This window comes from Schistocerca serialis, chromosome 6 (genome assembly GCF_023864345.2).
Source record: "Schistocerca serialis cubense isolate TAMUIC-IGC-003099 chromosome 6, iqSchSeri2.2, whole genome shotgun sequence".
In the NCBI taxonomy this organism is placed as follows: Eukaryota; Metazoa; Arthropoda; class Insecta; order Orthoptera; family Acrididae; genus Schistocerca; species Schistocerca serialis.
Window position 1 is genome coordinate 351892100 of NC_064643.1, and position 576716 is coordinate 352468815.

Here is a 576716-nt window from a genome sequence, read left to right on the forward strand (position 1 = left end):
CTGGACAGCAACAACACTACGACGAAACTACACTGCCTGATATTTACGTCAACGATCAGGGCACGTAACGGGAACGTTAATGGCCACAAGGCAGAAGATTCCGCTAGTACATTTCAATTCAAATCACCAAATGCAGTGAAACTCCACCGGAGGGTGGCTAGAATTTTCCAACTTGAAAACCACGTTGTTGCTCGTGGAAATATCCCAATAGCCGACAACGAACTGCAGACGACACAATGGTAGAGTCTTGACTTGCTGGTAGGTTAAATCAAAACTGAACTTTCGTGTCCAGGGTCGGTGAGCCACGGACCTCGTAGTAATGGGAACAGCGCCACACTCTCCGACACCGCGTAGAGACAGCCAGCGGGCCCCAGCCAAACTGCATCCCGCCGAGAATTCCTCACTGCTCCACGCCAATCGACCGACCTCTCAGAGCCAGTACGCCGCCATATTTAAAATAACTTGTCATTCAAAAGCACACAAACTACACACAGTTTCACGAGCACTTGCACGAAGAACCAGACAGTGCTAACAGCAGTGACTGTACAATAAGAGGGACGAATCACGAGTCGGCACACAGAGCCAACCCAGAAGCGATCACCGGCCAAATACACGTCGTCCGGCGATACGACCGAGCGACCACCAACCAAAGTCGTCGCCACTCCAATCACGCGTGTCGGCAGTCGTCGGGCGAGTCATGGCGGTCCGGACCTCACTGCTGCTGCTCCTCGACTGAACTTCTGCCGCGTGCCAACTCAAACACTGCCAGGTCCGAACTAACTGCTGGCACGTTCCAATCGACTTGTCGACACACAACGATCGGAAAGTAATTGCAGCCCAGCAAAGATAATACGGCAGGGCTTATATCGATAAGCGCTGCTGCTGCCGCGTTTTTATTTTTTTTATTTTTTTATTTAGCGTATGGCAAGTACAAATCAGGTATGAAAAATCTAAAAGTACATAACACACAAAACAGTTACAATATCACAAACAAACATCTACGTTAGAAATATAATCGATTGCACTGTTAGTCGCATCCATGAAGTCCCTTGTTGGCCCAGAGTAGACCCTCAGAGGGCATTCTACCACGATATGGTGAATGCTCACGGGCAGGCAAGGCAGCAACTCAGTGACACAAGTAATTGAAACTAACATAACGAGGTGGCAGTACGGCAAAAACAGGATGTTTAATAAGAGATGTCACGAACACGAGCCACGCACGACTCATCATTTTTGCAGAACCTGCATGTTTGCTGACTGTCATTACATTAGTTTCTCCTGTTCTTACACTCATGTATCACTTTTTTTCTCAAATTTACCACTTTATCCATCATTAACTGTAGTCTCTGCTATGACTGAGCCTACATTGCTTGATTGTCGGTATTTTTAATTATTTTTATGTTTTCTCATCTAACTGTTATGCCCCTAGCTTTTTCATTTGCTGTTAATTTGAATTTCATACGTTACATTGTTCTGCATGTATCGTCCGAAAATTACTTTGAGTGGATAGCTTGAGAACAAAGTGGTGAGGGTAACGTTTTAGACCTCCTAGCGACATTCAGATGTGAACTTATCGAATCAATTAACATAGAGGAAGGTTAAGTGATCATAAGGCTGTTATGGCATTTATGACAACAGATTTGACAAAGAATGTTAAGAAAAGTAGGAAGAAAAAATTTGTGGTAAGTTCTATGGGACCAAACTGCTGAGGTCATCGGTCCCTAGCCTTACACACTACTTGATGTGACTTAAACTAACTTTCACTAAGGACAACACACACACCCATACCCAAGAGAGGACGGGAACGACCGACGGGGGGAGCTAACTGCGGCAAGGCTCCTCAGAACAGACGGCTATCTCGCGCTGCTAGAAAGCAGGAAGATATCTCTGCTTACCAATAATGACAGGATACAAACTTCAGAGCATGTGAGCAATCAGAACCAACTATTCGATGGTAAGGGCGAAGATGTGAAAAACAAATGCAAAAAATTCAAACGAACTGTGCAATGTGCCCCAGCCAAGTGTGTTCCGGGTAAGGTCTTATGGGATTGAGAAAACCCGTCATCGTTTAATACCTGTTTAGAAAACTGATACGTAAGCAAAGAGAAGTGCATCCCAGATTCTAGGCAATTAAAAACCTAGTTGACCAACAAAAGTTGATCCAAGCGAAAATGAGCGTAAGGAGAGCAATGAGAGAAGCGTTCAGTGACTTTGAAAGTCTAACTTTGTCAGCCGAGCGGAATAAAATATGTAAGAGGTTTTGGCGTATGTAAAATCAGCTTCTGGGTCAAAATCATCTGTTCATTCACTTAGAGATCGTAATGACGCCTAAACGTAAGATTACAGATAAAAGGCCGAAATTCTGAATTCCGCCTTCCGAAATTATTTCACCGCGGAAGATGGTCACACGGGCCTTCCTTTCAATCGTCTTAGGAACGTCGAAATGGCAGTTTTGAGATAATCACTCGCGGAAAAGAAAAAAACAACTACAATCGCCTAGTAGTGGAAAGGTGTCAAGACCAGGTGAGACACCGAGAAGTAGAGATCTGCGCGGATAAGAAAAGTGCAATCCGCATCCGCACCGCATCCGCAAGGTCCTAATCCGCGACCGCATCCGCATCCGCATCCGCAGCAATTAACCCGCATCCGCAAGTTCCTTATCCGCATCCGCATATATCTAAGTTTTGAATGAGTAATTAATAGTAATAGACAGTAGCACTTAGAATTATGGTATGTAATGACATAGTTATTGTTAAGGTGCCATTTCTGCGACAACTGAATTACTTTTGACTTCTTAAATCACAGGAAATGCTCTATACCTACTCTTAAGCAGACCATTTCAAACAGGAAAGCATTGGCGCTCCGGAGCACACACAGTAGCGGCTCGCATCTCGTGAGATTGGAAACGCTATTTAAAAAAATGAAATTCAATGTAATAGTATTATATGATGAAAATACGTGTATAGAAACAATTATATTTCGCTGCTCTTGTGTCAAGGCAGCTGAAAATGACGATGATTTTGAACTGTTACTAGCACATTGCATCATTTACCGACAGTTTTTTTGTACTCACTGATTGGATGTGTCAAATTTTGAAGCCATTCATGTCAGCTGATGATTATATTATAGCTTACGCGTTCAGTCCTCGTCATTTCCAGGTGAAAATATTTACAGTATTAGGCCTACACTGCAAAACGCTGGCGCACCTGTGAAAAAGTTAAACTGCCAGCAATAATTGACGTTGTCTGGAAGAAATAACTCGTCTTCCGAAGAGTGACAACAAAGTCGGTGGTTATAGAAATTGGGAGTCCATTTAGCTTTAGCTAAAAATACGATTGAAATCTCGAACCTCACCTTTTGGCTGATTTATCGAATGAAGACCTAGCGATAAATTAAATGTCTGCTTCATTCTCAACTAAAAAAAAAAAAAAAAATGAACTTAGAACTAGTTAAACCTAACTAACCTAAGGACATCACAAACATCCATGCCCGAGGCAGGATTCGAACCTGCGACCGTAGCAGTCTTGCGGTTCCAGACTGCAGCGCCTTTAACCGCTCGGCCACTTCGGCCGGCCATTCTCAACTAAACAAATTTTTTTCACACTTTAAAACATCCTCAACATTGGTCTAAATTACGAAGTCAAAATTTGCAGTAGATTTCGCAGTTGATACTTTCAATGTTAAAAAATAATTTTTTTTTCAGAGTTTAATGGAATAGCAAACGATTTCAAGATGTCTATATAAAAACCACTGTCCCATATTTTCAAATGTTAGGCACTGTTCCCTGTTAAGCAATACCAAGTTACAGTTGAAATGTTTAATTTTGTTATGAATTTCAGCCCTTATCTTTACTAATTGGCTGATAAATTAAAAGACACATTATTACTTTGGATGATTTGAATATTTTGTAAGTTTTCAATGTGATCAGAATAATCTTTCACGGTCTATCGCAATCACAGCTTGTTGGTGGTAGTGAGCCGTAGTTTGAAGTCCCACTTGTGATTAATTACAAGGCCCGCCGGGCGACCGCTCCGGCCGGGCTGTTTCACTGTTCACAAAGAGCGACAATGCTCGGCGGCTGCAAATGTTACTGTAGTGCACACTAAAATTTAGGTAGGCACTTATGAGATCATCATTACCTAATTTCGTAATATTGACGTGTTAGCTGTTGAATGTTCTTGTTGCGAAGAGTAAAAACTAGAAATTGAGCTCTTTAATTTGAAAATTACAACAAACCAAATTGCTTGTTAAATATTTCCTTCTTTTACCTAACGCTACTTAAATCTTCTTGTTAGGAATAGTAAAAATACTAACAATATGCCGAGGAAATTCTTTACTATAAATATTACAATAAAAACTCACAGGCTTCAGATTAAATATTTTCATCTTCTGCTTGCTTCTGATTCAAATTCTGTAAAAGAAAGAATCAGATGAAAAACAAAATTGTAACTAATTCAGATAAGCCCAAAAAATACAGTGAAGTAAGAAAAGCTGTACAAGTACCTTTTTACTTTGGAAGATTACTATGCAGGAACATGATGTCATCAATCGTCTGTGGCTTCAAAGACGTGCGTCGGTCCTGCATTATTTGTCCCGCAGTAGAGAAGCTTCTCTCAGATGGCGCGCTGGACGCTGGAATGCAGTGCACGAAGTATGCGAGTTTGGAAAGACGCGGATAGACGTTTTCATGTCGATTCCACCAAGCTATCAGGTCGATGCCTTCCGAAAATTGGACTTCATCATTCGTATATCTGAGAATTTCATCTGACGCAAAGTCAAGATCTCTCGTCGATTCATCTTCTTCAGATTCATTAAAAAGTACGTCAGACTTCTGTTTTTTTGCAGGAATTCCAGATGTTGTTTCCTCCTTATTTTTTAACTGTGGACATAATTTTTCGCTTCCTTTACAACTTCATCTTTTTCGGCACTGCTAAGAAATTTTAGGTTTTCATGTTTTGAATTCAAAAACGTTGAAAGTTTATAGGTTACTGTTATGTCCCATTTGCTGATTAAAACAAATTTGGCTGTACTCTTTAAATCTATCAGAAATGGGCGTCGCCATAATTTTTTTCAAGGAAGGAGAGAAGTTTTAACTTCCACAACACACATAAATAAAGCGTAGGGGTTTTGGAGGCTTCGAGATCACAAGAAGCTATTTTAAATGGTATCTTCCAACATCCTCTTGTCTATAGAATCAATCAAATTATCTTGATTTTTCTCTGACAAAATTGACAGAACCTCAAACCATTGTGAATTAATAGACTCAAACATATCCAATTTACTGTTCCATCGTGTGTCTATATCTCCTTTCAGTAACTTCTGAAGGCGATTCTGAAGACCAGATCTTTTAAAGAAAGTTGTGATAGGTCGAAAGGAATTTATTAGACGCTGCACGTCACTCTTCTCATCATTGGCGTCTCCTCGAGTCGTGTGCTCTAGCACAGTATTAAGAATGAGTGTATTGGCGAAGTGCTGCCACAATATTTGGACCTCTATCCGTAACGAACACGATGTTATTCACAGCACTGAATAAATCGAACGACCGTAGTATCTTAATTAAGTCAAGTTTAAACTTTTCTCCTGTTTCTCTAATCTCACTCTCAAAATTTCTGGTGCACAACACTCGATCCTCAAGTATCACTTCTTCATAATTAACATAATGTGCAGTCACTCCCATATAGTTTATTTTACGGTACGAATCAGTCCATAAATCGACAGTTAGTGCTCCACCTATATCTCTGAATATACGAGTATTCTTCACTTCTGTGGATACAGTTTCACACAGACGATCGCCCGTTTCCTTCAAATTTCTGGATATGGTGGTTGGATGAGGTAGCAGTTCCTTAGCACTCACTGCACCGTACTTGGCCCCCACATCAATAAGAAACTGTGCCGTCTCGAGAAACCCAGATCCACACGCTACTTCGAATGGTAAAATGTCTTTGCTGACAAGATTGATAAGTTTTTCTCTTGCGGCTGTCTTCAAATTTGGCGGTACTTCAGGAACTTTCACGTCTCTCTTGGTATTTAAATTAGTAATTATGCTACTTTGTCCAGCCTCACACGAATGTTTTAGCAAATTTGAAGTTCCACTTTTGTGTCCAGTATAGGAATATACTTTTTTACATGCAAAACAAGGCACTATATCTTTTATCTTTTCATTGCCATCAAATACGTATCTGAATATTTTCCAAATTGGTGATTTCAATTTGTTTTCCTTCACTAATGTAAAATCACATTTTTTCGCCTTACACGAAATTGTATCCATCGATATGGTGTTCATTTGAAGAAAGAACTCTCACTGATATTTGCTACGATGCACGTTGTCACTCGGTCACTACAAAGCGCTAACGGAAGGCAGCGGAAAATTGCAACGGGCACCTGTCTGGTAGACAGTGGGCAGTTTTGCCACCCAGAGAGCACTTCACAGGCCACACAGTAAGACACGTTCGCGGAAACGGATTAGGCGCAGGTCTCTTGGGTACAGCTACGACGGTCGTAGCCTGGGGCTGAGGACAACAGACATCCGCTCTACCCGGGCCCTGCAAGATTCCAAGAATGTCAACAGACTTGAAACTAACTTTGCAACATACGTACTGCGCAGACCCCGTGCTCATTATCTGCAGATGACCCGCGGATATCCGCACCGGTCGCGATTTTATCCGGCAAGTAACAAAAACCGCGGATATCCGCGTATATATATCTGCGGATATCTAAATCCGCGCAGACCTCTACCGATAAGAATTTACAAAGATTATGCTAAATAACTTGCTGCTCTTCCAGCGGGTTTTTTTATTGTAGATCGCTTGTGAAACGAAGGGTACGTAGCGTCTGCATGAACGCGCGGGTTATTCCCGTTTCCAGGAACGACCACAGGACAGGCGCTCACAAGTATGGACCTATATCGTTATCGTCAATCTGTTGTAGAAATGTGGAACATACTTTTTGCTCAAGTTTTACGACGTTCTTGGAGAATCAAATTCTACTCTTCAAAAATCAACACGGATTCCGCAAAAAGAGATCTCACGAAACTCAACACGCTCTCTTCCCCATGAGATCCACCGCACCGTAGACAATGGCGCTCAGATTGACACCGTGTTCCCTGTTTTCTGGAAGCATTGTTCAAAATATGGTTCAAATGGCTCTAAGGACTATCGGACTTAACATCTGAAGTCATCAGTCCCCTAGAACTAAGAACTACTTAAACCTAACTAACCTAAGGATATCACACACATCCATGCCCTAGGCATTAATCGAACCTGCGACCGTAGCGGTCGCGCGGATCCACACTGAAGCGCCTAGAACCGCTCGGCCACACCGGCCGGCACAGATTATTTATGTCAACATTTGTAAAATTCTAATTCCTTTCTCTCAAACCCCACCCTATAGGGAGAGAGGGAGAGTTTTAGTTGTAGCGAATCAAAATTTACGAAGTAAATAGGTATTTTTCATCCATCCGTAACCATTTTCCACGCAAAAATGAGAACAAGGATTTTCTTGAATTACAGCGCCAACTAGCAACAATCAAAACAAATGTTTAAGACCAAATATACATAGTTTTTTTATGTAGAATCTGACTCTAAAGTAAAAAATGGTGGTTCCCATTTGAAATTTTAAGGTCGCCTTCCGCCCCACCCCCCAGGGGGCCGGGGTGGTAGGCTAATTTTAGCACCAGCAGATGTCCCCCTCGAAAGTAATCAACTTTGGATTCTACACATTTTTTCGTGTTGCGCTTGTTTTTCGACTTATTCTGGCTTGTCAACTTAAAATTTACACCTTGTGTACATCGATGAAGCAATGAGAGAAATAATAGGAAGTTTCAAGAATGGAATTAAAATTCAAGGTGTAAGGATATGAATAATAAGTTTCGCTAGTGACTTGCTATCCTCAGTGAAAGTGAAGAGCCATTAAAGGTTCACCTGAATGGAATGGACAGTCTGATGAGTACAGAATTTGGACTGAGAGTAAATCGAAGAAAGACGAGAGTAATGAGAAGTAACAGAAATGAGAGCAGCAAGAAACTTCACATTAGGATTGGTGATCATGAGGCAGTTTAAGTTAAGGAATTCTGCTACGTGGGTTGCAAACTAACTCATGTCGGCGAAGCAAAGGCGACGTCAAAAGTAGACTCTCACTGGCGAAAAGGGCAGTCCTGGTTGAAACAGGTCTACTGACATCAAGCACAGGCCTTAATTTGATGAAGAAATTTTTGAGAATGTACGTTTGGAATGTAGCATTGGTTGGTAGCATAACATGGTCTGTAGTAAAACTGGAACATAAGAGAGTCGAGGCATTTGAGATGTGGTGCTACAGAAGAATGTTGAAAATTATGGGTACTGATAAAGTAAACGGGGAGGTTCTCCGCAGAATCGGTGAGGCAAGGAATATATGGCAAACACTGACAAGACGAAGTGATTGGATGGTAGCATACTTTTGAGACTGGGGAATAACCTTCATGGTACTAGAGGGAGTTGCAGAGGTTAAAAAATGTAGAGGAAGAGAGGAAATGGTATCTACCCACTAATTAACCGAGGACTTAGGTTGCAAGTGCTATTGAGATATGAAAAGGCTAGCACGGTAAAGAAATTTGTGGCGGGCGCATCAAACCACTCAGAAGACCGATGACTCAAAAAAAAGTAATAGTATGACACATATCGTCCTAATATCTGACACACTCTCCTACGTCACAATCTTTGCTTGACTGGCTATTGTTGCTTTATCTAACAGTATCATGAACACTGGTTCTCGACAGACCTGGAGTGGTCCAGTTGATGACGTCACAATCAGTGACATCTCGTATCCTGAAATATCTCGGCGCATTGCTGTTTCTAGGTAATGTAACACGTTGTAAAGACAGCAAATCTAACCAAAAAATACTGTAGCCACTCCTTGTTCCTGTTCTAGTTCATTTTTGCTTTTCTACGCCTCAAACTTATCTTATTGACCGACGTAGTACTCGTTAATTCTTTTTCTGTTACTCGGATTATTCCGCGATTACATGTCCTAGTGGTCCTGTCAGTAGCTATTACCTTAAATCCCGTACGGATTATGGTAATCATCCTCAACTGTCCTAATAGATTCACCATAAGAAATTATTTACAAAGAACGGTTTGATTTTTCTTGAACTGTCAATAGCTTTCCCTCACATGAGCCAGACGCTCTCTGAGCACTGGCCATTGAGTTACTCTTTTTGGCTGCTTATCTAGCACACCATGACACGTGACTCGGCGGACAGAGCCGATTACTACAACTGCCTTTTATTCCGCCATTGTGGAAAAAGTAAGGAGAGATCAAGGTCGGTGTTGCCGACAGTTTTCATCCAGTACATTTCACAAATTACACAATTAAATGTTTGAAAATAATGATCCAAGGAACTAGATAATTACTTGTTTTACATGTACAAACAGGAAAATTCATTTTCGAACAGTTCACGGGTGTACTGCTGGTCCATAGTGTCCAACGGGCACAATATTTCGGCGGTCAGACATGTCGCCATCGAGGTGAGCTGATGAACTGAGCTCCAGAGGGTGGGGGCGGGCGGCCGTCTTAAATCTCTTCTCTCTGCGAGGCGTTCTCTCCGCCGTCGGCTCCCGCGGCCGCTCGTCGGCGGTTGCTGAGACGCTGGCGTCGGCGTCTGTAGTGGCGTCGGTGTAATTGCATCGTCCGGCCCGGTCACCCGTTCTTTTTCTTTGCTGAGTGTCTTTTTAATTAGACTCAATGCTGGTTCCCATGCCTTTCTGAGGTTACAGCTGCAATCTCGGTTGATGAGACATCCCTGGTACGAATTTCGATAGCCCCTCTAACGACGCTGCCCCAGTATTTAGACGTCTGTGCCAAGACCCTGGTATGTTGGTGGTCCATTTCGTGATTTTCGGGCAAACAGTGCTCTGCAACCGCAGACTTGTTGTGGTACCTATGTCGAGTGTGCCTCTGATGTTCTCGGCAACGGTCTTCGTTGGTGCGCACTGTATGTCCAATTTAAGTATTCCCACACTGGCACATAATATGGTATATGCCGGCCTTTCGCAAACCGAGATCGTCTGACACTTCCCAGTAATGCTAGTATTTTACAGGGTGGGCAAAAGACAGTTCCTATTCGTTGTTCCTCGACATTCGTCCTATTTTAACCGATAGTGCGCCAGTATACGGTATATAGGTAGTGGGTATCTCTTCCTCCGTGACTTCTTCCGTCTAAACCCGCTCTACTGTAGAGGTGGGGCGGCGAGCGCGTCTGATCTGCCATTCCAAGTACCCGTTTTTCCGGAATACAGTTTTGAGGTGTTCCAGTCTTGGGGCAGACTCTCTGCGTCAGTGATGGTGGGCGCCCTGTGCACCAGTGTTTTTAGCACCCCATTCCTAAGCGAAGGGTGGTGGCAGCTATCCGCAAGCAAATACAGGTCGGTGTGCGTTTTCTTCCTGTATACCTCGTGGCCCAGAGTGCCACCCGCTCTTGTTTTGACCATTACATCTAGGAATGGTTATCTTCCTTCTGCTTCGGTCTCCATAGTGAATTTGACGTTCGGATGTATCGAGTTCACGTGTGTAAGGAAGTGTAGGTGTTTGTTCCTTCCATGGGGACAGATCACGAGTGTGTCATCCACATAACGGAGCAAACAAGTAGGTTTCCATTTGTATGACGCCAAAGCTTCCTCCTCGAAGTACTCTACATACAAATTCACGACAATAGGTGAGAGTGGGCTCCCCATTGCGACTCCTCCTGTTTGTTCATAGTATTCTCCATTAAAGAGAAAATACGTGGAGGTCAGAACGTGCCTGGAAAGGTCGGTCGTCTTCTCGTCAGATTTCTGTTCAATAAACTCAACTGACTGCCCTGGTGAATAACGAAACAACGTCAAAACTCAACAGGATATCTGAGTGTTTCACCTTGAAGTTCTTGAGAAGTTTAACGAAATCCACAGAATTACGAACGTGATGAGCGCATTTACCCACATAAGGGCTTAGTAATTCTGCCAGGTATTTGACGAGCATATATGCAGGTGCCCTAATGTTGCTGACAATTGGGAGTAACGGCACCCCTTCTTTGCGGACTTACGGGAGTACATAAAGTCTTGGCGGTACAGGTCCTTGAGGTGTCAATACCTTGACGACGCCCTCTGATAAACTTGCTTGTAATATTGTCGAAGTCGTGTGATCTGGTACTATACCCAATATGTATCCGGTCACATTGGAGTGTTCATGTCATCATCTGTGTCTATATGCTCGTCTGTTTCCACATCAGTGTTTGAATTTTTGTTGTTCCATGCATCATGTTGTGGTGTGGGGTGTGTTTCGAATCATGATCTTGTATACGGTCGTTGCTGATCATGAGTCTTGTGTAGCCCTCCTGATATTTCAGTGGTTGATCATGCTCTAGTTATGTGGGTCTCTTAAAGCTTGCCATACACCTTCAATATCTGACGTCGGCCTTACGTGTGTAATTGTGCCACATTTTAGTGTTATGTGTTTGGGGGATCTTTGTTCACCTCATTCAGACCTATCACATTGTCTACGGCCAAAGCGATGCGTGTGTGTTGGGTAGGGGCCGTGGCCCCTGAGGAGGTGTACCATGCTGCCACTTGGGTCAACGCCTCTGAGACTCAACGATCCTGGATGTTCGCGGAAGAAGAAGATAAGCCGACGGCCCTTGTCAGATACTTCCCATTCTTTTTGCCATGTCTCAGCCTTAAAACATTTAACTGGCGTTTCCCTGTAATATGATCCCCTGTTATCTCATATACCTTATCCAGTCCTCCCCATTTGAACGAGTATGTTGCTGCTTTGCGTCTAATGGTTATATCATCATTAGGGTGTGTTGACACATAGGGTTTTCCACCGACGTCGTGCCAAATGTCCCTGACATTCTGAGCAATACACCTCTGTGCCCACCCCTCACAATGGGTTTTTGGGTCGTGAGTGACAGTCGATGTGCCCAAGCACATACTGCGAAACGCATCATGGATTCATGGAGTGCTGTATGATACATTCATTGTGTCATCCATGTGAGAGACTTTAGCTTGGCGAGTTTGTGCATTAATCTTGTCGCTTTCTCAGTTGTAAGTCTCACGTGCTCGTTGAAAGACAACGCTCGTCGAAGTGTATCCCTACATGTCTTGTTTGTTATTTTCCTCTGTATGCTAGTGCTGTTCAGTCTAATAGTGGGGTCTCCCTGCAAGGCCCCTTTGATCAGTAGGTGTTCTGTCTTGTCTGCCGCAGTTGTGAGCTTTTTATGGCTGCACCAGTCACTTACTTTTATAAAGAGTTGTGTAGCCTTGCTTTCAAGTTGCATTCTTGAGTTGGTAATTATTACTACTTGCAAGTCGTCAGTGTAGCCTGCTAAACTCTTCACCCTACAAACTTCGATCAGATTGTTTAGAAGTGGTTCTACGGCAATATCCCAGACAATTGTCCCACAGATTGAGTCTTGTCAGCATGCTTTTTGCTATTTTCTTGATAATGTTTTGTGCTTCTGCTTGTTGTTGCACCACCGTATCTTTGCAGTAGTCGAGTAACTTAGAATAGGACTGCTGTTTTCTGCATCTCTCTTAGCCTTGGAACATGGCAGGCCATCAGAGGTTGTCCAAGTCACCTGCTATATCTGTTGCTGTTGCTGCATTCTATTTTTCTCGTGTACACTGTATTATTTCCAGCACGCTGTTAGCAGCATCGTACAGTGAGTATTTTGGTCTAAAACCACACTGAAGTGGACTAAGGCCGAAGAGCGTCCTGTGTGACTGTAGTCGATTCCACACAAATCTCCCCTGCGTCTTAGTTAAAGAATTCAGGAATGAAAATGAGACGGTAGGTTTTTGCGTCTCGTGGTTTCCGATCCTCTGACTTTTTGATGACTACTATGTTCGCTGTTTTCTACACGGTAGGGATCCTACCATGCAGCAGTCCTTCATTCAGTGACTCTGTTAGAAAGGCGCAATAGTGATATTTAGTGTTTCTGAGCGTATGCCATTTGGACCGGGAGTCTTCTTATTCTTTCGTTGTTTTACTGCTAACGCTACCACTTCTTGTCAAAATGGAACAGTAACGGGGCCTTGTATGTGTGTCATCCATTTGCCATCCTAAGTTTGTGAGATGCTGCTGGTTCAAATGGTTCAAATGGCTCTGAGCACTATGGGTATCAACTTCTAAGGTGATCAGTCCCCTACAACTTAGAACTACTTAAACCTAACTAACCCAAGGACATCACACACATCCAAGCCCGAGGCAGGTTTCGAACCTGCGACCGTAGCGGTCGCGCGGTTCCAGACTGCAGCGCCTAGATCCGCTCGGCCACCCCGGCCGGCGATGCTGCTGGTCCTTCACCTTGTTCAGCAGGTATTCTGCTGAACGTCTCCAGCCTCTTATGTCAGTGCCGTTTGTGCGTCTAGGAGTTGACAGTGCTGTCGACGTCTTTACCCTATCTGTTAGAAGTTTAAATGGTTCCCTACATGTATTGTTTTGTCGCTCAATTTTGACAAAATTGTTCCAGTGATCCTGTCTGGTCTTGTAAAATTTGTTTTTATATTTTTGCTTTGTATCACGGTATAGTTCCAATCTTACCGCCCTCTCATTTTCTGCGTTTTTGCTTTTTGGTAACATTTCCTTTTGTCCCTAGTGTCATTCCTTAGTTTTGTTGACTCATTGTTGTGCTCCTAGAAGTAAGTGGGTCAGAGTGTGAGCTTTATAATCTATGATATCATACTTTCTGTATGGAGTGAATATTCTTTAACCAGGTCCCTTAATTTTTGTCAGTCGGGCTTATTTAGAAGAAGTCGTCGTTTTCGTTGATGTGAAGTTTGTGTGTTCGCGTTTGTGTATATGTTGGTGTGAATGAGTATGACGTTACTGTGTGTGGCATTTTCTAGTACTTCCCATTTGATGACGTATATTACGGACTTCACAGTTGCTGGTGAGGTGTCAATATTACGTTTTTCCTGCTACATTGTTGCATTGTGCAGGTGTTTACGATGCTTTGTTTAGAACAAAAAGACTGCATTCCGTGATTGTGTCAACTACTATTTGTCCCCTATTATACATGCTGTCTGCCTGCCATAGAAGCGATTGTGCATTGATGTCACAAGTTGTGTTGTTTTTGTGACTGTGTAATTTGTGTTCGCTATTACAATTGCTATCATGGCATTTTGGGTGTTGGTAATTGTTATGAGATGTTTGGGAAGGCCTCAAAGTCTCCCACTGCACATTATGGGTCTTGGAGACAGATTATACCCGCTTGTACTTCGTTCAGAATTCTACCCAATTCCACTTCAACCGAAGTGTTCCCTTTGCAGTTTAACTGTAAGATCTTCACAGCGGACTGTATCCAGTAAAGGCGCACCACTTAGGTGTTGTCTCTTTAGAGTCATAATAAATGCGCGCATCCACCATGACAAATTTCTTACAAACTTTATTTATGTTTGAACCTTTACGTCTTCCTGCACACTCTTGTCCTAAAAGTCAGCAGACCTCACAATCATCGGCTGGTAGGTTCGCTGACCTAAGTATCATTCCGTCGGTTTGCTTTGTGGTAGGCAAATACATCATCTCCCATTCCGGGTGAATGAGGCGTATCACCAGCCGAAGAACAGTCTGAAAAATTTCCTTCTTTTCTAATCTACTTATGCGTAAGTAAGTTATTATTGTGTTGTTTGGGGTTCTCGTGCGTGTCCTGTGAATCGTACTGACATTTTTCTTCCTCTATTGTTTGTGTACACTAGGAATTGTGTGTGGATAATGTATTTTTAACTGATTTAGTAGGCAGCATTTTTGAGTCCAGCATTAGACTTTCGGTTTCTCAGTCTTTGGAATATTGTTTGTCTATCTCGACGTCACTTAACAACTGAGTGTTATCTTTGTATCTAGCTGGTCGCTGTGGCCGAGCGGTCTAGGCGTTTCACTCCGCAACCACGCTGCTGCTGCGGTCGCAGGTTCGAATCCTGCCTCGGGCATGGATGTGTTTGATGTCCTTAGGTTTAGGTAGGCTTAAGTAGTTCTAAGTCCAGAGGACTGATGACCTCAGATGTTAAGTCCAATAGTGGTTAGAGCATTTTGAACCATTTTTTTCTGTGTATTTCTTTCCCTGTGTGTCTGTGCTGTGTGGGCTGCCACCATATGTAAAACGTACGGGATTAATGGATACTCTGCATTTGCTAGATCGTATTGTGAATGTAAGTTTAATAATGAATTATGACCTAGTGAACTGTTGACAGATTTTGCATCTTTTTATGTTTCTTGTACTGGTGTACGTCTGCCTGTCCTTTGGTTTTAGATGTTGTGACACGAACATTTGTTGGTATTACTGAAGTTCCCTAGGGCATCCTTTTGTATTCATTTTCTGATTGTTTTGTTACATCCCTCGCTTCATTCGTAGAAAACGTCCACTTTCAGCTCATCCACTCGTAACATTTCCTGTTTTATCTGCCTTCTTACGTGACAGTCAGTGGCTCCCTGTAAAAGTATGTCATCTACGTAATCAGTGATGTTAAAATATTTTCGATGAATTACGTCACTCTTTTGCAGCGATGTAAGATTGTTCGTTTCTAGATCTGTTAATTGTGGCCGGCCGCGGTGGCCGAGCGGGTCTAGGCGCTTCAGTCCGGAACCGCGCGACTGCTACGGTCGCAGGTTCGAATCCTGCCTTGGCATGGATGTGTGTGATGTCCTTAGGTTAGTTAGGTTTAAGTAGTTCTAAGTTCTAGGGGACTGATGACCTCAGATGTTAAGTCCCATAGCGCTGAGAGCTATTTGAACAATTTTGTTAATTGTGCTTTACCCACATGTTGTCGCCAGGCCACTGTACGTCGAAAATCTCTCGCTTTAATTGATGGAGAGTTGTGTCTGAGCTTTCATGTATAGTTTCTTTACGTATCTATTCCTGTATTTAAGGAGTGCATTAGTGCCTGACTGTTGTAGTTGTACTCCATCTTAGTGAACGTTGTCGGTAATGTTATATTCGGTGCGCTCTATTTGCCTCTTTTACAGTTACAGTTGTTGTAGGTAAGGCAGTCAGGTCTCCCTGCCTTATCACAGACACCGTTTCTATATTTGCGTGGTATACATCCAACCGTTATTTCTTCTCGACATTCTGACTTCTTGTGGAACGGCTCGTTATCGTAACGTTATCGTAACGTTTTGGCGGGTGACCTAGGCCCGAGCAATTGAAGCATTTCTGAACAGCCACAAAATCTTTTCTGTATAAGGACTCGGACTGAATACTCACTCTTCCCCTTTGCATCAGCAGCAAACGAACACTTAGAGTTACTTCTGGGACATCCGCCTGCTTAGCTGATTAGTAACGTGTCTGCGTATCATGCATTGGGCCTGGATTCGATTTCCCTCAGGGCTGGAGATTTTCTCCGCCCTTGGACTGGGTATTGTGTTGTCTTCATCACAACCACACGCCAGTCACTTAACATGGAAAAAGTTCACGGCAATCGTAAAATGCGTTTTAGATAGGTACGTGCCGAGTAAAACTGTGAGGGACGGGAAAAACCCAACGTGGTTCAACAACAAAGTTAGGAAACTACTGCGAAAGCAAAGAGAGCATCACTGCAAATTTGAACGCAGCCAAAACCTCTCAGACAAACAGAAGGTACACGATGTCAAAGTTAACGTAAGGCGGCCTATGGGTGAAGCGTTCAGTGAATTCTAAAGTAAAACTCTATGTACCGACTTGACAGAAAATCCTAGGAAGTTCTGGTCTTACGTTAAATCAATAAGTGGATCGAAACGGCATATCCAGACACTCTGGGATGATAATGGCATTGAAACAGAGGATGACATGCGAAATGCTAAAATGCTAAACACCTTTTTCCAAAGCTGTTTCATAGAGGAAGACCGCACTGCAGTTCCTTCTCTAAATCCTTGCACAAACGAAAAAATGGCTGACATCGAAATAAGTGTCCAAGGAATAGAAAAGCAACTGGAATCACTCAACAGAGGAAAGTCCACTTGACCTGACAGGGTACCAATTCGATTCTACACAGAGTACGCGAAAGAACTTGCCCCCCTTCTAACAGCCGTGTACCGCAAGTCTCTAGAGAAACGGAAGGTTCCAAATGATTGGGAAAGACCACACGTAGTTCCAGTTTTCAAGAAGGCTCGTAGAGCAGATGCGCAAATTTATAGGCCTATATCTCTGACATCGATCTGTTGTAAAATTTTAGAACATGTTTTTTGCTCCCGTATCATGTCATTTCAGCAAACCGAGAATCTACTCTGTAGGAATCAACATTGATTCCGGAAACAGCGATCGTGTGAGACTCAACTCGCTTTATTTGTTCATGAGACCCAGAAAATAGTAGATACAGGCTCCCAGGTGGATGCCATTTTCCTTGATGTCCGGAAGGCGTTCGATATAGTTTCGCACTGTCGCCTGATAAATAGAGTGAGAGCCTACGGAATATCAGACCAACTGTGTGGCTGGATTGAAGAGTTTTTAGCAAACATAGCACAGAATGTTGTTCTCAACGGAGAGACGTCTACAGACGTTATAGTAACCTCTGGCGTGCCACAGGGGAGTGTTATGGGACCATTTCTTTTCACAATATGTATGAATGACCTAGTAGATAGTGTCGGAAGTTCCATGCGGCTTTTCGCGGATGATGCTGTAGTATACAGAGAAGTTGCACCATTAAAAATTGCAGTGAAATGCAGGAAAATCTGCAGCGGATAGGCACTTGGTGCAGGGAGTGACAACTGACCCTTAATATATACAAATGTAATGTATTGCGAATACATAGAAAGAAGGATCTTTTATTGTATGATTATATGGTAGCGGAACAAATAGTGGTAGCAGTTACTTCTGTAAAATATCTGGGAGTATGCGTACGAAACGATGTGAAGTGGAATGATCATACAAAATTAATTGTTGGTAAGGCGGGTGCCAGGTTGAGATTTAAATGTAGCCCATCAACAAAGGAGGTGGCTTACAAAACACTCGTTCTACCTATACTTGAGTATTGCCCATCAGTGTGGGATCCGTACCAGGTCGGGTTGACATAGCAGACAGAGAAGATCCAAAGAAGAGTGGCGCGTTTCGTCACAGGGTTCAGTGGTAATCATGATAGCGTTACGGAGAAGTTTAGCAAACTCATGTGGCACTCTGTGCGAGAGAGGCGCACTGCATCGCGGTGTAGCCTGCTGTCCAGGTTTCGAGAGGGTGCGTTTCTGGATGAGGTATCGAATATATTGCTTCCCCCTACTTATACCTCCCGAGGAGATCACGAATGTAAAATTAGATTCGAGTGCGCACGGAGACTTTCTGGCAGTCGTTCTTCCCGCGAACCATACGCGACTGTAACAAGAAAGGGAGGTAATGACAGTGGCACGTATAGTGCCCTCCGCCACACGCCGTTGGGTTTTTTGCGGAGTATAAACGTAGATGTAGAAATAAGACTTGCAACTCGGTGGCCGAACTTCCCCGTTTGGACCCTGCCGGTCATGTATGTCACACGATAGTTTCATTTCTTACTTCCAGGGCCCTATTAACTGTTCGTTTACCTTTTGGGCCTGTTTCGAACTTTATTTTGACTTCCTCGTAGAACTGTCCCTTAGAGATGTATTCACTTACGTTGATCTCATATAGTTCCTCCAGGAATTCCTGATCAGACAGGATAGTTGCGACCTGATATGCTGCGAGGGGAGATCGGAATTTAATGAGCTCTTCACATCTAACATCTTTTAGTTGAGCTGTCTTTTCTATGGTTTTCCTTTTGACCTGCTTGCGTTTCCGTTTCGAAAATGAATGTGTTTGCAGTGGATCTGATTCCTTTTATCTTTACATTCTCTTATCTGGGAATGATTATTTTAATGATTGTTTCACGTATGGCCTTGGTGGTTTTGATTGTTTTCCCATTTGAACTGTTTTGATTTGGCTTCCTGTATGCCTTCTTATACTTTGCTCTTCAATTTTGAAGCTGAGCCAGCTGCTGCAACTGCCGCAAAGGACATTGCAATTGACTTACTTTCTGTTCTTGATATCTGATTTCCTGATTTGAGGTCGGTAATTGGCGATTGCAGGCGAGAAATTCATTCCAGCGCGTCTCGCACATTAGCGTTAGTTAATTCTGTATGTATACGCTCATTTTCTTTACTTAAATTCTCATTCTGCCATTCTAATTTTGCTTGAGTGATGAATCCCACTGTTGCTGGTATAACTGTTAGGGTTCTTTTATGCCTCACTTCGTTTTGAAGCTCCATAAAAGTGTCGTCGACTAGTCGGTCTTCTCCACAGTCGAAGACTGACGACACCATTTGAGCAGAGATACTTCGTTTTACAACACCTGTTTCTCTGCTGATCATTATCCTGTCAGTCTGTTTTTCTTCTGATGTAAACTTAATTACTATTTTTTGGTGACCTGCTGTTGCTACAAGGACTATCGGCGATAGCCGGTAGCAGGCTCCAGTATCCACTCTTTCATATCGATATGAAGGCAGCGTAGTCAGAGAGGTATGAAGCGTGCGTACCAAGTTCTTCACAGTATGAGGTGTTGGTAGAAAAATCAGCTCTGTTTTTTCTAAAATATAGTAAGTTTGTAGTCTATTTGGCTGTAGCGTAGAAACATACAAGACAGGACTCAGAAAGGTCACGCGCTGGTTGAATGACATTTCAGTCGGGCCAGTGGTTGCTATTTTGCTTGTTGTTAGTCACATGCAGACGCCATTGCTGCTGACGCGTCTCTGTTTCTGTAGTCGCCGACGTCACACACCGCTTCCGCCGCTGAAGCCGATGTCGCCGATGTCGCCGGGCCCGCATCTCGTGGTCGTGCGGTAGCGTTCTCGCTTCCCACGCCCGGATTCCCGGGTTCGATTCCCGGCAGGGTCAGGGATTTTCTCTGCCTCGTGATGGCTGGGTGTTGTGTGCTGTCCTTAGGTTAGTTAGGTTTAAGTAGTTCTAAGTTCTAGGGGACTGATGACCATAGATGTTAAGTCCCATAGTGCTCAGAGCCATTTGAACCATTTGATGTCGCCGGTGGCCGGTGGTGGTTCAGCTATTACCGGTTCTGCCGCTGCTGCTGATGTAAGCCATGCTGACTTTTCACAAACCGACGCGCCAACTGACGCGGCGTGCCACTACACAACAACTACGCACAGGCGAAATCACGAAGAGTATTTATACGTCTTTTTTGATGGCCGTACTGACACCACGGGCTGTACTCACTCACGGAAGTATGAATGGCACTGCACGCACTCGTCAACCGAGCGCAAAAGTTTGTGGATTCCGTTTTGCACCATAAATGCATGATAACACTACCATGTCGGCTGCTGATGCTGCATCAAGCCTCTTGAACAGCTCATGTAACCAAGACAATTGCATATCCAGCCGTGGGGCGTGGTGTTGTCCCAGTGGATGCAGCGAAGTTACGGTAGTATGACCAAGTCCCTGATCTCCACACCAGCTGATGGACAGCTACAGCTGCCTGTGTGGTGGTGACAGAGGGCTGGGGAGAGCTTAGTTCAAGGTGCCTGAGTCCCGGCAAGTAGATGCACGGTGGCGGCAAAGCGCACGGCTGCCAAGAGCACGTGCGGTATGGCAGCGTTTGAGGACTGGTGACGGTGTTTGGCAGCTGTCTTATGAATCCTGTTGTCTTCACGGTTGTATCCGAGACGTGGCTGGTGTCATAACGTGGCGCTACTGCTCAACAATATCTGGCTGTTCACAGGCTATAAATACTTCTGCCAGGAGACTGATTATGCGGAAGAGGTATCACTGCCGTATTCTTCTGTCACACGGAAGCTGCTAGAAGTGAGGACTTGGTTTGCTGACATAGACTGGAGTGTGGAAGCGGCCCTCAACAAAAATGGTTCAAATGGCTCTGAGCACTATGGGACTTAACATCTGAGGTCATCAGGCCCCTGGAACTTAGAACTACTTAAACGTAACTAACCTAAGGACATCACACACATCCATGCACGTGGCAGGATTCGAACCTGCTACCGTAGCAGTCACGCGGTTCCGAACTGAAGCGCCTAGAACCGCTCGGCCACCGCGGCTGGCGGCCCTCAACAGAGAGTACTATGTGGACATGGAACATTACTACCAAAAAACTGACTCTGTGGCTTCAGGAATATCTTGAGTCATGACATATTCAGGAGATATACTAACTAAAACTGAAAAATTCAGTGTCATTGTAATATTATGGTGATTCAATGAAATGTAATAAAATACCTGACAAAATAAGTGAATCGTACAGAACGGAGGAGGAAACGAAATGAAACTTCAGGGTTTCAAAGACTATGTGATTATCTCAGTGATTACAATATGTTATGAAATTTACAAAGAGCTTGACATAAAGAGCCCACTTATCAACCAGATGTTGCACATCCTCTGGCCTGTATTCATACTGCGATTCAGTTGGGAAGAGTGCCTGTCATCAAGCTGTTGATCCTTTCCTGAGGTGAGCTGAGCCAAATCTGTCGTAACTAGCCCTTGATATTGTGGATATCCTGACACTAGTTCATAGCTGATGTCCTACCTGGTCCCACATGTTCCATCAGCGACCGATCTCGGGATCTTGGAGGTCAAGTGATTACCTCAACTAAAGGCACTTCATAGAGACGAAGTTGTGTGTGGACGAGGACTGCCCTACTGAAAATTTGCACCATGGTACAATCACATAATTGGAAAAACACACGAGGAGGCAGGGTGTCCATGAGGTAGTGGGTGGTTATCATTAAAGTGCACCCACTCACGGAGGTCGAGTGTGGGCCGTAATTATCGTATGGCAGCAGTACTCGGTAGAGGTCCTAATGCGTTAATGTGGAACCGATTTGCGCTGGAGAAAGTTACTTCCAACTTTGGCCATCACGTTCAAATAAGTCGCTGTACAGCACCTCAAAGTGGTTGAAATGGCTCTGAGCACTATGGGATTTAAATACTCAGGTCATCAGTCCCCTAGAACTTAGAACTACTTAAACCTAACTAACCTAAGGACATCACACAAATCCATGCCTGATGAAAGATTCGAACCTGCGACCGTAGCGGACGCGCAGTTGCAGACTGAAGCTCCTAGAACCGCTTGGCCACATGGCCGGCTACAGGACCTCGTCGACGTCTCACACACTCACGTGGAACGAATTGTGCGGTTAATAGCAAAGTGACCATTATGCCTTTCTCACTTGTTTGACCTTTTCTGTCCAAATCCCATTCTTGATTCATCAAATATAGAAACATTTTTGTGCGTCTTTCTTGCATTTGCACCGCCTGATTTACATCTGTTGGCCAAAATTGGAACTAATTTCTTTCAGTATAAATCGATTCCGCGTTAACACATAAGAAAATCTACTGTGTTTCGCTGCCATCCGATAATATTGCCCATACTGTACTTCTGCACTTTAATTGTAACCACCCGGTACTACTGCGTCGTCAGAATTCCCTCAGTTATTACCAACCGTGACATGAACTCATACCCAATGGCTCCCCACATCGTGATGCTAAGACTGATACCGCTGTGAGACTTCAAAGCGTTGGAAGAGTTATGCGTCCCTCCAGATACACACCATATTTGGAAACGTTTGGTGACGCAGGAACGTTATTCTCCCTGAACCAGTTCCACGCCATACGTCAGCTGCCATAGCTAACAGGTAACTGCCCAACTTCAAACACAGCCATTTGTGCTGTGGTGATAACAGCTATATAGCATGGGACGGTAATTCCTTACTCCAGCTGCTACTATCCACCGATCAGAGGTTCAGGACAACACAGAATGATGAAAGGAATACGTTACTTCTTAACCGATGGCAGCAGCTGATGTGAAGCGATTACAGCGTGCTTAGTACATAATACAGCGATTCTCTCTTGGGGTGGTCAGACTTGATCAACCGAAACTTTGACTACTAGTAAGTCTGCTCACACATTATCACGCAGTCCAATCTGATTCCACATCTGATTGCCCCATAAATCTGAATATTGCATGATTCTACGAGTTAGAAAAATGAGGACCCACAATGATTCCCCTTCCAAACTCAGTCTGGTGCTGGAAAGCTGACCCACAGGAGTCCTTCACAGTGATCACGTAACATCTTGTGCTGTTTCCACTCCCATTCCATACCCTACCAGATCTCGTAACATAGTAAATGAAGTCAACAATAATGCAGTGTGGTGCCTGCTTTACCTGACACAAACAATAATTGCGACACTTAGTTTTATACATACACACCAATGGTGTGTGTATGTAAACAAAGTGACAATGGCAACCTCCTGTGTCTTCTTGTTGCTTCACTTGTTTCCTTAGGCAGTGTATAATATGACATTAATTTTAACATTTCCTGTGAATTTATCCCATAATGGAGTAGAGAGAAATAGGATACAGGAATTCCATGATCTGGATGCTCCTACTTCACCATGACACACAAGATGTTGAGTACGAATTCAAAGTTTCTCTAATATACATACAACTACACTCATGTTCATAAATTAAGGATAATTGCAGAATGTGGTGCCACACAACGTGGCACTCCAAAAACTGGCGCTAATAACACAGGCACATAGCAAACACACATAACACAGATCTGCAAGTCCACAATATTGGTGATAAGTTGAGAAAACCGTCCCGAAACACATGTGCTACGAAACATCACTGTTTCCTGCGCATGCACCCCGTCATCAATATGACAAATCAGGTCGATCAGGTGGTCGAGCAGCTGCAGGATTATAGCCTCCCATTATTGCACCACTGCCTGTCGGGGCTCCTGAAGTGTCTTAGGGGTTTGAAGACGTGCAGCATTGCGTCGAACGAGTGCATCCCAGACGTGCTGGATGGGGTTTAGGTCTGGAGAACAGGCAGGTCACTCCATTCGCCTGAGACATTCTGTTTCAAGGTACTCCTCCACGATGGCAGCAGGGTGGGGCCGTGAGTTATCATCCATCAGCAGGAAGGTGGGACCCACTGCACCCCTGAAAATGCGAACATACTGATGCAAAATGACGTCCCGATACACGTGACCTGTTACAGTTCCTCTGTCAAAGACATGCAAGGGTGTACGTGCACCAATCATAATCCCACCCCTTACCATCAAACCACGACTTCCATACGGGCCCCTTTCAAGGACATGAAGGGGTTGGTATCTGGTTCCTGGTCACGCCAGATGAAAACCCGGCGAGAATCACTGTTCAGACTATACTTGGACACGTCTGTGAACATCACCTGGGACCACTATTCCAATGACCTTGTACTGTGTTCTTGACACCAGGCTTTACGGGCTCTCCTGTGACCAGGGGTTAGTGGAATGCGCCTTGCAGGTCATATGGCTTGGAGCACTATGGGACTTAACTGCTGTGGTCACCAGTCCCCTAAAACTTAGAACTACTTAATCCTAACTAACCTAAGAACATCACACACATCCATACCCAAGGCAGGATTCGATCCTGCGACCGTAGCGATCGCGCGGTTCCAGACTGTAGCGCCTAGAACCACTCGGCCACTCCGGCCGGCCCTTGCAGGTCACCAGGTGAATAAACCATTTCTGTTCAGTCGTCTGTAGACTGTGTGCCTGGGCTCAATTGTTCCAGTGGCTGCGGTAAGGTCCCGAACAAGGCTAACTGCAGTACTCCGTGGCCGTCTGCTGGCACTGATGGTGAAATATCGGTCTCCTTGTGGTGTTGTACACTGTGGACGTCCCGTACTGTAGCGCCTGGACGCGTTTCCTGTCTGCTGGAATCGTTTCCATAACCTTGGGATCACACTTTGTGAAACACGGAGGGCCCGTGCTACGACCTGCTGTATTTGACCAGCCTCCAGTCGCCCGAGTATTCTCTTAACGTCATCAATATGTGTTCTTTGAGCCATTTTCAACACACAGTCACCATTACCACATCTGAAAACATCTGCACACTTACTCGCTGCATCGTACTCCGACATGCACCAGCACACCTCTGTGTATGTGGACTGCTGCCAGCACCACAGTGCGACGACCACAGGTCAAATGCATCGCATAGTCCTACCACGAGGTGATTTAAACCGGCAAACCGCCCACCAGAGCGTTGTTTCACCATGTATCATCATTATCCTTAATTTATGAGCATAGGTGTATGTTGCTGACTTTTTTTTGTACTGATATTGACTGTACATGGAGATTTTACTTTACTTACTACTAGCGTTGTAATTATGCATTACACTTTTCTCTAGAAAAGAAACATGTTAAAACGACTAACAACATTGTAGCGTACTGACCATGTATGAGCGTATTAATGTGAGCCTGAGCAGTGCATTGCAGTGCCATTGACAGCATGCAAAAGTGGGCTGTTGTCGCTGTAACAATTCAATGCAGTGTTACAATACATATTAGCTTACTGAAACAGCGAACTCAGAGGTGCTAAACAGATTAGTCCAGCAAGTCACACCGCTGCCACGCTGACAGTGTGACAGTGCTTTTTTACATCACATGACTGTAAGTGGTACATAGGCACAACAAGCACGCTGGTGCAGAATATAACTATTGGGCTTTCAAAATGGTTCAAATGGCTCTGAGCACTATGGGACTTAACTGCTGTGGTCATACGTCCCCTAGAACTTAGAACTACTCAAACCTAACTAACCTAAGGACATCACACACATCCATGCCCGAGGCAGGATTCGAACCTGCGACCGTAGCGGTCGTGTGGTTCCAGACTGTAGTGCCTTTAACCGCTCGGCCACTCCGGCCGGCTATTGGGCTTTATTATAAAGGAATTCTTATACTTGCAGCTCTATGTGGAGAGTAGTACTGTGCCGGACGAGGACGCCACAGGGTCCTGCCAGTAGAAAATCATAAGTTCGAGGCCATAGCAGAGCAACAGCTCTCACACTAAGTCCATCCGTAGACAGAGTGATATGCCGGAGCTGGCCATCCCTTGTCATCTCCAGCAGCAAATCCCACTCCTGCCCGGCAGCGGCAGTTCATACCGTGGGCACACCAACCGACATCCACCATCATTGGATTGGCGTTTCAGCATGATGGGCATCTTTCGCCGTGATGCCATTTGACATTGCCCACAGCTGTAGCAGATACTCCATCGGCGAGTACTTGCTGCTGGCATGGGGACTGCATGTACAGCTAATGTAAGACGCCCTCGGTGCTTGATGGAGTATCGACATCAGCATTATCGGGCTTTTAGGTAGCCAGCCCATAAAAATTCAGTGACCAGTGCAGACGCATCTCAATAAAGAGCTTTTTACATTTGCACGTTGGCCGTAGTGGCCGAGCGGTTCTAGGCGCTTCAGTCTGGAACCGCGCGACCGCTACGGTCGCAGGTTCGAATCCTGCCTCGGGCATGGATGTGTGTTATGTCCTTCGGTTAGTTAGGTTTAAGTAGTTCTAAGTTCGAGGGTACTGATGATCTCAGAAGTTAAGTCCCATAGTGCTCAGAGCCATTTGAACCAAACCATACATTTGCAGCTGCCTTTCTCTGGAGCCTCTTGTGTTCCCAACTCACTCCCACCACCTATCCCTCCATCTTGGCACATAGCTGTTCCACCCTACAGTGGGTCCACTAAAGCCAGCAGTCAGAAGTCGTGGTATCGTCTTCACACAGCACGGCATCTGGAACATGACCTACAGTCTCAGCATGGCGTTGTGAGTGAGGAACCATTTGGTTATGTTTTGGAGGCTATAATAGACATGGAAGTGACGTGTGACTGTCGTCCTAACTGGAAGGTTACCCTGTTCAGACCAGAGGTGTCTTATCTGAGTATATTTGGTGTCTCTCAGATGTAACCATGTAACGTACTTGGGCGTAAAGTCCCATGTGAAAAGTCAAGTCAGCGCCTCTAACCCGTTATACAAGACGTCGATACGGTCATATTTCAAGGCAATATAGGTGACCCACGATATGATGGAACCACTTATCTGTGATGATCCTTTGTAGTTGTAATTTGCTTTGGTAGTAATGTGTGTTGCAGTGGCATAGTCAGATATAATAGGTTTTCTAGAGCTGTAAGCAGTATAGATATTTTTACAAATGATAGTATAGCTGACAGTGGATATTATGCAGCTACGTCATCACTTGACAGCTAAGGACAAAGAGCACTGCCTCAGGTACCACAAAATCATATGGATTCAGCTGTTTCAGATTTGATTTTTTTTTTCTTTCTGGTAAATCATCTGAGGAAATGTGGTTCTTCTTAGAGGACGTTAAGTCATTGGCAGAGCTGGGTGCTAGGACTGACAGTCAATTGTTGCGAATACAAAACTGCAACTAGTGCCAGAAGCGAAACCATATTTTCAGGATTTCCTGTTTTTCCATGGGGTCCATTGACAGCAATGCCTGTGCCTCAACACCGAATACCGAATATCAATAGTGTACAAAGTTCCATTGTATCAGAAACCATAGTGAATTCCTTAATCTTTGCTGCTTATTATGGGATATTTTATCAAACAGACAGGATAACACAGGAGACAAGTGAAAGGAGTACAGTGGGATTTATGTGATGGGATCAGTCGATAGTAAACCCTTAGGAAACTGATTCATATCAACAATAATACAATGCTTTTCCTGGTAAATGTAGATGACTGCTAAGCCAAACCCGTAGGGAGTGACAGTCACACAAGCAATGGTTAACACTTGTAGTAGCTGGGATTCACAGTCATAAAAAACTTTTTAAATGGCATAACCTTTACGCCAGTGACTGTTATGTTGGACTTATTGAAGGAGCTGTGTTAATTATTGCGTGTGAAGGAGTTAAGAACTAGTTCTCATAATCCATATGGTAGAACACATCAGGTACAAAGATTAATTTGGAAATTTTAAGTTACTATGTGAATTAACATTACATACTTACCTTAGGTATGTCGTATCAGTATGTAATTCGAAAGTACACAAAACTACTGGGTTTTCCCCGTAAGAAGTAGTGTATTGTCAGAAAATGCCATCACCGTTTGATTTGATAAAGGCAAAGAAAAAGTTGGAGATTCAGCACGTGAGTTTACAAAAACACTATGAGAGGTATGGAAACGAGTACAGAAGGCGACTACAAAGGCGTTGGGGGAGCAGGAATAATTAGTGAATTGCATGGTAAGTTTGTTGAAGGATGAAGGGCAGTGAGTGATGTTATCAGGACCATATATGCCAAAAAAGAAGGTGAAGGTGTTCATCAGCATCTAGGACCCCTTCAAGTGAAGGAGACTACTTCTACAGTCAAAGTGAAGCTTTAATTGCCAGAAACAACGACCATAGCACCTACGACTTTTTTGAGTTTCTAGGATGGAGCCAGAGAAGTATACAAGGAGGAGGAATCAGCAGAAGAGGCGAGAGGATGTGGTTGAGGCTGTACACGAAATACCACCTGGTTTAAGATCAAGCTAGAATAATTCTTTTTTGTATATGTTTGCATTTGTATAGCATTGCACTGAATAAATTACGTTAGTACAGAGATTTTTTCTGTTACTTTGTTGTTTCTAAGTGGGCTTAGTAGGCAGTAGACTACTGAGGAGAGAGAAATGGTGTCATTTGACCCGTCTTCAGGTTGCAATATGCCAAGGGGAAGAATAGAAGTTAAAGCAGTATTGCATCTTGTCACCTGAACAATAATCGTTGGGGTTACAGAAAGTAAGGAGCGAGCTGCCACCCGAGTTAAGGCCGGTTCCCACTAGAGCGCGGCAGCGCGGCGTGCGGAAACGGCAGCGGCAAGCGTTTTCCGCGTTGACGCGGCGGCTCGCGGAATTGGCGTTCCCATCTGGAAGCGGCAGACGTTAGCGGTAGCCAATGACGGACAGCCACTGAGGTACGGGGCAGGACCCACTGAAACGCGCGGTGCGTTTGATTAACTATATCTTACACCTACATGAAGGAAAGACGAAGTTGGGTGAAGAGATACCAATTTTTCATTTTCTGTACAATGTGCTCTTTCACATACTTCATTATTCATGTTTTCTCATTTCACCATAAACAGATTTCATGACTACCGTTCACGATTGTTCACTATCTCCTAACACAGTGAAACAATGTACAACAAGAGAGATTATGCAGATAGTTAAGCGAGACAAAATTTTAAATGTGGTACGGTAGCAGGTACACGAAAACAGTAAGAACACAAAGGCTAGGTGGAGGGGATGAAAGTGGAAGCCACCTGATAGAATTTCCCACAGAGCATAATGCAGTCATCGCCAGCACCTTGCTTAAGAATCACGAAAGAATAATATATATTTGGAACAGTTTTCGAAACCAGATTTTAAATTGTAAGGCATTTCCTGGTGCAGACGCAAACCTGACTGAAGACTGTCAATAGCAAGAAAAGCGTTCTGAAAAAGAAAATTTGTTCACACCGAATATAAATGCTAATGGTTGGATACTATTTTACAAAGGTATTTGTGTGGAGTGCAGCCTTGTATGTAAGTGAAACGTGGACGATGAACACTTCTGTCAAGAAGACAATGGACGCTTTCAAAACGTGGTGATTCATAAGAATGCTGAACATTAGATACGAGGATCGTGTGACTAAAGAAGAGGTACGGAATTAAATAGAGGAGGAAGAGGAAATTACGGTACAACTTTGACGACAATAGGGGTTAGTTGACAGGGCGTATTGTGGGGCGTCAAAGAGTGAGGACAAAGGGGTTGGGTGATAGTATTCTGATAATAATCATCTGTTGAAATACTATTCTACTATTTTATCTATTAATGTAAGCAGTGAATTTACTCTTCCATGCACTCCTTAAAACATTTAAACCAAAACTGAAATCAGCTGAACACCAAATCTTTCAACCACTGTCTGACAACTACTGGATTCACTTTCAACTTTCTATAACTATCACTGGCTAGCCACACACACATACAGATATAAGGAGAACAAAAATAAACAAACATTAGTTTTCAGCATATAATTCTGCAGGTTGGCAACATGTACATAAACAAACCAGACAGGAAGGGACATGAGCTGAACACACTGTAGTTACGACTTTAAATCAGAGTTTTCGGTAAAACGTCTACTGCTAGTGACAGAAGAAAAAAGAGCGAACATGACAATGTGCTTATGTTCCATAATCTAAGTTTTAGTTCAACCTCCAGCATGTGAGCAGGTGAGGGGAAACGTATATGTCCGCCAAAAACTCAATTCACTGTAAGTAATCAGTCATTCACGTAAAAAAAGATGTGAACGGTTTTATAATCTCCAAGTATCACAGATCAAAACAAAACTGAGTCATTCTAGATTCCACCGAAGATGCCTTAAAGTAAAAGGTGAAACGCGTCTTGAATCAGTAAAGTACACTGGATAAAGAAAAAAGAAAGGAAATAATCAATAGCTCTACATATTTAGTAAATTACATCTTATGACATACCAGCAAATTAGTTTCGGTTTAACTTCTCATTCGACATGCTATTAATGCCATTTAAAAAAATTCATCTATCCCTTCTGAAAAACTGTAGTTACTTTCATATCTTGGTAGATAAACAGATTTAGGATATTTATCATGCGACGAAATACATGACTTTTCACAAGTTATCGTTTGCAAAAAAAAAAAAAAAAAAAAAAAAAAAAAAAAAAAAAAAAAAAATTCGATTTCTTGAACCGTTTACGAAATTTGCGGTTGATACAACCACATGGTTTACGACGAGCAGGACGAAGTACCGGTCGCGTCGCCGAGCAACCTGTGCGCGGTCACGGCATGGCCCGTCCGCCGACATATCAGTCAATATCTCGAGAACGGTGATAGCTATCGATCTGCTCTCAGCTTTAAAAACAATTTCGATATGTTGACTAAATTTCATACGCAATAATGTATTACCTGAAATGAACTGTACGCAAAGTCCACGCAATGCGTTTTTACCTCTGCACACTCATTAAAATTTCGTGTAAAGGTTTACGTAAATGCGATACAGCAAGTAACCACGACGAATAACGAAAGGAAATTCGGTCCTTTATCGAGAGAAGATATCAGGCTGTAACATGCCCAAGAACCAAATTTTTCTACCGAATAGTTTCCTTGGAATCGGATGATAAGTATTTCATAGCTGCCGCCGCTTCCGCGCCAGCGGTTCGGCGAAAGTTCGTGTGGCCCGGGAGTCCGTACCTGACGTCACGCTCAGCGCGTTCTGTGATTGGCGGCGCGCACCTGGAGCGCGGCACGCGGCAGCGGAAGCGGTTCGACATGGTCAAACCGCGACGCAGAGCCCGCCGCGCCTTGCCGCTGACGCCATTTCCATGGCAACCACGCCGCTGACGCGCCGTTTTGACGCGCGGCAGCCCTAGTGGGAACCGGCCTTTACTCCTATCTGTGGAGTGCAGTAGACGAAACCTACATTTCTAGTACCTCGTACAGTCAGCAGAAGTGACGACCGACGAGAACGATCGTATAATCTAATTCGACGACCTGTAAAAAGAAGACGTGTACAGTTTCAGCGTTAAGCCATTCACATTTACTAACTGAAGTGGGGAGTTCTTGGAAAATTGGTGCATGTGGGTATAGGAGGGGTGTTATTAATTTCAGAAGTTAGCAGCTGCAGTATCATCAATGACCGCCCCGTGGTGCAGAGCGTTTCGCGGACAGGAATCAAACAACTTTCAGCCCACCGCCGCTTAACAGCGCAGGCGCGCCCACCCCTAAGCCACTTCCGCAGAAACCCCTGCACTGCCAGCCGGCGTATACGGTGAGAGTCACCTAACGTTACCGCTGGATATATTACGTAAACCACATCAAATACTGATGAACCGATTCCACAGGCCGAACGTGAGGAGAGGGGCTAGCCTAATTGTTTAATACAAATCATACAAAAATGCACGGAAGTATGTTTTTTAACACAAACCTACGTTTTTGAAATGGAACCACATTAGTTTGGTTAGCCCATCTGAACATATAAACAAATACGTAATCAGTGCCGTTTGTTGCATTGTAAAATGTTAATTACATCCGGAGATATTGTAACCTAAAGTTGACGTTGAAATCTCCGACGTTCAGTTGCGTGTTGTAACAAACACGGGCCACGGTCGGCGAGCAGCATCTGCGGGGACATGTTTAAGATGACGACCGTGTTTACGAGTGTGGCCGTAGTGCACTGTTGTGGTTTGGTCTAGCTGTTGCAGTGTCCGCATGTAGCGCTTGCTGCTATTGCTATTCTGCATTCGTCTCCGCACGCAGACCAACTGCAGTACACCGTGTTACCAGACGTCTGTGATAGTGTCGTGTTGTAGGAACTGTGACCATGGTGTATTCGAACTCTGAGAAGGCGTAGATGATACTTATCTATGGCGAATGTCGACGGAATGCAGCTGAAGCCTGCAGGGTGTATGCAGAACGGTACCCGGACAGAGAGCATCCAACGTGCTGCACATTGCAAAACATCTACCGCCAACTGTATGCAATAGATATGGTCGTAGCACGCAAACGGGTCCCTAACAGGCCCGTCACAGGAGAAGCGGGTGCAGTTGGTGTGTTAGCTGCTGTTGCCATTAACCCACACATGAGTACACGGGACATTGCGAGAGCCTGTGGACTGAGTCAAAGTAGTGTCATGTGCATACTCCATCATCACCGCTTTCACCCGTTTCATGTGTCGCTACATCAGAAATTACATGGTGATGACTTTAATCATCGAGTGCAATTCTGTCAAAGGGCATTAACAGAGAATGCGTTGCAGTTCTACCTGTTTACCGATGAAGCGGGTTTCACAAACAACGGGGCAGTGAATCTACGGAACATGCATTACTGGTCCGTGGACAATCCTCGCTGGCTCAGACAGGTAGAGCGACAGCGACCGTGGATTGTAAATGTATGGTGCGGAATCATTGGCGACCACCTCATTGGTCCTCATTTCATTGCAGGGGCCAAAACAGCTGCAACATACATCGCGTTTCTACAGAATGATCTGCCAATGTTGCTCGAAAATGTCCCACTGGAAACGCGTCGACGTATGTGGTATCAGCATGATGGTGCAACTGCACATTCCGCAATTAACACTAGGCTGACCCTTGACAGGATGTTCGACGGGCGTTTCATAGGACGTGGAGGACACATAAATTGGCCAGCCCGTTCTCCTGATCTTACACTTCTGGACTTCTTTCTGTGGGGTAAGTTAAAGGAGAATGTGTACCGTGATGTGCCTACAACCCCAGAGGATATGAAACAACGTATTGTGGCAGCCTGCGGCGACATTACACCAGATGTACTGCGGCGTGTACGTCATTCATTACGCCAGAGATTGCCAATTGTGTGCAGCAAATGATGGCCACCACATTGAACATCTATTGGCCTGACATGTCGGGACACACTCTATTCCACTTCGTAATTGAAAACGGAAACCACGTGTGTACGTGTACCGCACCCCTCGTGGTAATGTACATGTGCGTCAGTGAAAAAGACCAATAAAAAGGTGTTAGCATGTGGACGTAATGTGCTGTTCCAGTCTCTTTTGTACCTAAGGTCCATCACCGTTCCCTTTGGATCCCTACGTAATTCGGTGCTCTACGATGCACACGACCGAACAGCGAAGGAGTGGTACTCAAGCGTCAACTTTAGGTTACAATATCTCCGGATGTAATTAACATTTTGCAATGCAACAAACGGCACTGAATATTTATATGTTTATATGTTCAGATGTGCTAACTAAACTAACGGGGTTCCAATTTAAAAAAACGTAGGTTTGTGTTAAAAAACATACTTCCGTGCATTTTTTTTATGGTTTGTATTAACAAATTACACTAGCCCCTCTCCTCACATTCGGTCTGTGGAATCGATTCGTCAATATTTGATGTGGTTTACGAAATATATCCAGCGGTAATGTTAGGTGAATCACCCTGTATACGGATAATAGCCACTTAGCGACTACGGGCGAATCACGCCATGCCACGCCACCGCAGTCTCACGGGCGGTCTGTGTACTTCTCCGTGCCCGGAGGAGTTAAAAGGTCACGCCTCGCCATGGGCGGTACTGCGAAATCAGTCTGCAGTCACGCATGGACTGCCGCGCGGGATTAGCCGAGAGGTCTTAGCGCTGCAGTCATGGACTGCGCGTCGGATCCCGGGCGGAAGTTCGAGTCCTCCCTCGGTCATGGGTGTGTGTGTTTGTCCTTAGGATAATTTAGATTAAGTAGTGTGTAAGCTTAGGGACTGATGACCTTAGCAGTTAAGTCCCATAAAATCACACACACACACACACACACACACACACACACACACACACACAGACACACATACACACGTGGACTCAACACTTGCAACTAGAGACGTATGCACATTTTAAATGACAGTATTGTATGACTGTGATAGGGACTCCCCTCTATTCACATCGTATGCGAACTTCAGGTGAGAGATTCAACTTGTTTTTTCCAATCACAACTCCAGTCTTTGTTGTTCCACAGTTCCCGGATACAACAGTAGCTGATAGCTAATAGAGGCAGAGGAGAAGTTACAACATTATCGAATGGAGAAAGTCACAGTGTGTCTGATCATGACAATATAAACTAGCCAGAGGACATGCGCTGTACAATTGCTCTTTGCTAGACAGGATGGATAGATTGTCTGACGTATACCATAGAACCCAGATGGCATTTCTAGCAAACAGGTTTAATTTGATTTACTTACCTTGTGACGGCATGGTAATAGTGTCAAGGTGTTACTCTAACGGGAAACTGAGAGGAACAACGATCGGTAGCTGTGGGTCTGAGTGCAGTTATACCAAGTGCCATTACGCTCTAATTCTGCTGTGAACTGATTTTATTCGAGGCGGAGAGATGACCATCAGCACAAACCAGATTCCATTGGGCCGGATCCATAGATCATAAGGGAGAGAGTGTAACCTTGTAGTCTGAAGGCAGAAGAGATGTAGATGTAGGTTTAAGAGAAAGGGAAGGAACTGGAGAAGCCATGAAGGTTGAATTGTCAGAAGTACAAGACAAAATTGATAAACAGGCTCATAAATAAAGGAAGATAAGCAGCATAGTAAGTACGACTGAATGTGCGTAAGATGTCAGTTGGTTGGTTACAAATTTATCAATATTTTCCACGGGCTTGTAGTGTAATATGGAACAGCTTTTATCGTCACCCAACGGGGCTGGGTGTTCTTTCTAGAGAGGGGGGAGAGGGTGGGGAGTAATGTACTGATATACAGGGTGTTACAAAAAGGTATGGCCAAACTTTCAGGAAACATGTCTCACACACAAAGAAAGAAATTATCTTATGTGGACATGTGACCGGGAACGCTTACTTTCCATGTTAGAGCTCATTTTATTACTTCTCTTCAAATCACATTAATCATGGAATGGAAACACACAGCAGCAGAACGTACCAGCGTGACTTCAAACACTTTGTTACAGGAAATGTTCAAAATGTCCTCCGTTAGCGAGGATACATGCATCCGATCTCCGTCGCATGGAATCCCTGATACACTGATGCAGCCCTGGGGAATGGCGTATTGCATACAGCCGTCGACACTACGAGCACGAGGAGTCTCTACATTTGGTACCGGGTTGCGTAGACAAGAGCTTTCAAATGCCGCCATAAATGAAAGTCAAGAGGGTTGAGGTCAAGAAAGCGTGGAGGCCATGGAATTGGTCCGCCTCTACCAATCAATCGGTCACCGAATCTGTTATTGAGAAGCGTACGAACAGTTCGACTGAAATGTGCAGGAGCTCCATCGTGCATGAACCACATGTTGTGTCGTACTTGTAAAGGCACATGTTCTAGCACCACAGGTAGAGTATCCCGTATGAAATCATGATAACGTGCTCCATTGTGCGTAGGTGGAAGAACATGGGGCCCAATCAAGACATCACCAACAATGCCTGCCCAAACGCTCACAGAAAATCTGTGTTGATGACGTGATTACGCAACTGCGTGCGGATTCTCGTCAGCCCACACATGTTGATTGTGAAAATTTACAATTTGATCACTTTGGAATGAAGCCTCATCCGTAAAGAGAACATTTGCACTGAAATGAGGATTGACACGTTGTTGGATGAACCATTCGCAGAAGTGTATCCTGTAAGTAGGCTGTTTATGTTTTCTTATTGGCAACGTTACATAGCGCTCTGTATGAAAATCACTGGCTGTGCTGTGTGCAGTCTGTGGCTAGTTTGCATTGTTGTCTGCCATTGTAGTGTTGGGCAGCGGCAGCTGGATATGAACAGCGCGTAGCGTTGCGCAGTTGGAGGTGAGCCGCCAGCAGTGGTGGATGTGGGGAGAGAGATGGCGGAGTTTTGAAATTTGTAAGACTGGATGTCATGAACTGCTATATATATTATGACTATTAAGGTAAATACATTGTTTGTTCTCTATCAAAATCTTTCATTTGCTAATTATGCATATCAGTAGTTAGTGCCTTCAGTGGTTTGAACCTTTTATTTAGCTGGCAGTAGTGGCGCTCGCTGTATTGCAGTAGCTTGAGGAACCAAGATTTTTGTGAGGTAAGCGATTTGTGAAAGGTATAGATTAATGTTCGTCAGGGCCATTCTTTTGTAGGGATTTCTGAAAGTCAGATTGCGTTGCGCTAAAAAAATATTGTGTGTCAGTTTAAGCACAGTCATGTATAATTGTTCTAAGGGGACGTTTCATATGTCGACCCTTAGCCGAGGATACCTCACTGGAATCTTCTGATTTTTTCTTGTAGTTTGTGTAATTAGTGTAGATTTTGATTATTGCTAGTGCGTAATTGTAGAGAGAATCTCCTTTGTAGTTGCAGTCTTTCATTGTTGTACAGTAAAACAGGTGTGGCACGCATGTAAATTTGCACCAAGTATTTCGCAGCTTGCAATTAACTAGATATTATTTTCGGCGTTATGTTAATGTGTTCTCTTATTTTCTGTGTTATCGTGTGAAATATTGTGACAATAATGGCGTGTGAAAAACGTAACACTAGGCTCAAAAGTAAACAGAGAAATAATAGTGACGACGAGCGTAGCTTACCAGCACCGCTGTGTAATGAATTAACAGACATTCAAAGTAATAATTTGGTAACTGTGCAAAGGGGAATGGAGCGGGCGTCAAATAATGGTGTAGACAGTGAAACAAGTAGTGAACAGGGAAGCATTATCGATCGATTGGTCGGCAACAGGTCGCCTCAGGAATCGGGAATGACAGAACACAATATTGCAAATACTGTAGACTCAGGTTTTGGGTTCTCTTCGTTTTCTCAAATGAGTCAAGACACATTTTCCACTTGTCAAAATGTGAATGTTGCCGGTGCAAATTCACTGCCGAAAAGCACTGAGGAACATGTTTCAGACACCAGTGCATTGTTATTACAATTAAAGCAACAAATGGGACAAAAGCTTCAAAAGTTAGACACAATGGAACAAAATCAGAGACAAACACAGCAAAAGCTTCAAAAGTTAGACATAATGGAACAAAATCTTCAAAAGTTAGACACAATGGAACTAAATCTTCAAAAAGTTTGACACAATGGAACAACACCAGAGACAAACACAGCAACAGTTAGACGCAATGGAACAAAATCTTCACACCACGCTTGAACAAACACGTGAAGATTTAACTACTGAGTTACATAAAATCGAATCGAAATGTCAAAAAGTCTGTAACGACGTAAAAACAAATTTCTGAGCATTTTCAACCTATTTTTTCGCGGCATAAAAGAACTGCAAATTATTGTTCATGAAAATCATGCGACCTTGCAAGCTAAAATTGACTCAGTTGCATCTACCGATTCGGTTACGCAACTTGCAAAAACTCAGGAAAACTTAAAGGACATAGTAGAAAGACTCATGGAGGAAATTAGTTCATTATCAGAGAAAGTAGTTGAACTTTCGGTTCGGCTTAATAATTTATCTACGAAGGTAGATGATAATCTGAATGACACAAAACCGGTAGTCTTCAATGACACAGAAAAGTGCAAACAAATTAGGAAATTCAAACAAAATCAGAATCAAATTAATACGCAACACCAAAGAGAAATCCGGGAAGTACAAGATCAGCTGACACAGGTAATACAAGAATTACGTATTTCAGAGGCCACTCGCGCTCCAATACGGGAAGAGGGACATACAAATACGGAACAGCAACAAAATAATAACTCAGGGCACTTCGGAAATTATGAAAGAAATTGGCAAGCTACACCGAATTTTGAGATGGAACCGCCGAAACGACGTAACAATGACCGACATGTGACTCGCCGACATGATGATTTTGACTATAAGCTGTTCATTACTACACGTAAATTCAAAACATTTAAGAATTCTGGCAACGACATTCATCCACAAGCATGGCTCCATCAATTCTCTCATTGTTTTCCTCCCAACTGGTCATTAGAGAACAGATTAGAATTTATGTGTGGCTACTTAAAGATTGAACCAGCTGTAAGAATGCGATCGGTCATTCACGATTGTCACAGTGAAGGAGAATTTTACCATGCCTTCCTCTCAGCATATTGGTCTCAAGCTACACAAGACCGAGTAAAACATAGCATCATAATGATGAAACATTTCGAACAATCTGAATTTTCCAGTCTTGTGAAATATTTTGAAGACATGCTGCACAAGAATCAGTACCTGTCAAACCCATACAGCCCCTCAGAACTCATCCGCATTTGCTTGATCAAATTACCTGAACATTTATGACATATTAATTTGGCAGGACGTTGCAAAGACGACATTGAAGCTTTTCAGGGACTCTTACAAGAATTAGAAATTGACACTGACAATCGCGGAACGCGAAAATAGGAACACAAGAATTACAGGTCACATCCGTCGCAATTCCGCGATGAAAGAAATAATAACTGGACACGACAAGGCTATTCTCACAACAGAAATCGTGACCAAAACAGACACCACCCGTATGACAACCGTTGGCAGAGCAGTAATAACTACAGGGAAAGTTCACCTCTCCGCGGTAATGACTATCACAGAGATAATCAGAGAAACAGACAATATGGAAAATAAATATTATCAAGGGAGACAGAATAACTTTAGACGCAATGGACCAGCGCGCAGTTACGATTCAGGGAGAAGCTCTCCACCACGTGACCGACAAGAAAGAAACTATGGAATCTACCGACATGACGACAGACGATATGATCGTAACGACAGACCTGAATTGCATCAGAACTGGCGGGATTCAGACAGAGCAGGGCCCTCTCGTCACGGTGAATTTGTAGAAGTTAGGTCTCCAAATCCCAATAACGATGCGCGCCAACGAAGAGACAATACGCAATGACTCATACCGCTGGCAGCCACGAAACGTACGTAAGAAACTGACGACGCAGCTGCCGTAGCTAGTAATTACGTAAAAATGAAAGACATTAAGGACATCTTACTCCAGGAACATGACGTAAAACATAACAACATTGCATATCCTGTGATTCACATTACAGTAAATGACGTAAAATTTACGGCAGTACTTGACTCTGGCAGTCCCATTTCAGTAATTAGTGAAACAGCCTTTAGCAAATGTAACAAATCGAACGATTGCCCCACACTTCCGTTACATAAGATTAAATTACAGGGTACAATTTTTGGAAAAAGTGTAGATGTACGCCAACAAACCAACTTAGAATTCTTTTGTCAAAGCCACAGCTTCTCCATGAACTTCCTCTTTGTTCCATTATTGTCGACGGGAATTATATTGGGAGTAGACTTTTTGAATGAATACAAAGCAATATTAAACTTTCACGATGCTGAAATAAGTTTAGAGAAAGAAGGTAAGTCAATAGCTTTGAAATTTGAAGATTGGCTCTCAAACCATGACGAGGAAATTAATTGGCTTTACCTTCTGTTAGACAACAGTTCGGAATTTTCTACGGAATTAGACACTAACAATCACTCTGCAAGTACTGACAGGGATGAAATCGACGACATATTTGATACTGATGAGTTAATTCAGAATAAAAATCAAACAATTCAGAATTGTAATGACACTGATAGGCAAGACCTTTTTGAGATTTTACAAGCACATTCCACAGTTTTTACTCACAAAACAGGAACAATCAAGGGATTTCAATACCAATTTCGTGTTCGTGAGCATACTAAATTTTGTGTTAGACCATACGTAATTCCAGCACATTATAGGGACCATGTTAGAACAGAAATAAAATCTATGCTTAATGAGGGCATTATTGAGCCTGCAGTAAGCTCATACAACAATCCATTACATGTTGTTGAGAAGAAAAATGGGATCAGACTTGTCTTGGATTCGAGACAAATAAATACCATCATAATTCCTGAAACAGACAGGCCGCAAACGATGGAAGAACTTCTTCAAAATTTTAATGGCGTAAAAGTGTTGTGTTCTATTGATCTCAGATCCAGCTTTTATCAGATCGAACTTCATCCAGAATGTAGAAAATACACAAGTTTCCTTTGTTTCGGCGTTTGTTATCAGTTTCGGAAACTTCCTTTTGGTTTGAACATTTCTTCGGCATCATTCATTCGTGGGCTAAATTCCATATTACCTGAGTTCTTAAAACGTCACATCACCTTATATGTGGACGATATTCTGATAGCAGAAGCCTCATGGGAACAACACAATCGCATCCTCAACAGCGTGTTACATATTTTTGCAGAATCTGGCATTACAGTTAACTTGGAAAAGTCTGAATTCGGTAGGACAAAGGTGAAGTTTTTGGGACATATTGTTTCTTCTGAAGGCATTCAGCCAGATCCTGAAAAGTCAGAAGCAATAAGAGCCATTCCAGTTCCATCCACAAAAAAACAAGTCCGCAGTTTTCTAGGTCTTGTAAATTTTTACCGTCGTTTTCTGAATATGCAAATTCTATTTACACCAAAACTTTGTTCGATCACTGGAAAAAATACTTTTTGGAACTGGGACGAACAAGCACAGTTGGAATTCATTTCTTTGAAAGAATCGCTACTTAACGCGCCAATACTAGCTCATTCAGATCTGTCACAAAATTTCTGCCTTAGCACGGATTCTTCTAAAGTCGGTCTTGGTGCCCATTTATTTCAAGAAGCCACAGAAAATGACACTACTGTTCAGAAAACCATTGCTTTTGCTAGCCGAGTGCTAACAAAATCGGAAAAAAATTATTACGTTACTGAATTAGAAGCCTAGCTATCGTTAGGGCATTTAAGAAATTCCGTTTCTTTCTTTCTGGTAAGCACGTAAAAGTATACAGTGATCATCGTGCATTACAATTTCTTATGTCTTCAAAATTAAATCATGACAGTTTAAAACGTTGGGCATTGTTTCTGCAAGAATTCCACTTCACAATAGTCTACATCCCCGGCAAGGAGAACATTGTTGCGGACGCACTGCCATGCGCACCGGCTGGGCTTGAGAAAAGTAACACAGAAGGCAACTTCGAGAAAAATTTCAGTATTCTTTACATTCAGAAAGTCGCCTTTGAAAACTTCATCGCCACATCTTTAAAGGACATTGCTCATGAACATGATAAAGATCCGATTTGGAAAGACATTAAAAGTAAATGGCATGAAAAGACACACACTTAGATTCGGCATTATTACCTGGTTAGAAACAACATACTCTTCAAACTTGCACTGTTGATGACAAGCTATGGGTACTTTGCATTCCAGACGATTTTGTTAATGAGCTCATTAGGTACATTCATTTCAGCTACGCACATTTTGCTCCACGAAAATGTTATCATATTCTTCGAACGACTTGTTATTTTAACAATATGGAAAAGAGAATTCGAAGAGTCTTGTCTATTTTTAAACTTTGTCAAAAGGCGAAACCATCTACTATCTCAAATCGTGCTCCGTTGTTTCCTATCATTCCTTCTAAATTAAAAGAATTTGCTGCTGTTGATCTCTTGGGACCGCTTGTCAGAGCATCTAATGGATTTTCGTACGTTCTAGTTGCTGTTGAAGTTATTTCAAAATTTGTTTCTTTCACATCGTTACGTAAAGCCACTGGACGGTTTGTATCCAACGCCTTTGCAAAAAAATTTCTACGTGAAGTTGGACACGTTAGTAAAGTTATTTCAAATAACGGACCTCAATTCAGATCTGGTGTTTGGTCACGCATGCTTCGGAACCATAAAATCAAACCTGTTTTTATTTCATTGTACTCACCACATTGTAACCCCTCCGAACGGATTATGAAAGAAATCAATAAGCTTTGCAGACTTTATTGTCACAGAAAGCATCAGCATTGGGACAGATATTTACACTTATTTCCAAACGTGCTGAATGAAATGCCTCATGACTCCACTGCTTTACCACCTACTCTTGTACTGAAGAATGAAGAACCACCGAACAGAATCAGACAGCTTGTACCTTTCCCGAATACACGTAAACTTCGACACAAAGACATAATTAATTTGGCTATTAAAAATATAAAGTCTGCAGCAGACAAAAGTAGAAAACTACACGGTAAAGTAAATGCAAAGAAATTATATATTGGTCAGAAAGTTCTCATTAAAGCTCATTCATTGTCACATAAGAAGAAACACTTGAGTCACAAATTCTTTCTAGTTTACAATGGACCTTACAGAATCCGATGTATACCACATGATAATTGCGTTGAAGATGAAACTCTGCGTACTAGGAAGAGTAAAGGTTTACACCACATTTCACATGTAAAACCGATTATTAAAAGATAATCTGCTTTTTAACTTTGTCTTTGCCACATAACTTTTCACTTTACATTACCAGTATGCTTTGTCAGACTTAGAATCTGTTAACATGCAACAGTGTTTGAAGTTAAATATCCAGTCAAGAACCAAGAGAACTTATTTAAACACAAATTACGAATGCATTGTTATAGTGAACAGACGACGCAGTGTTGTTATTTGTACATTCTTGCTTGTTAGTTGTATGATCACGTAACGACTATAAGGCTCACATACTTAGAACATATACCGGCACTGCTAATGAGATTTTCATGCAACATCTTGGTTTACTTGAAAATAAATTCTGGATTAAAGTACTTTCAGTGAGATACCAGATGACACAGTGGTTAGTTTACGTGACAGCTACACGACGCTACTAATGAGTGACAATTTACAATGTTGCTTTTTCAGTGTTTCCGTTTTATATCTGCACAGTTTTTCTGTATTATTCTGGATAGTAAAACATGTTTTCATAGTAGCTTTTGTGGTATAGCTACAATGAGACTGCCTTTTCCGTAGCACAACAATACGTTACAGCACAGTACTTTCTTCATCATGGCAATAAGCGTAATAACTAAGATATCTATACGCAAAGCATTTCACTTTTGTTTATCATGAGGTAAGTACATTGACTTCTGCAGAACTTAGCTTTCAGAGGACGACAACTACGACACTTCCGCAGAGATTATCTTACAAGACGCACAGTTTAGCGCTACAGTACATGTATTTGAGTGATTAATTTTATACTTAAAACATTTATTTTTAAAGGTTTTTGAATTACAAAGAAAGTTTTCCGTGATACATTTTATTCCATTGCAATAATCTGTAACACCTGAAGGTATAATTACATTAATCCTCAGGGGGTACACGCCTACTTTGTGTACCGTGTGTTTGGCAAGCACAAGGAGCCATAGCTAATATGGTATTTGTTTACACAACTTTAGACATCGGTACCATATTCCTCTAACACAGAATTACATAGCTATCTGATTACTTAACTGAGAAACAAACATTTTTTTTACTACATCAGTGACACATGTTTACACAATTGCACAGTAGGATAACATCACACTTATGAAACTGTATTTTGTCTGTACTTTGTGAACTGTTCATATTTCTTCAGAACCATTGTGATACTATGAGAGCTTTGAATGATGTATTTGGTATGGGATCATGATTTTTAAAGTACGTTTGAGGTAGATGACACTTTTGACATGAGCAGAGAATTTTTTTAGGTTTTGAAATTATTGAAGGAAGCTACGACAATTTTGAGATTTGGCTGAGGTTTTAAGATGTTATGATGATGATGTGTATTACGCTGTTGCGGTATGTTTATGATCAGTAAGCTGATGCTATATGAGGAATTTGATTATGCTATGTATTTATTATGATGAAATATTGAAGAAGTGTCGACGAATATGTATAAGTGTAATAAGGTAAGGAATAATGAGTAGTGGTTAGGGACTCTGACTTGTGAAAAAGGATGTTGGAAACCAATAATTGTACTTTAAGAGTTATGAAATGTGTGTAAATGCGTGAATGTACCACAATGCCTATGAAAATTTTTTGGACACTGTTATATTTACAACATTTTGTTTCTACAGATTTGTAACGCAAATTCTAGACCTATGAAATTTTTTATATGAGACTGTCACTGTATTACAAACTGGTGTCGTAAATATTTCGGTAAGACAGCCAAGTGACCTTGACATAATGCATCTTGAGCGGCCAGCTGTGTCAGACGCCTGGAGAAAAAGCCATTAGTGTGTGCCTTTTCAGAGGCACAGGTAAAATAAAAAAAGAGAGGCCATTACCCTCGCTATTGACATTTCTTTGTAGAAAGCATCGCAAATACGACACACTCAAACTTGAAAACATATGATTACACTGTGGAGCTCTTAATTTATGATATTTACTGAAATGCCTAATGAAATGATGAGAAACATTTAACATTTATTGTCTTTCTAGTTGAGAGATTCTTTTGCCTTTGGAGACGCCATTTGCCTAGTGAATGACGTTTCATGCATTGCTCTATATAGGCTATATATATATATATATATATATATATATATATATATATATATATTTGCTCATTTTGTTTAATATCTAGTTTCTAGCAGCACTGCAGCATTGGTTATTATAAAATTTAATAGATGTACTAATATCACTATTTTCTGTCTACAGACCCAGGAAAGAATACATTTATGATGTACTATCTTAGAAAAGAGAGCACAAATAGACATTTCCATCTACAGGAACTTCATAAATAATTTTTTAAACGATTTGGTAACTTGTCTGCTACAGTAACTTATCGTGATGCATCACTCTAGTATTAAGATGTGACACAGGTATTAGTCATGGCCATCTTTAGTGTAATATTTTTTCTGCTTGAGCTTTGTCATGTTTAGATATAAGTTATTGCATTTGCTGCTGCTGTTTGCCAGGCATAATGTTACTGAATTTGACTTTGTATTACGCTGCTAAGCCAGTTTTACTACAGATTTATTTTTCTTGTTTGCTGCACAGTGCCTTATATTAGTTGTAATATTGCAATTGCTTTGCCAATTTGAATTTTTTGTCATTGATGTTTGTGTTAATTTGTTATGTGCTGCTGCATTGCCTCGTACCTTGGTGTATATATCTGAGCTCAGTAGATTTAAGTTAGCTTAAGACGGGGTAGACTATATAAGAGAACAAATTGTGATGAATTGGAAGAAAGGCATTGAGAAGTTATAAGAAAATGGTTTGGCCAAAAAAGTATTTTGAAAGAGGATATGAACCAAAAAAGTAGGGTTTAGGGACAACAGGTTTAGGTAGGATTTTCTTGGAAATAAATGATGAGGTAAGATAATGGAAAATAAATAATGAGGTAAGAAATATGTGAACATATAAATACAGAAAGCATGCTTGGATAGGATTTTTTTGGTGGGAACAAATGTTGAAATAAGACAAAAGATCTATGGAATGAAGTTTTGGGTTGAACTGCAGTACCAAATGTCACATTGAAAACGATCCCTGTCCTTTCCTATTGTATTATTCCGCTATGTGTTTATGTACCCTTGTGTATTTATCTTTTTCCTGTCTTTGTATGTTTAGCTAATAAGATTTATGTTGTAGAATTTTTCTAATACTATGTTATTTTCTTTGTAAAGTTGCTTAGACATTATTTATTCTGTTTTGTTTTAATGCTCATGTGTGAAGTTGAGTTTCAAAAGTTATTCTGATCTTTTATGTATGTACTTATGTCATAATTCCTGTAACACTGATGTATATGTTTATTTCTATTCTTTTGTAAAGCCCCTATCACTACAAATCTTATCTGTATTATTGTTTTTAATGATGCATTTTGTACCTTTTGTATTCTTATGTTATACAATTGTAATTGACACCAGTTCATCATATTGTTAACTTGTAAGTTCCATTTCACTGCACACGTTTCTGTTGGTCATAGTATATGGACAATATGTGAGAAGTAAGGACTGTTAGTGTTTGCACGTGTGTTAATAATTCAGCAAGGGACTGGATAACAGCATTGCTGGTTCAAAGGACAATTCCAAAAACTGTGTGTGCACAAGTGGGGGTTTATGGACTTGCAATATTGTCCGCAAGACTCTTCGATGCTGATTGTGCACCTGCACAGTTGCAACAGATGGCTGCTGGCCGTCTCTACAAGGACTACAGTGGGTCTGTACCTTTGATGACCCACCAATTCCATTATTTCTGCAAGGACTACAGTGGGTCTGTGTCTTTGCTGACTCACCAGTACCAATATTTCTACAAGGACTGCAGTTGGTCTGCGCCTCTGGTGGCCCACCAATACCGTAATCTCTACCAGGACTACAGTGGGTCTGCTCTGTGATGACCTACCTACCAATACTCTTCAAAATTTTGACTGACTCTGCTGTGGGTTTGCTCTCTTGTGGACCAATACCTGTCTGCATGTCAAGAGTCAGCACTGTCTTTCCGTTGGAAGGACAACACTACTTCTTCAAGATTGCATGGAAATCCACTACTTCCGTGTGCATTTTCTTTTACTGCTCAGACTTTGAGAAAAACACTGCAATGTTACTGTGATGAATGATCAGCACTGTCTTTATGGACTGTGAGAAAATTTTAGATTTGACCAACATTGTATCAATATGGGGGTGAATTTGATATCTTTGTTATTGTAATTATGAAAAATTTTATCAAATCATTATTGGCCACTGCCCAAAACAATTTGTAAAATTTTTTGTGGGGAGCATGGGGGCTATGTAAGTATGCTGTTTATGTTTTCTTATTGGCAACGTTACGTAGCGCTCTGTGTGAAAATCACTGGCTGTGCTGTGTGCATTCTGTGGCTAGTTTGCATTGTTTTCTGGCATTGTAGTGTTGGGCAGCGGCAGCTGGATGTGAACAGCGCATAGCGTTGCGCAGTTGGAGGTGAGCCATCAGCAGTGGTGGATGTGGGGAGAGAGATGGCGGAGTTTTGAAATTTGTAAGACTGGATGTCATGAACTGCTATATATATTATGACTATTAAGGTAAATACATTGTTTGTTCTCTATCAAAATCTTTCATTTGCTAACTATGCATATCAGTAGTTAGTGCCTTCAGTAGTTTGAATCTTATATTTAGCTGGCAGTAGTGGCGCTCGCTGTATTGCAGCAGCTTAAGTAACGAAGATTTTTGTGAGGTAAGTGATCTGTGAAAGGTGTAGGTTAATGTTGGTCAGGGCCATTCTTTTGTAGGGATTTCTGAAACTCAGATTGCGTTGCGCTAAAAAAATATTGTGTGTCGGTTTAAACACAGTCATGTATAATTTTTCAAAGGAGACGTTTCAACCCGTGGAGGCCCATCAGCTGCTGATAGTGCCTGCACACGCTGTACATGGTATGGAAACAACTGGTTCTCACGTAGCACTCTCCATACAGTGACGTGGTCAACGTTACCGTGTACAACAGGAACTTCTCTGACGCTGACATTAGGGTTATCATCAACTGCACAAAGAATTGCCTCGTCCATAGCAGGTGTCCTCGTCGTTCTACGTCTTCCCCAGTCGCGAGTCATATGCTGGAATGTTCCGTGCTCCCTAAGACGCCGATCAATTGCTTCGAACGTCTTCCTGTCGGGACGCCTTCGTTCTGGAAATCTATCTCGATACAAACGTACCACGCCACGGCTATTGCCCCGTGCTAATTCATACATCAAATGGGCATCTTCCAACTCCGCATTTGTAAACATTTCACTGACTGCAGAACCATGTTGGTGATGAACACTAACCTGTTGATGCTACATACTGATGTGCTTAATGCTAGTACTGTAGAGCAATGAATCACATGTCAACATAAGCACCGAAGTCAATATTACCTTCCTTCAACTGGTCCAACTGGCGGTGAATCGAGGAAGTACAGTACATACTGACGAAACTAAAATGAGGTCTAACATGGAAATTAAGCGTTTCTGGACACATGTGCACATAACATCTTTTCTTTATTTGTGTGTGAGGAATGTTTCCTGAATGTTTGGCGTTACCTTTTTGTAACACCCTGTATATGGGCATATAACTGAGAACCTGAGCTGTGTATTATAGCAGCATCGATGGCATATGAGCATGGGGTTGATGTCACTGTAATAATTCTACAAGGCAAATCAGTGCCGTGAAGCAGGTCACGTTGTTAAAACAGCAAACTCAGCACTACTGCACAGATTGGTGCAGCAAGAGGCAAAGTAGATTTCCACAATGAGAGTGGATGTATTGTTTAGGGTATATGACAGGTAGTGACGCATACGCCCAACAAGCATGCCATTGCCGACTATAACTACTGGACAGCTCAGTGGGCCTGTGCCGGATGGTGACACAACTTTAACCGACTGGAAGAAGTTACCTGTTCAAGGCCACAGCAGAGCATCAGTCCTACCCACTAAGTTCTTCACCAACTTACTGCCTTGGCACAGCTTCCACCCCATGCCATCACCAGTGGCAAGGCTGAATCCCACTCAGTGGGTAGCATGTCGCAGCCCATGCATGCTAGAAGCCCATCGTCGCCGGACGAACAGAAGTGTGGTAGGCATCCCCTGACAGTGACGCAGCTGGGTGTCACCTAGGGCGTAGCAGATACAAATGCATCGAATACACACTGCTGGCATGGGGGCCCCACAGCCAGCTTATATCATGAGGATGCCCACTCTTACAAGGTACCCCTTCAGTGCGAGGTTGCGAAAGTACAGTAGTGTTAATGGCATTCGACGCCCCATATACTAACCACCATGCAACCACAGTGTTGACTTATAATGGGTGCAGGTTGAAGGAATGGAGGAAGCCAATGGTGAGCAAAGCATGAGGTTATGGAGTGCTACTGTGCTGAAGGCGTTGCTCCAAAGCAGAGCAATTACGACGATCAACAAAGCAAACATTCCATTATAGCTATCACAGCAGTTACTGAAGCTGATATTTCTTCAGAAAGGAACACAAGGAATTTCACAGAGTGAAAAAGAAGTGGCTGATGAAATATTAGCGTTTCTGCAGAACGAGTGAGTAGAATGTGTGGTACCATATATGCTCTACTGTGTGGACAATGCACGTAAGAAGTATACTGATGTGAAAGTGATATGGAAACTGGTGTCGAACCATGCCTTCTATCGTTCTCGTTGAACAGGAAGCCCCAAATCCCGCCTCCCGTCAAACGTAGTAAAGGGCAACCGCTGTCCAAGGAATCGATTCAAAACATAATTACGTACATGGAAAATCATATGCAGCACAGTAAGGAAACAATTATGATCAATTTCAAATAAGTCCACAGCGATATGACCGCACTGTGCATACGAAAAACCACCGATAAGGTGCACTAGTTACAAGACCTGTTGTTTGCGTGTTTCAAGGATGCAAGATACAGTTTGCACGAGATGCCTGATATTACCTACAACTTCATACACATCAAATTGAGCACCACGTGCATTACTGCGATTTCAAGTGAAGCATTAGATGGTTGCACAAATTTGAACACTGCTACACACATGAAGGACGTAAGATAACCAAATTTCAACGAAATTTCAAACAAAGCGCCAACTTGACGATGCACAGCAAATTGTGTATTAGGCCCAAACATTTGTAGATGAGATAAACAAACTTATCCTTCCGTTAAGTAACGAGTATGTTTTCAACTCTGACCAAACTGAATTTGAAGAGGTTCAAAAAAATGGCTCTGAGCACTATGGGACTCAACTGCTGTGGTCATCAGTCCCCTAGAACTTAGAACCACTTAAACCTAACTAACCTAAGGACAACACACACATCCATGCCCGAGGCAGGATTCGAACCTGCGACCGTAGCAGTCGCATGGTTCCGGACTGCGTGCCTAGAACCGCGAGACCACCGCGGCCGGCAATTTGAAGAGGAAATGCATATGAAAGACACCTTTGAAATTGGAGGTACCAATAAAGTAGTTGTAACACGATCAACTAACATTATTGCCTTAACATATTCGTATATAATTATGCCCACTGTTAATTTGGATAGTAAATTAGCTGGAAAGTTATTTCTGTGCTGTGAGAACCTGGAAATGCTCAGCCCCCCAATGTTTCTTGTGTGCGTGATCTTTTAATGATAGTAGGGAATATTAACGTCAAAGCAAGCAAGAGGGAGAAAATGGGCTGAGAGAACTAAAATTAGAGTATGAGCACTGCTTTTGGTCAATAGCTAGTCAAAATAACTTGCTTTTGCTTGATTCCTAGTATGCGTATAGAAATCATACTCCTTTGGAGCAGACTGTGCCTTCTGAAAAGGTGTGCGACATTGCAATCTGCACCACCTGGAACCACTGGACAAATTCACACTCTGAATGTTTAGTTTTTTCTGAACCTATTAAACATATTATCCCACTACCTCAAGCTACACAAGCTACACCATCAAAAAAATGGTTCAAATGGCTCTGAGCACTATGGGACTCAACTGCTGAGGTCATTAGTCCCCTAGAACTTAGAACTAGTTAAACCTAACTAACCTAAGGACATCACAAACATCCATGCCCGAGGCAGGATTCGAACCTGCGACCGTAGCGGTCTTGCGGTTCAAGACTGCAGCGCCTTTAACCGCACGGCCACTTCGGCCGGCGCTACACCATCGTATTAGGTTGCATTACATCACATTCCACTAGTTTTCCGCGCCCCGTTACACCAACATGATTCTATGCGCATTATTTAAGAGTGGATACGTACTTACCGTTTTGCTTGATTGTTAACTCTCAAGGAGTTCCCCTTTGATGTTGATTGTTGGCACAGTTGTGATTACTGTGCCTTGTCAGTTTTCATTTGGTGTTCATGGTGCAAGTTACCGGTTTGTTCTCAACATTTCATGAATGTCAACGATGTCCATTTTGTGAAGTATAATACATAAATCCCATATAAGCTTCATCTCTGCAGCTCGTGGACACTCATTTCCTGTCGCCCTCTTGATGCACATGGTCAGTGATTAGCAGAAACACTTTTAAAGAAATTTGCCTTATTATATACTGAACTTGGGACCTCGCACTCAAGATTCCTTTATGAGTGTCGTATCTGCGTCATCATCGTGGGGCGTGCAGGCGGCCAACGCAGTAGTATTGAGTGGCCAACCAGCCGCTCACCTGAGGTAGCAAGCAGCACGGGTGGGGCGATAAAGATACTGTTACGTTTGCAGCCCTCTTTCTCTGGTGCTCCGTCTCGTCTCCACCACCCACTTGCTCCATCCCAGCTCACAGCTGCCCTGAAAAGCATTGGGGGCTCTATAATGTTACTCATACGAGTTTATGTAACATGAAATAATTAATAGGCTGATCACTGTAGGATGTCAAAAACCAACATTTTTGTCAATTCGTGTAGCACACGTTTTTATTCTGAATACGTTAGTAAAGGACTTTAGTGTGATAAGTACCTATTGAGCAACTGATGTAGCCTGGATAAAATTATATTTAAAGCTACAGGAGCAAACAAAAATACAACAGTTTGATATTACAGTCATGAGCGTCAAATATCGAAGTGGCAAAACTCTTCTTAGAAAATTAAAGGCCAAATTAATAGTACCAAGAGATGTGGCAGGGAGTGCCACATTTGTGATGGATAGCATTTCTGAGCCTTGGCGGTTGTGCCATCCTGGGCCGGAAATCGGAGCTAACGGTGTAGACAGCAGGAGCAGCAGGAAGAGATTGGTGTTTAACGTCCACTCGACGATGAGGTAGTTAGAAATGAAGCACAGATTAGGGAACGATGGAGATGGAAAGCGGCCATGGCCATTCGACAAAGCATCCCGGCATTTGCCTTTGGCGATTTAGGGAAATCACGGAAAACCTAAATCAGGATGGCTGGACACAGGTTTGAACCGTCGTCCTCCCTAATGCGAGTCGACTTTGATAACCAGTGTGCTACCCCGGTCGATATGTAGTGTAGCAGTCGGTTTGAGTTGGCACGAGGAGACGGCAAGTTCGTCCTGGTCACGCTAGTACGGAATGCGTTCGTATGGCTCTGAGCACTATGGGACTTAACTGCTGTGGTCACCAGTCCCCTAGAACTTAGAACTACTTAAACCTAACTAACCTAAGGACAACACACACATCCATGCCCGAGGCAGGATCCGAACCTGCGACCGCAGCGGTCGCGCGGTTCCAGACTGTAGCGCCTAGAACCGCTCGGCCACTCCGGCCGCATGCGTGCGTACTTTTCCGCCCAAACGCACTCAGTGGACATTGGGCGAAATCAATGTTTGTCTCAATCTTCCGGTCAGGTTTGCGTATGGAGATGTCGTGATACTGTAGCCTGAGGCAGAGATGGTTCGATTTTGTACGACAGTAGTATGCTGGAAGCCATATGGACAGCGAAGTATTAAGGCAGTGCGTCGAATCATGTGCTCCACCCCTGTATATCAGGTTCATAAGGAGTATCTACATATCTGATTCAGCTAACGGTTGTAATTACATCACACAATAGATTTTCTCAGGAGAAGTTGTAATATGTATGTGAGACCCAGCAGTTTCTCACTTCGCCATATCTTTTCTGACTATACACTACTGGCAATTAAAACTGCTACACCAAGAAGAAATGCAGATGATAAACGGGTATTCATTGGACAAATAGACTAGCACTGACATGTGATTACATTTTCACGCAATTTGGGTGCATAGATCCTGAGAAATCAGTAACCAGAACAACCACCTCTGGCCGTAATATCGGCCTTGATACGATTGGGCATTGAGTCAAACAGAGATTGGATGGCGTGTACAGGTACAGCTGCCCATGCAGCTTCTACACGATACCACAGTTCATCAAGAGTAGTGACTGGCGTATGGTGACGACCCAGTTGCTCGGCCACCATTCAGCAGACGTTTTCAATTGGTTAGAGATCTGGAGAATGTGCTGGCCAGGGCAGCAGTCGAACATTTTCTGTATCCAGAAAGGCCCGTACAGGACCTGCAACATGCGGTCGTGCATTATCCTGCTGAAATGTAAGCTTTCGCAGGGATCGAATGAAGGGTAGAGCAACGGGTCGTAACACATCTGAAATGTAACGTCCACTGTTCAAAGTGCCGTCAATGCGAACAAGAGGTGACCGAGACGTGTAACCGATAGCACCCCATACCATCACGCCGGGTGATATGCCAGTATGGCGAGGACGAATACACGCTTCCAATGTGCGTTCACCCGGATGTCTCCAAACACCGATGCTACCATCATGATGCTGTAAACCGAATATGGATTCATCCGAATAAATGACGTTTTGCCATTCGTGCACCCAGGTTCATCGTTGAGTACACCATTCCAGGTGCTCCTGTCTGTGATGCAGCGTCAAGGGTAACCGCAGCCATGGTCTCCGAGCTAAGAGTCCTTGCTGCTGCAAACGTCGTCGAACTGTTCGTGCGGATGGTTGTTGTCTTGCAAAAGTCTCCATCAGTTGACTCAGGGATCGAGACGTAGCTGCACGATCCGTTACAGCCAAGCGGGTAAGTTGCCTGTCATCTCGAGTGCTAGTGATACGAGGCCGTTGGGATCCAGCACGGCGTTCGGTATTACCCTCCTGAACCCACCGATTCCATATTCTGCTAACAGTCATTAAATCTCGACCAACGCGAGCAGCAGTGTCGCGATACGATAAATCGCAATCGTGTTAGGCTGCAATCCGACCTTTATCAAAGTCGGAAACGTGATGGTACGCATTTCTCCTCCTTATACGAGGCATCACAACAACGTTTCATCAGGTAACGCCGGTCAACTGCTGTTTGTGTATGAGAAATCGGTTGGAAACTTTCCTCATGTCAGCTCGTTGTAGGTGTCGCCACCGGTGCCAAACTTGTGTGAATGCTCTGAAAAGCTTATGATTTGCATATCACAGCATCTTCTTCCTGCCGGTTAAATTTCGCGTCTCTAGCGTGTCATCTTCGTGGTGTAGCAATTTTAATGGCCAGTAGTGTATATGTTTGTTATATGCCACACCTTGGTAGACGGATGTGGAACGACGTATTTCTGTGTAATATAAGCAGAGTGACATAAGAGGTTCGCATTATAGAGACAAACATTCAGGTATACATGTATGTAGAAGCTTGTATTTAAGTATCAATGCTGGAGGTGTATTCTTAAGAAAATTGAGGGTACCTGTGGTATCCGAGACTTATGTCAAGTTCTGGTGCTGTATGACTTATGAAATTATAACATTTGACCACAGTGATATTGTTTGAAAAAGAAAAAGAAATAATGTGGAGGTGAACAGTCCCTGAGTGCTGTAATTTGATGAAATTCTGTGGTTTTTTCCCTTGGTGATATTGGTTTCTAGGAACTAATTATAGTTTTATCCATATTACCTGATGAGAAATCTGATATAATGTAACGTTCGTGGATCTCCAGTAAATATTGCCAGTATCACTGACGCAGTACCATTTGCCGCTGTATGCTTCGTGGCGGTTGTCTACGTAGTGGGTCTGAATGTACTGGGGCGCCTGAGCTATCGGCAAAGCTGAACTGGAAACAAATTTACAAATCCTTGTCAAGTGTTCGTAATTTAACGTAACCTTAATAGTTGTTAATGCTACCTCGTTGTGTCAGTTCGTAAAATGCTTTCGTTGCCTGCTGTACGAGTCATCGACGTAAATTGTAAGAAATTCTTTGATTACTATTTTATGGTTGGTAGAAAACGCTGCCGGTTATAGTACTTACGTAAATAATTATTATTCTTCCAGTTTTCCAAGTCGAGTAACTTCAGGTGAGTTTTAATTGCATAAATGGTCATTATGTTTTACAGTTCTTTGGTTAAGTAATTTCAAGTAAATTAAAATTTTAAAATGAAATACTTCTAGTTAGATACGAGTTTCCGTGAATTATTTAATTGAACTTACTTGCTGAATATCCACTGGGATATAGTATAATCCACGGAATCTGTAACAAAAAACCAAGTTTGCGATTAATAGCTCAATAATTTGTAATCACAGGTGAACGCTTAGTTTTATTAAAGTTTTGATAGTGTCAGTCCGCCTTTTAACAGCCAGTGCTTGCTACGTATTACATTCTGGTTCATAAATGGTTGCAGACAAAGAAGGTCTGGTGAGATAGGGGAATTGACATATTGCTGTTCAGGTTACTGTTCTTTGTATGCTGTTTCAGTGGGGCCATGGTGAGAGTGAGAGACGCTACATGGTTGCAGAGAAATGTAATTAGAAAGAGAGGTGTGGATCTTCAAGGAACAGTGGATGAATCAGAGAAGTAAATGCGACAAAATACTGGAAAACCCTGTCGGAATGAAGTTCCGCCAAGATGAGGTAAGGCAGGCCATCGATGCATTGCAGACAGCTCTTCGGGAATTTGAAGTACATTAAGATTTCTTTTGCGAAACGAAATATATTGTTGGCCAACTCATGCTACTACAAGCACTATTTGAACATTATAAAGACAGGTTAGCGGACTTGGTGGGCGTGGTGAACGATGATAATTCCGGTTTACATCCACGAATCACTGGTCAATGGTTGACTGGATAGGTGTGTATCAAAGTTCCCTAATACAAAAAACTGAGACGGAAAGTTTGTCGAAAGATCAGGAGGAAGACATGAATAATTTTACTAAGTTATCTAATCAGTTACAGGAGTGAAACTTCCTGGCAGATTAAAACTGTGTGCCAGACCGAGACTCGAACTCGGGACCTTTGCCTTTCGTGGGCAAGTGCTCTACCAATTTTTATTTATTTATTTATTTTTAATCTCATTTTGTTCACGTTTGTTCGTTGAATCTGCTCGGGGCGGACGTCGTATGACATCCGTTTAAGTTCACTGTTGATCGATTAACTCAGTTTTTTTTTTTTTTATTACAGAGGGCAGCTAACCCTCTGACCGAACACGCTGAGCTACCGCGCCGGCGTCCAACTGAGCTACCCAAGCACGACTCACGTCCCGTCCTCACAGCTTTACTTCTGCCACTATCTCGTCTCCTACCTTCCAAAGTTTACAGAAGCTCTCCTGCGAAAGGCAAAGGTCCCGAGTTCGAGTCTCATTCTGACACACAGTTTTATCTGCCAGGAAGTTTCATATCAGCGCACACTCCGCTGCAGTGTGAAAATCTCATTTCAATTACAGGAGTGTATTCTGAGGTGTAAAAGTTTCTCGGGTAACTTCGTTCCCGTAATAGAAGAGAATTTCTAGAATTATTAGTAGACGTCCGAGAACGGGGACGTGTAATGGTCTTGTCGGAGACAGATTAGTTAAGAGTATGAACCGTTAATTTGGAAGGAAACATCAGGGAGTGGGTAATAAGGATTTGAATACAAGCAAAGAACTGATGATTTTCTAAGGATCATCTATAATAATATGGGCCTGTAAGCAATTAGTATGTGCACGATGTGGGAAGGAGCGAGGATGGTGTGAATCCATTGACGCATACCTAACTATAACACACAAGACAGTAAAGGCATTATGCCTCCTCTACAGGGGAATAGAAGTAATTAGAAACATTGTTGATGGTATTAACCCACAAGACAGAGAGATAGCAGTTTTCTCAACACTCTCTCAGTAATCAGAAACCCAGTTCGCCACATACTAGCTGTCTCATATGTAGATGAAAGGAGACTGTGGAATAAGGATAACACTATTACTAAAAATGCGGTACAGGCTTTTATCGGACACATAACGCTAAGTTGTAATAGAGCGGCGGAATAGAAATTACACATTTATACGGAGAAAAGTGAATGACTATAAATGAACGGCAAGAGAGCTATCATTGGTGTTTTCTTTGGTGGCAAACGAGGACCGTTAGGAATAATATCAAACGTGACCTTCAAGTCAAATTCATACAGGGAACTGCTAACAGAGAACAAAGCAATGTACCTTTTGTATGTTGTGCTATTAACAAGGAGCCCGCGTGTGCTTTAGTTGATTCAGAAAGTTCGCAAACAGCTGTGACGAAAAATTTTTATGACACCTAGTGCACACTATAAGCGGCCTGACGTGTGTGTGTGTGTGTGTGTGTGTGTGTGTGTGTGTGTGTGTGTGTAAGGAACTGGAAACATATACGGGAGCCAATAAAATTAGTATGGTTCTAATGGGATGTACAGAGGTAAAACTTAAGGTAGGACCATACACATGGAAAAGAAAGATGAGAATCATTAAGGGGCTCGCAACTTCGTGCGTTTCGGCATTTGACCTTTTGGGAAGCTTAGGCTTATTTCAGATTTCGCTTTAGATTTACGGCTGCTTATAAAATCACCTTCTGTCAACATAATAAAGGAAACGGATCGGGGCTCCTAGCAAAGATGAGAAACCTTACAAACAGGTAGATAGTATGTCACACCAGAAACAAGGACAGTTTAATCATTTGCAGGTAGACGTTGAACGTAAACCTATAGGGTTGCGCCCTCACATTCTGGATGTACTCAAAACCAAATTGAGTGCTACATCCTTGATTGAATATACGATTCATTTCATAGACAGTATCCCATAACGAAGACCACCTTATAGATGAAGGCACAAACCAGTATGAAAGTATATATATCAATTAATTCAAAAAATGTTAGGAAAAGATGTCATTAGACCGTCTAAATCCATGCAGCACCTATATTTTTGGTACCAAAGCCTAACGGCGAAAGCAGAGTAGTGGCTGGAAATTGTACGAATTTATTGAAACACCATTTCATTTACCCACAGCGGCTGAAGTGCTTCCGCAATTGATGGACCTCATACCAAATATAAAATTTAGCTATGTGTAAAACTGTTTGCATGATGTAGTTATCTGCAGTACCGAAATTGAGGCGCATTTGCTATATTTGAATGAAGTATTTTTTTCGTTTACAACAAACCACGCTCACCGTAAATTCATAAAATATAAAGCTAGCATGTTCTACCATGAAGTTTCTGGGACACTTGCCCCCGGAGGTATAAATATAGACCTGAAAAGAAACAGAATTACCTGCTGCTGTGGCTGAGTGGTTCTAGGCGCTTCAGTCGGGAACCGCACTGCTGCTACGGTCGCAGTTTCGAATCCTGCCTCGGGCATGGATGTGAGTGATGCCCTTAGCTTATTTAGGTTTAGTAGTTCTAATATTTAGATTAAAGTTCAGTCTTCATCACGTTATGTCTGTTTTAATGAGTAACCGGTTTCGGTTTTATCTATAAAACCATCATCAGACCCATTGGCTCCCTTGCACAGCAGCAAGGAGAGCTCCACCTACCAACCCAAGGGAGCCAATGGGTCTGATGATGGTTTTATAGATAAAACCGAAACCGGTTACTCATTAAAACAGACATAACGTGATCAAGACTGAACTTTAATCTAAATATAACAATTAATTGATCACTGTATTCCAAAAATGTTTACCAAAATTAGTAGTTCTAAGTCTAGGGGACTGATGACCTCAGATATTGAGTCCCATAGTGTTTAGAGGCATTTGAACCATTTGAAGAAACAGAATTACCCTAGACTTTCTTCGTTCCAAGGATATTAAAGGGGTGGCTCGTTTAATCGGAATGGGGATTTTTTTCGACAATTTACTTCAGGCTTTGATAACAGAGTAGCTCCGACGCATGAACTACGTAAAAATTGGTGCAAGATAGAGTAAGACGGGGGAAGAGTGAAAAGTGACTCATTCCAGGATATTAAATGGATATTGAGTACGGCTCCAATTTTGATGCTTACTGATTTCAATTAACAATTCATTTTACAAACAGATGTACAGATGGGGGGAATCAGACCAGTCTGTTGACAAGATAGTGAGGAACGACGTCGACCAAACCGATCGAGATGGCGCAGTGGTTAGCACACTGGAGTCACATTCGGGAGGATGACGGTTCAAATCTGCGTCTGACCATCCTGATTTAGGTTTTCCGTGATTTCCCTACATCCTTCAGGGCAATGCTTGGATGGTTCCTTTGAAAGGGCACAGCAGATTTCATTCCCTTTCCTTCCCTAATCCGATGAGACTGATGACGTCACTGTTAAGTTCCCTCCACCAAACCAACCAACCAACCGATTAACGTCGACCAATAGATTATGCTTCCACGGCCCTTAACGATCTGGAAAATAAATATTTCGCCTATTAAGTAAAAGCATTAGCAGTTGTATTGAGCCTAGAAAAATTTCTATACTACTTGAAAGATACTCATTTTGGTCTGGAGACAGGCAACCAGGCACTTAATTGTGTCTTTGGTAGACCCAGAAAATCGGTTCGTATAGCAACATGGCCTGTATGGGTATTCACATTTAAATTTGATTCCTTCAGTGTTCGTGGAATTCATAATGAGATTGCTCATACCTTTTATAGGACGTCAGAAACATACCGTGAGTTGGAGGAGCGAAAGTCAACAATTCGTGGATGTATCTACCGTCTATGGAACTAAATTGAAGACAATTTGTTTGTATTTTCGAAAACACACATATGTTGATCACCAAATGGAAGTGAAAGTGAAACATGCGATGTGACAAGCATGTATGAAACAATGCCAGAAATCGGCCAGCTGGAGTATGAAAACCAACAAATACATCCCCCGGAACACACACATGTGTTAACAGCGTTGGAAATCGACACTGATGATGCTTCCCAAATAAATGAAGCAAAACGCGTATGGCAACAAACAATCTGCCTTCATTTAGTTGCATAGATGGTACATAACTCCACGAATTTAGAGCAACTAAGGGAAAGATGGAAAACGGATGGAAATGAAAGTCCAAAGTATTAATTTGATATTAAGTGATGTTTCCCAGTTGTTTAAAGGAACCCAAGGGTATCTGGATAAGGGCATGGAAATTCGTGGTATTGAAGAAAATATGAAAACGGTGAAGTGCGTAAACCTCATTTATTAAAAATGTTTGTGCTTTGTTGTATTGCACCTTATGATAGAAAACCGAACTAATTCCATATAAATTTTAGAAGTTCAGTCTTTTGGGAGAGCTTAAGACAAGAAATAAGATAACAGAGGAGTTTACATGCCACAACGTGGACAAGGATACAAAGAACAGATATGCTATTTGTAGCCCATGTGCAGAAAGCAAGTCTGCGCAGAACACTAAGGTGGAAGTGCTTGACTCTGCACTCGTGAAAAAGGTATAGGATAAGATGCATATCGAATTTGTCTGGTTACTACCACGGTGCAAAGAGGGCAATACCTGTATGCCTTCTCGCGATGTACGTGGTTCCTTCATACCAAGGTAGCTACCACAAAGGAAATGATTCACAAATTGAAGAGTTGGTTTGCTGTGTGAGGTCTGCCATGGTCCTTAATTATGGTCAATGCTACATGTTTTACATCATTTATGTTTAAGAACTTTTGTGTGGTACTAGGGATGCGCCGTAACACTTCACCCCTTACTACCCAATCCGTCCTTTGCATAACGAATTAATAAGAATTTGCGTTAAGTCTTAATCGCTTACAACAATCGCGATCAAACGTTGTTGGGCCAATCTCTGCCATGGTATCTTGGTCACGCGTAATGCTAGCCTTTAATATGGTTACGCACAAATGCCACTGGGCCATACGTGCTGACCTGTTTTTTGTGCTGAAAGCTACTACTCCATGGAGCAACCAGTGGTCCACCGGGGACTTGCTACCTGACAAAGTTCCGCAAGAGCAAATGGTTGCCCAACGGAGGAAAGCAAGCAATAGCATCAGAGGTGCTCATAGGCGCGAAATATGAAAGTGTAAATACGGCCAGTGGTTTAATCCTTACTAAACATGCGATAAGGTTATGCTGCAGATTCTGGGTAAGCATGTTGAGGAGGTCCCCCTAAAGCTACTACATTGATATCATGGGCCCTTGGGTATATTCGAGTTCATTACACCTGTCACCCTGTTACTATTCGATGCTAGAAGTAGACGGACCATACGTTTCAAGTCTCCCAGGTAAAGTTGATAGTTAAAGGCATAGGGCCCTCAGTAGTAGTGGGTCGTGGTGGAAGGCGCGCTCTAGGACTGCTGGGGAGAGTATGTGCTGTGAAGCGGCACGTTTCTGATGGCCAGTGTCTTTGATGCTTGACGGTGGCGCACTCCTGTGCCGGAAAGCGGAGCTAAAGGCGCAGACTGGAATCAGTGTCAGTTGGCACAAGGAGACAGCTGGGTCTTCATGGACACGCTCATTATGTTTTGGGAGAGATAAATAATTATCATTTCACAGTCGGGTATGAATATGGACACGCCATGCAATTGTAGCCTGAGGCAGAGACTGATGGATTTTGTACGACAGTAGTATGCTGGGTGACCTATGGACAGAAAAAGAATGGCTCTGAGCACTATGGGACTCAACTGCTGAGGTCATTAGTCCCCGAGAACTTAGAACTAGTTAAACCTAACTAACCTAAGGACATCACACACATCCATGCCCGAGGCAGGATTCGAACCTGCGACCGTAGCGGTCTCGCGGTTCCAGAGTGCAGCGCCAGAACCGCACGGCCACTTTGGCCGGCAGAAAAAGAATAAGAAGAATAGGACGGTATAGCTAATAGTGTGTTCTGCGATTGTATTTCTGATTTGTCACACGTGCCATTATTTCTGATTACACAACATATTATGTATGCTAGTGGTGACGAATCAGTATTCTGTTAACATTTTTCTGCTGCTGATTACCTCATAAAATGACTCCCTTAGCAGCAGTTGTAATACGTATGTTAGATCGAGCCGTTTCTCATTTCGCCATGACGTTTCAGATTATATGTTTGTTATATGCCATGCCAAGACAAACGGATGTGGAATGAGGTATTTCTGTGTGATGTTAGAAGAGTAATTATGGAGGTTCACTTTAGAGTGATAAACATTTAATTATACTTGGATGTAGAAACTGGTATTTAAGTATGCTGAAGAGGTATCTTTAATGTGTTTTTAAAAAAAAGGGTTGCTTGTGTTACTTATAGTGTTAGTAAACGATATCTGGACTAATTTTGTGTCCAGGGGTATCTGACACTTTTCCAAAGTTCTAGTGCTATGTGACTGGCCAAATTATAACATTTGGCCACAGCGTTATTGTTTGAAAATATTGTCTGTACTCTCCCAGTGCTATCACTGCAGATTTCTCGCACTTTGGTAAAATCCCGTGGGTATCTGTCTTTTGTGATACTGGTTCCCAGGAACTAATTACTGTTGTTTTCAGATTATGAAATATCTGATATAAAGTAAAGTTCGTGAATATCCAGTGAATACAGCCAATAATACTTATCAGGTGCCATTTGCTTCTGTAAGCTGCTCGGCGGTTGTCTACGCAGCTACTGGGGCACCAGCGCTGTCAACCAAGCTGCAGTCAAAAGAAATTTTTAAAACTTGTCATGTGTTGGTAATGTAATGTGACCGAAGGTGTAGTTAATGCTACCTCTTTGTGATAAAAGGTGAAACGCTTTCATTGCCTGGTGTGGGGACATTGACATAAACTCTAGAAAGTTCTTTAATTATTACTTCATGGGTAGTAAAAATTTGTACCCGTTATTCAGAGTTGTGTAAATATTTATACTACTACGGTTTTCCCATCTCATGTAGTTTCAGGCACATTAAGTGTGTAAATGGTGATTATACTTTACGGTTTAAGTAAAATCAAGTTAACTAAAATCTTAAAAGTAAGTAGTTCTATTTACTAGCGAGTATCAGTGCATTGTTAACTGAAAGTTATTTGCTAAATACACACTGGGACATATAGGCTGCAGAGGGCGTACCCAGAAAGCAATATTGTGAGTATTAATTTAATAATTTGTAATCACTGGTGAATGTTTCGTTTTAATGTAAATCTGAAAATGTCAGTCTACCTTTTGATACCCAGTCCTCGCAACTAACTTCTGGTACAGAGAATACCTTGAAACAAGAACGTCTCCACCGGCCGCGGTGGCCGAGCTGTTCTAGACGCTTCAGTCCTGAACCACGCTGCTGCTACGGTCGCAGGTTTGAATCCTGCCTCGGACATGGATGTGTGTGATGTTCTTAGGTGGTTCAGTCAGTGATATTTTTCACTGATAGATCTATAACTTACTGATGTGCGACTCTGTAAGATCCTTATGGTGAACTAATGATAGATTTTAAAAATTGCATTGTGTTTCACCAAAACCAACCTTACTTTCTACTTTGTTCCGTAGAAACCGGTTTCAGTCACATGATTATCTTCTGTGGACGAGGTCTTACCAAAGTAACGAAGGGTGCAATTGGAAATCCTCGTTAGCCTTGCTGAAAAGCAAAAGCTGCGTCTGCAGGAGATGTTCATGTCAATGAAAACGCTTTCGACAAATAAAGTAGACAATAATGCAGCTTTTGGCTGAATCTAATAGCGTTTTCTTTTTTAGAAAAAAGTTGAAGCTGTGGAATACTGGAGACAGGAGGTACTTCAAGAAAAAATTGTACACCCCCAACGTGAGACCACTTCAGTTAGCTCTAATTGTTCGTCGTACGCAATCAATGGAAAATCGATGATTGAGCGTAGCAGTAAATGAATTCGAGAAAACGGTGCCAATTTCGAACACATTTTGTGAACGTGATCTGTTGTGAACGTAGAAGTTACAAAATTATGGACCACACTTTAACAAAGTGGAAGCTGTTCTTATTTTCTGATTGATTTTTTTTCCTCTTCTTTCCTTTCTTACAGACATTATTTAGTAAAGGAAACGTAGGGAATTTACTGGTAACGACGGAAGGCAGAGGCATGTACCGATAGATAATATATAGTAAATCTTACCCCCTTGTACACACTCGAAACATCAGCTCAACGCGCTAAATTACAGAGCCACACAGACGTGAGTACTTGTGTTGGAATGGCCATGAGTGATAGACCGACGCCGGCCGTAGTGGCCGAGCGGTTCTAGGCGTTACAGCCAGAAGCTGTGCGACTGCTACGGTCGCAGGTTCGAATCCTGCCTCGGGCATGGATGTGTGTGATGTCCTTCGGTTATTTAGGTTTAAGTAGTTCTAAGTTCTAGGGGACTGATGACCTCAGTAGTTAAGTCCTATAGTGCTCAGAGTCTTTTGAACCATTTGATAGACCGACAGGCTCAACCACCGCATGTGCGGCGAGGTACGTTATCTGGTGACATCACATGCTCAATATTTCCCATCCTCTTTTTTGGGCTGTTTCCCGACATTTACGACCCAGTGCCTCTCATATTAAATTATTTGTCACAGCGTCATCTGCGCCACTTCTAAGGCTTGAAAACGTTGATAGAAACACCCTGTATAGAGGTGAAGAATGAAGAGGTATGGCTACGTAGCATTTCGCGACGTAGTCTGTTGACTTGCTACCTCAGCTTTCGATGATATCCACCGTCATCTTCATCAGAAACTAAAAGTGGTTGTCGTGAGCTAGCAAGTTTCCCTCATTTATACCCCCATGTCTATGAACGAAGAGCGCACCACTTCTTAGGCGCCGTCATAACGTGAACTAGCCAATCGGATGTCGTTCTGGGGCGTAAAAGAGGGAACCTTGCTAGCCCACGACAGTAATTTTTGGTACCTGACGACAGTGATTGAGGATATCATTGAAAACTTGGAATTTTATTCGAATCTGACGTGGCAAGTGCACTGAGAAAGTTTTATGCATTGTAGGGGAATGTTAGCTATAATAAATACCAAGGATGGTAACCTTAAAATGCGTCTGACGAACACAGTGTCATAGACACACTGTTGCAGAATTGCCGTAAAACTAAGATACCATGAATGAGCTATTATTGATGGACGTCTAAAAGACTGGAAAAATGCGAAGAATAGACTTCAGTGCTACAAGGAATACAACCTGCACTTCCATAATGGGAATGAGGTGTTCTATTATACTTTATCTCCTAACAGCTTTGTGTGACTACTTGTGGAGAACACCAGGAAAAATGTACTTGACTTATTGTCTTTCGTGTGGGAATATACACTGTTGAGACCGAATATTATGACTATTAGTGGACCACAATATTATTGCAGCTGAGAGTGAGGGCGCTTCGCTCCGCTTATCGTGAGTTTTTGTCGCGATATTTCACGAGAACATGTTAAACCAATTGAAAGTATTTGCACAACTATCTTGATATCATTCACAATGTGATGCTCTTACCTTAGCCACCGCTATACTTGTATACTGCAATATTATCCCGTATTTGAAATAATGGCTACTGCAGACCAAGTGCAGTAATATCGTGGTCGGGTAGTACATGCTTAATACCACGTTAGTCCTCATTTGGAACGCAATACAGCGTCGAATCTACGAGACGCGCTTTCGGTAAGCCTCTGTTAGTTTCCAGGAGTATTTGGCAGCATAAGACTACTCACAGTTCACTCTGTTGCCCTAAATGTCCTAAATTATGGGCGGCTTTTGACTATGCTGCGCAGTTATTCCTGCTTAAATATACCATAGTCGTTGATATAGGCATTGGGCGTAAGAATACTAGTGGTCTGAAATAAGGTTCACGTTGATCACAGTTAATAAGGTACCTTCAATTCCTGAAACAGATATCCCCCCCCCCCCCCCACCGCTGAGCACAATACTGCCACCATTGGCCTGTGTCGGTGGCATTACTTCTTCTGGAGAGCTCCTCAGCTGTCTCATGGAGTGTCTACACACGAACGTTGACGCGATGTGACAAGAAATGAGATCCATCCGATTAGCCAATACATATGCTTATACACTCCTGGAAATTGAAATAAGAACACCGTGAATTCATTGTCCCAGGAAGGGGAAACTTTATTGACACATTCCTGGGGTCAGATACATCACATGATCACACTGGCAGAACCACAGGCACATAGACACAGGCAACAGAGCATGCACAATGTCGGCACTAGTACAGTGTATATCCACCTTTCGCAACAATGCAGGCTGCTATTCTCCCATGGAGACGATCGTAGAGATGCTGGATGTAGTCCTGTGGAATGGCTTGCCATGCCATTTCCACCTGGCGCCTCAGTTGGACCAGCGTTCGTGCTGGACGTGCAGACCGCGTGAGACGACGCTTCATCCAGTCCCAAACATGCTCAATGGGAGACAGATCCGGAGATCTTGCTGGCCAGGATAGTTGACTTACACCTTCTAGAGCACGTTGGGTGGCACGGGATACATGCGGACGTGCATTGTCCTGTTGGAACAGCAAGTTCCCTTGCCGGTCTAGGAATGGTAGAACGATTGGTTCGATGACGGTTTGGATGTACCGTGCACTATTCAGTGTCCCCTCGACGATCACCAGTGGTGTACGGCCAGTGTAGGAGATCGCTCCCCACACCATGATGCCGGGTGTTGGCCCTGTGTGCCTCGGTCGTATGCAGTCCTGATTGTGGCGCTCACCTGCACGGCGCCAAACACGCATACGACCATCATTGGCACCAAGGCAGAAGCGACTCTCATCGCTGAAGACGACACGTCTCCATTCGTCCCTCCATTCACGCCTGTCGCGACACCACTGGAGGCGGGCTGCACGATGTTGGGGCGTGAGCGGAAGACGGCCTAACGGTGTGCGGGACCGTAGCCCAGCTTCATGGAGACGGTTGCGAATGGTCCTCGCCGATACCCCAGGTGCAACAGTGTCCCTAATTTGCTGGGAAGTGGCGGTGCGGTCCCCTACGGCACTGCGTAGGATCCTACGGTCTTGGCGTGCATCCGTGCGTCGCTTCGGTCCGGTCCCAGGTCGACGGGCACGTGCACCTTCCGCCGACCACTGGCGACAACATCGATGTACTGTGGAGACCTCACGCCCCACGTGTTGAGCAATTCGGCGGTACGTCCACCCGGCCTCCCGCATGCCCACTATACGCCCTCGCTCAAAGTCCGTCAACTGCACATACGGTTCACGTCCACGCTGTCGCGGCATGCTACCAGTGTTAAAGACTGCGATGGAGATCCGTATGCCACGGCAAACTGGCTGACACTGACGGCGGCGGTGCACAAATGCTGCGCAGCTAGCGCCATTCGACGGCCAACACCGCGGTTCCTGGTGTGTCCGCTGTGCCGTGCGTGTGATCATTGCTTGTACAGCCCTCTCGCAGTGTCCGGAGCAAGTATGGTGGGTCTGACACACCGGTGTCAATGTGTTCTTTTTTCCATTTCCAGGAGTGTATTTACAGTCTGATATCGACGAACCTGTGATAACTGCAATCATGACAGACGATGTTGTTCAGTCAACATGGAATACCTAGGGGCAGAGACAATGTGCGACATTGAGCGCAGAATAGTGAGCTCCGAATCAAACGTTCCTGCAACAGCACTTTACTACATCGTGAAATGTGCCACAGATTACAGCCTATCGTGCTTCACAGAGCGGGAAAACATCGAACCTCAACATTCTGTCATGAAGTCTGCACGTTCAGCACCTTCATCGTCCCTCGCTTCTCATAGGTGCTCACGACTGTAGAACAGGAACAGGGAAGCAGTTTCGGCTTCTCCGAGATGTTCGTGCCCAGGTTCCCGCCCATAACGATCTACCATTTGGCCAGATCCCTGACGTTAGTGGATTTCCGTATTTGTGTCCCGTCTCGTCGCTAGTATATCTCTCCATTCGCTCTGCTTCGCTGTTTGACCTTCCTCGCCATGTTGTGGGCCCGCAAAGCTACCAGATGGTGGCAGCAAAACTGAAGGACGAAACCGACTTATGCATGATGTGTCACTGCCAAGTAATTTAGCTCTGGGAAGTTAGATAATGCACAGATATAGCTACTACTGTAGAATACGAATGGTACTTAAACATGCAACGACCTCCGCATCTTTGAAAGCGGTACACTCACAGGTCAATGTTATAGCTACATTGTGCTCCTGCCCCACGTGCGTCAACTGATTGCTGCATTCGGCCCTGACTTCATTCTTATGGATGACAATGAGCGTCCGCGTCGAACAGTGCGGACGAGTAGCTTTTGGAGAGAGAGGACATTCCATGTACTGACTGGCCTGCCCCTTCCCCCCATCCCTCCTCCCTCCCCTTGACTTTGATCCTATGAAGCACAAGCACGAAAGACCGTGCAACTGTGGTCAACAGCACTAGTGGAGGAACGAAACGCGCCAAAACATGAACTACTTACCAGCGTTGTAGCCGCCATGGGAGCACCCTGGGAGCATGCACTGCCGTCCACAAGATACATGGTGGGCTTTTTGTAATGTTCAGCCTGCCGATGTGGCCGAGAGGTTCTAGGCCCTTCAGTCTGGAACCGCGCGACCGCTACCGTCGCAGGTTCGAATCCTGCCTCGGGCATGGATGTATGTGCTGTCCTTAGGTTAGTTAGGTTTAAGAAGTTCTAAGTTCTAGTGGACTGTTGACCTCAGATGTTAAGTCCCATAGTGCTCAGAGCCATTTTTTATTATGTCCATGGGAGCACAATGCATCGTGGTGACTTCCTTCAGTTAGCTTCTTTTCTATGCCGTAGCAGTTAAAAAAATGGTTCAAAAATGGCTCTGAGCACTATGGGACTTAACATCTAGGATCATCAGTCCCCTAGAACTTAGAACTACTTAAACCTAACTAACCTAAGGACGGAATGGATAGCGTCTTGAAAGGAGGATATAAGATGAACATCAACAAAAGCAAAACGAGGATAATGGAATGTAGTCGAATTAAGTCGGGTGATGCTGAGGGAATTAGATTAGGAAATGAGATGCTTAAAGTAGTCAAGGAGTTTTGCTATTTGGGGAGCAAAATAACTGATGATGGTCGAAGAAGTATAAAATGTAGACTGGCAATGGCAAGGAAAACGTTTCAGAAGAAGAGAAATTTGTTAACATCGGGTATTGATTTAAGTGTCAGGAAGTCGTTTCTGCAAGTATTTGTATGGAGTGTATCCATGTATGGATGTGAAACATGGACGATAACTAGTTAGGACAAGAAGAGAATCGAAGCTTTCGAAATGTGGTGCTACAGAAGAATGCTGAAGATTAGATGGGTAGATCATATAACTAATGAGGAGCTAATGAATAGGATTGGGGAGAAGAGAAGGGACCGGTTGGTAGGACATGTTCTGAGGCATCAAGGGATCACTAATTTAGTATTGGAGGGCAGCGTGGAGGGTAAAAGTCGTAGAGGGAGACGAAGAGATGAATAACTAAACAGATACAGGAGGATGTACGTTGCAGTAGGTACTGGGAGATGAAGAAGCTTGCACAGGATAGAGTAGCGTGGAGAGCTGCATCAAACCAGTCTCAGGACTGAAGACCACAACCACAACAACAACAACCTAAGGACATCACACACATCCATGCCTGAGGCAGGATTCGAGCCTGCGACCTTAGCGATCAAGGGGTTCCAGACTGAAGCGCCTAGAACCGTTCGGCTACACCGACCGGCCGTAGCAGTTCCTTCCCATGTACGGTCGAAGTTTCATCGAACTGTTGCTTAACTGTGACACACCATGTGGAACTTACTTTTCTCCTTAAATTTTGCACATCAGTGAATGTAATAATGATTTAGTAATGATAATGGAACAACAGATTGGTTGCAGCTGTAACGGTTTTGGGGAGGAATCGCATAGAAAAGTGCTGACCTCGATTTGCTAGCTACGTGCATTGCTTCCCAAGAGAGATGAGATTTTTGCGGATACGAAAGCTGCCCCTGGGCCTTCCTAGATGGTTGTTCAAATAAGTTTATCTAATCCCTTTTTAAGAAGTGCGTAAAAACCAATCCATATGTTATAAATTGCGTGCAGTATAACACTTAAAATCAAGCAAGGCTCAGTGACATTTATTTCTTGGTAATGCATTTTTGATTCTGATTATAGATGTGGACATTGCATCTCGAAAGCAGTTTCTGACACGAGTTCCATTTAGACGACAGTAAATGACTGTACACAATATACACTCCTGGAAATGGAAAAAAGAACACATTGACACCGGTGTGTCAGACCCACCATACTTGCTCCGGACACTGCGAGAGGGCTGTACAAGCAATGATCACACGCACGGCACAGCGGACACACCAGGAACCGCGGTGTTGGCCGTCGAATGGCGCTAGCTGCGCAGCATTTGTGCACCGCCGCCGTCAGTGTCAGCTAGTTTGCCGTGGCATACGGAGCTCCATCGCAGTCTTTAACACTGGTAGCATGCCGCGACAGCATGGACGTGAACCGTATGTGCAGTTGACGGACTTTGAGCGAGGGCGTATAGTGGGCATGCGGGAGGCCGGGTGGACGTACCGCCGAATTGCTCAACACGTGGGGCGTGAGGTCTCCACAGCACATCGATGTTGTCGACAGTGGTCGGCGGAAGGTGCACGTGCCCGTCGACCTGGGACCGGACTGCAGCGACGCACGGATGCACGCCAAGACCGTAGGATCCTACGCAGTGCCGTAGGGGACCGCACCGCCACTTCCCAGCAAATTAGGGACACTGTTGCTCCTGGGGTATCGGCGAGGACCATTCGCAACCGTCTCCATGAAGCTGGGCTACGGTCCCGCACACCGTTAGGCCGTCTTCCGCTCACGCCCCAACATCGTGCAGCCCGCCTCCAGTGGTGTCGCAACAGGCGTGAATGGAGGGACGAATGGAGACGTGTCGTCTTCAGCGATGAGAGTCGCTTCTGCCTTGGTGCCAATGATGGTCGTATGCGTGTTTGGCGCCGTGCAGGTGAGCGCCACAATCAGGACTGCATACGACCGAGGCACACAGGGCCGACACCCGGCATCATGGTGTGGGGAGCGATCTCCTACACAGGCCGTACACCACTGGTGATCGTCGAGGGGACACTGAATAGTGCACGGTACATCCAAACCATCATCGAACCCATTGTTCTACCATTCCTAGACCGGCAAGGGAACTTGCTGTTCCAACAGGACAATGCACGTCCGCATGTATCCTGTGCCACCCAACGTGGTCTAGAAGGTGTAAGTCAACTACCCTGGCCAGCAAGATCTCCGGATCTGTCCCCCATTGAGCATGTTTGGGACTGGACGTCCAGCACGAACGCTGGTCCAACTGAGGCGCCAGGTGGAAATGGCATGGCAAGCCGTTCCACAGGACTACATCCAGCATCTCTACGATCGTCTCCATGGGAGAATAGCAGCCTGCATTGCTGCGAAAGGTGGATATACACTGTACTAGTGCCGACATTGTGCTTGCTCTGTTGCCTGTGTCTATGTGCCTGTGGTTCTGTCAGTGTGATCATGTGATGTATCTGACCCCAGGAATGTGTCAATAAAGTTTCCCCTTCCTGGGACAATGAATTCACGGTGTTCTTATTTCAATTTCCAGGAGTGTATTTCGTTTTCTCGGATGCACCGGTAATATTCACATAGCGTCCCATCCTTCTGGTGGAACTGAAAGAAAAAAGGCAACATTTAGAGAGGAATAAAAATACCACGAATAACGTAGGCAGCATACAGGTCAAAGAGTATATCGAAAACCTATGCTATGGGAAAAACTGTCTGATGACGTAGTAGAATAATAAATTGTTGTCGATATGAAAGACATACGGGACACAATAGTAGAATCAGAGTTTAATAGAGCTTTGGGATCTTGCGATCAAATAAGACGGATGACATACACAATATTCTTTCAGAACTCCAAAAAGCGCGAGATGAAGTGGCCAACAAATATTTACGCATGTCAGTTATTGGAATCTATGAGTCTGAATAAAAAAAAAAAAGCATTTCGTCTTCAGGCCATAAGTGGCCCATCGTGACCATCCGACCGCCGTTACATCCTCAGTTGAGGATGCGGATAGTAGGGACGTGTGGTCAGCACACCGTTTTCCGAGTCGTTATGGTGGTTTTCTGTCACCGGAGCCGTTACTATTCGGTCGAGTAGCTCCTCAACTGGCATCACGAGGGTGAGTGCACCACGAAAAATGGCAACAGCTCATGGCGGCTGGATGGTCACCCATCCAAGTGCCGGCCACGCCCGACAACGCTTAACTTCGGTGATCTCACGGGAACCGGGGTATCCACTGCGGCAAGGTCGTTACCACGAGTTTGAATACATCCGGACAAACATTGTTTACATGACTCCAAAGATATCATGGATAATAAATTCCAGAAGTATCGTACAATCAGCTTAACAGCTCATGCATTCCTGTTACTGGTAAGAACATCATAAATGAAAATGAAAGAGGAAATTGAAGACCTGTTACATACAGGTATCTTTGCGTTAAGGGAGGTAAAGTTACTAGAGAAGCAGTTCTCATATTGTGCTTCGTGACGACAGCAAGACTTACGAAAAAAGTAGACACGTTCATAGGACATTTCAACTACACTCTTGCTCATAAATTAAGGATAATGTTGATACATGGCGAAACAACGCTCTGGTGGGCGGTTTTCCGGTTTAAATCACCTCGGGGTATGAGCATACGCTGCATTTGACCTGTGGTCGTCACACGGTGGCGCTGGCAGCAATCTACATACGCAGAGCTGTGTTGGTGCAGGTCAGAGTACTGTGCACCGAGTAAGTGTGTAGACGTTTTCAGACGTGCTAATAGTGACTAAGTGTTGAAAACGGCACATAGAACACATATTGATGACCTTACGGCGGTTAGAATACTAGGGCGACTGGAGGCTGGTCAATCACCGCAGGTCATAGCACGGGCCCTCCGTGTGCCACAAGGTGTGATCTCAAAATTATGGCAACGAATCCAGCAGACAGGAAAATGTCCAGGCGCTACATTACGGCGGGACGTCCACGGTGTGCAACACCAGAAGAAGACCGATATCTCACCATCAGTGTCCGCAGACGACCACGGAGTACTGCAGGTGGCCTTGCTCAGGACCTTACTGCAGCCACTGGATCAGTTGTCTTCAGACACACAGTCTACAGACGACGCAACAGACATGGTTTATTCGCCTGGAGACCTGCAAGGTGCAATCCACTGACTCCTGGTCGCAGGAGAGCCTGTAAAGCCTAGTGTCTAGAACACAGTACATGGTAATTGGAACAGTGGTCCCAGGTTATGTTCACGGACGAGTCCAGATATAGTCTGAACAATGATTCTCGTTGGGTTTTCGCCTGGTGTGAACCAGGAACCAGATACCAACCCCTTAATGTCCTTGAAAGGAACCTGTATGGAGGTCGTAGTTTGATGGTGTGGGGTGGGATTATGATTGGTGCACGTACACCCCTGCATGTCTTTCACAGAGGAACTGTAACAGGTCAGGTGTATGGGGACGTCATTTTGCACCAGTATGTTCGCCTTTTTAGGGGTGCAGTGGGTCCCACCTTCCTCCTCATGAACGACAACGCACAGCCCCACCGAGCTGTCATCGTGGAGGAATACCTTGAAACAGAAGATATCAGACGAATGGAGTGGCCTGCCTGTTTTCCAGATCTAAACCCCATCTAGCACGTCTGGGATGCTCTCGGTCGACGTATCACTACACGTCCTCTAAACCCTACGACACTTCAGGAGCTCTGACAGGCACTGGTGCAAGAATGGGAGGCTATAACTCAGCAGCTGCTCCCACCTGATCCAGAGTATGCCAACCCGTTGTGCTGCCTGTGTACGTCTGCATGGTGATCATATCCCATACTGATGTCGGGGTACACGCGCAGGAGACAGTGGCGTTTTGTAGGACATGTGTTTCGGGATGGTTTTCTCAACTTATCACAAATACCATGGACTTACAGATCTGTGTCGTGTGTGTTCCCTATGTGCCTATGCTGTTAGCGTCAGTTTTGTGTAGTGCAGCGTTGTGTGCACCACATTCTGCGATTATCTTTAATTTATGAGCATGAATGTATTTAAAACGGTTTAACGTAATGGAAAACATCTAGAAAATAGGTGTATGTTACAGGAAAAGATGGGTAATATTATGCTAACGAACGACGAGGGATACCGAATACAAAATGTTCGAATTGGAATGGGTATCTAGTTGTTCGCCCTTACTCTTCAGTTTGTACAATGGAGAAGTAATGACGGAAAGAGAGCAAAGGTTCAGAAGTGGGATTGAAATTCAGGAGGAAAAGATGTCCAACGTAAAATTTGCTGATCAGTGAAAGTGAGGAGATATTGTGGGCCGTGTTTAATGGAATGAACAATCTTATGAGTACAAACTGTAGATGAAGTGCCAAAGAATAACAAAATTGTGTTAGTGACAAACTTAAGATCAAAATTTGGAACAAGAAAGCTGATGAAAGAACTCTGGTACCTTACTAGTATCACTTCTCTTAATTTGGAGAAGAAAGTTTTGAGAATCTACATTTAGAGTCCAACATTACGTGTAACTGAATCAAAAACTATGGGAAAACAGGAAAGAAGAGAATCGTAGCGTTTGGAATGTGGTCCTAAGCACGGATTTTGAAAGCTAAGTAGACTGATAAGATGACAGATAAGGAGGCGAATAAAGGAACGCTAACAAGAAGGGGTGACAGAATGATGGGACCTATGTTGAAGCATCATGGAACAACTTCACTGGTACTTCGGGAACCTACAGTGGATGAAAACAAAAACAAGACAGATACAGGAAAACATCCAATAAATAACTGAGGATTTTGGTTACAAGTGCTGCTCTGAGATGAAGAGGTTGGTACAGGAGAGGAATTCATGGCCGTCCGCATTAAACGAGTCGGAATACTGATGAGCCTGACAAAAAAGTGAAGCACCTAGAGGACAAGGTTGGATGTTACATTACTTCGTATACTTACATACCATCGGCAGATACCTAATTGATCAGGGTTTCAATTTTTTCTGTGACAGGTAGATCGGACATGAGATTGCGCTGTTGTAGGTAATGTTCATTGTCGTTATCAGGCCTGATAGGGGACATGGGACATGAAATGCGCAAGATTTTCGGTTACTGTGGAGGACACAGAGTTGTTGTGTAATCCTTTGAGAGGCCTGACAGTGTTTGAAAGTGCCCTCATTGTGGGCCTCCACATTGTCCGTGGATCAAATCGAGCAGCACCCAGATTTGTGGCACATTCCTATGAGTCAAATGACCGATGTTGAATTTCATGGGAACATGAGGACAGGCATATTTTTCAGCAATGTTCTGATCAAAGATGTCTGATTACCAAACGGGAAGATCCCCGCCATGTGCACTGAGCACGTTCTGATCCCTTCAAAACTGCGACTGCCATCCGAGAAGATGTAATAGATTCCTGGAATATTCTGTGTCACACCGCACCACTGGTCGGAGACAAATGGCATCCTCTCAAGGGAATTAGTGTCCCAAGTAAGGGCTGCCCTTATCAGCTCAACACAAACTGCTGTGTCTGCATTGGTGCTGAAACTGGGAAGGACAGACTGGTGATGAATGGCATCGCATTGTCTTCAGAGACGAATTGCAGTTCTACACTGCCCCAGATAACCACTGTCAGTGACCTTGGGCGAAGTCCCATTCCTCCAATATTTGGAAAGGCATAGCGGTATTACTCCAGCTGCCATTTTGCGGAAAGTCATGGAGCACGACCTCAGATCTGACGGCACAACGTAAGTTACAGACATCCTGCTTCTTCACGTGTTACCTCTCATGTGGCAGTACAGTACCGGTAACCATTTTTCAACAAGACAATCCACGTTCACGCATGTCACGTATCCCTATGATCTGAGAGCGTGATGTATACTCCCGTGGCCATCTGGGTTCTCAGATCTTTCCCTCACAGAATATGTTTTGGACTAGCTAGTATGCCAACTCTGTCCCAGAACCAGTATCCACGATACGAAGGATCAGTTACGACAGTTGTGAGACAGTTTGCCTCAGGAGATGACACAGCGGTTTCATGGGACCTTTCTCGAGCGAATACGTGCCTACAACCAGGCCGGGGGTGGGGATGCAACGTTATACTGAAGAGTGGGTTCATACTGAGAAGATTTTGTAAATTTGGCTCAGTTTTGAAATCACTGCGGTATTATGATATTTCGTTTCATCTTCCCCATCTAGGAGGTTAATTTTTTTGTCTCATCTTGGTTACCCACTTCACATGTGTACAGCGTGTCCACATGAAAGCGTCATGTTTTCCACCTGCAATGAAAAAACTATGAGACATATATGCTTGCGATTTTCGGGAACATGTAAAGTAACTCAAAAGGTTTTTGTTCATGAAATTAATACACATCTACCTGGACAACACTTTGTCAATTCACGTGCGTAGAAGCCTGTCAGATGGATGGAGGCAATGACATCGCCAGTTCTTTTGCGGGGTCACCAGTGTCACATAAGAGCGAATAATACAAAATGACTTTAACGTAGCCCCTCAGGAAAATATCGAGAGAGGACATGTCCAGAGATCGCGGTGGCCACATGGCTGGTCTGTTATGTCTCAAACATCGGACTGGAATGGCTATGTCTAGAAAGTCAAAAGTATCTAAACTGCAGTGCGTTGAGGCGCCATTGTGCTGGAAAATCCCATTCGGCTGATGGTGAAGAAGGTGAAGGACAATCAACTGTTCCATATAAATGGTTCGTGTAACAGTTTCCTCGAATGAGGAAAATGGTCCTGTTATGCTGATTTTCATCAGCGTACATCACACTTTCACATTTATGCTGTCTGTGACATGATACCGAAAAGTGGTAGTTTTCCAAACCCATTATGAGAATATTGTTCCGATTAACCTTCCCACATGTAAGGGAGGTTGATTCTTAGGGAAAACATTCCCTAGATAGATTTGGTTTTTGCCAGATTCACACCAGTATCTTAAAAGATGATCCGTAACGAAGCTGAAAGACATTTCGCTACAGGGCTTGCACTGTCTGACCTTCGTAAGCATGCAATTCGAAGTCGTTTATGTAGCATCTTGTGAGCTGCTGAGCAGAAGGTATTTACCTCTAGTGACGCCCGGTGAGCTGACTTTGATAAGGTTCTTTGGAAGGTCTCTTTGAGATCCCCTGCCATTTCATCAGATGTGATTTTCGTGCCGGAGCCTGTTTACGCTCACAGTGACTAGGAACTTGACACAACGAGCCTCAGTAGTCTTAACGTCTGGTGCCTTTGGATAACAATGAGTGATTTCGTTTGCACATATCACACCAGGCACAGAGCTCTTTTTTGAGGTGCAGTCATGTTTCGTAGTTATTTAGCACCTATAGAAGAACAAAAGCAATCTTTTATAAAAAATCTATGCACATAATTACGGATTACTAAATGTTTTTGTAGTTTGTCTCAAATAGACTCCTCTAACATTTTGAAGTCGTCTGGGGCTTCATCAGCAATATAGTAATGTAACTAAAGGAAGAGTGAAATGGAATAACTGCTTTACTGTTGAAAACATTAAATAGACTGACGGAAAGAAATTGCAACACCAAAAAGTAACTGATGTAGAGAAATGAAATTTCGGAAATATATTTTTCTAGGTAACACACTTTAGTGATAAACACTGCAAGATGGCAGGTTGATGTGAACTGACGATAAGCCATTGCAAATGTGAAGTGCTGGTACATTAATAACGGGTGTTATCGCCAGAATGTTGAATTCAAGCATGCGAACGAGCGTGTTTTATGTTGTACAGCTGCTGGATGTCAGTTTATGGGATGAAGCTCCATGAATGTTGCACTTGGTCCGCCACATAGGGGCAGCTGATGCTGGTTGTCGATGACGTTGGAATTGTCGTCTGATGACGTCCCATATGTGCTCGATTACAGAAAGATATGGATACCAAGCAGGCCAAGACTACATATGGACACTTTGTAGAGAACGTTTACAACAGCGTTATGTGCGCGAATGTTATCCAGTTAGAAAACACCCCTGGACTGCTGTTTATGAATGGCAGCGCAACAGGTCGGATCAGCTGACTGACGTACAGATTTGCAGTCAGGGTACGTGGGATAACCACGAGGGTGCTCCTGCTGTCATACGAAATCGCGCTCCAGACAATAGCTCCAGGTGCAGCTCCAATGCGCCTAGCACGCAGACAGGTTGGTTGCGGGCCCTCAACTTGGGGCAGAACCAGCTTTCATCAGAGAACACACCAGACCTCCACCGTGCCACCCAAAGAGCTGTCGCTTGACAGCACTGAAGTCTCAAATGTCGACAGTTTGGAGCCAGTGGAATGGGCGCTAAAGGACGTCTGGCTCGGAGTTGTACTTGAAGAAACGAGTCGTAACAGTTAGTTGTGCCATTGTGGTGCCAACGATGTGCCGAAGCCATACGCCGAACACTATTATCTTCCTTCTCGATGGTTCCCCGTGGCCGTCTTCTTACGACCGTACATTCCCATGACCGCCACTGCCAGGAGTCATGTACTAGCACCACTCATACGCGACAGGCACGAAATTTGAATAGACATCATTTTTCTGGTGTAGAAAGACGCTTACCAACTTCCGTATATATCGCACAACTCCTCCTTAGTGTAGCGATTTTTTCCGTTAGTGTATAAGTTTGTAGCTTGGTCTATACAACAAAAAATGACGCAGCATCAAACCGGAAACTGCATGCACTTGTCACCCTCAACAAAGAGGACATTAGATTGAAAACATTGTGTAAGAATACATCCTACGCAGAACGTGATCTGTGGTTCAGTTCAGCAACAGTGCACAGTGCGCAATATTTTGCGGTCAGGAAGGACATTATACAGGACTCTCATGTACTGACTCTTCATTAAAATTCATGAAAACTGGCGGTACATTTGTTCTGAACCCTGAACGCAGAGGGTTCTGAACCATTGTTAACTTAAAAAAAAAAAACGGAAAGCAACAAACCTGCAAGCAGCGGTTGACCATACTGGTCTGGGGGCGCGTACCGTGCGCGTCTTTGATCTACCGTTCGAAGTTCCTGCCAACCTTGTAGTTGACGCGCTGTGGCCATACGGCACAGATCTGAGCCACGCAGAGGAGAAATGGAACACATTCGAAACGTACCCTGTCTTTAACGGGGTACGACAAGTGAGCGTAGAACTTGAGAAGCACGTTCCATCCTTTGGTGGCTGCCGCGCAGTTGTTATATATGAGGACATGCTGGGGCTGCGGCACCGCCTCCTCGTTCATGTGCTCCGCAATGAACTTCCCCAACGACCCACGATGACTTCTCTCCCGCTAACGTATGTGGAAGCGGCACGACATGATGTGATGGATGATGAAAACCTGCTACCACCTCAAGCCGCTGCGAGTTGCGTCGGAGAGTCAGCGCCGCCGCCGCCGCCGGCGACGACGACGACGACAATGACGCCGCAGCCAAACGGTGCAGAAGTTCCTGCAGCCTCTGCCCACCACGGCGTTGTGTGCACCCAGCCGCCGTCACTGTCGCGATCGGACACAGGGATTCCCGATGATCGAGACCGTGTCGAGCCCTACCCTCCACTGGATGTCGAATCTCGGACCCGCAAGAAAAAATCACCCAAGCCACACAAGAAGAGGCAATTGTCAGTTGAAGAACGGGACAGGGATGTGAAGCCGGCGGAAGACATCGACTTCGTTAACACGTCTACAGTTGCAACGGATTCCAGTGGCCTCATTCACCAGAAGTCGCCTGAAGGTAAGGAACACTCTTCTACATCTGGTGGCCCTGAAAACGAGGCGTATAGTATCGACTCCCAAAATGTGGGCTCCTGTGAAAGCGACCAGCCACCACTAATCTCACAATTCTCTCTTGGTGACTGGGCATACGATATGGAAGCCAATGATGCACAGCACACATCGATACCTCCAAGAGCCCAAGAGCCTGGTTGGCTCTGCCAGTCAGGGGATCATATGGCACAGTAATGAACAGCATATGGAAGCCAATGATGCACAGCACACATCGATACCACCAAGAGCCCAAGAGCCTGGTTGGCTCTGCCAGTCAGGGGATCATATGGCACAGTAATGAACAGCATGCGGCTCGATGACTGTGTGGTGTGCGAGATCACCGTGGGATTGCACCAGCACACTACCTCCACCTCTTGATATGTCTCAGTCATACAGTGTGGAAACAGTCAATCTCAATGGTGTCCACTCCACTGTCAAGACCCGCATGTTACACGACATCATCATAAGGCAGACGTGGACATTGCCCTTCTCCAGGAGGTCCGTCCCGAGCTGCGATTAGACCTATATGGCTACACCACCTACAGCTTACCGTCTGGTGATGGCGCAGGAGGAACGGCAATCCTTCTCCGAGATGGCAGAGATGGAACGGACGTGACATACTTGCCGAACGGGCGAGGCATCGCTCTCACACTTGGGGCAGGCCCCCTCGTTATCGTCTACGCTCCATCCGGTAATTCGCACCGCGATGACAGGTAAGTCTTCTATTCGGAGGAGGTTGCCCCATTTTTGCAACGAAATATGGACCATTATATAGTGGGTGGCTATTTTACCATTGTTCTGCGGCCCGAGGACCAGATATCGCATTACGTCCCATGCTCGGCTCTACAAGCACTGACACGTTACCTCGAGCTCCACGACACATGGCTCTTACATAATGGGACCCAGCATGGATATATGCACTTTATCAGCCACTCTCAGTCGTCTGGACCGAATATACGTCTCGCTTGCCCTCCGCACAGCAACCCGTGATGCAGAACTCTGGTCGACGGCCTTCACGAATCATCTCGCGTATATCTGCATTATCACTTTACCCCGAGAACTGACAAGATGCAGCACAGACCCGTGGACGCTGAACGTCTTCCTCCTCCGCGAGGAAGCGTGTCGGCAAGCAGTTACTGATACGTGGCGCCGTTGTTTCAGGCGCCTGCCCATGTATGTTTCCACTTTGCTGTGGTGGCTGGGATGTGTCAAACCTGCACTCCGAAAGACCCTGATGGCCTACAGGCGTGACACATCGATCTGGCAAAGACAACATCAGAATTCTACTATACAGCATTACGTGAGCTGGCGACGTAACCGTCATCTCCCGAACGTCAGATGTCCGTACAACGCATCAAAGCTCGTCTACTTCGCATCAGGGCAGAGTAATTAAAAGGTGTCCGCATCCGTGGACGAGTGCAAGACTGTATCCCCAACGAAACGACATCAGTGTATTACATTGTGCGCAAGAGGCGCCACCGCAAACATCAGCTCATTATGGTGGTAAAGACGGAAGAGGGCGACAGCGCGGTGACGCAAACGGACATAGCGCACACTTTCGCCTGACACTATGGGATCTTGTACATGGAAGATCTGCGAAACGTATGTGATTATGACGAGCTGTTGCACGATTTTTCCGCCCCTAGGGACGTGGCACACGATGATACTCTGCTGTTGCCCATTACATCCGACGAGCTGACATCGGCCCTAGCACGTGGAGCACCGAACAAATCGACTGGGCCGGATGGTTTAACACTGGAATTCTACCGCAAGTTTTATGACCTTATGGGCGAAAAGTGTCTCCAAATGTTTCAAGAACTGATACGCCCTGATTTCACTGTCCCCACAGAATACACAGGCGGCATCTTGATCCCAGTACCGAAACCGAATGGTGGTCGTAGGTGGCAAGACTTTCGGCCACTCACGCTCCTCAACAACGACTACAAGATCTTCTCCCGCATTCTCCGCGCGCGTCTCCACAGCGCTATCGGGAAAGCCATCCACACCGATCAGACACGTTTCGGTGGTGTCAGCAAAATTCATACAGCGTAAGGAGCATACAGCGACGCAATTGCTTTGACGGCGGCCTGCAAAATACGAGGCGCTCTTGTCGCCGTCGATTTTGACCATGCATTCGAGCGCGTCGAACACGGCTCCCAACGCGCAGTTTTGCAATACATAGGCCTCTCTCCAATGCCTGCACAAGTGGTCCTTCGATTGGTTCACGGAGCGCGTTCTCGCATCATGGTCAACGGTTACCAGTCTGGTCACATTGTTGTTGGACGGTCAGTGCGACAAGGGTGCCCTTGCCGGTTATGGTATTTGCGGCAGCACTTGAACCAGCTTTACATGGTCTACGGCAACGATTAACAGGCATTTCCATGCGGGGCGTGACCTTTCGTTGTGGTGGATTCGCCGATGACGTGGTGCTCCTGGCCAGATCAGAGGATGAAATGCACATGGCGCTTCAGGGGCTACGCCAGTACGGGGCGGTCGTTGGGAGCGTCATCAACGTGAAGAAGACAAAATACATGGATGTCGGATGGGGGCTTCCCCACGCAACAGCGGTATCCTCTGACAAGGTGCCCGTACTCAAACGTTTAGGAGTGCAGTTCTATAGCAATGTTCGCCGCACGGCGGCGGCTACGTACTGTCGACTCCTGCACCAGACACGTGCTCTGTTGCAGGACAACAAATTGTGTCGCATGGACATGCTCCTCAGAACACGGTATGTCAACACTTATCGCCGGCCGCTGTGGCCGAGAGGTTCTAGGCGCTTCTGTGTGGAACCGCGCAACCGCTACGGTCGCGGGTTCGAATCCTGCCTCGGGCATGGATGTGTGTGATGTCCTTAGGTTAGTTAGGTTTAAGTAGTTCTAAGTTCTAGTGGACTGATGACCTCAGATGTTAAGTGCCATAGTGCTCAGAGACCTTTATTTTCAGCACCTATCTTGTCTCCAAACTATTTTGGGCATGTCCTTCGCTTGACGGCTACGATGGCCGACAGATTTCAAGGAGCATATGGACATTTCGTAAGCGCCGTCCTTGTTTTTAAAGTCCCATACGCCACCCTGAGACTGCCGCAGTGGGCGGGCGGTATCGGTTTAATTCATGTATTTAACCGTGCGCAATCGCTTTATCTCAACACTATGCGTCGCACGCCATGCCACGCCATTCTGACGGGCACCCTGATAGCGGAAGTGGCACCACACTCTCTGCATCCCCCGGTTTCTGTAGGACACATTTCACAGGCACTCACCCACATCTGAGAGTTCTTGATTGACTTCAGCTACTTACGGTCAGACCTTCCGACGACATGGATGCCCGGCACGAAAGACTATTATCGACTCTCTCAGCAGCAGCATCCTATAAATACGGTCGCCCACAGACACCCTGAAGTTGCCTGGAACACGGTGTGGCGAGCGGTACACACGCCTATTCTGCCTACGACGGTGCGTTCATTGTGGTACGTGGTTGTGAATGGGAAGTTCACTATTGGTCAGAGGCTACATTCCATTCATCTGACAGACGACCCCTTGTGTGCGACATGCTCAGTCGTTGACTCGGATGCACATCGCGTGACTTGTGCCGCGACTAGCGAGTGCTGGCTACTGACGCAGCGCATGCTGGTATTACTCTTGCGGCGATTGCCGGAGTCTATGTCCCCTGATGAGATATTGCGCCCGGACGGCGTAAACTTTCCATCAACCAGGACTAACGCCGTTAACTGGCTAAAGGGCATGGCCCTTTACTACATATATTGCGATGCTCCCAAAGGCACACTCGACTTCTGGTCCCTACTGATGCCGACACATGCAGCTTTCAGCCGCCACCCGAAGTACAGAACCCGTTTCGCAAATTATTTAGTTTCATTATTTGCGGATCCTCCTGCTCACTGGGGCGTTCCGGGTATGAGACACTGAAAATGATGAAGAATCCTCGAGCATATTGATCCTCTATGGACGGAATAGGGGGGAACCCCTACCAACAGACGAGAAGACGACTCGGACGCTCGGCTACAGCAGTTGAAGGATCTTTTTTTTTTAATGAAACCAAAATAAATCCATAAATACAATACAAAATAAAAGTAAAAAAATTAAAAAGTTTTAAAAATTAAAGAAATAAATAAATAAAACAAGGGAGACAAACTCTTCCTGATTCTTCGATCCTCGAACACGTTGCTTGGACGTGGCGGCGGGATGGCCAGGCCTCGGGAGTCGACCGCTGCCCTATCCGTAGTCCTGCTCCTTACGGGGAAAAAAATGGATAGAGTGTCTGCCATGTAAGCATGAGATCTCGGGTTCGAGTCCCGGTGGGGGCACCCATTTTCACCTGTCCCCTTTTTTTGGTTTTCAGTTGGCTTGAATTAATTTGCTATTAATGCACTCTCTGTGTTAGGTATATGTTCTACAACACGTCCGTTTTATCTTGAGGCAAGAGTCTCCTAATCAGAATGGGAATCACAAGTTATTGATAACCTTCCAAATTATTTCGAATTGACTAATACACTGACGGAAATGAAAAGTTTACAGTATGATATACTTTGTTATCAAGTTGACCCTCCAGTATATTTACGCTTATGGGATGTATTGACTAAAATTTAGACCTTTCGAAATGTTACTACGAAGTCTGTTGGGTGTGTCTACTGTTGCTGTAACTTTTGAAGTAGATATCACAATACACTACGCCCAGAGTACGGGCTTGTGCGGCTTATCGACGTCGTTCGGTTGTTAAGAAAGAAATCGTTGACATGAGAGGCATAGCAGCATCTTATTTGTGGAGCGCACAGACATTCGGCTGGTAGTGCAATGACTAAAGAACTAGTGTGGACAAGATGGACTTAGGACAGCGGTTTGACATCATGCACAGGCACATGCCCATCCAGGAGGTCCACACCATGAGGATACCGTAAGATTACATGATTGACTCGGACACAGACTGAAGCCAGCAGCTGAAATCTAGGCAAAGGTTACAGGCAGAGTATCACCAGAAGCCGTCGGAAGAGATAACTCAAAGGTGTGTGAATTCCTAAGGGACCAAAACGGCTGATGTCATCGCTCCCCAGACTTACACACTACTTAAACTAACTTACACTAAGAACAACGCACACACCCACGCCCGAGGTAGGACTCGAACCTCCGGTGGGAGGGGCAGCGCAATCCGTGACATGGCGCCTCTAACCGCGCGGCCACTCCACGCCGCGAAGACATAACTGGAAACTGGGCTTGGATCTCGAGTCACCACGCACCTCTGACACCATACCACAGACGACAGACACTAGCGTGGTGTGGAACCAGAGTGGGCTACAACTTTAAATGGCGTTCTGCTATGTTCAGTGGCGAGTCTCGCTTCTGGTTTTGGTGCTCAGATACACGCTAATGTGACCATAGGCGATCACAAGCATCGGCAGTTTTTAAGATACGCACTTCTCCAGCTCATGGCTTCCAAATTTGGGAGCTGCTCGATGTGACAACAGGAATCATTTGGCAATTGCTGAGACGATGCTGACTCGTCGTCAGTACGAGCAAGAATGGTTCGCATTCGAGATCACGGTACCAAATGGGATATTCCAGTCACGTTATTGTGACCACTGCTTATGCTCGACGTCCACGTGCACTAACCATCCCCAGGCGACAAGAGGCAGCACTAACAGTAGAGGGTATATAAATCGTGTCGGAGGCCGCAGAAAACAGTGCAGTCGTTGGTTTTTGTCATAATAAGGAAACGGAGACATTTATCTGACCTTCAAAAGGGCATGGAGAAACGGCCTTGCGGCAGTGGATACACCGGTTCCCGTCAGATCACCGAAGTTAAGCGCTGACGGGCGGGGCCGGCATTTGGATGGGTGACCATCCGGGCCACCATGCGCTGTTGCCATTTTCCGGAGTGCACTCAGCCTCGTGAAGCCAATTGAGGAGGTACTCGACCGACTAGTAGCGGCTTCGGTCAAGGAAATTCATCGTAACTACCGAGAGAGCGGTGTGCTATAACACGCCCTTCCTATCCGCATCTTCATCTCAAGATGACACGGCGGTCGGATGGTCCCGGTGGGCCACTTGTGGCCTGAAGACGGAGTGCTGAAAAGGGCATGCTTTCGGACCAAGAGTGGAAACTACTTGTTTGCCACCATGGTTTATATATACCGAGCATAGCAAAATGACGCTGTGCTAAACAGACGCTGAGGCAACTTCGGTGCACCATGGACGGTGGATGGTAGGGGTGAACAATAGCTGCGATATCTGCATGGGAAAACAGACGTGCAGCTGTTCTGTAACTGGCTGCCCAGATTAACCAAGGGGCTAACAACAGTGTCTCCTCAACGACCGTTCAGCGAAGTTTGCTGCACATGGGCCTTCGCAGCAGGCGCCTGGTTCATGTTGACAGCTATTAATTCAGAGCCCAGTGCTAGAATTGGCACTAAAGTACCCGAACTGGACCTCCACTGAGTGATGAAAGGTAGCTTTTTCGTATGAATCACGTTTTATACTCCATCGACAGATGGCACTTGGCACGTATGGTGCCGCAACAATCACTGGAAGGGTCCCGCCGGAGGCGGGAGCGTTAAGGTATGGGGAATGTATTTTTCGCATTCCCTAGGTGATATCGTCATTGTGGAAGGTACAACGACCAGCAGAGGTAAGCATCTATCTTAGGGCACCATGTGTAGTGCAACATGCAGTTTCCTGTTTCCTCGGTTCAAAAATGTTTCAAATGGTTCCAAACAGTATGGGACGTAACATCTGAGGTCATCAATAACCTAGACATAGAACTACGTAAACCTAACTAACCTAAGCACATCACACACATCCATGCCCGAGGCTGCATTCGAACCTGCGACCGCATCAGCCGTGCGGTTCCTGACTGAATCGCCTAGAACCGCTCGACCACAGCGGTTTCCTCGGCACCTTTCGTCTACCAACAGGGCAATGACATATGTCACACAGCCCACAGCGTACGTGTGTGTTTCTAGGAGCATCAGAATGTGTTTACCGTACTACCCTGACACCGAACTCCCTGGATTTAAATGTAATCGAGAGTCTGTGGGACCACCGCTATCGGGCTGCTCGCGCCATGGATCCTCAATCGAGAATCTTGCACAACTGTTCACGGCACTCGAGTCGGCATAGCTCAACATCTCTGTCGGTATCTGCGTTTCGTCATGCACTTCTGCGCTGCACTACCAGCTGAGGGTATATAAACCGTGTCGTAGGTCATTCAGGCTTATGGTAGATGGTCACATTAATGTGACTATTCTGTGTATATTAACCATGTTGTATTTCTGCTTCTTCAACAACAAAGATTCTACTCAAAACCAATTAAGCTTAATTAAATCACCTCAAATAATAGTATATCGTGACCGTTCTTCCACCAAACAGAAACAACGCGTTGTTTTTCTCCAGATATCGTCGGTTATCCTTTTCTGAGTTGCTTGTTGCAGGAACTTTTCCACGAAGTATCTCCCCTAATATCATTGAACCTACTATGCGATGTGTCAACTTGAAACTTAATTGGTTATTTTCCGTCATACCATCCGCGTCACCGCTAACTGTTGGGTACAATTTATTAGAGCTGTGCATGCCTACAGCTGTGTCTCTTTTATTGCAGATAAGGTTGCTGTATTTATTAACGCAACTTAAGACCATTAATTTTCGATTATTTGGTGGCCATTGTCCTTTCCTGTCCCGTGTACCTGAATTACAAGTAATTTAACGCCTGATGTTTCGATGGAGTTTGAAAATAGGAAACGAAGTTGTTCATCAATATTATGAGAGTTAAGAGAAAGGGTCAATAGTAAGAAAGGCGAAATGTTCCCCAGTTTTATTTTCTGAGCATATGAGTGTGCCACATCTGTTCATTAACCGGCAGTTCATCCAACTCACTGTGCTCCGACTGTAAAGCAGATAGACCGACAATAACTCTTCTCTGATTAACGTACATTGTGTAAAAGCTTCGAGTTTACTAGGAGGAATAATTGTTTACGAGATATTCTTCGATTATAGTCATTCTTCAAGTGAATGGATTGTAGCGCGTCATATTGGATGTGTAGGAAACACTTTACAGTCCCTGATAAGAGATCGAAAGTAGGTCACATCAGCGCCATAGCCATGAGAATGTATTCGATATATCCTGACGCAAAACCCACTCGCAAATAGTAACGTGATCATCCTTCTAGAAGCTGTATTTTAAACATTCATAGAAACCACAAGTACGTGACATCACTTTAAAATATTAAAAAAGAAACTTTCCAGTTTCTTACCCTCTAGTCCTGCAAATGTGTGTCAGATTCAAAGAATATTTGGGATGTCTGATAGTCGAAATCGCCAATAAGTGCAGAATCCACCCGTTTTGTTGCCTTTTCCACTCAAGAGTAAATTACACAAAATTTCCATCATCATCTTCTGTTGAAACCCAAAATTATTATGACAGCGTATTTCATAAATATTATCTCAGTGTGAATACAGAGACAATAGTTTTTGTGCCGTTAAGGATTCTATGTTTTTGTAAAAGAGAAACTGTACAAGTGGAGTTTCGGTGAGAATCCAGAAATGAACTTTTTGCTATTCCCCTCCCCGTTTAAAACAAAATTCGAATTAGCATGAAGTACTGGAGACTATGCTGTTTGAATGCATTCGCACATCGAATTGTCGAAAAAGAAAGTTTCCTCATGTACGAGTGCTTGAAAGCTTATTTCAGCGTTGACCCTAACAGAACTTTCCTGTCCAGCACACGTAGTAGTTACTGATACCGGCATCGTCAGGTGACGTAGGATGAAAGTGTCTAAACTATGCTGTAGACAAGTAGACAAGCGACATTGTTCGTGAGCCGACCAAAGACATATGGAGATATCCATGATATGCAAATACGAAGAGGCTATAAGCTCATGAAATTTGTTACTTCCTTTCTGTAGACAGAGTTGAGTAGCATCCAAAGAGCGACCCTGAGAAACACCAAAATCCTTGCGTATTATTATAAAAATAGAAGTTTGTGTGTTCCACGTTTCCTCGTAAACCACTGAACCGATTTGAACAAAACTTGGTACCAATGTCCCTTATCGTCAAACAAAAGTCTCAGTCTCCGTAAGAACTACCTACCTATAATATCATATCAGGAGATATGACATCGTAAATAAAGAAATACATGAAAAACTGACACATCGTGCACGATGTTTAATTTTATTACTTCTTTGCTACCAAGTGTATTTGCAATAAATTCTGCAGATAGAAACCACGCATGACGCTAAATGAACCCATAAAACTATATCATGGTATAGCACAAAGTTCAGGAGATATGACGTCATAAACATTGAGATGCGTGACAAACTGTCAAATTGTGCTTGTGGTTTAAATTTATTACGTCTTTGCTCGTCATTCTTTTCGCAACATATTTCTCAGACAGAGTTCAAATATGTCACCCAAAGTACTTACACTAATATATCATTCTATGAAACACAATTCTAAAGGTATGACGATATAAATACAGGTACAATAAAAATGCCATATCATGCATGAAGCTCTAATTCATTTGCTCTCTACTACTAAGACACTTCTGCAGTCGAATCAACCTACGTAAATCCCAGACACCTGGCAGTGCTGTTGACAGGTTTAATCAAAAATTCAAATGGCTCTGAGCACTATGTGACTCAACATCTCAGGTCATCAGTTCCCTAGAACTTAGAACTACTTAAACCTTACTAACATAAAGACATCACGCACATCCATGCCCGAGGCAGGATTCGAACCTGTGACCGTCGGGGTCGCGTGGTTCCAGACTGAAGCGCCTAGAACCGCTCGGCCACCAACGGTCGGCCAGGTTTAATCGTTGAAGGCAAACGACTGTAGCCGAAAACGACAGCCGTCTATAGAGCTAGAAGCGTTTACAAGATCGCGTTATAGACACGCGAGGTAGTTGCTCGCAGCGTGCAGAAACTGTCCCAGATCATGTTTCTTAATTTGGATAGTGTACTTATGCACGTTTATATTATGCATATTTTGTGATGGATGTTTCATAATTTTCACTAATAAATGGAAATGAAATTTTTTTGATCACTACAAAGACTACTCATTTTTTTCGTTTTTAATAAAAAATGGGAAAAATGAATACCTGGGAAATGGAGGGTTTGTCAGTAATGTGTATTTCCTGACAATTAGTTTCACTCTGGCAACCATCACCATGTCATAGATTTACACTACACCTAGTTTCAACGAAAATTCCTTGTTGTGAAATACATAAACATGCGTCTGCTATTTGTTTTCTATCACCAGTTTACTGGTACAATACTGACGAGATAATAGACTATGTACTGAAATCACTCAGCAGAGTAAAGGACTCTGGAATTAACGTGAGTTACGTCGTTGGAAGGGCGAAGCATTCACGTTGGTCTGAAAGAGCGCAGTTCACTTCCGTTTCAAATAAGTATCGTAGAATAGACACACAAAACTATACATAGGTATCGCTGACACCGGTTTGTTACAGCACTGTGGAACGTGTTTTATACTTGCATATTGTAATATTTTTAGAGACAGACATTCTCCTGCAGAGAAACATGCTTTCCACAAACAACGATCACGCGAAATCCATCTCACTCTGGTTGTCCACACCAGCCATAAAGCAGCGGATACAGGCATCCATACAAATGCCGCGTTCCTTACTTGCTAAAGGCGTCCGATTCAATTCCGAACTGCCGCCTGACAGGCAAAATGCGACCAATTGGGCTCTAAGAACAAAAGTCTGACTGGATTGAAGAATTCCTTGAAAGCAGGACACAGCATCTCGTTCTTAACGGAGAGGAATCGTCAGACGAAATCTTCGGATGTGGCTCGAGGGGGAGTTATAGAAACATTACTATTCGCTATATATATAAATGACCTACTGGATTCCGCTGAAAGGGCCGGCCGACTTCCTTCACCATCCTTCTATAATCCGATGAGACCGATGACGTCGCTGTTTGGTCCCCATCCGAAAATCATCCAACAAACCAACCTGCCGGATTACGTTGGAAATTTAATGAGGCTTTTCGCGAATGATGCTGTTGCACACAGATAATTCGCAACACTAAAAAAATGTGGCGAAAACCTGCAAGACCTCAGGCGATCGATTTTTTTGAGGGAACTTGTAGTTTTTTCTCAACATAAATAAATGTAATGTATTAAACATGAGCCGCGCGGGATTAGCCGATCGGTCTAAAGGCGCTGCAGTCATGGACTGCGCGGCTGGTCCCGGCGGAGATTCGAGTCCTCCCTCGGGCATGGGTGTGTGTTTTTGTCCTTGGGATAATTTACGTTAAGTAGTGTGTAATCTTAGGGACTGATGACCTTAGCAGTTAAGTCCTATTAAATTTCACACACATTTGAACATTTTATTAAACATGAATTGATAGAAAAGCACATTATTCTATTGGACAACAGCTACCGGAAGAAGCCATGTTCACTAAATATCTGGAAATATAAGGATTGCGCGATTTAAAGTGAAAAAAACACTTAAAACTAGGAGCGCCAGACTGACATTCAGGGAAAAAATCCGCGCCGGCCGCGGTGGTCTAGCGGTTCTAGGCGCTCAGTCCGGAACCGCGGGACTGCTACGGTCGCAGGTTCGAATCCTGCCTCGGGCATGGATGTGTGTGATGTCAATAGGTTAGTTAGGTTTAAGTAGTTCTAAGTTCTAGGGGACTGATGACAACAGATGTTAAGTCCGATAGTGCTCAGAGCCATTTGAACCATTTTGAAAAAATCCGCAAAAAGCGACGTCCACTCATAAAGGTGGCATCCTATAAAACCCTCGTTCGACCAATAATTGATTATTTCTTGTGAGTATGGGGTCGCTGGCAGATTGAATATTGGTATACAAAATAGATCCAAAAAATACCTGCGTTTTTCATTACAGATTCACTGAGTAAGTACGAAGGCATCATGGAGATCCGCAGCTAACTCCACCGGCTGACGCTACACATTAGGCGTTCTACGTTAAGGTATGGTTCACTGATAAATTCCGAACGCTTGACTCTCCTGTGTAGATTTCCAGGAGCATGAAGGTAAAATCAGAGATATACGAACACGCACGGTGATTTACTTATAGATTTTCTTCCCAAGAACCATTCGCGACTGGATCAGGGAAAGAGGGGAAAGCAAGCGTAGCACCTAAAGCACCCGGCACCACACACCGCAAGGTGGCTTGCGAAGCACCGATGTAGACGACGATTCATATCACAGATGCTGAAACTGTATGTCTGATGCCAAGGATCGTCCCTTAAATCATATGTATTTTCGAAGACAACCGCTTTACCGAAACAGACTTTGCTGGTTCCACGATGGACTTCTATAAAAATTTGTCTTATTTTACTGTTTTTCGTGCCAAATTCATTAGCAGTATATTTCGATGAAAATGTGTATGCTACGTCGCATATCTCTGGTGACATTTTCATCGAACTACAGTTGTAAAGCAAATGTATGGAGAAGAGCAATACTTTTTTGTTTCCCGTTTCAGATTTTTGTTAAAGAAGTAAAAGCTAAGAGACTGATAAACTTCCTAAATAATGTGGAAAGAAAATCCACTGTAATTACAATAAACACAGTGTTTACCAGGTTAGCCAGCAGACTTGTTTCACACATAGATTCAATAATATTCTACGAACTACCAGTAAGTTTAATATAGAACCGGCTTATATTGCATGAATGTAAAAAGTTCGACAAAAAATTCAGGAGGTACATCTTTGGATCTCAATGTAAAGGGGAACAAAGCTTCAGGTGTGTCAACCTCAAGAAACAGTCGTGGCGGTAATATTTGAATCTGCAGCGGATGCGTGGACGGCGTGTGGGCCCCAGAGAGCTTAAGCTAGAAGTTTGTTCACAAAGACTTTCCGTAATCGTGTGCGATTTATGCGAGGACAATGGCAACGCTTATAATCTCCCCGGTCCTGGGGCGTAGCTTTGGCTACTTACTGCCCGCTGGAACATTACATTGGTTTAATTCTGTTCTAAAGGTGCTAGATGCTTATTTGCGCTGCTCGGCTAGGGTATTACAAAATTCCAAATTTTGGTGCACACATAGACTAAGATCATAATCGTACGTACGTGAACAAAATATTTACATAACATAAATGTCTAGCTTTTAGTTAGTTTGCCTACAAGTTCTGGAACTGTTTTATGTCACTGAAAATATGCAAAACTGTTGAAATAAGTTACCGGAATGCAGCCGGGTGATGTCGTCGATAATCGCCGATATTTCAGGATGTGACCACCACTACAGTTTCAAAGCAATACGCTAGCAAAAAAGCGGTGTGAAAGATAATTTAAAACCTCGGTTTGCAGAGCAGTTCATAAAAGATGACACACACACACACACACACACACACACAAACGCACTACCAACAATAGCCCTCCACACAGCAAAAGATGACGGATACCGGAAGTTAAAATGAGTCAAAATTATTGGACTACGAGTGAGGTAGCATAAACTCTGTCGCTCTGTTCTTTTGCAAGGGAGAAAGCAGGATACCACCATTTCCATCTACAAGATTACTTGCTAATTTAATTTCAACTGTTTCCTTAATAACACTAGCCCAATAGCTGGAAATCCGCGCCATAATCTCCCGGTTGTTATGTTCCATTTGATGACCGATGCCAAGACAATGTTCTGCTATAGTCGATTTGCTCAGCTACTGAAAGCGCGTGGGACGCTTATTTTCGCTGTCAGTACACCCGACCTCCACGGTCGTGGTAGTCTGATCAATATGTGACAAGACACTGATAAACTTCTTGTTGTTGTTGTGGTCTTCAGTTCTGAGACTGGTTTGATGCAGCTCTCCATGCTACTCTATCCTGTGCAAGCTTCTTCATCTTCCAGTACCTACTGCAACCTACATCCTTCTGAATCTGCTTAGTGTATTGATCTCTTGGTCTCCCTCTACGATTTTTACCCTCCACGGTGCCCTCCAATACTAAATTTGTGAACCCTTGATGCCTCAAAACATGTCCTACCAACCGATCCCTTCTTCTAGTCAAGTTGTGCCACAAACTTCTCTTCTCCCCAATCCTATTCAATACCTCCTCATTAGTTACGTGATCTACCCACCTTATCTTCAGCATTCTTCTGTAGCACCACATTTCGAAAGCTTCTATTCTCTTCTTGTCCAAACTAGTTATCGTCCATGTTTCACTTCCATACATGGCTACACTCCATACAAATACTTTCAGAAACGACTTCCTGACACTTAAATCTATACTCGATGTTAACAAGTTTCTCTTCTTGAGAAACGCTTTCCTTGCCATTGCCAGTCTACATTTTATATCCTCTCTACTTCGGCCATCATCAGTTATTTTGCTCCCCAAATAGCAAAACTCATTTACCACTTTAAGTGTCTCATTTTCTAATCTAATTCCCTCAGCATCACCCGACTTAATTTGACTACATTCCATTATCCTCGTTTTGCTTTTGTTGATGTTCATCTTATATCCTCCTTTCAAGACACTGTCCATTCCGTTCAACTGCTCTTCCAAGTCCTTTGCTGTCTCTGACAGAATTACAATGTCATCGGCAAACCTCAAAGTTTTTACTTGTTCTCCATGAATTTTAATACCTACTCCGAATTTTTCTTTTGTTTCCTTTACTGCTTGCTCAATATACAGATTGAATAACGTCGGGGAGAGGCTACAACCCTGTCTCACTCCTTTCCCAACCAATGCTTCCCTTTAATGCCCCTCGACTCTTATGACTGCCATCTGGTTTCTGTACAAATTGTAAATAGCCTTTCGCTCCCTGTATTTTACCCCTGCCACCTTCAGAATTTGAAAGAGAGTATTCCAGTTAACATTTTCAAAAGCTTTCTCTAAGTTTACAAATGCTAGAAACGTAGGTTTGCCTTTTCTTAATCTTTCTTCTAAGATAAGTCGTAAGGTTAGTATTGCCTCACGTATTCCAACATTTCTACGGAATCCAAACTGATCTTCCCCGAGGTCCGCTTCTACCAGATTTTCCATTCGTCTGTAAGGAATTCGCGTTAGTATTTTGCAGCTGTGACTTATTAAACTGATAGTTCGGTAATTTTCACATCTGTCAACACCTGCTTTCTTTGGGATTGGAATTATTATATTCTTCTTGAAGTCTGAGGGTATTTCGCCTGTCTCATATATCGTGCTCACCAGATGGTAGAGTTTTGTCATGATTGGCTCTCCCGAAGCCATTAGTAGTTCTAATGGAATGTTGTCAACTCCCGGGGCCTTGTTTCGACTCAGGTCTGTCAAACTCTTCACGCAGTATCTTATCTCCCATTTCGTCTTCATCTACATCCTCTTCCATTTCCATAATATTGTCCTGAAGTACATCGCCCTTGTATAAACCCTCTATATACTCCTTCCACCTTTGTGCCTTCCCTTCTTTGCTTAGAACTGGGTTGCCATCTGAGCTCTTGATATTCATAAAAGTGGTTCTCTTCTCTCCAAAGGTCTCTTTAATTTTCCTGTAGGCAAAACTTCTTAGGAATACGATACACAAGCGCCTTACGCAAATCGACATCATCCTTAAAGTAAGCTAAAAGGACCCTGATTTTCGGAAGAAGTCGGAAAACGGATTTCGCATCATATTTCCGCAAAATACGGCCAAACTTGTTGGAGATGCTCCCTGGGTAATGCAGAAGGACCATAGACAGGCTGTCAACTCGGTATTGCTGTCATTCATCCTCTGCATGGTTTGTCGATAGGGCAAACAACTTCTAGTCTGTACGACCTACCTGTTCACGCTGAGCCGGATGGTGACAATTATGAGGCTGTAGATAAATGTCACTTCCACTTTGTTTGCCATGAACAGCATGATTTGCATCTACAGACTGATAGTTAACACCATCCAGCTCAGCCTGAAGGTGTACTTCGTACTTTTGTTCACAGGACCAACGTCATTTCAGACTTGTGTGTTCGTCAGCTGAGTTAACTAACCTTTCGTAGAATGCATATGGTGAAAGACAGATCAGACGTGCGTTGCGCTGTCGACCAACCATACACCGGTGAATGATGATAATTCCTGGTTGGCACCATCTCCCACATGGTTGGTCGTGTTATGCAGAAATTTGATGTGTTATGATTAAGGTCCTTTTAGCTTCGGTTAAGGATGATCTTCGTTCGCACAAGGCGTGTGTCTATCGTATTCCTTGCAGTTGTGGCACGTCATACATTGGTCACATGACCACGAGCATGGAGGACCGGTGTACTGAGCTCGTACGTCACACACGCTTGCAGCAGATGAGCAAATCGGCTACAGCAGAACATTGACTTAGCATCAGTCACCCTATGGAATATAACAACGCGGAGATTCTGGCATGCACTTCCAGCTACTTGGGTAGTGTTATTAAGCAAGGCGTTGAAATTCAATTGTTCAAATGTTTGTGAATTCTAAGGGACCCAACTACTGAGGTCATCGGTCCGTAAACTAACGCACTATTTTAAACTAAATTAAACGAACTAACGCTAAGGACAACACACACACCCATGTCCGAGGGAGGACTCGAATCTCCGGCGGGAGGGGCCACGCTATTCGTGACAAGGCGCCGCTAACCGCACGACACGCGGCACCGAACTGCGAAAGCCGAGTAGAAATTAAATTAGTAAGTAGAGAGATTGTTACTGCGTAAATTCTGCGTGGAATCGAGATTTCTCACTTGTCAAAAAACAGAGTGACAAAGTTAATGTTGGCTCATCCCGTTGTTCCGTAAGTTTCACTTTCGATAATTTCTGGCGTCGGTCATTTTTGATCGTGAGGAGGCGCCAGTGTTTACGGTGTGTGTATAAGTATGTGTGTGTGTGTGTATGAGTATGTGTGTGTGCGTGTGTGTGTGTGTGTGTGTGTGTGTGTGTGTGTGTATGTGTGTGTGTTTGTATGTACTTTATCTACTATATCTTGCTCAGCAAACCGAGATCTTAAAATATCTTGCACTTCCTGCAGTTTTGACTCGAAAGTAGCTTGGTGGTCACCCGTTGAAATATCAGCGGTTGTCGAAGACCTCACCCGGCTGCATTTCCGTAGGTTATTTAAACGTTGTATACGCAGTGGGAAACTCGGGTCTCACATATAATACCTTCAATACACACACATCAAAGAAAGTTTTGCATCACCTCGGATCCGAGGGTTCCGGTACCTCTACATAAATTGGAATGCGATCAACATAAACACCATTTCCACCCTTTTCGAGGCTCATGAAAACCAAATATTGCATGTTGTACGGCTGCACTGCGACACCTTCAGAGGTGGTGGTCCAGATTGCTGCACACACTGGTATCTCTAATACCCAGTAGCACGTCCTCTTGCATTGATGCATACCTGTATTCGTTGTTGCATACTATCCACAAGTTTATCAATTCACTGTTGGTCCCTATTATCCCACTCCTTAATGGCGAAAAAAATGGTTCAAAGGCTCTAAGCTCTATGAAACTTTACCTCTGAGGTCATCAGTTCACTAGACTTAGAACTACTTAAACCTAACTAACCTAAGGACATCACACACATCCAGGTCGGAGGCAGGGTTCGAACCTGCGACCGTAGCAGCGGCCTGGTTCCGGACTGAAGCGCCTAGAACCGCTCTACCACAGCAGCCGTCCTCAACGGCTATTCGGTGTAGATCCCCCATAGTGGTTGCTGGGTCACGTCGTCCATAAAGAACCCTTTTCAGTCTATCCTCGGCATGTCCGATAGGGTTCATGTCTGGAGAACATGGAGGCCACTCTAGTCGAGCGATGTCCTGATCCTGAAGGAAGCCATTCACAAGATGTGCACGATGGGGCCGCGAATTGTCGTCCATGAAGACGAATGCCTTGCCAATATGCTGTCGAATGGTTGCACTTTCGGTCGGAGGATCTCATTCGCGTATGGTACAGCCGTTAAGGCGCCTTCATTGACGACCAGCGGCGTACGTCGGCCCCACAGAATGCTACCCCAAAACAGTAGGGAACCTCCACGTTTCTGCTCCTACCGGGCTTGCCTCCAAACACATCTCCGACTATTGTCTGGTTGAAGGCATATGCACGCTCATCGGTGAAGAGAACATGATGCCAATCCTGAACGGTCCATTCAGCATGTTGTTGGGCCCATCTATACCACTCTGCATGGTGTCGTGGTTGCGAAGATGGAGCCCGCCATGAACGTCGGGAGTGAAGTTCCGCATCATGGAGCCTATTGCGACAGTTTGAGTCGCAACACGACGTCCTGTGGCTGCACGAAAAGCATTATTCAACATGTTGGCGTTGATATCAGGGTTCCTCCGAGCCTTAATCCCTAGATAACGGTCGTCTACTGCAATTTCTGTCTCTCTGTATCTCCTCCATGTCCGAACAACATTGCTTTGGTTCACTCCGAGACGCCTGGACACTTTTCTTGTTGAGAGCCCTTCCTGGCACAAAGTAGGAATGCGAACGCTTTCGAACCTTCGAGACGCGTTATTGACCGTCTAGGCATGGTTGAACTACAAACAACACGAGTCGTGTATCTCCTTCCTGGTGGAATGACTGGAACTGATCGGCTGTCGGACCCCCTCTCTCTAAAAGCGCTGCTCATGCACGGTTGTTTATATCTTTGTGGGGGGGTGGGGGGGTGGTTTAGTGACATCTCTAAACAGTCAAAGGGACCGTGTCTGTGATACAGTATTCACAGTCAACGTCTTTCTTCAGGAGTTCTGGGAACCGGGCTGATGCAAAACATTTTTTTATGTTAGTAGTAAAAGTACAGTATTTATTCGAAATACAGAATACTGAAAATCACTTAAATGCATTGAGCAAATAATGATTGTTTTTGCATCAATCTACATTTTCTGCAGAGCCCTTTAAAACAATTGTTCGTTGCTGGATTTAGCTGTTAATCAAAGCTATAGAAGGAAATACCTTGCAAAGTCTTCTTTCGATCGGTACTATGGCACCCGTAATACACTGGATTCACAGAGTAAATAGAGAAGATCCGAAGATCGTACTTCGTCAAAGGTTCGTTCAGTAAACACGTGGAAATGAAGTTTCGAAACCGTACGTTCACAGAAGGGTCAAGCAATTTATTGTTTCCTGTGCACATATCTGGAGTTAAAATTAGAGAAAATCGTACATCCATTAAAGTAATAGAATTATAGTTAATTGATAGATATTGATAATTATTCCAGTCATTAGGCAGACATTTAGTGGCGGAACTGGTGTGACACTGATAAAATTGTGATTGATAAATAAAAATTAATATTTTTACAAAATGACGATCACTGCAATTGCCTCGAGGCAGTATGGAAAGCAATAACATTAAAAGCGGTTAATCGTCACTGCTGCAGTCGACTACCTAAATTTTTCTTGAAATAAGACAACCTTGGTTGCAAATTGCTTTATATGTTTGTTGGCAATGCCGCATCATTGCCAGTAAATAGATAGAGCAATTTGAAACCAGAATTAATTTCAAGAAATTCATAATTGGTTGCTGTACCAGGCGCGCTGCATGAAAGAGAACCAATTTTATCTAATTTTTTTATACCATAGCAACCTGTTTCGTGGTTAAAGTCTCATAATGAAACACTCTTCACAAAAAAAACAACATAAAACAGATTATAACAATATCCTAGTAATGAAGATGGCGGTACTAAGTTACTCCCATTCTGTGAGATGAGACTTAAAAATACTTGTGGTGCATATTAATACAGCAGATTAAAGTTGCATATTGTGTACAGAAACTCCGTGCAGCAGAATTATAAAAGTATCTAGTAGTTACCGTATATGGCTTTTGAATGTTAGTCGATTGACAGTTACATGATGGTTAACTGTAGTCGAATAAGTATACGGGTCATGAATGCAAAAGGGCAGTACATAAATCGAGAATAATATGCACGTAGAGCTTTTACACCAGCCTTTGTGATGCAGTATACGTCGCTTTTTGTTTCTTTGACACAGTAGACCTGTGTCACTGCTGCATTTGGAAGGTAAACGAGTCTAGATATTGATTTGGATGGTGACCGTGGTGGAAGCGTATGAAAGAGGCTCTCCGCCTTTGGGCCCAGCGTCACCCCTCCCCAGTTTTCTGATGGAAATTTAAACGAATCCTGATTGCCTCTGGCATATGTCCCGGCAACCCGCCGAGTCCTGCCCTCAGGCAAACCAAGCACGCAGTAAACGAAGCCATCTGCAACCACTACGCTGCGAAGCAGGTTCCGGTGGATAGCATTTTTTTTTTTTTTTTTTTTTTTGCCGCTAGAACGATAAACTAATTCCGCTCAGAAGAGAGAGAGTGCTCAACGCATTTATGACTCCATGATTCTAACCGATATAACGTTTAAATTGAGTTGGCTTTGCCTAGATTCAGCTCTCTGTGCTCTACTGTTCATTACAGCTTTCGACTAGAACAGTGATACGATGAATATTTCCTGAATTAGATTACACAATGAAAAAAAAAGGGAAGGTCATCTAACACTGTTTACACGCAGATTTGCTTCACTAGGCATATGAAAAGTCGGATCTCACCACAGCACATTTTATAATACTGTTGTAAAATGAAGGTTGCTATCGGTGTAGGTACAGATATTTTTATAGGTGACGGAGAACATGATAATGAACAACATTGCATCAGTAGTTACATCATGTGTAAACTGATAAGTACAGTATTTAGGAGCTGTATGTTTTTAGGTTGGTTAGCATTGGCAGGTACATGTGGCAAGACCGAGCCATTAATATTTTCTTGGGTAGGAGGTAAGCCCTGAAGGGTGAACTCGTGGATGCAAAACGGTTAGCCTGTACCGAGAAACGTACTCCACGTAATGGTGCAGGCACGATAATACAGAAATTATCAGGTAGCAAATGATGTGACAAGTTTGCAGGAGGACTATTAGATGCAGAGAAGAAACCAATTAACACATTGAAGTGAATATGTATTAAAGTACCAATGATCACAAGCTCGCACTTATACACCTAACACTCTACACACGGACAAGTAAAGCATTGTAATGAAGTACCTTCCAAGAACGCAGTTTTTGACAGGAGTAATTATTACCGAACTATAATTTATTTAGTCATGATGTTAGTTTTTGACTGCTACTGAACATGTGGAACACTTCAAGAGTTGGAATCAAAAAGTTTCGTTAATGTACCAGTGACAAGCCTCCAGGCCGTATCTTTTTACTAAAGGCTTTTGGCTGGAGCGGAGAACAATAAGAGGCGACCAAGAAGTTCCCGTTCGGAGGCCGTGCAGTCCAGAATCGGTATGGCACTCAGGCAAAATAACCCTGATCGTTGAGGCACTCACCTTACCGGCGCACCAGGTTGAAGATATCCATTGATGAAACATCGTGTTGTCCTTTTTAGGGTCTGAAGGAGTGATAATCGTGTGGGATGAGATCAGGATTGTAGGGTGGGTGCTCGAGTACCTCCCTCTTGAGTTGGCCTAACTTCTGCGGTACGACATTTGTGATACGGGGACGTACATCATCACGGAACAGCAGCACCCGTTATCGCGCAACACTACACCATTTCACAATGGTGGTTGTCGGCAGACATGCTGTCCTCTATACATTTCTGAATACATGATAGATCTTTGCATGTGATTCTCCTTTTGCAGCCAAGAAAAGAAAAAGAGCACGTTGGTTCCGCTTGGACGCAAGTGGTAATAACATCGCCATAGCTCACGACTCGAATTTCCCGCACACACGTCGGAAAGACACAGATTCACACTAATCTCTTGCCTACATGTCGATGCTTATATACCCGCAACGGAGTCGCGGTACCTTCGATAGGAGCTGAAGCAACACCCATTATGTATTCAGGAACCGAAAATGATCAAAAGATATGAGAAGTTCACGGAGTTTTGGTGGGTGGTATGTACGGAGTTGTAGTGCATCCGGAACGAGATGACAGCCTGCTGTTGGAGGAAGAATATGGTATGCGTATATGTATAGCATAGGGCATAACGTTGTGTTTAACTAGCATATGACTGGTTTCTATTGAGTGTGAGCACAGAAGTGTTGCTCTGCAAACACTGCTGGGTAAATCTTTCACGGCAGATATTTGGCTGTAATTTGGCTGACAGCGACCGCCGTTACATGGCGGTTGGCTTTCGGGATAATGACTCACATAAATTACAGCGCCTAATGCCCATCTGTACGTCGAATTCCCATCCCTGCTATATGCCCGGGACGCTGCTTGTAAACAAACACCACTCGAAGCAATGATAAAGACTTGTTGGCATTGAGCTCTTTAGCAGAGTAAGTGAAACATTATTTTACTAATTACCATTTCGTGTAGCAACGATTATTCCTCACTAGCTGCCATTTAACTATTCCGATAGCCTAGAAGTGTTGCTAATTTGAGACCGTCAAGAAATAAATTAAGAGCAAACTACGCCACCCAATTCAAATCTGCTTCATGTTCAGATAGATGAAGCTGTTATTGCTATTTTGGTTTCCATCATAAGCTTACTGCCAAATGCTTAGTGGTAATTCAGGGAAGCGAAGTATTAGACAATAGCTCTCGATCAATCAACAGTACTCTACCTGCACACGTGGAACAGCCACAGCAACGAACTGAAGATAGCACTGTAACCAGCACGACGCCAATACAGCAACTGCCGCAAGTGAGAGCTCCGGGTGCAGACCCAAGAAGCGTATACCCCAATTAAGAGCACGCCATGCAGTTATCGCGCTTGGAGCAGCCGGCTGTCCTCAGAACTGCCCTAAGACATGTCGTTCACGTAGGACAAAGTACGGAAGAAAAGTCACCTTCTCGACAACTGAGGCTGTGGACAGAATACAGTTAAAGTTGATTATCTCCCCACTGACTTAGATGAAATTTACATGCAGGCCATAGCAGCTAATGTGCGCATTGCGCTAGACTGGAAGAAGAACTGGCCTGGGTGCAATGTACATACCTATTTCACGTAATGTATCCCGAAATAAACATTGGACAAATAAATACAAACAACAGTCGTTTGGCGATGCAGGAGCTGCGAAGAGTTGCGGAGAAGCGGTGGCTGGATGTAATTTGCCTGCTGGAGACGTACTCCCAAGCTGGACAAATTTACTTTATGGCTGCCACTTTGCAGGTAATAAGCGTTAGGGATGAGCCAAAAGCAACACTAATTATTATCAATAGGGCATTACGTGTCACAGCCCTGTCACAGTCGTCAGATAGCACTGCAGTGTCGTGGAGCTTCAGTCACCTGTGCGAATGGTCTGCATCGTAAATATGTACTTCCAATATGGAGGTAATTTTCAAGATCATCTAGATCACCTGACATAAGTCAACACAGTGTTGAGGGAGCTCAAGGTTATTGTAACATCTGACATGAATGCTAAATCCCCCCTATGGTTCAGTGGCACTCGAGATGCAAATGGCGATAGAGGTGAAGAAATAATAGTAGCCTCACAACTAGTCGTTGCAAATGGGCCTGGGAACCAACATAGATGGAACTCTTTCGACGCCCAGTATGATTGGTAATATTAAAAATTGGAGAGTCCTTGATCTGGTCACAAGTGGCCACAACCTGATTGTGTTCTCCCTAAGAAATGAGGAGTGCCGCTGGATCATGGGATGGGAGGTTCAATTTAATTTTAATAAAACCATTTGGGAACGCCTAGCTCGGGAGTGTGAAGTTCCTCCATTGCCAGAAGGACACGAAAATATGGACAGATACGCCGAAGAGCTGGTGGGGTCAATACTTAGAGCGGTGAACGCTGCAGTATCAACCAGGAGGAGAGCCGTTGCGGCCTCCCGATCCCCATGGTCTGCCGACCTCGCACGTAAGCGTTAGTCTGTAAGAAGGGTGAGAAGATACTATCAGCGTTGTCTGGTAGGAAAAGCAGTTGTGGCTACAAAGGTGTCGTTACATCAAGGAAGGAACTAAAGGAAGTAAGAATCAAGAGGTGGGAAAAATATGTGCTGCATCAGTTAGCTACTGACCCTTTGGGAGTTCCCTAAAGCTGGTCAGGGAAGAAATAAGATCTCCTACGCTTCTGTCGACCATCAGGGACGACAGCCGGGTGACAGAGTCCTGGCAGAAGACTGCTGAGCTCCTCCTTCAGACTCTGCTGCCAAATGATGACGAGCATGAGGACGCGGAAATGCGGCGTCAAATCCGCAGGGATGATCTTGTTGAATACACCAACGACACCGTGGTTTACTCCCTTCTCTGAGGAAGAAGTAGCGGCACAAGTAAAATCCATAAATTGGGGATGCTCCGGGGCCAGACGGTATTGTAGCGGAGGTGGTGCAGTTCCTACTACACCAGTACCATAGTAACAGCACTTATGTAAGTATGTAGCTGCAATTGTTATTGTATCAATTAAAAGGCCCACTAATTAGCTTGTTGAGCCGTGGCTAGCTCATGTTATGCGTTGGATTAAACCTTGATTATGCTGTTAGCCTCTCTCTCGGTGAGTGGCAGCATCGGTGTGTATCTATATTCTCACCTTGTTCTATCTTTGGCCTGGCGCTTGTAGTGTGCGATCAGTTGGTCGGTTGGCGTGGAGCAGCGAGGAAATCTCCGCGGCGCGTAGTTTAGCCGAGGCCGCTGGCGGCGTCCACTTGCGTTCGGAATGTGTGGTGCTGTTCCCAGCGTTACGAGGTCCAAGGCTCACCGATCTTGGACATGGAAGTTGAGTTTTGGCTTAATCTACAAGCAAGTCACGACTGTTCACAATGTGTCGTTTGGATTTCGTTGTCGGCTGTTGGGACATTCCCGCGAGCAACCACGTTAGTTTTGAAGTTGGCAAATTTAAGCCATCCTCCGGTGGATTTAACTGTAATTGGTTATTTTGAATTGAAGTGCACCAGCGGAATCCTCTGCCTTGTGACCGTTAACGTTCCGGTTACCTGCCCTGGATGTTGACGTAAATTCAGGCAGTGTATTTTCCTCATCATGTTGTCGCTGTCCAGCACAGTGTGTAGTTTGACAGCTCAATGTATAATTGGTTGTGGGCGCCGACACCTTCTTGGTAGTTCCACTGAACTCCTTGTTGTGTGCTGGTCGGGTCGAGCTAAGTTATCTTGTCGGTGGGTCCGTTGACTATCTGTCGGTTGGGTTGTCGTCGGATCGTGAATGGTTGGGCCGACTGCCTGCATCACCTTAAGTGAGCGTTAGTGTTTGAATTCCAGGCTGACCTTTGGAAACTTCTGAGCGCCGTTGGGTGTACTGCTTTTTCATATTTGTTCTTGTTGTTTGTATTTGTATGGCTTCCAGACAAATTTTAAATTAAGGTTGTTGGGTCTTCAGCCTAATTTAAAGAACTGTTTTAAGGTGAGGCCCTTGGTCTTTTTAAAAATTTAATTTTGTTTGAGTCTTAAGTGATGGGCCTTCAGCCGATGTTAAATTAAAGTTGTTTTGCTCTTAAGGTGTCAGATTGTTTGGGCCTTCAGCCTAATAAAGGAACAGTTTTAATTGACGGCTTTTGGCCTATTAAAAATTTATTTTGGTTTGAGTCTTAAGCGATGTGCCTTCAGGCGATTTTTAAATGGAAGTTCTGTTGCTCTTAAGGTGTCAGATTGTTTGGGCCTTCAGTCTGATTAAAGAACTGTTTTAAGATAAGGCCTTGGCCTTAGCGGTGGATGTTTGTGTTCTGAAACCAACACTGCATTGTGGCCATTTCATTTGTGTTTCTTTGTTTTGGGGATAGTGCCAAAGAGTAGTTTATTAAGAAACATTATTTTTAAGCATACAATGATCGAAAGATGAGCCGGCCTCTGTGGCCGTGCAGTTCTAGGCGCTTCAGTCTGGAACTGCGCTGTTGCTACGGTCGCAGATTCGAATGCTGCCTCGGGCATGGATGTGTGTGATGTCCTTAGGTTAGTTAGGTTTAAGTTGTTCTAAGTTCTAGGGGCTGATGACCTCAGATGTTAAGTCCCATAGTACTCAGAGCCATTTCAACCATTTGAATCAAAAGATGAGGCACCAGCTCGTAATGTACAGGGTCTCCCAGGAGGAATGCTGACAGGCAAGCCCGTTCGAAGCAAAAGAACTTCATGTGGACGGATGCTCTATATCATAATGGTCTTCGAGCAGAACACATATAATGTCACTTTTCTACGTTTCTTTTTAACAACGTGGAAGCCGCAACTGAAAACGTATCGCAGCACAAAACTAAATTACACAAAATTTCCTTGAAAAAAGGCTTCCATCCATTTTTTCTTTAGAACTAAAAGCTTGCCCGACGAGAGAGAAAATATTGAAAATCTCGCGCTAGTTTCATGCACTAATGATTTCAGTACGCCAGTCTGAGATAGTTTCCTGTGTTGGCTGGCTCTGAGCACTATGGGACTTATCGTCTGAGGTCATCAATCCCCTAGAACATAGAAATACTTGAACCTAACTAACCTAAGGACATCTCACACATCCATGCCCGAGGCAGGATTGGAATCTGCAACCGTAGCTGTTGCGCGGTTCCATACTGAAGCGCCTGCGGCCACAAAGACCGGCTCCTGAGTTTAGAGACCACAACTGTCCTATATGAAATTTCTGAAGAAAATATCTCGACCAGTGCACTTTTAGTTTCTTTTAAAATCACGACCGGTTCTGGCCGCCCAGGCCATTATCTAGTGATATCTAAATAGTATCAAACAGCAAAGTTCAACAAATTGAGTCAAATGACGCCAATAAGCATCGTCAACAACAGTCTAAATACAAAAATGTTCAACACAATTCTTCCAAACGCTTCATAAAAGCAGCAAACTGTCGTAATGTAGTGTGAACTCGTCTACAGTTAAAATGCAAATAAATTACGTAAATTAAATAATGTTTAAAGATAGCTTTTCAACAAACATCATAAATATACCCTAATAACATAAAAATAGTAAGAAGTCTGTATACTACTAAATGGATGTGTTTTACGTGACCTAAATAGTGTTGAAAGACAAGTTGCCAATAAACATCGTAGAAAGGACATAAAAATTGTAAGAAGTCTCTTACAGTCTTCCAAATGATTGTCGATTTCAGTTGTCTCAAAATGTCCATACGGATACCTTTCTCCATTTTATGGAAGATAATGAGGTTCTTGGCAATATTAGTGAGATTGTGTTATTTTGAAACTAAGTGAGAAACAAAGGCAGATTTGTCCTCTGCTTTCGTCCTCTTTCCTTCTGTATTCTGAGGGGGCGTAGGATGACTGCTGAGGTGTGCCAGTTATTGAACTTAAATAGGAGAGAGACACGTTACAAGTAGCGCCTGTAGGGACAGGTGATTGAGGAGGGAGAAGCAGGTGATATGGAAAAGCTGAGAAAATGTTGTAAAAGTTAAATAAAATACAAAACATCTGAGAATTAAATAACTGAATAATAAATGAATAATAAAAATATGTGTAGAAAGTATTATTACGAAGCAAGAAAGCATAGCAGACGACGATTAGAAATCCTGTGATGAACGAGAAGTCTATCTGGGAACCAACGATTGTGAACGAAGAAGCAAAAGAAATCTCTGCATGCAAACACAATGTTAATATGACATGTAGCTATACGGAACTGAGCCTGTCCTGGTGTTTGCAAACAAATGGGCCTGCCATAATATGTAAAAAGACGTAAGAGTGGTACAATACATTACATTAAAGTATATCAAAAACATTTAGAACGACTTCCAAGAAAGATAATGTTACGCATGTGTTAGACAGCTACGGTCCACTGCGCTACGAAATGCTGACGCTTATTCTCAATAAAAAGCCATCTAGAAGACGCAATCCGAGAACAGCGACCATAAAGACTGCGTGAAGTGAGGCTACTCCACGCCCACCCGTGTTCTGGTACACCGACTAAAACACTATACAGGAGTTGGATAGGGACGTCAAACCACACGAGCGTTGTTTACCTGATTTTACGCCCTCAGATTGTCTCTTTTTTCTGCTCTCTATCGGGCAACCTTCATGGAACTCCACCTACGGATAAAAATACGCACCCAAATTGGGTCGACGAGTTCATCGCTTCAAAACTCCCTGATTTCTACATTCGTGTTATCGAAAAGTGGTCTCAGCGCAGGCAGACTTTTGTAAATAGTGAATGAGAATATATTATTGACGATTGTCCCTGTTAAGTGTACCTGTTGTTTTTTCTAAGCTTCTGGGAAAAGCTAAAAGCTTATGTACCAACCTAATATTAAGGAGTAATCTAAGTAATCAGTATATTATGGCTTGGAAAAATGCTTTTTTGCCGCTCTGGGTGGCACGATTTTTGAATATAACGACAGTAGTTATTGTATGTTTATGATGGATACTAAATGAATGACTCTGGTCAACGTTGGGTATGTATAAATCCGAAAAATTAACTGACATATGTTGCTGGTGTTGAAAAATAAAATGAATATTACAATGAGGCTCGCTCATCTTATGAGCCAACAGATCAGTGTCATCCGTAGATCCTAAATACAAAAATGAATGTGAGCTACAAATCTTTGAAAATAAATTAGTTTTTTGCCTCTTGTAAATGCTTACTGAAGAACTAGTTTTCAATGACTGATAAATGTTTTGGCGATCGTACCATCAGGAGGAGAGCCCGTCGCTAATCATTCTCTCCGCAAAAAATTTTGTTGTTCAAGGAAAAGTAATTATAGTGATAATTTCGTAAGCTTCACTACAGCACCCTGTGATGATGTTTTGTGGGTGAGAAGACTATCCTTAATTATATCAATTGTTTCATTCACGGACATGTTTGTTTAGGGCTTGGCAATGTCAATCGGGCAAATCTTGCTCCATGTGGATTGGTAATAGGTCTAACCGACTCAGCTACATCGTAGTGTCATTTTAGTGAGAGATTATTACTAAAAACGTAAAGCGTTTGAAGCAGTATTTTTAATTTCTATGTATCAGATAGCCTTGGTTGTTTATCAAAAGGTTCATCTGGATTTCCAGTACACTACCGTGGTACGCTGTAAACAATGAAAATGTACTGAATAATACGTAAAATAAATAGTGACGTACTTCAAATGTGATATGTCTCAGAAATAATTCGGTACAGGGCATATGCCCACACGAAGCTTCTTGCTTCAGCTGATCGTTCCTGTCATATCCCTGAGTACTGACAATTTTTTGAATCATGTTTGGTGAATAAGCTTTTCAGTTTCCACTACGCTCGGACAGAAAAACAAAGATAAATAAAAGTTCTGAAGAAGAGAGCCACATATATAATGCCCAGGGCCGCGCCTTGTCTTTTAAATGGAAAATGTTCTCCGCGTGTGCGAGCCTATTCTATAAACACACCAATTGTGGAAACACATTCCTCGATATGTGCGTGATTTTTCTACATTATTGAGGTGGAAACAGATTCCACCAAAAAACTGTAATATTTTCTGTAATTGGAGGGACCGCAGGAGTCAACTTTCTGCGACAGTGGAGAATGTTTTCCCCCTCCATGTTTCTAACATTGAACCAAGTGGTGCATTTAAATTACTGGTTATTGCTTCAGTACAGTACTTGGAATTGATTATAGTGAACATTCTGGCAAGAATGACCACAAGATTTAACGAAAGACTTTACATCTTATCCATTTTGTTTGGTAAGTAAATGAATTGATTCTAAGTAAAATATGTTATAAAGCAACGTCCTATCTACTGTTGTCCCTAAAATATGCCTTTTTGGTTTTGCTCTGTTCGGAGCTGAGCTGGTTCGAAACCTAGTAGCAGACGAAATTTTCGTTGCCTAGTCACCAGTAGAAATTGGATTAAATCGCAGACCTCTCCTCAGCCTCTCGTGTAGTGGGCATGCGACAGTGTTGATGGTGATCCATCCGTCAGATGGAGACGTTAACCACGGCAGCGCTCTTGTGCCAGACCTTCTCCACCATGATCATACAACACAAACATAACATTATAGTACACACGTGCCCATTACACTCACCCATACTCCAAAAATGCACTTACGACACATCTCCAACATGTCCTCTAGTAAAGGGGCCAGTGTGTGTGGATGAAGAGCACATTTTCCAACAGGTGTCTGAAACCAGCAAGTGGGGCAACCCAGCCAATAATACCGTGTAACATTTATACCTTTTTTTGAGATTGATTAATGTCTGATGTATTCCATTACTTTTTTATTATTATTATTCATCAGTCTTCTCTCTAGTTTAATGCGGCCCGCCCCGAATTCCTCTCTTGTGTCAAACTCTTCATCTCAGAACAGCAATTGCAACCTACTTCCTCAATTATTTGCTGGATGCATTCCAATCTCTCTCTTCCTCTACAGTTTTTGCCTTCTGCAGATCCCTCTAGTATCATAGAATTCGTTCGCTGACGTCTTAACAGACGTCCTATTAACCGGTACCTTCACCTTGTCACTGTTTTCACTTATTCGTTCCCTCTTTGATTCTGTGCAGAACCTTGTCTTTCCTCACCTTATCAGTCTACCTAAATTTCAACGTGCGTCTGTAGCACCACATCTCAAATGCTTCGATTCTCAGAAAGTCTGTTTTTGGTAACAGTAGACTTCTCTTGGCCAGGAATGCACTTTTTGCCAGTGCTAGCCTGATTTAGATGTACTCCTTGCTCCGTCGGCACTGACTATTTTTCTGCATAAGTAGTAAAATTCCTTCATCTAATTCCATTCGGCAGATCATGTAATTCTTCGTCACTTTCAGTCAGCATAGCAATGTCATCAGCGAATCATATCATTAGTATTCATTCCCCTTGAATTTTAATTCCACTCCTGAACCTTCCTTTTATTTCCATCATTGCTTCACCGATATACTTGTTGAACAGTAGGAACGAAAGACAACATCCCTATCTTACAGCCATTTTAATCCGAGCACTTCGACCTTGGCCCTCCAGTCTTATTATTTCCTCTTGGCTCTTGTACATATAGAATATTACCCGTCTCTCCCTATTGCTTAGTCCTATTTTTATGAGAATTTCGAACGTCTTGCAGCAAGTTACTTTGTCGAACTCATTTTCCAGGTAAACAGCTGCCATGAACTTGTCTTGATTCTTCTTCAGTCTTACTTCCATTATCAACAGCAACGTCAGAATTGCCTTTCTCGTGCCTTTACCCTTCCGAACTGTTCGTCATCTAACGCATCCTCTATTTTCTTTTCCATTCTTCTTTACATTATTCTTATAAGCTTTTGGATGCATGAGCTGTTAAGCTGATCGTGTGATAATGGCCGCACTTCTCGGCTCTTGCAGTCGTAGGAATTGCGTGGATGATATTTTTCCGAAAGTCAAATTGTATGTAGTCAGACTTATATAATCTACACACCAACATAAACAGTCGTTTTGTTACCACTTCACACCACGATTTTAGAAATTCTCGTGGAATGTTATATCTTCTCTGCCTTATTTGATCTTAAAACCTCCAAAGCCCACTTAAATTCTAACACTGGATTCAGTATATCTACTAAGTGGACTTGTGTTTCTTCTTCTATCACAGTCCGCAGCTCGTGGTCGTGTGGTAGCGTTCTCGCTTCCCGCGCCCGGGTTCCCGGGTTCGATTCCCAGCGGGGTCAGGGATTTTCTCTGCCTCGTGATGACTGGGTGTTGTGTGATGTCCTTAGTTTAGTTAGTTTTAAGTAGTTCTAAGTTCTAGGAGACTGATGACCATAGATGTTAAGTCCCATAGTGCTCAGAGCCAGTCTTCTATCACAGCAAACAAATTTTCCGACTACTGAGGCCCTCAATGTACTCTCTCCACCTATCTGCTTTCTCTTCTGCATTGAACAATGGATTTCCCGTTGAACTCTTAACGTTACCACGCTTGCTTTTAATTTCACCGAAGGTAGTTTAGACTTTTCTATATACTGAGTCAGTCGTACCAAAAATCGTCTCTTTTTCGATATCTTCACATTTTTCATGCTGCCATCTCGTCTTAGCTTCCCTGTACTTTCTTCTTATTTTATTCCTCAGCGACTTGTATTTCTGTATTCCTGAATTTCCCTGAACGTTTTTGCACTTTCTTCCTTCATCCATCAACTTAAGTATTTCTTCTGTTACCTAGGGCTTCTTCGCAATTACATTCTTTGTATATGTTATCATTTCCAACTTCCCTGATTGTCCTTTTTTAGAGATTTCCATTCCTCTTCCACTACTGGGCAATTCTTTATTACTGTATCGACAGCCTTAGAGAACTTCAAATGTATCTCGTCATTCCTTAGTACTTTCGTATTCCACTTCTTTGCGTATTGATTCTTCCTGACTAATCTCTTAAACTTCAGCCTACTCTGCATCACTACTACATTGTGATGTCAGTATATATTTGCTTCTAGGTACGCCTTACAATCCAGTATCTTATTTCGGAATCTCTGCCTGACCCTGGTGTAATCCTACTGAAATCTCCTTTTCCAAGTATACCTCCTCCTATTATGATTGTCCAACAAAGTATTCGCTATTACGAGCTGAAATTTATTACAAAACTCAGTTAGTCTTTCTCCTCTCTCATTCCTTGTCCCAAGACAATATTATCCTGTAACCTATTCTTCTTCTCCTTTGCCGACAACTGCAGTCCAGCCTCTAATGTCTATTAGATTTTCATCTCCCTTCATGTACTGTATTACCCTTCAGTATCCTCATATACTTTCTCTACCACTTCATCTTCAGCTTGCGACGTCAGCACGTATAGCTGAACTGTCGTTGTCGGTATTGGTTTGCTGTCGATTCTGATAAGAGCAACTCTATCACTGAACTGCACACAGTAACACACCCTCTGCTCTACCTACCTATTCATAACAAATCATACTCCCGTTATGCCATTTTCTGCTGTTGTTGATGTTACCCTGTTCTCATCTGACGAGAAATTCTTGTCTTCTTTCCATTTCACTTTACTACCTCTACTACATCTGACCGAGCCTTTGCATTTCCCTTTTCAGATTTTTTAGCATCCCCACCATGTTCAAGCTTCTGACATTCCATGCCCCGTCTCGTCGAACATTATCCATTCGTTGGTTATTCATGCTTTTTCTCATGGTCACCTCCTCATTGGCAGTCCCTTATCGGAGATCCGAATGGAGGACTATTATGGAGTCTTTCGCCAACGGAGAGATCATCACGACACTTCTTCAATTACAGGCCACATGTCAAAGAGACACACTTTATGTGTGAATTGCAGAGTAACCATGTATTTGTAGATGTGTCTTTGATACAGTGGTTTCTACTGGCTTCTGCATCCTCAAGCTGCTGATCATTACTGATTCTTCCTTCAGGGTCAGTTTCTTTCAAGCTTCTGACATTCCATGCCCCGTCTCGTCGAACATTATCCATTCGTTGGTTATTCATGCTTTTTCTCATGGTCACCTCCTCATTGGCAGTCCCTTATCGGAGATCCGAATGGAGGACTATTATGGAGCCTTTCGCCAACGGAGAGATCATCACGACACTTCTTCAATTACAGGCCACATGTCAAAGAGACACACTTTATGTGTGAATTGCAGAGTAACCATGTATTTGTAGATGTGTCTTTGATACAGTGGTTTCTACTGGCTTCTGCATCCTCAAGCTGCTGATCATTACTGATTCTTCCTTCAGGGTCAGTTTCTCATCGCAAGGACAAGAGAGAGCCCTGAATTTCTGTCCGCTTCTCTGTCCTCTTTGATAAGGCCGTATGCTGATTGTTAATCCAAGTATAAGCGCTGGTTAGTGGAGGGCGGTGTTTTGAACCCGGAACCGAGGACATTTTGGGTACTGATCAAAGACGCTACCACTAAACCATGTGTGCCAATAACGTATTCCATAGATGAGGATATTACTGAATATCTACTTTTATGTGCAGTCACTTCCAAAATTGACGTAAAAGCATCACATGCTTTTTAAGAGCACTACTATAGCAGAATCTGAAGAAAAAATGGTAATTACTACAATTATAACAACAATACTCGAACCTTATGGTTACTTGAATTCTACAGTAACATTCCACGAACTAAGAGATCTGTCGGAAAAGAAAACATTTCCATAACAGCTTCGGACCAGTAAATGTAATGATCATCGGATCTATGGTGACAAGAAGTGAGTTTAGGTTCCACTAACAAGAGAAGACCATAGTTCCTCCACGTCACAAACAGGGAATCGGTATCAGAAAATTATCAGATTGCTAGATGTTAACTGATTAATACAGAGACAGGTCTTTCATACGAAATTTATCTTGTAATCGGTTTTCAACGCCACTGTACAAAACAACAACAACTGGTTTGCGGGGAAAATGCGAATATAAAACGATTTTGTCGATTAATTCCGTTTGTTATAAAATAAAAGCGAAATAGTTACGGAAGCTGACACGTCCAGATAGTGTTCGAGAAGTCTGCTCACTGGGGCGGCCAATGGTCGCTTGTTTCCTTCACGTCCCTTCATTCTTGGTCGAGCCGCACGCTTTCATTGTCCCAGAGGACATGTACTTCCTTGCAGCCAAAACTCATGCGACAGCCTCTGTCAGTGGATGACGATCTCCTACCTTTACGGAGATAGGTTAAAATCATGAGTCGGTCTTAGGACCAACCTATATGATGAACAAGCACTGACTGAACGACGTCAACGCTTCCGTGTCTTTTTCGCTCAGCTTGGATTACCCTGGCGCGGTTGGCTCGACTGCTGTCGAGGTGCACTACCAACAATCAATCCCTCCCATTGCTTCAAGCTCCTGGCGGGCGCAGCCTCTGACAACGCAGTGTCCTTGTTTTCCATTTCCCCTCTCTCATTCCTACTACTACTGCTGTGTCACACCCTGGAATTTCATTATTACAACTACATATCTCCTTCCTTGACTGTTCCTTCTTGTCGACTTCCGACTTGTGGACACCGTGGCCGGCGTCGTATGGTCAGCCCCTGCCTACACCACCCCCGGCCTGCCATTGAGCTGTTGTCGCCGCAGACGTGCACATCTCCCGTAATCCCTACCCTCCATATGCTTACAAGAAACCGTCAGTTTTCTCATCAGCACTTTCTGACGTTATCTGCTCATTTAACATCCTTTTTTTGGAAATAAAATTTATATTTCGTCTTTCGTTCCCCTTAAAAAATCAGAAAAAAACAAAAACAAACGATCAGAAACCGTGTTAACGTGCCGCTTGCGCAATTCAGGGAGCCTTGTCGATCAAGGATAGAAACCGCCCGGCGGGCTAACGACTTCGGTGGTTATCCCAGCCAGCCTGGGTTTCGTTGTTAGGCGGTTTCGTTAATCCGACGAGGTAAAACCGGACTGATTACCACGTCCCTCCCTCACATCCACGATGGGCAAATATTTATAAAACCATCTTCCACTTGAATATGTGCTTTATTATAGACACAGACAGACAGACACATAAATTCGACCAGTTGTGAGGGGTACCATGAATAAGGGCATCAGGTCAACCAGTGTCACTATTGTTTCAAATCATACAAAAATGTCGACAACACAGTCGAATGGGACAAGGCAGTCAGGAAGAAGAAGGAGAAGAAGAAGAGGAAGAAGTACGAGAAGAAGAGAATGTGTTAGTGAAACTGCAATGAGTAGGTACTGAACGTGTAGAAAATTTTCAGCCTATGTGATTCACGATCAAAACATGAAACTATGTTCTATGGCACTAGTGTTGATTTTGCCTTGACCGGTGTGGAACTGAAACACGGTCAAGCATGGTTTACTGTTTCTGTTGTTCGTACAGGCTCTGCTTAACGTTGATTAGTCTGCAGAACTTTCCTCCTCGTAAGGTATTGGCGCATAGGGCTTCCATGGTTACACCATCTTCAAGTCGCAACACGAACAGAAAACTACACTACAGGGCATTAAAATTGCTACACCAAGAAGAAATACAGATGATAAACGGGTATTCATTGGACAAATATATAATACTAGAACTAACATGTCATTACATTTTCACGCAATTTGGGTTCATAGATCCTCAGAAATCAGTACCCAAACCAACCACCTCTGGCCGTAATAACGGCCTTGATATGCCTGGGCATTGAGTCAAAGAGAGCTTGGATGGCGTGTACAGGTACAGTTGCCCATGTCGCTTCTACACGATACCACAGTTCATCAAGAGCTAGTTGCTCGGCCACCATTGACCAGACGTTTTCAATTGCTGTGAGATTTGGAGAATGTGCTGGCCGGGGCAGCAGGCGCACATTTTCTGTATCCAGAAAGGCCCATACAGGACATGCAACATGTGGTCGTCCATTATCCTCCTGAAACGTAGATTTTCGCAGGGATCGAATGAGGGGTAGAGCCACGGGTCGTAACGCATCTGAAATGTAACGTCCACTGTTCAAAGTGCCGTCAATGCGAACTAGAGGTGACCGAGACGTGTAACCAATGGCAGCCCATACCATCACGCCGGGTGATACGCCAGTATGCGATGACGAATACACGCTTCCAATGTGCGTTCGCCGCGATGTCGCCAAACACGAATGCGACCATCATGATGCTGTAAACAGAACCTGGATTCATCCAAAAAAATGAAGTTTTGCCATTCGTGCACCCAGGTTCGTCGTTGATCACTCCATCGCAGGCGCTCCTGTCTGTGATGCATCGTCAAGGGTAACTGCAGCCATGATCTCTGAGCTGATAGTCCATGCTGCTGCAAACGTCTTCGAACTGTTCGAGCAGATACTTGTCTTGCAAACGTCCCCATCTGTTGACTCAGGGATCGATACGTGGCTGCACGATCCGTTACAGCCATGCGGATAAGATGCCTGTCATCTCGAATGCTAGTGATACGAGGCCGTTGGAATCCAAAGGCGTTCCGTATTACCCTCCTGAAGCCATCGATTCCATATCTTGCCGACAGTCACTGGGTCTCGACCAACTCGAGCAGCAATGTCGTGATACGACAAACCGGAATCGCGCTACGCTACAATCGGACCTTTATCAAAGTGGGAGACGTGATGGTACGCATTTCTCCTCCTTACACGAGGCATCACAACAACGTTTAACAGGGCAACGCCGGTCAACTGCAGTTTATGTATCAGAAATCGGTTGGAAACTTTCACCAACCTTGTGTGAATGTTCTGAAAAGCTAATCATTTAATATCACAGCATCTTTTTCCAGTCGGTTAAATTTCGTGTCTGTAGCACGTCATCATCGTGGTGTAGTAATTTTAATGGCCAGTAGTGTACTTGGGAAACTATGTGAATTGCATCTCTTCCCGACAAAAAAAGCTGGACATGGAAGACTGGGAGGAGGTCGACAGGTTAACCCTTGAACAAGCCACAACATCGAGCGACAGTATAACTGACCGACAGATGAGGGAGTTCACCAAACTGCTACCGCAATCGACGGTGAAGAGTCGGTGACGGACAGTGGCCACCCTCCTCCGGCAACATCTTAAGCGACGCATCCACACAAATTCTGTCTAAGGGTATGAACTTCTCACCCACAGCAAAACAAGTTCTGAAAGAAGAAATCGTAGAATCTGTTGAGAGTTCGGTACGTCATCTACCACAAGAGGAAGCGGAAAAGATCCGACAAGAAGCGATTCGAGTCCTGACTCACGCGAAGCCACGCAAACAAAACATCAGAAGGGAGGAACGCCATGCTATTGCGGAACTGAAGAACCCTCACTTAGTAGTGATACAGGCAGACAAGTGGAACGCACAGTGGTACTGGACACAACAGACTACACCAAACGTATGAAGGATTGCCTTGCAGAACCTATTTAAAGGAAACTTAAGGCTGATCCGTCGGCCAAGATAATAAAATCGGCACAAGCGCTGCTAAAGCGAACTGGAATGATCTTCATCATATGGGCACGAAGACATACGGGGTAGCGAACGTCCACAAATAGGATTTTCCTTTAAGGCCCATAGTGGATAGTATTAATTCACCGACCCCCAAACTAGCAAAACAACTGGCACGAAGCTTCGACAACTAGTGAGCCACACACATTCGTAAGTGAAAGACTCCACTCATTTTGTGACCTTTCAAAAGAAAAATGTGTCTTAGCTACGGATGTGATGGTTAGTTTTTACGTGAAGTCTATATTCACGAATGGCAGACACGATGAACATCTTAGAGGAATGTGTGGCACCTGACATCTGCAAACTAGGGCGCCATTGTTTAACGACCACCTACTTCAGGTGGCTAGGGGAATGTTATGAACAGACGGACGGTGTAGTCTCTCTCGCAGACATCTTCATGGAGGCATTTGAAGAAACAGCTCTTAAGTCCGCGCAGTTGCGCCCTGATTGCGGGCTTCGATATGTTGATGATACCTTTGGCAGCTGGCCAAAAGGAAAGGGAGATCTACAGAAGTTTCACCATAATCTCAATCAACAGTGTAGTAAAATACCACCAATCTGAACAGAGACCAAGTAAGAGGAATAACAATTCACATGAAAAACTTTAGTTGACCATTTTTTCCCACGTGCTATTCGAGTGTGCAAGGGTAGATAAATAGTTTGGAAATGGTTCTATATCCCTTTGCCATACACTTCAATTAATTCCAGTCACTTACATGTAGATGTAAATGATACTAATCATCTCAATATTGTTCTACTAAAATTACGTCCATAATTGTTGTTGCTTAATGCCTCCTCCAGTTACAGGAACCACGTTTTACTGTAGTCTGATAACGCAACGCACTTTACCATACCGCACGCTGTAATATTATTACGGGTTCCCCACGGTATTAGATGCGTGGCAAATTCATCGCCTGGCAGAAAAATAGACATTAAACTTTGGCTGCCACGATTGAAGAAAGAGTCTGATTCCGCTCGTTCGTCTGCATCTTAGTGGCTGAACCCTTGTATTACTCAGTATTTCCTCGATATCCTCAGTTCTGCTTAGATGGGTGGATTTACATTTGTATAGAGTAACGAAGTGCAACTCGGGTTCGTGTATGACGTTGCAGAGCAACGCTTCGGGGAGCTGCTATTTAAGCTTTACGTGATTCATCAAAGGCCATTTGTAGATCTTCATAGCCGCATGCAAATAATCACACCCATAAGTAATATTATTACGAGAATGAACATATGGTCCAAGTAAACTATATTATTTTATTACCCGTGCGATCGGTAAATTTCATTTGGCTCATTTTCAAGCACATACTTTATCTTAAGCTTCCAGCTGCATTTTACGTTATAAGTGAACCTAGAAGCTTAAGATACGTGCATGAAAATGACCTAAGTTTGAAACTGGCGGCTCGCACAGATGGTAAACTTAATACAGCCTTCTTGGACAATGTTTCGATTTTCCAAACTCGGTGTGGCTGTGGACTACACAAATAAAATTTTACGTCATTGTTATACTGATTGGGGGACGTATAGCAGTACAACCGATTCTGAAAAGGTGCCTCAGCTAGCGGTGGCATGCCTCAGTAATTTATGCCAATCAGCTGAAGATTTACAGATTGCAAACAAATACTGACGGATGTTTATAAACTGGTTCATAAAATAATGTGCCAACGACTACCAGCATTTGCAAGAGGTGGTTTGTTCAGGAGTAGGAACAGATACTGGCGCGACGTTAGCATTTATTCTTCAGTCGGGTGATCGTGTCAGTGAGCATTTCCTTCTGAATGTGTTGATTGGTACTGTATGTGATACTACGAATGTGTCTTATATACTTTGCTAAACAACTGACATGTCTATAAAGCACTCCATGACTAGCCTGTTAGGATGAAAATCACCAAGCCTCCACGTACAGCCAACCACGCATTATTAATATTTTACGTTATGTTGATTATGACACACATTTTGTAGGAAAGCGTAAATTGTATACGAAAATCTAAATTTTGAAAGAGCTACAACATTGCAGAGCAAACAGTAGTAGTTACAGCACTCCAAGGACAGTCCTTTAGGAACTGCAGAACAATTAATTACATGCAAGCAGAGTTAAATGAGGAGACCGACAGCAGTTGAAGTGAGAGAAGGGGTGACAGCCAATTAGCAACGTAATAATACACAATTAGTGAACATAGCGGAAAAGTGAAAATATGGCTACATACTGATAAACGAGGCGGAAAAGCAACATAACTGGGAGAATATGGGACCTGATGTAAAGTTTGCCAGTGATAAACGGCCGTATCTATTTACTATCCTCACACCCGTTGTGGAAGATACGCAAGTGGTAACTGGTATACTTAAGTATTTTATGAAGATGAACCACCGATTTATCTTTGCTCTTGACGTTAACGAGCAGAACCATCAGTCCTCCATTGTCCAAACTGTACATCATGGTGGCACTATCGTCTAGCTCTGTGATTTTGGCAATGGCGTATTTAATGCAGTGTTTCACTTTAAAAGACTCTTCTACCATCATTCATGGCTCCAACGTACATATTGCAACCTCACGTGATAACCTAACATTATCATAGCTTCTGAAACTGTATTCCAGTTTCCAGAGATATTAGAAAGCGTAAGACAGTCTGTAGTGTACCACAGACCTGTTTGTCATGACAGTGATGTTCATTACTTTGACCAGCTACTTCAAAGTAGTAGTATAGTAACGAAATTAAACTGAGCTCCCTTCCCGTAGTATTACTTGCGTATTTGGGTGGTACATTGAGGTTATATGCACCATAGGTGTTCAGTGGTAGTTATATGAACATTATTAGCAGCATATTGATTAATTTTTAATATAAGAGTCAACGTATCACACATGTTGCTGGTTTAATTAATAAACATTTTTTGTGTGGCAACATTATGAGCTGGAAGAGCAAGAAAACATACCGCAATGTCCTTCGCAAGCTTTCAGAGATGTTCTTATATGTTCTTGGCCATATTTGTTTCCTTTCATTATTACTCCTTCAAATATTTTATCGCTGATGGTCTTTTCTTTTTCCAATAGGCAAAAACAGTTAACAGAGACCACGAAAAAATGTTTACCAAACGTTGGGGATTTGGAAGTAAACTCTTTGATTACATTTACCAATCTGTTGGGCAAATATAAAACCTGATAATAATGCTGGGAAAGCTGTCCTCAAGACAACAGACCGAGATCTAGACAGAACGTACATTTACCTAGAACGAATGAATGTATTACTCAAAACAGCATTTCCTATCAAGAATGAAAACTACACAACCAGTTACCTAAGGAGACTGTTATTCTAACCAAAAAAGAGCTCCAAATATGTAAATTCCTGTATATCGGAATTTTACATTTTTGTCCTTAAACTATAATACCACGACAGGAGAATGGCTACGCCGACTTAGGGCCACTTCGACCGACCTTGCACCTTGGCAATATCATCCACTGTCACAGGTTTTTTATCCATGACGTCATTTGTCCATGCCTGTATTGTGCCCATCATGTCATAAGCCACGACCCCTTCTCATGACGTCATGGTGTTGTGAAATTAAAAATACTGACAATAAAAGTAATAAAAAAGCAAATCACAGTGCAGTACTTTATTAAACATTGAAATGAATCAGACCAATGAGAATGTAGTCATCATGTTCAAAGCTTTCACTATGGTATGAATATTAGGCTTTATTCAAAAGTGTCTGAACGACCTGATTACTTAACAAAGTAGATGTGCCTCATCAAAATTGCTTAGGTTAGCACCATGTTCAAAAGTATTTAAATCACCTGAATGTAGCACCATGCTGAAAAATAACTGAATGCATTCAATAACTTATCAGAAATATGTAACGACATTAACAGTACCAGAGAATGTGGCATATAAAATCTAATTCACGGGCTATGCGGCACTTGTCAACAAGGTTAGATTCATCTCTGTACCATACATGCTGTAAGGTACAATGACAGTTCCAAATTAAATATTTTCAGATCCATATTGTCTGCATTACCTATCAAAAAAATATAAGTGCACACACAAGCACACACACACACAAAATGGTTCTGTCAAATATCACAATGTGAATAACACCTCTATAAGCACTATTTTAAGGAGTGGGGGGATGCATCGTGTTCTATACTATAAAAATATAATCGATGTTACTGGCAGCTGAAGTAGTGCACTGTTCCTCTTAAACTGCATATTTTCATAATATGCAAGTATAGCTTTGTAATAAAGGAAATACGAAACGTAAACACAACATGCTCAAAGACGAACATGTTCAAGGTTCTATACAGGGAGGAAAGATCAGTTTACTGAAAATATTATCTTTGCAGCAAAGTAAATTATTTATCATATACATAATGATTTCAAATACAAAACCCACGTCAGTTATTCGTCATGGTATGCTAATGTACTTACAGATCTCTGATTAAATGAAAATTCAGACTGCATTAAAACAACATAGTCTGTCTTATTTCTGAAAATGGGTAAAAGTTTTCAACACAAAACATGCATTACAGTACTATCGTAATGTAATGGTTCTGAAACATTTAAAAAAATACATGAAGCTACCACATTAGCATGCATGATGTAACATACAACTTCAGCTGCACTTACTGATGAACTTAGTTTGATCTTAGCACTACAACTTGTTGTTGTTGTTGTTGTGGTCTTCAGTCCTGAGACTGGTTTGATGCAGCTCTCAATGCTACTCTATCCTGTGCAAGCTTTTTCATCTCCCAGTACCTACTGCAACCTACATCCTTCTGAATCTGCTTAGTGTATTCATCTCTTGGTCTCCCTCTACGATTTTTACCCTCCACGCTGCCCTCCAATACTAAATTGGTGATCCCTTGATGTCTCAGAACATGTCCTACAAACCGATCCCTTCTTCTGGTCAAGTTGTGCCACAAACTTCTCTTCTCCCCAATCCTATTCAATACTTCCTCATTAGTTATGTGATCTACCCATCTAATCTTCAGCATTCTTCTGTAGCACCACATTTCGAAAGCTTCTATTCTCTTCTTGTCCAAACTATTTATCGTCCATGTTTCACTTCCATACATGGCTACACTCCATACAAATACTTTCAGAAATGACTTCCTAGCACTTAAATCAATACTGGATGTTAACAAATTTCTCTTCTTCAGAAACGCTTTCCTTGCCATTGCCAGCCTACATTTTATATCCTCTCTACTTCGACCATCATCAGTTATTTTGCTCCCCAAATAGCAAAACTCCTTTACTACTTTAGGTGCCCCATTTCCTAATCTAATTCCCTCAGCATCACCCGACTTAATTAGACTACATTCCATTATCCTTGTTTTGCTTTTGTTGATGTTCATCTTATATCCTCCTTTCAAGACACTGTCCATTCCATTCAGCTGCTCTTCCAAGTCCTTTGCTGTCTCTGACAGAATTACAATGTCATCGGCGAACCTCAAACTTTTTATTTCTTCTCCCTGGATTTTAATACCTACTCCGAATTTTTCTTTTGTTTCCTTTACTGCTTGCTCAATATACAGATTGAACAACATCGGGGAGAGGCTACAACCCTGTCTTACTCCCTTCCCAACCACTGCTTCCCTTTCATGTCCCTCAACTCTTATAACTGCCATCTGGTTTCTGTACAAATTGTAAATAGCCTTTCGCTCCCTGTATTTTACCTCTGCCTCCTTTAGAATTTGAAAGAGAGTATTCCAGTCAACATTGTCAAAAGCTTTCTCTAAGTCTACAAATGCTAGAAACGTAGGTTTGCCTTTCCTTAATCTTTCTTCTAAGATAAGTCGTAAGGTCAGTATTGCCTCACGTGTTCCAGTGTTTCTACGGAATCCAAACTGATCTTCCCCGAGGTTGGCTTCTACTAGTTTTTCCATTCGTCTGTAAAGAATTCGTGTTAGTATTTTGCAGCTGTGACTTATTAAGCTGATAGTTCGGTAATTTTCACATCTGTCAACACCTGCTTTCTTTGGGATTGGAATTATTATATTCTTCTTGAAGTCTGAGGGTATTTCGCCTGTCTCATACATCATCCTCACCAGATGATAGAGTTTTGTCAGGACTGGCTCTCCCACGGCCGTCAGTAGTTCCAATGGAATATTGTCTACTCCGGGGGCTTTGTTTCGACTCAGGTCTTTCAGTGCTCTGTCAAACTCTTCACGCAGTATCATATCTCCCATTTCATCTTCATCTACATCCTCTTCCATTTCCATAATATTGTCCTCAAGTACATCGCCCTTGTATAGACCCTCTATATACTCCTTCCACCTTTCTACTTTCCCTTCTTTGCTTAGAACTGGGTTTCCATCTGAGCTCTTGATACTCATACAAGTCGTTCTCTTATCTCCAAAGGTCTCTTTAATTTTCCTGTAGGCGGTATCTATCTTACCCCTAGTGAGATAGGCCTCTACATCCTTACATTTGTCCTCTAGCCATCCCTGCTTAGCCATTTTGCACTTCCTGTCAATCTCATTTTTGAGACGTTTGTATTCCTTTTTGCCTGTTTCACTTACTGCATTTTTATATTTTCTCCTTTCATCAATTAAATTCAATATTTCTTCTGTTACCCAAGGATTTCTACTAGCCCTCGTCTTTTTACCTACTTGATCCTCTGCTGCCTTCACTACTTCATCCCTCAAAGCTACCCATTCTTCTTCTACTGTATTTATTTCCCCCATTCCTGTCAAATGCTCCCTTATGCTCTCCCTGAATCTCTGTACAACCTCTGGTTCTTTTAGTTTATCCAGGTCCCATCTCCTTAAATTCCCACCTTTTTGCAGTTTCTTCAGTTTTAATCTACAGGTCATAACCAATAGATTGTGGTCAGAGTCCACATCTGCCCCTGGAAATGTCTTACAATTTAAAACCTGGTTCCTAAATCTCTGTCTTACCATTATACACTCCTGGAAATTGAAATAAGAACACCGTGAATACATTGTCCCAGGAAGGGGAAACTTTATTGACACATTCCTGGGGTCAGATACATCACATGATCACACTGACAGAATCACAGGCACATAGACACAGGCAACAGAGCATGCACAATGTCGGCACTAGTACAGTGTATATCCACCTTTCGCAGCAATGCAGGCTGCTATTCTCCCATGGAGACGATCGTAGAGATGCTGGATGTAGTCCTGTGGAACGGCTTGCCATGCCATTTCCACCTGGCGCCTCAGTTGGACCAGCGTTCGGGCTGGACGTGCAGACCGCGTGAGACGACGCTTCATCCAGTCCCAAACATGCTCAATGGGGGACAGGTCGGAGATCTTGCTGGCCAGGGTAGTTGACTTACACCTTCTAGAGCACGTTGGGTGGCACGGGATACATGCGGACGTGCATTGTCCTGTTGGAACAGCAAGTTCCCTTGCCGGTCTCGGAATGGTAGAACGATGGGTTTTATGACGGTTTGGATGTACCGTGCACTATTCAGTGTCCCCTCGACGATCACCAGTGGTGTACGGCCAGTGTAGGAGATCGCTCGCCACACCATGATGCCGGGTGCTGGCCCTGTGTGCCTCGGTCATATGCAGTCCTGATTGTGGCGCTCACCTGCACGGCGCCAAACACGCATACGACCATCATTGGCACCAAGGCAGAAGCGACTCTCATCGCTGAAGACGACACGTCTCCATTCGTCCCTCCATTCACGCCTGTCGCGACACCACTGGAGGCGGGCTGCACGATGTTGGGGCGTGAGCGGAAGACGGCCTAACGGTGTGCAGGACCGTAGCCCAGCTTCATGGAGACAGTTGCGAATGGTCCTCGCCGATACCCCAGGAGCAACAGTGTCCCTAATTTGCTGGGAAGTGGCGGTGCGGTCCCCTACGGCACTGCGTAGGATCCTACGGTCTTCGCGTGCATCCGTGCGTCGCTGCAGTCCGGTCCCTGGTCGACGGGCACGTGCACCTTCCGCCGACCACTGGCGACAACATCGATGTACTGTGGAGACCTCACGCCCCACGTGTTGAGCAATTCGGCGGTACGTCCACCCGGCCTCCCGCATGCCCACTATACGCCATCGCTCAAAGTCCGTCAACTGCACATACGGTTCACGTCCACGCTGTCGCGGCATGCTACCAGTGTTAAAGACTGCGATGGAGCTCCGTATGTCACGGCAAACTGGCTGACACTGACGGCGGCGGTGCACAAATGCTGCGCAGCTAGCGCCATTCGACGGCCAACACCGCGGTTCCTGGTGTGTCCGCTGTGCCGTGAGTGTGATCTTTGCTTGTACAGCCCTCTCGCAGTGTCCGGAGCAAGTATGGTGGGCCTGACACACCGGTGTCAATGTGTTCTTTTTTCCATTTCCAGGAGTGTATAATCTATCTGATACCTTTTAGTATATCCAGGGTTCTTCCATGTATACAACCTTCTTTCATGATTCTTAAACCAAGTGTTAGTTATGATTATGTTGTGCTCTGTGCAAAATTCTACCAGGCGGCTTCCTCTTTCATTTCTGTCCCCCAATCCATATTCACCTACTATGTTTCCTTCTCTCCCTTTTCCTACACTCGAATTCCAGTCACCCATGACTATTAAATTTTCGTCTCCTTTCACTACGTGAATAATTTCTTTTATTTCATCATACATTTCTTCAATTTCTTCGTCATCTGCAGAGCTAGTTGGCATATAAACTTGTACTACTGTGGGGCTTCGTATCTATCTTGGCCATAATAATGCATTCACTATGCTGTTTGTAGTAGCTTACCCGCATTCCTATTTTCCTATTCATTATTAAACCTACTCCTGCATTACCCCTATTTGATTTTGTGTTTATAACCCTGTAGTCACCTGACCAAAAGTCTTGTTCCTCCTGCCACTGAACTTCACTAATTCCCACAATATCTAACTTCAACCTATCCATTTCCCTTTTTAAGTTTTCTAACCTACCTGCCCGATTAAGGGATCTGACATTCCACGCTCTGATCCGTAGAACGCCAGTTTTCTTTCTCCTGATAACGACATCCTCTTGAGTAGTCCCCGCCCGGAGATCCGAATGGGGGACTATTTTACCTCCGGAATATTTTACCCAAGAGGACGCCATCATCATGTAATCATACAGTAAAGCTGCATGCCCTCGGGAAAAATTACGGCTGTAGTTTCCCCTTGCTTTCGGCCGTTCGCAGTACCGGCACGGCAATGCCGTTTTGGTTATTGTTACAAGGCCAGATCAGTCAATCATCCAGACTGTTGCCCTTGCAACTACTGAAAAGGCTGCTGCCCCTCTTCAGGAACCACACGTTTGTCTGGCCTCTCAACAGATACCCCTCCGTTGTGGTTGCACCTACGGTACGGCTATCTGTATCGCTGAGGCACGCAAGCCTCCCCACCAACGGCAAGGTCCATGGTTCATGGGGGGGCACAACAACTTAAGAAACGATAAAATGTATTATTTATCAAAACACACGAAGATTTATTGTGTAGCATTACAGATTGTTGCTAATCTAATTTTCAGCTTAAAAGTGCACTCGTCGACAACAATACTTTGATCTCAGTACTACAATTAGTAGAAATCAAAAACTAGCTGTATCGTTTGCCAAACTACACTTAGCACCAACGACCTAACCTAGAAGCTAAAGTGGATTTGTCAGTGAGTGAGTTATGCCATCAAACAACGGAATCTACATCAAACCAATGACATTGCGTACTGGACTGCAGTGGATTGGTATACTTTCAACTACCCCCTCTCAGTCACTTTTAACGATAACCACACATCAAACCACATATTATAGTGACCTTACACTTAGGTAATGATTTTTTCTTGCAGTATGAGGTGTTAGTCAACTTGTGTTGATGATACTGATTGCTGCTATTGAGTAGTAGAGACTATGGCACTACGGCCTCCATGCATGGCAATCTTATGCCAAAATTGTAATAAGCTGCCCCACAGATCGACATATGACACAAAACTTATACAAAATTACGCAATAACACTGACATGATACAGAGAAATTGTAGCGAATGTCCCCACACATCACCAAGGTACCATAAAACTGTAACATAATTCCCCATAGATATTCATTGACTACCACTATCCCACGATGACTACCTTCCTGTATATACCCATGGCGAATACTTTTATGGGGCAGTGATGGTCAGTTCACATATGATATCTGTCATTATGGCTAAATAATGGTGACTACTATTACCTTGTATACTGTCCTGAGGCACTGATTGACATACAGTGATTTCCTTTACCCTCAATATTATTGTTGCAATGATGTCAGTGAACAATGTGATTACCACGACCCAAGGTTTACTCTGGAGTAATGGTTTCCAGCTTACATGGAGGCTGGTGTTATCCTGGATAGGACTGGGAGGCAATAATCGTTGGTTGATAGGGTATTACCTTTACCCCAGATACTGTTGGTTGAGGCAGTGATGTCTAGTTCACATGATGAATGCCATTATTATTTAATCATGGTGATTGCCATCACCTCAAATGCATAGTTTCTGTCCATAACTAACAAAAATAACATGCTGACAACAGACGCCAGCTGTTGGATCTCAAAGAATGTTCTAACACCAGAAGCTGAACATATATATATATATGCAGTAAACAGACAATGGGTGTCACAAACTGGATATTAAGCCAGTACTCTAATAGCAGAAGCAGACAATGTGTATCTCATGACTTGACAATAAGTGTCAGCTATAGAATATCAAATAATGTTTCATACAAACCTTTAACAAATTTATCCTTACATATCAATGTCACATAAAATTATAAAAAGTAACCCCATAAATAGTCATTATAATATAAAACTATAAAAAATACCATTGTTACGCAAAATTGTAACAAACAGCCTTATACATAATTGAGTAAGCAAGTTGAGACTTGTTCCAATAAGCTGCAACTAGTTTCAACAACAAAACACTTAATCAGCAAGCCTGGCAACTGATTGAGCATACACACACATCTTAGTATTGGCTCCCTCATGTCATACAAATAATAACTTTATAAATTTTATTCTTTGAGATGTTCTAATGAGGCATGCTAAGAGGTAAGAAACATTGATCCATAGAAATGAACTAATTATAGTCAATCACAATAACTACTGCATTCGAAGCAACCACAGTTTTTTATCAGAGAATAGGATAGTTGACCTATATTAGGTTCAACCCTGAAGATGTGAACATAGCAAAGAAAGGGCTCAAATGTAACATTCATGTAACAGCACAAATAAAATTCTTACAACAAGAATTAAAGTGGACTCCATAGGATCCAATTACTACCTCATGAGGAAAACAATATTGCCTGAAAAACCACAAAACCATACCCAGGTAGAATGGGAAACTAGGGCCAGTACTGGAAAATACAAGCGTAGAGGTATCACACATTAAATATTTAACAAGCGTAACGAACATAAAGAAGTCAGTGTTAAAGCACACATGAGAAATACATTTGTGATAATATCAAAGGAGGATCAATACAGTAAAGTAACAAAATGTTTTTAGTTAAATAATATTAAGAGAATTGCTTGAAAAGCAAATAAAAATTTAGTACACAGTTGAAGAAGACACTAAAGAGTTATAACTGTGTACTCACAGAGAAAAACTTGAAATATGCATTATAATGAATCTGGAAACACCATCACTATATGTTCAAACAAGATACTTTAACCATGGACTTGTATTTGATCTATTGTGAATATAATTTCTAGCCGAGCACATGCTGTTAGTAATAACCCTATTATTTTCCTTAGAGAACATTACACATGCGAGTATGAATACATGTTAACCAGATTGTTATGGTATCTACAGTAAAACCAGCGGTATACGGATTCACAGTAATGGAAAATTCGTAACAGTCGGTATTTCAAATACGAATACAAACATTCTATTGTCAAAGACTACTGAAATATTTAAAAAGAACATCCTCAAATATAAGAGGATAAGTCAAACTTCTGTTTATAAAACAGTGGAATTCTTACAGTTAGATAATACACTCCTGGAAATTGAAATAAGAACACCGTGAATTCATTGTCCCAGGAAGGGGAAACTTTATTGACACATTCCTGGGGTCCGATACATCACATGATCACACTGACAGAACCACAGGCACATAGACACAGGCAACAGAGCATGCACAATGTCGGCACTAGTACAGTGTATATCCACCTTTCGCAGCAATGCAGGCTGCTATTCTCCCATGGAGACGATGGTAGAGATGCTGGATGTAGTCCTGTGGAACGGCTTGCCATGCCATTTCCACCTGGCGCCTCAGTTGGACCAGCGTTTGTGCTGGACGTGCAGACCGCGTGAGACGACGCTTCATCCAGTCCCAAACATGCTCAATGGGGGACAGATCCGGAGATCTTGCTGGCCAGGGTAGTTGACTTACACCTTCTAGAGCACGTTGGGTGGCACGGGATACATGCGGACGTGCATTGTCCTGTTGGAACAGCAAGTTCCCTTGCCGGTCTAGGAATGGTAGAACGATGGGTTCATGACGGTTTGGATGTACCGTGCACTATTCAGTGTCCCCTCGACGATCACCAGTGGTGTACGGCCAGTGTAGGAGATCGCTCCCCACACCATGATGCCGGGTGTTAGCCCTGTGTGCCTCGGTCGTATGCAGTCCTGATTGTGGCGCTCACCTGTACGGCGCCAAACACGCATACGACCATCATTGGCACCAAGGCAGAAGCGACTCTCATCGCTGAAGACGACACGTCTCCATTCGTCCCTCCATTCACGCCTGTCGCGACACCACTGGAGGCGGGCTGCACGATGTTGGGGCGTGAGCGGAAGACGGCCTAATGGTGTGCGGGACCGTAGCCCAGCTTCATGGAGACGTTTGCGAATGGTCCTCGCCGATACCCCAGGAGCAACAGTGTCCCTAATTTGTTGGGAAGTGGCGGTGCGGTCCCCTACGGCACTGCGTAGGATCCTACGGTCTTGGCGTGCATCCGTGCGTCGTTGTGGTCCGGTCCCAGGTCGACGGGCACGTGCACCTTCCGCCGACCACTGGCGACAACATCGATGTACTGTGGAGACCTCACGCCCCACGTGTTGAGCAATTCGGCGGTACGTCCACCCGGCCTCCCGCATGCCCACTATATGCCCTCACTCAAAGTCCATCAACAGCACATACGGTTCACGTCCACGCTGTCGCGGCATGCTACCAGTGTTAAAGACTGCGATGGAGCTCCCGTATGCCACGGCAAACTGGCTGACACTGACGGCGGCGGTGCAAAAATGCTGCGCAGCTAGCGCCATTCGACGGCCAACACCGCGGTTTCTGGTGTGTCCGCTGTGCCGTGAGTGTGATCATTGCTTGTACAGCCCTCTCGCAGTGTCCGGAGCAAGTATGGTGGGTCTGATACGCCGGTGTCAATGTGTTCTTTTTTCCATTTCCAGGAGTGTACTTAGAATTACTCGTAGTTGGAGAATGAAATTTATCTCCAAGAGATTGAGGTTGCAATGGGTTCATGTATTGCGAGTACTCTAGCTGTTATTTTCATTAAGAGTTTAGAAGAAATGTGTTTGAGCAGGTTCACTCAAACAGCTGAGAAAGTCCTTTATCTCATCGATGTTGTAGTCTTTATTAGATGACACAAAAGATGAGAGTAACGTTAGGAATTCTCCATCCTACAGTTTGAGTCGTAAGGTCTGAATAAACATTGTTTCGTAGAACAACGACGGATGAAATCTTTCGAAATAGTCATGTCACTCGTGGGCAAGCAAATTTACGAATTTAAACGCTGTGATTCCTTAACTAGTCAATAAACCACTGTAGAAAGTAAAAAAAATTAAATTCAATAGGAGCCATACATTTTCCAGAACGTGTCTATAAATCCGATACTCTTAAGAACTAGGCAGGCACATTTTTAAAACAGAACCAATTAAATGTGGTACAGTAACGATGAAGAAATAACTTTAATCAGGGATACATGGAAATGGGAGACAAAATACCACACAGTTTTAACAATTCATAAGTGATGACAGGGTAAAGAAGGACTAACAGTTTACAAGATGTTGCCTAAGAATATGAAGAAGCATAATACCATATCAGAAGTTAGAGTTCCCTGTAATCTATCAAATTTGCGTCTCTCATTGGGACTTGTACCTTGCAAATTCTAGTCATTTTCAGGAACACATAATATTGACTGATGAAATTGCTCTGTGTTTTATGTTCGTCAAACTGGAAGGACAGTTGGCATCGTGTTTAAGTAGCACATAACAATAAGTGACAGTGACCGCTCGCCTTCGCTGTATACCTAGAAGACAGCACAACGTAGCTAGTAGTAGTGAATCGTTACTGGTCTTGCTTAAGCTACACATTTAAGGGGCCAGTCTGCGTGAGTTTGAAACTAACAAAAAGACTTACAAAATGGGAAATTCCTAGGCAATTTTGCGATCATTCTGCGAAAAAGTGTAGCAGAGCTACGTGAATGACTGTCTTTGCTTTCTTACAGTGATAATCATTTGTAGGTACAGTACAGATGACCATACAGCCATACAAATCACCTCATGGTAGTTTTGCTTTCTTTATGATATTTTATACCTATTGTTTAACTGTAAAAGCACAGTTTACTTCATTTTCAATATTCGAGTGATATATTATACACCTCATCTCCTTTTTTTAATTTGCCTTGGAACTTTTATGACCACGCAAAGGAAAGGAATCAGTGTGCATTATATTTGTCCGTTCAGTACATCGACTCTGTATACGCGTGTTAACATCAGTAAAAGTTCTTACTGCAGCGTTGGTATGACTAGTAATAGTGAGTGTCTTGCACTTGCCCGGGGACTGGGTGATTGTGTTGTCATAATCATCATCATCATCATTTGTGACAGTTGCTAGATTGGAGTGCATAAAAACTGGATTGTGTGAAAACTGGGACTGATGAGCACCCCAAAAACCAAACATCATCATCTCGTACTTGATCTGAGTTATCATATTGATGCCGGTGCTATCTCATAATGTTTCAGACACGCCGATAACAAGGATATTAGGCTAGAGCTAACTGTGAGCTTGCCCTTGCGGCGTACTCACTAACGTGACACAACTACCCAGCCCGCCACCTGGCATTTTAAATCGTTGTCCGATTGGTACGGTACTCCAGGTACGTGTGTGCGGTATTCGTCAGTCAGAGTCTCTTGTGTGTGTGAAAATCAAATCACTTTATTTCGGTGCGTGTTAGTGAAGAGCTTTTGTCTCTATCTTCGTAATCTGGTACCGGCTTACGGGATATTCTACCGTTATCAACTTCTGTCTCCATTTAATTTATGTTCTTTTATACATGAGGACGTATTTTGTTTTATTCAGTCCGATTTTTAATCTGTGGTCATGGATTATATAAGATAAATTTTCTGCTTGGATACCAAATGCCAGAGAATCATTATAGCAACCCCTTTTAGTCGACTTGTATTGATATTCTGTATGTATTGTGGTATCTTCATTATAATAGTATCACAAGTTTTATTGGTCATCTTAGAGTTTGGCCATATACAGGGTGCAACGGATACAAATCCAGGTATCTCTCTTGATGTCTGAGGTCGTTGTGGTGAACTACATTACACGGGTATTTACGTCATTTGGAGCCCAATATACACTCCAGGAAACTGAAATAAGAACATCGTGAATTCATTGTCCCAGGAAGGGGAAACTTAATTGACACATTCCTGGGGTCCGATACATCACATGATCACACTGACAGAACCACCGGCACATAGACACAGGCAACAGAGCATGCACAATGTCGGCACTAGTACAGTGTATATCCACCTTTCGCAGCAATGCAGGCTGCTATTCTCCCATGGAGACGATCGTAGAGATGCTGGATGTAGTCCTGTGGAACGGCTTGCCATGCCATTTCCACCTGGCGCCTCAGTTGGACCAGCGTTCGTGCTGGACGTGCAGACCGCGTGAGACGACGCTTCATCCAGTCCCAAACATGCTCAATGGGGGACAGATCCGGAGATCTTGCTGGCCAGGGTAGTTGACTTACACCTTCTAGAGCACGTTGGGTGGCACGGGATACATGCGGACGTGCATTGTCCTGTTGGAACAGCAAGTTCCCTTGCCGGTCTAGGAATAGTAGAACGATGGGTTCGATGACGGTTTGGATGTACCGTGCACTATTCAGTGTCCCCTCGACGATCACCAGTGGTGTACGGCCAGTGTAGGAGATCGCTCCCCACACCATGATGCCGGGTGTTGGCCCTGTGTGCCTCGGTCGTATGCAGTCCTGATTGTGGCGCTCACCTGCACGGCGCCAAACACGCATACGACCATCATTGGCACCAAGGCAGAAGCGACTCTCATCGCTGAAGACGACACGTCTCCATTCGTCCATCCATTCACGCCTGTCGCGACACCACTGGAGGCGGGCTGCACGATGTTGGGGTGTGAGCGGAGCGAATGGTCTTCGCCGATACCCCAGGAGCAACAGTGTCCCTAATTTGCTGGGAATTGGCGGTGCGGTCCCCTACGGCACTGCGTAGGATCCTACGGTCTTGGCGTGCATCCGTGCGTCGCTGCGGTCCGGTCCCAGGTCGACGGGCACGTGCACCTTCCGCCGACCGCTGGCGACAACATCGATGTACTGTGGAGACTTCACGCCCCACGTGTTGAGCAATTCGGCGGTACGTCCACCCGGCCTCCCGCATGCCCACTATACGCCATCGCTCAAAGTCCGTCAACTGCACATACGGTTCACGTCCACGCTGTCGCGGCATGCTACCAGTGTTAAAGACTGCGATGGAGCTCCGTATGCCACGGCAAACTGGCTGACACTGACGGCGGCGGTGCACAAATGCTGCGCAGCTAGCGCCATTCGACGGCGAACACCGCGGTTCCTGGTGTGTCCGCTGTGCCGTGCGTGTGATCACTGCTTGTACAGCCCTCTCGCAGTGTCCGGAGCAAGTATGGTGGGTCTGACACACCGGTGTCAATGTGTTCTTTTTCCATTTCCAGGAGTGTATGTAGCTATTAGAAGTCGTCTGTTCTTACCTCCAAGTACATGTGACAATGGCGAGCAGTTAATGTTTATTTTCACTTCAGCAGTGTGTCAGGTGTTTCAGTGAGGATGGTCAAACAATACGGGCAGGGGTAGTCCACTTAATGGTGCAGTTACGACCATGCATAAAACATTAGGTAAGTAAGGAAATTTTTGAGATGTGTCTGCTGGGAGACTGTCCGATGCAGAGAAAAAAACAACTATTACACAGGTGTGTGTACATATTAATGTACCACAAACATTAATATCTGCTTTTATACCCGTTACACGCTGTATATAGCCGTTGCATTTAACTGTAACTTTTCAGGAGCACCTCAATATGGGTCTGTCGTCCTGAAACATGGTTGTAGTTTCCTTTTATTGTAAATAAAGTTAAATAGAATTACTGTATGTGGATGGTATGAAACATGAATAATTTGTGCAGCAGTTGTGGGTGTCCTAGTGAGGGAAACATAAACCAGTTAACTTCACATATTGCAATCGATACAAATGATAGACTTTGTCTGACTGCCTGAGGATCTCTTACTTTGGCCTCATGCAACGTATTGACGGCTGCGGCTCGTACCTCTGAAAATTTGGTGCCCATATAATATTTGGAACAAAATGATACATGTATACTTCTCTCACTTCGTTAGAGAATTGGTTTGCATTCGTTCGCCGTTTACATAACTTTTTCTTCTTGTCATATGAAATGATGTGCTTCATCGACATTTCAGAGTTTTAAAGTACACGAGTTTTAACTTTATAATCTTGTTATAACTAATCTTGCTATCTTGGTGGTTATTTCCAATTCTAAACCAAACTTTTCAGTAAATGTTAACAAAATAATAAACCTGACGTTTTGATGTAAATTTGGCAGAATAATTTCACTTGATCTAAAATGATAGTATTTCCTATATAAACAATCATTAAAGGGAGATGGAAAACGAGTTCTGTAACAAGGCTGTCTGTTTATATCGATATTTAACGTCAATAACATAAAAAAATTTGATGGAGCTATTATAGGACATAGAATATACTGTTGCGTTCCAGCTTTTTTTCGTCTAGTTCCAAAATATATGTTGGTAAAGCTGACAGAATTTTCTTTCACGAAAGATGAAATATGTAATTATTAGTGAAATATGTTTTGTAATTTCATAAGTGGGTTAGGCTAATTCAACAGTTCGCTAATCAAAAATCTACTCATTACAATCGTAACAGTTATCTGTAATTCGAAGGTAACATCTTCGTTTAGCGATATTCTGTTATTTTTATGAAGTAACCAGTAATTTGTATGTTTCTGTTCATGTAATTAGTGGTAATTTAAGACAATTACCTCACGCAGAGTCAAATGATACAGCCTCGCAGAGATGACATAGTTCTAACCTTTAGTGAGTATTGAGCATGTTGCACTAAATATCTGTGACAAGAAAATGTTCATCCTAGACTGGGACTGGAACCAATATAGCTGATATCCGGCGAACAACAGATAATTATGAATTTCCGAAAGCAAACAGTAGTGAAGAATCTGAAAGCACTCACCGAGCGCCCCTGTTGTTGACGACAGCTCAAGTTTCGTTCTACTGTTCCTCCAGATTCAATGTTAACTCCTTGTAGCAAGGTTACTGCCTGTCTGGGATGCATAACGCACTGCCAAGAACAATACTGTTCGCCTCCCACACAAGTGGATGATGGTTGTTTGTGTCTTACTTGGGTCGTAAATTTTCCATCACAAATGAGTTTGTACGACGCCATTGCGTGGATATTTGTGAAACTAGGGAGGCTTTGTGATACGCGCCGCCTCCCGCAGAAGTTCGCCGTCTACAGTGCTGCTTCCGACTGCAGCATTGTTCAGAGGAGGCGGACGCGGGATTATCTATGACGGAAATTACAGCAGAACCTGCAGGTAGGACCGCTCTACTGCGTGCTGCCATCTGCATTTCCGTGCCACCAAGAGCGGACCTCTGATATAGTGGCTGCATTGACTAGCGGTGTGCTTCAGAGCGAACATTCGCTGCCAGTGTAAGGAGGTAAATACGGGTAGATGCCATAATGTAACTTTGAATTTTGATTCTGTTATATGACTATCAACAATCTTATGAAATGGTAGACATAAGCATTACCGGGCACTCCACTATGTAGTATATTGTGCCAGAATGGTAACACTGGACGAACCGCAATGTAGGGCTGTCAACAAAATAAAACCTCTACTATGCCAAAATACTCCTTACGTCCTACCTCAACAGCCGAGGATGTTATTTCTGGTAAGTAGCATGCCGTTGACTACTGTATGGAAGGCACCCCTGACAGGTGTTAAGTGAACTGCTTACATTTTACAATGTATTTCGGTTTTCCGGACCACCTTCAGCAATAAAAACATCACCGTAATGTGGGATTATATACGCCCCGGAGCAACCGTGAAATTTGAGAAAAATGGAGGATTTTTTTCATCCAGAAAAATCCGGTAAGAACCCAAGACATACTTAGAATTACGGGAATTCTTCTATTTTTACTTATCAGTTGAATTTTTATATTTTCAAGTTTTGAGTAGCGATACTCTAAGAAAGAGTTTCACCTAAGGATCCTACTACAGAATAATACTGTACCAATAAAGAAAACGAGAGAATAACACCAAAATAAAGATGTAGTTGCAAAGAAAATTCGCCATTTACAACAACAAAACCCAGTCCACACACAAGCGAGTGCCGACAGCAAAACATGCCAAAGGCTTTAGGACGTTGACTATGCAGTACTTCCTAACAACAAAGCTAGGACAGCGTGACGTCATAGCTGTTTACGTTTCTAACAGGTCGCGGGAAAGTATTGCGAATGGTGGTTTGAGAATTATAAGTAAATTTAATTTTACGCCCAATGAGAATGTGTGATGAATTTCTTAAATCACTGAGCATTTAGTTCTTATTAAAAAATTGAACACCTTGAGGTCAAGTCACTTCGAAAAATTACGGTCCACGAACACCTCGCCTTTATTCCATTTTTAAAAATTTTGCCCGTACGTTTGTGTTTCATATATCTTGAATGGTAACATGAGCAAAATAAATAAATAAATAAATAAAAATAAAATAAGAAAGCCTTTAGGGTTAGTTTTTCACAGGAATTTTAGTTATTTCATAGATTATAAATTACACGATGACGATGACAGAAATACAACTATCGTTAAGAAAAAGAGTGAGGTGGGTTCTTGAATAAGTTCACACGTACTTCTATGGAAAAGACCAAGTGCGCGATAGAACTTGTATTCAGCCAGGTTAACAGCGAAATGATCGATGCACAGTAATGAAATTTATAGTGGTGCTTTTCGGAAATATACAGCTGCGGCAATTTAAGCTTTGCTCTTAGGATCCTCGGTAGAAAACAGCATAAAATTTTTGACGACATATGTTACATGTGAAAGGTTAGTTTTTATTGTAGCTATAGTGTACGTATGTGTTCGTGCTACTTAAGCGATGATATTGTTACTGGCTGAATTCATCACGTGCCTATACTGGGAATATTTGCTGTCGTTGTCTGGCGAGATGACGTGACATGAGCTGTGGCTGGCTGACAAAAGCGCATCGAGTTCACTGCTTCAGAAGCTATCCACCTGCATTTGGTGGAATTCGTATTTAAGCTTTCAAAATACGAAAATATGCAGTGTACATCTTGCCAAGCACCAACGACGTTTCAAGAACGCAATGTTTTTTTCTCAGCTTTTGTGTCTAAACTGCCGGGAAGTTATATGCCAATGTATAAAACCTTTATCATTCAGAAGCTTGACAAGTTTTACAGATCAGAGGGAACGTGGGTTGTCAATTTCCACTGAAAAAATGAACGTTCACCCAAGTTATACTGTATTTTCAACCGGGAAAAGTCTATTCTTAATTGGGAAAATTCGGACTTTTTCTTCTTGTCCGCGCATACACCCTAGTACAAAATGCTATTTCAAAACATCTTTATCAAATCTATGCCTGAAAAAATCATAACCTCGCTCAAGGCATCTTTAATGAGCGACATGGTTAATGTACTGTTGGACAATGCCATATAAATGTCTCGTATAGCATATACGAGTATTTTCAAAAAGACAGATATCTAGCCTGTCGTTACAGTCGAATTAAGTTATGTAACTACACATGAACGTCCTACACTGTACAGTAGACGTCAATAACTACTGGTTCGGTCATCACATTTCCCAAATTGTTTCTTACAGAGTCATTCCATTAATGTAAACATATTATACACATTGCTTTCATGGTTCATTCCCCAATTTAGGTTGTAGCTCCCATAAGGAAAAATTGGCAGGAACTGTGGCTCTAGCTGCCTGCCTTGTCTGCTCCCTAGCTGTCGCGGTCAACTCACCTTTCATCTGCTCCAATGAATCGCCCACCTCCATCCAATGCCACTAAGAACCAACCAAAGATAGCCAAGGAGTCCCGAGTACATGTGGAAGATCTCCTTCAGTACAATGTCACTCTTAGTTACAGTGTGACACCAAAATCGATTATGATGTTTGTAGCACCAAAAAATGATAAATGTAGAGTAATGAAATTTTGGGAATACATATATAAGTGATTAATGTTGCAAGATCACAGGTTAATGAAACCGCGACAGAAGCCATTGCAGATGTGACATGCTGGTACATTAGTAAGCGGTGAAACCGCTAGAATGTTGAATACAAGCACGCAGACGTGCGAGCATTGTGTTGTGCAGATGTCACATGTCAGTTCGTGGGATGGAGTTCCATGCCTGTTGCAGTTGGTCAGGCTGTACAGGGACGGTTAATGCTGCTTATGGATGACGTTGGAGCTCTCGTCCGATGATGTCCCACGTGTGCTCGACTGGACTGAGATTTTGGTGATCGACCACGCCAAGGCAACATGTCGACAGTCAGCACAGCATGTTGGGTCACGACAGTGCTATATGGTCGAGCATTGTCCTGTTGGAAAACACCCCCTGAAATGCTTTTTATGAATGCCAGCACAACAGGTTGACTCACCACACTGACGTAAAATTTTGCAATCACGGTGCGTGGGATAACGACGAGAGTGCTCCTGCTGTCAGAGGAAGTAGCACCCCAGGTGTGGGTCAAGTGTGTCTAGCAAGCAGACGAGTTCGTTGCAGGACCTCAGCTGGCCTCCTTATGACCAACTCACGGCCGTCACTGGCACCGAGGCGAAACCAGCTTTCATCAGAAAACACAACAGACCTCCACCCTGCCCTCCAACGAGCTCTCGCTTCACTTCACTGAAGCTGCAAATGGCGGTGGTTTGGGGTCAGTAGGATACACGCTGCAGGGCGTCTGGCTCGTAGCTGTCCTTGAGGTAAACGGTTTGTAACTGTTTGTTGCGTCACCGTGGTGCCAACTGCTACTGAAATAGCTGTCGCAGATGCAGTACGATGCGCCATGTGATTCGCCGAACACCCGATAGTTCAACGTGAGCATCAGGAGCCGGGTCTTCTCGCGTCCGTAATTTGTCGTGCCCACCACTGCCAGGAATTATGAACAGTGGCTACATTTCTGTTAAGTCCTTCTGCAATATCGCCGAAGGAACATCCAGCTTCCCCTTGCCCTATTACGCGACCTCGTCAAAATCAGTGTGGTGATTTGTCCTCCAGAAAGGCATTCCTGGCTAACGTAAACTCACCACGTCCAGTTACAAAAGTGTTTAACGGTCATGACGTTACGGCGTGTATTTAGACGAACATGATCTGCATCCTCACATTTGTGCTATTAGCGCCACTATTACGCTAATAGTGGAAAATTTGAATAGACCTCACCTTCCAGAAAAGCGCCTACCGACTTTGGTTTATGTCGTACAACTCCTTCTGGGTGCTGCGATTTTTATTCCGGCAGTTTATAGTTATATTACATAAATTTAGGACGCTAACTTAAACTGAATAGTGATATTTTGTTTAACAAGCAAGCTATTTTTAAATGTATTGAAAAAATTAAATAACGGTTACATGTATGATCTCGGTTCCCAGATAGAGAGGGAAGTTAGATAATTTTATCGGCTGAAAACAGAAACCTCCGATATTTTAAGAAATACAGCCCCATGTACCAAACATTTGTGTTTCAAGCAAAAGGTAGTTTTTCACCCTTCAAAGTTAATGACCATATATTTTCCGTTTCATGGGTCGTACAGGGATTTAACTGTGCAGGTACGTTCAATAGCACATGTGGATACTGTTTGTAAAATGTGTTGCGAATAGAGGTAACAGAACAGATGTAAGAAACTAAAACGTAAAACGCACTATGGCAAATAACTTCAAGAGATTACTCCAAGGCGCCCGGAATGTTGTCAAAGTGAACAACTTGCGTGCCTTGGACGTTATTCAATGGGTCGCATATGTAAATACCCTACTGGACATTGAAATTGCTACACCACGAAGAGGAGGTGCTACAGACGCGAAATTTAACCGACAGGAAGAAGATGCTGTGACATGCAAATGATCAGCTTTTCAGAGCATTCACACAAGGTTGGTGCCGGTGGCGACACCTACAACGTGCTGATGTGAGGAAAGATTCCAACCTATTTCTCATACACAAACAGCAGCTGACCGGCTTTGCCTCGTTAAACGTTCTGTGATGCCTCGTGTAAGGAGGAGATATGCGTACCATCACGTTTCCGACTTTGATAAAGGTAGGATTGTAGCCTATCGCGATTGCTGTTTATCGTACCGGGACATTGCTGCTCGCGTTGGTCGAGATCAAATGACTGTTTGCAAAATATGGGATCGGTTGGTTCAGGAGTGTAATATGGAACGCCGTGCTGAAACCCAACCGCCTCGTATCACTCGCAGTCGAGATTACAGGAATCATATCCGCATGGCTGTAACGGGTCGTGCAGCCACGTCTAGATCCGTGAGTCAACAGAGGGGGACGTTTGCAAGACACTTAGAGCACTTAACCGCGAAAGGCAAAGGTCCCGAGTTCGTGTCTCGATCGGGCACACAGTTTTAATCTTCCAGGAAGTTTCATATCACCGCACACTGCGCTGCAGAGTAAAAATCTCATTCTGGAAACAGTCGAGTCTGTCGGGACTTTGATAGGCGAAATGGCACCAGCTTCTCGTATTAGGCCGGTGGTTGTGAATTACATTTCCCAACTATTTCATTATATCAGACATTTTTTTCTTGAATACAGCCACTTTAGACAGATCTGTCGGCCAATAGACCGCCGACAGTGCGAGGCATCTCATCGGATACTCAAGAGCAGGTGCCCCAGCAACCCAGTGGAAGCACGGCACCCCAAAATCCGCTAGCCGGTGATACGGTGGACCATTCATCATACCACTCTTCACACAGAAACGCGAACAACGTGGTACCTGGTAATTAACGCTAAACAAGTCACCGGATCCCGTCTCTACACCATCAATATGCTGAGCTACCCGTTATGTCAAGAGTGTCAGAACAGAGACGATGGTGCTCACCGTCTTATGTCCGGCCCCGCTGTGGAAGTGTGGCCTATAATGACGAAGATGATTACCTACGTTCCTCGTGTAGAACAACAAGTCATTGACCCTACTACTGTTTTTTTTTTCCGGACAGAACTTTCTAGCCATGAGCCAAGACGAAAGCGGTGACATAGATACGAGCGCAAGCGATAATTTACCTGATTCGAGACGGCCAGTAGAATGTGCTAGACTTAGGGAATTAATGGCTTAAACGACGCACGGGAACTGTGTGCAACTCAAAGTAGCAATAACATTTTTCATATTTCCTGGGGAGTGTGTTATGAGATCCTGCGAGCAGCTCGAATGTCTCGGGTACGGAAAACAGATGTTGAAGATACACGGACCATGACGAAACGGTTATCTCCTTCATTTCACCGAGGTGATGTGCCCGGAGGCAGACGCGTCAGAGAGGACCCATCTTGTACTAACCTATCAGCAGAGGATTTCTCTTTGTTTCCCTTTTCCTCTCTTTTTATTCCATAGTGAAGAGCGCCCAGTGAATGACGTCGTTGTCAACTAAAACAAAAGTGTACCTACGTTTACATAAATACTCTGAAAATCAGAGGGTTCTTCGAACCACCTTCACAATAATTTTCTATTATTCCCATCTCGTACAGAGTGCGCAAAAGACGAACACGTATATCTTTCTGTGCGAGCTCTGTTTTCCCTTATTTTATTATGCTGATCATTTATCCCTGTGTAGGTCGGCGTCACCAAAATATTTTCGCATGCGGAGGAGAAATTTCGTGATTGAAATTTCATGAGAAGATTCTGCCGCAACGAAAAACACCTTTGTTTTAATGATGTTCAACCCAAATCCTATATCATTTTAAGTGACACTCTCTCCCCTATTTCACGATAATACAACGAGTCATTTCCTTTTCAGAGTGTTTTGATATATCTCCTATGTTTGAACTGTAAAAACAGAACGAAATAAAGAAAATGCGAAGACGTGCCTGGCATAGGTACGGTGGTATCGACGAGGGACGTAGCCACGAATACGGGTGCTGTTCACTAATGTTTTTTAATTCACGAAGCAGTTCCTTTTTATATTTAAAAAAAAAAGAAAGTAGACTGCTGGTACATGAAACCCATGTTCGCCACGGAATTAGGGTTCGAATACTTGTCATCTTCCTTTTACATTTTTTGACGTCCGTTAATAAGTAGAACATCATTTTGTCAAGCGACAACAGCCTATGAGATGACAGTGGGATCCATTAAATTGCATGCATGTGTCTGCAAGGTACACATTTCACAACCCTAAGTGGTCCTGTGAACTTCTCATGCACTTTCTGATGGAGTACACAAAGGATGAATATGTCGACATGCTTTTGGGGTTCTAAACATACAATAACCGAAGTACTAGCGCTGTTTTTGCATTTTCTGCACGATACCATCCAGATAAGACTGTATTTCGGCATTTGGTGCAACGCCTTCGGGAAACCGATAATCTTCATACAAAAGTAATGGACGGAGGTCTCCCAAGGTCTAGTCGTACTCCACAACAGAGGACACTATTCTTGAAAAAGTAGGCCAACCACCTGGCCGAGGTACCTGTCATATTGCAAGGCTGTTCCTATTATTTCAGAGACTGGTTTTAACGTGTTGCACGACTAGGTACTGCATCCATATCAGTACATGTTAACACCAAGAGCCAGAAGACTGCATTCGACGAGTACACTTTTGCACCAAGTGGAAGATAACTAATATTTTTTGAATCATTTGAGATGGACTTCACTCGTGAAGGTATTTTCGACCTCCTCAACAGCCATTATTGTTCGAAACACAAAACATAAGTCGCTTGTGAACGTGGCTTTCAGGCACACATTTGAGTTAAACAATTGACCGGAATAATGTAAGGAACCCTTACCTATTGCCGGACTAGAGGAATGCGCCACTGTGTCGTCGTTTCTTGGCAGTCTTTTGCGTGAAGCAGTAGAAAACGTTCCACTAGGTTTTCGGCAACAACTATGATTTCAGCATGATGGTACTTCGTGGCACTATTTAAATGAAGCGTATCCAGGAAAATGGAATGTTTCTGGTAGTCCAATGTTCTGGCCTCCAAGATCCCTGGATCTTATTCTACTACATTTTTATTTGTGGAGACGCTTTAAGGAACACGTTTGTACTCAGCGCTTTACTAGTTCATCTTGAAGGCATGTGCTAATCTCGTTTACCTGCTCTGGACTGACTTTACCAGATATGACGTGTTAATGATCAAAGAACTTACAGCATTTTGCTCGATAATGGCATAAAATCCAAAATCAAGATAGTACAGAAGATGAATACAGTAATACTCAAATGGCTGTTTATTCTTCCAAAGAAAAAAGTTTATAATAGTCCACCCATTGATGTACACTACCTAATAGGCCTTGTGTATGCCGTTTAAGCAACAGTGGATGAAGGTGAGTTGTATAGGGGTCAGTGATCCGGAGAGTGGGGAAGTGTTTTCAAATGCAAGGTGGTCGCCTTGCATATCTTCTTTAAAGTGAACGTTGCTCGTACCTGTACGTACCAGCTCTGTGATGCTAAGCATGGACGTTAAACGTACAGAGTGGAATTATTGTGCTTTGCATAACTTGCAATCTAGTGTAGCCTGCGATTTTACTATATCCAATAAGGACTTAGGAAGTTTATGTTATGTCCTAATATTTAAATAAAGGTAATTTTACCAGAAAGAAATGCTCAAGATTAAGCATTGTGGAGGTGTTTATTGGATACCGTTTAATTCTTCAACTCAAGGAAAAATGTTTAGCGAGAACGCAACACGAACATCGGTGAGTCTGCGTATCAATTCATTTCGGCATCGCCTCGTCTGAGTGAACTAGTGGGACAGCTCCCGCAGCACACAGAGTTCATGGTATCTCTTCTTGATCAGGCTGCGAACAGTTACAGCGTTGCCAGAACCTAGTTTCTTAAACTGATTTTCTATTAAATATTGACGAGACTAAGTTTTCCTAAATATACTTTTGTCTTGAACTGTGGCGAGGAATCGCATGCCGACCACCCAGTGCGGCACTTTTACTTCACCCTTTATATTTCAACCGCCTAGTCAGAATTGGGCTCTGTCAGTATTATAACTGTGTTATGGCCTTTCCTCTTCACCTGGACTCCCATAGTTAAACTAACCGAATTCTTGATTCATGCCCGTGAGTAGGAAAAAGTATGATGCTCTTGGGGATACAAAGAACAAAATTTAACTTGTCAATAGAACTAGTGACTGTTTTGGTATATCATCGCACGGGGACTCATATTTATGCTACAGAACAAAAATGGTTCAAATGGCTCTGAGCACTATGGGACTCAACTGCTGAGGTCATTAGTCCCCTAGAACTTAGAACTAGTTAAACCTAACTAACCTAAGGACATCACAAACATCCATGCCCGAGGCAGGATTCGAACCTGCGACCGTAGCGGTCTTGCGGTTCCAGACTGCAGCGCCTTTAACCGCACCGCCACTTCGGCCGGCTGCTACAGAACATTTCAACTACTGTACCCATAGTACTATACTTCGTACTATTCTAAAAGAGATTTATTAACGAGTTTAAAACTCAATAATTCCGTGTTCAGCATTACCTGGTTGCAGTTCGGAATTAATATATCTGAGGAATTATAATATTTGTGTACTGCTTTGGCATGGATCAAGTTGACCAAGAGCTGTACATTTGCTTTCTCACGAATTCTACATCTGCGGCTTGTATTACGAGGGCTGTTCGCAAAGTAAGGAATGAAAGGGCGCGAAATGGAAAGCAAGTGAAAATCAAAACGGTTTTATTTGCAACAGTAAGCTACAACTTCCAGTTACTTATCTCCAATATCTCCGATCCAACTTAGAAGTCTGTCGTAGCGTTGGAACAACTTTCTAATACCCTCGTTATAGAAGACAGCCGCCAGTGCTTTCCCCCAATTCTCTAAGCTTGCCTGAAGCCCGCTGTGTGTGCCAAAATGTTGTATGCATAGCCAGCGGTACATGTGAGCAGAGATGAAACTCAGAGGGAGACCATTACGGCTGTTTTGTGGGTAATCAAACATTTCTAATTGAAAACGACACAGGAGAACCTTCATTGCCCCTATAGAATGCGGCTGAGGGTTGTCTTGAAGAAGAAAACGCACAAAAGTTGTGTAATGTTGGCTGCGTAGCTTCAGGCGAAATTTCTCACCAGGCCGTCATACTTGGCGGTAGACACTTTTATCCTAGGTATCTTTATGTGCTCCCTGTGTGCTCAGAACTAAAAAGAATGACATCATAGGACCGACGGGAATATTAGAGACATGCCCAACACACCTGTGCAAAACTTCGTCTGATGTTCATTATGGTTTCCATTTCGCGACCGATTGTTCCTTACTTTCCGAAAAACCCTCGTACACTAAGAATAGCGATGTTATCAGAAGAAAAAAATTATCTAATGTTGTAACCGCATTAGCGAACTGAAAATAAGCTAACATGCATATAAGGCTAAATTTACACCTAAAACTACGTCAAATTCCTTCATACATTGTGTAGCTAATTACCTCCTTTAGACACAATTGCATAGTATTAAAAGGACAATGTATCAAGTCAATTTTCTACCCAGATACAATGCTCTTTTCGTTTTTATATTACAGTAGGGTTAGGGATTCTGAACATTGCTTGTGTATTACCAAACCAGGTAGTGAAGGTAACCATTGGTAATTATTGTATCTGTTGTCTAAAAGAAATAAAATATGCGACGGAAATTGACCAATGTAAGCTTTCGTAAGTATTTACGTGTTTTGAACGTCGATTTGTGATACGGCCCTACCGTGTATCCTAACTGGAGAAATATTGGCTCATATCGTCATTTATTAAAATATATTCCATGTACTTTTCATAATTAGAGATTTTCCTTCTCAAAATGCAATCATACTGTTTACTAACAGAAGAGCATCAGTATCTATTGAACATTGTTTTCAGCTTAATCATAAAGGTCATGTATTCTTATTAGCCGTTAGAGTATCATATTTTAAAGACTATCAGGATGATTAAAGCAATTGAACATTATATCATTGTGTTTGTGGGAAACAAGCAGATATTCTTTCACTCGTTATTATTTTCTCGAAGCATGGGAACAAAATGTAAAATCCCATTATGATAATTAAAGATTGTGATCCGCAACTAGAGTAAAGATATAAATACCATTTAGCTATTAATGTTTTCTCTAGTGCAGAATTCAGTTCAGATAACTTATGTTAAAGTCCGATATTGTGCTGTTAAGGTAGCTGTCCATGAGAGCTCACAACAGTTTAATTATGTGGCCTTCAGATTAGTTTCCCGTCTTCTACTAATCACTTCGTTTTCTGTTCGATGTCGTTTCACCTGGTGAAGAAGAAATATCGAGGAGCATACACAGTCAGAATTACAATTATATAAGTGTACTGATGGAAAGGATTCGATTAAAGATGCTAGAATAATGGACATAACGCCCCTTTCTTAGTTACAACATCTCTACAAATGTAACACGTGACTGTTTGTCAGCGGAAGTTGCACTAAATGTCAAGTGTATGTATTAAGTTTTGAGAGAAACGGAAATTCCTATTGAAACATCCCCTTAGAAAAATTCTACATGACTGTCCTTAAACTGACACACAATATTTTTAGCGCAACGCAATCTGACTTCCAATAATCCCTACAAAAGAATGGCCCTGACTAACATTAACCTATACCTTTCACAAACCACTTACCTCACCAAAAATCTTCGTTACTCGAACTACTGCAATACAGCGAGCGCCACTACTGCCAGCTAAATAAAAGATTCAAACTACGGAAGGCACTAACTACTGATAGGCATAGTTAGCAAATGAAAGATTTTAATAGAGAACAAACAATGTATTTACCTTAATAGTGTTGAAATATCATAATATACATAGTAGTTCATGACATCCAGTCTTACAAATTTCAAAATTCCGCCAATTCTCTCCCCACATCCACCACTGCTGGCAGCTCACCTCCAACTGCGCAGCGCTACGCGCTGTTCACATCCAGCTGCCCAACACTACAATGGCAGACAACAATGCAAACTAGCCACAGAGCGCTACGTTATGTTGCCAATAAGAAAACATAAACAGCCTACTTACATAGCCCCCATGCTCCCCACAAAAAATTTACAAATTGTTTTGGGCAGTGGCCAATAATGATTTGATAAAATTTTTCATAATTACAATAGCAAAGATATCAAATGCACACACTTATTGATACAATGTTGGTCAAAAGCTAAAATTTTCTCACAGTCCCATAGACAGCTCTGATCATTCATCACAGTAAAATTGCAGTGTTTTTCTCAAAGTCTGAGCAGTAAAAGAAAACGCACGCGGAAGTAGTGGATTTCCATGTAGTCTTGAAGAAGTAGTGTTGTCCTTCTAACGGAAAGACAGTGCTGACTCTTGACATGCAGACAGGTAATGGGCCACAACAGAGCAAACCCACCGCAGAGTCAGTTGAAGTTTTGAAGAATATTGGTAGATAGGTCATCACAGAGTAGACCCACTGTAGTCCTGGGATAGATTATGGTATTGGTGGGCCACCAGAGGTGCAGACCCACTGCAGTCCTTGTAGAAATAATGGTATTGGTGGGCCATCAAAGATGCAGACCCACTGTAGTCCTTGTAGAAATAATGGTATTGGTGAGCCATCAAAGATGCAGACCCACTGTAGTCCTTGTAGAAATAATGGTATTGGTGGTCATCAAAGATGCAGACCCACTGTAGTCCTTGTAGAGATGGCCAGCAGCCATCTGTTGTGACTGTGCAGGTGCACAATCACCATTGAAGAGTCTTGCGGATAATATAGCAAGTCCATAACCACCATTTGTGCACTCACAAAGTTTTTGGAATTGTCCTTAGAACCAGCAATGCTGCTATCCAGTCCCTTGCTGAATTATTAACACATGTGCAAACACTATGAGTCCCTACTTCTCACATATTGTCCATATACTATGACCAACAGAAACGTGTGCATTGAAATGTAACTTATAAGTTAATAATGTGATGAACTGGTGACAATTACAATTTTATAACATGAGAATACAATTACAAAGATACAGAAAACATCATTAAAAACATAATAATACAGATACAAAAGAATCGAAATAACATATACATCAGTGTTACAGGAATTATAAGTACCTACATAAAAGATCAGAATAACTTTTGAAACATCAACTTCACACATGAGCAACAAAACAGAACAGAATAAATAATGTCTAAACATCTTTACAAAGTAAATAACATATTATTAATGCAAATTATATTTGAGGATAACAGTATTTCTCATCATAGTGAATGTAGCTGAGTATTAGAAAAATTCTACAACATACATCGTATCAGATAAACACATAAAGACAGGATGAACACAAATACACAAGGGTACACAAACATATAGCGGAATAATACAAAAGGAAAGGACAGGGTTTGTTTTCAGTGTAAAATTTGATACTGCAGTCCAACCCAAAACTTCATTCCATAGATCTTTCGTATTATTTCAACATTTGTTTCCACCAAAAAATTCCCATCCAAGCATGCTTTCTGTATTTATATGTTCACATATTTTTTACCTCGTTATTTATTTTCCATGATCTTAACTCATCATTTATTTCCAAGAAAATCCTACCTAAACCTGTTGTCACTAAACCCTACTTTTTTGTTCATATCCTCTTTCAAAAATAGTTTTTCTCCACTGTACACTACTTTTTTGGCCAAACCATTTTCTTATAGCTTCTCAATGCATATCTTCCAATTCATTATAACTCATTCTCTTATATAGTCTACCCCCTCTTAAGCTAAATTAAATCTACTGAGCTCAGATGCTAAACTAAGGGACGAGGCAATGCAGCAGCACAAAACAATTAACACAAACAGCAATGACAAAAAAAATTGAAATTGGCAAAGCAAGCTACAGTAAATCTTAATTACCAAGCAATGCAATATTACAACTAATATGAGCCAATGTGCAGCAACAAGAAAAATAAATCAGTAGTAAAACTAGCTTAACAGAGTAATTCAAAGTGAAATTTAGTAGCACTATGCCTGGCAAACAGCAGCAGCAAATGCAATAACTTATATCTAAAAATGTCAAAGCCCAATCAGAAAGAAATATTACACTAAATACGGCCATGTCTAATTGTCATAAATGTTCAGGCAATTTGATTAATCAAATGCGGATGAGTTCTGAGGGGCTGTATGGGTTTGATAGATACTGATTCTTGTGCAACATGTCTTCAAAATATTTCACAAGACTGGAAAATTCAGATTGTTCGAAATGTTTTATCATTATGGTGCCATGATTTACTCGGTCTTGTGTGGCCTGAGACCAATTTGCTGAGAGGGAGGCATGGTAAAATTCTCCTTCACTGTGACAATTTTGAATGACCGATCGCATTCTTACAGCTGGTTCATTCTCCAAGTAGCCACACATAAATTCTAACCTGTGATCCAATGACCAGTTGGGAGGAAAACAATGAGAGAATTGATGAAGCCATGCTTGTGGATGAATGTCGTTGTCCGAATTCTTAAATGTTTTGAATTTACGTGTAGTAATGAACAGCTTATAGTCGAAAACATCGTGTCGGCGAGTGGCACATCAGTCATTGTTACTTCGTTTCGGCGGTTCCATCTCAAAATCCAATGCGCCTTGCCAATTTCTTTCATAATTTCCGAAGTGTCCCGTGTTATTATTTTGTGGTTGTTCGGTATTTCTATGTCCCTCTTCCCGTACTGGAGCACGAGTGTCCTCTGAAATATGTAATTCTTGTATTACCTGCGTCAACTGATCTTGTACTTCCCGGATTTCTCTTTTGTACTGTGTATTGATTTGATTTTGAATTTGTTTGAATTTTCTAATTTGTTCATACTCTTCTGTGTCAGTGAAGGCTACGGGTCTTGTGTCATTCAGATCATCATCTACCTTTGTAGATAAGTTAGTGAACTGATTCGAAAGTTCGGCTACTTTCTCCGATAGTGAAATTATTTCCTCTGTGTGTTTTTCTGAACCAAGTTTCAGAGTGTCCATTTGTGTTGATATCGTATCTACTGTGTCCTTTAAGTTTTCCTGAGATTTTGCAAGTTGCGTAACCGAATCGGTAGATGCAACTGAGTCAATTTTAGCTTGCAAGGTGTCATGATTTTCATGAACTATAGTTTGCAGTTCTTTTATGGCTGCTTCGTGAATCTGTAATGCATTTTCATGACGCGAAAAAATAGGTTGGAAATGCTCACAAATTTGTGTTTTTACGTCATTACAGACTTTTTTACATGTCGATTCAATGTTATGTAACTCAGTAGTTACATCTTCACGTGTTTGTTCAAGTGTGGTGTCTAACTTTTGAAGCTTTTGCTGTGTTTGTCTATGATTTTGTTCAAGCGTTGTGTCTAACTTTTGTAGCCTTTGTCCCATTTGTTGCATTAACTGTAATAACAATGCACTGGTGTCTGAAACATGTTCCTCATTGCTATTCGGCAGTGCATTTGAACCGGCAATATTCGCATTTTGAAAAGCAGAAAATGTGTCTTGATTTATCTGAGAAAACGGTGAGGACGCAAAATCTGAATCTACAGTATTTGCAAGATTGTGTCCTGTCATTTCGGAATCCTGGGGCGAGCTGTTACCGACCGATCGATCGATAATGCTTCCCTGTTCACTAATTGTTTCACTGCCTACACCATTATTGCCAGCCCGCTCCATTTCCCTATGCACAATTACCAAATTACTACCTTGAACATTAGTTGATTCATTACATGGTGGCGCTAACACACTGCTTTCGTCTTCGCTGTCGTTTCTCAGTTTCCTTCGGAGCCTAGTATTACGTTTTTCACACGCCATTATTGTCACAATATTTCACACGACAACACAGAAAAACACAATTTCAAGAGCAAAACTAAGAGAACACATTAACATAGCACTGAAAATAACATCTAGTTAATTGCAAGCGCCGCTGCGAAATACTTGGTGCAAATTTACATGCGTGCCACACCTGTTTTACTGTACAACAATGAAAGACTGCCACTACAAAGGAGATTCTCGCTACAATTACGCGCTAGCAATAAACAAAATCTACACTAATTACACAAACTACAAGAAAAAATCAGATGATTCCAGTGAGGTATCCTCGGCTAAGGGTCGACATATGAAACGTCCCCTTACAAAAATTGTACATGACTGTTCTTAAACTGACACACAATATTTTTAGCGCAACGCAATCTGACTTCCAATGATCCCTACAAAAGAATGGCCCTGACTAACATTAACCTATACCTTTCACAAACCACTTACCTCACCAAAAATCTTTGTTACTCGAACTACTGCAATACAGCGAGCGCCACTACTGCCAGCTAAATAAAAGATTCAAACTACAGAAGGCACTAACTACTGATAGGCATAGTTAGCAAATGAAAGATTTTAATAGAGAACAAACAATGTATTTACCTTAATAGTGTTGAAAAATCATAATATACATAGCAGTTCATGACATCCAGTCTTACAAATTTCAAAATTCCGCCATTTCTCTCCCCACATCCACCACTGATGGCGGCTCACCTCCAACTGCGCAGCCCTACGCGCTGTTCACATCCAGCTGCCCAACACTACAATGGCAGACAACAATGCAAACTAGCCACAGAGCGCTACGTTATGTTGCCAATAAGAAAACATAAACAGCCTACTTACACTATGAATGGTAAATCTCTTTTCTCTATCATTTTATGTTCAGAAAAACACTGTCACGTAAATTATTAGTTTCAATGAGATGTGCGATGCCAATCACACTTTATAGTGTGGAATCTCAGTCTGTTAACAGACTCCATTCAGCAGCTGAGAAAAAATGACTGATTTGCATAAGAAGGGAAGCAGTCAAATGCTTAGGGGTGCTAATCTTTGTGCTTCAATTAACCTAAAAGCTCAGTAACACTGAAGGCTGATTCTACAATAAAATCTTCTTTGCGATGAATTTTTTTAAATGAATTTGTGATACCTGGAGCTGACATTTTCTTTGTTTGATGAACGATTGCACAATTTCGACCTTGGACCATTTTAAGTTATTTTATAGAGGTACATTATGCCAAGTTAGTCTTTGCTACTATGAATGCATATAACTATTATAAAAAATAATATGCTCTTAAAATTATCAGAAAACGATTTCCCTTAAATTTTATGAGAGTAATAAGCACTCATAGGAGCAAAAACGTACGTGGCATAATACATTACTAACGAAGCGTCTATAAAATAATTGAAAATGGTACAAGGCCGAAATTGATAATCGTACGTCAAATAAAGAAAATTTTAGCTGAAGGCATCACTAAAAAAGAAGAGGAGGAGATAGTCAAATTTCGTCAAAAACGAAAATAATGTTCATGTTCAGATTTGTCTGGTTATACCAAATTGTAGGTGCATGAAAGCCAAGTATTATTTGCATGATTATGACAATCATTTTTCTCGAAGCAAGGCAAACAACTGTGCAAATCATACTTCTTACTTTCTGCACGACTTGTACTCTTTACTGATGCATACTGCTCGTTATTGGTAATAAAGAAATAGTATGAGGAACGTAGGCCTGGCCTCATTATTTATGAATCAATAACGTGTACACTGGATGAGTCTCAGCAGTTCATAGAGCTCTTGGAGGAGCAACTAACAGAAATTTATTTTGTGCACTGCATAAACAATAAATGAAAGAGGAGAAAGGGCTAACTCATAAGAGCCTATTGTTAGTTACTGCTGGTTATACAGGGTCTAAGAGTCATGGGGCCTATTTTTTATGATGTTTCGGTAGATATTTTCTGTTCGGTTTTGCAACGTGAAGCTCGAGTCAGTACAAAAAATATCCTGCTCGTCACGTCTGTCATGTGACCCCCAGCTTGGATGGAAAGCTTCGGTTTGTTTCCCATTAGAAACAAAATGATTTTTTAAGCGGAATTATACGTTCCCATTGAACATAGCAGCCCCAAATTAGTGAGATATTCGTTTTATGGCCACTACCACCATGCAGAAATGCTTCTCAGTCGCTGCTGGAGTACTGAATGTACTTCATATTTTACTCTTCCTGTTAATATATGTCAGTAAAGCGAATATCGTGCTAGACTAATTAGAGATTGTTCTATCGGATGTCCACAAAAGATTTCATTTAGTTTGTAACAGAAAACCAACCCACGCTTTCTGTCGACGTTGGGCGTCGTACGAAGGCGCTATCAGCAGGGTTTCGTTGAACTGCAGCCACACGTTCGGAAAACGAAACTGCTGAAACACCAGAGCAAACGCACCTGACGAGGCGTAGGAGAGCCCACATGGATAAATTTTTTTTAAAACTAAGTACTCGTAAAAATTGGCTAGGTGCGATTACTACCCGTGCATTCTTTCACATAGAAGTGCAAACTCCGTATCTACGTGCAGTAATCGCTTCTGGATAAGTGATAATGGATAAATTTCGAAACGCGTCATATAAAGAGGAAAGTCATTCCATGCGTGATGTTCGACTTTTACCTTTGTGACCCAGTGTGGGTCTGAATGCAGAATTTCTAAATATGTTAATTTCAATTTTGACGTCACGCAACAAATGATAAAAAAAAACATTTATCGTGGGACGTGATTACAGAATGAAAATTTTTGGGTGTTTTACTTGACGTATACTGTGAAACCTTGCTTCTTGCCAACTTTCATAAGTCTAGACCAACGGGAAGTACCGTATAGTTTTCGATGAGTGAGTTTACGAGTACTAGAATATGTGACATAAATGCCCATATCTTTTGATTGCGTTGACTTAGAAGCTCCGGTGTTTTACACCGACAGGGAACGACAAACTTCAGTATGTGACATAAATTTCAACTTGATACGCCGAAGAGGCAGACAGACAGACAGATAGGTAGACAAACGGACCACAAAGTGATCCTGAAAGAGTTCCGTTTTTACCAACTGGTGTACGGAACACTAAATACAACAAAACAGAAAATGAATATAACAGAAGATATCAGAAAATGAATATAGCAGAACATATTTTCTGCCGATATATAGGAAAGCATTTCTTACCAGTATGTGGTGCATTCGAAAAATTAATCCCTTACGCCGGCCGGTGTGGCCGAGCGGTTCTAGGCGATTCAGTCTCGAACCGTGCGATTACTACCATGCCTCGGGCATGGATGTGCGTGATGTTCTTAGGTTAGTTAGGTTTAAGTAGTTCTAAGTTCTAGGGGACTGATGACCTCCGATGTTAAGTCCCATAGTGCTCAGAGCCATTTGAACCATAATCCCTTACTAAACTAAGGGTTAGCACTCTCAGTCCCTTCAGTTTATCTCTACTTTTCCGCTTATACATGATAAATTTGACACTATAAGCAATCATGAGGAAAAGTAATGATTTGAGCTTCAACCGATGTTTTTCCAATAGCCACGTGATTCTATGCCGGAATCATGCCTAACCGTATAGCCACTATGGTCAAAGGGCAGAGACGTTAAATCATTAAATAAACAGGTGTAGTCTCATCACTAGAAGTGACGTGAGCAACTTCTCTGGAGCACGGACTTGCAGCAGCAGAGCGCGCTAACTCCGCAGTAGTTGCCAGCTTGCCACGTGTAATACAGAGCAGTGCTGCCGCTGAAGAAGGTGGCCAGAAGCGGCACAACACACCGGTCCCCACTGCGGCCGGCCTGTGTGAATAATGAAAGTGGCAGCGGTGGTGGTGGTGGCGGCGGCGGCGGAGGCGGCTGTGGCAGGCGGGCAAACTTGGCTGAGTGAGGAGCGAAGGAGCAGGCGCCCCGTACTCAACGTCCACGCGCGGGCCAGCTCGGTTCCCAGCTACCACCAGCAGCAGCAGCGGGCGCGTCTCAGCTGGCCACACTCTCTCCGCAGGCTGAACTCCCTCGTCTTGTGTCAACGTTGATTCTTCTCTGACTGTCTGTGTTATCCACTAATACGTTCCAAGGGACAACGCCCTAAATAAATACAGCACCACTAAATACACTGACGAAACAAAAACTATAGCGCCAAGAAGATGTTGCGCGACGTAAACGAAAGTTGGTAGCCGTGATTCTGCACCTGAGGGATGATGCCAATTCAAGTATCGCGAAAGTAGCGTAAGTGGCGTTAGTAGCACCACTATGAGGATGCATATAAGATTTGCTTTAGATACACGCTGTAACAGTCCTGAGCATTTGTTATCTTTGACAATGAAAGAGGTGAGTTGATGGTGGACAAGAGAACTTTAAAGCGACAAACAACTCACTGACTTTGAACGAGGTCGTGTAGTAGAGCTACAAGAAAGTGAATATTCCCTCTGTGAGATTGTAGAAAAACTTGGCACGAATGTAGCCACTCTACATGACTGCTGCCAGTGGTGGTCACGAGAATGTTCGGTCGCAACTCCGGACGCCCAAGTGACACTACACAGTGGTAAGACCTTCCCGTTCCGGAGTATGGGTCTCGTGCGTCGTACTGCATCTACAGCAGCAATTTGAGCAGCTGGTGGCACCAGCGTGACTTTTTTTGAGTCATCTGTCTTCTGATTGGTTTGATGCGGCCCACCACGAATTCCTCTCCTGTGTCAACCTCTTCATCTCAAAGTAGCATTCCCAACCTACGTCCTCAATTATTTGCTGGATGCATTCCAACCTATGTCTTCCTCTACAATGTTTGCCCTCTACAACTCCCTCTATGCCATGGAAGTCATTCTTGTCCTCCTTGTTCCATCCGTCATTGGTTATTTTGCTGCCTAGGTAGCAGAATTCTGTAACTTCATCTACTTCGTGACCATCGATCCTTATGTAAAATTTCTCGCTGTTCCCATTTCTGCTAATTCTTATTACTTTCGTCTTTTTTCGATTTACTCTCAATCCACATTCTGTACTCATTAGACTCTTCATTCCTTTCAACACATCATGTAAATCTTCTTCATTTTTACTCCGGATAGCAATGTCATCAGTGAATCGTATTATTGATATCGTTTCACCTTGAATTTTTATTCCACCCGTGAACCTTTCTTATATTTCTATCACTGATTCTTCGATATACAGATGGAACAGTATTAGAGAAAGACTACATCGCTATCTCACACCACTCTTTAATCCGAGCAATTCGTTCTTGTTCGTCCACTCTTATTATTCCCTCTTAGCCCTTGTACATATTATATATTACCTTCCTCTCCCTACATCTTTCCCCAATTTTTCCCAGAATTTCGAACATCTTGCAACATTTTACATTATCAGACGCTTTTCCCAGGTCGACATATCCTATGAACGTGTGTCGATTTTTCTTTAGTCTTGCCTCCATTATCAGCCGCATCGGCAGAATTGCCTCCATGGCGCCTTTACCTTTTCTAAAGGCAAACTGATCGTCGTCTAACAAGTATCCAGTTTTCTTTACCATTCGTCTGTTTACTATACTTGTCAGCAACTTGCAACAGCTGTTGAGCTGACTGTACCGTAGTCCTCGCACTTGTCAGCTCTTGCAGTCTTTGGAACTGTGTTGGTAATACTTCTCCAAAACTCAGTTGGTATGTCCTCAGCCACATACATTTTACACACCTGCTTGAATAATCGTTTTGTTGCCACTTCCCCCACAGATTTTAGAAATTCTGATTAAATATTATCTATCCTGTATGCCTTATTTGATGTTAAGTCCTCCAAAGCTCTCCTTCTATCACTTCCGACAAATCTTCCCCTCACTCGTGCCTTCAGTGTGCTCTTCCCACCTATCAGCTCTCACTACTGCATTAAAAAGAGTAATTCTCGTTTCACTCTCAATATTACTACCCTTGTTTTTAATTTCAAATGTGGTTGTTTTGGCTTTGTTATATGCTAGATCAGTTTTTTTTCGATTTCTTCACATTTTTCATGGAACCATTTTGTCTTAGCTTCTATGCAGTTGCTATTTATTTCAAAATTGTTCAAATGGCTCTGAGCACTATGGGACTTAACTTCTGAGGTCATCAGTCCCCTACAACTTAGAACTACTTAAACCTAACTAACCTAACTGTTTCACGCACATCCATGCCCGAGGCAGGATTCGAACCTGCGATCGTAAGGTTCATGCGGTTCCAGATTGTAGCGCCTAGAACCGCTCGGCCACACTTTTTATTCCGTTTCTCAGCGACTTATGTTTTTGAATTCCTGATATTGACACAGCATTTTTGTATGTCCTTCTTTCATCGATCAACTGGAGTATTCCAGATTGAAATTTTCACTCTACCACTGAGTGTGCGCTGATATGAAACCTCCTGGGAAATTAAAACTGTGTGCCGGACCGAGACTCGAACTCGGGACTTTTGCCTTTAGCGGGCATTGATTATCATCTGAGCTACTCACGCACGACTCACTACCAGTCCTCACAGCTTCACTTTCGGCAGTACCTCGTCTTCTACCTTCCAAACTTCCCAGAAGCTCTCCTGCGCATAGATTTAATCTGCCAAGAAGTTTCATTTTAGCGCATACTCCGCTGCTGGGTGAAAATTTCATTCTGGAAACATCCCCCAGGCTGTGGCTAAGCCATGTCTCCTCAATATCCTTTCTTCCAGGAGTTTTAGTTCTGTATATCTAGCAAGAGAGCTTCTGTGAAGCTTGGAAGGTTGGAGAAGAGATACTGGCGGAAGTGAAGCTGTGAGGACAGCTCGTGTGTCGCTCTTGGGTAGCTAAGATGGTAGAGCACTTTCCCGCGAAAGCCAAAAGTCCGGAGTTCGAGTCTCGGTCCAGCACACAGTTTTAATCTGCCAAGATGTTTCAACTGAAGTGTTTCTTCTGTTACCCATCATTTCTACACAATTACCTTCTTTTCACCCACGTGTTTCTTTCCAACTTCTGTGATCGGCCTCTTTAGAGATGTCCATTCCTCTTCAACAATACTGCCCAATGAGCTATTCCTTAGTGCTGTACCTATACCCTTAGGGAACTTCAAGCATACCTCGTCATTCCTTCGTACTTCCGTATCCCACTTAATTCGTATTGATTCTTCCCACTATTGTCTTAAACTTCAGCCTACACTTCATCACTACTACATTGTGATCTGAGTCTGTAACTGCTCCTGCGTACACCCTACAAACCAGTATCTGATTTCGGAATCTATGTCTGACCATGATGTAATCTAACCGAAATCTTCCCGTATCACCCGGACATTTCCAAAGTATACCTGTGGCGATTCTTGAACAGAGTATTCGCTGTTACAAGTTGAAATTTATTGCAGAACTCAATTAGTCTTTCTCCTATCTCATTCCTTGTCCCAAGTCAATATTCTACTGTAAGCTTTTCTTCTACTACTTGCCCTACTTCTGCATTCCAGTGCCCCATGGCCATTTGATCTTCATCTCGCTTTACGTACTGAATAACCTTTTAGCATCCTCATATACTTTCTCTATCTCTTCATCTTCCGCTTGCGATGTCGGAATGTATGCCTGAACTATCGTTGCCGGTGTTGGTTTGCTGTCGGTTCTGGTAAGAGCAATCGTATTACTGGACACTTCATGGTAACACTCTTTGCCCTACCTTCTTGTTCAAAACGAATCCTCCTCAAGTTATATCTCTTTCTGCTGCTGTTGACATTACCTTATACTCTTAACGAACTGTTGCAAATGTGTTTCTTGAAGGACAGCTCCGTGCCTGACCCCATGATGCATGCATTTAACCGCTCCTAAGCCGACGCCATCTACTACTTTAGTAGTGCAAAGTGAGAGACTGGCAAACTGGAGATCAATTGCGTTTTCTGGTGAGAGCTGGTTCTGCCTCGGAGCGAATACTAGCAGTGTTCGTTAGAAGAAGACCTGTAACCTTTGGACATGCTAGACACACGGGATCTACGCCTGGAGTAATAGTGTCGGGTGCGATTTCGTGTAACAGCAGGAGCATCCTCATGGTTATCCCAAACATTATCACTGCAAAACTGAATCTTCGACTGATTCGACTTGTGGGCTGCCATTCATGAGCAACATTCCAAGGGGTATTTTCCAACAAGATAACTCTCGCCCATATACCGCTGTTGTAACCCAATGTGGCTTCCAGACTGTCGACATGTTGCCTTGGCCTGGTCGATCACCAAATCTGTCTCCAGTCTACACATATGGGGATTCCTCGGACGACAACTCCAGCCACAACCACAAGGAGCATTAACCGTTCCTGTATTGTAAGACCAAGTGCTACAGACTTGAAAATGCATCCCAAAAACTGACATCCGGTGCCTGAGGAACACAATGCATGCACGTTTCCCTGCTTGCATAAAACTCTGTGGCGGTTGCAACGGTTATTAATGTGCCATCATTTCGCATTCGCAGTGGCTTATATCGTGCTTACATTAACCTGTGATCATGGAATGTTCCCGAAATTTCACTACACTACATTAAGCAATTTTTGGTGTTGCAATGTTTTTTCGTCAATGTACACTCCTGGAAATGGAAAAAAGAACACATTGACACCGGTGTGTCAGACCCACCATACTTGCTCCGGACACTGCGAGAGGGCTGTACAAGCAATGATCACACGCACGGCACAGCGGACACACCAGGAACCGCGGTGTTGGCCGTCGAATGGCGCTAGCTGCGCAGCATTTGTGCACCGCCGCCGTCAGTGTCAGCCAGTTTGCCGTGGCATACGGAGCTCCATCGCAGTCTTTAACACTGGTAGCATGCCGCGACAGCGTGGACGTGAACCGTATGTGCAGTTGACGGACTTTGAGCGAGGGTGTATAGTGGGCATGCGGGAGGCCGGGTGGACGTACCGCCGAATTGCTCAACACGTGGGGCGTGAGGTCTCCACAGTACATCGATGTTGTCGCCAGTGGTCGGCGGAAGGTGCACGTGCCCGTCGACCTGGGACCGGACCGCAGCGACGCACGGATGCACGCCAAGACCGTAGGATCCTACGCAGTGCCGTAGGGGACCGCACCGCCACTTCCCAGCAAATTTGGGACACTGTTGCTCCTGGGGTAACGGCGAGGACCATTCGCAACCGTCTCCATGAAGCTGGGCTACGGTCCCGCACACCGTTAGGCCGTCTTCCGCTCACGCACCAACATCGTGCAGCCCGCCTCCAGTGGTGTCGCGACAGGCGTGAATGGAGGGACGAATGGAGACGTGTCGTCTTCAGCGATGAGAGTCGCTTCTGCCTTGGTGCCAATGATGGTCGTATGCGTGTTTGGCGCCGTGCAGGTGAGCGCCACAATCAGGACTGCATACGACCGAGGCACACAGGGCCAACACCCGGCATCATGGTGTGGGGAGCGATCTCCTACACTGGCCGTACACCACTGGTGATCGTCGAGGGGACACTGAATAGTGCACGGTACATCCAAACCGTCATCGAACCCATCGTTCTACCATTCCTAGACCGGCAAGGGAACTTGCTGTTCCAACAGGACAATGCACGTCCGCATGTATCCCGTGCCACCCAACGTGCTCTAGCAGGTGTAAGTCAACTACCCTGGCCAGCAAGATCTCCGGATCTGTCCCCCATTGAGCATGTTTGGGACTGGATGAAGCATCGTCTCACGCGGTCTGCACGTCCAGCACGAACGCTGGTCCAACTGAGGCGCCAGGTGGAAATGGCATGGCAAGCCGTTCCACAGGACTACATCCAGCTTCTCTACGATCGTCTCCATGGGAGAATAGCAGCCTGCATTGCTGCGAAAGGTGGATATACACTGTACTAGTGCCGACATTGTGCATGCTCTGTTGCCTGTGTCTATGTGCCTGTGGTTCTGTCAGTGTGATCATGTGATGTATCTGACCCCAGGAATGTGTCAATAAAGTTTCCCCTTCCTGGGACAATGAATTCACGGTGTTCTTATTTCAATTTCCAGGAGTGTATATGCGATTGTAGTTTTCGCTGTTTTGTAGCAAAGACTGGTGAATTTCCTGATGTGTAAAACATTTCTTAGCATTAATAATTACCTAATAATTTCATCGTCTTTGCTTTCTAGGGTACCGTACCAAAATCGGGAAAAATTGAATCCTTTAGGATGACTTTCTTGTCCATGTGTTTATCCGACTATTAAGGCCCTATTTGTTCAATAACAGGCATAGGTATCAAGTTGAAATATATGCCAAATACTAAAGACTACAGGCCCTTGTCGGTATAATTTTTAAGGTTCTAACGCGTGGTCTAGGGGTAGCGTCTTTGATTCATAATCAAAACGTCTTCGGTCCCGAGTTCGATCCCCGCCACTGCCTAAGTTTTGATAAATAATCAGCATTGGCGGCCGAAGACTTCCGGCATAAGAAATCAGCCTCATTCTGCCAACGGCCTTGTCAAAGAGGGCGGAGGAGCGGATAGAGGTTCAGGGCACTCTCTTGTCCTAGGGGTGGGAAATTGCCCCTAAAAGCGGAAGAATCAGCAATGATCAACGACATGAGGATGCAGAAGGCAATGGAAACCACTGCATTAAAGACACGTAACGTGTATCCTCAGGACATGTGGCCTGTATTTGAAGAAGTGTCATGATGGTCTCTCCATTGGCAAAAGATTCCGGAATAGTCCCCCATTCGGATCTCCGGGAGGGGACTGCCAAGGGGGAGGTCACAATGAGAAAAAGATTGAATAATCAACGGAAGGATAACGTTCTACGAGTCGAGGCGTGGAATGTCAGAAGCTTGAACGTGGTAGGGAAACTAGAAAATCTGAAAAGGGAAATGCAAAGGCTCAATCTAGATATAGTAGGGGACAGTGAAGTGAAGTGAAAGGAAGACAAGGATTTCTGGTCAGATGAGTATCGGGTAATATCAACAGCAGCACAAAATGGTATAACAGGTGTAGGATTCGTTATGAATAGGAAGGTAGGGCGGAGGGTGTGTTACTGTGAACAGTTCAGTGACCGGGTTGTTCTAATCAGAATCGACAGCAGACCAACACCGACAACGATAGTTCAGGTATACATGCCGACGTCACAAGCTGAAGATGGACGGATAGAGAAAGTGTATGTGGATATTGAAAGGGTAATGCAGTATGTAAAGGGGGACGAAAATCTAATAGTCATGGGCGACTGGAATGCAGTTGTAGGGGAAGGAGTAGAAGAAAAGGTTACAGGAGAATATGGGCTTGGGACAAGGAATGAAAGAGGAGAAAGAGTAATTGAGTTCTGTAACGAGTTTCAGCTAGTAATAGCGAATACCCTGTTCAAGAATCACAAGAGGAGGAGGTGTACTTGGAAAAGGCCGAGAGATACGGGAAGATTTCAATTAGATTACATCATGGTCAGACAGAGATTCCGAAATCAGATACTGGATTGTAAGGCGTACCCAGGAGCAGATATAGACTCAGATCACTATATAGTAGTGATGAAGAGTAGGCTGAAGAATCAATACGGAAAGAAGTGGGATACGGAAGTACTAAGGAATGACGAGATGCGTTTTAAGCTCTCTAACGCTATAGATACAGCAATAAGGAATAGCGCAGTAGGCAGTACAGTTGAAGAGGAATGGACATCTCTAAAAAGGGCTATCACAGAAGTTGGGAAGGAAAACATAGGTACAAAGAAGGTAGCTGCGAAGAAACCATGGGTAACAGAAGAAATACTACATTTGATTGATGAAAGGAGGAAGTACAAACATGTTCCGGGAAAATCAGGAATACAGAAATACAAGTCGCTGAGGAATGGAATAAATAGGAAGTGCAGGGAAGCTAAGACGAAATGGCTGCAGGAAAAATGTGAAGACATCGAAAAAGATATGATTGTCGGAAGGACCGACTCAGCATACAGGAAAGTCAAAACAACCTTTGGTGACATTAAAAGCAACGGTGATAACATTAAGACTGCAACGGGAATTTCACTGTTAAATGCAGAGGAGAGAGCAGATAGGTGGAAAGAATACATTGAAAGCCTCTATGAGGGTGAAGATTTGTCTGATGTGATAGAAGAAGAAACAGGAGTCGATTTAGAAGAGATAGGGGATCCAGTATTAGAATCGGCATTTAAAAACGCTTTGGAGGACTTACGGTCAAATAAGGCAGAAGGGATGGATAACATTGCATCAGAATTTCTAAAATGAGTCTGGCGATATACCATCTGATTTTCGGAAAAGCATCATCCACACAATTCCGAAGACGGCAAGAGCTGACAAGTGCGAGAATTATCGCACAATCAGCTTAACAGCTCATGCATCGAAGCTGCTTACAAGAATAATATACAGAAGAATGGAAAAGAAAATTGAGAATGCGCTAGGTGACGATCAGTTTGGCTTTAGGAAAAGCAAAGGGACGAGAGAGGCAATTCTGACGTTACGGCTAATAATGGAAGCAATGCTAAAATCAAGACACTTTCATAGGATTTGTCGACCTGGAAAAAGCGTTCGACAATATAAAATGGTGGAAGCTGTTCGATATTTTGTAAAATGTATGGGTAAGCTATAGGGAGAGACGGGTCATATACACCATGTTCAACAACCAAGAGGGAATAATAAGAGTGGACGATGGAGAACGAGGTGCTCATATTGAGAAGGGTGTAAGACAAGGCTGTAGCCTTTCGCCCCTACTCTTCAATCTGTACATCGAGGAAGCAATGATGGAAATAAAGGAAAGGTTGAGGAGTGGAATTAGAATACAAGGTGAAAGGATATCAATGATACCATTCGCTGATGACATTGCTATCCTGAGTGAAAGTTAAGAAGAATTAAATGATCTGCTGAACGGATTGAACAGTCTAATGAGTAAACAGTATGGTTTGAGTGTAAATCGGAGAAAGACGAGGGTAATGAGAAGTAGTAGAAATGAGAACGGCGAGAAACTTAACATCAGGATTGATGGTCACGAAGTCAATGAAGTTAAGGAATTCTGCTACCTAGGCAGTAAAATAAATAATGACGGACGGAGCAAGGAGGACATCAAAAGCAGACTCGCTATGACAGAAAAGGCATTTCTGGCCAAGAGAAGTCTACTAATATCAAATACCGGCCTTAATTTGAGGAAGAAATTTCTGAGGATGTACGTCTGGAGTACAGCATTGTATGGTAGTGAAACATGGACTGTGGGAAAACCGGAACAGAAGAGAATCGAAGCATTTGAGATGTGGTGCTATAGACGAATGTTGAAAATTAGGTGGACTGATAAGGTAAGGAAAGAGGAGGTTCTACGCAGAATCGGAGAGGAAAGGAATATGTGGAAAACACTGATACGGAGAAGGGACAGGATGATAGGACATCTGTTACGACATGAGGGAATGACTTCCATGGTACTAGAGGGAGTTGTAGAGGGCAAGAACTGTAGAGGAACACAGAGATTGGAATACGTCAAGCAAATAATTGAGGACGTAGGTTGCAAGTGCTACTCTCAGATGAAGAGGTTAGCACAGGAAAGGAATTCGGGGCGGGCCGCATCAAACCAGTCAGTAGACTGATCACAAATAAAAAAAAAAAAAAATTGTATGCACGAAAATATGATTAAAATGTCAAATAAACATTAAAAAGACATTTAGTCAACCGGGGTGTGTGTTTACAGCCTCCAGGCTGTGTAGATTATTTGAGCTTCTAAGTCAAAGCAGTTAAGACATACTGCCATTTATATCACACAATTTGATATTCGCGAACTAATTCATCAAAACCTATGGAGTAACTACCCGTGTACGTAACGAAGTTTATATGCAACCCTCAGATGCAGGTCCTACTCGCAACTGCCTGGCTTTTTAATACCGGCTGAAGCCAAAAGAAAGAACAAACTTCGTTGTTTATTACAGACAAACTATAAAACATGGGAACACATTGTGCATGTCACTGGATAGAGAAAGATTCAAAGATTTGACACAACTGCATTATTGGAAGCTGGTTGCATACACAAAGAGAATAGCACTGGTCGGCCATGCACATCTCCTGCAAATGTCTAGTTTATCCGAGATCAGTTTATACGAAGACTCAGAAGTCCCCAAGACGGGGAGAGCAAGAACTTCAACTTCTTCAAACAGCGGTTCTGAAACGACGCCTGTATATGAAGCCTCACAAGTTGCAGTTACGGCAGAAATTCCGTTCCGGCGACTGTAAAAGAACGTTCGTATCTTGCATTACGATTCTCTAGGGTGTGGCAGAAGAACCACTCATCTTTTCGGTCAAATCGATGTTTTAACTGTGGGTAAAGTAAACCACCACGATGTAAGTATTTCGTGGTCACAAAATCCTGGCCTTGTCGAACATGAAAGGTCTCAGCGTTTCTGTTCACAGAGTCTCTGGACCTTTCCTCCATGTGGAGAAAACTGTGACAGGAATCTCACACCTGGACATGCCGCAAAATCGTTTGTTACCTCAACTTCTTGAAGAGTCCAAGTACTTAATTTTTATGCATGAAGGTGCTCCGCCTCACTTCCAGCTACGTTAACAACACCATTCAACAACATTGGGTGGAACACGTGGAAACGATCTTGTTCATTGTGTTGAGCCTCCCAAGTCACCATATCTCACACCTTGCGGATTTTTGTGTGGTGATACATAAAGGACATAGTCCTTGTCCTACCTATGACGGCTACTCATGAAAATCAGGGAAATCGAATTGTTCAAACAGTCAATTTAGTAAACAAGTAGCAGCTGATACGTGTGTAGAATGAAATGGACTACCGTTTTGGTGTATCACGTACAACGCATGGAGCTCATGCTGAATGTATGGTGTAGTGTCTGTGCGAACATGAAACTTTGGACCTTCCTCTGTCAGGTGACATGCGGAATGTGTTTCAATCTTTTACAGTTTGACTGTAATAAACAGTGCTATTCTGTTCCTTCTTTTTGAATCACTCTGTGTAACTGCACATTAAAAACTGGAATATACACTATTAATGGTCCATAATAACATATATCTGATATTTCATTATGAACAGACTTTCAGCTCTGTTGACAACCTTCAGTTTGCTTCAGACTGTACATACAGTTCACACAACATCAGCCACAGTTACCGTTATTCCCATAGGTATGTGACATTTAAAGATAATGCATCTGTATGAAAAAGACAAAGTTGGGTGCGTTTCAATTCCTTTGCAAACATTATATATCACTGCACCATTAAAATGTAGAATATATCTGTTTTTCTAAAATAAGAAGTGTGAATCCAAATGTTGCTAAATACATAGCTGACTGTTCAAAAATCAAGTGTTTCAGAAACTACCATTATTCTTGAATAAATGTAAATGTACTGCTCGGCACAAATATTTCCAAGACCGATAGAACTAGCGAAGGAGGAAAATAGATGGATTCTCGGCCCCGAGTATCCCAGATGGTAAGCTCTTATTCCGATAGCTTTGGGAACCGAAATGATGTCACTGAAAATAGAGCACAATTGCATTCATTCTTGAAAGATTTGAATGTGCAGGTACTCGAAGATGAACTGAAACCAATGACAATGTGTCAAAAATTAAGTAATATCTTAAAAACGCTCGCGAACTTGAATTCTGAAGCCGCAGATGATATCCATAGAGAAAAATGAGTACAGACATGGATACTATAGTTAAAGTTCGATTGAGAAAGCTCTGTTAAGAAACGAGCCGATGAAATGTGACTATAATGCAGCACCAAATAACCTACGGCGTGATGTACTAGTTGAGAGAGTATGTATGAGTGGAAGAAGGATGTAAGTGCACTACCAGAAACTATTGTGGTGACAGTTGGGGTGATTTCACACGCCAAATAAATAGAAGCACAAAATACTAACTACAATACAGCACGATAGAGTATGTTGGTGGACGATTAGTCCGCGTCCAATACCTATTTAAGGTAGAGGTTGTGAATACTGATTATAATGAATTCTCACTCAGGAGGTTCTTAATGATCCATCGTTTTGTAGGACTATCCACACTTTGGCCATAGTTTTCATATAAACACTTTATTTCCGACAATTTTATGTAACAGCCTAGGCAGTACAATGAAATGGTCCGTATGTTTATGTTCCGTTGGCAATATTACTAAAAATATATTGTAGTAGACTGTAGTCAGCTCAGTAAACGCTTCCTGTAAATAACCCATAACCCAGAACGAGTGACATAAAAAGCAGAACGGGTGGAGAGGGGAGGGGGGGGGGCGGAGTACGGTTAAAGGGTGGAGACAACGATAAGTTTGTGTGCTCTTGCTGAAACGTCAACTGTCAGCCTGAATACGCCATTCTCTCCGCCGTGGAGTACGAATGCCAAAGGGGTTCCCTCCCAAGATCTGACAATGCCGACGTCGCCGAGTAAGGAGCAGCAGGTATCCTTGTACAGCATTTGTCAACACTTGGTACCTCCAGTGGTACTGTTTCAGATGGTTCAAATGGATTTGAGCACTATGGGACTTAACTGCTGAGGTCATCAGTCCCCTAGAACTTAGAACTACTTAAACCTAACTAACCTAAGGACATCACACAGATCCATGTCCGAGGCCGGATTCGAACCTGCGACCGTAGCCGTCACGCGACTCCAGACTGTACTGCCTAGAACCGTTCGTCCACTCCGGCCGGCAGTGGAAGTGGACTGCGGAGATAAAACATAACTTATTAAGAGAGCGATTTTCAGCGGCTGTGTAATGTGGAGCTTAAATTTTTGTGCCTATTTCAGTAGTGCATTGTTTGACATTTAGAAATATCAATTGAAATAGACAAATATCTATTCGCTTTATATATTATTTAACATCTCACAATGAATTCCGTCATCATACCGACTCCCTTACATTAACTTAGAGATTATGGTTTGTTCGTACGATAGCCTGGTAGTACAGGACACATTTAGAGAAAGTCAGTGTCAAGATTAAAAGAAGTATATATTCGTCCTTTCGTTAAGAACATAATTATCAATAAACTTCCTGCACTCAGAGTTTACGTTTCAGAATGGTATTAAAACTATGTATATAGAGGTGGCAAAAGTGTGGATAGCGATATGAATACCGACGGCGGTAGTAGCGCTTACACAAAGTATAAAGGTGCAGGCATTGGCGGAGCTGTCTTTCGTACTCAGGGAATGATTCATCTGAAGACGTTTCCGATGCGATTGTGGCCTCACGACGGAAGTTAACAGACTTTGGACGCCGACGGTAGTTGGAGCTAGACGCAGTGGGCATTCCATTTCGGAAATCGAAGTATTCCGAGACCCACAGTGTCAATAGTGTCCCGAGAATAACAAATTTCAGGCATTATTTGTCACCATGGACTACGCAGTGGCTTAGTTCCTTTACTTAACGACCGAGAGCAACGGTGTTTGCGTAGAGTTGTCACTGGTAACAGACAAGCAACAATGCGTGAAATAACACAGAAATCAATGTGAGACGCACGACGAACTTATCCTTGGAATGTGCGGTGAAATTTGGCGTTAATGGGCTGTGACAGTAGACGACCGAGGCAAGTGCCTTTGTTAACAGCACGACATCGCGTCCACCATCTCTCCAGGCCTCGTGATCATGTCGGTTGTACACTAGAAGACTGGAAAACCGTTGCCTATTGAGATGAATCTGGATTTCAGTTGGTAAGAGCTGACGGTATGGTTTGAGTGGTGCAGACCTCACAAACCATCGACCCAGTTTGTCACCAAGGCACTGTGCAAGCTGGCGGTGGCTCCGTGGTAGTGAGTGCTGTGTATACGCGGAATAGACTGGGGTCCTCTGATTCAACTGAATCGATTTTCAGAGTGGCCATTGTGACGGTCGATTAAATTCTCCGTGAAATGAGTCTGGTCCGTTGAAAATCGGAACCACCGTGCTCCCCACTTTCTAAAGATCATCTCACCGTTGTCCTGCCAGCTGGCAAGGCCACTGATGGCGTGGTTTTGTAGGAAACTACGACGCGAGTATGCCGTTGGTGGTGGAAGACGACAAATATCAAAAAGTGCCATAGGAAATAACCACAAGAATTATCAGAAAAAAGAGTGAAGTATTAAAATGGTCGTCAATGGGAGAGAATATTATGAAGAATCTTCTTTTTCAGACACATGGACTAACTATTTTGTTATCTTTTGTTTTGTTTTGTTTGTGTCATCAGTCTGTTGACAGGTTTGGCACTGCCCGAAAGGAATTCCTCTCCCTTGCCGACATCACAAAGAGCACCTGCATATAAAAAAGTCCTGAGTTATTTGTTGGCTGTATTCCAGTCTCTTTTATCTCCTGAAGTTCTTACTCTCTACAGCTCCTTCAGGTAGAATGTAAGTTATTCTGTGATAACACATGTATCTTCCTGTCTTTCACATGTGTCTATCACTGCCGGCTCTGCGGAGATCCTTGTTGTTTCTTATGAATGCACTTAAATTTCCACATCCTTCTGTATCACATTCCAGACACTTCGATTCTCTTCCTTTCTGGTTTTTATACGGTCCATGATTCACTCACATCTGACGTTGAGCTCCAAATGTACACTATAAGAAATTTCTTCTTGAAATTAATGACGATGTTTGACACCAGTAGATCTCTTCTGTCCAGCTTATGACATTATTGTTTGTGCTGGCCTGTTCCTTTTTATCTTCCTTGTTTCGTGCGTAATGTTTCTCCCAAAGTAGTAGAAGCGCTTCACTTCGTCTCTTTCGTGGCCTGCAATTATGATGGTATACTTCTCGCTAATCTCAATTGCGCCGCTTTTCACACCTTTATCTTTCTTTGTTTTACCGTTAGTCTGTAACGTCTGTTCGTCAGGCCGTTCATTCCATTTAAAACGTCCCGCAAGTCTTCCTCACTTTCACTGAGAATACCAACGTTATCATCGAATCATGTCACTGAATCCTGGACCGCACTCTTATATCCAGCACTGCTTCTTCGAAGTATAGATTGAACAGGACAGAAAGGTTACGTCCCTTTCTTATACCCTTCTAAACCAACTATGTGTTATTGGTCCTCCGTTCTTATATTTTCGTCATGGTTCTTATGTTCCCCGTTTTTCCCTGTAGCTTACCCCTGTTTTCCAGAGATTTTCCAACATCTTGCGTTATTTAAATTGTCGAACGTATTTTCCAAGCAAAAAGCCAAAAGCCAATCTCCCTCCAGTTATCAAGCGCAAATTCAGAACTGTCCCTCTTCGGACTTTACTATCCCGAAATCAAGACTGATCGTCACTTAATGTTCCGCTAATTTTCCTTTCTATTCTTCTATATGCTATTCTCGGCAGTAATTTTCATGCTTCAGCTGCTAAACTGTTTGTGGGTTAGTTTTCATACTTACCTGCCTTGCTATTTAAAAGACTGTGTGGTTGACTTTTTCCGAAAATCAGACGCCGTGTTTCCAGTCTGACAAATTATATAGACCAACTTGAACAGTCGTTTAGGTGCTGCTTTCCCTATCCACTATATTTACTTGCCGATTAACCTGTGAATAAAATGCTGGATTCCCTATGACTAAGACATCCTTTCCAACTTTTTCTTCTGTAACGTCATCAGGCTTTTAGTGTACTCTCTCCACCTATCCCTTCTCTCCTCCACGTTTAACAGAAGAATTTGTCTTGTAGTCAACAGTTTCTACGTTTCCTTGTAAACTGTTTGCATTATTCTTGGACTCATCTTGCCCTGTCCTCCCTACACTTCCTTTCATTTCATCTGTAACTGACTTATCTATTCTACTGTGTAAACACAAGTCTTTGTGTAATTTGGGAAGTCGACCGATTTACTTCAAACTTTTACACGGTATTCAAGTGAACATTCTGCCGGACAAAGGCTATACTTTTTTTAAATATATAAATATATAAATATATATGTAACATATAAATGAGAAACGTTGTTACCAGAAACCGTGAAAAGTTCTTCACCAATGTACTTGAAACTTTTACACGGTACTGTAATGAACATTCTGGTGAACACAGGCTACAAACAATTTTTTAAACAACAATGTGCAAATTTACTGTTAAAACCGACTGCTGTAAAAATGCACGATTTATATTGCTTTTTCGTAGTCAGTTAAACTACGATAGGGTATTTAGTCTATTAGACATGTTATTTATTCTTCATACTTCCCCATTAGGAGATGGACTGTGGGTGGAGCGAGAAGGAGATAAAGATGTACATCAATTTCCCTTAAATATTTAGCGACTGCGAAGTACTATCGGGTTCGGTAGAATTGCTATACTCGTGGATTTTCCTGAAAATTTTTGTATTTTCTTCATCGATTAATTGAAATATTTCTTCAGTTACTAAAGTGTTCCTTGCAGCTACTAATACTTTCCCTTTACCTATATTTCTCTGTTCGTTATTCGGTGATTTTTCGTCTTAGAGACATTGTAACGTCCCCTTTGAAGAATTATACATGACTGTGCTTAAACTGACACACAATATTTTGTTAGCGCAACGCAATCTGACTTTCAAAGTTCCCTACAAAAGAATGGCCCTGACTAACATTAAACTATACGTTTCACAAATCACTTACCTCACAAAAATCTTCGCTGCTCAAGCTACTGCAATACAGCGAGCGCCACTACTGCCAGCTAAATAAAAGATTCAAACTATGGAAGGCACTAACTACTGATAGGGATAGTTAGCAAATGAAAGATATTAATAGAGAACAAACAATGTATTTACCTTGATATCATCATATATAAATATAGCAGTTCATGACAAATTACAAAACTCCGCCATCTCTCTCCCCACATCCTCCACTCCTGGCGGCTCACCTCCAACTGCGCAACGCTACGCGCTGTTCACATCCAGCTGCCGCTGCCCAACACTACAATGGCAGACAACAATGCAAAATAGACACAGACTGCACACAGCACAGCCAGTGATTCTCACACAGAGCGCTACGTGGCGTTACCAATAAGAGAACCTAAACAGTCTACTTACATAGCCCCCATGCTCCCCACAAAAAATTTAACAAATTTTTTTGGGCACTGGCCAATACATATTTGTTAAAATTTTTTTCACAATTACAATAACAAAGAAATCAAAGGCACACACTTATTGATACAATGTTGGTCAAAAGCTAAAATTTTCTCACAGTCCATAAAGACAGTCCTAATCATTCACCACAGTAACGTTGCAGTGTTTTTCTCAAAGTCTAAGCAGTAAAAGAAAATGCACACGGAATTAGTGGATTTCCATGCAGTCTTGAAGAAGTAGTGTTGTCCTTCCAATGGAAAGACAGTGCTGACTCTTGACATGCAGACAAGTAATGGGTCACAACAGAGCAAACCCACAGCAGAGTCATTCGAAGTTTTGAAGAATATTGGTAGGTAGGTCATCACAGAGCAGACCCACTGTAGTCCTGGTAGAGATTACGGTATTGGTGGGCCTCCAGAGGTGCAGACCCACTGCAGTCCTCGTAGAAATAATGGTATTGGTGAGTCATCAAAGGTGTAGACCGACTGTAGTCCTTGTAGAGATAATGGTACTGGTGGGTCATCAAAGATGCAGACCCACTGTAGTCCTTGTAGAGATGGCCAGCAGCCATCTGTTACGATCTGTTGCGACTGTGCAGGTGCACAATCACCATCGAAGAGTCTTGCGAATAATATAGCAAGTCCACAACCACCACTAGTGCATTCACAAAGTTTTTGGAATTGTCCTTAGAACCAGCAATGCTGTTATCCAGTCCCTTGCTGAATTAGTAACACACGTGCAAACACTATCAGTCACTACTTGTCACATATTGTCCATATACTATGACCAACAGAAACGTGTGCAGTGAAATGTAACTTACAAGTTAATAATATGATGAACTGGTGACAATTACAATTTTATAACATAAGAATACAATTACAAAGGTACAAAATACATCATTAAAAACATAATAATACAGATAACATTTGTAGTAATATGGGCTTTACAAAGGAATCGAAATAACATATACATCAGTGTTACAGGAATTATGACATAAATACATACATAAAAGATCAGAGTAACTTTCGAAACATCAACTTCACACATGAGCATTAACACAAAACAGAATAAACAATGTCTAAACATCTTTACAAAGTAAATAACACATTATTAATGCCAACTGTATTTGAGGATAACAGTATTCCTCATCATAGTGAATGTAACTTAGTATTAGAAGAGAAAAAAGTTCTATGAAACAGTACACAGAGGCAGGAAGAAAACAAATACACAAGGGTACACAAACATATAGTGGGATAACACGAAAGGGAAAGGACAGGGTTTGTTTTACTGCAGTATTTTGCATGGAGATCTCCCTTTGTTCATCATTATTCCCAAAAGTACTATCTAAGCCTGCTTTCTGTACTTTTCTCGTATAGCCTCTCAGTGCATTTCTTCAAATTCATCGCAACTCATTCTCTTATAGGCTACCCCCTCTTAAGCTAACTTAAATCTACTGAGCTCAGATGCTAAACTAAGGGACGAGGCAATGCAGCAGCACAAAATAAGTAACACAAACAGCAATGACCAAAAAATTGGAAAATTGCAAAGCAAGCTACAGTAAATCTAAATTACCAAGCAATGCAACATTACAACTAATATGAGCCAATGTGCAGCAACAAAAAAATAAATCTGGCTTAGCAGAGTAACACAAATTAAAGTTCAGTAGCACTATGCCTGGTAAACAGCAGCTTATATCTAAACATGACATAGCTCAAGCAGAAAAAATAGTACACTAAAGATAGCAATGCAGATAAGGGAAATGGATATTCACATCTTAATGTCTAAGTAATTAAAGTGGTGCACCACAACAACTTATTGTAAAAGAAATATTACCATGTACTTGAAAAGAATATTATGTATGCAGTTACTAGTCCCTTCTTATTGTTCTTTCCTTTCCAAGTGCTCCTTTTTTGAAGAATGTGGATCACAAAATTATTATTTAATAGATCTGTTGACAGAAAGTGTTCACATTAGCAAATGCATTTTATTTTATAAAAGCAATGCTGCAACACAGCTGGAAAACAGATGTCAAATGAAATAAGCAATTACGCAAACCAAAGCATAAAAACGCGAGGATAATGGCCTCCCCCTTTTTTTTTTCTACCTGTGCCACTGAAAGGCTAATGGCTTTTTTTTTCGGGCGGCTGTCGCCCAGGTGGGTGCCCGCGACGCATTACATGCAGGTGGTCACTTAACTTTCTTACGGAAATATTTACGACAGCAGTTTCCGCTACAGTGACAGTCTCACATAAAAATATTTCACAGGTCAAGAATTAGCGTTGCAAATCTGTAGAAACAAAATCCTATGAATATAAGTGTCCAAAAAATTTTCGCCGGCATTGTGATACATTCACGCATTTACACACATTTCATAACTCTTAAAGTACGATTCTTGGTTTCCAACAACCTGTTTCACAAGTCAAGAGTCCCTACCCACTATTCATTACTCCTTACCTTATTACACATATACGTATCCATCGACAGTCGTCAATATTTCATCATTATAAATACGAAGCATAATCAAATAACTCATATAGCCTCAGCCTATTAATCATAAACATACCTCCGCAGCATAATACACATCGTCGTCGTAAAAATAACATCATAACACCTCAGTCAAATCTCAAAATCGTCGTAGCTTCCTCCAATAATTAAAAAAATTCTCTGCTCATGTCAAAAGTGTCATCTGCCTCAAACGTACTTTAAAAATCATGAATCCATACCATATACATCATTCAAAGCTCTCATAGTATCACAATGGTTCCGAAAAAATATGAACAGTTTACAAAGTACAGACAAAATACAGTTTCATAAGTGTGAAGTTACCCAACTGTGTATTGCGTAAACATGTGTCACTGATGTAGTAAAAAAATGTTTATCTCTCAGTTAAATGATCAGATAGCTGTGTAATTTATGTTTTAGAGAAATATGGTACCGATGTGTAAAGTTGTATAAGCAAATACCATATTAGCTAGGGTTCCTTGTGCTTGCCAAACACATGGTACACAAAGTAAGCATGTACCCCCCCTGAGGATAAATGTAATTATACCGCCAGGTGTTACAGATTACAGCAATGAAATGAAATGTACCACTGAAAACCTTTGTATCATTGTACTTCAAATATCTTTAAAAATAAATGTTTTAAGTACAAAATTAATCACTCAAATACGTGTCCTGTAGCGCTAAATGTGCGTCTTGCTGTAAGATAATCTCTGTCGAAGTGTCGTAGTTATTGTCCTCCGAAAGCTAAGTTCTGCAGAAGTCAATGTACTTACCTCATGATAAACAAAAGTGAAATGCTTTGAGTATAGATATCTTAGTTATTACGCTTATTGCCGTGATGAAGAAAGTACTGTACTGTAACGTATTGTTGTGCTACGGAAAAGGCAGTCTCATTGTAGCTATACTACAAAAGTTACTACTAAAACCTGTTTTACTTTCCAGAATAAAACAGAAAACTGTGCAGATATAAAACAGAAACACTGCAAAAGTAACATTGTAAATTTTCAGTCATTAGTAGCGTCGTGATATAATCGTGTAGCTGTCAAAGAAACCAAATGCTAAGTCATCATTAATTCTACAGAAAGTACTTTAAATCCAGAATGTATTTTCAAGTAAACCAAAATGTTGCATTAAAATCTCATTAGCAGTACTGGTAAATGTTCTAAGTATGTGAGCCTTATAGTCATTACGTAAACGTGCAACTAACAAGCAAGAATGTACACACACAATAACACTGTGTCGTCTGTTCACAATAACAATGAATTCGTAATTTCTGTTTAAATAAGTTCTCTTGGCTCTTGACTGTATATTTAACTTCAAACATTATTGCATGTTAACAGATTCTAAGTCTGACAAGCATACTAGTAATGTAAAGTGAAAAGTTTTATGGCAATGACAAAGTTAAAAGGCAGATTATCTTTCAATAAACGGTTTTACATGTGAAATGTGGTGTAAACCTTTACTTTTCCTAGTACGCAGAGTTTCAACTTCAACGCAATTATCATGTGGTATACGTCGGATTCTGTAAGGTCCATTGTAAACTAGAAAGAATTTGTGACTCAAGTGTTTCTTCTTATGTGACAATGATTGAGCTTTAATGAGAACTTTCTGACCAATTTACAATTTCTTTGCATTTGCTTTACCGTGTAGTTTTCTCCTTTTGTCTGCTGCAGATTTTATATTTTTAAGAGCCAAATCAATTATGTCTTTGTGTCGAAGTTTACGTGTATTTGGGAAAGGTACAAGCTCTCTGATTCTGTTCGGTGGTTCTTCATTCTTTAGTACAAGAGTAGGTGGTAAAGCAGTGGAATCATGAGGCATTTCATTCAGCACATTTTGAAATAAGTGTAAATATCTGTCCCAATGCTGATGCTTTCTGTGACAATAAAGTGTGCAAAGCTTATTGATTTCTTTCATAATCGGTTCAGATGGGTTACAATGTGGTGAGTACAATGAAATAAAAACAGGTTTGATTTTATGATTCCGAAGCATGCGTGACCAAACAGCAGATCTGAATTGAGGTCCGTTATCTGAAATGACTTTGCTAACGTGTCCAACTTCATATAAGAAATTTTTAACAAAGGCGTTGGATACAGATCGTCCAGTAGCTTTACGTAACGGAGTGAAAGAAACAAATTTTGAAGTAAGTTCAACAGCGACTAAAACGTACGAAAATCCATTAGATGTTCTGACAAGCGGTCCCAAGAGATCAACAGCAGCAAATTCTTTTAATTTAGAAGGAATAATAGGAAACAACGGAGCACGATGTGAGACAGTAGATGGTTTCGCCTTTTGACAAAATTTACAAATAGACAAGACTCTTCGAATTCTTTTTTCCATATTGTTAAAATAACAAGTCGTTCGAAGAATATGATAACATTTTCGTGGACCAAAATGTGCATAGCTGAAATGAATGTACCAAATGAGCTTATTAACAAAATCGTCAGGAATGCAAAGTACCCATAGCTTGTCATCAACAGTGCAGCGTTTGAACAGTATGTTGTTTCTAACCAGATAATAATGCCGAATCTGTGTGTGTGTCTTTTCATGCCATTTGCTCTTGATGTCTTTCCAAATCGGATCTTTATCTTGTTCATGAGCAATGTCCTTTAAAGATGTGGTGATGAAGTTTTCAAAGGCGACTTTCTGAATGTAAAGAACACTGAAATTTATTTCGAGGTTGCCTTCTGTGTTACTTTTCTCAAGCCCAGCCAGTGCGCGTGACAGTGCGTCCGCAACAATGTTCTCCTTGCCGGGAATGTAGACTATTGTGAAGCGGAATTCTTGCAGAAACAATGCCCAACGTTTTAACCTGTCATGATTTAATTTTGAAGACATAAGAAATTGTAATGCACGATGATCACTGTATACTTTTACGTGCTTACCAGAAAGAAAGAAACGGAATTTGTTAAATGCCCAAACGATAGCCAAAGCTTCTAATTCAGTAACGGAATAATTTTTTTCAGATTTTGTTAGCACTCGGCTAGCAAAAGCAATGGTTTTCTGAACGGTAGTGTCACTTTCTATGGCTTCTTGAAATAAATGGGCACCAAGACCGACTTTAGAAGAATCCGTGCTAAGGCAGAAATCTTGTGACAGATCTGGATGAGCTAGTATTGGCGCGTTAAGTAGCGATTCTTTCAAAGAATTGAATTCCAACTGTGCTTGTTCGTCCCAGTTCCAAATAGTATTTTTTCCAGTGAGAGAACAAAGTTTTGGTGTAACAAGAATTTGCATATTCAGAAAACGACGGTAAAAATTTACGAGACCTAGAAAACTGCGGACTTGTCTTTTTGTGGATGGAACTGGAATGGCTCTGATTGCTTCTAACTTTTCAGGATCCGGCTGAATGCCTTCAGAAGAAATAATATGTCCCAAAAACTTCACTTTTGTCCTACCGAATTCAGACTTTTCCAAATTAACTGTAATTCCAGATTCTGCAAAAATATGTAACACGCTGTTGAGGATGCGATTGTGTTGTTCCCATGAGGCTTCTGCTATCAGAATATCGTCTACATATAAGGTGATGTGACGTTTTAAGAATTCAGGTAATATGGAATTTAGCCCGCGAATGAATGCTGCTGAACAAATGTTCAAACCAAAAGGAAGTTTCCGAAACTGATAACAAACGCCGAAACAAAGGAAAGCTGTGTATTTTCTACATTCTGGATGAAGTTCGATCTGATAAAAGCTGGATCTGAGATCAATGGAAGACAACACTTTTACACCATTAAAATTTTGAAGAAGTTCTTCCATTGTCTGCGGCCTGTCTGTTTCAGGAATAATGATAGTATTGATTTGTCTCGAATCTAAGACAAGCCTGATCGATCCATTTTTCTTCTCAACAACATGTAACGGATTGTTGTATGAGCTTACTGCAGGCTCAATAATGCCCTCGTCAAGCATAGATTGTATTTCTGTTCTAACACGGTCCCTATAATGTGCTGGAATTACGTATGGTCTAACACAAAATTTAGTATGCTCACGAACAAGAAATTGGTATTGAAATCCCTTGATTGTTCCTGTTTTGTCAGTAAAAACTGTGGAATGTGCTTGTGAAATCTCAAAAAGGTCCTACCTATCAGTGTCATTACAATTCTCAATTGTTTGAATTTTATTCTGAATTAACTTATTAGTGTCAAATGCGCCGTCGATATCATCCCTGTCAGTACTTGCAGAATGATTGTTAGTGTCTAGTTCCGTAGAAAATTCCGAACTGTTGTCCAACAGGAGGTAAAGCCGATTAATTTCTTCGTCATGGTTTGAGAGCCAATCTTCAAATTTCAAAGCTATTGACTTACCTTCCTTCTCTAAACTTATTTCAGCATCGTGAAAGTTTAAGATTGCTTTGTATTCATTCAAAAAGTCTACTCCCAGTATAATTTCCGTCGACAATAATGGAACAATAAGAAAGTTCATAGAGAAGCTGTGGCTTTGACAAAAGAATTCTAAGTTGGTTTGTTGGCGTACATCTACACTTTTTCCAAAGATTGCACCTTGTAATTTAATCTTACGTAAGGGAAGTGTGGGGCAATCGTTCGATTTGTTGCATTTGCTAAAGGCTGTTTCACTGATTACTGAAATGGGACTGCCAGAGTCAAGTACTGCCGTAAATGTTACGTCATTTACTGTAATGTGAATCACAGGATATGCAATGTTGTTATGTTTTACGTCGTGTTCTTGGAGTAAGATGTCCCTAATGTCTTCCATTTTTACGTAATTACTAGCTACGGCAGCTGCATCGTTAGTGTCATAAGAACGTTTTGTGGCTGCCAGCGGTGTGAGTCATTGCCTATTGTCTCTTTGTTGGCGAGCGTCGTTATTGGGATTTGGAGACCTAACTTCTACAAATTCACCGTGACGAGAGGGCCCTGCCCTGTTTGAATCCCGCCAGTTCTGATGCAATTCAGGTCTGTCGTTACGATCACATCGTCTGTCGTCATGTCGGTAGTTCCTGTAGTTTCTTTCTTGTCGGTTAAGTGGTGGAGAATTTCTCCCTGAATCGTAACTGCGGGCTGGACCGTTGCGTCTAAAGTTATTCTGTCTCCCTTGATAATAATTGTTTTGGTTCCCATATTGTCTGTTTCTCTGATTGTCTCTGTGATAGTCACCACTGCAGAGAGGTGATCTTTCCCTGTAATTATTACTACTCTGCCAACGGTTGTCGTACGGGTGGTGTCTATTTTGGTCACGATTTGCGTTGTAAGAATAGACCTGTCGTGTCCAGTTATTGTTTCTGTCGTCACGGAATTGTGACGGAAGTGACCTGTAGTGATTGTTTTCCTGTTTTCGCATCCCGCAACTGTCTGTGTCAATTTCCAGTTCTTGTAACAGTCCCTGAAAAGCCTCAATGTCTTCTTTACAACGTCCTGCTAAAATAATGTGTCGTAAATGTTCAGGCAATTTGAGTAAGCAAATGCGGATGAGTTCTGAGGGGCTGTATGGTTTTGAAAGATACTGATTCTTATGCAACATGTCTTCAAAATATTTCACAAGACTGGAAAATTCAGATTGTTCGAAATGTTTCATCATTATGATGCTATGTTTTACTCGGTCTTGTGTGGCTTGAGACCAATATGCTGAGAGGAAGGCATGGTAAAACTCTCCTTCACTGTGGCAATCGTGAATTACCGATCGCATTCTTACAGCTGGTTCATTCTCCAAGTAGCCACACATAAATTCTAATCTGTGTTCTAACGACCAGTTGGGAGGAAAACAATGAGAGAATTGATGGAGCCATGCTTGTGGATGAATGTCGTTGCCAGAATTCTTAAATGTTTTGAATTTACGTGTAGTAATGAACAGCTTATAGTCAAAATCGTCATGTCGGCGAGTCGCATGTCGGTCATTGTTACTTCGTTTCGGCGGATCCATCTCAAAATCCAATGCGCCTTGCCAATTTCTTTCATAATTTTCGAAGTGTGCTGTGTTATTATTTTGTGGTTGTTCCGTATTTCTATGTCCCTCTTCCCGTATTGGAGCGCGAGTGACCTCTGAAATACGTAATTCTTGTATTACCTGCGTCAACTGATCTTGTACTTCCCGGATTTCTCTTTTGTGTTGTGTATTAATTTGATTCTGATTTTGTTTGAATTTTCTTATTTGTTCATACTCTTCTGTGTCAGTGAAGGCTACGGGTCTTGTGTCATTCAGATCATCATCTACCTTTGTAGATAAGTTAGTGACCTGATCCGAAAGTTCGGCTACTTTCTCTGATAGTGTACTTATTTCTTCAGTGTGTTTTTCTGAACCAAGTTTCAGAGTATCTACTGTGTCCTTAAAGTTTTCCTGAGTTTTTGCAAGTTGTGTAACCGAATCGGTAGATGCAACTGAGTCAAATTTAGCTTGCAAGGTCTCATGATTTTCATGAACAATAGTTTGCAGTTCTTTTATGGCTGCTTCGTGATTCTGTAATACATTTTCATGACGCGAAAAAATAGGTTGGAAATGCTCACAAATTTGTGTTTTTACGTCATTACAGACCTTTTGACATTTCGATTCGATGTTATGTAACTCAGTGGTTAAATCTTCACGTGTTTGTTCAAGTGTAGTGTCTAACTTTTGGAGATTTTGTTCCACTGTGTCTAACTTTTTGAGATTTTGTTCCACTGTGTCTAACTTTTTAAGATTTTGTCCCATTTGTCTCTGATTTTGTTCCATTTGTTGCATTAATTGCAATAATAATGTATTAGTGTCTGGAATCTGTTTCTCTACGCTTTTCGGCAGTGCATTTGCACCGGCAACATTCACATTTTGACAAGCAGAAAATGCGTCTTGACTTATTTGAGAAAACGGTAATAACCCAAAACCTGAATCTACAGTATTTGCGAAATTGTGTCCTGTCATTTCGGATTCCTGACCGATCGATCGATAACGCTTCCCTGTTCACTACCTGTTTCACTGTCTACACCATTGTTTGCAGCCCGCTCCATTTCCCTATGCACAATTACCAAATTACTACTTTGAACATCAGTTAATTCATTACTCGGTGGCGCTAACACACTGCTTTCATTTTCACTGTCATTTCTCAGTTTACTTTGGAGCCTAGTATTACGTTTTTTACACGCCATTATTGTCACAATATTTCACACGACAACACAGAAAAGCACAATTTGAAGAGCAAAAATAAGAGAACACATTAACATAACACTGAAAATTATATCTAGTTAATTGCAGCTGCGAAATACTTGGTGCAAATCTACATGCATTCCACAACTGTTTTACTGTACAACAATGAAAGACTGCAACTACAAAGGAGATTTTCTCTACAATTACGCGCTAGCAATACACAAGATCTACACTAATTACACAAACTACAAGAAAAAATCAGAAGATTCCAGTGAGGTATCCTCGGCTAAGGGTCGACATATGTAACGTCCCCTTTGAAGAATTATACATGACTGTGCTTAAACTGACACACAATATTTTGTTAGCGCAACGCAATCTGACTTTCAAAGTTCCCTACAAAAGAATGGCCGTGACTAACATTAAACTATACGTTTCACAAATCACTTACCTCACAAAAATCTTCGCTGCTGAAGCTACTGCAATACAGCGAGCGCCACTACTGCCAGCTAAATAAAAGATTCAAACTATGGAAGGCACTAACTACTGATAGGGATAGTTAGCAAATGAAAGATATTAATAGGGAACAAACAATGTATTTACCTTGATATCATCATATATAAATATAGCAGTTCATGACAAATTACAAAACTCTGCCATCTCTCTCCCCACATCCATCACTGCTGGCGGCTCACCTCCAACTGCGCAACGCTACGCGCTGTTCACATCCAGCTGCCGCTGCCCAACACTACAATGGCAGACAACAATGCAAAATAGACACAGACTGCACACAGCACAGCCAGTGATTCTCACACAGAGCGCTACGTGGCGTTACCAATAAGAGAACCTAAACAGTCTACTTACAACATCTACCATCTTCAAGTGACCTACCTATTCCGGCACTTAGTATCCTATTTTCGACAGCCGAAGACAACTTCAACTGCCCCTCGCTATACTTAGTACTTCATTATCTCAGATAGAGTATTCCCACACTGATATTTTCGGACGTTTCTCTTAAGCTTTATCTACTATTTATCACTATTAATCTCTGATCTGAGACTGTAAATATCTCATTTCGTAAATTCTGTCTGGAAGTGGTGTAATCCCACTGGAATACTCACGTGTCTCCAGGATTTTACCAAGCACAGCTTCTCTTCCTGTGATTTTTGAACAGAGTATTCACTATTAGCGACGGAAATGTATTTCAAAACTTAGTTAGTCTTTCTAATCTGTCATTCTCATTACCGTACTCATATTTCCCGTAACTCTTATCTTCTGTTGCTTCCCTAGGAATCGTGTTCCTATCCTCTGACATTTTTAGATTATCGATTTTCTTTACATACCGAATTTTCTCTTCACATTCAACATGTGTCGTCGGGGTATACTAGTACTATTGTTACTTCTTGGCAGATCAAAACTGTGTGCCAGACTGAGACTCGAACTCGGGACCTTTGCCTTTCGCGGGCAGAAGTAAAGCTGTGAGGACGGGGCGTGAGTCGTGCTCGGGTAGCTCAGTTGATAGAGCACTTGCCCGCGAAAGGCAAAGGTCCCGAGTTCGAGTCTCAGTCCGGCACACAGTTTTGATCTGCCAGGAAGTTTCATATCAGCGCACACTCCGCTGCAGAGTGAAAATCTCATTCTAGTACTATTGTTGTTGGCATTAGTCTTCAGTCGATTCTGATGAGAATAATCCTATCACTGAGCAGTTTGGAACACCTCTCTCTCTCATATACCTTCGTATTCGTGACCAATATTCCTGTTACACCACTAACGCAATAAGACTTCTAACGAACACCTCTTCGACTTCTTCACTAAGGTTTTACGTGTCCTGTGGATACACATTATGTTTCTTGAATGCTTCGGTTTCCTTTATCTTTTGCTTCGTCATATCAACTCATTACTAATTCTTTCACCTTACGGGGGAAATTTTCCACCGCAAGGGCAAGAGGGTGCGCTTTGCCTATGTCTGCTCCTCCGACCTCTTTGAAATTGCCGTTTCTAGAAAAGGATGACTCGTTTTACAGGATTTCTTTCAGAATTTAAGCTGTGACTTGTATCGACCGCAGTACCCGCAGCGTTTTGGTACTAGTTAAAGAGGCTGTTCTCAGTCCGCGGTAATCTACATTACAACACCCGATTTACATACTGGCGAAACGTTTTGCCAGTCTACTTACTTAGTGCGTGCATCATGCGCTCGTGACATAAGAAATATGGACGTATTTGTTAACCGAGTGCCTGGTGTTGCTACTGGATTACGCTGTATTATGGACAACTGGAAATGATCAGATTATTCATATTATACCGTCAAAGATCCGCCCTCTTAATTCACTAACAGCACACAATGACATCGTCTTATTTACTTATTTATTTATTTTTTTACTAACAGTAATCTGATACAATGAATGGTTTTTTGAAAGGATCTGTTAGCTACAAGCACAACTAATCTGTACATGAAGTCCTTTGAGAATCTAGGCTTGGACAGGGCGGTCGTAAAGCCGTTGCTTTCTTCCCGCTGTCGATCGCACAATCGTTACACCTGCGTAAAATTCTGGTAGAGTCCTTGGAATACCTGAGAAACATACATGAGCAAAACATGTTTGAGATGGAGACTGAAGAACAAGGTGCGTCATACTGTCTCGAAGTCTTCGTCTCTAGAAAACTGAATTATGTAAGTAACAAACTTCCAGCATGCACTAAGATACAATCACTCGGCCCAAAACAGCACTGTGCTATACACATCAGTCCATAGGGAGAAAATTCCTCCGATACCGAAAACTCACTACACAACTAACGCATAATCTTTCTTCAGAATGGCTGCACAACAAACAAATACATCAAGTAATCTCAAAAGTTATTCGCAAGATAAACACCGCTGGTGAAGAGAGTAAAAGATTGTGCATTTTGTCATTCCGTAGCTCAGAGGCAGGGATAATTACCCTACATCTTCCGAAAGATAATATCAGGTCTCACTTGAAGCCTCCAGCTGAGGCAAGTCCTGACGTCCGGGAAAAATAATGTAGGCTTCAGAACTCCCGACATTCGCAGAATATCCCGTTGAGTGTGGACAGCATTACGTCTTGAAGTTTGATCTCACGATGTAACAATGCCGGATTGTCAGCAACTGCGTTTTCCAGGGAAATCGGCGGTAATTTAACAGTGGAAAATTGACATATAACTGTAATCAACAACACTATTAACATCATGCATGATTAGTTCTGACTTGGGTGCCTTTGGCCGTGGCTGTTTCTTGCTCCTTAAAGAAAAACAAAACAAACAATCATGTAGGATCACAGCCTCAGTGACAGAGTAAACAAGGCTGTAGAGACCAAGATATCTGCTAGCCCCACCGACAAGGACGATGATTTTCAGCTGAATGGGTTCTGGAGCCCGGCCATGGCAAGGTTACTGCGAGAGCGGCCGTCGCGCCAAGTGAACATTGTCTTACATCGCAATGGACTGAGCACCGGTGACATCACGGCCAGTATCACAGCTATATAACGACGAGGTCAACAATCATAAGGATGCCTCTTGCTTGGGGTAGCTCAGACGAAGAGTACTTGCCTGCGAAAGCCAAACGACCCGAGTTTGAGTTTCGGAACGGAACACAGTTTTAATATGCCAAGAAGTTTCGCATGGATGCCTGTTACTGCCTCACGTAGTCTGAGAAGGAAACTTTGGGTCAAGGATATACGAGGGCAGTTCAATAAGTAATGCAACACATTTTTTTTTCTGAAACAGGGGTTGTTTTATTCAGCATTGAAATACACCAGGTTATTCCCCAATCTTTTAGCTACACAACAGTATTTTTCAACGTAATCTCCATTCAATGCTACGGCCTTACGCCACCTTGAAATGAGGGCTGTATGCCTGCACGGTACCATTCCACTGGTCGATGTCGGAGCCAACGTCGTACTGCATCAATAACTTCTTCATCATCCGCGTAGTGCCTCCCACGGATTGCGTCCTTCATTGGGCCAAACATATGGACATTCGACGGTGCGAGATCGGGGCTGTAGGGTGCATGAGGAAGAACAGTCCACTGAAGTTTTGTGAGCTCCTCTCGGGTGCGAAGACTTGTGTGAGGTCTTGCGTTGTCATGAAGAAGGAGAAGTTCGTTCAGATTTTTGTGCCTATGAACACGCTGAAGTCGTTTCTTCAATTTCTGAAGAGTAGCACAATACACTTCAGAGTTGATCGTTTGACCATGGGGAAGGACATCGAACAGAATAACCCCTTCAGCGTCCCAGAAGACTGTAACCATGACTTTACCGGCTGAGGGTATGGCTTTAAACTTTTTCTTGGTAGGGGAGTGGGTGTGGCGCCACTCCATTGATTGCCGTTTTGTTTCAGGTTCGAAGTGATGAACCCATGTTTCATCGCCTGTAACAATCTTTGACAAGAAATTGTCACTCTCAGCCACATGACGAGCAAGCAATTCCGCACAAATGGTTCTCCTTTGCTCTTTACGGTGTTCGGTTAGACAACGAGGAACCGAACGGGAACAAACCTTTGAATATCCCAACTGGTGAACAATTGTGATAGCACTACCAACAGAGATGTCAAGTTGAGCACTGAGTTGTTTGATGGTGATCCGTCGATCATCTCGAACGAGTGTGTTCGCACGCTCCGCCATTGCAGGAGTCACAGCTGTGCACGGCCGGGCCGCACGCGGGAGATCAGACAGTCTTGCTTGACCTTGCGGCGATGATGACACACGCTTTGCCCAACGACTCACCGTGCTTGTCCACTGCCAGATCACCGTAGACATTCTGCAATCGCCTATGAATATCTGAGATGCCCCGGTTTTCCGCCAAAAGAAACTCGATCACTGCCCGTTGTTTGCAACGCACATCCGCTACAGACGCCATTTTAACAGCTCCGTACAGCGCTGCCACCTGTCGGAAGTCAATGAAACTATACGAGGCGAAGCGGGAATGTTTGAAAATATTCCACAAGAAATTTCCGGTTTTTTCAACCAAAATTGGCCGAGAAAAAAAAAGTGTTGCATTACTTATTGAACTGCCCTCGTATAAGTAATTGACGTTGCTGGAAGGCTAAGAAGCTTTTGTTCAACCACATCCGCGATATCAGATGTTCAAACACCTCGTTCTAATTACTTTTGAGAACAAGAGGTGTATGTTCATACGTGTGTCTTTATAAATACGTCTACAACTTTTATCTTAGGAACCAAGCACACTAGTAATAAAGCCGCAAACATGTATGCGCTGTCGAACCATTGACGTCCATAGTAAGTTCGTGTAGGCCATATAACTCTAGGCTACTGTATCCAAACTATCTGTGTGTAATGTACCGACGGCTATTAATCCGTATAGATCTGCCTTATACGCCTGAATTTAACGTCTGCGCTAAAGTCACTAAGTGGAATGGCACTGAGCACTATAGGACTCAACATCGGAGGTCAGCAGTCCCCTAGAACTTAGAACTACTTAAACCTAACTAACCTAAGGACATCACACACATCCATGCCCGAGGCAGGATTCGAACCTGCGACCGTAGCAGTCGCACGGGTCCGGACTGAAGCGCCTAGAACCGCTCGGCAACCGCGGCTGGCCTCACTAAATGGCTTATCATTTTGTTTTATCGCTCTTTTCTAACCGTAAGGCATCAGAGCTAAATACTCCATGAAAAAAAAGTCCTGAAGTTACTCTAACTGATGAAATGCCTGGAGACCTGGTGGCGGATGAAGGCAGGGATATTGGTGTTTAATTTTGCTGATTCATTCTTTTGCTCTTCTTATATACAAGACTCATCTGCGCTTCTTTTCCAGCGCTTGTGACTTTGCGCTGGGCGAGATATTCGCGATAAATGGAAGCAAGATAAGGGGCCAATGCCGTAGACAACTTCCTATAAAACGAAATTGGGATTCTATCTGGACCCGCGACTTATTTGCTTCGCAAATAGACTTTGTAATTTAACATTACACTTGCTTCGTCAACAAATATCAACCTTATTCCAAATGTACGGACAATAACGTGCGCCACTTCTTAGATGTCAGCAGCATTTTTTCATGTGTTTTGTCAGATATCTGAAATTTAATTATTCCTATACGTAGCTGGAGTGTTCCCCAACAAATACTGCTCATCACGTGTCGCTAGTGTCTGTGAAACCCGCCGGTTTGTTTCCTGTTACAAACATAACAGTTTCTTACGTTGAAATTTATGTGCCGATTCGTAAGAGTGGTCCCAAATTAGTCTTAAGGGGATGTATTAACAGCGGTCGGTATGTATTAACAGCGACAGTGAACACATTATGAAGTACCACTACTCCAGCAGTGACAGCAACAGCAATACCACCACCATGCAGCAGCGCTGCTCAGTCGTTGCTGTAGAACTGATTATTCTTCGCGTTTTGTTCTTTCTGATAATCCTTGTCAATAACAAGAATATCGCACTAAGGGTACGTAAAATTCCGCTTTAAGAACCATTTTCATTGTAATGGGAAACAAACAGATGTTTTCCATTGGCGCTGTGTATCGCATGAAACATTTGTTGAACAGTACATGTTTGAGCTCACTCCATCTACATGTTGCAGAAATGAAGTTGCAAATACCAGCCGAAACAGCAGAAAATATGGGCCTGATGACTCTTAGAAGAGACACTCAGTATATTTAATCCTATATTACCTAACTTTTTTAAACTTAATGTTTAATGTATATATATATATATATATATATATATATATATATATATATATATATATATATATATATATATATCCCCTTAGTGCGTGAGATTTAAAGGTGCATTGCTTATTTTACTAAACTTTGACTATCTTTTCAATGGTGTTACATTTCATTAACGAGGCTTTTCCGAATACATTTACAAGTCTAAACTGAAACTGAAGCTAATCATGTGATGAAGCTGTCTTCGATGTTCACTGTTACTACTAATTAAGATGTGACTAATGTCTGCATATTATTTCAGCAACGTGATTTCCCATAATCTGTTGCATTAGAAGACATTTTAAAGACATAATCTTTTAAGAAAGAATCTTCTAAGCCACATTACGGTATGTTGATAACATTTAGTTTTGGACTGTCTCATTACAACATAATGAAACAAAAGTTTTGTGCCATATGCATTTTCCTTTATTCTTTCAAAGACATCGTCAGTGACCTGAACGATGTACAAATTTTTGGGTATAAATTTTTTTTTCAGTTTGGACATTTTATATACACTCCTGGAAATGGAAAAAAGAACACATTGACACCGGTGTGTCAGACCCACCATACTTGCTCCGGACACTGCGAGAGGGCTGAACAAGCAATGATCACACGCACGGCACAGCGGACACACCAGGAACCGCGGTGTTGGCCGTCGAATGGCGCTAGCTGCGCAGCATTTGTGCACCGCCGCCGTCAGTGTCAGCCAGTTTGCCGTGGCATACGGAGCTCCATCGCAGTCTTTAACACTGGTAGCATGCCGCGACAGCGTGGACGTGAACCGTATGTGCAGTTGACGGACTTTGAGCGAGGGTGTATAGTGGGCATGCGGGAGGCCGGGTGGACGTACCGCCGAATTGCTCAACACGTGGGGCGTGAGGTCTCCACAGTACATAGATGTTGTCGCCAGTGGTCGGCGGAAGGTGCACGTGCCCGTCGACCTGGGACCGGACCGCAGCGACGCACGGATGCACGCCAAGACCGTAGGATCCTACGCATTGCCGTAGGGGACCGCACCGCCACTTCCCAGCAAATTAGGGACACTGTTGCTCCTGGGGTATCGGCGAGGACCATTCGCAACCGTCTCCATGAAGCTGGGCTACGGTCCCGCACACCGTTAGGCCGTCTTCCGCTCACGCCACAACATCGTGCGGCCCGCCTCCAGTGGTGTTGCGACAGGCGTGAATGGAGGGACGAATGGAGACGTGTCGTCTTCAGCGATGAGAGTCGCTTCTGCCTTGGTGCCAATGATGGTCGTATGCGTGTTTGGCGCCGTGCAGGTGAGCGCCACAATCAGGACTGCATACGACCGATTCACACAGGGCCAACACCCGGCATCATGGTGTGCGGAGCGATCTCCTACACTGGCCGTACACCACTGGTGATCGTCGAGGGGACACTGAATAGTGCACGGTACATCCAAACCGTCATCGAACCCATCGTTCTACCATTCCTAGACCGGCAAGGGAACGTGCTGTTCCAACAGGACAATGCACGTCCGCATGTATCCCGTGCCACCCAACGTGCTCTAGAAGGTGTAAGTCAACTACCCTGGCCAGCAAGATCGCCGGATCTGTCCCCCATTGAGCATGTTTGGGACTGGATGAAGCGTCGTCTCACGCGGTCTGCACGTCCAGCACGAACGCTGGTCCAACTGAGGCGCCAGGTGGAAATGGCATGGCAAGCCGTTCCACAGGACTACATCCAGCATCTCTACGATCGTCTCCATGGGAGAATAGCAGCCTGCATTGCTGCGAAAGGTGGATATACACTGTACTAGTGCCGACATTGTGCATGCTCTGTTGCCTGTGTCTATGTGCCTGTGGTTCTGTCAGTGTGATCATGTGATTTATCTGACCCCAGGAATGTGTCAATAAAGTTTCCCCTTCCTGGGACAATGAATTCACGGTGTTCTTATTTCAATTTCCAGGAGTGTATATATATATATATATATATATATATATATATATATATATATATATATATATATATAAACAGTTCTAGCAGTTTTGTTTTCTATCATATATTAATAATTTATAATCCTACTTACAGCTTTCGCGGATATTGTCGTACATGATATTCTCTTTTTTTTTTATAACGCTGTTCTTATGAGTGCCATTTGAAATTTTGTTTTTCAGACTTCGCAGCGCTAGAAATTGATGTCGTGTTTCCATTGGTGTTGCCTACTGTCGAATGTTATGGCCAATATTACAATGTTACTGCCAACTACTGAACGTGTTTTTGTGATACTTGTGACCACCTCTCTCACTCCCCGACCCCCACCCCCTCTCACTCTCCCTCCCGCCCTCTCTCTCTCTCTCTCTCTCTCTCTTTGAGCGTGTGTGTCTGTGTGTGTGTGTGTGTGCGCGCGTGCACGAGATAGATAGATAGAGAGAGAGAGAGAGAGAGAGAGAGAGAGAGAGAGAGAGGGGGGGGGTTTATGTATTTATTTTAATGTGTCTGCATTTACAAGTGCATGATTTTTACCTTATCATTTCATTTATTAATTTTAGTAGAGAGTATGTATTGATGCGTAATTACTGTATTTACTCATTTATCACATGTTTGCTCTCGCAGTGGCTTATTGGATGTGGTAGTTTTGCTGCATTTGTATAAGATATTTACCACGGATGTTTATTCTGATTGTTTTCATACCTTGTTCCATCTTAGAAGGATACTGCCTGTGGTTTGTGAGGCAATCATCTTTTGCGACTGCAGTTTCGAGATGTGGCTATAAAGTAGCACTGAAGTACGTGTTAGTGTCCAATTCACTTGGTTGTTTCATGTCTTGAAGGTATAGAGTCTAGCCATGTGCGGAATGGATGGCTGTGGTGAAATAGCAAAATAATTTACTCTGATTCGGGTCAACCAAATTATGTCAGACATTCACCATGCAATACACAGGGCAGAAGGATTACAATAAGTACATTCCATACCGACTGTAGCTAATGGCAAAACATCGGATAGCCTTGTGTTTATGATCTTTCGAAATTTCTCGTCGAATTTGAGCTCCTCATTTAGTATCTCCGCCTACAATATTTATCGATAGCAGTGGCGTTACTCTGGATACTGCAAGTCTGATTTGGCTACAGGTAGTGAGACTAGAATCTCACGTGGCAGATAAGCTGGTCCGGGGACTGATATTGCACTTGTTTCATGCTGTATGAAGTGATTACGCTATCGTCATGCCACTACGCATACAAAGACCCACCTTTGCTCTTTTTGGATCACCCTGTACCGGAATATGGAAGAGAGGATTAAGAGGGAGAGGGGGTGGGGGGAAACATAGGCGAGGTGGTAGCACAACGTACCCTGCACCTATTTATGTTTTCTGTTGTCACGCAAATAAAACCAGTATTCTGATAAACGTTACCAAGGAAGCAAACAAAAGATATTATTTGAATTAAAAAAGTAATAGAAAAAATTAATTAGAAACTTATGTAAAGGTCATATCTAAAAATCATACAACATATGCCCTAATCAGTCATAGCGTTATGACCACCTATCAAATAAAAAGGGAGGGAATGAACATTAGGTTTCAAGACCCGTCAACATCGAGGTCATAGGTGACGGAGCTCAAGCTCGGATTGTGCCAAGCACGGTGAAGAAAATCGGTCGCGTCCTTTCAAAGGAAAGATACCGGCGTTTGTGTGCTACGATTTAGGTATATCACGAAAAACCTGTATCTGGACGGCCAGAGACGAGTTTGATCCTTCGTTCTCCAGAATGCGAGTCCAGTGTGCTTGTCGTGAATCACAGTAGAGCCGCGATTAGCAGTCTAACAGCACTTTATTACATAGTCACAGAACATACAATATAACAAGTCAAAGATACACTGTCCTAAGAGTAAACAAACAGTCTCTCACTTGCCCGAAGTACATCACTCTGTGACATCCTCCCCACCCTGGTCGACCTCCAAAGGTACGGCCAGCTGCACAGGACGACTAATGATGTGACCTTCTGGTGTCCAGAGTATTATCGTCCTTACCCTGCCGTCTCTTCCTGGTAGTACCTTTTCTATCCTGGCCTTCTTCCACATATGTCGCGGACGAAGGTCCTCTTGGATCAGCACGATGTCGCCAGGGCGAAAGGGGTTGACTCGTCCCGATGGGCGTTTAACTTCATGGTAGTTCCGGAGCTCCAATAGGTATTCTTTAACCCAACTATTCCAAAAACTGTCACAGAGATGCTGTCTCAGTCGGAATTCCTTTGTTAAATTCGTGCTCGCTGAAGGCTCTGGTCCCGTCGGAATAGTCGTAAGTTTTTCTCCCGCCAGAAAATGGGATGGTGTGAGTGCATCACAATCATCTCCTGGTGTGATGGGCCTGGGGTTCACCGCGGCTTCAATACTGATCAAGGTGGTGTTCAGTTGTTCCTCAGTGAGCTTTGCGAGTCCCAATACCTTCCGTAGGCAACGCTTTATAGTGCCCACCATTCTTTCCCACCATCCTCCCCACCAAGCCGCACGGGAGACAATGAATTTCCAAGTAATACCGTGGTGGGCGAGGAACTGATAAGATTTTGTGGTGGTTAATGCCTTCCAAAGTTGGGCTAGTTCCATATTCGTGGCGTGGAATGTTTTCGCGTTATCTGTATATATCGTGTGCGGTAGTCCGCGTCTTCCGGCGAATCGCTGAAGTGCCATAAGAAACTTGTCCGTTGACAAGTCTGTACAGAGTTCGAGGTGTACAGCTCGTGTGGTAGCACATGTGAAAAGAGTGATATATGACTTGTGCGTTTCCTTCCCCACTTTGATGAATAGTGGGCCAGCAAAGTCTATTCCGGTTACAGCAAATGGTTTGGCAGGTGAAACTCGTTCAGGTGGCAGCGGTGCTTCGATCTGTTGCCCTCGTGGATTCTTCAAGATCTTGCAAGCGAGGCATGAGTATAGGATTCTTTTGATGGCCTGACGAGCTCTAAGGATCCAAAATTCGGTTCGCAGTTCAGATAGTACAGAACGAACACCAAAGTGATGAAGGCGGATGTGTGTCTCTCGAATAACCAATTGTGTGAAGTGGTGGGAACCGTCAAGGAGTACAGGATGTTTTTGTTCCCTATTTAGGCTAGTGCACTGCAGTCGACCTCCTAGACGTATCAGTCCATCTTGTAGGAAAGGATTGTATCGTACGATTTTTGACCCTCTTGGCAGTGGTAAGTTATTCTGAAGTGCATGTAATTCGTTGGGGAAGGAATCTCTCTGGCCCACTCGAATCCAATACATTTTGGCAGCTGATAATTCGGTGGCTGTAAGTTCTCCTGAAGATTTATTCTTCTGACGAATGTTGTGTAGGAAACGGAGAGTCCAAGCTGTGATACGAATGAGCTTCCAGTATGAGCTGAATTTAAGTAAGTTCAAAAGGCTGGTTGGCGTAGATATCGACAACACTTGGCTCTACGTTTTCTTCCTCTTTTCTTCGGGAGGAAGTCGTACCATCGTTGGAGTATCGTTGTTTGGCCAGCATTCAGGGGGGCGAGTAAGCCAAGGTGGCCCATGCCACCAAATGTCCAAAGAATTCATTTGGTAGCCGAGGAGTCGACGTGAGAGGTGGTCAGCAGGATTGTCTGGTCCTGGGCAGTGTTTCCATTGCGTGGGAGTCGTGTGTGTTTGTACCTCAGTTACACGATTACAAACGAAGGTCTTCCATCTGTTAGGATCACAGCGAATCCAACTTAGTGTTATTGTAGAATCCGTCCACAGTATCGCACGGGCAATTTTAAAGTCTGTTGCGCGGCAAAAGTAACACAACTACTGCTGCTAAAAGTTCGAGTCGAGGCAATGTCACCTCCTTAATAGGAGCAAGTCTGTTCTTGCTACAGACTAAATGGGTTACGACGTCATCATCTAAGACACTACGAATGTGCAAAGCTGCCCCATGTGCCTTTTCCGAGGCGTCACAGAATACGTGCAGCTGAGAGTCTCTTCCATGAGCTGTAGCTATCCATCTAGGGACACGTATATGTGACAATGAAGGTAAGCTAGATATCCAAGTGCGCCATCGTGCCCCTAAGTCCCAGGGCATAAGTTCATCCCAGCCAATGCCTCGGCACCATGTGTCCTGGAATAGCAATTTCCCAACAAGAGAAACTGGGGAAAATAGTCCGAGTGTGTCATAGAATTTAGCCGTTGTAAAAGGAGTCGTTTGGTGGCTGGCTCTTCTGACGACCTTCTGATGATTTCGCTAGGATCGATAAGAAGAGTCACCTGCGGTGTTCCAGTCTACACCTAAAACTTGAGTCTGGGTGTGGAGTTCTCGCCCTTCTGCCCTCCAGATAGTGTGGAGTTGTTCACAGTTGGTAGCCCATTTTGATGAGGGGAGACTGATCAATTTCATTAGGGTTACAAGTTCATAGTATATAGTTATCACCAAATTATCACCTTCTACTGAGATCACAAAATCGTCCATGTATGCAGTCTTGTTTGTAAGTGGCGCTACGGTGGGAAATGCTGTCATACACTTGTCGGCAAGTTCTCTTAGTGTTGCAGAAAGTAAAAATGGGCTGCAGGTCAGGCCGAATGGGAGTCTGTTAAAACGGTATTCTGTTAGTTCTTCCGTCGTTTGAAGATTTCCTGTTCGATCCTGGCTAATCTTGAACCAGAAAAATCTGGTCAAGTCTTTGTCCTTTTCGTTCAAGGTTAATTGAAGGAAAGCTTGTGTGATGTCAACGACGATATCCGTAGAATATAATCTGAAACGCAGTAAAATTTCCAGAATCTCTGGTAATAGGTTCGGTCCTACTTCTAATACCTCATTCAGAGAAGGTGCATTGTTTTCGTGAGATGAGGCGTCAAAGACTATTCTCCACTTAGTGGTTCCGTATTTCTCCTTCCTCACTGCATGATGAGGGAGATAAAATAGCTCCTTTCCTGAGAGTGGGGTGGGAGCGAATGTGCTTAAATGTCTCTTGACGTTGAAATCTTTCCCTGAGGTACTTGAATCGTTTTTCCGCGATAGGTCTGTTACTCGAAAGCACTTTATGTTGCATTTTGGGAAGAGTAACGACTGCTCGATGATCCTTTATAGAGAAAGATGCTCTAAACTCTTCAAGAAGTCTCGTATCCTTGTTGTTCACAGGTAGATCCTGATCGGCAGTAATCCCTATAGTTTCCAAGTCCCAAAAGCGTCTGAAATCATTGTCAGAGTGCAGAGGAGATCGGTCAGTCTGAGCAAAATTTACCACGGTTGCATGCACACAGGCTTGTGACTTGTTACCACTAAGTATCCAGCCAAACAGAGAAGGAACTAACACTAAGGTTTCAGAGATGCGTATGGGTGAATTATGCTTCACTATCTTCCAATAAAAATCGCCTCCTACAAGAATCTCCACGGGAAGATATTCTGTTGAATCGGTTTTCGGATCTGCTAGCGTAATCTTACGGGCATGTGGTAAACTCTTTATATGTTGTGGAACCGAAGGCTGGTGAGAAATAACGTGAGTACTTTCGAAGGCAGTAAGTGGCACTGAAGAATTATGCCAAAGCCCCTTCATACTAAACTGAACAAGCCTGCGGTGGCGTGGGCGTGTAAGGTTTGATTCAAAGGAACAAACTGTTAATTCTTGTCGGTCTACCGTTTGCAGTTTCAGATCATCAATCAGCGATTTTGCTATGAAGCTGGACTGACTACCTGCATCGACATCGCGTTGTCCTGCTCAATCCTGTAGGTCCTGAGACGCATACTTGGGCTGTCTGAAGGTACGTGTAACCGTGGGGAGCGACAGATACCTTTCCAACGGAAGTAACGTTTGTCTGACCCGCAGGACCCCTAATATCCTTTCGTTCCTCACAAATGGATTTACGATGCAGTCTTTTACAGTTAACACACCGAGCCTTTTCTTTCTTTTTGCAATTTGACACTTTGTGCCCACGTTGAAGACAAAGAAAGCATCTGTTTGCTAGTTTCAATTTATCTATTCGATCATTAACGCGTACAATCTTCTTACAGTCTTGCGCCCAATGACCGTCAGATTCACAAAAGACGCAGAATGGTTCCTTTACGCTGGTATCCTTCGGAGTCGATCTTTTAGATTTCGCGTGTACGTGAAGTGTGGACGCTGTGGAAAGGTTACTAGAAGTGCTTGAAAATTCACCGCGTATCTTCTGCGTGGTAAGCGCCCCGTCGACTTCCTCGTTCAGAAACTCCATCAGGTGCAAAATGTCCCCTTCGGATATTCCTGTACGCTTGGCGTGAATTATCCAGCGGCGGCATATAGCATCCGGAAAAGCGCGTAAAATTTTCGGCGCGAGGACTCGACCGTATCCGTTCACGTCTTCCCCAAGTGCCCGGAGAACTTGAATACGTCGCTGGCATTCAATGAATGTTGAATTAAGTTCCTCTGGGGTGGACAGCTTAATTGGTTTTATGGCTTCGAGATAATCTAAGTGGGCTTAAATTATTCGATCCTTGTTGCCATAACGTGCTCGGAGAATCCTCTTCGTTTCTGCGTACTTCTCGGCCGTCACCGCAATACCGTCCTCTAACTGCTTTGGTTCTCCCGAGAGATAGCCGCGAAGAAAAATGTGTTTATTGATTGTAGTTACCGTCGGATCTTTGTCAACCGACTGCTCAAACTGCTCCCAGAATCGCGCCCATGTCTCAATATCGCCTGAAAAAGGTTCAAGTTTGATCGGCGGAAGTTTTACTGAAGCTGTGGGAACACTCATTGTTACAGATTGTGCCGGCGGATTGTCGGGAATCTTTATATGTGCTACCGATTTCGAAAGCTGTTTCTCTATTTCGTGAAACAATCGGGAAATTGTGACTTTCGCGGTGTCTATATAATCTTCGCATTTAGGAACATCTTCTTCGTATTCGCCATCGTCTGACAACTCGTGAATATCCTCATCTAATTTAACGAGTCGGTCCAGAACGCTTCCCAGTCTGTCATTATAATATTTATAATCCGCGATTTCCGATGTGTCGGGCAACCTTGCAACTTCCGCCACGAGTCGCGTAATGTTTTCGCTTTCTCTCATACGTTTTCTCTTTAGAGAGTGTAATTGCGCTTCTGGTTTGTGGTCTGGCACGTCCATTCCGTCCGATTACTCGAAAGTTTAAAGCAGTGTCGGCTAGCGATCAGCTGGTCCTAGTAAGGCCTTATCTTTGGATCGCTAGTCGAAGTAGTTCAATTGATGGTCGCTAGATGGCAGCACTAGTCATAAACAATCTACAGGCGTAGCGTAGGATCTGATAATTCCTTAAAGCGCTAATCGAACAGCTACAATAGCAGTACACAGCGGCAATAATGTAATCAGTTGCCTTTACAAATGGCACTACAAAACATGTTGCGTGATAATTCAATTGAACTTAGCTGTGTATGATGGCGGTTGTCTCGAAACTTCTTGCGTGGTGCAACAAATCGCTGCAGTAAACCCCGCCGTAGAATTGACGCGTGACGTGCGTCCAGAATTCGGTTCACTACGACAATCGTGGAATTGTCTCGGGCAAAGTCTATCCCAGATTTCGGCACCAAATTCTTATGTCGTGAATCACAGTAGAGCAGCGATTAGCAGTCTAACAGCACTTTATTACATAGTCACGGAACATACAATATAACAAGTCAAAGTACATTGTCCTAAGAGTAAACAAACAGTCTCTCACTTGCGAGAAGTACATCACTCTGTGACAGTGCTAACCACTGCGCCACCTCGCTCGGTAGCTACGTAATGGTCGGTATGTGCACCTTTGCTACGGATAACAGCAGCGACGTGCCGTGGTATGGAAGCAATGAGGGTCTGGTAGGTCGCTGGAGGGAGTTAGCACTTCATTAATAAAAATACCTTCAAATACGTTTTCTTTCCCGTGTTAGCGTCTCTGAAATGTGGAGGAGGACATAGGCTGTCTTGACCACACAAGCAAGGCAAGGAGTAAACGAGACAGTGTAAACTACAATCACTCTGACACTGTTGACGTGCTATGGCCTCGGAAGCGGAACTCCAGGAAAACAATTTAACAATGGCATAATGTGTACCGTGAGTTGGAATGTTTACCAGTGGTAATGCTTTATTTGTTACATCACACACACAGAACTTCAAATGGTTCAAATGGCTCTGAGCACTATGGGACTTAACTTCTGAGGTCATAAGTCCCCTAGAACTTAGAACTACTTAAGCCTAACTAACCTAAGGACTTCAGGATTCGATGGCAGGATTCGAACCTGTGACCGTAGCGATCGCGCGGTTCCAGACTGTAGCGCCTAGAACCGCTTGGCCATCCCGCACTGTCATATATAAGCGAAGGTAAAGTACAGTAATATCCTAAGTTCTGTAGTTTCATACAGTTTTCAGTGATTATATTTGCAGCCGTAAAAGGGGAATGAAAAATGGTAGTGATGTACAGAGACGCAGAGTACAATAGGGATCTTGTCCCAGACTCCTATAGTCGTCAGGAGAGAGCCGGGCGGAATACTATGGTATTGAGCTAGTTACGCGTGAGTGCGCCAAGGAAACATCACTGACAATAATACATTTATTAGGCAGTAATACATGACTGTCTTCCAAACTCAGTGTCACAGGCGTCTGGCGGGGTACCGCCACGTCAGCTGTGGAAGGCTGGCACACACTCGAATCGCAGTATCGGCAGCACGGTGAAACATCAAATGCTGGCTGCTATGTCACAGACGGTCGTCGACCGCGGAATGTGGTGGCCTCCAGCTCAGCGTGTCGATCTTCAAAGAGCTCTTTTAGATGTCGAAGATTTGCACCGAGGAGTCTCGACCTATATCCATTTGAAGTACTCGCTGGCACGCAGATGTTGGCTCTCGGCTCCCGTATAGGAAACATGAGCCGGCGTCATCGGTACCTGCCACTGCCACAGGGATGATACGAGCAGCAGTGGTGCCCACCTGCTCAAAGGCGGCTGAAGGACGGAGGCCAGGTTACGCAGGTCAAGTCTCCAATAGGCCTGCAGGGTAGTGGCGGCTTCCGCGACCCATCACTCTTGCCTTGGCGGTGTGGCTGGCAACAGCAGTGTCCATCCAGCCAGAGTTGTGGTTCCATAGACGGCAGGAGACAGGCGTGTTAAGGGTCGACCTCCATAGCCTTCCCTCTCACTGGACAGATGTAACTGACACAAGGGCTGAGACCATGCACTGGGCAGTCGGCAATGAGCACTCGTCAGTCAGAAATCAAACATTCGTTAAGAGGGTGGAGTGTTAATGTTCGCACTTCCCATACGGTCTGTGGCGGTGGGGATGACTATGAAATAGTGTCCTCATCAGCAACTTCTGATTTTTGCAGCTTCACCTTTCAGAACCTCTTTTCTGATGCCTCGGCACCTGAATACTTATTGCTGCGTTGAAACTAGCCTTCCTTATGAAATACTGCTTTGTCTTTAGTTTCTCTTGGGTTCCATGATGTCATTACGATTCACGTGCAGACTTGGACGCTCAGTCTTTCCCCCATGTTGCGATTGCTTCCATGTTTGCTGAAAGTCGTTCAGCATTTCTCTCTAGCTAGCAGCCTGCTGGTCATTGACTCAGATGTATCGGCTTCTGGAAGCTGCCACGGTAGAACTTGCACTATTTTCTTATGTCTGCCGGTGATACTGTCCCAGGGCATTACAGTACTCCGACACTTTTCTCATGAACGTGGAGGCGCAAAGGAATGCAAGAGAGACTCATCCAGCCCACACCATTTTTCAATACTGAAGAAGTGCTTACGTAAAACAGGCAGCATACATCCCAATGGTAACCACATTGGACGCCTGCGGACACGCCGCAACAAGCTGTACTTCAGCATTTAGCAGAGCAGTCTTGTACAAGTACCCGAACTGTACCACACACCATTGTTGTGAACCACCTGCTAGTCTGACATGCATTGCACGATGAGCGCCTTCATCCCTACAACCTCCAGGAAACTCTTTCATGTCTCAAGATGATTTTCCTCGTCGTCTCATTTTTTTCCGACTGCTGCTAGAACAAAGTGCATATGACCATCACTTCCTAAGGCGTATCCTGTTTTCTGATGTGTGCCGTTATGACGGACGGCATGTTCACCACCAGAAACATATTTAGATGGAAGAAAGTCTTCATGCCTGTGTAGCTTAGGCCTCTAACGTCGAGTTTTTTGTCGGCAGGTCTCATTGGTGACCATGCACATCACTCCCTTGTGTGTTGATGTCCTAGTTACCATTTATTTCTGTGAGAAGTCTTGTTCGGGTTTTTACGAGAGGTGCCTTTCGACGTCCGTCGTGTCATGTGGTTCCAGCAGGATGGCGCTCTAGTTTGCCTCGACAGTGGGCTACGTGGCCAGTTGAATAACACCTCTGGCAACAGACGAACTGGACGTGGAGGCCCAATCCCTCGCTTACTGGATCTGGAACCAACACTGGGGATACATAAGAACTCTCGTGTGTTAGACATACTTGCAATAACCAAAGTTCTTGTAGCATGAATGCAAGTAGCAGCTGGAGTAATTCATGATATGCCGAGTATCTCTCCAGATATTCACCAGTACATCATTAGACGATGCATACAGTTTATCGAAGTTTGCGGGGCTCATATTTGAGGACGTTCTGTAAGTGCATTAAACTGGTGTTTACTGACAGTGAAATATATTGTCACTTGCCCATTTTGCCTAGCTTGTGTGGTTCAAACTGCAAACTTTTTTCTTCACATCTCAGTGACGATAATACGCAAACGATGTGTTTTCGAACATAAATTTAGTATCACAATACGGCTACAAGGTACCGACCTACCAACTTCCATTCTTTGTAAGATACGTTTTAATACACCTCTATAAATCTCTGTTAAGAATGACGTGGTGTATTATGCTTGCTAGTACCTCTTGAAATCGGCCCCAAAGCTGGATTGATACTCGGTACGTTCGTAATTAGCTCGTTACGTGACAATTAGGATCTCTACGGAACGCCTTCCCTAGGTCTAAGAACACAACATCAATCTGGGCGCCGGCGTCTACTACCTTTCGGGTTTTATGGACGAAGAGACCAGGCTGATGGTTATGAGCACTATGGGACTTAACACCTGAGGTAATCAGTCACCTAGACGTAGAACTAATTGAACGTAACTAACCTAAGAGCATCAAACACATCCACAGCCGAGGCATGATTCGAAGCTGCAACCGTAGCAGCAGCGCGGTTCCGGACTGAAGTGCCTAGAACAGCGCGGCCACAGTGGCCGGTCAGAACAAGCTGAGATTAATATATTCTGTGCAAACTAGGTTACTTAATTTAATGAATAATTCTTATATAACTTCCTTCACATCATTCAAAAGATCCGTGCTATCCTAGAACTGCATATTAATGTACGTTCTGCTGGCACCCTTATTCTCGTTTAGACTATTCTTAGCCGATCTCTCCGTCAACCCGTTAATTAGTGTAGCTGACACAATACTGTTATCAAATTTTTGTTTAAAATTATTATGACTTCTTGTTTTACTTTTGTGGTGCGTCGTAATCGTGTCTATTTGCAAAATGATCACCATGTCTCCATGCTGTTTAATCGAATTTCTTTCATTCTAGAGGAAAATAAGGATACATCTTAACGCTTATCACATTATGTGCTGTATATGTGGTTACATAAGTTACGTACATTTAATGGAGGGATATGGAGAATTGATTCAGCAGCTGTTCAAATGGTTCAAATGGCTCTGGGCACTATGGGACTTAACATCTGAGGTCATCAGTCCCCTAGAACTTAGAACTACTTAAACCTAACTAACCTAAGGACATCACCCACATCCATGCCCAAGGCAAGATTCGAACCTGCGACCGTAGCGGTCGCTCGGTTCCGGACTGAAGCGCCTAGAACCGCTCGGCCACACAGGCCGGCTCAGCAGCTGTGCTGTAAAGGAAACGTAGTAGTCATTTATTGACTATGCTGGCTAGGACAGTTTATGAACTCAAACTTCTAAGTTGAAGCACTTAGACACTGGTCGTGTTGGTAGTCAAAGCGGATCCATCTGGAAGAAAGGAAAAGCCTGTGATGTAGGGGCGTTTAACGCACGTTATGACACCACATCACATATTTCAGAACTGATGTCATAAGTTCTTGAAATCTAACCATGTGTCATCCTCGACTACATGATAATTACTAGGATATATTCTTTTTTACATTCAATTTAAACGTAATATTTTGTACATACAGAAAATTATGGTATCATTTAGGAATAAAACTATTCTAGATGGGTATAAAATATAAGTACACTACTGGTTGTGAAAATTGCAACCCAAGAAGTAAACGTGATTACAATGAAATTTGCTCCAGAGGTTAAGGAAGCTATAATAATTATTACAACTGAGAACTGTACGTGCACTTCGACCATGAGAATTCTTTCAATGAGAAACCATCACGTTCTGAAACCGGAGCGTCTAGAAGTGGTGGTACGGAATCAAAGAAGGCCTGAGTGGTTCGTTTTCCGGTGGAGGATTCGATAGACTTGTCGTCTTGTCAGCAAACGTTTCTGGTTCCCATTCGAAAGCCTCTTCCTTTCGGCTGCTAACAGAGTATTTGTGCAGAATCAACTGTCGTTATAGGTCCCTAATTTACACCTCTCTGTTGCAAATTGACGTTACATCACACCTAAACAAACTTGAATAAAGCGAACAGCGAAAGAAACAAGACATGGCACGATTGAGATTAGAACTCTGCTCACCCGTATGAAGTCCAACACCGTAAAACCAATGTTCTTTATTTATTCTTTTTACCTCGACACCATTTCTATTTCCGGCTGCTCTTTAGGATGAATCATTAACTATTACCACCAAGAATAAGTCCGAAAGTATGATAGGAGATGAAACGTTTGTGGGAGAAAAGTTGCATGGGACAAAGGGATGCCATAATACGACGTCGGTTTTTTGTTGCTAGGTGGGGCTGCTTCAGAGACATGAAGGTCAACTTTGTGTTTTTGAATGGTATGCTATAGTTTGATACTTATTTTCTGGTAGCGGCTGTGGAGACGAATCGAATGATGTGTAACAGTAAGGTCTTTGAAGGTCAACGAAAGTCACAAAGGTGGCATGAACGTCCATTTACAGAAGGTGTTCGAAGTGATGACCAGTGGTATCATTGCAGTGCTGCAATCTTCTTATCATGAAATGAGTGGTATTCCTTATCACATCGGCACTTACCGGAGCACATGATCTGACAATTCTCTCTCGCATATCTTCAGGTGTAGTCGGAAAGTCTTTATAAACAATGTCTTTTACGAATCCCCACAAGAAAAAATCCACAGGCATCAAGTGTGTTGAATGAGCGGGCACGACACAACTCCTCCGTGACCAACCCAACAATTTGCGAATTTTCTCGGAAACTCATCTCTAGCCATCAGCGAAAAATGTGCCGGACACCCATCGTGTTGATATCACATTCTGTTCCTTGTTCCTAAAGGTATTTCTTCCGATAACAGACCTAATGTTTCTTGCAGGATTGCGGTGTACTTCCTACCATTAAGATTTCCTTCGATGAAATAGTGGCCTATAATTCTGTCCTCCAGAATCCCACACCATACATTCACCGACCACGGTTTTTGGTGTTCAACTTTCCGCAGCCAACATGGATTTTCAGTTGCCTAATAATGAATGTAGCGTCCTCAGTAAATAAAATCGAATTAATAAATGTGTCACTCCTCTGAATATGAAGTTGAGCCCATTCACAGAATTCAATGCGACGCATACAATCCGTACCAGTAAATTCTTGATCGAGACTGATATGAGGAAGATAATATTTATGGCGATGCGGAACACGAACAACACTACTCCGGCTCATGCCAGATTCCCTTGCGATTTGACCCGAATTAACACAAGGATCTCAAACCACGGTGACGAGAGTATCAATTTACGTTTCCTCGTTAGTAACTTCCCTTTGCCGGATATGTTTCCGATGAGTTAAAGACCCAGTTGTTCTCAATTTATCAGACACATATTTACATGTACGAAGTCGCTAACTCTCACTGAATTTCATTGGAATTCTCCATAAATGAGAAGCGTATCGACTCGTTCTTCGAAGGAATCCATCATTCACATTCACTTGATTTGGTGATACTAGTCTTTTGTTCCTATTAATGTTATATTGCGAAACCGTCGATTGGTGTTTACATGTCAATGTCACTTTAGATGGATACGCCGTATTCGGCTAATATTTACTATTTTCACGATATACGAGAGAGAACTGTCAGATCATGTGCTTCGGTAAGCAGTGCCGAAGTGATAACGAATATCACTCAATCCATGATAAGAAGATTGCAGCACTGCATTGATATCAACGGTCATTACCTCGAATACCTTCTGTAAATGCACGTTCATGCCACCTCTTTTGACCTTCGTTGGCGTTCAAAGATTTTACTGTTACACATCATTGGATTCGTTTCGATACCACTATCTCAAAATAAATACCAAACTATAGCATCCCATTAAAAAAAAAAAAAAAAGAAAACAACGTTGACCTTCATATGACTGACGCGACCCTACCTAGCAACAAAAAAACAACATCATATTATGGTCCCCGTTGTCCCATGCAACATTTGTCCCACAAACTTTTCAACTACTATCATACTCTAGGAGTTATTGTAGGTGGCAATAGTTAATGACTCACCCTGTATATTGCACTTGTTATTCTTGGACCGTTAACTGTTTCAGTTTAGATTTTTTTCTACAGTCCAATAGACCTTCTTTCTGTTTTCATGCCTTATCTGTGTTCAATTTTTACGGGCTGTCCACTGGGCTCTCTTACCATTAAATCCGAGTGCCATGGCGAGTTTACCTTGTTATGCTTTGGTAGTTTCTGTACAGTGAAGGGGGTCGCAGTGGCATGCTTGTCTCCAATCCAGTCCTCCTGTCATTAGCAGAATGCGTCGAGCCGTCGATGCAGACTCCTCCATACTCACTGCAGTGCCCCTACACCAAGTCAACGCTGTGGCGGATGCATTTCTATCAGTTACGCCAACGTCTAGAATATGACGGCCATCTCTTGCTGTAGCCATACCGTGTGGTCTAGTATTTGCTGGTCGGTGAGCATTACACTCTTTAATGATCTGTTTCGACAAAAACATCGGACCTTGTGTGAGCCGCACTATAGCATCACGTCAAACCTATTTCCGAAGGACCAATCATTCTGCCCTATTTGGTCTCAATCAGATGCTGACATGGGCCCTTTGACTTCGATGAGGTATACCGGCACTTGCTTGCACGTTTCCGCTTTGTTGGTTCTTTGCCGACTGGGTATGGCGTACCACTGACGTATCCCAACACCCAAAAGGGGACGCTACTCGGCCTACATCTACGCCATATAGCAGCAGTCTTCATCCCCTATTACGGTTCAACTGTTCCATAAATCCGCCGATTTCGGAGCGTTTCGTAGCATTCCTTCCAGGTGTGGCAATTTTCACAAACTGTAGCGTGTCATGTGTACCAACGCATGAGAAACAAAGTCTTTATTTCCAACATTATTACAATTCTGTTATGCACCATTCAGTATCAGGTCTCAATATAATTCATATAAATTCTCTTCACCGATAGTCTATCAATATATCAACTGATATAAAACTGACTGACGCAGAAAATCCTTATGACAGTATGTACGCTGCTCCAGCAAAAAAGCTCCGCTTGCATTTCCAGCACTTGCCCACACTGTGTCGTTTTATTGTAACAAGTGAACAACGTTCATTTATGTACACTTCTTATCAAAAACTGTCCTCTCTTTATCACTTCAGCGTCACAGTACAATCACCCTGTCGATTCTTCTAGGCGCTCCCTGAGCATACATTTGATTACAAATTTCCTATTTCCGCGTAAAACGAGTTTCTCTACGTCTCCTACACTAGTGCACACTTACGCTATCTACAGACTCACGTTTACCTCTCTAATTATTGCCCACAATCTTGTTCCAGTGTAATTTACAGCGTGCAGTGAAATGTGATAGATGAAGTCGATCGTGGTCAGAAACGAAAGCGAAAAGAAAGAAGGAAACTTGATGTGATGCGCTTGCGAGGTGTGAGGGAAAAATCTAAAGCTGTTCAAATAGCTATAAGTTTGACGCTCACGGTGCATCTGTTTCTGGTGATGTTACGATTACAAATAATAGCTGTTACATTAGGGTTTCCTCTCGGCCATAGTGTCTCAATAAAAAGGTCAATATTTCAGGAGCGAACAAAGTTAGCCGTATAACTTTAAAGTGTTCTTATAAACATATGCACTATTTCCAGAGGTTTCCGGGTTACAGTTTGTGTAATATACGAGTGCACTGCTTTGTAGTTATTAATTTAAAGCAACAATTATAGGTCACAGTTACAAGCATTATAAGGAAAATAGTTTAGTTTCACTGCCTGATGAAATTCCTTTGACCACTTGGTTGCAAAGTGCTTGCACCACGTTAGAGACCACATTGTATGTGTGGTGCAAAAACATAACAATATTTTTCCTATTTAATGGATTATCAATGTTTATCGATGACGGCTTGGCTGATGCTGGGAATGTTACCTGGGAGTGGGGCTAACATCCAGAAACCCTTGGCAAGTAAGGAAAGTAAATAAGTAATGAAGGAATATCATGAGTAGAAGAACTCCTCTATCACCTCGTCACTAGGATCTCTAGACTTTTTGCGTTCTATCTATAGGATCGGACAAAAGCAGGAACGAATTGGAGTGTGAACACGTGAAAGGAGTTAGTGGGACACGTCCTGTACACTGGCCGCATTAAAAGGTGTTCTACACGATATCAGTGAAAAAGATACAACATATAAATAAGTGGTGGAGAGACCTAAGGATTTTATAAACTTGTAAATTTTTTGTGATCTACTGGAAAACTATGTTGAACTGCTGATCGTTGGTAATCTGAAAAACAAATACTGGCTTGGAAGGAAAATCAACATTGACCGTATTTTGTTGTTTTATTGTTAGCAAAATCGAATTTTGGTCACTTAGTGATCATCCTCAGTGCTGTAATAGACAATTAAAATTGGTAGGCACTGGTATCAGGCGATAACCATTAGCTGAGAGCGATCAGCTTGAGTTTACGTGATCGCTCTAAGCTTCTGGTTATCGCCTGATACCCGTGCCTACCATTTTTCATTTTATATTAGAGCACTGAGGATAGTCTCTAAGTGACGGAAAACCGATTTTGGTGACAATAAAACAACAATATACGGCCAATACTGATTTTCCTTCCAATTCTATCCACTATTTGGTCGTGGTGCACACAACACGCCATGGAGTCGCCAATCAAATAATGGCTTACTCTGAAAATAAAGAATGATAAATTATACGTCGGTAAATAATGGAACGTTTGAAGACAGTGCATATATCTAGACGAACTTCTTTTTTTAAAAGGTTCAGCACCGGAAACATTGTCTCCCTCTATTGGAACACCCTGTATATTTCAAGGGGAACTATTTTTTCAAATAAGAAAGTGAATTAATCGCGTCGGGCAGCAGTGATATTTTTTGTATATACAACAGTGGCTTCTGGAAAAAAATTCCCCAACACTTGAGTGTCATTTATGTACAAAACTGAGTCCTATTTAAACGTCATATCGTAAGGAGGATTCCAATGCTCTGACACGACGCCTGATGGCGATGAAGTTCATTGTAGAAGTATATGTACAACAGGACGTAGACTACGAAACCACTATCCGAACAACTGCAAGGCACCGAGGAAGGACACCAGCGTGTGTCGGAGGAGACAGAGGTTACAAACGGTCGCGCGCGGCTGCAACGAGGAACGGACGGTCACTGTCTGCGACGGGAAGCGGCTGTCCAGTGTCGGCGAGTGGCCGCCCCGCGGTATCGATGCCAGCTGCGAGCTACGACCGCCGTCGCGGCCAGCCGCCGGGTGGCTGCCGGCGGCAGCTGTCTGGGAGGGCCGTATCGGGTGGCGCCCTGCGGCCCTCAGGGCTTGCGCCGGCCCAGGAGGGCGGCGGCGGCCGCCAGCAGCGGGAGGCCGGCGCGGGCGGCGGGGGTGGGCCCGGCGGCCGCCGGCGACTGCGTGGGCGGCGAGACGCGCGTGTTGGCGCGCACCGCCTGCGACCGCCAGCGCACCGAGTACTCGGGCGGCGTCCGTGTCATGGCACGCAACCTGCCGCACCGTACAAAGAAAACGTCATCAACAGTCACTGTCACTGCCAGTAGCACTGAATGAATATTCCTAGATGGCTCTTCTGGAAGGCAACTTTATGGACTGCTGCCAAGGCAGAGTAGAGCAATGGGAAACAAAGGAGTAAGTTACAAGGACGAATGGATGTCCACAGGGTTCAGTGTGAGGTCCAATTTTTAGATATATCACATACAACAATTGATAAAGATACGTCAAGAGTGCGTAAACTGGTGATGTTATAGAATATGCTGATGATATTATGGAGACGATGTCCCACGCTTTCAGAGATAAAAGCTGGAGAGCTTAGCCTCTGACACACATTCTGATTCAAAAACTATGCTGAAAGCAAAATTTTACTACATACACTACCGGCCATTAAAATTGCTACACCACGAACATGACGTGCTACAGGCGCGAAATTTAACCGACAGGATGAAAATGCTGTGATATGCAAATTATTAGCTTTTCAGAGCATTGCCACAAGGTTGGCGCTGGTGGCGACACCTACAACGTGCTGAAATGAGGGAAGTTTCCAACCGATTTCTCATACACAAACAGCAGTTGACCGGCGTTGCCTGGTGAAACGTTGTTGTGATGCCTCGTGTAAGGAGAAGAAATGCGTACCATCACGTTTGCGGCTTTGATAAAGGTCGGATTGGAGCCTATAGCGATTGTGGTTTATCGTATCGCAACATTGCTGATCGCGTTGGTCGAGATCCATTGACTGTTAGCATATTATGGAATCAGTGGGTTCAGGAGGGTAATACGAAACGCCGTGCTAGATTCCAACGGCCTCGTATCACTAGCAGTAGAGATGACAGGCGTCTAATATGCATGGCTGTAACGGATCGTGTAGCCACATCTCGATCTCTGAGTCAACAGATGGGGACGTTTGCAAGACAACAACCATCTGCTCGAAAAGCTCGACGACGTTTGCAGCAGCATGGACTATCAGCTCGGAGACCATGCTTGCGGTTACTCTTGACGCTGCATCACAGACAGGAGCGCCTGCGATGGTGTACTCAACGACGAACCTGGGTGCACGAATGGCAAAACGTTACTTTTTCCGATGAATCCAGGTTCTGTTGACAGAATCATAATGGTCGCATCCGTGTTTGGCGAGATCGCGGTGAACGCACATTGGAAGCGTGTATTCGTCATCGCCATACTGGCGTATCACCCGGCGTGATGTATGGGTTGCCATTGGTTACACGTCTCGGTCATCTGTTGTTCACATTGACGGCACTTTGAACAGTGGACGTTACATTTCAGATGTGTTACGACCCGTGGCTCTACCCTTCATTCGATCCCTGCGAAACCCTACATTTCAACAGGATAATCCACGACCGCATGTTGCAAGTCCTGGTCGGGCCTTTCTGGATACAGGAAATGTTCGAGTGCTGCCCTGTCCAGCACATTCTCCAGATCTCTCACCAATTGAAAACATCTGGTCAATGGTGGCTGAGCAACTGTCTCGTCACAATACGCCAGTCACTACTCTTGTTGAACTGTGGTATCGTGTTGAAGCCGCATGAGCAGCTGTACCTGTACACGCCATCCAAGCTCTGTTTGAATCAATGCCCAGGCGTACCAAGGCCGTTATTACGGCCAGAGGTGGTTGTTCTGGGTACTGATTTCTCTGGATCTATGCACCCGGATTGCGTGCAAATGTAATCGCATGTCAGTTCTAGTATAATATATGTGTCCAATGAATACCCGTTTATCATCTGCATTGCTTCTTGTTGTAGCAATTTTAATGGCCAGTAGTGTAGAAAACAAGATACACTGAGTTTACATAAGTCTTGTGATACATCCTAAGACTGTGTTAGAGCTGCTTTTCCCGCCGTATCGCAGTAGCTCGACGTGCCACGGACTCAACAAACCGTTGGAAGTTCCATGCTGAAATACTGAACAATGCTGCATCTATAGCCGTCTGTAATCCGAAAGTGTTACTGTTGTAGAATTCTGTGCACGAACTGGCCTCTTGATTATGTTTAGAACACCCTCATTGGCACTGTAGTGAGAATGAAGTGCTTCTCTGGCCGGTATCACTAACCTGGTGTCTTGCTGCTTTGGTAAGTCTCTCGTAGCACAGAAGTAGCGCTCAGTCGCCAGGTTCCATGTAGGTGGTGATCCTACTGAAGTGGAGTACTTAGGGATGCCAGTTGTTAATTGCCAACAATGTTTCTACTGTACTTCTTTTAATACAGAAATTGCTTTGTCACACACGTCACAAAATCAGCATTTGCAATATGGCGGCTCTGGACTACGCCATTATATTTGACCCTTTACGCACATTAATCCCGTTTTCTGATTTTACATAACGATTGACTCTGCCCACGACACGTGGCATTCTTATAACTGATAACTTCACTTTATATCTTGTTTCACATCTAAAATATGCACTCGCTACCGTTCTTTTAGAGCCATCCCAGTTACTTGACCGTGCATTTTGCTTGGCTCCTCGCGACTAACTAGCCCTGTCTTCCCGAAGGACAAGTGAGACCCCCCTTTCTTCCTCAGCCAATAAGGACACTTCTCTCGTTCCCCTTCAGCTAATGGGCGTTCAGATCACTGTTGCTAGGCGGATCTGACGTCACGTTTGCGGACATTGTGACGGAAGTTTGTCTCGGAACACTGACTCAGATTGTAATATCCTACTCACGAATAGTAGGATCTTGTCGCTACTAAGGTTGCACAACATTGCCTCCTACGATTTCATCACTAAAGCTCCTTGCTGATGCTTAATTGTTAAATGTACATGTAGCGTGGCTGCTACTGAGCATTCCATTCTCTATCGCATAAATATGCATAATACTCGGCTTAAACACATGAAGGGAATGCATATATGCATTACATGTTCCATAAATGTCCGATGTAATTCATGTCGGATGATCTGGATGACCACAACATTCGCTCGAATTGTCTAGAATGCTCTTCAAACGAATCGCGAACGACTATGGCCTGGTGTCATATTCTTCCATTTACAGCGCCATCTAGTTTTTGTTTCTGTAACCTTTGCCCCTTCTTCGACAACACTCATTTCAAATTTCACGTCATTCCGAACTGTGGTTCGTGTTCTACAGCGTTTTGGAAGCGGAACTTTAATTGTAATTGTGCTGTGCACTGAGCTGACCAAAGCCATGGGACAGAGATATCTAAACACACATATAGTTGTAACTTGGCGTACACAAGGTATAAAACAGCACTACATTGTCGGAGCTGTCATTTATATTCAATTGATTCGTATGAAAAGGTTCCGACGTGGTTATGGGCGCACCACGGGAATTAATCGATTCTGATCGCGGAGTGATAGTTGTAGCTAGACGCATGGTACGTTCCGTTTCGGAAATCGGTAAGGAATTAAGTATTCTGAGATACAAATTGTAAAGATTGTGCCGAGAACACCAAATTTCAGGCATTACCTCTCATCACAGACAATCCAGTGGCCGACGAGCATTGGTGTTTCTATAGTGTTGTCAGTGCTAAGAAACAAACAACACTGCAATAGCTAACTGTAGAAATGAATTTGGAACATACGGATATTATGACACTATTCGACATGACGTCTATTACGGACACCCAATTTCGATAAATTTTCGTCAGAATTTGTTTTCTGTGTCCTATGCATTTGATCGTATGTGAGGTACATAAGTTCATCATATTTTCGTCGGTATCATGAGTACTTTGCGAGGGAAGTCTTCGTTATACAATGGTGTAGATACTACGTGGTTCATGTATTCATAACGAAGTTTATCTATGTAATTTATGCTATGTTGTTGTATTGAAATAATCAATAATCGATGTATAATCTTTCTAGGTTTATTCATGGTCCTTCCCCTACCAAACTCAGAGAGTTCATGTAACGTTTCTTTTCAACAAGTCATATCGTTTGACTTATACGAGTGAATAATACAGTAGTGGAGATTCTACCATGATCATTTGCTTTCCGCAAGTGCATTATTCAGTGGGAATGTCTGTACTCAAACTGCACTCTTTAATTTATGTTGTGTACACAGTTCCGCATAGTCAGCGCGTACACAACTTTCCCAATAGGGCGCGCCCCGCTAAGCACAACAGCGCAGGCGCAGCGCTCGTCCGTCTCCGTACAACGAGATGGCGCTGTCTTAGAGACGGATCAAGATCTGCTTCCGCCGATCCGCGTATTAATATGTAACGCAGCGAATGAGATTGCTGCTAACGTAGAACCTTTTCTCCTCGCGGATCACACCCGCGCAGTGATACCTGAACGCTCGAAGTATTATAACGAGTGTACATTGCTGACACTCGCCTACTTCGTTAGAGCGACAAGTCAAATAATCTGATGGTGTGTATACGAAAGGTCTTACAGTACGCACACCACAATTTTGCATAAGAATTACTAGCAGCATTTTTCATATGATTCTTTCAGGTTCCAGGAGGTAAGTTTCCATCGTGTTCTTCAGAGCAGCAAATGAAATATCAAGTTAAGACCAATGTGCTATTATTATCCAGTACTTTGAGTCTCTTCGTTGAAGGGGGTCCAAATTATATCTGTCAGCCAAGCATGTTCAGTGCGCATGTTTAGTCTATATGGTGGACCGTTTTGAACGTTTTGTGAATCATGTGATGGACTCATTGACAAGAAGTTGGTTCATTGAAATGCTTTCAATTATTCTTTTACACCCATTGATTAACCGTCGCACAAAGTAGGTACCTGTGTTAACTTTTCTGAAAATAAGGTTAGATACTTCCATGTGTCAATGTTCACAGATACAGAAGGGCATTTTAATTAGGGCAGTTTTCTGTAGTCCTTCTTACATGTGCTAATAGTCTGAACACGACGCAGATCGATTACAAATTTTACTTAAAGACGAGTTACTTAGAAATCCCTCTTTAAATCAGGACCGTGTCTACATTCGAGGACAACGGTTCAAACCCACGTCCGGCCAACTGATTTCTGTTTTCCATTATTTTCCTGAATCGCTTCAGGCAAATGTCGGGCTGTTCCTTTGGAAGAGCACAGCCGATTTCCTTCCGCATCCATCCCTAATCCGAGCTTATGCTCCGTCTCTAATGACCTCGTTGTCGACGGGGCGTTAAACACTAATCTCCTCCTCCTCATCCCCATTCGAGGAAGTGAACCATTTATAAATCTGGAGGTCGTTTTTGACGACAGGCGTAATTTATTGGCCGATACTATGGATATGATTCAGAGAGAAACAAAAGAAATGCAGAGGATTGTGGAACTATTTACAAACGATTACTGGTTACCAATAACTGAGATTAAAATATGTCTGAGTGATATTTTGACAGTAATAGTAACTACGCCGCAACTCTGTGGGAACTAAATTACAAAATGAACATGTCGAAGTTGGAATGCATCGCAAACTGAGAGGAATATTCCCGAGGCTCACTGCTGTTTTAGCAAAACCCCTATCGAAGCACTCCTGATCTTGTTCGCAATTTGCCCCACAGATATAAAAGTACGATAGCTAGGAGTCTGTCGCTGGCTGCGCACAGACAATGTGACAAAAGTAGGCTACAAGATTTTACGGATCAGTACATCACTGAGAAGAAACAATTAGTGTCATACATATTTGCATAATGATAACGTAAACGGTACGGGGGTAGAATTGTATGGTTGGTCCATGGGCTTCTTTACTAGCATCAGACTTATATAAATCCCTCCAAAGGGACGATACATGTTTTGTGACGGGTATGGCCAATGTGTTGCATATTTATGCGGAATTGATAATACGACATTCGAGTGTAACTGTAGACAGGTAGGCACGCCTGAACATACTTTGTGTGAACGTGATCAATATACTGAATTTAGGTAAACAGTGGACATGAGATCTGATAGTATATAGGGCAAAGTCTATAAAGTAGAAAAGTAGCAACTACAATACACTCTGCTGAATAATATATCTCTAAGTTGAACAAGACCAAGAAAGTTGTAAGTAGGCTGTTTATGTTTTCTCTATGTAAGTAGGCTGTTTATGTTTTCTCTATGTAAGTAGGCTGTTTATGTTTTCTTATTGGCAACGTTACGTAGCGCTCAATATGAAAATGAAATCACTGGCTGTGCTGTGTGCAGTCTGTGGCTAGTTTGCATTGTTGTCTGCCATTGTAGAGGGGCAGCTGGATGTTAACAGCGCGTAGCGTTGCGCAGTTGGAGGTGAGCCGCCAGCAGTGGTGGATGTGGGGAGAGAGATGGCGGATATTTGTAATTTGTCATGAACTGCTATTTTTATACATGATGATATCAAGGTAAATACATTGTTTGCTCTCTATTAATATCTTTCATTTGCTAACTATCCCTATCAGTAGTTAGTGCCTTCAGTAGTTTGAATCTTTTATTTAGCTGGCAGTAGTGGCGCTCGCTGTATTGCAGTAGCTTGAGCAGCGAAGATTTTTGTGAGGTAAGTGATTTATGAAAGGTATAGTTTAATGTTAGTCAGGACCATTCTTTAGTAGGGAATTTTGAAAGTCAGATTGCGTTGCGCTGAAAATATTGTGTGTCAGTTTAAGGACAGTCGTGTAGAATTGTTCAAAGGGGACGTTTCAAAGTGAATTCAGTAGCAGTCAACACAGTTCTTTAGGAATTACAGACCAGCAACTTTTGAAGACCGTTGCTGGTGGAGGAACATGGCTAGGAGTTATGATAGGATGAAGATGTGGCAATTCCACCGATGCGAGCAGTCAGGTGTCTACGGAAGATCAGTGTCAAAAGAACTACAAAACGAAAATTTTTGTGAGTATAACCGAAGGACGGTGTCGAGCATCCGGTGCTATGTTCGATACTGGCACTCCACCACTCTTACGCTGTAGGGCCACTGATGTTATGCCAGGAATACTTACCAAGTGACACGGTAATCATCTCAGAACACGAGAAAAAATACATCGTTCCAGAAAGATTGTAGTAAGGTAGGTTATAATCATAGTGAGTTGTTGTGCTTAGATTTTCTTGAATGGCTGAGTACAGATTATAAATACCAGAGTACACCTATTGTTCCAGAAATACAGGTTATAATTCCTTTATAAAATGGCACACGTAATTAAACTCACGGGAGCCTGAAGTAAAGTTTCAAGAAGTAAGACGATGTGGTCTTAGGATGGATTATTGTAGCCACAGAAAACTTGTTCAACACCGAAAAATGATTTATAAACGCATGAGTCAATCTTTTAGGCAACAAAACTGCAGGCTTAGTTCGTATGCAGCAAAAAATGAATAAAGAGTAATATTACTAGTAATATTAACTGAATTTTCCATCGGTTCGTGACAGAACATGATAATGGTGTTACTTATTTGATCATGAACCTGCTTTAAGCTTCTTGAGCCATCGCTGAGTGACCATTAAATGTCGCAGTCACATATTGTTGTTGCTGTTGTTGTTGTGGTCTTCAGTCCGAAGACATGTCTGATGCAGTTCTCCACACTACTCCATCCTGTGCAAGCCTCGTCATCTTCGAGTAACTAATGCAACCTACATTCCTTTGAATCTGCTTACTGTATTCGTCTCTTGGTCTCCCTCTACGATTTTACTCCACACGCATCTCTCTAGTACTAAATTGGTGATCCCTTGATGCCTGAGACTCTGTCCTTCCAACCGATCCCTTCTTTTGGGTCAGGCTGTACCACAAATTTCCCTTCTTCCCAATTCTGTTCGGTACCTCCTCATTAGTTACGTGATCTACCCATCTAGTCTTCAGCATCCTCCTGTAGCACCACATTTCAAAAGCTTCTGTTATCTTATTGTCTAAACTATTTATCGTCCATGTTTCGCTTCTATATATAGCTACACTCCATGCAAGTACTTTCAGAACGAGCTTTCTGACACTTACGTCTATACTCGACGATAACAAATTTCTCTCCCTCAGAAACATTTTTCTTGTCATTGCTAGTCTGCATTTTATATCTTCCCTACTTCGCCAGTCATCAGTTATTTTGCTTCCCAGATAGCAAAACGCATTTACTGCTTTAAGTGTCTCATTTCCTAATCTAATTTCTTCAGCAACATCTGATTTAATTTTACTACATTCCATTATCCTCGTTTTGCTTTTGTTGATGTTCATTTTGCATCTTCCATTCCATTCAACTGCTCTTCCAAGTCCTTTGCTGTCTCTGCCAAAACTGCAATGTCTTCGGCAAACCTCAAAGTTTATATTTCTTGACCCTGGACTTTTATCGCTACTCCAAATTTTTCTTTTGTTTCCTTTACTGCTTCTCAGTATACAGATTGAATTATATCGGGAATAGGCTACAACCCTGTCTCACTCCCTTCACAACCACTATTTCCCTTTCATACAACTTGCAGATAATATTACGTGTGACACGTAGAATATCTATGGAGTGGGCATAGCGAACTGCACACTGTACTGCTCATGTCGAAAATAAAAAAAATTAGAAGAGTTACATGACTCTGACCACGTTACTTTCAATTACATTTACATTTTGCCCAAAGATATAAACTGTACTTTTAGACCTACTTCTCCGGTTTCCTAGCATTTACTTGTTAATAACTGCGAAACTGTTGAATTGTAGCTGCTGTAGATGCAAATCTAAATTCGTCAAAGAAGAGAAAGTAACATTCATAGGTATGAAGCACAAACTTCTAATTATACTGTATGGCCATAAATTTACTAGACAAGTGCTACACAATTTCTCATACTATGCTGCCAGCCAATTCATTGAAATAACTTCTTGTATCGACACCATTTCAAGACTTATATCACTGATTAAGATTCATATATGACTGACTCATTATCTTTGGGTTAAACACATCTCCAAATCATTGCATTCATTTTAGTTACAAGAGAGCTAATAGCAGGAGAGACTGGGGCTTATTGTTACAATTTTTGCAGTAATGTTTGTACAAGAAAGTTTTATAGCTATGTTACTGCGATGTACCTTATAATGTAGCACTATTATAATATACTTATTAAGTATTCTGAATTATATTCAGCTATTTGGAATTTCGCTGACTTCTTATTATTTACAGTCATGCATGTTATTACAATAGATGGGATAAGTTGTTATACACAGTGAGGCATATGCAGCACTGACAAAATATGTTATTGTTTTGCATTCTTTCTGGGAACTCTATCATCTAAAAAAATCTCCTGTTTTATTATCAGAACTGCACTTCTTCCAAATGTTATGTTAATCAAAATTTGTGGAATATACGTGAACATTGACCCAGATTTTTTGGTTTGCAAGGATTTGTAACAGTGCTCAGCCCACTAAGTACAGAACTAGCTATCGTCTCCATCACCTGTACTCTGTCATCGCAAATCTTTGGTGTGCTTCTATGTCTTTGTATTAGTTTTCTCCCTTGCATTTTCATAGTAGCAAGCTAATATTTGCTTAATCATGTAAAGTTCACTTTACTGACTTCTCAATCAAAACAGCACACAGTTTCCTTTCATTCTGTGAAACTTAATTTAATAGAAGAGTCAAAGAAAGTAAAGAGGAAATAGTATCTAGTCATTTTTTAATATGGTCTTATGTTTATTGGTATGAAGTATTTGCAGTAGAGTCATCCTCCTGCTTTTCTTCACAGTCTACATAGTATAGGTGATTTTCAGTTAAAAATGTTCCTCAGAGGTTGAAGCTGGCTTTCCTAGTCCCCAGATTCTCTCATGTTCCGATAAACTACAGGTAGGTCCTACAGGTCTGCCTGATCGACTATCACATAAATTTCCACTGTGCTAGCACGTCAGTTTATACATACGACTCAGTGTCAAATATCTCCTTTCTTCTTTAATATTGAATAATAATTTACATATGCTGTTGTTAAATTAAGTTTCAGCTATGCAAATATTCTGTTCTAGTTTCAATTCAACTTTAATTTTTCAGCAGTTATTCAGTGTAACAATATAAACATACAAATTTCTGTGTTAATTTTCAATGAAATGTTACGATTTCTGCGTGAAGTAATAATAAATACACTCCACAACGTTTCAATTAATGCATCCTGTACATCTGTGTGAGTAACATCTGAGTAAGTTTCATCTTGTCTTATCTGTAACTCCTAAATTCATTTGTCATCCAGGAATGGCCTAACATGTCGAAATATTTTGCAGAATATGAGCGAAGCGTTTTATATTGAATAATATTACCATTACCAAATGGTTACATGCATAAAAATCACCAAAAGCTACCCTGTGGTAACATCGCAGACCTAGTAGCTGTTAAAAGAGATTTTCATCTACCACCGAGTAAATCTACGAACAGCGATCAATCTGACGGAGATTTACTTCATAAACCATACACAATTTACAGTGAGCTAAAGGGACTGGTCTGTACCTATCGTGTGAAATGACACATGAGTATCAATATTAAACGATTCACTTCAGCTCTCCGCATCATGACGCACACCCTCCTTGCGAAAAGGCCTTATGTACTGGTACATGTGTACGTAACCACTGTGGACCCCACTTGATGATGATAACAGTGATAAGGAAAACTGATAATTAACAATATATCTTAGATTTATCAATGTTGTTGTTGTGGTCTTCAGTTCAAAGACTGGTTTGGTGCCCTTTCTCACGCAACACTAAACTGTCTAAGCCTCTTTATCTGTGCATAAATACTGGAACCAAAGTCCATTTGAACCTGCTTATTAATTTCAGACCTATATGTCTCTTTACGACTTGAACCCCCCTCTCCCTTCTGCCACACACTGACACACTTCCTTAAATTACCACATTATTCCTTGATACCCCAGGGTGTACCCCATCAACAGAAACCTTTTTTGGTCAAATTGTGCTATAAATATATTGTCTGTCCAAATAACCTTACCTTTAGTGACACAGTCTAGCTATGTAACTTCCAGGGTACTTCTGTAACGCTATCTTTGGAAATATTATATTCTCTTCTACTTTCAACTGTTATCGTCCACATGCCACTTTCGGTGCAAAGCTACACCCCATAAAAACACCTGCACGGAAGATTTCTTTACATTCAAATTTTTATCCTATGCTAATGTTTTCCTTAATTGCTTTTTTCCCATTGCCAGTCTGCCTTTCATATTCTTCCTACTTCGGTCGTCGTTGGTTGCTTTGCTCCTCAAGTAACAAAACTGATCTACTTCTTTTAGTGGCTCAGTTCCTAATCTAATTCTACCATCACCGCCTGATTTACTTTGATTGCATTCAGTAAGCGTTGCTTTGCTTTTGTTGATATTCATTTTGTACTCCCTTTTCAAGGCACAGTCCACTACGTTCAACTCTTCTTCCTAGTTCTTTGCCGTGTCTGATAGAATCACAATGTCAGTGGCAAACGTCGAAACCTGAACTTTAATTACTTTTCCAGTTTATGGCTGGCTTCCTCTACTGCTTGCTCAATGTACAGAATGATTAACACTGGGGAAGGCTGTAGCCCCACCTCACTCCTTTCTAAAACACTGCTTCCGTTTCACGCCCACTGACTCTTGTAACTGCAATCTGGTTTCCGTACACGTGGCACGTAATTTTCCCTCCCTGTATTTTGCCCCAGCTACTTCCACACTTTCGAAGAGTGTATTCCAGAGCTCCCTCTAATTACGCAAATTCTATAAACATAGATTTGCTTTTCGTCAATCTGCCTTCTAAGATCAGTCGTAGTGACAGTATGGCCTTATGGGTTTCTACATTCTCCGTGACCAAAGATTATATTCCGGAAGTCGGTTTCTACCAGTTGTTCCTTTCTTCCGAAAGTAATTTGTCTCAGAAATTTACAACCATGGTTACTGAATTATTAACACTTACCCTCTATGAAATAAGAAATATTACAGTCTTCGTGAATTCTGAGTGTGCTTCGCATGTCTATTACACCTTCCTTACAAAGTGCTGCAGTTTTGTAGTGTCTGGCTCTGCCAGAGGTCTAAATAACTCTAAGAGATACTCGTGTATACTAGGGGACTTTTCCCCCTTAGGTTTTTCAGAGCTCCGTCAAATTCGTCACTTAGTTTCATATCTCCAATCTCGTCTTCATTTGACTTTCTACAACATTGTCTTCAAGTTTTTTCCCTGATATAGATCCTGTTCGTATTCTTTTAACATTTTAGCCTTACCGTCTTTGATTGTCACTGGCTTGCCAGAAAATATGTCTGCGATCCATACGAATTTTTGTGAATGAAGACCACTGGATACCTCGAAAGTTCTCTGTTTATTACGTTTCCGTTAATGTGATCACCAGTTCTATAATTAAAATCAATGTATCGCAAGTGTGAGAGCTGTTATGTACACATTACTAGTGGACGAGGCACTACGCTTTGTTCCGTGCTGTGGCTCACCTGAGCAGCACCGCGTTCGTCTTCCAGGGCAGCGAGTACTGCTTGGTCCTGTCCCTCGGGCAGAACGTGTGCAGTGCCTCCCCAACGCCTCCGTCCTTGGTGGGGTCGTACAAGTGCACGCTCACGTTCCACGCCGCGCACGGACCTGTCGGCAGACAAAAGTGCTCAAGTGAACCTACCGATACCCGATGTCGGCCTTTTCACGAACAGTAATGATGATGTGTCGAGAGACGGCATAAGTACTCAAGCAGTAAGAGAAAATTACATTGACAATGCTTTCACGCCTAAATTAGTATTGGGAAATAGGACGAGGTAACAGATTGACTGTAACATATCCCGAAGTCTAGGTTAGAATAGTAGGTGACAGCTTGGTTGTGAGATGGCGAAGCAAACGAGTGTGAATTCAAAGTCTCAGATGTGGTGATATATTGATCTGCAGCACAGTACAAGGTCTAGATGAGTTTGAAAGGTTACAATCTAATTGTGAGTTGGCGTAGCGATGCTGATCACTTGAATTAATCCGACACAGCTAGGAGCGTTAGGAGGGTATCAGAAATGTCACCACGAGAAGAGCAAAACAAAAAGAGGAGCTCAAAATAGCATCAAAAGTAGTAGACACCATGAGTTATGTTTCATGGCACGTAATTTCAGGTTCACAAATACTGATTTGCCATTAACAACATATATGCTTTTCTAGGTATTTACAGCTTAGCATGAATCGCAACTAACACTAAAGAAGTTAAGGCAATGAGTAATTGATAAGAAAAGTAGAACGGGGTGAGACTCACGGCTCTGATCTGTGGCCATCTCGATGAGGAGCTGGCGTTCCACCTTTGAGTCCAGCATCCACGTGCACTCCAGGTGGTAGTAGAAGTTAAGGCGGAGACCTGCTCCCGGAGACGACACATTGCGCGAGTGTATCTCACCTGTGGAAAATAACAACACTGCTTCAAACACATACATTTTACTTAACAGGCTCTAACATAAATGCAGGAACACAATGAGCTTGTCAGGTCCTAGTGACACTACCGTACGAAAAGTCTTTCCTTTCAGCTGTGCTCTTTTTCAGTTGATAATGAAACTGAATATTACATTGTTTGACATGATAGGTGTTGAGTGTAACTTACTTTAAACGAGGTACTCTATCCCGATGAGAAGTACATAACTGTTCGAAGAAAACATTATGAGCGTTGAGGAAGAGGAAACAGAATCAAACGGTGTTTAAAATCTCTCCACAATGTTAGTTTTCATTCCGCACGTGCTCATATAATCAGCCTCCAAAAACTGCAACAACGGGCAGCATTGCACACGCATATACAGGGTGGAGCAAATAAACGTGGCCCGAACGAGCGGAGCAGCATTAACGGAGGAAGAAATGACCTACAGGTACTTTAAATAGGATGGAACAAGTGACCATGCAGACGGCCAAACCGTGGAGTACATTTACCCAATCTTCAAGCCTGACAGAGATGTTACCTAAGCTCAGCCTCAGCTGGCCAATCACGACACCTGATATAGCAGTGTGCGATTACTTTGCATGGGGAGCCCTCAAGTCTGAGGTGTGTCGCAACAATCCCCACGTCTTCAAAAACTACAGGAGAGCATTTCGGATGAGGCTGCAGCAATTTCGGTTATCCAGCTTCCATCCGTCTTTAGCTTCTTGGTGACGAGGGCTCAAAAGTGCCAAGTAATGAGTAGTGGTCACTTTTAACATCTGCTATAGTCAGGTTAGTACTGCATTTTGTAAGTGTTCTCCGGGCAACTTTTATTTGCTCCACTCTGTAGGACATCTTCCTTATCTACGAAGTAATAGAACGTTACTCTCGTCGTTATAATATATAACTGAAATTTGCGATCTGTTATCTTACAAAAGTGGGAATTACATATGGTATTTCCCGTGTGTATCGTTTACTATTGCAGTGTTTTACTTGTTGAACCTCAAAGTCGAAAGTCAATTACAGATTAAGGCAAAGGGAGTCAATAATGTATCTAAACAATGTGCACTGATTCTCAGTATAATATAAAACAGTAGGCTGCTGATGGAGATTGGGTAGAAGGAAGAGGGTGAAGCTTGATAATTACACATACGCAAATTATTTCGAATAGCAACCCAACGGATGGGCAGCTCACCGTTAAGTGTAACCAGGTCTCACTACGTGAGAGGATTCTGACAAAACGTAGAACAAAGGCGCAAATTCAGTTGATCACGCTTTTTATGCACCTCTTTTCTTATTGGTCGATTTTTTTCTAACATTGGAAATCGAAATGAGTATTAACGAGTATAGCGCCACCAAACATCCGTTAACAGTGATATTACGTAAGTTACTAATTTTATGATTAAAATGAAGTTTATAAACTATAAAAGCTGATGCCGTTATTCATCATAATTTCTGGCGAGACAGTTTTACTGTGAAATCATTGAAAGGTAAGAGTAAATAATACCCAAAATAATCTCTCATTTTAACACGCCGACAATGGTATTCCACCAACCATCATTTTAAAACTGGTACAGATCCAGTGTAGTAATAATCTTAAGCATATGATGCCTATCAATTGGCATAAGCTCTAGTCTTACGGTTCTCAATTCTTGCGACACTTTTTCGTTTCTTAACTGTGCAATTTTGACTCGGATTGGTACCAGCGTAACAGAAAACGGTACCGTCACGTTTTCCACATGCATTTTGGTCTGGAACAAGATAAATATTCATCAGCTTACTATTCAATAAGGTCCATAAGAATACCACCTTCCTCCATAGTTGAGGTCACTAACAGTCGAATTCGAGATCGGTTGTTAGAATCCTGTCGGATCAAGGAATTATTGTATTTGACCGACAAGGGGAAGCGAGCTGATAGTGTAAAGTTCCTGACCGTGAGACTTTGCACCCATGATATAGATTAAATTCTGCGGTTCTCATTAAATGAGAGTATATAACATTTGTGAAGGTAATCCCAGCTACAATCCTCGGAGCCATCGGCGAGGAACTGGTTGTGTGGCTATACCTGGCTTTATTCCGTTCCATCACTGATGATGACAATACACTTGGAGAATTATGTTCAAATGGTTCAAATGGCTCTGAGCACTATGGGACTTAACAGCTGAGGTCATCAGTCCCCTATAACTTAGAACTACTTAAACCTAACTAACCTAAGGACATCACACACATCCATGCCCGAGGCAGGATTCGAACCTGCGACCGTAGCGATCACGCGGTTCCAAACTGAAGCGCATAGAACCGCACGGCCACACCGACCGTCTCTCAACATAGTCACCCTGGTGACAAACACATTTTTTTTTTCCGAACGAGTGACCAGATCATGGGTACCGTCACTTTAGAATGTTCGATTTCGTTGAGGGACTCGCAACAGGACGTTGGATTGCTGCAGATGTCGCAGAGCTCGTGGGTGGCCTGGCAGTGTCATGCTGAAGTAGAGGGTTCTCTTTGCGTGGACGAACTCTTAGAAATCGAAACTCGTATACAGTACGCTGTTTCTCCCGCACCAGCATAGTTATGTAACACACCGCCATGTTACGTGCTACAGTTCCGAGTCCTCTAGTGGAAGGGAGCTGCAAATATGTAGACATGAAGAATGTTAATAACGTTTGTTTCATTTAAAAATCTTGTTATACGAGGGGTGAATGAAAAGTAAAGCCTCCACCGTCGTTAATTTGGCTTGGATGGGAATATTTTAGTAAATCAGACGCAGAAATAACCCCTAGAATTACCAATATTCACTTTTCCACATGATCACCAGCCAATTGGATACATTTCTGCCAACAATGAACAAGTTTTCTGAAGCCGTCATGGAAGAAGTCGACAATATGTTTTTGCAACAACAGGCGCACAGTTCTCTCAACATCTTCACCAGAAGCATAATGAAGTCCCAGCAGATCGTCTGTCATTATCGGGAACAGATGGAAGTCAGGCGGTACTAAATATGGACTGTAATGAGGATGCTGTACGGTGGTCTGTGCGCTTTCATTTCAGGTGTCAGCATCCAGGGTACCCATCGTACACAGATCTTGAGATAGCAAAGCAAAGCAATAATGTGACCCACACGTTCTTGTGAAATAGCAGTTGTGCTTGCAATGTCACTCTGAGTGATACGACGATCGCCCTGATTCAACCTGTCAACGTTCTGCTTGTGAAATTCGGTGGTTGCTGTCACAGGACGTCTAAATCTTTGTGTGTCACGCAAGTCAGATGATCCCTCCTCAACATCATTAAACTTACTAGCCCAACGACGCACAGTAGTCACATCAACACAATCACCATAAACTGCTTTCATCCTCTGATAAATCTGCTTTGGGGTGACACCTTCTGCTGTCCAGAATTCAATGACTGTAACTTGCTTAAATCGCATCGACCGTCCGTCTGAGCAGGGTTCCTTACCTTACACTGTAACAACACAACCGTTCAATGCTAAGGCTTCCTGTCAACTGGAGCTACAGAGAAGAGGATACGGAACAAGCCAGTACCTGCCGCATACCAATACTGTTGAAGAGCTACGAAGGTTGGGGCATTACTTTTCAGTCAACCCTTGTACATTGTATATTTGATACATTGTTTGTACATTGTTTAACAAGTCAACGAGATGAGTTTTCCTATGGGTGGAAAGTATCATCACTGTAGTGGTGGCGTGTATGCGTGTTAATAAGATTTTTTCGAACATCCGATGGTGACAGCAAGATTCTATGGAAACCTTTTACTGTGAAATAAAACACCAAGCCATCTTGTCCGAATCTTAACAACCGCATGGGACTACAAGCTTTTATTAAAAAAAAAACCACCCAACTTAACGACAATATATCTCTTACATGAATATATATAATGTGAATTAAATACACGAAGTCTTTTGGAAAGCACCACTAGAAAAAACTGAACAGAGAAAAATTATATCTGTCACATCGCATTAGTCAACCGCTTTACTGAATTCCTTTCAGTAGCAGGAACATGCCCCTTTAAGGACCACGCTCAGTCTATGAGTGAACTGAATAGCTTCTCCAGCATCAAAAGACAGATAATGACATTTATAATGATGCAACCATCTATCCGCCGTATGCATTAATTACCTCAAACCTTCCTCATTTCCCATTTTACTTAGATGATGCAGTCTACTTAAATTACACTCACTCAGAACTTACTATGCCAGAAAATATGTCTTTTGTGCACCCATAGATACATTTTGTATATGTCACTATCACTATTATTATTACCATTGTTAGTGGCGACAAAAGTAGCAGCAGTAGAAATAATGTTAACATTGTCTTTATTAGTTCTTAATCAGTATTAATTTGTCACAACTTCTTCAAATATTTTTTGTTTCTATTATAACTATACCTCAGATTAAAATTACTGCTACTTCTTAGGTAACTATGATGGACCAAAAAATTTTAGGTGTAAAACCCTGGTCGAATATATGAGAGGGACTGAAGGCATAATCTGATGAAATTCAATGAATAAATAAATAAAATGAAGAAATGTACCGTGAGACCAGACCATCATGGAGGCTAAAGAAGCAATACGTGGAGCCGTAAGCCTGATACATGAGAAAAAATCGAACTAACTTAGCAGTCTCGTATAATACACACCTACCTGCGTAACCAACTTGACGAGTGTGTGTCAGGTGTAAACGGCTGCCTATATTTTGAGGATAACCCGATGGTGGTAACATGTAGCCATTAGGAAAAATTAAAGTGCGACTACAGACCAAAGCAAACCAATTTTTTATGATTGTTTTGGTCGTTGTGTTGACCGCCAATACGTCTAGAATATCACTGACACACTGTCTGAAAAAAAAGGTGGAGTACCCGGAGCTCATGGTCACATGTGAACTTCGTAAACGTACACGCTATCGGCTGGAACATATATGATTAGAGTTGCAGTTTTCTGTGACAGATAGAACGGCAGCTAGAGTGCTTCACTGTTATTCGTGTTTATAGTTGTTACCATTCCTGGTCGGGTACAAGATGGTGGTGAACAACGCCAGACCTTGAGTGATTTACCGTGAAAGACGCACAGGTGTTACGTACTCGAGCGAGGCAGTACTATAAGCACCTGACAGAATTAGAAAGGAGTCTCATTGCGGGTCCATTTAGCTGTCTGGTCTAATCGTGTAAAGTCCAGACATGTTGGGCATTCGAATGTGACAGTGGCTCGATGCTGGAGTACATAGGAACATCAGGGCAGGAATACTCGCCGGCTTATTGTGTACCTAGCAAATCTTAACTCCTTTCACATCTGGACCTGCCATCCGAGAACAAGTAACGAACTTCCTCCAACATTCTCTATTAACCTGCACCATTGACCGAAGTCCCTCAGCAGCCGCATTACGGAATTCCCGTCCCATGGTTATGCTGTCGTTGGCACAAGACAAGCCTTTCAGTCTGAAGGGATGCCATTACCGGGAAGCGTATATTGCTGATGAATGGGGTCACACTGTGGTTCAGATACGAATCTCAGTACCGCTCCATCTCGGAAGCCGATCGTCAGCAAGTAAGGCTGCGGTTCGGGGAGAGGTCCCAGTCTTCCTGTTTTTCGGGGAGGTACAGAGGTTTTACTCCTGATTTCATGGTGTGGGGAATCATCGTACACGACTTCTGATCACAGTTGGTATTGACTGAGGGAACTTTGGTCTCTTAAAGGTACATCAGGACACCCAAACTCGTCATGCATTATCTCTCATGCGTCAGTATAGTTGTTCGGACAACATGGTGCAGAGAAACATCGATTGCTATGAATTAACACAGTATTATGAAAGAAATCTTAATCGTGATTTTTTATTTATTTAGTGCCGACCGGCTTCATACCATCAGGGCGAAACCAGTCTGCACTAAATAAATAAAAAATCGCGATTAAGACTGTTTTTTAATACTGCGACAGTATAGTGTTGCCATTTTCAACGGCGCATTACTTTTCCACACATTACACATGCCTGTGTGAACTGCCGGCGTGATTCTGAGTACTCCCCACCATAAACACACCCAGATATGTACCCGAGAGAACACCTGTGGAACAAGCTCGAGCTGGTAGCTGCTCCAAAGAAGTTCTTGGGGAACTTTGGCTTACCGGTTAAAGGTAATTCACGACACATAAATTCCTCATAGCCTCTCAATCCACGTAGTTTTGTTTTGTTTACTTCTGCCCTTCTGGGTGCGTCACTCCGCCCCAGTTCTAGTATCAAGCATACTCACTGAGAAGTCAGGGGATAGCGATACGCTCATATACAGATTGCAGAAGTATAACATACATAAGGTATGAAGGATTAACGCATTGACCGAGCTGTAATTTGTACTCACGCGATTCGTGTGAAAATATTTTCGACATTATTACGTCCACATGACGGGAATTAACAGACTTTGAACATGGAATGGTAGCTGGAGCTGGACGGATGGGTCACTCCATTTCTAAAATCGTTAGGGAATACAATATTCCACGATCCACAATGTCAAGTGTCTGCTGAGAATACCAACCTTAGGACAATACCTCTCCCCTCGGATAATGCAGTGCTCGACGGCCTTCACTTAACGACCGAGAGCAGGAGAATTTGCATAGACTTGTCAGAGCTGATAAACAAGCAACACTGCGTGAAATAACAGCAGAAATTAATGTGGAACGTAGACGAGCATCTCTGTTAGGGAAGTGTGGCGAAATTTGGCGTTAATGTGGAATGGCAGGAGAAGACCGACGCGAGTGCCTTTGCTAACAGCACTACGACACCTGTGGCTCCTCTTCTGGGCTCCTGACAATATCATTTCGTCCTTACACTACTGGAAAACCATGACCTGCTGAAATGAGTTCCGATTTCAGTTGGTAAGACTTGATGGTAGGGTTCGAATATGGCACAGAGCCCACGAATCCACGGACCCAGGTTGTTAATAAAACATTATGCATGGTGGTCGTGGCTCAGTAATGGTACGGGCAGTGTTTACATGGAATGGACTGGGTCCTCGGGATTTTCGCCTAGTTGAAGGCCATTTGGGGCCATTCATGGACGTCACGTTCTCGAACAGCGGTGGAAAATTTTTATGGGTGAAAATGACCCATATCACTGGGCCACAACTGTTGGCATTTGATTTTATGAAGATTATGGACCATTTGAAGGAACGATTTGGTCACCCAGGTTGTCCGACATGAATCTTATCGAACATCAAGAGGAGATAACTGAGGGGTCAGTTAGTTTATAAAAACCTCCACCGACTAGACTTTTGCAATTATGGATTTCTATAGGGGGTCAGTTAGTTTATAAAAACCTCCACCGACTACACTTTGGCGATTATGGATTTCTATAGAGGTAGCAAGGACTGTCAATGACTTGCTGAGTCCATGCCACGTCAAGTGGTTGTACTACGCCGGACAAAAGGAGGTCCTTTGACTCACCCTTTCGAATCGAATCAGTGCATGCATTTTGGCCAGATGTGATATGAGTTCGTACTGATAAGCTGGTCGCATAGCCAAGTTATTTGTGGATTTGATTTGATTTTGTAATCACTGAAATAACCTCTCCTATCCTCTCAACCTGTGTATTTCCGTACTGTTTCCTCCTGCCCTTCTGGGTATCTCATCTTCTTGAGCAGGAGGTGTAGATGGTTGGTGCTGCGTATTGGTTAGGAATTTCCGTAGATGAAGAGGCCAATGTGTGGTGGCACTCATTCGTATTAAAAAGGTTAAATTTTCAACATATTCTCAGAACCGTGGTAAATTCCAACATATCCAGGTACGTGGAACCGAATTATCAAAATGGATATTGGAGGATTAGAGTTTAACAATACGTCGACAACGAGTTCATTTGAAGCGGAGCACAAATCTCGATTGTGTCAACAATGGCGAATGAAATCGGTCTTGCCTTTCAAAGGGACCACCTCGTTATTTGCTTGAAACTATTTAGAGAAATCACGGAAAACCTAAATCTGGATGGCCGGACGGCGATTTGAAACAGTGTCCTTCCAAATGAGAGTCCCGTGTGCTAACCACTGCGTCACTTAGCTCGGCCCGAACTGGCGAATTACAAGCCGCATCAACGTAAAGTTTTAGTTTCCATCGGTAAATGAATATTCATTCTTTATCTATTCAGGAGATATATCAAGAGATACCTGGTGAATATTATTGAAACGTCCAGTACAATGATTTAACGTACCATCAGCGAATGGCCTCGTGATGACTGGGTGTTGTGTGATGTCCTTAGGTTAGTTAGGTTTAAGTAGTTCTAAGTTCTAGGGGACTGATGACCATAGCTGTTAAGTCCCGTAGTGCTGAGAGCCATTTTTAAGCCATCAGCGAATAGGACATCAGCGACAACGGGAGTAATGCACACCGAGGTGCAAAGAAATGAACTGTGTTCGTTTCAAACTAACATTACGACATTGCCCGTAATGGAATTAGGGAAACAGAAACTTAAGAACGAAGAAATTTTGATAAAAGAATGACTCGAAAGAGTTTAGTTCAACTTCTGGCCTAGAGTGGCTAACCTATAAATGATGCCGTGGAAGAATTAGACATGACGTAATGGCGTGCGTCACGAATTAACTACAGGCGAGCCTGAGCGTAGGCGAGAGTTGACGGCCAGCGCATCAAGGTGGCAGCGAATGTCAATGTCGCCGGTGAGAGCCCTGAGCGGGCCAGTCAGCGGTGACAAATGCAGGTACTGGGCTAGCGCGTCTGCTGCAATTCCGATTTACTTCCAAAATTAACAACGCTCTTAGAGAAAACTATAGCAGCTTTAATCAGGGGGTCATTCGAAGATGCACTTCATCCAGCAACAAATGATACATGATTTACATTTAAAATTAATGCGTTTATTTGATGTAATTATAGTTACAGTTAAGCTACAGCGGTAAGAGTAAACTGACAACGAATCACAACAGGACACTATAGAATGCCACAGAGAACAGTAATATCAAACGTTGGTATCTACATCTACATCTACATCCATACTCCGCAAGCCGCCTGACGGTGTGTGGCGGAGGGTACCTTGAGTACCTCTATCGGTTCTCCCTTCTATTCCAGTCTCGCATTGTTCGTGGAAAGAAGGAATGTCGGTATGCCTCTGTGTGGGCTCAAATCTCTCTGATTTTATCCTCATCGTCTCTTCGCGAGATATACGTAGGCGGGTGCAATATACTGCTTGATTCCTCGGTGAAGGTATGTCCTCAGCTACTGAGCGTCTCTCCTGCAGAGTCTTCCACTGGAGTTTATCTATCATCTCCGTAACACTTTCGCGATTACTAGGTGATCCTGTGACGAAGCGCGCTGCTCTCCGTTGGATCTTCTCTATTTCTTCTATCAACCCTATCTGCTACGGATACCACACTGCTGAGCAGCACTCAAGCAGTGGGCGAACAAGCGTACTGTAACCTACTTCCTTTGTTTTCGGACTGCATTTCCTTAGGATTCTTCCAATGAATCTCAGTCTGGCATCTGCTTTACCGACGATCAACTTTATATGATCATTCCATTTTAAATCACTCCTAATGCGTACTCGCAGATAATTTATAGAATTAACTGCTTCCAGTTGCTGATTTGCTATATTGTAGCTAAATGATAAGGGATCTTTCTTTCTACGTATTCGCAGCACATTACACTTGTCTACATTGAGATTCAATTGCCATTCCCTGCACCATGCGTCAATTCGCTGCAGAGCTCCTGCATTTCAGTACAATTTTCCATTGCTAAAACCTCTCGATATACCACAGCATCATCCGCAAAAAGCCTCAGTCAACTTCCGATGTCATCCACTAGGTCATTTATGTATATTGTGAATACCAACTGACCTGCGACACTCCTCTGCGGCACACCTGAAATCACTCTTACTTCGGAAGACTTCTCTCCATTGAGAATGACATGCTGCGTTCTGTTATCTAGGAACTCTTCAATCCAATCACACAATTGGTCTGATAGTCCATATGCTCTTACTTTGTTCATTAAACGACGTTGGGGAACTGTATCGAACGCCTTGCGGAAGTCAAGAAACACGGCATCTACCTGTGAACCCGTGTCTATGGCCCTCTGAGTCTCGTAGACGAATAGCGCGAGCTGGGTTTCGTACGATCGTCTTTTTCGAAACCCATGCTGATTCCTACAGACTAGATTTCTAGTCTCCAGAAAAGTCATTATACTCGATCATAATACGTGTTCCAAAATTCTGCAACTGATCGACGTTAGGGATATAGGTCTATAGTTCTGCACAACTGTATCATTAAAGGAACTGAGCAAGATCTATCCTACAACTAATTATATTCTTAGTCGCAGCACGTATACACTGCCTGACAAAAAAATTGAGGCACTTAGAAGCTGAGAATGTTACAAAACGGGTTGAGAAGGTATGTGTTGTTATTTCCGTGATTACAAAGTCAAATTAAAAATTATAAAGAACTGTCCGGCAAGACCAACTTTCCAGTACAAAGTTATATTTCATCTGGCCTAGATGCATACTGTGAGTCTATTTGGAAGTGTGTCAGAAAGCCTTTATATCTTCTTCTGAGGCAACCTGGCAGACAGCTGCTGCAATTGGCCTTTTGTATGCCTTATACTAGCACTAGGACGGAGTTAAGATTCCAGCTGGTACGACACATGTTCCATGAGGCACAGATTTGGGAATCTTGTTGGCCACGGGAGTACCTCAGAATCAGGCAGACAGTTCACAAAGACTTGTATCATGTGTGGACAAGTATTGTGCGGAAGCAAAATGGCACCATGATAGTGTGGCATGAGAGATCATGCATAAGGACGCTGGATGTCGAGATGTATCCTCTGCTGCTAAAGTTCCCTCAGTCACTACCAGGTGTGACCAGAAGTCATATGGATTGATTTCCTCATACCACAACGCCAGGAGTAACACCGAAATGACGCCTCGAAACATTCAAAGACCAGGATCTCTCCCTGCGTGGCCCCAGCGCTTTCTGGTGATGGTCCTTTGGGGTAGTGCAGGACTGCGATTCAGAGCAGAACACTGTGTAACACCACTCATCAGCAGCCCAGCCTTCCAGGTCGCTGCACTTCTTCAAGCTTAATCATTTGTGATGTGTTAGTGGCAGCCTATGCATAATACGGGATTTCCCTACTTCGGCTGCAGTTTGACTTCGGCCAGTGGTGCGGAATAATACAGAATGTTGCACGGAGTCCATGTTCTCGGATGGGAGGGGCTGATGTGAAGGTTTAACTTTTTGACTCATACACAATAGGGCTATCTTCTCTTGTGGTGAACCCATCTGACCTACCGCTATCTTGATGACGAGCATGACTGCCTTCACGTTTCCATCCAATTCAACATGGAGCCACTGTCACATCCCAATGCCCCACAAATCTGGACTTAGCACGATTCCACCAACCGACCAAATAGTGGCCCAGGTGAGGACCTATTAAAGTTCTATCGGGAGCTAGTAATAGTGTCTCAGACGGGCATGCGGCATCTCTTTCACCGTGACTGCCCATCATGTGACGATGTTAATGTCCCTTACATAGCCTAAGACGCTTGAAAAAACTTGAAACATGAACAACAGTAATGCACTCTGGTTACCGCTCTACCTATCATAGATAATTGGAACTTCAGTCATGTACATACTTGCTGTTGCTGTTTACGTGTACGAAGTTACAGTGATATTCGACCATGCTTTCTGGGTGCTTAACTTTTTTTCGTCGGAGAATATCATTCATTTTATTTAGTGGGACCTAGTAAGGAACTCACTTGCATCACGAGTTGTAAGAGCGGCAAAAGTCCTTTGGAACTGAATGGACTCAATTCATTTTTCTAATGTTTACTGTAAATTAAGCAAACTTTGGTAGTTTATAACAAGTGAAATCTTAATGGATGCTGAAGACGAATAGTTGGTGCAAACACCGCCATGTTTGCTGTTACTGGCTACACAGTGTGGTGCCAGTATTTTTAATGCAGGATGTAAGTTTTTTTCGTCATTATTCTATATTTGGGCACTAAATTTATGGAATTTGGAGGCGGAGTGCGAACGCGAGTATGTAGCGTCTAGGAGCACAGAGTAGGGGACTGTGTGTAAAACAGGGGTTAGTTGAGCGGGTTTATTATGTTGTTTCGATAGGAAAGTTTAGTGTAATTACAGATTTAGCTTGTGGCCTGCTGTAGTGCCGAAGGGTTAACTTCGTCAGTCTGGTGCAAAAGCACAAGCTTTAGACAGTAAACCTGAGCGGCCAGTAATACGAAGTTCTGAATTATTCATGTGGAATTTCCCGCTGGATTTACCAGAAATGCCATGCAGTGTCACTGAGCTTTAGTGATTTAAAGCAAAGAGTCGTTACTTTGAACTTTAGTTGTTACTTAGTGATTGTCTTCAGTTTAATGTGCTAATAACAGAGGAGTTACTTGGCACAAGACTTCTATCTGTATCTGAAATGTGCCCTCAACTCCCCCCCTCCTTCCCCCCTTTCCCACCTTCTCAACGTTATGGCGGTCTAGATATGTGCCAGTTCTGTGGAGTATATTGTCAATATTCATTGCCGACTTCGAGCTATTGAACGGAACTAAAACAAAGTCTTGTGTGTCGGCCAGAATTGTTGATTCCCACTTGCTATAATTCGTTAGTCACAGGTGCTTTAACCAGAAAATTTGACGTTGAGTTGACCAGAGTGCGGCCATGTGTGGTCGCTTCCATAAACAACCAGCAGCTAAAAAGTTTAGTGGTCACACGTCTTTCCAGAAGACTTATTTACGGAGCAGTTTGTGTGTGAGGTTGCCGGGCTGTGTGTGTGAGTAAAAATTTTGTACATTTATTTATTTTTCGCAGACTGTTCACTTCGGCGAGAGCCGATTTGATTGTGAAGAAGCACTCACCTGAGGGCCTGTTGAGCACGGCCCGGCCGCAGACGCCGTCGTTGACGAAGGAGTAGAGCGCTCCGAAGGAGAAGCCCTTGCGGCTCCAGCTGTAGTGCGGCACCGAGTAGACGAGCCGCAGGGGCGACCACGACCGCACGCTCACGGGGAGCCACTCTTGCTTGAAACAAACGCCACGACCATCACAACAGGCCCGCTCAACGCCAGGCAGCTACTGCAAGGCATGGTACAAAATTAGACACCCCATCACAAGAGCACTAAGGTCATTCTGAAACGCTCTAGAGCTTCTAGAACTGGTACAAGGCTGCCACGTGACCATCAAACGCTGAGCAACGAATTGATAGTTAAGTGAAGTGAACGGGCAAATCGGTTATACAGATGCAACGGAATCACATTGGATGACACGAAGAATGGCAGAAAGGACCTGTCGTTGATGGTAAAATCTTTTTATAAATTGAAGGTTGAGAGGGGAGAAAGGAAAGGAAATCGAAATGATCACTGATGTAAGCTCCAACGGGACATGTACGAAAGCACAGACACCGCCATGCATTCATACAAATTATTCGCATAAATGGGCAATGGACCCATCCTCTTCAGTGCGGATGCGCAAATACGTCCGACGTCCTGCGGGGATCTGAGAGTAGCGAGGATGGAGGAAATGAACGGTGTATGGATGGGTGGGTCGGTTGTGAGGTGTGCCGAGATAGTATGTAGAGTTTTGATAAATACAGTGTCCCTAGTGCCTCAGTGATTAACGCACCGGCGTAACCAGCGGGAAATCTCGGGTCCGGTACACATTTTCACTCGTTGTCGCTGATTCTACCTAATGTCCCAATGCATCTTATATCGGTAATCCCTTTCCTTTCCTTTTATTGTTCTCCTCTCCACCTTCAACTTACATATAATGTATCACAGCTGCAGATTCCCCGTGGCGTCTGTCCTTTCGGACATGTCCAGAAGAACAGACACCACACATTCATTAGAAAAATATTTTTACTCGTTAAGCCGCATCAAATTCCCCTAAAATCTATTTCATTTATAACCCTCTGCTGGTTTTTCTTTCAGGATTGCAGCGGTGTCCCTAAATGGGTTAGCACTGTCGCAAGACAGTGTCACGTTCAGTTGTCACAGGACATTTTTTGGCACATTTACGGAGGACTGGGGTTGTAGGGAGCAATGGTTTCAGGCTCTAATTGGCGGACCATCGACAGTCAGTTGATGCTGAAGCCAGATACTGAAAGGGGGGGGGGGAATACTAAGTATTGTGGCTGTTGTGCCGCCTTAATTGTCTCGTGCACGTTAATATCTCTCGGTCGCTGTGGCTGCGCGTATGCTTCTGTGGTAGTGGGTAGCCATGGAGCCGGAGGCCTGGTGCCGTCACCTTCATTGATATTCGACCCTTTCTTCGACATTTTCAGCTGCTTCACCGACTCTGCTTCTATAGATATTGCTTCTTCTGATTAATATTCTTCTTGGCTATCTGCTACCACTGATGTTATATTCTGATTCAAGGGTGTGTGGCGTTCGTCCTCTTTACCATTCTTTTATTCTCCTTTGAGTTTCGGCAAAATGTACGACGACGTGCTGGAAAGTAGTCCCTCCGAATTTTTTACTCCTCAATATCGGTTGAGGTACTACACTCCATGCACATCACTCGATCGACTTTCCCACTTTTATGACGCAAGTTCCAACCCTCGGCCACTGGACGGCTCGTATTGTAGCATGTAACGTAGCAGTGTGTTACGTGAATATGTCGGTGTGTGAGAAATAGCGTGCTTTAAATGACTATCTTACTGCAGAAGAGTTTGTCCACAGATGAAGCACCTCCTGCTTCAGCACGACAACGCCAGGCCACACACGAGCACTGCGAGATCTGCTACAATGCGACACCTTGCGTTCACTACCACCAATCATTCTCCATATAGTCCCGATTCGAGGACTTCTCTTTGATAGTGAAAAACAGTGCAAGCGGAGGTGATGCGCGGCTACATCAAGAAAGTAAAACATTCTGCATTGGCGGTACCTACAAACCGGCCTCTCGTTGGGAGAATCGTTTTCGTCGCCCGTGTGACTATGGTTAGGAATATATGTATATACAGCAACAGGAAAGATGAAGATTGCTAACTAAGTTATTGAAAAAACATCACGAATTTTCATGTAATAAATTCGGAGCCATTACTTTCCAGCACGACCTCTTACGTTGCCACGACCACACGTCACTTCACACTCTCCCGCAGAATTTATAGAGGGAAAGTCCGTGAAGTAGTTGAATTACCGAAGACTCGGTACTAATTTCATAGAGATGACGCTAAAGGCTTCTACCTTCGTAATGCCGCTACGAAAAAAAAGAAAAAGTGCAGTCACGGGGAACGTGAAATTTAAACAAGTGCCAAGAAACAACAGAAAAAACACAATAACAATAATATAATCGTTTCCTGCGCTCTCCCATTATCTGCTTGCAGAATTTGCCCAACTGCGATGGCCCACCAATGACAGCCTGAAGATGTCTACCAAATAACTCCACTTCTCCAAAGAATCGCAGGAAAAAACCCTTTTATAAGTGAACACGACACTGTCTCTCGACAATGTTCAGCGATCGAGGGGCACTAGTGGAATCCTGAAGAAGTTCCCAGCGGAAGAAACTAAAAGTCGAGCATTGAGAAAGTTTTAAGAAGTAAGTAAGACGACCTAGATGGTCAGATTTTATGGTGAATAACAACGGCCACAGAACTACTGACTTATGTAACTAACTATAGCGTTTGGGCGTTCCGTGAATGAACTTTACTGTGTTGTTGGTATATCAATCCATACAGTCGAAAGAGTTTACAAGGAATGACGTACCGGACGCAGCCATGTTACACGGCATAACAACAGAAAGCTCAGACGAGTGCCTTACCTTGTCAATCGGTTTCAAAGCCGACAACGAGTTGCTACTGACATTAAATGCAGGTTCATCTCAATCTTTTTCGGAGCGAATGTAGGGAAAGGATCTCAATGCAGTGAAAATCCATTGCTCACAGCGGCATGTAAATTTCCATCATGTTGTCAGACAAAGGTAAAGCGTTTGAGCTGCTGACTGGATTGCTATAGTGTGGTCTGTCACGTCGCGATATTGCCTTTCTGCCAAATGAAGTGGGATGTCCATTGCACCGACGATCTAATGATGTATATAAGCCGCCGTGTGTAGAGGGTCTAGTTCAGGCTATAAGAGGTTCACTGATATTTCGGGATGTTCCTCGTCCCCTAACTTAGGCTCACTCATTTGAGTTATTACAACCTGTTTATGTGCTTGCTGCACGAAAAGATCAAATAACGAGGTAGACGGAGTACAACCTCACTCACATCTCTGCAACTGCTTGCTTTCCATTTACTTTGATTCTTACACCAAAGGTCTGATTTCTGTACAGACAGTAAGTTTACAAGACAAAAAATTTAGTCAACCATCGGGAAACGATTAGAAGCATCCTTCAATGCCGTGTAATCCCTACCCTCGACTTGATACCCGTCTGTATTCGATTACGAAATTAGTCTGCAAGATTGTGCTGATACGTCGTATCCAGCTAAGTCACTCGCTGACGATCTGATCACGCAACTCCACCATATCGCGTGGATGCTGTTGTCTGCGTTTTATCCGCTGTTCCAAGGCGTCACACAGATATTACATTTCATTTTCTATTGTTCAAGTCAAATGATTTGGCAGGACAGTCGGGATGTAATACGGTGGGGAAGTGTCCAGAAAACTAGTCACAAATTCTCCCAGCACAATGAACTTTGCTGCTGTCTTTATGTGCCTGTACCAGTAACGACCTCATGTGAGGTGATAAAATGTTCACTGCACGCAGTTTCTGCCACAATACTCTCTCGCTAACACATACAGATGGACATTCATTCACTGTCTGTGGCAATTCCTGTCGCGTTTGGAAGAGATTTTAAGTCAAAAGCCATGAAACGCCTCTCCGGTCCCTCTCCTTCATGTCCTTTCTTCGACCATAATTACGATGTGTTTCGTGGCCACGTGCCTTACGTTACTGCTCACAGATATGTTGAACAGTCCGCCGTGAAACACAAACAAATCTAGCAACTTCACACACCGAATGGCCACTGGTGCAGCCAAACACGACTGCCACTTATTCCTATTTGTCACGTCGCTACATCTACCCATGTTTACGTTCAATTTTGGCTAGAAACATAAGTGTCTCATCGATCGCTATTATTTTATGCCCACGCAGAGGCAGTGCACACGTGATTGAGCATGTGATTCGATCACTGCACCATCTGTGAAGGCTTAACGAACCTTCTGTGCATTCACACTGAGGTGGCTAACGATTTGTACGGTGAGCTTGCATCATTTTTCTCACTGTATTTTATCGCTCAGTCTACAAATTCTATAAGCGTAAGTTTATCTCACATTCGAAAGTAAGATGTCCGAAGCAGTGTGACAACCAACCGAATGTATATGGAACATTTATTACTTTTATGTTAATTAAGTGTTAAATATCACATGTCGTCTTGTACCGAGAACCGGAGTGAAAGTGGTTTGGATCAATCTAGTCGCCGAAGGATTGTGAGTACTAAGGACACCTTTTGTTTACACTGAAATGTGTTTAGAAAGACGCGTGGTCTGCCAGAGCATTATGGATGCCAGCTGTTTAAACTTAAGCCACTGTACCTCCGTGCGGCTCTTTTTTTTTTTTTTTTTTTTTTTGAAAAAAGTAATTGTAATGATAACAGTAACAATAGAAGCAATAATAATAATAAAGCAAAGGCTAAACAAGACAACATCATGCTCTTCCAACTCTAAGGAGCAGAATCTGGAAAGATATACCTGCAACAGCCGTACACCTATAACAGGACATAACTAGGATCGCTGCAGCCAGAGTAAATATTTCCTTCACCGTCTCCGCCGTCCTTTCCGCTCATCTAACATATCCCTTTTTTTCTATTGAAACAACTGTCTAGATGGCCTTTATTATTATGTTATTACACATTTTTGCCCTTAAGACAGTGACTGAACTTGAATAATACATGATTATTCAATATTCCCGTTTTTATGTTTTCTTCTTCTTTCTGTCTTCCCAAAACCTCTTCATTCTTTCACTGTGTTCGTGTTTTCTTTGTTCTGTCCATATTTTTCCCGGTTTCTTCCTTTCTTTTACTTCCAATCTCGTGTTCATAATTTTCTTTCTGAATTTGTCTCGTTCCTCTATCATTTCTTTATTGACTCCTGCTTGTTTTAGGTCTTTTTCTATTTCATGAAACCAGTTGGTTCCATTGATTGAGGTGCTGACTACACCAAAAATCCTCTTTGTGAGTCTGGTGTTGTTCATTCTTTGTATGTGCCCAAAGAATGTTAACCGACGTTTTCTGATTGTGTCTGTAAGTCTGTCTGTATGTTCGTACGGTTCTTTGGTTGGCCTCTCCATCCATACACCATCTCTATGTACTGCTCCTAAACTTTTTCAAAGGATTTTATGTTCTATCTTTCCTGTCTGTGTGATGCTTGATGCCCCGATTGTGGTCGTTTCTGTTGCATAGAGGGCTTATGGTAGTACAGTTGTATTGTAGTGCCTGAGTTTCGCCTGTCTTGAGATGCTTCTTTTATTGCCCGCTTTCTGAAGTTTGTCTGTTGGTTCTGTGTTGGAGGCCTTGTTTGATACTCTTGTTTGTATGTATTCCCCAAGATATGTGAATTTTTTCATTTTTTTAACCAATCCGTATTTTGTGTGCATGATTTGCGTATTGTTGTTCTTTCTTTCCATACATTGTGTTTCCTCGTACGATATGTGTAACCCCGTTTTAGCAGAAACTTTATGTAAATATTCCAGGGCTTCTTGTGCTTCTTCTCCGTTATTGCTGAGTATTACCAAGTTATTTGCAAATGCTAGGCATTGTATGATTGTATTGCTAGCACGTGTTGTTCCTAACTGAATTCCTTCTACTTTTTTCTTGCCACTGCTTCATAATTTTGTCCAGGACTATGTTGAATGGAAGTGGTGAGAGACCATCACCTTGTCTGACCCTTGTATGTATCTCAAATGGCTCTGCCATATTCTTCCAGTGTGTCAAAGGGAGTCTGCCTTTCAATGGAGTCTTAGGCCTTCTTAAAGTCCTTAAAGTAACTACAGAGTTGTTCGCCCGTCTGACCTTCAAGAGCGTTCGCAGGTTCCGAATCTGTTCAATACAGGATCTTCCCTTTCTGAACCCTGCCTGGTATGCACCTATCTTTGTATCCACTTGTGGTTCCAGTCTGTTCAATAACATCTTGGACAGAATTTTGTAAGTGACCGTAATCATGAGATCCCTCTATGATTATTAGGGTCTGTCCTGTCTCCCTTTTTCTGGAGTGGGTGAGTCAGTGCGGATTTCCATTCCCGTGGAATTTTCTCAGTGCTCCGTATTTTCAAGAGAATTTTATGAATTTTCTTTGTAATATTGTGGTCTGCGAGTTTCCAGATCTGAACGATAATGCACTCTTCCCCTGGGGCTCTGTTGTTCTTTAGTTGTTTCATAACCCAATCAACCTCTGTGGTTGTAGGCGGATTCAAATCTGGGTTTGGTAGTATTTTCGTGAAGTGCAATTTTTCTTTGGGCTTCTCACAAAATATCCTTTAAGACTATTGCAATTTTCTTAAGTGTTTGTCTCTAGAGATCCGTTTGCTCTTCTGAACCAGATATTTGAAGGCTGATAAAACATGATATTTTCCCTGAATAGTCTGTAGAAATTTCTCTTATTATTTTTCTCGAAGTCTTCGTCGATTTCATTTAGTCTACTTTTTTGTATGCAATCATTTTAATTGTGACAGTTTGCAACTTGTAATCTTCGGGAAATGAGCTCCATGTGGATACGGCTGGTAGCTCCTCGGATGCTCACGCGGCAACACGATTTTTAAACTGAATAGTTTACGATCGTGCTGCCCCGGGAGCGTCCGAGGTGTCGCCAGCAGCAGCAGGCAGGTGTTGCTCATTTTCTGAAGACGAATTCCACATAAAGTCGAAACCGGTCACTAATAATATAATATTGTGATCTGGACAATTGCTTTAAGCTAGAGTCACCAGATCGCTCGCTGGACGGTCTCCAAATTTATAATTTTTTCCTTGTTGCTATTTAATTCCCGTTGTCGCTTGAACAGTTGATTAGTTTATTGAGATCAACATAAGTTTACAATGGAGACAATCATTTCTTTAATTCTTGCTTATATGATACCATTCGCAGCACGGAACACAAGCAGTCTATAGTCGGAACGCTTGCAACAGATTCACGATTCGCTTTTAATTATTTTATTGCTCACCAGTGTTAACCGTAAAAAGAAAACAACAATCGCAAAACATACTATTAACATAAACGTTGCTTTATCTTACTTGGCATAACAGCAGTAGCTCCGTCTAGCAGCTGAGAACAAGACGCTAGCAACTCCGTAACAGGACGAGGAAGGCCTCACAAAAATATCACTTAACATAGTCCAATCCGCATCTCCTCATAATTTTCTTTTAAACATCTCCAATTTTTCATCATCGTCATCCCCCCGGCCTATGTCACCCTCCTTCTTCACTTTCTCTTTTGCTCTTTCTCACACTTTTCAGCCGTCGTAAAACTAGGCCCTAGCGGAAACGGAGCTCAGGACACGCACTCTGGCTGCGGTGTTGCACCTGCGGTTCTCGTTGAGGGCCACTGTACTGTACATGAACCATCCATTTCTGCAGCGGCATGGAGTTATACTCTTGCACCAGATCAGTGGATGTCAACTCTCCCAGCCAGCATCTGCATCCACTGAGCATGTGTGGCATTTGGTTTAATTGATTTACCCGCAAGATCCCTTGAGTACATGGGACATGAAATGGATGTATTGTGAAATCTTAAATGACATATGAGTCGTGCGTGATCGTCTCTACGAGTACTGACCGTAAAGTGAAAATTATCCCCTCGAAAAAATAATGTTGCGGATGAAAGGTTATTCTAAAAAACTGTTTACAAAGACCTACTTCATATGAAAGGATACACAAGGTGGAAACAGTGTATAGTACAACTACTGATACCTATGACAGGAAGTGTTTCTATAAGAAACTTAAAATTAAGTAGTACAATACAGTAGCAAAACCAGAATATCTGCTTCCTAAGGGAAGCCTACATTTAAATTACAAGTTTCAAATATTACACATATTAGACCGAAACGTTATAAAATAAAAAAAAATCTCCACAGAAAGCTGCAGAATTGTGGAAATCAAGAAGTATGGATGAAAGTTATCAGAACACATAAAATATATCAGAAACAACAAGGCGTAGAAAATTACAACTTTTGGACATATTTACTGAATGGAGACCATAAACTCACGCAGCAGATCTTACATTACCTTACGGAAAAGAAATGAAAAACCACCCGGATTCAGGAGATTAAGGACTTTGAAAGCAATTACATAACAGAAGAACAAATGCTGGAAAGAGATTTTCAAGCGATAAAGTTCCGAAAGTGAATGGACACCATCGCAAAGAAGGAATACTGGAAGGAAAGGAAAGAGTAACAAAGCATTCAGAATTGAAATTGGAACGTAGTCCCCGAAAGCTTTGGCGCAAGATGGAGAAATTTGCGTAATTAGTTTTGTATGTGTTTCCACGTACATGTCCGTAGTCCTAGTACGCAGGGGAATCCCCGCGCTGCAGGCCCATAACACGCAGCTATACGAGACAAAATGAAATGGCACGTCCACTGATAAATTAGAGTACATACAAAGGCTAGACATGAAACTGCAAGTTTTACTCGAATACCGAATATTGAATTATTAATCTTTGTTTGTTTCGAGTTACATACCAGCGGTCCTGGTAGACGTTGGATTTTCCACCACATAGTACCGCAGCGTGCCGCTAGAGGTGCCAAAGCCAAATGGGGCACACCAATAATAAAAAGAAGTTAGTACTGACAGTGTTGTCCAAGACAATGAGTCCAAAGGCATAGTTCTGTGACTATAATTGTGTGCAAGGTTTTATAGAAATAAATTTTCTTGTAGAGGACAACTGACATTATTGTACCAGAACCTAATTTGTACCACAAATATAAAATTCATACCTCTGGTACTGTACGACATTTTAAGAAAAGTGAGTGTGAATTACGTGCTGCTTGGAGCTCTCTTACGTCACGTGTGTTGTGGGACAGATCGTCTGAATACAGCGCTGATTGAAGTGAATTATCGCAACAAGGTGAGTGCTAACACAATTTTTTTATATCTATGGTAGGATACGAATGAAACAATCTTCTTTTTCAGACTGTCGCGAATCTGTGTTCGTTGCAATTCGTTTGTAGGAAATTGACAAAGAGAAAATGGTGACTATCATGTACCGCAGTAAGCTTCTGATAATGCAACTGTTCGGTTTAAGTAATTTGCTGCTATAGTGAGATTGAAAAATTCGTTTAGAATAATAAGTGAAGTATAATGAATAGAACGATGAGGCGAAGTTCAATGTGTTCGTTACTAATAGTTATTATCTAAATAATTATTTTGTATTAATATTAGGCAACAGAGAGGGTTATGGAAAGTTACCCACAGACGAATAGCATTTAGCTCCAACTGTGCCCTGTAAATGGATATCATGGAATAAATGAATGTATACACTCACTTAATGTGCCTTAGTCAATAATTAAGATGTATGTAAAAACAGAAAGGTAAACGTTGTTGGAAAAAATTTTGGTTGCAGTAAAGTGTTTTCCACCAAAGATGAGAAGCAACTGGAAGAGCATATTTCAAATTTCAAGGGATGGTGTTCGGCTTATGCATGTTGGAAATAAAAACTTGAATTCGACATTACAGATAGAAATGGATTGTCCTATAATTTCATTGCAGAAGTAGTCTAAAGGTGTCAATCTAAGAAATATCACTGAATCCGAAGGAGATGATTAAAGCTCCAAGCAAACCTTCAAGGCTCATTTAAGAAGTCTGTGAGCTGACGAATAGCCTATACAAAATCTAAGTTGACCGACGAGAAGTAGAAGACATCTACAACTAGATCTTCATCTGCGAAAATTAGGTATTTTAGAGACTGCACAGAAGCCACCACAGAAACTCAGTGTTAAAACAAAGGAATGGTATTGCATATTGTGCAAGGAAAATCAAATGGAAGAATGATCAGATGCCTGAAGAGCAAAATGTGGACTGATGTAAAGCGAGCGGGGGTGGAAAAGATACATTGTAATGACAGCAATATATGAAGCCAGAAGTAAAATATTGGGTGTTTGAAAAAGAAATCCCTAGTCTGAATTATAAATTTAATGGGGAAATTAATGAAAACTTACAATAGTAAGTACTTATTATGAAAGAGAATTCCCTCAAGTTTTGTTTAACGTTAGTAGACTTCAACGTGGGATCCATCTGTTTCCCTGCACACGTCGAGACGATATTCCACTATTCGTCAGGAGTTCACCAACATTCCTCGTATAACTGTCCCAACCGCCACGACTATTCTTTCCCTTAATTGATTGATGTCTCTGATCTCTTCAGTGTGCACATCATCATCAATTCTGTGTAGAAAGTCAACTACAAACTCATACCTTTCGACTTTATCAGTGGATTTTATTTCATGTACCAGTTGCAACTTAATTATTTTACCCACAACATCATACACAGTACCTTTAGACACTCCTAATTGTAGACTACGTCGGGCAACGTCCGAACACACGAAACACGGATCTGTTCAACAATATCTTCAGAAGTTCTCGGTCTACCTGGTGATTCTGCTTTTTAATACACTACCGGTTTCCTTGAAAGACTTTAGCCAATGATCGACATTTTTGCTGTAGGTGTTTCACCACCATACTGGCATCTATAATTACGTTGCACTGTTACACCTGACTCAGTTTCCACAAGTCAAATAACGCATTGCACTTTCTGTTGCAGAGTACACATTGTTTCTAAGCTGCACTGCACTGCACACACGCCTGGACTGAACTGAGGGAAAAAACAGCACCGGTGCCGTCTCAAGGTCAAGCAGATCTGCCAACTGCAGGCGAGCCAAACTTGGAGAGTTGATGAATCAAACACCAGAAACTAGAAGAGTGTATGTCACTTTGTGAAGATTCTAGGACACATTAGAATTAGGGAGTTCTTTTTCAAACACCCTGTATATAAAATTTCTTTAAGAGGAGACTTCTAAATACACTCCTGGAAATTGAAATAAGAACACCATGAATTCATTGTCCCAGGAAGGGGAAACTTTATTGACACATTCCTGGGGTCAGATACATCACATGATCACACTGACAGAACCACAGGCAAATAGACACAGGCAACAGAGCATGCACAATGTCGGCACTAGTACAGTGTATATCCACCTTTCGCAGCAATGCAGGCTGCTATTCTCCCATGGAGACGATCGTAGAGATGCTGGATGTAGTCCTGTGGAACGGCTTGCTATGCCATTTCCACCTGGCGCCTCAGTTGGACCAGCGTTCGTGCTGGACGTGCAGACCGCGTGAGACAATGCTTCATCCAGTCCCAAACATGCTCAATGGGGGACAGATCCGGAGATCCTGCTGGCCAGGGTAGTTGACTTACACCTTCTAGAGCACGTTGGGTGGCACGGGATACATGCGGACGTGCATTGTCCTGTTGGAACAGCATGTTCCCTTGCCGGTCTAGGAATGGTAGAACTATGGGTTCGATGACGGTTTGGATGTACCGTGCACTATTCAGTGTCCCCTCGACGATCACCAGTGGTGTACGGCCAGTGTAGGAGATCGCTCCCCACACCATGATGCCGGGTGTTGGCCCTGTGTGCCTCGGTCGTATGCAGTCCTGATTGTGGCGCTCACTTGCACGGCGCCAAACACGCATACGACCATCATTGGCACCAAGGCAGAAGCGACTCTCATCGCTGAAGACGACACGTCTCCATTCGTCCCTCCATTCACGCCTATCGCGACACCGCTGGAGGCGGGCTGCACGATGTTGGGGCGTCAGCGGAAGACGGCCTAACGGTGTGCGGGACCGTAGCCCAGCTTCATGGAGACGGTTGCGAATGGTCCTCGCCGATACCCCAGGAGCAACAGTGTCCCTAATTTGCTGGGAAGTGGCGGTGCGGTCCCCTACGGCACTGCGTAGGATCCTACGGTCTTGGCGTGCATCCGTGCGTCGCTACGGTCCGGTCCCAGGTCGACGGGCACGTGCACCTTCCGCCGACCACTGGCGACAACATCGATGTACTGTGGAGACCTCACGCCCCACGTGTTGAGCAATTCGGCGGTACGTCCACCCGGCCTCCCGCATGCCCACCATACGCCCTCGCTCAAAGTCCGTCAACTGCACATACGGTTCACGTCCACGCTGTCGCGGCATGCTACCAGTGTTAAAGACTGCGATGGAGCTCCGTATGCCACGGCAAACTGGCTGACACTGACGGCGGCGGTGCACAAATGCTGCGCAGCTAGCGCCATTCGACGGCCAACACCGCGGTTCCTGGTGTGTCCGCTGTGCCGTGCGTGTGATCATTGCTTGTACAGCCCTCTCGCAGTGTCCGGAGCAAGTATGGTGGGTATGACACACCGGTGTCAATGTGTTCTTTTTTCCATTTCCAGGAGTGTATGTTCAAGCTGAGGGATATAGCTTATAAGATTGGTACAAGTTAGGGAACCTTAATCCTATAGTGGGTAAATTTTGGTCAGAGTTTCTGTTATTTTAAATCAGATAAAAAGAACAATATCCTACAGTTGATGATGTTTAAACTACTTTATAACCTAATGCTTAGTTTTAAATAAACAAAACCTCAAAAGTGGCCACTTTCCGTTATGTGTCATGTCTTCACTATACCCCATCACTACTATGTGTTTTCCGCCCCCGGTAACTGAATGATCAGCGTGACGGATTGTCAATCCTCTGGGCCCGGGTTCGATTCCCGGCTGAGTCGGGGAATTTTCTCCTCCCAGGGAGTGGGTGTTGTGGTGTCCTCATCATCATCCTACCATCCTAATCGACTGCAGGTCGCCGAAGTGGCGTCAAATTGAAAGACCAGCACCCGGCGAACGGACTGCCCAACGGGGGGCCCTAGCCGTACGATTAAATTAAATAAATACTACTATGTGTTAGAATAATAGCACTTGATTGTCTTCAGTAACACAGTGTGTGGTAGGCCCACCTGGAAGTCGCCGCAGAGACAGGCGAGCGACTGCCCGTCGTCGGTCGCCAGCAGCAGGTGGTCCATCTGCGCCAGCGGCAGCAGGTTGGTGACGCAGCGGCAGCCGCCGTCCCCGCATTGCGTGTGGCAGTGCGGGTCCTGCGTCAGCCGCGCCAGCGAGTTCACCTGCAAGACAACGGAAGCCAGCCAGTGCCGCGACAGTGCATGTCGAGGCAAACGGATGAATGCTTGCAAAGGAAGTCTAGTGTTGGTGCAGGTGTACAAGTGGATTCAAGCTCCTGATTTCACGGAAAGGAGCTCCGTAACACACAGGATTGCTGGAGGAAACAGAGGATATTCAAAGAACAGCAGCGCTTTTCGTTAGAGGTTCACTTAGTGAAAGCGAAAACGTCACGGAGGTGCTCGCCCAACTCCAGTGGCAGGCGTTGCGAGAAAGGCTTTCTGGAGAGCGAAGCAATATATTGCTTCCTCCTATGTATATCACGCAGAAAGATTATGAGGATAACATTCGAGAGACCCGAGCACTCCCGGAGGCCTACCACCAATCGTTGTTCCGAGGGACCATTCACGACTGGGACAGACAAGGGGAAGTGGCAGTGGTACCTAAGTACCCTTCAATACACACCACACGGTGGCTTGCGGAGTATAGAAGGTGTTTCAGGTGCCCCTACGTAAGAGTTTTATGCAACCCGTAACGCCTTCAGATGCCATGCGGAAATTTTCATGTTCTCTTTCTCACTATCGGCAAACTATTAGTCCTAAAAGCAAAAATATACAGGACATTTTCCTAGGAATTTTAAGGTACTTTAATTTCTTAGAGGGATACGTCTTCACTTGGAGGCCGTGGTTTTCGAATTATTCAAGAAACACGTACAAAAATGAACATCAAACGCGTTTATATTGAATAGCTCGAAAACCGCGGCCTCCAGTGAAAATGCATTCCAGTATGAAAATGAACTATATTAAATTTCTTACAAAAGGGTCCTGTTCTTTTTCCGTGCAGGGCAGATACTTCGCATGTAGGGAACGATATAATATGAAAACCTCGCTCGTGGTGTTTGAAGGCGTTTCGGCTTGCATAAAAACCATGGGCAGGGGTAACTGAATCTCTCTGCATGTGTAGATGGAAAGTGTTGTGACTTCATAAGTTTCCGCGGCACATCGTAGTTTACATTGAAAGGGCATATTGATGGATAGCCTCACTTTTTTATTTATTTGTTTTCTCGTCTACGAACGGAATGATGGTTTTCTAGGGCACAGAATTTACCACAAACCTGCATACACTAACCGGTATTTGCATGCTACTAGCTGTTATCCATCGTACCAAAGCCTTGAAGTTCTAGATCTTAAGAGCGTATACGATACATGATACGGAAGGCCTATCACTCAACACTGAACATCTGAAGTATGTATTCAGCCGCAACGGATTCTGGGAGGGGCAGGCCGTCCTGCCGTGGAATTCGGACCAACACCGGTAGTACATCAGCTGCTTCCTACAATGGCTGGGAGCATATCAGCAAAAACAGGGGGAATTTTAAGGAAATTTGACATAAAAAATGGGCTTCGACTTTTCGGCAGGATTCATCCTCTTTTGTGCTCCATTAGATGTGGTGTGGGACCAAGGAGTCCCGTTGTATTTCAGATTTCGTACCGCTATGATAATGTACAAGTTGTTCAGACCATCCGTTCTGTTGAGAACAGGAGCATTATTAACTACAAGCAAATTATGGTGGTAACATGAATTGCTTCAAATACACTCTAAGACCACGTAGGAATTGTCACAATCGGTATGGCTACTGTACATGTGCTAACAAACAATTTATTACAATTCCAGAAAAATTTGGTAATTTATTCAGGAGTAAGAGTTTCACAAATTGAGCAAGACAATGACGTATTGGTCCATCTCTGGCCGTTATACAAGCAGTTATTCGGCCTACCATTGACTGATAAAATCAATGTGAAAAAACTTCAAGTCAACCGATTGCTAACAGAATTTAAAATTCTGTAACTAGTTTTAAACGCCAGCTAGGGGCGCCTTCTTCAGAAGAAACTGTTGCCTTACATGTGGTTAAAAGGAAAGCATCGGCAGATACGCTCGACTTTCGGAAGCGTATGTGACGCTTATGCTCGATACATTAGTCCTGCATTGTCCTGATCAGATTAAGCAAGTAACGTGTAAGACCAAATCTAGATTGCATTATATTGGTAGAATACTGAAGCGATGCAGTCCTTCAACAAAGGAAATCGCTAACAGTGCTTCAGTTCGTCCAGTCTTGGAGTATTGTTCGTCTGTATGGGGCCCTGGCTAGTTGGGTCTGATTCAAGAGATTGAGAAAGTCGAAAGAAGAGCGGCAAGATTCGTGACTGGTACACTTAGCCATCACGAGAGCGCCACAAATCTCACAGAAAGCTTGATGTGGGACACACTTGCAGGTAGACGACGCGCTAAACGGAAGGGGCTGCTCACTAAATTCCCACCAACTTTCACATCTCGCAATGATCACAATTCAAAGATAAGGTAAATTAGAGATCGTACTGAGGCGTTCAGACAGTCGTTTTTCCCTCGCACGATCCGGAAGTGGACCGGGAGGGGGGGGGGGGGGGGTGAGAAATATGACTTGGGAGCAAACAGTACCCTCTGCCACACACTGCTGGTGACTAGCGAGTATATATGCAGATGTAGATGGCTGATGGTCTGACTTAAGTGCGTCCTGCAACAGCTGTTAAGGATACCGAAAACAATTGCCATACGCAAACTAAGATAATGCTTTACAGGCTCTAAAATGACCCTAACGGTAGATGGTTGTCGGAAAACATATTTCACACCCGGTGTCGGCATAATACGACCAACACTCTAGGAAATGCTGCTTGAACAAGGCAAAAAATTTAAAAAGAGACCTTAGACGTAGGTGTCAATCGTTATTTTTGTGACACACGATTCATAGTTGGTCGATAGCGTTTTGTTCGAAGAAAAGCTTAAGCCGTGTCAACTTCGTACACTTTTCAATATATTTCTTAATTTATTTCTGGCGCCATAAATGAAATACCACTCACGCGTTTAGTGAGGTATCAGTCTTGACTCAGCTAGTACTGAGTGTTTATAACTAGTTGAAAGAAAGTTGAGTGCTTACTAGAATGAAAGCAAGGAAAGGGGTTACTATGAATGTGGCCCCAACAACGCGTAGACATTGAATCAAAGACAATGAACAAAATATTTATCCCCCTATGTATGTTTTGGCTATTTGGATTTAACGGTATCATAAAATTACGTAACAGTCACCATTGGTATTTTTATCGCTGTTCAGTAGTACCTGTTGGAAATCTGTACGTAGTGTGGCATTCTCCATGATGATCTTAACGGACGACCCATGCTACAGATATGGCTGAATGTACCAATGATCTTCACTCTTGTTGTTACTATGCCACTGGAAAATATGCCGACAGTAACATGTCGCGCTATAGGAAGGATGCATCTTATGTTGAGGTCCACACAATTACTTAGCTACAGGTTTTTAAATGTTAAACTCATTTGATACCGGCCGGGTTCGAAGTTGGCATCACTGCTAAAGATTTAAAACCATGTAAACAACGAGTAAACTTTAAATAAACTTAAATTGATCAACAGCTAAGTGGTTAACTCACGATAGCGAAACAGCCTGATGGATTTAAATTGTGTGCCAGACCGATATTAGAAAACGGAACATTTGATTTTCTAGGAAAATTTGTCAATCGACTGAGCTTCACTTTCGCCAGAACCTCATCCTCTACATTCCAGGAACGCCAGTCTCTCTAGGTATGCAGGAGATCTGCTGAGAAGTTTGGGGGGTTGTAGATGATGTACTGGAGGAACAGAAGCATTGAGGAGAGATTGTGAGTCATCCTTGCATAGTTCGGTCTGTAGGGAACTTCCAGCAGAAGGCGAAGGTCCCGAGTTAGAATCTCGGGCAGGCCCACAGTTTTAATTGTACTCACTCCACTGCAAGTAAAAACTTATACTGAAATCATCATCATACGTAATATGTAGAAAAGCCACACGTCACGTGGCGTCGATGTGTGGCTATCTCTGGCTATCGTCTGTTCCCTCGATTGCAGCCAATCGATTGTCACGTGATTGATGCAACGTCGACCGCCATATATTGTTCAATTTTAATCCTTCTTCTTTACGATTAAAATTGTATTGATGTTTGTGGATCTCAATTGCCTCTCTATACATACGTGTATAATAGTTTATTTCGTGATCTCCATCCTTAAAAACATGTTCCGCTACTACCGATTTGTCGATATGTCCCAAGCGACAGTTTCTTTTGTGCTCCGTCAACCGTGTATTGATGCTTCTTTTTGTAGTTCCTATGTAAACCCTGCCACAACTACACGGAATTTTATATACCCCTGGGGTGGCTTGGGGGTGACGAGCATCTTTTGTTGATCTTAGGCATTCACTAATTTTCTTAGTAGGTCTGAAAATAGTCTCCACCTGAAACTTGGCTATTACTTTTCCAATGCGATCAGTGATGTTATGGATGAACGTAAGAAATACTTTTCCAGCTGATGGTTGTTGCTGTCTCCTATTTTTAGGCATTTTTCTACTTGGGTGAAGTGCTCGGTTAATCTCGTTTTTCGTATAACCATTTTTCGCAAAAGCCATTCGTAAATGATTTAGTTCTTCTTGTAAGTAGCCTGGTTCACAAATATTATTGGCCCTATCCACTAGTGTTTTTCCTGGTGCACTTAAACAGCATCAACCCAAGGTTCAAATTTACTATGGGAAAAGAGAAGAACGGACCACTTAACTTTTTGGATGTATCAGTAATCAAGCGGGCGGATGGGACCTTAGGCCATAAGGTCTACAGGAAAGGTACACATACTGATCGCTACCTGCATAAGAACTCAAACCACCACCCTAGGCAAAAGAGGGGGTCATAAAAAAACACTAGTGGATAGGGCCAATAATATTTGTGAACCAGGCTACTTACAAGAAGAACTAAATCATGGTTGTCGCATGACTGATACACTGGTGTGATGCATTCAGGCTGTGACTTTTGTTACAAATGCTTAGGAACACTGCGTACTTGTTGAGTAATATAGACCAGGAATTCGACTCACCGTGAGTGTGACGCTCTGGTTGGCGGCCGGCACGAACCTCTGGGAGCAGCGGAGGGCACCCTCGATGTTCCAGAAGATCTGCTGGCTGCCCGGGTTGGTGACGGCGCCCTCCCGGCTGCTGCTCAGCCCGTAGTACGCCACGTCGCACAGCGAGTCCGGCTGCAGCGTGCCTTCCACGTGCTCTGCACACATCAAGCAGGCATTTGTAGAAGGACATCAGAGATTGTACTCTAGCGCGAGCAGTAAGCAGAATCTGTCCACTGCGCACCGCGCCACTGAATGCCGCATAGCGTTGCTAACACATGAGGCGATAAGAATAGTATGCAAGCGGAGCAGACGAAAGGAGGGATACCTGCTCTAGGTATCAATATTTGCAAGACGTTGTCAGTCATTGTATTTCAGGACACTAAGAAATTCAGTTCAACTGTTTTCAAAATATAGCGTAACGTGCAGGGCTCGGTCTTGAGGAATAGGAAGGTGAGTCATATACTGATCGAATCCGTGCGACGGAATAACGTCTGTGGCGTAATACACCGGTCTGCGACTGGTTTTTAGGCAGTTTCCAACACTCGTTTAGAAAAATGCTTGGCTGCTCCCGAAATTCCGCCTAGCACAGCACAATACACGAACAGTTAAAATACCATCACACACAGAACGAAATACGCACGTTTTACAGTCAGACGGCGCACGCGACTTCCTTCCCTTAAGACTGCTGCCTCAGGAATGGCATCCTTGCATCCTGTCACGAACGAAAGTAATAAAAGATTACACTTTGACAACCTAACAAGTATGACCGCTTACAGAAGACGCAAGCGTGGTGTAGCGGTAGCGAGTTTGATTCATAACGTCTTCCGTCCCGGGTTTAAATCATGCCGCTGCGTTAATTTTGATAATCAGCATTGGTGGCCGAAGACTTCCGGCATAATAAATCAACCTCATTCTGCCTATGGCCATGTCAAAGAGGGCGGAGGAGCGGACAGATGTTCAGGGCACTCTCTTGTCCTAGGTGTGGGAAACACCCCCTAAAGGCAGAAGAATAAGCAATGATCAACGGCATGAGGATGCAGAAGGCAATGTAAACCACTGCATTAAAGACACGTAATGTGTATCCACAGGACATGTGGCGTGTAATTCAAGAAGTGTCATGATGATCTCTCCATTGGCAAAAGATTCCGGTGTAGTCCCCCATTCGGATCTCCGGGAGAGGACTGCCAAAGGGGAGGTTATCATGAGAAAAAGATTGAATACTCAACGAAAGGATAACATTGCTTGCATGGTTGCTTCGAAATAAACCTATACAACGGAGATTGTTATTGATTATTGAACGCTCTGTGAGTCGGGGCGTGGAATGTCAGGAGCCTGAAAGTGGTACGGAAACTAGAAAATCAGAAAAGAGAAATTCAAAGGCTCTATCTAGGTGTAGTAGGGGTCAGTGAAGTCAAGTGGAAAGAAGACAAGGATTTCTGGTCAGATGTATCTAGGGTAATGTCAACAGCAGCAGAAAATGGCATAACGGGAGTAGGATTCGTCATGAATAGGAAGGTAGAGTAGAGAGTGTGTTACTGTGAACAGTTCAGTGACAGATTTTTTTCTTAACACAATCGATAGCAAACCAACACCGATAACGATAGTTCAGGTATACATGCCGACGTCGCAAACTGAAGATGAAGAGATAGGGAAAGTGTATGAGCATATTGAGAGAGTAATACAGTATACAGGGTGTTACAAAAAGGTACGGCCAAACTTTCAGGAAACATTCCTCACACACAAAGAGAGAAAATATGTTATGTGAACATGTGTCCGGAAACGCTTACCTTCCATGTTAGAGCTCATATTATTACTTCTCTTCAAATCACATTAATCATGGAATGGAAACACACAGCAACAGAACGTACCAGCGTGACTTCAAACACTTTGTTACAGCAAATGTTCAAAATGTCCTCAGTTAGCGAGGATACACGCATCCACCCTCCGTCGCATGGAATCCCTGATGCGCTGATGCAGCCCTGGAGAATGGCGTATTGTATCACAGCCGTCCACAGTACGAGCACGAAGAGTCTCTACATTTGGTAGCGGGGTTGCGTAGACAAGAGCTTTCAAATGCCCCCATTAATGAAAGTCAAGAGGGTTGAGGTCAGGAGAGCGTGGAGGCCATAGAATTGGTCCGCCTCTACCAATCCATCGGTCACCGAATATGTTGTTGAGAAGCGCACGAACACTTCGGCTGAAATGTGCAGGAGCTCCATCGTGCTTGAACCACATGCTGCGGCGTACTTGTAAAGGCACATAATCTAGCAGCACAGGTAGAGTATCTCGTATGAAATCTTGATAACGTGCTCCATTGAGCTCTAACATTGGAAATTAAGAGTTTCCGGACACATGTCAACATAACATCTTTTCTTTATTTGTGTGTGAGGAATGTTTCCTGAAAGTTTGGCCATACCTTTTTGTAACACCCTGTATAAAGGGGGACTGAACTGCAGTTGTAGGGGAAGCAGCAGAAGAAAAGGTTATATGAGAATAAGGGCTTGAGACGAGGAATGAGAGAGGAGAAAGACTAATTGAGTTCTGTAACAACTTTCAGCTAGTAACAGCGAATACTCTGTTCAAGAATCACAAGACGAGGAGGTATACTTGGAAACAGCCAGGTGATACGAGAAGATTTCAATTAGATTACATCATGGTCAGACAGAGTTTTCGAAATCAGATACTGGATTGTAAGATGTACCTACGACCAGATATAGACTCAGATCACAATGAAGAAATGATGAAGAGAAGGCTGAATTTTAAGACATTAATCAGAAAGAACCAATTCGCAAAGAAGTGGGATACGGAAGTACTAGGGAATGACGAGATACGCTGGAAGGTATCTGAGGCTATAGATACAACAATATGGAATAGCTCAGTAGGCAGTACAGTTAAAGAGGAATGTACATCTCTAAAAAAGGGCATCACAGAAGATGGGAAGGAAAATATAGGTACAAAGAAGGTACCTGCGGAGAAACCATGGGTAACAAGAAATACTTCAAATGATCGATGAAAGAAGGAAGTACAAAAATGTTCCTGGAAATTGAGGAATACAGAAATACGAGTCACTGAGGATTGAAATAAGTAGGAAGTGCACGGAAGCTTAGACGAAATGGCTGCAGGAAAAATGTGAAGACATCGAAAAAGAAATGATTGTCGGAAGGACAGACTCGGCATACAGGAAAGTGAAAACGACCTTCGGTGACATTAAAAGCATGGGTGATAACATTAACGGAAATTCCACTGCTATATGCAGAGGAGAGAGGAGATACGTGGGAAGAATACTCTGAAAGCTTCTATGAGGTGGAAGATTTGTCTGATGTGAAAGAAGAAGAAACAGGAGTCGATTTAGAAGTGATAGGGGACCTGTATCATCATCCAAACAATTCCGAAGACGGCAAGAGCTGTCAAGTGGGAGAATTATCGCACAATCAGCTTAACAGCTCGTGCATCCAAGTTGCTTACAAGAATAATATACAGAAGAATGGAAAAGAAAATTGAGGATACTCTAGACGACGATCAGTTAGGCTTTAGGAACGGTAAGCACACGAGGGAGGCAATTCTGATGTTGCGGTTAATAATGGAAGCAAGACTAAAGAAAAATCAAGCCACGTTCATAGGATTTGTCGACCTGCAAAAAGCGTTCGACAATGTAAAATAGAGCTACATGTTCGAAAATCTGGAAAAATGGGGGTAATCTATTGTGAGAGACGGGTGATGTACAATATGTACAACAGCCAAGAGGGAATAATAGGAGTGGACGACCAAGAAGGAAGAGCTCGTATTAAAATGTATCTAAGACAAGGCTGTAGCCTTTCATCCCTACTGTTCAATCTGTACATCGAGGAAGCAATGATGGAAATAAAAGCTCAGTAGTGGAATTAAAATTCAAGGTGAAGTATATCAATGTTACGATTTGCTGATGACATTGCTATCCCGAGTGAAAGTGAAGGAGAATTACATGATCTGCAGAACGGAATGAACAGTCTAATGAGTACAGAATACGGACTGAGTGTAAATCGAAGGAAGCCGGAGGTAATGAGAAGTAGTAGTAACGAGAACAGCGAGAAACTTAACATGAGGATTGATGGTCACGTAGTAGGCGAAGTTAAGGAATTCAGCTACCTAGGCAGTAAAATAACCAATAACTGACGGAGCAAGAAGGACATCAAAAGCAGACTAGTTATGGCCAAGACAAGTCTACTAATATCAAATATCGGCCTTAATTCGAGGAAGAAGTTTCTGCGAATGTGCGTGTGGAGTGCAGCATTGCATGGTAGTGAAACATGGACTGTGGGAAAACTGAAACAGAAGAGAATCGAGGCATTTGAGATATGGTGCTACAGACGAATGTTGAAAATTAGGTGGACTGATAAGGTAAGGAATGAGGAGGTACTGCGCAGAATCGGAGAGGAATTGAATATGGCAAACACTGATAACCAGAAGGGACAGGATGATAGGACATCTGTTAAGACATAAGGGAATGACTTCCGTGGTACTAGAGGGAGCTTTAGAGGCCAAAAACTGTAGAGGGAGACAGAGATTGGAATATATCCATCATATAATTGAGAATGTAGGTTGCAAGAGCTAATCTGAGATGAAGAGGTTAGCACAGGAGAGGAATTCGTGTCGGGCCACATCAAACCAGTGAGAAGACTGCCCCCCCCCCCCAAAAAAAAAAACTATGAAAGAAAATAAGCGCTCGAGAAAGAATGGGAGACACCAAGACACCAATGTAGAATCATTCTTGCGACGATATGGTCCGAAACTGGGGAAATCAACTGACGTAAGCGACAACGACAGATTGCAGATTGTTGCGACCTGGCGCCTGGCTATGAGAAGCAAAGAAATTTCGAAGCTGGTCCTGTGTTCTAATGGTTCTCTCGCGAAAGTACAAGGAAAGTGGTTGAGAAGCAGCGATTCCACAAGTAGGCAACAGAGACGCCTCATCTCATGACGTGGAGTTCGGAAGCTTGACCACTTTGGAACGCTGTACAGAATCCGTTCTCGGTTAGGTCTGTTGGTTCAGGGACATGTGTTTCTAAACACATAGATTAGCTCACGTTGTTGGAGAAGCGCTTCCCCAACACACGGAAATTACCTTTACTGTTAACCCAACAGCACTATTAGTTACAGACGCATCGAGCATGGCTCATTCAGATAGGGCCGTGGAACAATACAACGTGCGCTTGGTCGAATGAGTAGTGTTCTTTAATACACCATGTCACCATCCACAAGAATGACTGTTGAAAACATGCACCGCGCCACAGACCCACGTCGGTGGGGGCGGTATTTTGTTACGCGGACATTCAACTGGGCTTCCAGGGAACCAGTGGTACTAATCGACGGCATCATGATACCTGTGGACTACTGAACATTACTGCAAACCATCTGCACCCTTCATAACTCACATCTTCTCCGATGGCGATGACCTCTTCCACTACGACAAATGTCTGCGCCACAAATCAACAGGAGTGCTAAAATGATTCGAGGAGCATAAAATTGAAAAAAAAAAAACTTTGAAGTCGTAGCCACCGACTTGGCCTGATGGAGCACATCTGGAAATTATACCGATCGCCAGCTCCGCTTTCTTAAATTAACAGCTCGTAATTAACGGGAATTGCATAACCTGTGTGCCGATATCTGATGTTGGGTACCTCCGGAAACCTGTTAGGGAATCATCGTGTCCCTGCCATGGATAATTGCTGCGCTGCTGCATTGGGTTCTAAAGGCGGAGGAACGGTATTAAGCACGTGGTCATGATAGTTCTATTCATCAGTACAAGGCGGCTGTGTTCCTACAAAACTCTGCGTATCGAGTTTCATACACAAAGTTATTGCTGTCATTTTCCACTCGCCTGGTAATCGAAAAATGTAAGCTTTCATTGCCAGCAATGTTACTGTTATTAAAATATCAAGACCGGTTAGTTTTGTTCAAGTTAAGCCCAAAGTTTCGTCTTCCCCTGCGAATGACGTCAGCAGAGAGAAGGGGCTTGAGTCAGTGGCAGGTTGTGGCTTCGTTTCAATATTATCAAATGTGGCTGACTTCACTAGAACTTCGTAGTGAGGTACATCCTCACCAGACTGGGATGTCACTTATTTTTGGAATTTAAGAGTATATGGCTGTTTCCGGTTACTGCAGTGCCCTACAGCTATCATCCCACGGTGGAAAACTGTTGCATTTCTTTTTCTGCCCAAGAATCCAGATAGCATTCAACATAGCTCGTTCCCCTTTAGGCAAAATGTAGTGCTACTTTGTATTTCCAGGACGTGGCTTTTGTCAAATTGGGTCTGTAGCTTACTGACTGCAAAGAGTGCTCCAGTGCACTTTACCTATCCGTTTCACTAACTCGTCCAGAGTTCTTTGGAGAAGAAATTTAAAACCACATCAGATCATTGTCTGTTCGTAGCTAGACATACGAATGGCATTACGACGCTCATGGAGAAGTGATTAGAGCACACAGTCAGCTTATAATCAGAGATATTTTCATGCTTAAAGAAAGGTGTCATTGACCATATAAGAAATATCTTGAAATAACTGTGTATCAGTGTGATTAACAAATCTACAAAGAAAAGAACAGGGATGATAAAAACTAGACAACGATGGCTACCAATTGCTGGGAAACCCATCAGTGAACGGAATAGTTTTATCTGTAGAAATGTGTACGTCAGCACTACCAAGTGAATGGTAGAGAAACGAAAATGGGAGCATAAAGGCGTCGAAGGGTAGAAATAGACTATCTCAGAGGAACATACTTAGCTTTGAGGAAACCATAGGATCCACTTTGAGTTGGAACCACGTCCTATCGCTCAGTGCCGGGTACTGGGACTGGCGAGAAAGACCACAGAGATTATTAAAAGCGACGACGGTTTAAGTGAGAGAGAGAAAGGCGTGGTGGTATTTTGACATTCGCTACTGAAGAAGAAGTGCACTAGTCTTCAATCGTGGGATGGTAACGCTAGCGTAAGACAACAAGCAGAAGCGGACTATTTCGCTCGAATTCCAAAAACAATGCACCGCATCTGAATGTATCTTGCTACGATTGTTCAGTTACGCCTGCAGGGAACCACTGTGAACTAAAATCACAAATCCCAAGGAAAATGTCATCAGTAAAAGGGCTTAACAACTGTAGAATTATTATCTCTTATGCATGACCTCTTACAGAAGCTAAACACTGCCACTTTGGTTGTTACTGCTCAGAACGAAGATGCAGCTCTGAGCGTAAGTTCACACTATGCCAGTTTCATCACCTTTACGTAGCTACTGCAACTGACATCAATGTATACCTGATTATTGAGCTCAGACTGTCATCTAACTCCTCAATTTTAACCCCCAAGTGTGCCTCAATTATCATATTGAATAAATCGATGTGACGCACCCTAAAGGTTCAATGTATTGTCAGTCTTTTAGTCAAATTGTGGCACAAACCTCTTTCCTCGTCAATTCGATTCAGTACTAGTTTATTAGTTACTCTATCTACCCAATTAAACCTCATCATTTTTCTGCGACAAGATGTATTTAAAGTTTCCATTCTCCTCTTGTCCGTTCTGATTACCATCAACGTTTCACTTGTTTATAATGGTACACGGCAAACATTGAGTTTTTGAAAGTATATTAGAACTTTTTATATTCGATATTGCTATTTTTTCACGAACAGATTTCCAGATGTTACCAATCTGAGTTTTATGTCATCCTAGCCATCATCAGTTATTTTTCTGGCAAAGTTACAGAATTCATCAGTTACTTTCAGTGAGTCGTTTCCTTATCGAATTCCCTTAGTATCAGCACATGTAACTCAAATTGACTCATTCGCCCTTCCTTTACTGTTGTCTACGTTATGTCTCGTCTGTACATTTTGTTCAGCTCATCTTCTTAGCCATTTTTCCGTAACCGATAAAATTAGAATTTAATCAGTCAATGTCTAAGTCATTATTACGTCTCTGTGAACCGTAATTACTTTTCCAAATTTCTCCTTGCTTTCATAGACTTCTTGCTACAGACTGATTAACATGAGGCAGGGTGGCAATTTTTTTCGGATAGTTAAAATTTGAGATGAGTACAGCAGTCTTCCCTAAATATTTTTAAGGTGTGGCTCCATCAGACCGTTCTCAGTTTTGAATATCGGTCGGGAAAGAACGGTTCGTTATTAACGTCTTTTGGAGGACTAGGTAATGAAAGACGTAGCACAAGCTAGCATTAGGTAAGACTGGGAAAGGGAAAGAGGCTGAATCATTTTCGAAAGAACCATCTCGGCATTTTCTCCCGGTGGTTTAGGAAAATAACGGAAATCCTAATGCTGCATGGGCGGACGGAATTAAAGCCACAGGCCTTCCGAAGTCGAATACATCCTCTTAGCTAATATACAGCGGCTTTGGTAAGATCCGTGTTGTAAACTAATAGCATGCAGAGATCGAAAACAATTTCTGTCTTTTGAAATTGGTTCAAATTGCTCTGAGCACGATGGGACTGAACATCTGAGGTCATCAGTCCCCTAGAACTTAGAACTACTTAAACCTAACTAACCTAAGGACATCACACACATCCATGCCCGAGGCAGGATTCGAACCTGCTACCGTAGCGGTCGCGCGGTTCCAGACTGTAGCGCCTAGAACCGCTCGGCCACTTCGGCCGGCTTTTGTGAAATGTCACGATAAGCAATTTCGCTGGTCGAAATACAGAAATGATCAGAAAGAAAGTCTGTATTTGCTAACTATATCTCTGCCGCATTTTGTTTGTTTCTTGTTGCTGCCGTTAAGCTAGCTACCGTCCTTATGCAGCTCGCAGAAAGGCCATTGCCATGAGAGCTGTTTGATAGCTCGTTAGTGAATCTCTGAAACGCTTCTCCTTCAAGTCAGACATCTCACATGACGCTACCTACCACGAATGCCCCCAGGAACAAAGAGATTTGGTTTCTCCAAGGTGATAATGACGTCGTTGATAAAAAGGAAAGTGTGTGCTTATAATCCTATACTCTTACTCTACACAGAGCATGTTAATATTACAGCGATGGCAAAGACTCGGAAGGTAGCCATAACAGACTACCTCGGGAAAAGGTTTACAAGCCTCACACAATACCCTACAGAGCAAACAGGAGACATGCTCTTTACAGAAGTGGCCACAGTCGAATCGATGCAGCTCTGTTGGCGATTTATCAAACAGTGAGGCAAGCGTAGGATCTCTGCCTGAAGGATGACACCGACAGTGTTTTCATTTATCTACTGTAGATCTTCTACTGCGTTGGGATGATCTGAGTTCAATGAAACCTTCAGCGAGCCAGCCAGGTAAAAATCACGAGGGATATCGAGATGAAGCTAAGAAGTGTTACTGCCTTTGCCGACTGTCTTCTCTTCACTGATCACCTCATAAACTCCTGACAATTTTGCGTGTACTGCGTATGAGTCAGTTCAGCATACCACATGCAACAAATGTTACTATATACTTTGCACGTTTATTTTATGGGAGATGGTGCTCACACAGGCCGAGCGGTCTAAGGCGTTGCAGTCACGGTTTGGGCGACTGGTCCTGGCGGAGGTTCGATTCTTCCCTCCGGCATGGGTGTGTATTCTTGTCCTTAGAATAATTTAGGTTAAGTAATGTGTAAGCTTAGGGACTGATGAGATGACTTTAGCAGTTAAGTCCCATAAGATTTCGCACACATTTGAACATTTCTTTTAACACACAGAGAATGCATGCAGCAGTGTTTTACATGGAATACGCCTATTTTCTTGTGAACTCGCAAATAGGATATTTATGGGATCGTCTTCCTACGTTATTACACCTTGTCGCCTTACACCAACAGAGATAATTGTTCAGCTGGGTGTTTTACTTCATCTAGTAGGGCTGCGTTTTATGTGATCAGACTGGATCATTATTCCGTTATGACAATTTTTTTTTTTAATTTTTCTCTTCACCATTCCAGAAAGTTCTGCATATGGTGTCCCTCCACATGGCCACGGCTGACCACATGACAGGCCAAACAAAGGTGGCGCTTGTGACCATCAGCAACTAAAAACAGCTTAAAAATTATAGTTTACCCCATCAGTTCACTTTAATTTTATTATACTGGAACACGACATCAAAGTTGGTCGAAGTGTGGAAGTTTTCAACAGACGCTGCTGTATATAGTAATGCATGTAGAACCTAAATCTCCAGTACAAAATAGCAACGGCACTAAAAAAATTAAGAACATACATACCGGAAGTGAATTCCGAACTGTTAAATCGCACACTTGACATTTTCCCATGTCTTGTCCATTCCTCAGCTGGCAAATTATTATGATATTGGGTATACAGAGTAGTTATAATTAAACTGACGTTGTTCCGAGGACGCAGCGCGTGCTGTGCACATCGCAGGACGGTTAATTATCCCAGGTATGTTAATTAATCGGTGTTCTCTCAGAGTATGCTTGAAACAAAACGTTCCACTTTCTGTTACCAGGTGAAATGTGGCGCTGAAGCAGTCAGAATGTGAAATGTTTACTGTTATGACGTCAGTATGCTGTTCGACGCTTGGCGATACCTGTTGATGAGAAGCTAGTAAAAAGCGTTAGGAAGGTCGAAATTTTCCGTACGAATCGCAGTCCCATTGAGAAGAAACACCGTGCACTGCTGGTAAAGTTGTTTTACCAGAACGGCCGCAACAGTGGCACTGCATTTTGGAAATATCGGCGACAGAAACAGCTGTGAAGAGGCCACTTGTAAACAAATCAACTGAAGCATACGATCAAGATATCTGAGAAACAGCTGAATTACGTAGTGCAGCAGGGAGTGGGAGCCAACTCATTCTCCATGGAATTTCTTGAAATTTCTGTAGCTATAGCCGAATGTGCAGCACATGCCTCAAATTCTGCAGCTGGTGCTCGAGTTGTATCGCATTCGTATTAGTATACCTGCAAGATACAGAGTGTGCACTCATGAAATCCTAACACATGCTACAACACCGTGACTTTACCCTTCGTTTGTTGACACTCAATAAAATAGCTGACATGTGGCCAGAGAATATTGTTTGGAGGATGTGGTATATTTTACTTTGAACGGCAACGTGAATGCACAGAACTGTCGCATACGGGGTTCTACTCCGCCACGTGTTTTAAGGAACATCTGCCGCACTCATCATATGTGACTCTGGTGTGGTTTCACAATCTCCTCCATTCTCGGTCAATTTTTCTTCGAGGAGATGACACGTTGTTGGTCTGTTGCGTGTACAGTGACAACTGCACCTTATAACGACCTCCATGTTATAGATCTTCCCAGGTGAAAGATTTGCTTCGAGAAGCCTTCATTAACCACTCATCTCCATGCAGTTTCAAAATGAGTGATCTTCCAGATCCCCCGACCTAAACCCATTAGACGGTGGTTGTGGGTATATGTGAAGGAATAGCGTACGGTGGCGTATCGCTTTCATGTAATTAGATATGCTGCAAGCAACTGTCGACCATGCCATGTTATGGATGCAGAATGTCTTTGAGTATAAGAAAGACTGGAGAGAAAGGACAACAAAAATGTTACATAGACACACCAAAGACGTAACATCGTCGTGGCCACATGAAACATTCAGAGGCCGCCAAGACAGCAGCGACCAATAATCCGAACCACGTAAGAAGTTACACAGCTAGTGGCGACATAGAAACAGAATCATAGAATATGGCAGTGAAAGTTGGGTAGCATCTTTACAAACATAAGTTCTTAGCCTTCCATGGTTGGTGTCATTTTGGATAAAATAATTTTGGGTATTGGCCGCGTCTTGTAAAACAACTAAACCGCCGGTGTTTCAACAGAACTGCTGCAGTCTCTTCAGAGCAGTTCAGTGAACTGCCCAATACCCAAAAATCACTTTATCCAAATTCTTTACAAATAACTCTACCGTGATAGACAGGAGAACATTGTTTACAAAACTTCTTTTATTGCGTAAGTATCGACACAACCATGCATAATAAAATAAAACTATAATGAAAAGTATTATCTTGAAATTTAATAAAACTTCTTTAGGCAAAGAAAATACATAAATTCTGCTATAGGAATTTCATGGATGTTAACATAGTAGACGTCAATCTCAGTAATGCTAGAGGGACAATAGTGACTACAGGGAAAAACGTCAAATAAACCTTTTAAAAATGGTTTAAAGTAGTGGACAGAATATAAGTACTAGATTATTGATTTTAAGCAGTCAAAGTTTGATAAAATGTTGTGATCATTCAACTCCATGCATTGGAGACACTAGTTCTCTCTTAATATCTCGATTTCTTTGAGAATGTTGAGTTTATGTACTTTTCTTCCCCAGTGAAGAATTGTTAAATTATTTTGCAGATTTGTAATGGAGTGTCACTCCTCACGTAGATGGTTACTTCAGGCTGACTTGGAGGTAGACGGATTAAGATGTTCTTTGAATCCGCACAGAAATTTCTGTTTTTTAATGTATCTCATAGGACTGTTACCTTACGTAGTGCTGTAGATACCAGTAGTATTGTATATTCTATTAATAGAGTGTCCTTTATGCCTATATTCCTTCCCGATCTTATGTGGTATAATAAAGGCTGGTTGCAGATTGTTTTCTCCGTAGTTCTGGTCTAATTTTCTCCGAATCCATAATGAAAGTACAAATAGCTCTGAGCACTATGGGACTTAACATCTGAAGTCATCAGTCCCCTAGAACTTAAAACTACTTAAACCTAACTTACCTATGGACATCACACACATCCATCCCCGAGGCAGGATTCAAACCTGTGACCGTAGCGGTCGCATGCTTCCAGACAGAAGCACCTAGAATCGCTCGGCCACAGCAGCCGGCGCATAATGACTTATGGGATTCTGTGACAAGAAGCGTTGTCCTTGCATGCAAGTTACCGTAATACCACTCAGTTTACTATGCAACAAAATGTTTATGAAGCTTTACCCTTTCTCGGCCTCATAATTACTTCAGTACGATTCAGTATTCATTAGTAGATTTGTAGGAAGCTCACCACCACAGATTTGGTAGTTCATAGTTCATCTAAACATCCCGTGCCATATAAAAAGGACTCATTTAAGTCATTACTATGCATAATGCGCAACATTCCCTTTTTCAGGGGAGCTAGGGATAAAGAACATCAGCTGATTCAGTACATTGCATTCTCTCGTGGCTATGAAGCCAGCTTCACCGACACAATTAACAAAGAAGTTATGATAAAAGGAAGTAATTCTAATCTATGAGAAAAGAAGAACCACGTAATCGCTTTGGTTAACGTGGAACCTTGGATGCGTGACGACGCTCCTATCACTGTATCCCATACTTCTATAAGATTTCGGTGAAAGTTGGGCTGCGACTACGAGAAAACACCATGCAACCAGCCTTGTTTATACCTCATGACATACTAGGGTATCTACCGCATTACGTACGGCTATTGTTCTGTGAGATATACTGTACAGATAGTCAGAAGATTCTCTACTAGATTTAAAGAACATCTTAATATATCTCAAAGGTTATTGTTGTTGTGGTCTTCAGTCCTGAGACTGGTTTGATGCAGCTCTCCATGCTACTCTATCATGTGCAAGCTTCTTCATCTCCCAGTATCTACTGCAACCTACATCCTTCTGAATCTGCTTAGTGTATTCATCTCTTGGTCTCCCTCTACGATTTTTACCCTCCACGCTGCCCTCCAATGCTAAATTTGTGATACCTTGATGCCTCAAAACATGTCCTACCAACCGATCCCTTCTTCTAGTCAAGTTGTGCCACAAACTTCTCTTCTCCCCAATCCTATTCAATACCTCCTCAGCCCGCATCTCGTGGTCGTGCGGTAGCGTTCTCGCTTCCCACGCCCGGGTTCCCGGGTTCGATTCCCGGCGGGGTCAGGGATTTTCTCTGCCTCGTGATGGCTGGGTGTTGTGTGCTGTCCTTAGGTTAGTTAGGTTTAAGTAGTTCTAAGTTCTAGGGGACTTATGACCACAGCAGTTGAGTCCCATAGTGCTCAGAGCCATTTGAACCAATACCTCCTCATTAGTTACGTGATCTACCCACCTTATCTTCAGCATTCTTCTGTAGCACCACATTTTGAAAGCTTCTATTCTCTTCTTGTCCAAACTAGTTATCGTCCATGTTTCACTTCCATACATGGCTACACTCCATACAAATACTTTCAGAAACGACTTCCTGACACTTAAATCTATACTCGATGTTAACAAATTTCTCTTCTTCAGAAACGATTTCCTTGCCATTGCCAGTCTACATTTTATATCCTCTCTACTTCGACCATCATCAGTTATTTTACTCCCTAAATAGCAAAACTCCTTTACTACTTTAAGTGTCTCATTTCCTAATCTAATTCCCTCAGCATCACCCGATTTAATTTGACTACATTCCATTATCCTCGTTTCGCTTTTGTTGATGTTCATCTTATATCCTCCTTTCAAGACACTGTCCATTCTGTTCAACTGCTCTTCCAAGTCCTTTGCTGTCTCTGATAGTATTACAATGTCATCGGCCAACCTCAAAGTTTTTACTTCTTCTCCATGAATTTTAATACCTACTCCGAATTTTTCTTTTGTTTCCTTTACTGCTTGCTCAATATACAGATCGAATAACATCGGGGAGAGGCTACAACCCTGTCTCACTCCCTTCCCAACCACTGCTTCCCTTTCATGCCCCTCGACTCTTATAACTGCCATCTAGTTTCTGTACAAATTGTAAATAGCCTTCAGCTCCCTGCATTTTACCCCTGCCACCTTCAGAATTTGAAAGAGAGTATTCCAGTTAACATTGTCAAAAGCTTTCTCTAAGTCTACAAATGCAAGAAACGTAGGTTTGCCTTTTCTTAATCTTTCTTCTAAGATAAGTCGTAGGGTCAGTATTGCCTCACGTGTCCCAACATTTCTACGGAATCCAAACTGATCTTCCCCGAGGTCCGCTTCTACCAATTTTTCCATTCGTCTGTAAAGAATTCGCGTTAGTATTTTGCAACTTGACTTATTAAACTGATAGTTCGGTAATTTTCACATCTGTCAACACCTGCTTTCTTTGGGATTGGAATTATTATATTCTTCTTGAAGTCTGAGGGTATTTCGCCTGTCTCATACATCTTGCTCACCAGATGGTAGAGTTTTGTCAGTAGTTCTAACGGAATGTTGTCTACTCCCGGAGCCTTGTTTCGACTCAGGTCTTTCAGTGCTCTGTCAAACTCTTCACGCAGTATTTTATCTCCCATTTCGTCTTCATCTACATCCTCTTCCATTTCCATAATATTGTCCTGAAGTACATCGCCCTTGTATAAACCCTCTATATACTCCTTCCACCTTTCTGCCTTCCCTTCTTTGCTTAGAACTGGGTTGCCATCTGGGCTCTTGATATTCATACAAGTGGTTCTCTTCTCTCCAAAGGCCTCTTTAATTTTCCTGTAGGCAGTATCTATCTTACCCCTAGTGAGACAGGCCTCTACATCCTTACATTTGTCCTCTAGCCATCCCTGCTTAGCCATTTTGCACTTCCTGTCGATCTCATTTTTGAGACGTTTGTACTCCTTTTTGCCCGCTTCATTTACTGCATTTTTATATTTTCTCCTTTCATCAATTAAATTCAATATTTCTTCTGTTACCCAAGGATTTCTATTATCCCTCGTCTTTTTACCTACTTGATCGTCTGCTGCCTTCACTACTTCATCCCTCAGAGCTACCCATTCTTCTTCTACTGTTTTTCTTTCCCCCATTCCTGTCAATTGTTCTCTTATGCTCTCCCTGAAACTCTCTACAACTTCTGTTTCTTTCAGTTTATCCAGGTCCCATCTCCTTAAAATCCCACCGTTTTGCAGTTTCTTCAGTTTCAATCTGCAGTTCATAACCAATAGATTGTGGTCAGAATCCACATCTGCCCCTGGAAATGTCTTACAATTTAAAACCTGGTTCCTAAATCTCTGTCTAACCATTATATAATCTATCTGATAGCTTTTAGTATCTCCAGGATTCTTCCAGGTATACAACCTTCTTTTATGATTCTTGAACCAAGTGTTAGCTATGATTAAGTTATGCTCTGTGCAAAATTCTACAAGGCGGCTTCCTCTTTCATTTCTTCCCCCCAATCCATATTCACCTACTACGTTTCCTTCTCTCCCTTTTCCTACTGACGAATTCCAGTCACCCATGACTATTGAATTTTCGTCTCCCTTCACTACCTGAATAATTTCTTTTATCTCGTCATACATTTCATCAATTTCTTCATCTGCAGAGCTAGTTGGCATATAAACTTGTACTACTGTAGTAGGCATGGGCTTTGTGTCTATCTTGGCCACAATAATGCGTTCACTATGCTGTTTGTAGGAGCTAACCCGCACTCCTATTTTTTTATTCATTATTAAACCTATCCTGCATTACCCCTATTTCATTTTGTATTTATAAACCTGTAATCAACTGACCAGAAGTCTTGTTCCTTCTGCCACCGAACGTCACTAATTCCCACTATATCTAACTTTAACCTATCCATTTCCCTTTTTAGTTTTTCTAATCCACCTGCCCGATTAAGGGATCTGACATTCCACGCTCCGATCCGTAGAACGCCAGTTTTCTTTCTCCTGATAGCGACGTCCTCTTGAGTAGTCCCCGCCCGGAGATCCGAATGGGAGACTATTTTACCTCCGGAATATTTTACCCAAGAGGACGCCATCATCATTTAATCATACAGTAAAGCTGCATGTCCTCGGGAAAAATTACGGCTGTAGTTTCCCCTTGCTTTCAGCCGTTCGCAGTACCAGCACAGCAAGGCCGTTTTGGTTAATGTTACAAGGCCAGATCAGTCAATCATCCAGACTGTTGCCCCTGCAACTACTGTAAAGGCTGCTGCCCCTCTTCAGGAACCACATGTTTGTCTGGCCTCTCAACAGATACCCCTCCATTGTGGTTGCACCTATGGTACGGCCATCTGTATCGCTGAGGCACGCAAGCCTCCCCACCAACGGCAAGGTCCATGGTTCATGGGGGGGATCTCGAAGGTAGCCTAAGGTTATCATCTGTGTGAGGAGGGACACTTCATCACGATAGCATACGACAAAATTGAGACCTTTAGTGTTTACCTTTGTAATGAAACACTGATTTCCCGTGGGCTCTGCACGGAGTCGAGCGTTCGCGAAGTGTGGGGGTAAGCTGACTAGTGTTACGTCATAAGTTCGTTGCAGGCCCCTATATCTCGTGGGCCTCGGTGATAATGCCTCTGACGTCACTGACGATCTCTCCAACACCATATATTGAAAGATATCCGTATTTCGTTTGGGATCCATTGCGTCCACTTCAACCTTCCTATTTTCCTGTGCCGAAGTCCCAAGTTGTTGTTGGCAGCAAACCGTAGTTCTTATTGAGGCTTTTGACAGCTGTTTCTACCTTAGTCGCTTCTTTTACAATGCTATCTCAGAAAACATTTTTCCCTTTTACTAATACAGACCCTGTTATGCTACCATTGATTTCTGCAGATATCCACGTCGATGTTTCTCGCTACCATGTTGATAGGGGTACGTTCTGCTGTTACACGCTGTGGCCGTGTTGTAGTTTTGATGACTCTGCTGTCGATTTATTTAAGTACACGCTGACGTCGCTTCATTCTATACGATGGAGAATATTTTAACCAGATGGAGGGTGTCGCGATAGGAATCGCATTCATTCCAGCCAATGATAACCTTTTAGCAAGTGCTATCAGAACATCGCTTTGGAGACGGTTCCTGCAAAGTGTAGATGTATTCATTGCCGAATAGTAATAAATTCTGAAGTCTGGTCCCATGCGTGGGAAAAGCTGCTAGGATTCTAGGACCACATAAACAACATGATCTCATCAAGTTCACGATTGTGGCATGGACGGGTAATGCATTGCGTTCATTAACGTTCTTGTCTGCCGAAATGTGAGTGGGAGTCTCATTGTTTATCTGAAACCCAGTCACATGATCCAGTATCAGTACAACACCAGCTATCACCACCCAGCACAAAAACGTTCCTTTCTGAGGACCTTAGTGAATCGAACGAAAGCCTTTAAAAACAATGAACTTCAACATCGGCGACAACAGCGGACAGATCACGCAAGTACACTACTGGCCATTAAAATTGCTACACTAAGAAGAAATGCAGATGATAAACGGGTATTCATTGGACTAATATATTAAACTAGAACTGACATGTGATTACCTTTTCCGGCAATTTGGGGGCATAGATCCTGAGTAATCAGTACCCAGAACAACCACTTCTTGCCGTAATAACGGCCTTGATACGCCTGGGCATTGAGTCACACAGAGCTTGGATGGCGTGTACAGGTACAGCTGCCCATGCAGGTTCAACACGATATCACAGTTCATCAAGAGTAGTGACTGGCGTATTGTGACGAGCCAGTTGCTCGGCCACCATTGACCAGACGTTTACAATTGGTGAGAGATCTGGAGAATTTGCTGTCCAGGGCAGCAGTCGAAAATTTTCTGTGTCCAGAAAGGCCCGTACACGACCTGCAACATGCGGTCGTGCATTATTCTGCTGATATGTAGGCTTTCATAGGGATCGAATGAAGCGTAGACCCACGTGTCGTAACACATCTGAAATGTAACGTCCACTGTTCAAAATGCCGTCAATGCGAACAAGAGGTGACCGAGACATGTAATCAATGGCACCCCATACCATCATCCCGGGTGATACACCAGTTCGGCGATGTCGAATAGACGCTTCAAATTTGCGTTCACCGCGATGTCGCCAAACACTGATGCAAGCATCATGATGGTGTAAAGTGAACCTGGATTCATCCGTAAATTGACGTTATGGTATTCATGCACCGAGGTTCGTCGTTGAGTACACCATCGCAGGCGCTCCTGTCTGTGATGCAGCGTCAAGGTTAACCGCAGCCATGGTCTCCGAGCTGATAGTCTATGCTGCTGCAAACGTCGTCGAACTGTTCGTGCAGAGGGTTGTTGTCTTGCAAACGTCCCTAGCTGTTGACTCAGGGATCGAAACGTGGCTGCACGATCCGTTGCAGCCATGCGGATAAGATGCCTGTCATTTCGACTACTAGTGATACGAGGCCGTTGGGATCCAGCATGGCGTTCCGTATTACCCTCCTGAACCCACCGATTACATATTCTGCTAACAGTCATTGGATCTCGACCAAGGCGAGCAGCAATGTTGCGATACGATAAATCGCAATCGCGACATGCTACAATCCGACCTTCATCAAAGTCGGAAATGTGATGGTACGCATTTCTCCTCCTTATGCGAGGCATCACAATAACGTTTCATCAGGCAACGCCAGTCAACTGCTGTTTGTGTATGAGAAATCGGTTGGAAACTTTCCTTGTGTCAGCACGTTGTAGGTGTCGCCACCGGCGTCAAACTCATGTAAATGCTCTGAAAAGCTAATCATTTGCATATCACAGCATCTTCTTCCTGTCGGTTAAATTTCGCGTCTGTAGCACGTCGTCTTCGTGGTGTAGCAACTTTAATGACCAGTAGTGTAAATTCACCGAAGACACGTAAGCAGAAGACCCTAGAGGAGGAGACGACGGAGCTAGCATCTTTGCTGTTCCGTTCTTCAATGACAGGAAAGATGACTATTAATTTCGGACAGACTGTGCATATTACTGAATGGCGCTGTATAGAACATAAGACGTTCTTCGACCTCTGGCATCCCAGGGTATTATCAATAGTAGAAGATGCTTATGAATAAGGACTCTGAGTCCCGTGCCACTAGGCATCTGTTAGTTACGCAGATATATGGTTTTAGGAATAGCGTTCTAGAAGAAGTGATGGACCTAAAAATTTCTGACAACACTCTCAATAAATTGAGAAGTTCGCAGCTAAACTGACATTGAAATCTAATATAGCGCTGGACTGAGCACCAGTGACGTCACAGGCATAGCGTGCCCTCTTAAGAATGAGAGCAGCAATCTCACGTCAGTCGAAGATTGACAATGGCCTATTAGCACCCAGCCGAAAGCTTGAAGACGTGGTTGGGTGGAAGCTCGACAAAAATTTATCAGTTTGTATCTTAGTTTAGAAACGCATCCACACGCTATAAGATAATGCACGTAATACTGAGCGGATGCAGCTACGTACTCACCATCGTGGAAGAGGAAGGCACCGTCGACGAACTCGTTCTCTGTGCTTGTCGCGGCTGGCAGCTGCCGCTTCAGGACCAGCGTCAGCGAGCTTTGCGTCGAGACAAACGCCTGCTGATCCAGAAACCTGTGACAAATCGGATTAGCCTTGACATTCTGTCATACGGTCATAAGTGACATTCTGATCACGTATTAGATTACAAATGCTTAGTGGAGAACGAATAACTTATGATTATAACGACAACAGCATTCGTAACATGAATTTATGGCAACTAGTGACTATATGAAGTTGATGAGACTTTTTTTTTGGTGCTAAATGCTCATAGATTTTTAAAGTAGTGTGTGTCTTTTTTATGTTATGGTAGCACAGCTCATCCATTCAGCCAAAATAATCTTTGTTAGACAAATGGTTTCGTTCTGAGATCGGGCATCATCAGCTTACTTGTAGATCTGGCATAACTAACTGAACTACAAAAGATTACTACCACTACCAACGAACATGTTGTGCCCTGTTAAATATGTAATCTGACGAAAGACGGTGTCGGGCTGGAAAAGGCGATTTCTTGATTATGTTACAAGGTTTCGAGAATGATCCACAAAGCGAAATGTATCAACTTGTGGTGAGGAACTTTGGTCTGGAAAAGATCGAGTGGAAAGTTACAAACAGAGATCTTTCTCATATCTCTAAGTGGCGCTCATCTTCTGCAACCTCTTTGCTTTCCATATATTTAGAGGTGGTAGTGTGAACCAACACAAGGAAAAAATGCATCTACAACTGTTCTGCAAAATGTTCGTAGTAGACAAAACTGCCACAACTGTAATCTGCTTTTCTTGACCGAAGACTTAGACTACAGAAGTCGCTATTCACTGACACTGTTTCTGGGTCTTAGGCCCAGCATCAGGTTTATCTGAACTCTAAAGTAAAACTAAAACTGTAACCTTACTAAACAATTAAAAATTTAAAAAGTTTAAATTTACAAGCTAATGAAATGGTAATAATAATGGCGTGTGACGAGGGCCTCCCGTCGGGTAGACCGCTTGCCTGGTGCAAGTCTTTCGATTTGACGCCACTTCGGTGACTTTCGCGTCGATGGGGATGAAATGATGTTGATTAGGACAACACAACACCCATTCCCTGAGGGGAGAAAATCTCTGACCCAGCCGGGAATGGAACTCAGGCCTTTAGGATTGACAGTCTGCCGCGCTGACCACTCAGCTACCGAGGGCGGGCAATGAAATGATTAAAAATTAGTATACCCAATAGTAGGAGGACGTTACGTCCAGGCCGAAACAACTAGTGGGCAAACATGATATCCTACTAGTGCTACTAGGCTATTTCTAAACTATTCCATTAATTTCTAAGTTTTAATTACTTTAAAGTTTTAATTGTTTAATAGAATAAGTTACAATTATTGTGTTACTTTACATTTCAGATACACCTGAGACACCGAAAATTTTGTAGTATACAGCTACTTCTGTCGTCTAAAGCTTCGTCCATTAAAAGTATTTTACAACTGTGGCGGATTTAATTACAGTAACAAGAAAGAAATTTCCAGTAAACGTGGGCTCTAAATATCATACCTGAGAGCTATTAGCACTTGTTCGTTGGAAAAAATGTGTTTTACAGCAGCAAAGATAAACAAGAGCTCATTCTCTTAATGTATGAACTTCAAGGCTCGTGTTTACTGCACATTTTTCCTTTACTTTGGTCCACGCGACCTCCTCCGAAAGTACAGATAGCAAGGAGCGTGCAGTAGAAGATGTCTAGTCTTAGAGGTATCAGAGCGATTTCAATTTACAACTTCCAACTAGGTCGTGGCCTTACCAGGGTCCCTCACCTAAAATCGTTACATTTACTCTTATCTACCGTCCCTGAAAGTTTTTAATATCACAGAACCACGCTGGATATTATTTCGTTCGAGCGACTGGTTAACAATTAAAAGCTGTTAACAACTAACCTGCTAAAATCAGTGACTCGTGTACTCATTTCAACTGTCAAGAGCCATGAATTTCGTAATAATAGTGTCTCTGTTCCAGATCGAAGTGATACTTTTCGAGAAAATAAAATTGTTGCTGTCAATATGGTGTTGATCTTCCTTAATATGATGCAGGTAAATCATAAATGGGAACTCTACACGTCTGAGACGGATTCGTGTTAGTAACCGCCTTATACAGTTTTCTCGTACCTTATCAAGAACGTACCTGCCACTAGGATCTCTGGCATGTCGAGTGTTGGGACTGCAAACCCTGTTGATTGGCTTAGAGCCAGGGCTGGCTAATCCATCATATACGTCCACAGAAGACTGGCAGGAAGGGGACCTGAAAGAGAGCGTGTTTATTCTAAGAACGTGTAAAACAGATTTACTAAAATATACAGCTTATCAGTTACCTATGTCGTCTTAGTGGTACACTCATGTACACAAGTAAGATCTCTTCATATCTACGAAGAAAAACAACGTACCATAGCCAAACAAATACTGAAACTGTATGTAATCAGCTAATTAGTAAATTAGATCACGACTAACAGTCAGTAAGAATTGGATCCGGAGGTGAATGGTGCCTGTAGGACCATTCCACGAACGTGGTCTAAATTCCAGGAGAGAAGAAACCTTCAGTAGCAGTACAGGGTAGGTCTATCTCATGCTGCAACTTTGCACCCGAATCGTTATGTTAAGAACCCAGTTCTGTCCACCTGACCTGGCTAGAGACCTCACGACATGGTCTGGGATACACATCTCCCTTCAGAATGTGTGCATCCTGCTTCGAGTGATTACCCTGCTGGTTTGGCGACCTATTTTATGCGTTGTCCCCATAAAAAGGCCCGTGTTCGTCAGCGAATGTATATATATATTTTTTTTCAGCCTGGGTGGACCCTAGGACACTTTACGGGTTAGCAACTGTTTATGGCTCACCTCTGGTAATCTTTGCAAAACAGCCAATCTTGCTGAAAGAGTCCTTTGTGGCAAAGTCTGTATTGCAACATAGTGATGTGCTATAGTAGGAGCAGACTATTCTTATAATTTATTTTTCAGCTTTCTGGGACAACTATCAGTGTAGGAATTTTCTTGTCGCTTTTCCTGCTCTCCACGATGACTACATTCTGTGGCGATGGTATTTTTCTATCAGTGTAGGAATTTTCTTGTAGCGCATATGGACTGTGTTTCATCCTGAAGTTCATGAGCTTTCGTATAGGGCGAAATCTACATGTGCATCAGTACTCCGCAAGTCACCTGACGGTGTCTGGTGGATGGTATTTCTGATACCACTAACTGATCGCCCCTTCCCTGTTCCACTTGCTAATAGCGTGTGGCAAGAAGGTTTGTCAGTAATTCTTTGTTAGCTCTAATTTCTTGAAATTTCTCGTTGAGATTGATGTCGAAGGACGTAATACGTGGTCCGACTCTTTCCGGAAAGTAATCTCTGGAAATTTCAGTAGTAATCCTCTTCGTGATGCACATCTCTTTTATATCGTCTGCCACTGAAGTTTGTTGAGCATTTCTGTGATGCCATGAACCGATCAAACGATCCAGTAACGAAACGCAACACTCTTCGTTCGACCGTCTCTATGTCTTCTGTCAGTCTCACCACCTAAGAGTCCCAGATTGATGAACAATACTCAGGAATCTGTCGAAAAAGCTCAGACTAGTTTCGTGGATGAGTTACTTTTCGTCACTGGATTTCTTTTCCTACGTATGCGCAAGTAACATTAACGATCAGGGTCAATTGCTAGAGCTTGCATCATTCAACAATCCTTTATAGGTCATTCTGACAACAGATACAGCCTTCTGGCGTTGTTACTTTCTTGTAGAGAACGCATCCTCAGCGAACAGTGTTAAAGAGCTTCCGACGTTTACTACTAGATCATTTACACTGAGGTTGCAGAAATCGAGGAATAGCGGTATACACATATACAGATGACAGTAGTATCGCGTGTACATGGACAAAAGGGCAGTGCATTGGCGGTCCTGTCATTTTTACTCAGGTGATTCATGTGGAAGGATTTCCGACGTGAAGATGACCGCGCGACGGGAATTAGCAGACGTTTAAGAAGGAATGGTAGTTGGAGCTAGACGTAAGGGACGTTCCATTTCGGAACGTTAGGGAATTCGATATTTCGAAATCCACAGTGTTAGTAGTGTGCTCAGAATATCAAATTTCAGGTATTACCTTGCAACGTGGAGAGTGCAGTGGCCAATGGTCTTCAACTAACGACCGAGAGGAGCGGCGTTTGTGTAGAGTTGTCAGTGCTAGCCGACGGGCAGTCCCGTGTGAAATTAGCGCAGAGATCAATGTGGGACGTGCGACGAACATGTCCGTTAGGGCAGTACGGCAAAATTTGGCGTTAATGGGCTATGGCGGCAGACGATCGAAGTGATCTCCTTTGCTAACAATACGACATCCCCTGTACCGCCTCTCCAGGGCTCGTGATTGCATCGGTTGGACCACAGACAACTGGGAAACCGTGATCTGGTTAGCTGAGCCACGATTCCTTAAGAGCTGATGGCAGGTTTCGAGTGTGGCGCAGGTCCCACAAAGCCATGAACTCTGGTTATCAACAAGGAAGGCATTGAGCAAGGTGGTGGTGGTTCCATAATGGGTATGGGATGTGTTTACATAGAGTTGACTGGGCCTTCTGGTCCAACTGAACTGATAACTGATTGGAGATGGTTACGTTTGGCTACTTCAAGATCATTGTAGTCGTTCATGGACTTCATGTTCTCAACATTGGAATTTTTAAAGGTGACGATGCGCATGTCACGGGGCCACTCTTCTTCGTGGCTGGTCTGAAGAACATTCTGTACAGTTCTAGTGAATGATTTGGCCACTAGGATCAACCAACATGAATCACATCGAACATTTATGTGACGTAATCGAGAGGACTATTCGTATACGAACTCCTGCGCCGGCAACACTTTCGCAATTATGAAGGGCTGTAGAGGCAGCATGGCTCAATATTTCTAAAGGGGACTTGAAACGACTTCTTGAGTTCATGCCACGTCGAACTGCTCCACTGCGCCGGGCAAAAGGAGTCCTGATACCATACTTGGCGGTATCCCTTGACTTTTCTCACCTCAGTGTACGTACATTGTAAATAATGTAGGCCCTATCACACTTCATTGCGGTATTCTGGAAATTGCTTTTACAGCTATAGATTTTGTTCTGGTAAAATTGAAGTGTTGAGTTCTGTCTGCAAGTAAGTCTTGAAACCAGTCGCAAATCCCGTCCGATACTCGGTAGGCTCGTGACCGTCTCACTAAACGGTTGTGTAGAAAGATGTAAAATGCCTTCCAGAAATCAAGGAACTCGGAGGCAATCTGATTACTATCGTCTGCAGCGCTATATATCTCATAGAGGAACAGAGCGAGCTGAACTTCGCAATCTTTATAGGCGAGATTTTCCTTCTCGAAAAAGTCGTAATCTTGAGCATAAAATATGTTCCATAATTCTACTTCATACTGACGACAGTTATGTGGGCCTACATAAATGTGTTACGAAATGCTGCAGGACTTGCACACTTTTGACTATTCCATGGTCTCACCCACAACCATCGGTATGTAGGAGTTTCTATTGGGAGAGATTTAAGAGAGAACAGTCACACAAAAATAGCCACATGGAAAGCAACGGCTACATTTAGATTTATTGGAGGAATTCAGAGAAAACGTAATTTGCGCAAAGAAGTGTTCGTTTACAAGACCATCGTTCTATTAACTGTATAGTTCGTCAGTCTGGGGTCGCTCCGAAATTAAATTCACGGAAAAGATAAAACGGAATCAACAATGCGAGACGTTACAAGAGAGAAGACGTGCTTCAAAGGAAGCCTTAAAAATTACTGGAGCACACCTTTGGAAAGTAGTCAACAAACATGCAATTTCCTATGAAATATGCCTCGCGTTTTCACAATGCTAAAATTAGAGAACTTCGGCCTCATACGGAGGGGACACTGTGCGTCCTCCACTACACACTGTACAGTGGCTTGTAGCCAGAGAGCCTTTTAGTGCACACAACGTTCCCTTGCTAATGCTGTTAGGTGGATACTACTATACGGAATATCTTCGTCGGTATGTGACTTTTTAAATATAGATAAATAATGACCATGCCTATAACAACGAGAAATGAGCCGGTTGCATTAGATTACAACGTAAGTGGGGAATATCTTTGGCTAGCTGCACTGTGTCAGTAGAGGTAATAGTGAGAAACAATATGAAACAGGATGATCACACTAAGTCAGTGAATCTACTTTTGAGGTTCAAATATAATAATTAGCAGAATTAAGGAAGGTGAATATACATCTGAGCAACACTTGTATCAAGCGAGTATCGAAAGTACAATAAGGTGATATAATATTCCCAAGCCTCCAGCTGTCTACAGTGGTTAAATGTCCACGAACTTACAGCCGAGTGCTCCTCGGCAATTGCCAAGTGGTGACTGTCGTGTGGTTGATGTTGCCGTCCTTATATAGCAGTGCAACTACTTTTGATGTCAGTAGTGCTCAGTCTAGCGTATGTATAGTAACTAGCTGAGTGCCCGGATTTTCCCATATATGTGTAGAGTTCAATCTTCTGCCAGTCCATCTCTTCTCCACCTCTCTCCGTACATCTCATTTTGCCCATCTCTTCCTATCCCCTCCGTCCGTTCACCTCCTAAACCTTTCCCAGTACTCTCTTTAGACCTCCGCCTGATCTTTTCTCTGTCCATTCTTTCTCCTAATCTTTCTGTTCATCTGCCCCTCCTCATCTCCATCCACTTCCTCCTTTTCCCTCCGTCCATCTCCTCCTCCCTCACTGAAGTGCTCTCATCCTTCTTTTCTATCTCCTCCTCTAGCGGCTTCTCCAGCTTCTCTTTGTTAATATCCTTCTTCCATTCTCTATCCTGCTCCTTATAATGGGTCATCCTCCTCTATCTTACCTATTTTTATACAGGAATAACCAATACCATGTATACTATCGATTATTGCGTAGGTTAAAATTATCTCAGCTGTTTCACTAAAAGAATTCACATGATTTTGTATACGAAGTGCTATATTTCAGGCTAAAATGTATAAAAAGAAGTTAATGTGTTACAATCTGTATGTACTAACAGTTAAAATTTCTCTTCTTTTAAAAATAACTGAAATTACAAAATTTGTGGCATACTTAAAATTCACATTACTAATTGGACAATCTAACGCTAATTATTAAATTTAATTTTGGTCTCATTTATAAAATGAAGATATATTTTAACGAATATTCTTCTTTGGTAAAGAAATTTTGCAAGCTCTTTTGCTTTTTAAAGTCTTTGGAATACAACAACAATGAAATTTTTGGTGTGTTAAAAGTGAAAATTGTAAACTCGTTGTGATTTAGAAGAGTGGGATAAAATAGAAAGATATTCGTAGCAAGAGGCAAATCTTCATCAGATATCTCTTTTTCAAGAACCCAGAACGTTTAATCAAAATTCCAGCAGCAAGGATGTACACCTAGACACAACAAGATTTGCAGCCAGCAGCAGCAGCAGCAACAACAAGATAATCAAGATAAGTAAAAAGGTCTTCTTTTGTATATCTTACCCCTCTCCAGGCTTTCAAAAGTTGTGCAAAGAAAGGGAATTTTAATAGTGATGTGTGGAAGGGCAAGATTAAATCCTCCTCCCACTTTCATCTTCTCCTCCCTACCTCTTCCTCATTCCTTGTAAGTCCATCTTCTCCCCCTCTTTCTGTACATCTTCGCAACTCCCAACTGTGCATCCTCCTTTTCCCTTCCTGTTCACCTCCTCTTCCCACTACCTGTGCCCATCTCATCCTTTCCTCTCTCTGTCCGTCCATTTGCTCTCCCCTTCCCTCACCAGGTTACCAGCCCAACCACAGTAGGAGGTTTTCTTGTCTTGCCCCAAGAGCATTTCTTTCCTGATAATAATATGTACAGAAAGGCTTTTAGTTGGACTCTATCCGAGGGTTTAGGAGCAATTTTTCACTCATGAACTTTCCCGAGTGGCGAATTTCGCCCTGTAGGTTTGATTTCACGCAGCTCAATGTTTATGACGTGATGTCTCCTAAATTGTGTGTCGTACAATGATATAATCTTGCAGGCACATTCAGAGGTATATGTGAATACTGTTTGCAAATGAGTTGCAAATAGCGTTAGTAGTAAAGAAGCAATAAATTAAAAGGTCATGCCTGATGTGACAGTTTTACTGCATGGATAGCGAAGCTGTAGTAAGAGAGAGACCATTTTCCTTTCATCATTTCGTCAGCGAGAAAGAGCCTGGTAAATGTTTTAGATAATGTGAAGTAGGATGCAACCCACTAAGTGGTCTCACTCTCAAATATTTGGTGAATATGGTCTGGCTATTACAGCGTCGTGAGATACGCTTCTGTTCCACCCGCACCCCACCCTTTGCGAGGTAGGTGATGCTTTCCAGACAATATAAGTGATATGTGACCCAAGTTTGACTGGTACCGTTCCAGTGGATTAGGAAGACATGTGGAACATACGTACATGCATACATACATACACTTTTATAAAATGTATGGATGTTTCCGTTGCGCGCCCGCTGCTTCAGTTTCTACATTCCAGTGGCCCGGTCTCAAGCTGTATTTAGATACAAATCATTGTCTTAGTGAATGTCACATCTGTAGGAAATTTCTAGCAAAATGCATGAGTTTCAAAGGAAGTCTCATGCAATAACATAGTGTATTGTAAGTTCGTATGCTTACATAGCCGGTTGGGCATTAAGTCGAGTTATTACGAAACGCTGAAACAACTAAAGTACCGATATGAAATTTCTTGGCAGATTAAAACTGTGTGCCGGACCGAGACTCGAACTCGGGACCTTTGCCTTTCGCGGGCAAGTGCTCTACCAACTACAGGTTCGCAGGTTCGCTGGAGAGCGTCTGTTAAGTTTGGAAGGTAGGAGACGAGGTACTGGCAGAAGTAAAGCTGTGAGGACGGGGCCTGAGTCGTGCTTGGGTAGCTCAGTTGGTAGAGCACTTGCCCGCGAAAGGCAAAGGTCTCGAGTTCGAGTTTCGGTCCGGCATACAGTTTTAATCTGCCAGGAAGTTTCATATCAGCGCACACTCCGCTGCAGAGTGAAAATCTCATTCTGGAAACTAGAGTACCGACGCTTCAACTAACCAGCAGTTGGTTAACCTGAAGAGATCTCCTGCAGAGTCAGTCGAAACGTCGGCATTTTACTTGTTTCAGAACTTCGTAATGACTCGGCATAATGTCCAAAATGATTTTCCTCATATCTTGAGCATTGTTCCAGTGCTAGGACTCCTCATCGCAGTGGTTCTCATCCTGGGGACAGTTACCCACTGAGGGGTAAAATTAACTTATGTTAGGGGTAGCAACCAAAGGTTCTCTTGTGTCTCAAGTACGAAACTATTTTTGAAAAGTCATTATTATTATTATTATTATTATTATTATCATACATATTGTAAGATTTCAATATTGATTACATTAGCCTAATAATTATTCTTTTTAAATATTATCATTAACGCATGACACGATGCAGTAGAGATTATACAGCAGCTAGTGAAGTGAATGGATGAGCACCATCTTCGTCAAATATCCACTCATTACACACGTACTTTGTACTGTGCAGCTATAATAAAAGTGAGACGAGTAACAAATGCTAAATACTTCATGGAAATTTCTTCTCGAAGTTGTAGATAGCTCCTATGATCAGTAGTCAGACCAAAGCATTAGCCTTCACTGTTCACAAGTTCATAAGTAAGGAGTCCTGTAATCAAGTAATTTACAAACTGTATATCTGTTGCACGCACTTTAACTTTGTCGATTTTAAATTGAGGTGCAGGGGTGGTGAAGCAACTGTCGCTAGGAACAGGAGTAATGCAGAGGAAGCGTGCTTTTCTAACACGTGGCTATCCTCACTGTCGATAGTTATCTTTCTTTCCTGAGAAGGAATTTTAGCTAGCATTCTCAATGTATAGGGAATTGATTCATAATTCATTCTAGCATACACACACCACTCGAACACAGCACATAGAAAAACGAGTGGCATTCATGATTTATGAAGTGAAAGTAGATATTTGACTATGATAGCAATGAAAACAAAGACAAGGAACTGAATGGATTTGCAATATTACTTACCGACTGAAAAGTAAGTACAATTCATCTTTCGGCATTTTAAAAAATAAGTGTGTTCCAATAAAATTTGTTTTCATTCTTCAGTTTAGTTAGGCGCTAATGCTCGTGATAGTGATGGGTACTAGCTAACAATGATTCCACTCGAGGATAATGGTCTTAGAAAACTTGTGAACAACTGGCCTATCGAATAGGCAAGAAAATAGAGGTAGAAATAAATTGAAGATACCTTGCCGGGATAGTACCAGAACGGTATAAGCCATAGCCTCATACCAAAGTGTGGCAGGCATTAGCGGGAACTTAACTGGGAATCTTTGGAACCAATACGACGCTGTTCTCGCGAAACACTGGTGGGTAGATTTAATATAGCCTGTCGTCTAACTTGCGTAGGCATCATGAGAACTAGAGACATTAGGTGCGTTTAGCAGCATATTGACAGCAATTTTTCTCTTACTCAGCAAGCGAATGTAACAAGCCAACAAATCGACAATACTGTTGTACAGTCTGTCTCGTCCACATGCTGTGCAGCGGCTAATTAGGCACGCATCAGAGTAGATGTCATTGAGGTCCTGACCCATACCCAACATAAAATAGGCATTTAAAGTAAAAGCATTTATATTCCACCTCTATATGTATTTCTCGGCTGACTCAAGGACGAAAATGTGGCACGAAAACTAAGAATATGGATAACTGCTGGACAGGCTAGAAATTACAAGCTATGAGTAACACAGGATCTCACCATTTTCTTACGTGACGGATACCAACGTCGATTCCGTCTGCGACATGAACACCTGCAGAGACCATTCTAGCCAGGAAAGGCATATGTTCACAGTTTGACCAAATCTGCTACCAATAAAAACTCCGACGCCTTTGTAAGTCCACAGATAGTACTGGCAGACCACCAGAAGTCGAGTAAGGCAGAGCAGAAGTGGATAGACTCTCCACTAACAATAGAATAACAGAAAGACTAACTACCCAAAACTAGTCAAAGCACTCTTACAGTCATAATCAGAGTTCCTGTATTCTTAATAGTGGTGCTATTTGAAATACTGATAATATCAAGTTCACAGTACGATTTTATATTGAGTGTATTATGTCTTTATGAAATTTGTGAATATTTGTCCCCATTGTAATTCTTGGATCGACTCCATGATCTTATTAACTTCTCCAACTTTCTACTCAGAATTTACAGTTACTTTATTGCTCTGAACTGCAATTCCGTGGTAGTTACGGTAGAGCGATGTAGTAAATACTACTGTATACAAGTCTTTATTACTGTTTTAAAACATTTTACGTTTTTGGTTATTGTTATTATTCATATCGTAAACATCTGCGCCACTTTAGACAAGTGTCTGCAGCAATATAGCCCAGGGACATAATACTGACTGGGGATAATTCACGTGTGGGGTTCTCAAAAGTTTAAATTTAAAGTCACTACTATTCCACGTATCTGTAAACGATCTTCCGTCTAATATAAAACAAGCAGAATTAGTTCTTTTTGCAGATGAAACTAGCGCTGTAATCAGTCGAAGCATACATACACAAAGAGAAGAAATAGTAAACAGAGTTCTTAAAAGTATCATTGACTGGTTTTCTGCGATTGACCTCATCCTCAGTTTTAAAAAGGCTGCAACATATTCAGTTTTGCACATTTAGGGGTGCTACAATGATGGTAAGTGTTACGTCTGGTAGGGAAATAATAAATACTGTATAAATTTCCAATTTCTTAGGTGTCAATACTGACGAAAATGTAAACCGAAAAAAAAAACACATTTACGAACTCCTAAAAAACTTAGTTTAATCACATTCAGATTCAAATAATTGGAAATCTTGGGGCCAGACAAATCAATAAGTTGACATATTCTTCATATTTTCATTCAATACTCCCATATGGATTAATTATCTGGGGCAACTCATCTTTAAGAAAGAAAGTATTAATTGTGCAAAAGCCTGCTGTAGAATAACGTGTGGTGCTGATTCACGATCATCTTGTAGACACCTATTTAAGTAGTTGGGTAGCCTGACTACTGCTTCACGGTATATTCATTCACTCATGAAGGTTGTTGTAATTAATTCACTACAATGGTGTTCATAATCACAATGCCCGAAGGAAAAATGGCATTCATTACTCCACAGTAAGGTTGTCTTTAGAAGAAAAAGAGGCGCACAATTCTGCAACAAGGATTTTTGATCACTTCCCCGCCGATATAAAATGTCTAGCAGACAGCAAATAAAAATTTGAAAAAAAAATCTGAGAAAGTTTGTTCTTCATATCTCCTCCTACTCTGTAGAAAAACTCCTATTACTGAAATGTGTAAAAGGTGATGGGTAGGAATTACTAACTCAAATCTGTATATGTCTTTCTTTCATTCGGAAAAAAATATCTTAGAAGTGTTCGAAATGTAACCGTATGTCCAAATTAATTTGAGATGTGAATGTCAAATGACTCGTACCACATCGTTACGCTCTGTCGTGATGAATGATCCCTGGTTCATGTAACTAACTAGCTAACGAATTTACCATGAAATTTCAACCACTCGTGAAGACATGAAAGTTAATATTACACGAGCTTCTTCTGCTATCATTTCTCACGAAGTTCAACCGCTGTGTTGCCCACATCCAATAGTTTAGCACCATGTATGACTGAAATGGTCACCATTTTGAACACGTATTATAACAACGTTAACTGATCTCATTAAATTACTTACAGTACATTTCATCCTAATCTTATTGTACGCGTTTGCCAGAGCTCTCGTAAAATGTTAAAACCATGATCTGATGGAAGATTATTACTGTTCAACCTAATATATTTGCATGCGTATTCGGATGTGTTATTAAATAGCAAATGACATAACACGTCAACCATTTAAAATGACAGAGTTGACTATCATATCTCCTGTACCCTTCCAACTGTGAAAAAGTGATGAGCACCACGCTATGCCCCTTTCAATTTAAGTAAATTTTTATTGTTGATAAATATGACTGAGATATTCCCTTAGGCAGTCTGAGGTGCTCCAGCTATATATAGGTGTAGGGTGATGTAGTTTACAAAGACACCTTAACTTCGATACATAAGTGGTGGTGTCTTTGGAACGGTATAGGGTACCTGAGCAGGAAATTGAAGAAGGAGACGTGCACGATGTCCGTGGGACGACCGACGAAGGTGACGCGGCAGGCGGCACCCCACGGCTGCTGGCGCGTGTCGAAGTAGCCCGAGCGGACCTCCGCCCCCGAGTACGTGACGTCACACCCCGGCAGCTGCGGCGCAGCGGCGGGTGGCGCCGGCGGCGGCGGTCGCGGCGCGCTCGTTCCGTCCACTGCAAAACAACAACCAAGACCCGCCTGTCTAAGCTAACGTACCCATCACATGAACGATGATGTCATTGGCGGTATGTTTATGCTAATTGTAAAACATGAGATTTCCAAGGTCGTAAAGGCTCAGCAAAAAAAAAAAAAAAAAAAAAATGATTCAAATGGCTCTGAGCACTATGGGGCTTAACAGCTATGGTCATCAGTCCCCTAGAACTTAGAACTACTTAAACCTAACTAACCTAAGGACATCACACAACACCGAGTCATCACGAGGCAGAGAAAATCCCTGACCCCGCCGGGAATCGAACCCGGGAACCCGGGCGTGGGAAGCGAGAACGCTACCGCAAAAGGCTCAGCAAAATGCAGAACTGCCCACCTCTGTCGCTTTCCCCGATAGTAGATATTACGACTGTCTGTGAAAACCATATAACAGAGTCCCTGATCAGAACTGTGCATATGCAATAGACGACATAGCCATTACAACACGTGTCCCACATTGTCACCATTTATGTGAAAGACGGCTGCAGCATGTATCCTTATCGAAACTCGTTCAAAAATGCCAGGACTTGTTCGGAGGGCACTAACAACCATCCATAATGCGTTGCCGGAATTGGTTGACACTGTCAACAGGTCTGGGATACACCAAAGCTGTTTTAAATATCGCTACACAAAGAAAAATCGAATAGGTTCAAGTAAGGGAACCTTGAAGGCCATCACATATGCGAGCCACGGCCGATAAACTTACTGTCGAATATTCGTGCAACCTATTCCTGAACAATTATGCCCGTGAACAGTTATGAGAAACATCATCCAAATACGAGGGTTGGAACTTTAATAGCGCCAACTATTTATTTACAGCTCGTGCAAAATAGACCGGTTTCCGTGAGATCACCGAAGTTAAGCGCTGTCGGGCGTTGCCATTTTTCGGGGTGCACTCAGCCTCTTGATGCTAATTGAGGAGCTACTCGACCGAATAGTAGCGGCTTCGGTCAAGAATACCATCATAACGACCGGGAGAGCGGTGTGCTGACCCCACGCCCCTCCTATCCGCACCCTTCAATGAGGATGACACGGCGGTCGGATGGTCCCGGTAGGCCACTCGTGGCCTGAAGACGGAGTCCGTACAAATAGATATGTGTTTCAAAGTTTTACTGAACTTGTAGGTAGTAACCAGCGTTGTGTATAACCCGTTGCCAGCGATGTGGAAGTCGTAGGATACTCTTAGCAGTGCCAATTGTATTAACAGTTCGAGCACCGCGGTCTATTGCCCGACGAATTTGTAGCAGTTCTGAAGCGAGTGTCGTGAAACATTTCCTTCAGTTTAGAAATGGAGTTGACCTCACGAGGGCTTAAGTCAAGGGAGTGCAGTATGTAGTATAGCACTTAGCAGCCCCAACAGTCAAACAAATCAGTAACAGCTTGCACTGTACGTGCTTCAGCATTGTCCTGCGAAACGATGGTCAGGTTCTGCAGAAAATGTCATCACTTCTGTCTCCAAGCTGGTATTAAGTTGTGTTCCAAAAATGAGTTCATCTCGATTTCTAAACTGATGGAAACACTTCACCGCATTCGCTTCAGAACTGTTAAAAATTCGTCGGGCAATAAACCGCGCAGCTCGAACTGTCAACACAACTTTCACTGCTAAGAGTATCCTACTTCAACATCACTGGCAATGGGCTATACACAATGCTGGTGACTACTTTTAAGGTCAATAAAACTTTGAAATAAGTATCTACTTTGTACGAGCTGTAAATAAATAGCTGTCACTATTAAAGTTCCAACCCTCGTATTTTCAACATGAAAGTATTCTTAGTTAATAACAGTGTCGTAACATTGTTATGACTGCACTCGTCCATGTGTCATATCAAGGAAATGATCGGATTCCGGACCTATGTTTATTGCGAATACGTGCTTGATTCGCTATGCTCTACTCCCCCTTTCGTTTGTACCTATATTAATCACGTCCTGTACAGTGTCATACCGAAAGACAAACACCGTTCTTGCCACTGTTAATGACTAGTTGCATAAACGGTTTCCTCTACTGCCAGAGGCCAACTGCAGACCCATATCTAATATAGGAGGTGAAAGGGGTACATCAGTACAAAGCTCATCGGAATGCGATATGACAACACACGCAGCGGGATAGACTATTAAAAATAAAATATAGAGAAAATCACACCTAAATACAACGAACCTAGACGTCATCTGACCGAAGTTTAAGCGAAAAGTACAGACTTCGGGCAAATTTAAATATCAAAATTGCTATTCATATTGTCACGTGGATGACACCATAATCCTGTACCGTCATATAGCAAAGGTTACCTGTATTTGTTCTTCTTTATACCTGCGTGTTTTAACTGTTCTAGTTATATTTAAATAGCATTACTTGTAATAATTGAAACACATGTATTTTAAATTTTTATTTTGGTCAGCTTTTAATGTAAAATTTTAATTTATTGTGAATGTGGCTGCTCCCTGATGTTGAACTCCGAATCCCTGTAATTATGTATGAATTAATTTGATATTTTGTGTTTTTATTGTAGGCTGTCACTGCAGGAGAGACCGGGGAAACAGTGACGTACCAGGCAATACGGACACAACAACATTGTCCGATGAAAAGCGCTGTTGCCAGTGGGAGATAGTGCTGCAACATAGCGGACGATGGAAGATGCAGGGCACAGTGGCAGTGAGTACTTGTAATTGACCGTTTTTTATGGTGCTAAAACCAATCCATTAAATTTTGGTTTATGCTTATTTTGAGGCAAGCAATTCAGTCAATTTTTAGCGGTAATAACTATAACGCACGTAAGTAGAATGTTTGATTTGTGACTCTTTTAACATGAGTTTTGCAGCATTTAGAGCATTAGTAAAGCCTGGTCTTCTCTAGCACGTTTTAGTGGGGTTATATCGACAGATGACTATTGGACAATGTCGATTGCACGTCGATATTTACCCTGGCTCCAAACTTCAGGAAGTAATGTATTACATATAATTTTCTATAGGGAGAAAAAAATAAATCAATCAATCAATAAACCAAAGAGGGTTAAATGAACTAGAGAAACATTGAAAAAGGCATTCAGTTTAGTGAAGTGAGTAAGAGACCTGAACAATGTATTAGAGGCGCTGACCGTGCTGAAAATTACACATTATGACTGATTACCATGAAATACACACAAGAAATTTGGCTTTTGGCAAATATTTGCTTTTTCTCCGGAACTAGAATTAGTCAACCGTGTGACAACATTGGCACATTATACTGTACTATGGCACTTCCTGATTGAGTTACTACGAATGCCTATTACCTTGCCGAAAAACTGTGCAAGCAAAATTTCAATGAAAGTACCGAAATGTCTGGAGAAGACTGGGTTTCTGGTTTTAAGAAGAGAAATCTTAAAATAAGGTTCAGAAAACCATCAACAACAAGTATCAACACAGTTATAAGTTCCAGTAAAGCTGATACTGATGTATTTTTTTACAATTTAAATCCATTTGCGAAAATCGTGCGCTGTACATATTTTGAGGTATGCTAAGATGATAAAATGTGTTAGTTTCTTAGATCATGAATTTCATTCCTTCTGTATTTCATACTGTCGATATTACCCTGTAAGAATGTCGGTACTACAAAGGCACTCGGGGCAGTACTGACAGGTCGCAGACTTGAGAAAATGTTTATATATCTCCGAAAGTATTCCACACTTTTCGATTCTTTTGTTACAGCTATACGTCTAACACTCCCGCGTCATAGAGGATGCTATAAATTTTATCATGCTAGTGACAGAATAGAAAACAAAACGAAAAATCATTTAAGGGAGCAGTGTTCCCCCGGTCTCCCCTGTATATTTTAACCTCGTTTCACGATCAGCGTTGTACTGTCGTAGCTCTTTCTCCTCTTTTATTACATTTAGATCTTAATATGACATCTGTCAAGAGACGGAACTGCAAAGCCAAATAAATATAAAATTTGACTCAGACAGTCTTCGTTTTTCTTTTCCCAGTGATCCAGTTGTAGACTGACGCTCACAGCAGGTGGATCGGTTGCTGTGCCGTAGATGCGAGTACCAGACCCGATGTCGATCAGCACTGTTGCTTTTTTTTTTTTTTTTACTTCGAGGAGGTGAAGAAGTTGTTAGAGATACTAGAGGTAAACAAAGACTACTGACTATGGTGAATTACACATTGGTTGCAAGTAGTACTTTTATGAAGCCCGTTTCTTCATAAGGTCATCGTTAATCATCCAGTTAGAAGACGAAATGGGAAAATAGACATCACAGAATTATGTTACATGATCCTACATTACTGTGTGCAGACATTGTCACTGTAACTGTATTAAGCATAGGAACAGTTATGACAGCGTAGGCCCCATGTTCGTGCAAGCATATTAATATTTCAATGAAGTGCGTTTCACGCCACAGTGTTCTTGTGGTACTGTAATGGATTTGTTACATACAGTATATTAACTGGCAGGACATCATAAATTCATTTTAAAGCTTTTTTCATGTTACTATAGTTCAATTCTTTTATCTTGGCGGTTCGCGCAAGCCCGCCCAGACGCGATAGATTGCTGCGTTGCCAGTTGTATGCGCCAAGAGAAGTAGCACCATAGTATAGTTCGAAAATTTCAGTTTAGGGCGGGGGGAGGGGGAAGCGCAGAAGTAAAGCCACCATGGCCGCATTAACCCTTTCGCTGCTACAGAGACGTCCTCCCCGCATTCCGCGCTGTGCGCGATTTTGTCATCACTGCACTGCTCGCCTGTGCAGACACATGATGTTTCGACTGCTTTGACACTCTTTATCATTCGATTTCACAAAAACTATTTGGCCCAAAAATTTGATTTTTCCACATCTTCTTGACTGATACCTTCCCCCCATAAATGACTTAATTTTGTTTCGATGTTGAACGCAGTTATTGTGCAGCGTTAGATATAGTAAATCATTGCACGAAACTTTGAAGAATTTGCATAGGTAAACGTCCATAGCATATACTTTCCGTATGGTCGATTTTAGTTGCCACTAGAAATATCAAAAAATTACATACAAACGAAGAGAATTCATGAAGTAAGACACTTCGATATTGTTTTTAAGTAAAGAAAATATTAAGCACTGAACGAGGATTGAATTCGGCACTTGTCACTTAGCAGCTATTCACTTTAACCATTACACTAACGCAGCTGGTCCTGCAATAGACGTCCCTGAGGACTTTAAAATATCACGTAAAATACCGACAAACACTGCTGGTATTGTAAGTAGGCTGTATAGGTTTTTTTATTGGTAACGCCACATAGCGCTCTGTATGAAAATCACTGGCTGTGCTGTGCGCAGTCTGTGGCTGGTTTGCATTGTTGTTGCCTATCGTAGTGTTGGGCAGCTGGATGTTAACAGCGCGTAGCGTTGTGCAGTTGGAGGTGAGCCGCCAGCAGTGGTGGATGTGGGGAGAGAGATGGCAGAGTTTTGAGAGCGGATGATCTGGACGTGTGTCCATCAGAAACAGTATATTTAAAGAACGGATGTCATGAACTGCTATATATATTATGACGTTTGAACACTATTAAGGTAAATACATTGATCGTTCTCTATCAAAATCTTTCATTTGCTAACTATGCCTGTCAGTAGTTAGTGCCTTAGTAGTTTGAATCTTTTATTTGCCTGGCAGTAGTGGCGCTCGCTGTATAGCAGTAGTTCGAGTAACGAAGATTTTTGTGAGGTAAATGACTTGTGAAAGGTACACGTTAATGTTAGTCAGGGCCATTCTTTTGCTGGAATTATTGAAAGTCAGATTGCGTTGCGCTAAAAAATATTGTATGTCAGTTTAAACACAGTCATGTATAATTTTTCTAAGGGGACGTTTCAGTATGTCTATGAATTACTCACCTTTCGTCGAAGTACAACAGGAAATAAACAATTACCATTGTTCTTTATTGCGAAAAAGTGGTTAGTGAGAATGATACAAAAACCTTTCCTTGCTATCGCCTGAATTAGGAGGCTTATTGCTTGTTTGGTTTAATTAATTAATAGAATATGAATCAATTGGTATAAAGAATGCTTTTTCCAAACTTTCTATAAAAGAAAGTCTGCTATCGAGACATTGCTTTTGTTCAATTACTTTATTTATGACTGAACGTTTCTGAAACTGAAGACACTCGTCTCTGCTCTGCACTGCAGTCGACTTAGCTAATGTCGTTCTCTGTCCATTGGCTAACTGTGTTTTGTGACGTCAGATGCGCAGAACGAACCTAAACTCGCCGCCGTCGTAAATGACGCGCACTTTAGTTGAGTTATACATTTTACAGTGATTAGTACAACACAAACTGAGTAATAATTTAACCTTCAACAGCCTGCCCTCCCTGGTCTTTCCCACCTTGCTCGATCTCCAGTGGGTCGTCCATTTATACTGACCAAATATTATTTCTTCACTCCGGGGTTAGAGGAATTAAGGTACGCACCATTTCATCTCTCCCTGGTCTTTGCTACCGTAATGCGAGGCCTCTTTCTCCTTTGTCATGTGTTTTGCTGTTATGTTCCTCTCAGCGTTTGACCATTTTATTGTTAGGTCGCTGACTTCTTGAAAGTTTCTCAATGCTAGCAAATATTCTTTGTTCCATCTTATCGCAGAAAGAATTTTCACTCCTCTTTGCAAATCTTTCTGTGTACTCGACAGGGGAAAGTTGGGTAATGTAGTTAACAGATTCCCGTTAAGAAAGGGCTTGGAGTCAGTGTTTCCGATCTCCCATGTCTGATAGTTCAGTTGATGATGGCTTCTATTTGTAATAATAAAGTCCTAAAGGTTTCTTAATCTGCTAGCGATTTTGTTCAAGTTTCCTGATGTAACGTTTCGTTGCTCCATTCATGCGTTCCCACCATGTTCCCTGCCCCCCTCTCAAGCCGCCCGTGGTGTAACAAATTTCCACAAGACACCTTTGTGCGCAAAGTGTTGGCTGATACTGACCCCGAAGAAATGATCGATGTTCTTCAGTAACGTATCTGCTATTTGAAACGTTTCAGCATGATCCGAATATACAGTATTAGGCAATCCTCTTCTTGCAGTATACGAGGGGCGTTCAGAAAGTAAGCTCCGATCGGTCGCGAAATGGAAACGACTATGAAAATCCGATAAAGCTTTGCACAGATGTGTTGGGTAGTGTCTCTAGTATAACCCCAGATAGCATCACGTCGCTCTTCTCATTTTTGAGCTCGCAGTGAGTGCGTAAAGATGTCTAGAAAATAGTGTCTGCCGCCAAGTACGAGGGCCTGGTGAGAAATTTCGCCTGAAGCTATGCAGCTAACATTACATAACTGTCGTGCTGTTTCGTCTTCACGACAATTCTCAGCCGCATTCTGCAGGGGCAATGAAGATGCTCCTGCATCGTTTTCAAATGGAAATGTTAGATTACCCACAATACAGTCCGCAATTGTCTCCCCCTGAGTTTCATCTCTGGTCACATGAACCGCTGTCTTTGAAGACAACATTTTGACACAGACAACGAGGTGTAGGCCAGCGTGGAGAATTGGCGGAAAGCACAGGCGGCTGCCTTCTATGATGAGGCTATTGAAAAGTTGGTACAACGCTATGACAAAAGTCTAAGTCAGAACGGCGACTACGTAGAGAAGTAGCTGAAAGGTGTAGCTAATTGTTACAAGTAAAACATTTCTGATGTTCACTGTGGTTTCAATTTGGCAATCAATCGGAGCTTACTTTCTGAACAGGCCTCGTATCTTCTGAATGCCTTCAAAACTTTATCTGAGCTCATATCTGATGCGAGTTAGAAGTGCCGATCTCTTGGTGAAGCACATGTGAATACACGTAAATTATATATTTCTGGCGATCCATAGACTCAACTTGTTTCGAGAAAGAACCGATGATCCACTTTGGCAACATGTTGCCGAATATTACGAAAGGTAGTCTAGCAAAATCTAAACTTGTTACTGAAAGTTAGTTAGTGAATTAAATGCCATCAGGTGGCTGAGGAGGTTCTGTCTCGCATCCGACGATGCTTACGCCTATCTTACAACGGAGGCATATGTGTGAGACATACTTTATTGTTTTTCTTCCCCATAAAATCCAAAATCCAGACCGTAATCCAGCTAGTACTATAGCAGTGGTGTAATCGGTGAGTCTCTGTCGAATAAGAAATCTTGCAAATGGATAAGTATATTTTAAGAGTAGTGGATGCTCTTCCAGTACGTTCAAGACTGCAAAGTGAAGATGTCCTCCAAGCCGTGTGAGTCCATACTGAAGGAACTGGTTGTAATGCTCTGTCTTTGATTCCTTGGAAACTCGGTCTTGTATCTGAGCGCATAGTATTCTGTCGGATAACTATCCTGCTGGGCCTTCCGTGTCCATCTGCTGTTTCATGAAACGTATGTTACGTGAGAGACCAACATAATTATATCGTTTCAATGGTTTATTGTATTACTAGTCAGAGACAGAGACATCACAATGATTAATACGATAAAAACCGAGTGTTTATATAACTATCAACAGGGTCATTCAGCTAAGCTGTTCACTTCAAAACATTTCAAGATGCGTTTAAGATCTCATAATTATGTTTCCATTCATATGAAGTTTCAGAAATTCCTTACTTATCCACGTAGAGCCTCACTTGGTAACGGTATTAATTACAGAGGTAGCGGCATAAACTACAATTTTTCAAATGGAACTGTGGTAATTTTAGCTGTTAGTGTCAGAGTTCTAAACGAGACGAATTCAAATGCCTTTCAGTTTTGAAAATCCGTTTACTAGATTCTGAGTAACCACTATATTTGCCACTTAAAAGTTACTTATTTTGAATATTAAAACCAATTGTGGTATTATGTAGAAGTTCGTGATTCCGTAACATAATGGGGAAATACGTGACGTCGGATAAGGAGGGAACGAAGTGTTGTACCACAGCGGCATCAGTTTAAATGGGGTACCGATGTAAGGTAGCTTTCATTCTGTGTCGTTCTAGTATATCTGATGTGGACAACGTTCTGTTATATACAGATCTAGCGAAAGTGAATAAGACTGGAAATAATAACACGTTCATCCAAATACCGCTACGAAAATATTACAGTCATGCAAATGTACAACTTATGTGGGTTACAGGAAAATACGCGAGCTATTCGGAAAGCAAGATCCGATCGGTCGCGAAATGGAAACCACTGTGAAAATTCGATGAAGCTTTGCACAGATGCGTTGGGTAGTGTCTCTAGTACGCTCACCGACTACGTCAAGTCACTCTATTTTCGGTTCTGAGGGCACAGTAATCATGTAAAGACGCTTAGAAAATAGCGTCTACCGTCAAGTACAAGAGACTGGTGAGTGAGTTCGCCTGAACGTAAACAGCCTACATAACATAACTATCACGTGACTTCTTCTTCAAGACAATCATCAGCAGCATTGTGCAATTGCAATGAAGATGCTCCTGCATCGTCATCGATGGGAAGTGTTTGACGACCTAGTTTACTGCCCGTAATTGCCTCCTTCTGCGCACTGGCTATGAAGACAACGAGCTGTAGACCAGCGTAGAGAATTGGCGAAAAGTACCGGTGTCCGCATTCTGTGACGAGGATATTGGAAAGTTGGTACAACGCTACGACAATAGTCGAAACGTCGACTATGTAGTTCAGTAGCTGGAGGCTGTAGCTAACTGATGCAAATAAAACAGTTTTGATTCTCACAGTGGTTTGCATTTCTCGGCAGATAGGAACTTACTTTCCGAATACCCCTTGTATAAGCAAGTGAAGATCTAGCGAATCATTTGAGGAGATATCGCACACTGATAACTCCGTTTAAGGTGTGTGATGTGGCCGTAACAGGGAGGCGTAGCCCAGGGCCCAGGTCTGCAAGTCGGTGTCCACTGGGAAAGGGATGCTTGAGACAGGCGGAGGTCGCCGCTGGTAGGGAGTTACTCGGAATGAAGAACTACGGTCTGCTGGGCACAATTGCCCGGCGTAACACCCGATGATCACGGACTCCTCAGAAGCCATGCGCCGGCTTAAGTACTGGCGACGCGGAGGTATACAGGGTGGACTCCTTTCTGGCAAGTGACTTGCGGAGAAAAATACTCCCTTCCTCGCTGCACCTCCCGTCGTCGATTAGAACGAAGCCGCGTTGTATGTATTGTTATTGCGCTGCCTTGCTGCTTGGTACTGTTATCATCGAGCTGGCGTGTAAACGCCTGCATAGAAGCAGATCAAGCCTGAAAGTAAGACCACCCGTGGCACGCTGGTGTACGTGATGTTGTACCAACTCTCAAACCATACTGTGTACTCGTTAGACTGTTAATTCCGGTCAGCAGATCATTTAATTCTTCTTCACTTTCACTCAGGATAGCAATGTCATCAGCGAATCTGACAATTTGTATGATCGAATAAAATGTTCTTGGTTTTCAAGCCGCGTCAATTCGAATAAAATCCTCCAGCTTTCGATGACCATCTCCGCTATCGTCGTCAGGAGTTCACTGACTGCCGGGGCTGCTACGGTTTCTCGCTTATATAGGCATGATGACATCGTCAGCAGCCAATAAGATAGATCCAATGTGGCGCGTGCGAGTAGGTCGACCCAGGCAGCTAGCCTAACTATCGGCCGTGGCAGCACTCTTGACGTCAGGTGGTGGCAGATGCAAACGCCACGTCTGAAACTGCCGCTCCCACGTCGCGCATCTGTTTTTGCTTTCTTTCAGTGTCCAACGCCCGCCCCCACGCCCTGCTGAGTGTGTACCCCTGACGTCCGTTGAAATTGTTGTTGTTTAAACGAATCTCAGCCGCTTCCTTTATAACGGAGTCCCAATATGCAGATGCATGAGCCAACCCTTTTGTATTTTCAATTGTATTTTATGTCCGTTTTCTAGGCAATGCTCCGCTATGGCCCACTTGTCAAGCTCCCTTTGTTTTTTATATGGCGCTAATGCTCAGTACAACGCTCCGCAACCGTGCGAATTGTTTGTCCGATATACATTTTGCCGCATTCACAGGGTACATCATACTCGCCGGACACTCGAAGAGCAATTTCGTCTTTAACAAGGAGCCACATATCTCTTATCTTATCATGTTTCTGAAGCAGACGTCCTAACTTGCTGCTAGTTACTCCACAGTATGGCAGGAATGCAGTCCGTGTGGCCTCTTTTACTGATTCACCAGGTTTCTTTCGTCGTCGGCCATTGAAAGCGTTTGCGATGTCTCTTTTGCTGTATCCATTTTCCCCGAAAACACATTTTAAGTTCTGCAATTCAGACTGTAGCTGGTCGTAGTCAGAGATAATCGTGACTATATGAACCAATGTGTTCAAGACCGCTTTCATGTCTACAGGGTGGTGGAAACTATTGACGTTCAAGTACCGAACACTGTGTGTTAGTTTCCGGTACACTGAATGACCAAGCTGGCCCCCTGCCTTCCGCTCAACCAAAGCATCCAAGAATGGTAGCTTGCCGTGCTTCTCCATCTCGACGGTAAATTTAATGTTGGGATGGACACCATTCATGTGATCGACGAACTGCTGTAGTGTATCTTCTCCATAAGGTCATATCAGGAAGGTGTCATCAACGTATCGTAGAAAGCAAGACGGCCGTAATGTCGCAGTTTGCAGAGGCTGCTCTCAAAGTGCTCCATGAAGAAATTTGCGACTGCTGGAGACAGTGGTGATCCCATGGCTTGCCGTCCGTCATCTCATAATATTCATCGCAGTTCAAAAAGTTAGTTCTCGCTAGGACGTGACGGTAAAACTTAATGATTCCAGATGGAAAATGTTGGGCCCAAAGATTCAGCGTATCTTGTATTGGCACTCTCGTAATAAGTGACACAACGTCGAGGCTAACCATTAGGTCGTTGGGGCTATCTTCATTCTCTTGAGTGTCTAAAAAATTTCTGCGAGTTGACAACATAGTGTTCACAATGTCGCTATTTTAGTGCTAATAGTCCTGCCAGATGTTTAGGAAGTCTGTAGGTGGGCGAACTGATTGCACTAACAATGGGCCTCAGAGGAAAACTTTCCTTGTTTATCTTTGGTAATCCATAAAGCCTGGGAGGTCAGACGGCACGAGGAGTTCATTTCTTCACCTCTTCATCTGGTAAACCAGAATCCTTTAATAACTTCCCCGTCTTCCTGACAATGGCCCAATGGCCTGTGTGGGATCACGACTAAGCCTACGGTAGGTGGCGTCTTCTAATAAATGTAGCATTTTCAGGTGTTAGTCTGCAGAGCATTGTGAATTAAACACAGGACGGGGAAATAGTGGTTTGTTGATTTAATTTTATACATCAGTTTATTTAATTACCTAAGATTCAGATTTGCGTCTATTTACTTTCATGTTGCAGGCTTTTAGATGCATTTTACGATTCGATGTGTCGTGTCTCTACAATCCTTTTAGCTTTTAGTTACTTGTAGACACATGGACAACGATATTCAAAATTTTGAATGCAGACGTGAGCGTCCTCGGCAAACCGAAATGGTTAAGGAGAGCGCTCGCGAAAGACGGGGAATCCGAATTCTAGTCCTGGTTTGACACAAAATTTCAGTGTTGTCCTCGCATTATAGAGCTGAATTTTGTCCATATTCGTAACTGCGACTAAATTTTACGTTTGTCTCACTCTTTTCCCGTCACGAGGTACACAGAAAATTGAAACCTGCCACCCGTGCTATGAAGAATGGTCTAGCGCGGCTGCCACCTCCTGCTGGTACAGGACGTAACTAACTGTGCCACTGCACACAGCACAGCTCGCAGCGCAGGGACCGCGACGGGCCGCAATAATTCATGCTCCCTGCTTGACTTAGTCATAACGGTCCCAATTATCAGAAACGCGACGTTTGGTACCCATTTGCGGAGGACATATTAAGGCAGGAAAAAGAAATAAAAGTGAGATAGTGTTAATACTTTCATCCTTCTGTACCTCCTCTGCATTACTGCAGATGACGTGTCACTGAGCACGTCTGTACTGTGCGTGCAGTATACGTGACGTGCCTAGTTGTTTCCACTGCCATGTGTGGAATACGTAAGTTCTTGTACACTTCAATAACCTGCTGGCTTCATGATGATGGTGTCCGCAGCGCAGAAAACAGCACGCAGGTCGTGGATTCTTTTTCTTGAGGCTGAAGTTAACTTCGCAAGGAACTGCTTCGAATAAACTACAACTCATTTGGGATGCCACTCGCGTTTTTATTGATATAGACACGAGAACCTATTCTTGATCACAACGTATTGAACAGTCACTATATCTGGCTAAAATAACATGAAATACATCCTGCTATAGACAACATGTCTGTCTACTGGAACCGCGCCGGCCGCGGTGGTCTCGCGGTTCTAGGCGCGCAGTCCGGAACCGCGCGGCTGCTACGGTCGCAGGTTCGAATCCTGCCTCGGGCATGGGTGTGTGTGATGTCCTTAGGTTAGTTAGGTTTAAGTATTTCTAAGTTCTAGGGGACTGATGACCACAGCTGTTATGTCCCATAGTGCTCAGAGCCATTTGAACCATCTACTGGAACCGTCAGAACTGGAGAATAAAATTACATGAATCAAATACTACTATTACAGACAACATGTCTGTACCTAGCGACGGTCGGAACTGTAGTAAATAAAATTGCATGAAACAAACACTGCGATAACAGGCAACATGTCTGTCTACTGGAACGGTCAGAACTGGAGAGCCGGACTGCCCGAGAAACTTCGAGCGCCAAGCCAGTAAGGCGTGACCCGAACGCCACCGAAGTGCATCGGCAGTAATATCGTCAGTCTTTTATTTTAGTAATACTTTCATTTTATTACTTTTGAAATGACTGATTGATAGCTGGCTGTTGAGAGACGTTTATTTAAAAAATGAAGTAATTTGGATGACAGGTTTAATTAATAGTAGCAACTAAAGTTTAACGTTTTGGCGCCCTACCGCCGAACACAGCAGCCAATCACAGAGCTGCAGCATCATGCAGGCGATCTTTCTCAGGGGAATGGTACCGAATCTAACATCTGTCACCGGTACCTCATCCCACATTGCATCATCTCTATGCTTCTTGCGTCTCCACTGCTCTGGGAAGAGCTGCCTGGAGCCTAATATGATAGCTGAATAAGCCAGAAATATTACAAAATTCAGTAAAGGTTTAGTGCTTATATAAACGTCCGATTAACAGTTAGTCACACCATGTTGCCTGGGTGACTGAACCCAAGCAACCTATGAACCAGAGAGATACTATTTCCCTTGAACAAGCCCTCGCAGATGGTAATGAAACTTTGGCTTTCTTCAAGGATTTCATTTGACGATGGTACAACAGCCCGAAATGTTGTAATGTTTTGTCTTGGCTAGTAAGAAAAAAGTAAAAACAGCCCGAAATGTTGTAATGTTTTGTCTAGGCTAGTGAGAAAAAAGTAAACTCGTAAAATGAATTCAATAGGTTTGTTAAAATAATGTAAAAAACCATTACTGCCATAAAATTTGTGGAAACTAACATCAAGACAAATATATCGCAGCAACTAAAGAAGACCTGAAACCAACACCTTGGTGTTCTGTGAAATTTATTAACTCATAAACCAGCTTTCGACTTGCTACATCTTTATAAGATGCCAATGGGAATGTCGAAATCATAAAATGGTGTGACATTAAGAGGTATTAGTGATACAGATTAGGGTACCTGCAAACAAAAACATTAAATAGAGAAAATACGGTAGAAAAGGTCACATTTCACAAATGGATAATACAGTTTATCTCATTTTTATAAGTGAAACCATAGCTTTATTTACTAGAGTGGAAGAAATAAACTGAGTTCGCTGACTTAAAACTGAGCTACCATTCTGTGTTTATGAAAGTAATGTTGGTCAATCAGTCAGAGCCGTAGCCGTAGCATTTTATTTCCGGGACATCTTCCTATAGAAAGTCATATGACGTACATTGTTAAGAAAAAGCAAAAAGAGAACTATTGTGGAAATGCTTTAAACCAAGAAACAAGTGACCCCAAACGCTAGCTTATTTTTAAAGGAACGAAGTTTCCCCACTGCATTACATTTAGTGTTAGTTGTGGATGTGTTACAATAATATAATCTGCTTAATTATCTGTTTTGTCACGTTTAACTATTTATTTAGTGTTTTTTTTTTTTAGGTTGCCTTTCTTTGTAAGAAAGCTTGATAATAGTCCCCAAGCCATCAAAACGTGGACATGATGAGACATTAAACTTTAATTATATAAAGATAATATAAAACTTAGTATCCTAACAAAATCATTGAAGTAACCTCTAACAAATTCTGCATGTAACAGGAAGAAATTGGCCGAAAACTCTCAATAATTCGGTTACTTATACAGGAAGCCCTCATTACTCAGATTTCTTATGACCTGCCACTGCAGCTGCTATATTATGTGTTACGGGAATCCAACTCATTTTGTATACAGGATGAGAGGGTTAAATGGTGAGGGGAGGGAGTTAAAGCTGGAGATACTTGCTTATTTAGCTCCCAGTGGAGCCTTGAACCTCTACTGGTTGAGAGGAGGGAAGGAAGCGAGAGATCAGTGGCATGACTACATAACGTAGTCAAGGTCAAAGTCAAAAATGAAAGTAAAGGTAAAGCTGAAACGTCAAATCTATCCCACAATCAGCATTACATATTTGCTGCACTATACATCGAAGAAGAAGGGGAGAGTTTTGCAGTATTGACCAGCTTACAGTACAAGCGAGTATTGTAATTTTTCTTTCCGACTCCAGATGACAGATGTGTACAATAAGCAACTGCAACGCTGTGTGTTTATCCTTGTGTACTGAAGTGGATATCTTCCTCTTCTTTTCAGTGCTTTGACTACTCTGAGTGCCTGACGGTCAGTCCTTACAATCTGAGGCCTATAGTAACGTTTTTAAGGTAAGTGATTAATTTCGTTCCTAGATTACGGTTATCTGTGTTACACATTAAATAACATGCAACAAATGTTTCATGAGAGCTTTAAAAAAAAAACAACATAAAATATGAATTGATCCTACTGTGTGTTTGTCGTGCAGTTACGGCCACTTTATTGTCTTTCAATTTCGGCCAGCAGTAATTTCAGTTCTTAAATTCCAAGTTCTTCTTTATACTTCTTTTCAGACTGACATGGCAGAAAAGAAAAAAAAAGTAAGAGGAAAATGGAACGAAGCGTGCTTGAAAACGGCTGTAAGGTTTTGTGTAACGAAATGACCGCGAGAGAGGCAGCTTTAAGTTTTCTGTACCGCGAAGTACGCTTGGAGAGTGGATAATAGCATTTAAGCAAGGTAATTCCGTAGGATTAATTGGTCAGATGGGCAAGAAATGGAGAAACAACAACTAGTGCATTACATGAAAGACGAAGAGGGTAGGTTCTTGCTCCTGAATAACAAGGAATTCTAGCAACTTGCATTTGCTTTGGGTAAACATCTCAACGTGACTCATCAGGTCACTAAACCGAATAAGGTTGCTGGAAAAAGTTTCACCATCATCTAATGTGAGATATCCTGATCTCTGTCTAAGAAAACCAGAATGTACAGGCCATGTAACAGTGAGCTAAACATTGATGAACTCGCCGATATAGTAACAGTAAGTTCTCTTGCGTATATGTTTATACTATTCAATAACTATTAGTGCAATGTACCATTAACAAGCGATATTATCAGAGAGGACAAAAGAGAATGGCCGATACTGCAACATACTTTCTACAGGCCTTGTAATTGTATCTTTTTATTTTCCATGTAATTACGTATTTTCCATGTAATTACTAAGGATCATTGTGGTGTGAATTTCATAGAAAACGTCTTCAGGTAAGAGACCGGTATACCGATATTCCGATTAACCATCAAAGTCAAACAAAACTTAAGATGGACAATACTGAACGATTCTTCCCTGTTCATGGAAATAACAGATTGACTGAGGAGTGGAGTAAAAATCCACAAAGAAAGCACGTCACTCACGGTATTACCTGATGATATTGCTATCCGCTGCGATGATAAGAAAGGAGAACGTCCTCCACGGAATAGTGGAGGAAAGAAATATGTGAAAATCACTCACTAGGAGAACAGATAGATGAAAGGAGTTTTGCGAAGACGTTAGAACATCTGCCATTGTGTAAGAGAGAGATGGTGGGGGTTAAAGCTTTTGGGAAAGACAGAGACTAGACAGATCCAGAAAATAGTCGTAGAGGTTTGAGGTCCAGTGTGCCACATCAGTCAGAAGCCTGGAGAATGCTTCCTCCTTCTCCCCTACATAAGAGTCATATGTCGTATGCTGTTAAGAAAAGCAGAAAGATCAGTACACAGGAAATGCTTCAAATCAGGAAACATGTGAACCAGAAAGCTACCTTAAGTTTAAAAGAACAAAGTTTCCCCATTATGATAATTATCTGAAGAATCCCTCAGCAGCAAACCCCCCCCCCCCTCTCACTTCCACACCCAAGATACAACTATTATTCGAAATTCCACACACATAGTCAGGTTTTATATACGCAAAGACTACATAAATGTAGCTGAATGAAACCAAGTATGGTGTGGTTCACCTTTAGAGTCCGCAGTCTTCTCTGTTTTCCCAACCTTTTAGGGAATCATGTGTTTTGTTCCCTGGTGTTTGTTCGACCTTTATTTTGTAAACTTTTCGCTTCTTGCTTCCTTACGTACAGATTAAAGCGTGAAAAAATCTTCTCGTCTGGTATTGGCACTTGTGTACAGTTTCTATCCCAGTGTCTTGATTTCATGGGTCCAGGACTTCCATTTCTTACAGTGGGCCGAAAAACCTCTAAAAATTCCATGGCATACGCGCAGGACAAGTCAGTCAGTATATTCACTCCTCGTGTATTTCGCGAAATCAAATTTAGAGAGATTACAGCTCAGGCGAGGAGTACCAACAATCGTTGTTTCGGCACACTCGAACAGAAAAAGGGTGAAGTGACAATCGTTCACAAAGAATCTTCCACAGCCTAAGCTGGCTTGCTGAGTATACATACACACTGATGAAGCACAAAAAAGGACCAATGAAGTTAAAAATACTGTAGGCTGTTAGGACACGTAATATTTTTTCTAAAGGATCAACGTTTCGGTCACTCAGATGGGATCATCTTCAGAATCTTGAGGTGCCCACTGTTGACTGTACACTGTCGAATACCAGTGTCGCGTTCTCATATAAAGGAGAGTTATTTGCGCTCTTGTTGGAGAAGTGGGATTATTGACGAAATCTCTTGTGGCTCCCATTGGTGGACCATCGTCATTGGTTAGTGAGCCGTGGTAAAATTTGCTGTTTTGAAGAGCGCACCGCAGCGCGTAGTATAAAGCAGTCGCCTTCCGTTTCTGGCGGTGGCGCCGCTGTGGCAATCGCAGCTTTGGTGTCTCCCTCTGATGTGAAAGGGGAAAAGTTGCCTGTTCACGTGCATTTAAGGGGCGCTATGAGCTCCGCAGTCAGTTCAAACAAACCAAAAGACTTTTCCTATGAAAAATGGATGCACCTGATTGCCTGCCCACTGCGAACGTCTGTGAAATGATATCTTGCTGCTTGAGAGTGTATATAGGCGAAACGGGAAAGACTGCTGAAGAACGTACTGAGGAACACGAACGCCACACAGGGTAATAACAAAGAATGAAATCGGTGGTAGCCGAACGTTAAGTGATCTGTGGCGTTGACATAGATTTCAATAACGTCCATGTGCTAGCTAAGAAACCCAATATATATACAAGAAAATTCGGAAAAGAGACTGAAATTTCTAAGAATGCATTTAATTTCAATAGAGAGGACGTCTAAATGCTTCCAGCCTCGTCGCTCCCCACCATCAAGGAAGAGATGCACGACGCAGCGTACTAGCAATACGAATAACGCCCTGGAAGCGACCTCTGCGGACAATAATATTTTGAATAAACATTACCCCTCTATTGATCTGTCCGTTTCGCTTCCAGCCAGTGACGTATGCCCACCGATAGCAACAGGAGGAATTTTAACCAGTAACTCATCTCCAGCAAACGCGTGGAAAAGCCCTTTCTAACCAAAGACGATGGTACACCAATGGTAGGCATAAGATTTAGGCAACAGCCCCTTTCTTCGGCATTAATCCGGAAATAATTCACTTAGTATGGAATGACGACGGACCACCAGTGTTAGCTACAAAAATTTTAACCAGTAATCCCACATCTCCAGCACAAGAGTGGGAAAAATCCCATTTATAAGAGAACCTGACGCTGTTCTCAGACAGTGTTCTATCAGCAGTGGACACAGAAAAAATATCCGGAAGAAACCCCAGCAGAGGAGTCGAAACGTCGATGGTTTAGAAGAAACGTAACACGGCCTGACGACTCAGAAGATTTTAATCTCAGTGATAACGCCCATGACAACTCGCAGGCTCACATAAAATATGACAAACATCCTCCACTTTCAGTCTGGTAGCTTTGTGGGCACAGGACGCGGTACAGAAGCTATACAGACGGAGCTGAGACGAGTGGGAATCGTTATAGCGACGATATTCCATTGACATAAGCTACACTGACAGAGGTCAGATAGTTGCGGTCTGACGACGCCTGTGAACGAGCATTTTAGAGACGCCGAAGGTGGTTGGTTGTTCGAAGGCTTCTGTCGTGAGCAGAACGCTGGAATCGCGAGTAGGAGACAGAGCGTGGAGCGTCTACATATCATCACTGAACGTGGAAGCCGAAAGTTTATCCGGTCCGAGGAGTAGGATGGACGGAAATATGTGGCAGACCCCGTTAGAGTGTGATATGTATATGCGGGAAATCCGTAGTGGACATTCACATGTTGACCTAACGACGTCATCAGCTACGATCGCAGTGGGCATACGATCGTCGAGATTGAACCACTGGTCGTATAAATGACGTGGCCTGGTTGCGCTAATGACGTTTCTAGTTCACCAGGTCAGTGGTCGTGTTTGGTTATACCGACATCTAAGCGAATGATTTTCTGGAAACCTTGCCATGACGTGGATACAGGGACGTCGCGCCAGTAATGAGCTGTGAGTAACATACATCTGAGATTCCATGGGCACTTGCGGTAGTTATTGGAGGTACAACGACTACTAACGAACATTATTTTGTACCACGTACATCATCCTCGATACATTCCCAGAAAGGATAATGCCCATATCACGAAGCCAAACTCGAGCTACAAGAGTTTGAGGAGCAAGACAGTGAACTCACGATGACCTCTTGGCCACACATTACCCAGATCTGAAGATGATGGAACACATCTGGGGCGCTATCAGGTGCCAGCTCCGCGGGCTCAAACCACCAGGAAGTAATTTACGGGAATTATGTTATACCTGCTTAAGACATCTATGCTTCAAACATCTGGAAACCTGACAAGGACTTGTCGGATCCATGTCACACTAGGAGGGAAACAAGAGAGCGTTGGGACAGGTTGCATTTTTGCCAAACGTATTCAAGATGGCTGCTCTCCTCGAGGTTCCAGTTCCCTCTCCCTGAGGGAAAGATAAGCTAACATTGAATTGATGACGTTATCACTCCCACCTCCCCTCCACACTTCCTATCACCTCCTCCACATATGAATTGGTGGAAAAAGACTCAGTCTACGCGGAACTGCTGGAGAGGAACGATGTAAGCTGCTGTCTTTACTGAATTACTTTATTTGTTGGTGTTGTTGTAGACTTCTGTCCGAAGACTGGTCTGATACAGCTCTCCAGGCTACTATATCATGAGCAGCCTACATCTTTCTCAATCTGCTTACTACATTCATTTCGTGGTATCCCTCTAGGATTTTTACCCCCCACACTTACCTCCAGTACTACGAGGGCAGTTCAATAAGTAATGCAACACATTTTTTTCTGAAACAGGGGTTGTTTTATGCAGCATTGAAATACACCAGGTTATTCCCCAATCTTTTAGCTACACAACACAATTTTTCAACGTAATCTCCATTCAATGCTACGGCCTTACGCCACCTTGAAATGAGGGCCTGTATGCCTGCACGGTACCATTCCACTGGTCGATGTCGGAGCCAACGTCGTACTGCATCAATAACTTCTTCATCATCCGCGTAGTGCCTCCCACGGATTGCGTCCTTCATTGGGCCAAACATACGGACATCCGACGGTGCGAGATCGGGGCTGTAGGGTGCATGAGGAAGAACAGTCCACTGAAGTTTTGTGAGCTCCTCTCGGGTGCGAAGACTTGTGTGAGGTCTTGCGTTGTCATGAAGAAGGAGAAGTTCGTTCAGATTTTTGTGCCTACGAACACGCTGAAGTCGTTTCTTCAATTTCTGAAGAGTAGCACAATACACTTCCGAGTTGATCGTTTGACCATGGGGAAGGACATCGAACAGAATAACCCCTTCAGCGTCCCAGAAGACTGTAACCATGACTTTAACGGCTGAGGGTATGGCTTTAAACTTTTTCTTGGTAGGGGAGTGGGTGTGGCGCCACTCCATTGATTGCCGTTTTGTTTCAGGTTCGAAGTGATGAACCCATGTTTCATCGCCTGTAACAATCTTTGACAAGAAATTGTCACCCTCAGCCACATGACGAGCAAGCAATTCCGCACAGATGGTTCTCCTCTGCTCTTTATGGTGTTCGGTTAGACAACGAGGGACCCAGCGGGAACAAACCTTTGAATATCCCAACTGGTGAACAATTGTGACAGCACTACCAACAGAGATGTCAAGTTGAGCACTGAGTTGTTTGATGGTGATACGTCGATCATCTCGAACGAGTGTGTTCGCACGCTCCGCCATTGCAGGAGTCACAGCTGTGCACGGCCGGCTCGCACGCGGGAGATCAGACAGTCTTGCTTGACCTTGCGGCGCTGATGACACACGCTTTGCCCAACGACTCAACGTGCTTTTGTCCACTGCCAGATCACCGTAGACATTCTGCAAGCGCCTATGAATATCTGAGATGCCCTGGTTTTCCGCCAAAAGAAACTCGATCACTGCCCGTTGTTTGCAACGCACATCCGTTACAGACGCCATTTTAACAGCTCCGTACAGCGCTGCCACCTGTCGGAAGTCATTGAAACTATACGAGACGAAGCGGCAATGTTTGAAAATATTCCACAAGAAATTTCCGGTTTTTTCAACCAAAATTGGCCGAGAAAAAAAATGTGTTGCATTACTTATTAAACTGCCCTCGTATATCGCTGACCCCTTGATGTCTGAGAAAGTTTCCAGCCAACCGATTTCTTCTTCTAGTCAGGTTGTCCCCCAAATTCCTTTTCTTCCGATTCTAATCAGCACCTGCTCATTAGTTACTTACTTCAGAGTTTGTTCTGATGCTCGATTGTGCTACAGCTGCCTCCCCTGCTCCACCTTTAGATTGGGAGAAAAAGACTGGAGTGGAAAGTACTGTATTTTTGGCTAGAAATTTGTTCAATTAATGAGATATTGGTGTATTACCGTAAGCATAGAGCTGAGGACTCCGTTCATGGTCTCCTACATGAGGAACGGAAGAGGGGATAATAGACAAGCAGTGCCAGAATACTTTTCAGCAAATAGTGGTGATGCTGCAGGACGGACTGAAGATGCCTTTCGCAACTCATACAGACTATTGCCTGTGCTGGAGCTGTTCGTGTTTTTTGAAATGGTCGGTAAATTCAGAGTGCGGGAGACAACTTCGTCCTATTCCACTACCTCAGACTACATGAAGAAGTGATGCCCCCCTTGGCGTACGGGACTTGCTTGAGGACGCTTGAAAAATGTTTCGTTCCCCTTTAGGAGCACATGTATGCATATGTTCATCTTGCTGTGTGTCCTAGTCCACAAAACCACAAGAAACTGGCGGCGAACTGTCCTACAGATGCTGTCAGAACAAATGTTACCAGAGATCTACAAGTGTGTGTGTGTGTGTGTGTGTGTGTGTGTGTGTGTGTGTAGCTACTGAAGAAGTTGTACATAGGTTGGTGGTGCATAGGTACACGGTATCTCACCTGGAGAGAGTGGAGGTAGGTGTACATGTATTGACCTAAACGTTTGGATACCGACCATGTAGCTAAGAACCAGTCTTATCGGCCCTCTTGCCTCCACTCCTCCCTTGCTGGTTCCCCCCTCACAGACAGGGATACTGGTGTTCCAGGTGTGTTCTAATCTGTCGTTGATGGTACACAAAGAGATCCATCTGCCGATAATGATATACTGTTTCCAGTCTGCAGAAATCAGATGCAGATGGACAAATGGCTGAAGAACGTGACGCTTCCTGCAACCAATAAACGTGGTTCTCGGAAAGACTGCCGTTCCCCCCCCCCCCCCCCCCCCCGGAGCAATAACGAAACATCAGAAACATCATAGATGACGAACTGAATCGATGGTCCACAGTTGCGTGCTTTCAGATGTTCTGCAAGTGCCAGCACTGTCTGAAAGAAGTTCTCGAATAAGTAAAATCAGCCACACTTAGAAAAACATTGTCATGGATTTCTATACTAGTCGTCTCACTGTGTAACAAACAGCGTGCTCTGCCACTGACAGGTGCAGAGCGGTGACCTCTCTCACTAGTCTCTGCACTGCACGCGGCTAAAACATGTCATCGCTAGTGATTATTCTGCATCTTCATGTAAACTCTCCAAACGATGTCTGGTAATCGTTTCAACGCTCCAATATACCTAATCATAGCTTTGTGTGTGTGTGTGTGTGTGTGTGTGTGTGTGTGTGTTTTCTAGCATACTTTGGGAGGTGAGAAATTCCGCTCGCCATATGGTTCAAATGGCTCTGAGCACTATGCAACTCAACATCTGAGGTCATCAGTCCCCTAGACTTTGATCCACTTAAACCCAACTAACCTAAGGACATCACACGCATCCGTACCCGAGGCAGAATTCGAACCTGCGACCGTAACAGGAGCTCGGTTCCGGACTAAAGCGCCTAGAACCGCTCGGCCACAACGGATGGTCGCTCGCCATAGGGAATGTCGTCTTCATCCCCGTTATTTAGGTACACCCAACTAAGTAAATTGCTTTGTTGACAATCTTCTAGATACATCTGTGGGTGTCGAAACCTGCTCTGGACAGAATATGCACACACAACCGTTTGGGGACCTTGGTGTTGAAAGAGAGGCTTTCCTGCTCCATAGACGGTGGAGGAGTAGATGGTGGAGGAATTTTACACAGGTCACTCGCTTCTCGTGGAATAACACATTGCGTGTATGCCTAAAATGTCGCCGTTTAACACACCTCAACTGTGATAGTTTCTGTACATTTATTCACAATAGTGACTTAATTAACATGAACGCTCATTTGCTGTATGAACCATTGAATCATGTATTCTCCAGGAGTGATTCCTGTGCTTGCCACAACGAATATTGTACCGACAGACCTTACCTCACATCGTGTAAAAGGTGCTGCCTTATGGCTTTAAAATGAATACTGTGAGGGAAACTGTGCAAATGGTAGCTGCAGTACTGAAATCAATGAAATCTCCTGCTAACAAGGGAACCTCCCCATCGCACCCCCCACAGATTTAGTTATAAGTTGGCACAGTGGATAGGCCTTGAAAAACTGAACACAGATCAATCGAGAAAACAGGAAGAAGTTGTGTGTAACTATGAAAAAATAAAGCAAAATGTAAAAACTGAGTAGTCCATCTGCATCGTAGGCAACATCAAGTTTAATGCGAGCTAAGGAGCGCCGTGGCCCCGTGGTTAGGGTGAGCACCTGTGGAACGAGAGGACCTTGGTTCAAGTCTTCCATCGAGCGAAAATGTTAATTTCTTTATTTTCGCAAATTTATGATTTGTCCGTTCGTTCATTGACGTCCCTGTTCACTGTAATAAGTTTAGTGTCTGCGTTTTGCGACCGCACCGCAAAACCGTGCGATTAGTAGACGAAAGGACGTGCCTCTCCAATGAGAACCGAAAACATTTGATCGCAAGGTCATAGGTCAACCGATTCCTCCACAGGAAAACACGTCTGATATATTCTGTACGACACTGGTGACGGCATGTGCTTCACATGACAGGAATATGTTGTCGACCCACCTAACTTGTACACTTGGCGAATGGGTAAAAAGATTCTTCTACCTTTCCCGATTTAGGTTTTCTTGTGGATGTGATAATCACTCCCAAAAAAGTGATTAAAACATAAGAGTTTGTCACATAAACTGCAATAAATGAATTCAAACAGTTTCACAGTCGCACAATTTTCCCTGTGCTCTGTCAAAACATATGTTTTTAACGTTTTCAAAATTTTCCTTGTGTAGACCGTCAAATCCTGCATATGTCCAAGCAAATCTGAACATGTCTTGGAATTTTGGAGAGCGAAGCTGATTATGTGTGAGTACCTGAACTTTGATAATTGTCTGAAAACAAAAAATTAAACTTTTCACATGAGGGTAGACTTGAAGCAAGGACCTCTCGTTCCGCAGGTGCTCACGCTAACCACGGGACCACGGCGCACCTGATCTTATAGCATCCTTGATGTTGCCTATCCTGCACATGGACTACTCAGTTTGTATATTTTGCTTATTTTTTTCATAGTTCCACACCACCTCTTCCTGTTTTCTCGATTGAGCTGTGTTCAGTTTTTCAAGGCCTATCCACTGTGCAACTCATAACTAAATCTGAGGGGGGTGCGATGGGGAGGTTCCCTTGTAAGTAGATGTAAATTCACTCTCATGGTGTGAACTTACGCTTGATTCAATGAATATTGGACCGAGAACACTATATCTTCCGTTGAATGTACTAAAAAATAAGCACTTAATGTCATCCAAATGTCTTTAGGCATATATTGCAGACTACAGCAAGTAGAAGATTTCGTCAATTACGTAATCCTGGTAGGACCAAACGACAACACGATAACCAATAGATAAGGAACATACCACGATGGGCAGATGTGTTTTTCTTGCGACACCAGTGTGTCTTAAGAGGAGAAAGACATAAGCCTCTTACAAGCGAACAATAAAAGAAAAATGGTGGCAATGACTATTTTACGCTATGAGTGCATCCTGGTTTTGTTCTTACAGGAAGATGAAACACTGTAATAACATCATTCAACTACTGAGGTCCACGTGAGGTAGTCGAGCGGTCTAGGGGAACCTTGTCAAGGTTCGTGCATATTCCCCCATCGGAGGTTCTAGTCCTAACTCGGACATGTGTGTGTATGTTGCCTTTAGCGTAAGTTACTTTAAGTTAGATTAAGTATTGTGTAAGCATAGGGACCGATGACCACAGCAGTTTGGTCCCATAGGACCTTACCACAAATATATATACAAAAAAAAAAACATTGAGGAAAAACAAACTTCCACAAGAATGATGCATGTGTCTTCACTTCGAAGTGTGGATACAGACTAAGCAACATAAAACCCGTCTTGCATCCCCTCCTAGCTCCTCTCATCCCTCCCTTCCTCCCCCCCCGCCCCTACCCCACCCCAATAGGTAGCGATGCAAATTTACCAGGCTCGCTCTAAACTGACGCTGATAGTACAAAAAGGAGCCCATCCACTGCAGGTGCTGTGCTTTGGCTGGTGTTGGATTGACAAAGATATACTGTTACCAGAGCGCAGTTGGACCCACCTGTCGGAGGGATACTGCTTTCACAGTCCTGTTCTAACATCTCGCTGTTGTTACACAAAGAGATCGACCTATTGATGGTACTCTCATTTGGTCGGTGTTGGGTTGAAAATGATACACTGTTTCAGGTCTGCAGACATCGAATGTACTAGGAAATCCCAACCCCCACAACCATAGCGAAGTAGCTAACGATTTGTCATGGATGGGGCAAGGACAACTACTTGGATGAAGAATGGCCAGCAGCATGTTACAGTCCTTGGCTTCATCTTAGGAAGAGGCAGCTCCAGCTACTGTACTCGCCACTGGGGTGGGCACCTTCACCAGCAAAAACTGAGGTTGCTGCAGGTACTCTCTATTCAGCACGATGGTGCCGACTGCCACCACAGCACCTGCTGCCGCCAGCCACTTCTGGTAACCTCCTACCTTCCGTGGTCTCCGAATTAGTGTCTGTGGAAGCCTTGTAAATAAATTGTCATGCATGTGGGTATTACGTACGTTTCAGATGCACAAACATCGATACGGAACAGGTGTTTTCAGGCTATCTATTTGCATGTCAGGAAAGAAACACAGCCATTTTTGCCCTTGACACCAAACTACAATTCACATCTCCCACCCCCCCCCCTCTCCTCATAATTCCACAACTAAGTAAAACTGCAAAACTCCATCCACGGTATTGTTGTTGATAGTTGATATGCAAAATTCTTACGTCTGGGTCGTTAAGAGGATATCTGGTACATGTATTAATCCATCGCATATCTAATGTTCATGTCTACTATGTATAAAATCGATAAAACATCCTAAATGAATAGAAAACCTCACTATTTTGGTGTGAAAACTACCGATTACTTGAGAATGTCTGTGCTATTTCGGAACACCCATTTGTGTGAAAGAGAGAACATTCTATCTACTAAAACATTCAGTCTATCGAAATATCTATGTTATTAATCGTTCTGCGATGGAACTTTCCTGTGAAACAGTTGTACCCTCCGCCAGCTTACCTCTTATAAGCGACTATCTATTAAAAAGAATCACATTTTTCATTATAATAAATCATAATTCCACAAAAACAGGCGCAACCAATTTCTTTTACTCTGATAGACAAATTGGTATGCCTGAGAGCATCCGTCGTGTTTAAAATTAATGTGTTTGGATGTCTCATAACTAAATTGTCGATCGGGTGAGTATTACGTGAGTTTCAGACATGTGAAATATCAGTGGAGAATAGTGTCTTTCGTATCTATTTGCATGTTGGAAAAAAAACTATAGTCATTTTTAGGTTCAACAGGAAGATCGTCTCTCTCTCTCTCTCTCTCCCTCTTTTTCTCTCTCTCTCTCTCTCTCTCCCCCCTCGTCATTTTTACAACATCCAACGGAGTAAAACTATGAACTGTGAAAAACTTCACTGACATCAGCTGGTAGAGAACTCAATATTTTTACTCCCTCTCTCTCTGTTACAATATATCGAAATAGTTACTGTCTACATGTTGGCATCAAGAACATGTGACGACCCCATTAAATATACATGTATTGATCCACTGGAGCCGGTGACCTGTGATCGAAGTCACTTCCTAAGACCTGTGGAAAGTTCTGTCACCTGTACTGGAAGAAGGCCAAAACCCACAGACTATCAATCACGATAAAGGTTCCTACGCTGAGGTTTTTTAAGCAGTTTGATAGATTACTTTTTTACTCTCACACATTCAAGCAGTGTACGGCAAGTGCTTTGTATACCACCATACGTTCTCCTTACATACCATTACTCAGAGGTCTATGTCAGATGCTAAACTGGCATTAACACGCTTCAGTCCATTGGTTCTCACAGGAAGCTCAACATTGCATGGTGTACGTTGTGCTGCTCCCACGAAACACACAAAGTGATGAAAACAAAAGAGAGACTCAGTGATTCTTAGACATAAATGTGTAAGATATTGCAATATTTGCAAACCAGAAGAGTCTGCAGCATAATGGAGATTTTCCAATCCGCTGTCTGAAAGCGATGACCTATACATTTACTCTCATGTGCCACAGTGTTGGGGTAACAGAGGTTTCGGTGTTCTGATTTCGAAGAGACTAAAGAGCACTGATTCTCATATTGCACCCAGGTACATGATCACTGTTTTCATTTCCTAGGTGTTGGTCATCCCGACCTCCAGATCTTTGGAAACCGTGTCTGTCACTTTTATGGCTTACAATGCATAATAACTTGTGGAACATGGTACATTCTGAAAGACTAAAACCTATAGGGCTCCGATAGCATGCACCTATAGTTGTCGGTAGCATTGGTGAAGGAATGGAATGATTTTCATGCATCCAGGCCAACATGTAAATACCCTCATTTTTGTTGTATTTCCCTCATTTTTAAGCATTTTCCATCAATTTTCGCAATTTTACGACCTTTTCCGTAATATCTAAGCATTTTAACTAAATTTCTGTGGCTTACAGTGCATAACTTTATGTGGGAAAGGGGAGGTAACCTGCAGAGCGTAAATCTGTAGACCACATATAGTATGCAACACCAGTTGTCAATTATGATGGTGAAGGAGGGAAACGATTTTCATACACCCTGGCGAACATGTAAGTAGTTACATTTTTGTTGTATTTTTCTCATTATTATTAAGTACTTTCCATAGATTTTCGTAATTTACCACCTCTTAAATAATTTAAATGCATTTTCCCCAATTATTCAAGTTCCAGACCACTGCTCCTGACGACTTGTCACATCAACAAAACGTCTCATTGCATCGATCCTTTGATGTTCTCATCCAACTACATTACATCATGGTTCTCCATTTCAGTATGATTGGTGAACATCCTTTCATTACTATTACATGTTTAACATTGAAATACATCTCATGCAAACTGCTACATGTCGAAACGTTCTGCAGGTGTTTGTGATCCTATAGATGTGTGTATAACGGAAAGTCAGACCTCATCCCAAACGCCCTTGTGCTTGTAAGCCTGTAGTAGCGACTTCAGTGGCTCTCTTGGAAGGATCTGGCACTTAAATGTCACTCAGAACGACCGGAAACGCTGCCCTCATTGTCTTGATCCCAGAGTCTTTGGACGAGTCACCCATTACTACAACACTCGTGTCTTTTAGTGTGTATTCATTTCAGTGCCTTACAATGCGTAACCTAATGAAGGGGAGCTCTTGATATGACAAGGGCAATGGTGCATTGTTAGGAAGTATTTATCATGAAGGGGGGATATGTCAGTTTCGTATTGATACCAAATCTCTATAACGCACCCTCTTTCCACTTTTGCGACATATATACACTCCTGGAAATGGAAAAAAGAACACATTGACACCGGTGTGTCAGACCCACCATACTTGCTCCGGACACTGCAAGAGGGCTGTACAAGCAATGATCACACGCACGGCACTGCGGACACACCAGGAACCACGGTGTTGGCCGTCGAATGGCGCTAGCTGCGCAGCATTTGTGCACCGCCGCCGTCAGTGTCAGCCAGTTTGCCGTGGCATACGGAGCTCCATCGCAGTCTTTAACACTGGTAGCATGCCGCGACAGCGTGGACGTGAACCGTATGTGCAGTTGACGGACTTTGAGCGAGGGCGTATAGTGGGCATGCGGGAGGCCGGGTGGACGTACCCCCGAATTGCTCAACACGTGGGGCGTGAGGTCTCCACAGTACATCGATGTTGTCGCCAGTGGTCGGCGGAAGGTGCACGTGCCCGTCGACCTGGGACCGGACCGCAGCGACGCACAGATGCACGCCAAGACCGTAGGATCCTACGCAGTGCCGTAGGGGACCGCACCGCCACTCCCCAGCAAATTAGGGACACTGTTGCTCCTAGGGTATCGGCGAGGACCATTCGCAACCGTCTCCATGAAGCTGGGCTACGGTCCCGCACACCGTTAGGCCGTCTTCCGCTCACGCCCCAACATCGTGCAGCCCGCCTCCAGTGGTGTCGCGACAGGCGTGAATGGAGGGACGAATGGAGACGTGTCGTCTTCAGCGATGAGAGTCGCTTCTGCCTTGGTGCCAATGATGGTCGTATGCGTGTTTGGCGCCGTGCAGGTGAGCGCCACAATCAGGACTGCATACGACCGAGGCACACAGGGCCAACACCCGGCATCATGGTGTGGGGAGCGATCTCCTACACTGGCCGTACACCACTGGTGATCGTCGAGGGGACACTGAATAGTGCACAGTACATCCAAACCGTCATCGAACCCATCGTTCTACCATTCCTAGACCGGCAAGGGAACTTGCTGTTCCAACAGGACAATGCACGTCCGCATGTATCCCGTGCAACCAACGTGCTCTAGAAGGTGTAAGTCAACTACCCTGGCCAGCAAGATCTCCGGATCTGTCCCCCATTGAGCATGTTTGGGACTGGATGAAGCGTCGTCTCACGCGGTCTGCACGTCCAGCACGAACGCTGGTCCAACTGAGGCGCTAGGTGGAAATGGCATGGCAAGCCGTTCCACAGGACTACATCCAGCATCTCTACGATCGTCTCCATGGGAGAATAGCAGGCTGCATTGCTGCGAAAGGTGGATATACACTGTACTAGTGCCGACATTGTGCATGCTCTGTTGCCTGTGTCTATGTGCCTGTGGTTCTGTCAGTGTGATCATGTGATGTATCTGACCCCAGGAATGTGTCAATAAAGTTTCCCCTTCCTGGGACAATGAATTCACGGTGTTCTTATTTCAATTTCCAGAAGTGTACACTCATGAGCCAGAACATCATGACTACCCACCAAATAGCCATAATGCACACCTTTGATAGAGATAACAGCAGCAACGTGTTGTGACATGAAAGCAATGTGACCTTGGTAGGGCGCTGGAGGAAGCTGGCACCGCATCTGCACACACAAGTCACCTAGTTCCCATAAATTCCTGCGAGGGTGGTGGTGAGCTCTGATGCCACATGCAATCACATTTCTGATATGTTTCCTCGCGTACGGATCTGGTGAGTCGTGGGGCCAGCTCATCAACTAGGAATCGCCAATGTGTTCCATGAACCATTCCATCACATCTTGAACTTGTGATATGGCAAATTATCTTGTTGAAAAATGCTACTGCAATCAGGAAACATGATCGTCATGAAGGGATGTACCAATGTGCAAATATTCTTGATCATCGCGGTGTCTTGCGCACAAGCTCCATTGAAGCCATGGAGGCCCAAGTGAATGTTCCCCAGAGCATAACGGAGCAACCACCAGTTTGTCTACGTCTTTCTGTACAGGTGTCAAGCCTTGATTGGGAGAAATATGTTTTGCCTTTGTTAATACAGCACTCCCGTGTAATACTTATATCGTCTTCGCTGCAGTCAGTAGTTCGCCGGTGGACTATTAAAAATGAATGCAGACAAAACTTAATTTATAAGCTTTTCTCAGTCTTGAGTGTCTGGGAAGCTGTCATTGTATCAAAATGCTCCTAACTATATCAGAATGTCTGTCAAAATACATCCAAATGGCAATAAACTGTTTCAAGAACTACAACATCCATCACCACAACTCTCAGCTGCTCCACTACTACGAGGAAGTTCTACACCGACTTGGCTTTTGTCCAGTACAGGTGACAAACTGACAAAATTTTACACAGGTCTTTGATACATCTATAGAAACAACTATGGTCACAGAGTCATACATGTAGCATCTAAATAAAATCCCTAGCAGTTATTTTATGAACTGATGCACTGTCTCTAGTCTCTAAGTATAAATACAGATATCCAGCAAGATCATGTTGTTTACTGATTTTGTGGTGTTTCTCCATTCAGTCTATATTTACCCATGTGTAGATACACCTCTTGCTTACCTGATGTGGCTTGCTACTTCTGTTACATAGCCCACAAGCCAATCAAATTATCTACACACTATCAGACAAACACATACGATGTAAACGTATTACTGTGGTGAATTAGGGTGTTAACGTTACTATGTTGCAAACACATACATAGCAAACCACAGTTATGGTCTTCGTGTGTTGGTTCCCCAAGGTGGGACCTCCCACAACCTCTCTCACTCTCACTCCACTGACACCTCGTCGTCGTCGTCGTCGGCAGCGGTGGTTCTTTCAACATCGGACCTAAAGTAAGAGGACCTACCTTTTGGGCAATAATTCGGATAACTCATGTGATGGATTCATACGGTGCATCAGATGTCAGGGAGACAGGGTGTTAGAGGTCCCAGCTGGTCAACATTCCGAAGTAAACACCGCAAACCGAATTCACAGGATCCAGATATCGATGTCTCCAGTTATGTAAACATCAAACCAACTACCTCCAGAATCCGAAGCGGAAAGTCGTGATTAACACGATCAAACACCTTATAGAAGTCTACAAAAGCAAGGGCACAAGGGACGGATGTTACAGCTGAAACCAAAACCACGTCATGACCCTCGACTGTAGGGCTAAGAATATACGACCAGATACGCAGCTTTGATATTTTGCAACAATCGTCTCTATAAGAGCCGACATCCTACTATTAATTGCCCTCGCCACAGTTTTATGAGCAAAATCTAACAAAGTAATTGGGCGAAACCTGCCAGGGGGAGCTGGTACAGTGCGTTTCGGGATTAAAACAATATTTCCCATTTTGAACGATATCAGCATTACTCTACCCTGTAACACTCCATGCGAAAGGGAGGTAAACGTAGCACCCAACAACGGCCAAAAGCGCACGTAAAATTCCTTGGGATGTCCATCTAGACCCGGGGACTTTTCAGAAGGCGATCCCACAATAAGTTTGTAAACTGTCTCAGGCTGAAAGGCAGCTAAGAGCGTTGCATTATCTTCTGGTGTCATTGTCGTATCCAAGACGTTGACAAGTGAGTCGTAAAAGGTTTCAGTGGACTCATCGATGTCGTAGATGTCTACATTGTACTGGTGTAATATACGCACTATATCAGCTTGCGCCATTACGATATGTCCACCATTTGCCGTGAGAGAATGAATTAATACAAGAGCGTTGGCTACAGGTCTGGTGACGAAGCAAATGATTTAAGGAAGTCAGTTCTTCCGTCACCAATGAACACGGCTTCGGTTGGATTTTCAAATCTTCCTTTTGTATTCTCTTCAAGATCAACAGTTTTTACTTTAAACGCCTAACATCTGCAATTCACAGAGGGGCGTGATCCGAAGCAGCATAAAGTTCACGCAGGATGGCATAGTAATAGTCACAAGTTCCCCAGAAGTCCAGCGCTTTGGCGGCACAGAAAAGTATCAAAGTTTCCCTGAGCCTCGATATTGCTAGCTGTGTCCACTATTCAAGTGTGGAAGAGTATTTCCCAGTGGAGTACGCTCACACAAGACTCACATCACGTCATCGAGAGAAGGGTCAGCTAGGTGACCGACGTTTAACAAATGGTTCAAATGGCTTTGAGTACTATGGAACTTAACTTCTGAGGTCATCAGATCTCTATAACTTAGAACAACTTAGACCTAACTAACCTAAGGACATCGCACACATCCATACCCGAGGCAGGCTTCGGATCTGCGACCGCAGCGGTCTCGCGGTTCCAAGCTGTAGCGCCTAGAACCGTTCGGCCACAAAGGCCGGCGACGTTTAACATCCACGGAGGGTGAAATAATTTGACTGGTTGCTGTGCAAGACAGAGTTGTGGCCACAGCACAGTGATCCTTGAAGGAAACTGGGATAACTTCAACATGAAGAATTCTATCGCTCAGGCAATCTTATAAGTGAAGCAGTCGGAGTAAAGTGGCTAAATTTAAGTAACGTCTGGTTTTTATATATCCCGACGTCTTTTAGGGGCAAGGAGCGGGCCAGTTCATTTAATTTACGAGATAATTTGGTGATTGATCTGTAGGACGCAAAACACAATTAAAATCGCCACCCAACAGAATATCCCGAGGACTCTTACGTAACAGATGAACAATATCCTCTTTATAAAAACGCGAACGATACATTGCGCGACCAGTGCCAGAAGAGGCATATACAAGAACCAAGGTAATATCAAAAAGTTGACAACTTATGCCCCTGCCAGAATCCAGCGTATCCACCACAGAAATTGGAATGCCTTCGCGAAAGAATAAGGCAGTCTCCGTAGAATATTCGGGTGCTACGTTATAGATCATACGAAAACCGGGTAAGGAGAAATTATTAAATAACAGTTGCTGCAAGAAGACTATGTCCTCACATGAATCATAAATTAACTGACGCATCGAAGCCAATCGCAATTCTGTTTCCACACGGTTAACATTTAAGGAAATGAACGTGCAGGCTTGGGTCATTGATCACAGCTACACAGAAATGAACGCAACGTATTGAGCAGAATTAGGTAGACAGCTAAGCGTCAAGGTCCACAGTGAAGTCCACAGATGAAACAGACATCGGTGGACCAGAACCCCCAACATCACAACCCTTTATCTTAAATTTCTTACGTACCACCGTACGGTCAGGTTGTATACGCTGTTTCTGTCTGCTACGTGGCATGACGGCCTCTGCAGACGGAGGTGTGGGAGGCTTATAGGCACAACACCCTGTTCGTCAGAACAAGGGTCATGTACTGCAGTTCTAGTCACTAAGGCGGAAGCATTCTGTGGAACTAGCAATACGGCAGGTGATACTTGGTCGCTAATTTGAGTTGTAGGAGGCGGCAAATTTGGGAAACCGTCAGAGACTGAAGACGAAGGAGCAGGAGGATTTTGTGTTATCCCATACTGTAAGGGAAGACACAAAAGGGGGGTGGAGGGGAACTACGCTCCCTCTCCACACACAGGCCGCTCAGGGGAGCCACTTTGCGAGCAGGAGGGATGCTGGAGATAACTTCTTCGCCAGCCACCGTACCATGGGTGGGATGTATCGTAGCAATGAGAGGAGCAGGGGACACAACTGATGTGGAGGAGGTTGGGGCAGAAGGCACAGGCAAATCCTTATCCTTAGCATCTTGAGTGCGTCGTCGCTTTTTTGTCACTTTTACGGGTTCTATCCTGTGGGCAATAGGATTCTGAACCTGTGCGGAGGTAAAGGCGGAAATTCAGTTACACGATTATCAGAAATGAATTTTTGTTCATTATGATCTGAGGGAGAAGCAGGTCCGACGTCGGGAGTGAAAGGAACAAGATCAGCAACCGCTGTTTTAATGACGGCTTTAATACAAAAAAGCTCCGCGGGCAATGAGACCGAACGTGTCCACTTTCATTACACAGAAAACAGGTTCCGTCTTGAGCAGTATACATGACACTAACGCGATAACCACACACCAGCAAATGTGACGGAATGATTGTTGGACATGCATTTCCGCATAACGAATTACACTTTAACACTCTATTCTGAGCTGAGTAGACCACCGTTCACGACGGACGTTTTTCACGTTACCATAAGGAGTCAACATGACCTTTAGAAATTTGTCATCAACCTCCGGCGGGAGGTTGCACATTCGAACATCGGTACAGTCAATGTCAACATCTGCGAGTGATACCATACTAACGGAAATATCGCGATGCTTACACGGGACTTCAGAACCATGTCGCGACAATAATCTATCAACGCGAACGGAGTCCAGAAATTTCACGTAAAACACGTACTCGTCTGCATCAAAATAAGCTGTGTGCACCTGATCAGAGTTCATATGAATTGTATCGACAAGCCAATCTTGAATTTCTAGAGACCCCGGCTGCACATGTCGCGTTGCTTTGTCGAAAGTGAAGCTTGCAGTACTTTTTCGTGGAATACATGTGGTAGCCATAGCGGAGCGGCCGACGCTGCTGCAAGTAGACGAAAACCAGCAGACAGTAAGGCGGAGCGGAGGCGCAACGACTCACTCGGCGGACAGAACAACACTAACGAGGAAAACTTCACACAAGCGACGCTGCGGCAGGTGAAATAAACAAGAACCTTCCCACTCGGAGCTCGAAGCGGAACTGGCTATATGCCGTATCGATCGGTACTATACGTGGAGTGCATAGGGGCTTGAGGAAGGCATTACTGAGATGCCAAATAAAATAACTCCTCAAAACATTCAGCTCTTTGGGGACTTCCCTTGGTAAAACAAATGCAGAGCATCGTCAGCAGACGGATTTCTTTCTGAACTATCATTGAGACGTTACAACAGTCATGGGAAAACAGTGACTCTGCCTGCTGGAAGGTCCAGCAGCAGACAACAAACAGGGTATTATTATCAGCCCTACACTGACCAAAGCGGAGCACCATCAGTGGATGGATCTATTTGTGTACCGTTAGCAAGTTAAAACAGGCCAGGAGAACCAGGAGGGGAGGGGAGGTAGGAGGGGAGGGAGGTAAGATTGATTCTTAGATGCTTAGTCTGTATCCATATACAGGGTGAGTCACCTAACGTTACCGCTGGATATATTTCGTAAACCACATCAAATACTGACGAACGTGAGGAGAGGGGCTAGTGTAATTGTTTAATACAAACCATACGAAAATGCACGGAAGTAAGTTTTTTAACACAAACCTACGTTTTTTTAAATGTAACCACGTTAGTTTTGTTAGCACATCTGAACATATAAACAAATATGTAATCAGTTCCGTTTGTTGCATTGTAAGATGTTAATTACATCCGGAGATATTGTAACCTACAGTTGACGCATGAAACCTCCGACGTTCAGCTGCGTGTTGTAACAAACACGGGCCACGGTCGGTGAGCAGCATCTGCCGGGACATGTTTACGATGACGACCGTGTTTACGGTTGTGGCTGTAGTGCACTGTTGTGGTTTTGTCTAACTGTCGCAGTGTCCGCATGTAGCGCTTGCTGCTATGGTTATTCTGCATTCGTCTCCGCACGCAGACCAACTGTAGTACACCGTGTTACCAGACGTCTGTGATAGTGTAGTGTTGTAGGAACTGTGACCATGGTGTATTCGAGTTCTGAAAAGGCAGAGATGATACTCATCTGTGGCGAGTGTCGCCGAAATGCAGCTGAAGCCTGCAGGGTGTATGCAGAACGGTACCCGGACAGAGAGCATCCAACGTGCCACAGATTGCAAAACATCTACCTCCAACTGTATGCAACGGGTATGGTCGTAGCACGCAAACGGGTCCGTAACAGGCCCGTCACAGGAGAAGCGGGTGCAGTTGGTGTGTTAGCTGTGTAGCTCATGTGTGAACCCACACATGAGTACACGGGACATTGCGAGAGCCGGTGGACTGAGTCAAAGTAGTGTCATGCGCATACTGCATCGTCACCACTTTCACCCGTTTCATGTGTCGCTACATCAGCAATTACATGATGATGAAATAATTTCACTATCGGAGAAAGTAGCCGAACTTTCGGATCAGTTCACTAACTTATCTACAAAGGTAGATGATGATCTGAATGACACAAGACCTGTAGCCATCACGGACACTGAAGAGTATGAACAAATTAGAAAATTCAAACAAAATGAAAATCAAATCAATACACAGTACAAAAAGAAATCCGGGAAGCACAAGATCAGTTGGCACAAGTAATACAAGAATTACATATTTCAGAGGACACTCGCGCTCCAGTACGGGAAGAGGAACATAGAAATACGGAACAACCACAAAATAATAACACAGGACATTTCGGAAATTATGAAAGAAATTGGCAAGGTGCACCGAATTTTGAAATGGAACCGCCGAAACGACGTAACAATGACCGATATGCGACTCGCCGACATGATGATTTTGACTATAAGCTGTTCATTACTACACGTAAATTTAAAACATTTAAGAATTCTGGTAACGACATTCATCCACAAGCGTGGCTTCATCAATTCTCTCGTTGTTTTCCTCCCAACTGGTCATTAGAGGACAGATTAGACTTTGTGTGTGGCTACTTGGAGAATTAACCAGCTGTAAGAATGCGATCGGTCATTCACGATTGTCACAGTGAAGGAGAATTTTATCATGCCTTCCTCTCAGCGTATTGGTCTCAAGCTACAGAAGATCGAGTAAAACATAGCATCATAATGATGAAACGTTTCGAACATTCTGAATATTCCAGTCTTATGAAATATTTTGAAGACATGTTGCATAAGAATCAGTATCTTTCAAACCCATACAGCCCCTGAGAGCTCATCCGCATTTGCTTAATCAAATTGCCTGAACATTTACGACGTATTATTTTGGCAGGACGTTGCAAAGACGACATTGAAGCTTTTCAGGGACTCTTACAAGAGTTGGAAATTGACACTGACAATCGCGGGACGCGAAAACAAGAACGCAACAATTACAGGTCACATCCGTCACAATTCCACGACAAAAGAAATAATAACTGAACACGACAAGGCTATTGTTACAACGTAAATCGTGACCAAACCAGACACCACTCGTATGACAACCGTTGGCAGAGTAGTAATAATTACAGGGAAAGATCACATCTCCACGGTAATGACTATCACAGAGACAATCAGAGAAACAGACAATATGGGAACCAAAATAATTATTACCAAGGGGGACAGAATAACTTCAGACACAACGGTCCACCGCGCAGTTACGACTCAGGGAGAAATTCTCCACCGCGTGACCGACAAGAAATAAACAATGGAATCTACCAACATGACGACAGACGATATAATCATAACGACAGACATGAGTTTAATCAGAACTGGCGGGATTTAAACAAGGCTGGGCCCTCTGGGCAAGGTAAATTTGTAGAAGTTAGGTCTCGTAATCCTAATAACGACGCGCGCCAACAAAGAAACAGACAATAACTCGCACCACAGGCAGCCGCGTGCACCGGCTGGCTCAGCGAAAAATAACATAGACGCTAACATTGAAAAAAAATTTTAGCATTCCTTACCGACGTATACAACATGATAATTACTTTCAAGTTGAACCTCTGCGCACTAGGAAGAGTAAAGGTTTACACCACATTTCACATGTAAAACCGTTTATTGAAAGATGATCTGCTTTTTAACTTTCTCTTTGCCATAAAACTTTTCACTTCACATTTCTAGTATGCATTGTCAGAGTTAGAAACTGTTACCATGCAACAATGTTTGAAGTTAACTATCCAGTCTATAACCTAGGGAACATATTTAGACAGCATTTACGAGTGCATTGTTATAGTGAACAAACGTCAAAGTGTTATTGTGTGTGTACATTCTTGCTTGTTAGTTGCACGATTACGTAACGACTATATGACTTACATACTTAGAACATATATTGCTAATGAGATTTTAATGCAACATTTTGGTTTACTTGAAAATACCTTATGGATATAAAGAGCTTTCTGAGAGATACCAGATGACACAGTGGTTAGTTTATTTGACAGTTACACAAATATATCACGACACTACTAATGTGTCCCCGCCCCCCCCCCCATGAACCATGGACCTTGCTGTTGGTGGGGAGGCTTGTGTGCCTCAGCGATACAGATAGCCGTACCGTAGGTGCAACCGCAACGGAGGGGTATCTGTTGAGAGGCCAGACAAACGTGTGGTTCCTGAACAGGGGCAGCAGCCTTTTCAGTAGTTGCAAGGGCAACAGTCTGGATGATTGACTGATCTGGCCTTGCAACAATAACCAAAACGGCCTTGCTGTGCTGGTACTGCGAACGGCTGAAAGTAAGGTGAAACTACAGCCATAATTTTTCCCGAGGGCATGCAGCTTTACTGTATGATTAAATGATGATGGCGTCCTCTTGGGTAAAATATTCCGGAGGTAAAGTAGTCCCCCATTCGGATCTCTGGGCGAGGACTACTCAAGAGGATGTCGTTATCAGGAGAAAGAAAACTGGCGTTCTACGGATCGGAGCATGGAATGTCAGATCCCTTAATCGGACAGGTAGGTTAGAAAATTTAAGAAGGGAAATGGATAGGTTGAAGTTAGATATAGTGGGAATTAGTGAAGTTCGGTGGCAGGAGGAACAAGACTTCTGGTCAGGTGACTACAGGGTTATAAACACAAAATCAAATAGGGGTAATGCAGGAGTAGGTTTAATAATGAATAGGAAAATAGGAATGCGGGTAAGCTACTACAAACAGCATAGTGAACGCATTATTGTGGCCAAGATAGATACGAAGCCCACACCTACTACAGTAGTACAAGTTTATATGCCAACTAGCTCTGCAGATGACGAAGAAATTGAAGAAATGTATGATGAAATAAAAGAAATTATTCAGATTGTAAAGGGAGACGAAAATTTAATAGTCATGGGTGACTGGAATTCGAGTGTAGGAAAAGGGAGAGAGGAAAAAATAGTAGGTGAATATGGATTGAGGCTAAGAAATGAAACAGGAAGCCGCCTGGTAAAATTTTGCACAGAGCACAACATAATCATAACTAACACTTGGTTTAAGAATCATGAAAGAAGGTTGTATACATGGAAGAACCCTGGAGATACTAAAAGGTATAAGATAGATTATATAATGGTAAGACAGAGATTTAGGAATCAGGTTTTAAATTGTAAGACATTTCCAGGGGCAGATGTGGACTCTGACCACCATCTATTGGTTATGACCTGTAGATTAAAACTGAAGAAACTGCAAGAAGGTGGGAATTTAAGGAGATGGGACCTGGATAAACTGAAAGAACCAGAGGTTGTACAGAGTTTCAGGGAGAGCATAAGGGAACAATTGACAGGAATGGGGGAAAGAAATACAGCAGAAGAAGAATGGGTAGCTTTGAGGGACGAAAAGCGAAGGCAGCAGAGGATCAAGTAGGTAAAAAGACGAGGGCTAGTAGAAATCCTTGGGTAACAGAAGAAATATTGAATTTAATTGATGAAAGGAGAAAATACAAAAACGCAAGTAAATGAAGCAGGCAAAAAGGAATACAAACGTCTCAAAATTGAGATCGACAGGAAGGGCAAAATGGCTAAGCAGGAATGGCTAGAGGACAAATGTAAGGATGTAGAGGCCTATCTCACTAGGGGTAAGATAGATACTGCCTACAGGAAAATTAAAGAGACCTTTGGAGATAAGAGAACGACTTGTATGAATATCAAGAGCTCAGATGGAAACCCAGTTCTAAGCAAAGAAGGGAAAGCAGAAAGGTGGAAGGTGTATATAGAGGGTCTATACAAGGGCGATGTACTTGAGGAGAATATTATGGAAATGGAAGAGGATATAGATGAAGATGAAATGGGAGATATGATACTGCGTGAAGAGTTTGACAGAGCACTGAAGGACCTGAGTCAAAACAAGGCCCCCGGAGAAGACAACATTCCATTGGAACTACTGACGGCCTTGGGAGAGCCAGTCCTGACAAAACTCTACCACCTGGTGAGCAAGATGTATGAGACAGGCGAAATACCCTCAGACTTCAAGAAGAATATAATAATTCCAATCCCAAAGAAAGCAGGTGTTGACAGATGTGAAAATTACCGAACTATCAGTTTAATAAGTCACAGCTGCAAAATACTAACACGAAATCTTTACAGACGAATGGAAAAACTAGTAGAAGCCAACCTCAGGGAAGATCAGTTTGGATTCCGTAGAAACACTGGAACACGTGAGGCAATACTGACCTTACGACTTATCTTAGAAGAAAGATTAAGGAAAGGCAAACCTACGTTTCTAGGATTTGTAGACTTAGAGAAAGCTTTTGACAATGTTGACTGGAATACTCTCTTTCAAATTCTAAAGATGGCAGGGGTAAAATACTGGGAGCGAAAGGCTATTTACAATTTGTACAGAAAGCAGATGGCAGTTATAAGAGTCAAGGGACATGAAAGGGAAGCAGTGGTTGGGAAGCGAGTAAGACAGGGTTGTAGCCTCTCCCCGATGTTGTTCAATCTGTATATTGAGCAAGCAGTAAAGGAAACAAAAGAAAAATTCGGAGTAGGTATTAAAATTCATGGAGAAGAACTAAAAACTTTGAGGTTCGCCGATGACATTGTAATTCTGTCAGAGACAGCAAAGGACTTGGAAGAGCAGTTGAATGGAATGGACAGTGTCTTGAAAGGAGGATATAAGATGAACATCAACAAAAGCAAAACAAGGATAATGGGATGTAGTCTAATTAAGTCAGGTGATGCAGAGGGAATTAGATTAGGAAATGAGGCACTTAAAGTAGTAAAGGAGTTTTGCTATTTGGGGAGCAAAGTAACTGATGATGGTCGAAGTAGAGAGGATATAAAATGTAGGCTGGCAATGGCAAGGAAAGCGTTTCTGAAGAAGAGAAATTTGTTAACATCCAGTATTGATTTAAGTGTCAGGAAGTCATTTCTGAAAGTATTTGTATTGAGTGTAGCCATGTATGGAAGTGAAACATGGACGATAACTAGTTTGGACAAGAAGAGAATAGAAGCTTTCAAAATGTGGTGCTACAGAAGAATGCTGAAGATAAGGTGGGTAGGACATGTTCTGAGGCATCAAGGGATCACCAAATTAGTATTGGAGGGCAGCGTGGAGGGTAAAAATCGTAGAGGGAGACCAAGAGATGAATACACTAAGCAGATTAAGAAGGATGTAGGTTGCAGTAGGTACTGGGAGATGAAAAAGCTTGCACAGGATAGAGTAGCATTGAGAGCTGCATCAAACCAGTCTCAAGACTGAAGACCACAACAGCAACAACAACTAATGTGTGATACAATTTACATTGTTGCTTTTGCGGTGTATCTGTTTTATATATGCAGTTTTTCTGTATTATTCTGGAAGGTAAAACATGTTTTAGTAGTAACTTTTGTGGTATAGCTACAATGAGACAGCCTTTTTCGTAGCACAACAATACGTTACAGCACAGTACTTTCTTCATCACGGTAATAAGCATAATAAGTAAGATATCTATACGCAAAGCATTTCACTTTTGTTTATTATGAAGTAAGTACATTGACTTCTGCAGAACTTAGCTTTCGGAGGACAATAACTACGACACTTCCACAGAGATTATCTTACAACAAGACGCACAGTTTAGTGCTACAGGACATATATTTGAGTGATTAATTTTGCACTTAAATCATTTATTTTTAAAGATTTTTTTAAGTACAATGGTACAAAGGTTTTCCATGATACAATTCATTCCATTGCTGTAATCTGTAACACCTGAGGGTATAATTACATTAATCCTCAGGGGGGTACACGCTTACTTTGTGTACCATGTGTTTGGCAAGCACAAGGAGCAATAGCTAATATGGTATTTGCTTATACAACTTTATACATCGGTACCATATTTCTCTAACACATAAATTGCACAGCTATCTGATCATTTAATTGGGAGAGACAAACATTTATTTTACTACATCAGTGACAGATGTTTACGTAATTACACAGTTGGATAACATCACAGTTACGAAATTGTATTTTGTCTGTACTTTGTGAACTGTTCATATTTTTTCGGAACCATTGTGATACTATGAGAGCTTTGAATGATGTATTTGGTATGGGATATTCATTTTTAAAGTACGTTTGAGGTAGATGACACTTTTGACATGAGCAGAGAATTTTTTTAAGTTTTGAAATTATTGGAGGAAGCTACAACGATTTTGAGATTTGACTGAGCTGTTATGATGTTATTTTTACAACGATGATGTGTATTATGCTGTTGAGGTATGTTTATGATCAATAAGCTGAAGCTATATGAGGAACTTGATTATGCTACATATTTATTATGATGAAATATTGAAGAATTGTCGACGAATATTTATATGTGTAACAAGGTAATGAAAAATGAGTAGTGGTTAGGGACTCTTATTTGTGTAAAAGGATGTTGGTAACCAAGAATCGTGCTTTAAGAGTTATGAAATGTGTGTAAACGCGTGAATGTATCACAATGCCGGCGAAAATTTTTTGGACACTGTTATATTTACAGGATTTTGTTTCTACACATTTGCAACGCAAATTCTCGACCTGTGAAATTTTTTATTTGAGACTGTCACTGTAATGCAAACTGGTGTCGTAAATATTTCAGTAAGAAAGTTAAGTGACCACCTTCACGTAATGAGTCGTGGGCACCCAGCTGTGTGACAGTCACCTGGAAAAAAGCCATTAGTGTGTGCCTTTCAGAGGCACAGGTGGAGAAAAAAATAGGAGACCATAACCCTCGCTATTGACATTCCTTTGTAGAAAGCATCGCAAATACGACACGCTCAAACTTGAAAACATATGATTATACTGTGGAGCTCTTAATTTATGATATTTACTCAAATGCCTAATGAAACGATGAGAAACATTTCACGGCTATTGTCTTGCTAGTTGAGGAAATGCCATACAGCTTGATTTATGTATTTATTTACTCATTTTGTTTAATATCTAGTTTCTAGCTGCACTGCAGCATTGGTTAAAATAAAATTTAATAGATGTACTAATATAGATATTTTATGCCTACAGATCCAGTAAATAACCATTTTATAATCTACTTCAAAAAAACGAGGGAGCACAAAAAGACATTTCCCTTCACAGGAATTGCATACATAATTTTTGTCAATGACTGGGTAACTTATTTAGTAGTGTAAGTTAAGGTGATGCATCACCCTAGTCTTAAGATGTGACATAGGTATTAGACATGGCCATTTTTCATGTAATATTTTTTATGCTTGAGCTTTGTCATGTTTAGATATAAGTTATTACATTTGCTGCTGCTGTTTGCCAGACATAGTGCTACTAAATTTCACTTTGTATTACTCTGTTAAGCTAGTTTTACTACTGATTTACTTTTCTTGTTGCTGCACATTGGCTCATATTAGTTATAATATTGCTTTGCTTGGTAATTTAGATTTACTGTTGCTTGCTTTGACAATTTCCATTTTTTTCATTGCTGTTTGTATTAATTATTTTATGCTGCTGCATTGCCTCATACCTTAGTTTAGCATCTGAGCTCAGTAGATGTAAGTTAGCTTAAGAGGGGGTAGACTATATAAGAAACTGACTATGATGAATTGGAAGAAATGCATTGAGAAGCTATAAGAGAATGGTTTGGCAAAAAAAAGTAGTGTACAGTGGAGAAAAACTATTTTTGTAAGAGGATGTGAACAAAATACAGAAAGCATGTTTGGATAGGACTTTTTGCAAATAATAAAGAACGAAGGGAGATCACCATGAAGTAAAGAAAGTTTTGTCTGCTAAATACTGCAGTAAAACAAACCCTGTTCTTTCCTTGTGTAAACCCTCTATGTGTCTGTGTACTATTTTGTATTTGTCTTTTTCCTGTCCTTATGTGTTTAGCTAATAAGATTTATGTTGTTGAATTTTTCTGATAATATGTAATTTTCTTTGTAAAGATGTTTAGACAAAATTTATTCTGTTCTGTTTCAATGCTCATGTGTGAAGTTGATGTTTCGAAAGTTATTCTGATCTTTTATGTATGTACTCATTATTTTATATATTTACTTATGTCATAATTTTTGTAACACTGATCTGCATGTTTATTTCTATTCTTATGTAAAGTCTGTGTTACTATAAATGTTATCTGTACTGTTACTTTCTTTAATGATGTATTTTGTACCTTTGTTATTGTATTCTTATATTATAAAATTGGAATTGACACCAGTTCATCAAATTAAGTGTCATATCACTGCACACATTTCTGTTGGTCATAGTATATGGACAATATGTGAGAAGTAGGGACTGATAGTGTTTGCACGTGTGTTAATAATTCAGCAAGGGACTGGATAAGAGCATTGCTGGTTCTAAGGACAGTTAAAAAAAAAACTTTGTGAGGGCACAAGTGGTGGTTTATGGACTTGCTATATAGTACAAGACTCTTCGATGGTGATTGTGCACCTGCACAGTCGCAACAGATGGCTGCTGGCCGTCTCTACATGGACTACAGTGGATCTGCATCTTTGATGGCCCACCAATACCATTGTTTCTACAAGGACTGCAGTTGGTCTGCACCTCTGGTGGCCCACTAATACCATAATCTCTACCTGGACTACAGTGGGTCTGCTCTGTGATGACCTACCTACCAGTATTCTTCAAAACTTCAAATGACTCTGCTGTGGGTTTGCTCTGTTGTGGCCCATTACCTGTCTGCATGTCGAGAGTCAGCACTGTCTTTCCGTTGGAAGGACAACACTACTTCCTCAAGACTGCATTGAAATCCACTACTTTTGTGTGCATCTTCTTTTACTGCTCAGCCTTTGAGAAAAACACTGCAGTTTTACTGTGATGAATGATCAGGACTGTCTTTATGGACTGTGAGAAAATTTTAACTGTTGACCTACATTGCATCAATAAGTGTGTGCATTTGATTTCTTTGTTATTGTAATTATGAAAAAAAATTTTCAAATCTGCTTGGCCACTGCCCAAAATAATTTGTAAAATTTTTGTGGGGAGCATGGGGGCTATTTAAGTAGGCTGTTTGGGCTTTTATATAGGTAACGCCACGCAGCGCTCTGTATGTAAATCACTGGCTGTGCTGTGTGCAGTCTGTGGCTAGTTTGCATTGTTGTCTGCCATTGCAGTGTTGGGCAGTTGGATGTTAACAGCGCATAGCGCTGTGCAGTTGGAGGTGAGCCGCCAGCAGTGGTGGATGTGGGGAGAGAAATGGCAGAGTTTTGAAATTTGTAAGACTGGATGTCACGACTTGCTATGTATATTATAATTTTTCAACACTATTAAGGTAAATACATTGTTTGTTCTCTATTAAAATCTTTCATTAGCTAACTATGCCTATCAATAGTTAGTGCCTTCTGTAGTTTGAATCTTTTATTTAGCTGGCAGTAGTGGCGCTCGCTGTATTGTGGTAGTTCGAGTAACGAAGATTTTTGGTGAGGTAAGTGATTTGTGAAAGGTATAGGTTAATGTTAGTCAGGGCCATTCCTTTGTAGGGATTTTTGAAAGTCAGATTGCGTTGCACGAAAAATATTGTGTGTCAGTTTAAGCACAGTCATGTATAATTTTTCTAAGGTGACGTTTCAGAGTGTTCATCTTTATTAAATCACTTTTACAAATAAATGAGGTGACACTATAGCTATTGGGCTGTCAAGTACGGCAACACTCCTAACAGACATGTAATGTATTACTCCTCGAGCGGCGAGGGACCCGTGAAAAATTCCTCCACCATCTATTCCTCCACCGTGTAGGGGGCAGGAATGCCTCTATTTTACCACCAACATCCCGGAATGGTTGTGTGTGAGTTTTCTTTCCGTGGCAGGTGTCAATCAACCATGGATGTACCTAGAGCATTGTCAACAAAGTATTTTACTTAGGGGGATGTTCCTAGCTAACAGAGATACAGATGATGTTCCATGAGGTGGGTGGAATTTCTCATTCTTCCACAGTACACAGATAGACATACATACAAAGCCGTTATTCGGTGCAGTGGAGCGTCTGAAAGCTCTAACTGATAGCCTTTGGAGAGAGTGTATGATGTAGAATAAATGCAAGTTAAGGCAATTTACAACGACATGAAGCAGTGGTAAGTACCAACTGCGAACACAGCTCTCCACATGCCGGGAGCAGAGTGGGCAGATCGGTGCACAATAAGACCACTAGTATAAAGATCCATGTGTATCACCTTCACACAGGTCGTATTTTCTCTACATGAGAGCGATTTTACTTAGCTGTGGATCAATTTCAGACTGTGCTGGCACATGCAGAGTGTTTGAAAGCGTGCCGCAGATGAGTACACAGTTCTTCATCCACGACAACTTGGACAATTTGCTATTGTTCCAGGGGTGCCAGTCTTTCCGAGAAAGACATTTTATGGCTTGCAGGATGTGTCCTGTTCCTGACACTTTCGTGCACCTGTGACTCATTTCCGCAGACTGTAAACAGTGTATCACTGCCAGCAGATGGGTATCTTTGTGTACCACCAGCGACAGGTTGAAACAGGCCTTGGAAACCGGTATCCCTATCTGTGGATGGAAGGATATGGAAGGAGAAGGGGATGTAAGACTGGTTTTAAGTTGCATAGACTGTACCCACACATTGAGGTGAACACTCATGCAACTGTCTCCACACTCACCTGACAAGAAGTTTTAGAGGCAGTTTCTGCAACAACTGTGTTACTGTAGCGATTTTTCTCAATTCCGTGGGTGTGTGTTTCATTATGTCCTGTACTCACCTCCCCACACTTTGATGATAATTAACTGCCCTACTGTTTCTTATCAAGTATCTGCGTACAAACATCTCAGCACCTACACAAGATTTCGTTCACAACCCATACATGCAGTGCAACAGGTAAAATCCCAAGCAGTTACACGTGCTATGAACAGACACGTTTCCACTAAATTCTAAGTATAAATGGCAAGAACATTTTGTAGTAGAATTTTAGGTATTATGGCATTTTACATTATTCCGTTGTTTATCCACATGTATATACACTTATTGCTTACCAGATGTGGTTTGATATTTCTATTTATACCGTCCAACTCTGATTCATAGCCCCCCAGCCAAACGTAGTATCTACAAACTACCGCGAAAACACACATGCATGTAAAAGTTATACTGCAGTGAGGTAGGATTTCGATATTATTCTGTTGTGACTATATACATAGCAGTCACAGCTACTCTTTTTTATGTTTTGGACCCATAAACTGGATGTACCACTCATTCACTCCATTACTCCACTAACACCACCTGTGAGTAATTTCTGCCGACTGGAAACATTATATCACTGCCAGCAGATAGCTCTCTTTGTGTACCATCATTGACAGATTAGAACAGGCCTGGATAACCAGTGTCTTTATCTACAGTGGGGTGGGGTGGGGGGTGGGGAGAGAGAGGTGAGGAAGGGAAGAAGGAAAGTAGGAGGGAAGGTTAGATTGGTTCTAAGCTGCATACTTTGTATCCACGCTTCCAGATGAACACACATGCAGCTGCCTCCGCGCTAGACTTTTTTGGGTCGGTTTTTCTGATAGTTGTGTTGTTATAACTAATTTTCCCAGTCCCCAGTGTGTGAGTTGCGTTGTGACCACTATAGGCCTTCCTTCACTTCAGTGACAGTATGCTGCCCTGTCCCTTCTTACCATGTACCTGTGTACACGTTCCTCAGCAGCTCTGCACATTTGGATTGGTAGGAGGCAACTCTTCCTACAACTGAGTGTAGTTTCTTGTCCTATCCCTTCTTACCACGTCTCTGTGAACAATTTCCTCAGTAGCTATACACTTGCAAATCGATAGGAGACAACCCTTCCTACACGTCAGTTGGCTGTCCTGTTCCTTCAGCATGGATCTGAGTTCAAGATTCTCAGCACCTCTAAGTCTGTAGGTCAGTAGGGGGCAACTCTATCCACATTTCAGTAATAGTTTACTTCCCTATCCCTTCATACCGTATATCAGTGTACAATTTCCTCATGCACCTTACACTTCTAGATGGTAGGAGTTAACTCTTACTACACTTCAGTGATAGTTTTCTGCCCTATCCCTTCACACCACGTATATCTACACAACTTCGTCAACACCTACACACATGTAGACTCGTTCGATGTAGTTATACCAGCAGCGGCTGTAGGACAGTTTCCTGCCAGTTTCGATTGGTATTGTGGACTACAGCACACAGCAAGTTGAAGATATGCACACACGTGATCATAAATGTGAACAAAACCTGCTTCAAGCGTCCACAGTCGAGCCCCGTTCACCAAGGTGACAATCTCTTCTTCATTCATTCTGCGGTAGTGGGATAGGACGAAGTTGGCTCCCGCGCTCTGGATTTACCGGCCATTTCATCAATAAACACGAACAGCTCCAGCTCAGGCAATAGTCTCTATGAGTTGCAAAAGTCATCTTCAGTCCATCCTGCTGCATCACCACTATTTGCTGAAAAGCATTCAGGTTATGCTTGTCTATTATCACCTCTTCCATTCCTCATGTAGGAGACTATGGATGCAGTCCTCAGCTGCATACTTCGATAATACATTAATTAAACTCCTCTCTCCAACACCAATGTCTCATCAATTGAACACATTTCCAATCAAAATTACAGTACTTTTCAACTCCATCCTCTCCCCCACACCAATTACAGGTGTTGGGGAGAGGCAACTATACCACAATGATCAGGTACTGAACAGAATTCGGGAGGAAAGAAATTTGTGACACAACTCGACTAGAAGAAGGAATCGGTTGGTAAGACACGTTCTCTGACATCAGGAGATGACCAGTTTAGTAATGGAGGGAAGTGGGGGTTGGAGCGAGGTGGTAAAAATCGTAAATGGAGACCAAGAGATGAATACAGTAAGCAGATTCAGAAGGATCTAGGTTGCAGTATTTACTCGGAGATTAAAAAACTTGCACAGGATACAGTAGTATGGAGAGTTGTATCAGACCAGTCTTACTACTGAAGACCACAACAACAACAAAGTAAATAAAGTAACTGAATAAAGACAGCAGCTTACATCGTTATTCTCCAGAAGTTCAGCACAGGCTGTCTTTTCACGCCAATTCACAAGTGGCGGATGGGAAAGGAAGTAGAGGTGAAGAGAGGAATGATGGACGTGCGGTGCAGTGTTACCACATCTTTCCCCCATGGAGAGAGAATGGGGACGCTTGGCAGAACGGCCATTTTGAATAAATTTTGCTAAAATGTAACTTGTCCTAGCAGTCTGTTTATTCTCCTACATCACGCTGTATTGCCCTCCAGATGAGGACCAACATACCATTAAGCAGATGGTTGTAAAGATCGTGCTCATCATTGTAGATGTTGACATTGACTTTCGCGCATGTCTAAATGTTGAGGATTTGTCGACTTTTAAAGCAACCAATGTGCTTTGTCTTTCTAATTGTAAGAGACGCTCACACTCTTCTATAGGTGTGTTAAGGAGACGTCCAGTTCGTTGATGTAGGCTAGACTGCAATCATAGTTATGATCGAGAACTCATGCTGCGTAATCTTTACCGTCCGTACACTTAGTGTAACTTAATGTAGGTATATGTTTGTATTATTACTCCAGTACATAGATTGTGATACCTCGATCTGTAATACGCACTCACTTTTAATCTCTCTTTACTTTAACGGCCCCAGCGTTGTCTTTTTGTCAACAGTTTACTGATTGGATGAATTTGTAGCTTCTGCGATTAAGATCTCTCGTTTTCTGAATCACGGTTTCTGGTTCTGTCATCTGACACTGTTAATGTATAAAACATGGTTTTTTTATGATTTAGAAGGTTATGAGACTGTGAATCCGTTCTAGTTGATCACCTGGAACTATGGCCATGTTCCGTTAAGTGAACTGTGGCATACAGCGTAAGTTTTGGATTTACGCCGTTAATTGGTGGTGATGAAGGTTCTTGAGGGAGCTAATTGGTGAATTTTCTCCTAATGGACGTAAGAGGAAAATATCAGCCACATAATGGAAGCACCACATGGGATGGTAAGTGCTAAAGACCAGCGTTGTCTCTTTCAAAGCTTCCATACAGGTCTCGTTACAGGTGCTGATTCCAGTGAGAAGGGCCTGGACCTCACAACCATCCCTCAGTCGGTTTGTTTGACTTGTTGTTCAGCTAGACTATTTCTTAAAGAAGTGAATAAACTCCGCTTGTTAAAAGACGAAGCAAGGAGGAAATAAGAGTAGATGAGCTCTTGGAAGGAGTTCATTCTTTACTAAAAGAAGTGTGCTATTATCGGGAATAGACTTAAATTCGAGGAAGTGATTTCTAAGAATGTACGTCGAGAACACTGGACTGAATGTACTATGGGAAGATCGAAAAAGAAGAGTATGGTTCAAATGGCTCTAAGCAATATGGGACTTAACATCTGAGGTCATCAATCCCCTAGACCTACAACTACTTAAACCCAACTAGCCTAAGGACGTCACACACATACGTGTCCGAGGTAGGATTCGAGCCTGCAACGGTAGCAGCAGCGCGGTTCCGGACTGAGGCGCCTAGAACCTCTCGGCTACAGCGGCCGGCAAGGAAGATGATAAAAGTGATAGAGACGTGGTGTTACAGACGATACTGAAATTAAATGAACTGGTAAGAATATGAACTGGTAAGAAATAATGAAGTTTTCCATAGAATCTGCAGTGAAGAAATATTTGAGTATTTGGATGAACATCGTTAACAAGAATGAAAAGGGACAGAATAATGGACCGTGTCTTAAGAATTAGGGAATAACTTCTGGTGTATTAAAAGGCGCTATAGACGGTGAAAACTGTAGCAGAGGACAAAGATCGGAATACGTTCAACGAATAACTAACAACGTTGACTGTAAATGCCTCTCTGAGATAAAGAGGTTGGGAGTAGAGAGGAAGTTTAGGCAGACACCAGAAGATTGACGACACTAACACAAAAGTGACAAGATGATTCAGCTTTCAAAAGTGCAAATCACGCAGAGAAACTAAGCATTATTGAAGGGTGTGGAAAAATTGAGTGAACGGGTAATCAAGTTTGAGTCATTATACTGGATCTTTTGTTGTCAATCAGCACACGTAACGTGACGCTGTTGTACAAATAAGCTCAGTCGCCAGTATTTTGATGATCTGAAACAGCTTAATACCATGTTTGACGATGGTGGTGAGGAAATTTGGCAAATTCTAAGAGGTAACGTTATTATAGCTAGGGTTTAATTATTGTCGCCGGACTACATAGCAAACACAGCTCAGGTAAATCATGAAACTACGTTCGAAAGAACTTTTACAGATTGTTACACGAAAGTGAAAAGCAATATATGTGGAGCGCTGCACAGGGAAATATACATAAAGCGATCTGTTCGAGTGTTTGTTATTTCCATGATTATTTCGTAAGCGAATTTCACTTGTTTGCCCACCACATCGTTGTTTGTAACGCTACTTCATTTCAAATCGAATGTATTCTGGTCAGTTTTACGGCGTGTTGTTTGTTATTGTTTTGTATACTAATATTACTTGTTTATTTTCCATCAGCCATTTCGACGTGTCAGCAGATTATTTCGGAGGGGCATACGTGTGTTTCGCAAATTTCTAAAGATAACGTCACCAATGCAAGTCATATTTCAGTATTGGAAACATTCTAAATTCTCTTCCAGTTTCAACGGAATGTGCAGTGTAATCTGTTAGTCTGCAGCGATGAGGAGTGCTGGAAATTTATGTTGAGACAACAACGAAATGAAATGTTAATTTGGAAGAATTTATGATTGACTATGAATGCAAATACCTTCCAGGTTAGCTGTAGGTATAAATATTAAGAAAAATAAGGTCAGTGCACAAAGGCACGCAGATAACTAAAGACAAGTCTACAGCGGTGACCAAACCATGCAATATCGCTGTAAATAGATCTCTATATCAATGCTACACGTGTTACTATTTATGGCTAGTACTTGCTTTTTTTTCATCTTATTTATTTTGTAACTGGGACATTAATAAAATGTAAAGCAGCAGAAGCGAGGTCCTCCTTAATCATGAAGTCAAGTCCAAAGCTTACGATCTGTGCGCTATTCCGAGTCTTTACGGAACGAGAGGTAGCATCTGAGATGAACCACTGCCATCCTATCATTCCATCGCAGAAAGGCCGAACACATAACACCGAAATGAAAGCGAGCATTCTTCATTTACTCCCACAGTGCTTGTGCCCGATCTGTTGTTTTATTGAGAAGGTTGTCTGTGATGGGAAACAAAACCCTGCTCTTTCAAATTTTTCCTACTGAAGAACATAGATGTTGATTTCAGAAGAAAATGTTCTGCGAAAGAACGCACGACACCACAGTGCAGTACCTGCTAATTTAAGCAATTATAATTCTTTATCCTTCAAAACTGTAGTACGCTATGAGTATTTAGATATGGTATCTGTCCTTAATTTTACGCCATACTTCAACAGCGGCGATAAGGACGCGACTGGTCTTAAACACACAACACACACACACACACACACATACACACAGGCGCGAGCGCGCGCGCACACACAGACACAGACATAACCCTCTCTCTCACACACACACACCACACAAACGCGTTCAACCTCTATATATCGAAGAATATTCTGATATTGCGTTGCATGAAACCAAGAAGTCAAAGCACTAGATATATTGTAGTATGTATTAAACGATCTGAAAGAAAATTCGACATGAGAAATGAAGTTGCTATCAGTGAAATAGATTTTTCGTTCGTAATTATATGACCAGCTCCGTTAAGTTACACTAATACTCCAGGAGCTTTAAGAATTAAAAAATATGGTTCAAATGGCTCTGAGCACTATGGGACTTAACATGAGGTCATCAGTCCTCTAGACTTAGAACTACCTAAACCTAACTAACTTAAGGACATCGCACACATCCATGCCCGAGGCAGGATTCGAACCTGAAACCGTAGCAGCAGCGCGGTTCCGGACTGAAGCGCATAGAACCGTTCGGTCACAGCGGCCGGCTTTAAGAATCAGAAAGTTGATTTTGAATCATCAACATAATTTTGAAGTAAGTATGAAGCGGATATGGCTTAGAAATGTTTAGTGAAAAGCTTCGTGTCCAGTGTATTAACGATTAACAAATTAAACTGTTGACTAACAAAATGATAATAGAAATCACTGTCATTATGACAACGATTAGTCACACTTATCAGATTGTCGCGTTCGTAGAATTAGTTGTGTCCGTCAATTACTTTAGGTTTCAAGGTGAGACATATTCAGATTCAAACGGTGTCGCCATGGGAAGTCGTTTCTCTAGGACTCCGGCAGATATTTCCGCAAATCCTATAGGGAACAAGTTCCTTGAAAAATTTACTAACTTGACTATCAAGATCGTTGGCTACAAGAGTTTGACGATACCCTTGTTCTCATTACAAACACGACTGCTGAATCCAAATACTGCTTTTACTGTGGAACTAATGAAGTAGCATTACATAACTTTTTCAGACTTCACGATGGACCCATAAGTTCGGAATGTACTGTAAATCCGTCTTTATCCATTCCACAAAGAGACACGTTTGGAAGCGTTTTTAACTTCATGGTTAACGGAATGGTTAAGCTCCCTCTAGAACAAAACGAAATTATCTAAGTTTTGCGTGTGGACACATATAGCAACTAATAACTGCTACAATGCTAATAATTTAGGTAAAATGTATGCTATTAGAGAGAAAGAACGGCAAAATAGAGAAAGATATCACACTGCTGCGGAAACTGTACTTAAAATAAACGATGTGCATTACATTACCTTAATATGGTGCCCCAGGAGATAGAATAGCCCACAATTTTCGTAAACCGGATGTGCGAGTTGGGTTCAGCAAGTACAACAATTGAGAGAAAAGAGTCATGTACATCACTGACAGGACAAAACCATTTATGATACCGGGAACTTATAGAATCAAATGTGATGAAAGCGAAAGTTTCTATGAGGTGCAAACAAGTCGATGCAGAATGCACCCATATACAAGCAACAAATGTAAGTCCTCATTTAGTACACTCGTAGGTAGTTACAGTAATAAAACCAGGTACCCTTTGCTGTACATACTTAAGTCATGCGTTGTTATTTGTATCCTATGCTGACCGACTTCAACCAGCATTTAAATAACTCATCTAATCATGTCACTGATAACGAACACTGACTATATTGCCATGAAGAGTGAGACAGCCCTACAAGAACGTTATTTTTAACCTAATTTTGCTACATAAATCTTGTAAGCATGTGAATCTTAACAAACTGCAAATTTGTTGTACATGCTTTTGTTCAGATTGGATGCTTTTCTTAACATGGTGGTGTAACGATCCGTCTACATCGGCCGTGAATGCGATATTTTTACTTTCCCTTTTAAAGTAGTAACGCTAGTTCAGTGCAGTAAAGAAATTTGCTGGGAGATGGAATTAGGCTTGCAGGTAGGCGATAACCATGTTTATTAATTGTTCTAAAAATATATTTCATCCTGAGTACGGTACCGTAAGGCAGTATTCCAACCTGCCATGGGATGGAGTATGTGGTCGGTTCATGCTTGAGCAGTGGCGGTAACGCCATAATGACTAGCCCAGTACATAGTATTCATTAACTGTGGATGAACAGGGTGAAAGTTTTCTAAGAAGTCTTCAGTGCCAATCGTTTACTTGTATCAGCACCTCCTACAAAAAGAAAGCCTGTAGACCTACTGGGTGACGTCACAAGAAGAAGTCGTACCTAGGAAAGAGGGGAAGGTTACCATTATCGTAACTGAGCTCGTTTGTGAACGCAGTAATTATGACGTGACTGTGAGCTTTTTTTGTTTATTTTCTGGAGGATTTGTGTGTGTTCGATAGATGTGTGATATTCTTTACTGCCAAAATAGAGTTCCGTTGTTCTATGTAGACTTAGTGAAGTAATTGAGACGGAGGCCCAAAAATTACTTTATTTAAATTTCTGTGGGATGAAGCAATGAGGAAGATTGTTATCAAGAATTCAGAAGATTAAGTTTACTCCTTATTCAAGTAGTATGGTGAGTTTTTGTTTTGTTTAGTTTGTTAAGAGAGGTTAATTTTAATGACGAAGAGAACAGTTTATGTTCATTCTAATTGAAAATTATGCATATGCTTCTTCTAGAACGTTAGCTTCCTTACGTTAACATGACACTACATTCCCTCTTTAGTATTTTGTCGATCTGGCTGCAGTATTTAGTTCTATTTGTGCTGCAAAAGCTTTCAGTAAGCTTCTTGGTGAAAAGCGACAAGAAATTCCGTAACTAAACTACGATTAGCTGCCAAATTAGCACATCTCCCATAAATTACGCTATCTGTAGCAATCGTATGTTCGAAATCCATGTTAGTAATTCAGTGCATAACAGTCAAAGCGGAAAATAGTTCTCGTCTTACAATGCACAACTAGGCTAACTACTTTTCTTTAAAAATGTTGATAAAGTTCCACAAAAAAGAAAATGCATAAGGAGCTGAAATAGCAAATGGAAAGACAGGAACTTTTTATTTTTTCTAGGGATTCATACCCCGTCAAGACACACGAATATAAAAAATATCGGTGAACACACGAGTGAAAAGTTACAAGTATATCTTACAGTTTCTTCTGCACACTGTCTTAATTCCTGGGTATGAATTTCAGGCAAATGTAAGTGTCCGTCACTTTCTTCACCACTACACAATTAAACCGTTTGAAAATAATTGTGTGCAAGAATTTCCGTTATTAAATTGTTTAAAAATAACTGCGAGGGTATATTTCTGCTAGTATGCAGCACATAATAGGCAATGTTGTAGTTTTCTTCACACTATCAGTTTTTGTGTATGAATTAAAATATTGACTTTGAAATAATAGGTAAAACACAGGAACACAAACGTTTTTGGTAGCTACATAAACCACAAGTTGTAGTAATTAATGTCTTTCTTTTCCAATAGCTTTTATGAACTGTTTCTGTACGTGTTTACTATAAATGCGTTCTTGCTTGCCTGCGAACGCACATGCGCTCGTTCGCTCGTGTGTGTGTGTGTGTGTGTGTGTGTGTGTATGTGTCCATTCCCCAAGACTGTATTTGCTCTGAGTGTCCTGCGGAATCCTCAAGCAGGACATTAACTTTATAGAGTGAAACCTCTTAAACTTGTACCCCAAACACTGCTGAAATGGAAAGTGCTACTCTTGTCCGGTTTTCACAGACCGACGAATTCCTTGTCAGGGGCTCGTATTGTTATTCAATAAACAGATTATAATAATACTTAGGAAGTGTATTTTTTGTGCAAACACACACTTTTTAGATGGAACAATGCCTATTGACATTAACAAACCAAAAGTTTGGTAAATTAGAATGTCAGTGGTGTTTATTGCAGGATGCTAGTGTGACTCGTTTACGAGATACCGTGTTTTGAAAAGTTCCCGCACCGACACTTGTACATACCAGTGGTAGCACACACTGAAGAACAACACCAATGCATGCACTAGTTATGCGGATTCTGACCAATAACGAGACAGTTGACCATCACAGGTTGTGTTTGAAATGACCACCGGCAGCGGCAATGCACGCTTCCAGCCTGGTATAAAACGACTACTGCACACATGCTAGCATTTCAGCGGATATGTCCAAGCATGCTGCAGTAATACGTCATTGCGTATCATCGGGTGTAGTTGGTATGTCCTTGTGGACAGCGTCTTTCCTCTTTCCCTATAGCATAAAAGTCTACAGACGTCAAGTTGGGTGGGAGGAGGGAAGGTGGCGTCGGCCAAGGTACAGGCCCTCAGCATCCAGTCAAACGATATGGAAATAATCTGTGAAGACATGCTGTAGTACTTCGTACACTATGGGCTGGAAAGCTATCATGTTGGTACCACATAATTCTCCTAGTCTGCAGAGGGATGTCTTCTACCATCCGTGGATGATGTTCTTTTAGGTGACTGTGATATTTATTCGCGTTGAATGTTCGTCTATGAAAATTGAGCCTGTGAGCTGATGGTTCACTATCTCACAACACACGTCTACACTCAATGGAAGTTGGTAATCCACCTGAAGAAGCCGACGGTTATTATCAACAGACCAGTAGTGTGTGTTTGGGCGGTTTACCTGGCCACGATTGGTAAATGTGGCTTCATCACTACACAAGATAAGTGATACGTGTGGGGAATCCTGTCTTAATGTGCATGTACAGAAGTCAACCGTTCCCATGCTGTTCTTGTTGGGTATGGAGGACCTATCAATGAAGCAATGAAGGACGCCTAGGACACTTTCCTGACTCGTGCCACTTCGTCGTGCCATTGCACGGGAGCTAACGTAACGTGCGAATCAGCCGCAACAGCAGCAAGTACATCAACCCCCGCCTCCTCTGTCGTCACTTGTTCCCTTCTATTACGTTGTGTAGGTGTTACATTACCACTTTAGCGTATCAGGTTGAAGATGTCGATAGACAGCTGACGAAATCGTTGAAGTCTATTGGGATATCTTGCCACATACACCATACAAAAATGAACTGCATTCTTCCTACGCTCTCCACACACCATGAGTATGTCAGCTTACACTGCATAGGTAAATCTTATTGTCCACTTACAACTTACTGCTTCGACTGTCACATGCTAACTGACCACCAAGGCGCAATGCCGTCAAGAAACACACAAGCATACCGTAAACAAGCATAACAACATCTTACCTAGCAGCTACACAAGATAAATAACGCAAACAGGTGTCGCCTTTGGAACTTTCCAAAATAAGATATGTTGTAAACGACTCGCACTAGAATCTTGCACCAAACACCAATGACATTCTAAGTTGCCGCACTTTCTTTAATGAAAGTAAGCATTATTCCATTTCAAAAACTGTATGTTTTCAAAAAGTACACTTTCTAAGTATTATTACAATCTTTGTATTGGCTAACAGTACGAGCCCCTGACTTCGATTCCATTCTGTCAAAATGGCACATGAATAGCACTTTCCATTTCCATAATATTTTCGGGGTAAGCTTTAGGTGATATATCCTGTATGTAAAGCAATTATAGCTCTCAACGTGTCCTTTTTATTTCTTTCTCACATTTCATTATTTGCATGTTCATATTGAATTCATGTTCAACAACAGAGGCACCACGGTCAAAGGTTTGCGTCGGACAGATGTCAGAAAACCGGCACTGTAAGGTCCACAGCAGCTTATAGCAGCAGATGGAGTCGTTTATGCACTTCCTTGATATCAAAATGATTTTTCCACGGACTGCATTGGTATTTTTATGCTCCATCGCCTCAGAAAAATCTGCAGTGGTAGTTCCATGCCTGAGTGCTTAGTAATTTTCAAGAGAAACACCTTCAGTTTGTCCATTGTCATATGTTTCCACAGTGACCGCACTCTGTCAGGAATTAAATAACACCGCCAACAATCTCAATCTCCTTTTCATTTTTGAAAAGCAACTTTCTGTAAGGCCTGTAAGCTTCACTTAAGACGTTGGACATGTTTATATCTCACTTGAATTTTTGGCCAGTGCAGTTCAAATAAGATGCCATATGTAGGTAAGTATTAGATCAAAAAACTGGTTAAAATGGCTCTGAGCACTACGCGACTTATTATCTGAGGTCATCAGTCCCCTAGAAGTTAGAGCTACTTAAACCTAACTAACCTAAGGACATCACACACATCCATGCCCGAGGCAGGATTCGAACCTGCGACCGTAGCGGTCGCGCGGTTCCAGACTGAAAGGCCTAGAGCCGCTCGGCCACACTGTCCGGCGTAAGTATTAGTTTTTTCACCACCATTTCGTTAACACATTACTCTCCTTAGGTTTGACAAGCACCAGTAGATGTTGCTCTCGACGTTGTCACGAGATGGCGCTCAATTTGTATTTAAGCACATCAGTAGCTTACTTTTATAAAAGGTAGATGGCAGTACTGTAGTTAACATCCGTTTTGTCTCCGTTTGTGAAGTTAGACATAAGCGCTTTTCATCCTTGCATTATCAAGAAATTGTTTCTTATTTCACCTAGCATTATCTGTTTTTGTGGCTTCAGTGTGTTCAAATATGGTGCGAACATAAATATTTGCCGACACTATAGGTCAGTCCGTTCCCACAACCTTCATTAGGAATTCACATACGTTGGCCTCACCAATTATCAGGCGAGTTATCACATTTGAACCTAACAATCAAAATATCCCGGTGTGTGTGTGTGTGTGTGTGTGTGTGTGTGTGTGTGTGTGTGTTCGCGTATCCAATATCACACTTCACACTCTAGTCAAACATATTAGTGGTGCTGGCGGGTAAAATATCAAATGTAGGACTTTTCTCAGAACAAATTAGTTTCATGAGTTATTTCTCTGACCATATTTAGGTTACATATTCATAGCGTGAGACACAAAGTTCTTAGAACGAAGTGCGAGCGTCGGTCAACAGAGGGCACACTGTTGAATATTATAATACTTAAATGATACATCTACTTGCTGCCTTTGACCTATTTACCACTAAAATTGCAGCCTGTTCCCGTAAAGGTCTTTTTGTGAGAACTCTAATATCTGTCACTAATCCGTAACAAATACGTGATTCCTGTCCAGCCCTAGTGTAAAAGTTGTTACAGTAATGAAGAAGGCATTGAATAAACATACAAACATTGTTTTATCCAAATTACACGTGCTAAAACTATAAATTACAATTATAATTAGAACAGGTGAAGTCTACTCATTAATTCTCTTATCTTCCACAATGTGAAAATTAAGAAAAATAACTTATTCCCTCTTCCTAACTATTCGAGCGAGAGGAATGGAATTTTTATTTATAAGCCGTAAATCGATGCATGATAACCTCTAGAGTTATTGACCGGAATACAGTGAATTCCACGAAATTTATTATCTAGACCTGTTGTAACTCTCTCATAACAACGGACTTACTCATCCTGAACTAGTGGGACGTTTGAATGGAGAGGCTATAAGAACTATGAAAACAATCACTTCTTCATTTCCAATTATTATTGTGTTTCCCCGTCTTATACTTACTGAAACTGAAAAGAAGTTTTCCATCAAACACATTTCACTTTTATTTACAAAGCATTTCCTTTGTTCACTGGTGTCTCTTCCTCTTGTTTACATGTTTTGAACTCCAGTGCTTTTTTCTGCGTTGTTAGCGGAGATGGAAGACAAAATAAATACTGTTGCACATTTTCCATTTCTGATTTCTCGGTTTGTAAGAAACTCGCTATTTCTGTAGTGGTAATTGCGAATTCTTGCAGTGTACTTAACTTCTGTAAATTTCATAGAAGTTGTTTTCAGAGAATTTGAACTGTAGTTTCACATGTTCTACACTCAGCACTTGGACACACATGATACTTTCCGACTCCAGCCACCGCTGACAACCAAGGGAAAGACAGAGGACTTTAAATCGCGTAAACCAGAGGAAGAGATACCAGTGACCACAGGTGGTAAATTATAAACTATTCAAAATGCTCATGGTGAAAAACTTCCTTTAAATGGCAGTGAACTTAAGATGAGGAAACCCATAAATATACATTTGCAAAACGCGTCTGGAGAAAGCCTCCTCTTAAATTGCATTAAGATTATGACGGGAATAAAACAATTATGTCATTTAAAAGACGAAATGTTGCTGTTTTGTGACGCATCAGAGAGTTCAAATCGATTGGTCACGAATTTTGAAATTCCGTCCCCTTTACTGAACACACTGTGCTGCAACCGGCTCGGATTAAGCGCGATGATTTCACCGACTAGTGTAATGGGTTTCCTTCTTTAGCTGATGTCGACTGTATCCACGTCTTTAGCTGTGCTATACCAGAATAACTAATTGATCTTAAACGTAATTGATTGTCTTAAGGAAAGTTAGTCATATATTACGAAGCGCTGTGATTGTAGCACATGGTTTCAGAATATATTCAAGACTCATTATTCAGGAGTTAATTGTTTTCCTTCATGTCATGTAAGTATTTCAGTGACAGTGTGGTGACTTATCCTTCCATTTCTTTCATTAGAGGTGATTTTACATTTTATTTATAGCCTGAGATCAGTTACGTGCAGAGAGAATGATTCCTTGATTGCGCTGTTTATTCCTCGAAATTATTATTCACCAGGAGCGGCGGAACTTTTACTATTGTAAGAATTACGTGTGTTTAGGCAGTCAGACGCGAATTTAGGGACCCAAGAAGACTATAGGCCCTAGCTACTTACCCGTTGCACGTAACGGGGGATTTTCATGTAGGTCCCCTTCTCATGGACCGTTCACCGGAGTCAGATTAGTGGAACTGAGCGCTCGGGAACTGAAAGGCAGACATAAATCAGTAAAACCGAATCATTCGTGCCATTAAGAAATTAGAACCGCCACAGTTATATTACGTCTTTTTAGGAGCTTGAAAATTTTACAGAATGCGAAATTCTGATGGCGCAAGAAAATAGACAAAGCTTAAACCCAACATGGCGTCGTTGAAGGAACTAAACTATGTTGGTGTCTAAGCGAAATGTAATTTAGGAAAGATAAAAGAGAAATTTTGATATGTTTACATTGGTAACTTTGCAAATGCAGTGTGTTTTGACCAATTCCTCACAAAAATTGTATCATTTGGTCTAAAACTAGCTGATTGAAGTGAACAGAAAGAAACCAGCTCGGAAGGGTGTCGAATACACTTGCAAATAAATATATCAATAAAATTTGTGGACTTGGAAATGAAAGACTGTGTTTCTCCAAAGTGTAAAGTGCACTTGGCCCCCGTTTCGGTACACGCAATTTGTCCTACGATTTCCGAGAGACAAGATACCAACGCCGCAGTACGGTTCTGAAAAATTTGCCAAATATCAATCCATGGCACCCACAACCTCAGATCTAGAATTACAAAGCGTTACTTAGGAGTTCATTTATTTAAAAACAGGAAAATTTTGAAGTTACTTATATTGTTGGCGTAAAATTCGATAGTCCGTTTCTTCCAAGTCTTTTCATACATTGCACCTCGTCTTCTACAGAAGAACTTTGGAGCCGTTATAGCAATTGTAGTGGTAATCTGCTAGCAGATGTATTTATAAAAAGGTATAGCTGATAATGGAAGAACAGGAATGAAATAAAATAATACAGCTAATTTGGTTACAGTGGAACTCGGGTTTTGGCACAAGGAAGTAAGAGTCGGGGCTGCAAAATATAGCATGTTGGAAAACCGTTACTAACGCAAATTTGATATTCTTACTTCCTGTACGTTCCAACAGCAGGAATGACATACATCGGAGACGCAAAGAGGGTTTTTATGTACGTCTTATTTGCAACGTAGCATAACAACACAACAGTGGTGCTGGGAAAATAATGTTTCAGGAAACATCTGACATCAATAATTCGATTAATAGGGACACACGTCTCCCTGCGCATTGCACGTATGCGTCCCTGCGCACTTCTATTTAATCGGAGTGGTTATCCAGAAAATGACGAGTATGTAATCTAAGTTTCACTGCGGTGTACTAACTATGGCACAGAGCAAATAGACTGTGAAAAAATCGCGCAAAAAGTAATTCTTTCGTTGCCTAAAAATACTAAAATGCTAAAAAGTAAGATCAAACTAGAAATTTTAATTTTAATAGCATTCTGCGATAAAGATGCGCACATAAATCTCTAATGTATCAAACTATTGTTGGTAGAAAATTGATTCACAAATAAAATAACGTACACTTAATGTTTAATTGCATTTACTAACTTAAAGAACGACAAGTAAATAATTCTTTGTAGCCTGGGGTGGACCCTCTATCCGTAACGGCGCAGAACTGTACCTGCAGGAAACCCTGAACATGAACTGTCTTCTGATAATCATCCACTTTTGTAGCTGAGTGGTCTTAGTGTGTTACTGCATGTGTAACTTACTTCCTAAAGTCCCTTCGTACGCATAATGTCTGGCCGCGGTCTAGATTACATTCCGCCATCAGCAATGGAGTGTGAATACTGGTCAGCCATTGGTGCTGCAACAACCTCACAAAAATTATTATTCTGACCTCGGTCGAAGATCCCGAGACGAAGGTCAACGGTCACGAGTAATACGTCAACAAGTGGGCGCGAAAACCTAACTGTTTTGTATAGAAAAAATTGCTTGACGATGAAAGGAAACATAGTGTTTAAGTCAGTTTAGTCAAACAAGGTTCTACGCTATCGTGCTGTGTGGGCACTATAGCGTCCCCAGCGAAATAATAAGAAAAGACTTAAAAAACAGTATTTATAACGAAGAGACATTTAAAAATTGAATAATATACATTTGTCTTATGTATCCGTATTATAATAATATCTCTGTGTAAGTTTCGAGGGCAAAGAAATATAACAAAATGATCTAAAGAGACGACAACATACGCTCTTTTGTTAATTTTTTAGTCGTCTTCACTTCTTCTCTTGTCTTGGTTGCGTGTAGACGGACATCTTGCGAGTGCTGGCAAATGTAAGCATATTTGTACTAATTAAGCAGATAATATATTGATTTAATATTATTGTTCACTTTTAATTTGTAAGAGGTGATCCTGATTTCATGTCCGCCTTCCTTGAATTAACCTGCATTCGAGTAATTTACAGTACAACAATCGCAGCGGCCGATGCAGCCAACGACGCCATTACGTGGCGATATTAACTTATAAAAAATTAGCGGAAGCGGAAATCTCGGCCGCTATTAACATAATATACATATTTCTCACACTGCAGATAATACGTAGCTTTAACATTCTTATTTTCAGCCGAGAGCCAGAGCCAGGACTACGACTACAGTGCAATGGTTAACGGAGGTAAGGAAAAATATTCTCGCGCGTGAGCGGGCAGCATTTGTAATTAATAACTAAAGACTTTTTGCTTTAAAGTGAACTGACTAGCCGAGGAAATTAATATGAAAAGTTTATTCCTTTGTTCAACTTATATGCTAATATTTTAAGATTCAGCGAGTCTAGTATTCATTAACGTAACAAGTAATTTAAGATTAATATTCTTAAAAAGGAGAACTTCACAAAAGCATTTAATTGTAAATCAAAACTGAATGCCCACCACGTAAGTCGGCAACAATCAACATTACCCATAAATAATAAATTAAATTACGACGGCCGACGGAAGCGAGAGCACATCTATAAAATACTGGAGGTGGAACAAAATTTTCTTAGTGTACGCTGCTGTATGTTCCATTAACTATTACGCAACAGAGTGCGAGTTTTGGTCTTTATTATCATCAGGGGGCAAGTCGCTGCCTCGGCAGTAGCCTCGAACTGGATATGACACAAGAGTGCAAGGTATACGGGTCAGCGTCGGTTGCGCGTACTCACTGAGGACGGCGGCGTCGGTGGTCCGGTGCACGTCTGCAGACGGCGCTTCCGTCGTGACGACCTCCTTGGAGAACTCGAGCGTCGCCAGGAAACCGTTGTAGTTGTAGGGCGGCACCGCAGGCCCTGAGCTGCAAACACACACTTGCAAATCGTCTGTCCTCACCAAACTCCACTACAGTTCCGTCATGCTGATTGCAGTTGGTTGGTATGTTAATTTGGGGGAGTTGACCAAACAGAAGGATCATAAGTCCCATCGGATTTGGGAAGGATGGGGAAGGAAGTCGGCAGTGCCTTTTTGAAATGAACCATGCCGGTATTTGCCTGAAGAGATTTAGGGAAAACACGGAAAAACCAAATCAGGATGGCTGGACGAGGGTTTGAACCATCATTCTCTCGAATGTGAATCCAATGTGATAACCACTGCTCCACCTCTCTCGGTGTCCAGTGATTGCAGTGAATCTTGGACTGAAGTGTTGTATATATTGGGTATCCCTCCGAAGAGACGAGAGCTGTATTTTCTCTACTTTTTTGGTAGGTGTCTACAATATCGTATTTCCAACGTGTAGCTGGAGTCAGTCTAAACAAATACACCTCATCACGACTTTCAGGAGTCAAGCATTGTTGATAAAAAATTCCATTTGTTTCCGACTGTAGACAAAACGATATTTAAACAATAATTTTACGTGCCCATTTGATAGAGTTGTGACAGATTAGTGTAGTGCGAAATTCATTTTAGCGATACGTATAAACAGGGACATTACAGAACGAAGAATGACCAGTACACCATTAGCGATCGAGCAGCGCTGCTGTATGGCGGTATCAGTCAGCACGGAACACGTGATTTACTGAGCTTGATTATATGTATCACTAAAACAAATATGGCATTACACTAATTTGTGCTCGCTCTATCGAATGGAAACGTAAAATTCTGCTTTAAAAATCATTTTATTTGTAACGAGTAAACAAACCGACGTTTACCTTCGACACTGGGCATCGCATGAAGGACGTGATGAGCAGTAGTTGTTTAGGCTGGCTCCAGCTAATTGCAAATACGATACTGCAAATATCTGCCGAAACGTAAGTGAAAATGCTTCTGGTGATTCTTAAGTCGGTCACCATGTATATGCGCAATAAGAGCGGAGTGTGACGATCAGTATCTCATGCATGTTCTATGACGAAATAAACTGACATGAGTTTTGTGAGACTGTGGGGCTACTGCCTCATATCCGTGTTTAAGAAGAATGCATTCGAAAACATTAAAACTCAACGTCCAGACCGAGTACAATGAACCTTAATTCACACTAATAATTGCGGGCAGCCCTGTAATTGCGACGTCTCCCTTTTTAAGTCGATCATCCTTATAGATAGGATGCTGTCCTTATTTTAGTTTACAGAACCGGTACATTTGATAGGTTGTGTTACAAGTGGATCACAACACGCTCTTTGTTGTGGCGTTTTCCATACGTCACGTGTTTGTACGTGATTTTCATACAGATATCTCTATCGAAAGTTCTAATCACACATACACCGTTCCTTTTGTCTGAAACACCACCTTACACTGTAGATGCAAGGCTCACCTGAATTCTAGCAGCAGGTTGGGTCCCGGGTACTGCAAGACGGCTTTCCTGTTGGAGCAGAGCGTCGTCATCAGCGGGCTTGCCGGAGTCGAACCCTGGTACACCGCGATGTAGTCCGTGCCGCAGTGACTGCGGGCAAATACAACGTGACTGGTAAAATGGCTAGCTCGCCCTCTTCTTTCTTTCGTTGTGTTTATCTCCTACACCAGCAAACGACCGTTGGAACACACGCACACATATATACACACACACTCGCACACACACATACATACAATCTGATAGTGAGTAGTGAGACATAAAGAAAGAATGCCAGAGAGAGAAAGAGAAAGGGGGGTGGGAGGTGGAGAGGAAACCGGAGAGAGACGGATAGAGAAGGAACGCTGGAGGAAAGCATACGACAAAGAGCCAGTACAACTGTCAGTTTGATGTGAGGGACTAGACATTTTCTCTGTACACTGTCAGAAATGTTGCCGACGTAATGAAGTGTACAGTCTTTAGAAACAGATATTTATGTGAGGCCACATTTATTAGGGAAACAACATAAAACCATAAACCATGGTCCTTGCCGTTGGTGGGGAGGCTTGCGTGCCTCAGCGATACAGATAGCCGTACCGTAGGTGCAACCACAACGGAGGGGTATCTGTTGAGAGGCCAGAGAAACGTGTGGTTCCTGAAGACGGGCAGCAGCCTTTTCAGTAGTTGCAGGGGCAACAGTCTAGATGATTGACTGATCAAGCTTTGTAACACTAACCAAAACGGTCTTACTTTGCTGGTACTGCGAACTGCTGAAAGCAAGGGGAAACTACAGCCGTAATTTTTCCCGAGGGCATGCAGCTTTACTGTATTGTTAAATGATGATGGTGTCCTCTTGAGTAAAATACTCCGGAGGTAAAATAGTCCCCATTCGGATCTCCGGGAGGGGACTACTCAGGAGGACGTTGTTATCAGGAGAGAGAAAACTGGTGTTCTACGGATCGGAACGTGGAATGTCAGCTCCCTAAATCGGGCAGGGAGGTTAGAAAATTTAAAAAGGGATATGCATAGGTTAAAGTTAGATATAGTGGGAATTAGTGAAGTTCGGTGGTAGGAGGAACAAGACCTCTAGTCAGTTGAATACATGGTTATAAATACAAAATAAATAGGGGTAATGCAGGAGTAGGTTTAATAAAGAATAGGAAAATAGGAAGAAGGGCAAGCTACTACAAACAGCATAGTGAACGCATTATTGTGGCCAAGATAGATACGAAACCCACACCTACCACAGTAGTACAAGTTTATATGCCAACTATCTCCGCAGATGACGAAGAGGTTGATGAAATATATGATGAGACAAAAGAAATTATTCAGATAGTGAAGGGAGGCGAAAATTTAATAGTCATGGGTGACTGGAACTCGATAGTACGGAAAGGAAGAGGAGGAAATTTAGCAGGTGAATATGGAATAGAAGTAAGGAACGAAAGAGGAAGCTGCCTGGTAGAATTCTGCACAGAGCATAACTTAATCATACCTCACACTTGCTTCAAGAATCATAAAAGAAGGTTGTATACATGGAAGAAGCCTGGTGATGCTGGAAGGTCTGTGATAGATTACATAATGGTAAGTCAGAGATTCAGGAACCAGGTTTTAAATTGTAAGACATTTCCAGGAGCAGATGTGCACTCTGACCACAAACTATTACTTCCGAATTGTAGATTACAACTGAAGAAACTTCAAAAAGGTGGGAATTTGCGGAGATGGAACTTAGATAGTGAAGGTAGCAGAGGGTCAAGTAGGTAAAAAGGCGAGGGCTAATAGAAATGCTCGGGTAACAGAAGAGATATTCAATTTAATTGATGAAAGGAGAAAATATAAAAATGCAGTAAATGATGCAGGCAAAAAGGAATACAAACGTCTCAAAAATGAGATCGATAGGAAGTGCAAAGTGGCTAAGCAGGGATGGCTAGAGGACAAATATAAGGATGTAGAGGCTTATCTCACGAGGGGTAGGATAGATATTGCCTACGGGAAAATTAAAGAGATCTTTGGAGAAAAGATAACCACTTGCATGAATATCAAGAGCTCAGATGGAAACATAGTTCTAAGCAAAGAAGGGAAAGCAGAAAGGTGAAAGGAGTATATAGAGGGTCTACACTAGAGCGATGTTCTTGAGGACAGTATTATAGAAATGGAAGAGAATATTTATGACGATGAAATAGGAGATATGATACTGTGTGAAGAGTTTGACAGAGCACTGAAAGACCTAAGTCGAAACAAGGCCCCGGGAGTAGACAAGATTCCATTAGAACTACTGACAGCCTTGGGAGAGTCAGGCCTAACAAATCTCTACCATCTGGTGAGCAAGATGTATGAGACAGGCGAAAAACTCTCAGTCTTCAATAAGAATATAATAATTCCATCCCAAAGAAAGCAGGTGTTGACAGATGTGAAAATTACCGAACTATCAGTTTAATAAGCAACGGCTACAAAATAATAACACGAATTCTTTACAGACGAATGGAAAAACTGGCAGAAGCCGACCTCGGGGAAGATCAGTTTGGATTACGTAGAAATGTTGGAATATATGAGGCAATACTAAACCTACGACTTGTCTTAGAAAATAGGTTAAGGAAAGGCAAACCTAAGTTTCTAGCATTTGTAGACTTAGAGAAACCTTTTAACAATGTTGACTGGAATACTGTCGATCAACTTCTGAAGGTGGCAGGGGTAAAATACAAGGAGCTGGCTCTGAGCACTATGGGACTTAACATCTATGGTCATCAGTCCCCTCGAACTTAAACCTAACTAACCTAAGGACATCACACAACACCCAGCCATCACGAGGCAGAGAAAATCCCTGACCCCGCCGGGAATCGAACCCGGGAACCCGGGCGTGGGAAGCGAGAACGCTACCGCACGACCACGAGATACGGGCAAAATACAAGGAGCGAAAGGCTATTTAAAATTTGTACAGAAACCAGATGACAGTTATAAGAGTCGAGGGACATGAAAGGGAAGCAGTGGTTGGGAAAGGAGTGAGACAGGGTTGTAGCCTGTCCCCGATGTTATTCAATCTGTATATTGAGCAAGCAGTAAAGGAAACAAAACAAAAATTCGGAGTAGGAATTAATAATATCCATGGAGAAGAAATAAAAATTTTGAGGTTCACCGATGACATAGTAAATCTGTCAGAGACAACATAAGGACCATGAAGAGCAGCTGATCGGACTGGACATTGTCTTGAAAGGAGGATATAAGATGAACATCAAGAAATCAAAACGAAGACAATGGAACGTAGTCGAATAAAATGGGGTGATTCTGCTTGAATTACATTAGGAAATGAGACGAATAAAGTAGTAAATGAGTTTTGCTATCTGGGGAGCAAAATAACTGATGATGGTCGAAGTAGAGAAGACATAAAATGTAAACCAGCAATGGCAAGGAAAGCGTTTCTAAAGAAGAGAAATTTGTTAACATCGAGTATATATTTAAGTGTCAGTAAGTCGTTTCTGAAAGTATTTGTATGGAGTGTAGTCATGTGTGCAAGCGAAACGTGGACGATAAATAACTTAGACAAGAAGAGAAGAGATGCTTTCGAAATAAGGTGCTGCAGAAGAATGCTGGAGATTTGATGGGTAGATCACATAACTAATGAGAAGGTTTTGAATAGAATTGGAGAGAAGGGAAATTTGTGGCACAACTTGACTAGAAGAAGGAAACGGCTGTTGGGGCATCTTCTGAGGCATCAAGGGATCATCAATTTAGAATTGGAGGGCAACGTGGAGAGTAAAAATCGTAGAGGGAGACCAAGGAGCCGGCCACTGTGGCCGAGCGGTTCTAAGCGCTTCAGTCCGGAACCGCGCTGCTGCTACGGTCGCAGGTTCGAATCCTGCCTCGGGCATGGATGTGTGTGATATCCTTATGTTAGTTAGGTTTAAGTAGGTCTAAGTTCTAGGGGACTAATGACCTCAGATGTTAAGTCCCATAGTGCTCAGACCCATTTGAACCATTTGGAGACCAAGAGATGAATACACTAAACAGATTCAGAAGGACGTAGGTTGCAGAAGGTAATGGGAGATGAAGAAGCTTGCACAGGATAGAGTAGCATGGAGAGCTGCATCCAACCAGTCTCTGGACTGAAGACCACAACAACAAAATGTACCTTTTCATCATATCTCTAAAAATAAGTAAGAATTAACATGATGCTAAAACAAAAAATCGTAAAACAAACCGTGTTCACTCTAATCGTTTCCTTGCCATAGCTTGTGCTAATTTCATTAAGAAATCATGCAGTTCTGCTACTTATACGTAACGTAAAACATTTATTGTCGTATTAACTTGAGAATAACTTTATTTGTTTACAGTTTCTAAAACATGAATATAAGCACGGAGACACGATTGTTGACATGCGGACTCTTTCGCCCAGGGAGAACGTGATAATACTACTGGCGTTATCTTCCCTAAAAAGGCGATCGTTGATTTTGGCTCCTTATGAACGGCCGCTGGATACTGACGACTTATTGTATCACTGTTTTCTCTCTTTCTGACCGACCCAATAGCTGAGTGGTCAGCGCGGCGGTCTGTCACGCCAAGGGGCCTGGGTTCGATTACCGGCAAGTTGGGAGATTTTCTCTGCCCAGGGTCTGGATTTTGCGTTGTCCTCATTATCATTTCATCACCACCAGTGGAAGGCAACGGGAAACCACCACTGGAATCACTTCCTCAGACGCTCATGCGGTGTACCTCTCTGACGAGATTTCCGCTATGACAAGCTCTGCCGTAAGGCAGAACACAAAGTTTAAAGTTTTTCTCTCTATCTGATTTCCGTCAAATTTTTGCCAATTATATCATATTCCCATTTCTTTTTCTTTACAATTTTGTTTCCATTAATGACAAAACTTCTTTAGCGACTTTCATTTGTAACTATGACATTCCCGAATAAGAATTTTCTAATGATTTTATATCCATAGGTTCAGTTTCGTTGGTACCAGTTACGGGTGCAAGAGACATTTAAGGTTTCCTGGGATGACTCTACTTTTCAGTTAAAGCAGATAGTGAAGACAAAACATCTCCTGTTACCGCATAACTATTTCGTTTATGTTCCCTCTTTAGGTGTTGCGAAACCATTTTCCAGAACGTCAGGTTAGATTTCAGTGACACTGCTACTGTGATACTCTACCTCTCCTCAATCAGTATTTGTCCATTACTTGCAGTTTTTTAAAAATATCTACATTTAGAATTACAAACTTTTTCACTGTTAAATTACGGTATCTAAACTTACTCGTTTTCTTAGCCAAAAGATTAAATGAGCACTTGTTGAATTGGATGACGTCGGAATCAGAGGTTTTCCAGATTCTAGAATCTCATTTTGGGTGCGAACTTTTCTGGGCACCTGGAGAAGGAGAAGTAACGGCGAATTGTTTTTGAAGACCAGACCGTGTGACAACGTCCTTAATAAAATCGCAAACCTTTCTGCGGAGTCTGGTCGAATTAGATCGTCCACGGAGGAGCATCAGAAGATCTAGCTTTTTTCTCATACACTTAGCGTGTGTTTCATCTACTCTGGGGACAGTAAATTTCACTACAACTGCAGCTGATATACGATCAGAAAGAATAACTAGATCAAACACCATTATTTGTTTAATCTGTTGCTATTGCAGCCGAGTACGTTAATAATTACCGGCCGCTTTTCGTATTATTCAGATGGTCACGTGCTGGATTACATCGTCACTTGTATCCATTGTCCACAAAATTACACTCCATTTTCTCCTGCGCTAACACATCACTGATATATTCTCTAATGAAGTTAAATGCAGAGTCGTCTAGTTATTACATAGTTGCATTTTCTTAAAACTGCAAATCTATTTTCTGTGACACTTTTTGGTATGCAAAAACGACGGATAGAAATCATCACTTTCAGACTGCCCGTATATTCTTCGTCTGTTTTCTGACGATGATGTAAATTTGAGACTCTAATCATAAATAAATCCACTCGGTTATAGTCGAAATTGCCCTGTTTCAAACTCATAAAAGACGCTTGTGCGAAATCTTTGCGGACTGTTTCACAAAGGGCAGCTGTAAAAAAATGAAAAGAATGTGGAAGTGTGTGAAAACGTCAACTGCGCCTGAATAGGCTATGTATAGCTAATCAAAAATTTATTTCTGATCCTCGCCCTTGGAATTGATGTGACAGCTGCTGTTACGACTTGCACACAAGTGCCTCGATGTCAGCACGAGTACATTTGAAACTGTCTCACGTGGACTCAGATGTGCCCGTTGTTACTTTCAACATGTAATCAATTTTTTAAGTGAATATTCTCCATCATATATGAAGGGGAGGAGTATGAGCTCGTACTAAGTAACAGAAAAGGCATTTCTAGGGATGCGGCTCCAATACGTATGTATGTCAATAAGATAGTTCAAACGGTTAAAATGGCTCTGAGCGCTATGGGACCTAACACTGAGGTCATCAGTCCCCTAGAACTACTTAAACGTAACTAATTAAGGACATCACACACATTCATGCCCGATTCAGGATTCGAACCTGCGACCGTAGCGGTCGCACGGTTCCAGACGGAAGTGCCTAGAACCACTCGGCGATACCGGCCGGCTATGTCAATAAGAATTAACCACAATAGACACAAATATGGAAAGACATAGGGGTAAAACTGTGCGAAAGATAAATTTATGAAATTGAACAATTCTACTACAGAGTGTTTCCAGATGTGACACATTTACCATCATGTATATATGCAGATTGGAGCGATGAATGAAAATTTGTATCATGCCCGGTATTCGACACTGGGTCTCCTGCTCAATAGGTAGATACCCTAACCACTGCACCATCCTGACATAGTAGCTTTGCATAACCGCACGGATTGCCCTAGCGCGTCTCTCACCTCAATCCAAGTTCACTGACGCTGCTGTTGCCTATAAAATAAAATAAAAAAATCATCACCAGAAGACCATGCCAAAATTCATAAAGGCCTGTAAGTTGGCCTTGATTGTAATCACACGTAACGTATTTCGCTTTAACAGGTGAAGAAATTTACTTCAGTACGTTAACACTAGTGTGGACAAATCAGTGGGAAGCAGTGTCAACAAGGAAAATACCCAGGAGAAATCATCCGGAGCGACCTGAAGTGGAACGATTAAATAAAACCAAGAATAGGTAAACCAAATGCTTGAGTGAGATTTATTTGAGAGTATCTTTTACATCTACATCATACTCCTCAAGCCACCTAATAGCGTGCGGCGGAGATTCTTCTTGTACCACTAACTAAGCCTTCCAATCCTGTTCCATTCGCGAATTGCGCGAAACAAGGAAGAATTTTGGTAAGCATCTGTATTGGCTCTAATTTGTCGAATTTTGTCCTCATGGTCATTACGCGAGACGTATGTAGGGGGAAGTAATACGCTGTTGGACTCTTCCCGGAAAGGTTCAATAGTGAATCTCTCCGTGAAGCACAACGCCTCTCTTACAACGTCGGCCAATGCAGTTCGTAGAGTATCTCCGTAACGCTCTTGTGCTGCCTAAACGATCCCGTAACGAAATGTGCCGCTCTTCGTTGGATCTTCTCTTTCTCTTCTATCTGTTCTATCTGGTAGTGATCACAGATAGATGAACAACACTCAAGAATGGGTAGAACAAGTGGGTGAGTTACCTTTCCTTAAAATTCTTCTTATGAATCTGAGTCTCCCATCCGTTTCTCCAACTATTTGTTTAATATGGTCATTCCACTTAAGATCGCTTCGTGTGGCTACTCCTAGATATTTTACGGCAGATACTGTTTCCAGCGCTTTGTCGTCAATAGTGTAGCTATACAATAACGGACTTCTTTTCCTATGTATGCTCAGTACGTTATATTTATTTACGTTCATGGTCAACTGCCAGAGCCTGCACCATTAATCAAATCTCTGGAGGTCACTCTATAAATAATTACTATCTTCTGGCGTAGCTACTTTCTTATGGAGAACCGCGTCAACTGCGAACAGTTTTGTGGAGCATCCGACGCTTTTTACTAGATCTTTTACACATATTGTAAACAGTAACGGTCATGACACACTTTCTTGTGATATACTGGAAATTATCTTTACATCTGTCGATTTTGTTCCATTAAGAGCGACGTATTAAGTTCCGCTGCAAGGAAGTCATGATTTCAGTCGCAAATCTGCTCTGATACTCGGTAAGCTCGAATTTTTTTCACTAAACGGCAGTGCGGGACGCTGTCAAACACCTACCTGAAGTGAAGGAGTATGGCATTAACCAGAGCGCCAGTGTTCAAATGGTTCAAATGGCTCTGAGCACTATGGGACTCAACATCTTAGGTCATAAGTCCACTAGAACCTAGAACTACTTAAACCTAACTAACCTAAGGACATCACACACACCCATGCCCGAGGCAGGATTCGAACCTGCGACCATAGCAGCCTCGTGGTTCCGGACTGCAGCGCCAGAACCGCACGGCCACCGCGGCCGGAGCGCCAGTGTCTACGGCACTGTGGCTCTGATGGAGAAACAGAGCGAGCCGAGTTTCGAAAGATCTCTGTTTGCGGAATCCATGTGGACTTTTCCTTGTCCTTTAACGTCATAATTCTTGAGCATAGAACATGTTGCATAATTCTACAACAAATTGACGTCAACGATATAGGTATATGGCAATGTCCTTGCCGCAATGGATACTCCGGTTTTGTCAGATCACCGAAGTTAAGCGCTGTCGGGCGTAGCATGCACTTGGATAGGTGACCATACGTGCCGCTATGGACTTTTGCCATTTTTCGTGGTGCACTCAGCCTCGTGATGCCAATTGCGGAGCTACTCGGCCAAGTAGTGGCGCCCCCAGTCAAAGAAAACCATCATAACGACCAGGAGAGCCGTGTGCTGACCACACGCCCCTCCTATCCGCATCCTTACTTGAGGATGACACGGCTGTCGGATAGTCCCGATGGACCACTTGCGACCTGAAACGGAGTGATGTGCTTAATTAGGTCTATAAACGCGTTCATGTGTCCTACGGCCCTTCTTAAAAACGGAAATGATCAGCACATTCTTCCAGTCGCTGCGTATCTTTCGTTGTTGAACCGATGTACGACAAATTACTGCTAGAAGGGGAGCAAGTACTTCCGCATAACCTTCGTAGAATATTATAGGTATCACATCTGGCCCTGACGCCTTCTATCAAGCGACTGTAGGTTTTTTTTTTTTTTTTTTTTTTTTTTTTTTTTATTCCGCGATTGGTTATTTCAGTATCGCCCATATTGACGTTCGTACGACCATTGGAAGGAGAGACCGTGTTACGATATTCCGAGGTGACAGAATTTTTGAAGATCGAATTCAGTACTTTGGCCTTCTCCCTGTCATCTTCTTTACGGTGCCAGTATGGTCACGGAGTGAATGAACAAATGATTTTGACACACTTACTGATTTTATATACGGCCAAAGTCTCTTAGGGTTTTTACTCAGATCGGTTGACAATGTTTTACTTTCAGACTCATTGAAAGCTTCACTCATTTCTCTCCTCACGCTATTCTTCCCTTCGTTCAGCTTTTCTTTGTCAGGTAGGTTTTCATTTCTCTTGATTCGGAGGTGAACTTCTCTTTGTTTACGTAGCACATTTCTATAAATCTGTGGTAAGTTCTGTGGGACCAAACTGCTGAGGTAATCGGTCATTAGGCTTACGAACTACATACACTAACTTAAACTAACTTACTCTAAGGACAACACACACACCCATGCCCGAGGGAGGACTCGAACCTCGGACGGGGGTGAGCCACACAACAGTGGCAAGACGCCCTAGACTGCGCAGCTACCCTGCGCGGCTAGCAGTTTTCTAACACGGCTGTTATGCCACGGTGGGTCTTTCCCATCCCTTAAGACCTTACTCGGAACTATATGCCTAGGCCATATTACACGATTCCTTTGAATTGTTTCCATTTGTTCTCCACATCTTCTTCTTCATCACCGAATATTTGATGCTGACTGCTCAGACACTCGGAAAGTTGTATCCAGTCACTCTTCATATATGTTCATATGTGTGTGAAATCTAAGGTCGTTAGTCCCTAAGCTTACACACTACTTAACCTAAATTATCCTAAGGACAAACACACACACGCATGCCCGAGGGAGGACTCAAAGCTCCGTCACTCTTGCTAAGCAAAAATGTCTTCCAGAATTTTTAAAATTCTTCCTCAAACCGGTTGCCATATATGCTGTCACAGTCTTATGATCACTGATACCTTCCTCGGCGATAACTGATTCGAAATGTTCAGGTCTGTTTGTCGTCAAGAGATCTAAGATGTTATCTTCACGGTTTTGTTATCTGACTATCTGCTGAAAGTAATTTTCGGACAAGACATACACAACAACGTCACACGAATCCCTGTCTTTTGCACCAGTTTTGGTACCAAGACACACCCAATCTGAACTGGCGAGTTGAAGTAACCCCCTATTACGACAGCATGATCAGGAAAATTTCTGCAAGTTCTGTCTGAAGCGATCTACCATTAGAGCCCCTGATCCAGGCGGTCTCTAAAAGCATCCGATTACCATTTTTGACAGATCCTTGATATCTAACTTCGCCCAGATTAATTCGCAATCGGAATCCGTGATAACCTCGCTAGATTTTGCTGTATTTTTACTGCAATGAACATGCCGCCACCACTGCCGACTAATCTATCTTTACAATAAATATTCTAATCTGAACTCAGGGTCTCGTTGTCTTTAACGTACAATTTCAGCACAATTTCTGTTCCTATCTGTGCTTTACAACCTTCAAAAAACGATACTAATTCTGGCACCTTTCCTTGGATGCTCCTGCAGTTTACTAAAGTCATATTAACTTTTCTATCTCTGATCTGCGACGACGAACGTTCTCTGAGGACATTGTGACTAATTTATCAGGCAAATCGTCTAAGATGACGAGGGAGGGTTTCTCTAACTTAGAAAAAGGAGCATGTGCATGCCACACGTACTACGCATTCCTAGTATCCACTTCATGATTATAGTGCTCGCCTGACCTATTACAGGGAATTCTGTAATTCTGTATCCGAAAGCAGACGTCGAGAAAATCGCATCCGATACCGTCGGAGAGTGGTCTGAGCCTCTGGTTTAGACCTTCCATTCTGCACCATACCGGAGGTCCGTGATCAACCCTGGGAACGATGCTGTAAATAGTCATCTTAGCCTGCACCCCGCGTGCGACTCTAGTTGCCTTCAACAAATAAGCCATCCGTCGAAAGGAGCCGAGGAAGTCCTCAGAATCCAAGCGGCAGACGTCACTCGTGCGAACATGTGCCATCACTATAAGCAGCTGGTTGCATGCAGTGCGGTCGACAGTTGCCGGCAGGGCCTCTTCCACATCACGGACGAGAACCCCCACCCCAGAAAACATGCCAAGTGCACACAGGCGTTCTTTCCCGCCTTGTCTGCTATTTCCCCGAGTGGCTCCACCATCCGCCTAACACTGGAGCTCCCAATGACAGGCATACCCACCCACTGCGCTTGTCCTGACAGGGCAGGAAAATCGGCTCAAAAGGAGAGGCATCCTGTGCTGGCTCAGAGTTATCATCAACAGTGGGTGGCACCTCGAAGCTGTTGCTAAGGCGTAGGGAGCCAGCCGCGCGACCTGCTCCCCCTTCCGCCTTCAGTCCAGTCTGCCACCCACTGTAGTTTGGACGGGCCGGTCAGACGCTGCGAATCAGAAGATGCAGCGAACCACGGTCACAAGGGAATTCCAATGGCACCAAAAGCCCCGCAAGTCTCGCTCCAGTGCCCCGACGACGCCGCCGCAACTTCGAACATTAACCAGTAGTTTGTCGACGGTAGCCAATGCTGCTTCCAGATGTTTACGGACAGCAGCGAATTCTTGTGTCCGTACACAACAAGCACAGTTCCTAGCCATATCGCAGTATGTAAAAATACACTCCTGGAAATTGAAATAAGAACACCGTGAATTCATTGTCCCAGGAAGGGGAAACTTTATTGACACATTCCTGGGGTCAGATACATCACATGATCACACTGACAGAACCACAGGCACATAGACACAGGCAACAGAGCATGCACAATGTCGGCACTAGTACAGTGTATATCCACCTTTCGCAGCAATGCAGGCTGCTATTCTCCCATGGAGACGATCGTAGAGATGCTGGATGTAGTCCTGTGGAACGGCTTGCCATGCCATTTCCACCTGGCGCCTCAGTTGGACCAGCGTTCGTGCTGGACGTGCAGACCTCGTGAGACGACGCATCATCCAGTCCCAAACATGCTCAATGGGGGACAGATCCGGAGATCTTGCTGGCCAGGGTAGTTGACGTACACCTTCTAGAGCACGTTGGGTGGCACGGGATACATGCGGACGTGCATTGTCCTGTTGGAACAGCAAGTTCCCTTGCCGGTCTAGGAATGGTAGAACGATGGGTTCGATGACGGTTTGGATGTACCGTGCACTATTCAGTGTCCCCTCGACGATCACCAGTGGTGTACGGCCAGTGTAGGAGATCGCTCCCCACACCATGATGCCGGGTGTTGGCCCTGTGTGCCTCGGTCTGAAACGTCCCCTTTGAACAATTATACAGGACTGTGCTTAACCTGACACACAATATTTTGTTAGCGCAACGCAATCTGACTTTCAAAATTTCCTACTAAAGAATGGCCCTGACAAACATTAAACTATACCTTTCACAAATCACTAAATCACTTACCTCACAATAATCTTCGTTTCTCCCACTACTGCAATACAGCGAGCGCCACTACTGCCAGCTAAATAAAAGATTCAAACTACTGAAGGCACTAACTACTGATAGGGATAGTTAGCAAATGAAAGATATTAATAGAGAACAAACAATGTATTTACCTTGATATCATCATATATAAATACAGCAGTTCATGACAAATTTCAAAACTCCGCCATCTCTCTCCCCACATCCACCACTGCTGGCGGCTCACCTCCAACTGCGCAACGCTACGCGCTGTTCACATCCAGCTGCCTAACACTACAATGGCGAGTATTACAACAATGCAAATGCAAAGCAGCCACAGACTGCACACAGCACAGCCAGTGATTTTCATATTGAGCGCTACGTAACGTTGCCAATAAGAAAACATAAACAGCCTACTTACATAGCCCCCATGCTCCCCACAAAAAATTTTTACAAATGGTGTTGGGCACTGGCCAATACAGATTTGACAAAAATTTTTCTTTTCATAATTACAATAACAAAGAAATCAAATGCACACACTTATTGATACAATGTTGGTCAAAAGCTAAAATTGTCTCACAGTCCATAAAGACAGTCCACATTGTTCATCACAGTAAAAATGCAGAGTTTTTCTCAAAGTCTGAGCAGTAAAAGAAAATGCACACAGAAGTAGTGGATTTCCATGCAGTCTTGAAGAAGTAGTGTTGTCCTTCCAACGGAAAAACAGTGCTGACTCTTGACATGCAGACAGGTAATGCTCCACAACAGAGCAAACCCACAGCAGAGTCATTCGAAGTTTTGATGAATATTGGTAGGTAGGTCATCACAGAACAGACCCACTGTAGTCCTGGTAGAGATTACGGTATTGGTGGGCCACCAGAGGCGCAGACTCACTGCAGTCCTTGTAGAAATAATGGCATGGTGGGTCATCAAAGATGTAGACCCACTGTAGTCCTTGTAGAGATAATGGTATTGGTGGGCCACCAGAGGTGCAGACCCACTGCAGGCCTTGTAGAAATAATGGTACTGGTGAGTCAGCAAAGGTGTAGACCCACTGTAGTCCTTGTAGAAATGGCCATCTGTTGCGACTGTGCAGGTGCACAATCACCATCGAAGAGTCTTGCGGACAATATAGCAAGTCCATAAACCACCACTTGTGCACTCACAAAGTTTTTGAAATTGTCCTTAGAACCAGCAATGCTGTTATCCAGTCCCTTGCTGAATTAGTAACACACGTGCAAACACTAACAGTCCCTACTTCTCACATATTGTCCATATACTATGACCAACAGAAACGTGTGCAGTGAAATGTAACTTAATTTGAAGAACTGGTGTCTGTACAATTATAAATTTACAACATGAAAATACAATTACAAAGGTACAAAATACATCATTAAAGAACATAACAATACAGATAACATTTGTAGTAACACAGGCTTTACAAAAGAATAGAAATAAACATATACATCAGTGGAATTATGACATGAGTACATACATAAAAGATCAGAATAACTTTCGAAACATCAACTTCACACATGAGCATTAAACAGAACGGAATTAAAAATGTCTAACATCTTTACAAAGTAAATAACATATTATTAATGCCAATTATATTTGAGGATAACAGTATTCCTCATCATAGTGAATGTAGCTTAATATTAATAGAAGAAAAAATTCTATGAAACTACACAGAGACAGGAAGAAAACAAATACACAAGGGTACACAAACACATAGTGGGATAACACCAATAGGAAAGGACAGGATTCGTTTTCAGTGTAGCATTTGGTACTGCAGTCCAACCCAAAACTTCATATATCTTTCCTCTTATTTCATCCTTTGTTTCCACCAAAAAAATTCTATCTAAGCATGCTTTCTGTATTTATATGTTCACACATTTCTTACCTCATTTTTATTTTCCATTATCTTACCTCATCATTTATTTCCAAGAAAATCCTACCAAAATACTTTTTTGTTTTTGGCCAAACCATTTTCTTATAGCGTCTAAATGCATTTCTTCCAATTCATCATAGTTAGTTTCTTATATAGTCTACCCCTCTTAAGCTAACTTAAATCTACTGAGCTCAGATGCTAAACTAAGGGACGAGGCAATGCAGCAGCACATAAAACAATTAACACAAGCAGCAATGACAAAAAATACAGATTGGCAAAGCTAGCAGCAGCAATTGTAATAACTTATATCAAAACATGACATAGCTCAAGCAGAAAAAAATATTACACTAAAAATGGCCATGTCTAATACCTATATCACATCTTAACACTAGAGTGATGCATCACAATTTATTCTACAAAAGAAATTACCAAGTACTTGAAAAGAAAATTATGTGGTACTGTTACTAGTTCCTTCTTATTGTTCTTTCCTTTCCAAGTGCTCCTTTTTTAAAGAATGTGGATCATAAAATAATTATTTAATAGATCTGTTGACAGAAAGTGTTCACATTAGCAAATGCATTTCATTTTATTTTATAAAACTAATGCTGTAACACAGCTGGAAAACAGATGTCAAATGAAATAAGCAACTATGAAAAGCAAAGCATAAAAATATTATTCAGTAGTCATGTGACATTTCATAAGTTAGTAGCTCTCAACTCTCATAGAAAGACACTTGTCATAATCAGGTGTGCAGATGTACGAATATGTCCCATCAATTCATAAGCATTTCAGTAATTAGCACAAAGTGCGAGTAATCATATGTTTTCAAGTAACGAGGGTGTCGCATTAGCGATGAAAGGCACACCCTAATGGCTTGTTCTCCAGGTGTTTGACACGTCCCACGTCCCCTTTTTTTTTTCTACCTGTGCCTCCGGAAAGGCTAATGGCTTTTTTCTTTCGGGCGGCTGTCGCCCAGGTGGGTGCCCGCGACGCATTATGTGCAGGTGGTCACTCAACTTTCGTACGGAAATATTTACGACAGCAGTTTCTGCTACCGTTGGAGTCTCATTTAAAAATATTTCACAGGTCAAGAATTAGCGTTGCAAATCTGTAGAAACCAAATCCTATAAATATAAGTGTCCAAAAAAAATATTCGTCAGCATTGTGATACAGTCACACATTTCATAACTCTTAAAGTACGTTTCTTGGTTTCCAACATCCTTTTTCACAAGTCAGCGTCCCTAACCACTATTCATTACTCCTTACCTTATTCGTCGACACTTCTTCAATATTGCATCATAACAGATAAGTATCATAATCAAATAACTCGTATAGCATCAGCCTATTAATCATAAACATACCTCAGCAGCATAATACACATCGTCGTCGTAAAAATAACATCATAACACCTCGGTCAAATCTCAAAATCGTCGTAGCTTCCTCCAATAATTTCTAAGCCTAAAAAAATTCTCTGCTCATGTCAAAAGTGTCATCTGCCTCAAATGTACTTTAAAAATCATGAATCCATACCAAATACATCATTCAAAGCTCTCATAGTATCACAATGGTTCCAAAAAAATATGAACAGTTTACAAAGTACAGACAAAATACAATTTCGTAAGTGTGAAATTATCCAGCTGTGTAATTACGTAAACATGTGTCACTGATGTAGTAAAATAAATGTTTGTCTCTCTCAGTTAAATGATCAGATAGCTGTGTAAATTGTGTGTTAGAGAAATATGGTACCGATGTGTAAAGTTGTATAAGCAAATACCATATTAGCTAGGGTTCCTTGTGGTTGCCACACACATGGTACACAAAGTAAGCATGTACCCCCCTGAGGATAAATGTAATTATACCCTCAGGTGTTACAAATTACAGCAATGGAATGAAATGTATCACGGAAAACTTTCTTTGTAATTAAAAAATCTTTGAAAATAAGTGTTTTAAGTATAAGATTAATCACTCAAATGCGTGTCCTGTAGCGCTAAATGCGCGTCTTGCTGTAAGATAATTCTGTGGAACTGTCGTAGTTATCGTCCTCTGTAAGCAAGGTTCTGCTAAAGTCAATGTACTTACCTCATAATACACAAAAGTGAAATGCTTTGCGTATAAATATCGTAGTTATTATGCTTATTGGCGTGATGAAGAAAGTACTGTACAGTAACGTATTGTTATGCTACGGAAAAGGCAATCTCATTGTAGCTATACCACAAAAGTTACTACTAAAACATATTTTACTTTCCAGAATAAAACAGAAAACTGTGCAGATATAAAACAGATACACCGCAAAAGCAACATTGTAAATTGTCACTCATTAGTAGCGTCGTGATAAAAATCGTGTAGCTGTCACATAAACTAACCTCTGTGTCATCTGGTATCTCTCAGAAAGCACATTAAATTCAGAATGTATTTTCAAATAAACCAAAATGTTGCATTAAAATCTCATTAGCAGTACTGGTAAATGTTCTAAGTATGTGAGCCTTATAGTCGTTACATAATTGTGCAACAAACAAGCAAGAATGTACACACACAATAACACTGTGACGTCTGTTCACTATAACAATGCATTCGTCATTTCTGTTTAAATAAGTTCTCTTGGTTCTTGATTGGATATTTAACTTCAAACATTGTTGTATGTTAACAGATTCTAAGTCTGACAAAGCATATTAGTAATGTGAAGCGAAAAATTTTATGACAAAGACAAAGTTAAAAAGCAGATTATCTTTCAATAAATGGTTTTACATGTGAAACCTGGTGTAAACCTTTACTCTTCATAGTACTCAGAGTTTGAACTTGAATGCAATTGTCAGGCGGTATACGTCGGTAAAGAATACTGGAGTTTTTCTCAAGGTTAGCGTCTATGTTATTTTTCTCTGAGCCAGCCGGCGCACGCGGCTGCCTGCGGTGTGAGTCATTGTCTGTTTCTTTGTTGGCGCGCGTCGTTACTGGGATTAGGAGGCCTAACTTCCACAAATTCGCCTTGCCGAGAGGGCCCAGCTCTGTTTAAAGCTCGCCAGTTCTGATGAAATTGACGTCTGTCGTTATGATCATATCGTCTGTCGTCATGTCGGTAGATTCCGTAGTTTCTTCCTTGTCCGTCACGTGGTGGAGAATTTCTCCCTGAATCGTAACTGTGCGCCGAACTGTTGCGTCTGAAGTTATTCTGCCTCCCTTGATAATATTTATTTTGGTTCCCGTATTGTCTGTTTCTCTGATTGTCTCTGTGATAGTCATTACTACGGAAATGCGATCTTTCTCTGTAACTGTTACTCTGCCAATGGTTGTCATATGGGTGGTGTCTGTTTTGGTCACGATTTGCGTTGTAAGAATAGCCTTGTCGTGTCAAGTTATTACTTCTTTCATCGCGGAATTGCGACGGATGTGACCTGTAATTGTTGTGTTCCTGGTTTCGCGTTCCGCGATTGTCAGTGTCAATTTCTAATTCTTGTAAAAGTCCCTGAAATGCTTCAATGTCGTCTTTGCAACGCCCTGCCAAAATAATATGTCGTAAATGTTCAGGCAGTTTGATTAAGCAAATGCGGATGAGTTCTGAGGGGCTGTATGGGTTTGAAAGATACTGATTCTTATGCAACATGTCTTCAAAATATTTCATAAGACTGGAAAATTCAGATTGTTCGAAACGTTTCATCATTATGATGCCATGTTTTACGCGGTCTTGTGTGGCTTGAGACCAATATGCTGAGAGGAAGGCATGGTAAAATTCTCCTTCACTGTGGCAATCGTGAATTACCGATCGCATTCTTACAGCTGGTTCATTCTCCAAGTAGCCACACATAAATTCTAATCTGTGTTCTAACGACCAGTTGGGAGGAAAACAATGCGAGAATTGATGGAGCCATGCTTGTGGATGAATGTCGTTGCCAGAATTCTTAAATGTTTTGAATTTACGTGTAGTAATGAACAGCTTATAGTCAAAATCATCATGTCGGCAAGTCGCATGTCGGTCATTGTTACGTCGTTTCGGCGGTTCCATCTCAAAATTCGGCGTACCTTGCCAATTTCTTTCATAACTTCCGAAATGCCCTGTGTTATTATTTTGTGGCTGTTCCGTATTTCTGTGTTCCTCTTCCCGTATTGGGGTGCGAGTATCCTCTGAAATACGTAATTCTTGTATTAACTGTGTCAGCTGATCTTGTACTTCCCGGATTTCTCTTTGGTGTTGCGTATTAATCTGATTCTGATTTTGTTTGAATTTCCTAATTTGTTCGCACTCTTCAGTGTCAGTGAAGGCTACAGGTCTTGTGTCATTCAGATCATCATCTACCTTTGTAGATAAGTTAGTGACCTGATCCGAAAGTTCGGCTACTTTCTCCGATAGTGAACACATTTCCTCATTGTGTTTTTCTGAACCAAGTTTCAGAATGTCCATTTGTGTTGAAATCGAATCTACTGTGTCCTTTAAGTTTTCCTGAGTTATTGCAAGTTGCGTAACCGAATCGGTAGATGCAACTGAGTCAATTTTAGCTTGCAAGGTGTTGTGATTTTCATGAAAAATAGTTTGCAGTTCTTTTATGGCTGCTTCATGATTCTGTAATGCATTTTCATGCCGCGAAAAAATAGGTTGGAAATGCTCACAAATTTGTGATTTTACGTCATTACAGACTTTTTGACATTTCGATTCAATGTTATGTAACTCACTAGTTAAATCTTCACGTGTTTGTTCAAGTGTGGTGTCTAACTTTTGAAGATTTTGTTCCATTGTGTCTAACTTTTTGAGATTTTGTTCCACTGTGTCTAACTGTTGCTGTGTTTGTCTCTGGTGTTGTTCCATTGTGTCTAACTTTTCAAGCTTTTGCTGTGTTTGTCTCTGATTTTGTTCAAGTGTTGTGTCTAACTTTTGTAGCTTTTGTCCCATTTGTTGCATTAACTGTAATAACAATGCACTGGTGTCTGAAACATGTTCCTCAGTGCTTTTCGGCAGTGAATTTGCACCGGCAACATTGACATTTTGACATGCAGAAAATGTGTCTTGACTTATTTGAGAAAACGGCGAGAACCCAAAACCTGAGTCTACAGTATTCGCAAAATTGTGTCCTGTCATTCCCGATTCCTGAGGCAAGCTGTTGCCGACCGATCGATCGATAATGCGTCCCTCTTCACTAATTGTTTCACTGTCCACGCCATTGTTTGCCGCCTGCTCCATTTCCCTATGAACAGTTACCAAATTACTACTTTGAACATCAGTTAATTCATTACTCGGTGGCGCTAACACACTGCTTTCATTTTCACTGTCATTTCTCAGTTTACTTTGGAGCCTAGTATTACGTTTTTCACACGCCATAATTGTCACAGTATTTCACACGACAACACAGAAAAACACAATTTGAAGATCAAAAATAAGAGAACACATTAAAATAGCACTGAAAATAATATCTAGTTAATGGCAGCTGCGAAATACTTGGTGCAAATCTACATGCATGCCACAACTGTTTTACTGTACAACAATGAAAGACTGCAACTACAAAGGAGATTCTCTCTACAGTTACGCGCTAGCAATAAACAAAATCTACACTAATTACACAAACTACAAGAAAAAAATCAGAAGATTCCAGTGAGGTATCCTAGGCTAAGGGTCGACATATGCAACGTCCCCTTTTTAACAATTATACAGGACTGTGCTTAACCTGACACACAATATTTTGTTAGCGCAACGCAATCTGACTTTCAAAATTTCCTACTAAAGAATGGCCCTGACAAACATTAAACTATACCTTTCACAAATCACTAAATCACTTACCTCACAATAATCTTCGTTTCTCCCACTACTGCAATACAGCGAGCGCCACTACTGCCAGCTAAATAAAAGATTCAAACTACTGAAGGCACTAACTACTGATAGGGATAGTTAGCAAATGAAAGATATTAATAGAGAACAAACAATGTATTTACCTTGATATCATCATATATAAATACAGCAGTTCATGACAAATTTCAAAACTCCGCCATCTCTCTCCCCACATCCACCACTGCTGGCGGCTCACCTCCAACTGCGCAACGCTACGCGCTGTTCACATCCAGCTGCCTAACACTACAATGGCGAGTATTACAACAATGCAAAGCAGCCACAGACTGCACACAGCACAGCCAGTGATTTTCATATTGAGCGCTACGTAACGTTGCCAATAAGAAAACATAAACAGCCTACTTACAGGTCGTATGCAGTCCTGATTGTGGCGCTCACCTGCACGGCGCCAAACACGCATACGACCATCATTGGCACCAAGGCAGAAGCGACTCTCATCGCTGAAGACGACACGTCTCCATTCGTCCCTCCATTCACGCCTGTCGCGACACCACTGGAGGCGGGCTGCACGATGTTGGGGCGTGAGCGGAAGACGGCCTAACGGTGTGCGGGACCGTAGCCCAGCTTCATGGAGACGGTTGCGAATGGTCCTCGCCGATACCCCAGGAGCAACAGTGTCCCTAATTTGCTGGGAAGTGGCGGTGCGGTCCCCTACGGCACTGCGTAGGATCCTACGGTCTTGGCGTGCATCCGTGCATCGCTGCGGTCCGGTCCCAGGTCGACGGGCACGTGCACCTTCCACCGACCACTGGCGACAACATCGATGTACTGTGGAGACCTCACGCCCCACGTGTTGAGCAATTCGGCGGTACGTCCACCCGGCCTCCCGCATGCCCACTATACGCCCTCGCTCAAAGTCCGTCAACTGCACATACGGTTCACGTCCACGCTGTCGCGGCATGCTACCAGTGTTGAAGACTGCGATGGAGCTCCGTATGCCACGGCAAACTGGCTGACACTGACGGCGGCGGTGCACAAATGCTGCGCAGCTAGCGCCATTCGACGGCCAACACCGCGGTTCCTGGTGTGTCCGCTGTGCCGTGCGTGTGATCATTGCTTGTACAGCCCTCTCGCAGTGTCCGGAGCAAGTATGGTGGGTCTGACACACCGGTGTCAATGTGTTCTTTTTTCCATTTCCAGGAGTGTAGATATAAGACCTGAAATGGCACTACAGAGTCTGGAATATACGCAAAATTTAGCGAGGAGAATAAAGAAACACTAAAAACTGATCTGTAGATTTCTCAGTATGCTTTGAGAGAGCAAACTCTTAAACAGAAATAAATATCTCTACTGAAGTGGATGTATGTACAGTTATATGTTACTAGAAACCCTGCTTACCCGGAAGCTACTGCACGAGATAAGTATGCAAACTAGAATCCACTGATCTAAAATATATGCTATGTACCAGTACGAGATTTAAACTTAATCTTAAGGAAATATAATTCATCCACGAAAGCAGTGGATTATAAAACACTTGTTCAGCCGAATCTTCGAATACTGCTCATTAGCCTGGGACCATTACCGAGGAGGATTAATACAACAGATAGAGAAGATCCAACGAAGAGCGGAGCGCTTTGTCACGGGGTATTTACTCTGCACGAGAGAATTACGGAGATGCTCAAGTAACTCAAATGTAGACGTTGTAATAGAATCACGCTGGATGAACGATTGTCGATAGAGCGCTGTATGACATTTAATTTCACTGTTTTTGTGATCATTTCGCAAAACGTATATGGGAGGAAATAACATGTAACCTGACTCTCCTAGAACGCATGCTTTCGAAATATCGACAGCGAATCCTACTGTGATATTTCGAAAGAATGCGTTCTAGAAAGAGTAGGGCTACATATTAGATCCTCCCATACAGCGCTTTATCGACAATCGTTCATCCAACGCGTCTCTTGTTAAAGGAAGGGAGAGGGGCCAAAATGACATTCGTGACAAAAGTAGCCTCGAGCACACGACATAAAGTGGCTCATACGGCTGAAATGGCTCTAAGCACTATGGGACTTAATATCTGAGGTCATGAGTCCCCTAGACTTAGAAATACTTAAACCTAACTAACCTAAGGACATCACACTCATCAATGCCCGAGGCAGGATTCGAACCCGCGACCGTAGCAGCAGCGCGGTTCCGGATTGAGGCGCCTAGAACCGCTCGGCCACAGCGGCCGGCTAGAGTAAAGACCTATGCAAGTCGCGATTATTTTTACATAATAACAATCTTACCTGAGTTTGTGCGTATATGTGTGTGTGTGTGTGAGTGTGTGTGTGTGTGTGTGTGTACTTGGTTAGGTGGATGTGAAAGACAGATATAGGCAGAGATATGGGGCTAGAAACCGAAGAGAAATACAGCCATTTACTTACTTGTGCGGCAGGAGCAGGTTGGTGAAGTTGATGTGGACGCGCGTGTGTATGGAGCTGGTGGTGATGAGGTACTTGCAGCGCCTGTTGGGCGGGTACAGACCCGGGTATCCGGGGCTAGCCAGGACGCACGATCCTGGGTCCCCGCACGAGAAGTCCTGGTACAGCCAGTCGCATTCTGCTCAATGCAAACAGAAATCCGCCATCGGTCAAAGCATTCACAAACTTCGTAATGACAATTCATATATGCAAGCGCTCCATCACAAACTGTCTAACTCGGAAACACAAGAACACACAAAACTTAACACGCGTGGCTTGCCCGTTTCTCTGTCTCTGTCCCGTAATACCAGGATCACATATTCTGCTGGAAAAGAAAAGGAATTAATTCTCCTTAAACGAATGTGACATATCCGGAAGAATAGACACCACCCATATGGATACAAAAGCGCCGTGAAGGCTTGTATGGTCACTCAGTGGTGTGCACTCTTTGCCCATCCTCGTGTAGGACTCGGTGTGATGCGACGAGCAAACAAAGGAAAAAGGGATAGCAGACGCTACTTTGGTAGTGTGCGGCAGATGGTAATTTGGACTGAGGGGGGAGGCGTACTTGAATAGTACGGAAAGTTGTGCCCAAACACTGTGCCACTGTGGCGTAGATGGTTAACGCATCTGCTTCATAAGCAGAAGAGCCGGGTTCGAGCCCCGGTCTTCGTACAAGTTGTGTCGCCAATCAATTCTATCATCGTCTGAATACGGCAGGGATCGGAATTTCTCGTTTCTGAACCTATTCTACGCCCGTCCTTCGGATCAAACTGAGAAATGGAATCTGTTCTTTCGGAATTGTCCCGTACGATATACAGCGTCATCACCGTTACAAGTAGTCATGAATGCCGTAAACCTTAAACCTGATATCCTATAACTCTCTGACGGGTTATCACGATCTACTTACTCACACATGTTATTCTGTTAGTCTTTAGACATTTCCGATGCTTTTTTCAGCGTATGAGCGACATGGCGACCAAGGAGTGACACGTGCGTATTTGGCTAGCAAAGTTTACAGGATAGAAGGAGGAGTTATTATGCAGTTTGATTGTTATATACAGTTAAATAATTCAGTTCCCAAACTAACAGAGATGATTACAGAGACAACAAGAAGAACATATTTTGTACAGCAGCCTTGAGATGGAATGCACATTGTTGGATGCTGAATATGCAGGAGGTTATTGTGCGTCACTGGGAATAAAAATCTGTTAAATGTTTTTCATTTCTTTATTGTTATAATCACTATTACATCACAATAAATGTTCAAAATGAGCATCATTAACCACATTTCAGAGATGGAACTGACGTAGCAGGGAGTCGTGTCTTCGCTGGAAAATGAGTGGTGCGTTCTTTATTCCTGTGGCTGCTGCAACAATTCTTACAACCAATTCTGCCTGCGAGTCAACGGGATAGAATACACTTCGACTTTCATGTAGCCTCAAAGAAAAATGTATAATGGGGTAAGATTCGGAGATCTTGCAGGTCAAAGTTCAGGTCTTCCACAGACGATCCACCAAGTGCCACATGTACTGGTAAATATAATGTGGACATCTGCGTGCGGGGTAACGTTCGCGGTACATTCGCTGCACCGTTCCACTGTCTCTTTCAGGGGCACCGTAGCCGCGCGGGATTAGCCGAGCGGTCTCAGCCGCTGCAGTCATGGACTGTGAGGGTGCTCCCGGCGGAGGTTCGAGTCCTCCTTCGGGCATGGGTTGATGTGTTCGTCTTTAGAATAATTTAGGTTCAGTAGTGTGTAAGCTTAGGGACTGATGACCTCAGCAATTAAGTCCCATAAGATTTCACACACATTTCATTTTTTTGCACACCGTAAACAAACTGCATGTCCCTCAGCTGGCCCCACATGTAGCACCCCGGTTGACAATGCAACTTCCATGCCGGCATTAGGGTTCCCCGCTGTTTACTGACTCAGTATCGAATGGTACGACATCACAATATACTATACATCTCAAACTAAGATTTGGAGTAACAACGTTGGATGCCACATCTTTTATCTGCCCCACTCGTGTTATTAGCTACTCATGCTCAGTGTTCACGCGTGGGTTTTAGAAGCCTAGTTGGTTGCTTCATGAGATATATTTTCTTTTTTGTCTCCTGTATCACCCCTGATATACTGGGCACCAAATTTTTGAACGCTCTGTGTATTTGAGAAACGATTGTTGTGTGTTTATTGTTGCATTTGAAATTACACTACTGGCTACATCACGAAGATGACGTGTTACGGACGCGAAATTTAACCGACAGGAAGAAGATGCTGTGATATGCAAATGATTAGCTTTTCGGAGCATTCACACAAGATTGGCGCCGGTGGCGACACCTACAACGTGCTGATATGAGGAAAGTTCCAACCGATTTCTCACATAAAAGCAGTAGCTGACCGGTTTTGCCTGGTGAAACGTTGTTGTGATGCCTCGTGTAAGGAGGAGAAATGCGTACCATCACGTTTCCGACTTCGATAAAGGTTGGATTGCAGCCTATCTGAACTGCGGTTTGTCGTATCGCGACATTGCTGCTCGCGTTGGCCGAGATCCTATGACTGTTAGCAGAATATGAAATCGGTGGTTCAGAAGAGTAATACGGAACGTCGTGCTGGATCCCAACGGCCTCGTATCACTAGCAGTCGAGATGACAGGCATCTTATCCGCATGGCTGTAACGGATTGTGCAGCCACGTCCCGATCCCTGAGTCAACAGATGGAGACGTTTGCAAGACAACAACTGTGATGTCACCGCCAGACACCACACTTGCTAGCTGGTAGCCTTTAAATCGGCCGCGGTCCGGTAGTATACGTCGGACCCCGCGTGTCGCCACTATCAATGATTGCAGACCGAGCGCCGCCACACGGCAGGCCTAGAGAGACTTCCTAGCACTCGCCCCAGTTGTACAGCCGACTTTGCTGGCGATGGTTCACTGCCTACTTACGTTCTCATTTGCCGAGACGATAGTTTATCATAGCCTTCAGCTACGTCATTTGCTACGACCTAGCAAGGCGCCATTATCAGTTACTATTGATATTGTGAATCATGTACCGTCAAGACCGACGTTCATCATTTAGGGATTAAAGTTAAGTATTCCACCAGCTACGTCCGTTTTTCTAAATTCTACTTTCCTTGTCATGTTCCAGACCTCACGTCAGCCTGAGTGAGCTAAAACGCGTGCTTTTCGGCCTCCTCTAGTAACACGGTGTTGGCTCTCCTGCAAACCACAACAAAAACCATCTGCATGAACAGTTCGACGACGTTTGCAGCAGCATGGACTATCAGCTCGGAGACCATGGCTGCGGTTACCCTTGACGCTGCATCACAGACAGGAGCGCCTGCCATGGTGTACTCAGCGACGAATCTGGGTGCACGAATGGCAAAACGTCATTTTTTCGGATGAATCCAGGTTCTGTTTACGGCATCATGTTGGTCGCATCCGTGTTTGGCGACATCACGGTGACCGTACATTGGAAGCGTGTATTCGTCATCGCCATACGGGCGTATCAGCCGGCGTGATGGTATGGGGTGCCATTGGTTACAGGTCTCGATCTCCTATTGTTCACATTGATGGCTCATTGAACAGTGGACGTTACATTTCAGATGTGTTACGACCCATGGCTCTACCATTAATTCGATCCCTGCGAAACCCTACATTTCAGCAGGATAATGCACGACTTTATATTGCAGGTCCTGTGCGGCTCTTTCTGGATACAGAAAATGTTCGGCCTCTCCAGGTCTCTCAGCAACTGAAAACGTCTGGTCAATGGTGGCCGAGCAACTGGCTCGTCACAATACCCCAGTCGCTACTCTTGATGAACTGTGGTATCGTGTTGAAGCCGCATGGGCAGCTGTACCTGTACACGCCATCCAAGCTCTGTTTGACTCAATGCCCAAGCGTATCAAGGCCGTTATTATAGCCACAGGCGGTTGTTCTGGGTACTGATTTCTCATTATCTATGCATCCAAATTGCGTGAAAATATAATCACATGTCAGTTCTAGTATAATATATCTGTCCAATGAATACCCGTTTATCAACTGCATTTCTTCTTGGCGTAGCAATTTTAATGGCCAGTAGTGTAATTTCGATAATATTTAAGGTGGAACTGCATTTCAACAGGAAAATCGTTGAATAATGCGGAACACCGTCAGCTACTAAGTTGACGAGGGCACTGAGGGCAAGCAGGCATCGGGAGCTGCAACTGCACTGCCCAGCATCTCTGACGTCGCTGCGATATTCAAAGATGAGGTTAGAGTCGCACTGCAACAAGAGGACACTCTTGGGCCTCTTTGTACAGGCCTTCACTGGCGCTGTCACCACAGCAGTGGTGGACAATGTACAGGAAACCACAAGAGATAAAAGTGAGCTACTTTAGGTCTGTGCTCCGAAGAACTCATTAAAAGAACCAAAGAATAGGCACTGTTGCTCCAAGAGAAGCTAATAGTGAAATCGGATGGTCTATAACAATATCAGACACGCAATAATCTAGGCTCTATGGGATTCTGAAGTACGGTGGAGAGAGAATAAATGAATTAGTGGTCAATCCTGGCTCAGAGAAGCTAGGCGTGTAGGTCACAGTGAGGTTGACGGTAGTCACGGACTGGGACTTGGGACACTTGGTTCTACGAAATATAGACCTGTAACGGTGGAGTTTATATCGTGCAGGTAAGAAAGGAAATCTTCAGAGTGATGAAAGAATTCTTGAAGTGAGGACTGGCGATATGTGAATATCTCATCTCTGAAAGATTCCACATTTTGAACATTTGATTTGGTTTGATTTATTGCTCATTTAGAGATCTGTTCTCTTATATTTTATAACAGGTCACCAATTTTACAGTTTTCCACGTACGTTACAAAACATATACGATATTACAAACAGCGATTAATGTTTTCAGCAATTACAATGGAAGTAATAATTAATTAAAAATTCATTACAATTTGAATGACAAAACACAAAAATATTCAGATTTTAAGAAGATATGGTGATAGGTAAGACTTGGATAGTGAGAGAGAGAGACAGAGAGAGAGAGAGAGAGAGAGAGAGAGAGAGAGAGAGAGAGAAATGTTACTCTATGTGAGCCAGACTGGTCTGAACGCTTCGTAACTACTTCCAGTCTTGCAGTCCCGGTTCGCTACAGTTTAATTTATGGATTAATATTTCTATACACTGCTTAGAAAAACACTACAACTATTGTATACATTGCGGAAAGCGTAATGGTGTGTGAGTGTAGAATAATTTATTTCTTTGGGTTATTAATTACACTTCACTTTCTTTATTATGTGTCTTGAATTTTACCACTTATGTTGCTGGTTTGTACAGAAACCAGATCGTAGTTATAAGAGTCGAGGGGCATGAAAGGGAAGCAGTGGTTTAGAAGGGAGTGAGACAGGGTTGTAGCCTATCCCCGTTGTTTTTCAATCTGAATATTGAGCGAGTAGTAATGGAAACAAAAAAGAAAAATTCAGAGTAGGAATTAAAATCCTCGGAGAAGAAATAAAAACTGTGCGGTTTGCCGATGACATTGTAATTCTGTCAGAGACAGCAAAGGACCTGGAAGAGCAGCTGAATGGAATGGATAGTATCTTGAAAGGAGGATATAAGATGAACATCAACAAAAGAAAAACGAGGATAATGGAATGTAGTCGAATTAAATCGGGTGATGCTGGGGGAATTAGATTAGGAAATGAGACGCTTAAAGCAGTAAATGAGTTTTGCTATTTGGGGAGCAAAATAACTGATGATGGTCGAAGTAGAGAGGATATAAAATGTAGACTGGCAATGGCAAGGGAAACGTTTCTGAAGAAGAGAATTTTGTTAACATCGAGTATAGATTTAAGTGTCAGGAAGTCGTTTCTGAAAGTATTTGTATGGAGTGTAGCCATGTATGGAAGTGAAACGTGGACGATAAAAAGTTTAGACAAGAAGAGAATAGAATCTTTCGAATTGCGGTGCTACAGAATAATGCTGAAGATTAGATGGATAGATCACATAACTAATGAAGAGGTATTGAAGAGAATTGGAGAGAAGAGAAATTTGTGACACAACTTGACTAGAAGAAGGGATTGGTTGCTAGGGCATAGTCTGAGGCACCAACGGATCGCCAATTTAGTATTGGAGGGCAGCGTGGAGGGTAAAAATCGTAGAGGGAGACAAAGAGATGAATACACTAAGCAGATTCAGAACGATGTAGGTTGCAGTAGATACTGGGAGATGAAGAAGCTTGCACAGGATAGAGTAGCATGGAGAGCTGCATCAAACCAGTCTCAGGACTGAAGACCACAACAACAACATGTTGCTTGTATACTAAGTGTTAGTTAACAAATGTTACATCCAAACAGGGGTGTAGTGACCGCGGGATGGATATGCCTGCTGTTTACGCTTAAGCTAGAACTGGTTTACGGGGTTGATTGCATTACACTGTTTATTCTGATACAGTTTAATTATCCTAAATGTGTTCTAAGGTTGTCTCTTTTATGTGTTGATGAAAGTATTTGCTATTTGAGTGTGTGTGTGTGTGTGTGTGTATGTGTGTGCGTGCGTGTGTGTGTGTGTGTGTGTGTGTGTGTGTGTGTGTGATTCGTTGCAGTTGTCTGTGTTGGTGCAGGAATTAGAGCTGCTGTCTTACAAGCTTCGTGTGTTCTGCATTGTTCTGTTATACGGCCGTGTCTGTATTCGACATATAATATCCTTGAGATATCATCAGCGTTTTTATTTGGTATTTGCCACTCGCCTTTGTCTCTTACTCCCCGTATCATGACATTGTTGTTCTGCGTTGGTGTCTGGCGTTCTGCTCTGTATTGGTGACAGTGAGAAAGTATGTGTTCTGGGGATCCATGTACCTCACATGTACAAGAGCACTCTGGCTGCTGCCTACGCTGTGTGACTGCGCAGGGTGAGGACGGTGACCTGTCAGAAGGAAGACCATACACCGGCTGGGGTTGATAAGGCTGTCTCATACGTTCCCTGATCTCCGGCAAGAACTGATGTAGCCTACTGCTCTTATCGCTTAAAACCCAACCGCTATGCCGTGTATCCAGCGCCATTTTACGAGTTGGCGTTTCTCCGTAACGTCCTGTCCCGTAATCTCGATTACATTCTCCTGTCACCTCTTCTCAACCAGTACATTGCAGCCCTAAAAAGAATGGTTATTTCGACTGGGAAGGTTCCAAGCACCACGCAGAGTAATTCCATTGCGGTGGTGTTGAACGCTCCTGACAGCTTTACCTGCCCTCGCCGCACGATGTTTTAATTGGTCACCAGACGAAGTCGGTGGGCCCATGCATTGGTTGCAAAACAGACTACATACCCAAAAAGCGCACAATGGTAAGTTCTCAGTGTATGCAACGTTTGCCTGAAGTTTGTTATGTCGAGTCTAGCAAAGCTGTACGGGTCTTGGCCGCCCTGTCGGTCGTTCTGATGTGTTCTTCAAATGACAGTCGTTCGTCCAGTTGCACACCAAGCTATCATGTTTTCCGTCTCTGCGTACGCTAAAGTCGTGTAGTCTTATGATAGGTTTACTTTGTAGTGTTCCCTTTGGTAGTATATAAACTATACTGAAGTCTATTATGTTTTCACCACTGGCTGATGCTTCTGAGTAGGTATGTTGATCGGTGCTCAAGTTGCGCTCTTGAGTCCACGGAGACCACCACCAGAAGGTCATCTGCTTTTGCTATCGTCCCGTTCGCACAGTTATCCCCATACAATTGATGTATGAGGGGTTCAAAGGCGATATGCGAAAAGACAGGGTCACAGATAGATCCTTGTGGGCAACCTTTGGTGATTCTTTTAATGGCTTTCTGATTTCCCGCGCTCCATTTAACCACCCTGTTTCTACAGCAGGTCGAGAGGCTACCGTACACGGCCTTAGTTACCTGCATATCTCTGCGTGTTGCAAACATTGTGGACCACCAGAGATTACCAAGGGGCCGCGAAATGTCTCTAATAATACCTGTTGCGTATTTGTTTTCTATGTTATTAAGAATTGTTAGTACTCTATTTAGTTCGTCATCTGTAGATATTCCGGTCCTGAAACGGGACTAAGGCCAAGGAGCTACCTGAGCGTTTGCAAGCGATCGCAGAGAAGTCGTCTCTGGCCCTTGGCCAGGGTGTTAATTAAGCATATAGGTCTATACGTGTTTTGAATCTGAAGGATCATTGTCCTTTAGTTTTTTAATTATGAGGGCACTTGCTGTTTTCCAAATCGAACGTACCCGTGCCAGATGTCATGCTTCGTTGTGTATATCCGTCAGGTATGGAACAATCTGTGGAGCAACAATTTTCAGTTTTTTGGAGTGGATACCATCTGGCACAAAGGCTACTTTGTTCTTTAGTATGGCGATCGCAATCACGTCATCCTCACGTGCAAAGGGAATAACGACGGTACCATATTCATAGAAAGAGTTTAAATGGTTCAAATGGCTCTGAGCACTATGTGACTCAACTTCTGAGGTCAGCAGTCCTCTAGAACTTAGAACTACTTAAACCTAACTAACCTAAGGACATCACACACATCCATGACCGAGGCAGGATTCGAACCTGTGACCGTTGCGGTCGCGCGGTTCCTGACTGTAGTACCTAGAACCGCTCGGCCACTCCGGCCGGCACAAAGAATTCATTACGGTTTGTTGTCCATTATGAATCTGTTCATCCGACTTTTGCTCGTCGTCTGGCAGGACTTTGTTTAGCAGTAATTCCACAGAACTTCTCCATCCCTCTGTTATGGCACCGTCATCTCGTCTCACCGTTGGTAGGACTAACGACGTCTTCAGACGCTCCCTTTGTATTTTGAAAGGTTCCCCCAAATACTGTTTCGGAGCTGTTTCTGCACGTGTGTGCTCCAATGTTCTTCTCTTGCTTTTATTAACTCTTGCTGTTGCGTTGTTTTGCTTCCCTGAACTGTATGAGTCTGACATGTTTGTCCCCGTGCCGTTGCCACTCTTTGATACCATTGCCGTTTGTTTCTAGCTTCTTTGTGCAATGTTGGTAGTCTTCTAGTCAATGGTATGTTTAGTTTACGTCCTATGTAAGCGCCCGAAATTACAGCACTTTGTGCTTTTTGTAGTAAATCAAAATACGTGCTGTATAGTCCACTGACTCCTCAAGTGCATGTAGGGTGAATGCCTCAATAATGTGTCTGTTTTGCCTAGCCCGTCTGATGTTTGTGCTGTCTATTTGTGTTCATGATAATAGCGTTGTAGTCACTGTGAGTAGTTCCATCCATGACCTCCCACTCCATTTTATATGACAGTGCATTTGCATTTGCTATTGTTATGTGAATCCAACTGCTGGCTCCCGATAGCGAAATGTAGGTGCATTGCTGGTTCGGACTGTTGACAATGTATAGGTTGTGTTCAGTTAGCACCTCATGGACTTGGTGCCACCGGTCGTCCGTTGTGTCAGAGTGCCAAATAGTCGACCTAGCAATTATGTCTGCAGGTATTAGTAAGTGTCTGTTACTGGTGTATTGTCAATGTCTCTGATGTAACTGAGATATGGTTTAATGTCTTGCGAGTACTGAGAGTATAACGACGCTACAATCGACTTCTTGCCTTCGTGCACTATTTCAACTGTTGCGAGGTGGTCAGTACATAGATGAGCTATCTGTGTAACTGTAAAGTTTCGAATTGTGACAATTATGGCAGTTTTCGCATTGGATGTATCTGTTACGATGATTTGTTTGTGGTCAACATCTACTAATTTGCCGTTCCTGGTGTGGGATTCCAGCAAGTGGACCACTAGTTTAGATAGCTCCATACTAACTGGTGTTTGGTTGTTCGCATTCAGCTGTAAGAGTTTCGTGGATATCGGGTATATGAAAAACATATAGACCCCTCTTCATTGTAATCGAAGTATACTCGTCCGTGGGCCCTCGCAAGGTCTTTGTACACGTTTTCTGGATTGAGTTTCTCGCCCCTTCTTGTGCCGGCTTTGTGTAGTACAGCAGTCAGTTTTTTAACGTCTGTCGGTATGTTGGCTGATTTCAGCAAAAGTCTATCTGTCGGCTCGGTCGTCCGATAGCAGATAGTGACACCTTTTAAGTCGCAAATTCTAGTTACATGTCACTGTGCAGTTGAGAAGGTGTCTCTGTTTTCTAGTCTCGGAAGTCGTATACTTTATTCCAGCTTTAAAATGTCGTCTGTTCCCCAAGTTATTTGTCTGGGTCTGATCGTTTTCTCGCTGTCTGCTCGGGTTGCGAGTATGTTGTGGGTGTCTGTATTTCCTGTTTTGTGTCGTATCCTAGTTTACGTTCGAGCTTATGTGGTTGAAGGTGTGTTGCTTCGTCTGTTTGTTTGTGTTCCTTTGCAATCCTTAAGTTTTTACTTTTACCTTCCATGCACTCCATCATCAAGCGTTGTGATATTGTGTGCCGTGTTATTTGTGTTTGTGAACCCCCCTGAGATGAACGTCACTGGTTTGATGTAGGTTTTGTACTTTTCGGTGTTGCATATCCCGTTGTGTTTCAGTGCGTCTTGTTTGTGTTCTGTCACGGTGCTATTTCCTATGTCTATGATTTCTTGGGTTTCTTGCAAGATTCGTGAGCTGTGTGGTTATTGGTGGACATTTCTTCATTCATTTAATGTTGTTTTTGTCTCTGATGTCTACGCTTTCCACAAGCATTACTAATTCCATTTCTACCTCTTCTATTCTTAACAATAAGCATGTCTGCATGGTAGCCTATTGGTACATTTCATGTTGTAGGTGCTTTGGCTACCTCAGACTCCATGGCACGTTTCATGCACAGTAGATCGATGTGTTCCGTTGTCTGTAAATAAAGACACTGGAACACGTCACCGGCGACCAATGACGGGAGGATTTCAGTATCATCGAAAGTCTCTGAGAGGATGCCCATTTGTTGCCGCCATGCTACTGCGTGGTGCCATGACCTCGCCTTGGTAGCTGGGGACTTGCATTTCCGGCGGTGAATGTCTTCGTATGCGTTGTAGATGTCTCTGGAATTAAGGTCCTCTTGACACGTTGTGGTGTTAGTAGACATAGCTTTGATCTTTGTAGTCTGTGTTAGCGGTCAGTTTTTGAAGTAAAAGTTTGTATGTGGGACATTCCGGGCCGCCTGCTTTGTTGCAAGTATGATTTCTGTACATACATGGTATGAAAACAACCGCCTTTACAGTGCAGTCGGTTTGGATGTGTCCCGGTTTTGCGCATTTTTAGCATACTACTGCCTCTCGCCCTAATTCACGACAAGTGTAACATTTCTGCACCCTTAAGAAGTTTTGAAAAGGGCGGATTCAAGATTTGAGCTACAAGTTGTTTGAACAAATGATGGTGGGAGAATGATGGTGGCAGACGATAGAAGAAGAGCAAAAACACGGCCGGTTGAGCTACTTGAGAATTATTTTAGCCTGTTCTGGGCTTGGCGATCCGTAATGCCAGTATGGTGTTTCCGATCACAAATATTTTAGCCGTTGGTTTTCCGACCGTCAAAGGAAGTCGCCATATTGAGTGACGCTCTGCCGACTGTTCTGTAATAAGAAAATCTCTTCACATTTTATCCAGGCATAGGACTGTCCAGGCACATATTACATACGCATATTTAAGGTATTTTTAATTTTTTTTTCTTTTAACCTTCTATTTTAATTTTATTTAGACCTTTCTTTCATTCTACAGCATCACTAATGAACATGATTAAACTTTTGTCTTAAGAACTTTAAATTCTCACTCAATTATTTTTAAGCAAGACAGAGTTTTTCAACATCTTCTTAAATCCCCGAAACGTCACATGTTCTTATAATGTTTCTTCACCGTTTGTCAAAATCTATGGATCCTTTTCTTTATTTTGGAAGAGGAAGGCCAATGATATACATTTTCCTGTAAATTTCAGATATAGCAGTTGCAGTTTCGTCCATCAGCTTATTTATCAGAAAGTGTATATTAGAATGTTTCTGATTTACTGAGGACCTTAGTTTTCCATACCAACCTCCGACAGCATTCGTAGTCCAGTGTCGCTGGTTAATAATATTACACATTTCAGGTGGTATGTTAGGATTTTCTATTCATTGAGTGACCAAACGGTCTGCGGATTTCCTGACCTTTTCTGCATTAGACGTTACCTCCACTACTACCATCCACGGTTAATCAACATTATTTGGTGAAAGATGTGCCACTGCAGCACACATGCGGCGAAACAAGCGGACTCTACTCCACCCCTGTATTTTTCCGTTAATCACAGTTATATTAATTTCTTCCACAGACACTGGCTGAAGAAAATAATTGCTACCCGAAAGAGACATTTCGAGGAATACCGTTTTCGTAGCTTTAATTGTAGCTACTTGGAAGTACAGCAGTTCGGTGACCATCCTAGCATCTCATTTTTTAGTCGCGAAAAAAGTATTTCATATAAATTTTGTCTTTTCAAATGGCTCTGAGCACTATGGGACTTAACATCTGTGGTCATCAGTCCCCTAGAAATTAGAACTACTTAAACCTAACTAACCTAAGGACATCACACACATCCATGCCCAAGGCAGGATTCGAACCTGCGACCGAAGCGGTAACGTGGTTCCAGACTGAAGCGCCTAGAACCGCACGGCCACACCGGCCGGCTTTTGTCTTTCGCTGGGAGCATAGCACATAACACAGCAACTACCTCCGTCTCTTCTATTATACTTCTGAAGTAGACAATTATGGTGTAAAGTAAGTTTAATTGTTTGGAACAACTGCCAAATGTGTAGGCCATAAGAAGAGTTCCATTTTCACATGGGACGTTCTACACCTCTTCACAAACGAACTTCAGAATACGATTCTCAGAGGAAGACCCATCATCATTCTTCAGAAACACTATCAAATGGTTCAAATGGCTCTGAGCACTGTGGGTCGTAACTTCTGAGGTCATCAGTCCCCTAGACTTACAACTAGTTAAATCTAACTAACGTAAGGACATCACACACATCCATGCCCGAGGCAAGATTCGAACCTGCGACTGTAGCAGCAGTGCGGTTTCAGACTGAAGCGCCTAGAACAGCTCGGCCACAGCGGCCGGCCGAAACACTATCCCCTTCCGTTAATTACAAAACGTCTTGGTTCAGTAGAATCTGCGATCTGTGTCGTTCCGGTATCTTCCATTTCTCTTTACACAATGCATTCCTGAATTTCTGATAATCTGGAATATTTGCAACGAAATCTAAATCTTCATCTTTCATACTTTGAGACTCCTCTTTGAAAATGTGGAAACAGGCACTGTCTTTTCTTGTGGACTGTTTTCCTGCGGTTATGTTTTCGTTTCATAATCTCCACATCTACTTCAACAGGTGAGCAAGAATTTGACTGTATAGCCATGATTCTGCCACTAGTAATTATTAAACGTTATGTCGGATTTACGCACAGCCTCTCTGTACACTCATCACATTTTCTGTTCACATCGTAGCGATGAACATCCTTGAATAGACGTGGCTCCCGTTCCGTTGACGTAATTATTTCCGTTACTCACAGTGTACGGAACTCAAATAACTTAGATCTAAGAAACTATACGGAAACAATGCTTTCGGCGTGAACTCAGCCCGAGTGAAGGTAACAACAATTCCAGTACTGTGAGACTTCCCGGCGAATTGAATGTTCAAAGAACTTACGGGTTTGCTGCCGGGTGACGTCGTCGACCATCGCCGATATTTCGACAGGAGCACACCCAGCCATTCTCAAGGTACAAATGCAACGAGGAAGAAATGTACAAGGAAATTTAATACCTCGGTTCACAGAGGAGAAACAAGGAAGATACCACACACAGAACAAGTGTCAACACAAACAAAGGTGACCAACACCAGAAATATCGATAGTGACTAATCAACAGGTGAGGTAGCACTAATTCTGTCCCTCTGTTCTTTGATGAGAGACAGAGCCGGATTCCAAGCAACATTTGAACAAAATCCACCATCTCTGTTAACAAGGTTGCTTTATAGTTTGATTTCAAAAGCTGCCTTAATAATACTATTCCAATAGTTGCACGTGCAAGCCAGAATCTCCGTGTTGTTGTATTCCATAGGATGACCGGTGTCAAGGCAGTGTTCTGCAATAGATTCTGATTCGGCGTATCACAAAATCGGTGCTGACCCTACTGAGAGTGTTGCGAGAAAGACTAATAACCTCCTGAAGAAAAGTTCTTTGTCACAGGAGACTATCAAGAGTCTTAATTCTTACTGCGCTGTACCACCTAGATTATGAGGCTGTCCCGTTGAGGCCTATTGTTTCTAATATTGGTACTCCGACTTATCGTGTAGCTAAACATCTTGCTAGTTTGTTGATCCCACTAGTAGGTAGGTGTGAACACCAAATTAAGAACTCTGTAGATATCTTACGTCGATTGCAGGGATTGCGTTTGAATGACTCTGATATTTTAGTCAGTTTTGATGTGGTTTCTCTTTTCACTCGCTTTCCTCTCTCTGATTCGTTGCAGCTAATTGAGGGTAAGTTTGGTGTCTAGTTGAGAAATTTGTTTCGACATGTGCTGACTTCCACTTACTTTTTATTCAATGGTCATTACTACGAACAGACTGATAGAGTTCCAATGGGAAGCCCGTTGTCAGCTATTGTGGCCAATTTGTTTATGGAGGACTTTGAGGAACGTGCATTGGAGTCAGCGACTTTGAAACATGCGTGTTTTTTTAAATATGTAGACGATACGTTTGTTGTTTGGCCTTATGGTAGTGAGAATTTAAATCAGTTTTTGGAACACCTGAATTCATTCCACCCTAATATTGAGTTCACTATGGAGGTGGAAAAGAATGGGTGCCTCCCCTTCCTTGATGTGTTGGTCAAAAGGAAGCCTACTCACACTGACTTGTATCTTGCTAGCAGATAGTTGACAGCATCCCGCTCAGCGTGCCTTGGTTCACAGGGCCCACGTTATCTCAGACCCTGAAAGTTCGGCAGCTGAGCTATCATATCTCGAAGTCACCTTTCGTCAGAATGGTTATAGTGAGAGGCAGATCATACGTGCGTTGCGCTATCAGCCTTCTGTGCAACGGGTGAGTGACGATAGCAACGAAGTGGCACCTAAGTCTACGGCCTTTTTGTCTTACGCAGGAAGCATTTCCAACAGGATTGGCCGTATTTTGCGGAAATATGATGTGAAATGTGTTTTTCGACCACCTTCTAAGATTAAGGCCCTGTTGCGTCCGTAAAAGGTGATCTTGGTTTGCGTAAGACTGGGGTCTATCGTATTCCTTGCGGTTGTGGCATGTCATATATTGGTCAGACAATCAGGACTGTGGAAGCCCGGTGTATTGAACATAAGAGTCACACTCGCTTACAACAGCCGAGCAGATCTGCTACCCGGGCGCTGATGACCATAGCAGTTTTGCGCCCTAAAACTAAAACCAAAACAAAAAGATCCGCTACTGCAGAACACTGCCATGAAACCGATCATCCTATGGACTACAACAACACGGAGATTCTGGCTTGCACGTCCAACTATAGGGAAAGTGTTATTAAGGAAGCTGTTGAAATCAAACTATCAAGCAACCTTATTAACAGAGATGGTGGATTTTGTTTAAATGCTGCTTGGAATCCGGCTCTGTATCTCATCAAAAAATAGAGGGACTGAATTAGTGCTACCTCACCTCTTGATTAGTCACTACCGATATTTCTGGTGTTGGTCATCTTTGTTTGTGTTGACACTTGTTCTGTGTGTGGTATTTTCCTTGTTTCTCCTCTGTGAACCGAGGTATTAAATTTCCTTGCACATTTCTTCCTCGTTGGATTTGTGCCTTGAGAATGGCGGGGTGTTCTCCTGTCGAAATATCGGCGATGGCCGATGACGTCACCCGGCAGCAAACCCGTATGTTGTTTGAAATTCCAGTGTTGGTAAACGACTGGCGCAAATCTGCAGCGGGGGAGAGTCTGATAAAAAAACCACGGTGCAAAATTGTATCGTTGAAAGTTCCATAGCAACTTAAGCACTTACGAAAGCGTCGAAAACACGACGGTCGGAAAGCCCACGTAGCTCCCACAAGTGCTGCAAACCGAGCTGATATTGACAAAAATACCACCCCGCTCCCTACCTTTACCTGAGCCTTTTTCGCCCTCCGTTTCCTCCGCTCTCCCAACAACTCGCATTCCCTATGCTATGTACCCGTGTGGGCGCTAACACAGTGCAGAGTGATGTATCAATCAGCGGTATCCTCTCACGTGCTGCATCTCAACTCACCATTCCCAAAATCGTACACGAATTTGGCCAATCTCTGCCAGCTCATCTCACCAAATTCTACCATGTGTTTTGAGATACCCTGAAACGCCAAAGAAACTGTTATAGGCATGCGTATTTAAATACAGAGATATGTCAATAGCTAAAATACGCCGTTGCGGTCGGCAACGCCTATATAAGACAACAAGTATCTGGCGCAGTTGTTAGATCGGTTACTGCTGCTACAATGGTCGGTTATCAAAACTTAAGCGAGTTTGAACTTGGTGTTATAGTCGGCGCACGAGCGATGGGACACAGCATCTGCGAAGTAGCGATGAAGTGGGGATTTTCCCTTACGACCATTTCACGACAAAGCTGCGGCCGGAGAAAGATTCAGCAAGAACGGGACCAACGGCGACTGAAAAGTACCGTTTAACGGGACAGAACTGTAATTCTTCCCAAAAGTGCTGCAGATTTCAGTGCTGGGCCACCAACAAGTGTCAGTGTGTAAATCGTTCAACAAAACCTCATCGAAATGGGCTTTCGGCGCCGAAGGCCCAATCGCGTACTGTTGATGGCTGCACGACACAAAGCTTTACGCCTTGCCTGGGCCTGTCAACACCGACATCAGACTGTTTATGACTGGAAACATGTTGCCAGGTCGGACGAGTCTCCTTTGAAATTGTACCGAGCGGGTAGACGTTTACGGGTAATGGAGTCAACCTTATGAATCCATGGACGCTGTATGTCAACAGCGGTCTATTCAAGCTGGTGAAGGCTCTGTAATGGTGTGAGGCGTGTGCTTTGGGAGTAATATGGGACCCGTGATACATTTAGATACGGCTCTGACAGGTGACACGTACGTGACCATCATGTCTGATCACCTGCATCCATTTATGTCCATTGTGCATTCCGACGGGCTTGGACAATTTCAGCAGGATAATGCGACACTCCAAATGTCCAGAACTGGTAGAGAGTGGAGTGATTCCAGGAACACCCTCCTGAGGTTAAACACTTCCGCTGCCCACCAAACTCCGCAGACATGAACACTTTTGAGCTTATTTGGGATGCCTTTAAACGACTGTTCAGAAGACACCTCCACCCATTCGTACTCTTACGGATTCGTGGACAGTCCTGCAGGATTCATGGTGTCATTTCCTTCCAGCACTACTTCAGACATTAATCGAGTCCATGTTACGTCACGTTGCGGCATTTCATCGTTCTCGCGGGGGCCGTACACAATATTAGGCAGTGTACCAGTTTCTTTGGCTCTTCACTATCCATTTAAAACTGACTCAAAGTGGTCTACCTTACAAATTCTGTAAATCTACACGGTTATGCCTTTCTAACGCATAATAAACATAACAGAGGGGCGTATAAACGTTCTGTGCTGTACATCTACAGCAATACTGACAATAAACGTATGGAATGTATGTTCTTAGAGATCAAATCCCTAAACAGCAAGTGCCTAATCTGTTTCCTCTAAAAAAAAACTCATAATGTAGGCAGACTGGCCTTTACGTAATGTTCCCTGGCAAATATGGAATCGACATACAAACATATAATTATAGCCTATTACAATAGAATTAATTTTCTCTAGGACAGCATCTAGAATGTGAAATTCTAGAGTATGCATTCTTCTTTAAATCTGACGCTGCTTCAGCTACCACCTACCCATCACTCTCATATCTGCAACGACATCACCAGAGTAATTCATATCTTTCAAACATATGCTCCTGACATGTCTTCCCATGACATAATTTTCTTGACGTACTTAACAGAAAGTACAATAATAGAATTACTGTTGACTGAATACAGAGACTTTAAACACATCAGAGTATCTGACCTCGAGGCTGAGCCGTGGGAAATAGTTGGATAGACGACTTTGATTATTTTGCCGGACATAAACGAAACGTTCTTGGATACAATAACAAACTTATTCAACTCTATGACAAACACGCTCTCCTAAATGACGGAACACCGAGAAAGAAACATGAACTTTGGCTTTCTGAAGAGCTAAAACAACTAATGAAGCTATGATAGAATGCATATCGGACATATATATATTATGTCCTAAATCTGAAAATAATACGGTTTACAAGAAAGAAGCGGAACAGAATCAGTGAAGGTGTGAGAAATGCTTTACTCAGACATGTCCATGCATTAAATGACAACAGATACCAATCAGCTGTCGTATTGAAAATCCTGTTTATCCTTGATACAGGAAAGTAAAATCTGCAGCTCATCCCTTTGTGCTGAACTGGTACTTCAGCAAAACAAAAATGAACCAGGAATCAAAACGGAGACTTATTGTCTACTTCCTGGGGACAAACGATGCTACCCAAGAAAAATTCTGTCTTCAGAACTTTACTGGCAATTCTGCCCAACATTTCTTCGAGTTTGTTAGAAGAGCATCAACTGGACATGGTGGCATCCAAATAATGAAGTCTGTGGCTGACCGACTATAGTTCATTTGAAGAGATATTTTGAACCACTCCTTGGCCTGTAAATATGGACTACCTAACTAGGACGTTGTCTCACAACAATGTGATTATAGGCCTATTTTCGTTCTTCTGACGATATCCAAGGCCTTAGAATTGGCCTATATAGCCCACGAATAGCTAGTCAACTCTTAACGAGAAACAACATTCTAGATGGCTACCAACCAGTTTTCCAACACATTGACGCCCAACTTCTGCTTTAATAAAACTGACAAGGATAGACAACAGGCCAGTTAACTTACCAAATTTAACAATCTAATTTTTTCTTCAAGCGCAGTGCAATGGTTTCGTTCGTACCTGGAGACTCGCCAACAATGCATCATGTGCGGCAACACAAAGTCGCAATGAAAACTAGTAGCATCAGGTATCCCCTCCCCCTCCACCCGGTAGGTACTACTTCATTCACTCTTATCAACGCTGTCACATGAGTTTTGTTCTACTGTAAGTACCACATACGTGCTGATGACATCCAGCTGCATCTAATTCCAAAAACAAAAAACTTGAATACAGCCAGTGAGAATCTCTATGCTGACCTTTGTGCTCTGTCAAAACAGGCTCAAAATAAAGGCTTAAAGCTCATCCCAACCAGAATACAAGGTACCCTGGTTGATTATTCTAGGTTCAATAGCCAGAAATATGGGCATTCCCCACCATTTTTAATCCTAAATGGGATTAATATGAACTTCTCTACCTCAGTAAATAGCCTAGGAGTAATAATAGATGAAAAGCTAAATTGCATTGAATACATAGCTGCAATGTCCACTCCCCTACATAAATATTCTGAAGCGCCAAAGAAACTGGTTTAGGCATACGTATTCAAATAAAGAAATAAGTAGACAGCAGAATACGGCGCTGCGATCGGCAACGCCTATATAAGACAAGAGTCGGGCGCAGTTACTAGAACGGTTACTGCTGCTACAGTGGCCGGTTAACGAGATTTAAGCGAGTTTCAACGTGGTGTTATAGTCGGTGAACGAGAGATGGGACATAGCATCTCCAAGGTAGCGATGAAGGGATTGTCCCGTACGACCATTTGACGAGTGTACCGTGAATATCAGTAATCCGATACAACATCAAATCTCCGACTACGCTGAGGCTCGAAAAAGATCCTGCAATAAAGGAACCAACGACAACTGAAAAGAAGCGTTCAAAGTGACGTAAGTGCAACCCTTCCGCAAATTGCTGCATATTTCAATGCTGGGCCATTAACAAGAGTCAGTGTGCGAACAATCATCGATATGGACTTTCGGAGCTGAAGACCCACTCGTGTAACGTTGATGACTGCATAACACAAAGCTTTTTACGCCTCCCTGGGCGTGCGAAAACCGACATTGGACTGTTGATGACTGGAAACATGTTGCCTGGTTTGAAATTGCACAAAGCTGATGGATGTGTAAGGGTATGGAGACAACCTCACGAATCAATGGCTGCTGCATTACAGCAGCGGTCTGTTCAAGCTGGTGAAGGCTCTGTAATGGGCTGGGGCGCGTGCAGTTGGAGTGACTTGGGACCATTGATAGATGTAGATATGGCTCTGACAGGTGAAACCCGTAAGCATCCTGTCTGATCACCTGCATCCATTCATGTCCGTTGTGCATTCCGACGAGCTTGGGCAATTTAAGCAGGACAATGCGACACTCTACACGTCCTGAATTGATACAGAATGGCTCGAGTAACACTCTTCTGAGTTTAAACACTGCTACTGGCCACCAGACTCATCACACATGAACGTTATTGAGAATATCTGGCGTAGCTGGTAACGTGCTTTTCAGAAGAGACCTCTATTCCTTCGTGGACAGCCCTGCAAGACTCAAGGTGTCAATTCTTTCCTGCACTATTTCACATATTTTTCAATTCAATAAACTTTACCAACAGCGGTACACTTTAAGACATTTTACTTTATTACGAACGCAGCCAGTTTCAGCAATTCATTTTGCGTTTTTAGAATCAACGAGCTTATCATATAGCGCCATAAAACTGTTGTCACACTTTCGTATGAATCAGCTGCATAGCGACTGGGATTCACGATATCCTGTTTTATGGCGCTGTACCATTATCTCGTTGATTCAAAAGAAGGGTATCGGACCACTTACCCGTGGTCTAGGAGTAGCGTCTTTGATTCATAACCAAAACGTCTGCGGTCCCGGATTCGATCCCCGCCACTGCCTAAATTTTGATAAATAATCAGCATTGGCGGCCGAAGACTTCCGGCATAAGAAGTCAGCCTCATTCTGCCAACGGCCTTGTCAAAGAGGGCGGAGGAGCGGATAGAGGTTCAGGGCACTCTCTTGTCCTAGGGCTGGGAAATTGCCGCTAAAGGCGGAAGAATCAGAATGATCAACGACATGAGGATGCAGAAGGCAATGGAAACCACTGCATTAAAGACACGTAACGTGTATCCACAGGACATGTGTGATGATCTCTCCATTGGCAAAAGATTCCGGAATTCCCCCATTCGGATCTCCGGGAGGGGACTGCCAAGGGGGAGGCTACCATGAGAAAAATATTGAATATACAACGAAAGGATAACGTTCTACGAGTCGGGGAGTGGAATGTCAGAAGCTTGAACGTGGTAGGGAAACTAGAAAATCAGAAAAGGGAAATGCAAAGGCTCAATCTAGATATAGTAGGAGTCAGTGAAGTGAAGTGGAAGGAAGACAAGGATTTCTGGTCAGATGAGTATCGGGTAATATCAACAGCAGCAGAAAATGGTATAAGAGGTGTAGGATTCGTTATGAATAGGAAGGTAGGGCTGAGGGTGTGTTACTGTGAACAGTTCAGTGACCGGGTTGTTCTAATCTGAATCGACAGCAGACCAACACCGACAACGATAGTTCAGGTATACATGCCGACGTCGCAAGCTGAAGATGAACAGATAGAGAAAGTGTATGAGGATATTGAAAGGGTAATGCAGTATGTAAAGGGGGACGAAAACCTAATAGTCATGGGCGACTGGAATGCAGTTGTAGGGGAAGGAGTAGAAGAAAAGGATACAGAAGAATATGGGCTTGGAAAAGGATTGAAGGAGGAGAAAGACTAATTGAGTTCTGTAACAAGTTTCAGCTAGTAATAGCGAATACCCTTTTCAAGAATCACAAGAGGAGGAGGTATACTTGGAAAAGGCCGGGAGATACGGGAAGATTTCAATTAGATTACATCATGGTCAGAAAGAGATCCCGAAATCTGATACTGGATTGTAAGGCGTACCCAGGAGTAGATATAGACTCAGATCACAATATAGTAGTGATGAAGAGTAGGCTGAAGTTCAAGACATTAGTCAGGAAGAATCAATACGCAAAGAAGTGGGATGCGGAAGTACTAAGGAATGACGAGATACGTTTGAAGTTCTCTAACGCTATAGATACAGCAATAAGGAATAGCGCAGTAGGCAGTACAGTTGAAGAGGAATGGACATCTCTAAAGAGGGCCATCACAGAAGTTGGGAAGGAAAACATAGGTACAAAGAAGGTAGCTGCGAAGAAACCATGGGTAACAGAAGAAGTACTTCAGTTGATTGATGAAAGGAGGAAGTACAAACATGTTCCGGGAAAATCAGGAATACAGAAGTACAAGTCGCTGAGGAATGAAATAAATAGGAAGTGCTGGGAAGCTAAGACGAAATGGCTGCAGGAAAAATGTGAAGACATCGAAAAAGATATGATTGTCGGAAGGACAGACTCAGCATACAGGAAAGTCAAAACAACCTTCGGTGACATTAAAAGCAACGGTGGTAACATTAAGAGTGCAACGGGAATTCCACTTTTATATGCAGAGGGGAGAGCAGATAGGTGGAAAGAATACATTGAAAGCCTCTATGAGGGTGAAGATTTGTCTGATGTGATAGAAGAAGAAACAGGAGTCGATTTAGAAGAGATAGGGGATTCAGTATTAGAATCGGAATTTAAAAGAGCTTTTGAGGACTTACGGTCAAATAAGGCAGAAGGGATAGATAGCATTCCATCAGAATTTCTAAAATCATTGGGGGAAGTAGCAACAAAACGACTATTCCCGTTGGTGTGTAGAATATATGAGTCTGGCGATATACCATCTGACTTTCGGAAAAGCATCATCTACACAATTCCGAAGACGGCAAGAGCTGACAAGTGCGAGAATTATCGCACAATCAGCTTAACAGCTCATGCATCGAAGCTGCTTACAAGAATAATATACTGAAGAATGGAAAAGAAAATTGAGAATGCGCTAGGTGACGATCAGTTTGGCTTTAGGAAAAGTAAAGGGACGAGAGAGGTAATTCTGACGTTACGGCTAATAATGGAAGGAAGGCTAAAGAAAAATCAAGACACTTTCGTAGGATTTGTCGACCTGGAAAAAGCGTTCGACAATATACGAGGGTCGGTCAAAAAGTAATGCCTCCCATTTTTTTTCTACTTAAAGAAATTAAGTTAAGTGAAAAATTTGAATTTGGCGCCATTCCTCAAACCTTCTTCTGCAATCCACTGCAGTAGTAACTTTCTGTGTCAACAGGTGGCAGCACAGCAGAAGTTTGTAAGATGGCCAACATCGATGTTCGTTTGAGACAGCGTTGTGTGATTGAATTCTTGAATGCAGAAGGTGAAACGCCCATACGCATTCATGAAAGACTGAAGAAGGTGTATGGTGTTGTGACAGTGGATGTCAGCACTGTTAGACGATGGGTTCGTCGTTGTAAGGAAGCTGAAGGACAAACACCGTTGACTGACGAAAAGCGGAGCGGCAGGCCGGTGAGTGCAGTGACTCCACACAACATTCAGCAAGTTGATGACATCATTCGTGGTGACCGTCGGGTGACTGCAGATGAAGTGTGTCGCATTATTTCTCTTAGTAAAGGCAGTGTGATCACGATTATTAAACAATTGGGGTACTCAAAAGTTTGTGCACGGTGGGTTCCAAGAATGTTAACCGATCAGAATAAAGAGGCAAGGAAAACAATAGCCTCCCAACACTTGCAGCGCTTCCGTTTGGAGGGAGATGAGTTTCTGAAAAAAATTGTGACCGGGGACGAAACATGGGTGCATTTTTTTGAACCCGAATCAAAGAGGCAGTCAATGGAGTGGCGTCACACAAGCTCGCCGAGGAAGAAAAAATTCAAAACTGTGCGATCGCCAGGGAAAGTTATGGCAACAGTTTTCTGGGATACAGAGGGTGTGATTCTGGTTGATTTTTTGGAGCAGGGATGCACAATAAATTCTGTTCAATACGTCACAACCCTCAACAAACTTAAAGCACGTCTTCAGCGAGTTCGCCCAACAAAATCAATGGCAGATGTTCTTCTTTTGCATGACAATGCAAGACCACACACCAGTCGTCACACCTCTGACGAGATTGTCAAAATTGGATGGGAAGTTTTGCCTCATCCCCCATACAGCCCTGACCTGGCACCATCAGACTTCCATCTGTTCGGGCCACTAAAAGAAGCTCATCGTGGGATTCATTTTGAAGATGAGGAGGCCGTCAAAACATCCGTGCGTCAATGGCTTAGGAAGCAGAGCTGTGATTTTTACCGAGCTGGGATACATGCCCTTGTTCAAAGATGGACCAAAACTGTAGAGATGGGTGGAGATTACATTGAAAAATGACAAAATGATCCTCAATGTTGTGGTTTTCAACCTATGTAATTGCATTTAAATTTCCTGACAATTAAACGTAGAAAAAAAAATAGGAGGCATTACTTTTTGACTGACCCTCGTAAAATGGTGCAAGCTGTTAGAGATTCTGAAAAAAGTAGGGGTAAGCTATAGGGAGAGACGGGTCATATACAATATGTACAACAACCAAGATGGAATAAGAAGAGTGGACGATCAAGAACGAAGTGCTCGTATTAAGAAGGGTGTAAGACAAGGCTGTAGCCTTTCGCCCCTACTCTACAATCTGTACATCGAGGAAGCAATGATGGAAATAAAAGAAAGGATCAGGAGTGGAACTGAAATACAAGGTGAAAGGATATCAATGATACGATTCGCTGATGACATTGGTATCCTGAGTGAAAGTGAAGAAGAATTAAATGATCTGCTGAACGGAATGAACAGTCTAATGAGTACACAGTAAGGTTTGAGAGTAAATCGGAGAAAGACGAAGGTAATGAGAAGTTGTGGAAATGAGAACAGCGAGAAACTTAACATCAGGATTGATGGTCACGAAGTCAATGAAGTTAAGGAATTCTGCTAACTAGGCAGTAAAATAACCAATGACGGACGGAGCGAGGAGGACATCAAAAGCAGACTCACTACGGCAAAAAAGGCATTTCTGGCCAAGAGAAGTCTACTAATATCAAATACCGGCCTTAATTTGAGGAAGATATTTCTGAGGATGTACGTCTGGAGTACAGCATTGTATGGTAGTGAAACATGGACTGTGGGAAAACCGGAACAGAAGAGAATCGAAGCATTTGAGATGTGGTGCTATAGACGAATGTTGAAAATTAGGTGGACTGATAAGGTAAGGAATGAGGAGGTTCTACGCTGAATCGGAGAGGAAAGGAATATGTGGAAAACACTGATGAGGAGAAGGGACTGGATCATCACTTACACTGTTGTGTGATTAAAGTTCCAGAGAGTCTGGTTTGTTATTTGTGTCATATAGCTCTTTTATATATTCTCCCTATCTCTGGAGGACATCGTCACGATCTTTGTACACTACCTCTTCGTCTTTACTCAAAATTTCCATAGTAGCACTTCCTGATCTGTTTTGTTCCCATGTCATAGTCTTTACTCTGTTGTATAGTAAGTCGTATCTTCCCTTCCTGTCCAGTTCTTCAATTTCATCACATACCTCTTTTAGCCATTTTTTCCTAACCTGCTCTGTTTCTCTTCGCAGTTCGTTATTTAACCTTCGGGATATCTTTCTTGCATGTTCAGTGTTCTTGTTTTTAAATTTTCTTCTCTCCTCCAACTTGGAAATCATTTCTTGTGTGACCCATGGTTTTTTTTTGACCTTTTTCCCTTTTACATATCCTATATTTTGCTGTCCTGCTTGAATGATTCCTTCTTTCAGCATATTCCTGTACTCGTTGGCATTATCAGGTGCTTCTTTGTCTCGTAATGTGGTTAGAAAGTCCCGAGACAGCATTTCTGTAATTTGTTCTTTGTTGGATTTTATCTTCTCTAGATCCCACTTCTTCACCATTGTCGCCTTTTTCAGTTTTTTCATTCTTATTTCTATTTCCGCCATAAGTAAGTTGTGGTCACTATTAATATCTGCACCTGGTAATGGGTGCACCTTCTTGATTCCATTCCTGTATCTTTCTTCTTCCAGTATAAAATCCATTTGGTTTCTGTATTTATCCCCTGGTGATTTCCAAGTGTAGAGCCTCCTCTTATGGTTTGCCACTATCAGCTGCCTTTCCCTGCAGAAGTTAATTAACCATTCACCTCTGTCATTTCTCTTTCCAAGACCATGACTGCCTACTATGTTTCCCTCTTTCCCTTCTCCCACAATGGCGTTCCAGTCTCCCATTACTATTTTGCAGCATTTTTTATTTTCGTCCATTATTCTCTCTATTACATTATACGTTTCCTCTACAATTTGGTCATCATGTTCTGAAGTTGGCATATACACCTGGACAATCAGTAAATCATTTTGTGCTCCTTTCAGCCTTACACCAATAACCCGGTCATTTGCATAGTCTACATATTCCACACATTTAGCCAATTCCTTTGTCATAATCATTCCTACTCCATTAATTCCTTTTACTTCTCCTCCTGAGTAGTAGAATACATATTCATCTGACTGCAAATCTACATGTCCATTCCATCTTACCTCAGCAACTCCTACGGGGTCCAAATGATTCTTTTCCATCTCTCTTTTAAGGTTTTCTAGTTTTCCCGCTTGTAGCAGAGTTCTGACATTCCAGGTACCAATTCTCGTTTTGATTTTTCCTCCTTTCAAGTTGTTCCCCCCCCCCCTCCCCCCCACCGGAGATCAGAATGGGGGACTATTTTACCTCCGGACACTGATTTAACATGAGAGGAAGCCATTTTTTGTGCATAAAATGGAGACTGCATTATGCAGGGAAGATAATCTGCGGTGGTATTCCGTTGCCTTCCGCAGTTCTGGAGGCCGCCCCTAACATGGGATACAGACGCCTTTTGCAGCCGCCCGCTCCGGGTCAGACGCTGCATGAGAAGTATAGGTTGGAAAATGAAAGACCCCTAGCCCTCGAAACCTAATAGCGTCAGGGCAGGGTCGGAAAACAACAAGAGCTGGCCGAGGGTGGCCACATAGGAAAGATAAAAGTGAGGAGCCTGGCATAAGTAAGTGGAAGCAATGCCAGGACTCAGCTCGGGGCCCCGTGGTCGCCAGCCACGTATCACTAGGTGTGACTCCCTGAGGACTCCCTCATCATACAGTTCTTAAATATCTTCATAGCCTGCAGAGCTAATTGGCATGCTACCTTGTATTACTGTGGTGGGTGAGGGCTTCGTGTCTATTTTGGCTACGATAATGTGTTCACTATGCTGTTCATAGTAGCTTACATGCATTCCTAGTTTCTTATTCATTATTAATCATACTCCTGCGTTATCCCTATTTGATTTTGTATTTATAACTCTGTGTTCAACTGACCAGATGTCCTGTTCCTCGTGCCACCGGACTTCACTAGTCCCCACACGTGATACGTTGATAAAAAAATGGAAAATGCAAGTGATTTATGCGGTGTGCCAAATGTGGGAGAAAGAAAGCCAGAAATCGGCCAGCTTGGGCGTGGAAACTAATGACTACGTTTGCAGAACGACACGCATCAGTCAACAGCGCTGCAAATTGCCACTGAGTATGCTTCCCAAATAAAAGAAGTGAAACGCGCGTGGCAATAAACCAACTGCCCTCAATTAGTTGCATGGATGTAACATAACCCCACGAATTGAAAGCAACTAAGAAAGACGGAAAACAGAGAAGATGACGTTCTTTCTTTAATTCAACTAGTGCGACTGATTGTTTTGAATACTGTTCTTGGAGATATGAAGTAAAATTAAAATCTATGGTCTGTCAAGGTTAAAAGACATAATAAAACGTTACAAAATATTTGTAATTTTTGAGACGGACATCGTCCGTATGTAAGGCGTTGCTGAAGGCCTACCTTTATCGTAGCGTTCTTTCTCATGTGCTCGTTGTTTTGGTGCTGTGACACGAGCCGATCAGCTATCTCCTGATAATGGACAGCCGACCGCACAGGGTGGACCCTTCACGCATATCAGGCGCAGCACACACGTTCCACATGTCCTACCGCATACTTTCTCTCACATCTATTTGCAACAAATATCACGGCAACACCTTAATAAGTTGTCACAACTGTTTTCGTGGTTCGATAAATCAGATCGTTTAGTAGGGCCAAGCCACATCTTGGTACGAAGTTAGATTCGCTAAGACTTGCCATGTGACGCCACGCAGGCGATTTTCGTGTCAATTATGAGGATACAAAGGTAAGAGCCACACAACACCAAATTCACGAGCGGAGAAAATCTCTGACTTGACTGGGAATGAAGCCTCGCCTTCTTTGGTTAGCCATCAGCCTCGATGACCTCACAACCACTTAGGCTGACGTAGTAAATGTCAAAATATTCGGTATGATTGAATTCGCTTTGCTCATTGAGGATTAGATTCGGATCTTGCTTTTTGTGAGTGTAAATTTCAAGTTCCTCAAGGATGTTAAGGGATCGTCGTTTTTGAGCCCTCTGCAGGACGTCCCAGTTGGCTCAAAGTTCATGATTCACAGCTTTAAGATATCCGTATGTGTTCCAGACGTGGTTTTGTTCCGAGAGAAAGTATGCTTCCTGAATCTAGTCTCGAAGCCTTTTTCCGTTTTTCCTACGTACTCTTCACTGAAATCACTGCATTTCATCATGTACATACCTGAATACTGAAACTTATAACTACAGATGTTTTGGTGGAGTTTGAAATTTAATATGTTACTGATACGAGAACCAGCTTTTCTCTCTGCTGTACGAAAACACGTTGCAAATGGTTTCATCGTTCTTAGCTGCGACGTGACTTCCATTTTTTTTTCAGTTGCTTCTAATTCGTTCATTATAAATTTTCACCATGTTCTTGCTCCTGCACCCATTTACCACGGCCACCTTCTTTAAAACGTTCAATCGTTTCCAGTCCAATTATTGGCAGTCTTAATACCCCAAACAACACTACATTAAAATATCCGCACCTGTATCGTGCAGAGTGGCGTTAATAGCATCTACACACGTATCCTTAATTCCTGGCTTCCGTCATTCTTCATCACTGTGAGATCAAAGTAGTTTATGTGGTTGCACTCCTCAAAGCCCATACCGAATTTAATTTTCAGGAGTTCGGAACTCATTTTATGTGCTACGTCACTGGTGTTAAGTTCCTTTTCTTTCCCATTTATCAACTGATAGATGGACTGGCAGTGGCTAAAAGTTATTTGAAAAAAAAAATTATTGGACGATAATCCGGTAATCATATATTAAAAGAAATATGTCGATTATTCGATTTTATTATGCGACGACGACAAGAGCAACACTGAGAAAGTGCCACAGGAACAGAAAAGCAAGATCCGAATCTGATCCTGAATAAGCACAGGGAACTGAATCATAACGCCTATTTTAACGTTATTACGAGTTACTTGGGCGATCACTGTTGCATATGGATGTTCAGGGTGATAGAGGGGTGAAAGTATGCAGCCGGACGTTTGTAACATGTGTACTGCGCCCGAAATCCGTGAAGGTGCATTTCTGTGCTGTCATCTGTCTACAGCGGTGGTCAGCAGATAGCTGGTCGGGTCGCAGCACAGCACCAACACAGGGATCGCTTGAGGAAGCAAACCACGACGAATGCAGACCTACAGCAACGTCGTAGATATAGACATCGCCTGGTTTTTAAATTACAAATACTTTACAATTTTTTAAAATGTCTTTTAACTTTGACAAACCACAGAATATAATTCCAATAAAATACTCATAATAACAGTATTCTTCGGGATATCTTTCTTGCATGTTCAGTGTTCTTGTTTTTAAATTTTCTTCTCTCCTCCAACTTGGAAATCATTTCTTGTGTGACCCATGGTTTTTTTTTGACCTTTTTCCCTTTTACATATCCTATATTTTGCTGTCCTGCTTGAATGATTCCTTCTTTCAGCATATTCCTGTACTCGTTGGCATTATCAGGTGCTTCTTTGTCTCGTAATGTGGTTAGAAAGTCCCGAGACAGCATTTCTGTAATTTGTTCTTTGTTGGATTTTATCTTCTCTAGATCCCACTTCTTCACCATTGTCGCCTTTTTCAGTTTTTTCATTCTTATTTCTATTTCCGCCATAAGTAAGTTGTGGTCACTATTAATATCTGCACCTGGTAATGGGTGCACCTTCTTGATTCCATTCCTGTATCTTTCTTCTTCCAGTATAAAATCCATTTGGTTTCTGTATTTATCCCCTGGTGATTTCCAAGTGTAGAGCCTCCTCTTATGGTTTGCCACTATCAGCTGCCTTTCCCTGCAGAAGTTAATTAACCATTCACCTCTGTCATTTCTCTTTCCAAGACCATGACTGCCTACTATGTTTCCCTCTTTCCCTTCTCCCACAATGGCGTTCCAGTCTCCCATTACTATTTTGCAGCATTTTTTATTTTCGTCCATTATTCTCTCTATTACATTATACGTTTCCTCTACAATTTGGTCATCATGTTCTGAAGTTGGCATATACACCTGGACAATCAGTAAATCATTTTGTGCTCCTTTCAGCCTTACACCAATAACCCGGTCATTTGCATAGTCTACATATTCCACACATTTAGCAAATTCCTTTGTCATAATCATTCCTACTCCATTAATTCCTTTTACTTCTCCTCCTGAGTAGTAGAATACATATTCATCTGACTGCAAATCTACATGTCCATTCCATCTTACCTCAGCAACTCCTACGGGGTCCAAATGATTCTTTTCCATCTCTCTTTTAAGGTTTTCTAGTTTTCCCGCTTGTAGCAGAGTTCTGACATTCCAGGTACCAATTCTCGTTTTGATTTTTCCTCCTTTCAAGTTGTTCCCCCCCCCCCCTCCCCCCCACCGGAGATCAGAATGGGGGACTATTTTACCTCCGGACACTGATTTAACATGAGAGGAAGCCATTTTTTGTGCATAAAATGGAGACTGCATTATGCAGGGAAGATAATCTGCGGTGGTATTCCGTTGCCTTCCGCAGTTCTGGAGGCCGCCCCTAACATGGGATACAGACGCCTTTTGCAGCCGCCCGCTCCGGGTCAGACGCTGCATGAGAAGTATAGGTTGGAAAATGAAAGACCCCTAGCCCTCGAAACCTAATAGCGTCAGGGCAGGGTCGGAAAACAACAAGAGCTGGCCGAGGGTGGCCACATAGGAAAGATAAAAGTGAGGAGCCTGGCATAAGTAAGTGGAAGCAATGCCAGGACTCAGCTCGGGGCCCCGTGGTCGCCAGCCACGTATCACTAGGTGTGACTCCCTGAGGACTCCCTCATCATACAGTTCTTAAATATCTTCATAGCCTGCAGAGCTAATTGGCATGCTACCTTGTATTACTGTGGTGGGTGAGGGCTTCGTGTCTATTTTGGCTACGATAATGTGTTCACTATGCTGTTCATAGTAGCTTACATGCATTCCTAGTTTCTTATTCATTATTAATCATACTCCTGCGTTATCCCTATTTGATTTTGTATTTATAACTCTGTGTTCAACTGACCAGATGTCCTGTTCCTCGTGCCACCGGACTTCACTAGTCCCCACACGTGATACGTTGATAAAAAAATGGAAAATGCAAGTGATTTATGCGGTGTGCCAAATGTGGGAGAAAGAAAGCCAGAAATCGGCCAGCTTGGGCGTGGAAACTAATGACTACGTTTGCAGAACGACACGCATCAGTCAACAGCGCTGCAAATTGCCACTGAGTATGCTTCCCAAATAAAAGAAGTGAAACGCGCGTGGCAATAAACCAACTGCCCTCAATTAGTTGCATGGATGTAACATAACCCCACGAATTGAAAGCAACTAAGAAAGACGGAAAACAGAGAAGATGACGTTCTTTCTTTAATTCAACTAGTGCGACTGATTGTTTTGAATACTGTTCTTGGAGATATGAAGTAAAATTAAAATCTATGGTCTGTCAAGGTTAAAAGACATAATAAAACGTTACAAAATATTTGTAATTTTTGAGACGGACATCGTCCGTATGTAAGGCGTTGCTGAAGGCCTACCTTTATCGTAGCGTTCTTTCTCATGTGCTCGTTGTTTTGGTGCTGTGACACGAGCCGATCAGCTATCTCCTGATAATGGACAGCCGACCGCACAGGGTGGACCCTTCACGCATATCAGGCGCAGCACACACGTTCCACATGTCCTACCGCATACTTTCTCTCACATCTATTTGCAACAAATATCACGGCAACACCTTAATAAGTTGTCACAACTGTTTTCGTGGTTCGATAAATCAGATCGTTTAGTAGGGCCAAGCCACATCTTGGTACGAAGTTAGATTCGCTAAGACTTGCCATGTGACGCCACGCAGGCGATTTTCGTGTCAATTATGAGGATACAAAGGTAAGAGCCACACAACACCAAATTCACGAGCGGAGAAAATCTCTGACTTGACTGGGAATGAAGCCTCGCCTTCTTTGGTTAGCCATCAGCCTCGATGACCTCACAACTACTTAGGCTGACGTAGTAAATGTCAAAATATTCGGTATGATTGAATTCGCTTTGCTCATTGAGGATTAGATTCGGATCTTGCTTTTTGTGAGTGTAAATTTCAAGTTCCTCAAGGATGTTAAGGGATCGTCGTTTTTGAGCCCTCTGCAGGACGTCCCAGTTGGCTCAAAGTTCATGATTCACAGCTTTAAGATATCCGTATGTGTTCCAGACGTGGTTTTGTTCCGAGAGAAAGTATGCTTCCTGAATCTAGTCTCGAAGCCTTTTTCCGTTTTTCCTACGTACTCTTCACTGAAATCACTGCATTTCATCATGTACATACCTGAATACTGAAACTTATAACTACAGATGTTTTGGTGGAGTTTGAAATTTAATATGTTACTGATACGAGAACCAGCTTTTCTCTCTGCTGTACGAAAACACGTTGCAAATGGTTTCATCGTTCTTAGCTGCGACGTGACTTCCATTTTTTTTTCAGTTGCTTCTAATTCGTTCATTATAAATTTTCACCATGTTCTTGCTCCTGCACCCATTTACCACGGCCACCTTCTTTAAAACGTTCAATCGTTTCCAGTCCAATTATTGGCAGTCTTAATACCCCAAACAACACTACATTAAAATATCCGCACCTGTATCGTGCAGAGTGGCGTTAATAGCATCTACACACGTATCCTTAATTCCTGGCTTCCGTCATTCTTCATCACTGTGAGATCAAAGTAGTTTATGTGGTTGCACTCCTCAAAGCCCATACCGAATTTAATTTTCAGGAGTTCGGAACTCATTTTATGTGCTACGTCACTGGTGTTAAGTTCCTTTTCTTTCCCATTTATCAACTGATAGATGGACTGGCAGTGGCTAAAAGTTATTTGAAAAAAAAAATTATTGGACGATAATCCGGTAATCATATATTAAAAGAAATATGTCGATTATTCGATTTTATTATGCGACGACGACAAGAGCAACACTGAGAAAGTGCCACAGGAACAGAAAAGCAAGATCCGAATCTGATCCTGAATAAGCACAGGGAACTGAATCATAACGCCTATTTTAACGTTATTACGAGTTACTTGGGCGATCACTGTTGCATATGGATGTTCAGGGTGATAGAGGGGTGAAAGTATGCAGCCGGACGTTTGTAACATGTGTACTGCGCCCGAAATCCGTGAAGGTGCATTTCTGTGCTGTCATCTGTCTACAGCGGTGGTCAGCAGATAGCTGGTCGGGTCGCAGCACAGCACCAACACAGGGATCGCTTGAGGAAGCAAACCACGACGAATGCAGACCTACAGCAACGTCGTAGATATAGACATCGCCTGGTTTTTAAATTACAAATACTTTACAATTTTTTAAAATGTCTTTTAACTTTGACAAACCACAGAATATAATTCCAATAAAATACTCCTAATAACAGTATTCTCACCAAAGAAACACAAATTAGTATTAATGCAATATGTTTGTTATGTTTCTTCAAATGAGACAAATGAACCGGACGCCAACTGTCGACAATAGCCTTATGGGCTACCTTAATAACGTGGAATGTACCGCGCTACTGTTTTATTGTGTTAGGTAGCATATATATTGGTTGGATAAAAAGTACTGCCAGTTCTGAGGTAACACGAAGGATATGCATCACGTAGCATGCCCGTTGTACGTAGCTGATAGCAGCAGGTCAGTTGAAGCAGTAGAGTCAGCGTCGATGGCTGTATTTCGGCAGGCCGCTGTGGCTGAGCGGTTCTAGGAGCTTCAGTCCGGAACCACGATGCTGCTACGGCCGCTGGTTCGAATCCTAGCTCGGGCATGGATGTGTTTGATGTCCTTAGGTTAGTTAGGTTTAAGTAGTTCTAAGTCTAGGGGATGATGACCTCAGATGTTAAGTCCCATAGTCCTTGGACCCATTTATTGACTCTGTTTGGGTCAGTTGCTGTGTGTACTGTCTGAAGGAGCGGGAGGCCAGTTCAAGCGCCCTAACTGCATCTTTAGGATGCGCAAGCAGTGGGCGTCTGTCAAGACTCACGTGACACTCGAGTGGAGAACTCAACAATGTTTGGTTCTGACACTGCATCCCATCATCCGACACTACAGTGCACGGTGCCACACTATGAACTGCGTTAAGGAGCTCCTGCGGGGAGTGACAGGTGATCTAGATGTGGGGCGATAATATTAAGGAGAAGTAGTACAGTGAACGCCTGTCACAAAAGCATGGTATGGACTACAACCCTGTTGCCACTACTTTTTATCCAACCCCTTGCAAACTTTCTACTACGGAAATAGGTTACACTTGTGACCGATACGTTCATGTACATTCTGGTGCATTTAATGTTTGCTGTAGGCACGGTATGGTAACATTCCGCATTTTGTAGATTATTTACTAGTTAGTTATTTCACAATTGTCTATTCTGAGGATGTTTTATGTTGAAACGAAACTGGTCATTTAAAACATGATGGAAATCTAGATGGATATTAACTCTTGTAGATAACAACATTACATTCACTCTACGACAAAAAACGACGAACGACGAAGGAATTCTCCGAATGGGACACACGTCGACAGATGTGATGTACAGTACAGGCAAACAAACGGGCACGATTCCAGAATTCTAGAAAGTTAATAATGCGTTGGGCCAAGCAGCTATTGTGCTTCTTTGTCCCCTTGAAAGACATCTTGATACATGTTTTCCGATTTCTGCATAAGATCATCAGAATTCCGATATTGTTGAACGGCCCTGCAAATAATGCTGCAAACGTTCTAGGTTAGGGAGGGGTTCGGCGACGTTGATGGCCAAGGCAAGCAGGAAGCAAGCAGCCGAAGCGTACGCTGTGTGCGGATGGGCATTATCTTGCTGAAATTTAAGCCCAGGTTCGCTTAACATGAAGGGCAACATAACAGGGCACAGAATATCGTCGACGTACCGCTGTTCTGTATGGGTACGGCGGATGAGAACCAAAGTGATCCTGCTGTGAAAATAAATGACACCACGGCCTTCACTCTTGGTTGTCGGGACGCATGTTCCATGACAGTCAGGTTGTTATCCCAGTGCTGTCCAAATCGTTTCCGAAAAATTATTTGGACAGGAATTTTATTGACTGCAGTGGAATTGTCTTCAATGAGGTGTCTCGCTTCGAACTGAACTGTCTCTCTTCGAACTCAACCGCGATGACCAGCTAATCAATAATTCCCAAGCCGAAAATCTACTTATATAAGGGCGAGGGGTGGACTTTTCTGTTATTGACTTCCTCAGTTAGTGAGGCCCTTTCTCTCGAATAAATCATCCAATTTCCTGGATTTGTAATCATTAGATTGTCTATAAATGTACATCACATTTACCAATTGCTTTGGAATGCATAACCTTTTTTCATTTCTAAAGTGCACTCCCCTTTGCATTCGTTTTCTTGCTCAGATTGTCTCATTCAATAAATAGTTTGCTTAGTAGAAAATCGAAGTCGTTGTTATGTTTGGCAATGCTTACCTGGCCATCAAAGAGCGTCTACTAGCTCTCCCATTAGGCTACATTTCCTTTTCAGTGTCTTTAACACTACTTTCACATAAACTGGAAACAACATAGTCAGCAGAGTAAAGACCTGTTGAAATTCTTTGATAATTTGGAATTCACTTTCACTGACCTTGTGCAGCACTCATGTAAAGACATTAACTGAATAAATGGAGGGTAATAAAATACCATTTAATTTCATGCTCTGTCACAACTGATTTATTTTCACTGTGTCATATGCCTCTTCTGGGTCTACGACTGCTGTATGCCCTGTTCGTCCTCATTCATTACATTTGGCTGTTAGTTATTTAAGCATGAAAATTAAAGTTATTTGTTCTACAGATTCTATAAAATATTCTCAAATTTATTTCTTTTACCTAACTCATTGATGAATCTCTATGATCATAGAATGAGTCAGTACATGAATTAATAATCGTAAAGGCTAATAACAGAGAAAATAAAATTGACACGTATCCTATGATTACGAAAACCTACAGAGTATATAGGCCTACTAGCATAATAAACGATACAATACTGCTTAATTGTTTTCGAAGAATTCGCCAACAGATTAGAAGAAGTGAGAAATCAGGAAATTCTTAAGTCTGGGATTGAAAGTTCGTGGAATACTGCTAAGACTGTTTTCATTTTTTTGGTAGTGTATTGAAAATAGATGCAGCAGAATAGTGGACGCATTTCTGCACATCAATCGGGAGGTACAATCCAAATTCGGATTTGATTCCTGCTTTGCATTAACTGAGTGGAAGCTGCCAATTCTTGGGAATAAGCTCAGATTGTTAACAACAATGGACGTTAAGGATAATACATATAGAGAATTCAATGTCAGAATTCCAAGCCTCTTGAACAGGGATCGTCAAGATATTCATAAACTTACACCATGTATTGCTCGAACTGCCCGTTTCTGGGCCAAACGAACCTTTTCTGAATGGGACGAATTACGCCAGAATACAAAGTCTTGTGTCATAACCGAATGATAAAAGCAAAGTACATTAATTTTCACATCACATTATTGCTTATTACAAGACAACGTTCTAAAAGCAAATATAGCAGCATTCAGGTTTTGAACAACACGTACACCTTACCATCTAATTGAACATCTAGAAATTTTTATTATCAGAATCACTAATAATGTTCCCATTTTGTGTTATCAAAATGTCTGTTTGAATTGCATTATGTGTCAGAAACTGCGAAAGCTCGGTCTTACAGCGATTTAGTATAACTGAATTTCACTATTTCTTAGATTGCCTAAGTTTCACTCCACGGCCTTCACTACTGAGATAGCATCACTAGCCAACAGAAATATCATATCAGGCGACTTGTGAATATATATATATATATATATATATATATATATATATATATATATATATATATATATGAGGAATGGTAGTGGTCCCAGCAGTGACCCTTTGGGCATTCCCCGCGTAACTGTAGCCGAATCAGGATCCACATCATAGCCGTTCTCGTTTCTGAGGAGAATTGGCTATGAAAGGAACGAATTGTGAATTACTCCTGTTATTCCGCAGTACTATTTTGTAATCAACAAACTAAAACGCCCTAGTTAAATCAAAGAAGATTCCTAGTGTTCACAACTTTTTGTTTAAGCCGTCCACTACCTCGCAGAGAAAAGAGAATAAACCATCTGCAGCTGTTAAATCTCGTCTAAAACCAAACTGTATGAGTGACAGTAGGTAATGTGAATTGAAACGATCAGTTACTCTTATATATGTAGTCTTTTTAATAACTTTAGCCAACGCAGATGCTATAGGAGTAGGTCTATGCTGTCTACATTATCTCTTTCGCCTTTTCTATAAACCTGTTTCGCCACTGTGTACGTCCATCGTTTAGTCAGTTGACCATTCCTGTTGTAAAAGTTAAAAAAGTGTCCGTTTACTGAGTAAATGTATGCTGCAAGTGCTTTAATATTCTGTTAGATATTCCATCATATCCATGAGAGTCCTTTGAGTCATTAGTCTTCAGCAATTAAATCAGTCATCCTCCTGTCAGTTTCAGTCAGATGATTTCAAATAGTAGTATTGGGAACCCACTTTTAAGAGAGTTACATTGTTACCTATAGGAACTAAGTTTTCATTTAATTCAGCAGCTGTACTCAGGAAGTCATACGTAAATACTGTACACATACCTGCCTCGACAGTAACAAAAATATTATTTCTACCCTTACTGACACCTTTATATTCTTGTACCTGCTCTGTTTACCAGACACTTCCTACACAATAGACCATATTGTTTCGATTTCATGCTTTGAATAAGCTGTTCTGTTTGCGTGGCTCATACTTGTTGTCTTCCTGACAACATTTTAAGCGTCTTGGAATACTGTTCGTGATGAGCTGCTGCAACTGAATTATGACTGCTTCTATAAATAAGACATGATCCGCACTTTGTCCAATATGATGTCCCCACCCGATCAGTCAGTCAACCTGTTGCCTGCTACTTAGAACAAAAATGTTGTCTATTGTTGCGCTACCATTTCCCTGCGCTCTAGTTGTCTTGTTATTTCAGGGAAAATACACAATCGGTTGAAAGATAATTATTAACAGAAAACCCCAAATCTACGAGATACAACAAAAAATAAGATTGAATAAGTACTTCCATTATTTAATTCTTTCCAAAAAATATTGAATTCGCAGTAGAGGGAAAAAAAGGATAAATTTCTTGAATCTTAGAATCACCATCTCCAACAAAGACGTAAGTTCAGCATGCACAGAAAAAAGACATTTACAGACATAACAATAGATAATTCATCAAGTAATGCCACTTCACACTAACATGCTGGCCTTAGGTGCATGATACACAGAGGACACTCACTGGACTCACAAGAAAATAGCCTCAGAATAGCATTGGACACAATAGGAAGAACTTCCACGAACATTGCTTACATAGCAAAAACAGTTGATAATTTAGAAGCCAAAATGCACGAAAAATAAAATAAAAAATAGCCGCACTCCGAAAGAGGAGAAAATATTTGCCTGCATCCTATGCCCAGGCCTCATATCACAAAGGAGTTTCTAACCTGTTTAAAGAAAAGCAGTTGAACAATTGAATTTTTGATTAACAGTAAGTTGGTACACTTACTAGCCGCAAAATAGAAAAAGGCTGTAAAAAATTCAAGAGCAGTGGAGTTTATAAAGTACATGCCCCTGCTCTCTTCACTTCTATGTAGAGAAAACAAGGAAGAATTTCAAAATTTATTTTCCGAGAAACCATTAAATCTTTCAGACTCGACCACTTTACCAAATTAGGTATTGCACAACATCCGATGAAAACGAGTGCATTATCAATAAAACAAAACAATTTGGTTGTACTACACACTGAACCTAATGACAAGACGCTAAATATCTTAGAACAACTGGAAATCTACCTCCACAGAATCACAAAACGCCTGCATCTATGTAAATGAACAGACAGATTTCACTAGACATAACTATTTCAGCAATTTTAAAGATTTATTTTTTATTTATTCTTGATATATATCAATTTGTTAATACATATTTTGTAGACACTAAGTGATTAATTTTTTTGTCATACAAGATGGGGGGCTTCAGTGACGTGACGAAAGGATAACCAAACGGTTGCTGCAGTGAAAAGGTTAAAACTGTTCTTCCTGGATTGTGTGCTAAATATTTCACTGTTTCTCACCATATTTTCGAGAAACACAAAACCCAACGTCTAAACAACTCACAACAATAAAATACATTTTGTGCCACTCAAGAACCGAACTAAATTGTCTATTAGGACGATGTGCACCTGAAGTTGGATCCAGGGTCCGAAATGCATCCTGGATATGAATAAAACATTGAAAAATGTTAAATTCCGGTGTAATCTTCCATTTATGATGCCTAGGAGCAAATACATTACAACAAACGTCGAAATATGGGAACTAAAGTTGAACGTTTTGTACACTTGTGTGGTGCTATGAACAGAACGTTGCATAACAAGACTAGAAAGGACATAGCAATCAAAATGTGTAAAGTAATGACAATACTTGTTTTAAAGTGCAGACTAAATTTTCGGTCGTTGAGAAATCAGAAGAAACAATCTGTTCTCCTCGGTAAAAACTTTCTAAAGCCAAGATCACATAAATATACCTTTATTTGCAACAACCGATATCTACAAACTTCGTTGTTATGTACAGGTCTTCAAAAATTTTTTTTATAAAACTTGTTTATTTTGAGTTGGAACATCACGTCAAGTTGTCATGTTAGTGAATAGAATGTAGCACATTATACAGAGGTTTGTCGTAGATAAAACATGTAAAATCAGACAGCATCTTGTGCACATGACCATGTGATATGTAGCGTGCTCAGATGATTGTTATGTCATAAAAGTCAAAGTACACAATAAGGTGCACAGTAGCACATCTATTTACGTTAACTACATAAGATGTAATCACTGAAGATGCACATTAGATAGCGTATAATGTACAGCGATCTTGGCTTTAGAAAGTTTTTAATTTATAGGCATGAGACTTGGGTGCCTACACTGGTGATGAGTAAGATGCAAGTAACAGTAGCGGCCGCGCGGTTCCAGACTGTAGCGCCTATAACCACTCGGCGCCACCGGCCGGCATCCAAGTAACAGAAATGAGATTTTTAAGAAAGGGTAAGGACGCTCAAGGTAAGACATAATACGTAACCAAGACATAGGAACACATGATAATTTTTATAATGTTGGAGAAAAGGTGAATGATTACAGAAGATAGTCGAAAGAACGTATTAACGGAATGAATGAAGATAGGTTGCCAAATCATATAAGGCTCTATGAAATGCCTTTAGGAAGAAGAGACTTTAGAACACCAAGGAAAAAAATGGGGACAACTCTGAATGTTAAGTCGGGACAGGCATTCTGTCTCCTCCATGAAGGACAGGGAAAGAAGTACAAACACAAAAGGAGGGAAGAAGAAAGGATAAAGGATTCATTGTGTGTGTGTGTGTGTGTGTGTGTGTGTGTGTGTGTGTGTGTGCGTGTGTGTGTGTGTGTGTGGGTGTGTGTGTGCCAGCTAGCACCGCAGCGTCCGAGAAGGGGCTGTCTGCAGCGCAGGAGCGCTCGATGGATGGCGATGTGGGGGCGGAGAGCAAAGCTGCCGTGGGCCCTGGACGGCAGCCAGGGCCGGCTCCGCCATTCCCTGATAGCCGGGAGGAAGGGCTGGAGAAGGGTGGAGTCGCTGGCCCCGAGCCACCGCGGTCACGTTAACTGTGCACCCGGCGGGCCCTTTCATACTCTCGCGGGATCACGTGCCAGGGGGCGGGAATTAGTCTCCCTCAAAGGACTAAAGAGCAGACGTTAACTGAACCGTGTCCAGGCGATACGATTCAGATACTAAGTTGACATAACTAGTCAGAACATAACATGAGGATACTGAATATGAAGACACCCGTTTTATTGCAGCCTCTGTTCGATGGTTGATTCCCAGTTTACTATGATCTTCTAGGATGTACCATTGTATTCTACAGTATAAATAAGGTTACTGAATAAGTTTTTCAAATTACTTCAGTGATTGTATGCTGACACTTGATTTTTCTTTTTCGTTTTTTTAAAGGAGTCTATGGACGCTATTAGAATGAGTAGTTAAAACGAATGATAAGTCAAAACCATTGCCCATCACCAGACTGATCGCTGCCTGGTGATTTTCTGAGGATGGAGGGGAAGAATAGGGTCCTGCAAATAGACCCCCCGTGTTTGGAGAGGTCGCTGAATGCGTTGTGTTGGAGATACTGATGTGGAGAGAATATCGATCGATAGCGGTGCAAGTGCCATTGTCAGTAGGCGAAAGGGGTGGGCTGGGTGAGCATCGTGCAACTGTTATGGAGGAGTAGGTTTCAAATGGTAGTTCTGCGATTGACACTCAGCGAACATTTCGCATTCAGTTCAAGCTTCATTGACGTGCATCTGCTTCTGAGAAGAAAACTATTCGAGTTTGGGTATCAAACCTTAGAGTATTAGGTTGTGCACCGAAAAGAAAATCTGTTGGCTAACCTCGGACTGAAAAAACACTGGGAAATATGGCACATGTGAGAGTGTCCCACCAGCTATCTCCAAGGCGTTCAGCACGTAAACATACAGATACCCTTGGATTATCTGATAGGAATGTAGGAAGAATCTTGTTCAGAGATCTTCACCTGCATCCATACAAAATAAGGGTTACCCAATAATTAAATGAGAGAGATTTTTTGACTCATGGAGCTGTGCTTGAGGAAATACTTCAGAACAATTCTCCTGGCGCTGTTTCAATTTCTTCTGATGACGTCCACTTGCACATATCAGGTACTGTAACTGAATAAAATTTCCTGTAGTGGGCAGAAAAAACCCTTAGAAACTTTACCAAGGTCCCCTTTGACCCACTGTGAGACACTTTTTCACGTCTTCGTAGAATTTGATCCGTTAGGTCCGTATTTTTACGAAGAGGATGACTAACTGTAATGGTTACATTACTACTATTACAGGATAGTGAACTCCCTCCTACCTAAGGTAAACAGGTTTATGGGGGCCCATGAAGAAATAGGTCTACTACCAACAAGATGGAGCCACAGCTCACACGTTTAGGCATTCTCTAGAAGTTTTGAGGTAGTTATTTTTGGACGTCTTCTCTCTTCGCAAGAAGACATCGGCGGGCCACCGAGATCTCCCATTCATCATCTTGTGATTTTTTTCTTTGGGGACACTTAAAGGTTCTCGTGTATTAACATCGCCCCACAACCCTGCAAGCACTTAAGCAGGTAATCGCCCAAGAAGTGACTGCCATTTCAGCAAAAATTACACGAAAATCTACGGATAAATTCTAGAAAGGACTTCGACTATATGTCACCAATGGAGGACGCCATTTACCAGGCATGATTTTTAAAACGAAGAGACATTAAATGGTATAGTATTTGTTGGTCAGAAATAAAAGTAGTTTCTCTGTACCTTACTTTGTTTGTTTGAATCTACCTTATGAAATACGAGAGGTTTTTTCCCCGGACCCCATATATAAACAGATCTGAGATGAATGGTGAATCGTTCACATAAGTCTAAGGGTCGCAGATGTGGGAGTTCACTATCATAAGGGTAGATAGCAAAAGCCCAAGACCAGGAACGAGAATCTCAAAAACGGCAATCTGTTCGTCTTTTTTCGTGCTACCGTTTTGCGCATCTATGGGAAGATGTTGAAGGATAGCGAACCAACGTGTGGGCGACAAGGTGTTGGACGTCCACGCATCATCAATGAACGTTGAGGTCTGAGGAATATCCCTTCTGTAAAGCAGCATAGGGGGCGATCTTGTGCAGATCTGACGGCAGAGAACAGTGCTACTGCTGACACTGTGTCTCAAAGCAAGTTGTTCACCGAACAATGTCGAACATGGGGCTCAGCGTCAGACGGCCCATAAATGTTCCCTTTCTGACCCAGCGACATCGTCAATCTCTATTGCAGTGAGAACGCGATCTTCTAGATTGGACCGTGGATCAGTGAAAACATGACACCTTGTCGTATGAATAACGTTTACTGTTACATCGGGTCGGTCTTCGTGACGTGATATGCCGTTGTCTAAATGAACAGCTGCTTCAAACGGGCGCTGCTTCCCTGAGCGTCCATGGAATCTGTGGTAATAATGGAAGGTACCACTGCGTTTGTGGATTACATAAACTTTATTCCATACCAGCAGCATCATTTCGTGCTTGACGTCTTCCCAGAGAGCGATGGCATTTTTCAGCAGGATAATGTCTATGTCGCAAGACATACTTGTGCTATAATATTCTTAGGACCATGATAGTGAACTCACATTCAGATCGTGGCAACTAAATTTGCGTGATATGAACCCAGTGCGGCACATCTGTTACGTTATTAAGCGCTAGCATCGCACCATGTATCACCATCTGTAATTTACCGAAGTCGCTTGACCTACGCCTAGACATCTGGAGTCACATACCTATAAAATCTATCCATAATTTGTCGAATCCATATCGCGGAGAATCACTCTTGTGTACGGTTCCAAAACAAGGGTTAACAAAGAACTTCTTCAGTGCTGTACGTAAGATGTTCCAGTTCCTTTTCTCGTCACAATATTTGTACGCGTAAAGTTAGCTAAACAGAGCAAAAGGGTGGTGAGGAAACTATACTGCTACAGCCTGATTCCGAGCGAGTTGGAGGAATCCCAAGATGAGACTTGTATTCTAGAGGACAGTGGTTCAAATTTCCGTTCGGCTATCGATATATATATTTCTGTGCCTGCTCCTAACGAAATAAAGAAAACATTAAAATGGTTCCTTTAGGTAAGGCCATCGTCCGTTTCGGTCGTCGTCCTTCCAAAATTCTTATCCGTCCCTAACGACCTCAGCATCCATGTATGTTAAACCCCAATTTTCTGTCTTTTTCTCCTTTTCATTATATACACTGGAGACCAAAATTAAAACAACAACAGAAATTTTCCGAGGATGCTTTTATTTTAGCACAAAGTAATGTACACAGGTGACAGCAGAGAAAAAACAATGCAAAGAATTCAGAACGTAAACAACTGCAACATGCATAACGCAGACTAAAATGTTCTTCTTTTCTTTCAACTTGACGGATTTGCACACGCATTCCGACAACTGTTTAATGTGATCAGTATGGGGGTGTTACCACTTCTGACAGCAATAGAGGCCTGACAACGATGGACATGCTGTGAATGAAGTCATCAGTCTGCTCGCAATCTTAGAGAATGGTTGTGGGTGCTGACGTTATGCTGCATCCTATACATGCTCTAGGGAATTCAAATCGGTAGAACTAGCAGGCCACGCGATACGTGTAATATTGTCCGTTTCCAAGAACACATTAACCATTCGTGCTCTATAAAGTCGAGCATTATCGTCCATCAATAGAAAATCTGAGCACCTCGCAACAACTGCAAATGAGGTCCCAATATCTCGTCACTATACCTGACAGCAGTGACAGCAGTTAAACCTTGTCGATTCACCTGTTCAATTTCATGAATAGGGATTCGATTGGTAAATATAATCCCTGCCCACACCGTTTGGGATCCTCCTCGATATTGGTCTCTTTCCACAAAGTTTGAGTCCAAAAGACATGTTCCACGTTCCCTCCAGATGCCAATGCATCGAGAATCACTCTCCATGCCAAATCGGGACTTACCTGTGAAAATAACATCGGCCCAATGTTCGACCACCCAGGTAGCATATTGATGACTAGACGTTCCCCTCTGTGAAGACGCGTCAGAGGTGGACATCTCCCTAGTGCATCCTATACATGCTCTATGGAATTAAAATCGGGAGAACTAGCAGGCCACTCCATACGTGCAATATTGTCTGTTTCCAAGAAAACATTAACCACTCGTGCTCTATAAAGTCGAGCATTATCGTTCATCAATAGAATGGCCACTCTGCCGAAGCCTTCTGCATACAGTATGCGTCGTGTGCCCAGTGCTGCGACCTCACATGCCAGTGGCCGCGAAATACTAAGGCGATACTGTCGAGCACTTACAGCTAAATGACGGTCCTCTCTTCAGAAATCACGCGTGGTCGGCCCTACCCTGGTCTTCGGGATACAGTTTCGGTCTCTATAAACTGTCGCCACATCCGACAAACAACAGAACGATTCACACCTATCCATCGGACCACATCAGTTTGGTAGAGTCTTGCGTCCGTTTTTTCTATGGCCCTCTACCGCAGAGAATCTGGTAGGCATATTCTCTGTGCGGTACTACACCGTCTGTGACTATGTACACAGCGACTACCCGGCAAGCACTACCTCGTTTCATGGGTGCCCTGACATCATCGCTGGCATGATTGTCTGTTGACCAGACTCCCATCTTCCGTGCAGAACAAAATCATACACACATCTGGTTGACAGTTTGTATGATTATATCGTGAATTAGAGAAAGAACGTGGATATATCGGTTGCTCAAATTCGAGATGACAAAAACTTCAGAGTAAATGCTTGAAGTAACTGGTGGCAGCTTCGCTACAAAACATACGCTGAGGGGCAAAAGTCATGGGATGCCTGCTAATACCTGTGACAGACATCCTTTTCCCGGTGATCTGAAGCAACTCAACGTGGCATGGACTCAACAAATAATCTAAGGTCATCTGCAAAAATATTGAACTGTGTTGCCTCTATAGCCGTCCATAACTGCGAAAGTGTTGCCGGTGCAGGATTTGGTGCACGAGCTGATCTCTCGATTACGTCTTATAAATGCCCGCTAGGATTCATAACGGGCGATCTGGATTGCCAGAGTATTCGCTCTAAGCGTCCACAATGCACTTCAAATCAATAGCGCATAGTTGTCCTGTGACATGGCGCATCGTTGGCTGCCAATTGTCTGCAACTAGCTCAACATAACCATTCCCAGTCAGTGACTCGTTCAGCTGGACCAGAGTCCATTGGGGCATAGTGCCTTGTTGGCAACACAGGTCTGTGGCTTCACGGGGTCTGCGCGACACTGGAACCCTGCCATCATCTTTTCTCAACTGAAATCTGGACTCATCTGATCAGGTCACAGTTTTTCAGTCGCGCAGGATCAACCGATATGTTCGCGAGCCCAGGAGGTACGCTGCAGGCGATATCATGCTGTAGCAAAGGCACCATCGTCGGCCATTTGCCGCCATAGCCTCTTAACGTCAAATTTCCCAACACTGTCCGAACGGATTCGTTCTTAATGCGTCCCACATTGAGGAGGAGGAGGAGGAGATTAGTGTTTAACGTCCCGTCGACAACGAGGTCATTAGAGACAGAGCGCAAGCTCGGGTGAGGGAAGGATGGGGAAGGAAATCGGCGGTGCCCTTTCAAAGGAACCATCCCGGCATTCGCCTGAAGCGATGTAGGGAAATCACGGAAAACCTAAATCAGGATGGCCGGAGACGGGATTGAACCATCGTCCTCCCGAATGCGAGTCCAGTGTGCTAACCACTGCGCCACCTCGCTCTGTTGTCCCACATTGAATTCTGCAGTTGTTTAACTGACAACTTTACGCGAACGCCGCTGGTCTCAGTCGTTAAGTGAACGCCGTCGATCACCGCGTTGTCTGAGGTGAGACGCAATGTCTGAAATCTGATATTCTCAGCACACTCTTCACACTGTATATTTGGAATGTTGAATTCCCCAACAATTTTCGAAATAGAATGTGCCATGGGACTAGCTCCAACTACCAGTTTAGGTTCAAAGTCTGTTGCCGCGCGGGGTAGCTGCGTTGCCTGGGGCGCCTTGCCACGATTCACGTGGCTGCACCCCGTCGGAGGTTCGAGTTCTCCCTCAGGAGTGGACGTGTGCATTGTTCTTAGCGTAAGTTACATTAACTTGCATTAAGTAGCGAGTAGGCATAGATACCGATGACCTCAGCACTTTGGTCCTGTAGGGACTTACCACAACAATCATTTAAGTATGTTAACTTCTGTCGTGAGTCCATAATTACGTCGCGAACATTTTCACATGAATCATCTCAGTACAGATGGTAGCTCCGGCAATGCACTGCCCTTTTTTTCGTTGTGTACGCGATACTACCGTCATCTGTACACGCGCATGTCTCTACCCCATGACTTCTTTGATCTAAGTGTTCAATGACGAACCATATTTGGTCCTACTCTGAAAGACTGCTAATTATTCTAGTGAAAATGGTGAGATTCCCCCAGTGAGCTCATCTGTTCTTTCTGCTGGTGTTGAGTACGCAATATCCTTTACGTAAATTCTTAGGTAAAGGCATGAAAGCATGCAGACAACTGAGCGCACATTTCAATAGACATGGAATTCCCATACAAAACCCTCTACCTCATGAGCTAGGCCGAGGCGTCGGGGCACGTTGCGCAGGTACGGTTTACCAGTTGGAACCACGAAGGAACATCGTGATGTTCTACAAAAGTCATATTCTTCGTGCCTTTCGTACAGTCTGAGTACGTATGTTACCCAGTAATGATTTCCAACAGGTGTGGCCAGAACATAAACTCGCATATGGACTTTTAATATCCTATACATGTTTAGTGCAGTTTAGAAATATCTTTCCTTGTAAAATATGACACATTAGTAAGCATCACTAGTTCTTGGAAATTCCGTCCAGGACATGTTATCACAGACGTATCCTGAATCACCTGGATTTTGGCCGCCTTTGTCTATGTGATTACGTGACAATGTTGGAATATAGAAAACACTGAAATCAAAGCAACTGATATTTATGAATTAATTCATACGTCGCTAAGTCGGACCGGTCGCAAGGATTTTCAAATCAGCTTTTCATGTTTTACGAGAAAATGTGGGATATGATGGTAACATAAGATGTGCTTTACTGTCAATAACTACGACATACTGTGTAAATATTACGCTTTTCGTTTATTCTTTAGGTTTTACATTTGAACCACAAACTGTGCAAAATTGAAGTTTCCATCTGAAATAAGTTCCCTCCCACATCAGTGAGAAAACCACCACCATGTGCCATTTAATAACAATTTTATTGCAGCACTTTTTATTTTCTCTTATCAGTATTCTAACTGGTTCGATGCGGCCCGCCACTAATTCATCTCCTGTGGCAACCTCTTCATCTCACAGTAGCATTTGCGCCCTATGTTCTTATTTGTTTGATGTTTCCAACCTCTGGTTTCCCCTACAGTTTTTACCACCTACAACTCTCTCTAGTACTATGGAAGTTATTCAGAACACGTCATATCACCCTGCCGCTTCTTTTCAGTGTTTATCATATGTTTCTTCACTGAGACATCGATTCTCCTCTTTTGCAATTGTCCCGTAGTTTATGATTCACATATATACAATATTGTACTCCAAATTTATGTTCTCAAAAATTTCTTTCTCAGATTTGATATTACACGCTTTTCTTGACAAGGAATCCCCTCTTTGCTTGTGCTAATATGCTTTATATTTTTTATGTCTTTCATCTGGTAAAGTCAAATGATGCGAGATGTTCGAAATTCTGATAAAAATAGGGTAAGCTGTAGGGAAAGACGGATAATATACAACAGATACAGGAGCCAAGAGGAAACTACATGAGTGGAAGACCAAGACAAAATACTCGGAATAAAAGGAGCTTAAACAGGAACATAGTCTTTCGCGCCTACTGTCGACTCTATACATCGAAGAAGCAATGACCATAATAAAAGAAAGCTTCTAGATTTGAATCAAAATTCACGTTGAAAGGATATAAGAGATAAGATTCGCAGATGGCACTGTTGTCTTCAGTAAAAGAGAAGAATTATTTCAACATTTGCTGAATGGAATGAACAGTCTAATGATTACAGAACATGGACTGAGAGTAAATCGAAGAAAGACGAAAGTAATTAGAAGCAGCAGAAATGAGAACCGCAAGAAACATCAGGATTAGTGATATCGATGTAGAATAAGTTGGCAGCAATATGAGACATGACGGACGGAGCAAAACGGATATAAAAAGGAGATTAGCACTGGAAAAAGGGCTTTACTGGCGAAGAGAACCCTACTAGTGTCAAACATAAGCCTTAATAAGTGTGAGGAAGAAGTTTCTGATAATGCGCGGTTTTAGTACAGCATTCAGTAGTAGTGAAACACGGACTGTGGGAAAACCAGAAAAAAGAGGTAATGCTACAGAAGAACGTTAAAAATTAGGCGGATTCGTTAAGCAAGGAAGTAGTAAGTTCTCCAGAGAATCGGTGAGGAAAAGAATATAAGGAAAACTATGAGAGGAAAAAGGTACACGATAATAGGACATGTTTTAAGACATTATGGAATAACTTCCATGGTACTAGAGGGAGACGCAGAGGGTGAAAAGTGGAGTGGAAAACAGAGATTGGAATACATCTAGGAAATAACTGAGAGCGTAGGTTGTAAGTGCTATTCTGAGATGGAGAGGTTGACACAAATGAGGGATTCATGGGTGGGTCGTATCAAACAGGTCAGAAGACTGATGATACAAAAATGCGCAAATAAGTAAGAAAAATAAAGAATATGGATGTTGTTTCTCTAGGCAGAATCACCAACGCCGATGCGGCAGGCAGCTGTTTGTTGTGAAACATAAGCAGTTATAAATACGTGCCTCAGGCGCATTGTTCTCTCAGGACCTCACACCGGCTGAAGTCACCGTTTCAGAACGCACGTTCTCTAACGCAAAATGATCAAGTCAGGATCCTGAATAGGATCAGACTTACTAAAACCTGATTCTGAGACCAACCTTTGAGTTTGTGGCACCTAGCTTTATCTATAGTTTTATTGCTTGCACTACTTTGCCCATGAGAATAGAACAAGACATACAGAGAAGGTGACATTTCCTGAGAATTACTGAGATCCCAGGGAGAGGCAGCAGTGACGAAACTATTCCAACTGGCAAAACACCCTTAGACCTCAAGAACGTTGTAATAATTCCTACTCCAAAGCACGTAGGTGCTGACAGGTGCGAATGTTATTAAGTATTCGTATAATAATTCGTAACTGCAAAGTATCGATACAAATTATTTACAGAAGAATGGAAAAGCTGGTAGACGGGAGCCTCGCGGAAGATCGGTTTGGATTTTGGAGAGCTGTAAGAACACATGAAGCAGCACAAGAAAGCCGCATCTACGTTTATAACATTTTTCCAAATTTAAACAAGGAATGTTACGATGTTGACGGGAATACGCTGAAGGTAGCAGAAATATAAGACAGAAACCAGACTGAACTTATGTGACTCGAGGGACACGGAAAGGGCGCAGTGGTGGGGAATGACACAGGGTTGTAGCTTAATCCCTACAGTGTTCAGTCTGTACATGGAACAAGCAGTAAAGGAAACCAAAGAAAAATCTGGAATGAGAATTAAAGGAGAAGCACATAGATGACACTGCAACTCTTTCAGAGATGGCAAAGGACTTGGGAAAGCAGTTGAACGGAACGATTACATCTTGAGTAGTGGTTATAAGATTAACAACAACAAAAGTAAAATAACGATAATGGAGTGTACTTGAATTAAATCAGGATATTCTGAAGGAAATAAAAATTAGGAAATGACATATTAAGAGAAGTGGATGAGTGCTACTATACGGACAGTAAGATAATTGATGTTGGCTGGAGTAGGAAGAACAGTGAATGCAGACTATCGATATCACGAAGGGCGTTTCTTAAAAAGAGTAATTTGCTAATATCTTATATAAAATTATGTCTCCCATGGAGGTATTAGCTTGGAGTGTAGCTTTGTATGGAAGTGAGACGAGGATGATAAGCAATTCAGACAAGAAGAGAGTTGAAATTTTTGGAACTTTGTGCTACAGAAGTATGGGGATGATCAGACAGGCAGATTGATTAACCGATAAAGAGTTACGGAATCGAAGTGGAAGGAGTGGGAGGGATGACGTTAGTCACTGCTTGACTTAACCAGGGTATAGTTTCCCATAACAAATTACGAGGCATGAATGAAACGTCAATTTGGTGTAGTACTGTGGGAGGTAAAATTTGCATATGGGGACCAAAGGACGAATACAATAAGCAAATAAAAAAAAATGGTTCAAATGGCTCTGAGCACTATGGGACTTAACATCTGAGGTCATCAGTCCCCTAGAACTTAGAACTACTTAAACCTAACTAACATACGGACACCACACACATCCATGCCCGAGGCAGAATTCGAACCTACGACCGTAGTGCTACGACAAGCAGTTGGAAATGAATGAAGGTTGCAGTAGCTGTTCGTAGATGAAGAAGCTTTTACGGGACATAGCGGGGACAACTGCATCAAACCCGTCTTGGGACTGAAGACGACAGCTAGAACAACGATTCCGTCATAAGCATTTTGGATCGCTCTCTATAACGTGCCAACAAAGCAGCAGGACGTAAGAGGATGGAGAATACACGTCTACGTGTACTCACCGGTGTGCTCGATCCTGCGCCCACCGCGAGCTTGAAAGCCGGCGGCTTGTGCGCTGTTGGAAGGCGTGAAGCTGAAGTATGCCAGGAACTGCGACCGCAGCGTCTGGTCCGAAATCCTGCAACACGGAGTGACGGCTATTTTTCCCCAGGCAAACGCGTTACCTGGTGCACAGAGACAGTTCTTACACTCTCCTCAACTCGTTAAATTTCACTTACTAGTCGTTCATAGACCCGACTTCATATTCTTGTCCCCTTTCATGTCCCTTTGCAACGTTACGCCTGGAAATATAATCGACTTGAATGTGTAAGAAGCGCACCACTAACACTGAATTCGAAAATTATATATGGTTTTCCTACTCATGTGAATTAATTTATCGTCATTTAGAGTAAATTGTTACTCATAACATTAGATAGAGATTCTGTCCAAATGCACTTGCAGTCTTCTACAGTGACTCAAAGACGATAATTTCCTGTACACTATAGCAAACAGTATCAGATCGCTCTTCACCACATCCGTCTGAGCAGTTGCGTATGTAGAGAACAAAAGCGGTCCTATCACACTGCCTTGGGGCACTTCTGACTCTCTTTCGTCTCCCATGAACATTTGCCACCCCGAGCCACGTACTGGGCTATGCTGGTTAAAACGTCATCGAGCCCACCTGTTCAGTATGCTCGGACCTCAGTTAACAATCGGCAGTGTGGCACTTTGTAAAACGCTTTTAGAGAATCTAGAAATAGGGATCGTATCTGTTGCCATTCATCCGTAGTTGGTAGGATATCACGTGAGAAAACGTCAAAAAGACTTCGCGGGAGCGATGCTTTCTAAATCCACTTTGAATTATGGATAGAAGCCTTTATCTGTGAAAGAAACTTATTGTATTCGAATTTAGAACTTGCTGAATAATGTTGCAGCAAATCGACTTTGCTATATCGGCCTGTAACTTTGCGGATCCGTTCTTGTATCATTTTTATATGCGTTTTCTTCCACCCACTTGGTACTTTTCGCTTGGCAAGAGGTTCATGATAAATATAATGTAAGTATGGAGCCGTACCCGAAGACCACTCTGTGTAAAACCAAACTGGGATTCCACCTAACCCTGACGACCTATTCTACTGATTTTCATCGCCAGGGATGCCTACTTTTAGGTCCTCCGTGTGCGAGTCTGTGACGATTAACCGATGGTATGTCTATACGATCCACCTGCGTGAAAGAGTTTTTGAAAGCGTCTGAAATCAGTCCATGGTTCTACATAGGAGCAGAGTTTCTTAGGACTCTCGACAAGATCTTTCGCAAAAATGTGACGATGCAAGTTGTGTGTCTCGCGCATCGGCCTTCTTATTGACGCAAGAATTTCTACTAGCGTTTGTTTGTCCACATTTCTGTTATATATTTTTCAACGGAGAGTCCAACAATGTCTGTTTTCCCAGCATTTACTAACTTTTGTTATTAAACCGCGGTGCGTCTTTTCTGTCCTTAATCCACTTACTCGGCACGTATTTGCATGTACTATGATAACCGAGAGCAGAAAGGTAGTCAAAAATCTAAGAGTGGATGCATGTATGTTTTTCTTAAGAGATAAAGTCGAAGTTCGATAAGTACAAACGGTCCGTGGTTATCCCACAAGACATCACAAACTACACATTTGGTTAATAGCTAGTAAGTAAAGCAAACTGTAAATACAGGTGGACACTCATTTCATAAGTCTATATTTTCGAAAGGCTTTCGACATTGTACCACGGTGTAATATGAAAACTAATATCTCACTATATAGAGTATCTTCAAAGATAAGAGACGGGCCTGATGAATGTTTGACTCATAGAACACCGTACGTTACATCACACAGTAAGAGTAATCGCGTGTGCCCTATGGAATCGTAACATAGCTACAGATGTTGTCAGTAGACATGTACTACTTATAATAGACTGTCAACATCAGTTTTAGATTGTTCGCTAACGATGCTGATGATTACTTAGAAATGCAGTCATAAGAGAAAGATCGTAGGAAAATACAGTGAGAGTTGGACGAAATTACCACCTGTTGGTATTTATTACCGCTCTTTAAACATGAACAGATGCAAGAGGAAGAGCCGATAGTAACCGATTACAAGATTAGTGCTAAATAGCGCGGTTCCAGACTGAAGCGCCTAGAACCACGTGGCCACACGGGCCGGCAAGAAGCTATCAGAAATGAGACCAATAAATAAAACCAGCTATGAGCCAATGGTCATACGGAAATAGTTCGAGAGAAATATGAACAATAATTTTTATGCAAATGGTATAGTGCAGTGTGAGCTCCTTAAAACTTTTTAATGTTATAGTTTCTTAATATACAGGCGTCTGTCAGACTGGGTATAAAAAGAACGTCAGTCATCAAAGGAATAACCTGATGTAAAGAAACACAAACGCGATGATTGGTCAGCAGCCGTAGCACACGTACACTGGTGTTGTTAAGTTCTCGGAAATACGTTCCACTGACGTATTAGATATCTTATTACTTTTGCGACTGCAAATGAAACCTGAAGATATTCTAATGTGTTAAGAGCCATCTATGTTTTTCCTAATAATACTATAGCTACGTAATTTTTATTTGAAATCCAGTGTGCAGTTGCAGAGTCGGTGAACGCTATTATTGTGCGGCGCATGTGATAGTCACGCTGTTGATACATACTGTAAAAATAGCTCACACTTTTTCCTGCATCGTTGTGAAACAACTGCGTTGAACACCGTTGAAAATGGCGAGAAAAACGTCTTCTTAATGTTTTTGGCTAGTTTAGAGAGCTAATTGGCTTTGAAGTTTTTCGAGGAACTATTTCACTTACATAATGATACGGAAACTTTGTAAAGGAGATCCCGGTCTCAATCGGTAATGTTGGGTAATGATACTCGCGTATTCTGGGCATCACTGGCTCGAACCTCACCCTGTTTTCTTTTCTCGTTTACTTCAAATAGCCGCATCTTTTAAAACTAAAAAGTCATTAAATATATGCTAATTAACATATATCTTGTCACCACTTTTTGTGAAAACGGTGTCTTCTAGTTTCTAGTTGCATATCACACAACTATTTCTAATTGTTGTTGTGGTCTTCAATCCTGAGACTGGTTTGATGCAGCTGTCCATGCTACTCTATCCTGTGCAAACTTTTTCATCTCCCAGTACTTACTGCAACCTACATCCTTCTGAATCTGCTTAGTGTATTCATCTCTAGGTCTCCCTCTACGATTTTTAACCTCCACGCTGCCCTCCAATGCTAAATTTCTGATCCCTTGATGCCTCAGAACATATCCTACCAACCAGTCCCTTCTTCTTGTCAAGTTGTGCCACAAACTCCTCTTCTCGCCAATTCTGTTCAATGCCTCCTCATTAGTTAGATGATCTACCCATCTAATCTTCAGCATCCTTCTGTAGCACCACATTTCGAAAGATTCTATTCTCTTCTTGTCCAAACTATTTATCATCCATGATTGACTTCCATACAAGGCTACACTCCATACAAATACTTTCAGAAACGACTTCCTGACACTTAAATCTATACTCGATATTAACAAACTTCTCTTCTTCAGAATCATTTCCTTGACATTGCCAGTCTACATTTTACATCCTCTCTACTTCGACAAATGGTTCAAATGGCTCTGAGCACTATGGGACTTAACATCTTAGGTCATCAGTCCCCTAGAACTTAGAACTACTTAAACCTAACTAACCTAAGGACATCACACACATCCATGCCCGAGGAAGGATTTGAACCTGCGACCGTAGCAGTCGCACGGTTCCGGACTGCAGCGCCTAGAACCGCAAGGCCACGGCGGCCGGCTCTACTTCGACCATTATCAGTTATTTTGCTCCCCAAATAGTAAAACTCCTTTATTACTTTAAGTGTCTCATTTCCTAATCTAATTCCCTCAGCATCACCCGACTTAATTCGACTAGATTCCATTATCCTTGTTTTGCTTTTGTTCATGTTCATCTTGTATCCTCCTTTCAAGACACTGTCCATTCCGTTCAACTGCTCTTCCAAGTCCTTTGCTGTCTCTGACAGAATTACAATGTCATCGGTGAACCTCAAAGTTTTTATTTCTTCTACATGGATTTTAATACCTACTCCGAATTTTTTTTTGTTTCCATTACTGCTTGCTCAATATACAGATTGGATAACATCGGGGAGAGGCTACAGCCCTGTCTCACTCCATTCCCAACCGCTGCTTCCCTTTCATGTCCCTCGACTCTTATAACTGCCATCTGGTTTCTGTATATATTGTAAATAGGCTTTTGCTCCCTGTATTTTACCCCTGACACCTTTAGAATTTGAAAGAGAGTATTCCAGCCAACATTGTCAAAATCTTTCTCTAAGTCTACATTTATCGACACTTTATAAGTGATGGTTAATACAGATTGTTTAAATTGAGAAAACGTAATAAGTTAAACTTTTGTGACTAAAATTCATAAAGTCTTTATTTGGGCTATTTCCATTCCTTAGTACGACATACGTGGTTTTACACGAGCCATTGTGATAAGGGTCGTGGAAACATGGAAAACAATAATTTTGTCCGCATCGATCACACCGTAAAAATATTAGTTTTACAGTTCCTACCATACCACTGCAATCTGAAACCTATAGAACTGATCGAAAAGGAATAGGCAGTCTCGGCTACAAAATGGTTTTTCACTTATTTAATTTGTCACGCGTTTCAGTCTCACAGGATCATCATCAGACATCGAGTAAAAGCTCTCGAGGATCACGGGCAAGTGACTGCGGGACTTTCTGTACACTTGCGAGTAGCCCCCGAGTGTTTTTACACGATACCTGATGATGCTCTTTTGAGAGTGAATCGCGTCACAAACTGAATAAATAAAAAACCACTTTGAAACGGAGATTGCATTTTCCTTCGTGAACATCTGAAGAGGTTGCTGTACCATTAGCCGAAAGATACAGCGGTGTGATTTTAATAAAATTGACCTGAAGGTAAGTTAAGGCATATGTCACGTGGAATGACATGCTGGAGGTTTGTAACACATCACTGCCGAACGGTGGCCGGATGCGGAACAGCACGTCATAAAAGAACAGGAGAAATTATGGCAACTGGGTGGCTTCGTGGATTCTGTTGTCATTCCCTCGTTAGCAACGTAGCAGATGACTACTGAAATGCACTCCTCGCACTCGGATATGGAAGTAAATCTGAGCTTATCACACGACAGACTGTAACTGATATCTTCGTTGGATTCAGCTACACACTGAAAGCCCTGCAACACGCTTTGACGTCAAACATAGCATACACTGAAAAATGATTCTTTTTTATGTTAGTGATTTTCATTACTCTTGTTTTTAATTACAGTACTATGTTAGCTAAGAACGACAGCATGTAATGCTTTTCGTTTGGTTCCCTAAGAAGCGAATTGCTGGAGTGTTGCTATATATTATTTTATTCTGTTAACGACATTCGAAGCTGTATTGTTCTCTGCAGTGTTGTTATCTTTTTACGTATTAACTAAAAACCATCCTGATAACTGGAGGTTAGCTGGACCACCTGGCTGGCAAGTACTGTCTGATTTAAAGGAGCCAATAAAATTGTTTCCCGTATTATCGATGAATCGATGTGCCCTTAACGCGCAGCATACGACAGATTCTTGGAATCCTACTTGTCAGTGGTCCAGACAGCTTGGCTTCCACTTAATGTGAAACGAAATCCTACAAGCTTTCAGCAAATGCGGAAGAATACTTAGTGTAACGTTTACTTCATTATATGAATCATTCTTACGGTGGACATAGTACTGTAGTGGGTCATATCCATAGATCGCATGTGTTGCCAAATATGACTTTGTTCATGAACAAATACGATCACCGTCAGATATCTTGTTTTAAAATACGTATAATTACTTTAACTCAAATCTTGAAATTAGAACAGTTGAAAGATTAAATTTTATAATTTTTGGAATTAATCCTCTAAATCACACACACCCGGTCTCGATATGACAGTTCTCTTCCTACGGGCGCTCCGTTACTCGAAATATCAGACCGAAAGTCCTCTCAACGGTAATTTGACATGAGTTTGGTTTGCTGTTCCTATCACTTGCAGTTGCAAAATTTTGCAGTCAGTGGTCCAGATATCTTCAAAAAACACCGTGCAGCCATGATAAGCGTGCACACGTTGATGAGATATGTTGATCAAAACCACTGAAACTCGGCTTATTCTTAACGACTTGCTGCATCTCAAATTCTATGTACTCGATGTCATTGTAATACAAAATTTTACGGAAAATTAAATCATCACCTACATTCACTCGACTTATTCTATATCTCACCTGTTGTGAACTGTATGAAATTACTTGGTTGACTTTCATTTCGAATGCAACCACGCGCCTTGCACCCCTAACCCACACTGTCGTTCCGAAACAACAGGGCCGAAATTCGTGCTAGACTTTCGCCATCTGAGGGAAAACCGCCACCGGAATAAATGGTCCACAGCCTCGGCTAAACGTGTACATTCGTGATACGCTTATGATACAAAACGCCAACACTGGTTAGAGTTACCCCCCACCCCCCTCGCTATGGACTGTAGAGTGGCTTTCAAAAGATTATGTTGATGTCGATGCGGGGATATCAGTGCTCAACCCGAAGAATAGTCTGAATACTAGAATACCTTACTAGATATGGTTCCATGAGAGGTGGACGGCTTTGCTTTCTCGGACGTTTCAAATGGCCCACCTTAAGACTGACATGAAGATGAGCTGATGTATACAAATCACTGTCATAGATGAAAGGAGCGGTAAGTAACAGGAAAAACCCCTGGCACTGAATAACCTTTTGATTTACGGTGTGAATCCTAACCAATCAGGCACCAAGCAAAACGCATGCGGGCGGGCGAGGGCGCACACACACACGCACGCACGCACACACACACACACACACACACACACACACACACACACGCCGATGAGCCGAAACCTTATGACCATCTGCTTAATAGTGGAATGGATTCGAAAAGTTCTTGGTAGGTTCCCAGGGCTATCGGGCACAAAAGGGCCAGAGGTGTCTGGGGGCGGAGCCGTCGCCTAATAGCGTCCCAGATGTATTCTATCGGGTTCAGAAGAGTAAAATTTGGTATCCAAGATGTCACCGTGTATTCACTGTCATGCGCCTCGTATCACCATAGCACGATTCTGGCAATGTGAAACGACCAGCTATCCTGCTGGAAAAATGTGGAAATTAGTGGTAAGTAATAGGGGACCAAACTGCTGAGCTCATCGGTCCCTAGGCTTACGCACTACTTAATCTAACTGAAACCAACTTATACTAAGGACAACACACACACCCATGCCCGAGGGAGGAATCGAATCTCCGACGGAGGGAGCTACTCCTGCTGGGAGATACCATCGCCATGGGGGAAGATATCAAGCACGAAGGGTGGTCTGAAATAATATTCATATACTTCGTAGTTGGTATGGTGCCTTATAGCATGTTTCGTGCAGGCGTTCGCCTGAATGACGGGGTATCTGACGCGAGAATCGACTTGGTGTAATAAGAAATGACACGTCTTCATTAAGGAACGCTACACTCTCTATTATTCCGAGCCCAATGCAACAGTAACAGTTAATATCATTAGGCGAAAATGGGAACACGTTGGAGATCTATCCCCGTAGAGCTGCACGTTCAACGACGGGAGCTAAGAGTCTGCTCCGCAACACTTGTGTCTATACCAGCTTTGCACTCTGTCTTCAGATTTGCCAACGATAGCCGTCTACTTCGCTTTACAGAGCGGTCGAAACCTGCTACCTGAGCATGAGGCGTCGACGTACAACACTTTGTCGGCTACTCATGGGTGCATTGTCCATCAACCAGATTTCTTTGATGGAATCGACGTCTCACGCGAACAACCAACCAGTTTTAGTGTTTCCGAAATTTCAGTCCTATGCACCAGGTAATAATTTGTGGTTACAATTACGACTGAATCCTCGTTCGTCTCTTCTCTACCTTTACACACTGTCTGATAGGAAGTATCCGGACAATAGCGTTTAATACAGAAATGACCACTAGATGTCAAGACAGTCGGCGGTGGTGGGAGGATTGTATTGTAAGTAGAGAGGCGGAAGAATGGATTGGTCAGGACAGCTCAGTGGTCTTTGGTTGTTGCCTTAGTAACAAACCCCTTACGGACAATTCAGCTCTTCCAAACCTGCCCAAGATGACTGTCGGTAATGTGACTCTAAAACTCAAATACGAACAGCCATATCTAAACCGAGAATAGGCAGATCTCATGTACAGGTTAACAGGGACCCTCGAGAGCTGCGGAGGATGGTTCTAAAAAATTACATGAAATCAACAGAAGATACCACTTGAGAGTTCCAAAGTGCTACCACGAATCCAGCTAGAACAATGACCGTGAGTGGGGAGTTAAAAAGAATGGAGTACAATGGCGAAGTAGCTCCTCTTAAGCCACACATAGTCAGTGCTAAACGGGGCTCTAAAAGTTTTACAGAGCGACGCTACCAGATAGCAGGTGAATGAGTGATGAATCAGCCTACGCCGTGGAAGGATTTGGGTTTGGCGCATGCCTAGAAACGTTTACGTGACATTCGTGCTGATGTGTGTGTGAAATCGTATGGGACTTAACTGCTAAGGTCATCAGTCCCTAAGCTTACACACTACTTAACCTTCATTATCCTAAGGACAAACACACACACGCATTTCGTGCTGATAGTCAGTGAAGTAAAGAGGAGGTGATGTTACGGTATGACACTGATTTATGTGCATATGATGTGGCTCCTTATTCCCTAAAGAAAAGGCTGAACGTGGAAGGGAGGTTACTGGCAAATATAGGTTTTTGTTTCAGTTTTGCAGCGCAGAGTGGCCGTGGGGTTTGAGGCATTATGTCACGGATCGCGCAGCCCCTCCCGTCGGAGCTTCGTTTCTTCCTTGGGCATGGGTGTGTGTGCTGTTCATATCATAAGTTAATTTAAGTTAGTTCAAGTACTGTGTAATTCTAGGGAACGATGACCTCAGCAGTTTGGTCCCTTAAGGATTCACACACATCTGAAAATTTTTTGTTTCAATTTTCTGTCATTAATTCTGAGTTACTTTATTGGGAGTGCTGGTCACGTCAGATTTCGAGGATATATTTCCTCTTTGTCGTTGGGAAAGTATATTGCGTGAAGAAGAGGAACAGCTCAGCGATAATGGTTGTACCAGCATAACAAAGCACTCTGTCAACGCAGTGGCTGAGTCAGTGAAGTGTAGTAAATAACATCCCAAAACAGAATGGTCTTCCCAGAGTTCCAGCCTGAACCGAATGGAGCTCCTCTGGAATGAGTCAGAACGCCATGTTGAGTTAGAACGTCGACATCGCTTTGGACCTAAGCGATCAACGTGAATACCGTCTGTGGTTTATGTTCTTAAGGAAGAATGGACTTCCCCCACAGACATTTGAACACTTCACTTGAAATGTCTCTAGAAGAGTTGAATCCATGAACCCTACATTTTTGTCCATTAATAGGTATCCAGATACTGAGGATCATATAGTTTACTACCCTTAGCACGCCACGTGCTGGTGACACCACCAGGAGTAAATCTGTTTCCGCTGTCTTTTGCCTTATCAGTGTATGCAGATGTAGGCAGTTTGTTAATGTGAAATATCGATATTCACGTACATGGGTCCACCACGTAAATGAGTTGCATGCAAAATAAATAGATGGAGAAGGGGAAAGAGCGAGGTACAACTGCAAAGAGCCAGTGTATATGCTGACGAAATTTGCGTTACATACTTGCGAAGGGTACGAACAGGAAGACTGTGTGGAATGCAAGTATGCGTCACAAAGAAAGAGGTGACTTGCGCGAGTGAGACCGTTCAGAAGGGGGAGGCGAGGGAAAAAAGAGGTGAGCGCCGGGGTTGGCGTGTTTGCAGATCATCGTCTGACGGGGGCGTTCCTCGCGTGTTTGCTTTGCGCACACGCTGCGGAGGAATACCTGGCACAATGCCTTCTTTTTCGTACGTGTGCCCTCCGCGGACCCTCCCGCTGACTAGGGAGCGGTGTCTGAGGAATGCGGCGAGTCGGCGCGAGGTGAATATTGGAGACCTCCCGAGTCCCGTAGGCGCCTTTGAGGTGTTCACAAATTCCATTACAAAATGAACTATGCAGTGCCGCTTGCTGTGTGTCACGCACATCCACATACTGCTACGGGAAGTTGCGCTCGCGACATGAGTGTTGCAAGGGCTCGATCTCTGTGAGGAGAAGTAACGACGCGCATGGCGGGAGCCACACAGCGCAGATGGCGGACGGAAGCAATCCACGGAAACCCAGGAGTTTCACTTGTGAAGTGAAAGAAAAACCTACAGCGTATGGCTGTCTAATTCTTGTAGCCTTCTCCTACACCTACATGATCACTTAACAATTCACACTTAGGTATTTGTATTAGGGTTCGTGGATCCACTTTCAGTTTTTCGATTGTTGTACTCCAAAATAGCACAAGAGGAAAATCAGCGTCCACATTTTTTTGGTGTGAGCTTCATTGTCTCTTAATTTTTACAGTGGTCATTTAAACATATGTAGATGGGAGAAACCAAAAAATTTAGGCATTCGGGCGAGAAACGTTGTGATACAAATTTCGTGAATTGGTATACCTCAACGAGTGTCACCTCAATTCACTTTTAATGTCGCTGATAATCTCTTAACCTCAGTTATTTGTTGTATATCTTCCAATCTTGTTTGCTACCAATTTTATTCTCAGCGGCTCCTGTAACGTCGCAGAAGATATTTCTTCGAGATTTAACGCTGTCCTTTCTTTTAATTAGTGCTTCCAGCAGATGCCTTTCGTCCCTGATTCTTATAAGTAAGTTCAACACCCTTTTATAACAATTCATCTTGCAAGCTTATCTCTTTATACAAAAATTCGCTCAACATTGAGTTTTACTTTTTTAGGTTTTGCATACTGTTCAGTTTTTACCATACAGTGACGAACTCCACATCCGCAATTCTGAAGTGTTTCTGACTACTACTTTTTGGGAGAGATGTTCTCTGTGCCTGTACTACTCTGCTTCTTATGTAGGGGCCTACTTCTAGTTCTTGACATGGCTCAGTATTTTGCAACTCCGACGCTGATTTCGGTTCCACCATCACGAAATAACTTAAAGAAAACGATCTACAGACGCATAACCAGCACGTATTGAGAAAATATTGTTCTTGTGTAACACAAAGAGGTCTTTATTTACATGAGATTAAGAATGCTATCGAGTTTCATGTCCGAAAGAATAGACGCCATGTATGTGATTGTATATATACGCTTTGACGGGCATACGACTATTTCAATGCGGATGCATACCACAGTCCGTTCCCGTACGTGTATTCTGTGAATCTGCAAGGAACGGGAAAAATGGATGGGTTCACAGCATAGTGGGGAGCATCATATCGGATTTTGAGTAGGACGGGATGCGTGTCCAAGTGGCCGAGGTGGTTGAGCCAACTGTTCTAGAGAAGCTGGTTTGAGTCGCAATCCGGTCACAAATTTTCAAGTGAAACCTAAAGCAGCTGTCTCATAAAATTCCCATCTATTTAAGAACGATATCGAAAGGAAATCTCCAGTTGATTGCATATTTCTAGATTTTCAGAAGCCTGTTGATACTGCTCACCATTTGTGGTTTCTAATGAAACAGCGTGCCTTTGGAGTATCGTTTCGGCTGGGCGACTGCATTTGCGATTTCCTGTCAGGAAGGTCACAGTTCATACATCTGACGATAAGCCAGCTAGTGAAAGCAAAATTGTATCTTCCACAGATATGTTACGCCCTTTGTTGTTCTTAATCAAGAATTTCTTTTTAGGAGAGTATCTTAGCACCACTCATATAATGTTTATAGATGATGATGTCGCTTATCGTCAGTAATGTCATCAGAAGATCGAAATGAATTGTAAAATGACTTAGATTGCATGCATGGAGTGAAAACTGACTGCTACCTGTAAACAGTAAAAGTCTTGGGTCCTCCTCATGAGTACTAGAAAAATGATTTGCTGTTTAATGGACGATTGTTTATTCCGTTAAACATGTCATGTCATTCTGCCTCACATTCACTTAGAATGGAAATTTCAATAGATAATTTTATAATTGATATCTTTTAACCGTGAGCTATAATCTCGGTTCTGTAACTTTCCTTTATTTAATTGTTTCTTCCATACACAAGTCGACCAACAGAGTAAAAAGACAGGCTGTCGGTAGATATAAATCGTAATCTTGTATTCTTTGTTATTCACGTTTGTTACAACCTTATCTTTTAGCTGTTGTGGTCTACTCGTGAATTCCATACTTCTCGTCTTCTCCTTATAATTTATTCCACCTCGAAACATACTGGCAAATTAAAACCGTATTCATGGCCGAATTTAGAACCCCTGCCTGTCGTGGCGAAGTGCTCTAACGATCCAGATATCCAGGTGCTACTCACTACCAGTCCCCACACGTATGCTTCCGCCAGTACCTCGACTCCTGCCCTCCAACCTTCACTCAAGTTCCCCTACATACCTTGAGGCACTAACACTCCAGAAAAAAGGATATTTCATGGAAATGGATCAGCCACAGCCTGGAACAATGTCTACACAATTACTTTTTACTGTGCTGCGGAGTGTGCGCTGTTTTGTAACGTCCTGGTGGATTAAAACTGTGTGCCCGACGGAAATTAGAGCTTGGGACTTTTTTCTTTTGCGATCATTTGCTCTTCTGATTCTGCTACCAATACCAAGAACGGGTAGTGAGTCGCACCTGGGTAACTCAGTCGGTAGAGCACTTGCCGACGAAAGCCAGCGGTCCCGATTTCGAGTCCCACGCCGGCTTAAAATTTTAATTTTCCAGGTAGTTTCAAACCAAGGTACATTTCTCTACAGAGTGAAAATTCATTCCGTTGCACCTTGCCTCATATGATTTGCCCCAGAATACACAAGCAGCGACGTTTCTTGATAAAAGTATCGAAGTAATCAGAGTAGCTTCCGCTCTTTTGATGCTCCCAGAACAACAAAATGTACGGTCCCGAAGAGCGCGTCTACTTCTTGGAGGCTACATTCATTCTTTGTTGAAAGATGCCTTGAGCAGACATTGCCCATGAGGCTCTGTGTGGGGTACTCACTGGAAGATGAGCGAGGCAGGCCCCTTGTCGGCGAAGAGGACGACGGGCGGGGTGAAGCGCTCGTTGCCGCCGCAGACCTGGGAGTGCGTCGCTCGGGGCACCGGCCGCGGGCCATCCACCAGCTGCAAGAAGCCGCCGTCGCAGCTGCAACACGAGGGGTGCGCCTCCAGAGTCAAAACCAACTGTACTCTTGATATGCCTTAACTTTATGTTCTGAGGGGTGATGTGGATTAATCATGCTCTGACAGGGATCACGTACATATGAGATCGAACCACTGTGTTGAATGTGTATCTACCGGGTGATCAAACAGTCAGTATAAACTTGAAAACTGAATAAATCACGAAATAATGTAGATAGAGAGGAACAAATTGACACACATGCTTAGAATGACATGGGAATTTATTAGAACCAAAAAAATACAAAAGTTCAGAAAATGTCCAACACATGGCGCTTCATCTGATCAGAAAAGCAATAATTAACATAGAAAGACAAAGCAAAGATGATGTTCTGTACAGGAAATGCTCAATATGTCCACCATCATTCCTCAACAATAGCTGTAGTCGAGGAATAATGTTGTGAACAGCACTGTAAAGCATGTCCGGAGCTATGGTGAGGCATTGGCGTCGGACGTTGTCTTTCAGCATCCCTAGAGATGTCGGTCGATCACGATACACTTGCGACTTCAGGTAACCGCAAAGCCAATAATCGCACGGACTGAGGTCTGGGGACCTGCGAGGCCAAGCATGACGAAAGTGGCGGCTAAGCACACGATCATCACCAAACGACGCGCATCTGCCAGACAGTTTGTGAACTTTGCTTTTCTTTGGGTTCTAATAAAACCCAGGCATGTGTGTCAATTTTTACCTCTCTGTCTACATTATTCCGTGGTTTATTAAGTTTTCAAATTTATACTGACTTTTTGATCACCCGGTATTCCCCCCTCCTTCGCAGAGATGCAGGAGGTGCTACATTGCGGCAGATTGTCTTATCGTTTAGAAGTTCCAGTTGCATAGAATTAAAAAAAAATAATAATCATCACGTTTCATACGACAGTTTTTTCTACACGAGAATGATAAAAACTTGGAGTAAATTTTAATCTGTACATAGAGCTCGTAGAAGAACGTGAAACCTGAGTTTCATTCACCATATACACTGTTCAGATAAGTAACGAGAATGCAGAAGGGTGACGTCATCACAACTTGGTTGAGAGGTGGCCACCCTATCATTTTCAAGGCAATATTGCCTTTTCTTTTACATATTTCGACAGGTGACCATCCTGCCATATTCAAGACAAAACTGCAGCATGTTAGCGTTGCGCAAGGGAACAAGGGAATTGAAAACATTGGTTTGCACAGTAATTAGGGAAAGATAAAACACACACACACACACACACACACACACACACACACACATGCTTTTAACACTAGCGTCGCCAAACAACCAAAGATAATCGACGCCGGAAGTTATGGTGGAAATAAGTATACAACGGGGCGGGTAGCGTTAACTCTGTCTTCCTGGTTTTTTTTTTCCACAAGGGAGACAGTAGGATTACACACGGAATTTAAGTAAAAACCTTCCACTCTATACAAAAGGTTAGTTAATAATTTAATTTCAGATGCTTTCTTAATAACCCTAAGCCAGTAGTGGAAGTGCTCGCTAGAATCTCCGCGTTGTTATATTCCGCAAGGTGACTGGTGCCAAGAGAACGTTCTGCAATAACTGATCTCCTTGGTTGATGAAAGCATGTGTGACGCTTATGATCACTACTTCCATAGTCCTGATGGTCTGACCAACGTATGATATGCTACAATTCCAAGAAATACTATAGACACCCGCCTTAAGAAATTCTAGATTATCTTTATTGGAACCTAGGAGGACTGTAATCTTATGGAGCCAGAAAACGCATTTCACATTATATTTCCACACGACCAGTCTTGTTGTAAATGTTCCCTGCCTAAGGCAGAAGAAAGGCTGCAAATCATGGTGCCAATCGGTGTGATCACTACTCACCCGGTGCACGGTTGATCGATAGCGCAACGCACTTCTTATGTTCCACTATATCCCTTCTGGCGAAAGGTGACCTCCAGATGGGTTTTCAGCTGACTGACTCTCAGGGTCTGAAATCACGTCGGCACTGTGGACCAATATATGAAGTTTCTCTTCACGCTGAACCTGATGGTGACCAACTATCAGCCTGTAGAAACAAGTCAGTTTGAGTAGGTTTTCTATGAACGCCATGACCCAACGTACAAACACATTTCTCCCTGACGATCATATCCAAAAAGTGAAGGTAGCCGTTCCTTCCCCCCTCCACCAAGTCGTGAAACTAATATTCGGGTGGATTGAATTCAGGTGTCCCAAAACAAGTCGTTCTAATTCTCACTGTCAAGAGGTCAGACAACAAAAGTATCATCAGGCAGTAATTTATCCGTGGTTTGTGCCTCTTTAATTTGCTCTTTCATTTTGTTGCTTACCTTACTTATTACTTGTATGTGGTACCCATCCTGTCTGATGATTTCAGATATTGTGTTTAGTTAATGTGTACAATTGATTATGTGTCTGAGGGGGGGGGGGGAGAATCTGTTAAGTCTGTGAAGTGTATATATAAGACTTTAATATTTGTAAGTCGGTGAGTGATTGAACAGATTGTGAATGGTTGCTATTGTGCTTACGGATTTCCTCTATATTCCAAAATTGTGTTTGACGATGATTCTGTGTATATTGACTAGTATCAATTTAGTTGTACGTATGCTTTTGTCTCAATGTGAATTTAATTTTAAAGTGTACTGTGTTTATGTCAGTGTGTAGCTCATTTTTATCCTGATGTCTATTTCATCTGCTAAACGAGTGATACTATCTGCATTGCGGTAGCAGATGAATACCTAATATTGATTGGTATGATTAGCTTCACTGAATATTTTGTAATGACCCGTATTTTGTAAAACCCAGTATTATTATGCCCTTTTGTTGACCTTAGGGAAGTCCCACTTCTTTTATCCATCTGATGATGAATTCTAAAGTGCATGTTATGTTTAATCTTACATCAGTATAACAGAGTGGATTCCTTTCAATAGAATATATGTGGCTTTGAGGAAGATTTTGGAAAGATGACACATAACAGAATGTTCCTCATAAGTTTTCAAGTTCGCAGGGTGGCTATAACCGTCAAGAATTTTCTCCCCAAAGGCAGCACTAAGCAGATAAATGTAACTAATGCAAGTAGAAGAAGGACAAGAAGAAAATGGTTCAAATGGCTCTAAGCACTATGGGACTTAACATCTGAGGTCATCAGTCCCCTAGACGTAGAACTACTTAAACCTAACTAACCTAAGGACATCACACACATCCATGTGCAAGGCAGGATTCGAACCTACGACGTAGCAACAGCGCGGTTCCGGACTGAAGTGCCTAGAACCGCTCGGCCAAAACGGCCGGTGCAAATTTTGTCGTTGCAGCGCTGTTTAGCTGAATGTGGAACACATTTCTAGAGCTGCTCAAGGTCAAAGAAACTTTTCAATCGTCATGTGCAGGGAATATTGTCAGTGGCCGACAAGTACCGGGTCGTGGAATCAGAAGTCGGTTTATGTTCATCCAAAAGTATGGCAGTCAATACTTAGGTCCTTTACCATGTAGATATATGGACGCCTGTTTCTCCCTCCCCCAGTGAACTTACCGTTAACAAACGCTCAAAGAAGCTAAGAAAAACTTGAACTATGTCAGTTCTCTGGGTAGAAAAAGGGAACGAGACTTAACGTCAGAAATAGCAGGTGGCTGTTTTATGTCTGACCTATCGCATTCGAGCTCAGTGGATTAAAAGACTCATATATCTACAAATCCGGTGTTATTCTCGGCAAAGTTTTGAGATGAGAAATGCTACCTTGATTTGTATGTGCTTCTATGTGGAACACTGTCATTCTGAACTATAATGGCGATCATAATCTCATAAAATGCCCGCAGCTTGCGTATCAGAATCAGTTAAGACAGATTCCTTTCCACTCGCAACTATAACTTTTTTCTGAATAATGGTATCAGTAATCAAATCGCTACCCATGGTAGTCAGACACTGACGGTGGGAAAGTCGGAAAAGAAGAGAAGCGAAGCCTTTGAGAAGTGACGAATGTTGAAAATTAGGTGGACTGGAAATTTAAGGAATGAGGAGGTTCTCCGCAGAATCGGCGAGGGAAGCAGTACACGGGAAACACGAATATAAATAAGGGATAGAATGGTGGGACATCTTTTAAGACATAAGGAAATACTTCTGTGGTCCTAGAGGACACTGCAGAGGGTAAAAATTGTAGAGAAAGACAGAGACTGGAATAAATCCAGCAAATAACTGTGGACGTAGGCTGCAATTGCTGCTCTGAGATGAAAAGGTTGGTACAGGAGAGTAATTTGTGGTGTGCCGCAACAAACAAGTCAGAAGACTGACGACTGAGAAAAATGCACAGCTACACACACTGATATATGGATGCACAGAAAAAAATCAACCAACTGTGTAACAAAACTGTTAATGAGAACTTAGGACTAAATTCGCTAGCCAAATGCTAAGCCCAAATTAGAGTCTAATACACCGCTCACGAACAGCTTCATTGTCTCTCCATTCGTATTCAAGCACGCGCCGCCTAAGATCGGACGATTTGCAGTCTTGTTTTACGACAATGACAATCAAGGACTTTCCAATTAAATTGGATAAGAAGTGAAATACCACCATCGACAATTACGTCCTCTCTTTTTGGGACTGATAGTTAATTTAAGGGATTGATGTCGGAGAAAATGTAGACTTATAATTTTCTATGTTTGAATCATCAGTCTCCTGACAGGCTGATGCAGCCCGCACAGGATTCCTATACTGTGCCAAAATTTTCATCCCAGAGTAGCACATGCTACCTGCTTTTTTAGTTATTTTCTGGATGTATTCCAGTCTCTGTATCTCTCTGCAGCTTTTATCCTCTGTAGCTCTCTCTAGTACCATGGAAGTTATTCCGTCATGTCTTAAGGGGAGATGTCCTATCATGCTGTTCCTTTTTCTTGTGAATGTTTTCCATATATTCCCTTCCTCGTCTATTCTCCACAGAACCTTCTCATTCTTTATCTTATTAGTTCACATAACTTTCAACATTTTTCTGTAGCACCACACCTCAAATGCGTCGATTCTCTTCTTTTCCGGTTTTCCCATAGTGCATGTTTCACCACCATATAGTGCTGTGCTCCAAACGTACATTCTCAGACACTTCTTCCTCAGACTAAGGCCTGTGCTTGATACTAGTAGCCTTCTCTTAGCCAGGAATGCTCGTTTACCACTGTTAGTCTGCTTTTTATGTCCTATTTGCTCCGTCAGTGATGGATTATTTTGCTGTCTAAGTAGCAGAATTCCTTAACACCATCTGCTTCGTGATCACCAAGCCTGGTGTTAAGTTTCTCACTGTTCTCATTTCAAATGGTTCTCAATACTTTCGCCTTTCTTCGATTTACTCTCAATTAGTACACTGTAGTCATTAGACTATTATTCACATAATATTTCTAACCACCCGCTCTCTCCTCTGCATTTAACAGTAGAATTCCCATTGCACTCTTAATGTTGTCACCCTTGCTTGTAATTTCACCAGGGGTTGTTCTGACCTTTCTGTATGATGAGTCAGGCCTTTCGACAATCATTTCTTCTTAGCTTTCTTCACGTTTGTCATACAGCCATTTCGACTTAGCTTTCCTGCGTTTCCTATTTATTTCGTTCGTAAATGACTTGTATTTCAGTTTTCCTGTATTTCCCAGAACATTTTTGTACTTTCTTCTTTTATCTACCAAGCGAAGTATTTCTTCTGCCACGCATGGGTTCATCACATTTACCTTTGTTGTATTTTGTATGTTTCTCTTTCCAGCTTCTGTGGCTGCTATTTCTAGAGATACCCATTCCTCTTCAACTGAACTAACTACTGAGCGAATCTTGTCGCAGTATCTGTAGCCTCTGAGAACGTCAAGCGTACGCTACTAATTTGCTCATTGACTCTTCCTCACTAGTCTTTTAAACTTCAACGCGCTCTTCATCACTACTAAATTGTGATCTGTGTCTAAATCTGCGCCTGGATACGCCTTACAATTCAGTATCTGACTTTTGAAATTCTGCTGACGAAGATGTAATTTAACTGATATCTTTCCGTATCTCCCGATATTTTCCAAGTATACGTCCTCCTCTTGGGATTCTTGAACAGCATATTCACCTTTACTAGCAGAATTTTATTGCAGAACTGAATTAGTGTTTCTTCTCTATTATTCCTACTACTAAGCCTATAGTTTCCCGTAAGTCTTTTTTCTATTACTAGCACTACAACCGATTTCCAATCCCCTACAAATATCAGCTTTACAACACCCTTCACGTGTAGAATTACCCGTTCAGTATGTTCATACACTTCCTCTATCTCTTCATCTTCGTCTTGTGACCGGAACTTTCGTTGTCGATGTTGGTTTGCTGTAGATTCTGATAAGAACAACCGTATGATTGCACTTTTCACAGTGACTCGCTCTCAGCCCTATTATTCGTAACATATCGCATCCCCATCATAACATTTTCTGCTGGTGTTGATATTAGCCAACACTCATGTGAGCAGAAATCCATATCTCCTTTCCATTTCATATCACGGATTTCCACTAAATCCAAACTTAGTCTTAGCATTTCCCTTTCGAGATTTTCTGGCTTCCCTACCACTGCTGATATTTCATGCCTCGACTCATAGAACATTATTCTTTCGGTGGTTATTCATTCTTTTTCTCGCGGTCACTTCCCTCTTGGCAGCCCACTCCTGGAGATACGAATGGGGGATTAGTCCGGATCGTTTCCCCAGTAGAGAGATCGTCCTGACACTTCTCAATTACATGCCACATGTCCTGCAAATTCACTTTAGGTGTCTTTGGTGCAGTGGCTTCCATTGCCTTCTGCATCCTCATGCCGTTGATGATTGCTTATTCTTCCCCCTTTACTTGCAGTTTCCCACCGCAACAACAAGAGACTGTCCTGAACCTCTATCCGCTCCATGTTCCTCTTTTACAAGGCCGTTTGCTGATCGAGGGTAACATCTTAAGCCGGAACTCTTCGGCCGCCATTGCTGAAAATTTTTACCCAAAATTCAAGCGGTTGTGGGTTCGAATCCGGAACCGAGGACGTTTTGATTAGTAATCAAAGATGCTACCCCCATACCTACCTTCTAATGATTCGTTATCATACTTCATGCTCAATTAACGCTACTGTTTATTTGGTTATTCATCACTCTATCTAAACCTTGAAAAGGTATTAAGACGGTAGGAAATAACTGTTACTGTTAGCTATTACTTTCTCCAAGTGCAAACCTGAGAAGTCAAACTCACAGCTATTATGCATCCGAGACTGGCATTAACCACCTACTTGCCTGCACACAGAACATAAATAACCAATGTCCTACTCATGAATTCCCAAAGATGTTGCCGCCTTTTCGCTATGGGTAGAATATTATTGCCCAGCACCTCATATGGAACATTTAGGAGCAGAAGAATGTGTTCGGCTGTCCACATACTATAGTCGTATGTACAGCAAGTGGTTGAAGGATGGTGACACAATCAGTAGGCGACAAGATAACAGACGTTCACGTCTCATCTTAGAATGTGACATGTAAGTCAGATGCTCCATGCTCTGAGAAAAAATGTTGATCCTTGGCACACCTGATGACAAGTATAATACTGGTACAGGCACAAACGTTTGGCCGGTTAACCGTCCAGCGCTCTGCAGTAGACGAGCGTTATCTGTTCCCATATTGACTCAACGGCATCGTTATTTACGATTGTGCCATGTATCAGTGGAAACGCGTCTGATAGTCGGAAGAATCACGTTTATGGTTATATAAGGTCGCTGGTCACTTCTCGAGACGCCGACATGCCGGAGTACAGCTGCTCGAAATATGTACCCCAACACGAACGTAGGCGTATGGCGACAGTAGTACGCTATGGGGTATACTCTCCTGGGATTCCATTGAGCTGTTGTAGTAATCACATAAACATTTATTGCTATGACCTATGTGCTCAATACTGTGCATCACCTGCATCCCTTCCTGTTTCATGTCTTCCAGATGGTGACTGGATCTTCCTGAGGGATAGTTATGTCACTAGGCCAGAATCGTGCTAAAGTTGATAGAGACGCATGGTAACAAACTCACCCTTAAGTCTTGACCATCTAATTCTCCTTATGGAGCAATTCTGAGACGCTACTGGGCGGCAGCTCTGAGCACAAAAATCTCAGTCCCGTAATATGCGGAAATTGCGAGATCGGTGCCTAGACATCTTGTGTCACATACCTCGGGAGGCCACATGGTATCTCTGCAACACTGCGATCTAAATGTCGACCGACACAGTTATAAGCAATTGTTCATAATGGCTTGGTTCATCAGTGCCCCAATTTCGCCCACTGTGTAAAAGGGTGTAAAAGGGTTATATAACAGTCATACTATGTCCCGATTCTGACATATGCATCAGAAACCTGCGTTGTGAAAGGAAGAGATAAAGCAAGCTAGTGAGATGAAATACTTGAGAAACAGTAGTGGAGTGACAAAGATAAGAAATGATAGGAGCAGAGAGTTAATGAAGGTGGAACCATTAAAGGTGGAGATAGAGAAATCAAGGCTGAGATGGTATGGACACGTTAAGAGAATGGAGGAGAAGAGGATGGCCAGGAAGGTACATGAGATGAAACTGGAAGGAAAGAAACGAAGACGAAGACCGAGAGGCAGATGGCTGAAAGGAGTAGAGGAATGCGTCCAGAAAAAAGGAGAAGACTGGACCAAGGTGAAGACGGAGAGATGGTGGCGAGACAGAAGACGATGGAGAGGCCTATGTTCCATACAGATCCGGCCGGAGGCTGGAAACTGTCCTAGATGATGATGATGACCACATCTGCGAGCAGGTCGTTAAGTTAGAAAAACTGCCAGCATACATATCACTGCATGGATCATCTTTCAGCACTAGCATAACTACCATCGTCACCACCACCACTACCACCACCACCACCGCCGTCTATAACGTCACCATGACCCTATGACCGTAATCATATCATAGTAATCATCATCAAAAGCAAGTATGTAAATTTTGTAACTATTTATATCCCTTACAAGGGGACCCACCATACTATAAATCACGGATTTTGATGCGCTTGAAATACGTTGTAGAGACATTGAGTACCTGGCTTTCCGACTTATTAGCGTCGGACCTTGGTTTTTGAGAAAATCGATTTTGAAGTTCATTGCGTACTTTGTACACTCGTAACATTACTCATATTCCGATCATGTCAGCGTATCGCAGCGGTAATGGTTCACGGCTACCGCGCTGGGGGTACCGTGTTCAAATCCTACTCGTGTACTGTTTTCTTTTTTTCAAAATCGATCATATTTTTCAATTTTATTTCAAAGAATATCAACAAACAGTGTAAGGTGAGCAGAATTATAAAGATACATGCAGTCATTAATTTTCTCAGATATTCGTTTCGCTTTTGGTTTGCAGTTGGAGTTCCAAATGTTCGTACAACGGTCGCTTCTCGTGTTATCTGAAATCGATCTCCGCCCATTATCGTCCCCTCTCCCGAGAATACCGTTAGCCGTAACGGGAACCCCAGCTCCTAGGCCAATGAGGATGCGAGTTGCGTTCCTTTACGTTCGCATCTAACTACGGCGTCAGCTGCTCGCAAAGCGTCTCTAGCGCCGTGTGTCAGAAAAATTCTGTGAAATGGAAGAACCAAGTGTTTCTGCGGTAGTGCAGCCAGAAGAACCTCCACAAGTAAAGGAGTTGAACGAAAAATCAAATGGCGAAATCACAAATGCCATTAAATACGCCGAAAATCTACTCCGTGAGCAGGAATCGAACTCGGTACCCCCAGCACGGTAGCACTGAACGTTTACCGTTGCGCTACGCTGACTTACTAGGAATACATGCAATGTTACGGGTATATAAAGTGCGCAATGAACTTCAAAATCGATTTTCTCAAAAACCAAGGTCCGACGCTAAAAACTGAAAGCAGGTACTCAGCGTAAAGGTCTCTACAACATATTTCAAGGTCATTAAAATTCGTGATTTACAATATGGAGGATTTCCTTGTTAGTTACAGTATTATCGTTTTGTAAAATGAACTATTGCTTATATTTTACCGTAAAGGTTAGTACCAGGAATCTAGATGTGGCTCAAAAACATTGAAAATAAAAGTGTGTGCATCCTCGTCCATTGTCATTCAGATGAGGATACCATACATTTGCAGTTGAAACGTGTTTTGGGAGGCATCGCGACCTGTTCCACTTGGTGTTCACCTGGTGCCGTTGAAGCGTCCGACGCTGACGAGCCGGTAGACCTGTATCTCGACTCGCTGGCCCGAGTCCGGCTGCAGCAGGTACCAGCAGAACCCGGGGCCCTCCAGCGACGGAGACTTGATCTGGCCGAACGTCTTGCCGGAGCGCGCGCTCAGGTAGCGCGAGTCGATCGTCATGTTGCACACTGAAAGCGGACAAAAATAAATGCGCTTAGAATTTGAAATCTACTTTGTATGCCATTCTATTGTTAATGGTGAGGATTCACGTAGTCATTTTGAAGGCGACAGCAATACAATGTTACAATCTTACTACAACGGCCTCCGATTTACAGTGACTGTTGTGGTGGACAGAAAAAAAGCAAACTCTTAATCATTTGGCATAATGTAGAACAATCAGTATACGTTTCAACTTTAATGCTTGTGGATAGTTGTACAGCGACTGGCAGTCAGTACCTGTGGGAAAGGTTACTGAGCCGTGGCGGACTGGCGCCAGCATCGGGTACGCTCGTTATATCGTTGCGATCGATTTTGGAGGGTATATGAGATCTTAGCATATCGTGTGGCTTTCTTCCGGGTTGGTGAGCTTCAAAAGCCGGTCGTTAGCTATCAAAAGGTACACACGGAGAGACGTGGGACGTCTCCGGAGAAAGGAGTGTCGATTGCGACGGGATGTGCCCTATTGGTGTGATGTACCGCGCAGTTGTATTGGTCGGGAAGTCTGCGTTTTGGGGCAGCTCGGAGATTCAAAATTCGTGATTTCTATCAAAGGAAAGGTCCCTGATGGAATGTGGTTAAGCTGCGTGAGCCACTGAGTTGTGCTGTGTGCAGACATCAAGTAAGTTGGCCGTTAGTGTATGTGTCTGAGCGAAAGCGTTGAGAGGCGTTTGACTCGCTACATGATTGTGGAAGTTACACAGCCGTTAATCGAAAAGTATGTGGATAAGCTCCGTGTGAGCTGGTTAAATGTTGGCTTCGCAGTGAAGTCTTAGTGGTAACTGTATTAAGTGATTGAAAACTGCAGCTAAGTGATATTATTATTATTATGCGTGAACCGTCCTTTAAATGGTTGCAATTTAAAGGATAGTGATTGCTGTGGACGGAACATTTTGTAAACTGATTCAAGTATGTCTGATGCAAGGATTCTGCCGTGTATTTTGCGTGTGTTTCAGAGAATTGCAAATGTCCTGCGTTTGTCAAAAGCTGCTGTAAGCGCCAACGCCTTGGCTAGGAGTAAGGTGTAACACGCAGCCTGGGTCCTCCTGTGTTTACGTAACCCAGCCACGGCTGGATTATTTTGGGCGAAGACCCCATACAAAAAGATTAGTGTATCTTTTTCTTACGCTAAGGCAGGTAAAACGCGTTTTTAATTTGTGATTTTCTGATTTTTAAACAAATGTTTTTTGGGTTACATGAAGATAGACCTGCAACTAAATGTAAACTGGGTTTGTTTCATGGCAGTCTTTCTTGCTTCTGTTACATCTCTATGTTAATAAATTAAATTGTGGCTAACCACGTAAGATTTAAGTGTTGTTTGGGTCTTGTAGTATTTAAATGGAATTAAGTGGCTGGACCACTGTGATAGTAACTGAACTGTTACTTGTAAGCTTTTGTGAAGTGTGGCGAAGCCACGGAAATACTGGGTTTCCTAGTTGTTTCTGAACTGTTTTACATGCAGTTTATGGTTATACTAGTTTGTTTAAATAATAACTTATACTAAGTAACTGCTGCCTTTAGTGAGGATTGTGGGGAATAATCTGTAAGAATCTTATGTTAATAAATTAAGTATGTGTAAATCAAAGTACGACTACCAACAATGATTCGCCATCCAGTTTCCCGTCGAGATAATAGTAGTTGTATGTATTGGTGCAAGGTCGTATTAAAGGGGCCACATACCATTTACGGAATATTAATTCGATCAACATTAGCTCTCCGTGTAACTAAAGAAGAAAAAAAATTTCAGGTTGAGCAAAGTCGAATAACTAGAATGTATTTTAATTCAAAACTTTTCCTAGATAAGAAAATGGAAGTATCACGAAACTGCAATAGTTTTAGTGTCTATAATTCATGTTTTACAAGGCACTACGATCAAGAATTTTCAGTATACTAAAGAAATTACAAATTTTTTTGTAGTCTTAGGACAACAAAATATTACAAACAGATGCAGTGAGGCCACTACTGGTATTCGATGACTGCTGCAACAGGAAGTGAGAAAATATTATTCAAGGTGGCTCAATAATGGTAATCAAAGCCGGAAAGAAGTAACATGGTGACCGTGTTACGTTCTTTGGCGTGTTAAATAAAATGACTGGCCTTGCACTTAGAGTAATGGGGGTGGTTGCTGGGTACTCACTGTTGTTGCAGTGCTGCTCGAGCCCGCACTGGCTGCAGCGGTTGGGGGCGGTGCGGCCGCAGTGGCAGGCGCCCTCGCGCACGCAGCACGCGCACTCTGCCACCGAGTCGTCCCACGGGCACGCGCAACCGCTCGCCTTCTGCGTCCACAGGTCCACCTGGCCTGCCGGCACGCACAAAGTGGCGACCGTGTCAGGCACTAAAATTTAGATCTAGACAACACCTAAGATGTGACATGATACTCCTTAGTATAAGCAATGCTACAGCAGAAACGGAAAAGTGACTGCTTTGTGCTGTTTTGTAGACGGTATGTAATTAAATTTCACCTTCAGATCTATTATAAGCAAAACACAATGCTGGAAAAAAATTAGTACGCCTGAAAAGACGACTTCGACCTTGACCCGATGAGTGCATATGTCACCTGTGCGATAGAAGATAAACTGATAATGGTTTCAATGTCATATAACAACAGTTTATTGGCATACCTACTAGAGAGCAATCTCTGTCGGTCCTTTTATTGGGAATACTCCCAGTCAGAAGGGCTCAGTGGTGCAAACCTGTGAAGCAGGCAGCCAACCAAGCAATGGAGAAGTACTCGTACGTCCTACAACCAACAGAGCGCGTTTGAAAGGAGTCGAGTTGTGCTTTTGGAAAACTACCACTCAAACAGCACTTGCTGTGTCAGATTTAGCACTGATAACGGCTTGCGAGCCTAGACGTGTCAACATGAACTGTAGCGAACCACTTATTAATATTCGGACTATGGGCACTCACATCTGTAGCCTGTCTTCCATTCACGCCATTGCATCGACATGCAGACTGCATCGACGTGCGCGGCTCGACTGATTCCATCAGAGGATCGCTTAGAATGTGGAATTGCGCTCTGTGATCTACAGCAATGAAAGTAAATTCTGCCTGCACGAAAATGATGTTCGTGTGTACATACGACGTAGATCTTGTGAGCGCTGTGTCGTAGAAAGCATTAGTGCAAGGCACACTAGCCACACCCCAGACCTTATGGTTGTATGTGGGATAAGCTACAATTGTCATTGAGCTCTGGTGTTTCTGGGGGGACGCTAATCAACGCTCGATACGTTAAGAATGTTGGTAGACCCATTCCTTTATCGTTCTTGGAACATGAAAGTGTTGCATCGTTGTAACGTGATAGTGCTCTCCCACACATTGCCAGTGAAACTCAACGTACTCTGCAAGACGTACAGCAACTTCTCCGGACAGCACGATCTCGGGATTTGACGCCAATGGAGCACATATGGGATATGATGGGGCGAGAAATGACTCTTGTGATTCGTCAGCCAACAGCAACTGCAGAAGAGATCTACCAGGAGTGGCATAACGTGTACCCCAGGGCAGTATTCGCCATCTGTACGATCGAGTGGATGCCAGAGTCAGCACCTGAATTACCACCCATGGAGACTAACTACATCGTGTACTAACATGCGGGTTTCAGCATGGGTCGATACCTGATACCTCAGGGCCGCTTGTGACATTTATCTGTAAATGTAATCATTTCGTGTAGTCCGTATGGGCTGTTGTAACAATGAATCTTCAATGAACTCGAAGAAACTTCTAAAGGGCTGTACAGTTCTTCCAGCAGTTTATATAACATTAGCAAATGTTAAATGTAGCAACACTCCAAATACCACTGCAAATAAGTGTAGCCAAAAAACCTTGGATAACTATTGTTATTCGTGTTAATTTTAATATAATGAACAAATCAAACGATTATGTTTGGCTATCTTTTCGTTGGAAGGCCTACGGACTTGCCTTTGCACATGATGAGGAGACCACAATACGATAACATCACCATGTTAGTTAACTCCTCAAAGCCGCTTACTTTTGTTGCCCTTAACTTCCCCTCTGACATGATTGCTTTTGAGACTTCTGTATGCTGATGGAGTGTAATGCATTAACGTTCACTGTCTATACGTATTGTAAATTAAATTCCACTGCCACGTTCTTATGTCTGTATGTTATGGCCATCCGTGATAGTTTTCCCTAATACACTGTATCATGAGGAGGATTTGTGTATATAATTTATTAAATATAGTGATTGTGACTGTTTAGTACATGTATTATGATCTGTTCTATATTTAATTGGCGTTTGGTATGACATCTCGTTGTAATAATACGAGGTTTCAGGATGGTCAGCTAGAGAGGAAGTGGTACTTGCCGGGAAAATCTGTAAAGTAAGAGCTGCTGGTACTCCAGAGAGAAGCGAAGGATGACGAGAATCTATAGGTATCATAATGTCCCCTGCTCGCTTTCCCGCCCATGTTAATGTTAATCTCAGATATTATCGTAAGTATTTTGATACTAGTTTCGCTAACAGATATGCAGAAAGGAGGTTTGTGTATATCTACACATATTATTAATTAAAGTCCCTTGTCTGTTGTTCGTTCTGTATGTGCAGGCTAATACCAGAAACATCTTTAGGATTTTGATACGGTTTCCACTAACAGACAGATTCACGAGAAAGGTTTGACTACATAGCTGCATGTTACATACAAGTCATCGAGCCAGAGATAACGTACAGGTTAGTGCTACCTGAGCAAAGCCAGAGTGGTTCGCTAGCTACAGGTATGCAGATAACACGGTACAATTTCGAAAGCGGTCACGCGAATCAAATATCGTTAGCCAAAAAGCTGACTGCATTATAGAAAAACAATTTATTAATTAATTACAGCTCAACTGCTCTAACACTCTACCCATACTACTACTGTGCAAAGTCTCTGTTAATGATATGACCTCTCAGGTTTTCTAAGCATTATTTATCATTCTTATTATTTCGGGGATTTAGTCAAGTTCTTGATTCAATGATTCTGCACGATGTTTCGACGACTGACACAAATATTTCCTTTACATACAATGAGAGTATACAAGGACCTAACGTCTGCTTACTATACTGAGAGTTTTAGTAGCATGCGCACTCGCTGTATGTGAAGTCTACAGCTGGCAGCATCTAACGTGGACTAACTGGATTGATCATCCAAATAGGGTGCAGAAAACTGGAATCAACAACATCCTGTGCTCCCGAAAGCACACCATTAAAATCAGTTAACCTGTTAGTGTCCTACGTTACATTAATGATACAAGTGACACGACTGGACTTTATTGGTTTTTCGACAACAGTGAAACTACTGTAATCTTGTTACGCTTACTGAATAACTGCTTCACATCTGTTCTTTCAGTCTTGTTTTAGTACTTTCCAGAAGCAGTCGACGACTGGGAGCAATGACTATATAATTTAAACATTTCTACTACAGCCAGAGTATCATTACACCGTGCATGCATTTAAATAAAATGTAATAATTAAAATATTTTATCTTTCAGTTGAAAAAAAATTGTAAATAGTTCATTATTAAACTAATACTTACATGCCATTTATTGAAACTGATGCAAAATTGTTTTGTCGCTTGGACACGTGCTATATTTCATCATTTCATCATTATGTAAAAATAACGCTAAGCACTAATGAGAACACTTTATTAATTGTAACTTTTGTTTTGACAACTTGTTTACAGGTTTTAATTTGCTAATTTTTCTTGGAGAACAAGATAATGGGTGCACTAGAACTCTGAGAGAAAATCGTACCTCCAAAAGCGCTCTTCCGAGATGAAGAAGATGGAGAAATGTTAAAGAGGAAGTATTCATTCTGCCAAGCAAAACAAAAATGGTCTTTTCCTGTGTAACTGGTGTGACAACTTCGTTGTTTCTGCAGCATCAAATAAAACTTTTGTGAACCCACTAACCAACGTTAAGAGATCTTTTCAGTACTCGAGGAAACACATCAAAGTTCTTCGACCTCCCATTCTGACAGAATATAATAACATAGGTGGAACTGATGAAATGGAACAAAATGTGAATCAGTATAGGAAAAATATTCTTAACTCGAAATAGTAAGTACTGGACTCGTTTCAGTCGGTTATTGAACGTCACTGTACATAATGCTACGGCACTCTGCCGCAAAAATGGGAATAACAATCTCTCATGCGTACTTTCGAACGAAGCTTTGCAGCTGGCTTAAGGAAGCGCGCGACGCGACAGAAAGGGTGTGATTGGAACCTTCACTCCATTACTTAGCAGCTGAATTCCTGTTTCATTGGATGAAGCACATGATTGTGAAATTACAAGAACTCAAAAAAGAAGACCAGACGTTAGAATAAACTGTAAGATATCAGTACGTACCTAGTGCAAGAAATGTAATGTGAGACTCTGTGGTGGATATTTTACAATTTACCACACCAGTTAATTCTTTGTTCTTCTTTATGATTTGGAATTTCTACTCCTCTTCTATTTATTTCATTACAAAATAGTTTAACCTTTTCATACAAATGTAAGTTTTTCTCTCAATTGTGCTTTGCGTTACATACATGATACAGTACAATGTGTTAAAACTGTAAAGGTAAAAGTTGCTGGTTGTTTTATGTAGCAAAGAATGTAAAAACAATAAATCTAAATAATGGAAAATAACGAATTTGGGCGCAAATGGATTAATATGTTTCCAACTTTTCTAACATATAATAGAAGATTCTTTGATAGATAAAGATGTAGCCGGGATGGGGAAATTTTGCAAAATAAATTATTTTATCTTTGTTTAGTGATTGTTGATATGCTTTCAAGTAGCAGCAGCTTGTCATCCTTGAACATTACAAGAAAATCAAAATCTTTATTTCACTTCCATTTTTTAATATGTATGTAAATGTATTAATTTATAGTTTAATAATTAGTTTCATTATTACTTTCAGATTTAGAACTAACGTTTAATGTTATATTAAACATATACATCAACATCTTTGTGAGTGTTTCTTTATCATGCGTGTTTTCGCCGTAGCATAATTATTCATTTGGACAAATGAATTGGGAAAATAGTACACAGTATAGGATGAAAGCGGTTTTAGGAGATATAACCCACCTGAGACCTGGTGCAGGGGATTTTTCTACTTTCTGTTATCTTACGTATTTTCCGACGCGTTGTGAAGGCTTAGAACGACAGGCGTCAGTCTTAAAGAAACACCTAGCACAATGAAAGGTATTTATTGACGTACTGCAAACTTTTGTTTACTCTTTTGTACTCACATTCGCTATGGAAGGATAATATACTTTGTGAGGAACCAAACAAGTAAATACACGGCCTGCACAAAAGGTAAGACATATAGTGTGATAGATAACCTTTTTCCCTTGTTCACAGTAACATTTACGTTAGGTGACTACTTGTCAGTAATTTTACTGGTACGATTAATGTAGCATACAATCATTGTTGCTAGAAATCAATCCCCAGCAACACGTTTCGGAGACAAGCTCCCATCATCTAGCTTGCTGTGCTAATCCTACGTAAAGGTGTGCTTCAAAAGCACACAGAATCATAAGTTAAAACATATAAAGTTATTCGTCTTACGTTAGAAACGGGAGCGCCAGGTTGTTTGATGCGCCTACCCATACCCCCGCCCATCCTTTCGTATAATGGTAGTACCAGTGACATCTGTTACAAGTCCAATCAGCTGCCTTTCCATGCACTGGATATCACAGTAAACACTAATGGATCCAGTAGACCGTACTGAGCCATCAGCCGTTTCATAGCATTCCAGAGATGTTAAGATACAACATATAAATTGTTACTCAGGTAAAACTGCTCACATATGCCTTATTGATGCTCACGTCAAAAATATACAGAACACAGTTGAGGAATTTTTTGTTGAAAATAGCATTACCGAAATACTTAAAGATTAAGTAGATGAATTTAAAAAAGACGTTAACAGACCGCTCAATCTTACGTGTTTCCTTGTTACAGACACTAGAAACAAGAAATATCTACATAAGAGTCGCACAGCACGTAAATTAAGATCCCAATTACACAGGATGTTTGAAAATGATCATACCGGTTTAGAGGCTTTGTAGCATTTATTGCATTCAGCTCACATCATTATAAAAATACATAAAATGAAAGAGCTCTGGTTCAGCTTCTTCCGGTATAAAGAAAGAGCCATAGTTTTAACACACCACGATAAGAAGCACCAACTACAGTTGCTGCACCGAAAGAGAAAGGCTCTTAAACTTCCAGCTGGGATATGACACAACAAACATTTAATTCAGGGTAGTCACTTTGAAACTGTACCATCTCTTGGGGATTTGGTGACCTGCAGATGCGCACCTTACGTGCGTCCACATGTCCACTTAGGTCAAATGTAGAGCCATAACTGAAGACGACAGCATCCAGAAAAAGTTCCATCGTCACTCACAAACATTTTGTTTGCAGAGTTCGTATGTAAGCCGTAGTCTTTAGGCTTTAGAGCTTGTTCCATGTTTACAAACAAAAATGTTTGAGCTGCTGGTTCGTTTGCTCTGATATTTATAATTGTAAGTAGAATACAATAAATGCTGCAAAATATTAAAAACGGTACATTCATTTTGAAACATCCTGTAGTTCACGCACCAAATAACGCTGTCAGGCCTATTGTTAATCCGAGAGGAATATCTGATTACAAACTGACGAGTTAAATCATCTGCTTCGTTAGAGAAGATTATGTTTTAAATAACTACTTAAGAAGTAGTAGTGTGGCTGACTACCCGTCAACAGTCTTCCTGGACATTAAAAACATGTATGCTAACGCTTCGGTGCATCAGATGATCGCTGTTATTAAAAATAACTTATTCATCCATAGCCCAAAGTGTTGAGATAGGAAACGACTGGGTTTATAGAGCTGCAGCGGCTTGTCACTGATTTTCACTATTTCTCAGTTAGTAACAGATTTTACATACAGAAAATCGGCTGGCTATGGGATCGAGCATTTCGGACATAATGACAAATGTCTTTGTAAGCAGCCTTATGATCATTTAATGAAAATAGTAGTGACATTCATGAACTAGTTAGTAAAGTTAATGGGTTGACTATAAAATAAACTTCACTTTATAATTAGAAAGTAATATTACTCCGTTTTTGGAATTGGAGATAACGAGGCAAGACGAATTCGCATGCCTTCGAGATGTTTAAAATGCCAACAACTACAACTGTTGCGATTCCTAACCAGTCTTTCCGCCCACAGATTTATAATAAGGCTTCTTCATGAAGCTTCGTAAGCAGAGGACTTATGTGCCACTGATGGCAGCATGTAGGTCAAATGAAGCAAATATTATTAAATAGTCAGTAATAAATAACGGGGATGATCTAAGATGGTATATCGTCTTATCCACAAAGACAAGAAGAATCAAATAGAAGAAATGGCTAAGGATAAAAAGATCGTTACCCTACCATATCTTGAGAAAATTTCAGAGAAAATGGCAAACATTTTTAGTCCATAAACTGCCTGGTCCGCACCCACAGCAAAATATAAAAAGGAAAAAAACTCTTAATCAGATATCGTACAATGTCTGAAGTTGGAAATAGGATAAGTAAATCAGAACAGGTAGATGTTTATAAAATACCATTTGCGTCGTGTGATGCGAAATATGTAGGACACACTAGCGAATATTTTCGATAAATTTTAGAGAGCATGCAAACCCTTTTAGACTGAGCATTCAAAGTGAAACGGTAATAGCCAAATATGGCCATGTGACTGATGACCCAAAAACAGTACAAAAGAGGATTTAGAGAAGATGCACATACAGAAGAAAGAAAGTATGCTTCACCTACTTGAAGAACATGAAACAGTAATTCGGTGTGATTTGATAATGTACTTAGTATACAAAAGACCATGAGTGGTCTTCATCTGAATTCCTTACGGTTTATTAATATTTACAGGCCCGCAAAACATGGCTAAAGCTCCATTAATCTTCGTCGCCTGGGACAGGAAGAGCTGAGGAGGACACTTGGATAAGACGGTGTAATCTGGGTCGAACGCCATCCGCAAGTAAAAGAAAATTGGTGCCGGAATTTGCTTTTCTCTGGGTCTCGTGGAGGTACAGGGCTTACGAGTTTAACGGGATCGTCATCGTTCGCAAAAATATTATATCGCTGGGAGGTGGAAGGGGGGGTGGGGGAGGAGAACAAGACTCTAAAACAGTCCTTTTTATACATAAATAAGATGGTCACTTTCGTGACATGTCATGCCACAAAAGCTAAACTGTATAGGTGACTTAAAATGTTTAAAATCTCGAACGTGGCTAGATGCAGCAACTGTGGAGTGGAAACTTAGTGAGGACTAAGTGTAATACAGCCAATCTCTTGCAGGAGTGAAAGGCTTATCAAATTCTTTGACCTAGGTTTCGATGTCTTTGAAAAGCATCTTCAGAAGGATCAATGGCTACACCTACGGTAGTTAACGTCATATACTTGCTAAAGTATAGGTACACAGAAAACGTGAAAAATAGCTTAGTACCAAACGACAAGTATTTGCAATTACTGGTTACAGAATGTTATGCTGGTGCGTTAAAGTTGGAGCCATAAGGCACTAACGAAGGACCAAATTCACCTCCGTAACAGTAGAACCACACAAAATCATGCTGATCGTCATCAGACAGTAGTCCACAAATGTAAATAGTGAGCTGACGTAGCGCCGATGTCTCTTAGGTTAACGAAAGAGGGAAGGCATTACTTGTATGCGCGGGGTGAGTGAAAATAAGGACACTAAAATGGCTTAACACGATTAAAATATTAAAACTGTAACCTAGAAAAAGGGATTTAGTGATCATATGACAATACGAAAACACAATGTATAGCATTTTATTAGGTTATTGCCCAACGAACTACGTAAAATGTGAAAGAAAGGGAGGGAGAGGGCGGGGGGAGGGGGGAAGAGAAGAGTAAGTAAATTATGTGGGACAGGTATCATGCGAGTAATAGGTACATGGCAATGCGTGGACAAAAATTATTCAATTACATAATACGTTGTCTACACTAAAGACCGAAAGATATGATTATTTGTTTTTGTTGCTGTTATGGTCTTCAGTCCCAAGACTGGTTTCATGCAACTATCTAGAACAAGCCTCTTCATCTCCCTACTGAAAGCTACATCCTTCTAAATCTATTGATATCTTGATCGCCCTCTACGATTTTTACCTCCCGCACTTCCCTCCAAAACTAAATTGGCGAACACTTGTTGTATCAGAATGTGTCTTATCAACGGATTCCTTCTTGCAGTCTGGCTGTACCACAAATTCCTTTTCTTCCCGATTCTCTACAGTACTTACTCATTAATTACGTGACCTACCCATCTAATCTTCAGTATTCTTCTGTAGCACAACTTTTCAAAAGCTTCCATTGTCTTCTTGTCTAAACTGCTAATCCTCCATGTTTCAATTTCATACATTGCTACACTTCATACAAGTACTTTCAGAAAAGGCTTCCTAACACTTAAATCTATATACGAGTTTGAAAAACATCTCCTCTTCAAAAATGCATTTTTTCCTTTTCCAGTCGATATTATATTTCCTCTTTATCTCGCCATCGTCAATTATGTTACTGTCCAAGCAGAAAAGCTTATCCAATACTCCCAATTTTTCTTTTATTTCCTGTACTGCTTGCTCAATGTGTATGTTGAGTACGTCGAGGATAGGCTACAACCATGTCTTACTCCTTTTACAATCATTGTTTCTTTTTCATGCTCCTCGTCGGTTATACGTGTCGTCTCGTTTCTGTTCAAGTTGCAGACAGCCTTTAGCTCCTTATGTTTCACCCGCTGCCTTCAGAATTTCAAAAAGGGTATTCTACTCAATATTGACAAAAGTTTTCCCTAGGTCTACAAATGCTATAACCGTAGGTTTGCCTTTTCTAAACCTGTCCTCTAAGATAACTCATAAGGTCAGTAGTGTCTCGCATGTACCCACTTTTCTCCGGTGTTCAAACTAATATTCCTCGCGGTCGTTTTCTACCACTTTTACAATTTTTCGGTAATATTCATACTTTTCAGCACTATATTTGTTTCAAACTGGAATTATTACATTCTTCTTGAAGTTTGAGGGCACTATGTCCCGGGACTTAATTTCGACTTACGCCTGTTTAGTGTACTGTCAGATTCTCCTCTCAGTATCATGTCTTCCATCTCCTCACCATCTAAATCCTCTTCTATTTCTATAATATCCTCTTCAGTTTCATCTCCCTTGGGTTGACCCTCTGTAGAATCTTTCCAGCATTCAGCCTTCCATTCTCTGCTTAGGACTGGTTTCCCATCTGAGCTCTTTATAGTCATACACCTGCTTCTCTTTTTTCAAAGGCCTCTTTAATTTTCCTGTATGCAGTATCTATCTTTCCCGTAGTGAGGTATGCTTCTACATCCTTACATTGATCCTCTAGCCATTACCACATAACCACTTTCTGTTCCCGTCGATCTTATTTTTTAGACATTGGTATTCCTTTTCGCCTACTTCATCTGCTGATTTTGAATTTTTGCATTTTCTTCTGTCATCAATTAAATTCAATGTTTCCTATGTTATCCAAGGATTTCTACTTGCCCTTTACCTATTCCACCCTCCACAGCCTTCGCTATTTCACCACTTAAAGACACCATTTCGTCTTCTATTGTCTTCCTTTCGCTTGATTTAGATAGACATTGCCGAATGTTCTCTCTGAAACACCCAAGAACCTCTGTTTCTTTAAACAAGAGGGAAATCAAATCATTTAATATTTTAGTGCTACTAGGCGAGTGTTTCTAGGCGCTACGGTCTGGAACCGCGCGACCACTACGGTCGCAGGTTCGAATCCTGCCTCGGGCATGGATGTGTGTGACGTCCTTAGGTTAGTTAGGTTCAAGTAGTTCTATGTTTTAGGAGACTGATGACTTCAGCAGTTAAGTCCCATAGTGCTCAGAGCCATTTAGTGCTATTGTTGCTCTCCGAGAAAATTAGTTTATGAGCCGCCACCGGGTTCCACCGTCTCCCTTCTTTCATCATCTCCACTTCGAACACGGTACTACACTACTCGTACACACACCGTTACACTCATCTACAGTTAAGGAAACGCATCAATACACAGTTCTCATACTTCGAGACGGAAATGTGCTGCAGTGCCTGAGGTCACGCGAATGGGGCAAACTTTCCCAATTATGTGGCTGAATATGTACTTCGGGTCCCCCACCCCTTCATCCCGTATGACATTAATTTTGTTTATTATGTGGCCGTAAAGTATAAAAATTTCGTTGCATGGAATAATATTACTGTGGGCGGAGCTTTTGTAGTATACATTCTGCCACTAGGCGGGTATAGCGAAACTCACTGGCAGTTCAGTGTCGCCTCTGTTGTCTACCGCCGCTTGGGATTAGCCTAACGGTCTAGGGCGCTGCAGTCATGGACTGTGCGGCTGGTCCCGGCGGAGGTACGAGTCCTCCATCGGGCATGTGTGTGTTTGTCTTTAGGATAATTTAGGTTAAGTAGTGTGTAACCTTAGGGACTGATGACTTCAGCACTTAAGTCCCATAACATTTCACACACATTTGAACGTTTTTGTTGTCTACCTGGTTTGTTCTATTCATTTTCAGTGATTTTTCTGGCCAAGTTGTCTTTTTAATGTTTCGTTTTTTGTGATGGCAAATTTAAGTGAACAACGTGCAACTGCAAAATTTTGTTTTCTTTGGTAAAAATGCTTCTTAAACCGTCGTAATTCTGGTAACAGCGTAGAGGAGGTTTTCTCCATACATACAAACACATACATACATTACTGGACATTAAAATAGCTACACCACGAAGATGACCTGCTACAGACGCGAGATTTAACCGAGAGCAAGAAGATGCTGTGATATGCAAATGATTAGCTTTTCACAGCATTCACACAAGGTTGGCACCGGTGGCGACACCTACAACGTGCGGACACGGGGAAAGTTTCCAAACGATTTCTCATACACAAACAGCAGTTGACCGACGTCGCCTGGTGAAACGTTGTTGTGAAGCTTCGTGTGAGGAGCAGAAATGCGTACCATCACGCTTCCGAATTTGAAAAAGGTCGGACTGTAGCCTATCCCTATTGCGGTTTATCGTATCGCGACATTGCTGCTCGCGTTGTTCGAGATGAAATGACTGTTAGCAGAATATGGAATCGCTGGGTTTATGGGGGTAATACGGAACGCCGTGCTGGATCCCAATGGCCTCGTATCACTAGCAGTCGAGATGATAGGCATCTTATCTGCATAGCTGTAACGGATCGTGCAACCACGTCTCGATCCCTGAGTCAACAGATGGGGACGTTTGCAAGACAACAACCATCTGCAAGAACAGTTCGACGACGTTTGCAGCAGCATGGACTATGAGCTCGGAGATCATGGCTGCGGTTACCCTTGACGCTGCATCAGAGACAGGAGCGCCGGCGATGGTGTACTCAACGATGAACCTAAGTGCACGAATGGCAAAACGTCATTTTTTCGGATGAAGCCAGGTTCAGTTTACAGCATCATGATGGTCGCATCCGTGTTCGGTGACATCGGGGTGAACTCTCTTTGGAAGCGTGTATTCGTCATCGCCATACTGGTGTATCAACTGGCGTGATGGTATGGGGTGCCATTGGTTACACGTCTCGGTCACGTCTTGTTCGCATTGACGGCACTTTGAACGGTGGACGTTACATTTCAGATGTGTTACGACCCGTGGCTCTACTCATCATTCGATCCCTGCGAAACCCTACATTTCAGCAGGATAATGCACGACCGCATGTTGCAGGTCCTGTAGAGGGCTTTCTCGATACAGAAACTGTACGACTGCTGTCCTGTCCAGCACGTTCTCCAGATCTCTCACCAATGGAAAACGTCTGGTCAATGGTGGCCGAGCAACTGGCTCGTCACAATGCGCCAGTCACTACCCTTGATGAACTGTGGTATCGTGTTGAAGCTGCATGGGCAGCTTTACCTCTACACGCAATCCAAGCTCTGTTTGACTCAATGCTCAGGCGTATCAAGGCCGTTATTACGGCCAGAGGTGGTTTTTCTGGGTACTGATTTCTCAGGATCTATGCACCCAAATTGCGTGAAAATGTAATCACATGTCAGTTCTGGTATAATATAATCGTCCAATGAATATCAGTTTATCATCTCCATTTCTTCTTGGTGTAGCAATTTTAATGGCCAGTAGTGTACATTAATCCCTATTCCATAAATAACGAATACGACATTTCGTAATTATGTGGAATGTGTCACTTTAGCATAAGTTTTCTTTACACAAAATGATTAATTAATTAATTTTTTTTACAGTTACTACTTCATATCTAAGAATTCATCTATTGAGCAGAAGGAGTTGTCTTTCAGAAATTCTTTTAATTTCCTTTTACATGTTGGTTGGCTATCTGTCAGACTTTTAATTCTATTTAGCAAATGACCAAATGTTTTTGTGGCAGGGTAAATCAACCCATTCTGTGCCAAAGTGTGATTTAATCCAGAATAGTAAATATCACCCTTTATCCTAGTGTTGTAGCTATGCACGTCGCTGAAATATTTGAATTGGGATGGGTTATTAATGACAAATTTCATAAGTGAATATATTTAAGGTGGACCTGAAGATGATGGCAGAAGACCAGACAGCCTGGAGAACTACCACGTGGAAACCTGCCTTTTGGCAGAACACTGATGATGATGATGATGATGAAGGTACTGTGAATATCCCGAGTTCCTTAAATAAATGTCTGCAAGGTGATCTTGGGTGGGCTCCAGCTATTATTCTCATTACAGGCTTTTGTATAATGAATACTTTCCCTCTTAATGACGAATTGCCCTAAAATATGGTGCCATATGAAAGCAGTGAATGAAAATAGGCATAGTAGGCTAATTTACTGATATGTTTATCACCAAAATTAGCAATATCCCTGTAGCATATGTAGTTGAGCCTATCCGTTTCAGCAGATCACCGATGTGTTTCTTCCAAGTCAATTTCTCATCATGTATACACCCAGAAAATTTGAATATTCTACCTTAGCAACAGTTTTCCGTTCATAGTCGATATTTATCAATGGTGTTATGCCATTTACTGTACAGAATTGTATAAACTGTGTTTTCTCAAAATGTAGTGGGAGCGCATTTGTACAAAACCACTTAATAATTTTCTGAAAGACATTATTTGCCATTTCCTCAATTTCATTCTTGCTTCTTATGTGTGATTACTATACTTGTATCATCAGCAAAAGGAATTAACTTTGCATCTTCATGAATATAGAGTGACAAGTCGTTAATGTGTATTAAGAACAATTAGGGACCAAAGATTGAACCCTGTAGGACACCATTCTTGATACTTCCCCAGTTAGAGGACTCTGCTGGTTTTTGTGGACTATCAGTACTGTTAATTTCAACCTTCTGCATTCTTCCAGTTAAGTATGAATTAAACCATTTCTACACTGTCCCACTCATACCACATTATATAAGCTTATACAGAAGAATTTCATGATACACACAATGAAAAGGGCCGGCTGGTGTAGCCGAGCGTTTCTAGGCGCTTCAGTCTGGAACTGCGCTGCTGCTATGGTCGCCGGTTCGAATCCTGCATTTGACATGGATGTGTGTGATGTCCTTAGGTTAGTTAGGTTTAAGTAGTTCTAAGTTCTAGGGGACTGATGACCTCACATATTAAGTCCCATAGTGCTCAGAGCCATTTGAACCATTTTTTGAACATAATCAAAAGCCTTTGAGAGATCACAAAATATCGCAATGGGTTATTCATTGCATTTAATATTTGATTGGTGAAAGCATATATAGCATTATCTGTTGAAAAGCCTTTCTGAAAACCAAATTGACATTTTGTTAGTAGCACTTTGTTTTTACAAATATGTGATGCTACTCTTGACTATATTAATTTTTCAAGAATTTTGGATAAAGCTGTCAGAAGTGAGATTGGGGGTAGTTGTTAACATCAGATCTGTCCCCTTTTTTATGCAATAGTTTAACAATAGCGTGTTTCAGTCTGTCTGGAAAAATTCCTTGTTTCAGTGAGCTACTACATATATGGCTGAGAATCCTACTTATTTGTTGGGAACAAGCTTTAGTACTCTGTTGGAAATGCCATCAATTCCATGTGAGCCTTTACTTTTGAGTGAAATTATTATATTCCCAAATGCGTAGGTACTGCCTCTTCCATATACTGCATTGCATTTTCTAATGAGCAGCTGGAACCTATTTTCTCTACAATACTTAAAAATGATAATTGAAATTGTTTTCTAGTCCTAACTTTTTGTTAACAAGCTTTTCATTGTATTGGATAGAAATATAGTCTTCCTGTGATCTCGGTTGCCCTCATTCCCTTTTCACAATATTCCAAATTGTTTTAACTTTATTATCAGATGTGCTAATCTCAGACATAGTGCACATACTGCTGTACTTCTTAATAACTTTTCTTAATACAGTGCAGTAGTATTTACAATGTTTCAATTTTTCGGGATCATTACCCCTCCTAGCTATAAGATACATTTTCCTTTTCTGTTTGCAAGATAGTTTCATCCCTTTCGTAAGCCATGGCTTTTTACGTATTTTCTCATAACTGTATTCCACTGTTTTCTTAGGGAAACTGTTTTGAAATATACTCACAAAGGTATCATGAAATACGTTAAGTTTTTAAATTAGCATCATGTTCATTGTACACCTCATCACAATATAACTGTTGCAAGCTTTCCCTAAGATTTTGAAGTGTTAAATCGTTAATGGAATGCACTACTTTGGAGGACTGTTTTGTATTACTGTGTGGAACTTTATCACATACTGTAACTAACAGTGCATAGGGATCATACAGACCATTCTTAACAGGACAAGATTTTATTTGATTGAATTTATCTTTGTCTATAAAAACTTTATCTATGAGTGTGCTGCTTTCCTGTACCACCCAAGTGGGAAAATCACTAACTGATGTCAGATTGAAAGACCCAAGTAATACTTCTAGGTCAAGCTTTCTATCTGACTCTTTCTGAAAATATGCGTTGAAATCCCCACAAACGATAATTTGCTTTCCTTTGTCTGAGAGGTAGTACAACGAAGAATCCAAGTTTTTCAAAAATAGTTGAAAATTTCCCAATGGGAACCTATGCATGGCTACAATTATAAAAGTGCCTTTATTTAGTTTAAGCTCACATGCACATGCTTCTATGTGTTGCTCTACGCAATATTCTTTAGTTTCCAAATTTTTCACATTATGACTGATTTTAACATATATGGCGACTTCTCCTCTCTCCACAGTGTCTTTACTTACATCTGCTGAAAGCTTATATCGACCTACATTTACCACTTCCTTACCTGTGACTATATGATGTTCAGACAGGCATAGTACATCTATTCCACCCTCAGTATCTAAACCTTCTGTACAAACAAGAACCTCATCTACTTTGCTTTTTAATCCCCTGATATCTCCAGAAAGGTGATAACCCTTACAATTCTCTAGCACAATCTTCTTTTCCGGACAGTCCGCGACGTTATTAATGGCGACATAGTGGATTCAGTCGCCGCGTGTGGGCTGGTCGGCCGGCCTCATTAGCGGGCCGCCAGACGGGGCCAGATTGATGGCGCCGCCAGCCCCAGCGCCGCCGCCGACACCGTCGGCCGCTGGCTCCGTAATTACAGCTCGCAGCACGGGGACTGCTTCCTCATAAACGTTAACAGCCTCGCTCTCCCTGCTGAAGATAATCACATTTCCGCCATTGTTCACTGAAGAGACCTGGAACTTGGTACTGTTACGTGATGGAGTGGTATGACACACTGACTTCCTAACAGACGGTATCCAACTAACGTAGCGGCTCAGGGAGGCTCAGGGAGGTACAATGTTGGAGTTGTATGGCAGCGAAGTTTGGTTGATATGCTAATGCGTTAATGGGAAACTGATTTACGCTCAAAAAAAAATAGTTCCAGTTTTTGTCACCAGGTGCAATTTTGGTGTTGTACAGGATCTCTCCGACGTCTCTGGTGCTCATATTGAACAATTTGTGTAACCAGCAGTTAATAATAAAAGAAAAATTATGCTTTTCTTACTTATTTGACGTTTCCTGCCCACATCCTGCTCCTAATCCATTACGTATAGAAACGTATGTGTTTCTTCCATTTACAACGCCATATTCTTTTCAAACGTAAATCGATTCTGCATTAAGTCACTGACATGTCTACTAAGTTTCGATGTGATACGATAATTACACTGCACACTGGACCTCTGTGAGTAGCTGCAGTTTAATTTCAGCCGTACGGCAAGCGAGAGTAAGCGCACATGGAGTATCTGGGTGCAGTGGACGTCCGTAGTCTCGCCATGTGGCGCTGTAAATGTAGCGGTAAGACATGTGCCCCAGCTTCTAGCACTTAAAGCACCACATAGGGGAGGGGCATATGGTTTAGCGTCACAGCGGTCAAACCTCACCTTGCAATTTTCAGGCAGTGAATCACCCTCAAAGGCCAAGATGAAGGCAGCGGTAACATCCCTGTTGTCTTTGGGTCTCCTGTGAACGCGCCGGATGAATTTGCGCGGAGCTCGTCGTCAGACTGAAAGTGGAGATCGCGGTGGAAAATGACCCCCTGGACCATATTGACGCTTTTATGGGGAGTGACGGAAACCAGAATATCACCCAACTTGTCACAGACGATTAACGCTCGGAACTGGGCTGGGGATGCTGTCTGAATAAAGACTGCGCCGTTTCGCATCTTGCACAGTGCTGTCACTTCTCCAAACTTATCCTCAATGTTTTCAACGACAAACTGAGGCTTCGTAGGTAAAAAAGAATGCTCATCAGTTCTGCTACAGACTAAAACATTTGGAAACTTGTAGTGAGGAGTTATGGGACCCAACTGCTGAGGTCATCAGTTCCTAAGGTTAGGCGCTACTTAATAAACTTCCGCTAAGAACAAGACACACCCATGCCGGAGGGAGGACTCAAACCGCCGACGAGGGGAGCCGCCCGGACCGTGACAAGACGCCCCAGACCGTGCGGCTAGACTGCGCAGCCGGACTAAAAATCGAAGCGAATATGGCTCTCTCCATTCTGTCGCCTTACGTTCCTCCGATGGTGTAGCGAGGGAGGGAAACGATTCAGGGTCATACCTGTAAACATTGTATTCGATCTTGCCCTTCTTATAGACTGCTAGCGCCGTACGGTTACCAGCAAGAGATGTCTTAGTCCGCTTCATTGCGGGTCATCGGCTCTTATGCCACCCATTCCGATCAGGGGATCCCTCTACGGGCGCCACCCAGCCACAGCAAAGACCAACTGGCACGATGGCCATTATCTTCTGGTAAACCTTGCGGGATGTAAGGTCGTGGTCCATGAAACTCTTCAGCTCTTATAAAGAAAGTAACGGATCAGATTGGAAAGATTTTAAGTAAACATGATATTAGACCTGTTTTTAGACCAACGAAGAAAATTTGTCATGTTCTTCGGTCTGTAAAAGATAAACGCGCTCCTCTATCAGCCAGTGGCGTATATAAAATTCCGTGTACATGTGGTAAAGTTTATGTTCGAACAACAAAAAGAAGCGTAAATACACGGTTAAAAGAACACAGAAGTCTTTGCCGATTAGGAAAAACAGATAAATCGGCTGTAGCAGAACACGCTTTTCAGCCAGGAAATCATCAAGTGAAGTTTTCCGAAACAAAAATTTTATCTACGACGACGAACTATTACCCACGGCTTTGTAGAGAAGCAATTGAAATATATAAACATAGGGATAATTTTAATCGGAAAGAAGAGACCATGAAACTAAGTGATATTTGGACAGTAGCACTACAGAATTGCTCGACAGTTTTATCCGTGACGAGATTACGATCGATAGTTAAGTTTTATCTCTGACAAAGGTTATCTCTGCATATCACGTGTAACTCTGGTCACGCCCACTTTCTACGATACATAAGTCGCTCTCAGACGTCCGACCCGTCAGTCGGCAAGACTCACCGGAGGAGAAACACCCCTCTGAAGATGTCCAGCGCAGCTCTGGACGAAACGTTAGGAGCTGAAGAGTTTCATGGACCACGACCTTACATCCCGCAAGGTTTACCAGAAGATATGTCATCCGGTCGTGAAAGCCTTCATACTACGATGGCCATTGCCTGGAATCCTGATGCCCCAGGAAGACAGGCATCCACTCCTTACCATGCGTGGGAAGTTAACAGCTAAGGCATCAGCAGTGCGATCCCCGTGGTGTCAGAGGGTTATCACCAAATGGGTTCATGACTGCCCCACCACAACGGACTGGTTACCGTGCAGGATGGTGGGTGCAGAGAAATCCAATATTGTCATGGGGGCTAAAGAGGACAGGAGACAAAGGAAGAAGAAGACATACCCTGGGAAGTGTCTTCGCCCAAATAGTTGAATCGCATGTGGAGATGCAAAACCACGACAAGAGATTCAGGAGACGGAAACTGAGGGCACTAAGGATAACGCGTGCACCTCATAAGGTGCCTTCCCCATATGGCCCGCACATCTGTATAATTTTGAAAAAACTGGCAGTCGAACCATAAAATGGGACCTGAACTCATTGGGCCGAAAAGTGTGAGACTCCTTTCAGTCGCCTCTTACGACAGGCAGGAATACCTCGGGCCTATTCTAACCCAGGGACCCGTAGGGGGGGGGGGGGGGGGGGGGGAGGGTGAAGATTCGTGGTGCAAGTACTGGTTGAGCTATGCTACAGGCATACAATATACCCACAAGCATTCCCTACCAATTGCTGTAACGGAGGCAATTAGGCCTATTTATAGGGATCTGGCAAATAAAAATCTACTTAGGAATTGTGTGCATGGTCTCTCTCAGAATGCAAATAAAAGTTTCAACAGCTGTATATAGGAGAGAACTGTATTTGTTGTGCTGACAGTGCTGAGAATTGGTGTAATGGATGCCATAATAACATTCAATGATCGTGCAATTTAAAGATTATAAAGAAATTGAACATCCAGACAGGGAAGGAATATGGCTTCTTCTCTAACTGCTATTGATAAGCGGGGTGTAACCGGAGCAGAGACTGCTACAGAAGCTGCTACCAACGAGTCAAGGATAAAGAAAAGAATGAAGAGAAAGAGTGTAGGACAACTGGAGTATGCAGCTGGAATGTTCTAAACGAGCACAGTGGTAAGTTAATAAATCTGTAAATATTGTTTTGCGAGTTACTGAAAACTTAAATTTTCAACATTCAGCTACACTAATCTCCTGAATGACTGAAGTTAAACTCACAAAAATGATTACAGATATTTCAAACGTCCTTTTTTACTTCGCTTGCCTACTATTTCTGAAAAATTTATAACATGTCGATGATGTCGGTGATGTTTGAGTTACCTTTTTAAGTATTTTTGTTGTAGTACAATAAATTACTTGTCTTTTTACAGGTCAGTATCAGGGAAATTGGAGGCATAAAACACTTATAAAAATGTTTCTTGTACTCTGACCCTTTTTCCAAGATGTGCAGTCAGTGGTTCCAAAGAAAATGGTACCACAGTGAAATAGTGTTCCGCTTTTTATACTATTATAAATTTGTTGACTATACCAAAATATAATAAATATCTCAACAATTTTTGGCAAATGTTTTGACTGTTGTTGTTGTTGTTGTTGTTGTTATGGTCTTCAGTCCTGAGACTGGTTTGATGCAGCTCTCCCTACTATTCTATCCAGTGCAGGCTTCTTCATCTTCCAGTACCTACTGCAGCCAACATCCTTCGGAATCTGCTTAGTGTATTCATCTCTTGGTCTCCCTCTACGATTTTTACCCTCCACGCTGCCCTCCAGTACCATATTGGTGATCCCTTGATGCCTCAGAACATGTCCTACCAACCGATCCCTTCTTCTAGTCAAGTTGTGCCACAAACTTCTCTTCTCCCCAATCCTATTGAATACCTCCTCATTAGTTACGTGATCTACCCATCTAATCTTCAGCATTCTTCTGTAGCACCACATTTCGAAAGCTTCTATTCTCTTCTTTCCCAAACTATCTATCGTCCATGTTTCACTTCCATACACGGCTACACGCCATACAAATACTTTCAGATACTTCCTGACACTTAAATCTATACTCGATGTTAACAAATTTCTCTTCTTCAGAAACGCATTCCTTGCCATTGCCAGTCCACATTTTATAACTTCTCTACTTCGACCATCATCAGGTATTTTGCTCCCCAAATAGCAAAACTCCTTTACTACTTTAAGTGCCTCATTTCCTAATCTAATTACCTCAGCATCACCCCATTTAATTGGACTACATTCCATTATCCTCGTTTTGATTTTGTTGATGTTCATCTTATACCCTCCTTTCAAGACACTGTCCATTCCGTTCAACTGCTCTTCCAAGTCCTTTGCTGTCTCCGACAGAATTACAATGTCATCAGCAAACCTCAAAGTTTTTATTTCTTCTCCGTGGATTTTAATACCTACTCCGAATTTTTCTTTTGTTTCCTTTACTGCTTGCTCAATATACAGTTTGAATAACATCGGGGAGAGGCTACAACCCTGTCTCACTCCCTTCCCAACCACTGCTTCCCTTTCATGTCCCTCGATTCTTATAACTGCCATCTGCTTTCTGTACAAATTGTAAATAGCCTTTCGCTCCCTGTATTTTACCCCTGACACCTTTAGAATGTGAAAGAGAATATTCCAGTTAACATTGTCAAAAGCTTTCTCTAAGTCTACAAATGCTAGAAACGTATGTTTGCTTTTCCTTAATCTATTTTCTAAGATAAGTCGTAGAGTCAGTATTGCCTCACGTGTTCCAACATTTCTACGGAATCCAAACTGATCTTCCCCGAGGTCAGCTTCTACCAGTTTTTCCATTCGTCTCCAAAGAATTCGCGTTAGTATCAATTTCTTCGTCATCTGCAGAGCTAGTTGGCATAAACTTGTACTACTGTGGTAGGCGTGGGCTTCGTGTCTATCTTGGCCACAATAATGCGTTCACTATGCTGTTAGCAGTAGCTTACCTGTACTCCTATTTTTTTATTCATTATTAAACCTACTCCTGCATTACCCCTATTTGATTTTGTATTTATAACCCTGTATCCACCTGACCAAATGTCTTGTTCCCCCTGCCACCGAACTTCACTAATTCCCACTATATCTAACTTTAACCTATCCATTTCCCTTTTAAAATTTTCTAACCTACCTGCCCGATTAAGGGATTTGACATTCCACGCTCCGATCAGTAGAACGCCAGTTTTCTTTCTCTTGATCACGACGTCCTATTGAGTAGTCCCCGTCCGTAGATCCGAATGGGGGACTATTTTACCTCCGGAATATTTTACCCAAGAGGACGCCATTATCATTTAATAATACAGTAAAGATGCATGCCCTCGGGATAAATGTTTTGACTAATTACCCTAGTTGTGGGTAAGAATTTTCAGTTGTCTCTCATTTATAGATCAGTTGCTCTATGAAGGTGAAGATAATGTTATAAATGCAGTTCGTTCAGGGGTGTGTCCCGTGAACCAAGGGCAGCTACCATTGACACAAAAACATTCACTTAACTACGTATAGAAAGGTCAGTGACCTATAATTACACATGTTTTTGTGAACTCTTAGGAGAGAGAATACTGAATCTTGAGAACAAGATTTAGGCAACGAAAAGGTTGGTGGCAGACTTCGGTGACCCTTCCGCTGCTGTGCCGTTATTTTACAAAAAGCTCGCGATCGCAGAACGATCGACACAGCGATCGAATCCGAGCGTCATTACTAGACTTTGCCGAAGTAACGAGCTGTTATACTTTATCGAAACATGGCAGGGCGTACCTACAGACAACACACGGTCGCGGGTGAGACGGCAGCTGATGGTCCTTCCAAGAAGATGCAGCAGAATGTGCTGGAGTAAACTGCTACGGTCGCAGGTTCTAAGTTCTAGGGGACTGATGACCACAGCTGTTAAGTCCCATAGTGCTCAGAGCCATTTGAACCATTTTTTACTGGAGTAAAGAAGGTCAGGGGTATTGTTAGCTGCCCGCTACCTCATGCTAGTGTGCCTACGGCTGAAAAAGTCGTTCTGGTGCCAATTTGGTGGCTGGTCAAGCGGATAGCTGTCACCTGCTGGGCCACAGAACTGCCCGTTTTCTTTTTGCCCCAGAAGTTTCCCAATTTGATGCAGCCGCGGCCATTGAAGAGACGGGTTTTTCTGTATCCGTGCGTTTCTCAAGGCCAACAAGATGGTTCACTTAAAGTTGAAGCTAATTAACAGCTTTCACCTAACTCGACCAATTATTAATTCCTCTCAAAATGTTTACAGATTTCGGTTGCTCTGTATGCAGGCAATTATTATTTTAAGCTTTGCTTCCCTTCTGTAATAATTTAGCTGATTTAGGTCACGGTGCAGCTTTAAGGTACATCGAAAAAAAAAACTGTTACGAAAATTATGGATACAGCAGCTGTTTGTTCCTCATCAAAAGGTCTCGAAACTATCCCTTGATTTAATATTCATTAACCACTTCTCAACTCATGCTCTATTTCCGGCTTTGTATAGCCATCCATGCGCTCGTCACTGCACGTGGCGTTGTTGGGAGAGTTCGTAACATGATCTGACTACATGTAATGTTTTCGAAGTTTCTTATATGGAAAAGCATCAGCTGTGTAATGGAATGAAGACAATGAAAAATTGTGCCCGTCTGGGATTCGAACCAAGATTTTCTGCTTATCGCGAGTGATCGCCTGTCTGAAGGGACATTGCACTGTACTTCTGGACACAACAGGCACTGGAGTATTGCAGTCTTCTGACTGGTTTGATGGAGCTCGCCAGCTCTTCCTCTCCTCCGCCAAACTCTCAATGGAGCACTTGCAGCATCATCCTGTTTTAGCTTTATACAACCAAATATCTCGCAAGCGACGCCTCGTACGGAGAAACTGTTCTAGCTGAAAAGTTAATATTAGCAAAGAGAACATCTGTCTGTGCTACATCTGGCCACTATCCACCGTCACCTCTTGCGTGGGCGATGTGAACATTGTATTGTCTAATGAGAACGCCGCATTTTTACAACATATACGGATTCTAAGCAAAAAACATTGCTTTGCATTCGCGGTAGATACCGCTGTAATCGAAAAATATCAAGTGTGTCTGAATTTGGAATTAAGAACCGACACATTTGATTCTACATGCCATTTACTGTGTACATAGTAGCCCTTAGTGTTCTGACGGTTGTTATTTGCGCTCGAAATTTACTTTAATGCTGATAATTTGATTTTACATTAGAATATGGTTAGATGTTTTCACTGTCGGCTTAGGAACTACGTTTATCGTGATCCTGGGCCAACAACATGGACGGAATAGTTTATGATCCCATCGGGATGTTTCCTTTAAGTGAATCCCCTTGCCTCTCACTACTGTGGTGGTTCATTTGGTTGAGTCACCTTGCCACTCGAAACTGAAATGGTTAAAGTCCCCGTGCGTTTCATCACTGGGGTGCTAGATCTTGGTGAATATTCATACCTGATGCGTCTGTCTCTAGCACTTCATGAACATTTTACCTTATTACTATGGTTATGGTTTGTATTCCACTGGTAGACGCGTAGCTGCCAACGCTAGAGTTACGGCATTTGCACCGAAATACTTACAGAAATCAGTCAACTTGATGGAACGATGTGAGGGCGACCAACTAAATCAAGTATTCGGATGATTTGGAGACTCGCTAATATAAATCCCGTAGGGAACAGAAAATTACATCATCATAAAAGTAGTTTATTTGTCAGAAATGTCAATGTATGGCGATGATTTTTACTGTACAAAATATTTACACTTCTCAGGAAACGTTTGAACATCAGCATCAGCCGTCAGAACACAAAGGTTTACATTTACCTCATAAACTGAACGTAGAATGAAATGCATCGATTCTTAACTGACAAACCAGGCACACTTGAAATTTTTCGATTACAGCACAACCTAGCAAGAATGGAAAACCACTGTTCGAAGAAACAGCACATATTTTTTGGCATAGAGTCCGAATATGCTATAATGAAGGGGGGCTCTCATTTGAAAATACGAAGTCGACCATGCCGACGCAGCAGGCTGTTTCGGAGGTGGCCGGTTACAGGACAGGCAATTTCCCGATTACTAATATTGTCATGTAGCACACTTTTTCATATGTTGCGTCGTTTTCGAGATATTTAGTTAAAACAGACAGCATGTATATAGCAACCTCCCTCTTCCCATCGAGTTTTTGCCGTCTACAGCTTCCGCTAGCACCGTGGCAGCTGTTACCTGATATCGTAACAGATGTCCTATCGCCATTTCCCTTCAATCAGTCAGTATTTTCCGCAAATATCCTTCCTCGCTAATCAGAGTACATCTATTCGTTTCATGTTTTATCTGCTTTAGTTTTCAAAATACTTTTGCAGCACCAAATCTCAAACACTTCATTCTACTTCTTTCTCACTGTTTTCGCAGTTCATGTTTCCCTTCCGCACGATTTCGTCCTCCGGGCCAAATTAAGGCCTATGTACAATAGTTGTAGATTGATGTACTCGAAGCCGGCCGGAGTGGCCGAGCGGTTCTAGGCACTACAGTCTGGAACCGCGCGGCCGCTACGGTCGCAGGTTCGAATCCTGCCTCGGGCATGGATGTGTGTGATGTCGTTAGGTTAGTAAGGTTTAAGTAGCTCTAAGTTCTAGGGGACTGATAACCTTCGAAGTTAAGTCCCATAATGCTCAGAGCCATTTTTTTGATGTACTCAAAGAATGCCCTCTTGGCTGTGCTAGTCTAATATCCTCCTTACTTGTCCGTCACACTTTACAATGCTGCCAAGGCAGTAGAATTTTTGTACTTCGTCTGCTACGCGCTGTCCAACTTTTGATGTTGTTGTTGTTGCGGTGACCTACAGTCCAAAGACTGGATTCATGCACCTCTACCTGCTAATCTTCCCCATGCAAGCTTCTTCATCTCCGAGTAGCTACTGCAACCTACATCCTTCTGAATCTACGTAGTGTATTCATCTCTTGGTCTCTCTCTATGATTCTTACCCCCACGCCTCCCTCCCGTACTAAACTGGTGATCCCTTGATGCCTCACAATGTGTCCTATCAACCGACCCATTCTTCTAGTGAGGTTACGATTCAAGTTCCTCTTCTCCACAGTTCTATTCAGTACCTCCTCATTAGTTACGTAATCTACCAATTTAAGCTTCATCATTCTTCTGCAGTACCACATTTCAAAAGCTTCTATTCTCTTCTTATCTAAACTATTTGGCGTCCATATTTTACTTCATACATTGCTACACTCTATACAAATACTTTTAGAAAAGAATTCCTGACCCCTAAATCTACGCTCCTGTTAACAAATTTCTCGTCTTTAGAAACGCTTTCCTTGCCACAAGCAGTGTACATTTTAAATTCGAGCATCATCAGCTACTTTGCTCCCCAAATATCAGAACTCATCTGCTACTTTAACCGTCTCATTTCCTAATCTAATTCCCTCAGCTGCACCTGATTTCATTCAACTAAATTCCATATCGTCGTTTTTCTTTTCTAGGTGTTCATCTCATATCCTCATTTCTAGACACTGTCCATTTCGTTCAGGTGCTCTTCCAAATCATTTGCTGTCTGTGTCAGAATTACATAGTCGTTGGCAAACCTTAAGGTTTTTATTTCTTCTCCCTGCATTTTAATTCCTATCCGAAATTGTCATTTTTCCTTTACTGCTTGCTCAATATACAGATTGAATAACATCGGGGATAGGCTTCAACTCTGTCTCAGTCTATTCTCAATAGCTTCTGTGGTACCAGATAGAGCTGCAGAGACTAAAAACTGTAGGGAAAGAGGGGGACTGCAACATATTCAAAAAATAACTTACAAAGAACCCCTTGACTGCGAAATCCCAAGTTCAATCTTTAGTAATGCTTATTTGAAGGTATTGTGTTAATGACAGGAAAAATATTAGCGGCAATTGACTCATCTTGTGCATCACGAGGGCGAAAGAAAATAAGTGTCCAGGAGATGCAGAGATCAGCCTTCTATGGGATGTATGTGTTACACTTGATAAAATGGACCTCGTCGGCATTTAAGAAATATTAAAAACAAACAGTTAACTTCCACCATGAATAAAAAATAGCACACCACATTGATCACAAAGGTTCGCACCATCAAGATCGGATGTGAATTCATTTGGAGTTACAAAATTTGCAGGACGTTCAGCTAGGTCGCCACTCCTAAAGAATGCATACGCAATCATATTGGTGCAACGGGGTGATGAGGACTGATGAAATGTGACGGCATGCAGCCGAACGCGAAACAGTCTCTCCTAGAGCTTATTGTGAAAGTGGCTATTCTTTAGGGCGTAGCTGCAGGCAGGGTACTAATATGTTTTATAATCACGGACAAATCAAACATCCAGATGTTGAAATTTTCCAGTGGTTCCAAGTGGTATGAACTGTAATATCGCACAATTTTCTGGTGGTATTGTTTTCTCGAATTGAGTATGATTTTTATGCACAGACCAGGAATCAAGGAAAAGCAAGTTAATTTGACCAGCTATTGTCAAAAAGCGGTGCTCATACCATAGTTGTATTTCTCTTAAGCACATTTTCACACTCTTGCTAGATGTGACGCAAATACTCCCTACTGCCCTTGCGAGAACGCACACACGAGAATGAATTGTAGGGAGCAGAGGACCTACAGCTCCTATCAGCATAATAAATAGCCAAATTAACAGTTGGTATATTTGTATACGATTGGCTTAAGGCACTGATGTTAGTTGACCCTAGTACATTTCTAATCGTACCTCCGATTTCTAGCGTTCCTTTGATGCGCATTTCATCTTCAAATCCCGATTGGCCGGAGCTGAAAACAAATTCCTTACTGAACGATTGGATAAGTTTGCCTATCTCATCGACAAATTTTTGGATCACATCCGCTGTTTGCTGTGCATCGTCAAGGTGACAGTTCGTTGAATATTTCGTTATCTTACGTCTTCTAACTCTGTATCATTCGTTGAAGTTATGCAACCATTCACTGTTTCCCTTGAAATCACTGTAATCCACAACGCGCACTTTACGTGGAAGGTCAGTGCCATGCACATCTTCTAAATTGTCTCGAGCACCCTTGAAATGCGCAGACACCAGTTTTTGTAAAAAATGCACCTTGTCCTGCCTTGAATACCCGAAGTTTTTCTTATGCAATGTACGCTCATACTGCTGAAGACTTATTCTAAAACTGTTCATAATTGTTTTTTATTATGCTATGGATGATCTTCCATGTACGTAATTATGTTCAGTACCCGCTCCATGGACAACGATTGTCCTCTATTACGTTTCACTGAAGGCAGGATTTGTGGCTTTCTGTGTGACAAAGATAGTGAACTACATGGCTCGACACTTTTCTCAGTGTCGCTTTCTCTTTTTCAGCACGTATCATCATCATTGTACTCCTCATGTGCGTTGTCCGCACAGTTGAGCGTGTACGACACCACGCGTTCCATTGCCTCATCTTGTAAAAACGCAAATATTTCATCTGTCACTTCTTTCTGTCCTGCAAATTCCTTGGGTTCATTTCTGAGGAAAAGTTAAAATGGGCAACAATTGGTGTAGGTATAATGCTGCTGTGCTCACCACTGGATACCTGCAGTCCAGCCCCTGTTACCATTAGCAGTGAGTGTTGTGATTGCGTGGTAGACGATATGTGGGGCGTTGACTGCCTTAGGTGTCATTGGTCTATAGGGACCTCGTACTCATGGGTCAAAATGGTTCAGATGGCTCTGAGCACTATGGGACTTAACTGCTGAGGTCATCGGTGCCCTAGAACTTAAAACTACTTAGACTGTTGCGTCTAGAACCGCTCGGCCACTCCGGCCGGCCCGTACTCAATGGGCTCCTTGTTAGTAACCGAGCGAGATGACGCATTGAGGACTGCATTCAGGAGATCGATGTTTCAAATTCGTGTCCAGCAACCCTGATTTAGCTTTTCCGTGATATGCCTAAATCACCTCAGCCAAATGCCGACATGGTTCTTTTGAAAGGGCACGGCCGACTTCCTTCCCATCCTTCCCTTATCTTAAGGGGTCTATGATATCGCTGTTTGGTCCTCTCTCCAGAATCAACAAACCTACCTTATGTGTGAGTTGAGTGCTACTCGGACGTGATCAGGCTGGCTCAGAAGTGCAAGTGAGGCTACCCGCAACCAAATGTACCAGCTGTGACGAGATTCCGAATGGCTTCACTAAAAATTACGATGAGGAGGTGCCATACCAGCCGGCCAGGGTGGCCGAGCTGTTCTAAGCGCTACAGTCTGGAACCGAGCGACCGCTACGGTCGCAGGTTCGAATCCTGCCTCTGGCATGGATGTGAGTGATGTCCTTAGGTTAGTTAGGTTTAAGTAGTATTAAGTTCTAGGGGACTGATGACCTCAGAAGTTGCGTCCCATAGTGCTCAGAGCCATTTGAACCATTTGTGTCATACCCACCCACTAACTAGTGACAGTACGACAAGACACAAAGGACAGGAAATGTGGCTGCTGAAGCTAAGAGTTGTCGTGTAACACTATAAACATATCGACGTGCACGCTGTATATCCAGAATGAGATTTTCATTCTGCAACGGAGTGTGCGCTGATATGAATCTTCCTGGCAGATTAAAACTGTGTGCCGGACCGAGACTCGAACTCGGGACCTTTGCCTTTCGTGGGAAAGTGCTCTACCGACTGAGCTACCCAAGCAGGACCCACGCCCCTTCCTCAAGCTTTACTTCTGCCAGTACCTCGTCTCCTACCTTCCAAACTTTACAGAAGCTCTCCTGCGAAACTTGCAGAACTATCACTCCTGAAAGCCATGTCCCCGCATATCCTTTCTTTCAGGAGTGCTAGTTCTGCAAGTTTCGCAGGAGAGCTTCTGTAAAGTTTGGAAGGTAGGAGACGAGGTACTGGCAGAAGTAAAGTTTGAGGACGGGGCGTGAGTCGTGCTTGGGTAGCTCAGTCGGTAGAGAACTTGCCCGCGAAAGGCAAATGTCGCGAGTTCGAGTCTCGGTCCGGCACACAGTTTTAATCTGCCAGGAAGTTTGACGTTGTATATCCTTTGAGTATGAAGAACTCTAACGTCAAATGTGGGCTCGCTGTAGGTATCGTCCATACGGTACTGTGCTGCTGTTTGAAGACCCATATAAAGTAATTTTTGCTGTGTTGTCACCAGAAGGCAATGGAAAACGCGTAGCCCCCTGAACAAAATAATCTCGGGTTCCAGGCCGCATTAGGTGGTTAAATGAGATGAATTTTCAACCAAGCATTACCTGGCCATTGTCAAGGTTTCGTCAAATTTAACCCACTGTCCTTTTCCTAGAGTACACTCAGCTAAAGCGGATTATTCGGTGTTTCACCAACGACGTCACAACTGGCAGCCTGACGCGGGTAGAAAATCGAAAAAAATTTATTCACTGTTAAGCTACGAGACTCTACATCCTCTCAGTGGTTCACGGCGTCCTTAACGCGAGATGATGAAGATCCTGGTGACTGGTTTAGGTATAACGAGATAAATTCCACCTTGAAGAATATATGGGTGTACTAAATTCAAATCTTATTTATACGCACATGAACTGAATGTTTGGTGTGCAATGCCACTTATCCAATCTCATCACATTCCTCTATTACCTTCTCATGGTTTGTGTTCACAGTGCTCTAGAATTTGTTAAGGGACATCATATTCGCTGTAGGTTGGAGAAATTATTTATTTCATAACTGCATTCGTGGAATATAATTTTTTTAATCAATGGTGAAAATAACGTCCCTTAAAAAAATAAAATAATCTCTCGTGACGTAGTGAGATTTGATTGCTGTATACAGATGGTGCAACAGTTCGCAAACACTGCACCTCAACTTGCTACGTTGCAGCAGTTTCGTCATGACAATACCACAGCTCATACAGCCAACAGCTGTAGGTGGGTGAGTGTTTTTATGGACAAGTAGTTTCGAGGGGATTTTGGACTACTAGGCTCACTGATTTAAGCTATGGCCACATTTCCTTACCCAGATACAGAATTCGCCCTCTCACTATTCCAGCAGTGCGGATGGTAATCGATGTGAAAAAGGGTTAAATAACATACAATGCCATAATGAATTATGTGAATCACACAGTGGAGGCTACTTTCAGCTTCTTTTGTATCTTAGTTATTTCCCCATATATTGCATTACTTCTCGAATACCACGCAGTTTCCTTTCACCCTTCCACCATGTCTGATAATGGTTCAGCCTGAGAAGATGGCCTGATCGAGCGTGAAAAACTTATCTTTGTTAGCGCCCTAGTTATAATTCTTGGTCTTTTACCGGAATGTGGCATATTTACGTGGGATATCGAATAATTCTGGGAGTAGATGAGTGAACTTCTCTTTGACTCCAGACACTAGGGATAGCTCCAGTACAATGAGTACAGAGCGAACTTTTGAGTTGTATCGTACATGTACTGACCAGTTATGTTACTGTGGTAATGGAATAATAGCGTGAAGTAGATTTTGAAGTTTATTATCGTTTACTTTTCTTTAGGTTCCACGATCTTTGCTAATGTATTACTTGAGGCGCGGTGTGAGACGAGAGTTATAACTGACCATCAAGTATTGTAAGTATCGCAGTTGAGTTTTGAGTTATATTGTGCGTAGAGTAACAATAACTACGTTTTGACACTGCATAGTGAAATTCGTTGATAAAATGACAACCCATCTACAGTTCCATTAGACCATATATATGCTGAACGTCAATATTATACACTAGTGGAGGGAAACGTGTCATTTGAGGGATTTCTATAATCTGTCATCACTTTTGCTAATGATATACACTGGAGCATTAAACTTTTAACCTCTTAAATAACACTTCACTGATAAAATTACCATTACTCGATTTAGTGGAGTAGTAAGAAAGCGGTAAGAGAAGCAGGGGACCTTTTCAATTGCTCTCAAGATTTACTCTGCAACGTTCACTCGATCAGATACCCACTTCGCACCAAAGTTTTCATATTCACATCCAGTGTAGCTACGTCAAAATTTATTTACACTGATTTAACAATTTAAAAAATTATTTATGATGGCATTCGAGCTCAATTCAGTGTTTATTCGATGCGTCGGATTAGATTTTAATCCCACGCTTTCAGATCAGCTTTTTGGATGAAGCAGTGCGTGAAATTAAATCCATAATAATGAACTTGTGTACAAAAGAGCCATTGAATTAGGGTATCGGAAAAAATAAGTGCAATTCTCGGTAGTTAACGTCCGACAGAATCATTTAAATTTTTGCAGTACTGTATTTATCCTTTTTTGTTTAAAAAAATTAATGCTTTTGCTTTATTCCAATCCCAAACACCGCAAGCATTATTCTAAATCTATTGAATTTTTTAGCGTATCGTTCCGTTTAAAATGTTTGCAGCTGTTGCTGGCGGAAATTTGCTCTAGGATGATTACAGTTCGAAACAGATGCGCACAAATTACTGTAATAGCTACGCCGTGAGACAGTTAAGGTTTTGCATACTGATTTACAAAACTGTTGCTGGAAACGGACCCAATTAATTCTCTACTAATGGACAAATCTCTCATTTCAATGCTTACAACCTTCAAATATCTACATTTCAGCGTAAATAATTGACACTAAATACGCTTTTCTTCTTAAAATCTACAATGGAATTCCTGTAAAAATTCTAGACATTCACAGCCGGGAAAGATATTTTCTCACTGTTTTAAATGTAAACTAAGAATCCCTGCAGTTGAAAAGAGAGCGAGGTAATTTAAAACGGCCGTCATATGTGATCTCGGAGTACCTTCGCTGTATCGATACGTACGGTCTGAAAGATAAGACACTTCTTCGCTTTAGACACTTACTTTACACAGGAAATATACTGGTAATCTGTTTTCAGTGTTGCGAATAGTCACAATGATTTACTGATTTTTTTTTTCAATTGTCAGAGCTTCCGGTGAAGCCTGCCGCCCGTATGCATTTCACGTCTTTTCCCAACGGTCTACTATACTGTCAGACGATTCTTTATTTGTACAAATCATTGTAGACCACAAAGGCATTTACAATTTAATGGCGATTAGCTACTATAAATATTTTACTAGAAACATAGACCAAATGGAACAGAGTCATATCTCTTCATATGGCTGATTCGCTTAAGGTGAGTATGAATGGTTTATAATGCTAGCGTTAAATTTGCTAATTAATGATAGATTTTCTCAAGAACTACTTAATGCCAGGTTACTTATACAAGCTTAATGTACTTATTGCTCTAGTTTGGTTGAATTAAGAGTTCTGGGAGACAGGATTGGATGTTTTCTTTTGTGTCTTCTTTGTTACAATTTTTCTCTGATTTTTGGTAATTTTGCTGGATTTTTCACACAGGTGACCTCTACCATTCCAGAGGTGTGGCATCAAAATGGTATCTTCAATTAAACGTAAAAAAGTAAAGATTATATCTTCTATGCTACCTGATAAAACGGGGCATTTGCCTGAGAAAATTTAGTTTTGCAGGTATCGTAACTACAAATTAATTTGAATAAAAGCACAAACCTTAATAAAAACAACGGATTAAACGCAGCAGCACTGCAATTTTCGTCATCTTCTCCATTGTCTGAAAGCATACTCCGCCAACTTTTCAAAGACTTTGGCTCCTTGAACACTTTTTGAGCTTGTAGCGTAGATCTGTTGACTCACTGCTTGTCCATTTCACGCACCATGGTGCGCGTATTCCAACCAGTTTTCACTCTCAACCCCTCCAAGACTTTCGTTCTACCAGTACTACACCGAAGCGTGGTACTTGCCTTCTGGCGTGGATAATTCTCCTCAGGAAGATTTATTCGCAGTCAGGAAAGACATTAAGCCCCGAGGGATACAGGTGGTCGATAAGAATGTCCACGTAATCCACAGCTGTCATGGTATCTTTGATTACCACCTCAGGTCTCATTAAATGTGAAGACAGCGTCACACACACAAGCTTCAATGTATGTAACCCCAGAGATACCTTATTAGATACTTTTGCGCATACTACCATGTTAAATGACTCATTCACGTTTTACATTTTTCCTGTCAGACATTTCTTCAATAGAATTGAATTTTCCAAATCTCTGTGCCTGAGGCTTCAGGTAAAGAGTGACAGTGGATGATCTTATCTAAAGTTACCAATGATTCAGCTTTTTTATATTTACACTACTCTCATGAACGAATGTTGCGAATCGCATCGTCATCTACTGATATTTTATTGAGAGAGGTTGTCTACGCAGCTTTTTTCATAACATGTAAGTTAACTGAGCAATAGTTTATGAACTCCTACAAATGTCCTAGCGACTGACTAAATTAAATATTCTTCCAGTCAACCAAATTTAATATATTTCACACCAACTTTATTAGAAAATTCCAAATAATATTTCTACATAAAAAGCAAAAATTTGAATTTTTCAACAAAATGGCCATTTATACTCCCCTTAAGAGTCGGTTCATCTGTTCGTCCTTCAAATCTTCATAAGGGATACACAGAATTAATCACTTGATATTCCAGCAAAGCTTTCATAATTGAGAAGAAGTCCGTAATATTACTCGTCTTACTTACCACGACACACCTTGTGCTACACACACACACACACACACACACACACACACACACACACATATATATATATATATATATATATATATATATATATATATATGTCTGTGTGTGTGTGAGTTTGCGTGTGTGTGTATACGCAGAGATATAAATGTACAGTCATACCTATGAAATCATTACACAGTTCTGGAATGCAGTACCACAGCGGCTCTAGGTGGTGGCATGGATGCATGGATTCAACAAGTCCTAGATAGTTTTCCGGACGTAATTCTAACCAGAAGTTTACGCAGAGCTCACGTAATTCCCGTAAATTTATATCCGGTGGTTAGTGGGCGTTTAACTGGAGCCCGATAGCGCTCTAGATTTGTTTCATCGATTTCATATCAGGTGAATTTGGTGACCAGGTTATCAATATGAGTCCACTACCAATGTCTTCCTGGCCCTCTGACACAGGCGGTTCTCCTCATATAAGATGTCATTGCTGTCAGAGAAGACATCAAGTTAGAAGTGACCCAGGTGGTCCACAATAATGTCCACGTAATCCACAGCCGTCATGGTGTCTGATTACCACCTCACGTCCGATGGCGGAATATGTGAATTTTTAATAATACTGCCACCACAAGTCTCGGTCTTTGGCATCGTGTATGATTCAAGCCGACGTTCACCTAGATGACCGCCTGTCCGTACACCTGGCCTATCAAGAAACGTAGTCCATCGACCGTGCTCACTACAATCGTAAGGACGGGAGCACGTAAGGGGCGTCTGTTGCCGAATTCCCGCTTATACAACGCGCTCTGATAGATGTGCTCAGAAATCGTGACTGCATCAGCGTAATATTCTGTCGCCAAAGCGGCCACTGATCGTCGCCTATACTGCATCAGAGAGCGAGCAAGTCTCTGACGTTCTGTGATGAGCCATGGAGGCTCAGCGCTGCTCATGCTTTCATCGTCCTACAAGACTCTCGCATAGATTCTCGCGATTTTAGTCCTATGTACTGATGGGATACAACGCAAACCAAAGTTAGAATTTCAAAAATTCTATTCTCAGACAACGCTTTATAAATTTACCAAGCACAAAATAATTATCATCATTTCGTGTCTCCTGTCTTTTATCGACTGCGTCGATCAAAATATCCTATTAGACAAATAAAGTTTAATGGAACATGTAATTCAGACAAGTCTGATTTGGTACTTATTTAAGAAACACAAGCAAAAATTTATCCTTGCACTCCGTCTTCAGGCCACAAGCGGCCCATCGGGACTACCCGATAGCAGTAACATCCTCAGGTGAGGATGCGGATAGGAGGGGCGTGTGGTCGAGACACCGCTCTCCCGGTCATTATGATGATTTTCTTTGACTGGAGCCGTTACTGTTCGATCGAGTAGCTCCTCAATTGGCATCACCAGGCTCAGTGCACTCCGAAAAATGGCAACAGCGCATGGCGGCCCGGATGGTCTCCCATCCAAGTGCCGGTCAAGGCCGACAGCGCATAATTTCGGTGATATGATGGGAACCGGTGTATCCACTGCGGCAAGGCCGTTGCCAAAATTCATCCTTGACTGTTCGAGTAAACAAAGAGGGAAGTCACATCATATTCAGGGGGGGGATATTAGAATGGGCGTCTCAAAGAGCTCGACCCATTGGCCGGGTACTGACCTTCCTTTAAGTTAATTGTCTGCCATTTGTTTCGAATCGGGAAGCAGAATTGGTCCTGTTTGTGGATGATACAAGTATTGTTGTGAAACCAAGCACAGTTATGCACAAATGAACTAGCTTTAAATTTTGAGAAAACATATCTGCAGCATAGTGCCCAGAGTCGATCGCGGTCCTCTGGTTTGGAGCCGTGTGGAGGGTCTAAACCAGAGGCTCAGACGACTCTGCGACTATAATGGTTGCAAATTCATCGACCTCCGTTATTGGGTGGAGAACTGTAGGGCCCCCCTAGACAGGTCAGGCGTGCACTACACACCGGAAGCAGCTACTAGGGTAGCAGAGTACGTGTGGCGTGCACACGGGGGTTTTTTAGGTTAGAGGGACCCCCCCTTGGGCGAAACGATAAAATACCTGACGGCTTACCAGAGAGGACATTATCATCGTTGATAAAGAACGTCCGTCCTCAGAGACCAAAAACAGGAAAAGTTAACGTAATATTGGTAAACTGCAGGAGTATCCAGGGCAAGGTTCCTGAATTAGTATCTCTTATTGAAGGAAATAGTGCGCACATAGTATTAGGAACGGAAAGTTGGTTAAAACCGGAAGTGAACAGTAACGAAATCCTAGACACAGAATGGAATATATACCGCAAGGATAGGATAAACGCCAATGGTGGAGGAGTATTTATAGCAGTAAAGAATTCAATAATATCCAGTGAAGTTATTAGCGAATGCGAATGTGAAATAATCTGGGTTAAGTTAAGTATCAAAGGTGGGTCAGATATGATAGTCGGATGCTTCTATAGACCACCTGCATCAGCAACCGTAGTAGTTGAGCGCCTCAGAGAGAACCTGCAGAACGTCGTGAAGAAGTTTCGTGATCATACTATTGTAATAGGGGGAGACTTCAATCTACCAGGTATAGAATGGGATAGTCACACAATCAGAACTGGAGCCAGGGACAGAGACTCTTGTGACATTATCCTGACTGCCTTGTCCGAGAATTACTTCGAGCAGATAGTTAGAGAACCAACTCGTGAAGCTAACGTTTTAGACCTCATAGCAACAAATAGACCGGAACTTTTCGACTCCGTGAATGTAGAAGAGGGTATCAGTGATCATAAGTCGGTGGTTGCATCAATGACTACAAGTGTAATAAGAAATGCCAAGAAAGGAAGGAAAATATATTTGCTTAACAAGAGTGATAGGGCACAAATCGCAGAATATCTGAGTGACCACCATCAAACGTTCATTTCTGAGGAAGAGGATGTGGAACAAAAATGGAAAAAATTCAGAAACATCGTCCAGTACGCCTTAGATAAGTTCGTACCGACTAAGGTCCAAAGCGAGGGGAAAGATCCACCGTGGTATAACAATCATGTAGGAAAGGTACTACGGAAACAAAGAAAGCTTCATCATAGGTTTAAGAGTAGTCGAATCATAGCTGATAAGGAAAAGCTGAACGAAGCGAAAAAGAGCGTAAAGAGAGCAATGAGAGAAGCATTCAACGAATTCGAACATAAAACATTGGCAAACAATCTAAACAAGAACCCTAAAAAGTTTTGGTCATATGTAAAATCGGTAAGCGGATCTAAATCCCCTATTCAGTCACTCGTTGACCACGATGGCACCGAAACAGAGGACGACCGAAGAAAGGCAGAAATACTGAATTCAGTGTTCCGAGACTGTTTCACTGCGGAAAATCGTAACACGGTCCCTGACTTCAGCCGTCGCACGGACGCCAAAATGGAAAATATTGAAATAAACGATATCGGAATTGAAAAACAACTGCTATCACTTAGTAGCGGAAAAGCATCCGGACCAGACGAGATACCCTTAAGATTCTACAGTGATTATGCTAAAGAACTTGCCCCCTTTCTATCAGCAATTTATCGTAGATCGCTGGAAGAACGTAAAGTACCTAGCGACTGGAAGAAAGCGCAGGTCGTTCCCATTTTCAAGAAGGGTCATAAATCAGATGCGAATAATTATAGGCCTATTTCGCTTACGTCAATCTGTTGTAGAATAATGGAACATGTTTTGTGTTCTCGCATTATGACGTTCTTAGATAATACAAATCTTCTTCATCATAACCAACATGGATTCCGCAAACAGAGATCATGTGAAACTCAGCTCGCCCTATTTGCCCAAGAAATTCACAGTGCCGTAGACACTGGCGAGCAGATTGATGCCGTATTCCTGGACTTCAGGAAGGCATTTGATACGGTTCCGCACTTACGTTTAGTGAAAAAAATACGAGCTTACGGAATATCGGACCAGGTTTGTGATTGGATTCAGGATTTCCTAGAAGAAAGAACACAACATGTCATTCTTAACGGTTCAAAATCTGCAGATGTAGAGGTAATTTCGGGAGTACCGCAGAGAAGCGTGATAGGACCTTTATTGTTTACAATATAAATAAATGACTTAGTTGACAACATCGGTAGCTCCGTGAGGCTATTTGCGGATGACACGGTTGTCTACAAGAAAGTAGCAACATCAGAAGACTCGTACGTACTCCAGGAGGACCTGCAGAGGATTAATGCATGGTGCGACAGCTGGCAGCTTTCCCTAAACGTAGATAAATGTAATATAATGCGCATACATAGGGGCAGAAATCCATTCCAGTACGATTATGCCATAGGTGGTAAATCATTGGAAGCGGTAACGACCGTAAAATACTTAGGAGTTACTATCCGGAGCGATCTGAAGTGGAATGATCACATAAAACAAATAGTGGGAAAAGCAGGCGCCAGGCTGAGATTCATAGGAAGAATTCTAAGAAAATGTGACTCATCGACGAAAGAAGTAGCTTACAAAACGCTTGTTCGTCCGATTCTTGAGTATTGCTCATCAGTATGGGACCCTTACCAGGTTGGATTAATAGAAGAGATAGACATGATCCAGCGAAAAGCAGCGCGATTCGTCATGGGGAAATTTAGTCAGCGCGAGAGCGTTACGGAGATGCTGAACAAGCTCCAGTGGCGGACACTTCAAGAAAGGCGTTACGCAATACGGAGAGGTTTATTATCGAAATTACGAGAGAGCACATTCCGGGAAGAGATGGGCAACATATTACTACCGCCCACATATATCTCGCGTAATGATCACAACGAAAAGATCCGAGAAATTAGAGCAAATACGGAGACTTACAAGCAGTCGTTCTTTCCACGCACAATTCGTGAATGGAACAGGGAAGGGGGGATCAGATAGTGGTACAATAAGTACCCTCCGCCACACACCGTAAGGTGGCTCGCGGAGTATAGATGTAGATGTAGATGTAGATCCTGTTTTATAATGCCTTTCCGACGATCATCCCTTTTCGATTTCTTCACATTTTTCGAACAGCTATTTCGCCTTAGCTTCCCTGCGCTTACTATTTATTTCTTTCGTAAGCGACTTGTTTTCTATATACCTGAATTTCCTTGAACATGATTGTACATCCTTCTTCCGTCGATCAACTGAGACACTTGTTCCGTTACACATGGTTTCCTCTCTGGCGCTTCCTTGTACTTGTATTTTACTTTCTAGCTTCTGTAGTTGCCCATTCCTCTTCAATTCAACTGCTGAGCTACAGTCCAATATCTGATTTCCGAATCTCTGCCTGACCATGATGTAATCTAATTGGTATCTTCGCGTACCTCCCGGCTTTATCTAAGTATACCTCTTCCTCTTGTGATTTTTGAACAGAATGTTCGCTATCACTAGCTGAAATTTACTCCTAAATTCAATTAACCATATCCCGGTGACTCTTTCATCTACTCCTTTCCCTACAACAGTATTCCAATACCGCATTGATACTAGATTTGATATCCCTTTGCGTACTGAATTCGATTGATGTTGAATTTGACAAGAACAGTTCTATCATTGAACCGTTCACAGTAACACTCTCTGCCCTACCTTCCTATTCATAACGAATCCTATTCCCGTTAAACTGCAGCAGTTGACATTAGCCTATACTCGTCCGACCGGAAATACTTGTCTTCTTTCCATTTAACTTCACTGACCACCATTACATCTAGATTGCACCTTACCATTTCGATTTTGAGATTTTCTAGATTCCCTAGCGCACTCAAATCTTCTGACATTCCACGCCCTAACTTGTAGACCGTTACCCTTTTGTTGGTTATTCAATCTTTTTCTAATGGTCATCTCCCTTTTGGTAGTTCCCTTCCAGACATCCGAATGTGGACTAGTCCTAAATATTCTGCCGATGGAGTGATCATGATGGAATTTTTGCAATTCCAGGCCGCATATCGAGTGTATACGCATTACGTGACTTTCATTCATTGGATTCCACAGCGTTCTGCATCCTCATGTCGTTGATCATTGCTGATTCTTCCACCTTTTAGGGGCAGGTTAACAACCGATGGGTAATAGAGTGCCCTGAATAACTGTCCGTTTGTCCTCCATCTTTGACAAGTCCTTTAGCAAAACGAGGGTAACTTCCTGTGCCGCAAGCCTTCGGTCATCTTTACTGATTATTTTTGTTGAAAATTTAAGCAGTGGCGCGGTTCTATTGCGGGTCCCAAAAAGTTTTCATTACTAGTCAACGATGCAACCCTTACACCATGTATGGTCATCGTACACGTTACAATACACTGAAGTGCCAAAGGAAGTGGTATAGGCATGCGTATTCAAATACAGAGATATATAAACCGGCAGAATACGGCGCTGCGGTTGGCAACCCCTATATATGACAACAGGTGTCTGAGGCAATTGTTAGATCGGTTACTGTTGCTACAATGGCAGACTATCAACATTTAACTGAGTTTGAGCGTGGGCACGAGCGATGGCACAAAGCATCTCCGAGTTAGCGATGAAGTGGGGATTTTCCGTATGACCCTTTCACGAGTGTGTTGTGAATATCAAGAAGCCAGTAAAACCTTAAACCCCCGACATCTCTGCGGCCAGAAAATGATCCTGCAAGAACTGGACCAACGACTACTGAAGAGAGTCGTTCAACGAGACAGAAATGCAACCCTTCCGCAAACTGCTGCAGATTTCAATGCTGGACCATCAACAAGTGTAATCTTGCGAACCATTCAACAAAACATCAACGATACGGGCTTTCGAAGCCGAAGTCCCAATCGTGTACTCTTGATGACTGCAGGACACAAAGCTTTACGTCTCACGTGGCCCAGTCAACACCGAGGCTGGACTGTTGATAACTGGAATTATGTTGCCTCGTCGGACGCATGTCATTTCAAATTTTATCGAGCGGATAAACGCGTACTGAATGGAGACAACCTTATGAATCCGTGGATCCTGCATGTCAGCAGGGAACTTTTCAAGCTGGTGGAGGCTCTTTAATGGGGTGGAGTGTGTGCAGTTGGAGTGATATGGGACCCCTGGTACGTTTAGATACGACTCTGTCAGCTGACACGTACGTAATCATCCTGCTTGATCACCTGCATCCATACAGGTACATCGTGCATTCCGAAGGACTTGGGCAACTCCAGCACTACAATGCGACACCCCATACGTGCAGAATTGCTACAGAGTCTACAGAGTGTCTCCAGGAACTCTCTTCTGAGTTTAAACACTTCCGCTGGCTACCAGACTCCCCAGACATGAACATTATTGAGCATATCTGCGATGCCTTCTAAAGTGCTGTTCAGAAGAGTTCACCCCCCCCCCCCACCCTCCCCACCTCCCGTACTCTTCGGATTTATGGACAGCACTGCAGGATTCATGGTGTTAATTCCTTCCAGCACTATTTCAGTCATTAGTCAAGTCCATGCCACGTCATATTGCGGCACTTGTGCAGCTCTCGGGGGCCCTACACGACATTAGATAGGTGCACCAGTTTCTTTGGCTGTTCACTGTATATCCGGTGTCATTTGAGCAGTGTCGTAGGCAGTTAGAATTACTGCAAGGACATCCTGTTCAGTCGCGATAGGCTGCTCGTACCCTTGAATTTTCACCAGAAGAAGAAAACAAGTGGCGTGAGAGGAGGTGAGCCTTCTGGTCCCGAAACAGAATGTCCTCTGCCTATTCACTTTTCACGAAATGTCTGACCCACGTTTTTACGACCCCTCAGTCCAATCTGAGGGGAGGACTTTATGATGCTGAAAACGGATAAGTTGAAGAATAACAAGTGCGATTTGTTTGTCGGGATTCCACACCCCACAATCTTAGCGACAGCAGTAACGGCACAAGTGTCTCAACATTTGAAGTACCAGAAAGATTTTCGTTTATAAGTTTCGGCTCGGTCGCATCAGGACTATTGTCCCTAACCTCAAGTTGGCCCTTCTTCTGCATCAACGAATATTTGGAACATCAAATAATCATCCTGTACGTCACTTTCAGAAAAGCTTCGGGCGTTGTCCGATGCTTGGTTTCCAAGATTCTTTGTCGTCCTACTGACCTTATCCTAAATCTCGTGATGTCATTGCCTTTACAATGCCCTCTACCCGCCAATTCTTCCGTTTTCTTCGTTTCTACGTTTCGGTGGCATCCGTACAACGTTGTCTTCTTATGTAACCAGCATTCATCCATCCTTTAATTACGATCATGCCATGTTAATTGTGACTCTTAGATGGTAGTTGTTAATGATTATTCTACTGCCATCCACAATCAACTCTCTTAGTATCGTACGTAATTTATTTCTTCTTGATATTCCCAGTAACTGTCTCAACACACCCACTTTGCCGGCTTCCAGTCTCCTATTTTTGGTCTCTGTAACTACCCTTTGCTCTATCCCGCACAACAGGAAACTTAGAGTTTCCAGATAATTTGTTTTAACTCCTTTCCTGTTTCAGTATATAAAATAAATAAAATAAAATATTAATTATTTATTATGTATGATAGTGATTGGATGTAATTAATATTTGCTTATCTGGAACGTGGACGTTTAATTATTCGGTATCAGACGCTTGACAATGGCTTTTTCGTAAATGTAATGTTATTCGTAGGTGACCGTGAAATAAGACTCAAATAATCGGACTTCGTACTTATATCGTTTCCAAAGACTGCTGCGGTAGGTGCGGACTCAAATCTAAATCTCAATATTAGAATAATTTGCCAGCCATGTCAATACGTCGTACAGAGGTGACTGTCTACTAAACATAAAAAGTTTACACAGTTAGTTAAATCAGATATATTCAACGAATAAGCCTACAGTTAAATAATTCTACTTACTTTCATAAATATAAATTCTTTACAGAATCGAGTGCCTAGTAAGATTGCAGCTCGCAGTGCTCTTATATAACATCAAATATGGCGGTGTGCCAGTCAATAAAATATACGTGCTTCCCGCACCAGTTGTTGTACAAGACCTCTCTTTCTTAATGAAACATAAGAGTATCGTAATTGTGTTTTGTTTTATCAGCGACACAGCGCTGCAGTTCTGTGCCATAGGCTTTATTTATTTGTCACAGATTAATTATTTAATTAAGATTTTGCGTTTCCGAGGAAACTCACGCACGGCATGCAAATATGCCTTTATAAGTACTCAAAAATATTCCGTTAAGCAGTGAGTAAGTTTTCTACCCAGAATTATTCGTTCTGTAATTTCTTGATCTTCACCTGTGGTATAAATTTCTGCTCCTAGGTATTTGCAATCTGCAGTTTCCTTTGTAGTGACGTGGATATTGAATAATTGTGGCCCTTTTGGAGGACTTTTGTTTTTCTTTTACGTATGTTACATGCAAAGACGCATCGTCTATATTCCTCTCGTAGTTTTCGTCCATGTGTTCTAGATCAGGTTTCTCGTTGGCAGTCAGGACTTTATCGTTAGAAAATTTCCGTGTATACAAGTGGGCTGCATCCATGTCTATTTACACCCTTCTCCATTATCCTGACCACTGATTTGGAGCATTTGTCACGTATGTTTTAAAAAGGGTAGGTCACACCCAACAGCCTTGATGCAAGCCCTTGTTGACAGGAAATCCCTGTGACATGAAATCAATAAATTCCTTTCTTGATGATCAGTATACAAATTCCGAAGAAACCTCTTGAAAGTGTAAGTTACATTTGAGTTCTGTTATACTTTCCAGAGCCTTTGTATAGATAACCATATGACTTACGAAGGTCTACAAGCTCATCGATTGTGCGCGTGCTATCCTGCGTTCGTCATAAAAGTAAACCTAATGTAAACATTACACCATGTATTTTTCCGCGTTCGCAGCTATCTCATAGGATTTCTTTTATAGGATAGTAAGGATACGTTTTATGCTCTGCGCTACCATCACATCGTATCAAATATATACGATACAACAACTTCAACGGTATGTTTATCTCGGACAGCATAGGCCAGCCAGCTGGTCCCATTAACCCGCAGTGACTTGAACAGTTGCAGCAAAGAAGTAAAGCGAGACGACCAGAGAGATAATATATATCCAAATATCATTTAATTTTTAAATATAATAAAGTAACATAAGAGAAAACTTCCGGAATACGTTTCTTAGGGGATCGGACGGAAAACGTAACATGCTCCCGTTCATAGATAACATAGAATTACAATAAAAAAATAAGAGTGACTAAATTAGTTAAATTAAACACAGAGTAATTTTTCTTCTTGAGTTATGTGTAACGTAAAAGCATACTAAGGGGATTTCACCACGTTGGTACCGAAACAGAGGATGACAGACTAAAGGCCGAAATACTAAATGTCTTTCTCCAAAGCTATTTCACAGAGGAAGACTGCACTGTAGTTCCATCTCTAGATTGTCACACAGATGACAAAATGGTGGATATCGAAATAAGCGACAGAGGGATAGAGAAATAATAAAATCGCTCAAAAGTGGAAAGATCGCTGGACCTGATGGGATACCAGTTCGATTTTATACAGAGTTCTCGAAGGAACTTGCCCCCCTACTTGCAGCGGTGTACCGTAGGTCTCTAGAAGAGCGTAGCGTTCCAAAGGATTGGAAAAGGGCACAGATTATCCCCGTTTTCAAGAAGGGACATCGAACAGATGTGCAGAATTATAGACCTATATCTCTAACGTCGATCAGTTGTAGAATTTAGGAACACGTATTATGTTCGAGTATAATTAATTTTTGAGGAGACTAGAAATCTACTCTGTAGGAATCAGCATGGGTTTCGAAAAAGATGGTCGTGTGAAACCCAGCTCGCGCTATTCGTCCACGAGACTCAGAGGGCCATAGACACGGGTTCACAGGTAGATGCCGTGTTTCTTGACTTCCTCAAGGCGTTCGATACAGTTCCCCACAGTCGTTTAATGAACAAAGTAAGAGCATATGGACAATCGGACCAATTGTGTGACTGAATTGAAGAATTCCTAGATAACAGAACGCAGCATGTCATTCTCAATGGACAGAAGTCTTCCGAAGTAAGAGTGGTTTCAGGTGTGCCGCAGGGGAGTGTCGTAGGACCGTTGCCATTCACAATATACATAAATGACCTTGCGGATGACATCGGAAGTTCACTGAGGCTTTTTGCGGATGATGCTGTGGTATATCGAGAGAATGTAACGTTGGAAAATTGTACTGAAGTGCAGGAGGATCTGCAGCGAGTTGACGCATGGTGCAGGGAGTGGCAATTGAATCTCAATGTAGACAAGTGTAATGTGCTGTGAATACATAGAAAGATAGATGCCTTATCATTTAGCTACAATATAGCAGGTCAGCAACTGGAAGCAGTTAATTCCATAAATTACCTGGGAGTACGTATAAGGAGTGATTTAAAATAGAATGATCATATAAAGTTGATCGTTGGTAAAGCAGATGCCAGACTGAGATTCATTGGAAGAACCCTAAGGAAATGCAATCCGAAAACAAAGGAAGTAGGTTACAGTACGCTTGTTCGCCCACTGCCTGAATACTGCTCAGCAGTTTAGGATCCATACCAGATACGGTTGATTGAAGAGATAGAGAAGATCCAACAGAGAGCAGCGCGCTTCGTTACAGGATCAGTTAGTAATCGTGAAAGCGTTACGGAGATGTTAGATCAACTCCAGCCGAAGACTCTGCAGGAGAGACGCTCAGTAGCTGGATACGGGCATTTGTTGAAGTTTCGAGAACATACGTTCACCGAAGAGTCAAGCAGTATATTGCTCCCTCCTACGTATATCTCTCGAAGAGACCATGAGGATAAAATCAGAGAGATTAGAGCCCACACAGAAGCATACCGACAATCCTTCTTTCCACGAACCATACGAGACTGGAATAGAAGGGAGAATCGATAGAGGTACTCAGGGTACCCTCCGCCACACACCGTCAGGTGGCTTGCGGAGTATGGATATAGATGTAGATGTTGTTAAATGTTGAAACCACTGGAAGTAATTCAGTCATCTGATAATCTCTGAACTCCTTTCATATCCGAATCTCAGGAATACATTTCAGTACTTGAAGTGCCTCCTGTAGCGTTCATAACGACGCGATCAAACAGAGAATCGATGAAGCCAACGAAGCACCGCCTTTCTTCCACTTGTTTTATGAAACGCAGTTTTGTATTCCGCCAGCGTTCGTCAGTAACGTAAGAAAAAGCTTCTATTATTAGTTCCAGTACGTCTCAAAGCTTAAATGTCCTCTTATTTCTCGCGAAAAATCCCTTAACTTGGCTCCACAACAAATCTTAGCTCCACCAATTCATTCGACTTTTGTACCTAGTGTAAGTGATACTACCGCCGTCTCTACATGTAGATATCTGATGACTACTACCACCTCAGTGTAAGGTGTTTGACGGAACGTACGTCTTTTCAAAAGTAAATCAGATATATTTATCCTTAACACTTCCTTCTGTACTGTAGAGTAATTTTTGATTGGAAGTAGCCGTTTAAGCAAAGAGAAACCTATAAATGGCTTGCGCGTAGCCATATAAATAGTTTTCGTTTTTTAAAAATATTTGTATTCGCACGTTCCATATCATAATGTTTATGGTGATTGTAATATATGGAACACCCAGACCGACAAGTGGTGTCTCATTAGTTGGTGTATATGTATACGTACACCCATATTGCCACATATTATCCTGAATTAATCAAATTATGTATTTCTTACTGTCTAAAATAGCGAACAGGATGTTTTGTATTTTATGACACCTGTAGTATTCAGTCTGGAACGCACCAAGTAGCTTCCTCTTTCTGATATCACTGGTGTCGATCTCCGTGTTCTTCACATTAGTGTTGCTGTCACTCAAGCATAAGATGTATTCAATAACTGATCTAAGTATCAATCTTGAAAAGAAAAAGGATGAATTTAAAGAAATGTATATATTGGTGCACTTCACGTTGATACATGGTAACCTGTATTCCCGTAGTTTGTCTGAGATGGGTGCAAATCCAAGTCGCAGTCGGAGTCGTCGTTTGTTGCATTGTCAAATCGGGTAAGCGTAAGGCATCATCGGAGTTTAGGCATTTCCATCAAATGGACAGCCTGCTCATGCTTCGTTGTCGTTGTCCATCACTATGACCCATAAAGTGCGACTGGGCACACTACAGTCCTACAAACCTTTAACTTAAGTGGTAAAGGCATGCGACAATCGCGTAAGTGCCGGTTACCTGACGCCATTTCATTCACGCTGTGTTAACACGGGCACGGACATCCACTAGACTTTTACCATCACCGCCTATGAGTGAGCCTAGATTCTTGAATTGTTCCACTTTCGTCAGGTCTTCTCCACCTACTTTGATGGTTCCATCGGTATGAAAACCACACTCCGTGTAGTCTGTCTTATTGGTATTCAGTTGGAGGCAAAGTTTACCAAGTCCTTGAGTTTAATGCTTTGTCTGTTCCTGGTGGTTTCACGATGTTCACTTGCCAGTAAAGCAATATAGGGATGAAGAACGTGGGTTGACTATAGGTCAAATGTCACAGTGTCAAAACAGTAGAGGTGACAGTGCTGAACCCTGATGTACTCCGATGTTGATAGTAAAAGGGGTTGATGTTCCCACTGCACATCGGACATTGCCGAAGACATTTCGATGCAGCAGTTGAACCCATCGAACGTAGCCTTCAGGGACATTGTCAGATCGCATTGCATGCCAAATAAGATGATATGGGACACAGTCGAAGGCCTTTTTCAAATCTAGGAATGACGTATGAATATCCTTGTTCTTCTCAAGTTGTTTCTCAATAAGTAACCGAGAGGAATGGGTGGCATCTGTGATTTCACTTCCTTTGATAAACCCGCATTGATTTGAGGTGATGGAATCAACTGCGTGGAGCTTGGTGTTTACATCCAACTCAAAGATCTTCATGGTGCGACAAAGTAGTTGAACTGGTATATAATGTCAGAATTATGTCACATCACCTTTTCCCTTCCAGAAGGCAGCGTGACATTAGTTGTCCAGACTGCTGGGACCATGTTCTCATCAATAATTCTGTTGAAGAGGGTAGTAAGAACTGTGGCACCTACGTGGCCGAGAATCTTTCACATTTCAGCTGGAATATCATCGGGGCCAGTAGCCTTCCCATTCTTGATCTTCTTGACCACTTCCTTGACCTCCTGGATGGTAACTGGTAGTGCAGGTCCAGCAACCGGATTAGCTCTCAGTGTTGGAGACTCGTCAAATTCCTCATTGCTGATTTAGGCGAAGTAATCACTCTATCTGCGGAATTTGTTGAGAGGGTCTTGAAGTAGTCGATAGTCTTCGTCCTTTCGTGTTTGATATGACCAGTGTCCTGGGTTGCTCGGTGGCGTGCTTTCACGAGGCGATAAATTTTACTTCTTCAGGTGTAGCTAGTTCATCACACATGGTCGTAGTAAGAAGATCGGGCTGCTGCAATTACTCTCTTGGCAGCCAATTTTTGCGTCTTGTAGCGTTGCAGATATTCATTAGTACGGAACTGGAACCATATTTTGAAAGCGTTTTTCTTTTCGTTCACAGCTGTTTGCACGTCTTCATTCCACCACCAGACTTCTTTATTGATTGTTCATTTGTCTGCTTTCGTCCTACCAACAATATTATTCGATGCACAATGGGTTTGGCTGGTTTGTATCTATGTTGGTGACCTTAAGAGCAGTAGTGAGCTGAGCTTTGCATTCTGACATACGCCACCATTTGATCCTATGCGCTCTAATGATTTGGGGACGATTTAGGTTGTGAATATTCAACTGAGATGCACGACAAGAGGCTGATGCTGGGGGCAATTGATTCAGAGAGGATGACTTTCACGTCAGATACCAGCTTCAGGATGTGTGTTCTTATAAGCAGAGAGTCAATTTGAGTGTTGTGCGCACTACTTGTATAGGTTATCAGATGTATATGCCTCATCTTGAAGCATGTGTTGGTATCCATAAGCTTATGTGCTTGGGCAAAATCTAGGATTCGTATCCCACCCTCACTGTCAGTGCCACATCCATTTCGACCATGACTTTGGTCATACCCACTTCTTGCTCATCGTTCGTGTTTGCCTCCTATAGTCAGATATTCTTCGGCTTCAATAGTGCGTAGATGGGTGTATAACTCTGTCCAAAATTCATCCCTCTCTTCATCGGGTTATCAGGCTTGCGGCACGTAGTAGGACACAATTCGAAATATAGATGTGGCAGACGCGACTTTTGCATTCACGAGTCGATCAGATTCGGTATACATATGTGGCACTGTTCCGATACTTTTCGCTACCTACAGTGCCTATACCATTACAAGTGTTGTTTGTACCGTTATAGTACACTTTGTATCGACCACCATTCTCCAGAGCCTTCACTCCATTCCATTTCATTTCTTGGATACATGCAATGTCCATGTAGCTGTTTTTCAAGGTTTAATTACCATCCTCTTCCAGACATGGTTCCAATGTCGACATTCGTAGATGAACTAACTTCTTTAGCCCGCCTAGTCCAGTGGCGGGTAGCCCTTGACCACTTCTCACTTTTCCCCAGTGATGGGAACGCGCGTCCCTTGTGGGGTACGCCCTAGGATTCATACCCAATTTTCAAACAGACACGCTTATTCGATGCGGCCGATAAAGTCTCCAAGCGATGCGTCGCCCCAGCTGTCACTGGATGCATTTTGTACTTGCTGCCAAGAATCAGCGACAGACCGCTCCTCTGGAGAATTGGCGCCTTTCGCAGCCGCCTCACGGAGGTAACTGAGGTACAAACGCTGCAAGTTGAAGATAGTTCCTCTGATTTATCCACCGTTGGAACTTAGTCCATTTTACTACCAGTTGGGGCAGCTGAACGAAAGGATTTTAAAAAGGTGTTACTTCTCTATGACTTGCCATTTTGTCCTGGTTTGTAACAGACACAGCTTGGCTTCCCAGATTTTGGGTCCAAGTTAACTGGAATTGTATACAAACACTTTTATTCATCATACAGAGGACGCCCCTCCTAAAATTTGTAAGGCGCAATATCTCCGATGTTTCGGCAGATATTTGCAACGTTCAGCTAGAGTCACCCCAAGCAAACACTGCAAATCACGTCTATCATGTGACGACCATTGTCGGCGGACAGCGTCGTTATGTTTCAGTAACAAAAAAAAAAAAAAAAAAAATTGTTTTTAAAACTGGGTATTATGTACCAATTTGGTAAATTTGTCCGAAATTAGTGTAGTGTGATATTCGCTGTATCGCTGTGTGTTAACAACGACAGTAAAACTCGCAGAATAGCCAGTACTCCAGTGGACACAGCACAGCTGTGGCCTTCGCTACCGGCACAGCAACGCACAGTCGCTGCCTGAGTGCGGTCAGATGGTTTGGGCCTTCAGCCTAATTTAAGAAATGTTTTATGTAAAGCCTTTGGCATTTTTAAAATTAACGAGTCTTAAGTGTTGTGCCTTCAGCCGATTTTGAATTTAAGTTGTTTGCTGTTAAAGTGTCAGATTCTTTGTGCCTTCAGCCTGATTAAGAAACTGTTTTAAGCTGAGGCTTTGCCTTTTAAATTTCTGATTTTGGTTGAGCTTTAAGTTATTGGCTTTCAGCCGTTTTTAAATTAAAGTGGTCTCGACCTTAAAGCATGAGATTGTACGGCGCATTCAGCAGCTGATTAAGTTCCAAATATAAGGCTGTGTGTTTTTTTTTAATTTTTCTTTGTTCTTGTAATGTTTCATTAAATAAAAGGTTGTATGTTCGAGTGTAAATGACGGCCGCTAATTTTGTCCCCTTTCCACAACTTAAACTACCTGTCCTGTCCTGCGGGTTTAGTTATGCGTCTCAAGAACTACATGATATTATTTACAGGCAAATTGATTTGAACTGCAGGCGGAGCTAGATAAAGGAATATTACGATTTGATGAAAAATAAGAAAATGTGAGCGATATATAAACAAAAAGAGTAAGAAGAAACTTATATGAAAGAAAATTAAAGTGTTTGCTACTCAGATTCACAGAAGCATTGCTTTGCATGCTAACTTATAAGCATAGTTTTATGTAGCTTTGTTACTGTGTTGTCTGTCAACACTGTTACCGTATGTTGCTGTCTCAGCATAAGAAAAGTGTTTAATATTTAGCCAGCCATTCGTGACAACGGCGATGAGGTATTACATTGAAACGAAGTTAAAAATATCCGACGATGATCGTTAAGGGGCGATACAGGTAATCGCCCATTTTAATATTCAACTGCGGCTGAAATAAGTAAATGTGTTATAGTTTACCGAAAGTTGATGTGTATCTCGCAAATGTTATATCTGCTCTTACGGAAATCTAACTGATTACGAAAGGGTGACATAACGTCCTTTTACTGGACAGATAAAAAAACAGAACTGAGGTGCAGGCGACTACAAGCAGTATACATAATAGTGGTTTTGCAACAGAAAAGCCCGTTTGTCACACACCTATAGTTAAAGTGAACGAGCTGTGCTTCAAAGTATAAGGTGCGTCTGAATAGTTGATGGATGGCCCCATATTTTGAACACGGCGCTGCTTAGGATAAGGCGCCCGCGCGCATACGCTGTGAGAGACGTGCAAACGTACGCCCCTTGTGCAAATCACCGAAGTCTGCGACGAAGCTAACGAATTCAGTGTGAGAACACGCGTTATTGCTGTTTGGATCAAAGCGTTAATCGGACGTTTTGCTCCAAATGAAACGAAACTGGGACAGATATTCATGGAATGTTAGAGTGCAAGTGTAAAACGTTGAAACAGTGAGTGAAATGTATATGTTTGAGTGGTTTGCACTCTTTAGATAAGCAAAAGAAGGTGGAGTCGAGGATGAGCCGCATTCAGATCGACCGTGAACGTGCAACTAATATGATCTGAACACCAAACGTCAGTCGATGGCATGGTGTTCATCGTCTCCCACGCATCCCAGAATTCTCGGCTGACGAAATCCAAGACTAAGACGATGTTGATGGTCTCTTACGACAGCAAGAGGTTGAATAATCCCAAATTTCTACCCGAGGTTCAATTTTCCGAAGCGGCATTTTACTAGGGAGTTCTGAAACGGCTCCTGGAACACTTCCAGCGGATTCTGTCAGAACTGTATCAGAGGGGACAGTGGAATTTTCTTCATGACAACGGCCGTCCGTGCACTGCATTCTGCGTGCTGAACTCTCTAGCTCAACGCAAGGGACTGTTCTTCAGCACTCTCCCTTTTCTCTAGCAGGCACCGGCAGACTTCATTTCCCCAACCTACATTAGAACTTAAAGGCTTACGCTTCGCAGACGTTGCGTACATCCACGACTGTGTGAGCATCGTGCTCCCAGCGATTCTACAACAACTTTTTCCTGACGGTTTCCAACAGACTTACAGCCGTTGTCAGAGGTGTATGATAGCCGATGGTGATTACTTTGAAGGCCAGTAAACGTATTTTGTTTCAGAACTTCTTTATTTCCTGAGATAGTTCACCGAATTTTTCTGACGCTTTTTGAAGTATCTTTCAAACCCATTCTTCATATTAGAGCGCTTGATACGATTTTCTGTTTCCTAATCTCAAATAATGGAAATTATGAGAATTCGTCACTAACTGAGACCCGATCCGGCCGATGTGGCCGAGAGCTTCTAGGTGTTTCAGTCTGGAACCGCGCGACCGCTACGATGCAGGTTCGAATCCTGTCTCGGGCATAGACGTGTGTGATGTCCTCAGGATGGTTAGATTCAAGTAGTTCTAAGTTCTAGTGCACTGATGCCCTCATATGTTAAGTCGCATAGTGCTCAGAGCCATTTGAACAATTTTTTTGAACTGAGACCAGTGTCTGATCCCTAAAACTATGTTGTTTATATACTTAAAAGTTTTACTTATGTTAAGGCGTAATCAACCGTTAGTAATATATGCTTCAGATTGCTTTTACTCAAGGAATTAAAAACCAAAAGCAGTAATGCGGGAAGTTATCGGTGAATATATTGACTAATTGCAAATGGCTGCCTTTAAAAGAGCTTAGAAATCTAATTTTCAAAGGCGATTTTTTCCAGTTTATATACATGGTCTAGGAAGAAACATCACAACTCCGGCAAATAATTAATGTGAAGTAATAAAATTTCTCGAATACATTTGTTTAGGATACATATTTAAGTGTTAAACATTGCATAACCTTAGGTTAATGTAAGTGCGAGTTAAGGCACTGCAGAAGTGAAATGCTGGTAGTCGTCATAATGTTTAATGCAAGCTTGTACACGTCAATGCAGTGTATTGTACAAGTATCGGATGTCAGTTAGTGAGATGGAGTTCCGTGCCTGTTGTACTTAGTCAGTCAATACAGGCACCGTTAATGCTGTTTGTGGATGACGAGGGAGTTGTCGTCCGACGATGTCCAACATGTGGTCTACTGGAGACACATCTGGTGAGCGAGCAGCCCAAGGCAACACGCCGGCACTCCGGAGAGCACGTTGGGTTACAACAGCTGTATGTGGGTGAGCGTAATCCCGCTGCAAAACACTCCCTGGAATGCTGCTCATGAATGACACCACAACAGGTCGAAGCACAGGACTAATATAGAATTTGCAGTCGTGGTGCGTCAGATAACGACGAGAGAGCTCCTGCGATCATACTATCCGCACCGCAAATCGTAATTCCAGGGGTAAGTCCAGTGCGCCTAGCATTCAGACAGGTTGGTTGCAGGATCTCAACTGCCCTCCGTCCAACCTACACACGGCCATCACCGGCACCGAGTTGGATCCAGGTTTCATCACAAAACAGAACCGACGGACACCCTGCCCTCTAATGAGCTCTCGCTTGACACCAGAACAGACGGACCTCCTGCCCTGTAATGAGCTCTCGCTTAACACCACTGAATTCACAAACAGCGCTGGTGGGGTCAGTGGATTGTAGACTATAGTGCATCTGGCTCGGAGCAGCCCTTGATGTAACGGATTTGTAATAGTTTGTAGCGTTACGCTGATGCCAACTGCTGCTTCAACTGCTGCTCCAGATGCAACACGATGCACCAGTCTCACACGCCTAACACGATGATCTTCCCCCTCGCTTGTGCCACGTGGCCATCTAGAGACTGGTCTTCTCGCGTCCCTTCATTTCCTTGACGACCTCTGCCGGCAACCATGTATGGTGGCTACATTATTGCTAAGCCTATAGGCAGCTTCGCAGAAGGGACGTCCTACTTCTCATAGCCCTATTACACGACCTCGATCTAACTCAATGAGGCGTTGGTAATGGCGTCATTTCGCCTTAAACGCTTTCTTGATTACTGTCAACCGATCACGTCTAATCTCAAAGGCAAGTAACTCTCACAACTGTTACAGCGTGCATTAAAAAAAAAAAAAAAACTAATTTAGATCATCAAAGGGAACTGGTGCGAAATTTGAATAACCTTTCAGTTACTGAAACACGCCTAACAAGGTCTGCTAACATCCGTTTACGTCGAACTACTCATGGTGTATATCTATATATATGTATTGTACTGCTTTTGGGTACTGAAGTCCAGGCACTGAATATCAAACCGTACAGTTACGAAAAAACTTTACGAGCCTTAAGAGAGCTGAGACGACCAGATAGTATGTCACTCAATTAACTTTAGATTCTGCAAAAGAATGTGCTACTATGATGAGTTCTGCCAAAACAATAAATTCCTCTGAGTATACTTCGCAACCTTTGGCCAGAGAGTGGTACGCTCCAGTGGAGAAAGCAGGTTGCACAAAGGGCACCGTCCGCGGCCAGCACTCCTTCAGTTGATTACACCGGCAGCTCAAGGGAAGTCCATCGCTTGAGCGTCCTTCCCACAGTTCTACGATAGACCTTTTGGGAACAAAGGTCTGCCCGAGTTGCTGGTAACCCGTAAGCAGGCGGCCGGCCGTGGACTAATGAATCCCAGAGGCCTCCATCCATCAGGATCAGATGGAGGCGGACAGCGGCCGCGCGCCCTAATCTGTTACGCCGGTAATTGATTGATGACAGTCGGTTTTCTCGTTTGCCGCCACTGATCCCTGGCTCCTCCGGGAAAACCGCTGCTCGCTTCGCTGCCACCTGTGGTCCGGCTGTGGGCTGGATCACTTACTTCCTACTAAATGAGTAATCATCACTTACTTCCACTAAATCTCTGACCCGAAGAAGAGGGATGCGAGTCCAAGTCACACTCTGACATACCGTTTCAACCAACATACAGAACTACTGGGAAGACTGGTGCATTGTGCGGGTCTGCGAGGTGAGTAGCACCGTGTGACAGGAGGAGACCACATGTCACTCCGGTTTACGAAAAGGATAATACAGAACTGCTGAAGTCTGTCTCTTACAGGCACCTGAGGAATATTCTAATAAATAATGACTTTCCTGGGGAAGAACAGAGTTCTCTAAAAGAATCAGCTCGGTTTAATAAAAAAAGCACTCATCTGAAACTTAGCTTTAATTATACACGACTTCTTGCTAATAAAACATGCAGGTGTATAGTTAAACTTCGTCTTCCCGCATTTCGAAAAGCGTTCGACACTTTGCTGCATAGTCGATTATTCACTAAGATACGACAATACAAGTATTTTTGAAAATATTTGTCTGACTCGATAAATATTTCTCTCAATGCCCCAGCATTTTATACTGACCGATGAAAGTCCACAAAAGCCAATGTGTATGTTCACTATTACCGTCATGTTAGTCGTGAGAAATTCCGGTAAAATTGATTTTTCAAATTTAAATTTTATTTAATCTCCTACTAGCACAATTTTTTTTTGTATGACTAGATCAAGGTTGATCACGTTCACACTTGGAGGGAATCGACAGTGACCTGAGTAGTTGAGAGTGCATTATGACGGAGCTAAGTAAATAACAAAGGGAAAAAAATTGTTGGTTCTCGTATGGTGGATGCTTCTGTAATCAAGGAAACCGAAGCGTTTCATATTTCAAGAGGCACCGTATCAAAGACTTATACCGCATACATGAAACCGGAAAAACATCATCCGCAAAGTCACTGAAAAGGGTTGTGACGATAAATAAGAGGACGACAGCGACAGAAACCTCTGCAGATCTTTATGTCACATCCCAGGGTGATCTGGAATTCCAGAAGCACTAGTGAATGGCGCAAATGCCCGTAACAGGAAAACGGGGTGTCGAAGCCTTAAAACCTGGACTATGGAGGAACGGAAGAACGTCACTTGGCCGGATGAGTCTCGCTGCACCCTGTTACCAAATTCTGGCTGAGTGTATGTCCAAACATTGAAACTTGTTGGGTTTTCGGTCATGATTTGGGTTGCCATATGCGATTACTCAGCAGGATCACTGTACTACAAAGATTAATGTGACTGTTTTGGCTAATCACGTCCATCCCATGATATAATGTTCGTTTCCCAAAAGTGATATTGTGTTCCAAGAAGACAGGGCTCTTGTTCACAGAATTCGCATCGTGCACGACTGGTTTTCTGACAAAAACAGGTTTTCTGAGAAAAAGGATGAACTATCATATCTCCTCTGGCCGCCACAATCATCAGATTTCAATATTATTGGTCGTTTTTGGTCTACTTTGGAGAGCAGGGTGCGTGATCGTTATCCACCTCCACTCTGGTTACCTAACTTGACACAGTTTTCCAGGAAGACTTTCTTTGGAAATCTTACATGACGAAGTTAAAAGCATACAGAACTTGTATTTATGCATTCCTATACTACTGGAAGCTGCGTTGAAAGCCAATGGGTTTCCTACGTCGTATTAGGTAAGGTAAAGTGTTATTGTTTTGGTGTTTCAATGTTTTTCAGGAACTGGTATCTACATTATGTGTTGCGATTGCTCCACCTACGACATTGGGGAATTGTTCGCACTAAACACTTTGCGCGCCGGCACTGTACTTGGCAGGGCATGGCCGCCCACGTTGCAGAGATGATCTCACAACGTCGCGCATGCGCGGAAAACCAATCCGCTCCGCCGCAGGTATTTTCAGGTGGGCGTAAGACTCAACCGCCATAGCGACGAGTGCACACTGACTTTTTAGGACCATTTTGGAAGACTAGTTTACTCACAGTGGTAGACTTTTTCAGCAAGTGCCCATTTGCGGTGCCTATGGCTTCTATTGCATCACGTAGCTGAAATCAAGCATTGTTCTCCATATTCTGTATAGGAGCTTTTCCAGACGAACTTGTCTCAGACAACGGACCACAGTTCACTTCATGTGCTTTCGAACAGTTCTGTGAACGAAATGGCAATCGTCATCTAACAAGTTCTCTGTTTCACCCTCAGTCCAATGGAAAAGCAGAACGCTGCAAAGGCACTTTTAAACAACCGATGGCCACGCTTCGCACCACCCACGCACGGGAACAGGCGCTGTAACTCTTCCTCGACTCCTATCACTCCTACTCACGAGACGGACCATCATCGGCGGAACTTCTTCATCGAAGCCTTTGGACGTTGCTACACTTGCTACTCCCACCGCAGCATCGAGCGCCGCGCGGTCTCGTTCTATTCAGGGTTTATGGCAACTGTGGGCTCTGGGAAAGAGGTGTGATCCAGGAACGCGTTGGCTCTTTTATGCAATTGATTGCAGGTCCCGATGGTTCGCAGCGCCGCCACGAGAACCAAGTTCGTGCGTTTCATTTGCCTCGCAATTCTGCTGCTTTTCTTCCCCCAGGTTCACGGAGTCACGGGACCGCGCGGCCTTCGCAGCCGCCCGCTGGAGCCACCAGGCCGTCCCATGAGGAGTGGATGGTCCATGTCCCCTCGCCCCTGCCGTCCCTGCTCGCACACCCGATGACTTGGACCCGCCGTCGCCGTCATCGCCCCAGGACGCACCCTCAGGCCTGGATGTGTGCCGTGGCTGCAGTATTCCCGAAGATGTTCCTGTTGCCTCACGAGTCAGATGGCGGGGTATGGTCGGGAGTACGCCGACATCCACAGTCACGGCTACCAGCTCAGGTCTACATCCCTCCCTGTTGTCGCTATTATTTTCCCTACACGATGCAGCATTTCGGCGGGGGATGAATGTGCTGGCGTAGGCTGTCGACAGCACACCGGTCGGTAAAGATGTAGAGCGAAGATCGATGGTAGGCCACGGATAAAGCGCGCCTGTCACGAGAGAGGGCACAGACACACCGACAAACAACATGACGCCAACACCCTCTCGACAATATGTGTCGTCGCTTACCGGAGGGCCTCATCAGGTCACTGTCACTGACTGTCACTAACTCACACTCCAGTTTTGCGTCTGTCAATTCAGTCACAGAGCAGGTATAGTTCACCGCAGGTTACAATAGTACACAGCAAACAGAATTGTGACAATAGCAAGATTACCGATAATGTCTGCAAGAGGACTGTTACTGATGAGCTTGTACAACGAACATGGGCTCTGTTCAAGTTAAGAAGCAGCGACTTGTAAAAAAGGAACCGTATTAATCCACGTGTTAATTTGTGTTGTAGAAAGATGAGACCGGCCACCCTTAACAACATCCTCTCCCTTGCTTCCTTACAGTACAAGACTCTACACTATCGTGTCTGTTGAAGGATGTGTTCCAAGCGTTGTCCTTACATTTGGAAGTCATAGTGCATTCATCTCTGGAGTGAGTTATGAATTCTTTCGAACAACCCTCGGCCACATCGTATATCCTGAAAAGACAATTCAAATTCCTGCTCCATTTCTTCAACAGTGTCAACGGAGACCTGTACATTTCACATTTGAGATACCGCAAGAACAAAAGAGGGATCGAGGTCAGGTGTTCTTGGAGACCAAGGTGCACGCTGTGTTTCACCTCTCCACCATGGACCACATACGCGCGTTCGACGTCGTCTTATATCAGCAGAAAAATATGCCTGTCCCCGATCATCCACAAACCACAATCCCAAACTTTGTGCGAGGTAAGGCAGAGCTTGTGTGAAATTTGAGCCCAATTACAAAAATGGTTCAAATGGCTCTGAGCACTATGGGACTTAACTTCTGAGGTCATCAGTCCCCTAGAACTTAGAACTACTTAAACCTAACTAACCTAAGGACATCACACACATCCACGCCCGAGGCAGGATTCGAACCTGCAACCGTAGCGGTCGCGCGGTTCCAGACTGTAGCGCCTAGAACCGCTCCGCCACTCCTGCCGGCTAATCCAATTACATCGGAATTTAATTTTCAAATATGTTTGTATTAAATCATACAATTTTTCATACAGAAGCTAGTGGCAGCTCGTAAACCCAATTTCACAGTTGTCTCGCAAACGGAAAAATCATGTTTATCGGATAGTATTTGCTTCTGTTCCCATATACTTTCATATTGTCGATCTCTGCTATTAATTTTTATTTACCCTGTACAAATAATACTTTTTTCACTGAAATATCTTAAAGATCTGAGGAATTATCTTAACCGGAAACAATGACACTTAGCCCTATAATACAATTTAGAATTTTATATCTCTTTCTGTTACAAAGGTATGTCTACGCAGTAATTAATGTAAACGTAGAAATGATTCACTGGCACGGTCGTTGGATTTTTGAGTGTGTCACCAAAACCCAAAGAAAAACAATTAATATTAAAGTGGGATGTCAAATAATACGCCGCTTGTGAATAAAATGCTCTCGTACCGGCTGTGGGTCGAAACCAACAATTACTGGATTTCTGAAAATTTGTCGGGACCTAAGGAGGCGGGGTGTACAAGCTTCTTTCCCATGTGAGACAAATCGACCTTACATGTCTCATCGTTAGAAACAGAAGCGATGGATATAGATTTTACAGTAGGCTAAGTTAGCCAGAGAAATCTGCTGTGGACAAGGCATGAAATATAGAGAGACCGAGGTCCTTTCTGCGATCAACTGGGAGAATTAGATAACCACTATAGCTACACCACTGTACTACACAGGAATTATATATCGATTCTCGTACATTTCCATTGTCTTTTCTTCTTAACAAATTTAAAACAGTTTTTCCTCCTATTAATAATGGCTTGTTGCATGTCTCGGTGAAGTGACCAACATTTGCATTGGCTCTTCAGAGGCCCTTCTACCGTCTTCCGCCGCTTTGATGTCCTGATGCAATCTACCACCTTTTCTTTGCCAGTAAGGAAATAAGAGACGACAGTTGTGGGTATTAAGGCTTATCAACTAATTATTTGTATTGGTGTACAAGGAAATGTAATGATGGACCTTTGCATTGATGGGCCTTTTAGTTGCTTAAGAACATTTTACGAAGCATCCACCTTCATTGATACCCAAGCGCTCTTCTTATAGTCAGTTTCTACTTGAAGTGGGAATCCAACCACTTTAGTCATGTACTATAATCACACTTTCCTTCAGTTTCGATTAAGGCAGAAGAGGAAACTTCTGGGGTACTTGAAACTACTCCATTCTGGCGTAAGGCCCACAAAACTACTTCGTTGGGCCAAATTAACATGTGCGTCATAATACAAATACTTTCTAATACACAGGGTTCTTGCGTAAGTAGAAGAAGAGCCAAACAGCCTGCCGCAGTAAATTGCCATGTATACTAACCTATGCAACCGCTGTCACTGAAATATCAATATTACTAGTAAAAGAAAAAGAAACAGATGAAATTTTTATGATTATAAATTGAAAGTACGTATGAGAAATACATGCAGTAGCTGCTGAAACGAATGAACTGTCTAATGAGCACAAAAGTTGGATTGAATGTAAGCTGACGCGAAACTAAAATAATAAGGAGTAATAGATATGAGAGCAACGAAACATTTTACATAAAAACTGGGGCGAAGAAATTCTCCTACCTTGGGAGCAAAGTAGCACAAGACGGACAAAGCAAAAAGGACCTGAAAAGCGGACTACCACAGGCAAAGAGGCCATTTCCGACGAAAATAAATATACCATTATCAAACGTCGATCGTAATTTCAATAATAAATCCGTGTAAATGGAATGAGAGATTTCTCAGGAGAATCGGTAGGAAAGGAACATGACAGGAGGAAGGTAGAGATTTATTGATGCGACTTAAGGTATCAATGAATAACTTCTGTGATACCAGAGGAAGCTGTAGAGATTCGAAGTCAGTGGATTTAGTGCTATTTTCATATGAAGACGTTGATAGAAGAAAGAATGTCGTGGAGTGCCGCATCAAATCAGTCAGGCTAATGAAGAAGTCTAAAAAATCTGCTTTTTATGAACTGTCAACAGTAACAAAATGATACTGCTGTTTATTTATCTTATTATTATTCAACATATTACACTCACAATATAAGCAACTCTCATTAAAAAAGTGTTATCGTCGTCGACCTGTGATGTAGGCACCTATTGGGTTCATTAATTATAACCTGTTCGTAATTTGGCTCTTCGTTTGCTGCTTCTCCATGACCTCTTATGAAGAAATGGTTATCTATGGACCCAACGTTCATGATTATGGTGATTTTATTATTTTGTAAGCTCCACCACCTAAAATGCTAAGTGATTCGTGGTATCAATATTATGGAAACCAATAAACATAGCATAAATAGCGATACTATCGCTTGCAGAGTGGTTCGGACATTATCTAAAGCAAGCAGTCTTCCAGCGATTATATCACTTTACAAAATGCGGCTTTTCATAGTTCTCCTTGCCGCACCAGAGGTGCGAGTTTCCATTTATGTCGAAAATGCCAAGTATAACATGTTGTTCGGCCATTTAGGTTGATGGTAAAAAAGGTGTAACCACTTTCAAGTTCTTCAAATTCTGATGCCTGCGACAGAAATTGATCCACACTGCCACAATTCGATGCTTCAGCGCAGAGCACGCATGTAATACAATCTTTTAAATTCTGAAGTTATCAAAAATAAAATATAGAGTGAAATGCATTAATTACACGAACAGAAACCAGAAAGCACTTATAAGAGGCGGAGGACATGAAGGAATTCCAGTATGTATTAAAGGAATGAAGCAAGCGCATAATCTAATCCTCATGTAATTCAGTCCGCGCATAAAGCTAGCAATAACGAAAATTATGGATAAATTTGGCAACGGCATTGAAGATCATAGACAAGAAACGAAAAATTTGACAAATTCTGAGGGCGGTATATCTTTCAGGAACATCAAAGTACTTGGAAGATCATTTGAGTGGAATGGATAGCGTCATGAATAAAGGTTATCGAGATGAGCGTGTATAAAACAGAGGTAAGTTGTGTAGTCGAATCGTCAAGAGATGATGAGAAAATTAGACGAAGAAATATGATACTACAATTAGTAGACAAGGTTTAGGCATGAAATAGCTGAATATGACGGAAGTTGTGGACATAGAAAGTGTAGACTGACAATATTCAAAAAAATCTGATACATATAAATATATTCTCATAGCGCATAAATTCAAATTTTAGCAACTAGTTTGTGGAGGTATTTGTCTGGAGTGTATTGTTACATGGGAGTGCGCAGCCACAAAAAATAGTATTAAACATCTGGTGAAACAGCGACGTTGTCGTGTATTACGAACTGCTTCCCTGAGATGTAACCACCACTGCTGACATTTATTGTCAACAACTGAGACGTCTTGCAGACCCAGTCCCGGAACAAGTATCAGAAAGACTACGTGAAGTGATGCTAGCCCATGATAACGCCTGCCTGCATCGTGCTATAGTGACAAAAAGCACAACACAGGAGTTTAGTTGGGAAGTCATCCCGTACCCAAGTTATTCACCTGACCTTGTACCTTCACATTTTCATCTTTTACGCTGTCTATCCAAGAACCTTCAACGAACTTGGGCTCGATTGCTTGTTTGCCCCACCACGTGATTTTTACATCAGAAAGTTACCGCAGCGTTGGGAGACTGTTGGAAATAGTGTTGGAGAATATGTTATTGGTGACTGGAGTTTGAGGCGTAGCGCCGTATACCGATTTTGTCCTGGAGGCGGTTAAGTGGGAGATGTGTCTCAGAGCTGGATAGTGACAGATGGTGACGCGAGACTGGATGGGCACGCAGTTTATGTATTAGCCGATAAAGGACAGTATTGGATAGGGGGCTGATTTAGTTTCGATTGTGCCCGGTAGAGTGCGCTAAAATAATAGAATGATTTTCATAAACTGTTCTGGTATTTTCATGAAGTATTATTATGTCATTATGTGTTTTAGCAGTATGAATGATGCGTGAGTGTGGATTAATGTTAATATGAAGATAATTGTTTAACGAGTTATGTAGTAGGATTTCGTGTGGGAACATTTCGAAGAAGTATGGATATGGACAAAGGGGAGTTTTATAGAATATATTCGTAAAGTAAGTTCATGGTAAAGGGAAAGTTAATTCAGGTATAAAAAATAATAGTAAATAACTTTATGGATAAGCAAAACTTCAGTGTATTAGATAATTAAGTCGGTAAAAAATGCAATCGTTAGGTTTACTATTTTGCGATTGGTTATTGATGAATAGCGCGGACTGACGCGGGAGAATGTTGAGTAAACTGATCAATGGCAAAGCAATATTCTTCGCGCGCATTTCTCTGCTGGTAGAGAAGACTTAGAGTAATCTAGAGAAGGGTCGAAGCCTAGCTATGAAAGAGATCGGACGTAAGCAGTAGTAGTTCCGATGGAAATGATAAGTGCCGGATCTAGCAGTGTTTCATACATCAAAAGTGTTGGAAAGTGACGGCATAATTATTCCGATGTGTGTGTAGAAATTTCGGAAATTTTCAGTGAATTTTGTGACGAGAAAACACATACATTCCGCGTGGCGTATTGAGCAGGTCGGTGGCTAAAAACTGTGACTGCATTTGGTACCGACAGACTTAATATTTGGCGAGCGTTCTCAATCAAAAACAATTAGTATTTTTGTAGCTATTACGTTTTCGCGAAATGCAACACCATAAACTTGCTAACGTGAGTGAAAGGGATTTTGAGTGATTGTGTTAAGACTAGCACGGGCTTGTCAGTGATATTTGTTCATCTAAGTCTCAGAATATATTAAGTGAGGACAAAATTTCCAACCTTTCATTTCGTGTTTCTCCCTAAACGTAGATTAGTGATTTTAATTGCAGCCTGGTTCACGTCGAAGTACAGTAGGTTTCACTCGGCTTTTCTACTGATGATCTGCTGAGATAATGTTCACAGTTAAGAGCAGGTTCGTCGTAAAGGGACGGAAAGAACCGCGCCGCCCCAAGTTTGTGTTATGTGTATTTATTAAATTTATGGAAAAACGCTACGAACTTATGTACCAACGCAAAGTGAAACGAAGTTAAGAAGTAGCATTATCAAAATCCAGTTCCAAGTTAAATAATTTTTGTAATGGAAGCTACTGGCAAATAACACTAATTTCGATTTAAGTTCCTTTGATTTTCAACCTATTCACAAACGCTGCACAAAACACAACCTCATGTCTCACAGTAACAAAAACAGCAGTAACTGACGGTAACTGCTTTTGGTGATTTCTAATGCGCGCTCCTTGATGGGATTCTAAAATCTGTCATTAGACTGAAAAGCAGACCAGGAAAATCAGGAAACCTGTCCTCCAGGTGCAAAGCTCTCCCCTAAAAACAAAAACGAAATGTTTACTTTTGAAATATTGCGATACAGTAGAACGCTGTAATTTGTATGTGTGGAATGGATTACCAACAAAGAGGTAATGAATCAGATCGGGGATAAAGGAGCTATATGACATTACTTGATTAGAGGAAAAGGGGAGGGTCTGACGGAAAACATACATAGAATTCAAAAAGCTGGTAATTTCTTAATGTAGGACAATATGAGGGGTAAAAGTTGTAGAGCGCTATAAATGTTGTGAAACAATTAGCAAGTTAAAATAGATATAGGTTGCAGTAATGCTGCGTTCAACCGAGAGAGTCACATAACCGACCATCTTGGAGAACTGCATTAAAACAGCCCTCGGAACGGCAGTAACAAAACCAACGTGCATAGCACAATCTTTCTCGCTGACTTTAAACTCATTCTTTACACGGTGTAATGAATTACTTCAGTGATAGTATACCAGTGTCACAAATAATGTGTGCCACTATTTCTCGTATTAAACTCGATCTCTAAATTATTTCGAATTAGCATTTGTCAACGGTTAGTCCCTACGCTATTGCCAGAGGACAACGACTCTTATATAGTTTTTCACTGTTCCGGATAGAGCTGTTATTCTAAGCATAGAACTTGCACCAGCCATAGACCGTGTTCTCGACAACAGCGCAGGCCACATTACGTCAGCTTATGGGCCCTGCGGACGTAAAACACGACCGCTGCCGGATTCAGGATCGCCGGCGGGCTCAGTTGCTGCTCATCGTATTATTTTTTCCGCTCCCGCCGCTCCGTCGTGATCGCCAAGTGCAGTTCAGCGTCCCGATTTTCCACGGCTCTATTTATGCAGGGATGATGCCAGAAATGCGGCGTATTTCTCATAAATGTTAATTTCTTCTCGTCTCAGCAGGGCGCAACACCAAGCCTCGCTCGGCAATTGATAGCCGCGCTCCTGAATTGCTAGAAAGCTATGACGTTTAATGATTCCCAGAACCCACTGCAGTTCATCGCAACGGGGAGCGGATTTTTTTTTTTTTTTTTTCTAGGAATTACTAAGGGATGGGATCTGCAAGAGTGAATTCATGGACTGACTGTACGACAAGCACAAGGAACCAAATTTTATTCGGCGATTATCTGGATAAATATTCAGTATAATAACGTTGATCGTTGAAATGTAACGTTTAATTTAAAGATTTTGAATATCGAAAATCAGTGTACTGTTATCGATAAAATTCACTATTCACTATTCAAACGAGGAAATTTACTTTACCTTTGGAAGTGTATAACTGGCTGGAATGAAAATTAGATCGATGTGATAATTTAAGCGATAATAATATACACATCAACTGTCTTGTGACAGACATATTCCCTATAATAGTCCAACATCAGCGAACTTTCTCTTCGACAGGATGTATCAGATGAGAAGTATGACTACTTCAGCAATATGATACTTAAGTTCATACCGTTTTGGTTCCATCGATACATTATTTTAAATCTATTTATATTTATGTTAACCGAAATATTACAATAACTGGTCATCAATCTCTTGATACACTAACTTTTTCTGTTCAATTTACCAGTTTAATTTTAGTGGGAATCGCTAACTGAATCGGCACGTTTAGTACAGTGTTTTTCGATTATTCACCTCCATGTCGTCTGCACAGTGAATAGCTTCATATACAATAACAAACTTATTCTCGGTTAAAAATCACTGTCCCAGTTTTCTGATTTGCTGTTATCACGGCACTGTTCGAAATTTCCTATACAGGTAATATTTATAAGCCCTTGCCCTGGATGATCGTAATAAATGTGTCAGTAAAAAGAACTTAATCTATGCGCAGTCCAAGTTCATGCATCTAGCGTTCTTGCATTGTTGTATATAATCGCAGACATTGTAATGAAAAATAGCCTCACGCCTTATCAGCCCCACCGTGGCTAATTTATACATTTGAACACATGTTTCCCGTCCTCGGAGGTGCACTGAAATTGCATTTCAGTGTTCACTATTCACAGTTACACTTAGGAAACGCATAATGTTTAAAAGAACTCTTTTCGCTGATGATAATTTTCTGGCTGTTGGTTGGATCGCAAGAGATTATATTTGGCTACCGTACTACTTTTTTATCAGATGAGGGTGCGTAAAAGTGGCGAAATAGTAAAACTCCAATAAAAATCGAAACACAAAAATCTCTCCACGCCACACACACACACACACACACACACACACACACATACACACACACACACACACACACACAGAAAAAGAGAGAGAGGTAATCACGATTTAGTGAATTTAAAACTCTCTTTGCAAAAGAGAACATGAGTCAAATCAACAGAAATAGTACAACATACAGAAGTGGGTTGATACTCAATGGATAAATAAAGCATCTCAGTCATTCTGCAATAATTTAAAAGCTGCAGCCTAAAAGCCTGGACTCTTGCCTCGACACCACGTAAAATTTTAGCTGGTTTACCATATTCATTTCGTTGATCATCAAAACAGAGTGCAGATCTCCACTAAAATTTGTTTCTGTCCTCTCATGATCAAATGCGCTTAATTAACAAGTGGAATACACTATATTTGGCACCACAGCCATCAAAGACTGGCGAACAGGAGGTTCTCTCACGTGAGTGTGCAGTCACGTGATCTGTATGAGAGCTGGCTCCACCGACTGCAGCTGATAGTCTCTCACCGTCAGCCACTCCTTCTCTTACAGTTGCATGACCCTTTGACTCAACAGCAAGTTCACGGCCTGCAGGGAATGGCACCATATTCAACGTTCCCTGGAAGCTTCCTTCGCTGATACGTCTTCTTCTTTGTTTCCCCTCTGATACATAGCAGAATCCCCTTCCAAAGAGGAAGGAGGAAAGTGTCAAGTATATTAGTGAGTGACTTGCTACAGCTGTCAGGAACTTGAAGGACTGCTTTTTATTGATTATTTCTGCTAATTATGTTTTGTCCTTTATTGGTTTCGGTCGTAGCTATCATCATCACAGGAGGAAAAGGCAGTTCATTAATAAAAAAAATGGCTCTGAGCACTATGGGACTTAACTGCTGAGGTCATCAGTCCCCTAGAACTTAGAACTACTTAATCCTAACTAGCCTAAGGACAACACACACATCCATGCCTGAGGCAGGATTCGAACCTGCGACCGTAGCGGTCGCGTGGTTCCAAACTGTAGCGCCTAGAACCGCTCGGCCACTTCGGCCGGCAGTTCATCAATCAAACTTAGATCAGTCCTTACGGTATTTCTTTCTTAGTCGGTTGTGACTAATTGTGAGGCAAACTTTATGCAGTTCAGAGTAATGGTGAATTGCGCGTGATTAAGTAAATAACTTGCAACGCTGAGGAACTGCTTATCCATCTGATTTAATGAATTTTCTTCATATTATTATGCTCGTTGATATAGAAACTAGTAAAGATTAAAGAAAGATTCGTACAGCTGGTAGCTAAAATGCAGCTCTTCAAGCGTCAAATATATTCTGTGTCTTTATCCATTGATAATTCCAGTCGGGAGATAATGTGAAACGTTTTCTTCTGAAAACGCCTTCTCTGCCCCAGTGCCATCAGGATTTGCAGGTAGCTCTGCGATAAATTCAGTTTATTTATAGGAGTGGCGAATCCTGAGGACACATATAGAACTTGACCAAAAAGCAAAGTGAGTCTCCTCGATTCAAACCATCAGTGCAGGCATCTTAATGCTTGTCTCAATTATTATACAGGGTATAATTGATATAATTGCAGATATTTTTACGTTTGGTACCTTAATATGTACACAAATCATTCTTCCCACAAAACTTCACAAAACGTACGACCTGATGTTTTCTGCAGAGCTGTAACTTCTCCACTAAGCGGACTACGCTTGTCAGTTTATATTAACTACTTTGCATTCATATGCCCACACTTCAACATCAGACCTACAGCCCAGGCAAAAATAAGAATTACTGATTTATTCTTGCTGCATGTACTTGGAGGTAGGAACCTAATGGATGTAATTATTAATCTGCCAATGACGTAATTACTGACTGAAAGTAGTTCAATGCTCCATCTTTAGACACCAATAGAAATATCCACTTATACCCATTAAGCCAGCCGGTGGGGCCGAGCGGTTCTGGGCGCTACAGTCTGGAACCGCGCGACCTCTACGGTCGCAGGTTCGAATCCTGCCTCGGGCGTGGATGTGTGTGATGTCCTTAGGTTAGTTAGGTTTAAGTAGTTCTAAGTTCTAGGGGACTGATGACCTCCGAAGTTAAGTCCCATAGTGCTCAGAGCCATTTGAACCATTATACCCATTACACGCTGTATGACAAAGACGTAAAGGTGAAATATGAAGTCCACTCTTCTTTAGTATTTGTCAGATCCAAAGCAAAACTGTTCCCCTTCAGGAAACAGGGTATAGACCTGCTCCTACTTTCGTATAAGCAATATCATCCACGATCTTGTCTGAAGGCAGTTCTCCATACAGGCTAAGTATTTCCATTGGTCAGCTAGCAACAGTGCGGTATACGAGCATCTGTGTATTACAGTCCTCTCTTGTGATACACAGTCGCCATACACCGCTGATGGTAGCCAGTCAGGTACATCAAGAGCATAGTGTGTTTCAAGTGCCACGGTAGGTATTTTAGAAGGTTCAGGAGCATAATCATGCTGGAGAAACATCCTTGTAGCCAAAGAAATCTCTTCCAACAATGCTAGAAATCCGTTTTCGGGAAAATGTAGATAACGTAGCCCTCTAGGCGTCACGGCTGCACATGTCCGATCGAATGAGTATCATACTGCAGCACACGTATACAGAGAAGTGTTCTAGAAATTGTGTGTCCACAAAGGTGTGTTGTCAGGTCAACAGTTATGAAAGTTATCGGTACCTTTACTAGCGAAATTGACCTCATTTGTAAGTAGTATTATTGGCATTACTCAGCAATTTTGAATTAGCCAACGATCAAATTGCAACGGTCAACCTGTATCTGTACGTCTAAAATGTTGAAACTCCTATAAATGATGAGGATGGACGCCGCCATGTTCTTATTTTCAAACGCTGGTACGTGTAGGTATTTTTCACGAGGTCGTTGAAGTATTATATTCCACATATTGATTAATGTCTGCTATCCCATCCTGCCGTTTATTTGCACTTTCAGATGAAATGTGACTGCTAGGCACTGTACTATAAGTTTTCGAGTCTGGTGCTATACGCTTAGGAGCACGTTTGCCATATTCCCTGCATCCAAAAGTAATGTTTCCGTTACAAAAGCAGTACAAAAATATTACAAAAATACCAGTTGGCACTGCCAGTATTTGTAGGTACGTGAAGCATGCTTAAACAATACAGCAGAATTGGCGAACAACTTATAGCCGAAACACACTTTATAATTTGTACTTGAATACAGAAATGGTAAACCTATAGCGACAGGAGTACCTACACCCGAAATGGAAACTTATCTCTGTAAACAGGTGTATCGCTATAACCAATGTAAACTGAACACTGTTATGTTGTATGTTTTAATTCAATTAGTCTATAGTGCCGTCTATTATGAATTTTTATTTTGTTGATCGCAGTATAAGGAAAAATTAAATACATGATATCTTGCTTTTGTTGACTAGCTACCTTCTTCTGAGCTACGGATAAAACGGAAAAATTGCTTTCCATTTAATATAAAACTCTCTTAACAAGTTTTGGCAGTATTTCTGACCACTTCTGCAGATATGAGGATGGTTGCTAGCTCTTATTACATGTGATAACGATCATGACCGTTGAAACGTATAAAAAGGTAGGGGGATCCACATTCCTCACCTTAGTCTGTTACGACCTAGAAGTCGGGAAAGATTGTGGGAAAGGCTACAAAATGTTATATACATTCCTGAATTTATGCTCCACTTGCTCGCAAATCACAGATAATTTCCTGTAAGACACTAAGGCCAGTATTTGTCATAAGCTAAAAACAGAAACACAAAAAAGTGTTCGCAATTTCGTCTGCCATAAACATTCTCGAAAGTACAATTGCGTTAAGTGTATTTACCCATTCTAACATAGCCAGGGTAGTTTCAGTGGTATAAATAGTTCCACTCTTATAAATGAGTTGAAGGCCATGAGTGAATAACGTTTTCTAATTTTTTCAGTTTTCTGAAGACGTGTCATATATGAATTTGGTTCAAATGGCTCTGAACACTATGGGGCTTAACTTCTGAGGTCATCAGTCCCCTAGAACTTAGAGCTACTTAAACCTAACTAACCTAAGGACGTCACACACATCCATGCCCCAGGCAGGATTTGAACCTGCGACTGTAGCGATCGCGCGGTTCCACACTGTAGCGCCTAGAACCACTCTGCCACTAAGGCCGGCATATGAATTTGTATGTCTGTGTAGATGAAGAGAATGTTTCGTGATCACGTACTAAGCATTCCCGGCAATTAATCCATTTCTCTCCCCTTGAGTTACACCATATCGAAAAATTTAAGTAATCTTTATAAATAGGAAATAAAATTTAGTTTTAAGAACAGTTCCAAATTTTGTTTCCAGGACGAAAACAGCATCCTCAAGTGAGACAAAATTACGGCCATGCACAGATCATAATCAACGCTACAACGACATAGGCGAAGTCCTTGGCTACAGCGATTACACGCGATAAACTACAACACACGACTTAAATACAGCCCAGTATTTCAGCACAAATCATGACTCACATTAGGAAATGCTGGCTATTACTTTGACTTTTACACTAATTCACCTCAACATAGGAAATTTAATTCCCACTTGTACGCAAGTTACGTGTGCTCCACACAACAAACTCTCTCAATGAAGCAATGGTCTCGTATCACACATGCATGCGCAGCTAAGGATTTGTTAACAACAGTGGAAACCGGAAATTCCTAGAGGACTGTGGGGATGATATTAGGGACCCTTGTCTTACGTAGCAAAGATCCCTGTGATTTCCTCATCTGACGATGTGAGGCTTTACATATACTACAATCTCCTAATATTTTTGTTTTTGCTTCTGAAACACACGGTAAATTTGGTCCAAACATAGACCCTTGTGGAAAAGAATTTCTCATCTGACGATGTGAGGCTTGACATATACATCAGTCTCCGACGTATCTTAGCTACCGCTCTTGAAACACTCATTAGATTTGGTCCGAACACAGACACTTGTGGAAACTAATTCCTTAGCGCAATCTATAAGGCTTCTTAAAGGATACAGCAGTTACTGGTGCCGGACTAAAGACAGTAGGCGCGAGAAGTGGGCAGGAGAAGGCAGGTGCTCGACTCACTGTTTCCGTCGACGTAGATGGGCGTCCAGGCGACGTGCGCGGCCGCGGGCGGCGGCAGCCACTGCAGCAGCGCCAGCAGCAGCGGGCCGCAGCGCATCTCGGCCGGCCTGGCTGGCTGTCGCCTCCCTCACATCACTTCACAGCACGCGCGCACAGCCGCCGCCGACGCCCGGCCGCGCCGCCGCCGCCGCCGCACACGCACTCGGCGCCGACGCCATTCCGCCTGCAACAGGCCGACAGTGACCGATAAAGTTGAATGCCGTGTCACTTGAGTTCCGGCAGGCGTTCGACACAGTTCTACTTTGCCGCCTAATGAACAACATACGAGCTTGCAGAATATGCTACCAATGGTACTACAGAATTTAAGAATTCCTAGTAAACAGAAGCTAGAATGAAACTTCCCGGCAGATTAAAACTGTGTGCCCGACCGAGGCTCGAACTCGGGACCTCCGGCAAGTGGACACAGTTTTAATCTCCCAGGAAGTTTCGTATCAGTGCACATTCCGCTGCTGAGTGAAAATTTCATTCTGGAAACATCCCCTTGGCTGTGGCTAAGCCATGTCTCCGCAATGTCCTTTCTTCCAGGAGTGCTAGTTCTGCAAGGTATGCAGGAGAGCTTCTGCGAAGTTTGGGAGGTAGGAAGCGAGGTACTGGCGGAATTAAAGCTTTGGGGACGGATCGTGAGTCGTGCTTCGGTAGCTCAGTTGGCAGAGCACTCGCCCGCGAAAGGCAAAGGTCCCGAGTTCGAGTCTCGGTCCGGCACACAGTTTTAATCTGCCAGGAATTTTCATAACAGCGCACACCCCGCTGTAGAGTTAAAATTTCATTCTAGAAGCTAGAATGTCATTGTTAACAGAAAGGGAATTCTAAGATGTAAACGTGGTCTCAGGCGTAACTCAAGGGAATGTCACAGAACTTCTATCAAAAAGTATATAACTAAGCTAGTGGATAATACTGGATGTTCCATGACATTAGGAAGAGTGTGAATGCTATACCTTCTGATTCAACTTCATGAACTTGGCATTGAGCTCTGATGACATTACATGAAGACCTTGAAAGTGTGAGTTCATCAACTTGTTGGGTGATAGGAAATTTAAAAAACTGAAGACGGCAGGTGGCTGGACATTATAAAAATCAAAATGAAAATAAAGGAACTACATTAATCACTATAAAATTCTTTACTTTTACTCAGTACAATCAATCAAAATTCATACTTTTTTACATTATAGTGACTACATTGTAGGCTAGTAAATGTTCCTTGCAGTACAATCCATTTGACATCTACAGCTGACAGCACTAACTTACATTGAGCCTTGTTGGCACCTGTTATGGAGTAGCTATAATGTTTGGGCGACTTTAAATCCATAACAAATCTTGTTTCTTACCTACTCTAATGTGTGTTACTAGCGCTCAGTATGCTGTCATGTAGCCTCTTCTGTGTGATAGTGGAAGATGACGATGATCTGATGTGCAGAAGTTTTTTTGTAGTTTTATTCACAGTACAGGAACAGTACAGCATGTGTGCATTCACATGAACGTGTACATGCATATGCCTGTGTGTGTGTGTGTGTGTGTGTGTGTGTGTGTGTGTGTGTGTGTGTATGTGTGTGGCGTGTGTGTGTTCGATTATACTTTCCTTTTTCAATAAACAGTAGTGTGGAAAGCTGCTGTGAATACTTTACAACGTAGCAAGCACTGCCAATATAATATACTTTGTAGTCACTGGCTGAAAAAATATTTCCCATTATCACCATTTCTGAATTTTGAAAATTTCTGCCTTCAAGTTTTAAATGTCTCGGCAACTGAAGTTACTAATTTTTAAATTTCCCGTCATCCTTCATCTTTAATTTTTAAATTTTAGTATCCACCATCGTCATGGTGTCACTTGTTGAAGCTCATAAACTCAAGTGAAGTGAAGATCAAGTTCAATGTCATTGATTATATCACAGCAGAAATGAAACTACTTGTCATTAAGCCAGAAGACACCACATAAACCGCTGATGAGAAAGTAGATAGACTGATATTCGTTTGAGGAATCCTCAGAAAGTGTAATCCAACCACATGTAAGGAAACTTAAAAAAAAAAATTCTCATTCGACCAGTTCTTCACTAAGGCATGTCAGTCTAGTATCCGCACCAGATAGAGTGACTGAGGAGAGGGACAAGACCTAAAAAATGGCAGCGAATTTGTTACAGGTTAATTTAGGAACTATGGAGGCATCACGGAGAAGCTCAGACTATTGGACTGTCAGACGTCATAAGAGAGGTGATCTGCTTCACGTTGTGGTTTGCTGTTAAAATTCTCAAGGAGTACATCAGTAGAAGTGTCATCTTATACCTTGTCCCCTCCTAAGGGTACCTTATGTAAGAACGGTGAAAGTAAAATAGAGAGATTCAACCTCACACGAGAGTTACCAACAACATCGTGCTTGCCATTCGTGGCTGGAACAGTCAAGGGAACAACTGACAGCAGTACACCAAGTACCCTCCGTAGCAGACCGCACGATGGCTTGAGGAGTACAGATTTAGGTGTAGCCTGTAGTCGTGAGGTGTGAGCTAATAACGATTCTGTCTCGGAAATCTCAAATGGGCAGATCGAAGTATGAAGTGAGGAACTGGACGATATCCTGGTGATCCTACGGACATTGTTCTCCAATAATACCTACTGCAGTGAGATGCACTCAGTAAGCAGATAGCGCTTCAAGAAGGCTGACATCCGCTTCTTGTGAGCCAAGTTAGATGCTTCGCTGAGGTTTGTGTACAACCTTAAACAGCTGGACCCTCGCTCATATATGGTGCGACGTTGTGAAATTTCTTCCCTTATAAAAACCACGATCATTCTAGAAGTAAAGAACGTTTGTTTCTCCAGACAGCTATTTGTTTTTCAACATAATGGAAGACAATTTATTTTACGACGTTCTTCACAATCTTAGCTATTTTTAACGTAGTCGCTATGCAAATTGAAATATCTATCCTAGCGCTCCACGTACTTTCCCACAACTTCTGCGTATTCAAGTTGCTGAATAAGTCAATAACCGGCGGTTTGCGCTCGTTGTTATTTCTACAGTGCATTTCGCCAAAATAAGTCCATCGATTTGGGACCAAAATGGTAATCTGTCGAGGCTAAGTCCGGGCTTCAAGACAGATGTTAATAAACTTCCCAGGTTAATTGCCAAAGCAAATCCTTCGTCAACGTAGTGGAACGCTGGACAACAATCCACACCATTTGGTTTGAATTTCACGGTGCCTTCAGTGAACGGTCTGACTGTAGGCAGCTGTATCCATTGTCTAGGCATGAACTCGACAAGTAGGACGTCTTTCCGATTCCAAACGCTGTGGCCGTTGTAAGGTTCCGAAATTCTCAAGAGCTATTTTACGTCCTACTTGGTCGCCTCAACCGCTTTGGTGGTCAGCCATACGTGAATTAAAGCCAAGTAAGTAAATGTGTGTGTTGTGTGTTTCTCATATATGTTTGTTTATTAATCTATTAGTAGTGGATGCAATGTAATTCAGCGGCACAGTGGCTGCAAAATAGAAGCCAGAGCCGCGTGGAATAAACAACCGCGCAGCTATCCATCCACACCACACGGGAGGTAACGCTAGCGCCCATTAGCCAATCTTTAACGGACATCTCTCACACATTGGACCAACATTCCGTTGGATTCATATATAACAAACGTAAACAGATCTGACGAACAGGTCGCGGCTTGCGCATTCCGACTTTTCGTCACTTGAAAACAAAAAAAAGGAAAACACGTAAATGAAGATAGTGGGCTGTATCAGTACACACATTTTGAAACCAAGGCAAACAAGAAACAACGTTGGTGCCAATCTATGGTCATCGTATCGATATTGCCTCATCGTCCTTCGACGTTTGGTCAAAATACCGACTAGCAAAGGAGATACACCAACGTTGGAGCTACGTTGGTTCAATTCTATTTCATCGATTCACACAATCGACAAATACTATTGGTGCCGACATTGTCCTCAACGTGCGAACCTGACCTCAAAGGTGAAGGAGAGCCCTGTTCATTTACTTTGAACTTGATTCCGAATGAAATTAACGTAGGCCGATGGTTTGTACGGTTTGAACTTGAGAGATGGACAGTTCAGTTTTGGCTTGAAAGTCAATCGTTCAGAAGTAGTAGTGGGTAGTCGGGAGTTGGCAACAAGTATTGTGATAGCGGACCAACGATCAGATGAAGGCATCTATCCTTAGGCAGTGAGTTATGTGAGAGGCGCGACTTACAGATCAATAAAGAACCTGTCAGTACAGGAAGGTATTACGGGTATTCTGTGGGACAGGTTATTTACGTGAATGTTTATCAGAAGTTTGAGTGCCGAAATCTGAATCTGTTAAAGGTTAATTTCAGGATAATGGAATGTAATATTGGATGAGCTGCAACTGCTGTTGAAGTGTTGAGTTTTGGGAGAAATCAGATTGATTGGTTTGAAGATGATGATGATGTTTGGTTTGTGGGGCGAACAACCGCGCGGTTATCAGCGCCCGTACAAATTCCCAATCTCTGCTCTGTCCAATCTCGCCACTTTAAGGCTTGATGAAGAAATAATGAGAACAACACAACCAAACACCCAGTCATCTCGAGGCACGTGAAAATCCATGACCCAAGCGGGAATCGAACCAGAGACCCCGTACACGGGAAAGCGAGAACGCGACCGTGAGACCACGAGCTGCGAACTTGATTGGTTTGGTAATGTTTGGTTCAGATAGGACTTACGACTATTCGGAAGTAGTAACACTGGTACGTCTGTCTAGCTCGCTCAAACTTAGGTGAGTCGAACCTTTTGGATGTGTAGTGGTACTGTTGTGGGTCTCTGGGAAGTGTTCGCGATTGTAGCTCCACTGCATGGTTATGTTTTTTTATCTTTTTGATTTTCAGGTGCTACATATAAGTTGATGGGATGTTATATAGTAAAAGCAGTTGATGATTGATTTAAGTTCGCGAATCACGTTTCATGGTTTAATTTCGTCCCATTTGGAATTGAACAAGTAACCACAGTCCATTTGACTGAACAGATACAGCTGGCCCATCCACTTTGAACTGAAAGTTACGAGTGGCTTATGGTAGCGTCTATAGTTGGCGCGATATACAGGGTGAGTCACCTAACATTACCGCTGAATATATTTCGTAAACCACATCAAATACTGACGAATCGATTCCACAGACCGAACGTGAGGAAAGGGGCTAGTGTAATTGGCTAACACAAAGCATAAAAAAATACACGGAAGTATGTTTTTTAACACAAACCTACGTTTTTCTAAATGGAACCCCGTTAGTTTTGTTAGCACATCTGAACATATAAACAAATACGTAATCGGTGCTGTTTGTTGCGTTGTAAAATGTTAATTACATCCGGAGATATTGTAGCCTACAGTTGACGCTTGAGTACCACTCCTCCGTTGTTCGGTCGTGTGTATCGGAGAGCCCCGAATTACGTAGGGATCCAAAGCGGAACGGTGATGGACCTTAGGTACAGAAGAGACTGGAACAGCACATTACGTCCACATGATAACACCTTTTTATTGGTCTTTTTCACTGACGCACATGTACATTACCATAAGGGGTGAGGTACATGTACACACGTGGCTTCCGTTTCCTATTACGGAGTGGAATAGAGTGTGTCCCGACATGTCAGGCCAATAGATGTTCAATGTGGTGGCCATCATTTGCTGCACAGAGATGCAATCTCTGGAGTAATGAATGTCGTACAAGCCGCAGTACACCTGGTGTAATTTCGCCGAAGGCTGCCACAATACGTTGTTTCATATATTCTGGGGTTGTAGGCACATCACGGTACACATTCTCCTTTAACGCACCCCACAGATTGAAGTCCAGAGGTGTAAGATCAGGAGAACGGGCTGGCCAATTTATGCGTCCTCCACGTCCTATGAAACGCCCGTCGAACATCCTGTCAAGGGTCAGCCTAGTGTTAATTGCGGAATGTGCAGGTGCACCATCATGCTGATACCACATACGTCGACGCGTTTCCATTGGGACATTTTCGAGCAACATTGGCAGATCATTCTGTAGAAACGCGATGTATGTTGCAGCTGTTTGGGCTCCTGCAATGAAGTGAGGACCAATGAGGTGGTCGCCAATGATTCCACACCATACATTTACAGTCCACGGTCGCTGTCGCTCTACCTGTCTGAGCCAGCAAGGATTGTCCACGGACCAGTAATGCATGTTCCGTAGATTCATTGCCCCGTGGTTTGTGAAACCCGCTTCATCGGTAAACAGGTAGAACTGCAACGCATTCTCTGTTAATGCCCATTGACAGAATTGCACTCGATGATTAAAGTCATCACCATGTAATTGCTGATGTAGCGACACATGAAACGGGTGAAAGCGGTGACGATGCAGTATGCGCATGACACTACTTTGACTCAGTCCAACGGCTCTCGCAATGTCCCGTGTACTCATGTGTGGGTTCATGGCAACAGCAGCTAACACACCAACTGCACCCGCTTCTCCTGTGGCGGGCCTGTTACGGACCCGTTTGCGTGCTACGACCATACCTGTTGCATACAGTTGGCGGTAGATGTTTTGCAATGTGCGGCACGTTGGATGCTTACTGTCCGGGTACTGTTCTGCATACTCCCTGCAGGCTTCAGCTGCATTTCGTCGACACCCGCCATAGATGAGTATCATCTCCGCCTTTTCCGAGTTCGAATACACCATGGTCACAGTTCCTACAACACTACACTATCACGGACGTCTGGTAACACGGTGTACTACAGTTGGTCTGCGTGCGGAGACGAATGCAGAATAACAATAGCAGCAAGCGCTACATGCGGACACTGTGACAGCTAGACCAAACCGCAACAGTGCACTACAGCCACATTCGTAAACAGGGTCGTCATCGTAAACATGTCCCTGCAGATGCTGCTCGCTGACCGTGGCCCGTGTTTGTTACAACACGCAACTGAACGTCGGAGATTTCAAGCGTCAACTTTAGGTTACAATATCTCCGGATGAAACTAACATTTTACAATGCAACAAACGGCACTGATTACGTATTTGTTTATATGTTCAGATGTGCTAACAAAACTAACGTGGTTCCATTTAAAAAAAGGTAGGTTTGTGTTAAAAAACATACTTCCGTGCATTTTTCTATGGTTTGTATTAAACAATTACACTGGCGCCTCTCCTCACGTTCGGTCTGTGGAATCAGTTCGTCAGTATTTGGTGTGGTTTAGGAAATATATCCAGCGGTAACGATAGGTGACTCACCCTGTAGTGATCCCTGAAGTGACTCCGTAGCATAGCTGATGAATGTGAGGGTTTAAGTGGTGGCGGACCTTAGTGGATAATATTTTTATTTATTTTATTGATATTCAATCCGCTCGTCAGTGACTTACCAGCCCTTGTATCATATAAACAACGTATTACTGTGTTATGTAATAGAAAAAAAATATTTTTGTTAAAAGAAAATAGAAGTACACACGACTTACTAATAAATGGACACACACACTATCCTTTGACATAAAATAAGGAAACAAAATTTTACGAACAGAAATCAGAGAAGTTTGTCAAAACAGTTAGAAGCTCTAAGGGCCGGTTGTATAGTTACGGAATAAGTGCAGGGATAGCTAACCGAGGGATGGTAAAACCACGGGGTAACGTGGAGTGATCCTTGTGCGACGCCACTTTATTCATCGGTTAGTTGCTTCTGGATAGTGTTACAGTCCATCTAAGCTGGCAACAGACGAAAGCACGTTGAGTATTTTCACGTACGTCACTTCATATTTATTTAGTCATCGTGACGTCAGGACGCTAGCGTAATATAAAAGTTTTGGTTACATTAAAAAATCATATTGTCGTATCTGATATTGAAAAAGATGTTGATATAAATATCGCTCAAGACTTCTGTGGTTTTTCTATTTTAGTGAGCCTGTTTTGACGTTATCTGCTAAATAAAACGAAGTAGTTTTTTTCTAATACTGCAACAGTTGAAACACGCGACAGATAAATAAGACAATTGTGGCATGAATTATTATTTTTATACTTCCAATTTATATAAATCATACGACGGTCTATCATTCGCTAAGATTGATGTCCAATGCATGTTATTACAAATAAACAACGTATGCTAGAAAACACAGAAATATTCTTACCTGTCACTCACAAGTTCCAGTTTCCGCGTACTAGATCCAAAAGGTGAATTACGTCTTCCTTCAACGAACGACATCTAGGTATAAATTCGGAAACGTCACATTGTTCAGAGTAATTGGCGCGATATCGCACGTCTTTCTCCTTCCCTGATTTTAACAAGCAATTCTGACAAAATCTCTCCATCGGTGTCTGATTCTGTCACTATTCCTACAATCGTCAGAGCTTATTCTCCAGTCAAACTCGCTATTATTTCGAATTTATACTATGATTATCCGTTAATCCAGGTTGATACAACGTGTTTTCCGTGATATTCCGATAATAGACTTAACACGGTTGCAAACCGGAGTTTGAACAGCCAGCCCTAATGCTTGTAGAACATTCAGAGATATAAAAAAGGTGTTATTAACTACTAAAAGATGTAAAGTTGTCAATAAGATTCAGAAAAGTAATGCAAAATAATTATGAATGGAAGATCAGGAATAATTTTCCTCTAATGAACTGAAAATAAGATTTTGAATACTCAAAATTACGAAACATTTTGTAATGGCAGCAAACAATGAGGTTATCAGTACCAGTCTGACAAGACTTACATAGTTCGCTTGTAATTACGGTCATCGCTGGCCTCCGAAAAAAGATTTGGTCTCTTTAAGAGAGAATATATATAATACTGATTTGCCGTTTGAACATTGGAATAAAAATATCTGTCTTGCTTTATTGTAGAGCATTACGTTACTGGCGCAGGATTTTGAGAATATGTTATACGCGGGTCAGTAAGTTATGTGGAATGAATCTACAGGGATATAATCCTTCCTGGAAGGTGATGGCCATTTAAGTTTGGCGTTTATTCAGTTGTTTTGTCCCCAAATGTGCTTTATGGGGGGAAACTGTAGATGGAAAGTTCCATTAACAGATCACATTATCGTAAAATTATTATTTCACTCGTCTGGAAAGTATAACATTATGAGCAAAATTTCCCACGACATTCTGGTTTTAGATTACAAAAGTAGCTACTAGCAGATAATTATTTTCAGTAGTGTGTTGCTATTTTTTAAAATTTTTACGAAGTTATTAGACAAACTGTGTAAGTTCTGAAGCGCAATATACGCGGAATTTATCTTGAAAGCTAAGCACAAAAAAGGCTAAAGTGAAAGTAGCCACGCTCATTGAAAGAGTGGGACTGTAGGGGCGATAGCGTGGCAAGGTCCTGCAATCTTCTAATAGAAAAGCTGTCAGTACAGAGTTAGCGTTTCATTGTTACAGAAGTAGTATGAACATGCTACTTTCGCAGTTCGTGTGGCTAGTACTCTAGTGCAGCGTTATAGGATTGCAGCGGCCTCAGTTAACACAGTCTTGGAGTCAATAGATTTGTTGTAATACAACATCTGGGGAAGCTCTCTCTACTTTGATTAACGTTGATTTACTTGCATGAGCGAAACGGAGTGACGTGAGTAACCCAAAATACAACGCTATCAATCAATAAAAGTATGTGCTGCAGTACTACATGTGCGCTATACGAGTTCTTCGGTGGATTACGCATTATTAAGTAAAAGATCTTTCTTAGAGAAGTCTTTGTGATGCAATCAGTGAACATAGTTTAGTACTACGCTTGGTAAAATCGTTGTTGAAAAAATACGGATGCCAATCGTAATTCGATACGCATAGCAAGCTAATATACAGTGTCCATGTTTTCGCTTAAAAGTACTGACCATGTAACAACTAAATCAAAGAATAACAGGTACTCAGAGAAAGACCTTCACAAGGCCTGTGATATTTAGATATGTTTACCCGACGTCCGAGTAGAGTGTTGTTCACACGGTTGGCGATTTATTGGCTTACCGAAAAGTAGCACAACAAACCGTAACCATTTTGGTTCTCAGAATTTCCGTTGGCTGGCGTTTGTTTCTCTCCTAGTATGTGAAAATAAGGTCTCGTCACCACAATTTGGTAAAAAAAAACTATTCTTCATCTTTGTCATACCGAGTTTTAAAAATCAGTGTAGCTCCCATACGCTGTTATTTGTGCGCGTCTGTAAAAAGCCGAGGAACCCATCTGAAATACACTTATCTATGCCCCAAGTCACTGCCTCCTATTTGACAAGGAATTTACCAAGAAATTTTAGCAAAGCAGGGTCGATTGTTACTGAAACGTTCATCTTGATAAAAATTTGCCTCAGTTCTTGATTTGGGTTTGTCAGTTGCTATTGAAAGTTAGCTTAACGGTTCTTAATCATGAATATTTTTTCGTTCGCCACTAAACTTGACGTACCGTTTTCGAACCGAAGCTTCGTTATGGTAACTCCCGTAAACGTCGGTCACCTGTCTATAAATTTCGAAATGGTGGACGGTTTTTCCATTCAGAAGACGAATTACATTTCGACTCTCACACCCAGAGGAGTTGTTAATTTTGTAATACATTTTCGGATAGCGCACATAAACAGATCACGACCATTTCAGCTCGCATTTAGTGTCACATTGACATTAATGAGTCTGAATCTCTATGACATGGTGTCGGGAGGGGAGGAAGGAAGAATTATCAGTCAGACTGAAACGTTCTTTTAGGATGACCCTTGTCACTGACGCATGGCCGTTACATTTTAATGATGTATGTTGCACATTCATGCAACGGCTAATATTGTATAATTATATGAGGTTATAGGAAATACCATGGACATTTGTTGTTCTTAGAAATATTTAACACAGCTACAACCGACAGTGCCAAATTTGGAACTTATTATACACAGATGTTTTAGGGGCAAATGATTGACATGTATTCTACTTTCTAACATACTGAAAATTTTAGGTGTTTTCAAAATTATATCTTTATGCTATTTTATCGAAAACTTACATTTTGAGATTATGGCTATGTACAGTTTTCAAGTTGATTCTTACAAAGAAGGAAATATCACCCAGCCGGTGTTAACAGTTCTATTTATTTTTACAAATACCGCCGTTGTTGGTTTCTAATCGACAAGTTCATCCCCAGTCAGCTGTCAACATTTAGATTATATTTGTTGTTTGCATAAGTTGTCGGCTATTTTCCCCCTGTGGCGAAAGTCCATGGGGTGGTGGTACTATACAGCAGGAACCGATCTGAGAAAAGGCCTGTTTAACTGTAACTGTACCTAATAACGATTGAAAACAATGCAAACAAATCTTTAAAGTAGAGTTTTTTTAGTTTTGGGTTTCTTTTTTACGTTGGAATTTCCTCGTCATTATGTGGCTTTGTAGGCTGCATGATAAGAAATAGTGAAAAAAAGTACATGAATCGCTTTTTGATATGTAAATATGCTAGTACTGTAGAGCATCACATATACACCGAAGAGTTTTTGCTTATGGATGAGCGTATATAAAGCTGGTAATATCATAAAAACAGTAACAAAGTGCTGTATATCATTCTCATTCATGTTAAGAAATGTACACTAGTTCTGACCATAGCGTATTGAGCCTGTAAAAACATTTCATACCCGTTGTCTAGGGATAGCGTCTTTGTTTACAAAACAAAACTTCCACATTCTCGGGTCGACTTTCGCCACTAGTTGAATTTTGAACAGAAACCATCGGCAATGGCGGCCAAATACAGGGTGACAGTTATTGAACTATATGAAAAAGAAAAACGTAAATTAGTTACTAACTAGGGCGTGTACATACATTATTCTACATGTAAACGTCACAGCAGATATTTGGATTTAGGTCTGACATGTTCGATATGTCTTCCATTATTGGCAGTGACGTGGCGCAGACGAAACGCAAAATTCTGCATGGCCCGCTGAAGTGTCGAAATTTCGATCCTGTTGAATGGCCTCCTGAATGGCCGTTTTCAGCTGAGTTATTGCTGTACGACTTGTCTTTAATACAGCCCCACAAAAAGTCCTTGCATGTGTTCAGATTCGCAGAATATGGCAGCCAATCGTGGTCCATGCCAGTGGCCTTGCCACAATACGGTCCCCAAGCGCTCCTGCATGACAGCAAACAGTCTTCTGCTTCGATGGGGTCGAGCTCTGTCTTGCATGAACCACTTCTTGTCAAAATCAGAGTCACTTAGGATAATGGGGATGAAATCATCTTCCAGTACCTTCACCTGCCGTTCGGTAGTTACCGTGCCATCAAGGAATGTAGCACCGATTATTCGGTCATTGGACATTGCACATCACACAGTCACCCGTTGAGAGTGAAGAGACTTCTCGATCTCGAAATGCGGATTCTCAGTCCCCCAAATGCGACTATTTTGCTTACTGACGAACCTATCCAAATGAATGTGGACTTCATCGCTAAACCACAACATACAGCGCATGCTAATTCACATCAAGCCTCGCGGTCAATGGTGCAGTTTGAACGTCTTAACATAAACCCTTCAGAAGTTGTGACGATTGCCACACACTACTTCCAGGTACCTTTAGCAATCTGACAACGGCCTTGTCAAAGAGGCGGGAATAGCGGACAGAGGTTCAGAGCACTCTCTCTCCCTTGGGATGGGATACTGCCCCTAAAGGCGGAAGTGTCAGTAATGACCAAAGGCTTGAGGATTCAGATGGCAATTGAAACAACTGCATTAAGGACACATACTATATATCCACAGGACATGTGGCCCGTAACCAAATGTGTCATGATAATCGCTCCGTTGGGAAAAGATATCAGACCAGTCCGCATTTAGATCTCCAGGAAGGGACTGCCAAGGTAGAGGTGATCATAAGAAAAAGATTAAATTACCAACGAAAGGATAACGTTCTGCGAGTCGGGGCGTGCAAATACAGACGTTTCAATGTATCAGGGAAGCTAGAAGATCTGAAAATAAAAATGCTAAAGCTCAATTCAGATACAGTGGGGGTCAGTGAAGTGAAACGGAAAGAAGCAAAGGATTTCTGGTCAGATGAGTTCAGGTTAAAATCAGCAGCAACAGAAAATGGTATAACAAGAGTAGTATTCGTTATGAATAGGAAGCTAGAGGAGAGAGAGAGTTACCGTGACCTGTCCAGTGGTAAAACTGTTCTCATCAAAATCGACAGTAAACCAACAACAACAGTTCAGGTACACATGCCGCCACAAACCGAAGATCAAGAGATAGATAAAGTATATGAGGTAGTTCAGTACGAAGAAGAGATGAAAATCTAATAATCATGGACAGTTGGAATGCGGTTATAAAGGAAAGAGTAGAAGAAGGGGATACGAATGAATATGGGCTTGGTTCCAGGAACGAGACAGTAGATAGACCAATGGAGCTTTGCAATACATTTCATTTACAGTGAACACATAGTGTGTTGCGGGGGGATCACTCTGTTGTAGAAATAATACAAAGCCAATATCGCTTAAATACTGTTTACTAGATGACCGGTTTCAACACACTAAAGTGGGATATGGAAGTACTAAGGAATGAAGAGATACGCTTGAAGTTCTCTGATGCTATAGATACTGCTACAAGGAATAGCTGAGTAGGAATTTCTGTTGAAGTGGAATGGACATCGCTAGAAAGAGCAATCACAGAGTGTGGAAGGAAAAACGTAGGTGCAAAGATGGAAGCTGCGAAGAAATACTTCAAATGGTCGAGGAAAGAAGGTAGTACAAAAACTTTCTGGGAAATTCAGAAATGCAGAATTATAAGTCAGCTACGAATGAAACAAAGTCTTGGGTAGTTGCGGCGAAATTACTCCCGGAAAAATGTGAACAATTCGAAAAAGAAATGATTGTCGGAAGAACTGACTCAGCGTATAGAAAAGTCAAAATAACCTTCGATGAAATTAAACACAAGGATGGTAACATTAAGAGTGCAACGGGAATTCCACTTTTTAACACAGCGGAGGAAGCGGAATGGAGGAAACAGTACACTGAAGACTTCTGTGATGGTGAAGATTTGTCTGATGGCGGCATAAGAGAAGAAACAATATAGGTACACAAGAGATAGGGGATCCAGCATTAGAATCGAAATTTGAAAGAGCTTTGGTAGACTTACGATCGAATAAGGCAGAAGTGGTAATAACATTCCATCAGAATTTCTAGTATCATTAGGGGAAGTGGAAACGAAACGACTATTCATGTTGGTATGTAGCATGTATGGATATGGCGATATACAGTCTGACTTTCGGAAGAACATTATCATGTGTGCGGTTTTACTGTATATTATCATTAATAAAGAAGCTTGATTCACCCCTCCTGCCCGACCCTCCCAAAAAAAGTGCACGTAGAACTTGCCAAACGCCGAGAAGCGATTCTTTGTGTTATAGCTCACAGGGAGCATTTTGGGAAGTTCTCTGTGCGAGACATCCGTGTGCTACTCTATGAGTTGCAGCTCGACTGCGTATCGCAACACAGAGCTGTATTCGCGCGTTCGCTTGGCAGGTAGGCAGGTGCCTATTCCCAAACCATTTTTGTGTTTGTATATTTTATTATTAAGAATAAAGTATCTGTATGACAATATCAATGTAACCAATTCAGTGAGCTCACATATTTCTGCCAAGCTCTGTTTCCTGTATTTGTATTTTTTAAAGATTGTGCTTATAGTGTCCTCTGTACAATGTGCTGTTATAGAGTTTACAGTTTTGAAAGATGCCCATCTCTCGTTTTGTCAATGATTGCATATATACCCATAGTGACGAAGCTGTATTCGGAAGTATAGTTGGTGTTAACAAGAGCTAGCAGTTTACTATTTAATATATATGATGTGCTGTTCCTAGAATTCACAACGGGCCTAATGGAACAATTTTTGTAATGCATTTAGGCTGTGACTGGAGAGGGGAGCACTTGAGTTCATAGAAATGTAGTCACACACGTCACATATAATAAGCAGGACGAGGCAGTTCTTATATATTACCCTAATTGTGGCATGGAACGCAGAACATGTCTCAAAGTCTACTTCGGTTATATTATTACTGTTGAAAAATTCCATAGTTTTGTCAACATAGTCATTTTCATACATTGCAATTACACTGTTAATTTCATCATCCTTCACTAAGACAGATGATTTCTATAACCACTGCGCAACCTTGTTCGGTGATGAACTTCATTATCATTACGTCTACCAGGACTAGAACGAAACGTTATCTGTGAAATTATATATGGTTTGAAACGGTCAGAAGTTGTGTCGACATTTACATGCACTTCTTCCATTCAGAAGCCACATTCATAAGCTGATTGGCTGTAGACGGATTTTTTTCCTTATTGCGAGGGACTAAACATGCACACCCACACAAAGAGACACACATACTCATGACAAGTTACAGTGTTATTTCAAACGATGGAGGAATTGAAAAAGTTACCATGCCAATACCTGTTTAACAGAATGTAGTTCATAGTATCAAAACTTTCAGCCTAGGTCTTGCAATGTCAGGAACAGACGAGATCGTCTGTGACAGTTGCCCTAGTTTATCTTGGTCAGACTGGCATTAAATTTAAAGATGCCGTTAACACCTGAATCCCTTTAGAGGAAAAGATTCAAGTAATACAACTGCCAAACATATGGATCAACTAGGTGACTCTGTTTGAAACATTGAAGATGACTTACAATATTGCATATAACTACGAAAGGCAAGAAAATGGTCCTCCTAGAAAAAATGGAAATGCACATTCACACCCTCAGTCTTTCTCACTACAATCTAAATAAGCAGCTTGATCAATCTAACAAACAGTTCCATTAAACGCTTGTTCCGTTTTTCACACAGATTAAACGGCACCCGTCATGACTCCGAGCAAGAATACCCCTACTACAATAGAAAAACACCTGTACTACTTAACATCCTAACAGTTAACGCATAAGAAATTGAAAAGAGACCAAATTCAACATATTGGCTATAGCCCCTTATATAGGCTAATAACAAATATCTTTAACTTTTTCTGTGACTTGCTACAGGTATCATTACCGTCCACATCAAGAGTCAGATCTTTTTGCCTATTCTGTCTGCAAAATTGGTCAAGTCACGTCTTCGTTGGTCTTCCTAAAAATCTTTTGCCTCTTTGTCAACTTTATTTTGGTGACTCTTGCATCTGGAATGTGTTCTTTCCAACTTAACTGATATTGGTTCATTGCACCAATAATGATTTGTACATTCAGTTAAGCTCTAACGTCGTCATTTCGTTTTTTAGTCATTAAAGTACGTCCAACGACGTATTTAAATAATTTCATTGCACATACGTCTATTCTTTTTTCATATATTTTCTTAACAGTCCTTTTTTTCTCTTCTAAGCAGCAACGCAGTTATAGGCATGAAGATACTGAACTTCAGTAGAGTATCTCTGTGAACTTTATTGGCCATCGTTCTGATTATAATCCCATACAATTAGTTCAACAGGGATAATTTATTTTGCATTTCATTATTTGCCACTAACGCAATACTGTACCCTAAACAATTAAATATAACTCTTTCCGATCTTACTATAAGTTTGATCTTTAGTCACTTCGCCAGATGCCATAAAAATTCCACTGGTTTTTTTTATCGCACAGAATATATCCTCTCGGTATTGCACTTAAATTACAAACAGCTTCCTGTAGGTGATTTTCATTCTGACAGATAGTTACTTGGTTGCAACACTATATATACGGTATATACAATAACTACTTTGTCAGCGCCTATCCATAAAGTGGAGTTCTCTTATTACTGAAATATTTGATGGATATTTTATCAGTCCTGTACTGATGTTATCGCATCCTGTAGTCTTTCTGTACTTAAGACGTAATTGCATCCTGTAGTTACCCCAACATTTTGTAGTCTACGTTCCTATCTGAATCAGCCAGTACCATGACTCCTGCACATTGCTGCTTTAATTAGTGCTCCCTTTATATTATTGCCATGTATGTTAGCCACTATTAAATTTAACTTATATACTTTTCAAGCCTTTTCTGATCTATAAACCGGATCCCTCCTTCAGCATTATTTTGTTCTGTTCAGAGTTCATCTTCCACCTTCCTCCACACTACCTGTCCACCTTTCGCGTGCCCTCACAACCACTCCCACTTCCACTTGCTTTCTCACACTCTCTCTCTTCCACATCACACACTTTGCCTCTTCTGCCTACATCCTTTCACCCTCTTCCTTCTAGATTGTCCCACTGTTCCTACTCCTTTCCACTTGCCTCCTCACACTTTCCTTTTGTACCTTTCCACCTTGCTGTCAGCTTGAAGGTGTACAGTCTGGGCGCGTACACACGATGCGTTAACGCAAGAGCGTCCATCTATGTATCAAGTGATAAAGGAACGGTGCCACCGTCGGAAGACTTTAGTTAATGTTCTTAGGACTGATGATGGGTGACGCTAAGATACCCAACGAAATATATGGTCTGCCCGCTACGCACATTATGTTATGCTATACTCTGCACAACGTCGCCACTATGCCCGCATTGTGGCGGTCATCCGACTCTGCTTCGACTCGGTTCTAACTGATTCAACGATGGATCTCCTTGTCGACGGCACAGAGAACGAAGTCCATGGTGCTATCTAGGTGGATTCTATGAAGATGTCGCCTAGCCCTGATGGCCTCCCACTGGAGATTTATCGGACATTTCGTAGCCTAATGGCTCCGATTTCCTCAACGGTCACATCAATCCCATCCGTAAGCCTCACGGATATGCCATTATGGCACCTCTTAGTTGCTCAACAGCGACACAAAGATCTTTATCCGACTGTTGGCTGTACAGCTAAAACGCCCATCCCGGTACCTAGGTTCCCCTGATCAAACTTCTCTGCGAGGTGCCAATAACCTCCGCAGTGCCCTCTGACACTATCGGGTCATAATGGCTCTGCTCATGCTCGTCGTATGACTGGATTTTTGGCAGCTCTTGACTTCAGCCAGGAGATTCGATCACGACTACCTCGAAGGGGCGTTCCGGTATATGTGATACACTGATACTATCGTCGGTGTTGTAATGTGTCTCCTTCGTGGAGCTATGTCCCGCGGTCTCTAAAATGGTCATATCATTCCTCTCAGCTTGATCCGGCTTTCTCTGCACTGTTGTATGCTTTAGCCATGGAACCACTACCCTGCAGCCTCTGTCAACGCCTGTCTGGGATGTCTCTCTGTGGCCGTGTTTACAGCTACACTGCTTATGTGGACGGTCTCGTAATCATTCTTCATGGCGATGCAGAGTTCAGGGAGTCACTGGCATAGTTTACCACCTACGGCGAAGCTTCTGGTAGCTGCCTTAACGTCCGAAAACCGATCACCATGGCTGTAGATGCGGTGTAGAAGCGGGGCTTCCTGCAGACAGTGCTGCTCTATTGCGTATACCTGCTACAGTTCGATGCTTAGGACTCGATTTCGGAGCACGATTGCTCTCAACTGCCGGCACCTAGTGTCCCAACTACGAGCTGGGCTCCTAGATCATCGTTTACGAGCCCTCGATCTTCTGCAGCGGACGCAATATATAAATGTGCATTTGGCGTTACGTATCCCCCACATGGCACGGACACTTCCTCTTTCTGCGTCCATGACCCACCACATGCTAGCGGCATTGTAGTCGTATGTTTCCCACAACTTGCTGTTCAAGATGCAGTATGAGATCCTCACCCTCCCGTGGTGCAGGTGCGGCTTAGGTCTTATTATATCCCTGACTTGGCGGTAGCCATTTTTGTCAGCTCTTACATGGTGCTGTGGCGTCATTGTCCTACGAGCTTTAACGGCTTGTTGCTGGAGGTCTTTGACACACTCTCTGTCAGCACCTATCCAGCTTTCGGGCGTTCAGCCACCTTTCTTTTACTTCCGCCAATTTTTCCTGGAACTGAGCTAAGTCCGTACGGCGATAATGCCAACGCGGTAGGTATCCGCGAAGGCCATCTACGTCTTTTTTCTGCGGCAAAGGACATCGAATGTAGTTGACGGGAAGCATCTGCACGTCGACTCACTTGCGTTATGGCGATCGGTGTTGGTTCCTTATCTTGCCGCTAACATCCAGTCATAAGGTACCTTACGTCAATGGGAAGCTAGTATGCCGGTCACGCATTCATGGGATTCTCATTGCATACACCCCGTTAAGTGTCGCCTGTGATGTTCTGGATAAGGACGAGTATCGCCAGTTTGCGGATCGGCGATAGGTGCGTGGTTCTTGGTGTGACTGATGCTGGCCCTAATTACACGTACGGCTCCACGTCAAATAAATTTTTACGAGCTCCTCTTTCCGGACGCGGAAGACTGCAAGCAAATGCGAAGTCTGTGAAGTAGATTTGTGGACACGCAGTATAGTAGATGTCTACTGACTGTGAGAAAAATAACCTTCCTTTTTGGCGCTTCCTTAATGAATGCAATTGTTTAGTTGTCCACAATCCCAAATACAGACAACTTTTCTCGAACTTTCTTCGTGGTGTCTTTCTTAACCCACCACAGACTGGGGTATTACCACAATGAGAAGTTGATCGACGTCATTCCCACTCTTAGTACTGGTTATTCTCTGGTCACTGGAATGTTCACACAAGAAAAAGAAAACATCAACTTTAAAAAACAAAGGAAATTGCTAACTAAAGAAATAAATCATTGATGTTCTATGTACCTCTACTCCACCTACCCTAACCTTTCCTTGGTTGTTGGTGGAGGGAACGGGATTTGGTAGCGGGTTGCGACCGCCGCTCACTCTACCCTCACACCTCCCTTTGGGTGCGTATTTGTTTTTCCCTTTTTTTAGAAAAAAAAAGAAAACTGTGGTTGCTAACGCACGCTTGTATGGTGGTACTCGATCTGGGGTAAACCGATTCGAATCCAGTATTTGGCCCGCATTTGGAGGAGAGGTGCTGGCGTTAAACTCTCAGCAGTGCCTCATGAAGTGAAGGCCAGCGACACTGTTGACCTCGGTGCTATTCGTGAGGAGTACGCTATGTGCGGGCACTGGGTTTCACCCTCTCCCTTCTCTCATCTTGATGATCATCACAAAAAGCACACACACACACACACACACACACACACACACACACACACATACACAACCACACACAAACTTACACGACGGAGATAAAAAATGACTTGTAATTACTGTCATGTGTGTTTCTGGAGCTCTCGCGAATATTTTTTGTCAGGGCATGACGCTGGAAGTTGCATGCTTGGTGCATCGATCTTCTTACAGACACTCGAATTTTCACTAGCCTTTGCTCAACTAAACTGTTGCGGTCTTTTAACCGGGACACAAACAGTCTCCGATTCCTGAGTATTTTCCGAATGTTTTTATTAAACAACACTATGTTTTTCCGTACTCAAACTATTTCCCGGCCCACATTTCTCCATAGCGTGATTTACAACCAGTTAAAACTTTGGCCGTAATTCCTGTACGTTCGTCAGGCGCCTTACATTAGACTACCAGGTCTGACATGCTGGCATTGTAAGTAGGCTGTTTAGGTTTTTATGGTGGTAACGTCACATAGCGCTCTGTATGAAAATCACTGACTGTGTTGTGTGCTGTATGTGGCTGGTTGGAATTGTTGGAATATTCGCTATTGTAGTGTTGGGCAGTTGGATGTGAACAGCGCATAGCGTTGTGCAGTTGGAGGTGAACGGCCAGCGGTGGTGGATGTGGGAAGAGAGATGACAGAGTTTTGAGAGCGGACGATCTGGACGTGTGTCCGCAAAAAGAAAAGGAAATATGTAAGACTGGATGTCGTGAACTGATATATATATATTACGACTTTTGAACACTACTAAGGTAAATAGATTGTTTGTTCTCCATCGAACTCTTCCATTTGCTTACTATGCCTATTAGTAGTTAGTGCCTTCAGTAGTTAGAATCTTTTATTTAGCTGGCAGTTTTGGTGCTCGCTGTATTGCAGTAGTTCGAGTACCGAAGATTTTTGTGAGTAATTGATTCATGAAAGGTATAGGTTGTTGTTAGTCAGGGCCATTCTTTTGTGGGGATTATTGAAAGTCAGATTGCGTTGTGCTAAAAATATTGTGTGTCAGTTTATTGATGATCAGAATAAGTAAAGAGAGAAATGTCTGAGTACGATCAGTTTTGTTCAGCTGTTTTAAAAACAAATGACGTAAGAGGTTTACCAGCACAATAATACATAATTTTCCCAAGGGGAAGTTTCAAAATGAAGCACTGCATAGTTTTCTGGATCTGTTAAACGTCATTAGGTGGGACATGTCACTATGTATTCGTTCTAGTCGCATGCAGGCATAAGGTGGTCGTTGTAATGTGCTAGTTTCAATGTACAACTGGAATGACTGTGGTAGCCTAATGTGCTAAAGGAGATTAATAGAAAATTAGTTTCTGCCACTGCCATTATCTTCCCCATGAGCATCTAGAGAGCGCGATGGACTATCATCTGCCCGGATTTCGACTGTCGGTATTTGCGACTGGGAGAGCGTTTTCCCGATAAACATCCTCTGAGTAACGCCGTTCAGTGACGCTTTACGGCGCGGTTGCAGTAGTGGCAGAACAGCAGTCCAATTTCCTATTGGAAAACACCACCTCGGACTTTAGGTTTATCTCACGGCCCCCTCTGCGCGTGTGCAGAGCGCAATATCCCGGCGAGGTACGCCGCTGGAAATAGGGGGCCGCACCGTGGCTGCCGCAGAGTGGGGAGAGTGCGCTCCTGACAGGATGGCGTGCCGTTCGCCAAACGAGCTCGCCCGATAGGGGCGGCTCGCGTGCGGATTTCGCAGAGTGGGGCTCCCCGCCGATGAGCTGTGCTGGACGGCCGCCGGACACGCGATCCGCTCATCAGCGGCGCCCCCTGCGCAACTTCCAGATCACCGCAGAACCGCGCCGCGCCGAGGGGGCCTCGCTCTTCCCAGCAGTTTATCGGTAACCCATCTCCGGGGTCGCCGCTTAGCTGCAGGCGGACGGGAATCGTGTTTCCCGCAACTGCTCTGCTGATTCCTTCGCTGTCTTCCCACAAAAAAGACTAAGGTGCGAGAGCCACTCCGAAAGCAATGCGCAGTGTTTGTTTTGAAACACCCTATCTATTTTACATTGAGATCCCCCGCTATACCCGCAGGGCAGGACAGATACGAGGGCTGTCCAGAAAGTAAGTTACGATCGGTCGCGAAATGGAAACGACTATGAAAATCCGATAAAGCTTTGCAAAGATGTGTTGGGCAGAGTCTGTAATATGACTCTAGGTAGAAGTACTAAGGAATGGCGAGATACGTTTGAAGTCCTCTAACGCTATAGATACAGCAATAAGGAATAGCGCAGTAGGCAGTACAGTTGAAGAGGAATGGACATCTCTAAAAAGGGCCATCACAGAAGTTGGGAAGGAAAACATAGGTACAAAGAAGGTAGCTGCGAAGAAACCATGGGTAACAGAAGAATAACTTCAGTTGATTGATGAAAGGTGGAAGTACAAACGTGTTCCTGGAAAATCAGGAATACAGAAATACAAGTCGCTGAGGAATCGAATAAATAGGAAGTGCAGGGAAGCTAAGACGAAAAGGCTGCAGGAAAAATGTGAAGACATCGGAAAAGATATAATTGTCGGAAGGACAGACTCAGCATACAGGAAAGTCAAAAAAACCTTTGGTGACATTAAAAGCAACGGTGGTAACATTAAGAGTGTAACGGGAATTCCGCTGTTAAATGCAGAGGAGAGGGCAGATAGGTGGAAAGAATACATTGAAAGCCTCTATGAGGGTGAAGATTTGTTTGATGTGATAGAAGAAGAAACAGGAGTCGATTTAGAAGAGATAGGGGATCCAGTATTAGAATCCGAATTTAAAAGAGCTTTGGAGGACTTACGGTCAAATAAGGCAGAAGGGATGGATAACATTCCATCAGAATTTCTAAAATCATTGGGGGAAGTGGCACAAAACGACTATTCACGTTGGTGTGTAGAATATATGAGTCTGGCGAAATACCATCTGACTTTCGGAAAAGCATCATCCACACAATTCCGAAGACGGCAAGAGCTGACAAGTTCGAGAATTATCGCACAATCAGCTTAACAGCTCATGCATCGAAGCTACTTACAAGAATAACATACAGAAGAATGGAAAAGAAAATTGAGAATGCGCTAGGTGACGAACAGTATGGCTTTAGGAAAAGTAAAGGGACGAGAGAGGCAATTCTGACGTTACGCCTAATAATGGAAGCAAGGCTAGAGAAAAATCAAGACACTTTCATAGGATTTGTCGACCTGGAAAAAGCGTTCGACAATATAGAATGGTGCAAGCTGTTAGAGATTCTGAAAATAGTTGGGGTAAGCTATAGGGAGGGACGGGTCATATACAATATGTACGAGGGTCGTTCAGAAAGTAAGCTCCGATCGGTCGCGAAATGGAAACGACTATGAAAATCCGATAAAGCTTTGCACAGATGTGTTGGGTAGTGTCTCTAGTATAACCCCAGTTAGCATCACGTCGCTCTTCTCATTTCTGAGCTCGCAGTGAGTGCGTAAAGATGTCTAAAAAATAATGTCTGCCGCCAAGTACGAGGGCCTGGTGAGAAATTTCGCCTGAAGCTATGCAGCTAACATTACATAACTGTCGTGCTGTTTCTTCTTCAAGACAATTCTCAGCCGCATTCTGCAGGGGCAATGAAGATGCTCCTGCATCGTTTTCAAATGGAAATGTGAGATTACCCACAATACAGTCCGCAATTGTCTCCCCCTGAGTTTCATCTCTGGTCACATGAACCGCTGTCTTTGAAGACAACATTTTGACACAGACAACGAGGTGTAGGCCAGCGTGGAGAATTGGCGGAAAGCACTGGCGGCTGCCTTCTATGATGAGGCTATTGAAAAGTTGGTACAACGCTATAACAAAAGTCTAAGTCGGAACGGCGACTACGTAGAGAAGTAGCTGAAAGGTGTAGCTAATTGTTAGAAGTAAAACATTTCTGATGTTCACTGTGGTTTCAATTTGGCAATCAATCGGAGCTTACTTTCTGAACAGGCCTCGTACAATAACCAAGAGGGAATAATAAGAGTGGACGATCAAGAACGAAGTGCTCGTATTAAGAAGGGTGTAAGACAAGGCTGTAGCCTCTCGCCCCTACTCTTCAATCTGTACATCGAGGAAGCAATGATGGAAATAAAAGAAAGGTTCAGGAGTGCAATTAAAATACAAGGTGAAAGGATATCAATGATACGATTCGCTGATGACGTTGCTATCCTGATTGAAAGTGAAGAAGAATTAAATGATCTGCTGAACGGAATGAACAGTCTAATGAGTACACAGTATGGTTTGAGAGTAAATCGGAGAAAGACGAAGGTAATGAGAAGTAGTAGAAATGAGAACAGCGAGAAACTTAACATCAGGATTGATGGTCACGAAGTCAATGAAGTTAAGGAATTCTGCTACCTAGGCAGTAAAATAACCAGTGACGGACGGAGCAAAGAGGACACAAAAGCAGACTCGCTATGGCAAAAAAGGCATTTCTGGTCAAGAGAAGTCTACTAATATCAAATACCGGCCTTAATTTGAGGAAGAAATTTCTGAGGATGTACGTCTGGAGTACAGCATTGTATGGTAGTGAAACATGGACTGTGGGAAAACCGGAACAGAAGAGAATCGAAGCATTTGAGATGTGGTGCTATAGACGAATGTTGAAAATTAGGTAGACTGATAAGGTAAGGAATGAGGAGGTTCTACGCAGAATCGGAGAGGAAAGGAATATGTGGAAAACACTGATGAGGAGAAGGGACAGGATGATAGGACATCTGCTAAGACATGAGGGAATGACATCCATGGTACTAGAGGGAGCTGTAGAGGGCAAAAACTGTAAAGGAAGACAGAGATTGGAATACGTCAAGCAAATAATTGAGGACGTAGGTTGCAAGTGCTACTCTGAGATGAAGAGGTTAGCACAGGAAAGTAATTTGTGGCGGGCTGTATCAAACCAGTCAGTAGACTGATGACCAAAAAAAAAAAAAAAAAAAAAGTTATGTCGCTCTTTTCATTCCTGAGCTCTTAGTGAGCGCGTAAAGATGTTATAGAAAATAGTGTCTCCCGCCAAGTACGAGGCCTGGTGAGAATTTTCCCCTGAAGCTATGCAACCAACATTACATGACTGTCGTGCGGTTTCTTCTTCAAGACAATTCTCAGCCTTATTATGCAGGGGCAATGAAGATGTTCCTGCATCGTTTCAATTGGAAATGTTTGGTTACCATCAATACAGCCCGTAATTGTCTCCCACTGAGTTTCATCTCTGCTCAAACGAACCGCTGGCTATGAAGACAACATTTTGGCACAGACAACGAGCTTTAGGCCAGCGTAGAGAATTGGTGGAAAGCACTGGCTGCTGCACTCAATGATGAGGGTATTGGAAAGTTGGTACAACGCTACGACGAATGTCTGAGTCCGAACGGCGACTGCGTAGAGAAGTAGCTGAAAGGTGTAGCTAACTGTTACAAATGAAACATTTCTGATTTTCACTGTGATTTTCATTTTGCAATCAATCGTAACTTACTTTCTGGACAGCCCTCGTATTTTAATTTGTGGAAAGGGGTCAAAATGAGTGGCTGTCAGTTGCACTCGAACATACTACTTTATTCATTTTACAAAAATTACAAGAGTAAAGAAAACATCAAAAACAGAGCAAGTCAAGCATTGATTTTAGAACTTAATTACCGGCTAAATGCATCATTAAATCTCGTGCCACAAGGGCAAATCAACTTTAATTTAAAACCGGCTGAAGGCTGTAATGGTTCTTTATTTACGTGACTATTACGGCACTCCAACCCCAGTTCTCGATACCAGTAATATCGTACTAATTTTGTGCGCAGTAACAGAGATATTTTTGTGACAATATTCACATTTGGTTTTAGTAATGTATAGGTACTCCGATGTATCGATATATTAAAGTGATATGGTTCTTGTGTATACATTTCTGTGAGACTGTCATAATCTTTGACTTACTTGTAACCGTTTTGGCGCGAATGTGCACACAGCAGTCTTTGTTTCACTTTGCAGAAGTTAAGTTGTTACTTTGTTTTGTAAAATAACAGTCAAGTCTGTGTTTGGTTGAAGTGGAAATTAAATATATGAAGATTGATACAAAACTGTTTTCTTGATGATGTGACAATTAAGAGGAAGTGTATGTGAATTTACAAGAAGTTTAATAAAAATGTGGATCGTGAACACCAAGTCAAAAATTATTTCTACCATATCATTGTTCTGATCTGGGATTGTTTCATCATTAAGAATTTCCTGAAAAACGCATTTGTTAGGTCTTCAGATATTGCTGCAATACAGATCTGGACCTTCTAGCAGTCAAAGTGGAATCACCCTAGAATTAACAAGATGAGCCATAACAACTTCGACGAAATCTACGTGGGAATCCATTCAAGATAAGTGCCAAAATTATTGATTTTTTTTACAGTGACTTCATTATGTCCATTCTGACGATACCATCCACAGTCAATAACTTTGTTGTTGCCCGATAAAGCGAACATATGCTGCGTGAGCAACATCAATAATCTGATTTCTAACCTACTTTGCAAGTGGTGGTATTGTTAGAAGGCCAATCACTTAAGATTTAAAAACAAGAATTTGGACTTTTAGGGACAGAAGGCCTCATCTTAAAACATTTCTCTACATTAGGCGGAAGGCCCAAACAACCCCACGCCTTAACCGCAAAACCACTTTAATTTAAAATCCGCTAGAAAGCATCAACAAAGACAAATAAGAAAAGGCAGCACATCAAACAGTACTCAGAAGTTTCCAAGGGTGGCCTGGAATTCTGACACTTACGCTCGCTAAGGTGAGACAGGCAGTCGGCTCAACAATTCTCAATCCGACGGCAAGCTAACCGACAAACAGTCAACGGACCAAGCGACAGGATAACTTCTGCTCCACCCGACCAACACACAACAGGAAGTTCTACGGAACAACGCAGAAGGTATCGGCGCTCACGACGAATTACACATTCAGCTGTCAAATTACACGCCATGCCGGACAGCCACAACACAACTAGGAAAATACACTGCCTGAATTTACGTTAGCGGCCATGGCAGGTAATCAGAACGTTAATGGCCATATGGCAGAAGATTCCACTGGTGCACTTCAATTCCAAAATAATCAAGTTCAGTTAAACTCCACAGGACGGTGCCTAAAATTTCGCTTTCCTGAAAACACACGTTGTTGTTTGCGGGAATGTCCCAACAGAACACAACGAAATTGAAACAACACAATGTGAACAATTGGGGCTGGCTGGTAGATTAAGTAAAGACTTAACTTTCGTGTACAGGATCAGCGAGCCACGGACCTCGTAGCAATGGGAACAGCCCCTCACACTCTGACAGTGCGTAGACGCCGCCAGCTGACCCGGCCAGATACGCGCCACAGAGACTTCCTCGCTGCTCCACGGCAACCGACCGACTGCCCACACACGGTACAGCCGAAAACTATAAGCGTGAGGCCAAAGATAGTACAAGGGTGCGAATATCGATACACGCTGCTGCTGCGACTTGCGGAGAAAGAGGGTAGCAGCATAATCGCGATAATCGCAGGAGACTAATCACAGAATAGCAACCAATGTTTCATGCAAAGCATAACAAGAGCCAGCCATGTCTCATACATGCCACTTATATTTGGAGCATCCAGGGCACAATAAAATTGAGTCCATTTCTGATCATTTTGGACTACAATGCTGCTTTCAGAGCATAAAATATTCATGTCGAGATATTATAAATAACTGCTGTAGGACTGGTGATACCGTTGTGCATGAAATGAAGCAATCCGTTGTCCAGAACACAATGGGAACATGTCCATTGTCACAATTTGCATGCTTAGTTTTTTTGGTGTGTGAGCTCTAATTAGAGCTGATTTATGTGTGAGTCCTCTGAAGACATGGCAAGTAATGCATGGATATATTAGTTTTGTGGCTGAGGTAAGCCAGTAATTACTTTGTACATTCGACAAATGATAAATAACTAATAAGTTAATAGACTGGGATGCTGAGCTTAAACGTATGATAACAATGTCTTATAGTTCTTTCACAGTCAGTTTATGTTGTATAACCACAGTTTTCTTTTAATATGGGAGAGGCCATATCTTCTGACAAAGGTGGTGCTTCTGCAGGAGCTGACAATAATGCCTGCAATCAAGTCGGAGCAGACAGCAGAGAAAGAGGACATTCTCGAGCAATATTCAGCAACGACACTGAAGCTGTAGGAAAGAGTGTATAACAAGAAAGGACGTAAGAAATCCTGCCACAAGATGTTCTGATAACGCCTCCTGATGCAACTGTTATGCCACAGTCGAAATGGTTCAAATGGCTCTGAGCAATACGAGACTTAACATCTGAGGTCGTCCGTCCCCTAGAACTTAGAACTACTTAAACCTAGCTAACCTAAGGACATGACACACATCCATGCCCGAGGCTGGATTCGAACCTACGACCGTAGCAGCAGTGCGGTTCCTGACTGGAGCGCCTAGAACTGCTCGGCCACAATGGCCGGCAACAGTGTGAAGATTTCTCATTCTTGTAATAACATTTCAATAACTTATATTACTTCGTGTGTTCCATTAAACAAAAGTAGACTCCATACACACTCTAAACGAGACAAATAGTGCGTTTTGTTTGATATGAATAGTCATTCATGGTAGAAAGGAAAATTAATTTTTAAAGTCAGATGCATTATCTGGAACAAGCTATTCCTTACGAGTCGTTAAAACGGTTTACTGATGACGAAGCTTTGAAACTGGCAGAATTCTCTGCATCCACATAAAAAAACATGTTATTAAATTGAAAACCTTATTGACAGTTTGCTACAGAGAAGTTTGTGATTAGAGATAAATGACACATTAACTTAAGAATATTTTCAGGTATTTCTATAGAAATACACGACAGTACTACATAGTTCTCAACTGCAATAACTAGCTACATAGCTTTTCGTTCTACCAAGAAATAATATTATGATTACATTTCACTGTGTGAGAGTGTAGTATATACACAGTAACGCACGTAAACACGTAACGAAGAGTAAAGCTCCGAGGGCTTACACATTTTCCCGTGCAATGTTGCTATATCTTCTGTAACTAAAACGTTTTGATATGGATTAACAGCAAACCTTGCGCATCGTGCACTGGTGTGCACTAGCGATCATTCCGGTCTACTCATGTGAGAGTGCATGCTTCTGCAGCTGCGGCCATTAAACTACATCGGAGAGTCACAAGCCTGTTAAGAGATGCCACCTGTGTGGCCGAGCGGTTCTAGGCGCTTCAGTCTGGAACCACTTCAGGCATGGATGTGTGTGATGTCCTTAGGTTAGTTAGGTTTAAGTAGTTCTAAGTTATAGGGGACTGATGACCTCCGATGTTAAGTGCCATGGTGCTCAGAGCAATTTCTACCATTTTTTTTTTTTTGTTAAGATACCTTGTTTTTGCAGTCATCTTGAGAGTCCAGGCAATGTTAGACGTGACGTTCGTCTTCAGCCCTTTTGATCGAGTTCAGAACGTAGGTACCCGACGGGTCAAGGAACTATGTAGCTGCCTGGACAGATCATAGAGCTACACGCTTACATCGCATACATTTGGTGTCTTTACTGTCAACTGCCACAGACAAATGATTTATTTTTAACATGACGTCTATTAACAGCAGTGTAAATAGAACTGCATACCTTTCGTTGTTCTCTGAGTTCAATGCTCACTGACGTCACATCGATTTAATTAGACTTATACATCAAAAAAATGAGGTTACGACATTGAGTTTTTATTCGTTTGCAGTTACATTTCTGTGATCGTGATCCACATTGAATCCCCTCTCCACAGTACGTCAAAACGCCGCTACAAGAGCCAAAAGAAAATATCGCTGCCCTTTGATAAAGAAGAGGACCACGCCGTTATTCGTTTCAGACAACAGCGGAAGTGTTGCAGCTGTGCAGGCTAATACATATGGCCAGTCAACAATGGCCTGACACATCTGCAAGATTTCCGCTGCTGTCCGAAACGAATTACGGGGCGGCCCTCTTCTTTATCGACGGGCAGCGATATTCTCTTTCGGCTCCATAACAACTCAACCAGCTATGCAATCTTCTCCCATTACTAAGCAACCTTTATATTGAAGGCACCCACACACACACCCACACACACACACACACACACACACACACACACACACACACACACACCGTTCGCACTGGCCTTGACGGTACCAACCGGCCGCCGTGTCATCCTCAGCCCTCAGGCATCACAGGAGGCAGATACGGAGGGGAATATGCTCAGCACACCCCTCTCCCGGCAGTTGTCCGTTTTCCTGACTGGTGGTGCTCAATTGGCCTCACAAGGCCTGTGTGCACCCCGCTTGCCTACATCACTCGACAGAGCCGCACGGTGACCCTTCAAGTGCTAGCCAAGCCCGACAGTCATTAACTTCGGCGATCTGACGGGAAACGGTGTGATGACTGTGGCAAGTACGTTGGCATATCAAATGCACCAAATAGAAATAAGAGGGAGGTATAGGGGCTTAATGAAGGTTCACACACCAGTTAAGTCGTTCTGGTGACACTGCTGTCCTCTGTGAATGTGATGAAGAACCGCAGGCTATTTTGAATAGAAAGGTGTGCTGGGTACCGTTTGTATGACACCAAAGATGGAATTATAGAGAAGTGTACATGAAGCAAGCCTTGTGTAGAATTTGAGGAACACGGGCGACGTGAAGAACTTCTGCTACCATAGAAACAAATCTGACGAACCATAAATGTCTCACGGAGGACGTAAGAAACAGATTTTCATTGGCAAAGGGTGCCCCACTGATCAAATGGGGCCTCCTGTGTCAAAATAGGTCTTCACTTCAGAAATCAATTTCTGAGAACTTTCGTTTGGAATACAGAGTTAATCTGGATCATGGTCTGTGGAAATAAACAGATAAAACGAATGGAAATATTTCGGTTGAATAAATAATGAAATATGACAATAATTACATGGACTGATACACGAAATGGCGAGGCTCTTTGTAGAATAGGCGTGGAAAGAAGTAACTAGGATAATAACGAGAAGAAGGGACTGGATTTAGGACATGGGTTACGATAACTGTCACGTTTTTAATCGCCACCGAGGTGAGGAAAAACGTCGATTTTGTCAGAGATTCTCAGTTAGTGCGACAATATGGCTGTGTTTGAATGATGCGACAGAGCCTTGTACACATTCAGCCAAGTGACAGTGTAGGTAAAAACATGGAACTAACTATCAGTTTAATAAGTCACAGCTGCAAATTACTAACACGAATTCTTTACAGACGAATGGAAAAACTGGTAGAAGCCGACCTCGGGGAAGATCAGTTTGGATTCCGTAGAAATATTGGAACACGTGAGGCAATACTGACCTTACGACGTATCTTAGAAGAAAGATTAAGGAAAGGCAAACCTACGTTTCTAGCATTTGTAGACTTAGAGAAAGCTTTTGACAATGTTGACTGGAATACTTCCTTTCAAATTCTAGAGGTGGTAGGGGTAAAATACAGGGAGCGAAAGGCTATTTACAATTTTTACAGAAACCAGATGGCAGTTATAAGAGTCGAGAGGCATGAAAGGGAAGCAGTGGTTGGGAAGGGAGTGAGACAGGATTTTAGCCTCTCCCCGATGATATTTAATCTGTATATTGAGCAAGCAGTAAAGGAAACAAAAGAAAAATTCGGAGTAGGTATTAAAATCCATGGAGAAGAAATAAAAACTTTGAGGTTTGCCGATGACATTGTAATTCTGTCAGAGACAGCAAAGGACTTGGAAGAGCAGTTGAATGGAATGGACAGTGTCTTGAAAGGAGGATATAAGATGAACATCAACAAAAGAAAAACGAGTATAATGGAATGTAGTCCAATTGAGTCGGGTGATGCTGAGGGAATTAGGTTAGGAAATGAGACACTTCAAGTAGTAAAGGAGTTTTGCGATTTGAGGAGCAAAATAACTGATGATAGTCGAAGTAGAGAGGATATAAAATGTAGACTGGCAATGGCAAGGAAAGCGTTTCTGAAGAAGAAAAATTTGTTAACATCGAGTATAGATTTAAGTGTAAGGAAGTCATTTCTGAAAGTATTCATATGGAGTGTAGCCATGGATAAATAGTTTGGACAAGAAGAGAATAGAAGCTTTCGAAATGTGGTGCTACAGAAGAATGCTGAAGATTAGATGGGTAGATCACATAACTAATGAGGAGGTATTGAATGGAATTGGGGAGAGGAGGAGTTTGTGGTACAACTTGACAAGAAGAAGGGACTGGTTGGTAGGACATGTCCTGAGGCAACAAGGGATCACAGATTTAGCATTGGAGAGCAGCGTGGAGGGTAGAAATCGCAGAGGGAGACCAAGAGATGAATACACTAAGCAGATTCAGAAGGACGTAGGTTGGAGTAAGTACAGGGAGATGAAGAAGCTTGCACATTATAGGGTAGCATGGAGAGCTGCATCAAGCCGGTCTCACAACAGAACACCACAACAACAACAAGTGAACAATCTACTCACTGGAGTGAGACACTAATTCCCCTGTAACTGGTCGGATCTCCCCTGCTCCATTTCTTATTTATGGTGGTGACGTACGAAATCTTCCAGTGTTGAAGTAGTTTATCTCCTTGAATCACTTCATTAAAAATGGTAAACAGTGCTGCTACCACTTTAGCTCCTTCGTACTTCAACAATTACAGTACTGTACCTCCAGGACCGGCCGCCTTTCCATTTTTTGATTTTTGAAGGGGGTTTTTAAACTGTGCCTTTCGCTCAGAAATGGCAGACATTCTAGCTCCTCTTCTAATTTTATCAAGAGGTTTCACTTGATGGACAAATTACCAAACTTCTGAACCTTGTTGAAACCAACTGGATGTTATACATCGGCACATTTCTAGTCCCAGGACTCCTCTTCAACTTGGGTAACCATTATTTTCACTTCTCTTTTAATTGTTTTGTAGTGATCTCTGTCTGTCGTCTTTGCCGTTTCTGGAAAGTACTTTGTCTTAAGGCCTGAGTCAATGATCCAGTTAAGACAACATCAAAATTACAACGAGGTAATCGCGGTCTGTGCTACTAGTCATTTGGAGGCTGCTGGTTTCAACGCATATCGAACAAAAACAAAAATATTTGTTCATTATGTACACGACTCGTACAAATACAAAGTTTCGAATTACTTTCATCATGAATTTTACTATAGAATTTCAGATCTGCGTCGCTTCAGATGGTACTTGCATCATCTTTAATGTGCGTTATATATAGTGATGGATGCGCGAATTTCAAGAGCTTTGTTTATAAATTTCATAATCGTGTGTTTATATGCACCTCTGAGCTACACAGAACACAATACGTCAGCTACGCAATTTCACAGTGAATGTAAATTATTTCTGGTAATCTAATTGCATTTTCCTTCAGACCTAATAACATCTCCATTTTACGACTGGCTACAGACAATATATCGGTGTTAGGGACTCGCATAGACTTTCTAAGCACGTCGTCTGTTGGACAGATTAACGGAAATAGCGACGTAATTTACTACCTGTACTCTAGGTCTAGTGACATATTTCACTGTAACCGTGTCCTCGTAGGCACTGTATCTCCCTCTCTCAGGATTACAGGGACATCTACCGTTAATGGAAACGGCGCGCTCAGACACTCAGCCTCTGGATCTTTCCTCTAAATGTTCAACGTAAATTGCCGCTCATCTCCTCGTGAAATTACGTCCCTCAGAGACAGCTTACCTCTCACACTAAGGGGGACGCCAAGAGAGGGGAGTCGAGTTTCATTTACTTACAGTAATGGATTTAGAAACCCGTCACTACAAACATAATTATCATCATATCGCAACAGAAACTGCGGCTGCATAGGGGAGAGTCGGGCAAGTTGACGAGGAGTCTAAGATGACGAATTTTGGATTTCTCCGTTAACTCAACAGATGGTGCTACGTGCACTATGGTATTGCTTCGTTAGCGCGCTCTGCGGGCGTGCCTGTGTAACTAGAAACGCTTCGCCATTTTGTTTTGTTGTCGAAAGAGGCTTGGAAGTGGACGCTGTTTTCGTAACAATTTTTCCTTCAGTTTAAATAAGTTTCATGTAAGTAATACTTTTATTTTAATGAATAATAGTTGATTCCTCTTAACTGTTATGGATATTCTGATGCTTTAGTAATGGTTTAATGAATGCATTCTGTGAGACGTTGCCCATGTTAATGTTTGTATCCAAAATTTCGACTGCGGTTAAGATGACGAATTACGCAGAGACTAAGATGGCGAGTCCGTCATCTTACCTGCCTCTCTCTGTTTTCAAGCTCAATTCCCTTTGTTATTGTATAGTCGTGTCATTTTAATTACAGTCTAAGTAATAAACATGGGGAAAGTATATAAGGAAGACACATAGGAAGAAATGGAGCAAGGAATCAATGAAAGAGGCAATGCAGCATGTAAGAAATAGGAATCCTGTTAATGCCACCACTAGGAATTTCAACCTCCCTGAAGCTACTTTATATCGTTATGTAGAATAAAACATTTTGATTAAGTAAGCTCTTCTTTCATTCATATTTAAATAAATTTGAAAATATCATTTAAAATTAATATTTTGTTTGTTTATTTCTTTATTAAAAGTAAAAACTTCGTCATTTAATCTTTTGAAAATCTCATCGTAAACATAATAATTCACGCTCCTTATTTCATTTCAGGATTTGCCACAAAATGCAGGCAGATTCAAAAATACATTTAATGATGAACAGTTACAAGAACTGGAGCAATACGTCATCGAATTGGACAGAAGAGTTTTGGACTGACAATGTCTGACTTTGCTCAATTGTCTACGATTATGCTGAATGTAAGAATATAGACCACAGATTCAACAAAGCTAAAAAGATGAGAGGGAAATATTTCATCTAAAATTTCATGTGACGTTTCAAGTTTTCGTAAACCAGAATCTACGTCGGCAGCTAGATTGGCTGCATTTAATAAAGTTAATTTAGAGGGATTCTTTAAGCTTTACAGAGAAATAAGAACAAAATACAAATTTGAGACCCACCAGATTGTTTAATGTTAATGAGACAGAATGTTCGACAGTTCCCTCAAAGGTATCTCCAGTACTGAGCCCCATTGGCAAAAGAAGGGTAATAAAGGTTTCCTCTGCTGAGAGGCGAACAAATGTCAGCGTTGCTTGCTGTGTTAGTGCCACAGGTCAGTTTATACCTACATTTCTTTATCTATCCGAGGATTAGTATGCAGCCAGCATATCTTTAGGGTGAACCACCTGTATCTGTTGGAGTTGGCCATGAATCTCGTTGGATGGACGGCGAGAGTTTTGTAATATGGTGGGAGCACTTCATTAAACAAGTGAGACCATCAGAAAGAAATCCAGTCCTTTTGTTTATGGATAATCATACTTCGCATCTCACTTTGGAATCCGTTAGTCTGTGCAGAGATAATTTCATAACTCTTCAAGGTTTCCCACCTCACACAAGCCACAGATTGCAGCCGATGGATGTGTCATTTTACGGACCTCTGAAGACTGCTTACAGCAAAGCATGTACTGGCTACCTTGCTAATCGTGCAATACAAGTCATTGCAAGACTGTTCGACATTGCCTTTAGCAAAGCTGCGACTGTGAATAATGTCATGAAGGGTTTTATGGACACAGGAATCGAGCCATTAAATTCACAGATTTCTTCGCTCCATCACTAACCACAGACAACAATATCAATGAAATTGCACCCAAAACAGATGCTCTTCCTGAGGGATCAGCAAACCCACCTCCAGAATTTGATGCACTACCGGGTCCTTCATCTATATCTGCAACTTCATACGTTACCCCAAATATAATCACTACCAGGGCCTTCATCCAACCCTACATCTACTTCTGTTTTAGCTCCATTACCCCATGCAGAACTTGGTGCATTATCAGTGCCCTCATCCACCTCTAACTCTAGATCTACCTCTGCTTTACCTTCCTTACTTCAAGCTGCACCTAAAGGTAGTCCAAGAAAACGAAAAAATAAGTTGCCCTCTCTGCACATAACAAGCACACCCTTGAAAATAGCTCTGGAAGAAAAGAGACAAAGACAAGAGGACAAAGAGAGGAAGATAGAAGACAGAAAAATGAAGAAAGATAAAAAATTAAAAGATAATGAGAATGCAGAGGCAAAAAATGTGAAGAAAGGTCCTAAACGTAAACTTGCGTTCGGCGGAGGTTCTGGAACTAAACAAAGAAAGGATCCTGGAATGGACTTCTGCGACTCATCTTCGAACTCTTCCATTGAGATTGAGTACGCCGACAGTGATTCCGATTATGTAGTTGAAAGGGACTGTATCTTTTGTGGTGAAGTTGGAAAGATTGAATTGTGGTATCAATGTTCTCGATGCCAAGAGTGGGCTCATGCTCAGTGTACGGGCTTAAATTACTGGGAAGCAAAGGAGAAAAGCTTTGTTGGCGACTTTTGTGATAAATAGATAAGTTTCAATAAAATGTCTAATTTCATCATCTTACCCATACCGCAAAGCCATCTTACCCTCCTTGTAGGGTAAGTTGAAGAATGGGACTATCACTAACAAAAACAGGTCTATCTAGAAAAACTTTAGTTTTAGGGAATGTTCAAGGGCTTGAATCTAAAGGGGATACATGAAGCAATCATTTTACTGTAAATAAATTTTTTGTTTTCTATATAAGGGGCATAAAAATATCAATATGCCTTAATGGCGTCATCGTACCCGACAATCCCCTATATAAAGTCAATAATTATGCGCACTGTATCAAGTGGCAAATTCCATCAGTTTTTGCGGTTTACCTTTCGTTTCTACAAAGCTTCAGGTAATTATATGTGAGCTTTATTATGCCATGTACATTTGAAATCTTACCAATCGCACTTACTACTTCCACGTGGGCGCGGCGGTGTAATAAATGTCTTCTAAAAATCTTGAGCCAATGATGACAATGTTTGTATCAAGTACCGAGATAGCTTAAGCCCCCGTGTATCATCCTGTCTGTCGACCAGAGAGAGGGTGAGTGAAAAGTCGCTATCTGATTTTGAAATGCTTTAATGTTCTTCGGAACTGGTTGATCTACTCGTATCAAATAGCAGTTTTATTGCAAAAGGGTCCACAGCCTTAACAAACTTTCTGAAAGAAGTAAAATTACGTGTATTTGCTGTCATACATTTCCGATTTATTAGTATTTTATTTAGTACTAGTATGATGTTTCAGCAGTGCAGCTCTTCTAAAACAATAAGCTTGAGAGCTGTATCCATGGTATTCGTTACAGCACAAACAGTAGCGCACTAATAAATGACATGAGTGAGTGCTGCTTGGTACTTTAACGAATATCACTGTCGCCGCTCTCATGCCTATTGCTTCAAAATACGCAGAGACAAAATAATAACTTTCAAGTTGTCAAGATATCAATATAGTTACCTGCTGCGTACACACAGGAAGATACTACACTGCCTCAACATCATAAGAAAAATCAATGAATAAAGCAAATGTACACAACCGAAACGTGGTAGCGCACTCAACAAATTATCAAAAATGGAAAATGTGTAGCATCCTGTGCGGTAAACTTACTTCTTTCAAGTAGTATTACAAATCAGTTTTGCGGTATATCTCAGTTGCCCCCATATGTAGATAAGTTATCAGTTGGACACTGCAAACTTCATAAAATGTACTTGATTCCTTCAAGTAGCTATTTTTCGGAGTCAACTTATTATAAAGCAATGAAGTATTATGTTAGTTATTGAAGAATGTGGAATTCGCATTTGGCTAAAATCCCACGAAAACGTCTTACGGTTTAAAAACTAGAAAGAGGATTCGACTAGGAGCTATCCTACTTGGTCCATTAATATTCAAAAGCTGTTTGATTGTGTGAGCCTTTTGTTTCTTTTCTGATATTTTTTGTGCCATTTAAATCATGTTGATAAGAAACAATATGCAGCATCTCCGTATTACCCGTGGAGTCTGCAGCTCTCTAGAATTATCAGCTACATCCACATCTGTGGTCGGCTTGCCACCTTACGGTATGCAGCGGAGGGTACTTTTTGCACCATGATCTGAAGTCCCCTTTCCCGTTCCAGTTACAAATATCAAAGGTGCTTCGGAAGAATGATTGTCGGCAACCTCTGTGTTAGTACTTATCTCTTGCATTTTCTCGTTGTGGTCCGTTCGTCAGAAGCCTGTGGCAGAAAGCAGTACTCTTCTCGGAATGAACTTTCTAGGATTTTCTGTAGTAAACTTGATGCAGACGTGATGCAAAATGATTATTTTTGTACCATCTGCAAGTGGAAATTGCAGATCATCTCCGCAACGCTCTAGCGGCCACTAAAAAATGCCGTGGTGAAAAGTGCCAATCTTCGTTGGATCTTGCCTATCTGTTCTCTTTATCCAACTTGGCTAGACTCCCAGAGTGATGAGCAGTGATCAAGAGTCGTGGGAACAATTGTTTCGTAACCGACTTCTTTCTTTAAGCTCCTTCCTATAATCTCAGTTTGGTATGAGCTATTCCTACTATGTGATTTATGTGGACATCGCTTACTGTTCGGTATTTTACGGTAGTTACTGTTTTCAACAATTTGTCGCTGGTTGTGACATTGTAAAGAAGTCGACGTCTTCTGCTTTGTGTGCGGAGTATGATACATTTATTTACGTTCAGGGTCAACTGAAAGTCACTGCACCACTCACCTATCCTGTGAAGTCCTTCTTGCAGATCGCAAAAGTCTTCTGCTGTTGTTACCTGCTTATATACAACAGCATCGTCTGCAAACAAGTTCATGCACCATCCGACGCTATCCACTGCTTCATCTATCGTACATTATAAATAGTAACGGTCCTGTATTGGAATATCAGAAGAATGTTTCTCCAAGCTTTTCAAACTGAATAATATTTATCTGTATTGAAGCAGCCGGTGCGAGCCACCGCACCAAAGAGTCTGTCCATTCTGAATATGCCTCTAGAAATACAGTAATGGCACTTTCTCGTACCTAAAAGTGACACATCGTTTATGTACTTAAGGAAAGTGACCAGATATGTTTCATTTGCAGGGACACTTCGAACGTTACCTTTGCCTCAGGTGGCACGAAACTTTTTATTTCATTCTCTCTGTTGAAGAAGGAGAGTTGGCTGATGAAAGAGCCTACGCTTTTTTCAGCTATTTTTTGGTTGTCCTGTTCGACTCACTTTCTTTGTAAATGAAGAGAACAAAAAACGTTCAATTTATCGTCTGCTGTCCATTTCTGATTATGAATCTGATTCTGTTGATGAGCTTGTTCTTTGATTTTTCTTTTGGTGTTGAGGCGGTGTAGTATCATGCTGAGTGTACGCAGCAGGTAACTATATTGATATCCTGACAACTTGAAAGTTATTATTCTATCTGTAAGTAGATCTCCGTTAGTGTATCTGTTCAGTCTGATTTTACTAGCAAGCTCGATGAGCCGGTATTATAAAGATTTTATATTGGCTCTTTCGTTTGTAGCGTCGTGTGGCTTACGTCCACTACATTTTGTAGCTATTCTTAGAAGTCTTCTTTCTGTGCCGAATAACATTTTTGGCTGATTTTAGTCATCCAGACAGGCGTAGAGTATTCGAGAACTTGTTTAATGAAAATCTAGTGCATGCGCACAAATCTTTCGTCTGAAACACCATTAATGCATCCTTTAAATATTTTTAGAAGTCACATTCCTCTTACTCTTGCTACGATGTTTATTTGATGTTACCATGATAGTGCAATATCTGTAGGCAGACGGAGGTAGTTAGCTTTGGCTTTTGTTGTTGATTATTCTCCCCATGAATGTAACTTAACATCTCTCAAAGTATTAGATATCAATTTATTTCATGCCTTGTGTTGATCTCTCGCAGCACTAATATACATTTTAGTCTGCTTATAAAGCTACGTCTTCTTCCAGTGAGTTGGGCGAGATCACAAATACCTTCACCTCAGAGATATAATGATGTGAATCGTTTCCCAATTTGTAATGAGATACAATTCTAGAAGAGACAATATTGCAAAAGAGGTGGGGGAGAATTTTAGAGAAGTCACTGACACAACTAAAAAAATAATTTGCTAGAACTCCACACAAAAATTGCTAAAGTGACAGAGAAATCGTTAGAATTGGCCAAGAATAAGATGTTGTCGTGGTGGAATGAGGAATGCAAAGAAGTATGTTAAAAAGGAAGACACCTTGTTCAACAGACGTACCAAAAATGGTTTGGAAAATCTAAAGACAATTTGAAATATAGAAATACAAGAAAATCTCACCAAAATAATACTAGAAAATTTTGCCAGACTCTCAAATATATATATATATATATATATATATATATATATATATATATATATATATATATAAGGCGAACAACCAATAAGTATTTATTGCAAAGATTAAAATGGCAACATATCAATTAATAACAAAGAAAATTGTGAAATTTTAGCATTTTTACAGGCTCTCAAATTCTTCAGTTCCAACAATGAAATATCGTTTTTAGCATTATTACAAAATCTTCGCCGGCCGGTGTGGCCGTACGCTTCTAGGCGCTTCAGTTTGGAACCGTGTGACCGCTATGGTCGCAGGTTCGAATCCTGCCTCGGGCGTGAATGTGTGTGATGTCCTTAGGTTAGTTAGGTTTAAGTAGTTGTAAGTTCTAGGGGACTGATGACCACAGATGTTAAGTCCCATAGTGCTCAGAGCCATTTGAACCATTTGAACAAAATCTTCCACAAAATTTCCCACTAACTGAGCTAGAAATTCATGAACCCATTCAAACACAACAAAGCAAATAGTGAAGACTCCATCAAAAGAAGATTATAGAAACGGCGAGAAGGAAATGTTTAAGTGATCTATGTTTGCCTTTCCAGAAAATTTGGATCACAGATAGAATTCCAAAGCAGTATAAAATAATATTAAGACACTCAATGCCAAGAAAAGGAGACAATTGAAACTGAAGCAGTTACAGAGGAATGTCACTTCTTCCAGTGGCATGCAAAATATGAAAAAAACCACCATGAAGAACGAACTCCAGAAATGATATGTTAGCAACTGGTAGAAAGGAAATATTCTGCACAGAACCGATTTTAAACTTCGAATTAATAATTCATCAAAGAATGTTTATCAGCAAATGTGTAAAAGTGTCCCTGTTCTGACTCCCTGCTTTGTGCTCGTAGGTAGCACACTGCGCCTAGTACACGTCCACCGCGGCGCTCGGGGGCTTCACACCAAGTTACGCCTCCTAAAGATGGGCTTAAAAGAGCCCGAAACCAGTCGTGTGATAATAAAAGAACATTTACAACTGAAGCGGTATTTTCAACATTTGGTATCAAACTGTCTGTTACTGGAACCAGGGAAGTATTTGATTCTGTAGACCAAGGAGCAATAGGTTGTTAGATAATTTGTCTTAAGACCAAATTAGCAACTCTAAAAATACGGTATGTATATGGAAATATATGTAGACATATATCAGCCATTTGAATAAAACTTGAGTTGCACAGGGGAACTACTTATAGCATTTATTGTTGAACTGCATTTGAGAAGAAAAATATAAGTCTCTGGAATTTGTAAATAGAAATCAGTAGATTGAACCAATAACTGTGGGAAGCAAAGGAAATTGAGCTAAGGCCAACACCCTGACGTTTGCCGACGATTTTCCAATACTCTCAGAAAATCTGACAAGAGCAGTTATAGATCGTCTGGAAACAATGTGGGAAACAAGGGTCTCTGAATTTGAAATGGAAAAATGTCATGAGAAGTAAAAAAAGGGCGCTAAAATAATGTTAGTTAGTAAATTTAAACATTTTGGAGAAATCATACAACAGATTGGACTTGAAAAAATTGCAGTAAATGAATGAGTTAATAAAATGCTAAATCTAAAGAAAGGAAATGCAGGTCTACAAAAAGAAAGCTAAAACATAACACATCAGTGGTGCAAACTGAACGTTCCTATGCAAGTAAATGCTTAACCTGGGTGGATTAGATATACCTAAAAATGGTTAATGAATGAAATAATGGGTGCAATACAAGCTAGAAGTGGTTTGAAAACGAGTAGTAATGAGGAAATTTATGAAAATGTAGAGAAAATATCTGAAGCAACGGCAAAGTGAAGATTAGTCCTTTTCGTATAGCTCTACTAAATGAATGTGGACAGGCTAACGAAAGAAATATTCCTGTATTTATGACAAAATAAATCAATTGCAGCATGGGTTACAGAAATCAAATATTAGAAAGACACAAATCGAGGAATCAGAAGTAACAGAAATAAATCTTTATTAAGAATGAAATACTAAATTTAGAAAGCTTTCAAGACAGGTGAAATAAGAAATTTCGAACAGCAAGCACAGATGAAAGAAACATGCAACATGGAAAGCAGATAAAAGAGTACAAGAGAAATTCGAAACAACAAAGAAAGAATTGATAATGTTACGTTCTGCCAGTCGTGTAAGACAAAGATAAAACTGACATGTTGTTAATTGCTCAGAGCTGTCTGAATATCCTTCTGTCACTGCAGAAAGGTCACAGCTCATATAAATAAATCTGCAGCTCTGGTTGCTGGTAAACACATGACAAATTATGAGGTTGCCGGTCAGCGCGCGCTTGTGATACGGAGGGTAAACATGAAAGCCGGTGTGCTAATCAACAAAATGGCGCCAGTTACGATGTCTGCATACAACATCTGAGATTGAAGTCAAACATTGGTTTACGGTAACAAGAGAATGTCGGCAGATTTGAATGCTCCGTGTGTTTCTGCGGTCGTTAGCAGCGTGGGGTGTATCTTCTTTCTGTGTACAGTGGCCCGGTCTGAAACAGAATTGAGCCGCAGATTTGTTCCTTGTTTGAACGTATGGGCGTGGCTTCCACTCACAATGGCTGCTGATCCTCCGCATTCCGCTGCGGCTACTAATGAGCAATTAGTGACGCAAAGAGGGGTCGCGGCCCACTGGCGAGAGCTCACTGTCGCGACACGTTAACTCGGCCGCTCGTTCACTTAGAATCCATCCCGTAAATGCTGCTTAGGCACGGAGTATTTTGAGGTTGGAATGTGCCACCTTGCGACTCTGGCAGCGAACTGGATATTCTTTCATCCCTACAGCTGCCTCCTCGATGTACGCGCACTTATAAATGTTCTGTGAACAAACAGATCTCTAGTAGAATTTTCTGCTAGTAATGCACGCCGTTAGACGATCGCAACTGAATGACAGACTTTCCTCTGTTCTACATCTACATCTACTTACATACTCTGCAATCCACCATACGGTGAGTGGCGGAGGGTACCTCGTACCACAACTAGCATCTACTCTCCCTGTTCCACTCCCAAACAAAACGAGGGAAAAATAACTGCCTATATGCCTCTGTACGAACCCTAATCTCTCTTATCTTATCTTTGTGGTCTTTCCGCGAAATATAAGTTGGCGGCAGTTAAATTGTACTGCAGTCAGCCTCAAATGCTGGTTCTCTAAATTTCCTCAGTAGCGATTCACGAAAAGAACGCCTCCTTTCCTCCAGAGACTCCCACCCGAGTTCCTGAAGCATTTCCGTAAACCTCGTGTGATGATCAAACCCACCAGTAACAAATCTAGCAGCCCGCCTCTGAATTGCTTCTGTCTCCTCCCTCAATCCGACCTGATAGGGATGCCAAATGCTCGAGCAGTACTCAAGAATAGGTCGTATTAGTGTTTTATAAGCGGTCTCCTTTACAGATGAACCACATCTTCCCAAAATTCTACCAATGAACCGAAGACGACTATCCGCCTTCCCCACAACTGCCATTACATGCTTGTCCGACTTCATATCGCTCTGCAATGTTACGCCCTAATATTTAATCGACGTGACTGTGTCAAGTGCTACACTACTAATGGAGTATTCAAACATTACAGGATTCTTTTTCCTATTCATCTCCATTAATTTATATTTATCTATATTTAGAGTTAGCTGCCATTCTTTACACCAATCACAAATCCAGTCCAAGTCATCTTGTATCCTCCTACAGTCACTCAACGACGACACCTTCCCGTACACCACAGCATCATCAGCCAACAGCCGCACATTGCTATCCACCCTATCCAAAAGATCATTTATGTATATAGAAAACAACAGCGGACCTACCAACTTCCCTGGGGCACTCCAGCGTTATGCATAACCTCCGCTGAACACTCACCATCGAGGATAACGTACTGGGTTCTATTACTTAAGAAGTCTTGTAGACACTCACATATTTGGGAACCAATCCCATATGCTCGTACCTTAGTTAGGAATCTGCAGTGGAGCACCGAGTCAAAAGCTTTCAGAAGCCAGAATGTGAAGATGAGGCTACAATATGAGTAGATGAACAGTCAAATTTAAGTTATAAATAGACTTATAAATGTTGATATTACAACGGTTAGGTGATGTAATTGGGCTTGGCAAAGATATGACATTGCTCTCAACAAAATTTTGATATGTTAAGTCGATGCATGTTGTTCAAAAATGTAAGTCAAATCTCAAATAGAACTAGGGACTAATATACGAGGACTGGAACTTTAATAGTGAAAACTATTTATGTACAGCTCGTGCAAAGTAGATAAGTGTTTCAAAGTTTTACTGAAGTTCAAAGTAGTTCCCAGCGTTATGCATAACCTGTTGCCAGCGATGTGGAAGTCGTAGGATACTCTTAGCAGTGCCAGTTGTGTTGACAGTTCAAGCAGCGCGGTCTATTGCCTGACGAATTTGTAGCAGTTCTGAAGCGATTGTCGCGAAGTGTTTCCTTCAGTTTAGAAATCGAGTTAAACTTAGGAGGGCTTAAGTCAGGGGAGTGCAATAGTTAGTATAGCACTTAGCAGCCCCGTCAGTCAAGCAAATTAGTAAAAGCTTGCACTGTACGTGCTTGAGCATTGTCCTGCAAAATGATGGTCAGGTCCTGCAGAAAGTGTCATCACTTCTATATCTACGCTGGTCGTAGATTGTGTTCCAAAAATGAACAGAGTGCTATAAATTCGTCGGGCAATATACCGAGCCGCTTGAACTTCAACAAGACTGGCACTGCTAAGAGTATCCTTAGACTTCCACATCGCTGGCAACGTGTTATACACAACGCATGTGCTACTTTGGGGGTCAGTAAAACTTTCAAACACGTATCTATTTTAGAATGAAATTTTTTCTCTGCAGCGGAGTCTGCGCTGATATGAAACTCCCTGACAGATTAAAACTGTGTGCTGGACCGAGACTCGAACTCGGGACCTTTGCCTTACGCGGGCAAGTGCTCTACCAACTGAGCTACCCAAGAAGGAGGAGCAGGAGAGCTTCTTTAAAGTTTGGAAGGTAGGAGACGAGGTACTGGCAGAAGTAAGGACGGGGCATGAGTCGTAGAGCGCCCACCCGCGAAAGGCAAAGGTGCCAAGTTCGAGTCTCGGTCCAGCACACAGTTTTAATCTGTCAGGAAGTTTCACGTGTCTATTTTGTACGGGCTGTAAATAATAGTTGCCGCTAATAAAGTTCTAACCCTCGTATTTTATACGGCTTTTAAAAGTAGACATAATGTGTATTTACGATTCCTTGTGCAAATGAAGATACAAACATACCACACCGTTATTACGCGTCACTTTGGAAAGGAATTTTCTGTTCATCGTTAACAGTTAAATTCAAAACTGAACTTACTTCCTCTAAGGGGCCTATATAAACTGAAATAGGTAACTGCATCATATACAATGTTAATCGAAACTCCACTGGCAAAAGTTAGGAGTTATGGGTAAATTGAAGGTAGGGGCGAGGGGGGGGGGGGGCAGAAAGGGAAGGAAAGGGCTTACTGATGTCAGTTGCATCAGGAAATTACGCGGAATCAGCGGCGACGAATGAAAATGCGTTCCGGACCATTCGAATCCGGGATCTCCTGGTTACTAGGTAGATACAGTAACCACTGAGCCATACGGGACACAGTGTTGTCGCAACTGCGCTGGCTATCCCTGCACGCCTCACAGTAGACCCACATTCCCACGGAGCGCCACCTATTCGCAGCCCCTGTCCATTTTCCCCATGCTCGCTGCTATGAGATTCCCGCAAGAGGTCGGACATACGAGTACTTCCGCATCCGCACCGAAGAACGTGGACCCATTGCTCGTCCAGGTGAATGAATTGTGTGAATGCGTGGTGTCTGTTGTTTCCCACACGCCCGAAAGACAGACACCATGCATTGATATAAAATTATTCAAGTTGTTCAGAGATATTTTTCTTTCGAATATGTCCGAACAATAGACACCAAGCATTGATACAAAATTTTGGAAGATGTTCAGAGAGATTTTCTCTATTTTGGAATATGGGGTCCGTCGTCTTCGATTTGCTAGCGTGTTATTTCTTACCTTCATTCATTTTTGTGTCGGTAAATCAGTGAAAATATTTGGACAAAACTGAAAATGTCGAGTGTATGCAATGTGTGTCTTGTAGGAAACTAAATTCTTCTATTACTTGCTGTTAACAACAGTACGTCCATTTTACTCTTTCTAGTCAAGCTCGTAATTATTATTGCTCGGCTATATGTCGGGATTGTTTTCCTGGAACTGTTGGTCCTACACTAACAGTTATATGCAGCAGTATGGGTACGTTTACCGTTGAAGCCGCGTGGAGTAGCCGCGCGGTCTCGGGTGCCATGTCACGAATTGTGCGGCCCTTCCCGCGCGGAGGTTCGAGTCCTTCGTCGCGTATGGATGTGTTCTTAGCGTAAGTTAGTTTAAGTAGTGTGTAAGTCTAGGGACTGATGACCTCAGTAGTTTAGTCCCCTAGGAATTCACACAGATTTGAACATTTTTTACTGATAATGAGTTGGCCGATATGCACCTTGTGTATGGGTTCGCTGAATGCAATGGAACAGCGGGACGATGACGATATACTGACCTCCCACCGCAGCGACGGCAAGCACTACACAGCAAGCGTTGCATCTAGAGATCGTTGCATTAGTTTGTGATTTGTTTTGCACATACTGCAGATTACTTAACACACTCTTTTCGACTATTGTGAAAGTTTCTTCACAGATATTGGGTAACATACTGGTTAAATCGTCATTACCCTATTACTACGCCGGACGCGGTGGCCGAGTGGTTCTAGGCGCTTCAGTCCGGAACCGTGCGACTGCTACGGTCACAGGTTCGAATCCTGCCTCGGGTATGGATGTGTGAAGTCCTTAGGTTAGTTAGGTTTAAGTAGTTGTAAGTTCTAGAGGACTGATGACCTCAGATGTTAAGTCCCATAGTGCTCAGAGCCATTTGAACCATTCTATTGCTACACTGGAGACTTGGAAAAAATGGACGGGCGGCTCTCCAAAATTTGTCGGTGGACTGCAGCTATAACCTGAACATAGAAATTCCGGATACGGTATTGTTGTGACACCAAGACGCAATCCTAGCAAGACAGACTTTCCTTCGTCATGGGAGGGTGAACGGGACAGCTTGCACGCTCAGGCGAAGCGAATCCACCGGCAAATTTTAGGGACCTGCTTCAGAGGTCATTAGAGGCGCAGAACCTTTCACTTCAAGCATCACGCGTGGAAAATAGTGAGGAGCTTAGTATCGCTGCCCGTTACTACATAAGTCGCGCTCTGCAGCTTTACCGGCAGAGAGTCCCTGCAGCGTGCCTTCGACAGTCTGTTCCATAATTCCAGAGAGGTTTTCACCCAGGGCCAGTTTCGTCTCCAGTCGCAGTCACCGCCACAGCTCTGTTAGTCGCAGCTCTCCTGTCTCAGTAAGATTTTCCCTTTTCCACAGAACCTAATCCACACAGACGACTGTTGCGCGGCCAGGATATTCTCGGATGCAGAAGGTGGATTTCGAGCTCGCTGTTCTGCAGTTGGCCATCTTGTCACTGTGTCAACCCATATCATGAACGGTTTTCTGCAGAAGTACCGCACTGTGGCCTTGTTTTTGGATTTGGATGAAGCCCACACTGCCTGATGGAGAACTGGTATCCTCCGTTCTCTCTACACCTGGGGCTTCCGATGCCGCCTGCCCCGTTTCCTTCAGGAATTTTTGAAAGACCGTGTGGGTTCAACCTTACCGACCACGTTCATCCTCAAGTTTCCGTCCTGAGTGTTGTCCTCTTTGTTATAGCCATTAACACTATTATGGCTTGGCTCCCGCCAGCCATCTCCAACTCCGTTTCCGTCAACGTCTTTGGTTATACAGAATCGAGTATAAGATTATATTCTGTAAAACGAAATGACCTAAGAGCCAAAAAAACGGTAATAGTATTTCGAAGTGATAGTTAGTTAAAATTTTACAAAGAGTAGATATTCCAAATAGAGTAACGCAAAGCTGTACAAAGGGAATCCTAGGAACACATTACAGAGCTGCGTTTTGTTTTGAATGTAATATATAAACCAATGCGCAGCATTGTAAGGTTTGTTTGAGTGTTTGTTTTCAGCGGTGGCGAGTGTGTTCGCAGTTCTTCCGTGCTAGTCGGAATTTTGCGACTAGAAGCCTAATTAAATTGCATTCTTAGAACTGGGTTAGACATTGGAGTGGTGGAGAATAGATTATTTTGGGATAAATTCAGAGACGGAGTCAATTAGAGGTGGTTGGGTGTACCAACATTGATATTCAAGTGAATGGTGATTTTACGTGTTAAATGAAACGCTCCGATCGTATACTTACGGCAGTGAACAGATTTATTGACAATACGGAAATTCTTACGTTTAATTAGGACTTTATTCGCTGTATGAGAATTATTAAAAGTATTGGGACCAAAAATAGTTTGGACGTTATCACACTAGTATCTTTGCCGCTCGTTGTCAAGGTGATTCCGCTAATAAACGAGAAGTGACAAATAGTGCCCGTCAAAAAACATGTGCTGAACAGACATTGAAAGGATTCGAACCCGTAATTAATATCGTGTCGTGAGAATTGAGAAGCTTAGCCATTGTAAGGCCCAGAGACATATTTCTAATTTATCGGACATTAATGGCAAAGGACAGTTTCATGGAAAAGCATACCTTTGGTGATAGGTACACGAAGGCATGTACTGCTGACTGACGGTTATCATACCGAAACAATACACACTAGGATCAACTCTCCTTTCATTGATCCTCCAGTGCCATCTCTCATTAATTTAAAACTTAATTAGCCAGCCGGTGTGGCCGTGCGGTTCTAGGCGCTCCAGTCTGGAACCGCGTGACCGCTACGGTCGCAGGTTCGAATCCTGCCTCGGGCATGGATATGTGTGATGTCCGTAGATTAGTTAGGTTTAAGTAGTTCTAGGTTCTAGGGGACTGATGACCACAGATGTTAAGTCCCATAGTGCTCAGAGCCATTTGAACCATTCTTTAAAAACTTTTTTGTGTCAATAAATCAGAAATATAGGAGACATTTCCAGTGTTTACTAAATTCCATAATCAGCTAGTACATAGACAATAATATCTGTGAACATTCAAGCGTTATTGAAGGAAGCTGATAAATCTTTATACAAACAGATTTAATAGGATTCAAAGAATGCATAAAGACTGCTATAGTAAAAAAAAAAAAAAAACATAAAAAAACACGAGTGGCGTACCGGGACCATCCGACCGCCGTGTCATCCTCAATGGAGGATGCGGATAGGAGGGGTGTGGGGTCAGCACACCGCTCTCCCGGTCGTTATGATGGTATTCTTGACCGAGGTCGCTACTATTCGGTCGAGTAGCTCCTCAATTGGCACCACGAGGCTGAGTGCACCCCGCAAAATGGTAACAGCGCACGGCGGCCTGGATGGTCACCCATTCAAGTGCCGACCACACCCGACAGCACTTAATTTCGGTGATCTCATGGGAACAGCTGTATCCACTGCGGCAAGGCCGTTGCAGTAAAGACTGCTATAGTAACTGAATCGAATTACTCAGGGAACCAAATCAGTAAAAATAGACTGGAACTCAGGTGATAGCTTACTCCAGAGTAATAATAGAAAAAAACTCTTTGGATGCGTCGTGGTTGAAGATGTATGAAATCTCTCTGGGACAACCTTATCGACTTTCAACTGGTAGTTCACACGACTAGATTTACAACGTGATTCAAATATGGTTTACGCTCGACCCACACGGCAGGGATGATTCTTAACTATTCGGGACAATATATACACAAACTTTTGAGATCAGCTCCACTGCCTGGGGAAAAACGGTGAAATGATATCTGAGCATTCGCGTCGACGATAGGTGTGCTGGCACATTCTCTACAGACTTGTCTCGTTGAGTGGCATCTTCAGCGAGGTCTCGATCGTCTTTACTCGTGGAGCATCGACAATGTCTGTCGCTTTTCCACTGACAAAACTGGTTGGAGAAATTTGTGGTGGCACAACGAGTTTTTTTCCAGCGTATTTAATCTTGGACGTGTTGCTGTTCCCTTTACTGAAACTACGAAATTTCTTTGGCTCATGCTGGACAGAAAACTTTCTTGGGCCTCCCATGTGTCTTTCTGGCCCCTCTGCACATGGTCCCTCAGTGTCCTACGTGTTCTAAGCGGTACTTCCTGCTGATCTGACAATCCTCCTCCGTCTGCATGATCTCTAGTCCATGAGAAACTAAACTATGGATGTTTCGTTTATGCATCTGCACGTCCACCCTTCTTACTCCGTCTAAATACAGTCCACCACCGTGGAATCCGTTTGGCCACTGGCGCCTTTTACATGCGTCCAGTTGAGAGCCTCTGCACAGAAGCTGCCGAACTACTGCTGTCATACCGTCGTCACGTTCTCCTCAGTGGACACACATACCGTTTGTCTGCTATGTGCGACCACCCATCCAATCACTTTCGGCTATTGCTCAGGAAGCTTAACTTCACACTACCTGCCACTTTACCGATGAGTATGAACCCTTTACGACCTTGGCTTCGTGCGGCGACCTGTGTTCACCTTGGACTTAATTTGCTTCCTAAGGAAACTTCACTCCCGGCCATTAAAATTGATACGCCACGAAGATGACGTGCTACAGACGCGAAATTTAACCGACAGGAAGAAGATGCTGTGATATGCAAATGATTAGCTTTTCAGAGTACTCACACAAGGTCGGCGCCGGTGGCGATACCTACAACGTGCTGACAAAAGGAAAGTTTCCAACCGATTTCTCGTACACAAACAGCAGTTGACCGCCGTTGCATGGTGAAACGTTGTTGTGATGCCTCGTGTAAGGAGGAGAAATGCGTACCATCACGTTTCCGACTTTGATAATGGTCGGATTGGAGCCTATCGCGATTGCAGTTTATCGTATCGCGACATTGTTGCTCGCGTTGGTCGAGATCCAATGACTGTTAGCAGAATATGGAATCGGTGCGTTCAGGAGGGTAATACGGAACGCCGTGCTGGATCCCAACGGCCTCGTATCGCTAGCAGTCGAGATGACAGGCATCTTATTCGCATGGCTGTAACGGATCCTGCAGCCACGTCTCGATCCCTGAGTCAACAGATGGGGACATATGCAAGACAACAACCATCTGCACGAACAGTTCGACGGCGTTTGCAGCAACATGAACTATCAGCTCGGAGACCATGGCAGTGGTTACTCTTGACGCTGCATTAATGACAGGAGCGCCTGCGATGGTTTACCCAACGACGGACCTGGGTGCACGAATTGCAAAACGTCATTTTTCGGATGAATCTAGGTTCTGTTTACAGCATCATGATGGTCGCATTCGTGTTTGGCGACATCGCGGTGAACGCATATTGGAAGCGTGTATTCGTCAT

The 576716-nt window shown here is 42.5% G+C and overlaps 1 protein-coding gene across 1 annotated transcript; it reads right to left on the reverse strand.

Annotated features, from left to right (window-relative positions):
• Positions 1–207679: 207679 nt before the first annotated feature.
• On the reverse strand, positions 207680–453526 carry LOC126484867 (uncharacterized). Its single transcript, XM_050108464.1, has 18 exons — positions 453511–453526; positions 453291–453452; positions 450942–451125; positions 440631–440774; positions 427536–427651; positions 375931–376105; positions 353172–353300; positions 351595–351722; positions 285675–285885; positions 274686–274802; positions 272486–272610; positions 252419–252600; positions 247316–247480; positions 234202–234361; positions 221193–221330; positions 220405–220549; positions 208014–208126; positions 207680–207900 (listed from the first exon to the last, which is right to left on the reverse strand). The coding sequence occupies exons 1-18, from the start codon at positions 453524–453526 to the stop codon at positions 207680–207682; spliced, it is 2631 nt and encodes an 876-aa protein (XP_049964421.1).
• Between the last annotated feature and the right edge of the window lie 123190 nt (positions 453527–576716).

What these genes read in the sequence shown, in the direction of transcription:
- LOC126484867 (XM_050108464.1), bottom strand. An exon ending in AACCTGCTCCTGCCGCACAA is followed by an intron (nt 353,301 to 375,930) that starts GTAAGTAAATGG and finishes ATTTGCCCGCAG; the next exon opens with TCACTGCGGCACGGACTACA. An exon ending in TGCCTTCCTCTTCCACGATG is followed by an intron (nt 252,601 to 272,485) that starts GTGAGTACGTAG and finishes TGATGTGTGCAG; the next exon opens with AGCACGTGGAAGGCACGCTG.